At 36.4% G+C, this 544,926-nt stretch overlaps 1 protein-coding gene across 1 annotated transcript; it reads left to right on the top strand.

Annotated features, from left to right (window-relative positions):
- The first annotated feature begins 59,352 nt into the window (after positions 1-59,352).
- On the top strand, positions 59,353-493,907 carry HMCN1 (hemicentin 1). The gene is made up of 107 exons (XM_030818744.1): positions 59,353-59,997; positions 170,988-171,058; positions 189,791-189,949; positions 191,036-191,158; positions 222,057-222,228; positions 224,409-224,515; positions 235,118-235,238; positions 236,144-236,407; positions 237,808-237,952; positions 241,314-241,435; positions 247,196-247,471; positions 268,301-268,442; positions 269,564-269,691; positions 271,927-272,040; positions 276,462-276,620; positions 283,925-284,119; positions 287,105-287,200; positions 288,393-288,520; positions 290,275-290,419; positions 293,511-293,623; positions 295,578-295,737; positions 296,353-296,521; positions 299,259-299,386; positions 300,885-301,157; positions 303,497-303,592; positions 306,128-306,322; positions 307,386-307,516; positions 307,682-307,829; positions 309,812-309,938; positions 312,837-312,991; positions 322,235-322,513; positions 323,033-323,314; positions 324,041-324,149; positions 325,258-325,427; positions 326,616-326,770; positions 330,119-330,242; positions 344,989-345,090; positions 346,010-346,186; positions 346,907-347,058; positions 348,191-348,314; positions 352,862-353,037; positions 357,416-357,512; positions 361,623-361,745; positions 362,498-362,659; positions 364,065-364,346; positions 365,908-366,075; positions 370,490-370,603; positions 371,150-371,236; positions 374,098-374,289; positions 376,684-376,857; positions 378,491-378,604; positions 379,440-379,585; positions 383,563-383,713; positions 385,234-385,428; positions 386,913-387,026; positions 389,948-390,135; positions 391,617-391,713; positions 394,967-395,128; positions 395,875-395,988; positions 396,101-396,303; positions 396,589-396,670; positions 396,797-396,928; positions 397,275-397,424; positions 399,437-399,596; positions 401,799-401,923; positions 402,146-402,329; positions 402,936-403,033; positions 403,905-404,183; positions 412,108-412,304; positions 415,500-415,581; positions 417,068-417,204; positions 421,393-421,534; positions 422,576-422,720; positions 423,415-423,542; positions 423,845-424,001; positions 425,574-425,695; positions 426,041-426,205; positions 428,091-428,198; positions 428,641-428,778; positions 428,914-429,048; positions 431,864-432,133; positions 434,851-435,041; positions 437,343-437,556; positions 439,411-439,545; positions 439,947-440,137; positions 441,769-441,850; positions 446,073-446,342; positions 446,909-447,079; positions 447,213-447,383; positions 453,523-453,693; positions 454,195-454,365; positions 455,067-455,237; positions 455,417-455,587; positions 460,931-461,080; positions 461,348-461,485; positions 462,486-462,607; positions 463,464-463,701; positions 468,421-468,483; positions 469,490-469,609; positions 470,112-470,246; positions 474,340-474,453; positions 475,014-475,139; positions 477,524-477,652; positions 481,426-481,776; positions 485,172-485,291; positions 490,856-490,982; positions 492,482-493,907. Exons 1-107 carry the CDS (start codon positions 59,730-59,732, stop codon positions 492,846-492,848), a joined length of 16,908 nt encoding a protein of 5,635 aa, XP_030674604.1. The 5' UTR covers positions 59,353-59,729; the 3' UTR covers positions 492,849-493,907.
- Positions 493,908-544,926: the final 51,019 nt, after the last annotated feature.

Genomic DNA, 544,926 nt, shown 5'->3' with positions numbered 1-544,926 from the left:
ACACATCTTTTGAGGGGACACAATTCAACACGTAACAGCCTGCTACCACTTACATTAACATTAATTTTCCTTCTTGTGATTCCTTAGAGGTTTGAGTTTGTGCTGTCATTAAAAAAAAAAAAAAAGTGTGAAAAGTAGCCATAACATATAATTATGTTGAGGAGAAAAAGTAGGTAGGCCTTGAAAAGTTATTTACTGAGCATCTAATTGTGCGTGGAGCTAGGCACTGTGGAAGATATAAGAGTAATAAAATCACACCATTGTTAGAAAAGCAAATTCTCAGGATCTAGCACAGATCAAATGACTCCGAATCCACATTTTAGCAAGAGCCTAGGCTGCAAGGATCAAAATGGCTGGGTAGCTTCACTGACTCAAGGGCAGCTGTTCTTAAACTCTGTTGCACTTTAGAAGAGTCATGATGGCTGGGCTGCACCCCCATGAAAATTAAATAAAAATTTCTGGGACTGAGATCCAGGTAACAGTATTAAAAAACCAAAACAAAACCCTATATGCAGTTATAACATTGCTTCTCAAATTATAAAGCACATACAAATCACCTGGGATCTTGCTAAAATGCAGATTCTGATTCATTAGGTCTGGGTGGACCCTAATAACTTGCATTTTTCACTAGTTCCCAGGTGATGCTGTTGTAATTTTATTTCTCTTGTATTCCCCACAATGTCTAGTTCCATGCACAAGTGGATGCTAATTAAACATGTTTTGAAAGGCGAAATTTTCTAATTTCAGAATTAGTAAATATTTCAGATATAAAGGAAGAAATAGGCTTCACAATGTTTAATTTGAAAGTACTTCAAAGGAAAACAAATTTTTTTCTCAGACTTGAAGAAGGCAAAAACACTTCAAACGAAATGTCCTTTGTTTTCTCAGGATTCTCTATGAGAAAATAGACTCAATAAGAGATAACAGCTTGGGTTGTTTTTCTGTTCCTCTTACACAGTTGCTTCAAGTTTCATTATTAGGTTCCCTGGGTACAACACTCAAGAATCATTCCCAGACTGTATTAAGTTCCTGTGGAGTGATTATTTCATTACAAGCGATGTATACAGACTGATGGCTTGATAAACATTAGATCACCCAGAACTCTCTATTATGGTTCACACCACTAACGTATTGTTTTCTGTTTCATAGGAAATACATCCCGGATTTGTCTGAGAGATGCTGTTTAGGATAAGAGTTATGTGATTTCTCAGTCCCCAATAAAAGTTTACAGTGTTTGACTTGATTAAAAACCATTCTTCTTTAAAACAGAATCCATTGCAGACAATTTCAGGTATTTGTTCTTAGACATTCTAGGAGTTAATACTATAAAACATACTATTCTGTAGATGTGGCTTATCATTCTTACTTCCCTTATCCTCTTTGCTGTAAACCTCCCCACACATTTTTTTTTTTTTTTAAGAGACTGGGTCTTGCTGTTTTGTCCAGGCTGGTCTTGAACTCCTGGGCTCAAGAGATCCTCCCTCCTCAGCTTCTGGAGTAGCTGGGACTACAGGCGCAGATACCACTTTGTGGTTGATTTTTTCCTATCCTCTTTTTAAAAGGTGTTTTTTACCTCTGCCTTAGAGCAAGGATGGTATAATTCATCTAGTTTTATAACAAATGAAAACCAGATACAATAATAATCTACTCAGACCTGGGTGTTCAAATGCAGTTCACGCTCAGCATTGCACTAAATGTCCCTGCCCTCCATTCCTCCCTCTATTTTTCCCTCCATCCCTTGGGCATTTGTCCAAGTCCACATTATTCTATTTGATGGGGTATTGATATGTGTTATCTCTATGTTCTAGGCACTGAGCCCAGGGCTAAGTATACTGTGATGAATAAAACACACCATTCCCTAAAACCTTCCTTAATTTTCTCTTTTGTTGAACTCCTCATGTACTTTTAGTAAGTACAATGACATTTAGGATTAAATTGTTCTCTAATTTTTCTCCTGTGATCTATTTTTGACTTGCTAAGTAGATCAAAGGCTTATTGAAGATTTTGCATTGGTAATATTCACAAAGAAAATGTATACCTGAACTGCTGAAGAGGCTCTGGAAAAATATAGGAGCACCTGTCCTAACTTTTAGGGTCATGGAAGACTTAGGAGAGGACATCTAAGCTAAGTAGGATGAGTAGGATGTAATCAGGTGAAGAGTGAAAGTGGGGAAAAGGCTGGCAGAGTGTAGGATCCCATTCCATATTCAAGAAGTGGTTTTGCAAAGAGAAGATAAAGTATAGCATATTTAAAAGATGCACAGGTACTTCAGAATCACCAAACACAAACCGCAAAGGGGTAGATGTGGAGAATAAGGTACACCATGAAAAATATACAGGGACGATACAAAAGAGCAAGATGAAGGGTCATCATTGTGCTATAGAAACAAAATTCGCTAAAGTAAGTTTTCTGGTTTTGTCAGTGACTTTATAGGGCTGTGAGATAGAGGAGGTCAATGCTAGTTGGAGCAGTATGCAAAGCAAAGATGGTCTTAAATTGCAGAGTACTTTGGATAGCCAGAGAGGACGAGGGATCCACTTCAGGCTGGGAAGACCCCCTGAACAAATGCCCAGTGGTTGGCAGTCATTTTGATGGGCTTCCTGCCTGAAACAGGGATTTCTCCTCAAAGGTAAATAAGATACAAATTTACCCAATGGCACATCATAATAACTGCAGCAGGAAGACAAAACAGGTTCCTCAAATCCCCACTCAACCAGCCATTTGCTAGAACACAAAATTATCTGCGTTCAAATGCCAGTTTTCTTGAGTCACTGGATATGCTTTCTTTGCCTTTTCATTATTTCTTAATAATAATCATATAGCACTGACATCATTTATATCCAAGTTTGCAGTTAAATAGATCAATTAATAACTTGTACAAAGAACGGAGTGTTCTATACTGAAATAACTAGCAATGATCTTATCTTCAGAGTATATCATCATCGATTTGGTTCTCAAAAATATCATCATCATCATCATCATTATAATTACTTTATTAATTCTTTTAGCTACTATTTTTTAAAGTTCTTCTTATGTTCCAAGCACTGTGGTAAGTGCTTTACAAACTGTGAGAGACATAAAGCTTTTCTGTATGTCTAGCATCCCTTCCTTCTTTCAAAAATAATGTCTTTTTTTTTTGTCTGTTTGTTTGTTTTGCTTTTAGAAGACCGGCCCTTTCTCATTCTCACTCTATGCAGTCAACTCCATGCATTCACAGTTTTACCCTTCTCTCTCTCCAGGCTTTATAGTGGTGGTAGTCATGGGAGAGCACAGGACACAGGCCTGGCTTAGGTGGGCACACGTCCTAAAGTGGTCTGAGCCATACTGAGGCCTGTGCTTTTGCTGGAGCTATTGGAAAAGTGGTCCCTGGGTATAAGAACCATTTAAACCTGGAGCGGGCTGGGCCTACCTGGTACCATGAGAAGAAAATCTGCTGGACATTGAAGTCAACACACAAGAAAGCACAGCCAGGAGATGGAGACAAGGCAATAGCATCCTCAATGTATTAAATTCCAAAGTTGGCTGTTCCTGAAGAGAGTATGTATCTGGGCCTTTCAGCTATGTGATCCAATATGTGTCTCTTTATCTTTACAAAACTACTTTGAGTTGGGCTTTTGTTCTTGGTTGCTGAAACAGGCAGAGCCATTATATGACTAGAAAGCTCCTGTTCTTAACGACCAATATCTCCAAGGGTATTGGAGAAATGCTGGTGAAATAATGTGAGTAAATTTAAAAAGGAATCCCTCTTCACCTGCCCCCAAGTTTCGTGAGCTTCTTTAAGGGTACATTTTCCATAAGGAATGTGCTTAGTATTGCAGATTAGCAATGTGTTAGTTTGTCCATACGAAAGCAAGTAGCACTTATTTCCTTGTGGACAAGGGCAATAATAAGACAAGAACAGCTGCTGAAGGTGCTGATGAGCTGTTCGTGGATCCCCTGTGCTCCTGCTAGTACTATTTCAGTCGTAACAGGGGTGATCAAGGGTTTGAGGCACTCTCTCAATACAAGCCCCAACCAAGGGAGGGTCCTAGCTCTTCTCATTGAAAATGGTAAGCAAGTACTTCTCACTTCTAGATGGGAAGACTGCTGATAACAAAAAATAGTTTTGCTTAAATACAGGCAGGCTTGAATTTGACGAAATGGCCCCCTCCGGTGGTTACAGCAGCTGCTATAGTCTCCTTCCTCCTTAAGGTGGGAGTCCTAAAATGAACCTTACTTAGTCTATTGCTTGTAAAGCCCACTGTTCTCTGAAATTTGCTGCGTTGGTAAAATCTGCACAACTTAGACTGCAGTGACAGCTGTATAACTGCATCATTCAAGAAATCCTCAGTGTGAATGACTTCTAAATATTGGATGGATTGCCTTACATTCTGGGAGTGTTACTTTCACACTCATTTATAAGGGGAAGCTCATAAAATAGGTTTCTCAGGAGTATACATTAATAAGAACAAAACAACCCTAACACAGCTGACTAATTTATTTATGTTTAATCTGTCTTGTAAAATAGGAAGATTAAAATGGAGGTACTGTCACAGAAGATCAAAACATGTAGGCTCCTTGAAGTCCCTGCACATTTGGCCGAAATGCTTCCTAGCTTGTTTTTAAATCAGCTGATGTGAATGCGAGGTTATTTTTAAAAATCAGACAATCAGAGTGCCCTGCACTAGAAAGAGACGACCTGTATGTTTGCTGACCATTGTTCTAGTGCTTGCTAGGGAAAGTTACCTGAAATCAGTAATAGAAAGAAAAGAACCCATTATGGATGCTAAGGATAATTCTTCTTCTCTCTCTTAAATTTCATGAGACTTAAAAGGCGATTCTACAGTTTTTGACATGATTCTTTAAAATATTTTCATAAATATTTTATTTTATTTATTTATTTTTGAGATGGAGTCTCACTCTGTCACCCAGTCTGGAGTGCAGTGACATCATCTCGGCTCCCTACAATCTCCACCGCCTAGGTTCAAGCGATTCTTCTCTCTCAGCCTCCTGAGTAGCTGGGAGTACAGGCATGCGCCACGATGCCTGGATAATTTTTTGTATTTTTAGTAGAGACATGTTTCACCATGTTGGCAAGGTTGGTCTAGAACTCCTGACCTCAAATGATCCACCCTCCTTGGCCTCCCAAAGTGCTGGGATTACAGGTGTAAGCCACTGTGTCTGGCCCAGAAATATTTTAACTTACCACTTTGGTATCAGATTCACAGGAGCCAATGCATACAAAATTATTTATTTCGTTTGAAAAATAATTCTGTAGAGGTCATTGCAACGTTGAGTTCTTGATCTTTAGATCCTTTTAAAATTTTAGATGGGCATTGCTAATGGGAGAGATACAGTTCACACCAAATAGATACCACTGATCATTCTCTATTTAAAATGTTCCTCTTTGAGATTCCCCACCCCACCTCCCCCCACTTTGCTGTCCCTCCATTCTCAGCAAGCATCTTAAACATTGTTTATCCCCCGTCCTCTGTCTTTGGCCGTCTTCTCAATATATACCCTCCTTCTGAGTGTTCTCATCCAAACTCATGGCTGTATTTACTATCCATCTACTGTGGTTTCCTAAATTAATATTGCTATTTAAAATTGAGCTGTACCCTGACTGTCAGAGCTATACATAAAATGGGCTGCCCAACATCTACTTGAATGTCCCATAAGGATTCAAATTCGGTATAGCAAAACTGAACTTAATATATCTTCTCCCTGAATTTAGTTCTAGTTCATTTCATGGCCTCAAAACCCCATATCTGGGAAACATACCAGAATCTTTCCTTACCTTCTTCCACAACCAACCAGTTACTATATGCTATAATATTTACCTTTTTGGCATTTCTGGTATTTGTCTTCTCCTTACCATCTTCACTGATGTTGCCCTCATTCAGGCACTCATCTCTTACCTGGACTATTATAAGAGATTCTACTTTCAACTGAACCAACACACTGTAGCCAGAGTTGCTTTCTGAAATGCAAATCAAATCACATTCTTCCCCATATCCCCCTTTTTTTTGAGACAGAGTCTCATTCTGTCAAGCGATTCTCCTGCCTTAGCCTCCCAAGTAGCTGGGATTACAGGCACACTCCACCATGCCTGGCTAATTTTTGTATTTTTAGTAGAGACGGAGTTTCACCATGTTGGCCAGGCTGGTCTTAAACTCCTGACCTCAGGTGATCTGCCCACCTCGGCCTCCCAATGTGTTGGTATTAGAGGTGTGAGCCACCATGCCCAGCCTATGTTCTTCCCCTTTTAAGACACTTCAGCGTTGTTGTTGTTGTTGTTGTTGTTTTGTAAGCATAAATTTAAATTCCCTGATGGATCGTACATGATCCTCCACATCTGGCTACTGACCACTTCTCTATATCAGTTGTCTATTGCCCTGATAACACTGTGTAACCAACAACCACAAAATCTCAAGGACATACTTAAGAAACATTTATTATTCCCTTGTCTAGGCTGGTCTGCTGTGGACTTTGCTTGATCTTGGCTGGAGATGCTCTTATGTCTGGAGGTTGGCTGGCCTTGGCTGGTCTAGAGTGGACTTAGCTGGAATAACTGGGGCAACTTGGCTCTGCTCTATGTGTTCCTTGTCCTCTGGCTGACTAGCCTGGGGATGGTTTAGGGGGATGACAGAGGTGCAAGAGAGAGCATAAGCAGAAATATACAAAGTTTCTTGAGGCCCAGGTTCAGAATTGGCACATCGTCATGTTTGCTAAGTTGTATTAGCCAAAGGAAGTCCTAAGACTGGCTCAGATTCAAGGGTTTGGGAGACAGATTCTGCCTCCAATTAGGGGAACTGCAAAGTCACATGACAATGGGTTGACTACAGGAAGTGGGGGAGAATTAGAGTTTTTATTGCACTGTCCATCATGTATTTCAAGAAAGCTTCCACTTTCTTCCTTCCTTAGGACAAACAAGGAGCAAAGAAACTCTCCACTGAAATTTTCAAATTTCATTATGGATAATGCAAGGAAAAGGAGAAAACGTCAAAGGAACTATAACTTTAACACCCTTGTAGAGAAAAGAATGTACCTATGGAGGTAAAAATAGTACAGGGTACTATGAGAAAATAAAACATTAGGAGAATAGAAAAGAGACATTGGGAATTAAAAATATGATGGCAAAATAAGAAATTCAGTGAAAAGTTTGGAAGACAAAATTGAGGCATTTCCTGGAAAGCAGAACAAAAGGACAAAACAAAACAAAAACACAAAGAACACTAAGAAATAAAAACGGTCAGTTCAAAATATTTAAATCTGATTAATACATGTTTTAATTTCAATTTTAAGTTTTTTGATACAGAGTTTTGCTCCTGTCGCCTAGACTGGAGTGCAATGGTGCGATCTCGGCTCACCGCAACCTCCGCTTCCTGGGTTTCAAGTGATTCTCCTGCTTTAGCCTCCCGAGTAGCTGAGATTACAGGCACCTGTCATTACACCTGGCTAATTTTTTATTTTTTAGTAGAGACGGTGTTTCACGTTTCACCATGTTGGCCAGTCTGGTCGCAAACTCCTGACATCAGGTGATCCACCTCCCTCCACCTCCCAAAGTGCTGGGATTACAGGCGTGAGCCATTGCGCACGGTCCCTGATTAATACAAGTTTTAAATAAGGAAAGGCAATTATTTAAAAAATAAGAAAATGCAGATGCCCGGGGTTTGCTACTGGAGAGATCTGATTCAGAAGCTCAGTAAATTGAATTAATACATTAATTTTGTATCTTTCCTTCAGCTTATTTGGAACACTGAATATGAAACACAGACAAAGTAGAACTTCAGAACTGATGAACTATTATTAGAAGTGGTTTGATTTGGAAATGTGGAAGTCAATTGTGGGAAGAGGGCATAAGGATGGAGATAACTATGTTTAAAACTTATTTTGAAAGTAGACAACAGCTAACATTAGTGTTCCGTGATGACGGGAAATGGAGACAATGCAGCTGCTAAATGAGTCCCTTTAAATATTGACATGACTGACTCTAGTGCGACATGTTTAGTAGGAAGTGGGAGAGGAAGTAAAAATAGACCAAAGCAAACATTTGCTCAAGATAGATGAAGAGCAATACATCCTCTCTGTGCCCCTCCACCCCTATGAAAACATGGCCCTAAGCTTCTGACAAGTTTTTTTCTCACGTTTCTATTGTTATGGTCATGGTCATGATTTAGCACACTCTAGTGACTTTCATATATGCTCCGTCTGACCAAATTCTAGATAAATGTTTTATGTTTACACTGTCACAACTCTTCAGGAATGAAGGTTACTCTCTCCATTAGAGACCAAAAATAAATGTTCAGCAGTAGAATCTTTTTCAACATTACTTTAAAAACGCGATCTCAAGGGGTCTCAGTTTTAAAGATTATGGAATTATGTATAGACTTCTACAAAATAAATGGGAGAAGTGGAGGCAACTGCTTAGGTTCCTGAGGACAGATACTGTTTTTCTGAAAGTTTTAGGTAATTGAAGCAACAGTGAGTAAGATCTGATGCAGTTGGATGATAGCTCTGTTCTCTACTGTGTCTTTCATGCATGATGTGGACAAAAATTCCTGTAGAGAAATTGAAAAACAGAGGAATGAACAGAACATGAAAGAAGTTTCTTTTATCTCTCTGTTAATAAGTGAAAATAATGGGCTATGTCAGTTAACTTACTCAAACTATATAGGATGTTAGGCAACAATTTTTCTATGTAAAGTAACTGCATTCATTGCATCTCAGTTTCTATTGTCTGAGAAAATATTTCTAGAGGCATGTTAGGTAGGATTTGTAGAAAGATGGTAAACACTTTAAGAAGGGTCCACTTATTTCTCTCTGTCTCTTCTCACTGTGCTGAGTAGATGCATTTAAAATTAGATTGCATTAAAAATTTTTAAATGGTAGACATTCATGGAGTGAAATGATAAAAATTCTTATTCTCTACTTGACTTTCTGCTTCATTCTTATGTAAACTGCACATTTTATTTAAAACTAAGTACCTAAAAATGAACAATGTGCTGGTGGGGGTATCCGTTCTTCTGCCTAAGTGCACCTTGGTGAGGAATGATAGTAATAAACCCTGAGAATATATAGGAAGTGCTGTTCTAAAATGAAATCATAAAACTTACACAAAATGACAAGCAAGCAGCTTGAAGGGGAGGGAAATGGTTCTGAAATACAGGCAGAATTCTGGCTTACATCTTGGCACTTTCAGGAGTTGCAGTGTGGAAGAAAAAGCAGAGTTCATGTGAATTATTTGAATTTTGCTAACTGGGATAGGCTGGGGAAGGTGTGTCATAGTCAGATTAATAGCATAGGCTTTGAAACTTGACCAGCTTGGGTTTGAATTGTAATAGGCTCTACCTTCTAGAGCTGGTGTAAATAAAGTGCTTAGCACAGTGCAGCATGCAGCAAGTGCTGAATAAATGGTACCTCTATTCACAAGGGAGCAGATACAGATGTGAAGTAATCTGATGTTAACTGGTAGAATTCTCCTGTCATCCACCCTCAGCATCTCATTTCACAGTATATGAAGTGCCATCTTAAGTTTTAATTTCTTCACATCTTAAGGCCTTTTTAATCTTCCAAAAGTCAATTTTAAAAGGCTCTGGATCTCTTCTTATCATTAGCTAGTATAAATAGAGTTCAGTTGAATTTTCCACTATGTATTTAAATGATCAAAATGACAATTCATTTTATTAATAATTATTAAAAGTACCTATATTTTTGGAAAGTATACATCCAAGATAAGCTCATTAGGAATTAGCTTGTGTCATAGTGTTTCTCAAATTGTGTTTCACTTTATTATAGTATCTATGATATCTGCTTTGTAAAAAAAAGATGCCATAATCTAATAAGGTTGAGATACACATACTTGAAGACTCACAATGCACATCAGCATATTAAAGGCCTGAAACTATTCTACAGAAAAGAAACATTTGCTTAACCTAGAATTTTCCAAACCAATTTGACCAGAGACTACTTTTGTTAGGCATCATCTGTTAATATGCCATAGCTACATTTTGGTTTAAGACTACACTCTAGTTTACGAGATTATTTTCCAAACTTAACAGTTAACTGGGAAAGTCAGACTCTTTAGGAACAGAGCATAGATTAGGCACTTGTGACAAGTGGATAGCAGAGAGGATCCTAAAAGGGAAGGCAAGAGGATGACAGTGAACTCTGTCCTACATAAAAAAAGTAGAGAAGAGATTCATGCAACCATTAGTCTACTTCTAGTTTAGTTACATGCTAGCCACTGACTTGTGAATACCTCAAATCAGTGAACCTATCTGCTCCCCAGTTTTTTTCTCCATCAAATGTCAGGGGGCAAGGTGAGATACCTTCCAGGGTTCCTTCTAGATCAGCTATCCTAATCTTTAACTATTTTGTTTTGAAAAAAAGTATGGTATTTTTTACCTTGGTGGAAGTAGTGGTGGTATACATTTATGTTACTTTTATAGAGGTCTATTTGTTTTCTTTCAGGAAATCTAGACTGTCCTATACATCAGTGAAAAACTTTGATATAAAGAATTTTAGTCTTTTTTATAGTTTGAAGAATACTGCTTATTATAGCTCGAAGTTTCCATTTAAATATGTTTTATTAAAGCAAAAACTGAATTAATTTAAGTTTTTTTTAAGTAGTGGGAGTTATTTTAGGTGGACCAGATCAACTCATGATTTCATTGTTTCATCTTTTATGTCCACTTGGCTTACTGGCAAACAAATGGAATGAATCTTTAAACAACGGAAGAATTAGAAGATACCTCATGCTCAGTGGCTAACTGGAATTACTCCATAAACCAACAATTGTATTTCACTAATGTGTTCACTGTTGACTCAGGTTATCATGGTCTTGGAGAGGGATTGTTGTATTTTCACACAACCAGCCTTGCATGTCAGGTGGTTAGCTTTTGTTTTGAGATGAGCTGTAGAGGATTCAGAAGCTTTAGGGACTTAATAGCCATAAAGTGGGTTGGTTGACAAAGGTGCAGAATAAAAAGAAAGATCTAGAGGGCATTACTAACTTCTGAATAAAAGGTATGCATATCACTGGATTTTTACAGTAGCAGGTGATCATGAGTTACTGTTTTTAAACTTGCTCACTTTTGCCTTACGTAAGGGAAGTATTTTGGTAAAATCCATGGTTATATTGTAAAATAATTATTCATCCATTAAAGCAATTCCAATGGTACTATTTTAGACATAAAGCATACCAATACTGTTTGTAGCCAAATTTAATAATGATACTACAAGAATTATTTTTCTACCCAAGAACTTTTTTTTTTTCCTCTTTTCCCTCCTTCAATTCCTGGCATGGGAGAGAGAATAATTTCTGTAAAACTGAAGTCTTTTCTCATGACAACATGATTATACAGAACATTAGGTCTCCTTTTTTACCAAACAGGAAGTGCTTTGAACTTGTTGGATGATAACATGTCAGCATTTATTTTTGATGAACAACTCAAGAATATGAAATTGATTTGAATTAAAAATTATTTAATAAGTTTCATTTAATATTCTTCCTTTGGAGCTGTAGTCAGCTCCAAATGAACTCTAATAATCTTTAAATCTGTTAAATCACTTTAATAATCTTCATCTTTTTAATTTAATTGATATATTTATTGTCTTTTAATATCCAGAAAGATGACCATTTCTTACCTTGGTGAGAGGACATTAGGATTAGATACCTCACTGGCTGACTTTAGAGAAGTAGTAGTTATCTTTCAGTGATAACAGGTATATAGCTCACAATAGAAGAATTCATATTTCCTAAGATTTTTAAAGAAGTACTGCTCAATTTAGCAACATTGTCACAGTTTTACAATTGTGCCTCTTCTCTTTTGAGGTATTAAATTGCATTTGGACTTTTATGGCTAAACAAAACAAATATTTCAAGAGGTAAGAAGGTACATGATGAACACACTTCCTTAGTTAAATGAAAATAGAGAAGATTTAAAGAGGAAAATTGAATTAATCAAGATGAAATAAGATCTGGGGAAAACCTAGATCTCAGACACAAAGGAAATCTTTATCTTTTAAAAAATTCCAAAAGGCTTGCACTTACAGCAAGTTTTGAGTTGAAAATAAAGGCCAAATGCAATAAAAAAAAAAACCTGTTGGAAATGTTTAGGAAATACATGGAGACATATCCTTCAATCCGGATATGAGCTTGGAAATTTAATATGAAGCTTGTATTACCAAATGTGCAATTATAAAAGGGAGGATGTGCAGTGGCCTAGAATTTTCTGTCCATGACCTTGGACTTTGGGGAATAGAAGATTTGTGTTTGAATTCATGAATTCATGAGTTTTGTCATCATGTACACATCATGTCATCTGAGCAGCCTTAGCTTCCTCATCTGCAAAGGGATAAGACTATCAATTATTGCACCGACCTTTAAGACCATTTTCACCTTATTATTTTATAATTCTATGATTTATATTGGTAGTTTTTCTCTAGATAGCATTTTTCTGAGATCCATTTGGATCCTTTGATCCTTTGAGATACAATATTTTTGCATTTAAAATAACATATGGCATCCTTTCAATTACCTGAAGAAACAGAAAAAGGTTTATTTCAGCTTTAAGAAGACTTATTTTTAATAATCCCGAAATTTTGAGACATTAACTATTACTAGACACAGACCAGATTAGGAATTGGGGCTTATTAACATTTTGCTCTTCTGAAATTTTTATCATTAAGTCATTTTTGTGAAGAAGTTTCAAATAACATGGTTAAAATTCTCAGAGAATAACAGAAATGAAAATGAGTAAGATCAACATCAAACCACCACTACCCATCCTGACAAATGCCTTATAGTTCCAAAAATTCTCACAAACTGTTTCATAGATTTGGGCCTTGATCCCATCACCATTCCAGGAAAAAACAAATACCTACGTGAAGCAAGTTGATAACTTAGTCATAACTCTTAAGATAGCTCTTGCGTTAGGGAAGCTCAAGTGTGAAAAGACAATGAGGATTTCCTTTCATTTGGCAGGACAAATAGGATTATAGAGTAAATCCATTGAAGAGGAAGAGAAACAAGGCACCTTGACCCTGACTGAACTTCCTTGTGTGATTCCCCCCAGGGGTGAGGAGAATGAGCTGACAGATTCTCAGTAATGCAGCCAAGGATGTGAAGAGGCAGGTCCGGAGCTTGCTGGAAGGACCAACTGTGCTCACTCACGTTGGCAAGGTAATGAGTGGAAAGACAATACGTGCTCCAAAGCATCAAGTGGCCTTGCTGTCCCTCTAAGCTTCTTCCTCTATTATATAACATCCTAACAAGGCTTTAATGAGAACCCAAATAGCATTTTATTTAGCTGTGAACTGTAAACAACTTGCATACGCTCTCCACTGGCAAAGTAAAATAACAGTTTTTATTACACCTGTGGTATAGATAGAAGGATAATGTAGCCAAATGAAAATCTAAAACAATCGATTGTTTCTGCAGCAAGTCTTTTGCTATGATTTGCCCCAAATATGCAACTTGATGGCTCAGCTTCACTCCCTTTCCCTTCTTTGACTCATGAGATTCAAAGAGCTTTAGAATGTTAAGGAGAGTCAGAAGGAACAGGAGAGGAAATAGAGTAGTAAAAAGAAGAAAAGGTGCTAGATTTTACACAACATGGGCAATCAGGACAGAAGTTTCTAAGACTTACTGCTTCAAATACTCTTCAAGGATCAAACTAATTAAATCAAACATGTGAAAGGGAGGATAGTCATATTCATTCATTCATTCACTCATTCATTCATTTGTTAAGTTACTCAACAAATGAATGTTTTATTGCCCACTGTGTCCTTGCTACAGCCTAGAGGTGAATGTGTGTCCATGAATCTTTCCTTCCTCTATAAACAGGTTCAGCTCCTCACCTGCCCTCCCCCTTGGGCTCACACACCTGAAGAACACACTTCCCTGCATGCACTGCTACCTCTGCCTATCTTCCCAGGCTGGCTTCCTGAATGCCGCTGGCTCTTCTTATCAGTTCACTGAATCTTTGCTCCTACCCTTGGTTTGGGTCCCATTCTTGTCTCCATCATCTCCTTAAACTTAACAACTAGCTGAGCAACCCCTGATTAACATGATCTTCAAAATTCTGTTCTTTCCTTCTCTAACACTCTCTCACTTATGAAGGCTCTCTTTCACCATGAGGTCACAGGGCTCTGGCACAGTGCTTAGCACACATTAAGCCCTTACTGTATGTTTATTGAATAAATGAATGAGTGCTTTGGAGCCTCTTTGGTTCCTTCTACCCTTTCTCTGAGCCATAGATGTCACTTCCCCTCTGCTGTCACCTACAGCAACCAGCCTGCCCCACAGACTCACTTCCTATGTACTTTCAGCTCCGGAATCCCAGCTGAGCCAAGGCCCTGGCTTTACCTTACCTGGGAGAAGAGATCAGACCTCTACCCTCCCAAATAGCTGACCATTCATCTGGCAAATAATGGAACACCCTGACTGATTTCTTTGTGTTGGCTGTGTTAAAATAGCTTAATAATTTCCATGCAACAGAACTCCCTTGAGTAAATGTGAGTTTCAGACCCACCAGTGTTTGTGGCAATTATTCTGAACTGTTTTCCTTTAGCTAACCTGCTCCCATTTCTATCCTTCCCCTCACTTCCCAGATCTTACTTAGCTCAGCCTTACAGATACCCTTTTAGTCTGATCTCTTGGAGCTAGTTTGTTTCTGACCTCTGATTCCTGATTTATGGCTCCCTCTTGTGGATATTGGCTTGGGTTTGCTCCACCAATGTATTCAGCCGAATTGGTTCTAAACAGCCCCTTCCCAAGAAAGGAGAGTTTTGAATAATTATAATATAATGATATAGTAATATTGATACAACAGAAGTATGGCTAAGGTATATCACACATAAGGAAGTCCTAAGTCTGTCTGGGAGAGTCAGGTTAGCTGTACAGAATTGTGAATTGGAAGAAGTGGGAGGTTTCCAGGTAGACAAAAGGAAAAGATTGTTGGGTCATAGGCACAATATACTTTGGTAATTAGGGTAATGGGGCCAGGAAAAAGGTGAGTCCAAGATAGGGTTCAAGCCAGGTTTCTGACTTCAGCAACTAGGTGCTGGCCCCATATTAGAGAAAGCTGCAAGTTAGGAGTTGGTAGGTACTTATCTTGATTTAATATGATACTTCATAGATAATGGAAATTACTACTACTATAAATTAGTAGCCTTAAATATTCTTAAATATTTTGAACAAATAGTTGAATATTTATAAATGTCATTTACATTCAGGTAATTGATTAAAATATTATTTTGGCCACCATTAAAAGAGTTTTTCCAGTCTTTTTTTTTTTTTTTCTGTAGATCTCTGTGGTCATCCAAAGTCATTGATCAAGATACATATTTTGGCTTTAATGTACTCTTACAAAAATGAAACTATATATGGAGGCTCTTGTATAATATAGGATTTTAGTATTTGACCCTGCTTCATTAGTCCAAACTTATGAGATTTATTCACATGTTCATTTCATAAGAATGTTTTCGGCTTCTTCAAGGTGCAGGCCCTGTGTGATACCATGATGGTGAAGGTCATGTAAAATTGGGCCTATCTAGTGCGGCTATACTGGAAAATTTGCAACAGTGATCTTCCCTTCTGCTTTGTTATGCTCTATGAATTGTTAGTAGCTTTTGCAAAGTATAATTTACCTTAAAATTGATGGAATTAAATGTGTTGAAGGATAGCTCTAGCTATTGGGCTGTGCCATCACTGAGCAAGATTTTCATAGGTTCTGAAATATTGTCACGGCAGTGGCACCAATAAAATTAAGTTCAAAGTTATGGTAAAAGAGCAAAGTGAGTTAAGTGTATATTCTTTGAAAATACTCTTTGTTTGATGTGAATTCTTCTTGACAGACAATGTAATTTTACTCAAAATTGAGGTAGTAATCTGCCTTGAAGAGAAAAATGCCACAAAACTAGAGCATATTATTCATCTTACCTTATCATGAGGTTGATTTGTTTATCTGTACTTAATTTGGGATTGGGAGAGGGTAAGTAGAGAACCATGTCACCTACTACTTACTTAAACCTGTCAGAATTTACAGCTTTCATTTCATTAGTAGAACAATTAATATGCATATATATTTTGCTTTTAACTTTTTAAAAATGGAAATAAGCCCCAGGGAAGAAACAAAAGTTGTTTTATCCTCAGTTAACTTAATATTTAACTTAAATTGGCCTAGCAACCATTTAAAATATCAATGCATTTAATTTCATTTATGAATATGATGTGTAAAATGAACACACAAATGCTAGATTACTACAGGGATACTAAATTTGTTGTTTATTTCAACTGGATCCTAAAGGGAACAATAATAAGAAAATAATTTTATGTGTGTGCGCACATGTGCATAGCCATCCTTGCACTTTCTCCTGGTCTTTCATGGAAACCCCAAAGAATGAAGGCATTTGTTAATAGGGAGCATATGGTACCCAGCACAGTGTCTCTCACACAGTGGGGGACTCGATAAATATGTGTTGAACCAGTGGAATTGCATCTGTCAGATCATTTTGCTTAGTAGAGAAGGCAGCTACCAAGCTTCTGTTGCTTTCATTGAAATCTGATTTTCATAGGCTTTGGCTTTTCATTTACAGGGATGATGTCCAGTGTCTATTTTTTCACCAGGCATTGTAATTGTAGCTGATGAAAGAATGATTGAACAGACACACACAGTCCTTGCCCTTAATTGGCTCTCTCATTGGGGTGATATACACCAACAGTGGCAAAATGATGTGATGATGGAATGAGTCAAGTGACTAGGAAAGCAAGCAGGCCCCTGGAGTTCCAGAGAATGGGCCTGGGAGTAGGGACCCCAGAAAAGACTTGATGGAGGGCAGGAGTCCAAATGCATCTTGACATTTTTCTTTTATTCCTTTTTAAAAACCCTTTGTAATGGAAATTTTCAAACATATATAAAGTAGAGAGATAATTTAACAGCTATCCTCATATAACAAATCTTGTTTTATCTATACTTCCTCACTCCCTACAACCCCTCAATAGGCTATTTTATTTTAATTAATTACTTTAAAGGAATTTATTTTTTACAGTTCTAGAGCTTGAGAAGTCCAAGGTCAAGGGGTCATATCTAATGAAAGCCTTCTTGCTGGTGGACTCTGCAGAGTCCTGAGGTGGTCCAAGGGGGTATCACATGGTAAGGGGGCTGAGCATACTACTGTGTTAGCTCAGGTCTCTCTTCTTTCTTTTCTTTGATGACATGAAACAGAGTCTTGCTACATTGCCCAGCCTGGACTTGAACTTCTGGGATCAAATAATCCTCCTGTCACAGCCTCCTGAGTAGCTGAGACCACAGGTGCATGCCATAGAGCCCAGCTAAATAGACTATTTTAAATCCAATTTCATATTATTTCATCCATAAATATTTTAGTATGTATCCATAAAAGATCAAGTCTCATTTTTACAAATAATTACAATACTATTGTCTCACCTAGAAATTAATAACAATTTCTTAATATTTTCAAATATCCAGTAAGATTCAAATTTCTTCTGTTGTTTCATGATTTTTTAAAAGGTAATGTGCTTGAAACAAGATTTAAACAAGGTCCACACCCTACTTTTTGTTACTATCATATCAGAGTGTGTTTTGAATAGCATGAAGAACTATCCAAGGGAATGTATGTCTTATGTAGGCAGGTGCTTGTTTTGTGTTTCATTCACTGTTTCGTTATTGTTGTTGGCATCGTTGTTTATTGCTTTGGTTACTCATAACCTAGAACAGTGCTTAACACACAATAGGTGCTCAAAAATGTTTGTTGTATGAAAGGATGAATAAAATAATGAGGTAGGGAGGCATTTCAAGCTGAGGGAACAGTGTGAGTGTGAAGGTCTGAAGACCTGTGAGATAATAATGCATCTGCAGAACAATCCATTATATGTATGGCTAGAGCATAGAATCTAGGTGATAGTAGGACATGTGACTGAACCTAATTAGGGACCAGCTCATCCAGTGCTAAGCAGACTGATTTGGAACTTTTGAAGAATTTTCAGGAGAGGAGTGACATGACCAGATTTGCATTTTGGAAAGATTATGGTTTCAAGTTGTGCCTGAGAGACCAAGAGATCCCTTGTAGATGGTGTCATATTCAAAACAATACCAATCAGGCAATGAAAATTAATTCAAGGGAGTTTAAATGTTTATGCAATGTCCCAAGAAAATTCCTTGCTGTGTCACCCATGCTGGAGTGCAGTGGTGCGATCTCAGCTCACTGCAACCTACAACTCCCAGGTTCAAGAGATTCTTGAGCTTTAGCCTCCTGAGTAGCTGGGACTTCTGGCACATACCACCACGCCCAGATAATTTTTGTATTTTTAGTAAAGACAGGGTTTCGCCATGTTGGCCAGGCTAGTCTCAAACTCCTGATATCAGGTGATCTGCCCGCCTCGGCCTCCCAGACTACTGGGATTACAGGGGTGAGCCACCATTCTTATAGTAAACCTCTTCAAATTTTCTCTCCCACGTCTCTTTCCTGCCAATATCTGTCCTGTGAACTCCATTCACATACGCTGTCTTGAATTCATCACATTTTATCCTTTGCTCATCTATTTTGTATTCCTGCTTCTGGCCAGTAGTCCTCTAATATAAATCCAGATAAAATTCAGGCTTTTTCCATTTCCTCTTGGCCTGTCAGGCCAGATGGAAGTCTTCTCAGCTCAACGAGGGCAGGAAGAAAGTTATATAGTAATGTCCATTCTTTGTCACTCTCACATGATGCAAACTTCCTTAGGTCCTGCAGCATCTATTTGGATGATGGTGAGATTCTGCCCAATGCTCTTTCCCAAGAGTGCAAATCCTAATTATTACAGTTGAAATTAGTCTTTCTCCTTTTTCTGCCAGAATACAGTTCTGCCACATACTTCAAAATTCCATCGTCAGTGCCTTGACAATGTGTACAGTTAATTGGAATGCCAATGCCACTGTTTAAGACTCAGAATTTTTCCTGGGTGCTTCATACACTGTAGGCAGCATTCTGGGGCTTTTTGATGAATATAGGTCCTCAGTGAAAGAAACTGCTGGGCGGGAGGGGAGGCAATATGAAAAGATGTGGGGCTGGAAGCCACCAGGGGACTGCAGAAAGCTGAGTTCTTGTAGAATTCAGATTTTAGAAATGCATAAAAGTATATCCTCTTGGGATTAAATTGGAGACTGGATTGCTTTGGGTGAAATTTAGAGTAGCTAATGGTAGTATCGTGATTATACATTCCAAGCCAGTCATTTTAGATTTGTGTACATATTTTATAGTCTACTAATTTGCATAGAAGTATTGAAATCTTGATACTTTTAGAATTTCATTTAAGCAGCATGGGCTTCCCAAAAGAAACCTTTATAGACCAATTACGATGGCTTTTTTCCCCCAAGTAGCTGCTGTCGTACTATCTTTGCTTTTATTGGATTCCTTTTGAAAGTTTATTTAGAAACACACTTCTTTTGAAAAAGCCTTGGGGAGAACTCATGTACTAAAAGTATTCTTAGTATCACTGTGAAAGACACCAAGAATGTCCTCTAATAAATTGCTACAAGGAGGGTTTCTTTATATTTAGAATTAGGACAAACTTGAATTGCTTCAACGTGATAAATTGTTAAAATGAACTTTTTGCAGCTCAGTTGAAATTTAAAAGACTTTTCTCAAATGAATGTTCAAGGAAACAGATGGGTAAAGTACTAGGAGTTTTAAAAACTTATGTTCCCATAAAATAAAAGACAGCATGAGTTTCACTACTTGCTCTCCACTGCCAAAAATTCCCTTTTCCACTCTAAAAAGATATTAATATTCAAACTACTATCAGTTACTTCTTAAATTTATGTTAATCCAGGACACAATTCATAAAAAAATGATGTGAAACAGACCAATGATAAGCCTTGTTGACATACTGAGCAATTCCATCAATGAAGTAAAAATTCTAGCAGATTAATGGATTGTTAGCACCAGCTACCATCTAGTTTCTCTCATAATTTCACAGATGACCAAAGTAACTTGTACAAAGTCAGTGGCAAAGTGGACACTAGAACTTCATTGCTTCCATCTCTCAGAGCAGTGCTTTCTTTTCCTTTTTTGTGATATTATGCTTCCACATGCTTTGCTTTGCTTTTCAAATAAGTGATCAAAATATGTTAAGATTTGTCAGTTTTCAAAAAGTCAGAATGTGAAAGGAGTTGCAGGACATGTCAAGGAACTTGAATTTTATCCGAAAGATGATAGGAGTTACCGATCACATTTGTATTTTAGAAAGTTTATTTTCTACACCTCACTATTCTTTGCTTGTGTAATTTATGTTTTCTCTCAATCTCTAATTCTTGTTACTTTCATATTATCTTGCAAGATAAATTATAGAATTGCCAATTGTATCATGAGGAAGTGGGTTCAGACCTCCTACATTTAGATTTTAGACATGCTTGCAGCATATGTGTATACTTATGGCTTTGAAATTCTTTCTTCTATTGAGGAGGAAATAAATTGCAGAATGGCATATAGCTTCTGGCAAGAATACCATTTCAACTGCATTTTTGGAGCAAGGATTTTTTTACCCCGAGTCTGGTACAAATTATGATTTCTAACACTGGGTTTATTTTTATAGAAAGCATAATTTATCTTAAAAACTACTGTTAACAGCCATGAAGGCTAAGGCCAAATATTAATGCACAGTGTTTCAATGACAAGCACCGTATCTTCCCAACTTTCAGTAAAATTTTGTGTAATTCATGAATAGTTTTTTCTCAGCTTTACTGAATTGACAAATAATAAATTGTGTATATTCAAGATGTACACCTTGATGTTTTTATATACATCTACATCGTGAAAATAAAGCTAATTAACATACCAATCACTTCATGTAGTTACTATTTCCTTCCTTCCTTCCCTCTCTCACTGCTTCCCTCCCTCCCTTCCTCTTTTCTTTTTCCTTCCTTCCTTCCTTCTTTCCTTCCTTCCTTCCCTCCTTCCTTCCTTCCTTCCCTCCCTCTTTCTTTCTTTCTTTCTTTCTTTCTTTCTTTCTTTCTTTCTTTCTCTCTTTCTTTCTTCTCTTTCGTTCATTCTTTCTCTCTCTCTTCTTTTTCTTTCTTTCTTTCAAAAGTTTAATGTTGTTAGTGATGATGATGGAAAGTTGATGAGGAATTCTGGTCTAACAGATACTGGACTTCCCTAAAGTCAAGAGGTTTCATGCCAACTTTGTAAGTTAAGACAGGTGATATCACCCTTCTTCCATTGTTTTTTTCACTCTACATTGTGTTCAAATTGGCAAGCCCCAGGAAAAATATAATCATTATAATTAATCCTCCTCTATCATTTATTTTCATTGATCAAATCAATGTAAATCTGAAACTCCTAGAGCTATCTAGAATAAAACAAGCACTATGCTATGAACTTTATGTACATTCTCTTCAACAACATAGAAATACACATACTAAACTCAGTGTGTAAGAAAAAGAGAGGATTCTGTGCCAGATATCAAATATCTGCATCCAAATTCATGATAGAGGCATTAAAACTGAGGAATTTAATTCTCAACCTAGGGTATTATTGACATTTGGGCAGCACAATTCTTTTTTATGTGAGAGGTCACCCAAAGGCAGGAAGTTTAGCATCTTAGACCCCTGACCACCAAGTGCCCACAGCACCCATCAGTCAGCAATGTGACTCTCTCCCTCACGTCTGACATTTCCAAATGCCCACTAGAGCGGTAGCTCCATCTATGTGGAGACTAGATGATAATCATCCTCCCTTTACTCAAGTTTCACTCCTAAAATAATTTAAGAGAAATTATTTTAACCTTTTTGACCAGGACAAAATTCTGGACCAACCTACTTGACTAACCAAATGAATGGAACACTTTAGGCTGCTTCATGAATGAAGGCAGCTGAGGGTTATACACACCCCAGTCACTTCCCTCCCACTAACATGAAATAGAGCATAACATAGCTACAATACAGCAGGAATTGCTTGGAGTGTTTATCACAATACAGATTTGAATCCAGTAGGTTTGTGCCAGAGTCAGTACCTGCATTTTTACCTGCCAGTGAACAGGGGACAACTTGAATCACATTTATCTGGAGTGATTTTACAGGATCACTCCAGATAAATGTGATTCAAGTTGTCCCCTGTTCACTGTCTTAGAAGGTTTTAACTCCAGGAAAACTCTTATAGACCCACTGGCAATAAAATTCCCTATAGTAACAGCATGCAGAAGACAAGAAAGGTTCTCAGTAGAAGTTGAGAGAAATATTAGAGGAAGTAAAGCAGTGGTTTTGTCTTAGGTATAAGTCTTGAATAAAACAAGCACTGTGTACATTCTCTTCAACAACATTGAAATATACATACTAAACTCAGTGTATAAGAAAAAGAGAGGATTCTTTTTTATCTTTTTTTTAATCAAATATCTGCATCCAAATTAATGATAGAGGCATTAAAACTGAGGAATTTAATTGTCAACCTAGAGTATTTTGACAGTGGGTCAGGGTTCAGATGTACCTGAAGGGAGAGAAAATAAACAGCCTGATCCCTTGGGAGTGGCCACAGTTTTGGGGACTTGTGTATCACTTTCAAAAGCGATGAACCATGAGAATCCTCTCACCACAGGAACAAATTGAAAAGGAGAAGAGAAGTAGTGGCCTTCTGAACTGTTGTGGAGAAGAAGTCCATGTTCGTGAACACATCCTTCCCTCTGTCTCCTGGGCTCAAGCAACCCTCCTGCCTCAGTCTCCTGAGTAGGTGGGACTACAGGTGTATGCCACTATGCCTAGCTTCTGTTTTTACTGAGATTGCTTTCAATAATGAAGAGTCTAATTAGAATATATATGTCTGGGATTTATTCTCATTCTTGGCTGATCTTCTATAGAGGGAAGGCATTGTGTAAAACCAGTTAAAAATGACAGTATACTTCCTGTAACAACCTCCCATAACTCCTCATTCGCAGGGGTGGCAAACTTGAGGAAAGAGGTGAAATTTGTCTTTAGTGTCTCGTTCTCTCTTTACCTACTCTGTTTTGCACCCCTCCCTCTTCTGCCACATAGGCCTACTAAGAAAGGGTTGGATCATAATCCCAAAAGACGCAATTCCAAACAGCATAATTCTGAATGTTAAAATCCCAAAAGATCAAAATCCCTAAGCAGAAGATGGTAAAATTTAACAGGGAATGTTCATGTCAATGTGTATATAGAATCACAGAAAAATTTCCCAAAGAGCAGCACCATATAGAAAATGAATGTAAATGTATTCTCCAAGGAGAGCCTTAAAAGTAAAAAGCAGCTATGTATTGTGATGCCAGACTTCAAAATATAGTTAATAATCATGAAAGTTGGCTAACTCTTATGGACTATCTTCATGCAATTGCCCATAATCTATTCCTGTAATTCACTTTTTCGTATGTCAAATTTTGTTTTTAATTTCTTTTTCTTGGCTAGGTGCAGTGGCTCACACCTGTAATCCCAGCACTTTGGGAGGCTGAAGGAGGTGGATTTCTTGAGGTCAGGAGTTCAAGACCAGCCTGACCAACATGGTGAAACCCTGTCTTTACCCAAAATACAAAAATTAGCAGGGCGTGGTGGCTGGCGCCTGTAATCCCAGCTATTCAGGAAGCTGATGCAGGAGAATCTTTTGAACCCAGGAGGCAGAGACTGCAGTGAGCCAAGATTGTACCATTGCACTCCGGCCTGGGTAACAGAGTGAGACTCTCAAAAAAAAAAAATTATTTTTCTTTTTTGTTTTTTTCCACTGTTTTAAATTGTCAGTATTATTTTTTATCATTCTGTATGCTATGTATTTCATGTTCATATCATTTCCAATACTGGAGGTATAAACTGCAGAATTTTTTAGAGACTTCTGATTCTGATTCATTTCATGCATTTTTTTTTAAATTTGACTCCATGAAAGTGTGTTATAATGTTCATTTTGCGGATAAGTATTGTGCATGTATGTAAAAACATTGAAACTTTCTCAATAAATGAAGAGATGTCCTTTTTGTACATCTGTATTTGTGAAAGATAAAATTTTTCAAGATCTCTGATCTTTGGGCAACTGCATATGTGGTGGTGACCCATTGCAGGTTCTGACTGATCTCATCAAACAACTTACATTGTTTGTCACAGTATTGCAGATGACTGCAGTTATAAAGCTGGGAGCACACAATTACCAACCATAGTCATATGGTTTATACATTTCTCTTTTGACCTGTTTCTTTATGAATATGATTTGTCTGCTCATAACTGATATACCTATATGACTGTTAGCAATCCTGAGTGTTCATGCTTGCAAAAATAGTTATGTTATTATTGCCTCTCTTATTGTGTAAAGTGGCCTATGAAGTGTTTTATTTTCTGGGGGGACAGGATCTTACTCTGTCTTCCAGGCTGGAGTGCAGGGGCTTGATCACGGCTCACTGCAACCTTGACCTCTGGGGTTCAATTGATCCTCCCACCTCAACCTCCCAAGTAGCCGAGACTACAGGTACATGCCATCATGTCTGGCTAATTTTTGTATTTTTTGTAGAGATGGGGTTTTGTTATGTTGCCCAGGCTGGTCTTAAACTCCTGGACTCAAGTGACCTGCCCGCCTTGGCCTCTCAGAGTGTTAGGATTACAGTCGTGAGATACTGCACCTGGCCTGTTATTTTTTAAATATGTTTTTCAGGTAAACCCCATTTTAAAAATGTGAATAAATATCTTTGAAAGAATTAAAAAATTTTTCCAAAATTATATTTTTCAGATTTTGATTTTTAAGGATTTCAACATTTGGGATTATGACATTTGAGATGGTATCTTTCAGGATTATGATTATAATAAATTCCTCCCTAGGGAAGATCCTCAGTCCTATTTTTCCAGAAGTTTGTTCCTAGCTAGTTCTTTTCCAATCCTCATTGGTGTCTTACCTAGAAAACGTTTTCCTCTGAGAAATATTTATTCAAGTGGTTCCCAAGAAATGATAAGCCTTTATCACACAAAAATGAAATATCAAATGGTGAGTTCAGACACCCACGTGAATGGATCTTTTGGGCCATCTATTTGGTAGCCTCAAAACAAAACAAAGTATCACTCTTAAGGCTGGTTGTGCGACAATGTGGGTTTGAAATTCATCTAAATCATGTCAAACTATGGAAGGGACCTTCAACAATTATGTGATCCATCTATAGGTTTTCAGGCACATCAATATTTTGACATCTGAAAAAATGATATTTTTTTCTTTGCACAAATTTCCACTAAAGAAGGTTACAATGAATAAGCTATTTCATCACAACAAAGTACAATTTACCATCATCTCTCTCTCACCTGGGCTATAACAGTAATGCCCTAAACTTGACTGACTCTTGTTAACATTCTTGCCATTCCTTCCCCCCTTTTCTTTTACACTCCCCTACACCCAGCAACCTATTTGGAACACTGAAGCCCAAATGATCTTTTAAAAATGTGAATTAGATCATGCCAATTTTCTTCTTCAAATCCTTTGGTGGCTTCTCTTCCTTCCTAGGAAGAAGACTCATATGGTCGACAGGACACTCCGTGATCCTGACTTAGCCATCCTTCCTCCTCACTCTCACCTCCAGCATGTCTGGTCTTCTTTAATATCTTCCAATGTGCCATCATGCTCCTGTCACTTCATGGCCTTTGCATAGCATCTGAGGGCTTTTATCTGTGCTGCTCCAACCCCCACTGTCCCTGTGTTACTTAACCTGTATTTTTGGCCCATTGCACCTATCACTGTTTCTCTTTATTTATATATTTGTGTGCTTATTTGATTAATGTTCGTTTTCCCAACTAGACTATAAAGCCCCATGAAGTAAGATCTTTGGGCTCTTCTACTTACCAGTATATCCCCAGTGTCACAGAAAGAGATACATAGCAAGTAAGTGAATATTTGCCTGATATATGAATGAACTATCCCTTTTATCAGCAAACATGTCCCATGCATTAAGTTGAACCTATTTCTAATCATTAGAAGAGATGGAGAATTGCTGTTCACTTTCTTCTAGTTCTGACTTTGCTTTGGTTTGGTGAAAATGCACAGCTGTCTCATTAACAATGAAATTGGGCAGTATACATTAATTTAATTATCATTAGTTTAGTTAACAACAGGTGTTGTTAATTTTATTCTTTGTTTCAGTTAATTAGCTATTCTTTGTGTTCAAATTCTGATTTGGCGGTGACTGGAAAGTGTTAACTCCACTACTTTTTCTTCTTGCTAGAAGAAAATTGCTAGAAGAAAAAGTTTAGTTTTTTTTTTTTTTTTTTTTTGGCAGGTGGGGGGTGGTGTAAATAGCAGCATAGAGAAATAAAGCAGCAAGGGACAGAATAAAGAAATAAATGTTAGAATAAACTTTAAAATGGCAATAAAGAAATGGGAATGAGGGATAGGTTTCAAGAAAGAACCAGGGATCTTATGAGAGTTATTTATTTGAAAGGAGAAAGATTGTTCTTTAAGTTGTATCAATCTCTTTTCATTTAATCTAAATCCAAAACAAATACATATTGTATTTTGACTAAACTTTCTCCCATCACTAGATCTCAGAAAGTATTGCCTACATATGACCATTTTTTCTGATAGTGTCTGTAATCTTAAAAATAATAATCATTTATGAGGTACCATGTGCCAGACACCTACATAGAATACTTTATTTGGTTCTCAGCGACAGATATGATTATTATTTCACATTCTAGATAAGGAAACTGTGGTTCAGGGAGGTTATGCAATTTGCCCAGACTCATGGCTTTGGACAGATCCAGATTCAAATCCCAAGTGTTGCTGATTCTAAACCCTATGCTCCTAACTCTTTTGTCTTATTTCCTCTTTAAAATGAGATCCCAACATTTGATAAAGTTTAAGATGTTTTCCCATTTTCGCAGGCAAATTACTCAGAGCAGTGGTTCTCCAAATGTAGTCTTCAGATCAGCAGAATCAGCAACACCTAGGAATTTACTAGAAACGTTAATTTTCTGACCCAACACCAAATTTACCGAATTAGAAACTGGGGGGTGAGGGTGGGATGGGTACAGCAATTTGCATTTTAAGGAGCCCTCCGTGTGATTCTGATGCATGCAAAATTTGAGTACCACTACCTAGAAAAATGAAAAATTGAACAGCCCCTATTGCCATCTAAGCTAGTAACTGATCATCTGGCCCAACCATCCTACTTGCATTCCAGGAGTCACTTCTGGATAATGTTTCTCACTCTCTCAGGTTCCTCTGAAATCAGTCATGGTGATCTGAAAGCTTCCTGCACATTTTTGTTTTGAGCTGCTGTTGCTATTTTTGCACAGGCTGGGCTGGGACTCCCGATCCTCCCACCTCAGCCTCCCCAGTAGCTGAAACTAGAGGCCTGTGTCATTGCACCCGGCTCAAGGATAGATTTTTATTTGTTTGCTTTGTTTTTAGAGACAGGGTCTCTCAGTGTCGCGCAGGCTATTTCTACAGATGTTGTTTTGGTTTAGTATGGTGTCACATAAACTTACACTGGTTAAGTAAACAGGCAACATTTGAACTAAATTTAACTTCAATGTTTTGGTGGTCTGCAAAAGGTCATTGTGCTTCTTGGTTAACATTTTCATGTTTCTCCACTTCTGCTTTCGTCCAGAACAGGAAGCGGAAGTTCTAAACTACTGCGAAGTCCTCTCGGTATTTCCGACCTCGCTGAGACCAGAAAGTAGCGGAAGGGACAAATGTTTCTTGTTAGAGTCCCAATTTGATTTCTAAATCAAGGTGTACAGGATCAAAGGTCTCTTAAGTGCAGATCCCAAACTTTGATCGTTATGTAAATAAGCAACTTGGAGCTCTCCTTCACGACTTGTAACACAGGCAGGTGACTGAGATGAGATCAATCAGAGCTGAGGAATGAGGGGAAATTCCCACCTAATAGCTGAAAGCAGCAATACTTGAGTTTGTGCTTGCCTTCCCTTTCAATTTTCTAAGGTATAGTGATCAAAACTCTTAATAAATTGAAGATTGAAGGCCTTAGAATCTGAGTAAGCTAAGAGGATATACAGTTTCCACAAATGTGTTCTTTCATTACAATCAAAAATAACAGAGGAACTTTAAGGCATTCGTTTGCTGCCAAGAATTTCAGCTGAGGTTGTGGGTGGGGGAAGAGGGTAGTTAATTTAATTAACTTCTGTTTTGTGATCTCTAAGATAAGTAAAGGCACCTGGAAGTAGAAGAAGCAGAGAGAAAAGATCTTACCATGTTTTCTATCTGTTATTTAGCTTAGATTTTCTGTTTCGATTGTTGTTTGTTTCTATAGGGAAGAATACTTATTGACAGTGAAAGAAAGCAAAAGAAATGGATTTTTTTAAAATAATGAAACTTCTAGATAAGTAAACCTGGAGGATTGTGAATTAAACAAATGTGTTTGGTGTATAATCAGGGAAACTGATAAAACCCACTCATCTAAAAAGAAGGTGAGAGTTTTCGGCTGTCACCAGGGTCTAACTTGGTAAGTCAGTCCCATTACCACATACCAATGAAGTAAAAAAAAAAAGATTCATTCGGTTTAGAATCTTTAGAACCACTGGTCTGGTAGTGCTGTCAGGTTAAAGGATTAGTTGTTCAATGTAAACCATATATTTGGACTAAAATAATCACATTAGCCTTTGTTAAATGTACTCATGATCAAGTGAAATAACAATAGTGTTCTCCCTACTTTAGATTTAAAGCTTGACATTTCTAATATGATCAATGTCTCCACTTTGCTGTCTGACATAGTACTGCTTAAATCTTCCTCAAATACTTGTATGCCATATATGTTTCTAATCTATATAAAATAATACTGATACATAAGCACTGTGTTTTCTTCTAGCTTAAAATAATAAGTCAATTTCTTGAGGATAGGTACAACTCTAACCTTAGATAAGAAGTTCTGGATTCTAAATTGAGCCCTGCTGTGAAAACTAATCTTTGCTTTAGATCTCCACCTTGTGGTTACATGTTTAAAATGTAAATTCTTGTGATTTTATGATTCTGGCTTATAGATTCTTTCAAAAAGAAAGGTAGAATGGATGAACACTGTCTGAAAATAACTTGAGACTTATGATTGGATATTTAGAAATTTATAATTCAGATTCAGTGCACTTCAGAATGTTTTCTGAGACACTTGTTTACCACTTTTTGTTCAACTACCTTGAAAAATTAGATTGGGTTTCTTAAGGATTGAAGAGGCTTTCAGAGACCATCTTTTGGGTTAGTGCTAGTATAGAAGGAGCTAATAGGAGGAACCTTATTAGTGTATCTTTAGTGAACTTGAATGAAGGGAACATATGGGTTTAGAACTTACAACTTCAGAGCACTGGGGAAATCTGTAAGAAATACTCCGACATTTACCTACCACCATGTGGTTTTTAAAAAAAGAAAAGAAGAAATACCCCAACATGGGGTTTACCTTGGTCCAAGAAAAGAAGACAGATTTCAACTGTAACATCCTGTGACTTCATTTTCCAAGTTTCCTCATCACAATATAGAAAAGCTATATGGTGTCCGCTGGGTATACAGCAGTGCTCTGTGTAGCTTAAAGAACATAGAGTTCCAGCATGAAGTTCTGCAAGAGTGGGCCCGGTGTGCTGTGTGTGGATCAACTCTAGAGCTCTTTAGATTTATATGAGACTTGATTTACAGAATTTAGTTATAAAACACAATAATATTTCATTATGTTCGTTTGTTTATATATTATCTTTTTTTTTTTTTTTTACATTCAACAGCAAATATTGGTGACTCCACCTTAAAAACAGACTCAGAATCTAACAACTTCTTGTAATTTCCTCTTTCACAGCAACCAGCTTTATCCTATTAGAACATGAATCAGATTACTGTTACTCCCCTGCTTAAAAACAGGGATTTTCCCTCAATCAGAGGAAAAGCCTAAGTTCTCATGGTGGCCATCAAGACCCACTCTAACTGGCCTGTGTTACCGCTCCATCCTCAACTCCTCTACCACCCGTCCTCCTTCTGCTGCAGCTACATGGCCTCCTCAGTGGTCTTGGTACAGAAAAGCCTTTGAATTACAGCTCAGTCGTCTTGGAGTACTCTCCTTCCATACACCCACATGGTGTGCTCCCTCCCTCCTTCAGGGTTAGTCAAAACTCATACTTTTTTCTGGCCACCCACCTAAAATTGCCACACTCTTCCTACACTTCCAATCCTACTTCGCTGCTTTACTTTCTTAGCTTTATCCCACGTACTATACATTTTTCTTACGTGTTTCATGTATCATCTGTCTTCTCCCCTACCATGTAAGCGCCACAAATAGTGATTATGCTTGTGTTTTTCACTCTTATTTCTCAGCCCTCACAACAGTGCCTGGCTCAATAAATAAATATTTGCCAAGTGAATGACTGTCTCTCCCATTACTTCTTTAAGTACCTTAGGGCCATGTCTTGTTTGTTTGCATTTCTAGCACCTAGCACAGTGCCTGGCATTTAAAAGAGTTTAAATGAATGTTTGCTGGTTAAACGAATCACTGTTGAAGTACCCTCTTAAGGACTGTCAACATATTGTGCATATAAATGTGGGATGATTGTATTTATTCTTACTGATTTTAAATATGTGCTGTCATTTAAAAATCGTAAAATCATCTTGGCTACATTTCATGTTATTTTTATTGATTTGATTATTGAGTCAGTCCTATTTGAGTACTTAAGACTGTTCATTTGAAAACTTTTTCTTTTTCTTTCTTTTTTGGATGAGGTCTTGCTCTGTTACCCAGGCTGGTGGCAATGGGGCTTTCATAGCTCACTGCAGCCTTGAACTCCTGGGCTCAAGTGATCCTCCCTCCTTAGTCTCTCAAGTAGCTAGTACTGTAGGCACGTGCTACCACACTTGGCTAATTTTTTTGTTTTTGCTTTTGCGGAGCTGGGGTCTCTCTGTGTTGCTCAGGCTGGCCTCAAACTCCTGGCCTCAAGTGAACAATCCTCCTGCCTTGGCCTCCCAAAGTGCTGGGGTTATAGACACAAGCCACCATGCCCAGCCAAAACTTCATTCTTAAATATTACCTAAGACTTCTTCCCGTTCTTTTCCTTGACACTGTCTACTTGGTGATCTGAAATTTGATGTATGTAGATTTTTTCTTTTTGAGACAGGATCATGTTCTATTGCCCATGCTGGAGGGCAATGGCACCATCATGGCTCACTGTAACCTTGACCTCCCAGGCTAAAGCAATCCTTCCACCTCAGCTTCCCAAGTAGCTGGGACCACAGGTGCATGCCACCATGCCTGGCTAATTTGTTTTTTATTTTTAAGTTTTTTGTAGAGATAGGGTCTCCCTATATTACTCAGGCTGGTCTTGAACTACTGGGCTCAAGCAATCCTCCCACCTTGGTCTCCCAAAATGATGGGATTACAGGTGTTCAGCCTTTCTCTGTCTCTCTCTCTTTTATACAAATAAATTTTATTGTATATATTTGAGGTTTATAGCATGTTATAGGATACATACAGATAGCAAAATGCTTACTATAGTGAAACAAATGAACATATCTATCATTTTACATAGTTTTTTGTGTGTGATAAGAGCAATTAAAATCTACTTATTTAGCAAAAATCCTAAATACCATGCAATTTAATTAACAAGAGTCTTCATGTTATACATTAGATTTCTAGGCTTCATCCTACATATTTACTACTTTGTGTCTTTTAACCCATATCTTCTTTTATCCCCCACTGCTGTCCTTGGTAACCACTGTTTTATTCTCTCTTATAGTTGACCTTTTTTTCTTTTTTTTTTTTTTTAAGAGAAGTCCACATATAAGTGAGGTCATGCAATATTTTTCTTTCTGTGTCTGGTTTATTTCACTTAGCCTCATGTCATCCAGGTCTATCAATGTTGTGGCAAATAGCAAGATATCCTTCTTTTTTAAGGCTGAATAATATTCCTCTGTGTGTGTCTCTGTGTGTGTGTGTGTGTGTGTGTGTGTGGCACATTTTCTTTTCTTTTTTCTTTTTTCTTTTTTTTTTTTTTTTGTGACGGAGCCTTGCTCTGTCGCCCAGGCTGGAGTGAGGTGGCACGATCTTGGCTCACTGCAACCTCTGCCTTCTGGGTTCAAGTGATTCTCCTGCTTCAGCCTCCTGAGTAGCTGGGACTACAGGCATGTGGTACATTTTCTTTATCCATTCCTTTTTTGACATTCAGGTTGTTTCCAGATCATGGCTACTGTGAATAATGCTGCAAAAAACATGGATAGCTTTATGAAGTGGTGACTTCATCTCCTTTGGATATATAGCCAGAAGAGGGATTGCTGGGTTATATGGTTTAATTTAGGAACTTCTATACTGTTTTCAACAATGGCTGTACCAATCTACATTACCAATAACACTGTACTAGGATTCCCTTTTCTCTGCACCCTCATCGACATTTTTTATCTCTTGTCTTTTTGATAATAGCCACCTTAGTGAGTGTGAGATCATATCTCGTGGTGATTTTAATTTGCATTCCCTAATGATGTTTTCCCTAGTGATCAGTGATGTTGACCACCTTTTCATATACTTGTTGGCCGTTTGTAGGTCTTCTCTGGAGAAATGTCTGTTCAGGTCCTTTGCCCATTTTTAAATAAGGTTATTTGTTGTTTTGCTATTGAATTGTTAGAGTTCTCTATAAATTTTGGGTATCAACCCCTCATCAGCTATGTGGTTTGCAAATATTTTTTTCCCAGTCCATAGATCGCCTTTTCATTTTGTTGTTGTTACCTAAATGGACAGATATCCTGTGTATATGGATTGAAAGAATTAATATTGTTAAAATCTTCCTACTACCCAAAAATATATATAGATTTAACACAGTCCCTATCAAAATTCCAATGGCATTCTTCTGAAATAGATAAAACAATGTTAAAATTTGCATGTAACCACAAATAATCCTGAAGAACCAAAACAATACTGAGAAAGAAAAACAAACTTAAAGCCACTCCACTTCCTGAATGTAAATTATATTACAAAACTATAATAATGAAAACTATATGGTACTGGCATAAGAACAGAGACATAGACCAATGGAACGGAGAGTACAGAGCCCAGAAACAAATCCAAACATATATGGTCAATTTATTTTTAACAAAGCCTCTAAGAGGACACAATGGGCAAAGGATAATCCCGTCAATAAATGGTGCTGGGAAAACTGGATTTCCACAAACAAAAGTGTGAAATTAGAGCCTTATCTTACACTATATACAAAAATGAACTCAAAATGGATAAAAGACATAGATGTAAGACCTGAAACCATAAAACTAGAATACAACATAGGGAAAAGTTCCTTGACATTTGCCTTGGCAATGATTTTTTGAATATCACACCAAAAGCCTAGGCTACAACAGCAAAAATAAATAAATGGGACTATGTGCACTTTTTATCTACTCTTTCTTTTTTCTCTTCCCTTTGGAACTTTCCTCCCACCTCTCCTCAGACCCTAGGTTCCTATATGTCCTCACAGTGCCTGCTGGAGGCAACTCAGTGGAAAGGGAGCGCAAGCTCTGCTCCCCTAACTGATGACAGCCATAGTTTACAGCATTGTTTCTCAGACTTTCATATGCATATGAAACCCCTACTGGTCTTGACAAAATGCAGATTCTGATTCAGGAGGTTGATGGGTGGGGCCTGAGACTCTGCCCTGCCAATAATTCCAAGGTGATGCTGATACTGTGTTTTGGAGGGTCAGACTTGAATAGCAAGTGATCGAGGAGTCCTCTCCTCATTCTGGTTTAGCCTGTTTCTGTCTGATGCTGCTAGCCTTTACTGATATAGTAGTCTCTGTATAGGGACTTATAGGTAGCTTTTAGGGGTCACTGTTAATCTTTATTTTGACATCTTTATTGCTGCCAAAAGGAAAAGTTCTAAACCCTTCTCTGGGTCAGGCTGTCTGACTGGTGTTCCTGCTCTTCTGCTAATCTCTGTGCACCTTCATATGAAGCCAAAGGAATGAGAGGAGTGATACTGTATTATATATCCTCTAAGGGCCATGGAAAACTGGGATGGAGTTGGGGTTTTCCTTGTTTTCTTCCCAGACACATCACAATACAATCCCATCAAGCCTTGCAGATGTGGTTTCCTACTTCTGGGATCTCTTAATCTAGGAACAGATGTTAAGTAACCCTCCCTTCTTCCCCAGATTGGGAAGCAGAATGTAAAGGCAAACATACCACATGCTTTTTTGCTGAGAATGCTCTTTATTCAAGGATGGCCTCAACAAGCCTGGCTCCTGTGCCAGGATGAATGTGAACTTGTGGTCTCTACAGTCCAGGGTGGATCCTGCCAGAAAATAATGCCCATTCCTGCAGGCACCTTTAAGGATTTTCTCAGAGCTTCTTTCACTTGCCTTCTGGAAGGAAAATCTCCCACTACCTCCCCAGTAGAAGGGGGGGTAATAGCACTCTTTTCACAGACATTTGCTCCTCAAAACCATAGATGACAATTTCTCTCAGTCTTCTTATAAGACCTGGCAGTGCCCTCACCCCATGACCTTTGCTTCCATTTGTTGCTCCTCCTTTTTCTCTTTGTTTCTCTCTGGCTTCAGCCTGCTCAAAACTGGATCCAAGGGGCAGGGATGCTTCCTTGGTCCTCTTCCCCAAGAATGAAGCAATAACTCATCACCCCTTCTGTCTCCTACTGATCTTTTCCTCCTTTCTCTCCATACAAGTGATGTGAGCTCTGCCCTTCTTCCTCCAATCCAGTTTCAAATGACAAAGTGCCACCACTTCCCCTGGCTCAGAACCTACATTCAATAAAATTCAAATCCTTACTATCACCACCACCCCCCCACAGTGGGTGCCTCACCTACAGCCTGACTCTCCAACTGCAGTCTCACCCCGAGATTTTATACAGGTTGATGCCAATTATGTCCTCCTCTGAAACTTTCAATAGCTTCCCCTTACCCAAATCTAAAATAAAGCCCAACTTTAAATCTACTGCTAGGATTATGCTTGTCCCTTCCCCAGCCCTCTCTCATTCCCTTTAAGGCCTCCGTGACACTCCATCAAAAGGTCTGGCACACAAGACAGTTGAATAAAGGGATGGATTTTTAAAGATTATGATATCAATACTCTCTGGGATTTGGTGTTGGCAGGGATTATGCCAAATGCTGGTAGGAAATTGGAATGTAGAACATATGAGGTGTCTTCTACCCTCAGGCCTGGACTTAAGACTTAAACAGTATTGTGGGATGACAGGAAAGATCACATTCCATACGCTAGCACAGTTGAATAAATGAACTGGAGCAACCCAGCTCTCTCTCTTCTCATTTTCCCCTCCTCTCCCAGAGATGAGCCAGAAGACACAGCTTGTGACAGGTATGCGGGTAGAGTGGAAATGCAGATGAGAGGTTCCAGAGCTTTGCTGTAATCTATTAAAGAGGAATGTAAAGAGAGCATAGACTTTAGGTCAAAAATACTCCCTGCCTTGCTATTTGAAAGCTTTGTAGCTGTGGGCAACTAACCAAACTTCCTGTCTTGTTTTCTTATCTGATAAATGGGGAAAATAATTTTTATCTTTCGTGGTTGTTAACCAAGTATAGAAATATTAACTTAAATGCTCATGTACTTAATATCTGACTCACAGTGAGTGCTCAATAAGAGGTAAATATTCAATAAATTGTAGTATTGTCATTTTCATCCCTGTTTTTATGATTTTGAAGATTTATTTTATTCTTAAAATCTAAATGACCTTTGGACACAATGCACTTAAGAGGGATTTTTTTTCCCCCTCACAACAGTAGTAAGTTCCATAATAGAGTCAGGCATTGGAGAGTGATAAATTACTGGTACACTCTTAAATGAAAATAACTATACAGTAACTAACTGAAATGTTACCAATGTTAAGCTTAGAGTTATTTATTTTGGACTTTGGACAAAAGTCATAATAAACTTTTATGAATCCATTTATAAAATTGGGCAATTCTTTGCTAATGTGAATTTCACATTTCTTGAGATCTTAGGCTTAATGCTTAAATTTTAAAAATTGAAAATCAAATCGGCTTCTAAAAGTCCACACCACCCACATTTTTCAGGGTCTATAAATAATAATACACCATTGAATTAATATTAATACTGACATTATACAAACATTATTTTGAAACATTTATTTCAACTGAAGAGACTTTACAGTTTGCTTAGGGAACATTCTTCTTCAATAGTTCAACCCTAATCCTCTCTTATTGTCGTCCTATATAATTGTCAATGCAAACATTTAGCTTAGTAACTTTAAAAAATGTTACGAAAAGCCTCAGACAGGTATGTAGTGTTTTCCATTTGCAGCTAATAAAATATTACAAACGTATTATTAAATCTTTGTACACTCACGAAACAGAATTATTGTGACAGCCGAAATTTAATTTCAATTCTGGACAGAGTATCTGGAATTTACAAGCTAGTTGCACTGAATCAGAAAGAGTATACACAGTTTTGAAGATAGAGTTTAAAACATAATTATGCAAATTTTTTTATTCAGCTCAGAAATCTTACCATACCTTGGCTGTAACATTGAAAACTACTGCTTATTGAGTGAAAACTACATACTAGTTACTGTGTCAGGCAGTTTAAATAACCTAGCCATTTAATCTTTAAAATATACACTGCAGATAGCATCTTTGTTCTCATTTTACAGATGAGGAAGCTGAGGGTCTACAAGTTTAATTGATTTTCCCAAAGTTTTAAGGCTTGTAAGCATCAGAGCTGGGATTCATGCCTCTAAAGCCCACCAGCAGTGCCAGTAAATGGAAGACATAGGCTAGATCTAGCTACCCCTGCAACTAACTAAATATCTTCCAATTGAGTAGACAATGAAAATTGGTGCTGGAAGAGAGAATTAGTTCAAGTCTTCGTTTTATAAGAGGCAAAGTGACATGCTCAAGACCAAACAACTAGTCATTGGTAAAGCTCTAATTAAGACCCTTAAAACTTGCTTCATTTGGTGTTCTTTTTCTATTCTGTCTGTTAGACAAAAGGAGTTGGCAGCATGAGTAGATCTATCATAGGACATGGTCCTTTCTCCTTAAGTCAAATGAGCTGACTCTATGGGCATCCTCTGGCAGTTATTTTCCTCACATTACTTCAAGAATATATTATTTTATGTAATGTGTCCTCTCAAAAAGCTGTCTGTCAGTCATAAAATGGAACTTTCTGGTGTCTTAGAGTTCTACTAGGCCTGCTTGTTTAGTCCTTGGATAAGGAAATCCTATCCAAGTGAGATGAATAGATTTCTCTGAAGTGGCACACTACGAATAGTGCCAAAGTCTTGCTTAATGTACCACACTGCTTTAAGCATTTGTGTTGAGAAAAAGAAAAGTTTAGAGTACTAGGGGGTTTTTCTCCTTAAAAGATCTTTTATGAATTATTTTTTACCGTGGAGAATCCTTCTATGAAGAGAATAACTTTCCCTTTTATACCTTTTCTGTTCTTCCTATTTTGAATCTATGGAATTCATCATATACTGCAACTTTTTGGTCCGTGAAAATATGCATCATCTGACTTTGAATAATTCACACAATAATAAATTCAGATTAGAATTGTCCACACCTTTGTTTCTTCTAAATTTTGGGTATGTAAGCCTCTGATCATTCACATGACTTAATTAAGCAGAAATCTGGCTCTTAGTGTTGCCAAATGGTCGCTATATAGATGAGTATGACACATTAACAAGGTGCAAAATGGGCTAAACCAACAAGTCCATTCCTCCAGGGTCCAACTTTGTTGTTTATTTCCCCTGGTGGCAGGGAAACTGGAATGAAACTGTATCTTGTATGTGTGACGCTAGCCAGACATTGTGTGCCTGTGCTAACAGGAGCCTTATCTCTCAGACCATTAATAAGGATTGGAATAAGCAAAGAAAGGGAAGTCAATAGCAATTGTTAGAGTGATTTTTGAATTCATTACTAATACAGCTGTATAAGAGACTTTAGAACTTCAGCCAACTTATCTTGCTGCAGCAAGTGGCAGTTGTACTTGCTCATGCCAATGGCCTGAACACAAGAATGCCCAGGTATGAGAAAACACATAGAAAAGGCTGGTATAAGAGATTAATTAGGAAGTGATCATTCATGTTGCGAAATAATTTTTCACCTTGTAAAATATTAACTATAGTAATAATAATAATAATAATAATAATTATTATTATTATTATTTTTGAGACGGAGTCTCACTGTCGCCCAGGCTGGAGTGCAGTGGCGCGATCTCGGCTCACTGCAGGCTCCGCCCCCCGGGGTTCGCGCCATTCTCCTGCCTCAGCCTCCTGAGTAGCTGGGACTACAGGCGCCCGCTACCTCGCCCGGCTAATTTTTTGTATTTTTAGTAGAGACGGGGTTTCACCGTGTTAGCCAGGATGGTCTCGATCTCCTGACCTCGTGATCCGCCCGCCTCGGCCTTCCAAAGTGCTGGGATTACAGGCGTGAGCTACCGCGCCCGGCAGTAATTATTTTTTCTACTAAGCTTTCTCAAGGCTGCTAACATAATTTTAAGAAAATGAAAACCATGAGTTGCATGCAAATATAAAATAAACATGTCAAAGATTTTATTTAGCTCATTTATTAAAGAAGGAATCAGTAAGATGTTTATGCTGGTTTCAAAAGCATTTGAGGACTTAGGCATTTATAAGCAATTTAATAAAAGAATGTCAGGATAAGATTACTACACTGCATTAAAAAATTCTGGTTAATATCCTACAGGGCAGTAAATCATTACCTTTGGGATAATCTGTTCCACAAACTAGACTTTATTTTCATTTTTACTGGACAAAAACCCACAAATTTCGTGGTAATGTCACTAACTTTGAGACTTTTAATCAGTAGTATATGGTAAATCAAATGGTATTTTCCTAGATAATCCCTTGGATAATCCCTTGGGTAAATCTTAAACCCATAAAATATTGGAAGAACTTGCAATCTACTTTTTTATTTCTTCCTTTTTTCAATTTTGGATGCTTTTCCTTATCAGGGCATTTAAGACATTTAAAAAATTAATTATGTGCTTTTTTAGTAATATAGGTATTATATAAATATGTAATAACCATCTGGGGAAAATCAAATTATTAGATAAAAATAAGAGTTGTATACAGAATAACAAGTACTTAGAGAAATCCTTTGAGATGAGGCAATATGGACTGAAGCCCCCTTGGATTTACTGCTACTATCTATTGAATGCTTACTGTGTGTTGGCTGTCACATTAGGTGCTTTATAAACACTATCTCTAATGACTCTGGAAATAATTCTTTAATGATAACTGAAGATCTGAGAGTCGGATAACTTACCTGAGGTCATACAGTTACTGAGTATAAAAGCCATGGCCCGAACTCTGACGGTTGAGCTCTAAAGCTTGTGCTAACTTCTGTGCTCTGCCACTTCTCACCATATCACTACAGGGGTAAGAATCTTACAATTTTGCATATTTAATTTTAAGCATAAATATTGACCCTTAATACTTGTTTCAGTATCAAACCTGGAGCTGATATTTAATGGGGATTTACTGATTGCTAGACACTGTGCTAGTGCCTTGCCCGAGCTGTCATTTTTAATCATCCCAACAACCCCATGAGGGGGATCAAAAAGCACTATTAGTTGCAGGTTATGACAAAACACAATGACATTTAACTAAAGCACTATTTACTATATTTAAAAGTTCTCCAAGTATCTTGTGTCATGTTGTATCTATAAAAGAGTCTCCTTCTGTCTCATAGTTTACAATTCAAGAGAGACTGTAAAAGTGAGAACATATTGACATATATAAAACTATGTAAATATGAAACAGAAACATAGATTAAACAGAGATGTAAATCATGTACCATTAGCTTTCCTAAAACATTGTGAAAGTTTCATAGAAAAAAAAATGTATCAGTGGTACCTTCTATCTTTAGGGAAATCATGAGCTTGCTTTATTATGATGGTGCAGAGAATAGTTGAATAATTTGGACTCTATGACTCCCGGCCCTAAATTCAGAAAGTGGAGTTATATACCCCAATGTTTTTTATTTTTTTAAAAAACCTCTAGGCAGGAGATATTTTGGTAGGACACGAGACCACAAATTTGTCATAATATTCATATTTTATTTTCTATTTTTACTGTAGTGGATAATCCCCAAATGACTATTATGGAGTTAATCTATCACCATCTCCTTCCTATATCTTTTCCGAGGGAAGGCTGGAATTAATGGATGAAGATATGAAGACATCTATGGTGTTCCGGGAAGCTGAGCACGTCTGATATAAGGCATGTGAGGTTTAAATGCATGCATGTGTTAGATATGTTGTCTAGCCTTTCTAGCCCACTAACTATAAACTACATATCTATCTTATGTATCTATTTGTGTGGAAACTTTACTGTATGGGAATTTGGAGAATCTTAGAGTCAGGAGAGATCTTTAGAGATCATCACATCCAAATGCTCTTTCAAAGAAGATATTTGTTTCACAACATTGCTGATGTACAGTTGTCCATTCAGTCATAGGGAACTAGCCATCCCTCCTTGGGCTCTTTATGACTTACAGTATATTTGTTTCCTGGAGCTGCCATAACAAATTCCCACAAACTGGGTGACTTAGAACAACAGAAATTTATTATCTCGCAGTTCTGGAGGCTAGAAGTTTGAAATCAAGGTGTTGGTAGGGCCACGTTACTTTGAAAGCCTCTAGGGGAGGATCTTTCCTTGCTTCTTCAAACTTCTGATAGCCCCAGGTTTTCCCTAGTTTATGGCAGCATAACTCCAATCTCTGCCTCCCTCTCTACAGAGTGTTCTTCCTGTGTGTCCATCTCTTCACGTGGTCATCTTTTCCTCTTGTAAGAACATCTGTCATATTGAATTAAGGGCCCACCCTAATGACCTCCTCTTAATTTGTTTACACCTTATTTCCAAATAAGGTCACATTACAGGAACCACAGGTTAGGGCTGCAACATATGCTTTTGGAGGTCACAATTCAACCCATAACACTCAGTATAACCAGAAGAGCTAAGTGATTTGCCTGAATATATTTCATTACTTACGTACCTATTCTTGGCTTTTTGGCTAAGAATCTTCCATATCTTCTCAGGCTTGAAGCCCAGCCCATCATTCTCTCTTTGTGACTTTTATCTGCCCAACCCGGTTTTGCAGGAAGATCTCAGACCCTCACAGATCAGCCATAATCCAGACCCATCTCGACTTGGCCACTTCAGGAAGCTTGTTCTATTGTTGAATAGGTTAAATTGTTTAAAGTTTGCTTTTGTCTTTGGTCAAAATCTGAGTCACTGTACTTTCCACTCTTTGGTCTGAATTGTTTTTTTTCTTTTTCCTTGTAGTAACACAAAAACAACACATCTATTCTTAATAATAATGTCATATTTTTGTAGCGCTTTAGATTGCAAAGAGATTCCACATTATCTGATTAAATCTCAACAAAAATTTCTTGTAAATTAATATGCAATGAATTGTCTGTGATCTTACAATCTTTGAGCTGTGAAACTTGAATTCCTCTCAAAGTCATCTGACTCCAGGGCTAGGTTTTTACATTGTACCTGCATTGTAGTTCTCTTCCTTACCACACTCTTTTAAATATTTGACCAAGCACTTACATAGCCTAGTAGTAGTCCCATTCTCACTGACATGCCAAAGATAAATTCATACAAATACTCCAGGAGACTTATGTTAGAATGCTCACAGTAGCACTATTCACATTAGCAAAAACCTATGACAGCCTAACAGCCCATTGACAGGCGAGTAGATGATCAACTATTACATATTAATTCAGTGAAATAGTATTTAGCAGTCAAAACTATTAAAAAACAAGGATGGATATTACAAATATAATATTAAGTGAAAAATAAGTTCCAAAAGAATACATTAAATATACTTTTAAAATAAAGCCAGAAAAGATTAAAATGAAAAATATACTTTTAAGCTTATATGGAGATGAGATCAAACTATATACAGTGAAAGGAAGGGATAGATAATCACAGGATTCAAGATGGTGGTTACTTTAGGTTGAGTGAGACAGGAAAATGCAGTGGTGCTGACCACGTATTGGTCTTCAGTTATTATTGCTGTATAAAAAACCAACCAAAACTGAATGCCGTAAAATAACCATTTACATATTTTCACAGAGTCACTGGATCAGGGATTTAGACAAGGAACTATGAGGATAACTTGTGTTTGCTCCACGATGTCACTGCCTCAGCTGGGAGGACTTGAAGCATGAGGCTGACTAGAATCATGTGGAGATGTCTAGCAGTTGATGCTGGCTGATGGCTGGAATGCCTATATGTGGCTTCTCCACGTAGATTTTCAGGGTGGGCTAGTTTGAGCTTTCTCACAGAATGATGGCTAGATTTGAAGAGTGAGTATCCCTGGAGAGAAAGGCAGAAGGGCATGGCACCTTTATGATCTACCTAGTTGCATAGTGTTCCTTTTGCAAACTCTGCTGGTCAAGGCAGTTACAATGATCCTTTCAGTTTCAAGAGGAAGGTACATAAGCTCCATCATTCAGTGGGTAGGGGGTCATTGTCACACTGTAAAAAGGGCATGTGGAATGAGAATTATCTCTGTGGTCTCTGCCAGAAGTGGAAGTAAGTTATTGTCAGCGTTTTGGTTTTTTGTTGGGTGGTGGTTTCATGGGATCTTACTGCATTATCGAAAATAGACATCAAACAGTCATATAAAAATAAGTTAAAACATTCATGGATCAGTGATGAGAACGTGTCTTAAACCAACTATTATGATTATTTTATTTTGGTGACCTTGAAGTCCAATAGAAACCTGAAGGTTAATATTCATCTCCTTCGCTTTGGATGCCCCAGCTTTCTTAAATGTTCTTCATACAATGGGCCTTTAGACCCTCTCATCACCTTGGTCTTGCTCTTCTCAAAGTTCTCCAGTTAGTCAGCATTTCTCTTAAAGAATCACACCAGAGGGCAAAGATGGATTATGTCCATTCTATCAGTGGACTATTTGCTTTTATAATCTGTATATAATATGACTTTTAATATTAAAATTTATACTCACTTTTTAGTACTCATATCACATTATTGGCTTGTACTGAGTTATGGTCAGTTGAAAACTCCTGCATTATTTTTCAAGCCGTACCATACTATATTTTTTATGCCATTGAGTCCAAATGTTCTCATCTTAAGTTTTCAGATTTTCATGAGTCTCAATATAGTCATTTACATTTATCCTTGTGAAATTTCAAATGGATTATTTTCAGTTCATTTTTCTGACTTTTGACATAAATTAGAATCTCTATTTTGTTATCTAGTATATTGACTGTCCTTACCACTCTTGTAATATTCACAAATTTGATTAGCATGCTGATTATGTTTTGATCTAAGTTGATCAGGACAGGGCAAAGAACAGAATCCTGGTGAGGTTAACCTGACATGATTTGTTTTTAGTGAATCCAGGCTCTCTTTTAAAGGCACCCAAATTTATCAACTTATTTCTCATTTCAATAGAATGTAGATGCTATATTTGCCAGGGTTTTTAGAACCTATTTAAATTGATTTCCTTCCTTCCTTCCTTCCTTCCTTCCTTCCTTCCTTCCTTCCTTCCTTCCATTGCTTCCCAACCATTGCTTCCCTAAAAGCCTCTTCTAGGAGTCCATTCATATACTTATGGTTAGTATGTGAAATGTTCACTAAAATGATAGTAGTGTATTTTCTGTTTTATAACTTTCTCTTTTCAAGCAATTTGTCATCTGTTGCCTGCTACTATTTGTGCTTCTCTTCCCCATGTTTTATTTCTACTTTATTTAGTCTTTAGCTTACCTCTAGAAGTCTTCCATTGTTGAGGTTTTTAAGATAAGAAACAATTATTCATTTATTTCCACTGAAAATTCATCTAAGTGGGTACCTGTCTACAGTCAATTTTCTTTACCCCCTTTCTGAGTGAATTCACGTGAAAATCTCTTGAAAGTATGAGCCTTCTCTTCATAAGAATATACTTCTATAATTTTACATACAGTTTCAGGGGGATACATTTCCCTTAAAGGTACAGGGATCCCAAATTAAGAACACTTTTGTGGGGGATGAGGGATGGTAAGGGTAAGAATGAAATATATTGTTAAGGTCTACACATGTAGTTAAGGTCTAGACGGGAAAAGCAGCAGATAGGTATTGCACATCTTTGCACAGACCATTTCTTGATGGTGTGGGAGCTTCTTTAATTAAAATATGATGGGAACAGCTGGCCACCAGCTAGCACTGGCAACACAAGAAGAATGTCAATAAATAAAAAAACTTACAGGCACAGCTGTTTCTAATGGAGACTATGAGTCTGTACCCCTATAGACAAGAGCTTCAATTTTTCCATTCCAATCACACTTGCTGTAGCATCCTTAATGTTGGAAATAAACTGAGAACTTCACCAGAATTGTTAAAAATACCACTATGGGCATTTAGTCTTTGTAAAACCTTGGGAAAGTAGTTAATTCTGAACAACTCATCACACGTCTTATTGTGAGTCACTGAGAAAACAAAAAAATGAACTCCACTACTCATGACTTGGTTGTCTCCTTTAACTGGTAGACCACAATCCCGTTGGCAACAGGAGAGGGCTTGCTTCCAAGATGCAACATCCAAAGTGGAGGGCAGGGAGCACTAGTGAGCATGTAATGACAGTTCCCAAGGAGAACACGGGATGCAGTGCATCCTAGGGTGGGGTCAGGAATGATCCCTGGACAAGTCAGAACTCACGGTGTCTGGTTTTATTCTCTACATTTGGCAGCTCCCTTTTTTTCCTCCCTCAGTTTCCTTAGCTTTAAGGAAAGTAGAGGCTAATGTGAACTTGCAGTGAGAGAATATAGATCAGTGTTTTGAAATCTGTGAATTAATCTAGTGGAAAGTGTTGTAATTTTCCACTTTTACTTAATTGGAAAATGATGGTAAATAAAGTAAATTCCCCTACTTCTTTTCCTAGTGTTGGTAACCTTTTCTGAAGTCAACAGAAGCTCTAAAGCAGGCAAAATATGGGAGCTTGGACATACATATTCTTATTCTGGTGGGGGAAAAACAGGTTTGAAAATTTGAACAAATAGTATGACTGCCACAAATTCTCTTTCTTCTCAAAATGGATCTGAGCCAATTTTGTTCTGTAGTACTGATTGAAAAGAAAGAAATTAGGAATGTACCTGAAAGGAAAGGGAAGATAATTAAATGCTTCAATACTCATTATGGGCCAGGCACATTCTCAAATAGTTTATGTATTTTATTTTATATAATTTGTACAACAACACAAGAAGAAAGCTGCAGTTCAGAGAGATTAGGTGGCTTTCCTTTCACACAGCTGAGTATCAAAGCTAGAATTTAAATCTGTCTGTCCCACTCAAAAGCATATGCTCTTCCTACCATACCATACTGCATTCTACCCTAAGCATTTTATTGGGAAATGGGCTTAATCTAATTAAGTATGGTGACTGGAATAGACCACTTCATTTATCCACTCAATAAGCCTTCCTTAAATATGTATTATATACACAGCACTGCTAAGTATTAGGTATACAAAGAATAAGAGAGCACTCACTCTCAAGAAGCTCAAGATCAAAACTTCTTTTATCCATCTACATTTACCAGAAAAGAGAAACTCACTAAATAATGATAGAAGCAAACATGATTCAAATCTTTTTAATTAGCAAGGAGCTTTATTCATAAAGCCTCTTAAACTGAGAGTTTATCAAATATCCTGGGATAGTCATGTCCCCAAATTTCATGCCACATCTGAGATTTTAACTGGAGTGAATTCATATACCTCAATGGTTAAAAAAAAAAAAAAAAAAAAGAGAGAGAGAGGCATAATTGTCTATTATATGCTCTGACAAGGACTACTTAAATTTCAGAGCTATCTAGTTTGTAGGAGCCTGGAGAGTCTTGGATAATTAGATTCAGATTCAATTAAATGATATTAAGATATCCCTGAATTTTAAACTGCTATGCTGTGAGACAATGCCTTTACATCATGTGGGTAGAGCTATATTTTTTAAAGTATTTATTTTGGTTGGTGCTAATATTTATCTCCATTTCCCAGACATTTTGGACTTTGTTTCAGAAGAAATTCCAAATGTTACTTACAAGAAGCAAACTCTAATCTCTTAACGTCAAAATGTACCACAAAAGAATGAGGAATAAGCTACAAATAGCAAAACAAACACAATGCTTTTTACTTGAGGAATCTGCCAGCAGAGGGCAATATTAGTTTTCACACTCTCCTAATACCTCTACTGATTTTAAACCATTAAGTATAAAATAGCTATTTGGTAGAAAACTTAGGCTATAAAGTATTTCTGTTTCTGGCAGATATGAGCAGGAACATAGTAGAAGCAAAGATAAAGCATGGTGTTGAGTATTAGAATTCCAACATCTCTGATAAAAATTTATCTTATTTATTTTCATTGCTATGAAAACTCTAGACATTTGCTGATTATAATTCAGCTGGAGGGTTACCATCTCTTTATGTTATTTCCCTATTCTCCAGCACACAGAAAGTTTTCAGTGACTATTCGTTGAATAAGTTATGAGTAAATAAATGCTGATCAAATAGATATGTGTGTATGGGGTTGGGGTGGAGGCCAAGGGTAGGATGAAAACTTCTTACATTCCCCTCTCATTTAGAATACAATCATTTCTGTGCATGGCTTCTTTGAATGTTTCAGATAGCACTTTGGAAAGTGATTTTTGGTCTTTCCAGCAATTTTAGAGTAACCTTAAATCAATGAATTTAATCACCATAGCTTGGATTAGTAAAAGATGAAAGCTATTGCTGAACTTTCCATAGGAGAGTTCCAAATCTTACTTAATATTGGTAAGGATATTTGGCTAGACTGGATTTATGAAAAGTAAGATTATGAAAATTAAAGTATTATTTATCAAGTGCTGATTGAATTAAACAAACCACTTGACATAACTAAAGTCAGAAAGACACAAACTGATTTTTTTTAGGCTGAATTAAAAGGAGAGATACAATGTAAATTGTGAGTCAATATGTGTCTGCTCAGTATCTATGTATCTTATTTTCTCAATTTTGGTATGCAGTTATTATTTCACATACATAGGATGATAGCAACAATGTTGGTAGTTTGAATTAATTGGCATTATGCCAAATTTTTGTTTCAACATCTGTTAAATGCATTTCTAAATCTATACTCTGTTTCACCACATAGATAAATATTTAACATGAGGGAATGGCCTTTGGGGATGACTGAATGAGTCTTATGTTTCCAATAGTTCATTATATATTTGTTTTTAGAAACTCCACCTTAAGGCAAAAACTACAGGCCTAGTGGGAAGAAACCTTCTGTGTACTCTTGATGTTTAGGTTTTTGGCCAGACTAAAAGTCACAGCAAAATAAATTTGCAGAGATGCCTTAAATATAGTACTGCAAATCCTCTACTGGGAGATGTGGGATTAGCTGCAGTGTGAGTGGAAGGATTTTTCTGAAATTTGCCCATCAAATCTCGGCAAAGTTTTCCCATCAAAGTCATTTAGAGTAGCACTTTCTTTGCTCTGCTCGAGATTCTTTGCCTGGGTTAATAAGGTCAAGTTCCCTAAGAAAATAACAACCTGATCTACCATCAGTAAGACGTTCTGTTTAGGCAATTTTGGGTGGGAATGTTTGGGTTTATGCTGATGTAGGCACACTCTTGTTCCACATTGACTAACAGCTGCTAGGCAACAAGCTAGTATTGAGCTGGAGTTTGTCATCAAATGTAATCAAACTAAGTGATCCACATTTTAATGACTTTAGCCTAATTAGGAAGCTCTTCTGATTAAAGCAGTTGCAATTTAATATATTAATAGATAAATTTTTTTGAAAAAAATATGAATCTCTTCTACTCCCAATGTTTCAGTAATTTAATGCTATACTTCGGAAGCCTTGACTTAGTGGCAATACTTTGCCATATGGCCATAAGCAACAGCAGCATTATTGTTTTAGGGCACATTTCCAATGTTTATTTATGCTATATAGTGCCTTTAGTTTGATTTCCAATAGGACTGACAGAATTTCTTTTAGATGTTTTGTCTTCTAAGTGTAAGACTTTATTCCGAGGGTAAAATACACTTATGAATGTGAAAGTTGTCAGAAGCAAAATGGAGTCACTTGTGTTTTAAAAAACCCTGACAAATAGAGCCAGGGAAGCCCATGAAGGGAGGGTTCTCATGCATAAATGCCAGATAAAAAAACTATCACAAAAGACTGCAAAAAGTTCGACCTTGCAAAAGGCCATAATAACCTTACACACATAAAAAATTTTTCCTTGAGGACATCTGCCCAGCAACTGCCTGTCCAGTCTTGGACTGGTGCCACCCTAGTTATTTATTGATCCTTAAAGCCAAGAATAATTACCTCAAAAATTATGTAATTCTCTTCATTTTTCCTTTAAAAACTTTTGTCTTCCTTTACCTCCCTGAATACACACATATTTATTATGACATGCCTATTCCCATTGCAATGCCCTATTCTCGAATAAATGTTATTTTCTTTTAGAGAGCCTCTCTCTGTTATTTAGGTTGACATAAATTTTGATGGATTATTTAATTCACTTCATTGTATAGATGACAAATGACTAATAAAAATCGTTTGTATTTCTTGATATGATCATATTCATGCCTCTTTAAAAATGATTTGGTGGCTACTTTTTACAACTTATTTAATTTGTATAAACTTGAACTTTAGAATAGTTTCAGGTTTATAGAAAAGTTATGAAGATAAAACAGAGTGCTACCATATATGCTACACCCAGTTTCCAGCATTATATTGGTATGGTACATTTGTTATAACTAATGAACCAATATTAAACATTATTATCAACTAAACTCCACACTTTATTCATATTTCCTCAGCTATACCTTTTCTGTTCCACTATTCTATCCAGGATACATTACACATTAGGCTTCTCTAGATTATAACAAGAAATCTAGGGGGAATTCCTGAAAGGAAGGCCACAGATGCTATTCTCATCACATCATATCTAGAGTACATGCTATTGACATGACTTATCACTGTTGTTAAACTTGATCATCTGGTGGAGGTGGTGTTTGACAGGTTTCTCCTCTGTAAAGTTATTTTCTACCTTTCTTTACTGTATTCTTTGGGAGCAAGACATTATGTGCAGCCCACATGTAAGGGATGGGTATTCATCCTCCATCTCATTGAGGAGGGAGTATCATATATACTATTTTGAATTCTTCTGCTTGGGAGATTTGTCTATATTTATTTATTCAACTTATATCCTTATGGACTCAGGATATTTATTTTATATTTTGAGTTTTAATTTAATATTATTTTATTTATTTTGTCGCTTAAATTGTTACAGCTTTGTTCACTGGGCATTCTTTTAACTGGCACCTGTATCTCTTTAATATATCCCACCATTGTGTGTGTGTGTGCTTTACATTTTTATTTTTTGCATTTCCTTCATTTCTGGCCACAATAAGATGCTCATCTTATATATTCCTTGTCCCAGCCTCAGAATCTACCATTTCTCCAAGTAATCCTGGTTTGTTTTATGGGAAATTGGCATTAGAAATCAACATTTGATGTATTTTGAAGTCAAGCTGGTAAAAAGAAAAAAAATCAATATTTGGGCACTAATTGTGCTCATTGCTATTGAGATGTCATTACTTTTAGGCCACCTCAGCTGACAGAGCAAGAATATACATGTGCATGCTAATATATATACATATATCTTTAAGTATTTATTAACATATACTCATGTTATTCTGCATTAAGTCAAACATGAGTTCATACTGATGTGGCCAATTCTACTCCATCACCAAAGGATCACTGTAGCCTTCTGGGGACTTGTTACTTAAAAAAATATATATGTTTTTAACTCAGTGTAGGCTGAAAATAAAAAGGAAAGAAAGAAAGAAGACTGGTGTTTATGATGTATTCTACTATTTCTCCAGAGCAACCTGGAATTATTTACTGCCTTTTGATTAGTATGATTTAAATGGACTAAGTTATTTTTTAAGTAAAGGCAGAAGGCCTGGACACAGTTTATTATTATTGAAGCCAATACTTTTCTTCTTTCATTAATTGGTATGGAAAAAAACTATGTGAAAGATTGTGACCAGCTCTAGGTTTTCTGCAAACAGAACAAGAAGAAAGAGGCTTAAAGTGCATTAGAAGAAATATAAGGGAAAATATTCTGATATAGAGAGTTACTGAATGCTAGAATGTAAGATAAGAGGAGAAATTAGTGACTGTTCCTTAAAATTAGGACAGATTCCTAGTTGTCTAGAATAGTAGGTGTTTTTCTGATTTTCAAAATTCTTTTTCCTCTCTGAATTCTGGGATTTTACCACTTATAATTAAAGCCTTTGCCTAGAAAAATCTCTATTTTGAAGATACAAGAAGGAGATCTGAAAAAGGAGAAAAAAAGAATAGATTATATCTACTACCCAACCTGTACTCTAATATCTTTTCATATTCTTCAACATCAAGTAAATCCATGTTAGAATATTGATCTGCCCCTTTTTCAAGCCCCTTATGTTTAATGGAATCTGGTCATAGGCACTAATGGATGTTTCCTTTTCATAAGCAGATGGGTGACTAGATATTCACAACTTCATACTATTTTTTTTTTAAAAAAGCTTTTATTATATTTTTTAAACTACATTCTGCTAAATTGTCCTCACTTCTTTCATTACCTATCTGGAAGTAAGTAATGATGTTTCACCTAAACAAAATGATTTAAACAAAGATTTTGGACTTAGAATGATTAGCTTTCTCTACAGAACATTTATTTTACTAGGAATATCATGTTTAGGCTAATAATAAAATTATTTTGCATGGTGGCAATGGAGTGTATTAGAAAGAGTCCTGCAAGACCTGAGTTTTACTCCTGGCTAGCTGTACTACATGCCATGGAAGTGATCTTGGATGAATTGCTTGTCATTCTGAGTTTAGTTTGCTCATCTTTGAGATGGTTGTAGGAATACTTACCTTATAAACAAGGTCGTTGTGAATATTAAATATGTTCATGAGCTCACTCATGTGCTAAGAATATGCTTAAAGTTGTCGTGCATGGTGACGCATGCCTAGCTATGGGAGGTAGGGGGAGTTGGGGCTGAGGTGGAAGGGTTGCTTGAGCCAAGGAGTTTGAGACCAGCCTGGGAAATATAGCAAGACCCTGCCTCTGAAAACATGTATGTATGTATGTGTATGTGTATACACACACACACACACACACACGCACACACACACATACACACACAATATGCTTAAAGTACTCCGATGGCAGTTATTATGGTTATCATTATTAATCATAATGAATTCAGAAACTCATCAAAGAAACATTATTGAATTCCTACTGTATAAAAATGAATAAAACACTATGTGTTTATAAAAATGAATAAAACACAGCCCTTATTTTCAAGGAGTTCATGGCGTTGGAGGAAAAATATGAAATTACTTTGAATTTGTAAATAAGAGAGAAAGCTCAGAAAAATACTCATGAGCAGGAAAAGCTCATTCAAGAACAAATAATGCTTCATGGGTAATTCACAAAGCAAAAAAAAAACCAAAACTCTGTCTTTTTTTTCTGAAAAGATCAATATAATTATAATGTATGTGTCATATTAATGATGAAACTTTGCAATATACTATAAAGTAATTGTATATTTCAAAGTTTAAAAATTTTCAATTCTACTGTAAAGTCATAGGGAAAACATAGACTAAAGGCAAAATAAGGAGAATAAAAGTGAAGGGGAGAAGAATGAGCTGTGAGAACTTGAACAGATGACTTAACCTCTTTGTGTTAATTTCATCTTTAATTTCCCCTTCTATGAAATGCGGATCATTCTATTAACTATCTTATAGTTTTGGAATGAGAATTAAAGGTGACAGTGCATTCATGCATATAAAGCACTTAAGGCTGGGTGCGGTGGCTCATGCCTGTAATTCCAGCACTTTGGGAGGCCGAGGTGGGTGGATTACTTGAGGTCAGGCATTTGAGACTGGCCTGGCTAACATGGTGAAACCCCATCTCTACTAAAAATACAAAAATTAGCTGGGCATGGTGGCATACGCCTGTAGCCCCAGCTACCTGGGAGGCTGAAGCAGGAGAATCACTTGAACCTGGGAGGTGGAGGTTGCAGTGAGCTGAGATCATGCCACTGCACTCCAGCCTGGGCAACAGAGTGAGACTCTGTATCAAAAAAAAAACAAAAAAAGAAAAAAATATATATATATCACTTAAAATAGTGCCTGGGACATAGGCACTCAATAAATACTAGCTATTACATTTGATAAGGTGCAAGAGTGATCATCACAAGCTCAAAATATACTTCTGTACTGTCTCAAATTTTTTTTTTTTTGTGAGATCTTAGACAAGTCATCCTCTGGGCCTCAGTTTTCTCTCTGTATAAGGTCCTAGAATAGAAAAACGATCTTTAAAATTTTTTCCAGCTTTTGAATTGGGGTAAAGGAGCAGAAGAGACTGGGTATGAGAGTTACTTGGGCCCTGACTTTATGGAGGTAGCAGCTGCCTGTGAGAGGAGCGGGGAGGTTTGAGAGGACATCTGGAGAAGGGTCATTGAGAAGAAATTTTAATTTCTTCTCTCTTTTTTTCAGAAAATGAAGCAGAGATATTTTTGGTTAGAGTCTCTATTCCTCATTGAGCATTCAGTCAGGGTTTACAAGACTTTTCCTCAAGTAGTATGAGGACAGCCTGAAGGTCTTGATCTTTATTTGGGGGTACGCACGCTGGGATGGAGAGCTGAGGTCCTTGTAGAGAGGACCACAACTGATAAACAAACCGGAATCACAAGTCCTAGAAAACTAGGGCCCCAGCTGAGCCTGAAGAGTGGCTCCTTTTGGACAAGCTACCAGACTCATGTTTTCTATGTCCTCTTGGATTTGTTGTGAGCCAGTTTTCTCTTCTGAGGCAGCATACTTCCTGTTTTATGATGGGAATGTTGCCTACATAAGGAGTAAAAGACCAGGCCCTTGGTGCTTTTCCCTGTTCTGCTTGTTCCCCTCACTGACCAAAGGCTTCCTGGCTTCATTAAAAAAAAAAAAGTAGAAGCTGAGTATTACATTCCCCAAAGTATGCCATGAGAGTTATTCTGTGCTTTTTTTCAGTACCCAAGGAGAATAAGAATGTAAACATCTGTTTTATATAAACTAATTCCAGACTTAAACTTGATTAGTATAAGAGAATATTCTATGTGATTAGTTTTCCAGTTATAACATGATGGCTTTCTGTCCTTTTATTGCCTTCTTAAAGGAGAAAAGAGATGAACAAATAATCTTTCTTTTTTTTTTTAAATGTCATAGAATTGCCAGGTATAACCATTATGGTTGGTGCAAAAGTACTGTACTTTAAATTCAATGGCAATAGCAAGTTACTTGCCCTGTAGAAATGTTCTAAAGTAAACATAAAATAATTGTGGGCCTCATTACATAGAGAAGAAGACATTTTGGGAAGGATCATTGAGAATAACATCAAGCCATTTAGTGATTTGCAGGAGGCAGTTTACTACAAAGCAGTGTTTTTGCATACTGCTTTATAGCAATCATCTTCACAACCCTTATTAATTCAAAGTTTTTCTGAACTAGGCTTTATCAGGCCCTGTGTGATGAATGCTTTCAATTAAATGATCACTTAAAATATTTAAACAGTAAGCACAGTCTTCTCCAGAGCAGGTAGAAGAATTTCAAGGGAGAAAACTGAATTGGAGAGAGGATTTTAGAAGTGACATTATTGGAAATGTGCTGGACTACTTAAAAAACAATGTTACCTTTCCCTTTGCCTCATTCCCCCATCCCCACCATCCAATATAACATTAATGATGAGAATCTATGTAAGGAGACTTTTGAGAATAATTTGGTGATTGTTATCATGAAACTAGGAATGTTCCATAATCTGCTACATGTTGCTGCAAAATCTAACATTGTGTATGTAAACTCTAGAAGAGGCAACTCCCTTCTCTGCTTTCATTGCCTTCCTCCTAGGACTTCTAAGATCAAGCATAGATATCAGTTCCTGATAAACTGAAAAGGTTTTTGACTTTTCTCTTTTCTCCCCATGGCCTTTAAAGGGTATTTTTGGTTTGTGCTTCTTTGGAGTTACCTATGCAGCTCTTTTCATAAAAAGTGACTGAAAATTACCAAATCATGTTGATCTTGAATTCATGCCACTCCTTGCATTATCCATTACTATTATCTTAGTTCACCTCCTTGTACTTATAGCCAGAAGGGAGCTTTGCAAACAGTGAAGAGCAGAGGCTCTGGAGTAAGATTGCTCGGGTTCAAGTTTTGGCTCTACTGCTTGCTAGCATAGAATTTAGGCAAATTGCTTAACTCTCCAAGTCTCAGTTTCCTTAGATAAAGAATGTCATCAATATTTTTATTGCAACCCATTCCTATTTTTCTTCTTTTTTCCAATTTATTTCCCTTATTCCATCTCTCACACATCCAGTAGTTTTGTAAAGTATAACTCTTTTTACTCTTCAGCTTAAAGTCCTTTGGTATCTTTAGGATATAATCCAAGCCTTTACAACTGGTATCAAGGCTGCTAATGATCTATGCTTGGCTGCCTTTTGTACTTTCTCCACACGAACCTTACCTGCAGTTCTATAAATGCGTTATGTCTCTTCACCTCCAACCCCAACTGAGGCCTGGTAAGTTTCTACATATTCTACACTTACTTGAGATGCCATACTTTCTGGAACACCTTACCTGATTTGCCTTTCCTGAGAGAGGTGCCTGCCCTATTTGCTTCCTTAGAATGCTAGGTTGAGTCTTTCAGAACATTCTTAATCTGTTTGCTCAGCCCTACAAAACTGTAAGTGCCTTGAGGGCTGGGACTGAGTTTTCTCTCTTTAGTACATAGTATAATCCCTGGCTAAATAACAGTTATTCCAGAAATTTCTTGAGGAATAAATAAGTAAATAACTGAGTAGAGTTTGGGGTTAAGAGACAATAGAGGGTTCAGGTTATTAACTATGCCATTTTTATGGATTTTAATTACTCTGTCAAATAAGGGGTAATATTGGATAATACCCAAGAATTACTTGGATTAGGTCAGTTTATTGGATACTTGTCATTCACCACTTCATATATTGTTATTCCTGAGCAATACTTTCATTTAAGCTTCATTTTTGTTGTTTTTTATCCCAACCCCTCCTACTCTCATCCTGGTCTGGGCCCTTTTCCTAACTCAATCATGTTCTCTTGATTTATATTCTTGGTATTCTCAGCTGACTGCTTGTCAAAATCTACTTTCAAGGGTTCATTTATTCTAAAGTGTAAGTAAGATTTCTGTCCAGGGACTACTTTGTCCCAGAGAGCTACATTTTAATATAAGACCAAATTTTATTGAAAAGGAATGAGAGACCCCTCCTGTGTCCCAAGTCATACATTCATCAAGACATGAGACTTAAGACAAGAGATGGATTTGAGATTATGGAAGATATACGTCTATTTCTACATATATACACATCTATGTAAAAATGCCTTTTAGGTATTAAATGTTCCTTTTCTCTTTCCCAACTACGGCACCCTGTGGATTTTAAATACATTCTTAAGTGCTATCACCCACTTGATGGTAGTGAAGCTACAAAAGACCTAAAATCAATCAACTTGATAATGTACTCTTATATTGGCTATCCTTTCTTCCTTACTTCATTACCTCTACCCCTCATACCTGTACCCGGGGGTCACACCCCAGGCCATCTCTAGTCAGACTAGAAAACCCCATGATTCATAGAGTACTGGGCAGAGTATACAGAAGGGCCTTTTCTCAGTAGTGGAAATACTTAGCCATAGACTGAATACTGCTTTGGTTTCACCTAATAATTTTTAAAAGAAAGCCCTAAAAGGATCAAACTTTTCTAAGCAACTTAATTCTGTCCCAGAATAAAGTCCAAGCATATTGATAGGAATACAGAGATATCCTTGTTATCCTAACAAGGTTAAAGTTCACAATGTCTGATAGGTAGTCAAGGATTATGAGGCCTGAAAAGATGCAAGAAAATACAATCCATAACAAGTAGGAGTACTGACCAATTGAAACTGATCCAGAACTGACACAGATATTAAAATGATCAAATTCACACATTGAAGTTATTATATCTGTGTTCTAGTTATACACTTAAAAGGAGAAAAGGAAGACATAAAAAAGATCCAAATTAAACTTCAAGAGTTGAAAACTACAGTGCCTGAGATGAAACATATATTGGATGAGGCAATTGGCAGATTGGATAGTAGAGAAGTAAAGGTTAACGAACTTGAAGAAATAGTTATGGAAACTATAAAAAATTGAAGCATAGTGATAAAAGAAAAAATAATTTTTTAAAAAATGAAGAGAGCATCAGTGAACCGTGGAAGAACTTTAAGTAGCTTCATATATGTGTTAATTGGGGCCCCTAAAGGAAAGGAGATTGAAGACAGAAAAAATAATGGCCCCAAATGTCCAAATTTAATGAAAACAGATGGAAGAAGTACAAGAAATATGAGGGCAGCCACGTCAATGCCCATCATAATCAAACTGCTCAAAAACAGTAACAATAAAAAACTCTTAAAAACATCAAGAGAAAAGAGACATGGTTTATATAGAACAAGTAAGTACAAAGATGATAGAGATTATCTTTTTATTGGAAACAATACAAGCAAGAAGACAAAGTACTGAAAGAAAAATAAAAACCTGTCTACCTAGAATTCTTTACTCAGCAAAAAAGAAAAAAAAGAAAAAATTCTTTGAAAAACCAAAGTGAAATAAAAACTTTTCCAGACATACAAAAGTGAAAGAGTTTGTCTCTAGTCGAATTGCATTACTGAAATTATTAAAGAAAGTCTGTTAGTGAGAAGGAAAATGATATCAGATGGAAATCTGGATCTACACAAAGAAAAGAACAGCACAAAAAATGGTAACTACCTGGGTAAATATGCTAAATTTTTCTTATTTAGATTCATTAAAAGATAACTGACTCCTTATGCAAAAAATCAATATAATGTGGGATTAAAATATAGTAATATGCAATAAAAATGGATGACAAAAATAGTAAAAAAGTCAGGAGGGGACAAATGGAAGTATACTAGTCTAAGGTTCTTATACATGAAGTGGTATAACACTACATGAAGAAAGGCTGGTAAATTAAAGATGTATACTATAAACTGTAAAGCAACAACTACAAGAGTTTTAGCTAATAAGCTAGCAATGGAAATAAAATGGAATCATAAAATATTCAAAAAGAAGGCAAAAAAAGAAAAAAGGAACAAAGAATAGATGGAACAAATAGAAAACACACAGCATGGTGGCAGATTTAAACTCAACCATATCCATAATCACATTGAGTGTAAAACGTCTAAGCGCACAAATGAAAAGGCAGAGATTATTAGACTGGTTGAAAAAGCAAGACCCAATTTTAGGGTGACTACCTAAAATACACTTTAAATATAAAGAAAAAAGTTAAAGGTGAAAGGATAGAAAATGATATACCATGCAACACTAATCAAAAGAAAGTTGGAGTGTTAATATCAGACAAAGTATATTTTGGAACAAAGAATACTACCAGGGACAATGAAGGCAACTTCATAATGATAAAGGCATCAATTCATGTCCATTATGTCAAAAGGACATAATAATCCTAAGTGCTTATGTAACTAACCACAGAGCTTCAAATACATGAAGCTAAAACTCATAGAACTGCAAGAAGAAATACACAAATCCACAATTATCATCAGATATTTCAATACCACTCTCAATAACTGATAGAACAAATAGGCAGAAATCAGTAAGGATATAGAAGATTGGAACATTATTAAACAACTTGACCTAATTAACATTTATAGAACATTCCATCCAACAGCATTCTTTTCAAGTGCACACGGAACATTTATAGATCATTTAATCCTTATTAGGTGGGTGCTATCATTATTCCCATTTACAGCTGAGTAAACACAGGTCTGAAAAAGTTTGGTAACCTTCTGAAGGTCACACAGTTAAATGTCACAGCTGGGCTTTGAACCCAGGGTATCTGACCCAGAATTCTTAATCACTAGGCTCTGTGGCCTCCCTTGAGCACCTGGAATAGCTCAGGTCTCTAAGACTTAGAATGAAATCCTTTTAAAATAAACAATGGAATGGGAGACTCAAATAGCATTCTCTAAATACTGCTTGGGAAGGAAGTACCTTCCCCCTTTCCTCTCATATTCCCACTCAGCCCAAATGGCCTGTCTGCTTTCTTTAAGTGACATGACTTATAGGTATCATAAACTCGGGTTCCGCAGCCGCTGGGGCTGAAAGAGAAGACAGTTGTAGACTACAAAAGGTTGGTGGGAGCTGACTCTTCCTCAGGCTGCATCTCCGTTGGGTGGGCGGTCTAATATACATCCAAACAGAGATCAAGATGCCTGTTTGCCGCTCTTTAAATGCTGGGATCTGGACAACAACTCCTTTTCCAGGAAGGAAATGCGTTTTTATTAAAATGACGTAAAGAATCCTTAGTTCATAGTAGACTTTCTTTGCTTATCCTCTTATCTCTGTTATTAGTACTGTAATGTATATAGCAATCACAACACGGAAAAACGTTGGCATGTCTTCCAGGGTGAGGTTTCTTTCTTGCCTGGCAAGAAAATGCCATAGAGGGGAGCACCTTTCTAATGGATCTTTGGCTGAGACCTGAGGCGTGACTGTTCCAGGGGAGGAAATTTGAAAAGGGGGATATTATTCTGCCTTACTATGCTGCGCGTAGGATTCAAACTGCTCAGCAAATGTGAATCTTGATAATACAATTAAAAAATCAATTTTCTCTTTAATATGAACTTAATGTCTCACTCCCCACACCTTTCCCGCCCCTCCTCCTTGTCCTTTCTACGGGGCTTCCATCCTGTATTCACATTCCCCTCTACAGTTAGTGACTACCTAGTTCTTGTCTCTCATTTCCCTCAGCAGCCCCTTTCCTCTTCCTGGGCGTCTTGCCCCTACAGCGTTGTCCTCCCTCCCTTCCCTGCAGTCCACGGTCTCAGAGGAGATCAAAGAGCGGTAGTGTGGCTGCCTCGCAGCTGAGAGAATTTTCCAGCTCCCCCTCCTGGCTGGGCCGAGTTGTGGGCTGAGAGGCAGGAGGCTGGGCTGGGGCGTCTTCACTTCTGGGGGGAATTAGGAAAGAGGTGTCCGAAGCCGCGTTGTACACAATAGAAAAACAAAATTCCCTTTGTGCTAGTGTGGTGTCCCTCGGTTTGGGTCTTTGCCACACATTCTTGAAAGCCATTGTTTACACTAGGGTTTTGCAGGTTAGGAACGGTGCCGGTGGGAACCGAGCTGACACCTTAAGCGCTTCCCTGGGACTGAATTGACCCTACAATCAGTTGAGGGAAAAGTCACCCTCCAGGGGGGCCTCCAGAGCACAGGAGGGAGGACGGCAACTGGCCAATCAGGAGGCGAGGCCGAGCCAGGCTTCCCCTCGTCGCTCGTGAGCTGCAAACAGTGGAAAGTTGGGAACCTCAGTCGCTGGCCCAGGCGGAGAGCAGAGGCGGCGGCGAGGGCAGCGGGACTTGGGCCGCGGCGCCGCAGGCTCAGAGCTGCCCCCGGGGCATGGACCCGGCGCGCCGCCCGCACTCCGCCACAGGCTGTCCAGGGCCCGTGGGCAGATAGCAGTCCAGGAGGAAGCCGCATCCAGACAAAAGCTGCCGCATCCCTGCCCTGCCCAGCCCCTGGAGGGATTCGAGTTTGGTGCTTGTGCCCGTCTGATTCTCAGCGCCAAACTTTTTGCTAGTTCAGAGATTCCAAGAGTCTGATGAATTACTCTGAGAGCAAACCCTCTGCCTGTTGTTGAGGAGGACTGAGCACAGTGCTTAGGCGCTCAGGGGGAAAAAAAAGAAAATGATTTCCTGGGAAGTTGTCCATACAGTATTCCTGTTTGCTCTTCTCTATTCTTCCTTAGCTCAAGATGCGAGCCCCCCGTCAGAGATCAGAGCTGAGGAAATTCCTGAGGGGGCCTCCACGTTGGCTTTTGTGTTTGATGTGACTGGTTCTATGTATGATGATTTAGTTCAGGTGATTGAAGGAGCTTCCAAAATTTTGGAGACGTCTTTGAAAAGACCTAAGAGACCTCTTTTCAACTTTGCGTTGGTGCCTTTCCATGATCCAGGTAAGGGAAATATTTATACTTTGTCTTTGCTATGTCTCATGATTACATTATTTCTCATGCTGTGAATGAAATTGTTTGTCAGAAGTTTCAAAACCATTTTTAAAAAATGTGCAGCTGAAAATAGTTGTAACAAAGAATTGCTTGCTGGCGTCTGGGTTTGCTCACTGATACCTACTTAAGTCTCAGCCCTGGTGGAGATGCTTGTTTAGGGAGCTTGTACAGTGGTCCTCAAACCTCGAAATGTGGAGTTACGAAAAACAAAACTAAAAATCTTGGGCAACGACATCAAAATCACTTAACTCACTTAGATTTTAGAACTAAAACATGTTTAATTACGAAGGCAGACTTGGACACGAATTTATAGCAGCGAAGCTCTAGGGGTTAACATCCAGATTGAAAGCACACTGAGGATAACTCTCATTTAAGAGGGGAAAAAACCTGTTGTGTGAGACAGAAGGAAGCCTGTAAGTAGCAACTACTATTAGAACTGAAGACATGAAAAGAGAGAAACCAATCATTTCTTAACTGAATCTATTCATCTTTGCACCAGGGCATCATTAGATATGTTCACAGATAGGTATAAACATTACATCCATGTCTCCTGCAGTAGAATTTCATGTAATTCGGAATGTCTGTGCTTTTTAAAGGTCGTTGAAGTGAAATAACTTCATTTTTGCCCTAAAACCATGGGTTTCAGCAGCTCCACTGTAATATGATCCTATTTACTTTTTTCAGTTTCTCTTTAAAGTAGCACCTCTCTGTGAGGCTTATAGGAGCCCCCATTGCCATAACTGAGGGTAGCCTTGCAAGGGGAGCCCTGGGGCTGACAGTCTAATGTCCACCTGAGTTTCATTAGCACAAATTGCTGCCCAGTTGAAGAAATGAAGCAGTGATTTCTTAACGGCCCTCCCCCACTGTTCTCCCACACTTTTCCTGCTTTTGAAATTCTCCCTTCACTAGAAGAACTTGACACAACCTCTTCACAATGAGAGTGTGATATCGGCAATCTGAAATTCTTTCCTGTGCATTTAGCAAAGGTATATAAGTTCAAATTATTGGTAGGTATTAAATGTGGCAGGTTTTAACTATTAAACAATGGCACTGGGAGAAATTTAAAGATAAATAGAACTCTCGGATTTTCATGCTCTTCACATGATGAAAGCAATCTGTCCTACTCTTCTGGGATATGTAATATATATATACACACACACATACACATACATACATTACATATACATAATTACATATATTTGTAATTTCTACATTGGTTAAACATGAATATTATTTATATTTGAATAAATAATTGAATGATTATTTACTGTGTTTACTGTCTTAGTAAGACCCTTCATATGTTGTGATTTTCAGTGTATTAAATGTCAAGATGCCAACTGTGATGCAGTTTGAGGTTTTTGTTATTTCAGAATACCTTGAATATGTTTCTTCTAGATGGATGAGTCTGAAGTTAGCTAAAAAATGAAGTGAAATTTTGTTTTTTCTCTAACACCACGATTTGCTTTTCACCAAAGAACTCTTATGAAATTATATTGCTGTAAACAGAATACAAAAATTGCCTCAAGTTATACATGGATACTGGACTATCCTGATATTTTGAAGTGATATGAAAACTTATTGGAATGAATTGTATTGTGGTGCCCTGCCTTTCAATTGTTACCAAATGGGAAAGTTTGCACATTGCTATAGTTGACTTTCCTGTAGTTCAGCAGTCATGATTTAAAGTTGGGGAAACTTGACATGCTAATAACAGATGACTGAATAAGTTAGAGCTTTTCTGAATCCAGTAATATGAGAAAATGGTTAACTAATTTAAATTGGTTTCATAAACTTAATTGTGGGTATAATTCAACAGAATTATTACTTCTGTTTACATTGTGATTCGAAGTAGAAGTGGCCAAATGTTCATGCTATCTAAAGCTATTTAAAATATTTTTGAAGATAAAGAGAGAAATTGAAGTTTAAACATACCGTTAACCTTAGTATTCACTTTACTAGATTGTAGTACTTTATTTGTGTGATATTTTTCCTCTGTAGGTGTGTGTGTATAATCATTAAGAGTTTTTGGCCTCTATGTAGTTTTTTTGTGTGTGTGGTTTGTTTGTTTGTTTTTTTTTTTGAAACAGGGTCTCACTCTGTCACCCAGGCTGGAGTGCAGTAGCACTATCATGGCTCACTGCAGACTCAACCTCCTAGGCTCAAGCAGTGCTCTCACTTCAGCCTCCCAAGTAGCTGGGACTATAGGCACATGCCACCACATCTGACTAATTATTTTTTTCATAGAGACAGGGGTTCCACTGTGTTGCCCAGGCTAGTCTTTAACTCCTGACCTCAAGTGATCATCCTGCCTTTGCCTCCCAAAGTGCTGGGATTACAGGCATGAGCATCTTGGAATGACAGGAAGGACCTTAAATGGGAATTGGCTGTCTTAGTGAGTGACATTAGAAAAGTATATTTACTTTTTGACTCTTAATATCCTCAACTATATAAATTGAGAGAATTCTATGTGAATATCTCCAAGGTCTCTTCTAATTGTGACAGTTAATGACTCTGTTTTATATATGGTTGTTTTCATAGTCCCTAACACATATTCCTATGGTTGGGTGACACAACCAACATGGAAAGAAATAATGTATGGAATTTAATATGATTATATTAATAATCTTGAATGTTTATAAGCCCTTTGACATCTATCGCATTTAGCTAGATGAAATAATGGATAAATTCTGGGATATATTCTATGTCTTTTGATATAAACCTTTAGATCTTTGCAGATGATTGCTTTGGAGCCCTGCATTACAGTTTGGGGCAAGGTGTGTGTTTGCAGATGGAGTAAATTTAAAACACATGGAACACATAGGTAGTGGAGGCAGGATGTCTAACAAGTTGAAAATGAGATAAGACCATTCAGAATATGTGCACGTAAGAAGCGCTGTGTTGAACTAGCAGCACATGTGTCTAGAGTAGGAGGAGGTACCAGAGATGAACGGGGGTCATGGAAAGGCGAGCCAACCTTTTGATTTTGATGTTAACTATGGTTAAGATGGACTTTCCACTTTCACAATCACATTTAATGTATTGATTTTTAATGGTTTTATTGAGATGTAATCCCCTTACCATACAATTCTTCCACTTAAAATGTACAATTTGATGCTTTTCAGTATATTCACAGATAGGTGCAAATGTTGCCACAGTCCATTGTAGAACACCTTCATTACCTCAAAAACAAATCCCGCACCCTTCAGCTTTCAGTCTCCTATACCCCAGTCATCTTCCCCTCAGTCCTAAGCAGCCGCTAATCTATTTTTTTGCTTCTACAGATTTTTCTGTTCTGGACTTTTATACAAGTAGAATCATATTCTATAAGGTCTTCTATGACTGGCTTCTTTCACTTTAGCATAACATTTTCAAGGTTCATCCATGTTGTAGCATGTATTAGTACTTCATTCCTCTTTTTATGGCCAAATAATATTCCATTGTATGATATACCACATTTTGTTTATCTGTTAGTCCATGATGGATATTTGAGTTGCTTCTACTTTTTGAAACATTATTGCAAACAATGCTTCTATACATATTCATGTACAAGTTTCTGTGTAGACAGTTGTTATCATTTCTTTTGGGCATATACCTGGAAGTGGAATTGCTGGGTCATAGTAACTCTATGTTTAATTGTTTGAGAAACTGCCAAGCTGTTTTCCAAAGCAGCTGTACCATTTTATATTCCCACCAGCGGTGTGTGAGGGCTCCGATTTCTTCCCAACCTCCTCAATACACTACTATTATTATTATTTGAAAAATGCAAAGGTTCTTTATTATAACACATAGATTTATAAAGCTCTTCTTACAGTTAAAATAATTCAAAAAAATAGAAAGTAAACTCATTCTGGAGACTATTCTCTTTATGTAGCATACAACTTGTTTTTTTCCTTCCAACTTTCATTTTAGGTTCAGGGGCCCCATGTGCAGGCTTGCTACATGGGTAAATTGCGCATCACTGGGGTTTGGTGTACAAATGACTTCATCTTCCAGGTAGTGAGCATAGTACCTGATAGTTTTTCAATCCTCATCCTCCTTCTATCCTCTAATCTCAAGTAAGTTCCAGTGTCTGTTTGCCTCTTTGAGTACATGTGTACTCAGTGTTGAGCCCCCACTTATAAGTGAGAACATACGGTATTTGGTTTTCTGTTCCTGCATTAATATGCTTAAGATAATGGTCTCCAGCTGCATCCATGTCACTGAAAAGGACATGATTTCACTCTTTCTTATGGCTGTGTAGTATTCCATGGTGTATCTGTACCACATTTTCTTTGTCTAGTCCGTTGTTGATGGACATCTAGGTTGATTCCATGTCTTTGCTGGTGTAACATGCTGTTATTGAAATTTTTGATTCTTGTGTATTAATTTTCACTGTGCTTTTTACATAGCACTCAAAATATATTCCTCTCTTCCTTGAAATACAACATTGAGGAGGGCTTATCATCTCTCTTTCACTATAGCTCCTTTTATCACTCACTCTCTTATATCCCCTCCTCTCTTTAAAGCAGGTACCAGAGACAGGAGGAGAGAGAACAGGACAGTGTGTTTTAATGAGTTACTTCATAGAAATAAAACTCTTTTTTTCTTCTCTTTCACAATTGTGTCTCCACTTTCTTCCCAGGATATCTTATGTGAGTCTCCATGCGTTCATTCATTCACTCACCTATATGTTTCAGACCTTGCTTCACATGAAAGGGAGTAAAACAGATAAAAGCTCCTGCATTCATGGAGCTTACATTCTATTGCAGGGGTGGGGAGTGACACAGGCAATAAAGAAAACAATTAAAATATATACGGTATTTTTGATGATGATAATTGGTATGGAGAAAATAAAAAGCAGGAAAAGGGATGGGGAGTTTGAGGTGGATTGAAGGTGTTGGAATTTTAAATTTGGTCATTAGGGAAGTCCTCAGTTGAAAAGTCACATTTGATCAAAGACTTGAAGGAGGTGAGGGAGGGAGAAATGAGGATATTTATGGAAAGAATGTTACAGGTGGAGAAACAATAAATGAAAAACTCTCCTGATAAGAGCATCCTGACATGTTCAGGGAACAGTGAAAAGACCAGAGAGTCTGGAACACAATGAGTGATAGGAACAAGTTAGAGGGTGAAGTCAGAAATATGGTTGAGTCATTTCAGGAAAGGGCTCGTAGTCCATTGTGACTTTGGCTTTTACTCTGAGTGAGATGGGTTGGCATTTTAGGGTTCTGAACATAGAAGTGACATGATCTGACTTATGCATCTACATAATCATTCTGTTGTTTGAGAATAGTCTGAAGCAGAACAAGGGCAGAAACAGGGAGAATAGACTGGACACTATTGTATAATTCAGACAAATGAAGATGGTGTATCTTGCATGAAGTTGGCGGCTGTGGGAGGTGTGAGAAATAATTGGATTTTCTGTATATTTTGAAGATGAAACCAAAAGGATTTAATGAAGAACTGGATGTGAGGTCTTAGAAAAAGAAAGAAGACAAGACAGGTTCTGAGGATTTGGCTTGAATGATGCTATGGTTTGGATATGGTTTTTCCATGCTAAAAATTTTATGTGGAAATTTGATACCCAATGTGTCAGTGTTGGGAGGTAGGGCCAAGTAGGAAGTGTTTAGGTAGATCTCTCGTGGACAGGTTAATGTCTTCCCTTGAGGGCAAGTTCTTGCTCTTGTGTGAATAGATTAATTCCTTTAAGAGTAAGTTGATTGGGCGGAGTGGTGGGGGGTAGGGGGAGGGGTGGTGGGGAGCTCGGTGGCTCACACCTGTAATCCCAGCACTTTGGGAGGCTGAGGCAGACAGATTACTTGAGGTCAGGAGTTCAAGACCAGCCTGGCCAACATGGTGAAACCCTGTCTCCACTAAAAATACAAAAATTAGCCAGCCATGGTGGCATGTGCCTGTAGTCTCAGCTTCTTGGGAGGCTGGGGCAGGAGAATCACTTGAACCCTGGAGGTGGAGGTCACAGTGAGCTGAGATTGGACCATTGCACTCAAGCCTGGGCAATAGAGGAAGACTCTATCTCAAAAAAAAAAAAAAAAAAAAAGAGCAAGTTGTTAAAAAGAGTCTGGCTTCCTTGGTTTTTCTCTCTTGCTTCCTCTCTTGCCATGTGATCTCTTTGCAATGCCCCACCTCCCTTCCATCATCCACTATGAGTGGAAGCAGCATGAGGCCCTCACCAGATGCAGCTGCCCAATTTTGAACTTCCAGCCACCAGAATCATGAGCCGAATATGCCATTTTTCTTTAAAAATTACCCAGCCTAAAGCATTCTGTTACAGCTACACTGAATGGACTAAGACAAGTGAATAGAAGCATAGCATGGCCTTTCACTGAGATGGAGAAGAATGAGCAAGAAGCAGGTTTGATAAAGAGTGGTAAGATGAAGTTTTGATTTTTAGGTGTTAAAGTCTGAGATGCCTTTTGATACTCAAGTAGAGATAAGAAGATAGTTGGATATGTGAGATCTAAGTTCAAGGGGAGATGTCTTGGGATCCAAAGACATACATATAGATAGTATTAAGGACAATTAGACTAGACGAGACCATTAAGGGGGACTGACTATAAATGGAGAAGAGAAGAGATCTGAGGACCTAGCCCTGGGACTCCAATGTTTAGAAATCAGTGAGATGAGGATGAATCAGCAAAGCAGCCCAAGAAATTGAACTCAGGGTAGGAGGAGAAGAGTATGTTATCCTAGAAGTCAAGAAACTGTTTCAAGGAAGAACTAATTGGTCACTTAAAAGGAGGATCAGGAACTGGCTAATCAGTTTAGCAATGTGGAAGTCATTGGTGACTCAACAAGAATAGTTTCAGGGAGGAGATGGGAGCGAAAGCCTGTTTGGAGAGAATTCAAAGAGAATGGGAAAAGAGGATTTGGAAATCTTTGTAATTATATTGCCGTGTCCAACTACTGGAACAGTTGCTTTGTTCATGAGGCTAAAACTGAACTTAGTTTTGACAAACAATTCAATCAGTATTTTATGAAATACAAATATAAATATATTGCTGTGTCCAACTACCGGAACGGTTGCTTTGTTCATAAGGCTAAAATTGAGCTTAGTTTTGATGATAGATTCAACAAGTATTTTATGAATACAAATAAAAGTAAAAAGAACATCCAGTTTGGAACAGAATACTTGTGTTCTTTTCCTTATTCTTGTCACTTCAGCAAATCTTTTAACCTTGCTCGAAATTCAGCTGAACAGAATGCACTAAAATTTAAGAGTGAGAGATTTTGGACAAGGGTAAGTCTTATTTCTCAGGATAATAAAATATTTCAACTTTGGTGGGTCTTATGGCACTGGATGTCTCCTGAGGATATGTAGAGGTGTTTTGCTCGACCCTCTGTTTCTCCATCTATAAAATTAGAGCATTGGTAGGTTATTATCAAAGTCCATTATTTACATCATTATAACATAAAGAAAAGTAAGCGAATATAAAGAGGTTCAAAGTAGCAAGGACTTAATTCATTGGGAGAAATATTGACATTATATATCTTTGCATATAAAAGTTTTCATTTTAATACAGATCATCAGCCTTCAGTGACTTTGTATAGTTTGGCTGTACCTACACAGTGTTAAGAAAATCCTCCAGGACTTTTTTTTAGTTAAATGATTATTTTAGAATATTTTTCTGAGCAATAGCAAGATAATTTGAAACCATAATGAATAGAAAGATTTTTACATGGAAGATATTACACATTTGGACCTTGAAAACCTATGCACAGCTATATGAACTGAAATTCAAATTGAAATATTTTCAGTTTCAATATGTATAGGAAAAAGAGCCAAAAAGCAGTCTCTCTGTGCCTCTAGCACATCTTATAGGAAGGAGGATTTTCATGAGCAAAATGATTGGTCTCTTATATCCAAGAGAAATTCAGCTGAACAGAATGCACTAAAATTTAAGAGTGAGAGACTTTGGACAAGGGTAAGTCTTATTTCTCAGGATAATAAAATATTTCAACTTTGGTGGGTCTTATGTCACTGGATGTCTCCTGAGGATATGTAGAGGTGTTTTGCTATGCATAACAAAGACTTTCTCTTAAAGTATAGGGACCAAAGTTTGGTAAATCAGATATTTTAAATGTGGTAGGCATGTTTCCTATTTAACAGAATCCTCTGTGACTCCCAAGAAATGAAGTTTTTTCCCCCCCTTGTTAATTAGTTAAGGAACAGCCTTCTACTTTATTGTTGATAAATCAGAATTTGACATTGCTTATGATTTGTTTCTGATCAAACAGATAATAACCATTCTTGATGGTCTTTATAATTCTGCTTACTCATCTTTCTCCCTGACTAGACATTAAGCTCCAAAAGACTAGTTGATTCATCTTACAGCCACACAATAGACACTCAAGAAATGTTTCATGAATGAATGAATGAATGCTGGAGACAAAAACTGGTAATTTCTCTGGGTATTTTTATCCTGCCTTTCATATCTATGATTTTTAACTCACAAGTAGAAGAATATAATTCACAACATAATAATTTGCTAATTGGGCCTTTTTGGTGATAATATATCTCCCATCCAAGCTTGAATATGAAATGGAAGGATAATTATGACCCAGATAATGCCTGACTGAGTCTTGTGTAGTGATTGATTGTTTCTAAAGCAGGTGATTTTGTTGGGGATTTAAATGCAGTCTGGAATGTTTCAGCTGTATGCTATAAGGCAGTCTGCCTACCTTCCAATTTTAACTGGACTGGCTGAAGGAGTGTTAGAACAATTAAACCGATTTCCAAGGAGCACTATGCAACCAGAGGATCCGTGTTGTAGGTGTTCTCACAAATCTACAGGGATTCTCAACCTTGGTTTTTGTGGTTTCTGATAATCCCATGAGGAGTCTTCATCACTGTGGAGAATAGGAAAAATTTAAAAATGGACATATGTCAACTATAAGATGTGATGCTATCAGTTTTTCCTACCTTAGTGATGCTATCATGGTTAAATAAAACATATGCAAAAGTCCTTTAAAAGTACTATAGAACAAATGGTGTTGCTGTAACTTATTTGTCTATAAACATTGAATAGGTACTGGAAGGAAGGCAATTATCAAGGAAAATAGTACAACACTTATACAGTGAGACTAAAAAGTAAATAGAAAAAGATTCTACTCGATGACTTGACTGTTAACCTATAGGCAAAGGATGATTCAAACCAGTTCAGTTATATAACTAATCTAATATATTCTCATATGTTCAGTGCTTTAAGAAGCATGTATGCTTTACTATATTGTTCCTTTCAGCCCTAGGCCACTGCCTCATAATTGGAAAACCAGCAAGAGAATCTAGAAAGTCAAAGATAAGCCATTAGATCCATTCATTCATTCATTCAGTTATTTAGTCTATCAATTACAGACTTCTTACCATTTGTCAGGGGCTATGCTAGGTGCTCTTGATTCAAGTCTATGAGAAATAGGGCAAGATAAATTACAATATACTATACTATGCTACCTTTTATAGCAGAAGGAAGCATAGGGTGCTGTGCAGACCCAGAGCAGTGCACCTGATCCTGAATTAAGACGGTGGTAGTCAGCAAAGGTTTTCTGGAAGAGTTGTGGCCTGGACTGAAACCTGAAGAAAGTGCATGAATAAAAGCAGTTTAATCAAACATTGAGGAGTTTCAATTTCATCCTGAAAGCTATCAGGAGCCTGGAAGGATTATAAGTAAGGAGTGACATTATTGGGTTTTTATTTTAGATCTCTATCTCCTGGATGGATTGGAACGGGAGTCCTGAGAGCTGGGAGATGAAATGTGAGGCCATCACAATTCAGAGGGAAACGTTGAGGGGACTTGGGTGTAGAGATGAGGGGATAGATTTCTGAGCTATTAAGAATGTCCAATGGACTGGACATGGTCCTAAGAATCTGAAAACAAGAAATATAATTGCCTTTTGGAGGTTAAAATTTGAAATTAGCATATGATGGAAGAGAAAAGATATGCAAAGTTAGCTTTAAGACACGTTACTCCCAGGCCAGTAAGTGCTGATAGTGAGCTCCTTATATATTAACTTATCCAAGATAAAATGTCAGCCGAAAGTGTAGGGATTCGGCAATGAAAAAGAGTCACAGAAACAGACTTAAGCAGTGGACAGCCAAGTTCTAACTAGGGTTCAGGGTGTTAGTTCATTCTATACTTGAATAACCAGCCCACGCATCAGCAGTCTTTCTAACTGTGGTGATAGACTGTTTATCCTTATAAATATGTAATGATGTCATTACATATTTGGATCATAATATTAACTCTCCTTTTTCTGGTTGAATGCTCACCAAACAGCCTCCTGAAAATGTGACCTCATGCACTTTCCTTATGGGGAGAGAAGGCTGTCTGTAGTCAGACTGGCACATACATCAGGTTCACCAGGCAGTTATATTCCTCATTGTTAACTCATATTTTGGCACACTAGTCATATCCATCAGTCCCTTTTGTTTAAAATATTCTGACAGTGTCAAGTTCAAGTTTCTGAATTTGCAAGTCCAAGAACGAGTCCTTGGTCAATGATGATGAATTTATCAAAGTCTCTCTGTGTGGATCTGTTTGGGTGGCCTGTCTGTCTCCAGGTATCACTCCTCAGCATTTCCAACTGTCAGTATTAGTATGACTAGTGCCAAGTAGCTGTTCTGTCCACTTGAAACTTACATAGATGACAACTGAAGCCATCGGAATAAATGAGATCATCCAAGGAGAGAGTGCAGACTGAGAAAAGGAAGGAGACAGGATAGAACTTAGAGAACACAGTCATTTAAAGTAAGACAGAAAAAGGGAAGTTCATTATGGACTCTGGAAAAGGGAGTCCAGGAAGATAGGGAGAAAAATAGGAATGAGTAGTGTTTGGAAATCTAAAAAGTTGTTAGTTTTAAGCAGGAGAAGTTGTCAACTCTGTGCATTTATAGAGTTACTGAAAATAAAGGATAAACAACACGTAGCTAAACAGGACAGTTTTACTGGAGCTGTGGAGCCTCCATAGAAGGCTAAAATGATGAGTTAAGGAAATGGAGCTGGTGAGTACAGTATGTTCCTTTCAAGAAAGAAAAGCATGGGCCCTGGAGTCTGATGGGTTTGGAAGTCTGGCTCCACCAGTTACTTGCTGTGTGATCTTAAGTTCTTTGTGCTTCAGTTTTAGTATGCCCAAGAAGACAGGGCATACTCCTAGGGCTGCCATAGCAAACTATCACAAAATGTGTGACTTAAACAACAGAAATTTATTGTCTCACAGTTCTAGAGGCTGGAAGTCCAAAATCAAGATGTTGGTAGGGTAGTGAAGGCTGTGAGGGCAAATCTGTTTCATGCCTCTCTCCCCACTTCTGGTGGTTTGCTGGCAATCTTTGACATTCCTTGGCTTGTAGATACATCACCCTAATCTCTGCCTTTTTCGTCACTTGGTGTTCTCTTTGTGTGCTGTGTCAGATTTTCCTTTTCCTTTTTTTTTTTTTTTTTTTTTTTTTTTTGTGAGACAGAGTCTCACTCTGTTGCCCAGGCTAGAGTGCAATGGCGTGATCTCAGCTCACTGCAAACTTCTGCCGCCCAGGTTCTAGCGATTCTCCCTGCCTTAGCCTCCGGAGTAGCTGGGATTACAGGTGCCCGCCACCATGCCCAGCTAACTTTTTGTATTTTTAGTAAAGATGGGGTTTCACTATGTTGGCCAGGCTTGTTTCAAACTCCCGACCTCAGGCCATCTGCCCACCTCGACCGCCCAAAGTGTTGGGATTACAGGTGTGAGCTACCGCAACCAGCCAAATTTTCCTTTTTCATGAGGACACCAGTCATATTGGATTAGCGGCCCACGATACTCCAATGTGGCAGCCTCTTAATTGTATCTACAATGACTATTTACAAAGAAGGTCACATTCTGAGGTGCTGGAGGATAGGACTTTAACATATGAATTTTTGAAGGACATAATTCAACTCACAGCAGATCATTTAGCAATTAACATTAGAAAACCAAAACTCTAACTCTTTTACTAGGGAAACTCAGTTTGTTCTAAAATTTCTGATCAAAATGTTTGCATTAGGGAATATCATAGACTCTAAACTCTGATCTCTTTAATTGGATAGGAACAGAGTTCTCAGTGGCAGTCATGGAGAAAGGCATTAATGTTTGGGGTGCTATTTAAGTTCTCAAAATAATTTGTATTGTTAAAAACCTGTTACTTTCTTTTTTTTTTTTTTTTTGAGACAGAGTTTTACTTCATCACCCAGGCTGGGGTGCACTGGCATGATCTCAGCTCACTGCAACCTCCACCTCCTTGGTTCAAGCAATTCTCATGCCTTAGCCTCCCAAGTAGCTGGAACTACAGGCACACGCTACCATGCCTGGCTAATTTTTTGTGTTTTTGGTACAGACAGGGTTTCACCGTGTTGGCCAGGCTGGTCTTGAACTCTTGACCTCAAGTGATCCACCCGCCTTGGCCTCCCAAAGTGCTGGGATTATAGGCATGAGCCACCACACCCGGCCCTGTTACTTTTAAGCATGCATTTAATAAAGTTGTATTTAATATTTTGTTGGTGATGTTGAGATATTTAATTTTGAGATGGGGAAAATTACATAGGAGCTAGGAATTCTGGGAATTATGTATGGGTTCTAAAATATTTTGGCATTGTATACTCCCAGCTTTCTTTTCTTCAAAACCTTAAACACTAATTGGAGCAATTTTTCCGTTAGCACCACGTCTCTGAGAACTTCGCTTTAAGCACTGTTTTACAGCAGGTGGAAGGAATTCCTTGATGTTCTCAGGCTGTAAGCCATGCTTATTACCACCAAAAGTGTGTCAGGGTAACCTTTATGCTCTTGCCAAGTTCTGACAGGGAGAGAGTTAAGTGAGAAGCATGGGTGATGGGGAGGAGATAAATACAAGAAAGGGTACTTAAAATTTTTTTTTTCTTTACAAATAGAAGGTCAAGAAAATATATTACTTCACTAAGTAATAGAGAACAGAATTTTAAAAAGATATTGTACTATCTGGAATTTCAGTTTTTAAAATTCAAAGTGAAATCTGTTATGCTTTTTGTTTAGCTCCTTAGTTTCACTTCAAAGCCTTTTACTAGAGCACACAGAAAACCTCATTTCTATTGTTTTCATATTCCCCAGAGGGCCTTCCCTGCTCTTCTTAGGTGAACATGCTCACCACCTCCTTGATCAGATCATCACACTTTTGCCTTGAAGTTTTCTCCCCAGCCACACCCTATGTTGGAATGTCCCCTATGTGCAGGACAATGTCTCACCCATAATCAAAAGATTTTCCAAAATTTCACATCTCCCAAGGAACTTTCCTGGAATATTAGAAAAGTGTCATTCTTTTTAATATTGAGATCCCTTTCTATATTTATTGTATTTTATGGACTTAATTTGTGCCTTTGATAATATTACCCCTTCTTAATCCTTCTACATCATAATGAAAATTAACAGGGGATTTGATTTATCTTGACAAAGTAAAATTTAGTAGAGTTAGAATGGCATAGGTTTTAAGTGAATGGATTCTAATATCAAATAGACTAGCATTTGATTATTAGTAAGTTACTAACTTCTCAAAGCCTTAGTTTCCTTATCATTAAAGTGAGTATCAATAAAGTGAGAATAACAATCATACTTCCTTTGCAGAATTGTTGTAAGGCTTAGAAGAGAAAATCCATGTAAAACATTTGGTGCAAAGCCTGACACAGAGCAAGGACCCATGAGTGTCCTATAAGGGAAATAACACTTGACCTAGAGTCAAAACACTAGTACTGGCTCTGTAACTGGACAGGTAACTAGACTCTTAGAACCTCAGTTTCTTTTTGCATAAAATAAGGATAAAACCAGTTTTGTGTACTGATAAATGTTAAATCTCTGGCTCTGGAGCTTGGGGTAGGAAGGGGGCTTTATTTGTAGCATTTGCCAGTTTGTATGATATTGTTACTCCTCCATGGCCAATTTCAAACACCAACATGAAGCCTGGATATAGAGTTGGAAATAGATGTGTACATTCATCTCTCATTCACCACCTAAAATTCCCTCCACAAAGAAGGATATTTATGTTTCAGTGAGACTATGTACTATTGGTGAAAGGACTTAGTATAATTGTCATTCACAAAATGTTAGTTTAATTGTTCTTGGAAAAGTCTATTACAAGGGTAGAGTTAGTGAGAGTAGAATTAGTTCTGTGATGGAGAAAGCAGAAAAGAGTGTTTTCTTTTTCATGACGGTTTTGGGAAATTTCAACATTAAATACCCGGTGAGGCCAGGCAGGCAACACCAATACAGAAGTGGAACAAGGAGAAAGCTACTGCCTGCTTACATCTTCATGGGGTATCTAATAGGTACCTCACATTTATCATCAACCCCTCCCCACCCTACATGTGTCTTCTCCAGTGTTCCCCATCTCAGTACAGGCACCACCTTTTCTTACTTATTTGGGACAAGGCCTTTTGAGATCTCCTGTGCTCCTCTTTTTCTTTCACACCCCGCATCTGATCCCTCCACAAATTATTTTGGCTCTGCCTTCAAGATCATTTTAAATTTGACCAGTTCTCATCTCCCTCTACAGGTACTCCTCAGCCTGAGCCACTTTAACTGGTCTTACTGCTGTTCTCCCCAGCGCTGCCCGAAGGATCCTTTTAAAATGAAAGAAATGTCATTATTCCCAACTTCCCTTTCTGATGTCCTTATTCACATCACTTTTAGCATATTGGCCTCTTTATTGTTTCTTATGTGTCAGGCACACTTCCTCTCCAGAGCCATTGCCCTTGCAGTTCCCTCTTTCCTCAGATCCTTGATTTGCATGGCTGGCACATCATTTCATATGGCTCTTGGCTAAAAGTCACTTCCTAAGAAAAGCCTTCCCTGACTACCCATCTAACATAGTTCTGCACATGAATCTGTCTTGTTAACCTGCTTTTTTTTTCTTTATAGAATTTAGCACTGGTTGTCTTTAAAGATGATGTGAATTCGTTCATTTAAGTTCTATCCTCTCTTCTAAATATAAACTCCATGAGGGCAGGAACTTAATTTTCATGACTGTATTTGGTAGAGCCTCATGTAAGTTTCCTGGCATACAGAAGGCACTCAATAAAGTGAGTGCCTTCTTTTATTTAAAGAAAGAATGAATTTTTTGTATTCTTTTTGTACTTGAAAAAAAGTTCTAATCATTTTGTGTAGAGTTCTACCTATGTCCAAAAGATCAAACTTACTGTGTTGCTCAAATATTCTCTTTATCAGTTATTGCCCAATTGATCTATCAGGTTTTTAAAAAGTTATATTAAATGTTCCCATTGTAATTATGGTTTTGTTAATTTCTCTTTGTAATTCCAGTCAATTTTGGGCTTTAAGGCCATGTTGTTAGGTACATACTGGCTAAGGATTGTTTTATCTTTCTAGTGAATTTTTCATTTTATCTTTAAATATATGGCCATTTTAATCTCTAATGGTACTATTTGCTTTTAAATGTGTTTTGCTTGGCATTAATAATACTGTTCCATATCTGATTGGTATTTATCAAATACTTTTCCCCTTCTTTTATTTTCAAACTATTTTTATAGTCAAATTTGATCCTATTACTCATTGTGATTTTTAATATAGACTTATTTCTACGATCTTATTTTATGTTTTCTATTTACTGTGATTTTTGTTGATCTTTCCCCCTCTTTTCCTACTGTTGAGTTTTATTTAGATGCTGTTTCCCTGCCCCCCGGCATTGGCTTAGAAATTACACATTGCATCTCTTTTTCTCTTTTAAAAATGCTTATCCTTGATTTGGTTGTCTTGAAGTTAATCATTGTTTTTGTACTTCTGCGTAATATAAGGACCTTAGGGGGCTTTATTCTGATCACCTTACTCCTACTCTCTGTAGTATGGTTATTTCACTTTGTTTTTAAACACACCCAAATTAGTCACGTTGTTTACACAGTCAGTGTTTCCTTAGATTTAACTTGTTTGTTGATTTCTTTACTCATTGTTGCTTCTAGCTCCCTACTCCTTCATTTTGGATTCTTATTCCCCCACCAACTCTATGTATTCTTTACATTCTCTAGTAGTTTTTTCAGGGATGACATACAAGTAGGAAATCCTTTTGGTCTTTATTTGAGAATCTATGTATACTACCTTCATTGTTGATTAGTAGTTTAGTTAAGTGTAAAATTCTATATCTAACTTAGCCCACTGAAGATAGCATTTTATTGTTTTCTGACTTCTTTTGTTGTTGACGAAAAGTCTTCTCTTAGTCTAATTTTTGTCCCTATTTAGGTAAGCTGTGTTTTCTCTGTGGTTATTTTAAAATTATCTCTGTCTTCTGTTTCTGCAGTGCCTTATTCAGTGTCTAAGCATAGATTTGGTTTTGTCTTTCCTGCCTGGAACCTGGTTTGCCTCCCCAACTCAAGGACTCAGATTTTTATTAAATTCTGGACAATTCTTGTCTTTCAGATATTTCCCCTCCTTATTGTCTGTAATCTCCCCTTCATAAAACCTTGTTAAGTGTATTTTAGATCTTCTCATTCTGTAAGCCTTTTTACCTTTCATATTTTGTATTTTTTTCTCTTTGCTGCATTTTGGCTGATTTCCTCAAATCTTTCATACATTTCTCTTCAGTTCTGTCCAATCTACTCTTTAAGCCATCCATTAAATTTTCAGTTTCAATGATCATAGTTTTTTTTTTTTTTTCAGAAGTTTCATTTGGTTCCTTTTCAAATCTGCTTATTTTGTTTTTTTTTTATAAATAATATTCTCTATATTACTAGAGTCTCATATTGTTCTATTATTTCTACTTCTTAGAGTGGTGCAAATTCTCCCATCTATTTGTTCTGCTGACTGTTTGTCATTGTGGTTTATTTCTTTGTGTGGTTGCTAATTGCCTCCTATCAACACATCTTGAACAGGGAGTCTGGTGCACCTTGGCTTGTATACTACCAGTCTTTCTACAGAGGGGTTTGCATTTGCTTTTGCTGGGATTCCAAAATTAGCTTGTGGACTAATTTTTGGGCTTTGGATTCCAGTACTGTACAGCTAGTATAACCTCTATTATCTGTTATATGTTTCTGGCTTAGGGTTTCAACTTCTCTTAGGAGATTTTTTTGACAGATGGCAAGCTTTCTTGACAATTTTTTGGGTTAGTGGGAGGAATTTTTCCTTGTTTTACTGATAGGGCTCAGCTTTATAAAAGAGTGCTCCATTGTAGCTCTCTGACCCAAAAAGGCTGATACCATAAAAATCATGCCCACATGGACATTAACACTTTAATAGTCAAATCCTATGTCAGGATTTTTGTGCTGCTGTGGTGACAGTTGAAGTTTATTTCTGTTTTGAGATTCTTTTTTATTTTGGGCGTTGGGATATTTCCCTTTATTCTTACCACCCCATCCTAACTATTTATTAAAAAGGAAATTCTATATTTTGCCCAGTGTTTCTGTTTTAGAGGCAGAGTGTCTTCCATGTCAACTTAGTCTGTCATGTTACTGAAAGGTCACTTCTCATATCTTCACACATTTCCTTGCCTCTGTATTCTTTTCCCATGTCCAAATTTCTCCCTTTCAAAAAAAGGTCTTTCTCATAGTAAAATATTTGCTTACACAGAAAACTGTAGGCCCAGATGATTTCTCAGAATATCTTTACCAAGTATTCAAGGAAAAATAATTATAATTGTACCGAACTACTTTCCTGGCAATAGAAAAAAGGCAATACTTCCCATTAGGCTAGCATAATCCTGGTACCAAATATCTGATATGAATACTACAAGAAAGAAAAATTATAGGCCAACTTCCTTTATAAACCTAGAGGCAAAAATTCCCAAATCAATATTAGCAAACCAATCCAGCAATATATAAAAATGAGCAGATGTAATGACCAGGTTGTTTTTATCTCAAGAATAAAAAGATTAGTTTAACACTAGAAAACAAATAATTTTACTAGTAGATAAAGAAAAATCATATGATCATCTAAATAGTTACATAAATAGTATTTGATATAATTATATATTCATTTATTAGCAAACAAAGAAACAAGCAACTCTTACCCAACTAGGAATATACAATAACTTCTTTAATCTAAAACTAATTCCTCAAAAACTCAAAAATAGTCATCATATTTGATGGTTAAACTAAAGTTTTTCCCTTTGGAATTGCAATGAAGATAAAAGATAGCATAAAGAAAGTTTAACTCTAGTGTATCTATACCAGTGGTTCAGTTTTCATTCCCAATATTACTTGTGACTTCTGTTTTTCTTATGATTAGTCTAGATCAGTGTTTCTATTGGGAGGAAACTGCTTTTGGTTTTGTTGATCATCTCTAATTTTTTGTTTTCTGTTTTATTAATTTGTGGCCCTATTTTTATTATTTTTAAGATTCTCCTTTGCTTAGTTTTCTTCTCTTGTTCTTTTCTAACTTTAAAATTTAAATGTTTCTTTTTACCTTTCTAATGCAGATATTTGAAACCTTTTAACTTCGTCATACATTTATTTTCATGAGCCACTTTAGTCCATCTTAAAGTTTTGATCTGTTGTATTTTTGTTTTCATTTGATTCTAAATACTTTGTAATTTCTACTTCAAACATTTCTTATTTAAGAGTATGGTTTTTAACAAGAATGAGATATCAACTTACACCTGTAAGGATGGCTGCTATCAAAAAGATGAAAGATAAGTCCTGTAAGGATGTGGTGGATAGGGAAGCCTTGTACATTGTTGGTGGGAATGTAAATTAGTACAACCATTATGGAAAACTGTGGAGATTCCTCAAAAAACTAAAAATAGAATTACCATCTGATCCAGCAATCACACTTCTGGGTATATATCCTAAGGATTTGAAATCAGTATGTAGAAGAGATATCTGCACTCTCATGTTCATTGTAGTGTTATTCACAATAGCCAAGATATGGAATCATTCTGCATCCATGGATGGATGAATGGATAAAGAAATGTGGTATACGTGCACTATGAAATGCTATTTGGCCTTAAAAAGAAAGGAAATTTTGACATTTGTGACAACATGGATGAACCCGGAAGACATTATGCTAAGGGAAATAAGGCACAGAAAGACAAATATGACATGTTTTCACTTATATGTAGAGTCAAAAACAATCAAATTCATAGGAGCAGAGAGTAGAACAGTGGTCACCCGAGGCTAGGGAGGAATGGGAAGATGTTGGTGAAAGGATACAATGCTTCAGTTAGGAGGAATAAATAAGTATTTGAAAAAAAAAGTCTTCAATGCTTAATAAATCAGACCATTCTAAGTTAAATTATTTGCCTTAAAAGTTGCTATTTTAATAAACCTTTGATTAAAAAAAGTGATCTTTGCTTTCCAAACATATACGTATTTTTTTAAATTGTTGAGACTTCTTTGGCCAACCAGTTTGGTCAATTATTATTTTTTAAACATTTTGAGTGTATTTGAAAAGTGTAGGTATCCTCTACTTGTTGGATGTATAATTCTTTATATATATCTTACACCAAGTTGTTAATTATATTGTAAAGAGAGGTGATATCCAATAGTTAAGAAATTTGAGACCAGCCTGGGCAACATGGCTAAACTCCATCTCTTTAAAAAATACAAATTAATCAGGCGTGATGGCAGATGCCTGTAGTCCCAGCTACTTGGGAGGCTGAGGCAGGAGAATTGCTTGAGCCTAGGAGACAGAGGTTGCAGTGAGCCATAATTGTGGCATTGCACTCCAGAGTGAGACCCTGTCTCAAAAAATAATAAAATAAAATAAAAAACAATAGTTAAGAACATAGGTTATGGAGTAGACTATCTGAGTTTTAATCCTTGCTCTGCTGCTTACTAGCTCTGTAAATATGAGCATAACTTCTCTATCCTCAGTTTCTTCATGTGTAAAATGTGGATAATGATAGTACCTTCTCATAGAGTTGTTTTTATGGTTAAATTAATTAATATATAAAATGCTTAGAATAGCTCCTGGAATATATGTCTAAATTGCTATTATTCAAATCCATATTTCTAATTATTTTTATTTTCTTGTGCTATCAGTTTGTGATAGAGATATATTGAAATCACCCACTATAATCTGTGTTTTTCTCCTTGTACTTTGGTCCATCTTTTATTCTCTATGTTGTAAAGCTATGATGTGTACATTTAAAATTATTACATCTACTTGGTATATTTATACATTTTTGCTATTGCATGGTAATATCTTTCTTAATCCAAGTGACTTTGTGGAAATTAGAAAAAGCCACACCCTGTGGGGCAGGCAGTTTGGCCTAAGGCTGATTCAGGAGGTTGTCCAGGATGGCTCAGGGATGTCTAGTCCAAGCAACATCACAATTGGTCAGATTTTATCTGGAAGGCTGTCTTTCACTGGTTTTCCACCTGAGAGTGCTGCTAGGCCTTATGGCGTAGTGCTGGGGTAAGGCTCCAGAACTCCTCCTTAGCCACTGGGAGACCCTTGTGAGCTGCTTGGACATTGCTATATGAAGCTGGGGAACCTGGAGAAAAAGTCTCAAGTATCACTCCATCAGCTAACTGAGGAGAACACAACTGCTCTAAAAACCACATCTGGAGTTCAGGTGTGGGCTGAAGACTGTGACAGACCAGGGCAGCCATACCTGATGAGAGTGAGAAGGGATTAGGAATTTCCATTTTTCTCTGGGATGCGGTGGGGAAGGGAGTTCCAGAAAGCTGGGAATGGAAGGGGGCTACCTATGAGTGGAGCAAAGGAGAACCAAAGTTCTATTCCCAGTGTTACAGCCTTAGAAAGCATGGGCTCTTTTCTAAATCTTTCAACTTGGGGTCTCACTATGTTGCCTAGGCTGGAGTGCAGTGGCTGTTTATAGTTGTAATCATGGTGCACGGAAGCCTCAAGTTCCTAAGCTAAAGCAGTTCTCCTGCCTCAGCCTGCTGAGGCACCTGTACCCGTGTACTCTGTGGGCTCTTCTAGAATATCAGATCCACAGGATGGACAAAAAGCTCTCACAAATGAAGGGTTGACAATGGAAATCAATAAGATAGTGTGAATGGGTTTAGAATCTGGAGAGATTCTTTAAAACAAGGTTTTTTATAGGATAACCATGGTGAAATTTTGGGAGAAGAGATAGTTGTTAAAGGCTGTAGCCAGTTCGGTTTCTTACTATTCCCTTTTATACATGTATTTTCCAGTCAAACTGAATGATGTCAGTTTCCTGTTCATCCCTTTTCTGCCATTGTGTCTTTAAGTTCACCTTTCTCATTGTCCCAGGGAAAGACAGGAGATCAAAAAAGGGCACATGCCTTGAGTTAGGCGAACCTGGGTCTGAAACTGTTCTTTCCTAGTCATGGGATCTTGGGCAATTTAACACATTTTCTCCTAATTTGACCTCAGGGTAAAAAAAAAAAAAAAAAGAAAGAAAAAAAGAAGGTATGATAATAATACCTTTATAAGTGGTAGTGAAGATTAAATGATGTAATAGAAGTTGACAGACATAGCAAGTGACCAATAAATATTAATTCATTTTCCCTTTTCTCTCCTTAGGAAGTATTTTCTACCAATATTCTACCAATATTTATCTACCCATATTCTAAATGGTAGGATGTTTGCACTCTTTCCTTGCTAATCTTCTAAATGGTCAAGTCAAATTGATTGCACACACATGTAATCAAAAGTTTTGCTCCTTCTAACTTCAAAATGCACTTAGAAGCTGTCCATTTCTCTTAGTTTCTGCTATTGCCCAACCACTATCATTTTTTTTTTTTTACTTCTGTGATAACTTTCCACCTGGTCTCTGCTGCTTTTTTCCATCCACATAATAACCATGGCAGTCTTTTAAAAATTGCATCATCTGTAAATTAGAAACCTTTCAGCAGCTTCCCATAGATTTATTTTATTTTATTTTTGAGACAAAGTTTCACTCTTGTTGCCCAGGCTGGAGTTCAATGGTGCAATCTCGGCTCACTGCAATCTCCATCTCCCGGGTTCAAGCAATTCTCCTGTCTCAGCCTCCCGAGTAGCTGGGATTACAGGTGCCTGCCACCACCCCCGGCTTTTTTGTATATTTAGTAGAGACGGGGTTTCACCTTGTTGACCATGCTGGTCTTGAACTTCTGACCTCAAATGATCCACCCACTTCGGCCTCCCAAAGTGCTGGGATTACAGGCGTGAGCCACTGTGCCCAGCTAGAATTTAAATAAAATATAAATTTCTTCCCATGGCCTCTGAGGGCCTGTGTGATCTGGCCCGATTGCCTCTCTCTGTCCTCTCCTTCTATCCTTCCCCTCTTCAATACATTTCATCTTCCTATGAATGCCATGTTATATGCAGCTCATTCTCCTTTCAAGACCTTGCACTTGGCTTTATTCTCTCTGCCGAGAATGTTTTCAGGTCTCAGCTCAAATGCTTGAACTTCAAAGAGATATTTCTTGGCCACTTTATCTGAAGTTGCCTCCTGCTGCCCCTAATTGTTTTCCATCAGATTACCCTATTTTAATTTATTCAAAAACAATTGTCGAAGACCAATTATATTATAATATATAATGTATATGCTTATTTATTGTTTTCTTCCCCTAGAGTATAAGTTTCAAATATCTTAATCAACTGATATATTTCTAACTCTTTAAATAATACCTGATACATGGGAAAATGCCAAAATATATTGGCACAATGCATGAATGAATAGTGTTTTCTTCATGAAACCTTTCAGAGTACTGCCATTGTAGGTAATTCCTCCCTCCTTAGAGTCCCCAATGTATTTAATTTCCATTTCTTACTGTATTATCATGTTCCTTGGATTTTGGTTATTTACAGATACTCTTATATATCCTCTACTCTACTGTAGGGTGCTGGAGGGCAGAATTGAAGGCAAAGTGTTAAATAATTGGTTGAATTGATGAATCAGGTAAAAATGATTTAAAAAATCACCCTTATTTAAAATACAGATAGAACAGGCAGTGCTAAAAATGTCTACAGTGTGACTCACCAGCACTTCTCAACACGTCTTGGCAATCATGTCATTTGGACTGTAACTAGGCTTGTTGGAGGATATATACATTTTTCAGGATTGTCTTCAACATGCCCATGCCATTTGCTCAGCCCCATTACATTTGTAAAATGAATTCACTCTTTATTCACTTATGCACTCAAGAAAACCACCAGCATATGACTTTTATAAAAAATTATTTAACTTTATAGTGGATGTCCTTTTGAAGCCAGAGGATTACAATTTCCATTCTTGATGACATTCATGATTTAAAACCTCTTCCAGGCCAGGTGTGGTGGCTCACACCTGTAATCCCAGCACTTTGGGAGGCCGAGGTGGGTGACTTACTTGAGCTCAGGAGTTAGAGACCAGCTTGGGCAACATGGCAAAACCCTGTCTCTACAAAAAATACAAAAATTAGCTGGGCGTCATTGCACACACCTGTAGTCCCAGCCACTTGGGAGGCTGAGGTGGGAGAATTGCTTGAGCCTGGGAGGTCGAGGCTGCAGTGAGCCTTGATCACACCACTGCATTCCAGCCTGGGCGACAGAGGGAGACCCTGTCACAAACAAATAAACACAAAAAACCAGAAACAAACAGAAACTCTTTTATTGTCTTCCTCCTATTCCTCCTTTTTTTCTTCTTCCTTCTTTTCCTCATATTTTTCTTCCTCTTTCCATTCTTCTTTTTCCTTTTTTAAAAATTAATTTTTGACTCAATAGTTAGAGGGTCACAATGTATTAGGCATCTTCATGCAGTTTTTTTTAATTAGTTCCTGTAACAAATCTGTGAAGTAAATCCGTTATTTCTTCCATTTTGTAGAGGAAGATCAGAGAGGTTAAATACCTCATCCAAGACCTTCGCAGGTGGTGGATTCAAACCTGGGTATTCCTGCTAATATCAGTCTAACTCTCTAGTGTTCCTTGGAACTATATTAATAGATAGAACAGAAATACTATGGAAGGTGACGGTTGAAGATTTAGAAGCACAAATTACATCTGTTCCTGAAAAGCTATAGCTGTACTAGAAGAAAAATGTAGACATATAAACATAACTTGGCTGGAACCTGTTTTTTGTACTGTCTGTGATTATAAACACTTGAGAATGTTGTCCTTCCCCTGTTTCCTTCTTGCCATATGAACACATTTTCCCTGTTTTAACTATATCAGTAATATGAGTACACTGCACAGATGGGGAGAATTGTGGAAAGGTCAGTCATATGGCTGTTGAACTTTGCTTCCCTCACTGCCTTTCCTGTGATGCTTCCTGGAATGTTAAGACAGGGACATTATCATGAATTGGTTTTTCTATTAGATTCTACCCTGACCAAAGCATGAAGCATCATAAGTAAAGGGAGTCCTTTTGCATATGTTCTGTAGATTTAGGGAGATTTAATAGAAATAATAGACTTCGAAAGAGGCGATTTTGAGCAGCTGTCCTTCAAGGTCATGATGGCACCATTTTTTTTAAGTGTGTGAAGAACAAAATTGGAAAACTATGCTTTTATTGCAAATGCTTAAGTAATATTTTAACCTAAATTTAAATTCACTAACTTGTGAAGTTTGAAAGTCATGAAATATGATTGATTCATCTTTCTATCTCTATCCTTTATCTCACTATGTGGCAATAGTAGGAATTCAATACTTTTTTTTAGTGAACTGATGAAATAACATTGTTTTAGTATCTTTGATATGGACTTTTGTCTCTAACCTACTAATATCATCCCATGATTTTGTTAGTGTGAAATGCTTTTCACTACATGTCATGGACAATATAATGGGATTGTGAATATGTAAGACTCTTAAACATTATAAGTAATAAAGCACAGAAGAGTAGAATGATACTGAATGCACTGAATCGAGCCATTATTAATAACACCAATTGTTACTGTACTATAATGATGAGAAAATAACAAATGATGGAATTCTAGTTGATATTCAGAAGTAATTCTTTTCTTCTTTAGTGCTTCATAGTTGGTGAGCAAAGTCATGTTTTGGGGTATGATATGGCCAATTTCTTCACTTACGGGTGGGGATAGGATATGGACTAGATGTGAGGAAATACTTGTCCAGGTGGTAAGCTGGAACAGGCATTTCTTTTGTGGAGTTAGGGTGCAAAGTTGTATAAATAGTCCAGAAAACAAGCCAAGTCCAAACACCTAGAAGGTGTAAGAATTGAGTGGTTTCATCTAGGAGCCAGTCATCAAGTTGGATAGAGAGTATTCCAACAGCCGACCCAAGTCAAAAAGTCTCAAAAGTAATGCACAGTGGAACTCAGTGAGACAGAAGTCAGGGAGTAATTCTAGAGTAGTAGAGCCCAGGTAATTGTGAGTGGAGAGTATGTCTGACAATGGGGAGTGGGCTTGCAGGGTTACAGCAACAGTTCTTCAACATGGAAGAATAGACCGACGGTGTGGAGGCAGAGTCATTGTTTGTTAATAATTCACTTTGTTTTTTTAAAATTTATTCATTAAATATTTATTGAGTGCCTACTCTATGCCTTATACTGTATTCTGTGCACAGAATGCAGCAATTAATGAGACAGACAAGGTCATTTCCGTTATAGAGCATACAGTGTGTGGAAGGTAATGTTAAGAAAATTGGAATTATAGTATAATATTAATATGACACATCATATTATAAAATGTGGAAAATCCAGGTTTCATGGAAGTAATACTAATAGGTAATGCTTGCTGAACAGTTACTATGCATCAGGCACCATTCTTAGTGCTTTATATGCGTTAACAAATTTAATCCTCGTGACAACTTTACAAAGTATTACTATTATTATTTACATTTTATGTATGAGGAAATGGAGTCCCAGGAAGGTGAAGTTTTACTGTCAGGGTCTCGTGACTAGTACATGGTAGATCCAAGATTTGAAACCAGTTCATCTCCAAAATCTGAAGTTGTAATCATTATATTCTCTTATTTTCCTATCGTTTATTAATTTCTCCACTTCCAGTGGAAAGTGGGTATGAGGTTAGGACAAGGAGCTGGGAAAAGTTTCCCCAAGCAGAGCTCTGCTTGGTATTGTAGTATGACCTGGGGGAAGGGGCAGAGGTGTAGTTGGGGAGAATGGAAGGTGGTGGTAGCAGGAATTGAGAATGGGGACAGAGGTAACATGTTCAAGACTCAAAGGCAAAAAGGAGATGGTGAAATGGGAGAGCAGTCAGACACTCAAGTTGGGAGGTGGTAGAACTTTTTCGTTGTTGTTTTTTGTTTTTGGTTGAGGTCTGAGCTTCTTCTGAGGCCCAATGTAGATGTGCTAAAGATGTTTAGACTTGTGATCTTATTAATAGTCAAATATCTGTCTCCTGAGACCCTACCTGCCCATCCCATTTTCCTTGTCACATTATTCTTTAGTTTGTATGTGTCTACAGTCAAAACCCTTTCCCCATGAGCCTGTTAACTTCAAGTGGTATTACAGTGGTACAACTCTTTCACTTTTCATTTTTACTGCTGCCTGTTTACTGGTACTTTTACTGTTTATTAATTTCGCCATCAAAGAGTCAGACAAGTAAAGTAAATGAAACATTGCTAAAATGACAACTGTATTTTATCTAGACTAGGAAACCATTTTGTGGTTTAGGAAGTAGATACTATATAAAAATCAAGGTTATTATATGAAAGTGTATGAAACATGACTAAACACAACTCTGCTTTGTCTAGACAGGTAAACCATTTTGGTGGTATAGGACGTGAATACTTTGGCACAAAACAGAATTCTGGGACAGTTTATCCATGGTTTCTGACCATAATTTTTAGATTAATTTTTAAGATTTTATTAATAGTAATCTAATTAATCCCCACAGGTGCTAAATTTAAATATGAGAGAAAGAATAATGCTAAATATAGAATCATATTGTAAACTGGTATCCACCTTTAAAACTGACTGTGTACAAAGGATAAGTTTCTGGACTGTAACCCTATTTAAACAAGCTTGCAGCAGGCATTCCAGCTTTACCAATTAGAGAACAAAAAGAATTTCCGTGTAGGATACTTTGTGTGATTTGCACTTGAGGGAAAAAAGAGGTGAAAAGTATTTTAGAACAATGATTTTCTCTGTTTCTATGAGAAGACTTACACTCTAGCCTACATTTCAATTCTGCCTGGAAAGGAATAACTGACATTGTCATTACTTTTCAAAGGGCGCTGCCTTGATAAGTTTTAAGATCTCCATATATTTTTTAAATGAATGGCAATCATTTGTTTCAATGAAGTTCTACTTTCAGCAAGACAAGCTTTACTGATGTCTTGTAGAACTTTCATTTACAAATGCCTTAGTGTATATTTGAGTGCACATCCTCTGGGTACTTGTAACTTGCATTAAGGTGCTCAAAATATGACTTGGACACTGCTGTTATAAAATAAACTGAACAAAATTTGTGCTTGTGTTATTTTAGCTTAATCCTGAAACTTTAGCTCTGATAGTCATGGTTCCCAATAAATAAGAAAAGTGAGGAAGCCAGAAGTAGTCATGCCATCACTCTAGGAATAGACTACTCAGAGGAGAAAGAAATTTTACCCATCTTAGTGATGATGTCAGGCAGAGAGGCTAACAAGATAGGATAGATGAATTTCAGCAGTATTGACCGTAACCCAAAGATATGTAGTTAAGTGAATCAGTTTTGACACTGTCCCTGATAATAAAAGTGTGAACAATATCCTAAAGGAAAAAAACACCTTGGGGTCCTAAACTGAAAGCTTTTAGTGTGGAAGAGATTTAGATGTTGGTTAAGAGCACAAGGTCCCAGGTATTTTAACAGTGATGATGTTTATGCAAAACTCTCAGACTTTTTTTTTTTTTTTTTTTTTAAGACGGAGTCTCGCTCTGTCGCCCAGGCTGGAGTGCAGTGGCGTAATCTCGGCTCACTGCAAGCTCCGCCTCCCGGGATCAAGCCATTCTCCTGCCTCAGCCTCTCCGAGTAGCTGGGACTACAGGCGCCCGCCCCCACGCCTGGCTAATTTTTTTTTGTATTTTTAGTAGAGATGGGGTTTCATCATGGTCTCGATCTCCTGACCTCGTGATCTGCCCGCCTCAGCCTCCCAAAGTCCTGGGATTACAAGCGTGAGCCACCGCGCCCGGCCAAAACTCTCAGACTTTTAAAGGAATTTTTGTTCTTTTGTCCAATGTTATTGTCCATGTCCTTCTTGCCTTCCTCAAATCACAGAAGTTTTTCCCTCGGCTAACTTATTTGTTTCTTTCTTTATACTTGCAGCTATCATAACCCAAAGGTTAAGGAACAAGGTTAGGGGCGTGAGAAGAAGGGAGATCTGTCCTCTGAGTGAGATTGTCCGGAAAAGGGCAGCATTGATTCCAGGAGTACCTGGGCCCCAAAACCCAGGACTCTGGTAAATTGATCATGCCTGGTGAGATTCTATTTTCTGCAGCAAAATGTGAGGGAGAGCTGATACCAGATCTGGGTGCAAATGCACAGAGGCACATGGCGACATTAAAGCAGACACCGGAGAACCAGCACTGGGGCCACCAGAGACAGGCTGACAACCACGAGGTGAACTTAGAACAAGGGAAAATTCCAAGGGTGAAGTTTGGGGTCAAGGCCTGGCAGGAATTACAGGGAAACAAAGGCAGATTTCAAAAATGAGGATTTAGTTGCTGAAAGGATCCACTTGAGGATGAAAATAAGCTGAAGTTAGAGACAAAAATGATTTTATCTAAAATGATATCTTTTACCAGTGTTTCTGCTCTTTGCTGCAAGATGGTTCCTTATATTAATTAGCTTTTGGAATAAGTTAATGGTAGCTTTTCCAGGAGCTTCACAGTATCTTTTCCCAAATGCCTGGTTAAAAATAAAGAGCTACTTCACATTTTAACACTGGCTCTGTTATCTAATATATTGTAGAAGGAAAGAAACTTATATTTCTTAAAAACAAATACTCTGCCAGATGCTCATGTGTATTATCTCATTTAACAGTCACAATTTTGGCATGGGATAGGTACTTTTATGTCTGTTTTACAGATTAGAAAGGTAAGGCTCTGAGAAATGCTGTAAATCACCTGAAGTCACTTACACATAGCTCTCTGTTATCCACTTACTCATGTTCTAAGTTTTATGTGCTATAACATTTCTAACATTCTTGTACTAATTGAAAGTTTAAATTATATAAGACAGTCTCACTAATAGGAGGAACATGTGTATATAATTGATTGTGCAAGTTGTTTGTTCAGGTCAAAAAGAGAAAACATGTTCTAGGACCCAGGAACTCTTGTGATATAGTCTGTAAAGATATGGGTCCTCATTCTTCATTGGAAGGAAGTTTGTTCCTGAATGAAAAACAAATGCATACAATTAAGAATAGCTTACAACTCTCTTAACCAACTTGAATTAACTCATGGGATTCTATAAAATAAATTCAGGAGAGAGAAATACTTGTTAATGGATATTTTGAGAAGAGAAGCCTATATTCTTTTCTACTTCTTTGCATGGTGAAATGGAGGGTGAAGGAGAAAAAAGATGTGCATGTTGATGATATGTTTCAACATGACAAATAGGTTCAGTAAAGAGTTTGATAAATTAATAGCTGAAGGATCCATAACCAGTATTTCTGTAAGAAGTTAGGGTTATAGTGGTTAATATTTCAAGTGGTATTTTTAAAGCAACTACTACACTTTATATAGAATTCTTATCTGATGCTATTTTTTTAAGAAGAGTTGGATTATTGTTTTGACCCATATTGATATTTACTGTGCTCCTCAAGATTGTAGCATGGATTTTCTTTTGAGTATCGCTCTGTCAGGCAGTATCCATAAATTATCCCTTTTATCGTGCTTTCTGACTTATGTATCTAATATTAACTTAAAAACAGGTAATATAAATATATACTTACTGGAATTTTATCCTTGGATGGATAAGTTTCTTCCTGGTCTCTTATTCACTTAATGAGGTGTGGCTATACTTAGTACTGACAACCTCCAGTGATCTTAACATGAATGAACCACATGAAATGAGAGCTCAAGAGTACATTTGAATAAAGTCTATATGAAATAGTAATTTGATATAAATAAATTTAATTACAGTGTTTAATTTTAATGGGAACAGATAGAGCAACAACATGTAATGTTTTTTAAACTTATAATGATACTTCTTAGAGGTGTCAATCTGTCATATGCTCAGACCTTTCTAAGTGACTCCTTGCCATTCATAGGCAATGCCTGAAGAGCATCCCTATGCAGCCTTACTTTCTTTTAACTCACCCTCCCACATCCTGTTGCACCACAGCTGATTGCACGGGGAGAGTGACCTACTGCAAGGACAATGAATTAATGGACTCAGTAATCTGTGACTTGATGTGGTACCAAATGACAATCTGGACTAATCAGATTCTGTTTTGAGAATTTAAATTGGGAAAGATGGACATAATTAAGTATATAATGGTGATTAATCAACTCTTAAGATTGGAAAGGAATAAGCCATAGAGTAAAGACAGTCATGAGAGGCATAATGAGTCTATCCTGTTGGTGTTATAGTAAACTAAAGTTACAAGGAGGTGATGCTAGAATATCTTAAAAGCATGAAAGATGGAGGAGAAAGAAAAAAGAGAGAGAGAGTTAAAGGAAGTTAGTAGTGGGAAGCAAAATTAGACATATACAAAGAAGTGTAAATACTGAAATATGATTTATTTAAGATGCGTGAGTGATAGTAATAGTAATAGCTGATATTGCCAAGTGCTTGCTAAGTACTAGGTACTATTTGAAGCATTTCACATCTTTTATTTCATTTAATATTCTCAGCAAAACTCTTGAGGTAAGTACCACCAGTATCCCTGTTTCACAGATTAGGTAGCTAAGTCACCAAGATGAGGAAACCAAGGCATAAGGAGGCATGATTACATGTCTGAATTCATATATCCAGTAGATGGGTAATTAGGACCAGAATCTGAGTAATTTAACTTGAGACTTCATTCTTGAACAATAATGCAGTGGGGCAATAGTTCTCAAAAGGTGGTTCCTGGACCAGCGCATCAGCATTAACTGGGAACTTAGTATAAATGCAAGTTATCAGGCTTTACTTAAGAAACTGGATGGGGCCCAGCAATCTGTTCTAATCTATGTGATCCTTATTTTCTCTTAAGTTGGAGAACTCTTAAGGTAGAGTAAAGGCCAGTCTCCTGCTGTTCTGGATCTTCTTATCTCTATGTGGTCCATTGTAAAAAGCTCCTCCTCTTCCTGTGGTCTGGATTGTTCAGCTACTCCTGGGGTTCTGTGTACCCGTATCCTTATAACTACCTCCAGGTATTTAAGGTAGCTTGAGTTATGTTTGTGATTTGCAATTAAAATATATAATTAAACACACTAAACAACTGGAATATGTTTGCTTTAATGCTTATTAAACCAAAGCAAAGTTCTATATCTGGAAACATGGTAAACTAGGATAGTCAGACCAACCCTGCCACTGAAAACAGCTAAAAAAATTTTTGATGAATACCTATATGTCTTAAAAGCATGAGAACACTGAAAAATAACAAGGAATCGCCTGGCCAAAATCTCAGAAGAAAATGAGAACTCAGAGGTTGTGGGAACGCTGAAGCTGCTTCTGTCTGAGGACATTACCCAGTTGCATAACCCAGCCAACTTGAGCCCAAGGCCTACCCATGGTAGGGAGTTTAAGAGGGGACATTCTCCCTGCATGAAGCTGAGATCCCAAGGGCTATACCTCAGGATAATGGTGAACCAGAAGTAAACTCTTCTGGCCCTCTCAGGAAACTGCACGAGTAGTCATTTTAGTGCTTAGCAGAAGATGGCCCCAAAATCAAACCAAATGAAATAAACAGATCTTGGAGAAGTTTTAGCCAATCACTGGTGTTCTCAAGGACTCATTGCTTAAATACACCTTACCTAGGCGGTTAAAACAGAGCGAGGTGTGGATTTAGTTTAAGGTTGTTCTGAACAGGTGGTGCTTTTGTGTGTGTGTGTGGTAGAAGGAAATGCTAGTCCTGAGCCTCCAAGAATTCCCAAATAGTTCCATGAATAACTTGGGCAAATCACAGTCAAATTTAAGCAAGCATACAAGGAATCTAGGAACCCAGGATAAGAACCAGCAGAAACAACCAACCACCGAAATAGAACCACACAACTTAAGGTTTTATAATTGTCAGACAGATTATAAAACAAAACCCTCTCTTTAAAGAAATAAGGCAAGCTTCAAAATGTTTTAAGGGAATAGGAAACTAAAATCCTAGCAGATTTGAGAAAAAAATAGAATTCAGAGAAATCATTAAAAAAAAATTAAACCAAGGGACTGATAAAGGCTTAACGTGTTTCGTGCTCTGAATAACCTTGTTTATTTTTTGATAAGAGTAGATTTTGTGAAATGTATTTTATGCAGTTAATTTTAGATTCAAATTAGTGAATAACATGCTTCAGTTAATATTTACATTCTAGATTGTCAATATATAAAGGTAATTTAAAGTACATTAAACTTACATCAAGTTTATATTTCAGTGTCTACATCTAACTGAGAGATTGATTTAGATAGTGATTTATGAGCTCTCCAATAATTGAGCAAAGGCATAATATTGATCTCAATTTCTGAATATATCATGAACACTTGTGAATTTTGAGAGTAAATATTTCAGTTAAATGGTGTCAGCTTTCCATTTTACTTATCAACTTCAATTAAAGTGTTTAAAGGGAATAAGTAACTTTGGAAGCAATGCAAAGATAAGACAATAGTGACAATTTTACAAGTATGCAAGTAGAAAGTTTCTGGGTTCCACTAGCATGCAGCTGATTTAACAGTAACACAATCTGTGTTCCCCAGAGAATAATTTTAATGTTCAGGATTCGTAAAACTTATAACTGAGGCTTAGTGTGTGGAAAGGAAAGAACCACTGTGTTTTAACTGTGAATAAAGGTATCTGCAAATGTTGCATATGTAATATCCAATTCATCCCTAGAGATGTTAATTATTCTTTAAGAATGTGGTAATGAGGTGAAACATACTGTTTGCCCGCAGGCATAATAGATCATGTTTCATATCACTCATTTAAATCAGGGCATTAATTTTCATTACAAGATAAAGTCAGTGATAGAAACAGAGGCAAACTATGGGGAATGAAAAGTTTAGCAAGTATAGGCAATAAGCCACACAATAGTTGGCTCTTGAAGTGCTGATCTCATTTACTTGCAGCCAGACTTGTTGAAAGATGGCTATCAGAAGAAAAACAAAAATCCCCTCTGTGGTGCAATATTAATGTTAATAGCCCTTAGCAAGGAAAAAACATAAAGTTCAAGTTAACTGCCATAAAGGATAATTCCTTTGAATGCAACATGAAGCCAGAGAGGGAAAATATAGTTTCTACTTTTTGCATTATTATTATTCCTCAACATACATTTACTAAACACCTATCATGTCAAAATATTGAGAAAGAAGCCCACTTTGTCCAGAAAGCTTACAATTGGTATAACCAAGGGCCAGGATGACTCTCATAGGTGACAGTAAGTTGGCTTCTTACATTTAATGAATATTTTCATGTTTTGATTTGCATTTTATCTTTTTCCTCCTCTGTGTATTTCAGTCATAGATTAGAAGATGGGCTGGAAAAAAGTAAGAATTTTTAGAGGAGATGGATGATTTGTTTGACAGGAAAGCATGTAAAAACAGGTGGGAGAAGGTGGCTTAATCCATTGTCATGTCCTCTGAGAAGAGACAAAGCAGAAACAAAAGGTAGGTAAACCCCAAGATTGAGTGATCAAGACAGTGCATATCCTTATGCTGCATCTGCCACTTGAATGAATGAGTAAACAAATACACTTAAGGAATGTGTTCTACAAGTTGATGCAAAACTTAGTATATCTAAGGCATAAGGAATTTAGGGCAAGTTAATCACATACTCTCAAAGTCAAGATGACCAGTATGGTTTGGCTGGGTGCGGTGGCTCACGCCTGTGATCCTAGCACTTTGGGAGGCTGAGGTGGGAGGATCACTTGAACACAGGAGTTCAAGACTAGCCTGGGCAACATAGTGAGACCCTGTCTCTATTTATTTAAAATTGTATTAATAATAATAATAAAAGAATGGGCCTGGAATCAGAAGACATGAAGTTAAGTATCATATCTGTTACTTTTTGACCTTGAACAAAATATTTAACCTCATTAAGCCTATCTTCTAGTAGAAAAGATGAAAAGAGATATAATTTACAAAATATCTGGTACATAGCAGGTTAAAATCCTAACAGGAATATGAAAATATTTGTTTCTACATTATATGACAATTGTATGAATTAGTAGAATTTTAAATATTTGATTTGAGGGACATTTTATACAATACCTCCTTTAATATCATTTTAGCCAAGAATGCCCTTTCCAAATACTTTGGGAATAGGGAGGCTTTTTGTGTTGCATTGTAAGACTTTATAATAGGCCAGGTGCAGTGGCTCACATCTATAATCCCAGCACTTTGGAAGGCTGAGGTGGGAGGATCACTTGAGCCCAGGAGTTTAAGACCAGCCTGAGCAACATGTCAGGACCCATCTTTAAAAAAAATTAAAAAATTAGCTGAGCATGATGGCATGCACCTGTTGTCCCAGCTACTCAAAAGGCTGAGATGGGAAGACTGCTTGAGCTCAGGAGGTCGAGGCGCAGTGAGCCGTGACTGTGCTACTGCATACCAGCCTGGGTGACAGAGTGAAACCCTGTCTCAAAAAAAGAAAAAAAAAAGATGTTATAATATATGTTTGGATAAAAGGATAGCCTAATTGATGAGAAATATTTTGCCTATCATATAAAAAGAAAAATGGCAGGGTATAGAAGAGTTTGGGTTGTTAAAAATGTATATGGGCAGCTATATTAGTTAGCTTTTGCTGTGTAACAAATTATTCCAAAACTTGAATGGTGGTTTTTTAAGACAACCACCATTTCATATGGCTTCTGATTCTGTTGGTCAAAATTTTGGCTGAGCTCAGCTGGGCAGTTCTTCTGGTCTTGTCTGGTCTTACTGATGTCTGTGTGATAAGCTGCTGAGTCAGGTAAGCCCTGGCTCTAGGATGATCTCAGTTGGGATTAGTTACTCCATTTCTTGTGGGCTCCCATCATCACAGATGCTAGCTTGGGCTTTTTTATATAGTGGCTGGCAGGGTTCTAAGAGAGCAAGGGGAAGTGTGAAAATCCTCTTAAGTTCTATTCTTGGAACTGGCATACCATCACTTTCACCATATTCTGTTGGTCAAAACAAGTAACAAGACCAGTCCAGAGTCAAAGGGAGGGGAGATAGAATTTGCTTCTTGATGGGAGGCAAAGTCACATTTCAAAGGGCATGCATATAGACAGCTCCAGCTATTTTTGTAATCTTCTACAGTAGGGAAGTGAGTTCTAGCAGATTTTATAATGTGGAGAATGAACTACAAGAGACTGATGTCACCAAACCTCAAAAACATCACCACTCTCTTTATAGAGAAAGAACTGAAAGGGTAATGTGAAGCTTGAAAGGAGCTATGTTTGTGATGAATACTGAAGAGAGGAACAAACAAGGATTTAGACTTTTTCAGAGAGAGTATCTATTAAAGCTATTCTCAGCAAAAAGTAAATAATTTAGCTTTTAACTTTAAATTAGATAAAGTGTTGAAGACCACAATTGGGTAGTTGCAATATAGAAGATATAAAGTGTGCTGTATAAATGTTTTTTAAAAAAGAGAAAGGGAACTCATAAAGAAAAAGATCCAGATTCTATTGAAAAATACAAAGATGGCATATGGCTAGCTATGATTTTCTTGTCCTGAAGAAAAATGGAGCTTTTGTTTTATAATGCAGTAGCTCCATCTTAGACTACCTAAATGCAAACAGGAGTTTCTGAGAAACCTGATCTTTTTTTGCACTTGTAAATAGGGTGAGGGGCAGGGGAGAAGTAATGTCTCTTCAGCCCAATAAACTGTTTCTAATTTATGGCAATGTGAGAATATGCCTTAATCTTTTTCAGCATTTATACTTTTTATGTACCCATCACTAATATTCACTTGCTTCCTCTATGGAGCAGTCATTTAGCTGGAACTATCATTTGATTCCAGCTGACTGGGCAGGAAACAAAAATAAAATTGACATTTAAGTTCAGGGCCTTATTAAGGCAGTGTTTGTGGTCACCAGACTATTAGTTAAAGGTAGGACTGTCATGTCACACCCAGCTCATCTCCAGTGCTCGCATTAGCTTTTTTCTCTTTCTTGGGGCCTATGGCAGTTTTGTCATTACAGGTGAAAGCCGGATCCTGGGATATTCCTGGAATATGAAGCTAAATAAGAGCCTAAGGGACAGAGAGGACAGGACCATGTTGTAGCATTGTTATTCAAATCCCATTTTAGATATAGGATTTAGCAATGTGTTATCAGGGCACTAATTATGTCTTTTTAATGTTTAAGAGATTGGTTTTATGCATGCTAAAAACGAGGACGTCCTTGAAACTAGAGCATTCCAGAATACTGTACTGTACTCTTGCATCATGGCCAACAGGCTAATGCAATTAAGGTTCTCTACAAAGGACAGGAGGGGTCAGTAACGTTTGGCAGATAACCACAGGTGCTGTTCACCCTGATCAAAGTAAGCTGTTAGACACTGGGACTTTCAACATAAGCATGAAACATAACCTGTTCGTTATTTGGTGTGAAGTATGAGGAGGGATTTGGTTAGGCTCTAGGAATGCACATACGTAACAGGCCCTCTAAATCATGCAGAGAGTTGGAAATTATCATCCCTTTTAATGTTTTGATGATTTGGTAGGTGTTATAGCTGACTTTTTGTTATACTGCTATTCACCTTTTGGACTTAAGCTATTTGACTATTAAATAAACATTTATTAACATTTCATAAGATAAATGAATTTTTCAGATGATATGGCCACTTATTAGAAATAAATACATTTAATTGACTGGATTTAGTCACTGATTGGATTTGTACCCAATTATTAAAATTTGGGACAAATATTCAAGTGAGTTCAAGTCAATCCATTTCAAGAGTCCCATACCTACAGCTGTCCTATTATGTTCCAAGCATGGTGGCAGAATCTGTTGATACAGATAGAGGTAATTCGTAACCTTTAGTAGCTAATGATCTCGCTATGCAGACTCACAAATAAAGCTATAATTTGATACATTACGTGCTTCAATTAGTATTGTAGTTTTATAAATGATATAGTGCTACAGCTGTTACAGTAATTAATTTTCTCATGGGGCGAATAGAAGTAACCAAAAATGAAATAATGCATAAGAAGTTTGGAGGACCCAAAGAAGGATGAAGATTTGAGAGTGTGAGGCCACTCAAGGCAGTGGGCTTAACACAAACAAGTTACCAGCGTATTAAATGGCACATCTTTTTTTTTTTTTTTTTTGAGACGGAGTCTCGCTCTGTCACCCAGGCTGGAGTGCAGTGGCGCGATCTCGGCTCACTGCAAGCTCCACCTCCCGGGTTCACGCCATTCTCCTGCCTCAGCCTCTCCAAGTAGCTGGGACTACAGGCGCCCGCCACCATGCCCGGCTAATTTTTTTGTATTTTTAGTAGAGACGGGGTTTCACCGTGGTCTCGATCTCCTGAACTCGTGATCTACCCGCCTCGGCCTCCCAAAGTGCTGGGATTACAAGCGTGAGCCACCGCGCCTGGCCAAATGGCACGCCTTATTTGAGGAACATGTAATCTAGAGTGGCTAAAGAATACAATAAGCAAGGTGGCTGGAGTTGGAGCCATAGTAGTGGGCAAGAGATAAGTCATTAAGGGCTTTATATAACAGGCTGAAGATTTTCAATTTAGATCTGTGAGTGATGAAGAACTATAAAATAGTTTTAAGTTAGGGAGTGATCAGACCAGATTTGTCCTTTAAAAGATAACTGTCAAAACTGGAGGAAAGCCTAGGAAGCAGCAAACAGTAAGGAAGTAACCACTGAGATATTTAGGTGACGGTGGAAATGGAGAGAAGAGGACAAATTCATGGAGTGCTTCATAGTAGTAGTGCTAGGAGTTGCTGACAATTGAACATGGGTAATGAACTTCATCTTGAACTTCATGAACTTCAACTTGATTGAAGTATCAAGATGAGTCCAGGGTTCTTAGTTTGGGCCATTGAATATCTAGACAATTATATGTTCGTATTGGGTATTCAGAAGAAGAAATGTATTTTTGGAGGTGTGGAGTAGAAAAGAATTTTGGTTTTGGACATCGTAGTGGTAACTATTGATTGCTTACCCAACATTTATTTCTTACCTTCTCCATTAAGGGAAGATGACCATTGTAGTCCGTTTGTGCTGCTATAAAAGAATGCCACAGACTGGGTAATTGATAAAGAACAAAAATTTTATTTTCTCACAGTTCTCGAGGCTGGGAAGTCCAAGGTCAAGCTGCTGGCATCTGGTTGGTAAGGGTCTTTCTTCTGTTTTCTCACATGGTAGAAGGTGGAAGGGCCCACAGAGATGAATGTTTCCCTACATGGCAGAAGAGCAAAAGAGTGAGCTTGTTCTCATAAGCTCTTTTTATAGTGGCATTAATTCATTCATGAGGGCTCTGCTTTCATGACATAAATACCTCCCCAAAAGCCCCACCTCCCAACACTGTTGCATTGGGGATTGTTTCCAACACATGAATTTTGGGGGACACATTCAGACCATAGCAATTACCCTCATTCATGTTCTAAGGATAGATCATTGTTAGTGTATGCCAGTGATTCTCCATTGGGAATGGTTTTCATCCTCCAGGAGACATTCGGCATTGGCTGGAGACATTTTTGGTTATCACAAGTGGGGAGTGCTACTGGCATGTAGGATGTAGATGCCAGGCATACTGCTAAAAATACTGCAATGCATAGAATAACCCTCCACAACAAAGAATTATCTGGTTCTAAATGTCAGTACTTTGAAGACTGAAAAACTTTGATCTAAGCTAACTATGGTAATCTCATTTCATTTGCCAATCATTGATTAAAGAATGAACAATTTCATAGGACTTTTGTAAAGCTTTTCTCTTAAAGTAAGTGATACACTTATTTTTATGGATGATGTTATGTCTGCACATGACATGTAGAATTGTTGCATCTATCTTTTCATCAGCTTGAGGATGAAGCCAACATGTAGAGGAGGGCAGAACCAAGGAAAATGCAGAGAAAAGGATTCAGGGCTTTGATGTACATTTTAACCGTGCCTGCAGCTGTTCTACCTCTTGTTACATGGGGCTATAAATCTACTTATGGTCTATGATAGAATGAGTAGAGTTTTCCTATTACTGGTAACCTAAAGCATCCTAACTGATACTGCCATGTTGAATTGCTTGTGAATGATTCAAAATGGTGGTGTTAAGTAAAGTATTGAACATGTAGCATTAGAGCTTAGCAAAAAGGTTATGATTAGTGTAAGAGCTGTAAAAGATTTCATAGAGAAGTGACAGGTGCAGTATGGAACTGGTGATCTAGTTCAATCAGAGCTTGGAGAGCAAGAAGAAAATGCAATAAAATTTTACAATGCAGCTCTTAAATTGTAAGTGTGAGAATAAGAAAATGTAATGAAAGACTTGTTAAAAGGATTCAGAAAAGCTATGCATGGAGCTCAGTGAGTGATATGATGTGACACAGACAACTTGCTGTCTACTGAAAAGTTGTGCTTTCTGTTCCATACTATAGAATAATTACCAGGATGTAGATGCTCAGCCAGAAACTACCTTTCCAGATCCCCTAACCTTAAGAAAGTTTGATGAAAAATAATTTGTTTTTTTAAAGCTTGGGGGAGTTGAACATATATCCTAAGCAGAAGGGGAAACAAGACTTTGTAGTAGAAGAAGAACATTGATGAAATAAATAGAAGATGTGATTGATGGGATGGCTTTGGAATAGACGTGAAGGGCTGCATTTAAATTCACTTAAGAAGGGTATAACTTTGGAAAGGAAAAGCAACTCTAACACCAGATTATCTACTACAGGAGGAAAGATGGGAACAACCCACACAATATAAATAAAGAGAGCGGTTAAAGGAGTTCATGGCTTTTTTTTTTTTTTTCCCTGACTGTGTCTGTTGAGAATGAGGGACTCTGGTGCTTGGTCTGAATGATAAAGGTTTACTAACTGCTTTCAGGCAATGGAGAAGAGCAGCAGAGGAGAGCTGAATAAATGAATTGCTGAGCTGTTGGAGTTGAATCTCATACATTTGTGATGGATCAAATTAGCATGTATGTGTAATCCCCTGTGGAATGCATAGCGACTCTTGACTCTTGAAAGGAAATAGTTTTGTTAATCCAAGCTTGGAGGTTGGAAGGAAGGGTGGAATAGATTAACTGGTAAAGTAGTAACTGAAAAAAATGCTGGTAGGAATGTTGCTGAAATTGTTGAGCATCACATTGTCAGTAGAAATACATTCATATGACTTTGGAAACTTAGGTTATTGAAGAAAATATTGGGAATTAAGAATGGTTAGAATAAATCATTAGCCATCAATTTATCGTCTTTCAGGGATAAAGCTTAGGGGTGGGCGAACATTTAATTAAAATGAGAGTGATGTGGGATGAAGTATGACTGACATCAAAAGGTCAATTCTTAGATGTCTCCTGTGTCACTAATTCATGCCATTTTGAAATAGAAATGAAATTACCAAAATTCACCCACTTTGCAGGTGAACAATCTGATGTTCAGAGATGCTAAGGGCAGAGTGGATTCTCAAGGTCAGGTAGATTTTTAGTGACTAAACTGAGATTATAACCTGGATATTTTTGTTCTTAGCTGAATGTCCTCTTTTTTGAGCAGTTCTAGAATATGTGAAAGACAGACACTTCATAAAAACTTCAAGAATAAATAAGAAAAGAAATAAGCCAGCGCATCGTCGTGGCACACACCTGTAGTCCCAGCTACTTGGGAGACTGAACTAGGAGGATCACTTGAGCCCAGAAGTTCGAGACTGTAGTGTGCTATAATCATGCCTGTGAATAGCCACTGCATCAAGTCTGGGCAACATAGTGAGACCCTGTCTCTTAAAAAAAAAAAAAAAAAAAAAAAAAAAAAAGGAATGAGTGAGTCTCCTCAATTAAACAAATATAAATGCCTCATTGAACTGGGAACTATTTTGAAAACATTTTTCTATCTATCATATTATGGAAGTTCTAGGAGGTTGGTCACATATAAACAGGCTGGCTCCTATGGTTTGGGAGGAACATACTTTGCAGGCAATCTGGATGAAAGCCAGGTAGGGCAGTTGTTTAAGAGTCAAATAACAGGGTGATAAAAAGTCACTGGAGGGAAACAAAAAGGGATTTGATGTAACTAATTGATTGTGAATGCAGCCTGAAGCATGTGAATTGGGGAAGACCTTCACAGTCCACTGACTAAGTATGTGGTTTTTAATCAAGAGGTTAGTGTTTCTGTGAGTCCTGTTTCTCTTTTGAAAGGGGCTTATTCATTGGGGGAGTTATTGGGAACATGTGTTTATTGGGCTGGGATAGGCAAAGCTTTAACATTGTTGAAAGAGGTCAGCCATGTTACTCAACCTCTGTTGTACCCTATGGTAATTGGCAATGCTGTAATAGGGGCAGGCTGTATAGAGAAGTGCTGTCTCCCTTTAGGGTTACATTGACTGTTCTATATGTTGAAATGTAAAGCTATGAAGTCTGAGTTTGTTTTTATATGTGACCCAAATCATGGCTCAGAGCATACAGTTTACTAGGTGATAAGCCATTGGTATTTCCTATTTATTTTTTGGTATTTCCTATTTTATTTCCTATTTATTTTTATTAGATCTAGTTTATTATTTTCATATTTAAATTTTTTGTAAACTCACTCCAGTTTTCTTAGAGATTTTTATGAACCTTTAAATTGTCTCTCTTGTGCACTTAATAATTGGAGAGCACAGATGTCTTTCTGCATTTTAATTAGATAGCTTGTTTTTAGGGACCATGTGCTATCTTCACTCCTTGCATGGAATGTTTGTTTCTGTCATTAAATTTTCCCACCCCTGGGTAAGTGAGGAACATGCCCTTCAGGTGGTGGTTAACTTTAAGTATTAACAATAATTGTATACGGTTGTGTGTGTGTGTGTGTGTGTGTGTGTTCAGTCTTTAGTCAATGAAAATAGCCATATTGTAATGTGGAGTAAACACAAATCTCTTTTTTAGTAATTACATTCTTGTGACTTTTTTTGTAATAAAAAAATATTCCTAAGGATGAAGCTTGCTTCATTAGGTTTCTGCTGGGGATAAATTGTTTTGAAAGCTTGGTAAAATAAATAGGGTCATTGTGAGAGTGGGAAAAATATATATGCTTTTGGCATCACAGATGCTTCATTTATTCTGGGATAACAGAAAGCATGATTACATAAAAATGCATAATATGAATGGCATGTATGTTGCCCTATAAGTGGTTGCCTGTTTCAGATGTTTGTGTTTCTATGATCTCCTTCCTGGTGGAATATTCACTTTTTATAAGACTTTACAGATTTTCTTTCAGTAATTGCTGCTTTCATTTCATGAATTACATTTTGTTATGTTACTTATTGTTAAGAATAGAATTGCCTTTGAAAGTATTGTTTGCTCATAGCCAATTAAACCATAAATACAACAGACAGTGCAGTCATGCAGCAGGTCTTACTCTTATGACTTTTACTGTTCAAGTGTAAAAGTGAATTCACTAGGTCCATACAGGACAATATTTATTCTTATAGTCTTATTTTGCTTAATTTTCAATACCCAGGAGCTGCCTTTTCTGATCCTTATTTTCTGCTTTTCTCCATTGGCTAGTTATGTGATAGGGACATGGAGAGATGAGAAGAGTGTAGATGGAAATTTCTTGCTGTCTCCTCTCCGTCTTCCCCTGTTTGAAGGCATCAATGCAGAACATTTTATCTTCTTATACCTCTATAAAGTATCATTCAATACATTCAATAGCTCACTCTCCAGAATCTTACTGTCTTGCTACAAAGCAATCTCCAATTTCAAATGTTTGACACAATGTTAAAGTAGGATTATGGGGATCTCAGTATGCACAACTGCGGTGCACTATGCTTTCTTTCTTTTTTTTTTTTTTTGAGATGGAATCTCACTCTGTTGCCAGGCCGGAGTGCAGTGGCATGATCTCAGCTCACTGCCACCTCTGCCTTCTGGCTTCAAGCAATTCTCCTGCCTCAGCCTCCTGAGTAGCTGGAACTACAGGCACACACCAGCACACCCGCTAATTTCTGTATTTTTAGTAGAGACGGGGTTTCACCATGTTGGCAAGGATGGTCTCGATCTCTTGACCTGGTGATCCACCCACCTCAGCCTCCTGCTGGGATTACAGGCATGAGCCACTGTGCCTGGCCCACTGTGGTTTCTTTACATCTTATTTATGTTAGACATAGGCAGCTTTATTATCCTCCAACTGGTTGTGATATGGTCTAAGTGAATTCTTGCTTCCATCCTTTTTGAGGCCTATCTGCCATGCTCTTAACTGCCTTTCCAGGACTGGATATATTGGGCATTCAATATGCTTTTCTTATCCTGACATTATGGTTACAGGGGAGAGCAGAACTTGAAAGGGGTTGTGGCTGGCTATGACAGTGGATGGACTAATCTGTTTGCCTAAAGGCCATTGAAAACAAAATAGGCTAGGGTTTCCTCCCCTGACTGGGGAACTTTCTTACTCCTTTGAGTTTCAGATCTTACAGAATCAAGATGAACTCCCAGAATCTTCACTGCTTTCAAAGACAATTAGCCCTAAATATTCACTTGCCCTGATTAATCCCAGCAGCTCTTAGTCAGTGAGGGATTCCTGACTCCTTTCAGTCAGTGAGGGACAAACCGTGGATTTTGGACATGGCGTATAGTTCACAGAGGTATGGGGACTTCCATAGATACCCTCTGTGTGTTTCTCTATGAAGGCTTCCCATTCCCTTGGAAAACTGTGTCTTATTTTCTCTTTCTTTTTTTTTTTAATTATATTTTAAGTTCTAGGGTACATGTGCACAATGTGCAGGTTTGTTACATATGTATACACGTGCCATGTTGGTGTGCTACACCCATTAACTCGTCATTTACATTAGGTATATCTCCTAATTCTATCCCTCAACCCTCCCCGCACCCACAACAGGCCCCAGTGTGTGGTGTTTCCCTTCCTGTGTCCAAGTGTTCTCATTGTTCAATTCCCACCTATGAGTGAGAACATGCAGTGCTTGGTTTTTTGTCCTTGCGATAGTTTGCTGAGAATGATGCTTTCCAGCTTCATCCACGTCCCTACAAAGGACATGAACTCATCCTTTTTTATGGCTGCATAGTATTCCATGGTGTATATGTGCCACATTTTCTTAATCCAGTCTATCATTGTTGGACATTTGGGTTGGTTCCAAGTCTTTGCTGTTGTGAATAGTGCTGCAATAAACATACGTGTGCATGTGTCTTTATAGTAGCATGATTTATAATCCTTTGGGCATAAACCCAGTAATGGGATGGCTGGGTCAAATGGTATTTCTAGTTCTATATCCTTAAGGAATTGCCACACTGTCTTCCACAATGATTGAACTAGTTTACAGTCCCACCAACGGTGTAAGAGTGTTCCTGTCTCTCCACGTCGTCTCCAGCACCTGTTGTTTCCTGACTTTTTAATGATCACCATTCTAACTGGTGTGAGATGGTATCTCATTGTGGTTTTGATTTGCATTTCTCTGATGGCCAGTGATGATGCGCATTTTTTCATGTGTCTGTTGGCTGCATAAATGTCTTCTTTTGAGAAGTGTCTGTTCATATTCTTTGCCCACTTGTTGATGGGGTTGTTTGTTTTTTTTCTTGTAAATTTGTTTGAGTTCTTTGTAGATTCTGGATATTAGCCCTTTGTCAGATGAGTATATTGAAAAAATTTTCTCCCATTCTGTAGGTTGCCTGTTCACTCTGATGGTAGTTTCTTTTGCTGTGCAGAAGCTCTTTAGTTTAATTAGATCCCATTTGTCAATTTTGGCTTTTGTTGCCATTGCTTTTGGTGTTTTAGACATGAAGTCCTTGCCCATGCCTATGTCCTGAATGGTATTGCCTAGGTTTTCTTCTAGAGTTTTTATGGTTTTAGGTCTAACATTTAAGTCTTTAATCCATCTTGAATTAATTTTTGTATAAGGTGTAAGGAAGGGATCCAGTTTCAGCTTTCTACATATGGCTAGCCAGTTTTTCCAGCACCATTTATTAAATAGAGAATCCTTTCCCCATTTCTTGTTTTTGTCAGGTTTGTCAAAGATCAGATGGTTATAGACGTGTGGTATTATTTCTGAGAGCTCTGTTCTGTTCCATTGGCCTATATCTCTGTTTTGATACCAGTACCATGCTGTTTTGGTTACTGTAGCCTTGTAGTATAGTTTGAAGTCAGGTAGCATGATGCCTCCAGCTTTGTTCTTTTGGCTTAGGATTGTCTTGGCAATGCAGGCTCTTTTTTGGTTCCATATGAACTTTAAAGTAGTTTTTTCCAATTCTGTGAAGAAAGCCATTGGTAGCTTGATGGGGATGGCATTGAATCTATAAGTTACCTTGGGCAGTATGGACATTTTCACGATATTGATTCTTCCTATCCGTGAGCATGAAATGTTCTTCCATTTGTTTGTATCCTCTTTTATTTCATTGAGCAGAGGTTTGTAGTTCTCCTTGAAGAGGTCCTTCACATCCCTTGTAAGTTGGATTCCTAGGTATTTTATTCTCTTTGAAGCAATTGTGAATGGGAGTTCACTCATGATTTGGCTCTGTTTGTCTGTTATTGGTGTATAAGAATGCTTGTGATTTTTGCACATTGATTTTGTATGCTGAGACTTTGCTGAAGTTGCTTATCAGCTTAAGGACATTTTGGGCTGAGATGATGGGGTTTTCTAAATATACAATCATGTCATCTGCAAACAGGGACAATTTGACTTCCTCTTTTCCTAATTGAATACCCTTTATGTCTTTCTCCTGCCTGATTGCCCTGGCTAGAACTTCCAACACTATGTTGAATAGGAGTGGTGAGAGAGGGCATCCCTGTCTTGTGCCAGTTTTCAAAGGAAATGCTGCCAGTTTTTGTCCATTCAGTATGATATTGGCTGTGGGTTTGTCATATATAGCTCTCATTATTTTGAGATACATCCCATCAATACCTAATTTATTGAGAGTTTTTAGCATGAAGTGTTGTTGAATTTTGTCAAAGGCCTTTTCTGCATCTATTGAGATAATCATGTGGTTTTTGTCTTTAGTTCTGTTTATATGCTGGATTACATTTATTGATTTGTGTATGTTGAACCAGTCTTGCATCCCAGGGATGAAGCCCACTTGATCATGGTGGATAAGCTTTTTGATGTGCTGCTGGATTCAGTTTGCCAGTATTTTATTGAGGATTTTTGCATCAATGTTCATCACAGATATTGGCCTAAAATTCTCTTTTTTTATTGTGTCTGCCAGGCTTTGGTATCAGGATGATGCTGGCCTCATAAAATGAGTTAGGGAGGATTCTCTCTTTTTCTATTGATTGGAATAGTTTCAGAAGGAATGGTACCAGCTCCTCCTTGTACCTCTGGTAGAATTTGGCTGTGAATCCGTCTGGTTTTTTGTTGATAGGCTATTAATTATCACCTCAATTTCGGAGCCTATTATTGGTCTATTCAGGGATTCAACTTCTTCCTGGTTTAGTCTTGCAAGGGTGTATGTGTCCAGCAATTTATCCATTTCTTCTAGATTTTCTAGTTTATTTGCGTAGAGGTGTTTACAGTATTCTCTGATGGTAGTTTGTATTTCTGTGTGATTGGTGGTGATATCCCCTTTATCATTTTTTATTGCATCTATTTGATTCTTCTCTCTTTTCTTCTTTATTAGTCTTGCTAGCATCTATCAATTTGTTGATCTTTTCAAAAAACCAGCTCCTGGATTCATTGATTTTTTGAAGGGTTTTTTTGTGTCTCTATCTCCTTCAGTTCTGCTCTAATCTTAGTTATTTCTTGCCTTCTGCTAGCTTTTGAATGTGTTTGCTCTTGCTTCTCTAGTTCTTTTAATTGTGATGTTAGGGTGTCAATTTTGGATCTTTCCTGCTTTCTCTTGTGGGTATTTAGTGCTACAAATTTCCCTCTACACACTGCTTTAAATGTGTCCTGGAAATTCTGGTATGTTGTGTCTTTGTTCTCACTGGTTTCAAAGAACATCTTTATTTCTGCCTTCATTTTGTTATGTACCCAGTAGTCATTCAGGAGCAGGTTGTTCAGTTTCCATGTAGTTGAGTGGTTTTGAGTGAGTTTCTTAATCCTGAGTTCTCGTTTGATTGCACTGTGGTCTGAGAGACAGTTTGTTATAGTTTCTGTTCTTTTTCATTTGCTGAGGAGTGCTTTACTTCCAAATATGTGGTCAATTTTGGAATAAGTGTGATGTGGTGCTGAGAAGAATGTATATTCTGTTGATTTGTGGTGGAGAGTTTTATAGATATCTATTAGGTCCGCTTGGTGTAGAGCTGAATTCAATTCCTGGATATCCTTTTTAACTTTCTGTCTCGTTGATTTGTCTAATGCTGACAGTGGGGTGTTAAAGTCTCCCATTATTATTGTGTGGGAGTCTAAGTCTCTTTGTAGGTCTCTAAGGACTTGCTTTATGAATCTGGGTGCTCCTGTATTGGGTGCATATATATTTAGGATAGTTAGCTCTTCTTGTTGAATTGATCCCTTTACCTTTATGTAATGGCCTTCTTTGTCTCTCTTGATCTTTGTTGGTTTAAAGTCTCTTTTATCAGAGACTAGGATTGCAACCCTTCCCTTTTTTTGTTTTCCATTTGCTTGGTAGATCTTCCTCCATCCCTTTATTTTGAGCCTATGTGTATCTCTGCATGTGAGATGGGTCTCCTGAATACAGCACACTGATTGGTCTTGACTCTATCCAATTTGCCAGTCTGTGTCTTTTAATTGGAGCATTTAGCCCATTTACATTTAAAGTTAATATTGTTATGTGTGAATTTGATCCTGTCATTATGATGTTAGCTGGTTATTTTGCTCATTAGTTGATGCAGTTTCTTCCTAGCGTCGATGGTCTTTACAATTTGGCACATCTTTGCAGTGGTTGGTATCGGTCATTTCTTTCCATGTTTAGTGCTTCCTTTAGGAGCTCTTTTAGGGTAGGCCTGTGGTGACAAAATCTCTCAGCATTTGCTTGCCTATAAAGTATTTAATTTCTCCTTCACTTATGAAGCTTAGTTTGGCTGGATATGAAATTCTGGGTTGAAAATTCTTTTCTTTAAGAATGTTGAATATTGGCCCCACTCTCTTCTGGCTTGTAGAGTTTCTGCTGAGAGATCTGCTGTTAGTCTGATGGGCTTCCCTTTGTGTGTAATCCGACCTTTCTCTCTGACTGCCGTTAACATTTTTTCCTTCATTTCAACCTTGGTGAATCTGACAATTATGTGTCTTGGAGTTGCTCTTCTTGAGGAGTACCTTTGTGGCATTCTCTGTATTTCCTGAATTTGAATGTTGGCCTGTCTTGCTAGATTGGGGAAGTTCTCCTAGATAATATCCTGCAGAGTGTTTTCCAACTTTGTTCCATTCTCCATGTCACTTTCAGGTACACCAATCAGACACAGATTTGGTCTTTTCATATAGTCCCATATGTCTTGGAGGCTTTGTTCATTTATTTTTACTCTTTTTTCTCTAAACTGCTCTTCTCACTTCATTTCATTCATTTGATCTTCCATCACTGTTACCCTTTTTTCAGTTCATCGAATTGGCTACTGAAGCTGGTGCATTCATCATGTAGTTCTCGTGCTGTGGTTTTCAGCTCCATCAGGTCATTTAAGGACTTCTCTACACTGGTTATTCTAGTTAGCCATTCATCTAATCTTTTTTCAAGGCTTTTAGCCTCTTTGAGATGGGTTCGAAGTTCCTGCTTTAGCTCGGAGAAGTTTGATCATTTGAAGCCTTCTTCTCTCAACTTGTGAAAGTCATTCTCTGTCCAGCTTTGTTCCATTGCTGGCAAGGAGCTGCGTTTCTTTGGAGGGGGAGAGGCACTCTGATTTTTAGAATTTTCAGTTTTTCTGCTCTGTTTTATCCCCATCTTTGTGGTTTTATCTACCTTTGGTCTTTGATGATGGTGACATACGGATGGGGTTTTGGTGTGGATGTCCTTTCTGTTTGTTAGTTTTCCTTCTAACAGTCAGGACCCTCAGCTGCAGGTCTGTTGGAGTTTGTTGGAGGTCCACTCCAGACCCTGTTTGCCTGGGTATCAGCAGTGGAGGCTGCAGAACAGCAAATATTGCCAAACGGTAAATGTTGCTGCCTGATCGTTCCTCTGGAAGCTTCATCTCAGAGGGGTACCCGGCCATGTGAGGTGTCAGTCTGCCCCTACTGGGGGTGCCTCCCAGTTAGGCTACTCGGGGGCCAGGGACCCACTTGAGGAGGCAGTCTCACCATTCTCAGATCTCAAGCACCATGCTGGGAGAACCACTACTCTCTTCAAAGCTGTCAGACCGGGACTTTTAAGTCTGCAGAGGTTTCTGCTGCCTTTTGTTCGGCTATGTCCTGCCCCCAGAGGTGGACTCTACAGAGGCAGGCAGGCCTCCTTTAGCTGCGGTGGGCTCCACCCAGTTCGAGCTTCCAGGCCACTTTGTTTACCTATTTAAGCCTCAGCAATGGCAGTCACCCCTTCCCCAGCCTCACTGCCATCTTGCAGTTCGATCTCAGACTGCTGTGCTAGCAATGAGTGAGGCTCCGTGGGCGTGGGACCCTCCAAGCCAGGCACAGGATATAATCTCCTGGTGTGCTGTTTTTAGGAGATTTGGAAAAGCACAGTATTAGGATGGGAGTGACCCAATTTTCCAGGTGCCATCTGTCACAACTTCCCTTGGCTAAGAAAGGGAATTCCCTGACCCCTTGTGCTTCCCGGGTGAGGCAATTCCTCACCCTGCCTCAGCTCACACTTGGTAGGATGCACCCACTGTCCAACAAGCGCCAGTGAGATGAACCTGGTACCTCAGTTGGAAATGCAGAAATCACCCGTCTTCTGCATTGCTCACGCTGGGAGCTGTTGACTGGAGCTGTTCCTGTTTGGCCTCTTGGAACCGCCCCCGCTTTTCTCTTTTTATTGTTTTGCCTCTTTATTGCTGGAAATTAAGTGAGTTGGTTTTGATAGTTGTGTTTTTCATCTTAGCTTTCTTCCTAGGCAGGTAAACATGAGCTAGACGGACTTGGTGGAAATTTCTGAACCTGTGACACAGTCATGGTAGGGAGGCCTATTTGTTGGGGGGTTTCTACATCCTTCCCTTGCATTGTCTGCTTATCCTCTCAGTCTACTTCCTGTCTTTATTTATTTTGTATCTTAAAGAATTAATCATGGTATCAATTACATATTGTAACATGTACAGATCTTAAGTCTATGTTTTGATGAATTTGACAAATGCATCTACCATGTAAGCCCAGAATGTTCCCTTTATGCCCCTTCTCTGCCAATCCTACCAACACGTAGGCAGCCATTGTTCTGATATCTGTCATGGATACATTTTGCATATAAGTGGAATCATAGAGTATGTACTCATTTGTTCCTGACTTTTTTCACTCACTTCAATGTTTTGCATGTAACAATTTCTTTTTAATTACTAATTAATATTCCATTGTATAAATATACCATAGTTTGTTTATCTATCTTCATGTTAATGAATATTTTGACTGCTTCTGGCTTTGGGATTATGGACATTCTTGCACAAGTCTTTTTGGGGACGCGTTTTCATTTCTCTTGGATAAATATCTGAGAATATAGTTGCTTGGAAATAGGTAGATAGGTATTGCTCAGGCTGCTTCTTTAAAATAAATTGATGACATTAGTGGAAAATTTGGGATTTTGTCCGTTCACCTCTCTTCCTTACTTCTCTGATGTATGTAGGAGTAGAATGTGTTTGAGATAACTGTACACTTTCTAGAATCTTCACTTTCTCTTCTCTGGTGACCATTTCTTAAAAAGAAAGTGACATTAAGATTGTACCTCGTCCTTAATTTGATTGCTGTATTTTTCTTGGTCAGTTTTAATCTATTTTGTTCATTTGTTAGGCTTGTGGGAAGGAAGAGTCTGTGCTCAGTTTCAAACTGCTAATTTTCCCTGTAAGTCCAATTCATAACAAAATATTGAAAATTGTTTGAATAATTCAGCATCCTTCTCCCCACCCATGTTTTATATATATTTCTCAAAGCAGACATATGTTTTAAAATCAAATTTGGCTTCATTCTGCCATCTTGTCCCAGAACTCCAGCAATTCTGTTTTGAAGGCCAAATAGGAAACATTTTTCTTCAGTGTAACAAATGTAATGTGATCCTGTTTGTGGCTGATAGCAGACTCTCTGTCTTTAAAAATCAAACATGTCATTGACATGAACAAATCCCAGGACAGTTCTGGGAAATAGTCATTTTCTTTAATGGGATATTTTAAAAACTCATGTATCATGCCGCTCGCTTAGGGGACTTTGAGTGATTTTGTTATGAACTTACTCTACTTCGAAACGACATTGCCTACTGGATAGAGGTCTGTTATATAAATTGGGTGACCTGGTACCTAATCTTGTCTCTGCTTATCAACTATCACTGGCAAATCATTATTCTTTGTATGACTAGATCCATAATCTGTAAAATACTGCATGTATATGTCAGGGAATAGAGATTAACAAAAAGATGTCTGTAAGACATTGTGAGATATTTTAGAAGAAGAATGCATTGTGATTTTATAACATCATGATGATGTTGTTATTTATCAGGCTCCAAGGAGGCCTCTTTTAGTTTCCAAATCGAAGGCCCAGAAATCATTTTCCCTAACATGAGATTTTTCCATGGAAATGCAGAAAACAGTGTTTGGAACTTACATTTACACAGTACATATTCTTCCATGTTCTCTCTGCATGCCCATTACTTTGTATTTAAACTTCTTGTTTTCCCATTAATGTTGATTATCCCTTTCTGTCATTTATGTGTTTGCAGGGAGCTCATTATTTGGCCAATAAGAAACTTGATTTTGTTTTAGGATGGAAATATATATAGGCAAAGGGAGGCTGAGCTTTGGATTAAAATTGGCATCTGGGTTTTGTTGCCTCATCTGGAGTTCTCTAGCATCTTGGCTTTCTTTGACTTCCTTGGAAATCTGTCCTATGGTTTAGACTGGGCCCAGCAGTTGCAGTGGATCACTGTGCAAACCTTTGCTAGCTGCAAATACCCTCTTAAAAATGTATTTAACCACACATTTCAGTCTGCAAATTATTAATGTTAAAACTATTTGAAGAAAAACACATTTCCAGATATAAAGCCAACACGAAACTTTTACATAAATCAAATATGGCAGAACCAAATTAAAACTGTTGCATTTTTCCCGGTCTCTAGGTTTTGGGCATACTAGTGGCCTAATTTCCCATCTGTGGTTAGTGTCATCATATCATATACTATGTGTCACCCCAATGCTACATTTGCCAACATTTCATAGGGAGACTTTTTACCTCCCACACTTGTTAAAAATTAAATGTGCAATGATGGGACATGCTTTTTTTACTTACTTCTGTTAACATGAGATAACTTTGTGCTTTACCATTTTCTCTTTATTTTTCTCCATTTTAATGTAATTTAATAAGCTAGAATGTGTTCCTTTAAATTTGAACCTATGAGGTGAATGTGTTTATATGTGTGCATTTGTGTATGTCAGAGTGAGAAAGAGAAAATTGTATGAAGCACTATGATGTGTGTGTGTGTGTGTGTGTGCGCGTGTGCACATGCACATGTGTGTTTTAATGAACAATTGGCCTGAAAGGCAGACAGAAAATATTTACCTTCTGGGATACCCTCTGTATCAGGAATGAGAAGAATTAGATTAAGGCTGGGGTTGATGGTGGCAGAGAATGCCCTTCATAAGCTGCTTTAAACTCCAGCTTGGCTTGGTCTCTTACTCTGGGCTGGGAGGGTGGGAATCAGCAGGCGCATGCCATACTCAATCAGAGTCTGGAGAGATTGGCAGAAGCACACCCAGTGCCCAGAGACGCCAGTTGACTGAAGCTTATGGCATGCCAAGATTGCAAAATCCACACTGCCTGTTGTCTGAGAGCTCACAGCAAAGTATGTTGGGAAGGAAGTCACCAGTGTGGGAACAAGGAATAGAGAAAATCATAAAAATCCTTAGCACTTTCATTGTCATTTTCTGGCTCCCCATCTTCCAGCAAGTCCTTATGCTCTTTATGACTGAAATCTTGAGGTTAACAGAATGCTAGAATGTATTTTACCTATGTATATCAGGGTATAAGGAGCAAATGCTGGAAATGAGAGAAGGAAGGAAACTAACATCCGTTGTGTAATTCTATGAGGCAGTTTTATTTTCCCATTTTTATGATACCTTTTTTCTATATTTCTATATTTATTTTTACCATATTACAGATACTAAGGTAAAGCTCAGAGAGGTCAGATAACTTCATAAAGGTCAAAAATCAGGTAGGTGGTAGCTATAATTGAGGCCCAGTTGCTTAGATTCAGAATGTTTGCTTGAATTAATATATACTAAATCTTTATCTTCCACCCATCCACCACAAATACTGATACCCAGACAGTAGCAGTTCTGTCTAAATTAAAAATCACTTCAGCTTGCTCTCTCCTGCAGCTCATTACCCAGCAAATTAAATTACATTTATTTTAGGCTAATAGTTTGGTGAGTTTGCAATGTATGCTATTATCTTCTATTTTGATTTTTGGTTTTGAAATACTTCAAGGATTATTTGAAAGTTTTGGCATTTCTCTTATGCCAATGCAACCGACACAAAGAGGACATAGCTTCATTTATGCATTTATTTAAGTGGCATTATAAAATTGTCAATTCAACACATCTGTACATACGTATGTAAGTTGTTATGCCCAACCTTCTCCTTCTTACAAAGAAAACAAGAAAACTGAGAGGTAGTAAAAATTTATATTATATTAGAATACATTATAGTTTCTTTTTATTTTTGTGAAACATGTAAAACATGTGGAACTTGAAATAGAAAAGATGTACTGTTTATAGATAAATGCAGAGATCAGCTTTTAAATAATAGACATTTTAACCTATGCATGAGGTTTGGTTGGAGTTTTGCCATGTCGTTTAAATTAGCCCCGTAGCCTAGAGGAGGTTTTTACAGGAAGCCATTGTAATTTTCATCCCTTAGACACTGGCATTTTCATGAGCTGAAGTTAAGTGTCTCAAGGGATAATGGAATATCACTGAAACATTTCCTGAGCTCACTTGAGCTGTACCTTGGTATGTCCACGTGTGCTCTTAGAAGAACAGAGGTTTTGTTTCATTTTGTGGGGACCTGAGGTTGTCCCCAAGTGCAGTTTTTCTTTTTAATGGACTTTTTTTTCAAAATTATATTCAGAAAGAAGAGTTTAATTTATTCAGTAAAAATGTTCCATACTTAGTTTGAAGAAATCACGGGAATTTGATCATTATTTGCCTTCTAATACCTGTGTAATAAAGTAACAAATTCAAAACATTTGACTAACCCAAGGTTTTCTGAGAAATTACAAAATAAGGTAAAGCTTTATAAGCATTTTGAGATAAAGAAGTAAAAACATTTTAACTACATTTGTTTTTATTAAAATTCCCAAAGACTTGTACTTTATTTTTATAAAATTAAAATTCACATGTAGTATTTGTCACTACTTTTCCACCACTGACATCTATAAAGCAATAAAAAAGCAGTCATAAACAATGGTACCTTATTGAGTATTAGTGTGACTTGACAGACATCTATTTTATGTTCCTAGCTTTGGCAGTTGGGTGAATGGATTTTCTGTTAAGAGAAGGAACAAGGGTGGAAGGGAGGTGGTGTGAGGAAGTAGTGAGTTGTGTGCAGCTTGTCAAGTTTCAGGTGGTTTGTGAGCACTCACTAGGAATCACAGAGACCCTGGTGCAAGTAGGTTCAGGGAGGTTTAACATGACATGGTATTCATACCTCAGTATAGCTCAAGTAACACTGATGAGCCTCCTAATTACCATATTCTCGCTGTGATATAATGAAGAATGTTTGATTATGTTAATTAGAAAGCATGTCACACACATTGATCACTTCGTGATTTTGTATGTCAGAAATATCATTGTAAATTTTATGCAACAAAAATACGATCATAAATTTTATCTAAATTATGCCACAGATTGTGGTAAGAATCTGATGAATGACATATGACGTATGAATGAAGAATGATACTTTCTCTACTGCGTTTCTCAGTGAGGGCCATTTCTGTGATTGTGGTTGCTGTGATTACATTAGATGTACCTTGTGATGATCTTTCTAGTGCCTCTGCCCTAGCTGTCTTCAGAGGCAGTTTTATTATCTCTTAGATACTGTGGACTCAGGCAAAGAGCCTCTCTGCTAGTGTCAGAGATAATCTCAAAGTTTACCACTTGCTGGTGCAGTCATTAACTCTATTTTTTCCCCCTATCTCTGGGCTGAAACTGCTAAGAACTATAGATGCCACCTAAATCTGTTTAAAAGAGCTTCAGTACTTGAGTGTTTGTCAGATCCTACCTTCCCGGAAGATCTGTTCCTGTTCCGTTCCTCTGACACACTCTCCTTCAATCAGTCTTAGCTGTCACTTGCAAACAGTCTGTCCTGTCTTTTGTGAAACACACAGACACACACCCTACTTAGTGCAAAGAAATAGTGTCCTGACCAAACCAAAAACAGTGAGAACAAGAACTTGCTGCTACAATTAACAAGCCCTTCAAACTACTTTAAAATATGCATCCTTTCATTGTCAAATTTATTGAAAGCACACATTTAACCTTTCGAAATTTCCACTTCCTAATCAACCCTTCCTGTATTCCTTGTAATAAAGCTACTATTCTCCATCTGTTGCCAACAACATGCTTGTTGCCAAAGCAAACAGTGATTTTGTCAGTCTCATTTTTCTTCTCTTTTCCGTAGACTGTGATGCTCTGTTCTTTCTAAAACATTGTCTTTTGTGCTTGGTTTTCATATCACTGCTTTATCCTGACTAATAGAAGGAACAGGGCTTTGAGGTTAGACAGACGCAGTTGTGACTCTTACTCTCTGCATGTGGGCACCTTATTTAACTGCTGGGCCTCCAGATCATGAGGCACCAAAGAAAAAGTGGAGAGGAAAGACGTTTGATGTCATATGGCCTAGAGCAGTGTTTTTCAATGGGGCCTTGTTGGCATTTTGGGTGGAACAATTTTTCCTTATGAAGGACTCTACTAAGCACTGCAGGATGTTTGGCATCCCTGGCTTCCAGGCACTAATTGCTGATTGCATCCCCCACTATGCCAACCAAAAATGCCCCACACATTCTCCAATTTCTCTCCAGAGTGATACTGCCCTGGGTTGAGAGGAAACTGGAGGTTATGATTAACTTTTTCTTCCAAGAGTCCTTAGCATGACATATAAGCCTTAGCTTATTTATTTATTTGTTTATTTATGAGAGACTAATGGTGTATATAAGGTTAAGCATACTTTATTTCCATTACCCCTGTCACAAAATGTGCACCTCCTGTATTATTCTATTTATACTTTTCCAAACTTATTTTTTTTTCTTCGCTTCCAGGCCTCTAACTTTATTGATGTGGAACTGTTGTACCTAAAAAGTTCCTACTCATACTTTGGATTCAGCTTAGACTTAAATTTGTAGACCCCTAGGTGTCAGAGCTTCCTACTGTGGGCTCCCTTACTACCTACATTTCACATTGAAATGCACAGCTCATTTTCATGTTTATCTTTCTCGATACACTTGAGAACAGAGATAACTAGTTTGTTCATGCCTATTACAGTGTCTGGTACATAGTAGGCCCTCAATAAATATTTGCTGTTATGTGAGTAAAATAAACTGGAAGGAAAGTATGGTAAATTTCGGAAATATTTTTAGGTTGAAAGGAAGTAGAAAAGTTTATGTTAACTGACCATGAACATTGTAGAATGATATGGGTTACACTGAAAACTAAATTATTCTACTTACATAAAAAATTTGGCTGGGCACGGTGGCTCACACTTGTAATCCTAGCACTTTGGGAGGACGAGGCGGGTGGATCACTTTAGGCCAGGAGTTCGAGACCAGCCAGACCAACATGGTGAAACCCTGTCTCTACTAAAAATACAAAAAAATTAGCTGGGCATGGTGGCAGGCTTCTGTAGTCCCAGCTACTCAGGAGGTGGAGGTAGGAGAATGACTTGAACCCAGGAGGCAGAGGTTGCAGTGAGCCGAGATTGTGCCACTACATTCCAGCCTGGGCAACAGAGCAACTCCATCTCAAAAATAAACAAACAAGAGTACTCAGAAAGATTAAATTAGTCATGATTTCTTCATATATTCAAACTGAGTGATATAATTTTTAACACCTTATAAATGTATAGGACAATCTTAAATAGCTTAAGCAAACTCATGTAAATTCTGAGCTTGTAACAGGTGATTTTTCTGTCATTTGCTCCAGGATATGCTTCACCCAGGTGTAGGCCAATGGGAAATTGAAGGTACTGGTGGGTAGATGGATTAATTTAATTAACATTCATCAAATGCCTACTATCTTCCAAGCAATGAAGGCATAGAGATAAATGAGACAATAAATGTTGCCCTCAAGAAACTCACCATCTGGAAAAGGAAAAGGACATGAATAAATAACTATAATAAATATTCAAAAGAATATAGAGGTCATTTTAGAAGGATAACTCTGAAGGTAGTATAGTGATAAGATTGGTTATCTTAACTTGTAAGGGGCCATCACCATGCTAATAACAACAATTATTTGTACTTCAATGGACCACATAGCATTCATCAATTTTCTAGCCACAAACTGTATTCCCAATCACAGACTTATGGTAAGTGAAATATAAAGTTTTAATGGACTGACATAAATCATTCACAACTATAAAGAAAACTGTTCAAAGCATCATACTAGTTTTTATTGGTGGCTTAGTCCTATTATCTTTTCAGTAGAAAGTAGTTTTCTCAGAATGTCCAGGACAGGAGCTGTTTGAATTAATCATATGTTTGGTATTTAAATGTCTTAGCTCCAAAAAGACACAATATCAAAAAATAAACTTGACCTATTCAGCCCCAGAATCTTCTTTGTGCATTTTTTTAAAAAATAAAAATAAAATTTTAAAATTCATTATATGGATGAAGGAATAACATTTATCATATATGATTTTTTCATAGTTAAAGCTCTAAAAGTGATTATTACCTTTACTTAATATTACCTTTACTTAGTAAAGATATAGAAATGACAGAATGGTTCCTACTGAGGAGTTTCCAGTTAGCTCACAATCGCTTCTTGGTCCTCCTTGTGACTACCTCACATTTGTACTTCACGGTTGAGGCTGCTGTGATATCACCTACCAGTTACTGGTAGGTCTATGATCACCCCCTGTATTACAGCAAACTATACCAAAGTTATTTAAATGAAGGGATTTTAAAAATGGATGATTATTAATATATTGTTTTATAACAATTTTAAAATTGTGATTAATAATGCAGTTTTATAGCAATGCTTTCAGTCTCTAGGCTCAAGAATAAACTATCCAGTGTATAAGAGGAGCCAGCATTTCATTGGAAAAACAACTTATAGACAGTTACAGTTTCAACACCTTTTTTCTTGGTTTTCTGTAGATACATTTAGGTTACTACAGTGGAAGTTAATTCTAGCATGGCTCTGATAGATTTTACAGTTCTTGATATGGTGGTACTATATTAGTTTTCTGTTATTGCTGTAATAAATTACCATGAATTTAGAGGCTTTAAACAATACTAACTTATTGTATTACGGTTCTAAAGGACAGAGGGTCAAATATCAAAGTACCAAAAGGGATGCTTACCATCTGGAGGCTGGAGGGGTGAATCCATGTCCTTGCCTTTTCCAGCTTTTAGATGTAACTTGCATTCCTTGGTTCTTGGTTCCTTCTTTGCTTCATGCTGGCTTCTGCTACTATTGTTAAATCTTCCCTGACTCGACCTTCTTGCTTCCCTCTTGTAACGTCTCTTGTGATTACTTTGGTCCCACCTGAATAATCCAGGAGAATCTCTTCATCTCAAGATCCTTAATTTAATCATATTGGCAAAGTCCCTTTTGCCATATAAAGTTACATATTCATAGGTTCTGGGGGTTAGGATGTGGACATCTTTGGGAGGCCATTATTCTGCCTATCATAGTTACCTTAATATAGAAGTGTCTAAATCATTGAATTGTTTTAACTAACATTTAAAATGCTGATTAATGTCAAAAGACAATTGATATCAAATATTTAAATTCATGATTTTTAAAACAGGAGATGGGAGGCATTTAAAGAGTCCTCCAGGGTTTTTAGGGGGCATTTTTCAAATAATATATGCCTCCAGGGAGATTCTGATATACTTCCTTTGGAGGTAAAAGTCATACTGCTCAGTTGAGAATACTGGAATGCCATATGCAGATGAACTATATGAAGACCTAAAAAAACGACTCACAGTTCGGAACCAGTGAGTTGCATTTTTACTAAGAACTATCAGAAAGTTAAGACATTAACTGGATTTAGATATGTTATACCCATGTATTCCAAATGCTAATAATTTCTGACTTTAATGGCATTAATTTTTCACTGCCAACGCTGTTACTTGTTTTCTGGAAAACTTCTTGGTAAGTAGACAGCTCTGGGAAATGTTACGATTTGTTTCGATTATCCAGTGTTTTATCTCTATTTGATAGATTCTTTTGCCATTTTGGTTTTCACCTTCTAAAAGGAAAAAAAAACTTTTAAAAACCCTCGTTGAAAATAGCAAGAACATCCTAACAAGTCTGTAATGCAGCTACGCTCTTAGGCCCCAATTATGAATTTAGCTAAGCCTTATTGAATGTATACTGTACATTTGTATTTGTCAGGGTTCTCTAGAGGGACAGAACTAAGAGGATAGATTATATATATATATGAGTTTATTAAGGAGTAGTATTAACTCACATGATCACAAGATCTCACAATAGGCCATCTGCAAGCTGAGGAGCAAGGAAGCCAGTCTAAGTCCCAAAGCTGAAGAACTTGGAGTCCAAAAAAGAAAAAAAAGAAAAAAAAAGAGAACTTGGAGTTTGATGTTCAAGGGCAGGAAGCATCCAGCACAGGAGAAAGATGTAGGCTGGGAGGCTAAGCCAGTTTAATCTTCACACATTTTTTTTTTTTTTTTCCTTTTTGTCTGCTTTATATTCTAGCTGTGCTGGCAGCTGATTAGGTGGTACCCACCCAGATTAAGTATGGGTCTGCCTTTCCCAGCCCACTGACTCAAATATTAATCTCCTTTGGTAACACCCTCACAGACATACCTAGGATCAATACTTTGCATCCTTCAATCCAATCAATTGACACCCAGTATTAACCATCACAACAGTTATTTAAAAAAAACTTGTGATAATATTCCCAAAATATGACTTTTGTAAAGAAAATGAAAGTAGTGCCACTATATTTATATATTCTCTGTATATTTGGAGTAGAAATTTTTAGATTAGAATCTTAACTTTTGGAATATTTATATCAGTTCTGGAATCGTTTACTTTCCCCATTAAGGTCACTGTCTATTTCCGGGAGCAGTTAGAAGTCTTGGTTTTCCATTGAAGGAACTATGCATGTATATGTTGCATTACGAAGAAGTAAGAGTACCTAAATAAGTGAAATATACCCTGGCTTTCACAAAAGTTGTTCTACAACTGAGTGTCTAATAGGAGAGTTTTAAAGGTAGAGTGGTCATAGTCGAGCTTGTGAAATTTCTTTCCCATAGTAATTGGCCACTAGCTGACGGAAGCTATAGTGCCTTTGATTTACTTGTAACTTTCTGTTGCCAACCCAAATATTTCAGTTTCCTAACTGTCCAAGAAATGTACATTTTTTTCTTGTTACTTCATATAATCACTGAGTCCTAAAAAAATAGTCATTTTAAATTCTCTTCCCAAGAGAAACCTTTTTTTCCCAAGAGCTGCATGTTGAGTTGGTTGTATTACAAATCATCAATTTCTGACTGTTGAAATGACCTTCTAGTAACACATAAAATTTGGTGCCCTCATGCCAAGGACGCAACTCAAGAAATTGTGATGAGTGTTTGGGTGCCAAATTCTACTTTACTACTTCTCATAGGAATGTCCTGAGTGTGGGGATGTTTTCTGATTGTTTAAAGTTCTCAGAAAAAGACATGACCTCTGTTTACATTGATAGATCATGAAGAGGAGCACGTCTAGGATATAAAAAAGACTTTTCTAATCTCCAGAATGCTAGAAAGCAGCAGCTTAAAGAATCAAGGTCTTGGGATTTCCCTTTTAAATTGCAACACTAATTTCTTCCTCTTAATGCATTTTAATAAAATATACTAAGTAATTTCAATGATGAAGGCCAAGTATCATGTCTCTCTTGTTCACTGTTATGTCACAAAGTCTAGCACATACTACATAGCAGATACATGCTAAAAGTTTGTTGATCAATGAAATGAATAACCTTATGGTACCTGCTATAGCTATGCTACTTTATTATTTTTTTAATTTTATTTTACAGATTTAAGGGGTAAAGTGAAGTTTTGTTAACATGGATATCTTATGTAGTGAAAAAGCCTGGGCTATTAGTGTAACCATCACCTGAATAGGGTACATCAGCGGTCCTCAAACTTTTTGGCACCAGTGACTGGTTTTGTGGAAGACAGTTTTTCCATGCACAGTGAAAGGATGCGGTTTGAGGATGAAACTGTTCTACCTTAGGACATTAGGCATTAGTTAGATTCTTATAAGGAGTGCACAACCTAGGTCCCTTCCATGCACAGTTCACAACAGGGTTTGTGCTCCTAGGAGAATCTAATTCCCTCATTGATATGACAGGAGGTAATGCTGCTCACCTCCTGCTGTGTGGCCCAGTTCCTAAGAGGCCACGGACTGGTATGGGTCCATGGTCTGGGGGTTGAGGACCCCTGGTGTACATTGTACCCATTAGGTATTTTCTCATCCCTTATCCCTATTCCACCTTCCCACCTTTCTTAGTCTCCAGTGTCTATTATTCCACTCTGTATGTCCACGTGTACACATTATTTAGCTTCCACTTATAAGTGAGAATCTGACTTTCTGTTTCTGAGTTATTTCACTTATGATAATGGCCTACAGTTCCATCTATGTTGCCACAAAAGACATAATTTAATTCTTCCTTTATGGCTGAGTTGTGTGTGTGTGTGTGTGTGTGTGTGTGTATACTCACATATATACACTTTACATATACATATGTACACACACTACACATACATATATACACACACTGCATTTTCTTTATCTAGTCAACTATTGATGTATACTTAGGTTGACTCCATATCTCCTATTGTGAATAGTGCTGCAATAAACATGAGTGCAGATACCCTTTTGATATAATGATTCCTTTTTCTTTGGGAAGGTACCCAGAAGTGGGATTGCTGGATCAAATGGTAGATCTATTTTTAGTTCTTTGAAAAATCTCCATACTCTTTTCCATAGAGGTTGTACTGCTTTACATTTCCACCAGTAGTGTATACATGTTTCCTTTTCTCTGCATCCTTGACAACATCTGTTATTTGTTGACTTTTTAATAATAATCATTCTTACTGGTATAAGATGGTATCTCATTGTGGTTTTAATTTGCATTTCTCTGATGATTGGTGATGTTAAGCATCTTTTCATGTTTGTTGGCCATTTGTATGTCTTCATTTGCAAAATATATATTCTTGTCCTTTGCTCATTTTTGTTAATGGGGTTGTTTTTTTCTTGCTGAGTTCTTTGAATTCCTTGTAGATTCTGGATATTAGTCCTTTGTCAGATGCATACTTTGCAAATATTTTCTTCCATTCTAAAAGTTGTCTCTTTTTGTTTTTCGGTTGTTTGTTTTTGAGACTGGGTCTTGCTCTGTTGCCCAGGATATAGTACAGAGGCACAAATCTCAGATCACTGTAACCTCAAACTTCTAGGCTTAAGCAGTCTTCCTGCCTCAGCTTTCTGATTAGCTGGGACAGGTGTGTGCTACCACATCTGGCTAATTAAAAACATTTATTTTTTGTAGAGATGCAGTCTCACTATATTGCCCAGGCTGGTCTTGAACTCCTGGCCTCAAGCAATTCTCCTACCTTGGCCTTCCAAAGTGCTGAGATTCAAAGCTAATATTGATATGGAAGGTTTTGTTCCTGTCATAATGTTAATTGTTACCTAGTTGCTTTATAGTCTCATTTATGTTATTGCTTTATAAGACTTGTTTTATACTTTCATTTTTTTTTTTATAATGGTGGGTATTGACCTTTAATTTCAATGTTTACACTTCTTTTGTGCATTTATTCTAGGACCAGTCTGGTGGTGATGAGTTTCTTTAGCATTTACTTGTCTGGGAAAGACTTTACTTCCCCTTCATTTGTGAAGCCTAGTTTAGCAGAATGCAACATTCATGGCTGACAGTTTTTTTCTTTAAGAATTATGGGAATAAGACCCTAAGCTCTTCTACCTCATAAGTGTCTGCTTAGAAGTCCACTGTTAGTCTGATAGGGTTTCTTTTATAGGCAATTAGATGCTTTTCTCTTGCTGACTTTAGGCTGATGACTGTATGTCTTGCTTAAGTACTTCTTCCAATGTATTTTCCTGAAGTTCTTTGAGCCTCTTAGATCTGGATGTCTAAATCTCTAGCAAGACTTGGGAAGTTTTCCTCAACTATTTTCTCAGATAGGTTTTATGAACTCTACTTTTTCTTCTCCCTCAGGAATACCTCTGACTCCTAGATTTGAACATTTTACATAGTCCCATGCTACTTGAAGTCTTTGTTCATTTTAGCAAATTCTTTTTTTCTTTATATTTGTTTGACTGGGTTAATTCAAAACACCTGCCTTCAGACTCTGAGATTCTTTCTTCTACTTGTTCTAGTCTATTGTTAAAACTTTCAACTGTATTTTGTATTTCCTTCAATGAATTTTTCATTTCTAGAAGTTCTGGGGTTTTAAATATATCTATCTCATTGATATATTTTTCCTTCATGTTCTAAATTGTTCTTTTGATTTCTTTGTGTTGGTTTTCAACTTTCTCTTGGATCCATTGAGCTTTTTGAAAATCAATGTTTCGAATTCTTTATCTGATATTACAAGAATTTCATTTTGATTAGGATCTATTACTAGAGAGTTAGTGTGGTCCTTTGGGGTGTTGTAACACTTTTTCGTACTTTCAGAATTGTTTCTTTGGTTCCTTATCATATGCATATACTATTTCTTATTTTGGAATTTAATTTCATTTGGATACAACTTTTTTCTTTTTTTAGGATGTGACTATAATATATGTTGTTTAGGGTCTTTTGGCTTTGGTTCTAAGGGTGCTTTTGGTGGCAAAGTATCTGTATAAGTTCCTTGGATATAGATAACCTCAGTGAGGTCACTTTCTTCAAATGCTGGTTGTAGTTGGGATATACTCTGCATGTGTGCAGGCTCATAGTCTCCTGCAGAGCTGGGTTGGTGGAAGTCTCAAGAAGCTTATCTTGTTCCCAAGTGCTATGCATTTGTGTCAGCAGATTTTGTATGGAGTTGTGCAGGTCAACCTCCAGGCCAGTAGAGGAGGAAACTGTCTGGTACCTTAGGCAGTGGGCTGGTCTGTGGGATGCCCAATGGCTTGGGCTCCACTCTCAGCCCCAGAGTGGGGGTGAAGTTAGTTGGAGCTGGACTAGGAAGACTTGTCCTCAGATCTCCCAATGGCAGACACAAGGACCAGCCCTGATTGTGGGGAGAGTGGGGGCAAAAGTGCAAGAATGGTGTAGACTCTGTGATTTCCTAGGTTATGAATACCCTTGGTGTGGTAGCTTTCTTAAATGCCCGTTGTAGTGGCAGGTAGGTCAGTGAGCTCAGGGCCTGCTGAGTAGCTGGGGTGTTTAGGGGCATGCTGGTAGCTGAGGTTGCACAAAACTTGTCTCCCACCCAAGCACCATGCAGTTATGCCAGCAGATGTTATAATGGGCTGCGCAGGTGACCTGGCCAGTAGGTGGCTCTTGCAAGAGAGGCAGCTGTGGTAGTGCAATGGGATTTATGCTTGACCTTTATTAACCAGAAATACTGAGCTGTCTCAGGTGATGGGTGGGGCTATGGAACTCCCAGGAGTCCCTGTCCCATGTTCTGCCACCGAGGTGGGTATAGGGCCAAAGCTGGATAGGGTTGGGTTAGGCACACCCATATGTAGATTCCCCAGTGATGGGTACAAGTACTAGCCCTGATGGGGTCGGAAGGCAGTTCTCAGGCTACTGGGGCAATGTTCTAGTGTGTGGCAAAGGTGCCTCTACCATGCCAAAGAGCCCACATGGAGAAAGAAGGGCGGCCCAGGCTCCACAGCCTACAAGGCGGTAGTGGGACCCACTTAGCTCACATGCACTTGATCATGGTGTCTCTCCCCTACCCTTTGCTGGTGTCCAGAAGCTTACCCTAGCTCCCAGCAATCTCAGCCAAGCAGGCTGCATTGCTTCCCTCTTTGATTTCAGTGCTTCCCTTCACTTCTCTGTTGGATTCCAGTGTTCTCCCTTAGATGATCTACTTGAAGTGTGAATATCTACTCACTATTTTGGTTCCTCTCTGTGGAAGAGGTGAGTGCTAGCTACATCTAGTCAGTCATCTCAAACCCCTTCAACATGATCACCTTATTTTAACTATATGTTGGAAATCATCCAGTCATCTGTTTAGTCTTTAGCATTTCCAAGGTATCATTTCCCCCTCTGTAAATATGACTAATTAGATTTTATATAATATTTTATTTTACAGGTTGTTTTGAAGATTAGTGATAAGCACCTAATACATAGGAAACACTTATTAAATGGTAGGAAATATTATAAATAATTATAAATGGAACAACTTCAACTTTAATTTCATGTTTAACTTGTTTTGCAAGTGAATTAGATCTTTCACTAAAAATATGTCTAAAGTATTTGAATTAACCATACCCAATTTATGAATTGTCTTAGTATTTATGAACTGTTATGCTAAAGAGAAAATAAGTGCACTTACTATAGAAAAAATATTTGGCCATCTATGAAACATGAATATCTGATAGCATGTCTTCTGTCCTATATTTGTGGAAAATAAAAGTATTTAAAATATATTTATGTGTCAGCTAAGAAAGTAAACCACTGTTTTAAATAATTTTATTAAAGAAGTGTTTGTACTCTTCTTGGGTCACTACTCTTCGCAGCTTTTAAAAAGCTGTACAAAGCAAAAGATGAGATGTTTTGTATACATCTAAAAACAAAACAAAACTTTGACAATGAACAAGCACAGTGCCACAACACCTGATGTAATGACTGTACACAAGAGATGCTTCATTTTTTTTCAGTTAAATTGAGTAGAAAAACAAATTACTTCCTGAAAGAAAAAAAAGTATATAATGCTACTATGAAAGACTTGCATAGTTAGGGTTTGGTCAATAATTCAGATTTACTCATGTTAGTGATGAGTGCCAAAACAGAAAGAAGTTGGTGGGCTAAGATATTGTCACTTGTGTGCTAAGAAAAATAAGTGCTCTGGAAAAAAATCACAGCTCAAATGATTAGATCCATCCTTCTTCCACTTACTTCAAGAGCTATCCAACAACTGCAGGTTGTTCTAATGGTTCAGTGCTCTAGGTTTGTAGTTTGGTCATTTGCTCCTTTATTCAACAAACACTGAGCTTCTGCAACATGCTAGGCACTCACTTGGCCCTGAGATGGTGGAAAAGCAAAATCAGATGAAGTCCCTTCTCACTTTGGCTAACAGTCTTGTGGAGAGACAAAAATTGATTAAATGGTCACATGAAACAGTTGAAAATGTAAATACGACTTACAGAGTATGAACTAGTTGAATGATTCAGGCAAGAATTTCCTAAGGGGAGTGAAGACTGAACTAAATGGCAAGGAGGAATAACAGTTAATCAGAGGAAAGGTAGAGGGAACAACAATCTAGGGAACGGACAGAGAGGAAAGTTCCTATGTAATAAAAGTGTGCAAGGCAAGTAAGAGAAACTAAAAGGTGTGGAGGGAGTTAAGGATGGCTGGAGGCGTAGGTAGAAACTAGACCATGCAAGGCATTGTTGTCCATGCTTGGGAGTTTCAGCTTCATCCTATGAGCAATAGAAAGTCATTGGAAGGATTTAATTGGTAGATTATATAATCATGTTTATGTCCCAGAAAACATACTTTGGTTCCCTGTAGGGAATGGATTAGAGAGGAATTCATAGCGAATGACGGAAGAAATGTTAGGGGCTCTTTACATACCCTAGGTTCTCTAAGAGATAAAAAGGACTAAGGTTGTGGTTGAGGAGATGAGAAAAAGTAGAGAAGTTCAAGAGCTATTTAATGCGTAAAATGGATAAGATTTAGTGATGACTTGGGTATGGGAGGAGTGAGGCTAGGCATGGGGTGAATCATGTCAACACCTAAGTTTTTGGATTGTGCAACTGGATGAACATAGGTATTTTTCATAGACATGGGAACCAGTAGAAAATAATCAGATTGAAGGGTAGAGGTGAAATGATAAATTTTTGTTTTGACACATCAAACTACAGATGATTTAGGGACATTTCAGTACAAATGTAGACTAGACATCTTGATATAAGAGATTCTGCAAAAGTTGCCTTAGACTAGAATCACCATTGCCTAGGTTTTAACTGAGGCCCATTGGCGTGGATGAAATCACGTAGGTAAAATGTAGTACAATGGCCTAAGAATAGGCCCTTAGGAGCTGTAGAATCCTTTTTTTTGCCAGGTAAGGAAGAAAGAGCATGCAACTGAAAGACCCAGAATCAAGGATGAAAGAGGAAGGAGAAAACCAGGACAATGTTATATCAAGGCCACCAAGGAAAGAGAGTGTTTTAAGAATGAGAGTGGTACCAAATGCTGTTGAGAGATCATGTGAGATGGAGACCGAAAAGTTCTTATTTGACTTAGTGTCATAAAGGTAATTGACTTGACTCAGGGTTGTTTTGGTGATGTGTCGGGAGAGAAGCCAGACTTAACTAAAATTGAAGCTTTCGTGGAGATGAAGAAATAGTGATCACAGATAAATATTTTGGCAAGTTGTCTGTAATGGGGGGGGGGAGATGGAATGATAGTGAAAGAGAATAAGGGGAACAGAGAAGTGTTTTGTTGTTTTGTTTTTGTGTTTTATAAATTGTAGAAACTTGAAAGGTTTAAAAGCTATGGAAAAGAGGGAGCATTTGGATATATGCAGTAGGGAGATAGAACATTCCAGAAAAATAAAGCTCCTACTGCATGTTTTTTCTCTTTGGCTCCTAGAATCTGAATGCTTATTTGCACAAATCTGTGCATAGAGGATTGTCAGAATTCTCTGTGAATTTCTTGAGTCTCCCTCCAAATAACCTTCACAGAAGAAAAAGTATCTTTTTTATTAAATGCCTCCACTAAAATTAGCAGGACCAAAAAAAAAAAAAAACAAAAAAAACAAGGAGGAAATGACTTTGGGGAGTAAATATGGTAAGATAAAAAAAGGAAAGATAAGGTCCTGTAAACTTACTTTAACCTTCATAAACACCTTAAATATATAGCTTTGACATTTTTATGACTACAGTTTCATTACAAACTTTCATCATAGTAACTTAAGTCTATAGAAGCAAAGATGAATATTTATCTGTGGAATTCAAGCAACATCTGGTCATTTAAGCAGAAAGATCCATTACGTTTTCTTCAATAGCATTTTTTCTCCCAGTCAGTTTTACTTTCCAAAATGATTTGTGGTGAGGGAAAAAAGGGAGTTGAAAAGTAAGTCTCTAACAAAAGATGTTCTTTCAACATTCAAAAAATGAGACAGAAAAAGGATGAGGCAGAAAGGGCACTTTTGAATAGTTGGTACCTGTTTAGGAACAGGGAAGTGGGATTACATAGAATTCTAGTTCTTCTTAAATTTCCTTATACTTCAGATACTACTTTTCATGCTAAAAATTTCTTTTTGATTTCTGTTAAAACCTTCTTACCCTCTCCTAACAACTTGTATAAATTTAGGTAAGCCAACCCTTCAGTTTTGTCATCTGTAAAACAAAGGCATTGGAAGAGATTTTATCCAAGTTGCCTTCCTGATCCAATATTCCAGGATTCGGCAAACTTAAGTCATTGCTTTTTGGCTATCACTCAATTGCTGTCTTCAGAATGCATCTTCTTGGATCCTCTAGTTATCTATCAACAAAAATAAATTATTTGTCTTTATTTTTGAAATATTCCTCTTAGAGCCCCAGATGTGTGAACTGGTACAGAAAAGAGACATATTTTTTTATTCATCTCTTTTCATACCTTCTAAATAAACCATTGCAAAGAGTTTGCTAGTCAGATTTTTTTAAAATTTTCATTTAAAAATTGAAATGGCTAAAGAGGGCATTTTATATACGCTATGTTTTCAAAGTATAATGTTAGTTTTCCAAGCTAGTAACACTAACAAATTGCAAAGTTAATAACACTAACAATTACCCATAGAGTATTACAAAAATGGTATTAACAAATCCTTAATTTGTATGTCTGCTTACTGAAACATCGACTGCTTTGCACATTATAACTGCAGTCATCATGATTCTAGCGTTTGTTGAGTTGTGGTCTGTTTGACAGTCGTTTGGAATGTTTATTACCTAAACTCAAATAACTAGATCTTTTTCTTCTAAATACCTTGAGAGTGCCTCACTGACTAAAGGAAAAGGAAGCCTGATTTACTTTAATACTACAACTTCATTTCCTGCAAGATCTCAGCAGTGATCATGGAATCCCACAACTCAAAGTCTTTATGAATTTTTTTAGTAGTCTGGATTTTTAAAAACAGGTTTAGGACTTTCAACTCAAAGCTTTTAGGTTTTTTTTTTAAAACGAGTTCTTTTAGCACTAACTAGAACTTCTACCTCTCCTTCCAACCATTACTTCATTTTGTGTCTGTTTTTCACACCTTTAGGACATTTCTTAAATGTGTCCTTACTTTGACCTGATTCCGTGGAAATTCTTATTTATGTCTTAATTGTTTCCCGTCATGGCTGCAGTAGTTCCTTCTTTATAGTCTTCCTAAATCCCTGCTCTTTAAACTTCAGAGGGGGCTTAGAATGTTATGACGAGACTACAGATTCCTGCTGTTGGAAAGTAATGTGCTTTGTATTGAAGTAATGTTTATTGACCTAGTTTAAAAAACAACTATACTATTTCTGTATTGACTTGTTGTAATAGTTTGGTTAGAAAATGGATGAGATTAGCATTTGGAAGGAATTGTACACCTGACAGATTCTATTGGAAAATGTATCTTGAACCATTTTAATTAAGTTTTTAGTGGGGAAAAATTATTCTGATGGCATATTTTCCTTACATTGATGGCAGTCTTTTATTTAAGTTTCACTTACCTAACCTTAGACTGGGAGCATGAGAAAAGCTTGTGAGATACAATCACATTTTTAAAAAATTCTGAAGACATTAAAATACTTTTCACAGTTATAAATACAGTAGAATTTGTAACATTTCAAATTTTATTTCCCAAAATATTTTTTATTGGTACTCCAACCCCCAGATATGCTTATGAAATGGACAAGTGACAGTTCTGTACCCCCATCCTCTAATTATCAAGTGCAGAGGCCAAAAAGTTCAAATATCTTCCCTCTGGAAATAGTAAAAATTTTGTCATTACATAATAACATTTAGGTAGAAATTACAATTTGATGTGTGTGTGAAATGAAAGTGACTATTTGATTGGTACTTCTGAGCTTTATGGGAATTATACTTGAGTTTTTGTCATAGCTCATTATTGATAAAGGACAAAAAAGTAATACGTGTATTCTATATCCCTCAAAAATATTTAGGCAAAGTTACTTTAGTGAAACATTTTAACCATACAATCTTTTTGCAAATTTATTCTGGAAAGCAGGATTTTGCTGTAGTGTATGTGCTATTTCTCTCTCTCCCTCTCTGTCACTGCCTCTCTCTACCGCATATGTCTAACCCTGGCCCATGCTGCACAAAAGGTACTTCTGAAGGTAGTGTGAGCAGCACAGCATGTCAGCCTTGTGTCCTGCTCCTATATTGGTAGAGTCAATACTTGAGCTGATTCTGGTGCAGACAAAATATGTGCTCTAATCATTACCATTTGGTGCCACATTCATGGTTAGGGCATGGTTCATTTTCCATTTATTTTTTTACATGGAGCTAAAAAGATCCTATCATTTTTATTCTTAGGGAAAATATTCCCCATTGTGGAAGAGTCATTATAGCTTAAGAAATTAAGAGCTGATTGTAGAGCGAATCCAAGCACGTACAAACTTGATATAATAATAATAATAGGTAACTTTTATTGAGAGCTTGTCACATATTATAGTTCTAAGTTCTTTCATTTATTAATTTGTTTAAATGTACAATAACTCTACAAAGTAGTTCTATTTTACCCCCATTTCATAGATGAGGAAACTGTCATTAAGAGATTAAATGCCTGAACATCTAATAAGAGACAGAAATGGGATTCAAGCACACTCAGACTCTAGAGCCCACATTCTTAAGCAGTAGTCGCTACTCCTTCCAATATGTAGGGAGTGCTTTTCTCAGATTTACTTTGTATGTTTATGAGGCCTAACAGGAAAGTTTTATCCAGCAACAAATGCTGGACTTAGTGGCACACACCTATAGTCTTAAGCTACTCAGGAGGCTGAGGTAGGAGGATTGCTTGAGCCCAGGAGGTCAAGGCTTCAGCGAGTTGTGATCATGCCACTTCACTGTAGCCTGGGCAACAGAGTAAGACCCTGTCTCAAAAAAAAAAAAAAAAAGACGTAAGACATCACTTAAAACTCAGCAAATTATCTTTGATTTTTTTCTTTGTTATCTTTGATTTGATCCATTTTCGAACCAAGCATCTCTCACATACGGTGGCATTGCATCTTGCTTCTTTTACCTTTACAAACTGGTTTGCATTTTAGAAAGAGCCTTTTCGAGTTTGAAAATTAAATGTAACCCACTACAAAGTTTTGTACTGATGTATTATTATGAAAGAATTTATAAAATGCCCAATGTGCTTTTATTATATTTAATTTATTTAGTGTGGCTTAATGTAGGCATTATGTGGAGAACGTTAAATTAGTCTTGTTATGAAAGGCTTTCCATCCTCATTTCCTGTCTTACACATTTTTTCTTAACATTTCATTTAATGAAACAGTTGAAGTGTTTCTCAATGATTGAAAATCTATAAAATTACACCTTTGACTCTGAAATAACTTTAACTCTCAAGAATTTGGGATTATAGTCGAAATTAGTAAAAGGGATAATGTTTAAAGTTTTAGCTCCCTGTGTGTTGAAGATTATAATATAAAAAATCAGTTTTCTGTTAAATAAATTTCCTATTTAAACTATCTAAGAACATTCAAAACCCTGAATATGAAGTCTTTTAACATTTCAGTGTGATGATTTCCTGTTGAAGGTTACTTAGTCCTTGAAAAATAAAGAGTTACATTTTGGCACTGAAGAGTCAATATTCAGACTTTTTCTATGCTGCCACTTAACTTCCCAATAATTAATTGCATGTAATATTTTGGAACAACTTAGCTGTTATACAGCCTACATAGTTCAATAGATGGGCTTTTCTTAACATGCAGAATAAATCTGTTTGAGGAAAGCAAACTAGCATATTCACATGTGTACTCACACAAATACTCAAGAACACATTCATACATATAAGCATATGGTCATATGCAGTAATATACACAGGAATACACATAAACATGCACATATTAGCATACACATATATGCTCCTGGGTTCATGCATACATATTTGAAAGTAAGGCTAGTTCTGGCCAAAAGGCTTCTTTTGTATTACCTTGTTTTGGTGTTAAGATTCAAAAACTCCTTTAAAGTAAGCCTTCCAACATTATTTATAATTTGTGAGAATAAGCCTTGCATTCTTGTCTTTAGTATCACTTCTTTCATGTTTATGAATTTTATATCTTTATAGTGGATTCTTTCTGCAAAATTCTTTTATGATAATACTTTTTTTCCTTGCAGTCTGAAGGATGAGAGATAACAAATTAAGTGGCATAACTTTACTAATTTTCTAAAAAGTAAATATTTTGAAAACTATTATATTCAGAAAACAAGTGACGGGAATATTCTCTTTTTGAAATATTTAAGGTATGGAACTTTCTGTTCTAATTACTGAAGGTAGAGAGACAGTTCTGCTTCATATTGAAATTTCTAAATAATTTTTAAAATAATTAACTTAAAAGTCACACCAGCCTAGGCACTATAGTGAGACCCCTGTCTCTACGAAAAGTAAAACAAACAAACAAACAAAAAACCTGTAATTCCAGCACTTTGGGAGGCGAAGGTGGGTGTATCACTTGAGGCCAGGAGTTTAAGACCAGCCTGACCAATATGGCGAAACCCTGTCTTTATTAAAAATACAAAAAATTAGCCAGGTGTGGTGGTGTGCGCCTGTAATCCCAGCTATTTGGGAGGCTGAGGCATGAGAATCCCTTGAACCTCAGAAGCAGAGGTTGCAGATAGCTGAGATCATGCCACTGCACTCCAGCCTGGATGACAGAGTAAGACTGTCTCAAAAAATAAATAAATAAAAAATAAAAAGTAAAAAAATAGCTGGGCATGGTGGTGCATGCCTGTCGTCCTAACTATTCCAGAGGCTGCGGTGGGAGTATCACTTGAGCCCAGAAAATTGAGGCTGTAGTAAGGTGTGATCATGCTACTGCACTGCAGCCTGGGCAACAGAGCAAGACCCTGATCCAAAAAAATTACTTAAAACTCAGCAAATTATCTTTAATTTGTTTTTGTTATTGTTTTCTTATAGACTTTATTAAAATTATGAATGGATTTTGGTACTTAATATAGGATTTTCTTTTTGTGGCAATAAACCTATGGCTGTATTTCATATTATATTTAGATGTTTGCAATTTGATAAACTACATGGGATAAGAGAGTCCTTCAAAGTGTATTCTATTTCCTTTTCTCTTCGGGCATCTGAATGATATAAGAGGTTAACTATTCCATTTTCTTCGTGGCTCAATATTTCTTTCTTTGACTATTAATAATATGATGGCATTCAACATGGATCTTTGGGCAACTCTTACAAGAAGAGTCAAAACAGTATTCAGAAGGGAAATAGCAATAGGCAGTATGTAATGGATTAGCTGTTTGGAATGGAGAGCTATTAATTTATACCAGACCACTTGTTCAAGGTTACTTTACCCACCCTCCTTTGTGATCCAGAGCCAAAGGATCCAAATGGGTAATTACCTTTTGACAAATTATATTTCAACTTACCTAATGATAGTATTCGGTGTAGTACTTTTCTCCCAAAGGACATATAAGCACTTTATTAACGTCTCTTTCATTCCTAACGTGTGTCTAAGAATGAGAAAGGGGCCAAGTATTTTCCTTCACCATAGTAAAAACCCCATTTTACAGACAGGGCTGGAGACTAAGGTCGTTTTCTGGAAAATAGATTTTGGCAGTTTTCCCCAAGAATTTTAACTTCAAAATAACTCTCTCTTAATATGCTTTATTAGTAGGAATCTTTGAGATAATTTTGTAATTAATAAAATATGTCTTCTTTGTCTCCATTCCATTAACAATGAATTTGTATACACACACACACAACATACATGTGATTATATATACATCACTAGACATTCCTGGGCATTATATATACTGTAACATAATATGTGCACATGTATATACATGTGATTACATATATATATCACTAGAAATTTCTAGGCATAATATATATATATAATTAATATTTCTGAAATTCCTACTATGCATCTTGTATTCAGTAAAGTGATGAAGACAGGAAAACAGTGTTGACAAAAGGTGATCCTTGCCCTTTGTACAGTGGCACTCCTGGAAATAATAGTAAGTAGTATCTTAACATACTTTTTCATATATAGATATGATATAGTATGATATAGCGTACTTTTTGATATATGGGATCAGTCAGGGAGGAGGTACTTCAAAAGTATTTAGGTCTGGTCTACACTCACCAGATTTAGAGATTTATTTTGTCACTACTGCCACTCTGAAAGGCTTAAGATACTTTTTGAAGCAATTTAAATTCTCATCACTACCTAGTGGAAACTCTAAAATGTTTGTTGCAAGGTTTAGGTCATCCTTTTAGTATTATTTTTCTTTTGGGTATCAATATTTATTCTGAATTCTGGGATCTCTTTGGCCCTACTTATTAGTCTTTTTGAGTGGAATAATTAAAGGTGATGAAATAAACACTTGAATAAACAAACAGATCATTGCCACTCTTCTCAGGAATTATTGGTAACTGCAAAATAATCTTTTAACACTTTGGTTATATCTCTACAAAACAGGAGAGAGTCAAACTTTTTTAAGCCTTCATCACACTATTAAACAGAATGAGGAGGAGACACATTCTGCAGTTAAATGATCCAATCTAGTCTCTTTAATCTGTTATTTTTTCCATTGATCAGTGAGTTCGTAGCTTTAATAGGGAAAATGTGTTATAGCTAAATTTAGTTTCCCTTAATGATTGGGACAATTTTGCATTTTGCATACAGACCCTGGGAAGAGATTGAAGTGAAACTTGTCAAATATAATCAATGAATATTTTAAGTTTAAAAGGAAAAAAATTCCACCCAATAAAAAGATTCATAGACATCACATTAATGACTAAAAGTGAAACTCAGTTATAAGAAAAGCTGCATGAATGTTTTGCTGTTTGAATATTTTTTCTGATTTGACAGTGAATACCTGAACCTAGGTAGTTTTGCACATGACATTAAGATTAGTCCAAACTGCTGCATGTGGTAAAATGGACTCGATTTAATCCCACAATCAGTTTATGTACAACATTAAATATGTTCCTAAAGAGTGACAACTAAATAAGTATCAACTCTGTGTGTGTGTGTGTGTGTGTGTATCTCACATGTGCACAACACGGGAAGACCATAAATTCTTCCCATAATGATTAAAATTTATTAAGTGCCTGGAAAATAAAAGTTGTATAAAAATGTTAATCTGAAATATTAAATATGCAAGCTTATTCACAGTAAATCGGTAAATTTCATTTTTCAAAGTTCAGCTGGGTGATGGTTTTACGAAAAAAATTCAGACATTTCAACATTGCTTATGGAAAACATTTGGCAATTCTGTCAGCAAAGAACAGTGTCAAAAATCTAAACGTTCTTCCTTCAACATCTGCATTTGCTTATTAAATCACAAACCCATCCCACACCCCCAATCTCTCAAACAAGTTAAGTTTGCAGGAGATGTTTTTCATTTGTCCCGATATTCAATCTGAAATTTTTTGTGTATCTGAGAGTTTTAGTCTCTTTCATTTCTACATGTCCTTACGTATAGGACTTAAGATAGGAGCGGTCTTACAGAATTTTGAGAAAAACGCTTGAAGAAAAAAAAGTCATTGTATGCTCTCAATTTGAAAAACAAGGGCTATTAGAGGGACAGGGTAGATTGTCTTACACAGCCTCCACAAAGAAATGTGTGCCCCGCCCTCCACTGGTGCTCCATTAACTGAACTTAATACATTGATTTAGGGCTGTGATATGTACTGTTCTCCACATCACAGTCTACTTGAAACAGGTGATTCTCATAAAAGTGCAAGGACCAGCTTGGGCAACATAGTAAGACCTCGCTCTAAAAAAAAAAAAAAAGAATTTTAAAGTTAGCCAGATGCAGTGTCATGTGCCTGTAAGTCCCAGCTGCTTGGGAGGCTGAGGTGGGAAGGATTGCTTAGGCACAGGAAGTTGAGCTATGATCACACCGCTGTGCTCCAGCCTGGGTGACAGAGCAAGACCCTGTCTCTTGAAAAAGAAAAAGAAAAAAAAAAGGAGGTGTGTAGATTTGTTAGTATAAGCCATTTTTCTCATGGATCTGGTTTTTAAGCTAGGAGACTGGAAAGAAAGAAAAGGCAGTCTTATTTCTCTTTCCCTTGCTCTAAAAAAAAATACACATATGTATATACATATGCATGTGCCTTCATTGATGCTGAACATATTGAACTAAACTAACTATGGGCCTTCTTTCTTTGACATTATTTTTGCACATTTTTCTTTTTAGTACACTTCAGATATTTTGAGATTGTCTCAATTAATGAGGTGAACTACTTTCTAGGGCATTTTCTTAAGAATTGTGATGTTATAGAAAACTGGAGACAGACATTAGCAATGTTTATGAAGATAGCTTCCTTTCAACTTAAGGCAGATCCTCTCAATTAGAGTTTTAGAGTACTCAGCTTTAACTTACCCAGTCAGCCAATCTCTAGGTAGCATATAGTTTTTGAAGATGACCAACATTAAAAGTTTGTATCTGCTTAATATGTTGTTGATTTTTTTTAGGGCAAGATATAAGTGATTATAAAAAGGAAGCAGATTGCTTCCGTGGCCTGTCTAGGTTATTTGACTGATTTCCTATTGATAAATATCTTTTTACTAAAACATTGATTTTAGTGTTATTTTGGCATGTTTGATTGAGAAATGTAACACATTCAAATCAACAGAAAATACATACACAAGAGACTGCATCATCCTAAAAGCTACTTGACTTGAAAAAAATGAATATGATTTTGACTTATTGGACCTGTTTCTTTAACAAAAAAAGTGTCACATGCAACTCTAAGAAAAATTAAATGGATTTCTTATTTGAAATGCCTTTTAGCTTTTTCACATTCTCTGGTTATCTATTGGTTATATAACATAATATTTGGGATCTGAGAAGTGAAAATTGTAAGTATGATCTGCTTCACATGTACAAAGCCCACCTCTTATGAGTTTTTAAAGGTAAATATTTAGCACAGATATTAGACTTTTGAAACAATTTATATGTTTGTACATCAAGTGAGAGTAATTGAATACTGAATAATTGAGAGAAAGTATTAAAAATGATTCTGGCAATTTAGTTGTCCAGCAGGTTGCTTTCTGGTTCTTAAATTATCTCAATATTGACACTTGCTTGTAATATACATACATATGTTTGCAAATCCCCCGACACACATTCCCCTCATTGATATGCATCATGCTCAATAAGATGGAAATGAGACCTAATTTTTTTATGTAAGGGAGAAAATATATAGCATAAAGTTTCCAAATTTATAATACTGTTGTTTTACAAAGATAACTATTATAAGTTTTCTCTACACATGTACATGAGTACAGTTTTCACATGTTTTCTCATGAGAGGACTTCCTGATTGCATCTGATTGAAGTGATAGTGACTACCTAAATAGATACTTGTTCAACTTTTGTTCCTCAGCTGCACTGTACACTCCATGTCTGCCTTACTCAGTTCTGCTTTTCAGAGCCTAACATGGGACTTGGCCCCATAATAGTTGCTCAATTAATATTGTACATCAATGAATGAATAAGTATACTTACATAACTTTGGTTTGTTTATTAAAATAAGAAAATAGCTACATGGAAACAGGGCAAATTAATGTAATCACTGAGGTTTTGTTTGACTACCTAGTTAAAATATGAAAATAGAAACCAATTATATTGCCATTCCTTAAATTTGTTTGGTCATCAAAAGCAAATGGAATAGGTTGTGAACTGTATTTTCTTGAAGAGAAACAGTACGATGTCAGTGTAATTCCTATATAATTATACTTCTGGGAAAATTTTAAGCAAAATCATATTCTGATTACCTTGTAAAATATACTGCTGTAGGAGGCTTTTGGTCAGCTTTGAATAAGCATAAATTTAGTAACACTAGCCTACAAAAGGTTTACATAATATATGGATCTGTCAGTACCAGCAGGTGGAGCTGTATTCCAATGCTGAATAACATGGGTTGACTTGTGGTAGAATCAAAATCCTAGTAGAAACTTTTATAAGGAATTTTACATATCATGGTAATAAGCACACATTTTAAATTCTGCATGTAATATAACCATAATTTATAGTTTAATAGAAATTTTCTGACTTATTTTCACTTATTTTTACTTGTGTTTGCTGTCACAGAAATAGTTACAATTTTTCTGTATTACATTTGACTTACCTTAAACGTATGCTAACAAAATACACACACCAGAAACCGGAACAGAAGTAACTGAAAAGTCAAGTTTAGACTCATCTTGGAGAAAGAGCGAAAAAATAATGAGTGAATGAATAGGATATGGAGTTCACTTAAAGGCAACAGATAAATTATAGTGGGTTTTTAATGGTATTAGTTCATGTAAGCATGTTTGGCTTACATATCCCTTCTACACTTAGTATTGCATATTTCGTCTGAGTGATAGGAATTCTAAAAAGTGAAAGAAAGTTTTAGATATGAATACTCAAGTTTAACCTCTTATTTGAAGAGAGATACAGAACCTAACAACTTGAAAATAGAAGAGGCCGTCACAATCGAGTCTTCTTTCTTCCCTTAAAACAATAGTTGTATAGGCTACTCTTTTGAAGCAGTGTCTAATGGACGATAGTCTCTGACTTAAATGTTTTATTCCCTTACCCCTTTCAAATAAATTACATTTTTTTCTGGAACATCTGTGTACTATAAAATTAAAAATTAGTGCTAAAAACAGAGTTGGTGGGATACTTCCCAATGTATACTGGTTTTCACGAGCCATTAAAATTTAATAACAGACAAAGTTGAAGTCTTCTGAGAAATTACTCATACTTCTAGTTAGGTATAATTAAAGATGAATATCTGCTTTCATGCTTCTTTTCTTACTAAAACAATAACTTAACCTAGTCAGTAGGAGATAAATTTCATGTTTGGTGATATTTAGTCAGTTGGCCACTGGGGAGTTACTTGGTAATGAAGGCATCTATTTTATAGTTCCTATTTATTGTTTCTTAGGAGGTTATCTTTTAATTATTTTATTGCACTTAATATTTATTTTATTCATTTTATTTTTATTTTTTTTTGAGATGGAGTATCACTCTGTAGCCCAGGCTGGAGTGCAGTGGCTCCATCTCAGCTCACTGCAACTTCCACCTCCTGGGTTCAAGCGATTCTCCTGCCTCAGCCTCCCAAGTAGCTGGGACTACAGGCACACACCACCATGCCCGGCTAATTTTTGTATTTTTAGTAGAGATGGGGTTTCACCATGTTAGCCAAGCTGGTCTTAAACTCGTGACCTCAAGTGATCCACCCACCTCGGCCTCCCAAAGTGCTGGGATTAGGTGTGAGTCTGGCCGAACTTTTTATATAAGTAGAATAATTTAGGGGTTATAGAGGGTAAGAAACATCAGTGTTCTTTGGTAAAAAAGAAAAAGTGAACAATGTCCGGTTAGACAAGAAAAACATGTTTGAAGTCAATGGCAAATAGAGCTTATACTTCAATGATTTTACGTGTATAATGGTGGATCACTCAAATATACTAATTACATAATTTTGAAGAACCATATCCTGAGAATGATGTAATCAACTTTTAAAACATATTGTTTGACACAGACCGTGAGGGGATGAAGCATGGACTACTTTAATGTTTGACTAGATTTAAGTGTGATGAGAAATTTGTCATCCTAAAGTTTAGTTTTTTATATAAAAAGTTCTATGTCAGTTGTTTACAAGTCGAATAAGTTACTCTTATTTTCTTTTCATTAATAGCCTACAATCACTTAGGATTCTTATAAGTGGCTACCATATTTTCTCATTCATGCTGCCTATAAGTGTACTTAAACATAGAAAGTACTCCAGGAAGATTTGTTGAATGAAAGAATGCATTTATATTGAATAGGAATTTTCAATTCTCCACTTCTATTATATACATTATTTGCTGTGGGTATAATTTTGATATTTAGTGTTAAAAGCATAAGACCAAGAGTTCTAGGTCTTAATACCAACACTAGCAGTTTTGGCTGGCTATGCAACCTAGAAAAAAAAAAAGACCGATCTTAGTATGTTCAGCAACACATTTGTGACAATGATACATGAGTAAGTTTCCTCTAATTTTGAAAATACATGTATACTAATTTATGAAAGTAAATATAACTGACAATGGTACCATTAGGCTGCTAGAATTCCTTGCTAAAATATTTACTATATTGCTGAACATCAATTTGATTTGTTTCTTACTATAATTTAAAATACTGTGTACTCCATACCTGATAATGCTCTTTTTCTTTAGCAATATTGTACCCCATGAGCAATATTGCTACCCACTTAGCAATATCATACCCATTCATTGTGTAATGAATAGGCCCACGGTCGGAATCCAGGCAAGAATTCATGGACTAAGTTTGATATAGGCAAAAATCGGGAACAGTAGAGTAAGGAATTATTTTGCCTTAGCTAGAAAAATTCCATTTTGTTTCCTGTTTAAGACAGAACATGTAGCATGATCATGGAATTTGTCACTCACTATCTGGTCAGAATGGAAGATTGAGGGACTCAAAGGAAGAACAAATTATAGGCAGTTACTGACACAGATCCATCAATCCATGTGCTAAGCTGACTTTGTAAAATGGCCAGTGATATCTCCCTTTACCACACTATTGTTTGAAAAGCAGTCATTGTGTGTTGAAGTACTCAGGGACTACCCTTTGTACTTTTGGGGATGTTTGTAATATTTAAATGGAAAAGAGGTTTCCAGAATTCCACAACCATAGCTTGATCACAGCTTTCAAATCTCTTGTATGCTCATCCCAATGTATATCAATTTATTGGATATAGGAAAGGAGATTAGAACAATTTATTTATATCCACCATGCCCATGACAGAATAAATTTTAAATAATGATGTATAATGGTTTTATGCTAATGTCAGCTGTATCTGATTAGCAATAAAAGCAGCTTGGAACATAACATGGAAAAACCAGTGGTCTGTATTGGGTAACATCCTAGCAAAGAAAATGACTCAGAACTAATGCCCCAATGTGGGGGCTGAGGCATTTAAGTATATCTTGTTTTAGGATTTTATGGATTTAGAAGCTCCCTCAGGAGAAGCGCCTGGAATTGTATACTTCCTTGGGTCTATCTGAGGGGAAGCCGGGCGACAGAAAGAAGTGGAAAGTGGCAAGGGCTTCAACTATGATTACTGCATGGTTTGATGGCTGACCATAGCACATTCTTGATGCTGTGGCCTGGACTTCTTTTTGGTCTGTTGCTTAGGCCTCTCTCCATATCCCAGTGGAAACTCCATGAGGGCAGGAATTGCTGCTGTTGTTTTTTGTTTCTCTACCACTGTATCTTCAGTGTCTTGAACAGTGCCTGGTACATAGTGGAAGCTCAGTAAATATTTGCAAGTAAATACTATTGAGTTTGCTTAGAGATTATTCTGTACAAGGTGCTGTAGCAGGCGTGATGGTAGCAACAGAGATGAATGAGAAACTCTTCATTCTTCAGCTCACCCAGAGTCCAGCAGGGATGACATGTTGTGTGTGCAAAAGACAAGTAGCCTATCCCCAGTGGCTATAGGTCCACATGATAGATAAAGTCATTCTAACTGGGAGGGAAGTGGAACTACAGAGCTCCTTGAGGCAAGGGACAGTCAACTTGGCCTTTAAGGATGTGTAGGCAGCAATAGACAGCAGTGGAAAGGAGTGCCTCCAGGTTGATGGGAGAGTTGGAGCAAAGACAGGGGTAGAAACTTTGGGGCCTGAGTGCATAGCAATAAGCAGAGAGATTGGGCCCAGGGTGGGGTGTGTGAGGGGACAAGTTGGAAAGAAGGCTGAAGAGAAAGGCTGGGGCCAGTTTATGGAGGGGCAGCAATGACATGATAAAGCAATGAACAATTTATATAGAATTAGAAGTTTGTGTGTGCTTAAGGATCACGAATAATGGTTAATTCTAAATTCTGAAAGTCACTGGCCACAGTTTATACTTTTTAGCTTATTACATAGTTTCAAGAATTGTTGATTTGATTGTTTTTAGCATTAAATTTACCAAAGCCTATGAAATATCTTCAATATATTTATTAAAAGTGGTGTGAGAATGGCCCTGACTTTCATTAGTATGTGTACAGTCAGATTTTGAAACAGAAAAGAAAGACTGAAAAAAGCCTAAAAATCTCCAGGCTGTGTAGAGCACAAAAAGCTGTTTTGGTTCATAGGATCTCAGAAGATAGAAGGCAATTTAGTCAGGCTTAGATACTTCTAGTCCTTTACAGCTACTATGTTTTCTCTCAAATTGGTGCTTTTACCCATACTGTTTTCTTCTTTCATTCCTCCATTCCTCCACCAACTGTCCACCTCCTGCATTTGGCTAAGCCCAACCCCTTCTTCAAAACTTATATTATTTATTATTTCTTCTGGACTTCTCCAGAAGCCTTCCTTAGACTTCCCCATGTTTATGAGGCAGGGCACACCTCTATCTGCACCTAGATATATTTTCTTTATTTTTTTTCACTGCAACATAATTTTCTTTGCTTTCAAGAATGGATAAATCAATCATTCCAAGCCTCACTATGGCATCCTTGAAATTGATCACCTAAGTTGCCCCTAAATACTTCACATGGCAGTGTGGGCTTATCACATAACACTTTTATTTATTAGAAAATTCTTCATTGTATTGAGTTGAAATCTGTTTGTTTCCTTCACCTATCAGTTTTTTTTTCCTAAATGGCATGGATGTAAGTGTTCGGAAATTATTAGCTTCTTATCACTATTTGTATGAATATTGGTTTCCAGATTAAGACACCTCAAAACTTGGTAGCCCTTCTATGGATAAACTCCATTTGGTCACTTTTCTCTTTTAAAATGTGTAATTGTGTATAATTTTTCAGATGTGAATTGAATAGAACTGAATATAGTTAATTCTTACCTTGTTTGATATAATACAATATGTATTTTTATTAACCCTGAGATTTTGGGCTTTTTTTGGTAGTGATCTCACATTATTGACTGATGTAATGCTTGCAACTGGCTAGTCTAAATATATTTTTCATAAGAATTAAAGTGATATGTGCCCAATAACTACAGTTAGATGAATAAATGAATGGCACCAGCTTACCACCATTCTGTACCTTCAAAAACTTAAGTATAGAATGTAAAATTTATCCTAACTAAATCCAGTTTTATACATTTGGAAACTTATAAATTTTTATAACTTTCACTTGGGCTAAAATTTTTATCTCATTGAACATAAATAGTTTAAGCAATTTTACCTTTCTTTTTTTTTTTGGCTGAAATCAAACTATCTTATGTGGTTCCTTGATCTGTTACCTGGAAGCCATGCCTGTAATCCCAGCACTTTGGGAGGCTGAGGCGGGTGGATCACAAGGTCAGGAGTTCGAGACCAGCCTGGCCAACATGGTGAAACCCCATCCCTACTAAAAATACAAAAATTTGCTGGGTGTGGTGACGGGTGCCTGTAATCCCAGCTGCTCAGGAGGCTGAGGTAGAAGAATCACTTGAAACAAGAAGGCAGAGGTTGCAGTGAGCTGAGATCGCGCCACTGCACTCCAGCCTGGGCAACAAGAGTGAAACTCTGTCTCAAAAAAAAAAAAAAAAAAAAAAAAAAGGACCTGCTGCTAGCTTGATATATTTTGTTTTCATTCACATGCAACTGTGTCTTTATGTCTTTTTCTAAACATTCAGGACCACTGTAGGCATTTTCTTGATTTTAAAATTAAGTTTACCAACCAAAATATGCTTTCTAGTATTTGCTACTCTTTTCCCTCTTTTGAGAAACATACTTTTTCCTATTTATCACTTTTTGTTACATTTTTCTCATTGTCCATGAGTTCTCTGGTATTACATAAATCTGTATCCTTCTCTAGGTTTTTTTCAGGAACTAAAATATAGGTTAGTCAGAAAATGGAGAAAAATATCTCATTCAAATTGGCCAGTTATTCTTGTGGTCTTTTTAAATAATTTTGCACCTACTTATTTGATTACAGTAATTTTCTTATAACTCCTTAAAGCCTTTCTTCTTAAATATTTTACTTAAAAAATTCATCATTTGTTGTTTGGAAAGAATTAGAGAAAGAAACAGTCTTATAAGAAATTGCCCCAAATATTTGAAAACATGAGGAGTCCAAAACAAATGAGGGAATTATATTGAACCACCGGGTATTTCCATGGTGGGAAAGTCAATAAAACAATTCAATATTATGAACCCCAACCAGCATTCTGAAATGTAGTTTTATTTTCCATTAATAATGTGTCATGCCATATAGCATGTTTAACATGACCTCTTAAAGGCACGGCAAGTCACAGGAGAAGAAAAAGAAAGCCTAGAGAAGGTGCAGGAAATAGATAAAGTGAGTAGCAGGAAGGAAAAAAGCACAATGAAGTATGATAAGGGGGCAAAAGATTTGGAGAACCACTGCCAATGACCCTGACAAATATGTGCATGCTATTTGCTTTTGATTGGGAACTGTCAGCAGGAGAAAGTGTCTAAATATGTTTTTCATAAGAATTAAAATGGTATATGCCCAGTAACTACACATAACTACACAAAGAAATCTCTGAGTGTACTTTGTCTTTATCCTCCAAGAAACATGGATCCCAAATAGATTAGCCTTTTTATTTCTTCTGGACCACTTCACTGAAGGATACTAACTCCATATTTGTTATACAAGGGCATTAAAGCTATCAGGTCATAGAGTATTTGGGATTGGATTTCGCAGTATCCATTTTATTACCTAAGGCATTCCTCATTTATGTTTTTTTAAAACTGGGCCTTCAAATTAAGAAGCTGAGACAGCACCAAATAATGTTTTTAGTTGGTAGAATAGTTCATCAATCAATCTTAATCAAACTATTTATAATAGAAGTGAAAGACGTGGTTCCTAGTGATTTCAATCTCAGATTAATCTTCCTCTGAACATAAAATTGTTTTCTTGTACTCAAATAAGGTTATACATAGTAAATTTTTAAACAGTCTAAAATATATTTAAACCTGTGGTGCATATTAGTCTTTAAAGCTTTGAGATTTAGAGGATTGGTATGATTAAAATCAAGCTGAAGGCCATTAGCTAAAAGCATCTGTCATCAGAGAGTACTTTATGGGACACAATGTCAATAGAATATGTAATATTTTAGTGATGTATAGCAATATTTTATGTCTGCAAAACGCTTGCCATAAACTACAAGTGAAATGGGCCATCTACCTCTACTGCCTTCAGATAGATGAAGATATTTGCTTATGTAGATATTAGAACACTCATTTTAATATGTGGATTTTGAATAGAGACATTTTCTTGATGAGTTCTAATCATCTAATTTTAAACATTTAGAAATCAGACATCTTTATTGATGAAAACATTATGTACCTGTAATATATATATATGTACATGAAATATATATATATATGCTTATAAGTCACAGGATGTGTTATTGATGTAATATATTTTGTCAACTTTAAAGCAAAAACTTAGAGATGGTTGAGATAAGCCAATAAGAGCACAAATGTCTTCATACGGATATTATTGTGTATGTATATTGTGTATGTATGTGTATATTATTGTGTATATTTTGGGACATGTGCACCTCTCTGTAAAGATCACCGGTATAAAGGATTGCATTCTTTGGTATAACTTAAGGTACATATATTAAGAGGAATTCTGAAGAAGTTAGCTCTAAATTTTGATTTCTCCTGTTTAAAGAGAATAATTATATGTCATTAGGTGTTGACATATGTTTGATGCAAGGGAAATGAATTGTCTTATGGGTAGAAAGGTTTAGGAAACTCATACTCATATTCTGTCATATAATAATAGATGACAACTAAGCTTAAGGGTAGCATATTATAATCTCTACTGAGTTGCCAACAGTGATGGCCAATTTCTTATCACTAGCATGTAACTCTTGGAATTAAACCATGTAACTCTTACAATGTAATTCATATATCACATATATGAAAGTCTGATGACAATTATACTCAAGTACTTGTATACTATGTTTCAGCTCTGGTCTGGCTCTGCTTTTTTAGACTTGCTGAGAGGTATGAAGCCAGTCTTGTATCTTACTTTTTGAGCCAAGGAAGACTTTAGAGCAAGGCCTGCTCATGGTTCTCTTCTGTGTAGTCAACTCGAAAAAAGGCTCAGTAAAGCCAAGGAGAATGCTGGCATGAGGAATTGCCTTGGCAAGCAGTGGTGACTCTGTAGGCATGAGAGATAGTGTGCCTTGCCCTGGGAAGTAAAGCTATTACCTGTTGATTGCTTTGCTGTTAAAAAAAAAAAAGCTTTATAACAATAGAATAACCTCAAATGAATATTGCTAAGTGAAAGAAGCCCATCTGAAAAGGCTACGTACTGTATGATTCCAACTACATAATCTTTGGGAAAAGGGAAAACTGTGGAGACAGTAAAAAGATCAGTGGTTGCCAGGGTTTGAGAGGAATGAACAGGTGGAGCACAGAGGATTCTTGGGGCAGTGAAATTACTCCATGTGGTACTATAATTGTAGGTATACGTCACTATACATTTGTCCAAACCCATACAATGTACAGCACCAAGAGGGGGAGCCCTAAGGAAAACAATAGACTTTAGTTGATAATGATATGTCAACGTAGGTTCATCAGTTGAAACAAATGTACCACTCTGGTGGGGGATGTTGATAATGGGGGAAGTTGTGGGATGGGGTGGGCAGGAGGTACATGGGAATCTCTGTTCCTTTATCCCAGTTTTGTTCTGAACCTAAAACTTCTCTGAAAAAATAGTCTTAAAACATAAAATAAGCTTTATGTTCTCCATCTTTCCAGGAAACTGGGAGGCCCCCAAAACACCCAAACTGAGTGTTCTAGCTCCTGCCTGCCTGATCAACATTCTTATACTAACTTGAAGGGCTTGATAATGTTAATGTAAATTAAATCAACTCCTTCCTCACACGCTACATTGAAGTACTTGATTAAGTCTACTATGCCTTCTAAAAGCGCATTCTGGCTGCCAGTAAATGTTTTGAAATAAAAGGTTAAATTTAAAATTTTTTCTATTATTATTTTGTTGAATATCAATTTTAGTGAGATTCAAGGGCACAGTAGTTGCCTGGCAGGAGTTAAAGCATCCAAAGTAAGTAGTTTTGCTGAGAATATAGGCTTTCTCATTTATGACTTTATATTTTAAAAATTGATAGTGTTTTTCTCAGGAAAACATCCCTGTTATGGGCAGGAAGTATCTTATCTGACTGATAATACTTCAGATTCAGGATTTTTTGTTTGTTTATGCTCCTTTTAGAAAACTTAGAAACTATATAAAATATGAATAACAAAACAATTAGCAAAATTTGAACAATCTCACTGTTAAAATTTGATATATTTCACTCATCTCCTCTTTCACTCTCCCTTCCTTTCACTTATCTCAGTCTTTTTTTGTTTCAAATGAAAGTTATATGGGATATTTTATATTTTACTTTTTTCAGACATTATATCATGAGTATTTCTCTAAGGAATGAATACCAATAACATTATTGGTAAAATGTCACATATGGACCCAAATTTTTTTCATTAACTCCTACTGACTACTAAATAATTTATTCCCTCTAAACTGGAAATTTTGAATAGATGTGATAATTTCTCCGGAGCAATGCGTTCTTGAGAGAGATCATTTTCTGGAAAAAGATAGTTCTTTTTCATAATCACCAGCAAAATTTTAAATATCTATATGCTGATATTTTCATGAGCTTTCTGTAATATACAAGGCAAACATGTAAAACAACTGTGAAAGTGTAGGCAACATATAAAAAAATTGTTCTTTGGTGTTTAAGGTAAAGTGTAAATAATGTTAATTTCATGGTAATAAATACTGATAGATTTTTTTGTTATTTTTGATTTGGATGTCTCAATTGACTGCAAGTTTGATGTTGCCTCAGTTTACTACAGACTTCTGGCAAAGATGCTTATTTTCATGACCAGTCAGTCATGAGCTTCCCAAGTGGCCATCTTTTGGCTTTGTGGTTTTAGTGAAATCCAAGTCAGCTCCACTGAGCTGTTCACATGACTGAATGCCAGAAGATAGACATGAAATACAATATCCTGTTCTGAAAAAATAAACCACCCAAAGGACCTGTGTGTCTTTCCTTATTTCTTTTTATTTCTAACTTAAGAACTAAAATTTAAACAAGAAGCAGCATTTTGAATTCAGAACTGAAACAATACAGACTTCTAGAAATGAATAATTAAATTACCTACGTTCATAGTGCAGTCAAGTGTGTTATATTTGTGTTGCTTTTCTAATATGCTACTATTTCTATTTTTTATTTCTTTCAAACATATCTGAGCACTTTGGAACTAACAGCAAGTAGATTTTTGTTTGTTTATTTTATCACCATCATCACCATTCTATGGGGAACTGACATGGCATATCTCTGATAGAAATGAGAGTCTATTTAAAAATATTCTGTGCTTACTGTGAGACTTAGATGATAGGATATTTTTGTTAACTCACATGTCCTGAGTGCTTGGCATTATGCTTCAGCTTGTTTAATACTCTGAATAACCCTGAGAAGGTCTGTTCTAAAGATGAGGAATCTGAGGCTAAAAGAGTTTAAGTAAGTTGCCCAAATGGTTTAAGATGCTAGTAAGTGGTTAAACAAGATTGGAGCTCAAGCTGTCTCCTTCAAAAGCCATGTGTATAACCACTAAACTTATTGCCCCAGACAAAAGCAATCTCCTCTTTCTCTAAATTCTTGTGGCTTTGTTGGTACCACACGTATCTCACACAGTCTATTTGTCATTAATTTGTTATGTTTACCTTTTGACTAAATCATAGGCTTTTTGGGATCAGAGAATTCTCAAATTGTGTGACCCCATAAAGTACACCTTCTCTGCAGGCTACACAACGCCTTCTGATAAGATACTAATAAACACTCACGTATTAACATCCTACTATGGGCTAAGCTGTGGTTAGATTATCGGGGCGAATGGACACTATGTTGGTTGTGGGCATAACCACAATTGAAACTATGGAGACTTTTGGAGTTTTCATGGGGAAGGGGCTCACATTTATTGCATGTCTACTATATGTATTACTTTACATACTCTGTACCATTCAATTCTAAGCAATCTGTCAGAATCTTACAGATAAAGTGAAGTTCAGAGAGATTAAATAACTTGCCATAGTAAGTAGCAAAACCAGAACTGGTATTCATGTTTGTTTTATTCGATAGCCTGTGGTTTTTTCAAACTTTTTTATTCCATCAGAGCAATATATTTATTTTGTTAAAACACTAAAATAGTATAGAAGTCTTTCTGAGCAGGAGTTAACACTAAGGTTAGCTCTATTATTGTGGCCAAAGATAGAGAAAGAAATAAGTGGAGCATTGATATCTAATGATTACTATAATGGCTGATGTACTCCTTAAGGAAAGAGTTTTATTGCCATCATTATATTAGATTTTAATGTAATAGAAAGTAAAAACAAGAAATTGTTCAGAATGTTATTAAGACTCAATAAATACTTATTGGACATCTATGTGTTAGGAACTATGCTAGTTGTTTACACAGATATTAGCCAAACAGAAACGCTGAGGAGGGGTACTTCCAAGTGTATTTTACACAAAGGCATACACCAAAGCTGAGAGTTAAGTAACTTGTCCAAATTCACACCACTAATAATGTAGAAGTAGTATAATAGCAAAGGTCTTCACTTTAAATACAGTGCTTTTTCTATTATGTCTGGTTTTAGTGCTATATTTAGGGGACTACTTTAAAAAGTTTAATAAAATCTTATTTTGAAAGAAGGAATGATATGTGCAGTGCTTTCTTTGTTTCGGATGCCAAGAAAATATGGTAGAAAGTGCTAACTTCTGTTTGTAAATGTGTCTGAAATGTGTGTCTGGAGTTTTTATAAATGTAGCAAGCTCAAAAAGTACATGAAATAATGATAATCAATTCTGCCCAAAACAAAGAATTTGTAATCTTACTCTCAAATTGTTTGTCACTTGAATTCTTGTCTGTTTGTCATTATATTTATGTTACATTTATTCAAAGTTTATTTTAGGTAGGGGGTGTATCAACATTCTTCATCTTTGTCAAATTCATTGGCAGGCAAATTTATAGTAGTGTTTGGTCAGTTGCTTAGGGGACAAAACCAAACAGCATATTGATTGTGTTATGTTGGGCTTTGTGGTTTTACAGCTTAGGAAGTCCAGTTCTTGTTTAATAGCGTGCAACCATTTCTGTTCTAAAAGGTTTTTCTCTTACATATTACTAGTGGCTTAAAAAAGTATTTGGAGAAGACGAAAGAAATTTAGATTCCAAAACAAAGAAATAATACAATCTAATCAGGGATTATTTTGTTTCTATAAAAATTAAATATTTAAAAGTTATCTTGGGAGAATGAGAATTTATTTGAGTGGGGTTCAGAGTAAAGACAAATCTGGGCTGTGCTATTCATTTGTAAAATGAAGATAATCCCAACTTGCAGGGCTATTTTGAGGTGTATACAATAAAGTAGTTTTATGTGTGTTTACAGTGCCAGACACAAAATACATGGTTATTATTGTTTCCTTGTATTTCCAACTCAATTCCTGAATGTATAAAACATATGGATTTTGAGGATATTCGATTAAGACAAAAATTAAAGAATTTAGGATTGAATGTCTGATTTGAATGTGGTAGTTTAAAGTCACATTGTCACCTCATCTTTGCAGAAATTATCCAAAGCAACAAGGTAAATGAAGAACGGAAATTTAAACAACCATATTTGGTGATGCTAAAAGGCTGCTAAACTCCAGATCCTCCCAAAGGAGGAATGTCTTCCCAAGGCAGTAGACGTTGTAGATTGGGATGAGGAGATGGAAAACAGTGGAGGCAGTGCAACAGCTGTGCAGCTATGAGAGAGCCATTTATGAAGATGAGGGATACACACTGAGATGCAATTTCTGAGCTCCATTATTATAACAGGACAAACTAGGTGCACCAACTTTCTCAGACCCAGTTGGTTCTGAGCAGTAAAAAAGATGGGCCAATCACATGAAAACATAGACCAGTCTTCATTGGTTGAGCAAACAGCCAGTCTTCATTGCAGTAGAGAAAGGATAGTTTACATTAAGAAAACCATCTCAGCTGCCATGTCCATTGATTGAGGAAGTGTAAAAAGGAAATAAATACACAATCAAAATCCTACATCATAAGAAAAATTGCTCTTAGCCTGGAATATGTCTCCATACCCTTCCCCACACGAACTTCCAACAAATAGCTGGTACAGAAAAAACTCACCAGTTTCAATACTATATGATACAAAAAAGGATTAACCTAAGATCTTTTTTTAAAAAATTGCTTGGGAGGCCAAGGTGGGCAGATCACGAGGTCAGAAGATCGAGACCATCCTGGCTAACACAGTGAAACCTTGTCTCTACTAAAAATACAAAAAATTGGCTGGGTGTGGTGGCGGGCGCCTGTAGTCCCAGCTACTTGGGAGGCTGAGGCAGGAGAATTGTATGAATCTGGGAGGCAGAGCTTGCAGTGAGCCGAGATCGCGCCATTGCACTCCAGCCTGGGTGACAGAGCAAGACTCCATCTCAAAAAAAAAAAAAAAAAAAAAAAATTGCAAGAAAAATATGAGGAAATGAAGAGGGAAACCAAAAAGCTCAGGAGAAAATAATAGCTACACAAAACAAAGTAGTGTGCCATAAAAGAGATGAAAATTGTTACTGAACATTGTGCTATAAATTTAAAAATAAAGTAAAACAAAACTTTAAAGAAATAAGTGTGTTTATGAAGGATGAATGCAAATAAAAAATAAAAGAACTCAGAGAAGAGATGGTAGGTAAACAGCGGTCTCAAAGAAATGGACAGGAAAAGTAAAACCACCACAGAAATCAAGGAAAAGTTGGCAGGAGCACAAGAAAGAATAAACAGTGCTGATAATAGCAAAGACCTTGAAAGAGGATGAATATGAGGAAAGTGAGCAAAATGAAAGAGAAATTTAAGAGTTTTAAAAGATTAGAGAGAAAATGGTAGGTAGCTATAGAAGACATGCAAAGGAAATCAAGCATGCACATTTTTGGAGTCACGAATAAAAATGAAAATTATGTCACAAAATAAATATTTAAAGAAATAAATTAAGATAATTTCCCTAAGTTAAGAAGACTTGAATTTACATGTTGAAAAGGCATACTAAATCCAATGGAAATTGCCCCAGTGCCATAAACATAAACACATATCCAAGTAAAATTCAGAGATAATGAAAGACTCCCTTGGGTGGCCAAGAAGAAAGTCTCTTGTAGGAGAAATAGATTAATGTGATCTTGAACTACTCTAGAACACACTGAATGCTAGAAAATAATGGAGCAAAATCTACGTGTTGAGTGTGACTCAAGAATTTTATAACCAGCAAAAATGTTGTTCAAATACAGAGGCAGTAGCAAACAATTTTGAACACGCACAACTTAGGGAATATTGTTTACATGAAATCTCAGAAATTTTTTGAAGAAAAATTAAGCAAGAGGTGTCTAAAAAGTATACTAACCATGAGCATTGGATTTATGCAATTCTTTGACTAAGACTAACATAAATATGGGGATTAGGGTAACAGAACAGACTGTAATGCAAATCGTACTGACAATAAAAGTAATAAGCCTTATAAAAATGGAAAAAACAGGGAAAGAAAGTGGAAGTATAATAAATACATATATTTTAAATGCAAATTAAAAATCAGTGAGGGTCGTGGTCTTGATGTTAAACAAAACAAAAATAACACTTTATAAAGATTGAGACATTCACAGTGAAAATATAGCAGTGAAATGTATCTATGTACTAACAACATCAACATTCATAGAACAAAACAATAACAGAACATATAGAAACATATTAGAGTAAGAGACTTGAATTTTCTTCCATAGTTGATGACAGATCAAGAAGACAGAAATACCTACATCTATAGAAGACCTGGTTAATATAATTAATATACATCTAACTGATGTATAGAACATTGTTTCCTGAAAACACAATACTTCTTTTCAAGTAGCCATGGTGTGTTAACAAGAGTCAATCATATATAGTACCACAAGGAAAAGTGCTCTCATCACAATAAAATAAAATTAGAAATTAACAACAAGGGAGGTAAATTTTTTAAGAACTTCATCAAATTTAAAAATCTCTCTTAAACTCATGTCAAACAGGAAACCCAACCTAAATTTTTTAAAATTTAGAAAACAAGGGTAATATAAACACAACATATCAGAATCTATGGGATGTAGATAAAACTCTCAGAAGAAAAGTATACCCTTAGTACTCTGAGTAGTGAATTAGGAAACAAGAAGAAAACAACAAAATTAACCTGTGCAAAGCAAAATGAAGTAATAAAGCAGAAATAAATGAATTAGATTAGAGATAAAAAGGAGTACTTCTTCTTTGGGAAACTAAACTATTAGTTAACAAAATAAAATGTACAGGACACAAATACACCATGTAAAAAATGATAATCGGGAAACTATCTTGAAATGCTGAAAATTTAGTCATAAAAGATTTTGTTTACTAAACTCAAGGTGAACAATTTGAAAAATTGAATAAAATGGTTAAATTTCTTGAGAGAGATGATTTCTAAAAGACTCCAAAGCATACAGAAAATACAATTGAAGCCTGGGCATGTTGGCTCACATGTACAGAACGTGCAGGTTTGTTACATGGTATACATATGCCATGGTGGTTTGCTGCATCTATTGACCTGTCTGTCCTCTAAGTTCACTCCCCTCACCCCCTACCCCCCAACAGGCCGTGGTGTGTGTCAATCCCCCCTCTGTGTCCATTTGTTCTCAATGTTCAACTCCCACTTATGAATGAGAAAATTCGGTGTTTGGTTTTCTGTTCCTGTGTTAGTTTGCTAAGAATGATGGCTTGTAGCTTCATCCATGTCCCTGCAAATGACATGATCTAATTCCTTTTTATGGCTGCATAGTATTCCATGGTGTATATGTGCCACATTTTCTTCATCCAGTCTATCATTGGTGGGCATTTGGGTTGATTACATGTATTTGTTATTGTAAATAGTGCTGCAGTAAACATATATGTGCATGTGTATAGAAGAATGATTTATAATCCTTTGGGTATCTACTCAATAATGGGATTGCTGGGTCAAATGGTATTTCTGGTCCTAGATCCTTGAGGAATCACCATACTGTCTTCCACAGTGATTGAACACTCCCACCAACAGTGTAAAAGCGTTCCTATTTCTCCACGGCCTTGCCAGAATCTATTGTTTCCTGACTTTTTAATAATCACCATTCTGACTGGCATGAGATGGTATCTCATTGTGGTTTTGATTTGCATTTATCTGATGATTAGTGATGTTGAGCTTTTTCTCATGTATTTTTTGGCTGCATAAATGTCTTCTTTGGAGAAGTGTCTATTCATATCCTTTGCCCACTTTTTGATAGAGTTGTTTGTTTTTTTCTTGTAAATATGTTTAAGTTCCTTGTAAATCCTGGATATTAGACCTTTGTCAGATGGGTAGATTGCAAAAATTTTCTCTCATTCTGTAGATTACCTGTTCACCCTGATGATAGTTTCTTTTGCTTTGCAGAAGCTCTTTAGTTTAATTAGATCCCATTTGTCAATTTTGGCTTTAGTTGCAATTGCTTTTGGCATTTTTGTCATGAAGCCTTTGCCCGTGCCCTATGTCCTGAATGGTTTTGCTTTCGTTTTCTTCTAGGGTTTTTATGGTTTTGGGTTTTACATTGAAGTTTTTAATCCATCTTGAGTTAATTTTTGTATAAGGTGTAAGGAAGGGGTTCAATTTCAGTTTTCTGCATATGGCTAGTCAGTTTTCCCAGCACCATTTACTGAATAGGAGATCTTTTCCACATTTCTTGTTCTTGTCAGGCTTGTGGAAGAGCAGATGGTTGTAGATGTGTGGTGTTATCTCCGTTCTGCTCCATTGGTCTATATGTCTGTTTTGGTACCACTGCCATGCTGTTTTGTGTAACCCCAGCACTTTGGGAGGCTGGGCACATCACTTGAGCCCAGGAGTTCGAGACCACACTGGGTCACATGGCAAGACCCTGTCTCTACAAAAAAATACAAAAATTAGCCAGGCATGGTGGTGTGTGCCTGTAGTCTGAGCTACTGAGGACACTGAGGTGGGAGGATCTATTGAGCTGGGGAGGTGGAGGTTGCAGTGAACTGAGATCATGCCACTGCACTCCAGCCTGGGTGGCAGAGCAAGACTCCAACTCAAAAGAAAAAAAAAAATACTGGCTATATTAACTGAAAAAAACAAAACATAAATCTATGCCCCCACTATCATCAAAAGCACAAAGCCCTGATGATTTTATAAGGGAATTTACCAAAACTTCAAAAACTTGATAATGTTAATAACATTTAAACTCTTTCAGGGAACAGGTAAATGATGTGAGCATGATATTGACATCAAAATTTAATAAAAACTTCAAAGAAAACTTTAGATCTTTAATATTCATGTTCATGCAAATAATTATTAAAATCCTAAGTAAAATGTTGCCAAACAATTTAGCACATGTTAAAAGAATAAACATCCTGATTAAAGGTGTTTATTTCAGGGGCATGATGATAGGTCAATCAAAGGAAATTATTAATATTATATCTAAGGGAAGAGCACATGATTATATTAATATATATAAAAGACATTTAACAAAATTAGTGTTAAGGCTTGATTTAATTTAAATAAAAACCCCAAACCTATTAACAGGGAATAGAGATATATTTTCATAACCTGATAAAATGTATCTTTTTCAATCTCAAATCCAGTATTATCCTTAGTGGGGAAACACCAGAAGCACTTGATAATTTTAGGAACAAAACAGTAATTCCACTATCACTACATTAAGCATTGTTCAGGAGTACTAGCCAATGCAATTAGATAAAAGAAAGAAATTAGAGATATAAAAGTAGAAAAACATTTACAGCTTCTATGATTGTGTATCTGAAAAGCTGGAAAGTCTTAGAAACAGTAAAAAATTCAGTAGAGTGGTGAATGAAGAAAATATTTAAAAATCAATAGCTTTTATATATACAAAAATACAACCATTCAGAACATATAATAGAAGAAATACCCCAATTCAAAACATCTATGAGAAAGACAAAATAACTAGCCATAAGTTTACCAAGAAATGTGCAAACATATACGGGAAAAAAATAAAACCTTAAATAAAAAATCTTCTCAGATTTCCCCCAAATATTACAATAATTGGAATGATACCCTATAGAAAGCCTCAACATCTTGTCAGTTTCTCCTAATTGATTGTATAAATTTAATGTGACGTCCACAGAAGTACAGACAGGATATTTTTGGATATAGATAGGCTGATCTAAAGTTGATATGGGCCGGGTGTGGTGGCTCATGCGTATAATTCCAGCACTTTGGGAGGCCGAGGCAGGTGGATCTCTTGAGGTCAGGAGTTCGAGACCAGCCTGGTCAACATGATGAAACTCCCTCTCTACTAAAAATACAAAAATTAGCTGGGCGTGGTGGCACATGCTTGTATTCCCAGCTACTTGGGGAGCTGATGTGGGAGAATCACTTGAACCTGGGAGGCAGAGGCTGCAGTAAGCCGAGATCACACCACTGCACTCCAGCCTGGGAGACAGTGAGACTCTCTCAAAAAAACAAAAAATAAAAAAATTAAGTTGATATGGAAAAATAATAAGCATGAATGGCCAGAAAAATTTAGCAAAAGGGGAATAATGATGTGGGACTAGTTTTACTGGATATTAAAACATATTATTAAGCCTCAATTATTAAGACAATTTGGTTCTGAGCATGAAGGGAAAGATTAGTGGATTAGTATATAGAATACATATGGGAATCATAGTGGTTTGTATTGTCAATGGAAAAAATGGGTTTTTCCATAAATAATGAGGAACCAACTGGGTAGCCACCTGGAAAAAAAGAGGTTCCATACCTTACGCCTTAGACTAGGATAAATTCCAAATGCATCATAAATGTAAATGTACATCATAAACTATAAATATACTTGAAGACATCATGAGAGAATTCTATACAACTTTAGAGGGAAGAAAGCTTTCTCAACTGTGATAAAAATCAAGAAACCACAAGAAAAAGATTAATAAAGTTTACTTACTACCTAAAAGAAATCTATTTCTGCATGGCCAAAATTGCTATAAGAAACATCAAACTGGAGGAAAGTTTTTGCAGCTTACATTACAGACAAAATCTAATTTACTTAATGTATAAAGAGCTTCTACAAATTGGCACAAAATAACCAACAACCCAGTAAAAGTGGACGGAGACTGTAGACATTCATTTTATACAAGAGAAATTCAGTAGATATCTTCCATTGTTACAGTAAGCACCCCCTCTTCTCATTATTTCTGTCTCCAAAGCCTGCTTATTTCTATAGTAGCATTTATTTCAAATTGTTATTTTGTCTCTTTGCTTTACTTGTTTTATTCTTCATTTTCTAAGATTGCAAATTTATTGGAGAAAAGGATTATGTCTTTTTCTTCCACAGTTGTGCCAAGCACAGTGCTATCAAATACGAGGCATCTGATAATGTTCGATTCTATTCCAGGTTGTTCTTTTCCTCCACTGGAAAAATATCTTCTAAATAGTGTTCCTTATCACTTCTATCAAACATATTCAGCTTTTTTATATTAAACTGTATAGATGGGCAGACATTTACATAATTAAGAAGACATCATATAAATTTACCAAGTAACTGGGCTACATACAATGTGAACTGTCTAATTAGGCTTTAAATAGTCAACTTCAAGTGCAGGGCATGATTACCTAGCAGGGACTTAAAAATTATAAAAAGTATCAGAAGTAGTGTGTTTGCCAGTGAAGATCTTACATTTTTTTAGTTGATTTTTTGGCAGAGTCTTCATTAATAACTTCTTCAGAGTTTTGAACTCAATTTCAATTGCTTTGAATTTTCTTCATTCTTTTATCTGTCTCTTTGATTTTTATGATTAAATACCATAATGAGATTCATAGGCAGCATTAGAGATAATATATGAATGACTTCAAAAGTTCTATTAATGTCTGTTATTTCTCTCATACTTTTTAGGATTAAGTACCATAATTATAATATTTTAAGGATTTTATAGTACTTAGTATTTTCTTTTTCTTAATTTTTTTTCCTGACAGCCATACTGTTTTCCAATTTCTTCGGGTATCACATTTTTCATTTTCTTAATTATTACTTAGATGTTAGCCTCTTCTAAAGTTGGTTATTTATGTATCTGTGTATTTCTTATTATACGTACATATACATAAACACATTTATATTTTCTGTTTTGCAAATTAAACTACAGATTTTTGAACACAGACTGCACTTTATAAATTGCTATAGTGACTATTTTAAAGTAGTGATTTGTGTATATTGTTCAAAATTGTCTCTTTCTATAATTTCACTGTCATGAAATAGTGAGGGTCACTGTCTAAGTGCTGGAGATTCAAAATGCCATAGTTGCTATCATTGGAGTAGTTTATAATCTAGTTTGGGAGAATGTATAAGTGAATGTAGCTATCTACTGTTGCATAAAAAATTATTCCAAAACTTAGTGCTATTTAATAAAATAAACATTTATTATTTGCCAGTTTTTATGGGCCAGGAGCCCTAGCACTACTGAGCTGGGTCCTCTGGCTCAGAGTCTCTTACAAGTCTATAATTAAAATACTGACTGGACCTTGTGGTCCTTGCAAAACTTGACTGAAAAAGGATCCACTTCCAAGCTACTCACATGGTTGTTGGCAGGATTGAGTTCCTCTTGAGCTATTGGACTGAGGGCCTCAGGTACATGTTGGCTGCCCTCAGTTTCTTGTTCAATGGGTCTCCATAGGGTAATAGGGTAGCTCACATGGCTGGTTCACATGACTGGTTTTCATCAGAGAGCAAGAGAGGGTATGCAAGACAGAAACTATGGTCTCTTTATAATTTAATCTTGGTAGTGACATCTCATCATCTTTGCTCTTTTCTTTTTTTAGAAGCAGGGCATTAGGTCCAGCCTATAGCCAAGAGGAGGGGATTACACAAGGGTATGAATACCAGGATGTGGGGATAATTGCAGGCCATTTTAGAGGATGCTTACCACATTTGATAAATACTGAACAGACAGCTAAGACATATCTTTAAGAGAAATCAGTTGAGTGAGCTCTAATTCAGAAGAGTGAGACATTCAGGAGGCTTTCCCAAAACAAACTGAGACCCAAGTTGAATCTTGAAGTAAGATGTGATAAGTAAATGGGGAAAACAGCCTCTTATATAGAAAAAATATAAACAAAAATGTAGAGGTGGGCATTTTTCTAGATTATGTTGGAAACAGTGACAGATAACATAACTTGACAGTAATATTTTCATCTCCCTTTCAGTGTCTGCTAATTGTTATGAATGGATGTCTGTAAAACACAGGTCAATTACTGCATTTCGGTTTGAGTACAGATCATACAACAAAAAAACAATCTCTGCCTTTTAGAATTCAGGTTTTAAAGAGAAGACTTGATAATAATCACTTAACAAGAATGTGCTTCAGAGTGAAGAGGAGAAGCATGGGAATTGGGAGCCAGAGGTATTGAAACCCTGTGTGTGGGTGATATCGGTTGGTATGGGTGCACTGATCACAGTGATACCAGAGAATGCCACAGAATGTCTCTTGTTTCTCGTCTATAGTTTTTGGAAAGTTTTGGATATGTGCCACAGCTCATTGGTTTTTGTGTAGAGACACTTGCCTCTCTTTTCAATTGCCGCAGTGCACTGGTGACTTGTAAGGGGAGGGAGTGGGATGGCTCAAATGTGGTTGCTTTCCTATTACCAAGTATCAGCATGATGTATGTGTTCTGTCTTGGGCTGAAATGCCTTTGGAGAAGATTCAGACTGGAACAAAATAATTAACTTCATTGACCTTAAAGAGACTAGGATAATTTCTAAATCTAGTATTCTAAATCTAGGTAATTTAGTTACCAGCTAAAGTGAAGACTCTGAACTTCTTCATATTAGAAGTATTTAAATTTAAAATGGGCATTTACATTGATGATCCAGTATTATTTTCAGTATTTACAATTTTATTGGATATTTCATATTTTAAGTATTTCTCCTATGAAGAGAAAAAAAGCAAGACAAACAGACATTTGTATATAAATAGGCATACATAATTGCAACAGTATATATAGAAAATATAAATTATATACAGAAAATAAAAAAAACAAAATTTGGCTGTGGTAGATTTCAGTGTTAGAAGTCTGAACAGTGTTTCATTTCATTCAATGAAAAGGAATTCTTTGTATATTCAATAAAGACTAACAGTAGGAAGATGACATTGCCAAGGCTTGTGCACTTAAAAGAGATGAAAGCTTGAAGTGAGAGGATTGAAGAAGAATACCATATCCTGACAATGACTGTTTTGATTAGACTCGAAATGCTTAAAATATTTCACCTCACAACATTAACAGATATTGTCTTAAATTAATGCTTTCCTTCTTATCTTGCCCAATGCTCAGAAATACTTCTGTGCTTTTTTTTCCAGTGACCATTATAAACAAATTAATAACCACATAGCCAAAATGCATGAACACAACATCAAGCTTGTATGTGATCAGGTGAAATTTCTCTTTTTTTTCTTAGATTATAAAACAGTACAATAAGTCGAAAATTTTGAAAAATAAAAAATACTCATTCTATTTGTTCCAAACATTAATTTTTACTCTGGTGTTACCTTTCAGCACTTGTCCTTATGCACATATGTCTTTGCAAATAATTGCAGTTAAAGTATAGATACAATTCTGTGTTTTTGCCTTTTTATTTATTATATAATAAACATTGGCTTATTTTTCTCCATGGAACAATAATTTAATTGATTCCTAATATTATTTAGAAAATTATATGTTTTTAATCATTTGTCTATTTTGACTTTGTTGATATTCTAAAAATGTTCATGTCCTTTTATTTCCAGTGAGTTATAACAAAGAGCGAAATGACTTTATCATAAGGTACTTTTGTTTAGACCTTTATTTTAGGTTCAGGGGTACATGTTCAGGTTTATTTTTAGGTAAATGGCATGTAGTGGGTGTACAGATTATTTCATCACCCAGGTGATAAGCATAGTACCCAACAGGTAGTTTTTCAGTCCTCACCCTCTTCCCAACCTCCACCTTCAAGTAGACCTGGTGTCTATTCTTACCTTCTTGGTGTCTGTATGTATTCAGTGTTTAGCTCCTACATGTAAGTGAGAACATTCAGTACTTGGTTTCTGTTCCTGTGTTAGTTTGCTTAGGATAATGGCCTCTAGCTCCATCCATGTTGCTATAAAAACATGATCTTGTCCTTTTTTATGACTGCATGGTATTCTATGGTGTATATTCCATAGTGTATGTGTGTGTGTGTGTGTGTGTGTGTGTTTATATATATAAAATATATTTATATAATATATATAAAATATATATATATATATCACATTTTCTTTATCCAGTCTACTGTTGATGGGCATTTAAGTTGATTCCATGTCTTGACAATTGTGAATAGTGCTGTGATGAACATATATGTATCACAAAATACTTTTAAGACTTATAATACATGTAACTGTAATAAATTTCACAGATGTTGTAACCATTCACAATCTTACCAATAGTACAAATATTCTAGGTTTATCATAACACTAGTTTGAGTAATAATATTTCAAAAAAGTTTTCTTTCTTACACAGTATACTTCAAATTTGCTGAAGTTTGCATCTCTTTCACTATGACTAAATGTGAGCTTTGCTCCCGTTGTTTTTTTGCTTTTTTTAGAGTTTTCCTTTCATGTAGTGTTTGGTATTTTATTTTTTTCTTATGAAGTTGAACAATCTCTTCAGATATCATAGGTTTTAATCTATTTTAATTGTTCATAAAAATTTATATATTTCAGATTTTAATTTTTATTTATTTTTGCTATATTTATATCTGTCAGTATTTTCCTTTGTGATCTCTTATATTGCTTTGAAAAGTAGAATGTTATTTTTATATCGATCTGATATATATTCTTTTATATAAACATGGTTTTTCTCTCTTCATTAAAAAAAAATCTTAGATTTTTCATTAGAGAGTACTATTTAATCCAATGTCATGATAAATCTGGAACAAACATACTATTGTTAGGATAATACAGTAAATGGTTCCTCTTTTAATATTCCTTAATCTGCTTTGTATTTGTCTTTTCTGGCCAGCTGTAGGCACCATCTGGGATCAGCCAGGAAACAGGAATTGTGTAATTTGAGTGAATTTACATACCATTCAAATGCTCTGATATTTGCATTTTAAAACTAGCATTGCACACAATGAGGGATAGTAAAACTCTTGCTAGTAAGGTAAGCCAGACTTCAGAGAGCTGGCATCTAGAAGAGAAGATCCTCCAGGCATGGAGCCTGAGAGGGAGGTCCCTGGGCATCTGGATACTTCTTAGGCAAATACAGACCCACGTGGGCATCAGAAGGTTCTTCCTCACCATAAAGGTTGTGCTTCACCTCTAGGCAGCCTGGGTTGCCAGGTTCCCCTTCCCACCAGCACAAGCCCCAGGCTCTGTGCTCTTGGCAAGTCCATTTGAAGCAGACATCCCCTCTTTCCATGGGCCAGAAACCATAAATCTTGACAGACAGGCGACCCCCAGGGATCTTTAAGCCTCAGCGCTGAGGTGTGCTTGGTAGCTGAGTTGCAAGTGCATGAAAAGCTTGCCCCACTGAGACTTGGCTTCTGGCTTGTACTGGTGTGTTGTGGTGCTGCCAGCCTGGAGAGGGGTTTGCCACCTCCATGCCCCACTCAAAGATGGTGCTGGGCATTACACCCCCCAATCTCAACCTTTCTTGTTCCCATATACAGGTTCCTATTGGAGCAGAAGGTGACAGCCTGTAGGAGCAGAGATGGGGCTACTGAGTAGGGCCTGGGCATCTAGGAGTGGGAGAGCAGGTAGCAGAGAATCTTGTGGTGGTGGGAGGTGGGACCATGCATGAGCCAAGGTCAATCATCCCATTGAACTTCACTTACAAAAAACAAATCCAAAAGAAAAAAAATATTTCCCTACAGTGACTGCAAAGCATTAGACCCCAAGGTGAAGAGCTGTTGAGAGCAGGACCTTGTCATAAATCCATGCAGCTGGCTCTTAAATTTGTAAGACACACCAAGATATTTCTGACTTTTATAGTCGAGACTCCTTTCTTTAAGTGTATTTGTTTGCTTATACTTCTGACAATTTGAACTCTGCTAAGTATGTATACTGCCTGTTTGTTCAATGAATTGAAGCAAGTATTTAGGGAATGCACATATTATATACACACAGACTATCATACTTTTAGCCATGTCTCTGATTCCCCTATTTTTGTGAATAAAATGTTTGCTTCATAAATATGGTTTTGTTTTCTCTGAAAACACAGTCAAAGTGCTGCATACATTTGTTTGGTTGTTGTGGAAACAATCAAAGCTGAAGTTAGGTCTATTTTCCCAACATGTGGAAATTTCAACAATGTTTAATGATTCCTTTCTAAGGACTTGCAAGCAGACTTTTTTCTTCTTCATCAACATTTTACCTCTTCCTTCATAATTTTTATTTTCTTTATCCCTAACTAATGACTAGATTTATTTTGAAGAATATTAATGTTAAGGAATTGCCTAAGAGCAATTAAAACTTTGAAATGAATTACAGTATTCTTATCCTAAAATTTAAAACACATATCCCAATAAGAATTATTTCAGTTCAAAAATATTCTTGAAGATGGCATTTATTTTCTTTTTGTTTGCTTTCAGGGTACCTTGAGAACATTGGAAAGCTTGTTAATTAAATCTTATTAAATAGCATGACTTAAAATGTATCTTCTCTTGTATCTCTGATTATGCCTTATCAGTGCATAGATGTATTTTAATGTTAAAAATGTCATCTTACATTTAGGATTACATATAAAGCTGAGAGTCTGAACTTTGTTGGCCATAAAAATCCCGTGACTGTTTTTTGCAAGAGGGCTTTCTGCTGCTCTGGCCAAAGTCATCTAAGCAATAACATCCTACTCTATATACCTCAAAGCCCTGTGTTCATTATTAAGGAGTTCTTCTTTGCTTCTTGTTCTAAATTTCTGTGTAACATTGCTGAATTTATGTTAACAATTTTTTCTACATCTCATTCAGCAGTCCTTGAAGTGAAATGATCCATGCATTATACATATACTATGTGCAGTTTTGTTCAATGCATATATTTAAAGTTATATCCCTTATTGTTAAGTGGATAATCTCTTTTGAAGTGGAACAAATGCTATTTAAGCAATATTAGATAATATGCTGTGCATGAGTTCATCACTGATTTTATAAAATACACAAAATACATCACTTTATTGTCAAAACAATCATAAGGGCCTTTAAGTGGTCCTGAAAATTACCTGTTCTAATATGAATAGGAATGTACTCAACTAAATAAGTCCTGAAATATAGTTGACGTTAGCTCAGCTCAAAGTCAGGAAACAGTTCTGCATTTGTCGATTCGATGCAGATCATTTAAAAATGGTGCTGGACAGCAACATTATAATTGAGTAAGGATGGAGAAATATGGAATGCATGTATTGTAGATAAATTGAAAATAGTAAAAGTAGATATAATAATCTGATTTTTTGCAGTATCCTAAAGCAGAAAACGTAGTTTATTAAATTTTTAATTCAGAAAACATCCCCAATGCTTTGAATATGTATATTTATACTAACATCTTTGCATATAAAGGACATTATAATTGATTTGTCTTATATTAAGTGACTAAGAGTAGAATTTTTAGAAAGTGGGAGGGACATGTTGACTTTCAGCTCATGAATGGCATTTTGAGGAGGCCACTTCCCAATGCCTAGGATTTCTTTGTTCTTTTGTCACCCTCTATTAATTTGGTGTTTGCTTCATATCCCAACTCATACCCTGTCTCTTCCTGGATGCCTTCATGGTGTATTTTCTTACAGCTCATGGATCTCACTATCCTCTTTGGACACAGAAAATTTACTGTCTTCATGTATATGTACTACTTGGCTCTTCTCAGATGCTGGTTTAGCTTTCTTTTAACTTTCCATAGCTTGCTGTTTTTTAAATTTTCAACTATATTTCAACTGTGGTAGATCCTCTGATTTATATATTTCTTAGCTTCTTCTATAATGCCTTGAAAATATTGATTAGTTTATAATGCAGCTCAGGGGGTTCTTGTTCTAGCTTTTCATATATTTATTCATGTATAACTATCAACGTAAAGTTAAGAACAATATATTTTTAAAAAGAACAAAGAAATTGGGAAAATTGCTATTAAATTATGTGTAGGCAGTGTTTAGACCCCAGAAGGCAGCAGTAAATATCCCTCTCATTATCAAGGAACCACTTTGAGTAAAGAAAAACTACAAGTAGCAGAAATCTGTTAGTGGAAAGGAAAAAGGAAGTGAGAGGCTGGATATTGATCTTGCCAAATGAAGCAGTGAAAGAAAATATTACACTGTGAATTTCTTTCCATTATTTTCTTAAGTACAACCCAGCAAGTCAGATTAAGAGAACAATGGCTGAGATGCTGGAAATAAATCCAACCCATCTGATAAATCCCTAGGAAATGGGAAATAATAAAATTATTGAAAAGAGTAAAGAGTTCCTTAGAGTTTCAGACATTATTTTTTTAAAATAAAAAATGGTCTCTGAAGCATAAAAAAATTGTATATTTTTGTATAATACATGTTGCCTTACTGGTTTTTAAAAAATAAGTTATATATGAAAAATTGTATCAGTTTTCTGTATCAACTTTACTTGATTAAAGTGAAAAAACCATTTTGATTACATGGGAAACTGAAAATTGTTTCCCTTGATTAATCAGTGTCATCACTGATCTTTAGCATGGTCTTTAGCTATAGCCTTGAGGCTCCGTGGTGTAGTGATAAAGCAAGAAATAAAGAATCTGAAGGCCTAGGTTTAATCTTTATTCTTTTTATTTTCCTTCTCCTCCTTCCTCCTATATTCAAACACTTATTGGAAATCTGAATGTATACTGAGGCAGTTAATCCCCTCAAGGTGCTGACAGTCAAGTGAGGTATGATTAAAGCAATCAGGCAATCATAGTATCATATGGTAGATGCTGGCTATCATGTTGCTCGCACTTGGTATTGTGGTAGCCCTTAAAGAGGCTGGGCCACTTTGGCTAATCACTTAAGCTTCTATTGTCTATATAATTATATCTATCCTACCTACCCTATGAGGTTGTTATAAGGCTTAAAGTGGATCAGCATGTGTTACAGAGTATTGTGAATTATAAAAGTTCTTGCAAATATAGGTAGTGATATGTAATAACTTATTTGATACAAGATGTGAATACCTTGTGAACTTGAGATATAGAGCTTAAAAAGAAATCAGTATGAATAAATAACTTTTGTTTTAACTAATTTGAAATCCAGAACTTTCACATCCTTTTTGAAATCTCCCTTGGTTCTTTCTGGAAAAAAAGTCTCCCTTGGTTCTTTCTGGAAAAAAAGTTCTTTCTGGAAAAAAGCTACCTTTTCCACACTTTTATTTCTGCCCTTACTACATAATGCTATAATTATGTATCTACATTTTTATCTCACTAGACTGTTGAGACTTTGAGGACAGGGTCCATGTTCATTCATCTTTATATTACCAGTGGCAACTGCAAATAGTAGGTGTTCAACATATTTTTGTTAAATAGATTTGAGAGGCAATTTTCTAGCGAAGTTGCTTTGTATGGTTGATTATAGTATTTACAAGGCAAGGGGGATATTCAGTCTATTAAAAAATATCCACCCAGCCAGTCTGGGCAACATAGTGAGACCCTGTCTCCAAAAAATATGAAAAAAATTAGCCAGGCATGGTGGCTTATACCTGTGGTTGCAGCTACTTGGGAGGCTGAGGCAGGAGGATTGCTTCAGCTTTGGGAGGTCGAGGCCACAGTGAGCTGTGATCATGCCATTGCACTGCAGCCTGGGCAACATAATGAGACCCTGTCTCAACAAAAAATAAAAATATTGGCTGGGCATGGTAGCTCATACCTGTGGTCCCAGCTACTTGGGAGGCTGAGGCAGGAGGATCACTTGATCCTTGGGAGGTCAAGGATGCAGTAAGCTGTAACAATGCCACTGCACTCCAGCCTGGGTGACAGAGCAAGACCCTGTCTTAAAACAAAACAAACAAAAAAAAACTTTAAAAATATCTAGGCACGTGACAACAAAGAATGCTGGGTACTGTGTGCATCATTTTAAAATTCTGGACTCCAAAGAAGCTCATCCTGCCCATAGTTCAGAGGAAAGGAAAAGGATGTTAGTCTTCTCCTTTCACAGAATGGAGATGTTGGAAAACAGGGAAAGTTAGCGAGCTGCATAGGTCACTCAGCATAAAATATGTTATCAGATATCTTCACCTCTTTCTTCACTACCAAAGTTTTTCAATTTCATTGTCTCTGGACCTCAAGTTTTCTTGTCTATAGGATAAGGGGATTGAACCAAACAATCTTTAATGCCCTTTATAGCTCTATACTTATATTTGAGATTGATGGTCATTTTCTTTTTTATGGGTGAGTTTTCTTTGTAAACAACTAGATAAAATAAACTGAATAATGTAGGAATGATCTCTGCATTTTGTTAAATATGCAGCTTTATTCTTCCCACTTTCTGTTATAACAATGTTATCAGGACGACAGTAAAGCAAATTAGAGAAAAGGCAAAACATTAACAAAGATAGCGTTTAAATCAGGCCTTATAGACTGACAGGTACAGGGGCAGGAGAAAGAAAAGGAGGACAGTGATGGGAATGGTAAGGAAGTGCAATAGCTTCAAAGTTTGAAGTTTGTAGTGAGGGCCTGGATTACCTTTGAGAGTTCCCATTTAATTCTATAAGCACTGGAGGACCATGTTCAGGCAGGAAGAGAGGACAAAGTTTTACCTGCCGAATGTCATCAAAGGCTTGGCAGGGGATGAAACCAGCATGAGTGAAAAGGAAGAAAAGAGGAAATTGCTAATGACACAGCTGGCACAGGGCTCTGTTATGTGAAAAGAAAGACTGGAATGGAAGCAAGTTCTGAAAGGGAGGAGGGCCGATTTTGCCAAATAGTCATATCATTCAATTAAAATGAATTGGAAAGGATGCTTACAGCTGGAGGGATAGGGCAGCTGGGCAAGCTATTACCTCTCCTGAGTATTTCTCATAACTGATAAAGATTTATCTCAGCTGTCCAGTATGGCTTGCAGTAATGTTTATTAATGAGCTTTAAGAAAGATTTCCTATCTTTGTTGAAAACAGGTGTATATTTGAGAGTCTCTGGTTAATTAAAATGAAGGCTTATCGGTCCTCTTATTTTAATAGCATCCCTTGATCCCCACTCTTGAAGAGCAGGCATATATTCAGAGATATTTTTTATTACTATAGGGAATGTCCTTGCATGTTTACACTCTTTATTATTATATAATTGTTTTTTTCTAGTATTCTTTGTATTTCTACTTCTTGAGTTTTAAATTCTTGGATTATTTCAGTATTATGCAATGTGGGAACATAGAAGCTTGGCTTGACAATGCTACTGAAAATTTATATGTCAGGGTGTAACTGCCTGGCATATTCTTTGCTGTTTTGCATTCCTTTGCAAAGTATGCCTTTGTTTAGTCTTGAGGGAGTAGGCTTCTCCCATTTTCCATATACTTGGGACATGGTTAATGACGGTTCTGCTTTGTATGGAATGCAGATGTTTGCATTTTCACAGTTTCTCCAATTGCTTCTCCACTCCTTTTGCAAACTGCAAAGTGTCTAATCTATAGTGAAGGATTGAAGCATTTTTTCCTGTTATTTCTAAGAAAAAGTACATGGGTTATGGCAGACAAATTGTACCTCCTTTCCAATTTGTCTCATTTATTTTTAAAATACTACAGTCTGTTTTTGTACCATGTGTAGCTTGTTATGGAAGGTTTGGCTAATTAATTATTATTCTTTGGAGTTATAAGTTCTTTTTGAGCAGTATGCCTTTAAAGCTAGAAAACATTTTGTAAAAGCTAAATGTTAAGTATCTTTATAATTTTGCATTGTAGTTGCACATGATAGTTTTGAATGAGTCTATATAATTATTACATAAGATAGGAAGCCTTTCATCCACCCTGAGAATTTAAGATGATATATCTAAGCACATGGTACCCAGATGAATTTTAATACCATTACTTAAATACATGGATTCTCTCTGGTGAAAGTAATTGATACCCATAAATGGCCACTTCTAGTTTATCTAAGAGTTGATTTATTTTTGAAAAAGAATAAGCTCTGGGGATTGAAATATTTGCTATAGACATGCTGGATCCAACCCAAAATACAAATATATATGTATATACAGATTTCCAAGTTAACCCATGATATCTGGGATCCTTTTATTCACCTGACTTATGATCTGAGTCTTGGTTCTCCAGGGAAGGCAGTGGCCCCACCTTTTCCTACTGGAAGAAGTGATTTTGTGTAGTACATCTGGGTGGTTGTGAGGATGGCCACAGTCCTGAAGGTAGTTATGGTCAAAGCCAGCTTAGGAGAATGGTGATAGCCAGGCTCAGCCACCCCAGCCATGAGAAAAAAAGTTATAGGGACTATTTCCTGCACTGTTAATGTCCTTGCAACTATACATCTCCAAATTCTTTTTCTTTCTTTTCTTCCTTTTTTTTTTTTTGAGATGGAGTCTTGTTGTCTCCCAGGCTGTAGTGCAGTGGCATGAACTTGGCTCACTGCAACCTCCTGGGTTCAAGCAATTCTCCTGCCTCAGCCTCCCGAGTAGCTGGGACTACAGGCATGTGCCACCATGCCCGGCTAATTTTTTTTGTATTTTTTAGTAGAGACGGGGTTTCACCATGTTGGTCAGGCTGGTCTCGAACTCCTGACCTCAAATGATCTGCCCGCCTTGGACTCCCAAAATGCTGAGATTACAGGCATGAGCCACTGCATCTGGCCACATCTCCAAATTCTTAAAAACCTATGGGATAGGCAGTGAATGTTCACTTTTTTCTTATTTTGTTTAGCAACAAACTTTTTATTTTGAATGAGTTAAGACTTACAGAAAAGTTGCAAACAAATTTACACTTTAAAGTTGGGCAAACTGAATTATAGACGAATAAGTGATTCATCTAAATTCTAACAACAAAGTAGTGCTTAGTAAGTGTTTACTGACTGATGAGAATAAGAAAGAACTGGAACTGTGCTCTCCTGATTCTTTGTCCTGTGACTATTTTACTCCTCCTTGCATTTCCTATGGTTAAAAATTCACTCTTTTAGATATGTGCACTTTACAGTAAATTATAAGTTATTCTCTGGTAGCTACAAATTGAGAAAGAGTGTTTGGTATTTTACTATTTCTTATTAATAAGTAACCATGTACTGCATGGTGAAAAGACATCTATAAACACAAAAAAGTTTTTAATGCCATTGATTACGGTTTATTGACCTATGTTATTTTTATCTTCACAGAAATTGGCCCAGTGACAATTACCACAGATCCCAAGAAATTTCAATATGAACTCAGAGAACTATATGTTCAGGTGAGTGCTTGCTTTCAGTGTTCTCTTGGGGGAATGGAAAATCATGAGCCTTTGGCTGATTTTCTTTATTTTTTAAATGTAAAAGAAATAGTTGTTGGCTTTTTAAGGGACCCAATAATTGCCACAACCCCAGCCCTCCACCTGAGTCCAGAATGAATTGAACAATAGATGCAGAAATAGGACAGATGGGGTTTGAAATATCACCAGTTAGTTACTACCTATGGCTGGTTTACACTATCATGGCAGAGTTGAGTAGTTGTGGCAGACTGGTCCCTTTAAGGAAAAAGTTTGCTGACCTCTGCTCTAGATAAGTCTTTTTGCTTAGAAATATAAGGAACAGTTAATAATTCTTTTCCCATAAAATTAATGGCATAACTAAGGTAATTTTGATATTCTGTGCGACTATAAGTCAGCCATATGAAATGTTTGACTGTACATATAACTTGGTTATTAGAGAAGATGAATCACATTGGTTTAAATGTTATTCTGAAAACAGAACTTAGAGGTAAAGTTGCTATGCATCTTCTTCTGGTGCTGAATTTATTCATTTAAAAAATGTGCTTCTACGAGGCTGTTTCACTATAGTACCTTCTATGGTCTCTGCCTCTGTTATCCTCAGACTTTTTGGCCACTTTCCATCATTCATTTCGGCGATTGGTACCTGCCTCATTGGCTGCCTTTCCTCCCCAGGACTGCCATTATTCTGAGTGACTTCAACATTTATGAGAATGACCTAGTCAGAATAGTCCCTTTTCAGTTCCTTGACCTACTAGTTATCTTCAGTGACCTTTTCTTTACTCTCTCTTAGTCATCTATTTCCACAAACATCCCCTAGATCTTCTTATCATCTGTTTCCTCTCTTAGATAATTCAGACATCTTAATCAACAATTACCTGTGCACTGAGCGGGTTGGTGCAACTTTTTACACTATAACCACTCCCTTACCGTCAGCAAGCACTCCAGTCCACTGACCCCTACACTGTCTCCCAGGCCATCAGATTTGTTATTTTTTCACTTCTTCTAATCTAGCTCAGAGTTTGTTTTTTTTTTTTTTTATCATTTAAAACACTGCTTTTTCTCCTTTGTCCATTGCCTTTCTGTTCAAAAGGCATAACCTCATTCCTGAATGACCTCAACTGTCTGCATTATTCATGCTTATCCACGAGTGGCCAAATGTAGTTGAAGTTTCACAACATGACGCTTTGAGTCTCTGGTGAGTTCATAGCCACCTAACTCAAATGGACTCTTAATACTCCCATGATGTTACTATGTTTCTTTGATCAATAAAATCTTCCTTTCTTCTCAATGACAATTGCAAATCTTATTCACTCCCGTTTAACCTATATCTCACCACCCTTTTACTACTGGTTATTTCAGCAGATGATCTACTCAGAGCAAGTGACCTCATTTTCACACACAGTCACAAACAAATGAAGCCCTCTGTTTCCTCATATGTAACATATAACCCATTTCCATCCAGCACTTATCCTATCCTTATTCACTTGATCTCAATTCTTTGGCTTTCTTGGGATTTTAACACTATCAAACTGTTTCTGTCAACTGTTAAAGAGTTCCTGTTGAGGCTGGGCACAGTAGCTCACACCTGTAATCCCAGTGCTGCTTTGGGAGGCAAAGGCAGGAGGATCATTTGAGGCCAGGAGTTTGAGACCAGCCTGGGCACATAGTGAGACCCTGCCTCTAAAAAAGAAAAAGAAATTCAGCCAGGCATGGTGGTGCATGCCCCTGCCTCTAAAAAAGAAAAAGAAATTCCCCAGGCATGGTGGTGCATGCCTGTAGTCCCAGCTCCTTGGAAAGGTGAGGGTGGAGGATCACTTGAGCCCAGGAGTTCGAGGCTACAATGAGCTATTATCACGGTACTGCACTACAGTGTGGGTGACAGAGTGAGACCCTGTCTCCAAAAGAAAGCAAAAAAAAAAAGTTTTCATTGATTTTTATATATGTATGTTCAAGTCTCAAAAACATACAAACAAATCCCAACAAACAAAACCATAAAAAGCAAAACAAAATAAACAACAAAAAATGTCTGTATTTTTGTCAAGTTCTCTTACAAATTATTTCTATTCTCTCCATTCCCTCAATGCTAACCACATTGTCTATGTCCACTGCTATTATTTCCTCAATCCCATTTCTGCCATTCACTCTTCAATCTATTTCAATCCAGCTCCCATTCCTCCCACTGTATCAAAGTCGCATTAGCTAGTGACCAGTGATATCCATTTTGCTAAATGCAATGGAAATGTTCCAGTCCTCATCATACAGGATAGACATCTCCGTAGTCTTTGACAACATGGGACTCTCCCTTCTGCTTGACTCATTTTGTTCCCTCATCCATGTTTCATTTTTTAATCTCATTTTTCCTACTCAACTTCTTAGGAAACTTCATTTCCTTCCACTTGGCTATTGAATATTGGTGTTCCTCAAGGTTTTGAAACTGGCTCCTTTTTGTTTCCTCATTTTCTATCCTCTCCTTAGGTAAAATCATCCATACCATGTAAATATGCTTTAGCCTTGACCTCTTTCCTGAGGAACAGACCCTCTTTTCAGTCCTTGGATGTCACAATGGCCTTCTAAAATGAAATTCATGAATGTTCTTTTTCCAGTACCCTAAATGTGGTCCTTAATCCTTGGCTTTTGTCTCCTCCTTGTTACCTTTGTGAATGATGTTATAGTATTCTGGTAACCCAGCCAAATATCTGGATACTTACTTAATACACCCTGCACTTTTACCCCTTATAGTCAGTCCAACTGTTAGTAAGTGTTGTTTGTAACTTTCTAAATACCTTTTAAATCAATTGGCTCCTCTCCATTTCTTTTGGCACCATCTGAGTCCCAATTACCACATCCTTAGTCTAAACTAATGCAGAAAATCTTCTAAGGGATTTTCTTGCATTTATTCTTGCTTCTATTTTCCAGGCCTACCTTCTCTACTCTGCAGACAAAGGGATCTCAGAATACAGCTCTGAAAGTTTCTGCCTTGTACCATATCTACTTGACTCTTTACCCACACCTCATAAATTCTTCCTATGGTTCTGGGTTCTGAGTGATCTAAGACCTTCCTACCTTTCATTCCCATCTAGTGCCACTCTTTCTCCTAGGCTGTGTACTCTGCTGCAGAGGCCTTGCATAGAGCTTCCCCATATCTGTATCCCCACCCATTTCCTCAGGGCGTTTTTGCACATGCTGTTCTTGCACAGAAAGTTCCTGTCCTTCAATCTGCCCTCATTTCCACACTCCCTTAACCTAGTTTAAAATCCTGTATTCAAAGTCTCAGCTTAAATAATACCACTTCCTCGGAGAATCCTGCCCTATTTTCTCGGCTGGGTCATTTCTCACTACCTTTCTCTGTCATAAAGCAGTTGGGAGTTCACATTGAAGGACTGTGTATAATTTAGCTTATTAAATACCCCAGTAAAAGGACTGGCATATAGAACATGCTCACTTTTTAATAAATGAATGAATGAATGAATATACCGGAATATACAGATTAACAGAGTCCAAATCAGAGTTTGAAGTATAATACTTTCATCGATTCACTGTTGGATAAATGACTTAATTCGGATCTGCACATAGTAATGAGCATAATTGAGGCATAGGGTATGAAACTGGAAGTTTGGCATTCCAAATGTGTATTCAAGGGTGATTGTATTTTGTGCATGTCTCCATTTGTAAATTATATACTAAATTGAATTATATTTGATAAATATGTACGTAGATTTATATAATTATCTCTTGACTATTTTTCTCTGTTACTGAATTTTTTTTTGACATGTTTTTTCACCAACAGTCTTCCATTTCCTTTCTCGTATACCATGGCATTTTTTCAGTCATAATTTTGCTACTTATTTACTATTTGCTTTTCTCTCCCTCAATATAGCACATTCTTTGCCACTTTGGATGTCCAAATTCTCTGAAAAAAAATTTCCTTAGAAATTTATATTATATTCATGGATCTTGGAAATTAGAAACTGCATTGTTCTGGTTTTTTAAATGTTTTCATGTACCCTTATTGCACTGAGTTCCTGAGGACAAGAGCCCTGTAGCTCGTATTAGCCTGTGCTTCATCTGGAAGATAAACCAGTGTCTGCAGTAGAGTAGACTTTCAATAGCTGTTGAATAAATGAGTGCCATTTGAGGTGGCTTCTTTTAAAAATGTACATTTAACAGGAAAACTGTATCAAATATTATTTAAACTTTACTTGATGGTACAGAAAATACCCGAAAAACCTAACCATCAGTTTTTATTGCATTATAGAGAATCAGAAGGGCCAAGTAATGAGGATTTCTAGCAGATAGAATGTTAGGAAGGCATTTATTGTATTCATTTTTTTTTTTCCTCTGTGAGAATACAACTAGACTATATTCTTGAAAATCTGGCCAGAATGAAAATACCTACATTGTCAGTGAGACCTGGCGTGGGCTTCCTGATTGTCTGCCTCTCCCCTTCTTTTGTTCTGAAGGATCTACAGGGAGTGCCCTGATCCTCCTTGCTCTGTTTGACCCCAGGGTGAAGGATCCTGATTCCTGACTCATACTCCGTGACTGCCTCTGCAGAGGCCTCCCTCCACCCTCTGGAATTGAATCTGATACAGACACTCTATAAGATTGTATAATTTTACCTTTGTTCAAAAAAATATTTTTTCTTTCTTTCTCCCATGCAATAAAAGCTGAGGTCTGTTTCTCTGTAGGTTTCCCCTGGACAGGCTTTATCTTATGGGATTTTCTTTTTTTTTCCCCCCTTTTTTGCACTTTCATAGGATCCAGAAGGATGCTTAATTAGGACAACCAGCAAGGGAAACAATCAAATATTTACTTTTTCCCTTCATTCAACATTAGGCATTGTTACGGGCATTGGGAATACCACAGAAGTGTTTTTACTTTCAAAGTTTCTAGTGAATTATTCTGTCTTAAATCAGTGACAAAAAATTTAAAGGTTAAACATGAAAAGTCTAGTCTACATCATCACTTAACACTAAACTAAAGGATATATTTTGTTCAGTGTTTACTTATAGAATACTTTATTATTTCATTAATCAGTTTGAGATACCTCACACATTTCTTAAAATTTTAGTATGAGATACAAAATTTTGTTTTATGTATGATTTTCAAATCCTTCTTCAGTTCCCTTTCTACCATTTTTAGTAACTCCCACAAAATCACTGATATCAAAAGCAGCAAGTATTGTTATCCTATTAAACTAACTTGAACTTTAAAAAAAGAAAACCTTTAAAAATATTCCTTTCATATTTAAATTGGTTTTGAAAACAATGAGAAGTAAATTCAGTTTGAAGTGCATTAATCATCCATTAACATTAGAGCAGGCTTGGCTATTTTTCTTCTAGAGATATGGAATTAACTTGAGAAAAAGCAATCTAAAATTTTCCAAGAAAAAATTAGCAAAAAATTATTACACTTAATTTATTAAATTTATACCATTAATTTCATTTTCCTTTATCCTCTTTCATCTGGAATATAGAGAAGTAACTTGAAAACAACTGTGCTTTCTCTCTGGGGAGAACAAGGAAAGACAAATGACAACAAATGGTATTCAAATCACACAGAGCTTTGGAAATTAATATCCTCATAAATATGCAGTGCAAAGCCTTGCTTTGGGACACATTCTTTATAAGAAACTATAAAGCTTGTTGATTTTTAGAAAATGGTATTGGCAGTGGTATGCTTTCAAGCCTTTTATCCAAATGTTTTAAAGAACAGAAAGTATATTAGTCAAACATTCAAAGTGTAAATACACACCCACACCCACACACACACACACAACCCCTCAAAACACCAAGTTATTTCTACAATAATGAGATTACAATGCCAACTTTTGTATAAATTGTTGATCCCCCAAATCAAAAGCTTCACACATAATTTAAGTTTCCTTAGTAAAGTCTTTTAATAAAATTGACTTTTTAAAAAAGTAGGAATATGATTAAAAATATCTGGAAAAGCATTGTCACATAGCAACATGATAGAGTTATGAAGATGATAGGGTGAGGTCCAGGAGAATAAATAGGTTTAAACTTCGGCAGGTTAAGGTTAGGGGAAAAAGAATGTTTTCTATAAAAGACCAGTTGATAGAATTAACTGCCTAAGGAGAATATGAAATACCCTCAGATAGGCAAAGACTGCTAAAAAGAGAACAAGATAATGATGATTTTAGAAGAATAATTTACTATGCCAATTTGGTATATACACTTTATCTAATTTCTAGTTTTTAAAAAAATGCTATTGTATAAAACTGTAACTTTAATTTCTAGATATATAGAGAATTCTTCCATATGAATTTTTAAAAAACATATATGGCTAGAAAAATGAAGAAAGCAAATAAATTTTAAAAATGAACCAAAAAAGGAAAGGAAAGGCATTATATGTCATCAGGGACATAGATATAATGTAGAGCTATCAGAGGTTTGATTTTCATTTTTGGACATGATTAGACATGATTCAACTTAGAAAAGCAGTTTTAATTTCCATTTAAGTTTTCATAATATGCATTTGCTTACAAATATCCTACACACACACGCACGCGCGCACACACACACACACACACTTTAAAGGAGGACTGGCTTGTATTTAATTTAGGGAAGAAAGTATGATAAAGCATCTAACTCATAGTATGTATAAACCTTCAAGCAGAACAGTGGCCCAAGGTACAAGCTCAATAAATGTTATCTGTTGCTACTACTAGCTCTAGTACTCCAAAGTTCTTTTAAGGGAAATAATCCCCAAATATTTATGTTATAAATGAGCAACAGTTTTGGAATACGTGCCTTGCAAAAGGTTTTGCAAGTGTTTTAAAATCATTTTCTCAATTTATACTCACATAAATATTACTATTTTTTTTTTATAAGTGAGGAATCTCAAGCTTTTTGATATTAGGTAACATGTCTTACATAGGTCACAAAAATAGCAAGTAGCAAAGCTGGTCTCAAAATGAGATATTTAATGCCAAAGCCAGTTTCCTTTATTGCTCCACTACTTTCCTTCTAAATATCTGTTTAAATAACCTTATTGATCTAATCAAGTTAACATATTTATTTATATAATTTCTCTTTGTATGTTACTTCAAAGTAGGAAAGTAAAGAATTAGAGACAGATGTATGTCTAGGGCTGATCTCATCCTCAACAAAATGAATTTATTTCTCAAATATTTTTACTTCATTCCTATCTCCAATCACTTTGAGTAATTGGCCCACCAAAAATTACCAAGTAGCAAAATGACAAAGTTAATAATAAAATCACTGGCTTTCCTCAGCAAATGTTCTTGATACTAAGTATGATAAACTTATTTAAGCTTATGCACACTTTGGGGAGAAACAAGAACAAAACATGTTTAAGATATTGAAAGGTACTGTGTGTACTGTAGGTACATTCATAGGTAGTGTTTTGATTGTTTTTATTTTTAGTGTTGAAATTTCTTTGGGCCTGAATGAAGCATCTATTAAAACTTTAGTTTGCAGTTCGAGTTTTCTATTAGAGTTTCTGCTAGAGTAAAGAATTCTCTGAGGGACAAACAATCCTACATCCCCAGAGAACAAGGAACAGAGACTGCGACAAGACAGTGGAGGACAGGAATGGGAATGTTTGGCCCTTTTTTAGGTATCCATTTTGGTACCCTATCCAGAAGCAAATACGTGGTTGATTTTGTAATGATCTTTTGAGTAAACTTCAAAGGACAAAGAATATTGAAGGCTATTTTGACTGTTGGATTGGTTTTTCAAAATGGAATATACAGGTGATTAGAATGGGGTAGATATTATAATGGGAAATTTCTTGAATTTCTTTTCAAAGTGTGCATCTATGGGAATATCCTTAAGGATAAATACACGACTCATTGCGTGGTAAATATTGCAGATTCCTGTGGCCAAATAACATTTAAGAGAAAGAATACACTAACCTATGATGCCTGGATTCAATCCATATGTGCTACTTAGGCAACCAACAGATTTTTCTGTTCCCCACAATAAGTACTAAATCTGATTTTGTTAGTTTTTAGGTGATGGTAAGGATGGAGATCAAAACAATTTCCTTGGGACAATGGTCCTTGATCTACAGCTAGGATTCCTAGAGAAAACTATAAATCTCATTTTTTCAGAGTTGCTAGCAGCTGCAGCTAAAAAACAAACTCATTTTCATTGAAATGGACATAAAAGAAAATTAGAGTTTTTTCTGTACCCAAACTGGGTAGGAGCAGTTAGTTCTCAGAAAGCATCCTTTTTATATTCCTAGACCTTAAAAAAAATTTCAGGAGAATTGTGGAGTCCTAGTATTGGAATTGATTTTGAATATCATTTGTCCAGTTACCCCGTCAGATGTTAGAATCCCTTCCAGCAACCTGTCAGTACCCCAGACCTGAGTAACACTAGTTAAAGATTTGATAGCACTGGATTTTGTCACCAGATGATGCCTGGGGGACTCCTCTGGAGCAATGTCTGGGGAGCTTCTTTTAATGCTGGAGGCTGATATCAGCTTTCTTTGGCAGGCATATTACATTATTGAATACTGATTCTGTCATCAGCTAAGTCCCTCAGGTTTCCTTACATAAATATTTAAACTAGGTCTATATCCTTTTATATTCATGGTGATTTTTTAAAATCCTGATTTATTTGCTCTATCATATATGTAGTCATCTCCTTTAAGATCTTATTTCATCATGTTTTAAATGACTACTAAAAACAAAATGTAAAATTTGCGTATCTCAAACTTTCTTGTAATGTGATGTCTTTGTAAATCATAATGATTTTATTAGTAAAAATGCATTTTTCCATTTTGCCAAGAGAGGAAATTACACAAGCAGTATAAATATATTTTTACCACATTAAATAATCACAGCATTCCAATCTTCCTTAACTAGCTAATAACAAAGATAATACCAAATGTGCTAGATGGCATGCAGAATCCATATGCGAGTGTTGGAGCAGAAGGAAGAGAGAAATTTCTATGGCTAGGTAGAGTCTTGACTAGCAGAGAGGAAAAACAGAGGAGGGTCATAGGAGAGGAAGAACTGGGAGCAAGAAGGTCTGCTCAGAGCAAGTATAGGTATGGTGAATGCTTCCTCCTTGAATAAGCAAATGATGATTGGCTAGTAAGACCTTCTTAGGCCCTGTCCCTGCCTCCTCTGGCTCTTGCTCCCTAAGCAAACAAGGGAGCCACTTGTTAGGTGGGACCAGGAATCCATTCCAACCAGGGCAATGGCAGAGTCTTATTTTTTGAAGGTCACAATAAAAAGATACTGAATCCTTGAAGAGGGTAAGAAAGAATTCTCTAAGAAGCTGAGAAGAGGATGATTACTGAAGGGTGACTGAGAATACCAAGATACAATTTGTTAGTTTCCCATTTTTGCCTACGGTTAACCCTGCCTGCTTCTACATGTCTTCGGATAAGTAGAAGGTATTTTCGTTATTTTTTTTATTCTTGGTTGTCTCCAGCCTATTTCCCTCTTCAAAGGACCACTCACTGTCCATTATAACTCATGTGAATTATGAAACTATTGGTATTTTTTGATGTATTAGGCACAACATTTTTTAATTTACTGATCAAGATATTGAGTGCCTGGTACATAGTGCAGTTTTGTTTTTTTTTTGTTTTTTTTTTTTGAGACGGAGTCTCGCTTTTTTACCCAGGCTGGAGTGCAGTGGCTCAATCTCGGCTCACTGCAAGCTCTGCCTCCCGGGTTCACGCCATTCTCCTGCCTCAGCCTCTCCAAGTAGCTGGGACTACAGGCGCCCGCCACCACGCCCGGCTAATTTTTTTTTTGTATTTTTAGTAGAGACGGGGTTTCACCATGGTCTCGATCTCCTGACTTCGTGATCCGCCCGCCTCGGCCTCCCAAAGTGCTGGGATTACAAGCGTGAGCCACCACGCCTGGCCCATAGTGCAGTTTTTATAAATATTTTACTTGAAGCAAACTGAACCTCCTCCAAAGACCCAACAAAACATGTCCCCTGAAGACCCACCTAAGCTCTACTAGCTCCCTTGAAAGAAGGTCCAACGAGTTGAAAGATCAGTTGCCGATGAGTTAAATCCTTACCAGTGACAGGTGATAATCTGAAAGCATGGACATTGTTGTAATTATTACCTTTACTGTGCCTGGAATTGTGGTCAGCAGTTCTTTGATGCTTTAATTTGGATTTCACCTTCTTTGAGCTTGTTTGGTGATCAATGAATGTGCAGCAAAGAGCAGAATAGTTTGACTTTCTGGGATGTAACATCTTTTATTTAGATTTTGGAGATTTGAGGTTTGGGCTCTGCAGTATTCTGATTGTCTCTCAGTACATCCTTGCAATATATTCTACAAGTAATAAAAGCCAGCACATGTCACTGACGAACTCTGTAATTCTAATTTGTTTTATATTTGCTTCGATGCAACTTTAAATTAGATTCGATGTAATTTAATGGTTTTCACATGTACGACCTGTTTTCTTGGTAGAAGAATTGCACAACTGTATTTTAAGAAAGAGAGCTGAGAGTTGTAAAATTTTGTTCAGCTTTAGACTGGGCACAGTGGCTCACGCCTGTAATCCCAGCACTTTGGGAGGTTGAGGTGGGCGAATCATCTGAGGTCACAAGTTTGAGACCAGCCTGGCCAACGTGGTGAAACCCTGTCTCTACTAAAAATACAAAAATTAGCCAGGCATGGTGGTGGGCACCTGTAATCCCAGCTACTTGGGAGGCTGAGGCAGGAGAATCTCTTGAGCACCAGAGGTGGAGTTGCAGTGAGTGAGATCGCGCCACTGCACCCTAGCCTGGGTGACAGAGCTAGAACCTGTCTCAAAAAAAAAAAAAAAAAGAAAATGTTTTTTTGTTCAGCTTGAAACTGAGTTGCATACCTAAATTTTATAGGTAAGGGACAGATTACACAAATAAGACATTTCACACATGGGTGTTCCATGTGAAAAGGATGTAGTGTGACTTTGAAGCTAAGTGCAAACTCTAGTAGGTTATACTCATGTTAGAATAAGGGTAAATATTGTAATGCCAATAAGAATTATTTTGAACTTAGTCATGAGCCTATAAAAAAGTTTCAATTTTTATTGCTTAGACTTAGGCACCTGGAAAACGATATAACAATGAGTTCAATGAAAAGATGAGAATAGAAGAATTGAAATAGGTTGACTAGAAGATAAATGATAAGGCATGGGAGCATGCTTGCTCTGAGATTAACATTCTTGGGTCTCTCTGATCCATCATTTGATGTAGATTTTCCCATTAGGATTCGAACAGAGACTTCATTATTTTTCCAACTCCTCTCACAGTTTAAAAGTTCAGTTTATTCCAGTGCCATTCCTACACTGTCTTGTATTTAGAAAAGACAGCATGATAATCTGTGTTTTAATACTCCCTTGAATGATAAGATTTCTATTCATTCTTATTTAATCTTGCTTTCCAGGAATTCATTTTGCGAACATAATTATCACCATAACTCTGAAGTTACAGTTTTTTAAAAATATTTTTTATTCCAGGAGCAACATTTACTGTGAAAGCTCACATGCTTCTGTTTTTCTTAGTACATGTTTTTCTGTCTGAAAGGCCTTTGGCAATTTAGTAAATTGTAGGCATCAGTAGAATTATAAAGATAAAATGTCAATCAAAATATTGAGCAGGACTGTGCATACTGATACTAATTATCTATATTTCAGGGTTCAAATAAAAGCACAGGTTAACAAAGTCAGACCCTTTCTAAAATGCATTTAGGGAGCTAATTCTATGCATTATAGAGTTCTTCTCCATTATACCTTTCATTTGTGTGTGTGTGTGTGAGTGTGTGTGTGTGTGTGTGTGTGCATGTTTCTGTGGTTTTAGGAAATATATTTACATAGCCATGTTGGTTTTATCGTGTTGATTATTCATCCTGACTGTATGCCAGGACAGAGAGGGGTGTGGGGGAGAGATCAAACATAGGGGGAGTTAGCTTTATACACTTGTACTTTTAGAAGGTTTAGTTCTGGAATTGTATTACTTGAAATGGGATGGGCTAGGCTTAAGTCAAGCTCAGGCTGAGCATGTTAAGTGTACCTAGAATATGTGAAGATGGCTTTGCAAAATCTTTCACCCATGTACTCACAGGTCATTTATCCATTCATTCATCAAACAACAATGGAACACCTACTAAGTACTTCAAAAAACAGAGATCTAGTAGGAGGAAATACAAATTATAATACATCTTATTGAATACCACAAAAGAAGAATAAACAATATTCTGTAGGTATCTAGAAGAATGGGAATTTTCGTCCTCTGATTATACAGTGTCTCAGAAAGCTACTTGCTTATAGACACAGAAGCTGAAGAAGGTAACAAAATGCCTCACGGGAGTTTGCATGAATTTTCAGGCCAGGCATAATTAAGTTCAAATCTCTGCTTTTTCACTTACTAGTTATGTGACCCTGAGAAAGGATTTTCAAAAGTTTGTGCTCTGTCAGTAAAACATGTTAAAAGTGATACTTACCTTATCCATTGATGTAAAGAGTAAATAACACAGTGTTTGTGACAATACTCCCTCAGCACTTGGCTCAGAGTAGACATTTATTGAATTAACACAGGTAGAATGTCTTATTACCAAGAAAAGTACTGATTAAATCAATAAGACCTTTTATAAATTTAAGTTCTTCAATTGTAAATTCTTCCATCATAAATGTTTATGGATTATGATTTTACATTTTTTCTATTTGGTATTCAGGTCAAAATGAAGCTGCTACAGACATTTAAAGGACTTTATTTATTTATTTACTTTTTGAGACAGGGTCTTACTCTGTAGCACAGGCTGGAGTGCAGTGGCATAATCACGGTTCACTGCAGCCTCTACTTAGCCCGAGCCTTCTGAGTAGCTGGGACCACGTGCCAGCTATGTGCCACCACACCCAGCTTATTTTTTTATTTTAATTTTTTTAGAGATGGGGATTTCCTCTGTTGCACAGGCTGGTCTTAAGCTCCTGGGCATAAGAGATCTGCCCTCTTTGGCCTTCCAAACTGCTGAGATTACAGATATGAGCCACCATGCCTGGCCAGGAGTAATTTTTTTTTTTAAGTTTGGAAATAAAACTTACAAGAGTTTATTTTTACAGTTTCAGTCACATTTCCATTACCTCCAATTTTTAAATCAGCTGACACAAATCAACCTACAGTCTCTGACTTTGTGAGGCTTATTTATAAAAATGAACAATTTTAGCAATGCTTCTGTAGCCTAGTCCTGTTCTGCCAAAGCTAAACTTAAAGATCAGAAAGTCAGTTGATGATTTGAGAGAAACACTATAAAGAAACCAGTGGTTTAAAGGTGTGTGTGTGTGTGTGTGTGTGTGTGTGTATACATATATGATAAAGTTTGATATGTGTGTGTATATATATAATCTTTGTTTATAAACTTTGTGTGTATGTGTGTGTGTGTGTGTGTGTGTGTATATATATACATATATATATATATATATATATATATATATAAAAGCAAAGGGAATAATTTGTAGATTTTTGGAGTAAGTTGTACCTTGATTCTTGATCCCTAGTAAATTAAAGCAATTTAAATTTTGCCTCTAATAACTTCTGCCAGGAAAGGAAGTTCATGAAACACTTAATCAAAGCAACAACCTTACAGTTAACAGTCTAAAATGAAGTCTACATAGGTCGATCAAATGTATCATTCTAAAGTAGTGCTGTCCAACAAATAATGTGAGCTACGTATGTAATTTCTAAAGCAGTTGAAATTAATTTCAATAATCTATTTACTTAACTGAATATATCCAAAATATTTCAATATGTCATCAATATAAAAATTAGCATTGCTTTAGTTTTTTAATTTAAATTTTAATTAAAATAAAATTTAAAAATTCACTTTCTCATTTTCACTAGCCACATTTCAAGTGCTTAGTAGCCACATGAGGCTAGGTAGTGGCTACTGTGTTAGTGCAGAGGTAAAGCATTTCTTCCATAGTTCATTTTATTTATTATTATTATTATTTTGAGATGGAGTCTCACTCTGTCACCCAGTCTAGAGTGTAGTGGTGCGATCTCAGCTCACTGCAACCTCCGCCTCCTGGGTTCAAGCAATTCTCCTGCCTCGGCCTCCTGAGTAGCTGGGACTAGGCTCATGTCGCCATGCCCGGCTAATTTTTTTTTTATTTTTATTTTTATTTTAGTAGAGACAGGGTTTCACTGTGTTGCCCAGCCTGGTCGTGAACTCCTGAGCTCAGGCAGTCTGCGTGCCTCAGCCTCCCAAAGTGCTGGGATTACAGGCGTGAGCCACCGCACCCAGCCTCATAGATGATTTTAATGGCCACTTATGATTTAAAATTATTAGAAAACCGATCTCAAATATCAGATAGGGAGCTTTTATAACAAGATAATACTGTATGTTAACTTCTTTTGGAAAAAGAATAAACTTATTTTTCTTTTCAGGACCTTCTATCCACAATGAGATAGACACATAGCTTTATTAAGATATGAATTATTAGTTAACATTTACTTTTAATTTTCAGTTAGCTAGAAGCAGAAAGGTAATAATTTAAATATACTGTATTATTTTGGGAAGAATTTTATTCCTGAGAACACTTATAATCAATATGATTACAATATAATCTGTGTTTGCAGATTATATTGCAAATGTGAAATTTGGGGCAGAATAGTCATTTTTATTATAAAGAATACACTGATTTCCACAGCAGGAAAAATATAATTAAGCTACATAGAGCACTCCTAAAGGATGTATAAGCACATCCAGTCTTGGCTTCTGACATGTGTGAGTCAAAGTGTTTCTTTTTTAAACATTTATTTTAATTTTTTGAGAGATAGCTTGCTATGTTGCCCAGGCTGGATGGGAATTCCTGGTTTCAAGGGATCCTCCCACCTCAGCCCCCCAAGTAACTGGGACAACAGGCATGCGCTACCATGCCTGGCTTAAAATGTTCTCTTTTTACTTGACATTCTCCAATTTTCCTGGCTGCTTTGAGACTTTTTGTTAGTTCTTTCATAAAAGTCAAATAATTCATTTTAGAGTATATGATATTATAAAAGTCCAAGAAATAAAAGGATATTTGTGAAATTCTCTGTGGGGTTTTAGTTGTGTCAGCTCACCACACTCTTTCCTTTGATTATTAACCAATATTAAGCCTCATATACATAAAGCTCCAATGTTTCACAAAGTGACTTTTTTTTTTTCAGGAAAATAAGGTGGTTCTAATACTTACAGAAAAGGTTGTTGACCATCTTGATTTTATTAATATGTGGTTAAACTGCTTTATTCAAATTTATACGCTGAACAATGCTTATAGTCTTAGGGACCCCATTTCAGTACATGATTTTTTTAGGGCTGCATTCAATTTTATGTTGAGCTTGAAGTTCCTGGGAGATTCTAATGGGGTTAATTCATCTGGAGTCCCTTTCAAGGATTCTAGTGGTCTCTGCAGTCTACTCCTGGGTAAGGTTTGAGGAAGGGAACTAGGGAAGTAGGCATGTATAGGTCCTCTTACGGCATATTTATACCCAAGTCAATCGGCTCAGAGAGGATCTCTCACTCAATAACTGGACAAGGTTTATCATTCCTTCTATTCCTAATATGTGCCTTCAGATATTTCTTAGCTGTCCTCGTGTTTGGCCCATAGACAGAAAACTTCTCCTAGTGTGTTGGTACACACATGACCATTAGTAAAAGACATTTAATCTCTCCTTAGAATTATACTACCATGGAGTTGTATTGTGTACTTGACCATTCAACAAATGCTTGTAGAATGGATAAATTATATTGTGGTTCACACTTGGGTGCACAGTGTCATGTGCAGTTGAGGAATGTTTTTCTCTAAGCTTCTGAATATACAATAGGAAGTTAAATTTTTTTGAGCATCCCAGAATATCCATTACAGATTATACAAAATTGGCTGCAAGTAAAGATTATTTCTATCCAATATACCAAAATTACTAACATGTCTGTCTATTTCCCACTTTCCTATTACATAAATTTTCATTCAAGGTCATTGTTGCACATGATAACCCTCCAAATAACTGTTATGCAAAGGAAATATGTTAAATACCACTAAAGTGTAAAGCATAGTAGAATACATCTGAAGAGGGAGTAAGCACATTTGACTGGAAACAAAGCTTTAAAGAGGGGAAGGCATATTATCTCAACCATTGTGAGATAATAGTTTAATTTGAAAAATATTTACTCAGTGATTACTTTAAGCCAGCATTGTGCTATGAACTGAGGATTCAAGGACTCAGCAAAGCACAGTTCCTTGCCATCAATGAGCTTATACAATAATGGAAGAATTTAGACATGCATATTTTGTTGAGAAGTGTTTGATGGTAGAGATAGAACAGTAGAAAGACTACTTGAATGAAAATTGTTATGGCATTAAGTTGTGAAGCAAGGGGAATATTAAAAGAACAGGAAGTAATCTCAGCTGAAAGGGAGCAATTTGTGGAGAAGGAGCAACAGGAGATAGAAAGATAGAAAGATTATTTGATCCAACACAAGTAGTGAAATATTTTAAGTAGGAACGTGATGTATATAGCTCTTTACTGCAGGCAAAATAAAGTTAAGTGGAAGGAAAAGCAGAAAATCAGATAGGAGTTTGTACATGTAATAAAATTAGTGATAAGAAAAGTGACTAGTAGGAAGTGAAGAGAGAGGGAAGGGACAGATTTATGGAAGTCGAATGAATGACCACTGATTAGATGAAAGTAGAAGGAGGAGTCAAAAATGACTCAGATTTTGAAACTAAATATCTATGCAGATAGTACTGTTAACAAAAATAGGGATGCCACAGCAGAAAATATGAGTTCTGTTTTAAATGCACTAAATTGGAGAGGCATATAGAACACCCAGGAATAGAGGTCTAACAAGAAATTGAAAATGTAAAATTAGAACTTGAGAGGTAAGTATGGTCAAAAGATACAAATATACAAGTTGTTGAGAGCAGTGTTGTTAAACTAAATGCCTCAAAAATGCATATAAGTGATAGGAGGTAGGAAATAAGTTCTGCAAAAAGAGAAAGGACTGCTAACTTGATAAAATTTTGGGGAATCTGTGGCTGGTATATTTTCCAAAGTGAAGATCAGGTTACTACATCTTCTAGCCCCATGCAATTAAGAAAGTGACCTATTAATGAGTCTCAGTATTAGAGTCAATTTTTAACAGCTGATGCTCTGTTTCAACCTATTTAACAAATAGTACTCAAAGGCTGTAAGTTTTGATCAGGATCCAGTACAAGAAAATATTCTCCACTTCATCCAGGCTAGCTACATTGTAAACTATTCTAATACTTGGTTCTTATGACCCTGATTAGATCTATGGTGTTCACGGTATCTGTATCAGAATATGAGACTGTTGGAGCCTGCTGAAAGACCCAATAGGAAAATCAAATAGGATTTCCAGAGTTTAATGATAAAGCCTTACTCTTTTCATGGTATAACTATTTTCTTTCTGAGAAAGAGCTCTTACTTGTTGGACTCTACTGCTGTAAAGCCCATATGATCCCAAGCTGCCCTGCTTTTTATGTGATTGCTTATTCTAGGCCCTGAACTCCTTCACGACAAGATATTTTAGCTTATTTGTTGTTGGATGCCCAAATCTCAGCAGGGTGTTCAGCAACTACTAATTGCTCAAATTATATTGAACAAAAGTCCATTCCCTTGGCCCTATAGTTATTACTATCAGTTTGTCTGTTTGTCTGTCTATCTATCTACCATTTATAATGGAGAAGTAAAATTTGAAAGAGCACTAATATTTCAACAGCAGAGAAATGGTTGACTAAAGTATGGAATATAGACATAATAGAATGTTATGCCATTATTCAAACCTGTGGTTTTAAACAATGCTGATGACATGGAAACAAACAGGATATAATTCTGTATCTAAAATATAATGTATAAAACTGTAAATACAGCAAACTCACAATTTCATTTACAAATCCATATAATTATGAAGGAAATAAATATGACAAGAATTGCTCTGAGGGTGGGAACAGTTTTTGTTTAGGAAAACATATTGAGCCTATTCAAGTAGAAAATAAAACACAGAGATTATAGGTTAATAGGAAAAATGAAACAGAGTCAGAGTGAAAAGAATGACAAACAGAATGCATTTTATGTCAGATAGTCAGGGAAAGCTTCTCTGACAGGTATGAAGTGAGCAGAAGTTTGAAGGAGTATGGAGACATGCCATGCTGGAATGATTTAGTAGAGAGTGTGTTGGAGTAGAGAGATCACCTTGATTAGTTCCCAGGTGAGTAGTTAGCATTAGCCATGGGTGCATAGCCATGAGTGCAAGCAAGTGCTTCACGATTAAGGCGGGCATCAGGCTGCTTCTGCAGGTAGGTTAACAGGTATTGTGGTGGGAGCTTATGAACATTCTCTCCTGATTGCTTCTGTCCTCTCAATATAATAAGCAAGGTCATCAAATAAGAATGAGAAAAAGTAAGAGAAGAGGGGGTATATGAGATCATCGTGTAAGAGAGGGCAGAGTGAATAGACATTTAATTTTAAAAATATATAGCTATTATTTTGTGTGTTTTGGGTGAATTTCTAACTTATCCTTAAGTACACATTTTTCTAGTTCATATCACTTTACATATCTTCCATCCCTTCTTGAAAAAAGTGCCAAACTGACAGAAAATAAAAATGAAAACTTGCTCGGTTCTAAAACTCCCAAAGCACCTTGTTATAACCAAAATATTCAACTGTTTTTGCTGATGAGGTAATTGAATTTTTCTCTCCACTCAACAGGGTGGTGGTGATTGTCCAGAAATGAGTATCGGAGCTATAAAAATTGCCTTGGAAATTTCTCTTCCTGGTTCTTTCATCTATGTTTTCACTGATGCTCGGTCCAAAGATTACCGGCTCACCCACGAGGTGCTGCAACTTATCCAACAGAAACAGTCACAAGTGAGTAAGAATGAACCCCAAACGTTTCTGTCTAAATGCAGTATGTAAGAGATTGCCTATCCTCTTTGACTCTTCCATGTATGGTCAATAACAATAATTATAACTATCTATCCACATGTATGTTCTCCAATATGTATGTCATCTAATTTAAACATATTAAACATATATGTGATATTTATACATACCATATGAATGCCTTGTTTTTCAGTATGAAGAAGACATGATTGGGGATTAATTAACGTACTTGTTATCATCTTTTCCTTATAACTGACAAAACATAGGCCTAACCAAAAAAGGCTTATATTCCAATGTTATCTCCGATGTGGAATCATGCCTGAGTCAGAGTTATTCATTGTATCAGCTATTGCTGCATGACAAACTTTTCAAACACTCAATGGTCTAAAACAATAAGCATTTATTTCTCACATGTTCACAGAGCTCAGTTGATCTAGGCCAGGCTTGCTCACTGGTGTGTCTAGGGAATAGTGTGGGGTTTGCTTATCTAAGCTTGACTGTCAGGAGACCTGGCTTTGCCTCATAGTTGTCTTACCCTCTTTTTGAGACCAGTAAGTTAGTTTAGGCATGTCCTTCTCATGGCCATGGCAGAAACACTTGAGATCAAATGGAAATACATAAGCCCTCTGGTCTCAGCCCAGAACTTGTAGAATGTCATTTTTGCCTCATGCTATTGGCCAAAGGAAGTCACATGGACAAGCTTAGATTCACAGATGACAAAATAAGCTCTACCTCTTTTATAAGAAGAATTCAGAATCTTTTCACTGAGTGATACAGGGGGGCGTGAGGAACTGAGGCCATTCGGTGATCTAGCATAGTCATGGTCTCACTTCTACTTCTACAGCTTTTAGCCTACACTTCTAAAACATAAATCACTATGTTCCTATCTGGGTTCACTGTTAAACAGAGTATAAAGTCAATAATTATATAAACATACACACACACACACACACACACACACACTCACATATTCTACTTGCCCAGTAATGTAACACAATAGGTAGTCAATACATATATTTTTTTATTTCTGGAAACCCTTTACACTGTTTCTTTTTTTTTTTTTTATCATAGGTGGTATTTGTTCTGACTGGAGATTGTGATGACAGGACCCATATTGGATATAAAGTCTATGAAGAAATTGCCTCTACAAGTTCTGGTCAAGTGTTCCATCTGGACAAAAAACAAGTTAATGAGGTCAGTTTAATAAAGGGAGTCTACTTTATTACCAGCTGCCTTATCAAAATCAGTTAGGCCAGCCTAATTATGACAGATTTGATTTCAAAAACAATTTTAACCAAAAGGTATTACTCCTAGGCCACAGTTCAATAAAGGCATTGAATAATGTGAAGTAATATAGGTATATTTATTTAATGTTAATTTTTAGATTGTATTACTTATAGCAACAAACTGTTTAACTGTTTAATTTTATTGGAATCAAAAATTTTTGTAGTTGTTCAGTAAGGTCAATTTGTGTTTTTGATGAATAACTTTCATATAGCTATCAAAATGAGGCTAAACTGGTTACTGAAGTAGAATGTGAAAAAGTTAATTATTGAGCAAAATTCTGATGAGGTTTGGTTTCTAAGATTAAAAGTAAAAAACTCTGACTGACTAGTAACTATGTAGTTATCAAAAAACTGATAATATTTATAAATTATATTGTAAGAAAATTTAATATTTTCTTAAAAAGTCCTTTAGATAGGTTTGTCATAATTTTTTTTGTTTTTTTTTTTGAGGTGGAGTCTCGCTCTGTCACCTAGGCTGGAGTGCAGTGGCACAATCTCAGCTCACTGCAAGCTCTGCCTCCTGGGTTCACGTCATTCTCTTGCCTCAGACTTCCGGGTAGCTGCTAATTTTTTTTGTATTTTTAGTAGAGACGGGGTTTCACCATGTTAGCCAGGATGATCTCGATCTCCTGACCTTGTGATCCACCCCCCCTTGGCCTCCCAAAGTGCTGGAATTACAGGCATGAGCCACCACACCTGGCCCATAATTTCTTCTTTGTCTATTTTGCTGTCTTTCCTTGGCCTCACTCATAATGACATTTTTTTTAAACCCGTTTATATATTTGGCTCTCATTTAAGTTTCTAGGAACATACCAATACAAAGATAAGGGATTTTGGGCCGGGCGCGATGGCTCACGCCTGTAATCCCAGCACTTTGGGAGGCCAAGGCGGGCAGATCACGAGGTCAGGAGATCGAGACCATCCTGGCTAAAACGGTGAAACCCCGTCTCTACTAAAAATACAAAAAATTAGCTGGGCGTGGTGGCGGGCGGCTGTAGTCCCAGCTACTCGGGAGGCTGAGGCAGGAGAATGGCGTGAACCCGGGAGGCGGAGCTTGCAGTGAGCCGAGATTGTGCCACTGCACTCCAGCCTGGGCGACACAGCGAGACTCCGTCTCAAAAAAAAAAAAAAAAAGGGATTTTTAAAATTTATTTTTATTTTTTGTTTAGTCTTTTTTTTTTTAAGTTCTGGGGTACATGTGCAGGATATGCAGGTTTGTTACATAGGTAAATGTGTGCCATGGCATAATTCATATTTGATTCATGTGGTCACTGTATCTCTACAAGTTCTATTAATTTCATGTCAGACTCCTTTGTGTCTTAAATGAAATGATTCAGTAGTTCTCTTATAGCTAAAGAGTTCTTATTATATCAAGGTGGAACTAATAGGACATTACAAATTTCTAGAGCAAACAATCTAGTGAAAAGTTTTTTTAATCAACATATTGAAATAGATCTATAAAATTAATCTTAAAAATGTATTCTTGGAAGAAACAGTTTTAGAGAGGGTTATGGCTTAGGTTTTTATTGTGTGCACTCTAGTGACTCAGAAATTCCTGGGAAGGGTCTGATGACTACACAGGGAGCCCTCAACAGTTAATTTGCGTCAATGTTTGCATGAGAATTTGGGAACCTGGGAAGAAAGGGATTGGGGAACAGTGCAGGACTGTCTCAGACACTGGGTTCCTTGTCCTATCTCATACACTGTACTTGAACCTAAAGAAGGAAAAGCTGCTCATAGAAATTGTCTTCAACCTGGAATTCTGGAAGACTCTAGGGTACAGTGAGCAGCATTAAGTGGGACTTAAGTGAGGAAGAGTATCATTCTCTCTTACATCAGCTTGTACATCACTTGCTTAGAGTTTTGTGAGGTTCTAGGTGAGAGGTGGTGGTGGTGTGCAGTGGAGAGAGATAGGGTGTTGGGGCCAGTATGCTGAATATGCCATACCTATTGGACATGGTCATTCCCAGCAGAAGTACTATAGAAGAGGCAAGAAGACACATGGCTGGCCCCTAAGCTTTTGAAAGAATAGTTGTTCAGTGGGACCTGTTTGTGAGCAGTCAGACACCACTTAGAGATTCCCAAAAGAGACTGACAGTGGCTCACCCCTGTAATCCCAGAACTTTGGGAGGCAGAGGCAGGTGGATCACAAGGTCAGGAGTTCGAGACCAGCCTGGCCAATATGTTGAAACCCCGTCTCTACTAAAAATACAAAAATTAGCTGGGCATGGTTGCATGTACCTGTAGTCCCAGCTACTCAGGAGGCTGAGGCAGGAGAATCACTTGAACCCGGGAGGTGGAGGTTGCAGTGAGCTGAGACCACACCACTGCACTCCAGCCTGGGCAACAGAGTGAGACTCCATCTAAAAAAAAAAAAATTCCTAAAACAAATGGGGTTCAATTTAAGGAGAACCATAGGACTTTATTAGTAGTGGGTTTCAGAGCCAGAAAAACAACAACAACAACAAAACTTGTGCCCTGGGAATGTGACTCCATTTATATCCACATACCCAAGGAAAATCGAGTTACATAAAATTGAAATAATATAGTGTCTTAAATGGAGAAACTAAGCCCTGTAGAGAAACTATAAGCCCTAGAGCCTTTATTAAGTGGCGTGTGATATTGTTCGGTTGTGTCTCCCCCCACTGCCCCCCAATCAGTTCTCATCTTAAATTGTAGTTCCCATAATCCCCACATGTCATTGGAGGGACCTCATCGGAGGTGATTAGATTATGGGGGGCAGTTTCCCCCATGCTTTTCTCATGATAGTGAGTGAGTTCTCACAAGGTCTGGTGGTTTTATAAGGGGTCTTTCCCTGCTTCACTCAGCACTTCTCTCTCCTGCCACTGTGTGAAGAAGGATGTGTTTGCTTCTCCTTCCATCATGATTGTAAGTTTTCTGAGGCCTCCCCATCCATGCAGAACTGTGAGTCAATTAAGCCTCTTTCCTTTATTAACTACCCAGTCTCCGGCAGTTCTTTGTAGCTGCATGAGAAAGGACTAATACAGCATGATATTATACATAATTTTTATAGTTCTAATAATTTTTAATAATTCTGACAATTACCAGATAATTTGTAAGAAGAATAATTTATAAAAATTTGGTGTAAATTCATAAAATTTTATAAATATGGATATATTACAGAAACTTAACCCACTGGCTTGTTGTTAGTGTTTCTCTCCTGGATCATCAACTGATATTCTAATCTTTAAATTTAGCTTTTGCAGAAAAGCACTAGAGAGAAGCATTGCTAAAGTTGTCCATTTTTATAAACTAGAGTTTGATGCCCACGATAGGGCTGAGGCTTTATTTATCTATTCATCATAGTAATTCTAACCACCTCACCAACTGGTGCAGGAAAGGATGTTTCATTTACTTTGAGCTAATGAGATCAAAGGAATTTTAGCTAGGAGTATCTTGGATTAAGTTAACAATCAAACCCATCCTACTGCTAAACCTCCAGAGTTCAGGAAATTATCTTTTTGTTCAAGCCAATTTGAGTTGCGTATTCAGTTACCTTAAAGTAAATGCATCTTAAATGATAAAACTTGTATATTTCTTTGTGACATGGAATCTGTGAGTCCCAGTTTCCCTGTTTGTAAAGTGGAGATAATAGAATTATCCTTTTCAGAAACTTGCTCTAAGGTCAAGTGAGATAATGCACTTAAATGTTCCACACAAGGTCTGGCACAGAGTAGTGCCCAATAAATATTAACTAGTGTTACTGTAACACGGGTAGTGTTGGTATTATGCTTTTAAAGTGGGGAAAATTGTGCCATCATGTTTGCTAGAAATTAGATGTCTGATTGTTACTGGGAAATAAATATGAGCAGGAGAATCCAGGAAGAGGCTGGACGGTTTTCTTTTTTCACTGTGTGTGAAAAAAAAATATTGTGAAGCTCCTATTGGAACTGTACAAGTCAATATATTCCTTGAAGAAAGTTACCACCATGGAAGATTTTGTTAATAGGAAGCATTGTGACAGTGTTAAAATTGGATTTGCAAAATTTTTGGCATGTAATTTAGTCATTTCTTTTTTCTCACTGTTCCAAATTATTCTATTATGTAAACATTACGGACTCTAGGGAAAATAGATGCTATACTGGTATCTTCACATTTAATAGACACAAGAACTGCAGGGAAGCCACACATGCACTGAGTCCTTTCCTTTTACTCAAGACTTTTCATCTGCTGTTTCTAAAGGAAAGTGTAGTGTTATATTTTACTCTCTTAACCTATTTAATCAGTTTCTTAACCTGGGGGATATATTTTATATCAACTCTCTCTTGAGTTAAAGTGAAGTTTTTACTGCGTTCTGTTTCTTTTTTTTTTTTAAATGATTAAGTAGAAGATCTACGACTCTTTCATCTTTATTTAACATAAAAGGGGAACCAAAGTGAAGAAATTATTTGGCTAAGCATCGGTGGTCTATAAATCACTGTATGGTATTACATTTTGGAAACACAATTTACAATACATCTCAAGGATGTCCTTAATTCACCTTTGAATACAGACAAGGAACTAAACTATTGCAGTATTACTCCTTTATTTATATGCTGGGTGGGTTGTCAGTTGATTTAATTAATGCTTCCTTTTGGTGTAAGAAAAAAGCCAAGTTGGAAATCTCAAAGTTTCTCACAGATGCTATATCCCTGTGTCAAAGAAGCTAACACAAAAGATCACTGTTATTTAGATAATTCGCTTGTCTTGAGCTTCCCTATCCTTTTTCCCACCTCCCCCAACCCATATCCTGTAACATTCCCTTCCCTCGAAAAAAACTTACCAGCCTGTTGTATTGGTCCGATTCTAACAGATGTTACCATTACAATAAAAACATTTCTTTTTTTATTTTTTAAATTTTTGTGGGTGCATAGTAGGTGTATATATTTATGGGGTTCATGAGATGTTTTGATACAGGCATGCAATATGAAATAAGCATATTATGGACAATGGGATAGCCATCCTCTCAAGCATGTATCTTTGAGTTACAAACAACCCAATTACACTCTTTATTTTCAAATGTACAATTAAGCAATAAATAGCATTTCAATAAATAATTACTTCTGTAATTCTCTCTTACAGAGGCAGGGTATCAGTAACTGAAGCTCTATAACAATAGAACCAGGGGAATATGTACCCAACCCCTTTGTATTTCCTGGTGTTTTCCCAAATCCAACTGGAAGCTAGGGAACCAAGGAGCCCTGTTGACGTGTTCCATAACAGTCAGCATCCCTGGTCGCAGTCACGTCTGTAATCCCAGCACTTTGGGAGGCCGAGGTGGGTGGATCACGAGGTCAAGAGATTGAGACCATCCTGGCCAACATGGTAAAATCCTGTCTCCACTAAAATACAAAAATTAGCCGGGCATGGTGGCGCGCGCCTGTAGTCCCAACTATTCAGGAGGCTGAGGCAAGAGAATCGCTTGAGCCCGGGAGGCAGAAGTTGCAGTGAGCCGAGATTGTGCAACTGCACTCCAGCCTGGGTGACAGAGGAAGACTCTGTCTCAAAAAAAAAAAAAAAAGTCAGCATCCCAGGGTGCAAAGCCAGATGGAAATGATTATTAGAAAATGAAGCTGGAGGGGTAAGCAGAAAAGATTCAGCACAAGCAGTATTGTGTGGTAGTTAAGATTAACGCTCTGGGACCATGGCTCATATCCCAGCCATGTGACCTCAGCTATTTTCTGTGGGTCAGTTTCCTTATCTGTGAAATGGACAGAATGATAGTTTCTACCTCATAGTGTTGTTGGGTTTAGAACATATCGATAAATACTAACTGCTATTATTTTTATTTAGTGATACATGCTAGTCAAAATGTTCTAGTGACCGTTGGTTTTCTAATAGGCAGAGGAGAGTTGAGCTTACTAGGTATTTCAAATGAAATAAACTGAACCCAGGAAAATAAAATGACAATTTTGCAACACATTCATGAAAAAATCAAATCCTGGCAATGAAAAAGCCTCATAGATTAGAGATTACTGGACTTATTTCTCTTGCTAGTTTTTTCCCTGAGTTCAATGCTTAAACTGTAAACTTTGCTGGAGTATGAATCTGCACAGCCTCTTCCCGCTATTTTGGCTAATGGCCATTTAGGACTAGACTTTAGACCATGAGCTTTCCGCATATGGGCTCAATGATGAGACTCTGGAAATTGGGGTTTTGGACAATTAGTGCTCTAAAATTAGGAATCTGCCATTTTGATTTTCCCCATTCCTGTTTCACTCCAGAAATTATTTCAAAAACAAAACCTTACTGCTGACCTTGAAAATAAGTAGAAACGGGTGTTTCCTCTGAAATTTGAAAATGTATCAGGGACAACTATAATGTTCTAGAGAGCTACAGGAAATGTGTGAAAACAATGTGTAAATGTTTCCACGTATCCTTTCTTTGAATTCACCTGTGGAAAATGGAATGGAGATGTTCAGAGCTGATTCTTTAAAATAAAGTAGGTCTCCACATCCACAAACACAACAGAAAAGGAATGCGTACCTGAACTTTAGTTTCAGTGGAATGCTTTCTTTCTCTTTTTTTGTGCTAAGATTGACATGTTATCTGTATGAGTATGTGCTAGGAACGCTAATGTTCCAGTCACATAGTTACCTTTTCACTTCCAGGCACCTGGGAGTGCTTATAGGTCAGGAATATGCTTAAATGAAGTCATGTGTACTTTGTTTCCATTTGTTTAGATAAAACAAAAAATGAAGTCCTTAATTTATTGCTTAAAAAATTATCTTTGTCTGTAGGCTTCTGAGCATGTGAACAGTTTTCGTAATGACATTTAAAGAGTACATAGTACATAATATTTCTCACAAATGTTGGGGAGAGAGGATGGATGGGGATGACTGCTCTCAACAGAATATCATTTAGAAAAAATATGCCAAAAGTCAAGCAGAGCTCTCCTGCAGTCTGAAACAGCAGGGGATGGGACCAGATATGGGATGGGACGTGGGGAATACGTGATTTAAAAGGATAAGCCCTGCAAAATGAGAGTGCCTGTCTTTCATTTCATGATTTTGTATATGGGCTCTGGGAACTGTTTGAAGCACTAGTTATAAACTGCAGCAATAGATTCTGTAATGTGCAGTGGGATCATCTCTACACAACAGAACTCATTGCCTGTGAAACGTTAAGTTTCAGTATGAAAGTATTATCCGATAAGACAATCATGGTATCTGATCTCTAGTATAAAATTCAGAAAACAGAATGGACATCACTCATTAAAACTTCTTCCTAAAATACCAAAAAAGCACAGAAGACCTGTATCTAAGGAGAAAGAGGCTTATATAATGCTTCAAGGAATATTTGTTAGAAAAGAAAGGTTACTTAAGGGTAAACACTAGCCAATAAGTTGCATGCTTTCAACAGGACCAAATGAAATAGAAAAATAAATAAACCTATTTATTTAGCTGACTCTATTTTGATTAGAAGCTAAATAAAATATCAAGTTTGACTGTGAGATGTTAGAGATAACTGCATCAGTCAATTACCTGCATTGCTAATTCTGGGTTTGTAAAAATCTTAACTACCAAAAAGTTACTGTGTCAACCTCAAAGCCTTTGAAAAACTCATTAAAAATCCACACTGTCTTGAAAGACAGTACCTATTCTCCCCATTTGGTCTTTATTTTTACTGGAGTTGTGGTAGAAACTAAAGATTTGAATTGAGAAAAATTGTCACAAATGCTTGATATTTAAAACTGAAACAACTAGTTAGCCTTTGAAATTGCTGACCATGATCTCTTGAAGAGTTTACCCATTGGGAACTGCAAAGGAACACAAGGGAACATGAAAAAAAACAGCAGTGATGAGACAAATAAAATTCTATTGAGCAGTTTTCACACAGCCTCAACAATTTGGATATTTCCTTTTATATTTTAGATATTTAATTTTAAGATATTCCTTTTAAAGCTTTTTTTTTTAAAAAGCACTTATGATTGAATAATAAGCAACTAACTCTCTCTCACAGAAAGTAGAAAAATGCAAAAGGTTTGTTATTACATCTTTTCCGCAGAAGAAGAAGTGCCTGGTGCCCTTACATTTATGTAATTGAGGGGAAAACACAATAGTATTATTTCTTTAATAATGATAATTGAATAATTTGGGCCAAGGTAATTGGCTGTTGTTAATCTCTAGACATAGAAGATCTTATATAATTGTCTAACTTACTTTTCATAATTACCTACCCAGGAACTCCATTACATAATTACTATCCATCTGAAAGAAAAAGTTATAACTTTTGTACTAAACACAGCAGGTACATATTATTTTAAAGTAGAAAAGCCTTGGCTATTATCTCTAGAAGAAATAATTGTATCAATTAAAGATAATTTAAACCTTTGGAAAAAACGTATGAATATTGTTTTTTCTAAAGTAGTTTAAACCATTTAGTATACAAAGTATGAAGAAAACTGAAGGTCTTATTTTAAATATTTCTGTATATTATGAACCAGTGGATGGCTTTGAAAACAGTGAGCTTATCTAATGAAGCAGTAAGCAGTTCCATGAAAACATTAAGTTGCAAATGCCATTTAAATACCAAACATATATCATGATTTATCTTTGCTTGCATTTGGTTCAACCTAGAAATATTCATCAAGGACCATCTAGTTTTGGCTTCTGATTCTGCAATAGCAAAGGGGAGATGAAAGAGTTGAGAGTCAAAGTAAGGAAAGTTTTATTTGAGAAATTTCCTTATGACCCAGGATAAATAAATGGAAACAGAGTCCGTGCTTCATATATTTTCCAGGTTTCCTTATGCATTCCAAGAGTGAATTGACTGTAATAGGGTTATAAAAGCAAAATCTTTTGAGAGATGGTGTGAGCTACTTTTGAGAGCTCCCTTGTAATATTTTGGTCATGATTTGGCTTTGTGACAAAAATTACAAATGGTTTTCTCTTTCTTGCTGCAGACCCCAGAAGAAAAATGTACTTTAAAGTCATATACCACATAATTTAAACAGCTTTGGTATGAGTGATTGAATGAAGAGAAAGGAAAAAAAATTCAGAATTCTAGTCATAATTTTAAATAGACACAAGAAATTTATTTACTTTAAAATATGATTTTTGGGTTATTTCATTAACTTCTTTTTATTATGAACTTAGGAAAAAGACACATGACATAGTTAAACCATTTAAAATTTGAATATCAATATCATCTGTAAAAAAGGAGAAAGTCTTCAGGAACTAGTGAATGCATTTGTGAAAATTTGGCCATTATTTATTCAAATAATATTTATTAAATTAACAAATTAATGCAATACTATAATGAATACAATAAATTTAAATAATAAATTAATAAAAACAAGTAAGTAAATTATTAATTTGAATAATGTTTCTTAAAAGTATATGTCTGGTAAGATTGCAGTTTAAAAATATATTCATTTACATTTATGTATGCGTATTTCTAGACAAATGAAAAAGTCATACCTAAAAATGTTGATAATGGCAATCACTGGATAGTATGATTATGGATAATGTTAATATTTTTTCTTTTATGTCTTATCTTATTGTTTACTGTGTAGGTATTGTTTTCAAAATAAAGAAAAATAGTGAAGCCATTTCCACTAACAAAAAAAATTTCAAACACACCTCATATACTCATGTTACAGGTTTGTAAGCAAGACTATATGCTATGAGCTATGAGGATGTAAGAACAAATCAGACATAGATACGATGTCTCAAGATGCCAGATTTTGAAATCTCTGAGGAGAGGGATGAAGTCTCCCCTGTCCAGAAGCAAAATCATGAACCAAACTCTACTTTCTGTTTTGCTTCTTCCTTAAGTACAGGCCTTCTCTTCTTTACTCAATTAGAACTGTTCTCTTCATATATTACAATGAGTTGCCTCAGTCCTCAGTTATTTTTTCAGTTTTAATGTTATTCTTTGATTATGCAGCTAAGTGGTTTTAAACAGCTCTGTAGAGTTTGTTTAGGGTAGATCTTGGAACAGTTTGGCTTTTACCTATTTTACATTTCTTTTCTGTGTACTATTTGATTTGACAAAAGTATCTTGTTTTTTAAAAAAAAGTTTAAAAAGCATTGATATGGGTTAATTGCCACAGAAAAATGAAATTGTTTGGAATTCATTTATGTAAAGCTATAAGCCTGGAAGTCACCATTTTCCCACTTCAGAAATTATAATATAAAGAATGATAAAAATAATACTTAGCTTTTAGGATGGAAATAGCAAGTGACGTATATTTTATGAATTTTTTTCATCTGATGCCATCACCTTGGGCTTTCAACCATGAGAAATAATTATTTATAATGTATTCAACTCTTCAAAGATTATAAGAAGACAATTTTTGCTTATATTTGACAAAAATCAAGGCCTAAAGATGTAAATTTTATTTATAGCCAGTGAGGGAGAGCATTTACAAAGACGGCAAAAGGTAGAGTCCTCCATCATAGCTGCCTCTCGAATTCTTCTGCCTATGTGAATCTATCTTTTCTTTCATCATACTCTCTTATTTCTCTGATCTCTATTATAGTGCCAGATTGTGAGCTCCTGAGGGCAGGGAGGACAAGGGTTTTGCTTTAAATGCTTGTAGTAATTTACCCTAAAGTAATGTTCAATAACTATGCTTTTGAATAATGAAAAGAATGAGTGAATACAATATATACATATATATGTGTTTGTGTGTCTTTCACTTCATTATGAACACAAAGAAAGCATGCTTATGACATTTATCTTTGTATTCTTGTTGATATAAATCAGATTTCAATATATGCTAATATACTGACAAAATACTTTCTACCAGTATTATTTGTCTGCATGAATTAAAATGCAAAATGTATTCATATTAAGTGTGCATTTTGACAAATGTATATGCTTATGTATTCCACTACAGTTATGATACAGAACATTTCAACCACCCTTGAAACTTCCCTTATGCCCCCTTTCACTCACTTCTGCTCCATATCATTCAGGCTGTTGACCACTGATTTGTTTTCCTTCAGTTGATTGGTTTAGTCTTTTAGAAAATTTCATATAAATGGAAATTTTTGGTCTAGATTTTTAAATTAAGTATAATGTTTTTGAAATTTACCCAAGTTATTGTGTGTATCATTAGTTCATTCCTTTTTACTTAGCGCATTTGATTTATGGATATACCACAATTTGTTTATACCACAATTTGTTTGTTGTTGGATATTGGAATTGTTTCTAGTGCTTATTTACTTTGGATAAAGCTCCTATGAACATTGCTGTACGGTTCCTTGTGCGTTTTCAATTTCTAAAATTTAGTCATTCTAATGTATTTTAATTTCATTATGGTTTTAATTTGGATTCCCTTCATAATTAATGTTGTTAGTTGCTAGTTCTATCATTTCTGTCACTTGAGGGTTTGTTAATCAATTGACTACATATAGGTCATTTTTTTTTTTTTTGCTTTTTAGTATGTCTAGTGATTTTGGATTGTAGACTAGATATTAGATATTGTTGAGTATTGGATTTTGTTGTGTTCATTTAAAAATCATTGGACTTTATATGACAGGGAGTGGGTTACTTGTAGATTTGGTTGATCCTTTGAGGCTTTTTAGAAAGTTCTTATAGAATGAGTTTTTAAAAATACCTTTATTCCATGGATAATTTAGTTCTACCTATAAGATGTGGCCCTTTTGTGGCCTCCTCTAATTTCACCATGTATTCAATGAGGTCTCATTATTTCAATGAGGCTGAAAAGAACTCATGTAATTACTGGTCCTGTGTGAACTCTAGGACCTTTTATCTTATTTATCTCATGTAATTTTTCCTTTGTAAAAAGTGGTTCTCTCTTAACCTCATGGGGCTTACCTTTTGCATGCACAGATTGTTATTTAGACAAAGAATCAAAAGGCCCCTTACGCAGATATCTCGATGCTGTTGTCTTCATAGCTCCCTTTTATCTATAATTCTGCTCTTAAAAATCTAACTGCTTCAGCTTCCCCCAACTCAGATTTCTGTCTTTTTAACTCAGTTATATTTCCAGGCTGGAAATTGCCTCCAGCTAGAAATCCTGAGCTCATCTCACTTTTTTGTCATCTCTCAAGGGTAACAATCCTATTCTCTCTGTTATGTCTAAAAAAAAGTTACTTTCTATATTTTGCCTAATGGCTTTAGTTGTTTGTAGGAGGGCAGTTTCTAACTTGGCAGTCCCTCATGAAACAAAATTGATTTGAATGTGTCTGAAACAGGTTACTAAGTCAATCAATCAAACACTGTTACCTGTTTGGGAAAGCTGATCACACTTTGTGAAGAATATTTTATAGAGGACCCATGGGGGACTGAAGGAGAAAAGTGCAAAGAGCATGATATCTCAAAATCAGAGCAGTTTTACTTTATTATGTTATATATTGATTATTCTGAAAAAATGGCTTAAAGAGTGGCATTGGTCATATCAAAGGATTGAACATTATTGATTTTGGAGACAAAAATATGATTGTTTTGTATAAACTGGTAAAATAGTGTAGTTACAAATAACAGAAGATCTATACTCTTAAAATGTTATCAAATTGAGCATTAATAATTAAAAAGAAAAATCACACTAATATATCTTTTGGAAAGGTTTGTAATGCCATCCTTGGACATGCCTTCATTTTATGTGGTCCTTGTTTGTCATGAGAACTGTGAAAAGTTGGAGAATTTCAGAGGAGCAAAAGTTATTAAAGGAATTAAGAATTTAGTATATTAGAAACAAATTATTCATTATTCTTAAGAATGAAGATACATTACTAAGTTACTTCATAAAGATACTGTACAGGAAAAATATCTCCACAAACTCATACAAGGAAGTACAAGAATAGCTAGTTTGCTCATATAAAGACATACAGACATAAAGACCATGATTATATGGTTTTTGAAAATCATTAGGCGATATTTATGTCCATTGAGAGTTATAGTTGAAGCAGAGAACTGAATAATATGATCCCATTATTTTATGAAATTATCACTTTACATAGGTAAATATTAAGTATTTCCTTATTACCTGTGTTAAAAATTACTTTAGTGTCAAATTTCCTGAAGTTTTTTTTTTTCCTTTTCTCTAAACCACTAGTATGTTTGCACTACATGTCACTATAGTAAGGGAGTATGTTTCTATATTCAGTCCTCTAAATTAGGTTTCTTAAGGTATAGGCTTACTGCTTATTGCTCTGTTACTGAGATTTATAAACATCACTGTATGTCTATAACTAGGTGAATCAGAAGATTTTGGAGAAGTAGATAATTTGATTTCCCAGTGCCAGACACATTATCTCATTTAATTATCTACCCTGAATAAAGGAGGGATAGTGGCCAGTCATCTACCCTGCAATCCATAAAACTTCCAAGGAAAAATTGATTCCAATTGTCTTTTTTGCTATGCCAGTAATACTGTGCTTTTCATAGTACTATGGCTCAAAGGAATGATTCCATGGCATGCATATGATACCAAATTTAATTTAAAAGTAGTCTCTTTAGTTTTGTAGTCATTCTATAAGGAATCACCAATTGGAAATCTACCTTTTTAAATTAAAAAAAGTGTCTAAATGCTTATTGTGTCCCTGAGATTCTGTCTAAAGGCAGATAAGCATCATTTACATAACTCAGTGATGAAGACTACAGATGTTGTACCATCTCTCTCTCTTTTTTCTGCTCTGGTTACAGTTTTCTTCCAACAGAACATGCAAGGCTCAGAGCTTCAAACACTTACAGCCTTTATACTGCGTGTTCTATTGGAAGAAAAAAAAAAAGAGATGAGGGGTGTGGGTGGAAACAGAGAAACAGAGAGACAGCAGAAAGAAAAGCCCAATTGTGTATATGCTGAATGACTAATAGTCATGTATAATTTAAATGAAGTAAACATCCAACATACATAGTTAAGTAGATAAATACCTAAGAGATTCTTTGGTTAGGTGTTTAAGAAACTTTAGGTCTTATGAAACTTGAAGATAAAGCTAGAATGCACCTCCTCTGAAAAGGTTGAGGATACTTGTTTCTCATTATAAGTCTTTTTAATTAATCTCTTACTTGCACAAACTGTATTTATAGATAAAAATATGTATTCAAATTTTCTCATCTGAAATCAAATATTTAATGCAAAAGAAAAAGCATGTAGTTTTTTTTTTAGAAAATTGTGTTTACCACATCAAATTTAGTTTTACATATGGAATGTATCATAAAGATATATTATGGCAAATTTTATTTAATGCACTCCAATGTCAGCTCTCTTGCCCAAGTCTTCATCACTTCACACCTGGATTACTGCAAAAATTTATTCTTTCTTGACTTCTACTTTTCCCTACCCAATCTAGTAAGATAAGCTTCCTCAGATATCACTTTCATCACGCCCTGCCCCTGTTCTAAAAACCGATTCTACTGCCAGTTGAATGGTGTCCAAATAGTTTTTGTTGGAATTCCAGCCCTTCTATAATCTGGCCTCACCTTGCCGTCCAAATGTATCTCCAGGTATTTCCTAATACTCCATTCCCCACTCTAATTAGGCTAGCTTTTGTCTGCCCCCACACATGTAGGGTACTTTGCTGCCTTGGCACTTCTGCTTCCTTAACCTGAAATAACCTCACTTTTTAGCTTTTAACTTCTTTCCTTTCCATCTTTCAAGGGCCATCTTTTGTCCCTCTTAATATATAAATCCTGCAAGTGTCCACCTGCCATGTGTACACTTTCCTAGTCTGACTTCCTAGTAAGTCTGCAGTACTATTTCTTCAGAAAATATGTTATGACACATTTTCTCATCCATACTAAGCAGCATTTTTTAAACAGTGAAACAATTCAATAGCTCTTAAATGAAATTTATTTTACAGTCAGTGGCATATTATATAGGTTGACTGGAAGTGTTTTTCCTTTCTAACTGGCACAGAAAATAATGGTGCATTTTAAAATTTATGGTATTTTAAGAATTGGAAAATCAGTATGTACTGTATTAATATATTTATATTAACAATTAATATTACAATTATTTATTGTTTCCTAATGGTTTCCCAAGTGTCTGGTATATTGCCCAGCATCATTGTAAATTTTGCTACCATGGAAACCTTTTTTTTCCCATCTTACTCCCTTAGAATACACTACAGCATCAGATACGTACTTGAGCCTCTTTGATTCAATTAGTGAAACTATTTTAATTAAATTAAACTTGACAAATATAAGAAACATGCTTGGTAAGAAAAGTGCTTTTATGAATTATTGTTATTTTTATTTTAAGCTTTTCATTGAAGAATTATATACATACAGAAAAGTGGACATAAGCATACAGCTTAATACATTTTCACAAACCCAACATATCCTGGGTAGTTAGCACTCAGACTGAGAAGCAGTACATTAGCAGGACTCCATAAAACCGTCCTTCATACTGTCTTCTGGTCATGGTTTATCATTATACTGGCATCAAAAAACATAGATTACAAAAAATTAGCCGGGCGTGGTGGCGGGCGCCTGTAGTCCTGGCTACTCTGGAGGCTGAGGCAGGAGAATGGCGTGAACCCGGGAGGCGGAGCTTGCAGTGAGCCGAGATCGCGACACTGCACTCCAGCGTGGGCTACAGAGCGAGACTCCGTCTCAAAAGAACAAAAACAAAAACAAAAAACAAAAGAAAACAAAAAAAAAAACCAGAAAAAAAACAACCAAAATAACATAGATTAATTTGGCAAGTTGTGTCCTTCGTATAAATGAAATCATACAGTACACTTCAGTTGCTGGCTTCTTTTGTTCGACATTAAGTTTGTGAGATTCATCCACATCATTGCATGTAGTTGTAGATGGTTCATTCTCATTGATGTATAGTATTCTATTTTATGAATATACCACAGTCTATTTCTCCATTCCACTGTTGATATATACATGGGTAATTTCCAGTTTTGATCTAATGCAAATAGCGTTGTTCAGAACATTCTAGGACATTTCATTTGTTATACAAATGTACTAATTTTTCTTGGATCTGTATCTAGAAGTGGGAAAGATGGATCACTGGGCATGATTGTTTATCTTTAGCAGATGCCATGCAACCTTTTTCCAAAGTTGTTTCCATTTATATTCCCCTCACCCATGTATAAGAATCCTGGCTGTTCTACCTCTGCACCAACATTTGGTGTTTTCTGTCTTTTTCGTTTTAGCCATTCCAGTAGATGTGTGTCGTATGATTATTTTATTTAATTTTTTGTATAGGTTTAGAAAAACTTCCAACAAAGATTTTGGATTTTCTTTGAGAAATATGGTTATAATTATAGAAGATAAGTACTTTAGATTGAGCTATAGGATTCACATGAAAATAATTATTGAAGCTATTACCATTACTCATTTTTGTTTTCTTTTCCTGACACTGTAGTTTGGGTAGTTTCTGGCAATATATTTCTGTTGATATTTAACTACAATTACTTTTAGCTTTGTGGAAATCTACTGACCATTTTATTTAGTCTCCAGAGTTATCGATTTGGCTTTCCTAACTTCTGAGTCACAGAATTAGTTATGAAAATTCCTGGGAGTTGGGGGTGACTTAACATTTTGTTGATTACTTCCTTAGATTAATATTATTTGTTATTTTTTGTTTACACATATTTACAATTAATACTAGCATTGTTTACTGGAAAATAAAGTTAGAAATAAAACATTTGAGCCTCACCGATGCTATAACTATCTATTTGTAAATATATGTTGCAAGTGAAAGCCATGGTTTAAAATCTTTGCATTAAATCCCTAATGAATTAATAGTTCTTAGTGATTTTTTGTATGTTCCAAGATATTTTGTGGGTTTTGAGTATTAGATAATTATCCTATATTTCCATTTCTTTATCCTGTGATTGCTGAGAGCAATACTGTGGTCATTTTTCTTGGCAATATTCTTTCTTACTCAGGAATGTTCAGGCCAAGATATTTGGTCTCTTACTGAATCATGAAGCTGTATTTCTTAATTGTTCTAAAATTAAAGGTGCTGACTTCAGTATATTTAATTCCAGAAGTTTGTGCAGAGTGTGTGGCTAATTACAATAATAATTAATTATGACTCAGAAATGAGAAAGGACTATTCCCTTCTGTCTGTCACAATGTTTCATTTACAAAACAAGCAAGGCCTTAGAAAATCACCAAGGGATCATTGCAGTCATTTTATGGAACCATGATGAATTTCCAAATATTTCTTTTGTGGTCTGGAAACTCAAAGTGCTGAGTACAACCAGGCAGTGATGGAGTGCATGTTGAGAGCCTCATACTGAATGAGCATGTGTAAAACCTTTCTTACATTGCAATTGGGTAAAGAATACATAGTGTTAGGATTTGCCTTTTTCCTTGGTAAGCAAGACACTGATTAGATCATAACTTATAAATTGCTACATTTGGTTTGTTCCCTAACTTAAATATGTTGTTATAGTCTCATTTAATAATTTTTTTTTTTTTTTTTTTTTTGAGATGGAGTTGCTCTCTGTCGCCCAGGCTGGAGTGCAGTGGCGCAATCTCGGCTCACTACAAGCTCTGCCTCCCGGGTTCACACCATTCTCCTGCTTCAGCCTCCTGAGTAGCTGGGACTACAGGCGCCCGCCACCATGCCCAGCTAATTTTTTTGTATTTTTAGTAGAGACAGGGATTCACCATGTTAGCCAGGATGGTCTCAATCTCCTGACCTCGTGATCTGCCTCCCAAAGTGCTGGGATCATAGGCGTAAGCCACCGTGCCGGCCAGTCTCATTTAATAATCCTAAAACACGTTTTAGGACATGAACTCTTTTTAATGTCTTTTGCATTCCCAAATATCTACTAGATGGATGAGTACTTAGTATTAATAAGTATGTATTGAAATAAGAAGGGTAAACATTATATGTATAGTATAATAAACCTGTGTGTAAGAACACACAAAAACTCACACATGTACACCCATATACGTATGGAAAGAAAGACCAACATATTGAAGATAATTATTTGCAGGTAGTACAATAATGTGTTATTTTTCTATGATTCTTTATTTTACATGTTTACATAGAATTCATTACTGTTATGATAAAACATTTTAATACAAAATTTGAAAATGAAAAGGTAATATAAAATAAAATAAGGTATTTCATTTGTGCTAAGCAGAGAAACAGAAAGATCCTTGGAACGGATGCCTCAAAACTTTGGTCAAGCTGAATCTCAGTGTTAGATAATCATAGAGGAACTGGTATTCTCCTAATCGTTCTAATATATACATGGGTCTAATAGTCATGAACAGAATAGTTTTGCAAACCTCTGTTGTGAAGGAATACAAAATGAATGAGCGTACCTGCTATCTGATTTGTAGGCATACTATAACTTAAGAGTTTTCTTCTCAGTAGTTTTTAAAAAATATGATCATCCATAAACAGTTATAACATTTTGGCTGAAGTAAATTTCAAATATGCCTTGATGGTGTTTTAATTTTCTCTTTTCCTTTAATTGGCAAAGTATTTATTTTTTAAGGTGATGCCTCTTGAACCAACTTTCCTTTTGTAATTCTGGTCATAGTTAAATGGCATCATCATTCCTTTTGCTTCTCAAGCTAGGAAGCTGAGTCATTCTAGACTTTTTCTTCTTTTTCTGTCTCGGTTTAAATTGCTACCTAGGGAACACTGAATCTAAGATATCTTTGGAATCTATTTTCTCTTCTTCATTTCCACTGTCATTGTTTCTTTACTACTTTTCATTATTTTTCACCTATTCTAACTGCCACATTATTGGTCGTTTATTTATTTTTTGCCTGTTCTAGCTGCCACGTTATTGATCATTCTGCTTCCAGCCTTTCCCTCCCAATCCCTCCACCACATTCTTCCAGTAGAATCCTTCTTAAATACAAACTTGATGTAACATCCTGTTTCTGAACTCCTTCAGTGACTTCCATAGATCTTCAGGGTAAGATCTGCCATCCAGCACAGCATGTGAGGACTGCCACATACTTGCAAGTTCTTCCTACCCTCATCACTTACCACTGTACACACACACACCAGCCATGACACACTTTAGTATCTTTTCTGATATGGTTTATTATATTGCCTTCAAACATGTTATTTCTTCTGTCCCAGATGTTCTCCCTCTGCTCATCCATTTGCATCCTGCTCATCCTTCAATTTTAAATCTGATGTATGCCTGGTCACCTTTCCAGATAAAAACAAACCAGATTTGACCATCTTCTTTGCCTTTACACCTGACATACATTTTCTATTATGTATTTATATGTCTTCCCCACCAGACTATAAACCCCTAAAATAGTTTAGCCACTCTTGATCCCGAAGGATGTTCTCTCTCCTATTGTTAGCTAGCTTTTAAGAGATAAGGTCCCCCCTCATGATATTTAACTCATCTGCTCCCCTCTAGACTGAATGTTTGCATTTACTTTTCCTTGTTAGGCATGTTAAAGATTGCAGGAAGCTAATTACCTATCCACCCCACCCACTTTTCCAGTTGATCCTATAAAATGGAGGAAATAAGCAGAATTTTTTCAATAAGGATTATAATAGTATTAATGGCAAAACCGAATTGCAAAATAGAAAGGATCTTCTGTTTCACACCTTATTTCATATTTACCCGACAACACTCAGACATAGGCACTGAAGCTGGAAAGTGGTGGACCTCCCCCTGTAGAGGGAGCTTTCACCTGTGGGCATAATACAGAGAACAGGACATGGATGGGGCTGGGATGCTAAAAGTTAATTAGGTCCTAATGAGAGACAGAGACAAAATCACTGCAGGGAGTGACTCTTCTCCTGGTTAATCTGGGGCAATAGATTCACTAAGGTTAGTCACTTCACTACCCACAGGAAGGAGCAAGTCAGGAAGTTGAGAGAGAGTCCTGAACTGTTCACTCCATTACTTCCAGAGTCAGGAGATCAGAACCCTGTCTATTGTCTGAAAAAGAATGAAGTCTTGGAAATTTGCTAACAGCAAAAGTAACAATGCCAATTAAACCATAAGCAGACTTTTTTTTTAACTAGAAAGATAGCAATTTTAATAGAAGTACCACCTACATCAAGGGAGATGGGTCCTAGCTTGTAGGTGTCTTGGTAGATGGTCAGGATCTGAATGAACTCTGGTCCTAATAGCACAGAATGCTTTTGTAGATCTTGCATCCAAGCAACAAATCCTAGATTTCAGCTCAGGAAGGAACTCAGAAGCAAGTATTCTGATGACAAGAAAGTCCACAGAGCCTGCTCTGGAGAGGTATACATATCTAGTTTAGTTCATTTTAGAGATTTTGTAGAACCTAATGCCAGTTACTTGAAATGGCCCTTGTTCATTTACTCAACAGTTAAGTCTAAAAATGTGATTGTATCTACAGCTACTGAAAAGTGAAGAAGATATTGAAACTCACTATTGACTGGTCTTCAGACAGCTAAAAAAAATCAGACATTGATGGTTGCCATTTGATTTGTGTGGTAAATGGGTTGCAATCAATGTGTCATCAAAAGAATGGAAGTGAGTGGAGATTGAGTGAAGGCAACAGAACTTAAGCTTCAGGGCCCTTCTTTTGTGTGGACCCCTTGCAAGGCTCTAAAAAGGGTAATGTGTTTACAGAGTTACAAATTGAGGGGGAATTTTGCAGAAGTAAGATATTTAAGCTATGATAGACGATTATCTCCTTCAACTTCAACTTCTCCTCTGGTACATGTTCCTTAGTGTCCAGTGACACTGGGGAGATCTTTGCTATATTTTTGGACCCAAATTTCTATCAATACTATAAACACAAGTATAGCTATGTGTGAAGTTGAAAGTTTTGAAGCTCCCTGGAAAAGAATAAAAATTATCTTTCTATTATTTCTGTAGAGAATATTACAATTTTTTTGTCATAGTAATAGACATTCAAAGATTATATAACCAAAAATGCAGCGAAAAAAATGCCATAGACTCTTGTCAGATGTTAACAAAATTGTTCTTAATTTCTAGATTTTGTGAGGTTTGTAGTATTTGTCGACTTTTAACAATTTGAAATTTATGTACACTATTTTCTCACTTGAGATAACTCTTTATAATTTCGTATTTCTTAAGGACTTCCCAGTTATGTAAGCTTAAGTCTCACACAACCCAGATCTGTCACTGAATAGAAGGTATTTTGGAGAACATTTATGTTCTGTTATCTTTTGCTGAGACTTCTCTCTGTTGCCCTCCAATTGGAGATACAGAACAATTCTGTTCACAAACACCGTTTAGCAGTGGTAAAACAGAGAGGAGATGTTATCCTAGTTTCTGTTGGCAAATCCCAAATGAATGTGTGTTCTAATTTGGCACTGTAAGTTACTATAGGCAGACAACATATTTTGTCACTTTTGTGTATCTAGCACAGAACCCACTATTTGGTGAGACCATACTTAAATGTTCATTGACTTAATATGAAACCCCTTTACAGGCCATACATCTGTCTCATTCTTGAGTTGTTAATATATTGTGATAATTAGATTTAAAATAAATAGAAACAATATTTATTTCAAAGACCCTAACAAGCCTATGGGTTGGATGCTTTTTTCTTTTCCTTTTTTTCCTCCTCTTTTCCTCAACATGTTGAAAATGTCCTCCTGCCTCTGTTTCTTCTTTACTTTTCAAACTCTCCCTTTTCTAGGCATCTAGATTACCTTTTGGTGTGCTGATGAGTCTGACTTTCTCCGATTTAATCCATTGCTTTCATTTACTTCCAAAATTTGGATTCTTGCTTTACTTTTTTCTTTTCCCATAGGATTTCTAAGATTTGTACGGTTGTTTCCAACTACCATCTCTGGAGTGATGATTTAGTTGTGAGAGCTATAAAGTTTTGCTATAATTTATTAAAGATGTCTGGCAACTGCTGAATATTCACCTATATTATTGCCAACGTTACCAGTAAAGTCCAGGTTGTTATATAAATCGAAACGTCCTTTATAAAGATTAGAGGGGATCTGGAGTTAATGTTAGTGAGATTTTTGTGCGTGGTGCCAGATTTTAAAAGCCACATAATGTTGCATTTTTACCATCTCTATAAAGTGTTTCCCAATAATTTTAGTCCACATAGATAGCTCATCTTTTAGACTGCCTGAAACATGTATTGCCACTAGTATTTATGCCTCATGGAACATCTGAAATGATTGGACCTTTGGAATCCTCCAATTTATCTGCATATCCAATGCACTATTATATGCTCTATTATATGACATTTGAATGTATACTTCCTAAAGCTCCTTGTTTTTGAAGAGATTATTAGTGTATTAGGAGTCTATTTGGAAATACAGAGAATATAATGAGATCTCGAGAACTTCACTTTAGGATCAAGACATAATCAGAGCAGAGATATACAAAAGGTTCCTTTTATTGTCTGAAGGGCCCAGAAATTGATGAAACTTGCCTAAAACTTGATTGAATATGTTAAAGTATCTAAAGAGTATGTCAATCAAAATGAGTGCAAACCAACAGGAAAGCATAAGAACAGTTAAGTCATGAAGGTAAATGTTGGTAGTTCCCATCCAACTTCTGTCTGAAAGTGAGGGAGCTTCAACCAGCACTTCTATTGGGAAATTAAATTTGATAAAGAAAATTCTATTAAATGTTTAATGCATCTAAATCACTTCATCTATATTATTTCTAAACCCAATAAGCACATGACAGGACAATGGATTTATATTCTAAATGGGGATTGCATCTTAAGCCAGGACATAATTTGTTAATTGCATAGTCAAAATTATACTCAAAATCTGTTGAATCACCCTTAAATTAAATTATTATGACCTAGGCCCTTAGCAGCACAAAATCTAAAAATGTATTTGTTTCCTTCTCTCCCCAACTCTCTCTCTTTCTTCTTCCCTTCCTTATTTCCTTCTTTTTTCTTTCTTTTTCTGGGCCAGTTGGAATCGAAGTTTCTTTCAAAGGTAGAAATGAGGGGTAATGGACATACAAAGAAATTCACCCCATGTTATAATGTTATAATGGTTAAGGGAATAAGATTTAGAGTCCTGTGCCTTTTTTGAGTTTTATACTTACCAGAAATCTGTGATTTACTGAAAAAGTAAATATTAATATTTATAGATATAGAAAAAATTGAATGAGGTAAAATTTGTAACATTCTTAGCATGGAGCTTAGCATGTAAGTGCTGTTTAAATGGTAGCCATCAAAACAACGATCCAGTTATGCTTTAGTTTACAGCATAACTTTGCCTCCTGAAGCCAATGGGTTAGTCAGTGATTCTTCCTCACTGACATTAAAAGCCTTTTGGGTTCAGTACATATGTATCTGTACCAAAGAATAAGTTCTCCCCAAAATAGACCTAATCCCAGTTGAAATGAAGTGCCTAAACCTAAAAACCAGATCCTAGACTATACTAAATTGTTCTTTGAAATGAGGTCTATATTTTGAGGTCTTTTGGGAATGATTTTTCTAACCTTTATATATGCTAAAAGGGACTAATAGGATTTCTACATGTCAAGTATAAACCAGACGATTTTGTATTTTTACGTCCTTCCAGTGTATGTTGGGGGTGGGAAGAGCAGATTATAACATATAAAGATCTACTTTTCTTAGTAATTAAAAATTAAAAATTATTTTAGTACTCTGTAACACTTTAGCTCATCGTTTCTTCTTCTCTTAATTTTTTATTTAATAACTATAAAAACACTTGGAGCCTATATCCATTTATGAATTGAGGAATCCTTTGCAGTGTGAATTATTTCACACTCTAACTTATCTATTTTAAATAAGATGTTCAGATACTTCTTTTATATAAAAATTTTTTTTGTTTAGTAATGTAAAAGACTGTTTTATGGAAGAGAGGATACCTCTGTAAAGTTGTTTTCTAAACTGTCCCTCCATCTCCCTATGAAAATCTGGCCAAACTATGACCCTTCCTCCCATGTACTATGTCCATATCTATCTATCTATCTATATCTATCTATCATCTATCTATCTATCTATCTATCTATCTATCTATCTATCTATCTAATCTATGTATCTATCATCTATCATCTATCTATCTCTATCTCTATCTCTATCTCTATCTATCTATCTACCTATCTATCTATCTATCTATCTAATTTTGCAAATGATTTTAGGGATTTCATAGATGACCCTGAAGCTATTCATGGAGTCCAGATTCACCATTTCAAATATATGTGCAATAGTGTTTTATGTAACTACTATACCTGCATGCCTTATTAAATGTGTGAGTGTGTATGCATATATGGATAGGTAAATAAATACAGGGTATGAATGAGGAGAAAAAGTCAGGACTAAGAACCTGTAATATCAATAATGCTTACGTGCCTCCCTAACTAGGGGTTGTTTTTGTTACTCATAGCCTAAGTGTGGTTTGAAGTTTTTCCTGCTTTCCGGGTAGCCAGCGATAAGACCATAACTGGCATATATGTATGTATATATATGTCTACACGTATGTATGTGTGCATATGAATGTATGTATCTATGTATTTTTATAACTTTTTTCCTTTTAAAACTAGAAAGTTTCGATGGAACAACTGAACTCACTGAGATTTGGCCATTCTAAAATAAGTAGTTAGTAGAAGAAGAAGAAAAAATAAACATGTGAAACAAGCAAAAAACCCAAGCAAAAAGAGATTCAGTGAGAGACATGAATGATAAAAGTTAATTTTCTATATTTGTATTATTTTAAATCATATTTTTCTGGGAAGCTAAATTTCCTCTCTCATTTGTAACACATTGAAATTGTGACACAATAATTTTATAAAGATAAATTAATGAAATATACATCGACACTTTAAAATAACTAGCAGGAATGATTTCACTGTTCATAAGTGTCTAAAGTGTGCTTTTTTTTTTTGGCTATTGTGTATTATAAAACTTTGATCGTGTAGAAGGTGTGGAAGTTTTACACAAGTTTTGGGTTCTCATTGAGTTGAAACTGAGAGTTCGTCTTTTCACTAATCCCCTCTAGAGTCCCCATTGGGCCTAAATTTTCTAATGCCATTCCAATGTCTAAGCTCCTCCAACCCATATTCTCTATATAAACTGAGTAAAATTTTAGTTCCAGCAGAAAGTCTGTTTTTTTAAAAATCCTGTAAATTATTTCTTATTTTGCCTACCTTTAGCGTGAGCATTTATGGCGATACAACACATCACCAGCCACACTTGTTTATGAGCACTTACTATTGTTAAAACTCACCATAGAATTTTCTAAATTAAATAGGCACACAACATCCAAAGAGTAATATAAATGGATATTATCAGGGGAATACCCTCTCGAAAAGTCTCAAGTGGTGACATTTCTTGGTGGATTTGCTAAATCTGCCAACCATGACACTGGATTTGTCAGCCTCTGAGTGGATCCATCCTCAGGAATAGACTTGAACTAACCAAACTTAGAGGAGTGCTGTATAAAATCTGAATGCCAGCTCATTCATCTACCATGAGAAATCTAACTGCTTGCAAGTCTAGAACACTTGTGTTGGCACAAATGATACATTTCCTCTCTATAGGCACATGTACAAAGAGCAAATCATCATCTGAAATTTGCCAGCATCAGATCAAGGGGAGACTTGCTCCCAGGCTCTTTTCTGAGCCAATATATATTGATGTTTAAGTTTATTTTCACAGGATGATGTATATCTTCCTTTGTCTAAGTTCTTGTGGACAGGGCCTGCAAGGGGATTCATGGCTTTAAATTCCATTAGATCAGTGATCTGAATCTTTCAAATGAATGACAGATTCAAATCTCTGAGTTCCTCCTTCATATTCCCACCTGGATGTTCAATAAATGCTTAGTGACTTCTAAGCAAAATTGGAGGCATGGGCTCTATGCTATACTGCAGGATAGGAATGAATTTGAACCCAGAGAGATAGGCTGTCCTGGTTATCCAGAGGGGCATCTCTCTTAGCCATGTCGGAGGTTTGTAAAGCCTGCCATTGCTATAATGTAGGGTTTACTATGAAACGATTGTCTTGGAAATGTAGCAAATCTTTTTCATATCAAATACTATATAGATTTAAAGGCTTTAATATTTTTATATAGTGTAACTCTTAACAATTTGCTTCCAAAATAGTGATAAAAATATACAGCTAGTCTATTCATTATGTTTGGCATGCCATTTCATTTTAAAAACACCTGCATTGAATTTTTGTTTTTCACTAGATATTATTTCAGATTCACTCTTGAAAACTGTCATTTTTTTCCTAATGCTAACTCAGAAAATAGAAAGTGAAAGACAAGATTATGGGACCAACAGGCAAGTGCTGCCTTCTTACTGGTTGTATGTCTTATGAACTTTGGCATGTATCACTCATTTTTGTTCATCTGTAAAATGGAAATAATTGTAGCTATGTACCTATGCAAATGGAAGGTGTGAAGATCAATATAAGACTTTTAGAAGTATCCAACATCTAATAAGCACTACTAAGTGCTTGCTGGTGTTAGTGTTAATTTTACACAGTTTTTTTTCTAGATCAGGCTTCACTTACCATGTGGATGCATTTACACCTGATCAACTTTCTACCATCACTGAGCTTGAAAAATATCTATCCAGCGTGACTGAGAAAAATGCATGCGTTTTTGCATTTCTTAAAAACTGGCTTAATTCTGTGAAATTTTCCTTTGCATTTAAAAATCCTAAGCGAACCAACTAAATAAAATAAAAATTAAATACAATGTGATGCTCACATTTAAAACCATGCATACAGGTTTGAACTCTATTCAGCTTCAATGCAGAAAATTCATTGCTGAGAAAGGACTGTCACAAATGCACATGGACAAAATACTGCCTTTTAGCACACATTTAACTCCAGGTAAAGACCTGATATAAAATTCTTCCCTCCCTCCCATTTTCTCTCTCTCTTGTCCTTTTCTTTCTTCTTTTATTTCTCCATCCCACACATATTTATTCAGGAATCTGCTATATTTCATGTACTATGTTAGGTTCAGGGACTATAGTGGTGAACAAATCAGCTATGGTCTCTGCCCTCATAGAACTTACAATTTAGAAGGAAAGATGAATAAAAAATAACAACAGCAACCACAAAAATACAAATAAAGGCATAATTGCGAACTGTATTGAACACCTCACCATACTTCCCTTTCTTGCCAGGAAGACAAAGGATGTCCTGGGGAAATTCATTTGGATGTAATGCATTACATGAGAAATGCTCTTCCAAACAAAGCTATTCTTCGAGTTCTGTTCGTGAATATGTATGCAAAAATTGACTTCACTTCTATTCCTAATGTCTTACCATTCGTAATAATGTGTGATGGTTTTGTGCTTTAAAACTGTAGTTGTATCTTATTTTAGAGTTGAGTGGCTATATGGACTATTTTTAAGTATTGGTTATAGCATGGGCCGCAAAATCTTTATGACAGTATACAAGGGACTTATGTAAAAATATAACTATTGAGCCAGAATCCAACTTGTTAGATGTTTTAAAGGTACAAGAACTTCAAATATCAGTTTCCTCATCTATCAAATTAAGGACATGGATTAGATGGTCTCAGAGGCCCTTTGTAGATATAAACTGTTATAAATTGTCAGAGAACAGTTTTTATATTAAAACTTTTAATGTACTATATAAACAGTTATCTAGGGATTTAAAAAAGTTTTTGTGTTGATAAAAATGAATAATTTGTAGGCTTTCACATTCTAGTTTTATTCTTTTTCTTTATAATAGAGGATCACTTTTAATCTCATAAGACCATTTCTCATAGTTAGACAATTAGAGATTTTTAATTTTCTTGTATCTGGCGCCCTGAGAAGCCAGAAATCTCACTTATGGTACGTTCTGTAGCTTGCAGTGATCTACTTTTATTCACATATTGGTAGTATCTGTATTTTCTAATACAATGAGTTGCATCTGTTTTCAATTTGATTTTTCTTATAAGTGGATAAAAATAATTGATTTGAGACTCTTGACAGAAGTCTGCACTATGTCTTTCCCAACAAGCAGTATTATGATACATGGTAATCCCTTTGTGAAAGCCTCATAAATGTTGATGAATTGGAAGCAGTATTAAGAGTAAACCAAAGCCCGCTTATATTCTGTACTATTTGAACATACTTGCTTCGCAAAAATGCAACCAAATTAGGAAGGCTTCCATTTTCCTATGAATACTCAAGACTTGGGGACTTTCATGTGTAACTCACAGACAACAAGATAGCTTTCCAGCAATATATCATAACCTCTCTGCATTGGGTTTGAAGGAAAGAAATATTTGTAGAGCCACCCAGACATAGACTATAAATTTAATGAAGGATATACATAAAAAATGACTTCCATCTTTATTAATGCCATTTCGTTTCATTATTAAACTTGAAACATCTCACAATTCTTACTGGTACTTGTTTTCTAATGTTTTTTTTTCTTCTTTTCTATTGAGAATCATTTATGACCAGATTATGTGTCTTGTCTTTGAAACAGATATTCTGTCCATTTGTTTAATTTCTCTCCTTTGCCCTCTTCAGTCTCTATATCAGACATTATCCTCAAAATTATTTATTATCAGTTAAATGTATCAAATGCTATCTGATGCCCAACAACAATCCTTTCCATTTTTGTTTTTTTTTTAGTTAGGCAGACCCTTACAGCCGTGTTTTATGTTGACATAAAAATGTCAACACTCTGATTATTAAAATATGTGTTCTATATATGGTCAATGTTAGTTACAGTGTGTCTGGTCTCTAGTCATATGGATGGATTTGATAAGCCGAGTGATCCATACCCTTCTCTTCAAGCATGATAGATCATTAAGGACCCATTTTTCAAAAATGGCATCTGCTTCTTTAAACAGATATGTTTTATTTCATATGTAAAATTCCATGTGCTTTGTAAGGTTAAATTTTGAGGAAATACATCATTTGATTTATGGGGTAATTAGCTGTATTAAATTTTGTTTTTTTGCTCAATTCATCCGTGATGACACTACAAATTTCTCTTTGTAAAATATCGTTTCAGTGTGTCACTCCTCTGCTTGAAGCCCTTTAGTCATTTTCATTGGGATCTCTAGGATGAAATCCAAATGTCACAGCCTGACTTTATGACCATCCATTGTCTGGTCCTGACACAGGCTTCCAGCCTCATCATCTTCTTTTTTATCTGAGCACTTCGCTGTAGCCAGATGTAGTCACTCATGTTCTCAACATATTTGGAGTACTTCTGTCTCTGTCTCAGTGGTCTTGCTCAGATTCTCTCTTCTGCCTGGTTTGAATTTGCCTCTTTTTTTATTTACAGAAAACATTTCTGTCTTTCATAGTCAGATTACTTTACTTTGCCTGTGAAGCCATTGCTGAAACACTTCAGCAATGGCTGAAACAACTAGGGGAAGAGAAGGGAATTTAGCTGGGGAGGGAGAAAACTAAGATCATGTAAGTATGTGGGCTGTGAAAATATTGTGATGTGGCATTACTGTGTGGAAGTACTGTGAGGGCATTTTACGTACATTTTTTCAACAGCATTTCTTGTATTATGAATTTCTTTTATTTATTAAGAACATCAGTATTATTACCATTATGACCAATTTCATTGACATTAGTATATACCTACCTTTATCATGTGTAGAGCACAGCACTTCATTTTAGATACACAAAGAAATAGGAGATATGGTTTTTGATACTGGAACAAGGACAGGAATTTTTATGAAAAATGTAAGAAATGCAAAAACATTCAGTAAATCCGAGTCCTAATGACTAAAAATGTGGTCATCATTACTTAGTACCTGGAAAAGTATCTTGAACAATAAACATTTATTTTATGATAAATGTGATTGCTTCATATTGTTATGTGATAATAAGTCTTAGATGCTTCCCTTATCCTTAGGGGGAAAGAAAAGGAAAAAAAAAGGATACTTTTCACAGAAAATAAAAATGTTGCACAGTATTTGTTGCTTGGTTACTTGAAATGTGACCACCTACACCGAAATTTCAAAAAATATTTTTATCATTAATAGCTTGACTATAGCTTAATATCCAGCTCTGTTCAGTGTCTTATGCCTCATTACGAAAGAAAATTTTCATGGTAATATGCAGTCTTAAAGGATACGTAAACCAGAGAAAGATGAGGTGATCAAAGGTTATCATGACTTAAAATTGTAAGATCATCCAAGGAGTACCTATCCAGACATGCACCATTTGTCTAAAGGGAAATTATCTTTGTTAGTGCAGAAACTTTCTATGTATTCAAAGTTTTTCTTGTTCACAAAAAGGCATTAACACCTTTTTATAACCCAATTTCTTAATGATTTTTAAAGACTATTTTTCAAGAATACACTACTTGGTGTTAAATTGTAACCTGAAATATTTTTCTATTCTCTTTAATGCAATGCTTTTCCCATTATATTGTTAGTTATTCACTTTATTATGAAAATGACTCTTTTAGTGACATTGCAATTATTTTTCTATAATTAATATGCTGTAATATATTATAATACAACATATATAATTATAATATAGTATAATACAATAATTAATATGCCCAATTTACTGAAATTGGATTTGATAATTTGCTAAGTGGGTTTCTTTTACAAATTGCATCTGGAAGAAATAAAATCTGGAAAGAAAGAATGGAAGAAGAAGGGATTGCAAATGTTAGCACTATTATGTTTTTTAATAGGTTCTAATCTCTTGAGACAGCAAACTGTCAGTAATATCTCCGCATGTCTCCCCTCACTGGTTTTGTACACTGTAGTCTCATTTTAAATGTATTATCCAAGATAGAAACTTGAAATTTGAACATGGGTTAAACCAGCATTTTGTTTTGAATGTACACTAACTAGAATTAGAAAGAGTCCTATCTTCAGTAATGACTGAAATGAATTTCACACCAGTCCAGGATGCGCCGGAGTCATTTGATTACGCAAAGTACCTGAAACAGCAATGATAATAAAACTGCGAATGTTTTCTGATATCACTTACACTTCTCTTTCTCTCTTATAGGTATTAAAATGGGTAGAAGAAGCAGTACAGGCCTCCAAAGTTCACCTCTTATCCACAGATCATTTGGAACAGGCTGTAAATACTTGGAGAATTCCTTTTGATCCCAGCCTAAAAGAGGTCACTGTGTCTTTGAGTGGGCCTTCTCCAATGATTGAAATTCGCAATCCTTTAGGTGAGATATATCAAACATCACATAATAAAATACAAAATACATAGAGGGTAAAATACTTTTCACACACTTGTTTTTGTCAAGTTAATGCCAACTTCATGAGTAAATTCAACAAATTCAGAAGTGGCTAAGGAAGGTGTTTAAAAAATGTAACATTTTGAAAGTGCTAACTATTGTTGAATTAACATGAAATTCGAAAAGGTAAAACTTCTTATATTTAAACAGGTCAGATTTAGTAAATTAATTATATTTAAATGATCCAAAATAAAAATATTTAAATAAAACCTGAAACTTTATATGAGGAGATATTTTACAGTAACTTATTCTGTCAAATTCAGTATTTTACATTATTTTTAAATGACTCACACCAAATAACTCTTAAAATAACTAATTTTCCACTCTATCATTTTCTTGATAAATTTTAATTTTACAGAAGATATTTGTTAAAAACCAAATTTATATTTTTAGTAAAGGGAACTTTAAATAATTCACTTTGCCTCTTTACTTAAGTATATTTTATAACCATATGATTTGTTTGGTACCATTGCTAGTTGATAACTACAATAAGATTTACATCAAATAACAGTCTAGTAAAGACAGAAATCTTTAATTTCTTAACATTTTCATTTAGAAATATTTTTTACCTAATATTTGCAAAATAGTTATATTTCCACTGTGGCTTTAGTTGCATATTTTTTCTCTGTATTTATAAATAGGGAAGAGGATAACTGGTTTTCTTACTTTATTTGTCTTAGAGGAAAATAACTAATTTCCAAAAGAAAACAACCTATGAAATTGTTCTCAGAGGCCACAAACACATTAAAATTTACAAGACAAATACAACGTCTTTCTCAAGACTTCTACAAGTTTGACCTTATAAATGGATTTTCCTGTTGAAGTAGCATTCTACTGCAATAACATCCATGTTACTGAGGAAAGACTTGTGTTTTCTGCTACCTGGAGACTCAGAGTACCAGTACCCATTGCATTATGTTTCTACTACTTTAAAAAGTCATTGGGCATACGATGATTGTAAAACTTTTAATTCAAACATAGGATGCTTATAACTTCTTCCTTTCTTTCTTCTTTTTTTTTTTTTTTTTTTTGACATGGAGTCTTGCTCTGTTGCTCAGGCTGGAGTGCAGTAGCAGGACCTCAGCTCATTGCAGCCTCTGCCTCCTGGGTTCAAACGATTCTCCTGCCTCAGCCTCCTGAGTAGCTGGGATTACAGGTGTGCACCACCATGCCTGGCTAATTTTTGTATTTTTAGTAGAGACAGGGTTTCACCATGTTGGTCAGGCTGGTTTTGAACTCCTGACCTTGTGATCTGCCCACCTCGGCCTCCCAAAGTGTTGGGATTACAGGCGTGAGCCACCACGCCTGGCCTAACTTATTTCTTTATATAACTGGAGAAGTAGTCCATGAGAAAGTCAAGAGTGAAGTGAAAAACTGAACTGTGGCTTAATTCCAAATTTGCTTTTCCTCTTTTCTAAGTTTCAACTATTAGACAGTTTAGATAAATGTCAGGTCAGTAGATGATGGTATCATGCTACTTTGTTACACTGCCTCCTTTAATGATTCCTATGACAGATAAAAGCCTTCTCCTGTGCTTCATGGGAAACTGGTTAAGGTTTTACACTTTGTGTAAAGATATGCCCAGGGCTCTCATGTTAGTAATACTTTGAGTGCTCTCCAGAACGACATTTATTCTGGTTTGCTGTGTTTGCCATCTATTTAATCTAAATATCTCTAGTGACTCTGTGTAACATTTTTGGTAGCCATAGTAATTGCTATCTAGGCTGGCTTTGGAAGTTTGATTACAGTCTGCTAATTGTTATTCTCATTTGATGATCAAATCAGCATGACAAATAGTAATCCGTTATTTCAGTATCCAATGCCTGGACACCCTAAAATTAAGTATATTTTAGAAATAAAGTAATGGTTTGAGCTATGGGTATAAGTGTCAATCAGGTCATAGATACTAGAAATTGAATGCGTTTTATTTTAGCCACAGAATAGAAAATAAAGGCTCTTTGGGTTAGTTTGCAGCACACTTTAGTAAAAAATGTGCCAGTGTTATTTGAAATTTGATCATGCTCTTAGTTTTATGTAATGTTAAATTAGCTAATATTACATAGCTGAGAGAAGGATTGTGCTTGTTACCTTTATGTTCTGTCTTTCAGGGAAGCTGATAAAAAAGGGATTTGGCCTGAATGAGCTATTAAATATCCATAACTCAGCCAAAGTAGTGAATGTGAAAGAGCCAGAGGCTGGAATGTGGACAGTGAAGGTACTGTTATTTCACAAAGTTTGTTTATTATTTTATTTTGAAGTTGGCATGTTTCATGAAGTATACACAATGGTTTTTTTAAACATACACTCTTGCTATCATGGAGAGTGCTTGTAATAAAAAGCAATGTACATAGGTGTTTGTAGGAGGTGTCTTGATCACATGAATTTGGTAGTTTTCAGTTTGAGGACCATGAATGTCATCATTGCCACACGATACACTTACAATTCTCAGATAGTTTTCCTATCATCAAATCTGTAGATTTATTAATTATCTACTCATGCTTACAAAATAATCAGAGATGGAGCCAACACAGAATAATGGTTAGAGCCATAGGCTCTGTTGTGAAACTGCCTGGGTTTGAATCTTAACACCACGCCTTAACAGCTGCACTGCCTGGAGAACAGAACTTCTCTGTGCATGGCTTTCCTTCTCTGTCATGTGGGGATGGTAGTCACAGTCCTTTACTTTGCAGAATTGGGCTGAGAATTAAATTAATATGATACACCTGAAATAGTATCGTTTCTGTTTCAAAGCAAGCATTCGAGTGCTGTGTTGGCTTTTTTTATTTGGTGGATTTCTATTCATTTTCTTCTTTAGCACAATGTGGTATTTGTATCCAAAACTTAAGTGGTATATATTTCCTCTAAGAAAGCATAGTATTTTGGCAGTATGGAGGAAAAAATATACACTCAAAATTCAAGATATCATAAATCAGAGATCTAGTTCTGCTGCAGATTATGTGTGTGTCCCACTGTGGCAGATGCCCCGAGTGACTTGCCCATATTTCTCAGGCTTTTCAGTGTACTTCCAAATCTAGTATCTGCATTTCTCTGTCTTAGAGGTTTTTTCCTAGAACAGGAAAAGGTTGTTCGGCTGAGGAATTAACACCCCTCGGGAGCAGCTATTAGCACCTGAAGGAACGCACTCCAGATGTCCACTATGGGAACAGGCTTAAAACACACCCTTTGTGGGCCTCTTCCCATTCCTGTATTATCTCCTCTCTTCCTATTAGCCTTCCTTCCAGCTGTCAAATAAACAACTTGCTCTAGAATATTTCTGGGAGAACTCAAAGGAAGATATCCTGTACATTGTTTACTCTTTAATTGTCTGTTTCCTTACATAAAAAATGGAATTAATGGGATCATAATTCAAATTATACAGCTGCTGTGAAAGTATGTGGAGCTGATATACTGTAGAAATTCAAGGAGCCATTTTTCATGCCAGTCAGTTTTTTTTTTAAAGAATAACTCCATTAATGTCCCCAGTTTAAAGAATGAATGTTTACCTTGTAACTCCATTCAAATCTTAAGATACTAGTTTTTTGTTCTCAGAACTCTAAGCCCTGTAGGAAAAATAGAAACTCTTGTGTAGATTATATCAAGGTGGATAATAAAAGGGCATAGGTGAAAATGCATGTGAAAGAAAATCTGGTAATTTCTTAATGAATGAGCCAGAAATGGCCCTTCCTGCCTGTTTTTTCCACCCAGATCCTTGCACATAATGCCTGGTATTTATTGAGTGTATTAGATTGACGAATTGTTTTGCTGCTACAATATTTTAAACAAATGTGGCCAAATTTTATGTAATGGTTATTTTGACTAACTTGCCAAAAATATCACTAGCATTGAGTCTGACTTTTTGTGACCACAGTAGGAAGGAATTACAAGAAGTGTCAAGTCTCTTCATCCCTCAAATACTTTAATTTAAGCATGACTTAGCCAGCAGTGTCTTGAGCTAGCAAGTCCACTGGAGTAATTTTTTCTTGCTTTCTGAATATTGACCTTAAGTAGTCCATTATTGACTATGAAATACATGCACGTGATGCCATTCTTCCATGTTAGTAGCAATTTATTGTGCAGTTCTTGTACCTATTTCCAGGTGATTTGGATTGCTACCAGTGGTATTTCCTCTAGTAAAACTCTTGCCCAGAGGAGGGATATTGCATGACTGTTATCTTAACTTGTGCCTCACACAAATATTCATTCAGTCGTGCATTCAATAAACATTTACTGACTGCTCTTGGCCATGTTCTGTGCTACTTACTTAACGGACATTAAGCACATTTTAATTGATAATTAGAACAGAGAAGTAATGCGGATTAGTTCTATGAGTGAGCAGAGCCTTTGATCAGGTGATGAGGTGATGAGAACTCTGTTTAGACAAGTCTCTAAGCTCAGTCTCCTATAATTAGGGGAACAATAAAAAGACACAGTATCTATTATTATTTTATCTTAAATTTTTATCTGGCCCTCAGCAAAAGAGCCTCCAGCTCTGATTTACAGCATTTCTAGTGTAGGATTAATGCTAACAACAACTAAACAAAGAATAAGCATTATAATGAAACAAAAAAAATAAACTTATTTTGCTTCTATATGAAATACCAAAAGAATGTATCAGGTTGATGCAAAGGAAATTGAACTGAATCTGATGACATAAAATATTGCTGTTGACTTTGGATTTCCCTTTTGGATGTCTAATGAATGATAAATGTTTTACATGTGCACTTTCTCAAGACGAGAAATGTCTGAGATTAGATAGTGTTTCCCTGGTGCTGTCTCCCATGCACTCGACTATCTGGAAAAGGTCTGCTCTATCACTGAAATTAATAGTGGCTTTTTGAATGTTTCACATAACAGTTTTTATCCCAGATATGGAGAACGATCTATCTATTACTTGACTTTACCATGGTATTCAAGGACCACCCAATTGAGCCTCAAGCCAATCTTTCTAGTTATCCTCTATCACTTGTCTTTACATTCTTGTCAAATGTAATTTTGTTCTGTCTCTCTCCCCCCACCACATTCTCTTACCCCATGCTTTCTTTCAAGCTGTTCCTTCCCCTTATAATGCGTTGTCTTTCATTCTGACTTATAACTATCCCACAAAGTTCAGCTCAAATGACAAAACTTTCATCAAACTTTGTCAGATTTTTTTTTCCCTAAAATGCTCTTTTCTCTCTGGCTTTCTATTAAATTTTTCTGCACTTCCCTTTTGGATTAATTTCTTCCTTATATCATTTTTATTTCTGTACATATTTTCTCTGTCTCTTTTTCTATAGACCAGATTTTGCCACTAGCATATGCTACAGTGCCTGAGAAAGAACTATGTAAATATTTATGAATAAAAATTAATACACTTATTCTGAGGATATCCAGGGAAGCAGGCAGAAGAACTGGTTTACTTAGCCTATAGTGGAGGTGCTAGCATGGAACACTAATGTGTTTATGATTTAAAATGATAAGAGAGTGGCAGTTTCTTTTCTTTTGTGATTTTTCTGGTAAGTACTTTACTGTTCCATCTTAGGGCACTTTCACTAAGCAGAGATAATGAGTCAACTCATTTGTATAATTCACATAAGTACTCAAATGTTTTAGGTTTCCTCTGATGCAGGTAAAGCATATTAAAAAGAAGTAACTGGAAATAACAAAGTTTTATTAAAAACAGAAGAGAAGATTGTTTTATGCTCCTAAATTTCCATTTGTAGGAAAGCTACAGATCATGGATCTTATTTCTGAGAAGCAATATGATTTTTCCATTCAGCAACTAATATAGAGTATTTGAATGTGACCACAGAAACTCTTGAGCCAAATTTTGTCCTCTGCTTTTTAAAGGAAACTCCCTGCAAAGACATTAAATAATTGTCAGCACCCAATGGGTTTCGGTGGTACAAATGTTTATATTAGTTTAGGATTATCAGTGTGATCATTTAATTTAACATATCCCCTGGGGTATGTTTCTATTAAGTACATTTGGATAAACTGTCTTTAGATAATCTCCCAAGCACAGAAGGGCATGTACCCAACCACATGATTATACCGACATTCTGAGACTAGTAGAAATATTTTGGTTTTGTTACGTTGGTAGCCAGAGCCTACTAATGCCTTTTCTACTGGGTAAGGATATTTTAAAAATCATACTCAAGTGGCATAAGCTTGTTTAGGAATCATAATTAAATCAACCTTGAGTCTAAAAGGACCACACATGAAGATTATTATGCTGGCCTCCTATTAGTCTTTCCTGGTGACTCTTATGAATAAGCCTGTAGTCTACACAAGGTGTGTTAAGTAAATAGATTAGGTGTAGCATTAATATTTTGGGTCAGTGGAATGTTTGATAATAGATTTTTCCTGGAAAATTTTCCAGTTTTTTGGCCTGCCAATATCGGACTGTCAACCAAATAGAATGCTTCCTTTATAAAAAAGATATGTGTACACTTAGGTACACATGCACATTTATATGTATATGTGTGTGCATACGCATGTGTGCATATGTGTGTGTGTTTGTGTATTTAAGTAGAATTTATGTTTTGGATACATTTCCTTATCACACATTTCTCCAAATGCATAATGCCCAACAAAATAATGGTATTTAAATCTAGCTTCTGTGATTGTGTCTTTGTCTGACACAATGCCTAGCTCACGGTAGGTTCTTAATAAATATTTTATTTAAACCATCTATTCTTTAATTTGTGAAGAATTCAAAACTTAAGAGCAAATACTTTGAAAAAAGGGGGACATCTATTTGAATTCAAGATTCATTACTTAATGTCTTTTTGTTCGTGGAGAAATTACTTAACCTGTCTAAGTCTGAGGAAAGTGGGGGAAAATAGTGGCTACTCAATATTGTCATGGTTAAATGAGATATTGGTAAAGTGCTTCAGCAGTTTCTGACACATGAATTAGTTGTTACTAAAAATGTTGACACATGAATTCTGACACAGGTTAATTAGTTGTTCTCTTGAATATATGTAAGTCATACATTGTGTCTTTACTTTCTTTTAATGCATATACACTTGAATTTTTCTTTAGTTTTTGTGTTTGTCTTACTTCGGGCACACTTACTATTTTATAAAACATTGAAACTCTGTTGGAGAGAGAAAAACTATCTCTATCAATCAAATTTTAATTCAATTTATAAAGGGTAAGGTTTCATATTTAGTGCTAGGAGGAATTCTCACTAGCTTAGTACAAGAAGGTTAATTCCTCACTAATGTTCTGTGTTCCATGGGGTCTGGTAGAGTATTCTGCTTCACAGTCACTCAGGAACCCAAGCTGATGGCGGCTCTACTGTAATTTAGAAAATGCAGCATCTTCAGTCACTTAATGAGGAAAAAACCTGGAGGATGTGGCATTGAATAAATAAAAAGAAATTTGTGTTACTTCTGTCTCATCCCAGAAGCGACACATTTCACTCCCTTATTACCCAGTAGGCAAGCTGTTATCGTGGCCTAGTGGTATACTAGAGCTAGCTCATAATGACTCATGGAGAGTCAATGATACATTTCTCTTCCTAGCTCTGTGTTCAGCAACATCATGTTGGGAGCTAGCAATCAGCTATGATGGGAATATTTGCACTACAGAAATTGAAAAATGCCAAAAATTAGGGTTTTTTTTGTTAGAGAGGAATTTATTAGCACCCCACTGACCTGACTTTTCCTAACTGCAAGCGTACTTAGAAACGTAGAATGGCAAAGAAATAGTTGGAGAATGTTACTGTTTTCTATGCCATAGGGTGCAAATCTACCCAGAAATTATGTTATTCTAAAATACTATGCACAGACTTAGTTACCTGAGAAAGACATTGAACTTGGAATAATTGCCATTTAAGTTGCTGTCTACACCTAGGTAAACATCATTTTTTTGAACTTCTGTTTCTTTGTAGTGCCATAAAATTATCTTTGGATATAATAGGGTTTTAAGAGATAATGTGTGAACATACTTAGCATAATGCATCTAGAAACATTTAGTGAATTCTTGATGAGTATAGCATTAGCTGGCCTGAGGAAAATCTAAGAAAAAACATCAACACTAGGCATGTGGATGGCTTTCACGTCATTTATTAAACCTACAAAACCTACACTTATCACGTGCCTCCTGAGCGACATTCTGTGGGTGATGAATATGAAATAGTTACTGCCTTGAAGGGACTTTCAATGTAGGCAGGCATTTAACAGGCCTTCTTTGTCTTTAAACTAAGAAGTAAATCCATCTGCAGTAGAGCTGACCAGGAAGATCTGAGCTGAGATGTCAGAGGAGCAAGTAATTTTCCGCTGGAGCTCTCCATGGTGCTTGTTCCATTGTCCTTCAGCCTGTCCTGCTCCTTCATTCTTGGTAGTCTCACTCCAATTCAGAATCCTAGACTCTGGTTCACTCTGCTCCTTCTTTTCCCTTACTGCATTGTAGGTCAAGGCTACGTATTTACAACTTTAGGATACCAATATATATCTCTGTATTAGGGCTCTCCAGTGCACAGAAATAATAGGATAGATACATATATGAAAGGGAGTTTATTAGGAAGAATTGGCTCACACAATCTCAAGTCAAAGTCCCACAATAGGCCATCTGCAAGCTGGGGAAGAAAGAAGCCAGTAGTGACTCAGTCCAAGTCTAAAACCCTCAAAAGCAGAGAAGCTGACAGTGAAGCCTTGAGTCTGTGGCCAAAGGCCCGAGAACCCCTGGCAAACCACTGGTGTAAGTCCAAGAGTCCAAAGGCCGGAGAACCTGGAGTCTGTTGTCCAAGGGCAGGAGGAATGGAAGAAAGCATCCATCATGGGAGAAAGATGAAAGCCAGAAGACTCAGCAAGCCAGCTTATCCCACCTTCTTCCACTTGCTTTGTTCTAGCTGTGCTGGCAGCCAACTAGATAGTGCCCACCCACATTGAGGGGGTCTTCCTCCCCCAGTCCACTGAGACTCAAATGTCAGTCTCCTTTGGCAACACCCTCACAGATGCACCCAGAAAGAATACTTCACCAGCTATCTAGGTATCCTTCAATCCAATCAAGCTGGTACCTAATTTTAACTATCACATCTAGTATAACCTCATCTTTGCCAAACCATGACCTTACCTCACATCTGCTCACACTGCAGCAGCCTGTATATTCCTGACTCAGACCCCTTCACAACGTAATGAATATGATACTGCTCACTCAGAGGAGTAATGTGGCTCATTATGTACGTTTATAAATTTTATGAATAAATTGACTTTGAAACACAACTCTTCCTAGCTCAGATAAATCCTGTTCAACATCTAATATCTAGAAAGTTTCCTGTTATGCTCTGAGCCTGAGTGCTGCTGCTAGATTTCCCTCTTCTTATCTACAGAAGCCATGAGGTTAGGGTAACTCTGCAGGAGTAATACTTCAAGACATTCTGTGGTGGAAAGGTGCTTTTTGGAGCCACATTCCAATTTTAATATAACCCACAGGTTGAATCTAGATGATATAAAAGACCAAACAGAAAGACATTAAGACAGCAATTTTGGCCTCACTAATTTTAGGACACACACACACACACACACACACACACACACACATCTATATAATTTTATTACATTTATAAAAAGTTTATTAAAATGGCTAACATACTTTGGAAGAGAAGGGAAGGGAAAGAAATATGGCTGGACCTCCTCTTTGCTTGACTCAGTTACAGAATTAGCTTAATTTTCTTTGCCCCTCCAAGGCCTTGGTGTCATTTAGTTCTCCTCTAATCCCATCAGGTTCATAACTCATGAGACTCCAAAGTCTTCTCCCAATACTCCTGCAGTTTCCTAAAAGCTTTCTTGCTTATGTTCTCACTGCCTTCTGATTATTTGTGTTGATTATACCCTTTTGTACTTTGATGCAGGGCAAAACTCAGCCCCTTCAATATATCACAAGAAATATATCAATAGCAAGCATTTTGTGAATTTGGTAGATTTACTCGTAGATTTGGGGGCTATGCCATAAAGCACCTTGTGCTTTTCCTGCTCTTTCCTTGGCCACCACCCCCTTGCCTCCCCATTACATTTCTCTGCTTCTTGCCTCTGGATAGTCCCGGAAGTTCCATATAACTCTCCTCCTATTGTGTAAAGCAGTTCAGCATATTTCAACATTTACCCTCAAACCAGCATGATTAAATTCATTGAGATCGTCATGAGAAATGCATGGGGTAGCTGTAGAGTTTGGTTTCTGGAGCTTCACCGAGTTCAGACTCCAGCTTTGCCACCTGCTGTATCTGTTACTTTGAGCAAGTCACTTAACCTCTCTGATCCATGAAGTGAAGATGATAATAATACTCTCTCACAGGGACTTTTGTGAGGATTAAAAGTGAGAATTTGTATAAAAAAATTAAGCTTTATATATAGTGTGCATTTTTGTGCACGTTAGTGCTTTTTTCTCCTCCCTTTTCCATTTATTGGTGGGTTATACCCTCATTATACATAAAACCTGTTTGTTTCTATTACACTAATATTTTTTAAAGGGAACTTAGATAAGAAAGAGGTGAAAACAATAGCTTACTTTAATAGATATCAAACTATTGGCACTTTCTCATGAAGGAATTTATGTGATGTTTAGTGTTCCTAAAATACTGTTCAAGTATTATAATTCTTTTAAGACAATAATTAAATAATGATAAATGCATGAATTAACATCAGAGGCTATTTTAATACTAAACTATTTAAAAACTTTAAATTAGCTCATTTTTTTTTCTTTTTATTGTATATTTAAACCACAATGTTATTTTACTTAGGATGTCCTTTGTTTCCGTTACCCTGGTTAGCCCAGAGTTGGATTAATTGCATATAAAAATGGACTCACTTGAAGATATCTTTTATTTACAAACACTTAAATTAGTCGAAGACATTCCTACTGTCTACAGTATAGTATAGACACATGAAATTAAGATATTTTGTTATTTATTACTCTTCATATTTTAGCAGAGCAAAATACTCTTCATATTTGCTCAGAGAATAGTAAACCTATATTCTTATTTTGCATACTTTATTATTTGGTGTGGTTTTTGAAGGATCAAAGTTAATTTATATTACATTAATTTTATATAATTTATAAGGGGCTCCCTCTTCATCAAATCTGCTTTAACGTGTTATTTAGTAATAGAGGTTAACATATTTTCAAACACTTGTATAATTTCTGTTTTTTTTCACTCAGCTATTAAGTACATTTTAAAAACCCACCTTTGTTAGTTGATTTATGCACAGAACACTTGGCAGATGATTAGCACTTGACAGCAGTCATTTTGCAAATTACGTGTCATATTTGCCCTTAGTAACCTCAACAGCAGTTTCATCATAAGGGACTTTCTGAGGAGCAAGGCAACTAACAGTAATATATGATGTTAGTGAAAAAATAAAAATTAACTCATTGTAATATCAAGTATTCTAATTGACTTACATGAAATTAGTAGGTGATAGTGTCTTCACTAAAGCTCTACATTATCTAAAGAAATTGACGTTACAATTGCCAAAGTTTTATATAACCCTATAGGAAGTCCCTGATTTAAAATTGAGTCATGATCCATAGTTTCCTTTTTTAATTTATTATGTGGAATTCATAACACATATTCATTGAGAAATAATGGAATAAGGGTGGTACTGAGATCCCTACACTTACACATATAATCTTTTGTAACCTTTATGCAAATGAGCCATAGTAACTAGCTGCATCATTTATGCTAAGAACATAGCAACAGCTTTCATGATGATGGGTTTTTTTCTTCTTTCTCCCCCTCATTTTACTACCCTTTGAGTTCTTGAGATTCTGCTCAATGAGGAAGAAACATGGTAGCAACAGGGACAGATATTCTCTTCCTTCTTCTCCACATTGCTAAATAACAAAGAGTTGCAGTGATTCCGAGAATATTGCGTAGTTTGCACAGCTCTGGAAGTGGCTCACTGGTAATCATGATGTGTGAATTCATCTGGCTGTCCACCAGATTAAAATGTATATACACAAATATGGCTGTCTACCAGATTAAAATTTATATATATATACTTCCAGTGCATTCTGTCATTGCTATAATACCTCAATATGTGCCCTCTCAGTGTTGAGTTTGAAATTGATAATCGGTACATTTGTGTTATGTGAATTTTTTCTTTCACTCCCATCTCCTACTTAAATGCTGGAATTATGTGGTCATTTTATTTTGAGACAGAATCTTGGTAATCTATGTAATAAAATAATGGTGAACTCTTGTTCATAAGTCTTAGGTGGTTTTTGATATGCAAATTCCTAGACTGCCCTGACCTAATATTCTGATTCAGTAAATCTAGGCTGGAGCTAAGGACTTTGCATTTTTAATAAATGCTGAGTACCTTTGCTAGAACACTGCTGAGCTGAGGATGCCAGGTTGCCAAAATCTGAAAATGTTCAGCTCTATTGCGTGCACTGGCTGCAATGTCCTAGAGGCAAAGAAGAAATAAATATTTTCTAGAATTGAACCTGGATGTATTTGTGGAAGAGGATTTCAATATTTGCTAAACATCTACTATGTTAACAATAGTGACCAAAACAAAGATCCCTCATGGAGCTTTTACAGATTTATTTCTAGCCCATTCACTAGTGACTAAACACTTATATCTTTTATCATTAGGCATGAAACATATTACTGAATCGTTTTTTAGAGCTGTCCCATGGGGTATGTATTACAAAACTTGCATTTAAAATATAGAATCATAGTTATGTTGAGAACATCAGATCAGAGCCTCAGTTTTTGGACATCGATCCTAATTAAATATTGTGCAGTTTCCCGTACTGGCGAGGGTTGCATATGACCAGCATACTGGATCAACTGCTGACCAAGTTTGTCATTTAACATTTTCAGACCTCAAGCAGTGGAAGGCACTCTGTTCGCATTACTGGCCTCAGTACTATTGATTTCCGAGCTGGCTTTTCTCGAAAGCCCACTCTGGACTTCAAAAAAACAGTCAGCAGACCAGTGCAAGGTTTGTATGTGCATATTATTTAAATTGACATAATAGATATCTAAATGAAAAATATTTCTCAGACTGTCTGTAATTTTATAATTTTGTAGTATTCAATAAAATTGAGAAGCATAGCTTTAAATGTGACTGTTCTCTTGGCCTAATCACTTTCTCAAAGTGTAATCCCAAGACCACTGATATAAAAATCACTCAGGATGCTTGTTAAAAATTAAGATTCCTGGACCCAATCGGATCTCCTGAATTAGAACCACGGGAGGTAGGGCCCAGGAATATGTACTTTAGTGAGCACCTCAGTTTATTCTTACACTTACTAAATTTTGAGAATTACTAACCCAGATCTTGAGATTTTTTTTCTTACCGAAATCTATAAATTACCTATTGTCAAGGTAAAATGTGTGTATATAGCTGAAAAATTAAACATGTCACATATCATTGTATTTCAAAGATAAAATTATTGATTTTTAAACCTTGTCCTCCTCTTATTTTATTCATACATTAAGATTTATAGTTTTCTAGCTGAAAAGAAGCTTAACTATAATGTAACAGTTAAAGTTTGGGGGAGGTTATTGTTCATTTATTTTTATTGCTGCATTTTCTGGAAAGATACAAAATAATTTATCTTTAAAAGTATTCATGTGATCAAACATTATATAACAATTTTCACAATTCTAATTTTTTTTTACATGTAAACATAGTTAAAATACTATAAAAGTTATTTCTTAGGATGTCCTAAGTTTCTCTGGTCATGCATAAACTGTCTTTTATGTAGAAACAATTCTGCAACTGATCCAGAAATTACAGGCATCCTTATGGTACTCATATATTATTATCATGCAAATACTTATTTGATACATAACTTGAATTGCATGTTTCTTGTAGATGATAACAAAATCTTTCTCTTGTAGGAATACCTACCTATGTACTGCTCAATACTTCTGGAATTTCCACTCCAGCTAGAATAGATCTTCTTGAACTTTTGAGTATCTCAGGAAGTTCTCTTAAGACTATTCCTGTTAAATATTACGCAGATCGAAAACCTTACGGCATATGGAATATTTCTGACTTTGTACCACCAAATGAAGCTTTCTTTCTCAAAGTAACAGGCTATGATAAGGATGATTACCTCTTCCAGAGAGTATCAAGTGTTTCCTTTTCTAGTATTGTCCCAGGTGAGACATCATTTTATTCAACATTGAAATATTGACAGTTTAAGGGGGTGATGTTGTCCCATAGGTAAATAACGGACTATCAAATAAAAAATAATGTCTTCATATTATTACTGCATCACCAAATTGATAGACATTTACATGTAGGGTAACACAGTTTTTCTTAGCTGTTAAATAGCACATCCAAAGTTTCATGTTAAGTCTCACTGATTGCAGATCTGAGAATTTTGATTAGTCAGTGTAAGAGCTGGAACTGGAAAATTCTGGTACTATCTTTCCCCCTAAAAAAGCCGGGCACATATATTTGCTTAAACTATCTAAACTGGCTAAATGTTTATATACAATTGTCAGAAACTTTCTGCTCCATAGATGGTAGTTCATAGTAAACAACAGGTGATCACTGCCTTTATTTGTCTAGTTGGTTAGTTAGCTAGTTAATTGTACATTTGCTCCTATGTAGAGAGGAGATTACAGATTAGATATTATTTGGAAGCATCAGGTAGCATTTCAGCTTAGCTGTACCTGAGCTATTTTTCAAGGCTCATGACTGAACTCTGACTCAATCTTTTTTTTTTGTTGTTGTTGTTGTTTTTTTGAGACGGAGTCTCGCTCTGTTGCTCAGGCTGGAGTGCAGTGGCGCGATCCTGGCTCACTGCAAGCTCCACCTTGCAAGTTCACCTCATTCTCCGGCCTCAGCCTCCCGAGTAGCTGGGACTACGGGCACCCGCCACCTCACCCAGCTAATGGACTGATAAAGATATAGGATTGTTTATAAAATTGTATGGTACTATTAGTGCTATTAGGTGGAGGGACAAAAATTTATCATTTATACATAAGATAGTGATTTGGGAAATTCAGGAACAATTCTATAGCTATTGTTTAATAGTTGTAGAGTGGTGAGAATAGAACCAACCTCAGTATTTCCTCATATATGATATTCAAATTTGGCTTAGCCCCTAATTTGAACGCGACAAAATCTGATGGATTCCTAAAAGTCATTTTTTACATTTATTTTGGAAAAACAATTTGATTCTGAGATCCGTGGGTTCTTATGTTTTTGAAATAAAAACATATTCTAAAATTGATATATTATTGCTTATTTGGTAGTATTTTTTCTATCCTGGTGGTACAAAAAAATACGGTGTCTTGAAAACTATGGAGTCTTAGATTCAATGAATACTGTAGTAAGGGGCTCATAAAGATATCCAGAAATCAACTAACTTTGAACAAATAAAGATAGAAAAAGTAATTTTTAGTGATCTGGGTTAATTGGAATGCAGAGGATTTACTGGAATAATTTAAGTATAAAGATTTTGAATGGATTAAGAGGCAGTACTTAACATCATTGTGACCTTCTTGCTTAAGTTTTTTTTTTTTGTTTTTGTTTTTGTTTTTTTTCCTAGATGCTCCCAAAGTTATGATGCCTGAGAAAACCCCAGGATACTATCTGCAGCCAGGCCAGATTCCCTGCTCTGTTGACAGTCTTTTGCCCTTTACCTTGAGCTTTGTGAGAAATGGAGTTACACTTGGAGTAGACCAGTATATGAAGTAGGTACATGTTTCTGTCAGTAATAAGATTCAGCATTTAACATGTAAATATAAATGGACTATTATTGCAATGTACTTTTTCACTGAAAATTCTCACTTGCTACATAGTCTGGAATATAGCAGTGAACAAAATGGACACAAATCTGTGCCGTTGTAGAGCTTATATTGTCATAGAAGGAGACAGTAAACAGAAGATAAATATAATAATATAATAAATGCTGGAACATATTCAAATGTTGACTCATGTGTTATAGAATCTGAATGTTTTTTAATTTGTGGGTCTGTTGTTAAGACAAATGCAGAATTATGAAAATGATGTTAGGTATAAAATCTTGAAAGGGGACCTTGCAAATGAGAGGTCCTGAAGCTTTAGCTTTATTGGCTTCATGGTAAAAGTGTTTCTGAATCTGATTTAAAGTGTTATGATAAGTGAATCTGGTAAGCGTAGAACAGGTTAGTTGGGTTGAATATTGCTGGTAGGTGGAGTGGATGTAGCACTGGCCAATTTAAAATCCTAAAATTCAGAGTAAGGGGCATTGGAGCAAAGACATAAAGATGCCAAGAAAGATGATCAACAAGGTATCCAGAGGAGAGTATTCAAACACAAGGAGGAGCAAGTGCAAATGCATGAAGGCTGGAGTGGACTAGGCATGTGGGACAGACAGACAGGAGGAGGCCAGTATGGCTGAAGCCCATTGAGCCAGGAGGAGAAGGGGAGCAGAGAAGGTCAGAGAGGCATGGTCTGTGCTGCAGGTGGGTGACAGGTGGGTCAGAGCAGGTGTGGCGCCTGCATATAACAATCAGCAGGAGTGGGCTAGAGGGCACCAACTTTTCCTTGTGAAGTTGGGTAACTTTTTTAGACAAATACAAGTAATTTAATGATAAAAACTAAGTAGATCTTGAAAGCTGGAGAAAAATGATTTCTGGAAAGTGTTGCCTTTCAACTTAACGTGAAACAAACAATGTTTTGGGAAAATCTCTAGGAATTATTGTTTTATCAGACGTTTATACTGTTAATTCAATATCAACATAACTTCCATAAGATGTTAAATGTTTGACAGTCTCAGTTTATACAATCACTTTATGGGGAGTCATTTTAATCAAAAATTTATGGCAGGAATGTTCATCGTAAGTAGGACATTTTCTACTCTTTAAAGATTAAACTGTATTATTTCCTGTCCCTTACATAGTATATCTTAATGATTTATTTAGCTGTGTATTTAATAACCAGGAACATAATTGACCAGGATATAAAATGATGAAGCTACATAGCTAGCTGGTGAAATCAAATAATTCTGTTTTATGTTTAAACAGTAACATTTTTCAAAGACACTTGAGATTCTTTAGAAACATTAATTCATTAATTCCACACAATTCCTGGGAGATTAATTCCACACAATTCCTGGGAGGTAAGCCATGAGAATTCTTTTTCTCATTTTTCCAGCTCTGTGGCCCAGAGATATGACATGCTTTGCTGACATGTATTCAGCTCTTTGGATGTGACAAGTTAGAGACAAAATTAGGCATGAGTGATGATAGACTGATACTCTAATCCTGATTCACTCTCATGTCCCTGCCCTAGATTTCCTAATAACATGAAACATGTGACTTAATGTTTGTTTATGTCAGTCACTTTGGTCACCAGGGGATGTAAGAGAGAATCCGTTTGCATTAGCAGCAGGGTGCATTTTTATTTGACGTGTTCTTTTCCCTATTCCAAAGTCTACCCTTCAAAATTTTTTTGTTATGTCCACATAGTGCTTAATGTCAACTGAGAAGGCTCCATGAAAAAGAGAATTATTTTCATGTAACATTTCATCATCAAGAAAGGAACAAGTATAACTGTAAAGAACATTCTTCAAGCATTTAGTAAACTGGTTGTATGTCTTTGGACAAATTACTTGTCCTTTCTGTATCTCAACTTTCTCGTTTTTTAAAAGGGATTTAGGACTCAAAGAATCATCAGTTTCTGTTCTAAAATTTCCATCAATCTGTTTTTGATGAATTCTAATGTATGCTCAGCTTTTAAGTAGGCACTGAAGAAAACACCAAAGATGTACGTATTCCAAACCCCTACCTTGCTGAAACTTACCAGTACCTCCTAGAGGATGACATTTACAAATCTGTGCTTAGTATACTCCTGTTAAGCATTGAAGATACAGCTTACATGATCAGTGTGGTATGGAGTCAAGCAGTATTCTGCTTTTATTCTGAAAGTGACAAGAAGAAGCACTGGCATGTAGTGCCTACAGAATTGAAAGGAAGCAATGTTTAACTAAAGTGAATTTTCTCAGCTACTAAAACATATGGATCAATGACCTTGCTTTGTTTCTCACTTTCCTAAGGCACAGAAACCTGTTTTAACTTTTTCTTAGAAACCCTAGTTGTACCAAATATGAGTTAAGAGCTCAGTAAGTTCTTCTTGGTTTTTTGATGATAAGTATGGTGTGTTTGGATGGGGAGAGATCTGGAGATATCACCATAAGGTATTATATTTTATACCACTTTCAGAATTCAGTGGTAAGTCTCTTGACTGCAGTGGGCTTTTTACCTTATCTATATCTTGATTTTTTTTAAGGTTATAAGTAGCTATAGATGATACAGGAGAAAAATTATGAAAACATTTTTGACATTTCAGCCACACTTTAAAACAGAATAATGCCTATTTTTGTAGGTCATTGAGCTCTTTGAAACAGATTAAATATCTATTACTGAGACACTTCCAGAAAATGAGAAATAATTTAAACAGTGTTAGAGAACAAAGAATAAATATTTATTAAATGAATGAATACATAATATAGTAGAGGGATTTTTTTTAACTTTAACTATAAAACTGATCATTTGTTTTCATTTCTCATTGTGAATGTAGGTTGAACGATATATGGCCTATCACCCCATGTGGAGCTTATCTAAAAGAAAGTTAAGGAGAATTTATCTTCTTAGAATCAAAAAGTAGATTTCCTACCTTCAAATTTGTATATTGCCTAATTAAATTGCTTTGTCTAAGATTCCTACTGACATGACCAAAAACTGGAAAAAATAAAAGCAGAGAGGATTAATGAGTATTTCTTTGCCAGCTCTGTTATCTTATATTTTGACATAGCTAGAAAATATTTCCCTAAATTTTCAATCTCTATAATTATTGTTTATGTTGTGTCTTTTGCTCAGAGTAGAAAAGCCTCATTTTCTAGTGAAATATAAATGGTGTGTCATTTTAAGTTAAAAAGAACTCTGCAGTTTTATCAATTTATTTTCTTTACATTGTTCTTTTGAATGAACCTTCAAAAGAAATAGTGAATCATTGCTTTCAACTTGGTCTTATTTTATAGTAACTAAAAGTTTTCCATTTTCTTACCTCCAGAGAATCTGCCAGTGTGAACTTAGATATTGAAAAGGTCACTTTGTCTGACGAAGGTTTCTATGAATGCATCGCTGTCAGCAGTGCAGGTACTGGACGGGCACAGACATTTTTTGACGTATCAGGTAATTATCACTAATTTCTTTGCAGTTGCCCAAGTATTAATGCAGCTATGGAAATGGGATGTTTGTTAACCAGTTTGTGTTTATACAATTGTCTTTATGATTATTTTATTACTGTCTGTCTCTCCACTGAATTGAGAACTCAAATCCTGGCTTTACCATGTATCAGATACATGACTCTCCTTGGGCTAATTGTTTAAGAACTCAATGCCTTGGTTTCCCTAACTATAAAAAAAAGCATAATAACAAAAACAGTCTCTATTTCATGGGGAAACTGTGAGGATTAAATGATATGTAATATATACAAGGCACTTAGAAGACAGCCTGCCACATAGAAGCACTTAATAGACATTAATGATTATTATTATTATTATCATTATTGTCAGGGATTAATGAATAGTTTTTGAAATCATCATATACCATTTTCCTGTGAGAAAATAAAGTTTAAGTGAAGGATCTATTCCAATCAATACAAGGTTAAATGTTCCCTTTTCCTCTTCCATATTCATAATGAGCAGAGCACTTTTATGAATAGATTCTGACATTTAAATTGAAGATAATAATGAAAATGATTACATTCTAAGAACACAGGACCTCAGTGGCTACAATATTCGCACTAAGAAGGGCAGAAATAAAGCTAATTATTTTACATTCAGATAGTATGTTTCCTATGAATAGATGGGAGATATAGTTCATATTATTTTATATACATCAAAGTGAAAAAAATAATTTTTTGCCTCATCTCACATAATTTTTAGGGGAAAAAAGACTACCATTTATAATCAATGATCAGGATTAAGCCATTTACTCGGCATTTATCTATAATTGGAAACTTTGTTTTGGCTGAATGATTTTCGTTTTTTCCTTTTCTTTTTTTTATTATACTTTAAGTTTTAGGGTACATGTGCACAATGTGCAGGTTTGTTACATATGTATCCATGTGCCATGTTGGTGTGCTGCACCTATTAACTCGTCATTTGGCCTTAGGTATATGTCCTAATGCTGTCCCTCCCCCCACCCCACAACTGTCCCCAGAGTGTGATGTTCCCCTTCCTGTGTCCATGTGTTCTCATTGTTCAATTCCCACCTATGAGTGGGAACATGCGGTGTTTGGTTTTTTGTCCTTGCGATAGTTTACTGAGAATGATGGTTTCCAGTTTCATCCATGTCCCTACAAAGGACATGAACTCATCATTTTTTATGGCTGCATAGTATTCCATGGTGTATATGTGCCAGATTTTCTTAATCCAGTCTATCGTTGTTGGACATTTGGGTTGGTTCCAAGTCTTTGCTATTGTGAATAGTGCCGCAATAAACATACGTGTGCATGTGTCTTTATAGCAGCATGATTTATAGTCCTTTGGGTATATACCCAGTAATGGGATGGCTGGGTCAAATGGTGTTTCTAGTTCTAGATCCCTGAAGAAATGCCATACTGACTTCCACAATGGTTGAACTAGTTTACAGTCCCACCAACAGTGTAAAAGTGTTCCTATTTCTCCACATCCTCTCCAGCACCTGTTGTTTCCTGACTTTTTAATGACTTTTTAATGATGTGAGATGGTATCTCATTGTGGTTTTGATTTGCATTTCTCTGATGGCCAGTGATGATGAGCATTTCTTCATGTGTTTTTTGGCTGCATAAATGTCTTCTTTTGAGAAGTGTCTGTTCATGGGTGAATGATTTTCTACCTGCCTTGTGGACTAGTGTTGCTATGTGTTTAACTGGAGCCTATTCTGACCTATATATTGCTGCTGTTGAATTTATTGCAATGTCTATATTTGCTTTTAGTACTGGTGTGCATTTTCTTCAGACAATTTAAGACGAAGGAAGCTTATAATTATAGGTATATGATATATTTAGAAGTCTAGGATTTGTTGTTTGCTATCAGTAAGTTCAAGGTGAAACTTAAAGCAGAAGCATGCAAGTCAGACAAGCATGTTCTTCTTGCAGTTAAACTATTTGTATTCTCTTACTGCTAGAAAAATAAAGTTTGTCTTCTGAAACAATTTAGCAAGTTGACATACATCACAAACTATTCATTTTTTCATATCCAGTAATTATGAAAAGCACTGGAGTCGTGTCAACATTCCTCAGCTTCTGGGAAAACAAACACTCAAACACTTGAGTATTTTTCCCAGCAATACTTTTTAGGAGAAGGACAACAGGGAAAGAGGTTTGAGTGAGTTGATTCAGACATCTTGCATAAATAACTGGGAAGTGCCAGGAAGAACTTGTGAACTGACTGTCATGAATTGGGCTTGACGGTGTCAGGAACTTCCATATGTGTATTCTACACATGCCCTTCTAGTAGCCATCTGTGATCTGTGCCAGCCAGGCAATGGAATAACTAGGAAATTGTACTGTGCCCGAGCTGATTTTCAGGGAATTGTTTTCCACTCAGTCAATTTAAAAAGAATAGGGCAGAAACAGTGATGGCAAGGGCAATGATTATAACAGCAGAAGTCAAAAGTGAGTGCCCCTTTGAACTTGAAAGAATAGACATTTTTTCTGCGTTAGCTGTTGCCTACACCAGCCTTTAAGCTCCACCCACTTCTGAATTTCCCTTGGCCTAGGCTGAGGTCCCAGCTCAGCCACCCCACTATAACTACTTAGCAGCACACTGGAATCAGGTGCAAATTCACAGGATAATTAGATCTTAGATTTTTAAAGGTGTATTAGGAAACAAAGCATTATTTAATATTAATATTCTCATGCCATTATGGATATTATTTTATAAAGTCAAGGAACACCCAAGAGCAGTTTAAAGAAAAGCCCAAGTTCTACCAATATGTTGCCTCAATTTTTGCCAGCACTTTTTTTCTAGTTGACATGTTTGAGGACTTTTGGTTCAATTGAAATATTGGTTATTGGGTTATTGATTGTTTTAAATGCACAACAGGTGTAGAAAGCGTTGTTCTTCTCTTTTATTGAATATAAACACATCGAATCTAATGAATAAAACTGCAGAAGCATGAAAAACTTATTCTTTTCATTACATTTGGTAGTTTAGTTTGATGCTAAGTTATATTAATTATCTGTACTGAATTGTTTTACTAACACAGTGACCTTCACCCAATACACACACACACACACACACACATACACACACACACACACACACACACACACACACAGAGTACTAAAATTCTGAATTTAGGTAAAATTCTGAAGAGAGAAAACTTGTCAAGGGCATGTCAGTGACAGTAAACCTTAAATTATAATTACAGAATATTCTTTTAGAAAGGCTAAGATTTGGAAATAATCTTACACCACCTTATCATTTGATAGCTAAAGAAGCAGAACCCAGAGAAAGCAAGTGACCCATTTATGATCAAAAGGGTAGCTAGGTAGTAAGATGTAGATTCCTGGCCTCCTGATTCTCAGTCTCATGGTCTTTACTTAATGTCGAAGCCTATGCTTGTCGCCTTTCCTCCCTCATTATTGAGGTTTCCTTTCTGCTACCCTAATCCTAGCCTGCTTTCACTCAGGAATGGCTGCCCTTTGTACTCCTAGAACAGGTTATTTCTGATAATCTGTAATCTTGGCCTCCTTCACAAACTGCTGTAATTCTCCCTCATCACTCCCCTGTTCCTACCAAATTTATTAACGTATGCCTAAATATTTCAGTGTGTATAATATTTATTGTCTTGAGGTATTTATGCAGTGGTGGTGTCGTATGCCATTATTTCAAATCTCATCCGCTCATGTATGTTATTAGAAAGTTGGCATGTACTTATTTGAATTTATATTTGAAGAGGAACTAGAATCTGGGGTGGAGTTTTCATGCAAGAGGGTTTTTGGAGAGTTCTGTAGGGAAAAGCACCTGTAAGGGGATGAAGGAAGTGGAAGAAGAGGAACTGTGCTACAGTTGCAGCAAGGGCCTACAGGCAGCTCTGGAGCTGGGAGGGCCCTGAATTGAGCCAGGAGAGCTGAGTCTTTCTTCCTTCATTAAGAAGTAATTGGATGTGGGCAGCACTGGAAAGGGGGGTCTAACCTTCAGCATGTTCATTTCATAGGGATCTGAGAGCTAGAAGGAGTCTTTATGATAAAGTAATCATCTTATTTTTCAGATAGAAAAACTGAACTATTAATATCACTAAATTGGCTTATCTAAAGTCACACAACTAATTAGGGGTAGAACTAGGTGGCCTATTATTACCAAATTTAGCAAATTAAAAACACAGGATGCCCAGTTAAATTTCAGTATCACATATATGTCACTCAAATATTGCACGAGGCATATTTGTACTAAAATATTATTGTATTTGTATTTTAACTTCAGATTTAACAAAGTGTCCTGCATTTTACCTGTGAACCCTAGCCAGACTCCAATCAAAGCTTCCTTTGTCCTGTATTCTTTCCAATGGATTCACTAGCTATTTTTGTAAGATATTTTAAAAAAACATAACAAAATAATTAAACATTATTTTTATAACTTAAAATAGCATATACTACTTAGAAATAGTTTAGAAAACAATGGTAAACATAACAAAATATGGAAAACACACATATTATATCACTCAGAGATAACCGCTTTGGTTTTGGTATATTTGTTTCCAGTCTTCATTCTAGGCTTATGATATTAATCTGTGCTCATATATAGTTTTAAATAGCACAGGGATAAAGTTTGATCTTGAATATTTGACAGACTTTCGTATTAAACTAAAACAGACATATGAATTTCTAGCTAGCATAGATCACTGCAGTTTTTATTGTTGCATTATTTATAATGTATTGCTATAGGAGATCATTTTAAGGCATTTGAGCAGAGAGAGCTTTGGAGAGAGAATTTAGATTCACTCTCAAAACTAACTAGAGCTAACACAGGAACAGAAAACCAAACACCGCATGTTTTCTCTCATAAGTGGGAGTTGAACGATGAGAACACATGGACACAGGGAGGGGAACATCACACACCAGGGCCTGTTGGGGGGTGGGGGGTGAGAAGAGGGAACTTAGAGGACAGGTCAATAGGTGCAGCAAACCACCATGGCACACGTATACCTATGTGACAAACCTGCACGTTCTGCAGAGGTACCCCGGAACTTAAAGTGAGATAATAAAAAGAACCAACTAATTAGAGAAACATGTGATTCTCTGCAGAAATGTTGGTTAAATATTTAATTAGTAATTGGCCTTTGACCATATCTGAAACACATGTGTCACTCAATGCCTTTTGTGTATATGGCTCTATGTGTACAATTTTATTAATGGTCTGTTCCTACTGTTCACCTGAACTTCATAAATCAAACTGTTCCCCACTTCTGCTTGAACATTTATGTTACTCTTCTGTTGTCCTGTGTTTTGTTAATGAGACTGTAACCTCCCTTAAAGATGATACTGTCATTTTCATGTCTACTATCCTTTGTGTGCTATTTTCTTTACAATGCTAAATGCATATTTTTAAAATCTAAAAGTTCGCAAATGCTACTTTCATCAGTAAAAACTTTGCCTCATTTTACAATCCTCAATTAGTCAAGTTGTATTCTTTTGCCATGCCTCTTTGACTCTCATGTCTATAATTTATAGATTTGGCTTGAGTATCCTTTGGTATATAAATGTGTACTACTTTCTAAAGCATCCTTTAAGTGGTAATTTTGAGGGGGCTCATAGACACATGCATTAATCGAGTAAGTTCTGTTGCACTGCATCTTTCCTACTGGATGTTCAGTACCTACTTATTCAGTTTTAAAACCACATCTGTAAGTGAGCAAAATGGCTTTTAGGTCTCTTGATTTGAATTTTTTGATTTCACACAGAGCCCCCTCCAGTCATCCAAGTGCCTAACAATGTTACAGTCACTCCTGGAGAGACAGCAGTTTTAACATGTCTCATCATCAGTGTGGTGGATTACAATCTAACCTGGCAGAGGAATGACAGAGATGTCAGACTGGCAGAGCCAGCGAGAATTAGGACCTTGGCTAATCTGTCATTGGAGCTAAAGAGTGTGAAATTCAACGATGCTGGAGAGTATCATTGTATGGTTTCTAGTGAAGGTGGATCATCAGCCGCTTCAGTTTTCCTCACAGTGCAAGGTACAGTGCTTTGGTAACTTCCAAATTATGACATCTTTCTGTCCTCTTTTTTTAAAATTTTTGTGCTCCCAAGTTGGCTATCTGAGAGTGAGAGTATCTACCCAAATAATTACCGTTTAGAGTGATAGAATGCTTAACACACTCAGTGGTCTACGGCCAACAAAACTGGAAACTAAAATATCACTAACAAATAGGTAACTTTAATACAATCACAGCTAATCGTAGTAGTTGAAGATATTTATTTTAAAACAATATAAAAATTGTCTCTGGATAAATTAATAGTTTTAAATTCTTTAATCCATCTTGTGGATTTTTTTAAAAAATACTAATTTTATTAATAATTGGTCAAAAAGCAATTTCTTCCCAATTTAAGTACTGTATTTTTGCATATGTAACTAATTTACCTTTTATTGTTCAATTGTTTAGTAATTTCTCACTAATACTTTAAAATAAAGGTTTAAGATGCTTCTCATCTTGGTGAAATTTTATTGAAACATAAGCAGAGTTGTTTTAAACCTTATTTGTCTTACACACACACGTACACACGCGAGTGCCTATTGAAAATAAATTAATTGTGAGCCAATTTTGAATTATGTATACATTGACAACTATATGTTCCAATAGTTGAAAACAAGTTTATGAGCGATGTGATTAATGGCTACTAAATATATATTATTCAGGACCATGAAATGACGATCAGAAACCACTCCAAAGTTTCTCTTTCAGTGGAAACATATTTGGCTTCTAAATGTCTATAGACCAGCAAGGAGTCTTAATGTAATGAACAAATTACTGTTGGCGGTTTTTCTCTGTTAAGCTGAAAGGTTCAGTTGCTGCCTCAGCAGAATATTTTATTTCAGTTCCTTGATGTGGGAGACTGATTGCATCAGAATTGGGTCTAGCTATTTGATTGTGGTATTAGAAACAACTTTATAACATGCCTGAAGTAACACTCTCAGGTAACTTTTTAGCAACGTTACCTAAGAAAATGACCATTCAGTTTCAAGGCTAAATCTTAGAATGTTATTAATGACAGAAAAGCGAAACTACCATGAGAATTAACAAAATGGTTGACATCTGATTATAGTTTTCTCCTTGGTAGTTGAAATATATGCTGCAATCAGAATGTGTGTCTTTTGTTAGTTGATCTGGGGAGTCGTCTAGGGAAATGTTGCTTTTGTAAATGATTCACCACATTTCCACGTGAAACTGCCTAGATAACATGAGTCGATCCAAGTTCTAGCAACTTGGGTTACTAGAACTCTGGAACTATTTTACCAAACTGATTGTTTCAGATAAAATAAGTGCTAATGGCCTTCTGAAATTTGATCTTGGTTCTTTAGTTGAAGTCCCTTAGAATGAGATTGTAAAATAAAAGCAGAGCCTTCCTTGTTTCTCCACGTTAACGTTATAGTCCATAATTTTTCTATTTAGTGCATTAGAGCAGTGATTCTCAAACTTCCATGAGTAAAGAATTACCCAAGGACTTTTTTAAAAATGCAGATTTCTAACCCCACATCAAGAGATTCTGTTTCCATAGGTCTAGTGTGTGGCCTGGGAATCTGCATTTTAACAGACTTCTCAAGTAGTTCCATGGACATTTTCTGAAAACAGCACATACATCCATTCTACAGAATGAACCATGTGATCTAGAAATGCGTATCTTTAAGGGAAGCTCTTGGCTCTCTTCTTGCTGGTAAAATAAAGCCATTATTATCCAACAATTTTAAAAAGTGCTGAGGTAAGATGTTATATAATACACAAAACATAAATATAAAAAACATGTGACAGTACATTATTACTGGGTAATCTGTATTAGTGGTGTAAATCTGTCTAGAGGTGTTATTTTATGGCCTGTCTAGTTGGCCTTGAGTTTGAGGGGCCAATTTGATGATAAAGGATATTTCAAAAATCTAACAAAAGTATACTCTAGAATTGATAATACTTCTTAGTAACAATAAGAGACTTTTGCTCATTGTAGCTATCTAAATGTATTATTTTATGGTTGAATGTACTACTGAAAAACTATGGGTATTTGATGAAGTAAACTGCCATACCTAGAGGTAAAGTTTATGATAATATGAGAGCTGATAAACTATTGACATTAAATCTTACATTACAAATTAATTTCACTTTAATGCATTTAAATCTTTTTTAAAGCAGAAATAACAAATAGTTTTACAAACTTAAAAGACAAACTAATACTTGGATTGAATACATACTTTAGGAATAGTTTTCTTGTTTAAAGGGGAATCAGTAGCTTAATTCACAGCCTCATTTATGTTGTTATGCTTCCACTGGTATGTTTGGGAACTAGTTCTATCTGGAATACTTTTAAGAGTTAAAAATCTAGATTTTACAAGTTTTTGTAGTAATTTTACAAAATATAATTAGCAAGAATTTTCTTCTTTAAGATAGTATATGTCTAATATTGCAGCCCTTCTTTACCTGACAATAAATTATATATAAAGACTTCAAAAAGACAAAGCTAAAGAATACTAAAAACTAGCAGCAATTAACAGCAGCAAAAATCCTAGCAGGAATTTTATATGTATTACATATAAATATTTTTTATTATGTAAATATGTATATAGAATATTTATCTATATTTTAAGATCACTGGAATGAAAATCTTGACAGTGCTCCATCCTTTTTCTGTTCGCATGAAAGTAGGAAATATCTTTGTCCCTGTTTCGTAGTTTGCTCCAAAAAGAAAATGTTACTCTTTGAAGAAGCCAGAATGCTGTTTTCTCATACTCATTAATAGCTCTAACTATCCAAATTAGGAAACTAGCAGGACAGAAAATGAACAGGCAACCTGGTTCCAGATAGAAAATTGTAACCTTGGATATATGTAACCTGGGAGGTATGTTTCCCACCAATGAAAATATTTGAAAGCAAGAGAAACATCGATATGAGTGTCAGTTAGGAATTTTAGAAACAGATGGTAGCAAAGGGGAGCATCACATCTCAGCCAAAAGAGCTCCATAGATGAGGACTGGGCAAGGAGCCATGTACATCAGACTCTCACTCAGCTGCAGAGCTGAAAAGGGGGTTCAGCTCCTCCAGAACAGAAACAGAGTGAGAATGAAGTCAAGTCCATCCAAACACTTTATTAAAAGACACTAGTTTTGGATGAGTGTCACCTCATTTGAAGATGAATAAACAGAAAACTATCAAAATAAATGAAACAGTGGAGGGAAAATGAAGCATAGGACTTAAGTAGAAATACTGAGGAACAAAACAAGGCGGTCAGGGAATACTTAGAAGAAATGGATGCTTTGAAAGCAGCTTATTCTAGACACTAGGGGAAAAATATTTGGTCTGCCCATTGTCTTTCAAAAAGACTTCAATGCTTTTAGATGACAGTGCATATTCATATGGTGTCTTCGTCTGTTTTTTGCTGCTATAACAGAATACCTGAGACTGGGTAATTTATAATGAACAGAAATTTATTGGCTCACAGTGCTGAAGGCTGGGAAGTCCAAGATCAAGACTGGGGCATCTAGTGAAGGCCTTCCCCCTGCATCATCGCATGGTGGAAGGCAGAAAGACAAAGAGAGCAAGAGAGCAAATCTACTCCTGTGAGCTTTTTTTATAAGGGTATTAATGTTTTCATGTGGGCAGAGACCTAAACATCTCCCATGAGGCCTCATCTCCCAACGCTGTTGCATTGGAGGTTAAGTTTTCAGCACACAAATTCAGGGAGACACATTCAAACCATAACATAAGGCAAGAACTGGCTAAGACAAAAGGACATTAATAAGTGGAATAGGCTGGACGCAGTGGCTCACGCCTGTAATCCCAGCACTTTGGGAGGCCAAGATGGGCAGATCATGAGGTCAGGAGATTGAGACCATCCTGGCTAACATGGTGAAACCCTATCTCTACTAAAAATACCAAAAATTAGCCAGGCTTGGTGGCACACATCTGTAGTCCTAGCTACTTGGGAGGCTGAGGCAGGAGAATCGCTTGAACTTGGGAGGCGGAGGTTGCTGTGAGTCGAGATCGTGCCTCTGCACTCCAGCCTGGGCAACAGAGCGAGACTCCATCTCAAGAATAATAATAATAATAATAATAATAATAATAATAATAAGTGGAATGGAAGAAGTCAGAAAAGATTTGATTTTAAAAATGCAATATTTTAGTGCAAACATGTAGTAGAGGCACTAAAGAGGAGAATTTATACTATATAAAAAATCATGGATGTGGTGCATAAATTTGAGAAGTCTTTCAGAATATTGAAAATAACTAACAGTTGAATAATATGATTTTTTAAGTGGAAATTAAAAACAGAAGTTTAATCTAAAATTTATAGGAGTTTAGGAAACAAAGATGATTGAAACTAAAGAAATAGTCCAAGATATAATTGAAGAAAACTGTTCTAGGGACAAAAAGTTGTCTTGAATGAATAGATTAACCAAGGTAAATGAAGGGAGAACTTCATCTAGACACATCCTGGCTGAATTTGATATTACTGGTAGGAAGAATCTGCTCATTCCCCATAAGCATATGACTAAATCCATTGTAAACAGAAAGATAAAATCGGATTTATGTCTGACTTCTTATGCTAAAAGCTAGAAGATAATTGCAGTGGATATTTGTCATAGTTTTGCTTTTAGGGTCTGAATACTTTTCCTAATTTGTGGAGGAATTATTTATTATCTTGGTGGGAAGCAGAAAACAAGTGAGGTCAGAAAATTCATTTTCCTTATTCCCTAGATCACATGAGCCACAGCCAGCCACTCATATGCTCCCAGTGGGACTTTGACTCTTGCCAAAACCACGAACACTTAAAAAAATTCCAATTTTTGGCAGCATCATGGAATTTAGAGTCCAACAGCAGAAGCAAATGTCCCAGTGGCCCTTCACCATCACTTTAACAGACTGATGTTGGCTGTGTTCTCAGCGGTCTAGCCACACCATTTCTACCTGATATCCAGTTTCCTTTTGATTCTGTACCTCAAAAAAATTTCCCCAGTGAATTCCTTTTCTGCTTAAGTCAGCCAGCCTGGTTTCTGTTGTTTGCGACTGAGAATTCCAACTGACACAATAATAAGCAAGATGCAAGTAGTTTTGAAAAAAAAAAGGAACCCAAGAATTTAATCTAGTTAAGTTGTCTTTCCTATGAAAAGCCATCAAAAGGATATTCTCAAATATTCAAGGGTTCAGTAAAAATACCAAGCATAGCTTTCTTAAAATGATTTATTAAAAATGCAACTTAACTGCTTGAAGTAGATCTTAAGAAGGAAAAACAAAAAATCAAAATTGGAGAAGCCATGGTATGAAGAACTGGTGAACTTCCCTCAGTGGCTATTATCAGGCTCATTACCAACTCACCTAAAAAGCTTTGGGAAGCAAAGCTAACCTCAGAAACTATGGCCGTTTGAATCAGCCACACTGATGAGCATGTGAGAATGTGAATGAATTGATATGCTTACTTCATTATGAGAATTCCTTACCACGAGGATAATGGTATAATTAGACACAGCAAATTCCCCAGGAAAGGAATCCCCTTTCAGCGTTTACCACAACACTCAGAAGTCCAGCTATGCAAACAAACAAATGGAAGCCAACACTGCTGTGCTAGGAGAAAAAAGATAACTAGATTGATTTATACAAAACGTGTACATGATTGTTTGGGGGCAGCAGAACTATAAGTGACTTTTTGACTTGTAGTTTTTTTGTTTTTCTTTTTTAAGATCAAATTCAGGCAGTTAATTTGCATTTTTCATAAATCATTTCATACTTTTCTGTACTTGAAAAATTACTTAAATGGATTATTTTTAAACTTTGTGTAAATAGGATTTAAATTTTCTTAAATGCTCACATTAATTTTATTAGAGGGTTGAATTATGTATGAGTAATTTCTTCTCTTTGTTTTCTAGATATTGAGAATGTGCCTTATCACTTTCTTATTTAAAATAATTGAAAAAATAAAAGACAGTTTAAAAATAAGAAATAACTAAGAACACAAATTAACAAATAATGCCTCTCAAAAAGAAAAGCAACCGCACTTAAGATAAAAATAGATTTTAGGTCAACTTATAAGAAGAAACATCTCCTATCTGCTTTATATAAATGGAAGTATATTATAAAGGATCTAGTGATATATTCCCTTAAATATTAAAAAGTTGAGTTCTAAAAAGTTTATTTTAGAGAAAATAATTCTTTCCAAGGTTTATTTGTAGGCAGCTCTAGTTCTGTTAGGTATAGAGATATGACAACAGTTTCACCACTGCATGTTGAGTGGTATAAGTTCTTTTCAGTAGAGTGGTAAAAGGGCTTTTTTAGTACAAATAACTGAGGTATGGTATCAGCTTATGCCACAAAATTTTTGCTTTTCAAAATGACTTAAATCTTATTTAAATATATTATCTTAACAGTAAGAGAAACTAACACTTTATGTAAACATAAAATAAGATGATACTCAGCATGCTGTGGTGGCATCTCTTACTAACTTCAGCTTTCATGTATTAATACTTTGATTTTCTTTGTCATGTTCCTTTTCACTTATTAAAAAAAAACTGTCATGGCTAAGTTTTTTTCTCTGATAGAATAATCTATGAACTGCTTCATGAACTGCTTCACCTCTAGAAATGAACCTATTTTAACTTGCTTGTGCAGGATATGTTTTAATTCTGGTTACTAATGAGCTAGTCTCTCTGAGTTGCTGTTTTCATATGTAGAAAAAATAGACCTTCTTTCTCTTTGGCTGTTTTCTTCCATCTTTGTGCAAACTTGGCCTTTGCCCTCAAAGAATATTATAGCACACTCCCAAATCATGATTGCGGCAGAACTTAACTTTAATAAAATTCTATTGACAGAGAAGTTTACTTTTGAGAAGCCTGGCTAATGTGATTTATTTCCTACAGTTGCTAGTCATCTAGAAGCTTCTTTAATCAAGCTACATATTTTTCTTCTCTGAACACTTTTTTTTTTTGGAGACGGAGTCTTGCTCTTGTTGCCCAGGCTGGAGTGCAATGGCACGATCTTGGCTCACCCCAGCCTCTACCTCCCAGGTTCAAGCTATTCTCCTGCCTCAGCCTCCTCAGTAGCTGGGATTACAGGCATGTGCCACCGTGCCAGCTAATTTTGTATTTTTAGTAGAGACAGGGTTTCTCCATGTTGGTCAGGCTAGTCTCAAACTCCCGACCTCAGGTGATCTGCCTGCCTTGGCCTCCCAAAGTGTGCATTTTTAGTAGAGACAGGGTTTCTCCATGTTGGTCAGGCTAGTCTCAAACTCCTGACCTCAGGTGATCTGCCTGCCTTGGCCTCCCAAAGTGTGTATTTTTAGTAGAGACAGAGTTTCACCATGCTTGCCAGGCTCATCTCGAACTCCTGACCTCATGATCTGCCTGCCTCGGCCTCCCAAAGTGCTGAGATTACAGGTGTGAGCCACTGCACCTGGCCCTCTGAATACTTTCTAAAAAGTATGAGATGTATTTAAAAATGGTAAGTTCGTGGAATTTGCTTTAAGACCGTTAGTGTTGAGATGACCTTGCTTGGTCTTCAGAATGGATTACTTATAACTATTCCACTTTTTGGGAAGTTTATCTCATATCTATAACATGTCAGAAGTTATTCTACACATTTTAAAAATCTATGTGGTACTTAACAAGCATCCACCACATGGAGTTATTTCTAAATTAAAAAGTGTCATAAAGCAGTCAAACTTAAAACGTCAAGTTAGAACATCTGACTGTACAAACGTTCGCATTTGAAAGCTTAAGGATCTGGAATTTTGTAGGACTGTGTTACAGAGTAAGTCCTTTAAATTCTTTCTGAACCAAAATGAGGTCTATGAAAAGGAATAAATGCAGAATTTCAATTGATAACTAAATTAGATTTTCTTGTAGGAAAAATCTGGTATTCACTTCCAATTTCTCTGCCAAATGTAATCTACTGTCTCCATGGTTAGAGGCAAGTTTCTGTTATAAAACATTCCAATTTCATGCAATAAAATGTATGAATGAATATCATGTTTCAGTTACTTTTGCCTTTCATCCAAGGAATCTATGTACTATAAAGATGTTAGAGCACTTTAATTTTAGGTGAAAAGAATGATCTCTCTAAAACTTAAAGAAGAGAAATATTAAAGTGTCTTTAAATAGAACTTATAAGGAAAAACTAAAGAATTAGACTTATTTAGATTATCAAAGACAAAAAAGGACTGGGTGCGGTGGCTCATGCCTGTAATCTCAGCACTTTGGGAAGCAAGACGGGCAGATCACTTGAGGTCAGGAGTTCGAGACCAGTCTGACAACATGGTGAAACTCCATCTCTACTAAAAGTACAAAAATTAGCCAGGTGTGGTGGCACATGCCTGTAATCCCAGCTATTCCGGGGGATGAGGCGGGAGAATCACTTAAACCCTGGAGGCGGAGCTTGTAGTGAGCCGAGATCGTGCCACTGCACTCCAGCCTGGGCCACAGAGTGAGACTCCATCTCAAAAAAAAACCAAAAAAAAAAAAAACCAAAAAAAAGAAAAAGGATATGAATGACTTAATAAGTAATTCAAGTATATAAGAAAATTGTTATAAAGAAGTGATACACTGTGGACATTTTAATTTTCAGCAAAAATAGACCATGTGAATATGTGTATTCAGCCAAGTCTGATGGCTTTAAGTGAGCTAGTGGAAAAGATGTCTAGGTGTTGGAGAGGTTAAATGATAGAATGCAGTAGCAGGGAAAACGATACTCCTTTCTCAATGCATTGACTGCTGGGAAAAGAGGTCAAATGAGCAATCAGCAAACATATCAACCCACTGAATTATTTAAAGAAAGCTACCAACTAACTTTTTTAAAATTTTGGGAGTTCATAGATATTTTACATCATCTAATCCTCACAGACGGCTGTTATTTACTATGGTCAATTTCAATTTACAGCACTTCTACATGTGTAAATTTTTTTTTTCCACACCAACAACCAAATCTCCAACTCTCTAGGCCCCAACTGGGTGTCCATCAATTTAATTCAATTCGGAAATCAACTCATTTAGCATGAGACCCCTCAGGTTAAGGGCTTAATCCCACAAAACTGCACCTACTTTAAATGCCAATCACAAGCCCTGGGCTTCCTATACTTGTGATTAAGCAGGTATGAATCGAGGGTTCTCATAACCACTTATTCAGGTTCAATAATTTGCTAGGATGGCTGACAGAACTCGAGGCATTTTATTTACTTTTTTTTTTTTTTAAATAAAGGATACTGCAAGAAGGGGGGAAAAAGCTGTTTCTCGCTCTACTCACATACCACTCAATACAACATTTCTGACATAGGATGTTTACCAGTTTATTAATAAGGATATCATAAAGGACACAAAGAAGCAGCCAGAGGAAGAGATACATAAGACAGGGTCTTGGAAGGATCTGGATGGCAGGAGCTTCTGTCCCCATGGAGTTGGGATGTGCTACTCTCCTGGCACATAAGTAAAGTGTTTCCCTGAGCTCCGAGAGCCACTCTACAAATTGATTGAACCTGACAAGGCGGTTGTGGGAACTCTTGATTTACAGCTGGTTGGTCAGAAGTATAGGTGACAAACTATGACTTATGATTGGTATCTGAAATGGAGGCACTTCACTTCTTGTGGGACTGAGCCCTGAACCTGTGGGATCTGGTGCTATCTCCAGGTAGATAGTGTCAGAACTGAATTAAATTAGAAGATACACAACCGTTGTCTGCTGTAGAATTGCTTGGTGTGTAAGGAAATACCCCCATACATCTGGTGTCAGAAATATTCTGTTGAGTGGTATTAGAGTAGAGGGAAAAAAATAGTTTTCTCCTTCCTTGTAGATATGACTCAGGTACAGTCAAATGGAAGTTGTGCATTGTACAAAGTATACGGGAGGTGGGCAGCATGGAACTTTCATGCCCTCTTCAGCCATTACACCCTCCCAGCACCTCAATGTGTTCAACAGCCCAGAAGCTCTCTGAAGCCCATAGTTTAGTGTTTTTATAGAAGTTCCATTATGTAGGTAGGATTAAATCATTGGCCATTTGGCTATTAACTCAATCTCTAGCTTCAGTATCCTACTCAGAGGTGAGGGGATGGGGATGAAATTTCCAACCCTATAACCCTTCGTCTTTCTGGTGACCAGCACCCATCCTAATGTTATTTAAGAACCCGCCATCCCCCAGTCATTTATTAGCATACAAAAAGGCACTCATCACTCAGGAGATTCCAAGGGTTTTAGGAACTCTGCAAGGAACCAGGACAAAGACCAGATGTATGTTTTTTATATCACAAGATCGCATTATTGCCCCAAGGAAATAGAATCTCTGAGGATTAGCGACTTTTCCTAGGTTACAAAGCCAACAGGTGGCAGAGTACCTATCTGAGCTAGTTATTTCCATTATTCTGCATTGTATACAGAAGTTTCTAGATATGCTATTAACAGCTCTAAAGAACAGGTAGATAAAGGAAAGTGGAAAAAAAAAGAAAAGAAATGAAGGGTTCTTGGTTATTAACAGATAAGTGAGAGTACTTACCAAAAACCCTATGTTCTCGCTTATAAGTGCAAGCTAAGCTGTGAGTACACAAAGACATACATAAGGATAAGATTGACTTTGAAGACTCAGAAGGGAGAGGGTAGGAGAGAGGCTAGGGATAAAATCACTCAGGTGATGGGTGCACTAAAATCTCAGAATTTACCACTGTATAATTCATCCATGTAACAGAGATCCACTTGTATCCCAAAAAATATTGAAGTAAAACTTAAGAAAAATAGAAAAGGTACAAAGTGGGTGCAAGCCCCTATCTTGTGAGTAAAGAAAATGGAAATGACAGCATTGTGTGTAATCACAGCTCAATTTTAATTCCCTACCACTCTTACTCCTCCTTTCTCTAGAGCTTTATAGAATGGACCAGGTATATGGCAACAGTTTGGTGAATCCTTTGACTTAAATTGTGGTAGAGTAGCTGCTAAGGAGAGTTCTGGAGGAGGGGGAGCTGTAAATATGCTACCCAAACAAGCACGCAGAGAAAATATAAGATGACTAGACAGTATACTCCATTAAGTCAGAGCTAGATTTTATTCAGTTTTGTGTCTTCAGTGTGTAACATAATACTTAGTACCCAATATTGCATGCAGTGCATGTCTGTGGGAAGACAATGAGAAGCAGAGTGTTTAGGCGTAAGAACATTTGCAAGTATGGAAGCTATTTATGTCCTAATGTGTACTAAAAATTTTTGGTTCAAATTTCCCCTAAACATTGTTTAATATTTTTTGTGTTGTTATTTTATAAATTAATCGTCCAACTAAGAAATAAATTATATTACTAAAGATTAGATATTTGTTGTATGTAACAACATAAATAACTTGCTATTTTTAATATATGATGAAGGGGCTATGATATTTGACTATTATAAATAAAAATTGAATTAGAGCTAATATTACAAAGGAGGAATATTTATTTACTGCATCTGAAGAAAGGTGTGATATGTCAAAAACATTTCGTTAATGAGAATGCAAAACTGGTAGATAATGATTATGACAATGAGATCTTTATTTATGCTATGCCCCTAGGCACTACCTCATTCATACTATGTAGTAGGAATATCTTTTTTCCATAATAACAAAACAAATACTTAAATACATGAAGTACCTTGATTACAAACCCTTGCTAGAAAAGGTTAGAGCTGGTGTCTTATTTGTTCATTTGTTTATTCATTTATTTATTCACAAAAAAATTGTCAGGCTTTGTGCTTCTTGCTGATGATATAAATGAGGAGAAAACAACATCCATCTCCTCAAAGAGCCCATAATGTAATCAAGGAAATTAGGCAATAACACCAATAAATATTTACAATACGATGTCATAAGAGCCATATTAGGGTACTACCGGAGCTTTTAATTCTGTCTCAGAGTGATGAGTTGAGATTGAGAAGGGCTTTGCAGAAGAGATTATGCCTCAGGTATCCACTAGAAGATGAGTAAAAGGTAGAAGTCTTTGCTAGGAAGAAGTCAGGACAGTCTGTTCAGATGGAGAAAACTACACGTGCAAAGCAACAAAAGAATGAGAACACAGAAACGTGGGCTTGCTAAGAGTGGAGGACCCAGCAGAATAGTGAGATCCAAACCCATGATGATGTAATTTTCTTTTCGCTCTTGTCTTCAGTAGTCTTTTGACACAGAATTGGAGGAATCATTTGGTTTTGTGGTTTTGTGGAATTGGTTCAGCAAAAAGACAAGGTAACTTGAAAAAACAGTGATTGCAGTTATGCACTGGGAGATTTAGGCTGGATGAAGAAGGAAGAAAAGGCTAAAAGCATGGTCTGATACACTGGAATAAAAAAGGAAGTTCAAAGTGGTGACCATGATGAAGTTGAAGGAAGAAGAGTGGGAGTTAGGGAATGACAGCTGGAAGGATGAGAAATTGTGAACCTCAGACTGAACTTCCAAGGCAAGTGTTCTTCCAGCTACAGTATGGTTGCTTCCCTGATATATACTAAGGTAGCAAATAAATTTATCTATCAACATACATTAAAGGCTAGATTTTTTAGTCTTTCCTTCAAGAAGTGCTGTGTAGATCCACTTTCATATGATTTTGATTCTGTGACTTTTACATATTTATGTGAAATTATCCCTTTCTTGAGCACTATAACCAACTTTTGATAGGCAAAACATGTTGCTGTTATTGAGTCTGGATTAGGAGACACATGTACATATGTGTAAAACGTCAGGAGTCTCCTTCTAATATGCCAGGAAGTAATGGTGCTAATTATGATTTGCCACTCTTTTCTAAGCCAAATGGAAAGGCGAGTCTAAACTTTGGCCTTTCTGTCTTATTCGAAAATTCTGTGATTTGGGGAAATTGTTATAAATCAGATGCAGTAAAGAAAAGGCTGTGTGATAATCAGTGCTTGTCATCATTTAGCTGAAAGTTTTCTAAGTGAGAAAAAACAAGACCTCTTAAAATTTCATTCTTCCTGTCAACCATATTTTTTGTCTTCACCTGTTTTGGCTAATTACCCGAAGAAGCTGCTAAGTTCACGACTTTTTTGTTAAGGAAAGAAAAAATAGTATTAAGTGGAAACATTGTTGACATAAATAATTTTGTACTAAGAGTTACTGAAAATGGATAATAAGGAGGCAAACCTTTGCCATGTATATATACATCCTTACAACCTATATTGGGGAAACAGAAACTAGATTCTTAAGAAAAGAAATCTTCATGCATATTTGCCGTTAAGAGTCTGTCATTAAAATCTAATCTAGCCCTTATTTATCATTAATATCCCTGAAACTGTTGCTCTTCTCTTATTAACTGAATTTTATAACCATAATGGTGTTTGAAATGTGGAATTCTCTTTTGTTGGCAGGGGTTGTGGGGGCGGGTAAATCCAGCATATAACTGTCTAGATAGATTTTGTGTAATTCTTTGCCTGGGTGTTTTGTTGCCAATGCACCACCTACTGGTAAGGCAATCAATTAGCAATCTTCCCTCTGAGATTTAATAGACCTTTCTAGTTCAGGGTTGTCCAATAGGACTTTCTGCAATGATGGAAGTATTTTCCATCTGTACTGCTCATGTGGCAGCTGCTAACTACGTTTCGCAATTGAACAATTAAAAAATGGCTAGTGCACCCAAGGAACTCATTTGGAATTTGATTTATAAATTTGAATTTAAGTAAACCTATGTGGATACAGATGTGGCTACCATATGTGACTGTACAGCTCTAGTCTTCTAGAGAAAGAAGAAAGGCAGAAATAACAAGAGCAGAAGTTTTAGGAAACTTACTGCAACTGCCACATTGATAAACCATGATAATAATTTACTTGAATTATTGCCACTCAGAAATAACTCCACCATTTTGAAGAGGTGGTTCTCGTATTCCCATTGATGAGATATCATTTGGAAATGTTGCATCTGATTCCATTTGGGATTTCAGTGGCCCTTGCTTCCTTCCCAAGGCAACTGATATTTTGTTGTTTGTTTTGGTTTGTTTGGTTGATCGGTTTTAGTTTTCATTTTTTTCTCTTTGGAAGAAATCCCTGGCCACTTAAGAGGAACTCTTTAGTAGGCAAGTGAAAAGTTAAAAATGTTTAAATGTATTCATTGCCATTTACACTAGTTGAAAATTACAGAAAAGTTATGTGAACAAGCACATTTGTCCATTGTAAATCATTCTTAGTGAGCTTTTGTATTTTTCATTGTGCTAGTTTCACGTGGAAAAGTTAGCACCAAAACTTGCTGGACTTACCTCCCTAATCAGAAATGAAAATGCATTTGAAAACAATGTCAATGTTTTAAATAAGCTGATTGACCTAAATCAGTAGGCACACTGTTAGAATGGGATATAGCTATTAATTACAATTATCAGCAGGCTCAATGATAGTCATTATGTAACTTTTTGAAGTTAACTTTTTCTATAGGAAATATAGATACTTAGAAGGATCAGAGATCCTGTAAAACACATTTACAGGCTATACAACTCAATAGAAATTAGTTCCCTTAATTAAATTCTAATTTTCTTTCAGTTTCTCATGTAGCATTGCTTGATGTTAGATCATTGAACATTTTCAGGAATATATTACCCATAATGAAAAATATATTTGTGAACATAATAACAGTCCCTATTATGTTTTCAGAAAGATAAATTAATTTGGTGGTTTGGTTGAATGTGGGTTTTAACTGTCTCCAAATTAGTGTACTTAGGTTTCGTTGTGAGAACTCAAGTAAGAAAAAAACTTAACAGTAAATATTAATCAATGGAGTATCTTTCTTCTCCTGAGTACTATCAGTTCCTTATTGCATAAACATATCACTAGGAACACTGAGAGAAGCTTGAGAATTTTCCACCACAGAGATCAATAGGCAGCTGTAAGATGCTTTTTTCAAAAGGTAATGCCTTTTTAAACAACAATCAACAATTGTTGATCCTCTAGATTCCTTCTGAGCACAAATCCTTTTAGAGGGAAAATAAAAACATCTAAAAATGTGTGACCCCACTTAAAAAAATACTGACAGCCACAGAGATAAAAGTCCTTGGTTTGCTGATTCTGTTAATTGCTTCTTGGGGTAATGAAAGAGCCCTAGACTGGCAGTCAGGGCACTTAGTATCTCTTTTCAGTAATCATACCTTCTCTCTCTCTATTCTCTTTTACCCAGACCACACCTAACAGTATATCAATTTTTTAAAAATGGAATTTCTTATGCCGCCTTTATTTATGGACATGTATGTCCATAATGGGAGATATTTGCTTTGGACTGATGCTTGAATCAGTGGGTGCTTAGCATTGCTGATAGGGATCAGTGTAAATGAGCAATTGTAAAATTTAGAGTTCAGTGGAACTATCCCCCAGGTAATAGCATTTTTAGATTAAGGTCCCTTCACCTTTTTTCTATGCATGGTTAGGTCAGTATTTCACTGTCTCTCATATCACTCCTTTCCTCATCACAGCCACTGACACCATGCTCATCCAACTCAAACTAAGCTATTAGAATCCTCTTTTTATGGACTTACTTTCTTTAAGAATGGGGGACTTTCTTCCCCTCTTCCAATCCATCTTCCAATGGGCAGCCAAGTGAATTTTCCCTAAATATTGTTTTAACTGTTCATTCATTGAAAACCTTTTTGTGCTTTTCTAATTACCCCAGAATAAAATTTACACCCTCTGTCCACAAACTAACTCCTACACAATTCTTTTAACATTTAATACTGAATTGTATCCTCATAAAGCAATGCATAGAGAAAAAAAAGAAATAAAAATGTTTCCTTTCAATATGTGAGTACTATGTATCTTCAAAGAATAAGGTAGCCATGCATCTTTTCTTTATGCATGTTTCCTTAAATGGGTAACTGAATATTTGAACTTGCTATTGATATTAAGCCTCTATGTGTAACTAATTCTGAATTATAGGTAGACAAGTTATCAGATTAATTCTTTCATATAATAAAATATTATTGATGCTGCTAATTTTATAGTCATACTACTCTTAGGCAGATAATTTTGGGTATCTATGAGTTTTGAATTTTCTCAGTAATGAATTTCTCAAAAGAATGGATAGGTGTTGCTCTTGTCCTGCCTTTGGTTGCCAGAGCTGGACTTTTGGTGGCCACTGAACATTTTCTCTGTCAGGATCTATGTCCATTACACCTTCAAAGGTGTGCTGTTTCCTACTGCTTTGACCCTAGCCCTTGGTTCATTACTTTTCATCCTTCCATGATTTGTCCCAACTCCAGTTTACATTACTTGAGTCACAGAGGCATCCTCACTGCCTCCAAATGTTGTCATCCTTATTCTAGACTATTATCCCTATCTAAATTCTACCTATAATGTGAACCATCTCATGAACCACTGCCTTTCTGATACTGATCTCTTTGTTTGGTTATCCTCTAGAATTTATTTTTGCCACACAATTTTTCACTTAATCAAGTGTTTAGTCATTATTTCTCAATCATATTATATATACACTGTGAGATACTTCTTGTCTATTAGAGATATAGGAAAAGTCAAAGTGTATTTTTCCCATTCCATATACCAAACTTCACTTCTGACATCAGATATGTGGGATTTTTTTTTCCCCATACACCAAGCAGTTTTCCAGCAGACACCAGCTGGGTGATCCTCCAATTCATTTCTGAAACTATCTAGATCCCACAGATTGAAGGCTCCATCCTACAAGATGGTCCACCCACTTCTGATGCCAACTGCAAGCTGTAGGTTGTGATGTGTGCTTCTGACTGGCTATAAATCAGGGTTCCTACAACCCCCTCCAGGAGTTTGACTAATTTGCTAGAGTGGCTCACAGAACCCAGGGACACACTTTACTTTTACTCATTTATTATAAAGGATATTACAAAGGATACAGATGAACAGCCATAGGGTGAGGTATGGTAGAAGTGGCACAGAGCTTCACATCATCCTCCAGGAACCTCTATGTGTTCAGCTATTCTCTGCATGTTTAGCTATTTTAGAAGCTCTCTGAACCCTGGCTTTTTTTTTTGGTTTTGGTTTTTATGGAGATGTCCTTCTGTAGACATGATTGATTATATCACGGGCCATCAGTGATCATCTCTGGCTTCATCTCCTCTCCCTTCTCTGGATTTTGAGGGTGGGGTTGAAAGTTCCATCCTGCCTTGGTCTTTCTGGTGAGTTAGCCCCATCCTGAAGCCATCTGGGGATCCCCAGTCACCAATCATCTTATTAGCGTGCAAAAGAAACTTTTATCACTACCAAGATTCCAAGGATTTGAGTAGCTGTATGTCAGGAAATGGGACAAAGACAAAATATATATTTCACAATATCACATTGTCATTTTTTAAACCCATAGTGCCTTGCACAGAGGGAAAAACATAATTGCACCCAATAGATGTATAATTCCTTAATTGCTGAATAAACCTCAGTGTGACAATAACACTACAGGGAAGTCTTGGTCATTACCCTTATCTATCATGTTTCCATGTTAACTTCAATGGGTTATTTGAATCACATCAGCAGTTAGAAATGTCATTATGTAAGTACTTTCTTTTCCAGTTCCAGCACAAGCCAGCATATTACTGCTTGCATTTAAAATCATGTTTTAGAACAAAATCTGGTAATTATCTCATGAAAAATTTATAGTTGTTATTTTTAAAGTATTGTTTATATTAATTCACCCCAATTTAGAAACAAAATGTGAGTGACTTTTGCAAAATTTTACAAAATAGGCTAAAGCAATTTGTCATTGTTGAGTTGATACAGTGGCTGCTTAATTTTCAAATCCCTATACTGCTTCTGAGTAAAGGTTACATAAGTATGGGAGAGAAGGGGAAGTTTTTATGTATATAGTAGGAGTTTAAGCTTTTGTTTAAGATTGTTTTCCTATTTATCTGACAACAGAAATAGTTTTCTGTTGATTCCACTAGTTGTTCCCTTATGAGGAGGATTTTTAAGGCTGGAGATCAACCCAGGAGTCCTTGTTTAATCTGAGCATATTCAGTGTGTAGCTGACATCTCTTCCATAATCATATGTTGTGACATGGAAATCAAAGTGCCAGACAAAGCCTCCTTTTCTCCTTGATGTTTTTCTGATGAATATTAGAAGTATTAATTTGTCTTCTATGGTATCAGGAAAGGGTGGATGTCTGTCATTAATTAGGCCATGTCACCAGAGAGAATATTGCAACGAAAAAGGAAATATTTCTCAAGATGGTTGATGAAGTCAGTATTTTATGATGAGAATTACTTCACTAAGTATGAAAATAATATTATAACCACATGCTCATTATATTATGATAACTCTTTTTAACATGTGCCACGTGACATGGTAAGTAGCATGCTTCTTCCATCAGTAAAACAGAGGAAAAAATCTAATTTTATCTATTTTATTGAAATTTCTAGTAAACTTTAAGTATCTAGAAATATTTCAGATTTCAGAAGAATTAAATAAGATATAACAAATATTGTTTATAAATAGGGTATATAATCTTTTTTTGAGAAAGGGCCTCATGCACACCCAAACTGGAGTGCAGTGATGCCATCTTGGCTCACTGCAACCTTTGACTCACTGCAACCTTCGGCTCACTGCAACCTCTGCCTCCCAGGATCAAGCGATTCTCCTGCCTCAGCCTCTTGAGTAGCTGGGATTACAGGCATGCACCACTACACCTGGCTAATTTTTGTGTATTTAGTAGAGACAGAGTTTCTTCATGCTAGTCAGGATGGTCTCAAACTCCCGACCTCAGGTGATCCATCTGCCTCAGCCTCCCAAAGTGTTGGGATTACAGGCGTGAACCACCATGCCCGGCAATCAGCAGGAATATTCTAAGGGAATGGTAAATTTCTCACCTCCTGTGGGATGATATCATCCCATCTGTGTGTTGCACACAGACTTATTTCATGATCCTGAGTAGTACCCTATGCCCAGGCTGTATTTGCTCAATGACCTCTTAGCTCTCTGCATCCTGGTTTCGGTAACTGACTTATTTTTACTTTGATATCTGAACTACAGAGCCTACCAGTAGGATTCTTGCTGGGAGAGATGCCAGGCCATTTCTGGCAGACTACATTGGAAGACACCAAGTTTGGGCAAAAATTCTGAGAGTTGCTTGAATCTTTGCAGCAATTCCATGTCAATAGCTAGACATGAGAAGCATTTTATTTTAGGAAGATGGGACTGAATAAATGTGCATTTCAATAAATTCCAAAGAGAAAGAACTATTCATTTTTTTTCCCTCTTATCCCCTGAGGATTATCTGCAACATCCCTACAGCATGTGTAGCCCTTCAGAATTTCAGAATTGATGGACTCCAGATGGAATCACAATTTGAACTTACTGGCCATAGTCAGTCTGCCCTTGACCTCACACATTTCTCTAGCCCTATGCTCACCAACAAGAATCCATGGAATAATGAGGCTATCAACCAAGTTCATGGACCGGAAAAAATCCTTTAAACATTAACTTCAAAGACTAGATCATAATTTGAAAAACACAATGTAAACAGGAAAAAAAGGGGAGGGGGACAATTGTAAGCTGCTAGCAATTAGGCACTAATTAGCTTCCTTCAGTTATGTAGCTGCCGCCACCCAGCAGTACCATTTGTATCTCTTTCACATGTATAGAGATTCCCCAAGCTAGTGGTTTCTTAGTGAAACTAAGCCACAATTTGCAGACCAACTTACAGGAAAGATATATCATAAATATATTCACATCTAACTGGCTAACTGAATTTCTCAATTTTATTTATAGTAAAAACCAAATTAAATGGAAAGCAGACAGCATGCCTGTTAGGTTCATCTGTGTGTCCCTGCAAGTTAGCACAGTGCCTGGCACATAATAATTATGCAAAAAGCAGATGTCATTGAATGAATTTATTTATGTTAATACTTATGAAATCTGTCTGTTTCAAACACTGGAAATTAATTTACTTTTGTTTACCTTATTAACTGTTGGATATTTACATTAGGAGCTACTTAATATCTCTTTGATGTTACCTTCTTTGAAGATTAATTCTTATTGTGTGGTAATATAGATGTAAAACATGTAATCTATTAAAACAAATATATCAACATCCCAGAATTATCTCAGAGAATTGTTTTCTTTTTGATGATAAATTCCTGATTTAGTGTTGCATTTTCAAAAGTCTTTTTCCTGCCATAGAAGTGTAATGAAAGAGAAAGTTTGAATAACTGATTTTTTTTTTAAGTTGAGGTCTTGTGGATGCACGGACACGAGTCAAATGACCAGTGTAGCAGGATCTTGGGAGGGACAGGCAGACATTACAATTCAGAGCCAGGTTACAGTTTAGGAAACTGCGTTCCATCAAAAGTTTTAAGTGTCTTTTATATACGAGCCACTGCATGATATGCAAAGGATGTTAAATGCTATAGAATATAATAGAATATGGAATAATATGAGTATATGGTTTCTGACCATAACAAACTTATGATCAAATAAATAAAAAGAGAAAGATCAGGTTGAACAAAGCAGACAGCATAGTCAGGACAAGCTGTGGCTCCAATCCTACATTTGTTGTCTAGAAAGAGCCAAAAGCTCTATTTAGAGACTTTGCCTGGGAAGAGGTTTATAGGGAAGTGTCAGATTAGTGGCATAAACTGTAGGTCAGCTGGTGGAAGCAAGCCAGCAAGGGGCTTCATGGTAACCAGTGGAAACACAAAAATATAACATCGGGATCAAATTCATTTAACTTTCAAAGAGAGTTTACTTCCCTTGTTTTCATTACCATTGGTTTCTTTCCTGCCATATCCGTGATGGGGGTCATCCATAGAGGAAGGCAATAAAGATGTGATGGTGAGAAACCTACAAATCTGCTAACACAGGAAGCTTCTAACATCAAGATAAATTGGCATTTTTCTACATACGTATATTTTTATTTGCAGAACCACCCAAAGTCACTGTGATGCCCAAGAATCAGTCTTTCACAGGAGGGTCTGAGGTCTCCATCATGTGTTCTGCAACAGGGTATCCCAAACCAAAGATTGCCTGGACCGTTAATGATACGTTTATCGTGGGTTCACACAGGTACTGGGTTTGTATCATGTTTTTGTTTTTATTGAGTGAGAAAAATTGATGAGACTTCTGGACCAAACTAATATGACCAAATCCCTAATATTAAGGGAGGTTTGACCACAATACTTAGCTTTACATTTTCTAAACAGGCTATGAATGTCAAAAATAATATAAATGATGACTTTATAAAGTTTGAGGTTATTGAGTCTTGAATTCAATAGTTGGGACCAAGTGCTTCCCAGTACTTTGAGTTGCAAACGTAGCACCAATCAGTTAGTTTAACTTGAGTAATTGAAATGAGGGTAATAAACTTTCTGTGAGGTAAAATAACATATAGTTTCAACAGATCTGTTAAAGACATTGTCCTGGACTTAACAGAAGAGAGAGGTCAAGAACAGATGAGTAGCTCTAATTAAAATGTGTTCAGACGTTCTTTGTTATTACTTCCATTTTTACCAAACTACAGTGGGTAGTATTTTATTCCACTGGGTGCTTTTTAAAGGCATTGAATCCACTCATGCTCTTAGAGTATAATAAACATGTGGACTATAAACAACAAAGTATCCAGCCATGGGGCTTCCATTACTCTGGGTTTGGCAGTAAAGAGGTCATAGGTATGATCCAGCCAGTTGAGCCAGATTCTATTCCTAGACTCCTCACAGACTCACTGTGTGACATGAGACATTACATCTCTAAGGTTTTCATTTTGAAGAACCATTTACTATAGCAGTTCACCACATGCAGCAAGATTGCCTGGATGCAAATTCCAATTCTTCCATTTACTAACTCTGGCTTTGGGTGAGTTATGTAACCTCTTTGCTCACCTGTAAATCAGGGATATTAATAGTATTTAACTCACTAGGGTGTTAGGAAAATTTTAGATTAAAATAAATGTAAAGTTTCTAGTGCAGCGGCTGGCATGTAGCCAATATAGGATGCATGATATTATTATTATTATTATTATTATTATTGCATTTCTGCTTATAAAATAATGATGGTAACCATTTCTACAATCAACACCAAAAATGTAACTCTAAAACATTTGAAAATATTTTAAAGGAAAGCACTATATTATCTTCATATTACTATTGTGGTATTTTCAATTTTATATTCTTTTTGTTTTTTATTCACAGGTATAGGATGACCTCAGATGGTACCTTATTTATCAAAAATGCAGCTCCCAAAGATGCAGGGATCTATGGTTGCCTGGCAAGTAATTCAGCTGGAACAGATAAACAGAGTTCTACTCTCAGATACATTGGCAAGTATAATCACTTTAAAAGGCAATTAAAATAGGATGAATATCACATCAAGCAATGCAAAAGTACTTTTTTGAAAAGTTAATATTAGTAATGTATACATGGTATTATACTTTATTATTCATTTCACACACTGATTGAAGCAAATATTGTAACTAATTTAAGTTAAAAGTTCATAGAGTGAAAAGCTTCATTAGTCAACAGAAATCAAGGAAGCTTCCAGGTTATGGAATAATTTCGTATTGTCCACAAAGTTCTATCTTTCCACTGTTCATCTGTTCTCTGCAATATTTTACTTTTAAATTAATAAATTCTATTTCCTTTCTAGCTTAACTTCTATTTTATAATTTCTACTTATATTCAAAACTGTATATAATAAGATTTTTACTTTTTATCTTTAATTTCCTCCTCCAAACTTAAACATTTATTGGAAGCGTACTTCATGAAAATTATTCTATAGAAGATTTCTATTTAATTTTGTCTTTATTAGTCAAATAAAGGATAAAGGTATCATATACTCAGATCCAGGTTATAAATTGTGAATAATCAATGGCTAGCAATCCACCCTTTCATTCATTCTTATTCAGTCTCATTCATAGTAAGATGATGAAATTGTCAGTAGAGAAGAAAGGATTCAAAAGAGATAATAAAGATAGAGAATTGTACTTGAAGGTATAGGTGAGGGAGAGAACCAAAATGTCACAAGTATTGAATTGAGAGCCTGGAAAGAAGTGATCTCATTTATAGAAATAAAGAAGGCACATGGTGAACACCTTTAGAGGGAAAGTGGGCTCAGATTTGGAGATAATTAAATTAAAAATGTTCACAGAATACCACAGTGTAGAGGGAAAAACAGCTGGGAATGCGGAACAAGTGACTGAAACCAAATTCTACTTCCATTGTGAAAACAAATTTTGGCTCGTTCACATAGAAGCCATAATATTAAATACATTTATTTTAACTTATTAAGCACCTCTAGAGATGCAGCATGCAAAATGCTGTGCTGGAGACTGGAGTGTAACATTTTAAAAACGTGTGTCATGTAGCCTTTACTTTTCAAGAATTTACATAATGGGGGTGGATATATACAGAAATATAACAAGGCAGACAGACAAGTACTACAGTGGGAGGTTGGCAGAGGGGAAGATTAATTCAGACCGAGGAATTAGCAAAGATTTCTCAAAGGAGACAGGATTTAGGCTGTCTGGAAGAATGAGTGGGATTTGAAGGGTTGTGGCATAGGGCATTTTACGAAGAGGAAATAACTTTAGGAAAGGCAAAGAAGATAGGAGAGTAAAAGTCTGTTGTGTTTTGGGCTATCAGTGAAGCTCTGTACCTTGTGATAAGTGAGAAGTGTAACAGAGGGTAAGGTTAAAAAAAAGCTGTGCACCCATTCATAATTTTTGAAAGAGATTCGATGGAATTTTGAAAGCAGTAGGAATCACTGAAGGTATTCTAGCAGAGAAATTACATGATCTGTGAGAAGCTAACTTAGCTTTGTTTAAAAATGCCTCAGCTGAAGCTAGGAAGTCCTAAAATGTCTCCTTAAGAGAAAATGTTTAAGTAAACTGAACCATTGGGCAAGCAAGTGAAGCAGAGTGAAGAACAGAAATTTAGAGAATGTCTATATTTAGCATCACAGGGAAAAGAAGGGTCAAAACCAGGAGACTCTACTTTTTGTAAATGCAAATTTTAGGCTTGGACTGCAAATATCTTCCTGTAGTTAGACATGAATATCCTTAAAATGCCGTAGAAAATGTTAACAAATTCATCTACGGTTGTATCATCCTCACGTCTTAATTTAGCTGTCAGTCTTACCATTATCCCTCTTTTGACTCTATTTTTCTTAGAATTATTCCTCTCTCTGTTCTTTTAGTATTGTTTCTCTAAGATGTATTCTGATTTCTAAGGTGTTTCTTTCCTTATATAACTCTTTTTCATGAAGAACTTTCCATTAGTTTCCTAAATTTTTTGGAGTTTGTTTTATCATAATTAATTTTTGTTTTAGTCATTATTTTTTTCCTGATATCATTTCTTTGACCTTGATAAGTGATCTTTTTATCACATACACCTATGTGCATATGCATTACAAGAGTTTCTTTCGGTTTATAAATATTGTAATGGCCACAAGCACATAAATTCTGATAGATTTTTTAATTGGTTCATTTAGTAAACATAAACAAAATCCATTTGGTCTTGTGCTAAATGTTGACTATTTGCGTTTTTGTTTTTTTCAGAAGCCCCTAAATTGATGGTAGTTCAGAGTGAGCTCTTGGTTGCCCTTGGGGATATAACCCTTATGGAATGCAAAACCTCTGGTATTCCTCCACCTCAAGTTAAATGGTTCAAAGGTACATTTCTTCAGTATGTTTGTGTCTGGTTCACTTAGTTTTGTTTTTTTTTTTTTTAAATGATTTGTTAAAACTTTGTTTTGGTGTGTGACTTTGCAGCCCCATAAAACGTGTTTATGATCTCACTGGAGACAATAGTTCAAAATTCTCAACTCTGAATTTCAGGATTTGACATCTGGTATGGATTACAGGACTGTGAAAATCAAAGCAGGAAAAGTTCGCCTTTGCTAGTCCAGCTGAACATTCTCTTTGTTAGTTTAGGATTGTTTCCTGAAGAAAATTATCCAAGAATACTCAGTTAATGTTTAAAATAGCCCCACTGATTTTAGTTCACTTTTCTCAGAGATGATGGCTCTCACTATTAAAAAGTTTTCTAGATTCACAAGGATACTTTCTACAACATGTTCAAATAAAGATACACATTGAAGCTTACAGAGAGTTGAAAGATAAATGTATTTATTGATAGGTCAGCTACATCATACATGGTAAATGCTTGTCTCAGCTATAGAAATTATCTTTCTATATTTGTATCATAAAGATTGCACCTCTGTGATTCCATAATAAAATAACAGTTATATGCCACTTGTCCTTGGTGAGAATACACTTGGATCCTGGTTCAGGCTCAGATGCTGACAGTAGATATCTGTGTAAAAAGCCCTGCTTCTGCTTCTTTCAGTTCTTCCAATTACGGGAAAAAGAAAAAAAATCCTGCAAACACCCTAACAGGGAGGTTGCTAGGATTATTGAGATGCTGTTTGCGAAATACTTTTTAATCTTCAGATGAAAAGTGTTAAATAGTACAAAGCACTATTGTTATGATTCTGTTTGTTAAATCACAAACATTTCCATAGCAACAGGTTGATGTCATAATCACAAAATTAGGAATTCACCTCAAGTTCAAACTCTTAGGGAACATGAGGTGAAAAAGAAAGGCTTTATGTAGAAAATAAATAGTTTTAAATAATATAAATCAAAAGCAAGGTGGAAACTAGGAAGTAATGCCATTTTCCTGGTTGTCCATACTGAAAGATTTTTAGTCTTCATGTTTTCTCTGATAAGAAAGCATTTCTGAGTTTGCTCCTTAATCAGATTTATGTTGGTCAACATAAACTAATTTTACTTTCTTAAAATACTTAAATTTTTGAATTGCCAAAGAAATCAGTACCAATTTCAAATTTACATTATAATTAAATATATCAAGAAAATATGTTATAGACAGTACTTCTTTATTTTAAATGTCATTCAATAGTTTATCATGAAAATAAAAATTCAAAAAAGTAATGGAAATGCCAACTTCTATATATGTGTATATAGCAGAGTCTCACAAAAAGTCTTTTATTCTCCCAAACTAGGACTGTGCTCCTGAATCAATTAGTCTTCACGCCCATCTTAAACCCACAAATAGCTTTGAAACTAAAAGAGGAGATAGGGAACTAGGTACCCACCACATGAGAGATTCTAGAATTTACTCTCTGTTTCTTCTCTCAACTATAGATACTACCACTCAGTGGGTTCAATAATATATCATTTTGCTGTCCAAGTTATGAACCAACAGAGATAGAATATGGGCATTTGATACATTGTAAGATGTGTTCCCTGGGTTCATCAATAATAGGCAGAGCTGCCCTGACCTCCAGGATCAGGTCAACTAACATACCCTCCCAAGTCACAGGCAGACAGTTTATGCATAAACAGAGTAGAGTTAGGACCACCAACAGTAAATCGAGGGGACAAACTCCTGTGAATGCAAACTGGCCTCAAAATGGAGGGGGTTAGGAGCAGGTGGGCTTTCCAGTCCCATCTCTGCTGAGGACAAGACACCAGGAAGGCTGGGAAAAGGCTACCTTATGGAAACCATAGGGGTGAGGAGGAAGAGTTCCTGCCTTCACCATAAGAATATCTTTTTCCTCATACCTTCCTTGAGGTGATTCTGATTGAATAAAGTAGGTGTTTGAAAGAAAAAAATTAACAAACCGTATTCCATTCAGACCATTAGAGAAAAGGAATTCCATAAGCACAAATGCTCTCTGAAATTTTAGATCTTTTATTTTTAGAAATGAGCAACATATAGTGGGTTCAAAGGAGAATCAAAACACTATTGAAATCTTATAAAAAGAATATGTATGGTAAAATATTAAAGAAATTAGATTTATTCATTTAGATCTGTTGTTCTTAAAATGTGGTTTGGAGACTCTAGGGGTTCCTACAATTCTTTCAGGGGATTCATGAGATCAAAATTATTTTCATAATAATACTAAGATGTTGCCTTTTTCATTCTTATTATCTCAAAAGTGAATAATGGAGTTTCTGGAGGCTATGTGATGTGTGATGTTCAATAGAGTCAGTGGAGAAGCAGATATGAGCATTCAACTGTCTTGTATTATGCTACATTAGAGATTATAGAGATGTGCAAAAATGTGAAACACTGCCTCTCTTCTCACTAAATTTCTCATGTTTTGAAAATACAGTTTTAAAAATATAATATGTTTATTATACTAAAATGTCATGCATTTATTAAAAATAAGTGAATGTATATGTTTTTAATTTCTCAGTTTTATTTCTAAAATTATATATATATATACAGTACAAATAAACATAATCCACATAAAAATTCACCAGGGTCCCTATTAATCTTTTAAGAGTACAGTTAAGTTTTTAAACAAACATTTTTGATAACTACTTACTTATCAATTATTTGAAAAGATCTTATGCCAGAGATAATGATCTCTCTGTTAGTCTTTATATCCACGGAGGCCAGATTGAATTTAAACTGCAGCAAAAAGGGAACTCTCCTCAATGGTAATGACTGTAAACCCTAGAATATATTGTCAGTAAAGTTTATACATTTTACTATGTATAACATTCTTCTAGTCTTACCTAATATTAAAAGTAAATAATCACTATTTTACTTCCATCTGAAAGGTTCTGTATTTATAGCTTCTCAATAATTTGATGAGTAACTTTTCAGTAGAAATCAAGAAAGGAGAATCTATCAAAATGTGATTAAAACGGAAACTTAATATAACTAGTTTTTTCCAATTTATATTTTGTTTCATGTCTGCTATTCTTTAAACATTTTTATTTTGATAGAAAGCTACTAGCAAAAAAGTCTTTATTTTATCCTGTTAATGTCCTCTGACATTTACAGAAGAAATATAAGGGGAAAGTAAATTCCAAAAATCTAAATGCATTTTAGTCCAAACATTTTAATACTCGATGAACAGGGAGGTCAGATTGCATCCTCCTGTGGTGTGAGGAAAGTTTATGTCAACATCATCTGCTTTTATTTATAAAAATTTCTCAGAGGCATATCGACACAGCTTTAGTTACTGCTCTCATTTTCACGTGGTATGTAGTAGCAAGTTTAAAAGCATGATTGAGGTTTTAAATATTGGAATGCTGAAAAATACTTTATTTTAGGCACTGACGGTTGCTGATGTAATTTTTTTCTCAAATTTAGAGCTCTTGTGACCTCCTTGCCTTTGAAAATTATATAAACAGAAAGAGAATTGTCCATTTGTTGCCCCGAGTCTGTTGGCTGTTGCTGTTTGCAGTCTCCTAGAGAATTTTAGTACTAGCTCCTGAGTTGTGTTTGCTTCTTAGAAGCTAAGACAGTTACTTCCATGGTCCTCAGTCCAAGGTCAGATGGCTGACCAAAAGGTATTTTGGAGAATACCTTTTCAGGCTTGACATCTGGGAATACTATGAAACTCTAAGAACAATGACCCTCAAGATTCCTGGAAGTTTTTAAAATCCTGACGTGTTTGATGTCACCCTTTACAAAAACAAAAAAGATGTGGACACTGAGCTGGCATTAAACATCCAGTACTATGTACAGTACTATGTACTTTTTTATGATAGTGGTCATCCTGATTAATTCTATTCTTTGGCAAGGAGATGCCCTGGAGGAGGAGGAGGAGGGGAAGCATAAGGAAAAGCCTAACCTAAATCATAGCTTTGTTGAGGCATCTTCTGCCTTCAAATAAAAGTCATTCTTGGGAAATTCAAGGCACTGGTCATTAGCAGAAATAAAATTCCTCTGGTTTCTCAAACATCTACTGAGTAACCAAATGCATCCTGCCACAAAGATAGTAGAAACCTCCTTTCAACCTTCATTTCCTCACTCCCTTGTTACCTAAGCTTTGGTTGTGACTGCCAGGCTTTCCCAGTTCCCCAAGGTAGCTTCAAAGAACTCCTCCTTTTTTATTTAGTTACACATACAGATATAAATAGAAAATATTCATACACAGTTTATTACAGGTCTGGACTTTAGACTGTAGAAAGTGTCTATGTTGTGCCAAACACTTGTGTTGAAAAACTTTGCAATCAACTTTATTTGGAAGTTTTGAAATTAAACCAATAGCAGCGTAAACAACTTTAATACTTCAGTGTTTAATGTTCTCCCCTTTGTTTTGACTTAGGAGATCTTGAGCTGAGGCCCTCAGCATTCCTCATTATTGACCCTCTCTTGGGACTTTTGAAGATTCAAGAAACACAAGATCTGGATGCTGGCGATTATACCTGTGTAGCCATCAATGAGGCTGGAAGAGCAACTGGCAAGATAACTCTGGATGTTGGCTGTAAGCCTCCAGATCTTATAGGCCAAATTTGTTTTGAAATTGATCTGTTATTCTTCATGTTCAATAACTTGAAATTATTTGGTAGAATTATTAATCAGAATGGCAAAATTAGAGGATGCATTTCAGATTAATATAATAACAGTAGTTAGCATTTACTAGGTGCTTTCTTTTTTTTTTTTTTTTGATACAGAGTCTCACTCTGTCACCCAGGCTGGAGTGCAGTAGTGCTATCTTGGCTCACTGCAACCTCTGCACCCCATGTTCAAGCAATTCTCCTGCCTCAGCCTCCTGAGTAGCTGGGATTGCAGGCGCCTGCCACCATGCCCAGCTATTTTTTTTTTTGTATTTTTCATAGAGGCGGGGTTTCACCATGTTGGCCAGGCTGGTCTTGAACTCCTGACCTCGTGATCCACCCACCTCAGCCTCCCAAAGTCCTGGAATTACAGGCATGAGCCACCACACTGAGCCACTTTCTAGGTACCATTCGCTGTGTCAAAAACTTTTATATGGAAAGATCCTAAAATTATCTCCTTTTTATAGATAAGGAAACTGAGGCTTATAAAGGCTAAGCAACTTGATCAGGGTTACAGAGTTAGGGAGGTGCAGAACCTGGATATTTGAACTCAAGTTGCTGTTTCCCTACTAAGAGTCATCCATTCTGCCACCAAACTTCTAAGTATCAACATCTGGAGGCCAGAAATTATACTTTGGCCCTAGATCACAATTTGAAGATATTGATGACAGCAAAGGTATCAGATTGTGCTTTTACTTAAAAAAATTCAATAGAAAATTACTCTTCAGTGTATAAAATAAATACTACAAAAAAATGTCAATCACAAAATGAAGATACAGTGCATGCAAGACAACCGTATGTAGGTTACTCAAGAAGTTTCGTCCTCCCTTTTTTGTCTACCTCATGTCTCTTTTAAAAAAAAATCTCTTCGCATTGTAGTCAAACATAAAACAGAGTTCACTTTGTATGAAATAGAACCTGCCATTTAATTTTTAAGATAATTTAACATTTGTGTCACTTAGAACTTATAAAATATGACACTGCATTCAATTGTCCTATATTTTCACTTGTATATGATGATATTCATGCCAGACTGTTTTTTTAAAGCAAAAGTTAGAACTGTAAAGAAAATGCTTTTTATTTTTCTTAGAATATAGTAACACAAAACATTTTAGTTCTACTGTTTTAAGTCTTTAGATGAAAATCATGTCCTGCTAAACTTGATATTTGTTTCATGTAAGCTAAATTTTTGCTTTCTGGGATCTTTTATGATCCCCTTGCCCCTGAGCTGTCTGGTGAACACTTTGCATTCTTGGTGATTATGCCCTTGGGGAAGAATCAACAAAGCTGGAAATGACCACAAAGACCACTATAGAATCTGTCTAGGACACTGTAAGACATGTTTGAACCATGACTAAACTCTGTGGTTATTAAGAGAAATGCCTTGAAAATAAGACTGGAACCTCTGGGTGGAGGGTAGCTCTGAATCTACTAGCAAGCAGGATGTAAAACACAGTAATGCTTTTAGAAATGTAAGGCCCAGATAAAGAGGGTCACTACACAGAGAATTCTTGTTTACAAGAAATATACTGAGTACAACGTTGTAATTCTCAACATTTTCTAGTTCTCCTTCTACCTCCTTCCTGCACAGATATTTTATGTTTACTCAACATTCTTTTAGACTTGTCTAGCTCTAGAGGAAGAGAGAAACAGTCTCAGTAATTTTTCCCAGCAAAAAGGTAATTGCACCCTCAGTCCCCTCAAAGTTTGTAGAAATCCTAAGAGTCTTTTGCACATGCTTCTTTCCTTACTTGCTGCCTTCTTGATAATCCCTTTTAGCTTCTGGAATTTCCAGATTCCTTCTTCTGTCCAGTGATACACCATATAAGGGTTCACACTATCTCCGTTGGGGTGATTTACATTGGATTAGGAAACATCCTAACAAATGTTTCATATTTATGCTTTATTTCTTGAACAGAAGTGAATTTTGTTTTATCTTCACTTATACTCAAGATCTTCATTCTCTGTGACCCTTTCTAAAACAATGGCTTTTTCAACTTTTATTCTAGTAATTGTCCTGACAGAACCATCAACATAAGCCAAATTATTTGTTTATTGTAACCTTGACCATTGTTCACAATTGCCAAATAACTTAGTATTAAAGTCAGTACCATTCATGTTTCTGTTATGCACTAACTATTTCCATATTCGCTGTTAGATCTTTCTCATTGTAGCTCACAGTGTTAGGAGTTGCTTCATTTTTGAGGTTTGCTTGACACCGATGCTGCCTTGGCTGCCTACCTAGTGCCTGGTATTCTCATTTGCCTTGTTTTGTGATACCAGTACACATATTCTTTGACCTCGTGCTTGTTTTGTTGAATAACAAAAGTTGATTAGACCTTGTCTGTTCACATCACACTATTGTTACATATTCTAGCAAATGTAATATGTAAATGCTAAGAACCATGCAAATCACAGTTGTAGTGATAATTATAGTTATCACTATTAGGTTTAAAGGTAAACGCACATCAAATCAAAACTTTCCCCAGAACTTATGTAGTGGTTAAGTAAATGGTGGACTCTGACTGAGAATGGGTTTTCTGCCTAAACTTTCCTCATCTATAAAATAATGATCTAAGTGGTACCTACCTCACTGGTTGGTTGTAAAGATAAAACGAGACATCATCATAACGTACACCCAGCATATCAGCTGTTAACTGCTGTTCCCCTAAAGCTGTTTAATGAAACATGTATCATGTAAATGAATATTAACTTCACAAATTAAGTGGTCATTTTGATTCTTTGAACCTTGAAAAATCATATGGAAATGCCTATGTAATAGCAGCTTAGTATTTAAGATTAAGCATCGGGATTTTAATGTGAAAATCACTGTTTCAGCTTAACTTTTTAAAGAAAGGGCTTGAGACAAATTAAGTATTAAGCTTAGTAGTGCATAAAATTGTTCATTTGAGTTCCAAAACTATTGGGCATAAATTTAAGTAGCTTATGACTTAGGAAGAAAGGCATGCTTTTATCCATATCATTTAGCTATTTGAACTCTCATATTGTTTTTGTGGGCATATTACTTCATATCAACAATACTAGATCAAAAAATAATGAAAAGCCTATTTAATATGATTTTTGAGTTCTAGCTTCTTGTAGTGAGTGCCCTTTTTCCTATTACTTATTATCATGGTTTTAAATTATGGACATTTCACGTCAACAGGGAAAGTTACCAATGATTTTTATCCTTTGTAAAAAGGGATAGTGGATTGTGAAGTCATTTGGAAGGAAAGAGGACTGGCTACATCAAACAAAAAGTTGGCTTGGCAGTGATTTTATTTGTAGCATTCCATACCACACAGGGTTTGAGTCTTAGACTGTGGTTTCATGCTTTGTGGTTTGGTGGAACCAAAACAATGTGTCCAGTCATTTTAGGAAAGAAAATCTCTGACTAAAATAATGCAAGAGCCACCATATGGAGTATATATATATTTAATTTTCCCTAAGGGAACTAGAATAATTTTATGGAATAATTTTTGCAGCAAGATGGTCAATCTGTTTGTGATTTTTATGTTTGCAGAATAATGTGTGTACACAGCCATATCTATATGTAAGTTACAGCAAAGTTATACTGTGGCATTAACCCTGTGCAGATCTCAAGATGCTTGCAAACAAATACTTAGAATCTCAGAGGATCAAACATCATCCTAACAGACTCTATGAAGAAGCCAAAATTGAAATTAACCATAGATACATTAAACTAACCACAGAAATTAACCGTAGATATATTAAACTCCAGTTGAGATTTAATAAGTTAACTCTATAATATGTTTAATGAGAGTTTATATCTGAGTGATTATTATATACTAAATGATTAATAAAGATCATCTCTTTTAACAACATGAGATAGGAAATGTTATTATGCCTTTTTTGTTCATGGGAATATTTTAACTGGAGGAGGTAAAATAATTTTCTCAATCTTAGAGTTGCCATTTGAAGCCACTTAGTGTGCTCTTCACCTCTCTAAGCAAACAGCCTCCTCTGTAGAAGCACCGTGCACCGTACTACACTCACTGCTGTTCTTCTTCCCCATAGTTTCATTAATGTGTTTACCATCTACTCACTGTAATTCACTTGGAGTTCATGTTGGCTACATTCAGGAGTAGGAAGTATTTAAAAAGCTTCTTCGCTGTATTAGGAGTTGCTTCATTTTTGAGGTTTGCTTATCATTGATGCTACCTTGGCTGCTTACCTAGTGCCTGGTTTTCTCATTTGCCTTGTTCCGTGATACCAGTACATATATTCTTTGACCTTGTGCTTGTTTTATGCACAATGCTGTTCTCAAAGCTGCTTTACAATGGATGACTTCTCCTGTCTTAATTGAGTTTTGTTGGTACAGGTTGAGGTTTGCTTATCCTTTTTTATTCCAGTTTGTTCTTGGCTTTCTTAGTTCTGAAAATTGAAATCTGCCTTCATTTTCACTGAAGCCTGTGTTGTAATGTGTCAGTAAACTGGGTATTCTTCCAAGTAGTTGGTTGATTCCAGGCTTCTGCATATCTTTGTGCTGTTCTGGAATTTGTTTTCTGTCCATCACCGCATTTACCTGCCCATACTCTGAGCCTAACATATCCAGAAACTCTTAAACTTAACTTCCATTTTTCGGAACAGCCACCCGCTTTAGAATAAATGATTTCCATTTATCCAGAGAAAAGTAACTAGGTCTTAGAGACTTTGTGTATCCGTCCATTCTCACACTGCTATAAAGAAATCCCAAAGACTGGGTAATTTATGAAGAAAAGAGGTTTAATTGGCTCACCGTTCTGCAGGCTCTACAGAAAGCATGGCTAGGGAAGACTCAGGAAACTTATAATCGTGGCAGAAGGCAAAAGGGAAGCAGGCACATCTTACATGGCCAGAGCAGAAGGAAGAGAGCAAAGGGGGAGGTGCTACACACTTTTAAATCACCAGATCTCGTGAGAATTCACTCACTATCCCGAGAACAGCAAGGGGGCAATCTGCCCCCATGATCCAATCACCTCCCACCGGGCCCCTCCTCCAAAATTGGAGATTACAATTCAACATGAGATTTGGGCAGGGACACAGATCCAAACCGTATCACTTAGAATAAGCAAGCTATGAGCTATTCTATTAACTATGTTTAAAATATGTTTATTTTGCCTATTATTTTTATAAGTCAAATTTCCATATAGATGGATTAAGAAAAATCTAAACACTGATACACCATTTATTTATAAAAACATATTGTTCAATTGTGGTATTTAACCTAATTTAATTTTGTTTAGGTTCAATAAATAAATAAGAGGGCTTCTGAAATTGCCATGTGAAAGTTCAATGTACTGGGTCAAGGTTGCTATACACACTTATGCACCAGACACACACACACACACACACACACACACACACAAACACACACTGAGTTATTACTGAAGTGTTGTCATACTGATTACAAAAATTCATTCACTAATATCCAGTGGCCATGAATAATGCACAAAGTACTATGTTAGCTGCTGTAAAAGATAAAAATATGGTTACAAATATAAACTCTCTAGGAAATAAAAAACAAACATAATCTAACAACAGGTTGAAAGTGGTGATTGCTATGAGAATGGTAGAGAGTGAGTTCTCTGAAACTTTAGAGAGGGAAGAAATCATGCTCATCTCAACTGGTAAGAGATGGCATCATAGAGGAGGGGCCTTTTAAACCAGATTAAAAGATTGCCAATATTTCAACAGCCAGAGATCAATAGCAGACATTACATTTATGGGAGATGGTAATAACAAGGTACCGATATGAGAAAGGTCAGTCCTTGTTTGGAGAAGAACAAGGGATGCTGATTGCCCAGGTAGTAACATTTATAAAGGGAAATAATAGGAGATGAGGCTGCAAAGATGGAGGACGTTCTTTAACCTATACTAAAAACCACTAATGCTGCTTGAGAGACAACTGTACATCAACTCCAGAATTCCCATGGGAAGAAAAGTGATCTCTGTAGGAATATTTATGAGCCTGCTAACTAGTATGACTATGAGCAGTTGTGAGAACCCACAGAAAAGGGGAAGTTAATATAATCACAAACAATGGTGACTCCAAAGTTGAATGGACTTGGCTTTTAATCCTGCTTCCATAATTCAACTCCATGTGACACTTAGCAAATTAACTATCCGTGTTTCAGTTTCTTCATCTATAAAATCAGAGTAATAACAATACTTACTCCATAGAGATATTGTGAAGATTAAATGAGATAATTAATGGATAGCACTTAACACAACCTCTGACTCTATAAGTGATAATGATCATTTCTAACCAAGATTTAACCTTGACTTTATCAAGGAGCTTTCCCTAGGGTACACCTCTTAGAGCCTATATGAGCAGGTTTCATCCATTGCCTCCCAAAGTACCCTGTATATTTCTCCTTGCCTGATGTCTCATCGCGCATAAGTTTCCAGGATGTGTTGAGAGCCTCATCTATTTGAACTTGCTGACAGTATCCTCCCTAAAAAGGATTCCTATGTTTTCCAAGATGTGCCTCTGATGTATTTCTATGTCTTCCTCCCTGAACTCTGTGGTTACCTGAATTATGTGGATATCTCTAGCCTCTTATCTATAATTTTTTATAGTTTCTGAATCATTTCTTAATTCTAAGATATTAAACTCTTCCTATTCTCTTTTTATCAAATACTACATTCTGTCATTTGTATCATTTATTCTCAAATTTAAATTTCTCTAATTCAAAAATGTGAAAGGTATGAGAAGCAAGAATATGATATTGAACAAGGATATAATTTAGGAGTAAATAGTGTTAGCTTGTTATATAGTGATTATGGAAGAATGAACTCTGGTATAAATTAAAAATTCAACCAAAGGAGTAAGTTATGGAAAGTGTCAAAAATATCTTATTATAAGGCCAACTTATTTATAAGATAGTCTTAAAGTTTGAGCAATTTGACATAAACTAAAATTGAAAACAAATTTTTAGAATGAAAGATTCTCTTTATTTAAGGTAATTATAATTTGAAGTCCCACGCTTTTTAATCATCTATCACCTTAAGGAAATGGTTGGGCTTCTAAGTGTCTCTCTTTATTTATAAAGCAAAAAAGAAACACCCACTGTTTTTACATAAGAGAGGAATATCAACGGGGTAAATTTACAATATAATATGAACAATAATTCAAATTCAATGATTTGACAGTTTAATATTTAAGTTTATGTTTAATATGCCTGTATAATATACCAATGAGTTTTTTGTTGTTTGTAATGTCTTCCAGCACCTCCAGTTTTCATACAAGAACCTGCTGACGTGTCTATGGAAATTGGCTCAAATGTGACATTACTTTGTTATGTTCAGGGTTATCCAGAACCAACAATCAAATGGCGAAGATTAGACAACATGCCGATTTTCTCAAGACCTTTTTCAGTTAGTTCCATCAGCCAACTAAGAACAGGAGCTCTCTTTATTTTAAGTAGGTTGAAGGAAATATATTTTGTATGAATATGTACTTTTATGTTATACATTTATGTTTTATACATAGGTATTGCTATTTAAAATAGTATATTAATCATGCCAACATATTTTATGTTCATTGCATTTTACTTTGAGATAGCACTGGCATTTTATATTCAGGAATTGTCATAAATGAGTTATATTTTATTCAAATGTATGTCATTAATTTATCATAAGGGCTTATGAAACAATATGACTTCTTCATACCTTACCATTTCTTACTGCAAATAGAGTCACCTGAGCCTCTACATAGATTAAATGGTCACATTGCCTTGATTCTTGTAACAATTGTTGTATAGAAAGATAAAATATTACTATTAGTTAACTTTATTTGCTTTCTTGAACAGTACATAACAACATAGGGAAGCTTTGGAAACTCCTTTATTAAAAGCTGTATCCACCTGAAGCAAAAGATCCCTGCCACTGCCACAAAAGTCAAATACTTTCTTATCTAAAAATTTTATAAGCCATTCAGTATTCAGATATTTGGAAGCACCTTCTATTTTTTCAAATAATGCCAAGAATAATTGCATGGTGTTTTCAGAGGAGGAAGAGCATTTAGATAATTGCATTTTTAAAAATAATGGGATGTTTGGGGTATTTTATAGAAAGCTTTCAATCAGTTACTGCTAAGTTAATTATTTTAATTATTTTTATTTTTATATTTTAGGTGGGTACAGGTTCTCATTCTGTTGCCCAGGCTGGAGTGCAGTGGTATGAACTCGGCCCATTGCAAACTCCACCTCGCAGGTTCAAGCAATTCTCCTGCTTCAGCCTCCTGAGTAGCTGGGATTACGGGTGTGAACCACCACACCCAGCTAATTTTTGTATTTTTGGTAGAGATGGGTTTTTACCATGTTGGCCAGGCTGGTCTCGAATTCTTGACCTCAAATGATCCACCCACATCGTCTTCCCAAAGTACTAGGATTACAGTCATGAACCACCATGCCTGGCCCAAGTTTATTAACAATACTAAATGTACATTGGCCGCTTAAACTTCCAGATATAAATTAAATTGTCTAATAACAAGTGCTTCAGTGTTCAGCTCTGTGGTGAGCTCTATGGTGGACAGAGTCAGATATAGGGTCCCTCACTCAGATAGTTTGCAGTCCATTCTCTGAGTGGATGCCCATAAAAGGAGCTACTGGGAAGTACACATCAGATTGGGTCAGATTGTGCATGACTTGAATGTCCAGGTGAAAAAATGGATTTGATGAGCTAGAAGTTAGACATCCCCATTCCAAGTTTGATAGGCAGGAAAAGGTACATGAAAGTACTGTTTCAGAACACCGCTACAAGATAGGAAGAGAGATGAGAGAAAGGGAACATTGAAAAGCTCAAAGAGTGATGATGAGAAACAACACAGTTGTTGATAAAAAGTGAGACCTGAAAACAAATTGATTAAAGGAGACGAAATAAAAGGAAGAATAAAAGAGCTCAAAATCTTGAGCAACAGTTGCCTAATTGTCAAAATTAAATTGTCTGGAAGGAAATTAGTAATTAGAAACTTGGTTCTCATGGTATGTTGTATTTCTACACAAATTAGCCCAAGAATTCATAATATGAAAAATATCCTGGTTAGAACCAATGTATGATTTATTAATCGGGTGGTTTGCTGAATTTTTATTTCCAAATGAATGTTTGCTATTTAGAGTGGATGCTGCCTCAGTTTACCAGATGCAGTTCTACAATTAGATGCATATGGTTAGCAGAGGAGTAGAAACTTTGTCATGGTTCTTTATCTGAGATAGTATGGGACTATTGATGCTGGAAAGCTGCACTTTTCTCTGTTCAAATCTTATCAATAGATTAAACTGCTTATTTTGGTTCATATATTTACAAGATTACACCCATTCCCCTATTTAAAATCCTCTCCTTCCTTCCTGATTGCTCACAAGACAAAACCATGCTCTTGAGAATGTACAGCCCACCTCTTCAACTTCAGGCTGCTGACTGTCCCCACACAACCTATAACTCAGTAGTCCCCATCCTCATGGCTCCAATACCCTCTTTAATTACAAATATTTTGTATTATCATTTTATTATCTTAAAATATTCTATGTATTTGATCTAACTACATAATAAAAATTATTTTAATATCTAACACATACAAATGAAAAATGAGGGAAAGTAATTTATATTAAAATAATGCATATTTCAATATGTAAATACTCTGGCATCGTCTACGCAATATGAAGATACATTTATGTGGCATCATTATGAATTCAATAGCTCAAACGCAGACTCATGCAGGAGTATAGGATTGATGACTCAAAAACTCCAAGCTGGTGAAGTGATTTTCTAAGATGATGTGCAATTATTACTAAAGTTCTGTGTTTCTTTTGCACATACAGAATTAGGTTGCAGACTTATGTAGTTACAAACAAAGTTATGAAATACACACATTTCAGTGGGAGTTTCAAAGTCATGCTGGACTTGGGATAATTATTTCTTTGCGAATCTGCCCCATGTTTCACCTCTCTAGTTTTTACCCACTGAATGCCAGCAGACTTCCCCAGTCATTGCATCAACCAAAAAATCTCCCCTGCAAACTTCTAACAGGGTGGTGGTGCAGAGCCCATTGATGGTGCAGCTTTCCATTCTTTGTACAGGCCATGATTTTTCTAGTCATGCCCTTGCCTTTGTAACCTATTAGATTTGGACTGCCCTTCCTCTATTCTACTCACTCAGATATTACCTCAGTGTGAATCCTTCTCCAATTGCCTTTCATGCAGTCACTTCTGTCTCTGCTTCCAGAGCTCACTATCTGGAACTCTTTGTTAGCACTTATTTCACTGTGGTGTGACGGCTGGTTTCTGTGTATGTCCCTTCTTCTACCAGAAGGCAGTGCACACTTTCCATCCACAGATCTCAGCACTGTTTCTGGCACATAGTTAATGCTCCATAGATAGTATTGGATGAGTAAATGAGTTCTTCCTTTTAGACTTATGGGCAAGTGATAAAGGAACCTATATTTGTGAAGCTGAAAACCAGTTTGGAAAGATCCAGTCAGAGACAACAATAACAGTGACCGGACTTGGTAAGATCAATCGAATGTCTACATACCATGGTCTTCAAAATCATCAGACTTCTTTTACTATGTCATCTCTTGCCTGTGCCACTTAAAAAAAAAAAAAAAAAGATAAATGACTAATTACTAGACCAGCCTTCCCTTCCCTACCACATTTCATATTTCTTAGAATGTTAGTCCTGGAAATAACCTTAGAGATTATCTGCTCCAAAATGAAGGGCAATTTAAATAAATTGTTTTAAATCTAAATATGAATACACACAGGCACACACACTCACACACACACATACCCACACATATTAGAGTTGTGGTCTTTTCTGATTCCTTTTTTACCTTTGTTATTTTAGTCAACATGGAATTATTTTTGTGTATGATAGGTAAAAATATAATATCATTTATTTCCAAGTAGTAAGACATTTGGTGCAATATCTATTATTGAATATTCTCTTCCCACTGACTAAAATACCCATCTGATCACATAGTAAGTTTATGTCCCCATGTCTATTCCTTAGAATTCTATTTCTGAAATAGTACTACATTGCTTAAATTATTATAGCATTTAATGTGATTTTTATATCTGTCAGTACATGTTTCTCATTAATACCCTTTTACACAGTTTTTAAAATATGTCTTCATTTGTCTACGTATACATTTTCCAAGTAAAACTACTCTTAGGGATTTTACTTTATGTTAAATTTATTCATTAATTTTTAGAGAAGGGCATATTTACAATACTCCTTTATCATTCCATCTAAGAGAGTCAACCTTGTATTATTTTCTTGAGCTATTACAACAGCATCCTATTGGTCCCATTTCTTCCAGCATACTTATAGTTTTCAGATTAATATTTCCCCAATGATTCGACTTTTCCACTTATAAATGCTTTCAGTTACTCTCCATTTGTCTACTGAATACATTGCAAATATCTTGGCTTGACATTTCAGGCCTTCCATGCCATAAGCATTCTTTTTTACTTTCTTTACTTCTACGGTAATGTATTACCTGTCCTTTCGCATTCCCCCTACTTAGAAGGAGACTTTAATTTTTACTTTCAAAATCATACCCATTTTCATGTAAATATTTTGTTTCTGAAAACTCAAATTTTTATAGCATAACTAATAGTCTTTGGGGCCTGTAAAGTGGTTTACCTTTCTTTTGGGTGAAATGGAGTTGAAAGTGCCTGTGCTCTCTCTTGATTTAGTTGCTCCACTTATTGGAATCAGCCCTTCAGTGGCCAATGTTATTGAAGGACAGCAGCTTACTTTGCCCTGTACTCTGTTAGCTGGAAATCCCATTCCAGAACGTCGGTGGATTAAGAATTCAGCTATGGTAAGAACATTTTAAATGCATGCATTCACACTCCTAATTTTCTTTTATTTATTTTTTTTCTTTGAGACAGAGTTTCATTCTGTCGCCTAGGCTGGAGTGCAGTGGTGGGATCTAGGCTCACTGCAACCTCTGCTTCCCAGGTTCAAGGGATTCTCATGCCTCAGCCTCCAGAGTAGCAGGATTACAGGTGACTGCTACCATGCCTAGCTAATTTTTGTATTTTTTAGCAGAGATGGGGTTTCACCATGTTGGCCAGGCTGGTCTCAAACTCCTGACCTCAAGTGATCCATCCACCTCGGCCTCTCAAAGTGCTGGGATTACAGGTGTGAACTACCACACCTGGCCCAGATTCCTAATTTTCTTGAGTTAGAAGTAATGTATTCCAATCACCAAAAGTATCAATTTAATAAATATACAAAAATATGTTTTTGTAAGTATACCAAAGCTTTTCTTTATTATTGACATTTTTTGTTATTCATATTATTTTGGCATTAATAAAATGGAGAAATAGTGTTATAATTTTCATAATTTTATATTAAATTCAGTGTCACTAGTGAACTTTTTTCAGAATATAGAAGAACTGAAGCAAGTATTGTTATTTTCATTGCACTTAAATATTTTTGTGCTCTTCTTTGTAGTGCATTATTAAATGTTAATATTCCCATAAACTTCTTCCATTTTATGTATCAATCTTTATTATTATTAACTTTAAACATACCTTTCATTGTGACCTATATAAAAATGTAGATATATAGTCATTGTTTTTCAGTATAAAATTTTTTTTATGAAAGGATGTGAAAAATGTTTACAGTTCTGTGAAACTTTTTCTGTAAATTATCTATGGCAATAAATTTTCTTATGGTTCAGAGCATTTTTCTTTCCATTTTCCAGAATATTGGGACTCACTTTCTTCTTGAAGTACTGATTAAAAGTGAATATGCTGAACCCAGGAGGTGGAGGTTGCAGTGAGCCGAGATCGTGCCACTGCACTCCAGCCTGGGTGACAGAGCAATATTCTGTCTCAAAAAAAAAAAAAAAAAAAAAAAAGTGAATTGACTCCATCTAAGAAGATGTAAAATTTCATATTTGCATAAAAACCTGAGAAAAATTAGCAAACCTCACTTAAAAATAAATGCCCTTGTAGAATGATAGTATTTGAGCACACAAGTATCTCATATGCAGTGTGGATGGATGATACAGATTTAGAGGTGATCATTCTTAACTGAAAATATTACCAGCCCTCCCTGACACAATTCATATATCACATATTTTCCGCTAATATTTGCATCTGTTACCTAACAAGGGTGGGTGTTGAGGCTAAGTCCTTCTCCCTTGGCATGAGTAAGTGCCTATGTGCCAAAATAAAAATATCAAATGGCTTCCTAGTGGTAATAAGGCCTTCTTGGAAAAGAACAATTTAAGCCAAAAGTAAAAATTATAGTGAAATTTGGGTTTTGAGTGATGACAAAATTTACAGGAACATTAAACAAGTCATGTCTATATTTTTCTCTTTTTAGCTTGTGCTTAACTCTCTGATAAATATTAATAGGTATAATATTTGGAGGTATATCATGATTAAATTGTACAATCACACTCTTGGTAACATTTATGCTCATCATTCTTCACTTAAGGACATTAAAATATTTTGTTTATAGACTTTTAGTAACCCGATCGGGGAAAAAAAAGCAGATTCATTTTTGACTCTCACAAATCCTTTCTTTTTAAATAAAAATTACCTTTTTTTGTCCTTTAAGTTGCTCCAAAATCCTTACATCACTATGCGCAGTGATGGGAGCCTCCATATTGAAAGAGTTCAGCTTCAGGATGGTGGTGAATACACTTGTGTGGCCAGTAACGTTGCTGGGACCAGTAACAAAACTACCTCTGTGGTTGTGCATGGTAAGAGACACACCCAATGTTATTGTTTCCAAACTGTGTTCAAAGTAGTTGTTCCTATATTTTAATCAAATAACTCTGTTCTTCTAATTACAGTTGGATACTCTCTTAATTGTTATTTCTTATTTCTTGAACAATATCTACATTGTTAATGTTGTTTCCAGATTTCCCTTTTTTATGTACACAAAAAGACATTCTTGGGAGTTACCAGCTGAGTCTGGCCAAGGGCTTTTGTAAGTGGTTTCTTAATTGTTAAAAGTGACCTCGGCTCTCAAAGAATTATGTTTAAAAATACATTTTAATTTCAGACAAGCTGAACTCATTATACCCTCCAGATTGCCTTTTCTTTTTGGATTGTGCAACCAGCATGTCCTTACTAATGACCCCTTTGTGCTTAAGCTAGAAATGACCTAAACTTTTCTAAAGGTCACCAAATGTACTCCAAACAATCTTCTTGCATGTTAAATAACTTAAAGGTCACAAATAAGAAAATCCAGAAGCAATCTTTTTCCCTTCGTGACTAACAGTAACCAGCTTTTTACATCTCAATAATTGACAGCTTCATAGATTAAGAAATTGTCATAACTTTTTTGTATACTTCCTTTGAAGACTCTGCAACATTGTTTTTTTTAAAAAAAACAAAAAACAAAAAAAATATTGCATTAAAAATAGCTTTGTGTCCAGAGCTGAATATCTGAGGGAAGAAAGTACTACAAAATACTTATTTTTAGTAGTTGATTTATTCGTTATTTAGAGTGTGAATTGGAGAGTCCAGTAGTTTTACAATTTTGTTTGGTCTATTGACAATAGACAAATAGACTGAATGCAGACCATTTTCTTTTATTATGTCTGCTTCTCTTAAACAGCCTCTTCCACCTTTCTCAGTTTTACTTTAAGTATCCACCACATAACCTTAGATATTCTTGGAGAAATATTATTTTGAAGAAATACTAAAGCAACACTAAATTAGTTATAACTTAGAGGAATAAATGCATACTGACAGATTGGACATGGTTGTGTAATTATTTTTCAAGAAGACCAGACCATAGATTTCTTGAACAGTGCTTATAGACTAGTTTGAGAATCTAGTGTAGGAATGCCCTCACGTTATCTCTCTTTGGCTTCTGGTGACTGCCTAGAATATTGTGTTGAATAGGATTCTGAGGCTGAATTTTCACTTGGGTGAAAAAAATGACAGGATTAATTATGATGTCTTTCCTATCAGAGGGGCAAGGATACAGACAAACGAATGATATGGTGTATTGTTTTAACATTAAAATTTAAGAGATCATTTCACAACATTCATTGGTCCATTTTAGTCCAAAATGAGTAACTAATTTAGTCCATAGAGTTAAAAAATTAGTGCAGCCATTTGGCATTAACTAAATCTAGCAGACATTTAGCAGATGGACGTGATGCAGCCTAGCAGCTCTCTATACCTCTGTATTTATGTTAATTAGCAGTGCCGTTCCTTCATCATTCTGTGTCTGCATTTTTAAGAATATTCATTAAAGGCTCTCAATCAAATTCTTAAAATAATGAATGAATACAAGTATGAATGTAAATTAAAATGACAAAACAGTTTGTCATATTGGTTTGTATAGATTGACAATCTGAAAAGAAACTTCTCTTCCACACCCAAATGTCATCAGATTTCAAAACTATTGCCTAAATTTGCCACTTTTCTTTTTTGCTGTTAAACTCAATATGTTTGTATCAAAATGGCTTATTCCATGTTGCCACAAATTGACAGCATAGTTGAAAGATGAATATTCCATGATGATTCTGAAAATTAAATTTCTTGCTTTAGAGAGTAGCCTGGCATTGTTGTTTAGGGCTGGGGATTTGCTGCCAATTCCTTAAGAAGAAATTATCTAAAGAGTAAACCCAGCCATAGGAAAATATGAGTATGTAGCATATCTAATCTAAGCCTTCCAAGGAATTTTTTTGCACTGAGGTTTCTGGTGTCTCTAGTTCTAAAAATCTTCTCCAGAGTAGTTATGATAATCCTTGAAAAATCTGATTTTAAGGAAGAGAAATGATGAGTGATTGAGCTCCTGGGAGCAGTTCCAGTCTCATCTTTCCAGAGGATGGAAAGGAAATGCCTGTTATAGATTGGGCTTTTATTGTCTTCTTCTCACTGTGTTAGGAACTTTCATATATGCAAGCTTCTTTAATCAAAATCACCATTTTGACAACATTGAGTATTGATAATTTCTGTTTGTGAGAGTTGGTTCTGATTATGATTTACACAGAATGGAGGGATTAACCTTCTTCCTTTTCCTTTTGCTTCTACTCGTGTTAATTCTTCAGTTGCTTTCTAAAGTAAAAGGTATGTTATTCTTCTTACTGAAAAATATTGACTTAGAATCCTTTTAGTCTTTTAAATGTAAAAGACTTGGCTGGGCGTGGTGGCTTATGCCTGTAATCCCAGCACTTTGGGAGGCTGTGGCAGGAGGATCGTGTGAGCCCAGGAGTTCAAGACCAGCCTGGGTAACACAGCGAGACCCTGTCTCAAAAAATAAATAAATAAATAAATAAATGAAATAAAAATCTCTTAAGATTTGAGTTTTACCAATGAATTCTTCTTAACCAAACAAATCTTTTTATCTAGGTTAAATGTAGTAGCTCACTAAGTGATTCCTGAGTATAGATAGGTATTTAATATGTAGTGGTTAAACAGCCCATTTCTCTGAATGTAGGCTTATGTCAGCTTATTGCAGCTTAACGAATAAAGGACAGTGATTGGAGATATAGATATAGCTCTTAGAGTGCAATTCTATCTTGGGTTTCCAGCAAAAAAATGAATTTTCTTCAGTCCTGTCTTATTTTTGTTAGGAAAGTCAGCTTATTAGACATCACTTACTATTTGATTTTAAGTTTTATTTCATTTTTCAGATCATAACTACTTTATTGTCTTTGTCTAGCACACTCCTTTACAGAGATTATCCTACCTTTTTATCAGAAAATGTGAAATAATTGCAATTGCTCATTTTACAAACATTAATGTTGTAATGAAAATGTTCAACTTTAAATAGATGATGTTAAATGGAAGAACAGGTGCTCAGATTCCAAATCCTACTTACCTTTTCAGTTCTGCCAACCATTCAGCATGGGCAGCAGATACTCAGTACAATTGAAGGCATTCCAGTAACTTTACCGTGCAAAGCAAGTGGAATTCCCAAACCATCTGTCATCTGGTCCAAGGTAAATGATACATCTAGTCATATTTCCTGAAGAGCAGAGTGTGAAGTTCACCTGCAAGTTATCCCCAGTCTTGAGCGGGGGGCTGGGGGAGTGAGGCATCGAAAGAAGATAAGTTAATAAAGCGTTTCCTATGTGGCCAGACAGACATGCTAGGAAGCCTCCAAGAAACCATTTAGATGCACCTCAGAAGGCTCCCTCTGATGGACAGGAAGTTGGGCATTTATACATGACATATTCCCTCCACTCCCCAGAGAAGCTTACACTGCTGCACTTGCTGGCTGTGGCCTTCTGGGGCTTTGGATAAAGCCCTGGTCCAGAAAAAAAACAAAAAAACAGAAAACTTAGGTGCAAGAAGGATGACCCTGGTGGCGCATGTGGAGCTGTCCACTAGAGCTGCGCTGAAATTAAGAGGGAAGGGGGCTTAGGGATGTGGCATGGGGTAAAAAAGGATCTGCTACAAGTACGTACAAGATGTAAAGTGCTTAGAAAAGTTCCCAGCACACAGGCTATGCTATGGACGTGTTCACTGTAATGTTGCTAATACCATTCAAGTCTCAAGTAGGTGATTTCACTCAAGATCTTTTAAGGTTCCTTCTAAATGATATGACTGCATGGATTTTCCTATTTATAAAGTTCTATGGTATAGTCACAAATTCTATGTATGACTAAAAATTGTAAGACACATACACAAACTAATTTATTCCCCTCTATATCCTTGTCATGTTGTTCAGTTTTTACTTGTATTCTTGCAGTAAAGAAAAGCCCATTTCCTGAGGAAGTCCTTTCATCCTTGAACAGCCACAAAGATGGCACATTTTCTGTAAATGAATCTGAACCCAGCAAATGTAATGACATGCTAATGAAGTATGGCATTTGTATAATTAGCACTACTAGTGTTTTGCCGTACCATCTAGTTTTATCTATCTAAAAATCTCTGAAATATGGAGAAGTTGGTGTTGACATTTGTAAATAAATTAAAAGGTTAGCTTTTTAAAAAAAATTATTCTGGACAGAAAAGTCCCAGCAGTGAAGCTAATCCCTGAACTGCACAGTACCTAGCACTGAGTAGAAGTTTAATGCATTTTAAGGAAAATGTAAAAGTGAAATATTTCCAGGTTGACCTTTGTGCTGTGGCCAAGCACAGAGTAGTTGAGAACTTGGGCTCTAGAGCCTCGCTGCTGGATTTGAACCCCAGCTCTACCACTGATGGGCTTTGTGATCTTTGGCAAATTACTCTACTCCCCTCTCCCATGCTTTGACGCTCTAAACTGCAAAATGAGGGTTGTGGTAGTTGCTACTCATAAGATTGTTGTGAGTGTTACAATGGTTAATTCAGGTAAAGTGCTTGAAACAGAGCCTGGCATAGCATAAGCATTCACTGTACCATCCTTATCATTACTGTTCTCTGCCTTCTTAAGTAGCTCTGGAATGAAGACGACATGATTTGGTATGGAGAAATATCACTTTTAGTACTTTTTTTTTGTTTTTTTTTTGAGACGGAGTCTCACTCTGTCACACAGGCTGGAGTGCAGTGGTGCGATCTTGGCTCACTGCAAGTTCTGCCTCTCGGGTTCACGCCATTCTCCTGCCTCAGCCTCCCAAGTAGCTGGGACTACAGGCGCCCGCCACCTCGCCCAGCTAATTTTTTTGTATTTTTAGTAGAGACGGGGTTTCACTGTGGTCTCGATCTCCTGACCTCGTGATCTGCCCGCCTTGGCCTCCCAAAGTGCTGGGATTACAGGCGTGAGCCACCATGCCTGGCCCACTTTTAGTACTTTTATTTGTCTAATTTTTCTCATAAATAACTTTTTTCAAGTTAGCATTTTAAAATTTACTCTATTCTCCTCTTGGAGATGTTTTTTTCTCTCTATTCCTCTTCCAGACATTGTCACTCTTTTATGATCTTAAACAAACAAACAAAAAAAAACCCTTTGATTTTTGCTGTGTTTTGCAGAAAGGAGAGCTGATTTCAACCAGCAGTGCTAAGTTTTCAGCAGGGGCTGATGGCAGTCTGTATGTGGTGTCACCTGGAGGAGAGGAGAGTGGGGAGTATGTCTGCACCGCCACCAACGCAGCTGGCTATGCCAAAAGGAAAGTGCAGCTAACAGTCTATGGTGAGAGCTGGTGGAGGAATGGTTTTTATCGACATTGTCTATCTGGGCCAAAACTCACAGTTCTTTCCCCAATACTGTTACCAGATGCATGTACCCCTAAAGTGAATTGCTCCCCCCAAGTTTCTATTTTTTTTTTTACAGAAATGCATTTTTTACTGCCAACCAAAATCACTTCTACTTAGATTCTGATTTTAAGGAATGCAATTGTATAGTCTTTCGGAAAAATTTTATGGTGTTTTCCCAAGAAGTATGCTTATTGCACCCAGCCCTCTTCAGTAACACCAGTTAGTTAACACTCCTAGCAAAGCCAAACCTCAGCTATGTCTTGGGTAGGAGTCTGCCTTGAGGGTTTACTTTTACAGATGGTAGACTCTGAGAGGGCATTGCAGCTGATCTCTTCATTGTGTTCTAAAAGGAATTACTGACTGAAAGTTTTTCGTCATTTCTCTTTTAGTTCTCACAATAAATGTATTAATGGAAAGTTTTAGCTTGTGTCCTGAACAGCATCTTTTTATAAATTACTTAAGAACATTAGTAGTCCACATTTTAATGTAAATTAAACTGTGCTTTGTTTTCAATATACTATTTCCCTTCCAAAACATGTGTTTATTTTAGTAAGGCCCAGAGTGTTTGGAGATCAACGAGGACTGTCCCAGGATAAGCCTGTTGAGATCTCCGTCCTTGCAGGGGAAGAGGTAACACTTCCATGTGAAGTGAAGAGCTTACCTCCACCCATAATTACTTGGGCCAAAGAAACCCAGCTCATCTCACCGTTCTCTCCAAGGTAGGAGATCTGGGATGAATTGCAACACATGAAAACATAATCAGCCTCTTGGGACAGATGGCCATGCCTATTCAGGTTATCAAACGTCTCAAAAAATCACTTTTAAAATTGAGATAATTCACATGTACATCTGAGTCTACAGGAAGTATTTATAACATCTGAATCATGCTTCTGACATCTTTAATGTCAGAAATGCTAACATTCAGCTTTGCCATAATTTTCCCCTGGTACATTTTATAAGGTAGTTATTAAAATGGAGCAGAATTGTATGAGATTCCTGTTAGCCCAATGTGTAAGCACACACAGAATTCCATTAATCCCATAAGAGCAATAAAATACAATAGGCACACTCTAATGTCTACGATTTGGCCTTCATTGGATGATTTTGTAAGTCTTCTTACTTAAACCCTTATACAAATATGAGCACATTGAGATGATATACTGTATTTGATAGGCTAAGTGACATAACAAGAAGAATGCTGGAGCTTTAAAAGCAAAACCTTTGTTGCCAACCAGCTATGAGTTTAAATTTATCTCTTCCACTTAAAGTTTGCCTGAAACCTTTGGCAATTTTTAAAGGGTCTCTCTGAACCTCATATTTCCTATTTATAAAATGGGGATGATACTTACCTGAGAGAATTATGTAAGATAATGTACATTTCACATTCATTGTCTCCAGTTCTTGGTTACTGTTTTAACCCAACATCAAGGCAAAAGTTACTGGTGAAATAAGAATCAGACTATAGTCACTAGACTATAATTAATTTTCTGTTAGAATCATTGATATATAATTATGAAGATATAAATTCATGCTAGTGTCGTTTCCCTACTGCCAGTGAGGGAAAAAAATTAAGAAGGACTTTATATAATTTTATTATTTGTTTGAAAAAATATTTGTTTTGAATTTTTTTAGTAAAAAATTACAGTAATACAGATCAGAAAGTTGTATTGTTCCCTTCCACAGTCGCAGTTTCTTCTCCCTCTTCCCGGGGGCAAACACTGCCACAAGCTTGGTATGCATTCTACACATACACCCTTAAACAATGTAGATTACTGTTTTCTGTGCTTTCAATTTTGTTTTGTGTGTCTGTTTTCAATTTGCCATTGTAACAAATAGTATATTATTATTTTGTTACTTGCTTTATTAAGTCAACATTTGTCCACTATTATACATAGGGATTCCATTTATTCATTTTAACTGCTACATGCATAGTCTACATTTTATTTTTTCATTCCTTTATTTATGGACATTCTGGTTTGTTTATTCTTTTTTTTTTAAACAAGGCTTTTCAGTGAATAGCTTTGTATATTTCTCTTTGTATACTCATGCATGACTTTCTTTAGGACCAATATACAGAGCTACAATTCCTGGCCAAAGCCAACTCCTGCTTCCAGCTTAATAGGCACTGCTAAATTGCTTTCCAAAGGGACAGTATTGATTGTCCATCCACCAACAGAATATAAGTGTACCTGTTTCCATGTTCTAATTAGTGCATATGGTATTGACTGACTTAGGAATTTTTGCCAATTGATGGGTGTAAAATGGTATCTTGTAATTGTTTTAATTTTCATGTGATTAACTTCAAGTGAACTGAGAACACTTTTACATGTTTGTTGGCCATTTGTGGTATTGGTGAATAACCTGTAAATCTGTTGCACAGTTTACTGGTGACTTGTCTTTCTCTTATTGAATGTAGAAATTTGGTCTTTATTTTTGATGATAATCTTTTTTATATGTGTTGAAAATATCTTCTCTCAGTCTATTGCTGTGGTGTCAAGTTTATGTGTGGTGTCTTTTGTTGTACAGAAGGTTTCAGTTTTTAAGGAGCACAATGTATTAATCTGTTCTTTTTCAGATGTGTACTTTTTGTATCTTAACATGAAGAAAATTATAAACATAAGCTCCAATGTTTAATTCTAATATTTTAAGTTTTATTTTTCACATTTTGGACTTCAATCTATCTGAATTTTAAATTTTGTAAATAATATCAGGTAGTGCTCTAATTTTATATCTTTATTTTTCCATTTGGAGAGCCAGTTGCCCGACATCACTTTGAATAGTCGATACTTTCCTTACTTTTTGTAATATCACCTCTGATGTTACATATTACATGTTGAGTTCTCAAATATGCTTAGGTCTTTCTGGAGGACTCTGTCCTGAACTATTTATTCATTTGCCTGTCTCTGGGCCAATAGCACTCTTCATTTGACTTAGCTGTATAAGAAATCTTGGTACTAGGTAGGTCTGCCTAGCCTCCACTATCCTTTAAAACTATTGTAACACATTGCAGTAACATTTTTATATGTAGGTCTGGCTCACCCAGCTGCATTATTACTCAATAGGAGGAATATATTCAACTATTTTTGAGAACATGTGTATCTTCTTTTTCCTTTACTTTAACATTGTGGAAAATAATAATAAAAAGTTCAAAATAAATTCAAAGTTAACTCAAATATACATTTGCTTTATAGAGCAGAAAGATGCACAATTATTTGTGAATTTCAGACCATTAAGATTTAAAAGCAAAATAAAACTGTTTTTATGTTTGCAGGAAAATCAAACACAAGATAATTATGAAAAGTCCTGGCTTTTAAGGTGTATAGATGTATATTGCAGATGGGAAAATGGCTTAAAAAAACTACTTGCAGAGTAGTAATTTCATACTGAAGTGTAGCTGCATAGGGGATATTTAAATTCTCCTGTTCCATGGTCTACTATATGGTTTCTTTCTTTCAGACACACATTCCTCCCTTCTGGTTCAATGAAGATCACTGAAACCCGCACTCCAGATAGTGGGATGTATCTTTGTGTTGCCACAAATATTGCTGGGAATGTGACTCAGGCTGTCAAATTAAATGTCCATGGTGAGTTTTGAAATGAGAGCATATGACAATGCTGAGGACTGGCCACACAAAAACCCATAATCCTAGTTTATTTGATAGTTAATTTCCAAATTGCATATAGAGTGATTAAAGAAAAAAATTCTCTAAAATCTGAGACTTGTGATTTTCTTTCGTTTACTCTGAAAAGTCTTCCTGCTATTTATAAACAATCTTCTGTTTCTTCCTTTATCAAATAAACTAGGTTAAATTTTTGGATCTCAATTTTTCTAAAGATCAACAGTCACTTCTTGCTATTATTGTTGATATACAGTAGAAAAAAATGTGTTTAAGCCGGTAGTATTTTATAGAAGCTAACACAAATTTCAAATAATAATTTATTAGTATTTAAATGATAATTTTCAATATTTAAAGATCTCAGAAACTGAAAAAATTCTGTTTCCTAGGACTCTGACTACAACTCCCTAGTTAGTTTGCTTTATTCCTCCAATCCACGTAGTCCATCCAGTTCTTCATTCATTCAACACACTGAGTGCATACTCTACACCAGGCATTGTTTAGATGAAAGATATTCAAATATCAGAAGAAATTAGCTCAGATAGTGTTGATCTGATTTCACTCTCAGATGAATCACCACAATTGTGTCCCCATTGATTATGTGGTGTGAAGTCATACCAGAGTTCTGTCATTTACTAACTCTAGGGCATCAGGCATATTCACTAACCTTTCTTACTTTTAGTTTTCTCTTTCATAAAATGACGATAATATTATCATCAACAATATAAGGTTGTTAGTGACAACCTTTAGAAAGTGTTCATTAAATATTAAGTTAAAGAAAAAAAAGAGAAATTGTGCTTTTTAGGGATGTATGGTACATTAATTATATCCTTGTGGCTCAACTTGATTCTGCAGTGCACAATGCAAATATGTGGAAATCAGGAATCATTTGCTGGTGTTTTGATAAACTACTGCATTTAAATTTCTGAAGGAAGTTGACAAAAGGAAGAGATGAAGGCTCTTTGTGGTTTTCTTATCTGAAATTAGCAAAAGATTTCATGAGAAACTTTTCTTATTGTTTGACTGATCCTTCTACAAAGAGAACAGAAACTGAGTACATGGAGAGAAATGCTTTTTGTCCCTTATATTATAGAAATTATCTGGATTGCCTTTTAAGAGAGTTTTTAACCTAAAATTATTTACAAATTAAAAGAAGCCTAACATTTTAAAATGCTTGCTGTTCCTCAAGTTTGAAACTAAGAGTTTTATATTTATTATTTCCTATAATCCTTGCAGTGTACTGGCATTACAGGCTATTTTCCCTGGATTATCAAGGAAACAGGCCTCAGGAAGTTTACTGACTTGTTCTAGATCACCTGGCTAGTGAATGATCTGAGCCTAGGTCCAAATCTTGAAATTATTTCACTTTTCCATGGCTGCCTGTTGATAAGGAGCTCTCGTTTAAAGTGAGTAAAGGAAGGAATTTGTAAAAGTTGGATTATTAATACCCAATTATTATTTCTAGTTCCTCCAAAGATACAGCGTGGACCTAAACATCTCAAAGTCCAAGTTGGTCAAAGAGTGGATATTCCATGTAATGCTCAAGGGACTCCTCTTCCTGTAATCACCTGGTCCAAAGGTGGAAGCACTATGCTGGTTGATGGAGTGCACCATGTTAGCAATCCAGACGGAACTTTAAGCATCGACCAAGCTGCGCCCTCAGATGCTGGCATATATACATGTGTTGCTACTAACATAGCAGGCACTGATGAAACAGAGATAACGCTACATGTCCAAGGTGATTCTTGACACAGGAAAATATATGTATGTAGGGTGGGGAGTGAGAGAAAAGCCCTAGAGCTAAATAGATTATCTTGGATAATCTCAAATCACTTCAGAAAGAGTTCTATGTAACTTTTGTGACTCTTTAACTTTGAAAGAACGATTCCCAAAAGAAATGAAACATACCATTTCTAAACCTGCATCAATTTTTGTATGTTTACTTTTGAAGCAAAGTTGCCATGGATCATGTAGAAAACAGAAACAATCCTAGATGATCCCTTACCCACTATTTTTGGTTTGGGAGACATTGCGGGAAGAGTGAGTTGGAGTAGGTTGTCACCTCACGGTGCTGGGGTGCACTCAAAATAGAGACCTAGGAAATCTAGGTCCGCTACTTCTCTATTGATACTGTATTTGCTTTGAAGATTTAAAGATCAATGTTTATTTCCTCAAGCAACAAATACTGATCGAGCTCTTGCCAGGCATCTGTCATGTTTAGGTGGTGATGAGAAAGTGGTGACAAAGGCAAAACCCTGCTTTCATGAGCTGTTCTAGTGTGAGTAGACAGAAAACAGGCAAACAAATAAACAAGAAATACAGACTGTGAAAAGTGCTTTGTGGGAAATTAAAATAAGGCAATGGTCCTGAGAGTTGCCTGTGTTAGATTAGACTATCAAGCAGGACTCCTCTGAGGAGATGATCTTTAGAGTGAGATCCTCTGGACTGGAAGAACCGGCCACATGAAAATCAGGGGGAAGAACATTCTTGTCAGAGGGAATACTAGTGCAAAGACAAGCAGAAAAGATAAGCAGGTATGGTATTTAGCACAGTATTAGATAGTTGTTAGTGCTGTACTGAGTATTAGTATTAATTAGTACTACTACTGTTCTAAGTATTAGTACAGTACTAAGGTACCTGGCCCATTGTAGTTTTGTTGGATGGTTGGCTAGGACACTAATGGAGAAGTTTTCCTGTTCATTCCACAAACTGTATTGCGTATTTGTGTCTATAGTTGAATGGGACAGATAATAATTCATGAAATAATCTCATGACTATGTAATTAGACATTGGTTAGTGCCCTCATGAAATGGCGGAAAACTATATGAGCTTTTAACAGAAAGAGAAATCACACAAGGCCTCCCTTGCAGTAGGGACATGTCAGTTGAGATTTGAAGGGTAGGTAGATGTGAGGGGCAGCCCTTCCAAGATAATGTGGAGAGAACTTTCCAGGAGAAGGACATAGAATATGAAGAGAAGAGCATGTAATATTTTGGAGACACGGGGATCAGTCCTCAATCAGTGAAGGCCAGCTGGCTGCATTCCAGACTGAGGGCTGAGTAATATGTGATGAAGCTGGAGATGTGGTCATGGGTCAGGTTATCCAAGACCTAGGAAACCAGGCTAATGAAGTTAGACTTTATTCTAAATGCAATACAAAGACTTTAAGAAGTCATCACCGGGAAAGTGATGTGGCTGATTTCCAGTTTTAAAAGTCACTCTTTTGGGAGGGAATCATTTGGCTAGAGAAGACAAGGGAAACTGGTATAGACTATTGTAGTAGCCCAGGTAAAAGATGATGGTAGTTAGAATGGGGAAAAGAAGGGAATGGGCTAAAAAATAAATAGGAAAGGAAATACTCAGGACATAGTGATGGATTGGATATGAGAGTGAAGGAGATAGAGTTCTCAAGAATAACTCCTAAATTTCTTCATGAAATGAATGGATGATGAAGCTGTTCAGAGACATGGGATGCACTGACAGGGGGCACTTAGGAAAGAACAGGTCTGAAAATTTATCTTATAGACAAAATGAGTACAAATAATGATCTGAATTAGATAAGTCAATGATGAGATTTGTGTTTCAGAGAGAGTATTCTGGGGACTGTGCAGAATATCAATCTAAAGGGGAACATGTTTGAGAAAAGGATCCCCATAAGAAGTCTATTGGAATAGCCTGGTAAGAGAAAATAAGGGTTGGAAATAAGCAATGGTCTTAAGCATAGAGAGGAAGACACAGATATGTGAACATATGTGGTACTATATGATTGGATATGGAGGTCAAGCTTAAGAGAGAAAGAAAAATGACTGGGTGGACCATAGTGCCTTCATCAAGGGAATAAGGGAACAGAACAGGATTGCAGGAAGCATAAAATAATGAATTTTGTTTGGAGAATTTTGAGTTTAAGGCACTGGGTGATGTCTAGGTAGAAATGTTTGGCAACTGGAAATAGGAATCATATTTAAAAGAAGAATCAGCAGAGAGAGCAACTCATCAGTGCAGGTAGTTAATTGTGCCTTAGGAGAGTTTGAAATTGCTCAAAGAAAGCCTGTGATAATGCATTTATTTTCCTAATAGAACCACCCACAGTGGAAGATCTAGAACCTCCATATAACACTCCATTCCAAGAAAGAGTGGCCAATCAACGCATTGCATTTCCATGTCCTGCAAAAGGTGCGTAATACTGAAAGATATAGGCATTGGCATAATGTTATGTGGTTTCAGAATGCTATATTGAACCCAAATTGTCATCCTTATAAAATTCCACATCAATCCTTGGTACAACATTTGAGCATAATAGAAACTAACCCATTTTTCAGATAACAGCTCTTTGAATAAGTATTTTTTTTCCTTGCAGGTATTTTATTTCTTTCAATGTAAAGACTTTCCATTCTTTCAAACTTGCCTAGTCTCACATGTTTTCCAGTTCACATCCTTCCTGCTACTTCTTATTTCATTCTTTTTTTTTTGGCAGGTTTTGTCTTTACAATGTGATAGCTGGAGCTATTCAAAATATTCCAGATTTATCTCAACCAGGCAGAGGTATAATTAGGACTATTCCTTTGTTTGTTCTGGACACTTCTAAAAACCTCTTTTCCTAGATCTACTCTCAACTGGTAATTCTAGGGCCAGATTGTAAATTGTCACTTGGAGGCTTATTCAAGTCCTTCCTTTCCTTGAATTTCTGGGCTTTCTATCCTACCATGTTTTCTGCCAGGAGACTGATATTATTTCTCCTCAGGGGAATGTGAAAAGGACTGTCACTTTCACCCTAACTCTGCCAAGTAGGTAATTAAGAACATCCTCTCTTTCAAGCATGTATTCATCTGCAGTGATTCAAAGCAGGTTTGTAGCAGTTCTGGCAAAGTCCAAGCAGTAGTCTTTCCATAATTTCCTGAGTGCCTCCAGGTGGCTGGTACCATTTGTGCCCCCACATGTGCCTTTTAGCAGCTGTTCCTGGGCAGCAGCAACTGAAGGCCCTCATGGCTGTCTCTGTTTCTGTGACAAGCTTTTCAATATCAGCAGTAGCTGCCATGATTACTTTATTTTCTACCTATATTAAAAGAAAAATATCTTTAACAAGCTTTTCAGATACCTAAAGAATTAACAATAACTATTCCAAGAATCACTGAGAATTAGGGAGGTGAAGCCTGGAAGGTGGCCTTCTTTAGAAGGGTTTAAGCTCAGGGAAGTACCACAAGTGTTCGCTCCCACTGGACCCGCTGGTGGCACTGGTGCTTCTTGTTCCCCACTGGATTCCTGACTCCCAAGCTAATTTCTTGTTTTGACTTTCCTTTTCCACCTAGAAAAACATCTCTTCCTTACTTCCTCATTTTCACCTGGAATATAATGCTTGAATTCATTTAAAGTTACTAGACATCGTTTTCATTATCTTTTAATATGATTTTCATCTTGCTCATTGTTGTTCTATCATTTAAAAATTAAAGACAATGCAATTTCTTTCTTTTGTTTGTTCATTTACATTTTTATTAACTCAACAAATATTAATTAAGCAGTATGATTAAAGTTCATAAAGGAATGACTGGGATGTAAGGAGATGATTAGAGCCTCCTTTTTTCTTGACAATATGGACAGGCAACTGGAGTCCATCAGTTTAACCTTTTTGTTCTCATCAGTCAATATTATACTATGAGCACAGTTAAATAGGCCAATCTTTAATTTTTTGCCTTAAAAATAACTTTCATAGTCACTGTTTAAGCCTTTAACTCAATTTAAGTGTAGCTTCAATGATGTATTCTATGTATTTCTGCTATTCTTTTATATATATCCTGGATTATATGTTCATCTTTTAATATTTTACTGTCATTTAATACAAGATTATTAACAATGTCATATGTAATCATGTAATTTTTATTTAATGTGTTTTATTATTATTATAGAGATTATGTAATTTTTTTTAAATGCTTAGAATAATACCTGGCAAAATGTTTGCTAAATAAATACATTGTTAGTATAGATTTAATGTTTACTTATTTCCAATATTCCTTTTGATTCTATTATACACTCAAAGATTGTTGTGTCATTTTTTTTTCTCCAAGAGTACATCATTACCATTCATTCTGTTAGTCATAAATGAATCCAGGAAAGCTATTTGTCTCACTACTTTCTCAACTACCATTTCAAGAATTGAGCTATTATCCTTTGTTAAACAGAATGAGATCTCCAAAAGATGCATGAACAGTAGAGTTTCCTCGTCTCTGCAATATCAGGCCTTTTTAAAAAAGGGAATTATAAAACATCGTGTCTCCACATTATATATACACTCTATTTGGTTGGCAATCTTCATGTTGTATTTCTGTGACGGTGTCTTATTTTTGCTCTGTCTTTATTTCACGCTAAAACTCTCCCCACGTCCAGTCCATTGGATTAATATAGTTCCTGCCCTGCCAACAAATCACTGTGAACTCACTAGGAAAATGCTTTACTTACTATCATCTGAATGTTTAGATAAAAACAACTTTGTTCAAACTTTATCATAGGTCTCTTAAGACCCACCGGGATTTAGAGGCATTAACTAACATAATCTCTTCATATTTCCATGCCAGGAGAAATATCTTGAAAGTAGCATAGGACCTAAGGTTATAAATCATTGTCATAATAAAAACTTTATTTCTCTTTGATATATTTGATATTTAATAATTTCTGTTTTTGTTGTAAAATATCACAAGACTTTAATTTCTTATTTAGGTACCCCTAAACCAACCATCAAATGGTTACGCAATGGTAGAGAGTTGATAGGCAGAGAGCCTGGCATTTCTATCTTGGAAGATGGCACATTGCTGGTTATTGCTTCTGTTACACTCTATGACAATGGGGAGTACATCTGTGTGGCAGTCAATGAAGCTGGAACCACAGAAAGAAAATATAACCTCAAAGTCCATGGTAAATGTAGCTAAAATCATGTAACTGACTATGTTTGCCAGTCTCCAGTTCTTAAATGTTTAAATTATTCTCTCAGTGTAGTATCATTTAATATTAATGTGAATAGCAGTATTACCAAACAGAAATCTGGTGGTATGATTGCATTTATTATTTGATTTAAACTTTCATTGAATTTTTTTATTGTGACTTTTACATCGTTCAAAATTCAAATGGTAGAAAAAGATACATAGTAAAAAGTCTCCTTACTCTGAGCTGAGCCATCTACTTATCCTCTATTTGGGATAAAGGAAAGTTATCAATGTGTGTGTGTGTGTGTGTGTGTGTGTGTGTGTGTATGTGTGTATGTGTGTGTGTGTGTGTATGTATCTTCCCAGAGATATTTTATGAATATAGAAAGAAATACAATGTTTTATCCTCTTTTTATTTATAAAACTTACACATATAATAGAACATTATATTCACATTTTTCACCTTCTCTGTCTCACTAAACAATCTATCTTGGATTTTATTTAATGTTCCTAACTCTATAGCATCTCATTGTATAGATACTCAATGATTTATTTAACCTTCCTCTATTAATGATGAGCATGTAGATTAACAGTTGTTTTTATTAACCTTTAATGAAAACACTGTATATATGCCATTTTGCATAAGTGAAAGTGTATATACATTTTAAAATTTGATGAATATTGGTTTCTTTAGACACTGGGCAATATTCATCCTCATCAACAAAGTAGGAGTCTCATGTGACTTAATTAAGACCCCCATAAGCTTATATTTTGAGTAATATGTGGAATAAAAGTAGATTCTCCCATAAGCTTATCCCAAATTTCATCCTAAATTTAAAACCTTGAAATAATAAAGTAAAAATCCAATAAGGGTTGTTATTATAAATACATTGGTCAAAACTTTTTAATTTTATAACAAAGCATATGCTTAAATATGTCTAGCTTTTGTAGCCATCAAATATTTCAAAATTTGCTGTATAAAGGCCCCTCTAAAGAAACTCTATAAATAATATTTATTTTGAAACTACCTAGCTATGACTCCTCTCTTTTTGCAGTTCCTCCAGTAATTAAAGATAAAGAACAAGTTACAAATGTGTCGGTGTTGTTAAATCAGCTGACCAATCTCTTTTGTGAAGTGGAAGGCACTCCATCTCCCATCATTACGTGGTATAAAGATAATGTCCAGGTAAATAGAGTCATCCAAATATGTGTAATTCCTTGCCTCTGCATCTGAAGTAGGTTGTTCAGATGTTCATTTCTTACTACTAATAATATAAACATTCTACTTCAATTTTTAATTATGCATTTTTATTAGGATTGGAAATAACACTGACCATTTTGGCCCTTAAAGGTGACTGAAAGCAGCACTATTCAGATTGTGAACAATGGGAAGATACTGAAGCTCTTCAAAGCCACTCCAGAGGATGCAGGAAGTTATTCCTGCAAAGCAATTAATATTGCAGGCACTTCTCAGAAGTACTTTAACATTGATGTGCTAGGTAAGAAATACATCCTTTTATAAAACTACAATTCAGAAGCATTTCTTACCTAAAACAGAGCTGACTATATGAAAAAGTAAAGAGAAAAAGATAAATTGACAGAAAAAATATAGCTTCATTCTATTATTTTTGTCCTTATTATTTGTTAACCAGAACCATATGATATAGAAATTTCGAAGGGTTTTATCATTTATAATACAGAGATGCCTTTGAATCGTATATACAGTAGAATCAAATACTCAAAAGTGGTACTGCTATCTCGTGTAAAATAAGAAATGATTACCCTTGTCAATTTCTCCAGTTAAGTAAGCAGGACATTCTTTGGGAAGTGGCTAAAACAGGGTGATACGGAATATATCACATTCATGCTGTGCACATCCTGAAGCTGCTAGGCTGTACTTGCACTGGAGAAGGTAGTAAATCCACTTTCCCCTGCATTCTAATTACCTCTTGTAACTAAGTCAGTCCTGATTCTAATTAACTAGGTAGCAGCTGTAATAAATTAGGATGTAAGACATTTTAATGGTAATCATAAATTTAAAATTTTATAGTTTTAGTTTGTGAAATTATATTTGCCATTTAAAGTTCACTTTGTGATAAAATGACGTTCTCCCTTTTCAATATTTTGCTGCTTACAATGGGCACATAATTTGTAAGTCTCGAGTAGAAGTGAGTGGAGGAACGATACTGCGTAAAAATTACATTCATAAACTGCTATAACATAAAAATAATTCCTCCCATTAGGCTTCTCAAAGCCTGAAATTTTTCTTTGCACAAAATCACCATTATTATATTTAAGTATGAGTTATAAAAACAAATTAAGAAATCATTGTTATCATAAGTCTTGTTGACATTATTTCTCCTGGTACTTGTCTGCTCCCTTGACTGAATTCCATCTGTGTGCTGATGACTCCCAATTTTTTATCTCCAGTTCAGACTTCTTCCCTGAGCCTAGACATATATAGCTAATTTTCTCCATAGTATCATGACTTGAATGTCTTAGTTTTATATCAAACAAAAAGGTCCCAGTGAAAGCCAGTTCTGGTTGCCTTCATTGATCCCCAGTCTAGGGAATGGTACCTCCATCCACTCACTTGCTTATTCCAGAACCTCCAGGTTCTCACTACTACCTTCTCCCCAACGCTTCAAATCTAAATATTTCCTGTTATGTCTACTTCCTAATTCTTTGGTGATCTACTTCTTTTCATCCTTCAGTGAAAGTCTATCATCATTCATGAGCTGAATTAATGTAATAGCCTAAGGGCTCACCTGAATCCACTTTTTGCTACTGTAATCCATTCTTCACTTAGGAGCGTGTGGTCTTAAAACACAAACATGATTACATCCCACTCCTCCCCTACTGAAATCCTTTAGTGGCTGGTCATTTTTCTGAGGATGAAGACCAGGCACTTTAACATGGTGTGAAGGGGGATGACTAGACAGGAAAGTATCCAGAAGCTCTTTAATAACCTTGATAATCCTGAGAATAAAAACTAGCACATTCTTTTTCATATTATATTGCATACCAAATTTACCATCTTAGTTGATTAAAAGACAAAGGTAATATATTTCAAGTAGCACAACAGTATATGTAGAATTTGAACGTTGTAAGAGTGATGTTAATTGTCATTCATTATCCAAAATGTATAGCAGTAGCAAATTACATTATATAAGCATCACTGATCATTTATATTCTAAACTACTTTTGCATATGAGTTTAATACACCCCAAAATGAACTCTATACTATCATAATTCTTGAAGGTAATTGTCTTGCTAGCAAATAATTTATAAATATGTTTCTACATTTAAATTTAACATTTGGGTACACAGAAATGATATGAAAAAGTATTGTTGTATGGTATTTTATTTTTGACATAAAGATCTTGTTGAAATACTATAGAAATCATTGACTGCTTTCTAACCCCATGCCTGCTCTTTTTGCTGAGTAACAGAGTTTCATAATACACTGTCTTTGTTCAAGTTCCACCCACCATAATAGGTACCAACTTCCCAAATGAAGTCTCAGTTGCCCTCAACCATGACATCGCCCTTGAATGCCAGGTCAAAGGCACTCCCTTTCCTGATATTCATTGGTTCAAAGATGGCAAGTGAGTATCTTTTCTGTATCTGTTGCAAGGTTTCAATGATAGGAAAAAGATGTGTAAAAATGCATGTGGATTTTCTCCCTCTTAATTATTTTATTACATAGAATATTATTAAATGAGCATACAGGAAAAACAATATTGCTCAAAAACTAGTCTGAAAGTCCTGTAATGTTTTTCCTTCTTATGAATTCAAAGCTCCCTATAAATGTTGGGAATTCATTTTAGAATCATAGAGGAACTCAAATTTAATATACACTAAATATCCTCTGTCTAAAGACTAACAGTGAAAACTACAAGATCCAAATGTGAGATGATTTTCTCTTTACATTGAATTGTCTTATTAAAAAGGAAAATGTGTTTATGATGGCAAGATGAATACTAAGCTAGTTCTGTGTATGGGCAAAAAGGAACTACAGATGTTTCTCCAACTCCAGATCTCAAGAGCTGCTGAGGTGTGCCTACATTGAAATGGCTGCAGTGGTCTGTATTGGTTGTGAGAATTTATTTCTCAAATGGTTGTTACAGTTTGTGTATTATAGTTTCTGGGAACAGATATCTAAGGCCTAAGTACAAAATAGTCAAGATTTGTGGTATATAAAATAAAAGATTGTATTCAAGCTTTTTATAAATCACTAATAAATACAAACAGCAACAGAGAAAATATATGGAGGATATGAACAGGCAGTTAAAATATACTAAGGCAATAAACATATTAAAAGATACCATCAATAATTTGTTGAATAATAAAATTTTGTTATTTACAGGTCATATAGGCAAAAAAGCAAAGGTTTGAAATTATCAAATGTTGGCTAGAGTATGGGAAATCAAGATATAGTGCTCTGATGGGGAGGATATAAATTAGTACCTTAAAAGGCAACTCGTTGATATCTATTAAAATTTGATGCACATACACTGTGATGCAATATCCAGGAGATGGAAGTAGTCATGCATATCCACAGAGAGGCTTGTACATTGATATTTACTGCGACACTGTGATGGCAAAAATGGGAAAGCGGCTAAAACCCAACATTGGGAGAATAGGTAGATACTTTACGGCATAATCATATTATGGAACACTGTGCATCAATTAAAAAGAGTAAGATCAAGTTATGTGTACCAAAAATATCTCCATACCTGTTATAGAGTGAAAGAAAAGCAGAACAATAACCTGATACCATTGATATATTAAAACTTTAGATATCTTTGGGAGTATATTTATAAACATTTTTGTTTATAAATGTTTATAAACAATTTTTTAATTGTGTAAATTGTTTATAAATGTAAAACAAAAACAAAAATATGTATAATTTTGTTAAAAACAAAAATATGTATAATTTTGTTAAAAACAAAAATGTTCATAAATGTAAAAAACATGGAAGAATACAAATCAGACTTATAAAGGGAAGAAGTCTGGAAAGCAGACTCACATTAGGGACCACAGACAAAGGATACTTTTTCTCATCATAATGCTTACTTTTTTGTTTAAAATTTTATGTTACTTGCACAATTGACAATCAATAAAAGTTTCAAAGTTACTTAAATTCGAGCAGCATATTATCAATTATTTCTTTAAAAACTTAAAAAGTGGCTAGGCACCGTGGCTCACACCTGTAATCCCAGCACTTTGGGAGGCCAAGGCGAGCGGATCATCTGAGGTCAAGAGTTCGAGACCAGCCTGGCCAACATGGTGAAACTCCATCTCTACTAAAAATACAAAAATTAGCCATGCATGGTGGCAGGTGCCTGTTATTCCAGCTACTTGGGAGGCCGAGGAAGGAGAATCGCTTGAACCCAGGAGGCAGAGGTTGCAGTGAGCCATAATAGCACCACTGCACTCTAGCCTGGGCAACAAGAGTGAGACTTCATCTCAAAAAAAAAAACAAAAAACAGAAAAGCAAAAAAAAACCTTAAAATGTACTAAATGAAGCTACTTTAGTCTCTTAACTTTTGAGAGCTATATACAAAGTGTCATACTAAGAAATAGTAAAATATGCTACCATAGGAAGTGAAATGTTTTCCGTTTAATTTCGTAGTCTTACTAGTATCTTATGAATATGCATCTAATTATTCATTATGAATCTAATTCAATGCATCTAATTATTCATTATGTGGCTAAGTCATTGCAACTTTTAAAAAACTAGCTATGGATATTCCGAAAAAAGATTTATGGACTTTAAAGGTATGAGTCTTACGATATCATAGATTTTAACAGCCAAATTTTAAAATAAAACTGCTGCCAATTACATAAACTGAGCATTTTATAGTAGTCAGTAAGTGACTCTGTATAGTAGAAAGAGACTTCCTTGACAATCATGTACGATCTTCTTTTGACATAAATATCTTTCAATATTTATGATTATGTAAACATTTGTATTTATTACAATACTTATTTTTAGAGAAGTTGGTGTGATTATTGCCTTTAGTAAAAATAACCATTCATCATATTGTGAATACTCTTCTAGATATTATAATGATATTATTTAAAAATAATATTATTTGGTCCAAAATCTATACTGTAATATTTAAAACTCTTAATTTTTCTTTTCCAGATAATGGTAGAATTTTAGCTATGCAAACCAAAAAATAGAAAAAAAAACTAAAGAAAGAATAAGAATGGATGAATGCATAAAACAAATAATGACACTACTGGATTTCTATTAATATTATTATATAATTTAAGTTTGAAATGGGGAAACTTTTCATCTCAGAGATATTTATGATTATCTAACTTCTGTTAGTAAAGTGGTTTGAAACTTTTATTCTTGGAGTGCTAATATCATTTTATTTTTTAAATTAACTTTTACTTATATTTTTAGCCTGTACTAATGATTTTTGTTGTGATAAATAAGAAATGTGAAAAACTGAAAATAGACCCATGGAATAAAATTTTATTTTTTCTAGGCCTTTATTTTTGGGCGATCCTAATGTTGAACTTCTAGACAGAGGACAAGTCTTACATTTAAAGAATGCACGGAGAAGTGACAAGGGGCGCTACCAATGTACTGTGTCTAATGCAGCTGGCAAACAAGCCAAGGATATAAAACTGACTATCTATAGTAAGTGTGATTTTCTTATGCTTTTTATTGTCAGCTGTCATTGTAAGTTGAAAAGCAGGGTTTACGGGTAACTACGCTCTTATTTCATACTGAATTATTTGGAATACGACATACTTCAAGAGAAGAAGGAGCCTATCTTCATGTGTTTTGAAAGGCTAGAATATTAGATCAAATTTTAATGCCTTTTTTCATTAAATCTGGATGTCTTCAAGAGATCTAGTGATTTTTATATAATCTCACTTAGAGAGAGCAAGAATTTCCTAATTGGTTAGTATATACACAAACCAAATGTCTGTATCTTTGAAAGGAACAAAACAAACTTTAAAAATTATAGAGACTTATGAAATAGAATGAAGTTGATGATATGCAGTTCAATTCAATTATTGACAATTCAATTATTCTATTTTAATTCCATCGTGGCCTTTATCCTGACAATTCAATTATTCTATTATTCTATTTTAATTCCATCGTGGCCTTTATCCTGACCATGTGATTATCTTTTAAATGCCTTATGTGTTTGTGCTACTGTTTTCTCCCAGCTGTGTCCCCACCAAATATATGTAGCTCTTATTTTCCCTAACATTATCAGCCTCTTCTGAGGGATGTGATTGCCAAATTCATTTTAATTTTTACCAGTGGAGCCATAGGTAGGCACATGAATATTATGTTTCCCGCACAAAGATTTATACAATAGAAAGGAATAGAACTCAATAGACCTGTAGTGCTCACTGCACTATCTTCTGTCTTTCCATGGTGTATGATGCTCAAGGAAAGTTTAGGCACCTCTTAGAATATCACCTTCTCATAGGATCTTCCCATTAAAAGCAGTCACCTACTTACTCTCTTGTTTTCACAGCACACATCACTATCTGATATTTGATTGCTTAATTGTAGGTTATTTACTTATGATCTATTTCTTCCCCAGGAATTTAAACTTGATAAGAGTAGGCTTCTGTCTTGCATGTTCCCTACTTTAATGTCTGATACATAGCAAGTCTCAAGAAATATTTGCTAAATGAATGAATGGTCTAGTGTTACGCTGTCTAATATGGTAGCCACTAGCCACGTGAGGCTATTGAGCACTTGAAATGTAGCTAGTCCAAACTAAGATGCACTGTTATATAAACTACACACCAGATATCAAAAGCTTAATATGAAAAATGTAATATATCTAATAATAACTTTACATTGATTATATCCAAAATATTATTTTGGATATATTGGGCAAAGTTAAATGTATTATTAAAATTAATTTCCTCTGTTTCTTTCCATATTTTTTAATGTGGCTACTAGAAAATTTAAAATTACATATGTGAGTTTGCCTTGGATTTCTACTGGACAACACTGATTGAGTAATTAATAAGGGTTTGTGTTGAGGCCCAACCACTGTCACTGACTAGCTTTGTGACTGTGGATAAATTTCCTAAACCCTCTGGGCTTCAGTTTTCTCAGCCTTAAAGTGCGGATAATAATAGTACCTATGCAGTAGTGTTATTGTGAAGATCAAATGCTAGATACTTTACATGGATTATTGAGCTTATAGTAAGAGCCCAATAAATGTTATTCATTTATCATTATCTAATTAGTGATTGTATCATATTAAAACTTAACATACATATAGAATCTAGCTTGATTTCTATATAATTTAATTGCTTTCCAAATCTCCCTTCTTAAATGTTACTGTCTTTATGTAAAGTTCAAATAGCTTTCTTGAATCAAAGAAATTATATTTAATACAGGCTTTTAAGTCATTTATATCTATAAATAAAAGCCTTTGGAAGAAATTAGTCATGAAAAGACACGTTCTCTAAAAAAGAATAACATTGCTGAAAGATTAACTATACAAGCATCCAAGTTAAACAGAAGTGCTATTGGTACCATTGGCTTCCCACCAGAGCCAGACATTTAAACAATAGGTGCAATATTTTTCCCAAGCTGTTGAGTAGTCTTCTCTGCACTATTGTATTTTTGCCAGGATCTGTGATGAATACATTTTGGTGATTCAATAAGATTCTTATTTCCATGGGACTTGGGTTCTTTCATTTTAGATCCTCTTGTTCACTCTGTATGATGCCCCCAGGCACCCAGAAAATAGGGCTCTATAATGATTAAACCTTCTGGGATTGTCTGCGATAAAAGGCATTGTAATGTAGCAAAGTTTTGAGTATTATAATTCAGGAAATAGTGCCATTTCCTCTTTAGCAATGCTCGCCTGCATCTCTTAAGCTTAAATTTATTTCACTTCTGAAAATGCTTTTGTTCTTAAAATGGAAAAAAAAAGTAAAACAGGTATCATGCTTTGGCTAACTGTGAAGAATATATATGTAGATTTCAGATTGAGAGTGTGTTTCATACTACACTTGATTCATTCCTTTTCCTTACTTACTGATATGAGAATGAAGCAGGTGGGTTGATTTACTTACAAGGTATAAATGAACATTGTGCCTGAATAAGGAAAGAAACTGAGACAAAATAGAGAAAAATAAAAGAGACAGAGGATAAAAAAGAAAAAGAAGAATATCAAAGATGGAAAAAAGTAAATGAAGTTTTAATATCCTATCATCGGGAGATTGTGCAGATTTACTAGTAGTTCTGAGGCAAAGATTTGTAAACTGAGGTCCACAGATGAGTTTTGGAGGTTTGAGAGCTTCCCTAAGTCAGTAGTCCCCAACCATTTTGGCACCAGGGTCGGTTTTGTGGAATGAAACTGTTCCACTGCACATCATCAGGCATTAGTTGGATTCTCATGAGAAGCCTGCGAAATACAGTTCGCGCACCTATGAGAATCTGATGCCCTCACTGAGCTGACAGGATACAGAGCTCAGGTGGTAATGCTTGCTCGTCTGTCACCTCCTGCTGTAGGGCCTAGTTCCTAACAGGCCATGGATCCAAACCCTTCCATGGCCCAGGGGTTGGAAACTCCTGCCCTAAATTGTATAAAAGTCTTGAGGGGTGTGTGTGTGTGTGTGTGTGTGTGTGTGTGTGTGTGTGTGTGTGTCTGTGTCTGTGTGTATGTATGCATGTGTGTGGGGGGGGTACATGGGTGTATCTATACATGCATATATATGTACAGTTTAATGAGCAGTGTATTCATAATTTTTATTTGTATTCCCTTCCCCCAAATGGAAGTAGAGTTCTCTGGCAAATATGTATGAATTAAAATGAAACAGGAAGTAAAATATTTATGTATTTGTCAAATTTAAGCAGTGGATACTATGTTATTACACCATCAATTGCAAATATTCTTTGAGTAATTTTTCTCATTTTCATAAATAAAAACTTTTAAAGTAGATCCTTCCTGATACAAATGATATTCCTTTCTAAAGCATTCATGAAATACGTGGATTTGTTTGAACCTGTGTTCTTGGTTTCGTTAATATATTAACCAACTAGTTAGGCGAGCCAGTGATTTACGCAATTTGAGCCAAAGTTTGATAGGCATTTATAGATTAATATATGATATAAATAATCTCAATCAAAATTAAAATTTAAAGCATGAGTAAAATGCTCTTTCTTAGGATTTCAAAATAGTAGCTTGAATTTTGTTAATTAATTACCTATAGCAGGACTTCGCAAACCTTTTTTATAAAGGACAATATAGTAAATATTTTAGGCTTTGCAGACCATTAGGCAAAATCAAGGAGATAATATAGATACTTATACAATAAGAGAGAAACAAATTTCTACAAAATTGTTTGTTTGTGAAATTCCATTTATTTGATAGTTTTTAAATTATAAACTTTTTGTAATACAAGTCTACTAATGAGAAAAATAGAGTTATTTTGTGGGGAAACATTTCACTTAATTGAAATTTGAAGTTAGTATTCTCTATCATCAAAATCAATTGCAAATGTTCATCTGCTACTGGTGTTTTTTTTTTTTTTCCTGAGAGGGAGTCTTGCTGTCACCCAGGCTGGAGTGCAGTGCCATGATCTTGGCTCACTGCAACCTCCGCCTCTTGGGTTCAAGCGATTCTCCTGCCTCAGCTTCCCGAGTAGCTGGGATTATAGGTGCCCGCCACCATGCCCAGGTAATTTTTTTGTATTTTTATTAGAGATGGCGTTTCACTGTGTTAGCCAGGATGGTCTCGAACTCCTGACCTCATGATCTGCCCGCCTCAGCCTGCCAAGTGCTGGGATTACAGGCGTGAGCCATCGCGCCCAGCCTACTGGTGATTTTTAATGAGATTTTACCTACTTCATCTTTCAAAATGTCTCTTCATACAGATAAGTACTGCCTAGTACTGATACCATTTCACGGGCACATTATTTTAATTGTGCATATTCATTGCTTGGAAGACATTTACAGAATGTTATATTCTTCTCTTGATATTTGCCAATTAATAAATTCTAGGTGAAGGTTAGGCAGAAAGCCCTCACTTTCAAAGATAACTAGATTTTGATTGTGAAAATTTTCTTTGCATTTGCCTCAAGCTGTGACACACTGCTAGAACTGTAATTTGAGCTCAGAAAATACATCCACTGCAAATTTGTGGAGGCATCTAGATCTCACTTTTTGCTTGAACTTTTGACAGCATGGAGAATGCATAAAGCTGCTTGACATTACTTGTGACTAAAACAACACAATGACTACCATGGTATATATTTTGCATGTATGTACTTTTTTGGTCTGGTAATTTGGGGTTGGACTCATTTTGAAACACTATGAAGTTTACAGCAAAACTAATTTCCAAAAGCAATCAGTATTCAATAAAAGTGTTTAAGAATGATTCTTTTCATTCAGAAAGAAGTTCAGTCTCAGCCCTGAGCTCAAAAAAAGTGCAGTGAAACTTCATCACCACTAACGCATTGACCTGCTGTGTGGGTAAGGCCAGTCAAGATATTCAGTTCGACTTCTAACAAAAAGTCATAGAACTGATGATGTTTAACTATATGAGAGCAAACAAAATACATCATTTAACACCACTGGTTCAGTGACACCCGAATCTTTTACACAAAGTGCTTGCTGGCAAATAATACAATGAAAAAACATAGATTTTTTTTTTTAACAATTTACATCGTAATAAGCTTTGTAAACTTGTCTAAGCCTTTTTTTTTTGCTTCACGTATATTTTTACCAACATCAATTGTAACAAATCTTAAAAGATTCTGCTTCAGGTTATAATAAATTAGTGTTTTTTTCAAATTTTCTGAAAATATTTTTGTCTATAGTTGTTTCACAGACTGCTCTAAGAGGCTAATCCTTCAGTTTTTTTTTTTTTTTTTTTTTTTTGTACTTTCATTGGTTCCTCAAATAAACAAGAACAGGTGAGCAGTGTCAGTAACATCTGTCAACTTGTCAAAAGCCAAGAATACTATTGAGGAAAAAGTTGTCTTAAAAAAAAATTGACTATTGATGTTGCTCCCAGTGTTCTCAACTCTTCAAGCAATTATTCTTACCGAAAGGCTGAGAATCCTTAATGCATTTATTTTCTTTAGACACGTTTCTTTTGCCTCTGAAATCATATCTGATTTAATTAAATCACCATTGGTAAATGGCTTTCCTTGGTTGACTAACAAATGAGCCTCTCAGAAATTTAGTTTGGTTGTAGCCTTATTTTGGCTTTTTATTTTTGTGAAGAAATTTGCTATGATAAAACATTTAATTTTATGTTTTCTAATTTTTCAAACTGTTGATTTTTAAAAATTGGGAATATTGTGGTGACTGCTTAGTCTAGTGTTTATTAGAACAGGTACAGTGTTACAAAATAAACACAGTATTTTTCCCTTTAATTTGATGAAATACTCCACACTGTGCTGTGTCTTTAAAAATTAGATATTTCACTATTTTTTTCTTGTTCGGACATGAGGAGTATTCACTGGTGATGAAATTAAATAAAATATCACAGTATGGTGATATGCATAGCACCAAAAATGCTATCAAGTTGTGACTATGCCACCAAAATTTACAGTAAGCTGAACAGAGGTAGAAGCAATGAGAATACCATATTTGGTTTTTGCTTTAACTCTTTGCTACTGTAGAGTAAAAGCCTTAGACAACATATAAATGAATTCATGTGACTGTATCTCAACAAAACTCTATTGACACTAAAGTTTGAGTTTCATATAATTTTTACATCTCACAATGAGAGGTGACAGCGTGCTGGCAGCCTTCACAGCCCTCGCTCGCTCTCGGCGCCTCCTCTGCCTGGGCTCCCACTTTGGCGGCACTTGAGGAGCCCTTCAGCCCGCCGCTGCACTGTGCTAGCCCCTTTCCAAGGCCGGAGCCGGCTCCCTCAGCTTGCGAGGAGGTGTGGAGGGAGAGGCGTGAGCGGGAACTGGGGCTGTGCCGGCGCTTGCGGCCAGCTGGAGTTCTGGGTGGGCGTGGGCTTGGCAGGCCCCGCACTCGGAGCAGCCGGCAGGCGGGCCCTGCTGGCCCCATGCAATGAGGGGTTTAGCACCTGGGCCAGTGGCTGCGGAGGGTGTACTGGGTCCCCCAGCAGTGCCGGCCCACCAGCGCTGCGCTTGATTTCTCGCTGGGCCTTAGCTGCTCCCCGTGGGGCAGGACTCGGGACCTGCAGCCCGCCATGCCTGAGCCTCCCCCCACCTCCGTGGCCTCCTGTGCGGCCGGAGCCTCCCCGATGAGCGCTGCCCCCTGGTCCGCGGCACCCAGTCCCATCCACCACCCAAGGGCTGAGGAGTGCAGGCACATGGCGCGGGACTGGCAGGCAGCTCCACCTGCAGCCCCAGTGCGGGATCCACTGGGTGAAGCCAGCTGGGCTCATGAGTCTGGTGGGGACTTGGAGAACCTTTATGTCTAGCTAAGGGATTGTAAATACACCAATCGGCACTCTGTATCTAGCTCAAGGTTTGTAAACACACCAATCAGCACCCTGTGTCTAGCTCAGGGTTTGTGAATGCACCAATCGAAACTCTGTATCTAGCTAATCTGGGGGGGAGGTGGAGAACCTTTGTGTCTAGCTCAGGGATTGTAAACGCACCAATCAGTGCCCTGTCAAAACAGACCACTCCGGCTCTACCAATCAGCAGGATGTGGGTGGGGCCAGATAAGAGAATACAAGCAGGCTGCCCAAGCCAGCAGTGGCAACTTGCTCGGGTCCCCTTCCACACTGTGGAAGCTTTGTTCTTTCACTCTTTGCAATAAATCTTGCTACTGCTCACTCTTTGGGTCCACACTGCCTTAATGAGCTGTAACACTCACCGCGAAGGTCTGCAGCTTCACTCCTGAAGCCAGCGAGACCACGAGCCCACTGGGAGGAACGAACAACTCCAGACGTGCTGCCTTAAGAGCTGTAACACTCACCGCGAAGGTCTGCAGCTTCACTCCTGAGCCAGCGAGACCACGAACCCACCAGAAGAAAGAAACTCCGAACACATCCGAACATCAGAAGGAACAAACTCCGGACACGCCACGTTTAAGAACTGTAACACTCACCGCGAGGGTCCGTGGTTTCATTCTTGAACTCAGCAAGACCAAGAACCCACCAATTTCGGACACAACAAAATGTTACTATTTTGATTTTTTTCAACAAATAAAAAATGTAAAAGCCATTTTTAGCTTAGCATCTCTGGGCCCGTGGGCCACAGTTGATTGACCGCTGATATTTATAGTAAGCCTCCTGACAGAAAAATGATTCTATCATTGAATTCACCTCAAAGTATAGTAGATCTTGCCTTAAGTTATGTGTGAGAAAAATATGTGTACATAAATGTTTGTCAGTATGGACTAGTTCTAAGAATGATTACCAGAAAATATTAAGGTACACCACTCAGCATCCAGATCTTGTTTTCTAATATCCTTTTCCATTAAAAGGGACCAGGCTCTTTGGAGAAATGGTTAAGTCTGGAGCTGGGGCAGGGAATACACAGGATGATGCTGGAGCATGTAGTAAGGCCGAAAGTAAGAAAGTGAGTGCAAACAACAGAACAAAATAAAATAATAAAATAAAATAGTGAGAGTATATTGAAGGGACTTAAGAGCCAACTGAAAGACCTCCCAATAGCCAAAACTGAATAAGTAATGTAGTACTGGATGTAACCCAAGGCATTTAAGTTTCTAGGAGTCCATATTGCTATAAATAAGTGATTGACTAAATAAATAAAATGAAAAGAAGAGACACATCTTCCATAGAGAAGAATTATAAATAAATTATGTAGGTAGTCCCCACTCATAGAAGTAGAACATAACTGCTTACTGCATTTCTATGGGCTGGAATGAGGACTGCCTTCAAAGGAAAGGGGAAGAAAAAGAGTAACTTTACAGGGGAGAAATATGGCAAACACTACCTTAGCCGGGTTACCAAAGGTACATGCTATCAACATAACTTAGCACAGGTCTCAGTGATAAGTCATGTTGATAGCATGTACGTTTGGTAGCATGTGATGAAAATGGCACTTTACCTGTATGGTCTCCCTCTCAAAATCCATAATCCTAGCTTAACCATGAGAAAAACATTCTATCAAATATTCTATTCTAAAACTTAAAAGTTTATAAGATTATATTGATACTTATATAGATTATATTGATACTTAAAAGTTTATAAGATTATATTGATACTCAAATTCATACACATGCCGTTTGATTTCTTTAAAATTGTTGCAATGATAGCATGATCCTGGAATGACCATATTTAGAATTTGCAGCAGAGACTGGGTTACTTGAGTTGTTTTTTGAGCAGCACAGCCCTTATGTAGTGTGAGAGGCCAGACATGTGGTTGCTGAATTGTAGGAGACACACATGTAGACAATTGGATGAGTAAAGTTGAGTGAATGGAGTCTTGGCAGTCCCCACCTCCCCCCCCAAAAAAGAAAAAAATAGCAAGAAGCAAAAATTGAAGACTCTGCAGCTATTATGAATAGCTGGTTCTGAAAACACTTAGACCTTTAGTATTTCTTGGGGAGAGGGCATACGGTTGTACTACCTGTGACATTTTGGCTCCCTTGGCCTGATTTGAAACTTGCTGTGTCTACTTTGAGTGGGGTTTTATTTTGTTTTGCTTTGTTGGTTAAACATAACTATCTTAGTTATTCTACTATGATCTTGAACCTAAATGACTCCCTGAAATGGAATCTGTAACTTTCTGTTTTTACTGAAATCTGAAACCCAAAAGGGGAATGATAAAGATGGTTTTGACAATAGAGGAAACTCATTATCAGGAGATAAACCACAGACTTCCTAATTGTCTTTAATTAAATGCATTGTTTAAACATCTATAGCATTTAAGATTTTGATGAAGATGCTGAAACTTAGATGACTTATTTTTGTTCTGAAATCTTTTATAGTTCCACCTAGTATTAAAGGAGGAAATGTCACCACAGACATATCAGTATTGATCAACAGCATTATTAAACTGGAATGTGAAACACGGGGACTTCCAATGCCTGCCATTACTTGGTATAAGGACGGGCAGCCAATCATGTCCAGCTCACAAGCACTTTATATTGATAAAGGACAATATCTTCATATTCCTCGAGCACAGGTCTCTGATTCAGCAACATATATGTGTCATGTAGCCAATGTTGCTGGAACTGCTGAAAAATCATTCCATGTGGATGTCTATGGTAAGGAACAACATATGCTTTAATTATATACCTTTTTACCTATGCTTTCTAATATGCAAATATCCAATTTATTCACTAATAATCCTTGGTGGGTTTGTCTTTTTCAATATGCATGGCTAGGAATTGGAAGAATTTGTTCCATGATTTAGAAAAATATTTTTAAAACCTAAGGTTAGCAAGAAGGTGTCCATTCATTCAACTAACCTTTGTCATGGCACTTGGAGCATCTAGACAATTTGGCTATTACTGAAAAGGCAAAGTAGTTGTTGGGACGAAGATTATTCTGTACTATTTGTCCTTTATAAGCCAGACAGTCCAGAGTTTCCAGAATAATTAGGACAGTTACAGATTAGCTGAACCAAGAAATTCTTTCCTCAATAGCTTAGAGGGAGACAGGCATATAGGTAGATCTTAATGGTCAAACTTATGAGTAAAAACAAAAACTCTTCTTTATTTCATTGGAATGTATTTTGTGACCACACAAATAATTGCCTGAAATATTGCTATGTTCCTCCCTAGTTCCTCCAATGATTGAAGGCGACTTGGCCACACCTTTGAATAAGCAAGTAGTTATTGCTCATTCTCTGACACTGGAGTGCAAAGCTGCTGGAAACCCTTCTCCCATTCTCACCTGGTTGAAAGATGGTGTACCTGTGAAAGCTAATGACAATATCCGCATAGAAGCTGGTGGGAAGAAACTTGAAATCATGAGTGCCCAAGAAATGGATCAGGGACAGTACATATGCGTGGCTACCAGTGTGGCAGGAGAAAAGGAAATCAAATATGAAGTTGATGTCTTGGGTAAATAAGGATGCCACTGCCTGGGTTCTCAGATTCATGGCAAAACCTGATTAGTCTGTTAAATACTTTTTTGTTCATGTAATAATAAAACAATCTAAAAGAAGGTATAAGTCCTCTGTGCAACTGTGGATTGCACATTACCAAGGGGTGGATTTGTCACCAGAGTCTCAGGTTGTAGAATCTTACATAAATCTTCCACTGATTTTGATAAGTATACTTGATATTTGCAAGTGCATAGATACATTTTGACATCTATGACAGTGTCTAATTGCAATGAGCAACAACATGGTCTTTTGTCATAAGCATTGTGCCAGACAACAGGAAACTTAGTCTCTGGGCCTTGGAAAGTCATCTTACAACCTTGAAACTCAGTATCTTTATCTATAAATTGAAGGCTTTTGAATAGATGCCAATTTTGAGGATTTCTTTCTCTTGTGCTTATGAAAATAAACAATATAAAATATGAATCAACTTTATATTCACCTGGCATCAGTGGCACCATAGTACTAGATGGAGGAATAGGTATGATATGTTAAAAGTATGTTTATTGATCCTGACAAGTGTTTATTGTAAAATGTATTTACAGTGCATTTCAAGTCCCCTTCATGTATCAGACTACTATGATACTTATCAATCTTCTGAACTGCTATGTATTATTGCTTCATATGATGGTGTGCTTTTTGTTGTATACATTTCTTTGAGTGTTACATTCCTGTTGTTTTCTAGTGCCACCAGCTATAGAAGGAGGAGATGAAACATCTTACTTCATTGTGATGGTTAATAACTTACTGGAGCTAGATTGTCATGTGACAGGCTCTCCCCCACCAACTATCATGTAAGGGTTTTGGTATGTCTTCTAAATACCTCCTGCTTTTTGTTTTGAGTGTTTTAGAGCTATCTTCAAAGCTGTTCTGTATCATTAAAAAGGATTGTATGAAATTGTATTCTTTATATTCCTCTTTTAAAAGACATGCTCTATATACAAGGCAATGTCTACTTGATAGTTCAAAGGCACCTAAATTTGCTCAATTAGTGGAATTCCATTGTATGGACTTAGAAATTACATATTTTGAGGAATTCCATTGTATGGTCTAGAAATTACATATTTAGTTCACAGAGACAGTCTATTAAGCAGCATTGGCAGACTTTCCTGAGGTACTGAAATGTTTAACAGACTACTAAATAAAAAGAAGTATACCAGACATACTAGGTAAATAGAGAAAGTTAACATGAATATGTGTTTACCAATTCTTTGTTTCTTTAATTTTCAAAGCATGTGTTGAATATTTAGCTTTTGTTTCCAAGTCACTATGGGACATGCAGAGGAAGAGTTAGTCAGTGAAGGAAATGAGATATGTTCACACATGATGATAAAACTAACTGGAATGTGAAATTCAGAAATGTAAAAATAAAATGCTATATGATTTCAAAGTTTTGTTTATAGTTGTTTTAAGATTGTGTATGTTTTGCTAGTTATTAAACATTGAAGAGAGTAGTATTTAGGAGCACTTGTCTCTTTTCTAATTAATTTATTTTTCTAATTTTTAATTTTTTTTGGTACATAGCGGGTGTATATATTTATGGGTTACATGAGATATTTTGATTCAGGTATGCATGCATAATAATCACGTCATGGTAAATGGGATATCCATCACCTCAAGCATTTATCCTTTGTATTACAAACAATCCAATACTTCTCCGTTTTTTGTAGCCTAAAATTAGTAGAAGAATAAAGAACTCAACACATAATTATTGGGTTCCAACAATATGCCAGCTCTGTGTTAGGCCAGGTTTCCTTTTTGCTTCTCTTTTTCATTTACAATTTATTTTTCAGAGTAAGCAACTAGGAAATTGGACAAATATACAATAGAAACTTTATATATCTTCTAGGATATGATTTACTGAAAATATTTATCCAGACTTCCTTTTGCCTTTTTCTATAGGTGGCTGAAGGATGGCCAGTTAATTGATGAAAGGGATGGATTCAAGATCTTATTAAATGGACGCAAACTGGTTATTGCTCAGGCTCAAGTGTCAGACACAGGCCTTTATCGGTGCATGGCAGCAAATACTGCTGGAGACCACAAGAAGGAATTTGAAGTGACTGTTCATGGTATGCTGAAGAAGGGACAGGAGCTTTGCATTTTAAATTAATTTATGCATTGTTTATTATCTAACTCAGATTGTAGCTCAATAATGTGAATAAATCCTGAGTTGTGGGAGGTAGTGTAAAGGATGTGAATTTCATTTGTATGACAGATTTTTTAGTTACTTTATTGACCCAGAGACTCAACCAAGATGTATCATGTAAATACATGTAGACAGTAGCCAAAATAACTCTGGGAAATAAATAAATAAATAAATAAAGACAGAATTTAAATGTTAGGAAGTGTGTTCTACATAGAATGCCAAGGTCTGAGGAATTAGACCAAATAAGATAGAAGAAGCATGGAGCAACTTCCAAGTAAAGGGGTTATGTAAGCGTTTAAGGGTTTAGCCAAAACAAGAGGGATGGTGAATACAGTAGTTTCCAGAAATGGTGGCTGAAGATGCAATTGAAGCATCTGAGGGACATAAGTACATTCACAAAACTGGCACATTAGGATTATAACCATTACTCTAACGACAGAAGCAATTCTCTGCCAGGGTATTATGTGTCTCACTTGCTGGCAGAACTTGGGAACGGAGGACTGGAGCGAGAAACTGGAGAGCCACGTGGAAACCACAAGGAGTATCTATGAATGTCAACTTTATTCTCCCTCTGTCTCTGCAGACTGCTGTTTTCTTGATTTTTAGTCCCATGTCCCATGATGGAATATAGATAACCCTGTTTTTCAGTCTCAGTCCCAATTCCTGAGGGAAGAAATCTGGCAGGCCCAGTTTAAATAGAGTTACAATTCCACATTCAATCAGCCATGCAGTGGGCAGAGTCATGCAGTATAAATATGGCTAGAAATCCACCTTGACTTAATGAAGTAGTTCTAGAGAAAGGGAGGGTCATTATAGATTAGTAAAACACACCAAAAGATATAAGCCAAATATACATGTGGATTACGGTAGCCATAAATACATTTTACTTATTCTTTGGAGATTTAAAAATCCATAGTTAAGAAGTAACTAATCTCTAAACTTGCTTAAAAAATTATAAATTAAATGCATGTGATGAAAGTATTTCATTGTTAAAATAGGGATTTGCTTTTTTTTTTCCTAAATTTTAAGGTTTCAGGTTCTTGCGTACATATTTTTAAGTTCGACCCCACTGATTATGGTTTCATTCCCTCTCCCACTTCCTTAAATACAGTTCCTCCAGCAATCAAGTCCTCAGGCCTTTCTGAGAGAGTTGTGGTAAAATACAAGCCTGTCACCTTGCAGTGCATAGCCAATGGGATTCCAAATCCTTCTATTACATGGTTAAAAGATGACCAGCCTGTGAACACTGCCCAAGGAAACCTTAAAGTAAGTGTAGATATTACTCAGCCTAAACTGGGAAAGTTACATAGATCTTCCTGGAAATATCAAATTATTCTTTCTTAACTGTAGATTTTCCTGTTGGACAGATTTTGCAGAAAATTTATTAAAAATAATATGCATTTTTCTTAGAGTTTTTAAGAATTTAACAATATTTTGATTTGAAGAATGGAATTAAAGACTAACTTTAACAATGATACTGATTTTAAGATAGTGATCATTATTTATATTATTTTGATTTATGCCTAATTTAGTTGTTAAAAAACTGGTGTCTCACAGATGAACGATGTTCATCAGTAATAAGCCAAAAATGTTCACCATTGAGTAAAATTAAGATAAGGTCATATTTACATAAATGTAGGTAAAATAAGTCTTGGAAAATATTTTTAAGAATTAGTTTATAAGCTTCAAGAGGGCAAAGACTCAATTTAAAAAAAATTGAATAAGTTCCCTTTTTTATCCTTCATAGTGAGTATAGTCCCTGGCATATAACTGTATCTCAGTACATAGTTGTTAAATTAGTAGATTGATGATAGATAGATAGATAGATAATAGATAGATAGATAGATAGATAGATGATAGGTTTCAAATCTGGATAATCTAAAGGATACATTTGAAATCAGAATTAATAGATTTTGCTAATAGGATCAAGTTAATTGACTAATGTGGGCTTGAATTTTACTTGTGAGTTTTCCCTAATGAGAGATATGTTATGTTCCTTTTTTAGTAGACGTGGTGGCTATCTGTTAATTTTTAATTCCTATTCCAAATCCAATGGAAATAATCTCACATCTTTTTGCAAGTGAAAGATTCCGTTTTTAGCCTTCAGCCATAGTGAAAGCAAACAATTGTTTACCTGGGAGACAGGTATTTATTATATTATCATACAAAAGTAGGATTGCAACCCGTAATGAATGATTTTAAGAGAAAACCTAGAGGTGTAAGAACATGTAATGAGAAAAGCAAAGCCTTCTAGAATGAGGAAAATTTATGGGAAAAGCCCTGATTAGAGTTCGGAAGACTTCATAGAAGTTAAATGGGTGAATTAATGGAAGAGAACGGAGTAGAGTGGTTCAGGAATACGTGCATGGGCAAACAAAGCAAAGGAGATCATGACACCTCTTGAGGACCAGAAAGCCAGCCAGTGGGCTGAGGAAGAGACCAAGGGAGAGGTGATATTAAAGACTAGGTAGGAGGCACTTAAGTAAGGTTGATGATTTCATTTTTACTTTAAGGCAATGGGAGACCTTTGAAGAGTTTTAAGAGAGGAGTGACATGAACAGGTTTGAATTTTAAGTAGTTATCCAGACCCATTCCAAAGAATAAATTGGAAGAGCCAATAATAGATATGTAGAAACCAATTAGAACCTAGTTACATTTATCTAGGAGAGAGAAAAGATAGAAAGTTAGACTCATATGCTGGCCATGTAGATGAGGATACTTGGATAGATTGGTGAGGTATTTATTAGTTAAATCACTGGGGGTTGAGGAAAGATTCTTTATGAAAAGTGAAGGAGAGGGAGGTGGCAAGGAAGACTCCTAGGATTCCAGCGTACACAACTGCATGGCTAGTGTTGCCATACAATGAGATAAGAGACTGGAGGGGGACAAGTTTGAGGTGAGAAAACTGATTTGAGTTTTAGATTTTGGGGGGTTAAAGTGACTATGAGATCAACTAGTGGAGATGCCAGTAGATCATTGAGTATATGGTCTTGGAGCTCAAAGGAGAGTTCTGACTGGACATATTGGCACATCAACAATATTTGAAACCATGGGCATGGATGAGTTAATCCAAGGACAGAGTAAAGGGTAAGACAAAAAAGGAGAGAGGACTGACCTAGTTTGGTCTTTAAAAATTATGGCATTTAAAGATCATGTAATGTAATAGTCCAGACATGAATATAAATGTATGAATGTGTTGCTTAACATGTTTATAACAGTATGAATGGAGAATAGGTTAAGTGGGAGTTTACATGGGAGAGTTTGGAGAGATCATTTGGGGTCAGAATGTGGTGAGCCTGGAGGGCTGTGCTGAGTTCAGATTTCATTCTGGGGAAGGTGGAGAGCCATGAATGAACTTTGATGGGAAACTGGTTAAAGGATCAAATTTGAATTTTAAACAAATTATTCTGGCAACAATATGCAAGATAGATTAACAGTTGGGGAGGTTGGAGACACTGGAACATCAGTTAAGAAGCTATTATAATTCCACAGTGGCTGTGGAAATGGAAAACAGGGGATCTGAGAAACATATAGTGGCATAATTAATAGGATTCAAAGTAGGTTCCAAAACCTAGATGACTGGAAAAATAGTGGGGGCCATTAAACAAGACTGGGAACATGCAATCAGAAGTAGACTTTAGAAATACAAGGGAAAATATATGAGCTTAATTTTGTGCAAGTGAATTTGATGTTAAATTTGATATACTAACCTGTCCAGCAGATTGCTGGAAGGACACATGTAGAGCTCAGGAGAGAAAGTGAGGCTATCCTGTAAATTTAGAATGCATTAGAGTTTTTCACTGATGCCATGAGTTTGGATAAAAAACTATCAGACAGCTATGTTCCTTGGGTGTGGAACAGGAAGAGGAAGCAGATTCTGAAAAGTAATCTCCTAAGAAAGTCAGAGAATTGGAACTGAGGGAATGCTTATCTTTAACACCCAGAAAGTAGAGCGTTTCAAGGAGTTGGTAGTCAACCACACCAAATGCTATAGTTGGTGGAGGAGAGTATGAGCTTACTACCTATGTTGGTAGATATTGTGACTGGAAGTTACTAGTAACCTCTGAATAGTATTTTTCAAAGAATAACCTCTGAATCATCACTTTCAAAATGGCAGAGGCCAGTTACAATAGGTTTAAGAGAGAAATTGTGAAAAATAGGAAGAAATTTATCTTCAGTCTCATTATTCATATTTTATAATTTTATTGTTTTTCTGGCTCCCATGATCATTTAATAAAAAGTCATTGTTTTAAAGCTATGAATTTTTATATAAATGTGGCCAGGTATTTTTTCAAATAGCTTAAATTTTCATCACATACTTCATAGTTCAGTGCTGAAGTCTTTTATTCAGTATGACTATACCAGTAAGCTGGCCTTACTGGTTATTTTATTTTGTGTTTTCCAATGAATAAGAAAAGGCTTTTCAATCAGACTAGTCTATTGTCTTGTGCATGACGATATGAACTCGCTCTAGTCTATCAAGAGTTTATTAAGATATTGGCATGAAAATATTGTTAGATATTATAAATTTAAATGAATTTTTCTGTCTCAGTGAATGTTTTCAAATCTAAGTATAAAGTACAAAAATCCTCTGTGCTGTCTGCTCCCAATTAGATACAGTCTTCTGGTCGAGTTCTACAAATTGCCAAAACCCTGTTGGAAGATGCTGGCAGATACACATGTGTGGCTACCAATGCAGCTGGAGAAACACAACAGCACATTCAACTGCATGTTCATGGTAATGTAATTTCTACATCTAAACAAAAGAATATTTGTATCACTTTTTAAAAACATAGTGGGCTCATTTTTATTGAATTACAGTATAAAAGAAACAGATGTTTATTTTATTAGTCTGTATAAAAAAAACCTAGGGTGTTTTTTTTTTTTTTTACGTTATTGTAATTATCATTGCTTGTGTTAGGATCTTCAGTTTTCAGGTTGTCAAACAGGACATACTGGAGCTCATAATTAAATACACTATCCTGTGTTTTAAGTTATCTGTATTCTGTTAACTTATAGCTTTCTACAGATAACTTTTGTTGAAAAGATAGAAGTTGGCAGCATTGTTTATTAATCTTGTCTGCGATTTTCTTACCTGCCTATAAGAAGGATTTAATGAGTAGAAGCCATCTTTGGCTCAGGATTTTCTCCAATGTGCTGTAATAAAAAGTCTGGGTGGCCATGGAGCACCTCAATAAAATCATAGCTTCACAGTAAACTTGAAAGACTACATAACCTTGAATATACCACTTCAGATCTCTAGAAGCTCATCAGAAAAGGCCAATAATTAGAGGGTTGGACTTTCCTAACGTAGCCAGAATATTTGCAGAAAACTGTTCAAGATTTTCATGTACACGTTATTCATTTTCTCTAATTCACATGATTTCTTGTTCAGCCTTTTATTAATTTATTCATTCATATATTCACTTCACATTTACCAAGCAATTAAACCTAGAATAATGTCCTAGCACCTAGCTTAATTCCAGGTATACAGTAGGCAGTCAAAAATATTTAACAAATAAAAGAGTAAATAGTAGGTGAATGAAAAAGTTTTCATTGGATATTGAATTCTTCTAATTTGCTTCTTCGCACATTTTCTTCCATTTGAATCAACCAGTTAAAAAGATTCAAAGCATCAGTTTCCTAAATGTTTCCAATAAATGAATTTATTCTTTTCCCAGTCCCTAAAATATGAACACCTAACTTAGGGATGTCTACATACTTACCATAACATGCATAAACCACGTGGGTCTTTATTCTTTCCCTGAATCATTATTTGGGAGACCAATATCTGAATGTAACCATTTTGCAATTGGCTGATCATGCTAGTGGGGTTAGGCGACAGGCTGACCCTGCTGTACTGTAAGTTGCCTTGCATTTGCCTCGTTCCCCATAAGGCCTTTATCTCTTCCTAGTGCTCTCTTACAGCTGTCTCAAGCATCTACTCAGACTTACACTTCCATCTAAGAGTATGCTGGGGGGAATTCTCTCTTCTTTCTTATTTCCCTACCCTGAGGCTCCTTCTCTTCTCCTTCTGCAAGCTCTTTACCTTCCCTCTCCCATCAAGTTCAGTTCTTGTCTGGTCTCTGCTACTGGCTAAGAGGAAATAGTGAAGTGGGATACAATGGCATGATACAATCATCTTAGGCACTTAGAAGTCAGGCCAACTTTGGTTTAAATTCTATGCTAAACATGATGTATGTTACCTTGAATAAACTACTTAATTTCTATGAGTATCTGACTTCCATAGTTATTTGAGGGTTTAGAGATAATAGGTATAAAACATCTCCCACTTCATAGACACTAAATAAATGGTAGCAGCTAACTTTGCTAACTTCTACTTCCTGAGATGTTTTTAAAAAGAAGGATGTTTTGTTCTCTAGACTGTTTTTAAAATACTTAAATGAATGCTCTATAACAGCATCCGCCAACCTTTTTGGCACCAGGGACCAGTTTCTTGGAAGACAGTTTTTCCACGGACTAGGGAGAGGGATGGTTTCAGGATTATTCAAGTCCATTACATTTATTGTGCACTTTATTTCTATTATTATAACATTGTAATATATAATGATATAATTATACAACTCACCGTAATGTAGAATCAGTGGAAACCCTGAGCTTATTTTTCTGCAACTAGATGGTCCCATCTGGGGGAAATGAGAGACCGTGACAGATCATCAGGCATTATATTCTCATAATGAACATGCAACCCAGATCCCTTGCATGCACAGTTCACAATAGGGTTCGTACTCCTAGGAGAATCTACTGCTGCTGCTGATCTGATAGGAGGCAGTGCTTAGGTGGTAATGCTTGCTCTCCTGCCACTCACCTCCTGCTGTGTGGCCCAGTTCCTAACAGGCCATCAACTGGTATCAGCCTGTGGCCCGAGGTTGGGGACCCCTACTGTATAATAAAGAATAGAGTGTATGTCTCCAGTCCTGGAAGAATCTGTCTAGAACAGATGCTCTAAAATTTCAGTATTCTTAAAAGACATGTGGGTTACGTATTAAACATACAGCTTCCTGGGCCTAGTCCCAGATCTCCTGAAACAGCACCTCTAATGTAGGTAGTCTGTGAGCCCATATTTGGAAAAACATTGGCCTAGACACTAAAGACTGGCCTAAAGACTTGCCAGTGTAGTCAAGACTGACTGAAAACCAGAGTCTGTGAGAGAAATCAAGTATCCCATCAAATAAAGAGCAACAACAGAAGAGAAAAAGCATAATTGATACCTAAGAAGGCACAAGTCTCTAAACTTGAATATTATAACAAAATGTTGGTTGACAGGAGATGCAATCAGGGTGCACGTCTACATGGAAAATCATCAAAGAGAAGGGGGCAGACTGGTAAACATATGGGTTAATGTGAAATGAAAGAGAAGCAGAAGGTCAGTCATTTTAAGAGCTTATTAAAAATGGCTTAATCAGAGGGAGAATATAAAACTATCTTCCTGATACAAATCACAGGATAAAAGTAAGGTGTAGTAGTAGGTTAAAACATTTCAACTAGTATGATCATGACTTGCATACGTAACAGTTCATCTCCCTGAAGGCAGAATAAATGATGAAGTGCACTTCTAATCTGATACTAATTGTGATCAGCCTGGAAGAAGCAGTTAGCTGAGTGCATGTGATGGGAATCTAGAAATCTAGACAGAAAACTGGCATTTCACTTTGACATTCATGACAATAACATCACATTGGACACATAAGGCTCCAAACCTGACTCTGTCCTCTTCAATACTTGCATTAATAACTTTACTGATAATTGGAGATGTTAAAAAATGTAGGAATTTCTAAGAGACTGGTTGATGATAGACTTCAAAAAGACCTCATTGGTTAAAATGACAAGTTAACGTGGAAAACTATGTAAGAATAGGATGTGAAAAGCATGGCTTAAAAGACACCATGCATTGAAATACTTGAGTATTTGAATTTGGATTTGGTTTGTTCCAATTACCATAGATATGAGAATTTAGTTTCATAAAAAAGTTAATCAGACTTAGCAGTCAATAGCAGAAATTACAGTATAAGGAACAAGAGAGGAACTAGCCCCATTAATACTCTTGCTCTTTGAATGCTCCCAAAGTATTGCATACAATTCTTGTTCTATGTATTAAAAATGGCATTGCAAAACCTATGGGGAAGTAATCCTCATTTAATTAGGTTAAGTTATTAATTTATCAACCAACCCTGTAGTTACTTTTGAAGTCAGGATTTTTTGTTTTTATTTTTGTTTTTGGAGACAAAATCTCACTCTGTCACCCAAGTTGGAGTGCAGTGGCACGATCATGGCTCATTACAGCCTGGATCTCCCTAGTCTCAGGTGATTTTCCCACCTCAGCCTCCCTAGTAGGGAGGACCACAAGCAAATGCCACCATGCCTGGCTAACTTTTGTACTTTTTGTAGAGATGGGATTTCACCATGTTGCCCAGGCTGGTCTTGAACTCTTGGGCTCAAGACATCTGCTGACCTCAGCCTCCCAAAGTGTTGAGATTACAGGTGTGAGCCACCATGCCCAGCCCAGGTTTTTTTTTTTTTAATACCAATCTTTATTGATGGATAACACATTCAGCAAATGTGCATTTACCACAGTTGTCATCCAGAAATGTCTAATCCTAAAATATTCAGTGTTTCAATTGTTTAATGTTTTCCTTTCTTATAAAAATATCTTAGATGCTACCATTCTTCTTAATCATAGCAAAAGCTGTTTCTCAAAGCTGTAGTAAGGGTGCCTGGTCTCCTGGACTAGGAGACGACGTCATGATCAAGAGAAGAGGAACATTCTCATGGGGTTTTCCAGGGTGGGGAGTTCTGTCATTTATAAAGGGCAGGAGCCCTCAGTAGGTGGTCTTTTTGATCATCAAAGTTTAATAATTCTGGAAGTTTTTATTCCCTAGACCAAACTATGAAATTATATCTAAACCTCAGATATTTGCCAAGTGCAACAGATGTTTCCACAAACAAATGATTATTTGGAGTCTAATAGCCCCAAGCATTCATTTTATCTGCACACAAATATTTCCCAGGAAAAAAATCAACCAAGGCGAAACACCCAGAAAAAGTAAAATATTGTGGTTTCAAATTTACTTTTCTATATTGCCAATTAATAACTGCAGGATAAAAACGTACATTCCTCATCTGTAAAATGGGAAGGATAGAGAGAGTACACCACAGTTATGGAGGTTGTGTGAGGATTAAATGAAAGACTACATGTGAAAATCTTAGCCTGGTGCCTGGCCCCTAGTCAGCATCTGTAAATGAGAGCATAAAGACTGTCTGGCAAAACACGTATTTGATTTCTGGCCCTTCTCACCGCACCATTTTGATAAATATCTGTAAAGTCCCTCCTGCCTTTACTCTTGGCCAGGAGCTCTCTTGGGTCTGTATTAGTTGTCTGGTAAAAACGTTAGTAGAGCACCCCTTATTTTTATTTTATTTTTTGAAAAGTATTTGCTTGGCTAACATCTGCTAACACCCACTCAAAAATGGTTCCTCTGTCGTTTCTGTGTTTTGTTTAATAGCTCAAATGTGGCTTAAAGGAGACTCGGGAATGTTGTAGGGAACCTTTTTCTTTTTTCATGGATAACTTCAGTTCAGGACTCTAAGATTTTCTTGGTATAGATTAATTTATTCCTCCCTATTTCACAATTTCACTAGATAGAGAACATTAACTCACCAAAATTACATTTAGATTGCTTATGTACTACCTGTAATTTAACCAGGATTTGAAAAACTCTATTCACGACCTGTGTGATTGAAGTAAAAGGCAAAATCTAGCACACAATATGTCAAGAAGAAGGTATTCTGGTTTTGGCATGATATGTACATGCAGCTTTTGGAAAAAGAAAAAAAAATCCAGCAAATTGAATGGAATTCAACCTTCTTCTTGGAGAATGCAGTCATCTTATTATTAAAATAAGATCATAAGATATTGTTACTTTATTGCTGCTCTATCTAGAACAATGTTCTCCTAAATTTCAAGACTGCATTTCAGTGCTAGAAGGGAGCAATGGAATTTATATTTGTATTTACTTTTAACCTCAAAATGAGAAAGAAATCAGGCTTTTAAAATATTTTTGTATGGACTTACATTGGAGCCTTTCTGGTGTTAGAGGCATTGAACCATCACGTGCTTTGTAGGCAGGATTATAATTATTTGGCAAACAATCCCCCCAAGATTCAGTGGGTTTCTGGTTCACTTGTTTGTCAAATACCATGTACTAGTAACTATACCCAAAGAGCTTCTCTGTACAGGGCCTTTAGTCATTAGCTTTCCTCTTTTAGTTACTGAATTATGTTTTGACATTTCTAAAGCATATATATATATATATTTTTGAGATGGAGTCTAGCACTGTTGCCCGGGCTGGAGTACAATGGCACAATCTTGGCTCACTGCAACTTCCGCCTCCCGGGTTCAAGCGATTCTCCTGCCTCAGCCTCCTGAGTAGCTGGGGTTACAGGCACCTGCCACCACTCCTGGCTAATTTTTTGTCTTTTTAGTATAGATGGGGTTTCACTATGTTGGCCAGGCTGGTCTCTAACTCCTGACCTCGTGATCCATCCGCCTCGGCCTCCCAAAGTCCTGGTATTACAGGCGTGAGCCACTGTGCCTGGCCTAAAGCATATGTTTTATATGGAAACTACCTTGAGGACATCTGAAACAATTAGCTAAGATAACATCTTTATGTTTGCTAAGTCTGGCTGTGAAGACAATAGAAGTCTTTTAGAAAAAAAAATGTTTAGCAATAATTTTTATCTCTAACTCTTTGGAATAGAAAAGCAATTGGCTTATTTTTTTTCAACCCTCTGAGGCTATAAATTAAAATTATGTTGAAATACAATGAGCGTCAAATCAGACTATCTGATTTATTATGAGATCTTTGTAGGTCAGTTATGGGTGCTTCTTGATCCCAGTTGTTTCTTGAGTTGAACTTTAAAAATTCTGAGCTTGTTATTCACAAAGAGATCACAGATATAATTCACAAAATAGAAAAGTCATCCTTTTAGAGTGTACAATTCAGTCAATTTCAGTAGTTTGTATCTTTCTAAGATTGTTTTTGTTTTATCTAGGTTATCTAATTTGTTGGCATACAACTGTTTGTAATCTTCTCCTACAGTTTTTTTTTTTTTAATTTCTGTAAGATTGCTGGTAATGACCCCTCTTTCATTTCTGATTATAGTAATTAGGTCTTCTCGTTTTTGTTTGTCTTAGTGTAGCTGAAGTCTTTTTCCTTTTGTTGATCTTTTCCAAGAACCAGCTTTTGGTTTTGTTAATTTTCTCTACTGTTTTTCTATCCTCTATTTAATTTGTACATACTCTTAAATTTTTTTTTTCCTTTTGCTGGCTTTGGGTAGAGTTTACTCTTCTTTTTTTTCTGATTTCTTAAGGTAGAATGTTAGGTTATTGATCTGATATCTTATTTTTTAATATGGATGTTTGCAACTACAAATCAGTCTAAGCTCTTCTTTATGTGCATCCCACAAGTTTTGGCATGTTTTTGTTTTCATTCCTCTCAAAATGTTATCTATCATGTGATTTCTCCTTTGACCAATAGTTATTTAGGAGTATGTTACTTCATTTTCACATATTTGTGAAGTTCTCAAATTTTCTTTCATTATTGGTTCCTAAATTTCATTGTGCTGGAGAACATACACTGTAAGATTATAGTCCTTTTAAATGTATCAAGAGTTGTCTTATAGTCTTATATATAGTCTATCTTTGAGACTATGACATTTACACTTGAGAAGAATGTGTTTTCTGGTGGAGTAGTCTATGTGTGTCAGTTGTGTTATAGGTTGTACAACTCTTCTATCTTTTTATTGATTTTCTGTGTAGTTGTTGTATCCACTATTGAAAGTGGGATTTCGAAGTCTCTTAACTTTTATAGTTGTATTGTCTATTTCTCCCTTTGAGTTTGTCAGTTATTGTTCCATGTATATTGGGGATCTGTTGTTATGTACATATATATTTATAATTGGTATATCCTGATGAATTAACCTTTTGTATTATTTTTTTAAAGTCCTACATTGCTGCCAGTAACAGTTTTTCTTGAAGTCTATTTTGTGTGATGTTAGTATAGCCCCCACAGTTCTTTTTCCATTACTGTTTGCATCCTATGTTGTTTTTAATCTTTTTACTTTCAATTTACTTGTCTTTGAATCTAAAGTGTGCTATTATAGGCAACATACAGTTGAATTTTTTAAAAAATCCATTCTGCCAACCTCTGCCGTTTGATTGGAGTATTTAATCTATTTATATTTAATTTAACTACTGATGTGGTAGAGTTTATGTCTGTCATTGGTTATATATTTTAATATTTATTATGTCATTTTTTTGTTTTTCTCTTTCTCCATTGCTGACATTTTCTTGGGTGCCATTTTATTTCCCTTATTGCTTCTTTTACTTTTTTTGAGTTTTATTTTTAGTAGTTTTCCTGCGTCTTATAATTAGAATCTTAATAATTATAGTATTTGGATATTTCAATAGTATACAAAAATTTTGTTCTTAATTAGCTCTCTCTCTCTTTCCCCTCTTTTGTGCTATTATTGTTAAACAAATTACATTTTTTAAAGTGCCCATTACTGCTTTATATTATCATCTTTTAAATCAATAGGAGAAAAGATGAGTTATGAGCAAAATATATAGTTTTTACATCTCACATATTTACCTGTGTAGTTACCTCTACCAGTGAACTTTATTCTTTTGTGTGTATTAGAATTACTGTTTCATTTCAACCTGAAGAACTCCTTTTAGTATTCCTCGTAGAACATGGGTCTAGCAATGAATTCTTCCTAGAATTCATTGCTTTCCATTTTCATTCTTCTAGAAATATCTTAATTTCTTCTTTAATTTTAAAAGACAGATTTCCTGGATAAGAAATTCTTGTTTAGTAGTCATTTTCTTTCAGCACTTTGAGTATCCTACTATCTTCTGGCCTTTGTCTTTTTTTGATAAGAAATTGGCTGTTGTTTGTATTGAGGATCTTTGTACATGAGTCACTTCTCTCTTACTGCTTTCAAGATTCTTTCTTAGTTGTTGGTTTTAAACAGTTTGATTTTGATGTCTTGGTGGGGATTTCTTTGAGTTTATCTTACTTAGAATTTTTTAAACTTCTTAGATATATAGATTGATGCTTTTCTTCAAATTTGGGAACATTTCAGTTGTTACTTTTTAAGGCATTCTTTCTGTACCTTTCTCCTTCTCCTCTCCTCTGGTACTACCATTATGTTTGATAGTGTTTCCACACATCTTAGAGGCTCTGTTCACTTTTCTTTATTCTTTTTTCTTTGATTCTAAAATTGGATTATCAATTGACCAACCTTCAAATTTGTTGATTAATTCTTTTTCCACCTTCCAACTTTCTTCTTCCAGGTGTTGAGTCTTTATTGCACTTTAGAATTTTTATTTGGCTTTTAAAAGTAATTTCTGTCGCTTGATTAACATCTATATTTAGTGATAATTCAGCTACTTTTCTTTGATTCTTTATAGATGGTTTCCTATAATTCTTGGAACATTCAGTCATCCCTCAATATCCACAGGGGATTGATTCTAGGACCCCACATTGATACCAAAATTTGTTGATGTTCTAGTTCCTTATATAAAATTATATAGTATTTGTTGCAGAATAAACAAAAATAAATAAATGGGACTAATTAAACTAAAAACCTTCTGCATAGCAAAAGAAATAATCAGCAGAGTTAACAGACAACCCACAGAGTTGGAGAAAATATTAGCAAACTGTGCATCTGGCAAAGGACCAATATCCAGAATTTACAAGGAACTCAAACAGATCAGCAAGAAAAAAAAATGATCCCATCAAAAAGTGGGCAAAGGATGTGAATAGACAATTCTCAAAGATATACGAGCAGCCAACCTAATACATGAAAAAAAGCTCGACATCATTCATCATCAGGGAAATGCAAATTGAAACCACAATGAGATACCATCTTACTCCTGCAAGAGTGGCTGATATGGTTTGGCTGTGTACCCACCCAAATCTCACCTTGAGTCATAGTTCCCATAATATCTATGTGTTGTGGGAGGGACCCAGTGGGAGGTAATTGAATCATGGGAGTAAGTTCTCATGAGATCTGATGGTCTTATAAGGGGCTTTTCCCCACCTTTGCTCTGCACTACTCCTTGCTGCTACTATGTGAAGAAGAATGTGTTTGCTTCCCCTTCAGCCATGATTATGTTTCCTGAGGCCTCCCCAGCCATGCTGAACTATGAGTCAATTAAACCTCTTTCCTTTATAAATTACCCAGTTTGGGGTATGTCTTTATTAGCAGCATGAGAACGAACTAACGCAATGGCCATAAGTAAAAAGAAAAAAAAAGAAAGAAAAAAAGATGTGGTGTGGATGTGCTGAAAGGGAACACTTTAACACTGCTGGTAGGAATGTAAATTAGTACAACCACTATAGAGAACAGTACAAAGATTCCTTAAGGAACCAAAAGTAGAACTACCGTTCGACCCAGCAATCTCACTACTAGATATTTACCCAAAAGAAAAGAAGTCGTTATATGAAAAAGACACATGCACATGCATGTTTACAGTAGCACAATTCGCAATTGCAAAGATATGGAACCAACCTAAGTGTCCATCAACCAAAAAGTGGATAAAGAAAATGTGATACACACACACACACACACACACCATGGAATACTACTCAACCATAAAAAGGAATGAAATAATGTCTTTTGCAGCAACTTGGATGGAGCTAGAGGCCATTATTCTAAGTGAAGTAACCCAGGAATGGAAAACCAAACATCGTATGTTCTCACTTTTAAGTAGGAGCTAAGCCATGAGGATGCAAAGGCGTAAGAATGATATAATGCACTTTGGGGATTCAGGGGGAAGTGTGATGAGGGATGAGGAATAAAAGACTACATATTGGATACAGCATATACTGTTTGAGTGATGGGTGTACTAAAATCTCAAATCACCACTGAAGAACTTATCCATGTAACCAAAACCACCTGTACCCCAAAAACTATTGAGATAAACATTAAAATAAATAAATTGTATAGTATTTGTATATAGCACATCCTCTTGTATAGTTTAATATCTCTAGATTACTTAATTCCCAATACAATGTGGATGCTATATAATTAGTAATTATACTACATTTTTTATTTGTATTAATTTTTATTGTTGTATTGTTATTTTTTATTAAAAATAATTTCCCATCTGTGGTTCATTGACACTGCAGATAGAGAGGGCCAATTGTATTTAAAATAGCTGATTTAAAGTTTTTGTCTAGTAAATCCAATATCTAGTTTCTAGGTTTCCTGATGGACAGTTTCTATTATGCTTCTTTTTCTATGTATGAGCCATGCTGTCTTGTTTCTTAGAATATGTGATTTTTGTTGAAAAAGTAGATATTTTAAATAATATAATTTGGCAACTCTGGAAATCATATCCTTCTCTCCTCACGGTTTTTATTTCTTTTTTTTGTTGCTGGTTTTCATTGTTGTCTTGATTCATTAGTGAGTAGGCAGAATACTGGCATCCTCCCAGATTTTCATATCCTAATCCTTGAACTCGTTAATATGTTAGGTTACATCATAAAGGGGAATTAAGGTTGTTAATCATTTGACCTTAAAGTAGGAAGATAATCTCTAATTATCTGGATGAACCCAATGTAATCATAAGGATTATTAAATGTGGGAAAGGGAAGCAGCATATCAGAGTGATATAATGTGAGAAGAATGCTCCACACACTTCCTCACATGCCCTGCCCGTTGCTGGCTTTGAAGATGGAAGAAATGGTCTCTAGAAGTTGGAAAAGGCAAGGGAACAGATTCTTCTCTAGAGCCTCCAGAAGGGAATTCAGCTCTGCTGACACCTTAATATTAACCCAGTCAGGCCATGTTGGACTTCTGACCTATAAAACTGTAAGATAAATTTGTATTGTTTAAGCTACCAAGTTTGAGGTAATTTGTTTCAGAAGCATAAGGAAACTTTTCTATATAAATTCTATGAAGTCTGTTTTTACAGACTTTAAAATACCCCTGGGGAAAAGGTTTGCACTGACAGAACAATTGAATCTGGTTAAATAAAGACAAATCTTGCAAACAGGGATTTTCATGGAAAGGCCAGACAGGTCAAATAATGACAGTTCTCTCAGAATGGTACTTTCAGGTAGCTCGAAACCTGTTGTTCTTCCTTCAGTGTCTGCTAGGCTGCTTTTTTCACTGTGATTATTGGACTATTTGTTTTCAAGTTTGACTGAGCTGGAGAGAGGGTGACAGGGCTAGGTCAGTTAAAATGCCACAAAACTCACTGTTCTTAATGAAATTTAGCTATTTATTTTTAATAAATACTTTTTGGATTTGTGCAAGTCTTTGGTTAATTTCCCAAGTTCTCAAAAGGTTGATTTTGACAATGTTTCCAACATTTTTGTTTCTTTAATGGAGTAGATTTTTTGAGCCCTTAGTCTGGCATTCTTGCTGACATCCAATCTTTCTTTAAGTTCTCTAGTGAAGTGAGAAATTGCCAGCCCATTTCCATAGCTCTTGTATTTCTTATTCCCATCATAGTGTTTTATTGCAGCAGCTACATAGTCTGTCAAATTCTTCAATGAGCACTTCAGTCCAGAAGGCTTCAAGTATTTAAAAAGCTGTTTTGAAGGAATGTGCCATGGACTGATTATTCTTCCTTTTTTTCTTTTCCAGTTGGAAAAGTTAGATAGCTATATTTATAAGTCTTATGTCCTTAAATATTGTGTTGATAATCAGAATTCAGTGCAGAAAACAGAAACATTCTAGGCATTTCAAACAGGTAGGGTTAATACATGGAATTAAATGAATACAAAAGCAATTTTAAGAGTGAAGGAGGGGCGGTTCCAGGGTGAGTATTTAGGAACAACTCCCAGGACGAAAAAGATTTGACCCAAAGGACATCTACTTCTGAAAACAGACTTTATTTTAGACTTTTCAAAAATCAACTTTGAGTTTTATTATCTTCTTTGATTTTGTTTGTTTTCTGCTTTTATTTTTAGTATTTCTTTCTAGCCTGTTTTGGTTCATTGTATTGGTCTTCTTCTAAATTCTGGGTTGAGTGCTTAGGACTTTTTTTTCATTATTTCTTGGTTTTTATATATGTTAATTATGGATTTAGATTTTCTTTAAGTACTGTACTGCTTTAGTGACATCCTATAGGTTTTAATATTAATCAGTTTCACTTTATTTTTCTAAACTTATATTCTTATCTTAATTTCATCTTTAATGAGATTTTTCCCATGTAGATAGCTTTATATTTTTGTTGTTGATTTATATTTCATAGCTTTATTAAATTGTGATTATAAAATACTTTATTGGCATTTTGTGGGCTAATATTTCATTTTGAAAATATTCCACTGTCATTTGAAAAACATATATATTCTTTGGTAACTACAAATCCCCAAACACACATGTACACATATGCATACACAATCTGCATGGGTATTTTATTTTTCATATTCTTTATAACTGTATTTTTTGTTTCACTACACAGCCAATTTCTGAGGAGGACATATTAAAATATGCCACTTTTAGAGTTTTTGAATTTTTCTTGCCTTTTAACAATTTTTGCTTCGTTATTCAATGCATAAGGTATTGTCATTATAAAATATTATTCATGAATATAAATCATGTTGTTTTGTCATGTTTAATAATTTTTGCTTTGTATAGTTGTCAGAAATTGATGTCAAATTATTGTATATCTTTGTCCTGCTCCTTATTGTAACATTTTTGTGGGTTTTTATTTGTGCTCCTTATCCACTTAGATATTTTAATTAAAAAATAGTTTTAACCCATTGTATTAGTCCATGTTCATGCTGCCAATAAAAACATACCCAAGACTGGGCAATTTAGAAAAGAAAGAGGTTTAATGGACTCACAGTTATACATAGCTGGGGAGGCCTCACAATCATGGCAGAAGGCAAAAGGCACGTCTCACATGGTGGCAGACAAGAGAGGAGAATGAGAGCCAAGGCAGTCTGATGGATCTAAAACCATCAGATCCCATGAGACTTACTGACTACCATGAGAAGGAAACTGCTCCCATGATTCAATTATCTACCAATGGGTCCCTCCCAGCTACAATTCAAGATGAGATTTGGGTGGGGACATAGCCAAACTGTATCACCCATACAAGTATTTTTTTTTTTTTTTTTGAGGTGGAGTTTCGCTCTTGTTGCCCAGGCTGGTGTGCAATGGCACAATCTCAGCTCACTGCAACCTCCACCTCCCAAGTTGAAGCGATTCTCCTGTCTCAGCCTCCTGAGTAGCTGGGATTACAGGCGTCCACCACTACGTCCATTTAATTTTTTGTATTTTTAGTAGAGATGGGATTTCACCATGTTGGCCAGGCTAGTCTCGAACTCCTGACCTTGTGATTTGCCTTCCTCAGCCTCCCAAAGTGCTGGGATTACAGGTGTGAGCTACCACACCCGGCCACCCATACAAGTATTAATGTGTCAAAAATCACTATTTTAAATGTCAAAAAAGCTCTATTAAACAATGAAATGAACTCAGTCATATTTATATATTTAATTTTATTTCTGCCATCTTACTTATTTCTACTATTTTTTCTTGCTTTCTTTCCTTCTTTCCCCCTTTCCTGTTTTTGGTAGATTAATGGATTGATGGATTTATTGATTGTATGTGGGTTGAGGGTCTCTAGTGCATTGAGTTAGTTAAATGTAGCAAATCCTTAAAATGTGTTTTTTTTTTTCTGTCAACTTCAGATACTAATTTACAACATCTTTTTCAAACAAGACAGAACCTTTAGTTCACTTGTAATTTTTTAATCCTGGATGCCTCTCACACTCCTTGAGATATTGTTGAAAACATGGCATTAATGTTCCAAGTTATTTCTTTTATATGATGCCTCTCAGACTTTACAAATTCCTACTTTCCAAGTACATTAAATAACAGATCAGCATTATCAGTAATTACTTAAAGTTGAAAATGTACTTTTCTGTTTTATTTTGTGAATAACTTAAGTCTAAATTTTATATCAAAGGAAAAAAACTGCCAAAAACCACACAAAAGTTAATCTATGTTTTTCTGAAATAGCTTAAGACAGTGCTGTCCAAAGATAAAGTAAGATATGTTGAGATGTTAATTTCTTCTTCACTGGAAGAGTTCAAATTTAGTAGATTAATTACTCCTTGGTAAAGATAATTACTTACCAAATCAATCAGATTAAGTACAATAAAAAATGTTTCTTTAACTTTTTTTTTACTCCTCTACTAATCTATATAATTGTAAGGATTTTCCTATCTGGACACAGAGAAATGTGTGATCCAGAAAACTTATTTAGATTTTTTTAAATCCTGTTCTTCAGTCTATTTAATAGTAGACTACCAAATAGGTCAGTGTATATATGTGAAAAAAAGAAGAAAGGAAGAAAAATTATAATTTTAATTGAGCAAACAATTTCAGCTTAAATATTCTACTTATAAGAAATAATTATCTGTTTGGGCCTCTTGCAGAACCACCTAGTCTGGAAGATGCAGGAAAGATGCTGAATGAGACTGTGGTGGTGAGCAACCCTGTACAGCTGGAGTGTAAGGCAGCTGGAAATCCTGTGCCTGGTACATTTACTCTTGAACTCTGTAATTTAATATTTTAAGATTTCTGGGAATAACTGAAATTGGTTTTGAGCATAATATACTAATTACTAGTAAAGAACAGGTTATAGAATACATTTCATGGGTGAAACATTGATAAGAATATTATTAGTTCGATAACATTTTTGAATTTTTATTGCCTTTGATTAACTGCATGAAACAATTTATTTAAACAGTGTAGAAATATATGAATACCTTAATCATCTTATTGTCAATATTGTGGCCATAAGGCCCACATGGTGGTTTATATCCATCTATGCTGAAACTTTTTTTTAACTTAAAAGTATCTTAATGAAGCTAGATGAAATTGTCATTCTAATGACACTACAACTTTGTTTTGTATATTCCCACCACTGGTAGATTATTCATATGAATCAGTAACAACATAAATTTTTGAGGCCAATAGTGTGTATGGTATTTGGTTTGATTAGACATGTAGCCAAAATGTTATGGGTGAGAGGAAACATACAACAAAAAATAGATAGGTTGAAAGTTTGCTATTAAATAATACTGATATATTAGAGATAGCAAAGAATATCTTTCTTCTAAATTCATTTTCAGGACTCACCAACTTGGCTCTTGGTGTTTTTCTAAGGGTTACCTTCTCTTAAAAATCAAAGCTAAAGAGATGATTACTTAGATTAAATTCAAATGATAAGTATAAGAATACCTAATGCTAAATGACAAGTTAATGGGTGCAGCAAACCAACACGGCACATGGATACATATGTAACAAACCTGCACATTGTGCACATGTACCCTAAAACCTAAAGTATAATAATAAAAAAAGAATAAAGTAATTGTGACTTAGCTAAGATCCAACTCAGTATATTTAATTTAAAAAAAATTTTACATAGATCATATTCTCCCCTTCTCCTTTCAGTTATTACGTGGTACAAAGATAATCGTCTACTCTCAGGTTCCACCAGCATGACTTTCTTGAACAGAGGACAGATCATTGATATTGAAAGTGCCCAGATCTCAGATGCTGGCATATATAAATGCATGGCCATCAACTCAGCTGGAGCTACAGAGTTATTTTACAGTCTGCAAGTTCATGGTTAGTGCCACTTCACCTAGATTCATTCTGGGGTAAAGAAGCATTCAAAATGATTAAGTGCTTCTATAAAATTCTTGTGTAAGTATTTAACAGAGTGTGTTATTGTCATCTTCATGTAAGGGCACAGTGTTCTAAAACTTATAAATGTGCTTATTCCTGATTCCTATTAAAATGCTCAATTTCCACATGCTGTTGACTTAAGTTTGCTTTCAGTGAGTTATTGAAATAGTCATTGATACTGTTAGCTAACGACAAAAAACACTGCTTATAAATGCTCTCTAAAAGAGTCATAGGTATTAACGAAATGTTTTTGAGTGATTATCTCTAATAATGCTTTTAAGAGGAGTTGGTAGTTAACATACTACAGTGGATGCAGTGAAGGGGGGGTACACAATTGTGTTCATGCACACACACACACACACAAGCCTAGAAATCAATAAATAAAATTCCACTCTGGCATAAAAAACTGATTTTTTAAACAAACTGGCAAACCTTGTTTTTCCTCATCTGTGAAATGGAGAAATTGATACTTGCTCTATTTATCTCACAGGATGGCTGTGATTAGATCTTAAATAAGAGATGTGAAAGAACTTACCAAAAAACAAGCAAACAAACCCTCCAATAAGAACACAATATTGTAGACATTACATGTAGTTTTCATCATTTGAGATCACAAATCCTGTGATATTAACATGTCTCACTTTCATTTATTTTTTTCAGTGGCCCCATCAATTTCTGGCAGCAATAACATGGTGGCAGTGGTGGTTAATAACCCGGTGAGGTTAGAATGTGAAGCCAGAGGTATTCCTGCCCCAAGTCTGACCTGGTTGAAAGATGGGAGTCCTGTTTCTAGTTTTTCTAATGGATTACAGGTACCTTCATTCATTTCTTTGGTGACATTTACCACCTGATTACTCAGTACAGGAAGTACACACAGGTAAAACTGTTGAAGAGATTTAGAGAACAAGGATTAACAGATGCTGTTTTTTAAGTACACATATGCAACCATAAACACCATAGACACATAAATGAGATCCCCAAACAATTCATTAAAAGCTCACTGTTTCTAAGAGTTCCCTTATCTTACTTTTAGGTGTTATATTTTGACCATTTGTTTTAGATATTTGTTGTTTTCTACCTGCCCCACTCCACTTTCTGCTACTACCACAATAGATACTTTACACAAAGAAATGTTAATCAACGAAACAGGAATTTTCTGGTAGAATTTAGGTTTAAATGTCTTGAAATAGTAATGAATCAGAGACTACACAGAGCATATATACTTCTACAAAAACATCAAGTAATATAGTAAGAAAAAATATAATGAAAACATCACGAGAAATAAAATTTGAGTCCTAGAAAAATTTTAAATGCATTATATTGAGTCAAAATTAAAAATATAGAAATGCGTATATACCTAATTTAAAGTTTAACTTTATCTTGACTAACAGAAAGCACAGTTCTCCTAACATTATACTTCTTCAGGTTTTCTTGCAAATCTAATGCTTTCAAAATTTGGGATCGTAGAAGATCCAGAGTTAATGTCAATATTTTAGAAATACAACTGAATCCATGGGATGAAGGATAATCAATGCAGCTTATTAATTAATTTGGCTACACTTTGTTGTTAATTTTAGCTTCTTACCTTTTTACCCAAAGAAAAATTAGAAAGAGAATTAGCGTTTATTCTCACTCATGTTTCTCCCCTGGCATCTTTCTCTCTCTTTGTAGTGAGTATGGATGAAAGTTGACTTTCATTTGATGCTGTATGTAAAGACTTATTTTCAGTAGTCATTACCAAATTTAATTCTAGCCTCTTACATCCTTCCACTGAGAAGATGAAAAGGGTATTACATGATGTTTGCCTACTTAAAAATGTCCAAGAGAAAATCTTCCTAAAAGGCAAATGTCAACTGATTAGCCTCAAAAAAATAAGAGAAAAAGTCTATTACACCTACCATTCTCAGAGACATATTGGTTATCTAGCATTCTTATCATCGATAGGTTCTCTCTGGTGGTCGAATCCTAGCATTCACCAGTGCGCAAATCAGTGACACGGGAAGGTACACCTGCGTGGCAGTGAATGCTGCTGGAGAAAAACAAAGGGACATTGACCTCCGAGTATATGGTGAGACATTTTAGTAATTAATTCTCCTCTGGTAGAGATGTGTTTGGGTCCTAAAATCGTTGAGAAAGTTAAGGGAAGTTGTTGACAATAAAGAACAATGAACCTTAGAAATACTACAGGATCAATTCAAATCAAATTCTCTTTCTGCCTTATATCTGACTTTGGATGATTTTCCTTTTTTAAAGTTCTGAGAAAGTAAAATGCACACATCCAGCATGTAGGGTGTTGGTTTTATAGAGTACTCTGAAAACCGTGACGTGGATAGCAGCTCTGCCATTTAGAAGAGATAATCTTCTCATTGAAGCAAGTATCTGTTCAAGTAGCTCTCTTCATTCATTCTACTCAAAGCCATGATTTTATTACTTTCTAATTATTTGTAATCAGCATATTTGTGATCAATATTATGTGAATTAAAGGCTCTTTGAGAAGCAAAAAGTTAAACTCAATATAAATTTAGGCAAAATTTAAGCTTTTGCCCACTCTCAATGCCGGTCACAATGCTCACAAAAGGGAATGCCTGATCGCATCACAGAAGAGCCCCAGAAGAAAGTTGGGGCCTCTTGATCTCCATTTATATATTATGCTTGTCAGCCCACATTCCAGTATACCTTTACATTCAGAACTCTTTTAGACTTTTTTCTGTGGCTTATTTGCATTATATTCCTTAGTTCATGGAATAATGAAATTATTTCTTTTATGACCTCTTGAAGAGTTTCTGTTTAATGCAGAATGCAAGCCTTCTCCTTAAAGTCCTACCTCACTTGCAAATAATTTATTCCTTTTGGAAATACATTACCTTTTTAAAAAATTTTACCTCCAGACAATGTGGACCGTGTTGTCTTCTAAGTTGGCCAATTTAAATGTATTGATCACAAATAACATATATTGTTATATAATTTTTTAGTAAAAATACCCCTTGTTACAACATGGATATCATACATATCTAATGAAAGTAGAAGTTTTAGTTGGCATGGGTACACTAGCAAAGTGTTCTCTGTGTTCCCTTTCTTTTCTGTTGCTCCTGCAATTGACACGAGTTCATATCCGGCCTCCAGATTTGCTTAGGTGTTTGAGGTAACAGATAGGTCTATAATGCCCAACCCCAGGAATTTTAACTTCTTCCCTGAATTGAGTCGCTTTTATGCTTTATGAAGAACTGGAAAGTTTCTATTCTAAAATATCCTTTGAAACTGATTCATCAATCAGTCTAAGTATGTAACACAATAGTTCTTCAGTCATTAGGAAGCAAGTAGAGGGGTGACATTGGTATTGACTGGGTTTTAGTCAACACAGAAATCTGAGATGGTCTCCTTACATTTCTACACTGGCTAGTGTCAAGGTGAACCTGGGAGATGATAAAAGAGTTGATATTTTCCAGGAATTACAGAAACATGTATCACTGTTCCTTATCATTTGCTAAGATACTTCTATACTACTTTCTTAGGCTGAAAATCAGGATCTTTCTCTGAAATAAAAGTCAAATGGCTAGCTGATAGATATGTTTTGGAGTGTTTATATGTGTTTAACCATTGAAATATACATGCAGCAAGCTGCTGAAAAAGTGTAAAATTAAAACAGGTTTTTAATCTAAAATCAGTTTCCAGTCTGTATTCACTATTAGTATTATTTCCATAAATTATATTTTTATATTTGTAGTAGTAACCTTGGTGATGTGTGTCTAATTAGAGCCTAATGAATGTTAATTCCCAGAGATAAATCACCTTCAGATTTACATTGTGGGGTATGGTGTTGGGGGGTGGAATAGGGGAAGTAGATAGTAGGCAAAATTGCTTTTCCTACAATTATGAGTAGTTCATTAAAATTTTTCTCCCTGGTATAATTCAGAGTATGTTTTGCCATACCCTGAGATATTGAAACAAGGTAATTGAGTTTTTAAAGATTTGGATTCACGTAGTACCTTTTCTTTAAACTTAAGCTCAGAGAACTTTCCTGGAGATCACACATTCTTCAGCTTCCCAGCAACGACAACCCTATGGCAACTCTGATTTTAGTAATTAAATTTAACAAGCATAATGCTTAGGATGAGAAACAGGTCCAGAACACATCCCTTCCTAAGCAACATAACCACAAAGCAAAATAGGGATAACATCTTAGGAAGCTGAGGATCTAAAGGGTAGAACTCTTGTTCTCATCTCAGACTAAACAAAAAGTTGGAAATGAGAGACAGGACAGAAAAAAAAATACATGTTTTGGTAATATATATCCTCGGCTATAATTAGATTTGCTTCAATTTTTGTCCCTTAAACAAATACTCCATTGTTTTTGCATTTTTTCCTCTCATTTAAAAAATCTGGTTTCCTTTTGAACTTGATTCAACTCATTTAATGTAAAAAAAGTAACTGAAGGAAAATATATTTGGAAATGAATTAGCATTCTGTAGTCTTGAATTGTTTCCGGCTTTCACTTCTGCCGTCATAATGAACTCATGCTCTTTTGTGGATTCTACAAATAATCTAAGACAAACATATTTTTATACAGTTATGGTTCTTTTTTATTCAATGAGGTGAAACTTTACCTAAAATGCTGTGAAATCAGCTATTCTATTTTGGGCTTCCTGAGTGCTCGGACTTGTGAATCTGTTTTCATGGCATCTTTAGAAAGTGGCACTAATTAGGCCAGGTGCAGTGGCTCATGCCTATAATCCCAGCACTTTGGGAGGCCGAGGTGGGTGGATCGCCTGAGGTCAGGAGTTTGAGACCAGCCTGGCCAACATGGTGAAACCCCGTCTCTACTAAAAATACAACAGCAACAAAAAAATTAGCCAGGCATGGTGGCACATGCCTGTAATCCCAGCTACCTGGAAGGCTGAGACAGGAGAATTGCGTGAACCCAGGAGGCGAATGTTGCAGTGAGCCGAGATCGTGCCATTGCACTCCAGCCTGGGCAACAAGAGTGAAACATCTTCTCAAAAAAGAAAAAGGAAAGAAAGTGGCATTAATTGTGCTCACTTTGCTATTTTTATAGTAGTTTTAGTCTCAAACAGAATAATCATGTATCTTTTATCGAATGTGTTACACATCGAAAATAATGTCAGTGTTTTCTGTTTCTCACAGATTACTTTAACCTTATCGAGAGCCAGATGTCTGTGTGTGCTACTAAATTTAGCAGGAGGAATGAAGGAACATCATGAATCCCTGCACAAATGCTCCATTGGTCAATCTCAGCCATTGTGCAGTGTGTTTCTTCCTTTAGCATCAATTTCTTTGAGTTTAACATAAGTCCTGCACCCCAAAATAGTGCATGAAAGTGCTCTTTAGTTCATACCCTTTCCCTCTGTAGCAGACATGGTAACAGAGAAACCTCATGGTTACGGAGGCACAATACTACGACTGTAGTCAAAGTCTCTTGCCTTCATTATCTTGCCACATGCTGGTGGAGTATCAAGCCTGAAACAATGGCTGATAGACTATGATAATATTTTTACCACAAAAATCTTGTTTCCACCAAAACATTTTAGTACAACTTAACCTTTTTTTGTAACTAAAAAAATGCTACAAATATGGCAAATTTTCTACAGCCCTGCATAGTGATGGGGTTTCGTGAGAAATGGCCAAGGAAATTCCCCTCTGTGCTTTATTGGAGTGTAACAGGCCCAATTTCATCATTGGTTTGTGTTTCTGAATTATTATACATACAGGCCTGAAAGAGTCCTTGAGAAGTTATGGAGCCCACCCTCTCATTCTTGGCAGGACTGTACCTAAACCATCTAAGATAAATGATTGTTTACTCTATTCTTTAATACACCCAAGGGAAAGAGATTCCTTAAACTTTTCAGAAAACACATTTCAGCATCTAACAAGCCTTATATAGCCAGGGAATCCTAATTTTAATCTCATTAAAATTTCTACTCATTCCTCTTCTTATGTAATTGTGAGTATGTTGTACAGCTGGTCATTGAATTGATTTGTTCTTTAGAAAGTTGACAAAGCATCATGGAAAACCAAAAAGAACACTAAACTGCAAGTCAGAAGGCTCCTAGCTTTACCATCAGTTAGTCATATTATTTTGCACAAGGTATTATCTGACACCAATTTTATGTTTTGCACACTGTGAGATGGGAATCGATGAGCTCTATGATATCCTCCAACTATTTTTTAATGTTGCCTCTGTGACTATGACATTTATTTCTTTTGCAAAAATTACAAATAAATATTGAATGTGTATTCACTCTTAGCTTATTATTGTTTCTAAAATATTTCGTGAGTGATTGGTTACCTTGAAAACCTTAAGCAGTAACATCTAGTTTTAGAAGTTTCTTAATTGGGCATTTGATGAGAACTTCCCATTCTAAAAGTTTTTTAAATAAGAAGTTAGTGAGAAATATTTTTCAACGAGAATACACCAATCAGTGATTTATTAGTACTTGATTCTGAACCAAGTGATGCAAAGAGGGTGTGTTAGAATGATTGTGATCCTATATCTTTAAAAGAACCAATAAAGGTATTCAATATATGTCCTGATAATTAATGAATATAGACAGTGTGCTGGCCTATTTTATCCTGAAAGAAAACCCATCTTTCATGTAGTTCCACCAAATATTATGGGAGAAGAACAGAATGTCTCTGTCCTCATTAGCCAAGCTGTGGAATTACTATGTCAAAGTGATGCTATTCCCCCACCTACTCTTACTTGGTTAAAAGATGGCCACCCCTTGCTGAAGAAACCAGGCCTCAGTATATCTGAAAATGGAAGTGTGTTAAAGGTAAGGATATGGATTCATTTATTTTACCTTATGTTATTATAAGTTCATGGTTTTGGTATTACCCTATTTAGCGTGACTGTCTTTTACAAGTGTTGGACTAATTTTCTCTTACAAAATTCTAGGAATCCTTTTATTGATGAGGTTTGTAATATTTTTAAATTTTTTGTTTAGTGAGATTTAAGTATTTGTCATGCATATCCAGAAATCCCAAAAAATGCTTCCAGGAAAATATCATAGAAATAATCCAAGGTGTGCCTCACCTTCAGTCTTCCAGCCAATCACCAAGTGACCATTTTAGGTGCTCTGGACGAAGATGCAAAAAAGTCATGGTGACTCACACCTATGATCCCAACACTTTGGGAGGCCAAGGTGGGCGGACCACTTGAGGTCAGGAGTTCGAGACCAGCCCAGCCAACATGGTGAAACTCTGTCTCTATTAAAAATAAAAAAATTAGCCCGACGTGGTGACATGCACTGGTAATCCCAGCTACTTGGGAGGCTGAGGCAAGAGAACTGCCTGAACCCGGGAGGTGGAGGTTGCAGTGAGCCAAGATCACACCACTGCACTTCAGCCTGGGTGACAGAGCAAGACTTTGTCTCAAACAACAAAAAAAGTGCAAAAGAGCATGACACACTTCACGTCCTTGATGTCTTCCAGTCTCATGTAAATACATAACAAATTAACAATTTAGTTGAAAAATGCAACGAGTACTGTAAGTCTGAGTCAATTACCAAGTGGATGGTACAGATAACACATTTTGGGGGGTGGCAAAAGGTGAGGCTCTGGTTGCCAGGATTAGTGTTGAAAGACTCGTGTTTTAACAGTAGATGAGACAAAAGGCAAGGGAAGCAAGTCAGCTAGTTTGGCTGGAACAGATAATTTAACAAATGAATGTTTGGAAATAATGTTGAAAAGGTTGATTTGAATGAAATACAGTGTGACATTGAAAGTCATCCTAAGGAATTCGGATTCAGGAGGACAGAAGACCACCGAATGTTTATAACACTCTCATAATAACCCAACAGAGAAATCAAAAGATCAGGTAAGTAATCTGCCCACAGTTACTGAAAGACAGAAATTGGATTAGAACACCGGGAGTATGGCTTCAGAACCCATACTACTAACCACCACATAGCCTCTTGCTAAAGGAATGTTTATTACTGATAAACAAAGAGAGTCTTGAGAAATAGATGACAGGCAGTAAGCTGGGCAGCTTACCTAAGGAAGACAGAAGCATGGGTGTGAGTGAAAGGGAGCATGAAGGAGTATGTTACAGGCAAAGGATGGAGATCTTAGGAATTATGATTCTATAATAATGGAGCTGAGTGAGAAAGAAAAGACCAGAATCACTGCTGAATGAAAGAGGGATGAGCTAATTGAACTACACATGAAAAAAAAAGAAGAAGAAAAGGCATTGCCCATTCTCAGGGTCAGAGCCCAGCATTCTAGAAAGCATCTAGTGAAGTTCTCAAACCTTAACTCTGACCAAATGACAGAGGGAGACAATTGCATGAATGCAAATCTCAGTGAGTACAGAAGTTTGTCCCATTGAGGGGTTTAGGGAGAAGATCAGAGGAATGAAAACTTCTATGGAATGCAATCCTAATTAGTCAGTTAAAAGTATCTTACCTATGTGCTACCATTCACACACATCTCTAACAAAATCAAGTAATAGAATCTTACCATTTTGTTTTGCGTGGTACACACTAGGTGCTCAGTAAATATTAATCCCTCCTCTCTATTATTCCCTCCCTGACTCTTTCTATGAGACATGCAGGCCTGTGCATACTGACTTTAAGGACTTGGAACCCCATATCTGAGTGAGCCTGCCACGAATTTGTGACTCTGAGCAAAGATCTCTTAATTGATTGAGTTTCCTTATCTGTAAAATGAGAAGGTTGGATTTTATGTCCTCTTTCAAGCCTAATATTACTTGGTTCTCCATGTGTGTTTTTAGCTAATTCCAGCTCTATTGTTCACACAATAATTAATTATTGATTAATAAGTGTTTATTGACCGGCTTCTGTGCACCCCTGCTAAGCTAAGTGCTTCAAGTGATCACTCTAACTTCAGCGATCATTGACTGTTTTAGAAATTATTATTATTATATTTTTTACGTTTGTTGGTTCACTTTTATTATTCAATGCAAAATCTTTTAAACTGGCTGTTTGTGGTTTAAATACATTTCTCAAATTTCATGTATTGGAAACCTAATTTCCAAATTCATACGTTGATTGGAGGTGGAGCCTTTTGGATGCAATTAGCATTAGGTAAGTTCATAAGGCTGGCGCCTCCATGATGGGACTAGCAACGTTATTAAAAGAGAGAGATTTGAGCTGATATGCATGTGTTTGCTCTCTTGCCATGAAATGATCTTCACCAGATACTGGTGCTGTGGTTTTGGATTTTCCAGTCTCCAGAACTGTAAAACATAAATTTATTTTTATTTTTATTTATTTTATTTTATTTTGTTATTATACTTTAGGTTTTAGGGCACATGTGCACAATGTGCAGGTTTGTTACATATGTATCCATGTGCCATGTTGGTGTGCTGCACCCATTAACTCGTCATTTAGCATTAGGTATATCTCCTAATGCTGTCCCTCCCCCCTCCCCCCACCCCACAACAGTCCCCGGAGTATGATGTTCCCTTTCCTGTGTCCATGAGTTCTCATTGTTCAATTCCCACCTATGAGTGAGAACATGCGGTGTTTGGTTTTTTGTCCTTGTGATAGTTTACTGAGAATGATGGTTTCCAGTTTCATCCATGTCCCTACAAAGGACATGAACTCATCATTTTTTATGGCTGCATAGTATTCCATGGTGTATATGTGCCACATTTTCTTAATCCAGTCTATCATTGTTGGACATTTGGGTTGGTTCCAAGTCTTTGCTATTGTGAATAGTGCCCAATAAACATACATGTGCATGTGTCTTTATAGCAGCATGATTTATAGTCCTTTGGGTATATACCCAGTAATGGGATGGCTCGGTCAAATGGTATTTCTAGTTCTAGATCCCTGAGGAATCGCCACACTGACTTCCACAATGGTTGAACTAGTTTACAGTCCCACCAACAGTGTAAAAGTGTTCCTATTTCTCCACATCCTCTCCAGCACCTGTTGTTTCCTGACTTTTTAATGATGGCCATTCTAACTGGTGTGAGATGGTATCTCATTGTGGTTTTGATTTGCATTTCTCTGATGGCCAGTGATGATGAGCATTTTTTTCATGTGTTTTTTGGCTGCATAAATGTCTTCTTTTGAGAAGTGTCTGTTCATGTCCTTTGCCCACTTTTTGATGGGGTTGTTTGTTTTCTTCTTGTAAGTTTGTTTGAGTTCATTGTAGATTCTGGATATTAGCTCTTTAAAACCCTAGAAGAAAACCTAGGCAATACCATGCAGGACATAGGCGTGGGCAAGGACTTCATGTCTAAAACACCAAAAGCAATGGCAACAAAAGCCAAAATTGACAAATGGGATCTGATTAAACTAAAGAGCTTCTGCACAGCAAAAGAAACTACCATCAGAGTGAACAGGCAACCTACAGAATGGGAGAAAATTTTTGCAACCTACTCATCTGTTTTAGAAATTATTGATTGCAAAGTTAGTTGGCAATAAGTCACATACTGCTTGTTGTATCTTTTGTATTATCTTGTGTTATTACTTATATATTATTTATTAAATTCTTTATGTTCACATCCTGTATTCTCAACTAGATTGCAAACTTAAATCAGAAACCATATGTGACATTGTATCTCTTTATATCTTCTACCTACAGTACCTAGTACAAGGGTTGTAATAACTGCAGATGGTCAATGGATGAATGAGCATTGATGCATGTTGTACATAAATACATGAAAAATACTTACTGATACTAATTCATCTGCCAAGCACCAAACTGGGTACTAGGAGAATGAGGCTAATGTAATATAATACTTAGTTTAAAGAAGCTTACAAACCCAGCATGGGAGAAAGATCCATGTAATATTATTGGTCTCAAGAATAAGACTGTTATTTTACTGGACAGTTTCCTGGATGTATAAGGATTTCATATTTTAAAGTCTTAAATGACTTTATCAGAAATTGTACCTTTTTGTTATTTTTTTCTGAGTTGTATTTAAAACACTGTTCTAGACCCTCAACCCCTAATATAAACCAAATTAAAATAAGGTATGGCATAGATGAAAATGGTTGAATCTTGTTGTGTTGAAACTGGGTGGTGGGTATATGGCCATTTATATTGCTATTTTCCCTATTTTTTATATGTATGTGAATCTTCAGAACAAAAATAAGAAATAGATCACAAATAGTATTAATAAAAAAAAAACCCAAGTGAAATAGAGACTGTGATTTCAAAGGATGATTTTGTTTTCAGATTGAAGATGCTCAGGTTCAAGACACTGGTCGTTACACTTGTGAAGCAACAAATGTTGCTGGAAAAACTGAAAAAAACTACAATGTCAACATTTGGGGTAAGTGTAATCAGCTCTTGAAAGCAAATAATGCAGCTGTGGTTTTTGTGTCACTTAAAATGACATTCATCCATGTAACTGAAACTGATTATAATAGGTAAATGAACAACAATTAGTACATTTACATGGTGCTGAACTGTCCTGTGTATCAGTTAATATAACTACTTCGAGAGCAACTCTAGATGAACTTTCTTGTAACTTGGATGTTGAAGTATTCTCCTCATCTGCCTGAGTAGTAATATGCCCTTTGTCTTCCACAGCCAGCATCTTGTAATGATTGGGCCTTCTCTAGTAACTATTGGTGGGTTCGTCAGTGGAAAGAAAATAAGCCAAAAGGCCAAATTATATATATGAACTGTGTGTATGTGAGAGAAAGAACATGGGCGCTTGCGTGGTGGGAGATAGGATTACTATGATAATCAGGGAGAAAAGCTATTCTAAGTTGAAATTTTACCATTTGTTACTAATTAAGGTAATTCTTATAAATAGTCACAACTTGAGTCTCAGCTGTGGCTATCAGCTAAAAAGCATTCCCATTTCCAGTATACTCACCTGTATTTCACATACTTTAAAAAACTCATTTATAACTTATTCACTTGTGTGGTGGGAGATGGGATTACTATAATAACCAGGGAGAAAAGTTATTGTTATTCTCAGTTGAAATTTTACCATTTGTTACTAATTAAGATAATTCTTACAGTCACAACTTTTGCCTCAGCTGTGGCTATCAGCTAACAAGCATTCCTATTTCCAGTACATTCACCTGTAATTTACATACTTTAAAAAACTCATAACTTAATAAGCACGCCTTGTTTTAACTGTATTTGTTTAAACTTTTTAATTATTGAGATTATAAGCTGAATTTACCTATGATTTATAGTTTATTCACATATTTTTAAATAAAAATAAAACTAGATGAAATAACTTTATTCCAATGGAGAACAAATACTTTTTAAAATTTTGAAAGCATGCACTGATGTAGAAAATGACTTATTAATAAATGACTATCATTTTTTAAAAATCCTTCAGGCAGGTTATGAGAAATGCTATTATACACCCTGTAAAAATTTACTATTAAATAGTAGAAGTTACTATATGGCAAATTTATATTCATTACATACTACTTATATGTCATTAACTTCTGTTCCTGCCTCTTTTCACCCCTTTTCCCTCTCCATTTTCCCTTCCCTTCCGTCCTAATTTCTTTCAAATGGGAAAAATATTAATTATTTATATCTAGTTCATTTATTTAATAATTTATTTAATATTTATAGCTAGTTCCCAATATGGACAAGACACTAGGCTAAGTGTTATCAAGTAAAGATGAGAAAAAAAGAGAGAAAAAAGAAAAATTAGGAGTGATGATCAATTAGAAACTGAGGTGAAGAATTCCTTTTTCATATGCAATATTTGAGGTACCTGTGGACTATGTGAAGCTGTCCTCCCTGCAGCCAGAAATACAAGCTTATCATTTAGGCGAGATAAGAGTTAAAAACATAAGGTTGCAATGAAATCACTTGGAGAAGGTAAAAAGAATGTATACAGAAGAGTACTAGATAGGATGGCTCTCAGGTGTACCATATAAGAAGAGAGCTAGTAAAAGAGACTCTAGATAAGAAGCTGAGAAGGAAGAGCCTAAGAGGTCAGAGGAAAATCCAGTAAAAAAAATGCGTCATGGAAACTGACGACAGTGTTGTTCTCAGAAGAACGCAATGAGTAAGTTTGATATGGATGAATGGATGGGTGAATGAGTAATATTATATATTGCACAAGAGTCAAATTAGTCGTAAACTAAAAAACATACTTTACAAATATGCAGACCAGTACCTCTTAAAGAAAAGCAATGCAATAGTGGAAAGCAGAATGCAGTAGATTATAAGAATGAATGATAAGGGAAAAAGTTGAGACATCAAAGATAGATTCACTTTAAAAGTACTTACATTATGCTTCCATCTTCTAGGCGCTATGCCATGTGTGGACATAGAGCAATTAGTGAGAAAGACAAGGATGTTGTTCTCACAGAACTTATAGTTGGCTGGTGGAGAAATATCTTTAAATAGTCAAAATTAAAATTAAACCTCCTAAGAGCTATCATAGGTGGTTATGTGGAAAAACGTATGAGACACGTTTAACTGAGCCCTTAAGGATGAGTAGGCATTAACTCTGTGAAGAGGGAAAAGCAATGCAAAGCCCTGGAAAACACTGTCTGTATTCAATGAGCTTAATATCATTCACTATGGAGCCTAGTGTGATGCAAGGAGAGAGAGGAGATAATAGATAAAAAGGTAAAAATAGGTGTATTGAAGAAGGCCTTTTAAATCAATTTAAAAAGTATAGATTTGATTCTAAAGGTGATAGAATAAACTAAAGGGATTTAAAGAAGGACCGGATGCTCAGGTCTGTATTTTAGAAGAAAGCAGACATATTTAAGAAGTTGAATCAACATGATTAAGTTGATTAGATTAAGATGTGTGGAAACAAGACGCGTAAAGGAGGGATGTCCGTGTCCTTCCCTCAGAGAAGGAACAAAGAGGGTTGAGTTCAGTTTTGGGCAAGTCAAGTTTGACAATGCTTCTAAGGCAACCAACTTGAGATGTTAAGTAGTTAGTTGGATATTAAAGTCTAGACCTCAGAGAGGGTCTCCATTACAGATATAGCTTTTCAAGTATTTGTATTAATGGAAGCCATGGGGGTAGAGAAGGGTGGAGTTTAGAACGGAGATCATAAATTTATAGTAGTGGCAGTCTATGTAATTGTATCATTTTCATCTGGAGCTTTCAGTTTGTGGTATCAGTGACAAACAGAGTAAACTGTAGGACTCATCCACAGTAAGGGTGTTGACAAATAAGAAGGTAAAAGGTATAAAGTAGTTGAGAATATTGACAAATATTGATTATGAAATCTAAGCTGAGTAGAGAAGTCAGTAAACAGAAGAATAGGCAGCTGGATAGGGGGACTTCTAAGAAGTGAAAGCACTTGAGATTCAATTAAGTCAATGGGAATTGACTTGAGAATTGGGAATAATTAAGTGAGAGCAGAAAGAACAGAGAAGTTGTCAGAGGCCTAAACTTATAAACTTACAGGAGAAATGTTCTAGATGATGGGAAGGGCTATGGTATGGCTTCTGATGGAAAATGGGATGGGTAGATCAATAACTGAGTAGACAGAGTATTTAGACTGGTTATACATGTGGATGCTGGGTTCATACAGAATGATGGCAGGGCTTAGTATGAAAAGTGTAAGAACACATATCAAACTCTTCAGTGAATAAAGGAAGAATGACAGGTTTACAGATGGGAAAAAAAAAGAGAGAGAGAGAGAGAAATAAATTGGTTATATGAGCCTCAAAGGAATAGGGGCTTTTACATGGGATGGTTGAACAATGACTGGAAGCCACACTAAGGGTGGAGGAGGATTCTCCCACTCCTCAACTCTCAGGAGCTTAGAAGAACAAGCCATCTACCAGCTGACAGTCCTGCAGCCAAAGAAGTGTCCTTAAGGAGAGTTCATCCAGAAACTGCAGACTCCAGCGCCTTTGAGAAAATCATGGGTAGTCAGTATTCACTTCGAAGGTTCCAGAGAGAAGCTGTAGGCCAGTAGAGAAGCAGACTGTGCAATCTGAAATAGGCAATATGTCCTTTCTTTAGATGAAACCCCTTTCCTCTGTTCTTTAGTATATGTTATATGCCTTATGTTTCCAGTTCTGTTCACTATTTGAGATATCAAAGCTAGCTAGGCAACAGTGACTGGGCTAAGTTTAAACTTGGTAGATACTTTAGCTTTTTGATGCAAGGTGTCTAAATATCTTGCATCAAATATACATTTTCTAATAGCTATATGAGCTAATATATTTTATAAGTTATAATTAAGTAGCTTCTTTTTATGCCATTCTGAATATTTTGATAAATTTATATCTGTGTACATGGGAAGTCTGTTATTAGCTATTTATGCTATATCTTACAGGTGACTTTTAATTTGATGTTGATGTCAACCTCATATGTCAATTTCTTCCTTGTGTCATTTGAGTAGAAGACTTTTATCTTACATGTAAACTGTTAGGAAAATTATATATGAAATGAGTGGAAAAATCATATTTTTATTTTTTTCCAGTCCCCCCAAATATTGGTGGTTCTGATGAACTTACTCAACTTACAGTCATTGAAGGGAATCTCATTAGTCTGTTGTGTGAATCAAGTGGTATTCCACCCCCAAATCTCATTTGGAAGAAGAAAGGTCAGTTTTTATCCTTGAAATTTATAAAATTAAATGAAAATATAAGATGGATATTGATTTCATTTGACAAATGTGTTAGATTATAAACAAATTTTCCTGGGGTTTGCATACTAAATGCTAGACAGCAAAATTGCTTTATATTAAATGTGCAACATGTGATACTTCTACACTTCCCAGTGAAATTTTTTATTTTTAAGACTGTTAACTCCTCCCTAGAAAAAAAAATAATTTTCTGCATTAATTGATTATTTTTTACTCAAATGCATTATAGGGCAGCTATAAACATCAAGAATCCACCATTCAGGAACTATATTTTCTTCTTTAAAATGAGTTTTAAACTTTCTGGGTGATTGGTTCAGTCGTACCCCAAACCTCAGCATCACACAATAGATCTACGTAATAAACCTGCATTTATGCCTCCTAAATATAAAATAAAAGTTGATATTAAAAAGTAACATTTTTCTGTTTGTGACAGTTTTCAATATACATTAAGACTGAATTCTGCGTTTGACCAGATTTTCAATTCATTTATCAACAACTCCTTAAGCCCACTAAGTGGCAGAAAGATCATTTAAATTTTCAGTTCATTTAAATATTACTGCTCCTTCATTTTACACACTAGGGCAGGATTCTTTTACAGTGTCATTTGCCTTTTATATACTTGAACTGAGTAAACAAGTATCATACTTGGCAATGTATACAAAATGCTTTACATTTCTGCCTCATATTCTGCCGTTTGGACTTCTTTGCAGGCTCTCCAGTGCTGACTGATTCCATGGGGCGAGTTAGAATTTTATCTGGGGGCAGGCAATTACAAATTTCAATTGCTGAAAAGTCTGATGCAGCACTCTATTCATGTGTGGCGTCGAATGTTGCTGGGACTGCAACGAAAGAATACAATCTGCAAGTTTACAGTAAGTTGTTGATTAGCCAGGCTTTGGCAAAATGTTCTTTTAAATCTTTTCATCCTTCTCATTTACTTTTAAAAATATCTTTAATGTTCATTCAAAATGGTATGGTTGTGACTATCATATGACACACACATTTAAATTGTGCTGACATAACTGGAGAGCAGTTACTTCCTTCTGGCTGTTATTTGGCATTACAGCTGTCCACTCTGCATTAGCTCACCAACGACAGACACATCAATGTGGCTGTAATTTGTTGGGGACAGATAGTGGACACGTAGAGGGGGAAGGGGGAGCATTTTACCATAGGGGATATTTACAATAAGTAAAAACATTTTATTTTAAAGAATGTTTTACTTGTATAAGATCTTAGAGTGCTTAAGATAGTTATATACTCATTTAATCTTCACATGAGCTTTTATATAAGACAAAACTGTAGCCTCCACTTTGTGTATGTGGAAATTTAAGCTCCAAGGGGTTTTGTTGGTTGAACAAGGTCGTGTGGCTCGTGTGTGGTAGGACTGGCACTAGAACACTGGATTACTGACACTGGCCTACTTTTCTTCCCACACGCATATGTATTAGAATTGATCTAATTTTTGTTCCTAGAATCAGTGACACGTGAATTCAGCTTCAAGTAGCAGAATAACTGGTTGTCAGTGGCTTAACCAAGTAAAAGTTCGTGTTCTCACATAATGAGAAAGCAGAGGTTAGCATTGGTCACTGGAGTTGGTCAGTGGCTTAATTGTATCAGCATAGGAGCTCTGGCATTCTACTGGTGCCTCCTTCATGGTCTCAAGATGGTAACTGTTATTGTGGTATCAATTCCACATGGAAGGCAAGAGGAAGGGAAAGGGCTGGTATCTTTCCCTTTTATTAGGAGAGCAAAAAATTTTCCCCAAAATCCCCAGCAGACCTCTGTGTAGGTTTTATACGCCTAAATTCATTCATGTGGTTACCCCAGTTTTCCAACAAGATTGTGAAACCATCTCAGTTTTTCCAACTCATAATGTAAAATGGAGAAGGAATAAAGGAGTTAGTAACAGACATTGGGTTGTAAGCTAGGCTACTATATCTATTTTAAATGAGTATTAGGAAGACTTACATAAGGCAGGGCTACAAGTGATAAGTTAAAATATTTGTATAGCTTCTCAAGAGTGGGAAGTTAGTGAACACAGCAATCTTTACTTACTGTGTCAATAGCTTCATTTTAGGTATGAACCCACGTAAAACATTGGCGAAGAACTCTACCTGTCAGCATAACACCATGTCTGTTAGTCGTGGGTCTTTTCTTTAGTTGTTTATATTTTAACATAAAAATATATTTAAGTTTGGCTGATGAAAATTCCTATGTAAGACTTGAAGCAAACATTTCCTCTTTTGTTTCTTTTTATCTTCCTCCAACCCTCAGTTAGACCAACCATAACCAACAGTGGCAGCCACCCTACCGAAATTATTGTGACCCGAGGGAAGAGTATCTCCTTGGAGTGTGAGGTGCAGGGTATTCCTCCACCAACAGTGACCTGGATGAAAGATGGCCGCCCCTTGGTCAAGGCAAAGGGAGTAGAAATACTGGATGAAGGTCACATCCTTCAGCTGAAGAACATTCATGTATCTGACACAGGCCGTTATGTGTGTGTTGCTGTGAATGTAGCAGGAATGACTGACAAAAAATATGACTTAAGCGTCCATGGTAAGTAGAAAGAGGCTCAATATGTCCATTCACTGGCTAATGTAATCTAGCATCCTGGATGGGAGATATAGGCCTCAAGTATTGAAAGTCATTTATTTATAATCCATCATTTTAAACATATATACCTTTTCCCCAGGTCATTCTCATCATTTATCCTTCTATGCCTGACCTCACATTATTTACCTTGCTGAAATAAGCACATATTAGATATTCTTTAAGGAAAGCACACAGTAAAGTAGAAAATTGATGTCTTCAAATGCTTTTGGTCCAATGCTGTCCCAAGTAAAATCTGTTTTTTATGTTTTCCAAATTTGCTGACTTAACTGGGCTTGTATAAATGTAAGTTGCTTAGAATTTACTGACTCATCATCAGTTGAGCATGAGTTATACTGAAGTCAGCTTTAATATTCTAACTCTAATTAATGAGTCATAAATGTCAATAAGAATAGACCAAACATACAAATACACAGGGACAATGACTTAGATGCGTACAATTTGAACTATAATTTTTACAGCTATAGAAACAATGGTAAATTTAATGGACACAAATCTTGTAACTTGAACTCAGTTAAGACATGCATGAAGCTCAGTGTTAATATCCTGTAGTTTGCTGCCAACGTGTGTGCCAAAGCTATAGGAATCACAACACAAAAGGGAAGATGAGTTAATCTTAAGTACTTTTTGTTGGATTACTCTTAATTTTTAGAATTAGATGATTGATTTTTTAGGAAATCTTTTCCTATAAGTAGGTTATGAATCCATATTACGAATTTGCAAGAAAAGATGAGTGATTCATATTCACAGTAGCAAAGACATAGAATCAGCCTAGGTGCTGATTAATAAACGGTGGATTGGATAAAGAAAATGTGGTACATATGCACCATGGAATACTACACAGCCCAAACTCATGTCCTTTACAGCAACATGAATGCAGCCGGAGACCATAATCATAAGTGAATTAATGCAGGAATGGAAAATCAGATGCCTCATGTTCTCACTTATAAGTGGGAACTAAACATTGGGTACTCAAAGACATAAAGATGGCAACAGTAGACACTGGGACTACTGAAGGGGAAGGAGAAAAGGAGGCAGGAGTTCAAAAACTAACTCTTGGGTTCTATGCTTACCACCTAGGTGACAGGATCAATCATACCCCAAGCCTCAGCATCACAGAATATATCCATGTAACAAACCTGCACATGAATCCCCTTAATCTAAAATGAAAGTTGAAATTGCAATTAAAAAAAAGGGGGTGAGTGACTCATACAAAATCACTCACTACTATTGGAATAACAATATGAAAATAATTTACTGCTAAGATTGAGGAAGAAGTGACATTTTTACTTCCAGGGATGTCACACACACACACACACACACACACACACAAACACATAGCTGGTTGTTGTGATTGCTTATTTTGCTTACTGTTCATCAGAAAATGGAAGTCTTATTAACATACACTGCTTAGGATTTGATGTTTGATATACAACATCAGGTATATCAAATGTATATTAGGCAACTAAATATTTCCATTCCCTGTTTGTTTTATTTTGTCTTACAGCTCCTCCAAGCATCATACGAAACCACAGATCACCTGAAAATATTAGTGTGGTAGAAAAGAACTCAGTATCCTTGACTTGTGAAGCTTCTGGAATTCCCCTGCCTTCCATAACCTGGTTTAAAGATGGGTGGCCTGTCAGCCTTAGCAATTCTGTGAGGATTCTTTCAGGTATTAGAAATCCTGGTAGCCTTATATTCTTGTTAGCTTCATATGGCTACAATTTCTCCTTAATTTCAAATTGCTCAGTGTTTTTATCATTTTATTTTTTAACCTAGCTGCTTACTGTAATATTCACTAATAATATTAAGAAAAAATATTTAAAAGGACGTAAGAAACTATATGAAAATGGGAAATCTCCAAATATCTCTAGACCCCTTTAAAAAACAAATCTTGTCACTTGCTGATTACTTCAGTCATGGAGATGTCAAAGCATTCATGCTACAATGAGCATCCACCAATTTGAAAATAATTATAGGAAGTGCTGAAATTGAATTCAAAGTCTACAGTGAATCCTAGTATATAAAATACTTCTATAACCAAATATTAATATTTCAATGTATTCATGACTAATCTCAATGATGTTTACATTTCTAAAATGGGATAGTTTCCTGTGAGCTAAGACTTTATTTTCAAGAGATATTGATCATAGTCCTCATATAATTTTGTGGAAAAATCTAAATATCTTGTCATTTGTGGATCAATATAAGCGTAGAGAGAGGCAAGCTGCAGAAATCTGCACTTGGCCCATTTTAGTAATGACTTGGATACAGACTAAGATAATCTTGCCATGTTTTTGATTAATAAAAAGCTTACTTAGAAAAATACCTAATGTGTGATTGAAGGCATCCAAATTCAAACACACCTCATGCTGGAGCTTTTGGATTAAAGCTAACAAGATGAAGGTTAAGTAAGGCTCATGATGGCCCTCTATATAATTATCTAATTATGCTAGTTTATGATCTCTTTGCATTTACGGTCAAACCAGTGATGAACTTATGGTGAAGTATAGCTTCAGAACTCTTAATATGAAAAGATGTCTGAATTGTGTTAGTTTCTCAGTATGCATTAAAATGCAATGTGATTATCAAGACAACAAATGTAATATTTTGCCACATCAATAAACTGTATTTTCTCCAATAAGAAAAGCAAGAGATCGTTTGCACTATAAACTTAGCAGAACTTATCAGAAAGACAAGAAGAAAGGCTTAATGACAGTATTTGCAAAGGAAAATAACTATGATGGGAAATTATCACATAATGATTAATATGTCTGTATTTAACCTGGAAAAATAAATCTTGTGGTGTATTTGGTATATAATCCAAAGTAAATTTAAATATTTGATGAGCCATGGTGTAGAAAGGATTATGTTGTTTTTTTCTAGTTCCAGAGGTTAAAAGTAATGTCAGTATATGGAAGATTCCAGGGATAGATTTGTGTCTGAATATAAACAACTTAAAAGGTTATTTAGCTTGCTTAAAGTCAAGATGAGCTACTTTAAGTGGCAGTAAGCTCCCTTCACCTAAATGTGCTCAAAGTTTACATTACCACTACTGAAGGCATATTCAGAAGATTTTTTTCCTAGTGCTGGAATTAGGTCTAAAAAACCTAAGTTCCCCCTGTTTCTTCCCGATCTTGGTTTATAACTGATAGGAGCTTGATGAAGAATGTACATTACCATTAACCCCATTTATTGTCTGTAATACTCACTATATTTATGATCTCAGACTCTAGTTACTTAACTTTGCTAACTTCAGTTTGATCACTTGTAAAGTGATAATAATAGTATTTGCCTCAGGGTTTTTGTAAGGATGAAATGAGTTATCTAAAACAGTTAACACAGCACTTGCTTCTATGGTAAGCATCCAATACCTATTTCTTGTTATTGTCATAGACAACCTGGTAAAAGGTTTGTGGTCTCCCTGTCCTGGGAAACTTTCCTATGTCCTTACTATGATGTTTTAACTTTGACAGGACTCTCAGTCTCTGTTGATCTTAAGAAATACATACTAATGACAAAGATTGTATTAAAATGTGGTTACTAAAGCCTAAACACATTATCTTCCTGGCTTGAAATTATATTCATCTTTCTGGCTTTTTAAAAAATGTTCAATTGCTAAGAAAGTAGGGACTCTTATTAAATATAGTGAGTGCAGCAAAGCTCCTGGAAGTGAAAAAGGCAAGCTAAAGTGATGTGCTCTAGCTTGTTACAAATTTACAGAAGTGGTGTTTTGGTTTTATTTATCTTTGTTGTGCTTGACTAGCAGCTGGAGATCCCTGAGTGAACACATGATAAGTATTTCACCTTGTGGTGCTGCCAAAGGAGTTATTCAGTTTTACAATCTGAACATGTTGTGTTGTGCAATAGATAAATCAGAATCAAATGAATGGCATATGTCTTGCTTGGTCTTCAGTCTCCTGTACATGCCTATTTCATTAATATTAGTCCTCCTGAGAATTTAAGTATAGCTTTTCTAAAAGCAGTAGTTTGTTGAAGACCCCATCACTGTTATGAAGTTATCTGCCAGAAACAGATCATTGCTATAAAAATTTAATAGGTACAAGAAACGTCTCCATATAAGTATAATTTACTGTCAGAACCCATTTTTGATTTTCACTGGATTAAGTGAGAAGGCCATGAAAAAAAGAGAAAAGGAGGATCATGAAACTTATGAGGCTGACGTTTGTAGAGCCAGCAGTGATTCATAAAAGTTGTATTGCTTTAGTATCTCTCAACTGGAATCATATTATGATCTCACTAATCTGAAGTGACAGTGAGTGCTTGAATCCTTCCCTAATTTACATAAGTTTTTAAAGCATTTTTACTTTTTAAGTAAACAAAATTTCTGTTTACTTAAATTCAATTGGGAAAAAAAGGCTAAATTCAGGTAATTAGCTTTGTTTGTCTAAATAAGATACTACTAAGTTCACCTTTCAGTGGGTTGAGGGTGGGAAGGTTGCTTATAGAAAAAGTTCAATGTCAGAAAACAGATAGAATACTCCTGGGAAACCAGACCCAGGTGAATATTTACATGAAAATTTCATGTTAACCATTACACTGTTTTTAATTCAAATTCAGGGTGCTAAGCAAAAATATACCAGCTAGAAAATTATTACACAATCCAATAAATGACCTACTTTTTTGTTGGACCTTACTCCTCAAATGGTGCCCAGGACTTTGTTCTCTCAGTGTCTCTTAGTTCTCTGCAGGTTTTGTTTCATCTCATTTGTTGGCTCCTCTGCTTTTATCTTTAAATAGAATTTTCCTCCAAATTACACCCCCAGTATATTAGAGTTTCACTTTCAGTCTACATACATTTCTTGGATGAATATTTCTTCAAACAAAATGTTACATAGATGTTCAAAATACAAAAAGAAGCGAAAGCAGTGTATCACTAGGGCATGAAGTGACCCCATAACATTTTATATAATATAGGATTCCATGAAGCTCAATTGAAAGCTGGTACTCTTCATTCTCCTATCTTCCTTATATTAGGTTGGTGCAAAAGTAATTGTGGTTTTTGCCATTGGAAGTGTTGGTAATATATTGATGTCACCCAAATCTGGGTGTCTGGGCTGGTTATCTTTCTGATATTCCCATATTATATGTTCAGTGGAAAACTAGGACTCTTTTCCTAACCATCTGATCACAGGTGTCTTTCTAAGCACAAATCAGATCATGAGCTCTGTTGGTTTATACACTCTATAGTCTTTAGTGAGTGCAATAAAATCTAAATTCCTTAGCATAGCATTCATGGGCCCACACAATCTGGCCATACTCCATCTAGCCTCATTTCTTACCATTTTCTCCACCTGCTCTGCTTTTGATACCACTTCTCACACCTACTTTCTACCTCTATCTCTTCATTCATACTTCACTCACAATAGCATCTGTATTAGTCTGTTTTCATACTACTGTAAAGAAATACTTGAGATTGGGTAATTTATAAAGGAGAGAGGTTTAATTGACTTACATTCTGCATGGCTTGGGAGGCCTCAGGAAACTTAAAATCATGGCAGAAGGGGAAGCAGGCACCTTCTTCACAAGGTGGTAGAAGAGACAGTATGTGAAGGAAGACCTGTCAAATGCTTATGAAACCATCAGATCTTACGGCAACTCACTCACTATCATGAGAACAGCATGGGGGAAACCGCTCCCATGATCCAGTCACCTCCCACCAGGTCCCTACCTTGACATGGGATTATGGGGATTACAATTCGAGATGAGATTTGGGTGGGGACACAGAGACAAACTATATCAGCATCTCTCAAATCGTGTGTTAAAATATACTTAACTTTTAAGATCATATTCAAACATCACCTTCTCTGTGAAACAACATTTCTTGCTTGCTGTCACCTAACATAGCTATTTTTTTAATCTATTGAACTAGAAGATTTTTCTGAACTATTTTGTTTTATATAAGTTTAAAATGTGATTTTAAAAAAAGCTTAACATAAATTCATTTTAAGGGCCTCTAAAGCATACTGATTAAATTTTTACCTAAATTGAGCATCACTTGGATGGCTTATAAAGTTTCATTTTTCTTTTTAAGTCATCTTAAAAAAGATGGTTTGCTTCTGCAGGAGGCAGGATGCTACGGCTGATGCAGACCACAGTGGAAGACGCTGGCCAATATACTTGTGTTGTAAGGAATGCAGCTGGTGAAGAAAGAAAAATCTTTGGGCTTTCAGTATTAGGTACTTATATAGTTTGCAATATCTAGAAAATCTTTAATTGCCTTAAATCCTGGAAGCAGAGTTAAAATTTATTTACCACTTGATCTCATACCTGTGTTATTTAGACCCTGGACTGTGACTCTTGGCAAGAATTCAATATTAGAATTGTTTGGAGGCAATCAGGCAATTGTTTGGGGGAATTAAAATGCCTGTTTTAATTCACAGTTGCTCAACAATATTCTGAGAGGCTGAATGACTTGTTTAATGTGAATACATATTAGAGTTATAGTGGAAGAAATAAAAGTCGAATAAATGTTCTTGGTGATTTGTTGACATTTTTATGCAGACTTAATGATTTACATTACAATAAAATTCATTATAATCGGATTTATGACTTTAAAAGTAGAGTTGATCAAAATAATATTATGACATTCTAGCAATCAAATAATGACTGTGGATTGGGCGATTTGTTTTGAAGGTTATAGCTTAATAAAACCATACATAAATACCTATAAAATAGCAGCTTTGCTGTTAAGAGCTGTTATTTTGTTGTTGTTTTTTTTTTAGTACCACCTCATATTGTGGGTGAAAATACATTGGAAGATGTGAAGGTAAAAGAGAAACAGAGTGTTATGCTGACTTGTGAAGCGACAGGTATGGGCTCAGCTCTCAGACTCTTGGTGCTCCCCCCACTCACTGATAGTCATTGCCTCCACTATATATCTTAAAAAAAATTTTATATATTTAGGGGATACAAGTGCAGTTTTGTTACATGGATATATTGAGTACGGTGAAGTCTCAGTGATGATAAACATTACCCAAGTAGTGTACATTTTACTTATTAGGTAATTTCTCATCTCTCAACCCCTCTCCCACCCTCCCACCCTTCCTAGTCCCCAAGGTCTATTATTTCACTCTCTATGTCCATTTGTACACGTTACTTAGCTCCCATTTATAAGTTAGAACATATGATATTTGACTTTCTGTTTCTGAGTTATTTCACTTAAGATAAAGGCCTCCGGTTCCATTCATATTGCTGCAAAAGATATGATTTCATTCTTTTTATGGATAGGTAGTATTCCATGGAATGTGTGTGTGTATGTGTGTGTGTATGTGTGTGTGTGTGTGTGTATCACATTTTCATTATCCAATCTCTGTTAATGGGCACTTAGGTTGATTCCATATCTTTGCTATTGTGAATAGTGCTCCGGTAAACATACTAATGCAGGTATCTTTTTGTTATGACTTATTTTCATTTGGGTAGATATTGAGTCCCACTATATATTAATCAGTTGAGGAAAAGTCCAGCTACTATAATTGGCATTTGAAATTGAATTCTAGTCCAGTATAGCTGGTAGGAATGTAGGAGGAAATCTTTCAAATTCCGTGGAGACAAAAAGGAAATACCAAAAAGAAAAGGAAGAAAGAGGGAGGGAGAGAAGGAAGGAAGGAAGGAAGGAAGGAAGGAAGGAAGGAAGGAAGGAAGGAAGGAAGGAAGGAGTCTTTTCTTTCAATTCAATAAATCATTCTCTTTTGAAAAATTATTCTGCTTCTACTTACATATATATTTATCTTGCCCTACCTTTTTAAATTTTTGTTTCCTTCCCTGTGTTTGTGCCTTCCTTTTCTTTTCCTTTTTTTCTTAAGTTTCATTTCAAAGAAATAGGTAGGAGTTTTGGTGAAAGAATGGCATTATTTTGTAGTGGGGATTTTCCAAGAACAATATTGTTACCTTTTGTTAGCACGTTTGAATATTACAAAGGGAATATAGAGTAGGAAAAATAAAAATTCTAAAACCAGTTTCACCATCTTTACCAGTAAATTGCTTTCTTGCATATAATAAAAATAAACACATCTCTAAGAGGATATTTTCAAGGCTGTCTTTTTATTGTAGACGGCCTTGCAGTTTTAAAGTAAGAATGAAAGTAGCCCGGCCGGGCGCGGTGGCTCACGTCTGTAATCCCAGCACTTTGGGAGGCAGAGGCAGGTGGATCACGAGGTCAGGAGATCGAGACCATCCTGGCTAACACAGTGAAACCCCGTCTCTACTAAAAATACAAAAAATTAGCCGGGCGTGGTGGTGGGCGCCTATAGTCACAGCTACTCAGGAGGCTGAGGCAGGAGAATGGCGTGAACCTGGGAGGCGGAGCTTGCAGTGAGCCGAGATTGTGCCACTGCACTCCAGCCTGGGCAACAGAGCGAGACTCCGTCTCAAAAAAAAAAAAAAAGAATGAAAGTAGCCCATAACATTTTATGGAAAGTCAGAGTTTTAAGGAAGATTCAATGAGTTTCTTATTTCATTGTTTGTCTGCCTTATGTGAGCAATAAATTCAAATAAGCAGAGGGGGGAGTGTTTCTATTTTAAGAAAGGCAGATATAAAGAGTGTGATATATACTATTAACCTGTTAATTTTTTTCTAGAAATAATATAGTAATTTACAACAGTTGCATAGACCAGCATTGCCTAAATTTTATAAAATCCTCTCTTCAAGCTAGTATATCATCCTAGCCCTCTTTCCTAACATGACTTGCTTTTATGGTTTTAAAATTTTTTTTAAATATTTGAATAATTTAAAACTTAATATTAACATAGATCTCATTTGAAAATAAAAACACAGGATCTCTTCCTGGAGGCTGTAAATATTAAAGAATAATTAATATATTTTTATCTCTATTGATCTGTTCAATATTCTGCCATCTATCTATGATAGAATCCTGGTATAGACTCAAAATATCTGCTTGTTGAATTAATTAAAGGTTTTGCTTTTTTACAGCTTTTTGTCAAAAATATAAACTCTTTAAAAAAATTTTTCTATGAGGCCAGGCACAGTGGCTCACACCTGTAATCCCAACACTTTGGGAGGCCGAGGCAGGTAGATCACAAGGTCAGGAGATCAAGACCATCCTGGCTAACACGGTGAAACCCCGTCTCTACTAAAAATACAAAAAAATTAGCCAGGTGTGGTAGCAAGCACCTGTAGTCCCAGCTACTTGGGAGGCTGAGGCAGGAGAATGGAGTGAACCCGGGAGGTAGAGCTTGCAGTGAGCCGGGATCGCACCACTGCACTCCAGGTCATCTCAAAAAAAAAAAAAAAAAAAAAAAAAAAGTATATGAATACAAAGGTGTTCATGAATAATAGTTTTAATAAAAATGAATGCTGCATTATTTTAAAACTGTACTTTACTATCAAAATATTTAGTTGTAATAGTCTAAAAATAGTATAAATTTAGTTATTTAGTTAAACACGAAGGTCAAATTAGAATCATTTCACTTATAGATGAACACTAACCTACATTTGAAAGTGATTTATAATCTATGCATATTTTTAAAGTCAACATAACCATTATTATTATAAAATAAGTTAGCTTGCATAGTTATTTTTAAATGAATGATTACTGCAGTGTTTTAGACGTGGGATATGTAGGAAAACAAGTGAGTGAAAACCTCCTCTTTCAAAGTTTATCCATTGTATACATGTAATTATTAGCTGACTCTTAGAAATGGCTTTTTACAGGGAATCCAGTGCCAGAAATTACATGGCACAAAGATGGGCAGCCCCTCCAAGAAGATGAAGCCCATCACATTATGTCTGGTGGCCGTTTTCTTCAAATTACCAATGTCCAGGTGCCACACACTGGAAGATATACATGTTTGGCTTCCAGTCCAGCTGGCGACAAGAGCAGGAGCTTCAGTCTTAATGTATTTGGTAGGCGTGGGCTTTTCTTCCTATCTTAAAGAATCTGACGTGACTGTAGGCTAAATTTTCCTTTCTTTTTCTGTTCAAGCAATGTTTCCATCGTATAATTTCATCATGTAAGGAGGACCAGTGCTTGTGTACATTTACTATTTTTCCTGAATTAATTTATAAATTCATTTATGACATACGGAATACCTACTATGTTCTAGGCACGGTGTTTTGTGCTAGGGACACAACTCTGAATAAGATAGACTAATCAGTAGTAAAGGATAAAGATATGTTGGTCAAAGAGAAGCAGGTAAACAGTGATTGGGTCTCAACCTGAGATATTCTATCCTTTTTTTTTGTGAGACCTAGCCATTATCGGAAATTGGCCATTTATAGTCTTTGTGGACTAAGAGTGATGAAATAACTGTGTGTTGGTATATTCAGTTCTTGCTTATGTCTCAGGAAAGACATTAAAATAGATTTTTAACTTGTGCTCATTTTTTGAAATTTGTACCACCTAAATTTATTGTATTAGATTCCTAATATCAAATAATTCTACTAAAATCAACTGACCTATATGTGAGTATGAAAATTTGTATAGTTGTTTGTTTTTATAGTTATTGGTTATACCATTTAAGGAGTACAAAGATACCACCATAGATAGAAACTTCTCATATTGAACACAGCCCTCAAGGAGCTGATAGTCTAATTGAGTAGGGGAGATATATGTGCAAGAAAAATTAAATCAAAATACCAGATACTGTATAAGTGTCAATATTGTATTGTGTATAAGTGTATAAATTGAAACTTATAAATGTCGTGTGTGTAAGTGTATAAATTGACATACAGTATCTGGCATTATATATATGTTCATTCATCCATTCATTCATTCATTGAAGACTGAGGGATCTAGATCTGAATCAAAGCCCTTTTCCACCAACTTCATAAAGTTCATAAAGTGGAGGCTATTTAAGTGCATGTGTTTGCAACTTCCAATCTACCCGGCCAAAAATTCAGTGCCTTTACCCTTTCTTTTCTCGGAGGATAACTTATCCTTCTTGTTCAGTTACTCCTTGCACTTACACCCTCAACCCTGTATCTTTCCACCATCTGCCTTACTTGCAGCTTCACCGTCTACTGTCTCCACCACTTCATATTTTAACCATGCCCAGATATCTATACTTGCTGTCCTACTGAAAACAGGCTCTGTCTGACACTACTCTGGCAAGCACTTCCCTTTTGCTAGGTCCAGCAAATATCTTGCAGTCCCAATTTTAATGTTTTGTACATTTTGATCTCTTTTTTCCTTCACAATGATCTTTCCCAGTTATTCTCACATATCTTTGTTTGCTCCCTTTCTCTGCCCTTTATGGAAGCTTGGGCCACCTCTTAAATACTGGGTTCCCTAGTGTTCTGTCCTTACTTCACTGCTTGTGTTACTCTACATATTCTCTTCAAGTAATACAATTCATTCCCAGATGTTTAATTATCTTCTATACACAAGAAACTTTTAAAAATGTATACCTCTAACCCAGATCTTTCTTGCAAGGTTCGAATTCCTATATAGAATTGCTTGTCGGGCATTTCCACCTGAAATTCCCATAAGCACTTAAAATACAAGATATTCAGAATTGAACAAATTATTTTCCCTTCTAAATGAGCACATCTTTCTACATTTTATATTTTTATGTTGCTTCTCTGCAGTTTAGGTTCCCAAGCAAGCAAACTGGAAGTTATATTTGACTTCAGTTTCCTTTAGCCCCCAGTTTCCATAATCAAGTCCTGTCAGTAATGCCCTAAGTCTTTCTTTACTTGCTCCTTCCACTTTATACCTTCCTTTAATGCTCTAGTTCAGTCCCTCATTATATTTTATAAAACAAATGTACCTGTCTCAGCTATCCTTGCTTCCAATATTGATCCACTTGAGTTCCTCCTCTCGATACACCCTGCTTGCCCCTCATTGCTTACAATTTAATACTACCATGCTCCCAATATGTTCCCGCTTACTAGTCTCTGCTTTCATCTGCTAACTACCACTGATCCTTTAAGGCTCACTTTAAATCCTCTTCCTTTAATAGGCCTTCTCTAATGAGACTCTTCACACTACACACCTCAGACTGGACTGAATGCTAACTCATTTCCAAAAAACCTCCATTTACCTTGTACCAACATTCCCATTATTGCCCTTACTACATTATGTTTTTTTATGTGTTATGGTTCCTTTTTTATGTGTCATCTCCTCCATTACCCTATGAGTTTTTTGAGGGATCACTCTCTTTTGTGTAAATAATAATAATTTGTTTTCTGTAACTGCTAGGGAATGAAATTATACAAATACGTATAATGGAAATTTAGAAATGCACAAATATACAAATTTCTGCATATATTTCTTCAACAAATTTTCATCTTTTTCAGTATCTCCTACAATTGCTGGTGTAGGTAGTGATGGCAGCCCTGAAGATGTCACTGTCATCCTTAACAGCCCCACATCTTTGGTCTGTGAAGCTTATTCATATCCTCCAGCTACCATCACCTGGTTTAAGGATGGCACTCCTTTAGAATCTAACCGAAATATTCGTATTCTTCCAGGTAATTCATTTGCTTCAGATGTCCAAGATGCATCTGCATCATCTACTATTCTAGAAAAGCAGAATCATTGGTTACTTTTTATAAAAACACCTATGTTTTGTTGGTTGTGTTATGTTCTGTGCAGCCCGGTTCCTAACAGGCCACAGGCTGGTCCCAGTCCATGGCTCGGGGATTGGGACCCCTGCTGTAAAGTACTGAAAATTACTTTTTAAAAGATCAGAAGAACACCTAAATTAAAAGGCAAATAAACAAATGTCACAATGTAATTAACTGCTAAAACATATTATAATATGAATGCCAAAAAGGGTAGAAATTCACTCCGGATTAAATATTAACTCTCCTTCAAAGTTTAATTCAAAGTGAGAGAGTTTGTTCCTCTTTACTGCATGGAAATAGATAATGCAAATAAAAAGAAAAAGGATTATTTCTGGCTTTAAGAGACTGACAGTCTTATGTTGAGGAGAGGTAATATGTGCAAAGAGTTGATTAAGAACATGAATCTGTGAAAAATCATGGATTCTGTATAGTCAGGGGATATGATAAATAGGGAGTGAGTTTTATAAGAATTCAAATGAAGAAGGTGTGTGCGGTGGCTCACGCCTGTAATCCTAGCACTTCACGAGGTCAGGAGATTGAGACCATCCTGGCTAACACAGTGAAACCCTGTCCCTACTAAAAAAATACAAAAAATTAGCCGGGCGTGGTGGCACATGCCTGTAGTCCCAGATACTCGGGAGGCTGAGGCAGGAGAATTGCTTGAACCTGGAAGGCGGAGGTTGCAGTAAGCTGAGATCACGCCACTGCACTCCAGCCTGGGCAACAGAGCAAGACTGGTCTCAAAAAAAAAAAAAAAAAAAAAAAAAAAAAAAAAAAAAAGACTTCAAATGAAGAAATGGCCACTGTAGGCTAAAGTGGTCAGAAAAAGCTTTGTTGCTTAGTTAGAACTTGGACCAGACTTTAACGAACATTCTAGAATTTAGTTGATTGGAAATGAGTTAGGAGAGGTTTCAGTTCCATCAGGGTAGCCTGTGTGGGAAAAGTACAAAGTGAGAATGGCCTAGCCCTGTGCAATAGAATTCTCACCCACTACCCGAAACTTGAGTGGAAATATTGTGTGTATGTATGTTGGCAGAGGGGCAGGAAATAAGATCAGCAAGAAAAGCTGGAGTCATGTTTTGAATGCCTGAATTAAGAATTAAGAGTTTTTACTTTATATGTTGGTCAATTGAGAACGATTGAAGATACTTAAGAAGGATAGGACCAAAATAAAAACTTTGCTTCAGCACAATTAATTTCTTTTGTAGGCTAGGTAGATAAGAGGAAAAGATGATTAAGGCAGAAACCTATTTATGAAGAGGATGAAAGACCTTATGAAGGATCTTAGCTGGAGTGGTATACAAAGGCATGGCAGGTCTGAATGAGCGTGAGAGTCATCTCCACAGAGCACCACTGGGGACTCAGCAGCTGTCCTCAGATACCATGCAATCCCCATCAGTATTGTAGTTTATCTTATATCATATGTCCATCACAGAATTGTCATATGTAAAAAGAAATATATTAACAAGAAGATGTAAACCCCTAAATCACTGTCACTGTGATTTTAGAGACTCTTTGATGTCCCATGATTTTACAGGAGGCAGAACTCTGCAGATCCTCAATGCACAGGAGGACAATGCTGGAAGATACTCTTGTGTAGCCACGAATGAGGCTGGAGAAATGATAAAGCACTATGAAGTGAAGGTGTACAGTAAGTTCTGAAAGAATACTATGTTTCATAGCTTCCCCAATTTTTCTAACTTTTTCAATCCTGTTTTTCATTATGGGTTCATAATTATTTATACTCATCATTAAAGACTAGTTTGTGCAGCTTACTTTATTAAGGATGGAAGTTGAATTAAGCATTGTGTTTATGGCCTCAATTGTTTAAAGACATGAAGAGCCCACTAAATCTGCTCATTACTCTCTTGTTGGAGACTTTGTCAGTGGCATTTCCTTAAGTTTCTCTGTTTTTCCTTCTGAATTACCCTCTGGGTTGAGGTGTAGTACTTTCATGTACAAAAGTGTTGTTAGATGCATGTGTTCTAATCAACAGCCCAAGATGAGGTCATTAGTGACTTTGAGCTATTCCAATGTACATTGACCTATAAATAAAAGGCAAAGCTAACACTGCCATTACCAGGACTCATATTTCAGAATTTTGCTTTTGTGTTTGTAAAGGAAGAGTATCTTTCTGATTATCTTTTGTTCTTTGACTTGGTACCCTTAATGACCAATAAAATACATCTTATGGATCATGTTCAGATTATGTCTGTGGACCTGGAACAAACGAAGCTAACTGTTCTGTAAAGGACATTAGCTTTATTGGCAGTATTATAACGATAAAGGGAGAAAGAGATTTCCCGTTCCATCTTGTATTTGAACACTCTTTCATAAGATGTTAACTTAGATACTTAATGAAAGGTCAGCATAGAATGCCTCTTATTTCCTTGTTTTCTTGATAAGTAATCCTCAGTGTGATTTCTGTGGTATTCCATGTATTGAAAATAACCAATGTCTAACTCTTTAATATTTATTTTATGCAGTTCCACCCATAATCAATAAAGGGGACCTTTGGGGGCCAGGTCTTTCCCCTAAAGAAGTGAAGATCAAAGTAAACAACACTCTGACCTTGGAATGTGAAGCTTATGCAATTCCTTCTGCCTCCCTCAGCTGGTACAAGGATGGACAGGCCAGTCACAACTTTTTTCATTTGCTGATGATTTCTTAAAGACTAAAATTGTCAATTGAAAAGAAATAATAAAATAGACACAAGTGACTCAGAGAATCAATGTGATCTTAAAACTAGCAAATGCCATGCTCCTAGAATCTAAAACTTAAAAAAAAACCCAACCAACCTGAACGATGTTCAACAATGTTAGCATTATTCCATCACTGGAAAGTTTGCATAATTATTTTTGTATATATTAGCAGTTGTCTATGAAAATCTGGCCACCCTCCCACTGGAGAAGTTAGGGAAACAGTTCTTTCCATTTTTTTGCTGTTGTTATTTTGCGGTTTTACAGAATAAGTAAACTTGGTAAAGAAGCAACACATAAATGTTGCTATCCCAGGTAAGAATGACAGGTATAACATGGGTACTAAATTTACTAAAGTTACTCAGATATTCTTTAAGTATCTTTAACTCTTTTACAAAAGGTAATATTTTTAAATATTCCAAGATAAAGAAAAAAAGCTAAAAAAGATGATGAAGGGCCCAGTACAGTTAACTGGGAACAGAGAACCTTTAAATAAAAGACAGATCCTTCAGTTCTGTGATCTGACTTTCAGACCACACATTCATATTTCTCATTCAACTTATGTTCTTCCATGCATGTTTTAAAAGACATATGTGCTGTTGATCTTAGACCAAAATAGATTTTTAAGCAGCTGTTAACACCGTACTTAATACAGATGTGAAACAGCTAAGCTGCTGTTTGTCCTGTTTTACACATAATCAACCAAATAGTCAGTCAAATTCCAGTTGTAGAAGTTCAGATCATAATCATGATTTAAGATGCAGGAAAGATATAGCTTTATTTTTTCAGATCTCAGATGAATTTTGCAATATTGGCAGCTAGAAAGCAAGTCATCTCTTATAAAATAAGCAAGTTTCATCTGGAAGCCATTGCAAAAGGGAAAATATAGAATTCCCACCATGCTCTGTTTATAGTTTCTTTTCTGACTACAAGCACACTTCACAGTACAATATCAATTCTTTATGAATTTACTTGGAGACAAATAATCCCTTTCTCCTTTGAAAAGATTTTATTTTTAATCTTTTCTAAAGTTGTTTCATTCCTTATAGTTACCACATATGCTCACGTGTACATGAACACATACACACATTAAAAACTGAGTAAAGACTAAAAGTGCACAGGAAATGAGGCATTTTTGTCTTATTTTTGAAAATTTCATTGTAAGTAGTTAAATTACAGCTTCAAGTTCAGGCTTTGAAATTGACCCAATTATGATGCTTTACACTGCTAAATTTTTTAGGGTTTGCAATTGGTCTCCTAGAATGTGAACAAAAACGTACTATTTGAAAATTTATTTTCCATATTCATTCTCCTGTTATTTCAGTCTTCAGATGAGCAACACTAAAGTGAAGTAGTGTTTTCAAGAAAAGAAACACAAAATATATTGACAGACGTTAAAAACTGGACAAAGTATTGGCCAATAAGTTTTGATAGAATCTTGAGTTTTATTTATTCATACCCTGAAGTTTTTCTTTTAGCAAAGAAAATTTAAATTATGCTACTTTTATATAAGTGATACAATGTTAATAATGATTAATTGCATTCTGAATTATTTGTTGAGCATCTACTATTTGTCAGACACCGTTTTAAATGCAGGGAATACAGCTATGAAAGAAGCAGACACAAATTTCTACTCATGTGAAGTTTAGGAAGGCAAAAACTAAACCAAACCAGTAAGATGTAATGTGTCAGGTGGGGCAGGTATCATAGAGAAAACTCAATATGAGAGAAGGAAACCAAGGGTGGAGAGTGTGATTTCTTACTTAGGGAAGACCTCACTGATAAGGTGACATTTAAACAGAAACCCAAAGAAAGTGAAGGAAGCAGACATAAAATAATAGAGGGCAAAATATTCCAAAGTAGAGAGCACAGCAAGAGCAAAGACCCTGAGGCATTTGGGCTGAAGTGCAGTGACAGATGGGAACAGAAAATGTGAGCAGAAGACTAATGGAGAGCCAGACCATGCTGCCCTTTGCACCAGTTGGCCTGTATTCTGACAGAAAGCCAACTGGGAAATTTTGAACACAAGAATGACATGACATAATCTGACTTAAGGTTTTAAGCAGATTGCATTTCTTTCTGTACTTGGAGAATAAAGAAAAGGTCCAGCTGTGAAGTTATTGCAATGGTTATGGCAATTGCATCTCCACCAAAAGGGCAATGGTTGTTGCTTGGACCAAGGTGGTAGTAGGATGTGTGGGATGTGTAGCAAGGAGATCAAATGTAAGTTCAAGATAAGTGAGAGTAGATAGAGAAGAGGTCTAAGGATTAAGCCTCAGGGTACTCCTGTATTTAAAGGTTGGGGAGCAGGGAGCGTAGTATCCCAAAAGATAAGTGAAAAAGGTACTTCAAAATGAACACAAGTTAAACTGTGTTAAATGATACTGATCAGGTAAAATAAGTACTTAGAATTTACCAACATGAATGTCATTGGTGACCTTGGCAAAGAATTTTTGATCAAGAAGAAACAGTGAAAGTCTGATTGGAACATATCAAGAAATGATGGAAGGAAAAAACTGAAGGAAAGTAATTGGAGGCCACAAGTACAGAAAACATTTTTAAGTCATTTGGCAACAAAGGGCAGTAGAAAATGTAGAGGTGGGCTGCAGCCAGAGAGGCTTTTGGTTTTGTGTTTTTAGGTTGAAATCATCCAGTGGAAAGAAATAAGTTAATGATGATGTAGGTGAGAGAAACACAGTTGCTGGAGGGATGTCCTTGACCAGCAAATTCTCAGAATGGGCAGAAACTGATTTTAACCAGTTAGGGTTTTGCCAGGGGAGTAAAATAAAGGGAGAGAGGCAAAAGAGTTGAGAGTTTTATACAAGGAACGATGATCATGACAGACCTTCTCTGGGTAAGAAGGGAATAGAGGTCAGGAGGAGACTGAGTGGCAGTGAAAATATTGCAAGTCAGTGGACTGTGGAGCCCCCATGGGATAAAAAAAAAAAAAAAAAAAAAAAAAAAAACTTAAAGAAAATTAGTAATAATAGAAAATTAGGAAGTGATAGTCAGCAAATGAGAGCTTGAAACTGAGATTGTGAAGGGACATAGTTATTGATAATTATAAGGTCTAGATATGACTCTCCTATTTAGTGGCTGAGAAAGGGTGAGGGACAAGAAAATTAAAAGAAGGAGATCAAGGAGCTAAGAGAACACAGCATTGGATGATTATCTATGTGGGCATTGAAATCACCAAGAGTTATGAGAAGAGTATCATTAGAAGGAATGAGAGTGAGCCCGGAGCTAAAATTTTCAATGAATGAGGAGAAATTTAGTATAAATGAAAATGTTGAGAAGATGGGAAATATTCTATTAGCTATAGGTAATGTTATTGATAAAACACCATAACATGAATATATGTAAGTTAATATCCTATTTTATGGAATAATTTCAATAAAACATCATAATATAAATATCTTTGGGTTAAAATTTTTTATTTATAAAGTAATAATGTTTCTGAATGAACAAAAGTAATTTAGATCAAATCAGATTATACTAATGTGCTCAATCTTCCATAAAGAAATTCTAACATTTTCTACGAAATTATAAAAGACATGCTTTTTAAATATTATATGAGATCAGTGAAAAAAATTTTTCCAACATGAATAAATTAATATGGTAACTAAGAACATATATTTATCATAAAAAATGTATGAATGCATCATGCACAAATGCCTGGTACAAATGTAAACTGTAACAGTGGCAATTTCAATAAATAAAAATTTGATTTGTCCAAAACAATGAGTTTAATCAAAGTAAATCAATCATTTTGATTAAACTATTGTCATGAATGTTTTGCATACAATTTTATTATCATTTATTTAAAAAATCACAAAAACTATCAACTGCATGGCCTCTTAGAGGATTCATTATAGCACTTAATACTAACATTGTTATAATTGAATCACAGCCGCTTAAATCCGATGATCATGTTAATATTGCTGCGAATGGACACACACTTCAAATAAAGGAGGCTCAAATATCAGACACCGGACGATATACTTGTGTAGCATCTAACGTTGCAGGTGAAGATGAGTTGGATTTTGACGTGAATATTCAAGGTAATACTAATATGCTTATTGTATGTAATGTAATTTATATGATCTTTCAAAGTAAAAGAAAAGAGATTTGACTTATTTTAAACAGTGTTTTTTTTCTGTTGACAATAGTATAAATTCATGATTGAAAATTTAGACTTGAGGATTAAAGAAGGAAATAATCCCATCATTCAGGATTGCCTCTGTTATTTTTATGTGTTTCCTTCTGATATTTTAAAATGTATACTTCTTCTACAAAGTTGAGGTCACACAATATAGATTTCTCTGTTGCATTAGCATTCCCTTAACTTTATGTCATGAAGTTTTAAAAACAGCATTTACATGAAAGGCAGGAAAGTAGTACAGTACAGAATTCAGAGTAATAAAAAACTACCTGTCCACTACTGGGCATATTATCTGGGTGATGAAATAATGTGTACACCAAACCCCCAAAACATGCAATTTACTCATGTACCCCATGAACATAAAATGAAAGTTGGAATAAATAAATAAATGTAAAAATAAAAACAAGCAAACAACATAACAAAACAGACTTGGAATTGAATGATGATTATGGCTTTTAAAAGCTTTGTGACTTGGTAAAGTTACCTAAATTTTAAGACTGTTTCCTCATTTGTAACATGACTGTCTTGTAGAATTGCAATGAATACTAAATGAGATAAAGTATATAAAGCTCCTAGCAAAATGATTGAGAAATGATACCTGCCATTATTGTTGTTTATGTTGTTACTGTTGATGTTGCTAACTATTCGACATGATTTTTAATAATTATGTCTGTTTCACCAGTTTAATATCCACAAAATATTTATTTAACCAGACTCCTATTGTTGAATGTCTGGGTTGTTTCTAAGCTTTCACCACTCATAAATAATGCTGCACTGAACATCTTTATACATAAAACTTTTGTACATCTTTGATTTTTCATAATTTTCTAAGGGTGGAAATTTTAGGTTAAATGTACTTTTTTCTGTGATAAATTTTATGTTATGCACTCTTTTAATGCTTCTGATGTGCAGGCAAATTGCCTTTCATAAAGTTCATACTTGTCCCCAGAAAAGTATGAAAATGTCCTATTATTTTTGTTAATGGAATTTTTAATCCTGATTGCATAATTTCTTTAGCCTTCTTAGTAAGCCAAATTACTGTGAAATGCTCTCAGTTGAACCAGTATTTTTTAATGGTTTCTCAAAATTAGTCTTTCCTGCTGTGTATCATTTAGCAATGCTCCTTCCTGAGAGTGAGCCCCTTTATTGTCTAAGTGCCAGAGCCCTTTAACAGGGAGAGCAAAGCATGAGCACAGCATTCTGAGCCTCATATTTCTTGTTCTTCCACTTGAGAACCAGCTCCGACTTTCGTCTACTACTTTTTTGGCTAAGGGCTAGAGTTGGTGGTGGTGTCAGTACTTGAAATTATTTTCACATTGTCTAATCTATTGCTTTTACAAATCACTCTGGTGAAAACACAGCCAAGATCTTTGTTTAAGCATTTATATGTGACCAACATTTAATGCCTTTCCTCCATAGTTCCTCCAAGTTTTCAGAAACTCTGGGAAATAGGAAACATGCTAGATACCAGCAGGAATGGTGAAGCCAAAGATGTGATCATCAACAATCCCATTTCTCTTTATTGTGAGACAAATGCTGCTCCCCCTCCTACACTGACATGGTACAAAGATGGCCACCCTCTGACCTCAAGTGATAAAGTATTGATTTTGCCAGGTAAAGATTGATACCAACAGGGTGAAAAGCTGACTCTGCCAAATGTGTTTCCTCTCATGTGTTAGAAGAACTGAATTGGTTGGGTCTCTGGCCAAGTAATTTAACTGGCAGTTAGACTGCTGAATGCCACTGGCATCCACATACCTTCAATCTAGAAGAGTCTTGCTTGAGAATTAGACAATAGGAGAAAATAGCTTAGTAAACTTTTCAGATCTACTACGCATCACTCTATCAACACAAAGAGCTTTGGCTTCCTTGTGCCTCCATTTCTCTATTAGTGCAATAAGATTATCAGTTTGGTTTATATATATTATTAACATAAATGCTAATATATATTTACAGATCGTTACTGCTCAGTTTATTAAATACACTTATCATAAATAAATAGGGAAGATTATTAGTTTCAAATATTTAAATTGTTACCTGGTTTATTGATAGCAAAGATATTTAAACTGTTATGGAATAATATTTTCAAGGCTTCCATTTAATTTTAACGAGCATTCAAATATACAAAGCTTATCAAAATTCATCAGATTGTACACTTAAGGTCAGTGCATTAAGTAATTGAATGTAAATTTCACCCCAATTAAATAAAAGAGTATCTTGAAAATAAAAATGAAAAGAGACTAAGTAGATAGGGTAACTCTGTCTAATATGTGATCCTAAATTAGATCTGGGTTTGGGGAAAATGGCTATAAAAAACATTATTGCAACAATAATGAAATTTGATTATGGACTGTGGATTCAATAGTAGTTTTGTTTCGATTTTAAATTTTCTGTTTTTAATCATTGTAACATGGTTATATAAGGGATTATCCTTGTTATGAAATATGGATTTATGAGTATTTTAGGGGTGAAAGGGCACCATGTCTCCAACTTACTCTTGAATGGTTCAGAAAAAGATTATATACATATGACAGAGAGAGATAAAGCAAATGGAGTGAAATATAAATAATTAGTGAACATGAGTAAAAGTCTTTATATAATTATTGCAACTTTTCTCTAAATTTGAAATTATATCTACATGATGTTTAAAAATACACAGCTATGCTCATAAGAATGTATGTAAAATAGTACACTTTATACTTTTACATCCTTGGATATTGCTTTCTCAAACAAGTACTTGCAGCAAGTGGTGTAAACTTCTATTGAAAGTGTTCAGAACTATAAAAGCAAGGAGTCACTATATAGTAACATTCCCTAGGAAACATGATGAAGCGCATAGAGTAGCAGTCCCCCTTCTAGGAAAATCTACATGAGCTATTCATTTCTCAGGAGATCCGATTCATATGTTGGGTCACTTTTTAATAATGCAGCGTTTGTTGTGAAAGTGGTATCTGAGATTAAAACTGAACCATTGGATGAAACAGGAACCTTGAAATAAAATGTAAGGCAGTCATTAGACCCTAAAATTTGTATCTCTGTTTATGGCTTGTGTTCACTCTAAGATTAGAGGAGTAAACATAGTGGGATATTATTTTCAGGAGGGCGAGTGTTGCAGATTCCTCGGGCTAAAGTAGAAGATGCTGGGAAATACACATGTGTGGCTGTGAATGAGGCTGGAGAAGATTCCCTTCAGTATGATGTCCGTGTACTCGGTGAGTTTTTCTTGTTCATTCTTTTACTGAAAAGTATTTTTGAGGAACCAATGTTTGCAGGATGTTACACTAAGCACTTTTGAGACTATAAAGATAACCAGAAACTGATAGTTCTCCCAAGGAGGTAATTATCTTCTACAAATTGACAGCACATTAGTCAGGACTCTTGAAGTATTAAGAAACAAACTGACTTAAATGAAAACAAACAAAAAAAGAATACATTGACTTATGAATCAGAAAAGTCCCAAAATAGGGCTGGCTACAGTCATGTCTGACTTCTGTGGTTCACATGAGGTCAACCAGACTTTACCTCTCTCTTGACTCTGCTTTTCTTTATTAATGTCACTCTCAGGGAGGGGGATCCCCTTGGATAGCAAAGTGGCCTCTAGCAGCTCTAGGCTTGCATCCTCCTAGTTCCACATTCAAATGAAAGTTTTTTCTCCTAGTATTTACAATTGAAGCCCTAGAATTGAATTTCCATGGTTTTAATTGGCCAAGTGTGAATAATGTATCCATCCAGAGCCAATCACAGACAGCAAGAGGTTGCAATGTTCTAATTGATAAGGTCTAGTTCGTGTGTCCATCCTTGAACCAAATCACCATCTGAATGCATGAACAGAGAGTTGAAGAAGTATTTTTCCTGTAAGGGAAAAGATAAGTGACATAACAATTAACATAGATTTTAAAGTTCATGAGAGAGTTACAAGGAAAAGAGATGAGATGACAATTAAAAAATCAATGCTGACATTGTCAAGGACAGTGAAGGAATATCTTGGACCACCTGGCTTAACTTGACCTTGTCAGGTTCACAACTACGCCATATGTCCTGCCTGGGATCAGGTTCGAGCCCCAGCTCTAGTTGTGTTTAGCAGCTCTCTCATCAGCAGCTCTCTCACACTATCTCTCTTACACTGTCTGCCTTTATCTTGGCTTTTTGCTCTGCCTCTGTGGCTCCTCTCAGCAGCCAGCTCCCATGCATGTAGCGCTCTCTTGCAGTGTTAGCAGCTTAACTCTTTCTCTCTGGGGACAAGCTGGTTCCTGCCTGCCTTAAAGGAGCCTGGCTCTCCCTTACAGTGGTCAGTAGTATTACTCTCTCTCTCTGGGCACACGCAAGCCATGTCAAGCCATGCTACGCCATGCCAAACTGAGCCCCGTGCACAGTGTCGCAGAGCAGTTATACCTTCTACAGACAATAGTGGCTCAGAGCCAAGTATGAACTTACACAAACAGGTTATATAACAAGTAGAGGTGTGTGCCTGCACATCAATCCCACTAAGACTTGCAGGCCTGGATGTCTGCCTCTGCCTATTCCTTGACCAAACACATCCGTGTACCTTACAGACCTAAATTTGAAAAGAGTTTAATTCAGGGTGAGTAGGAGTTGATAATATAGGTAGGGAAAGACTGCGATTCAGTGAAATTGAAATGAAACTATGGGATTGGATGGTCAAGGGTAGATGTTCATGCCTCAGGCTGTTATTTTCAATTAGGAAGTTAGCAAGCAAGTTGGAGATGAGTTTAGAAGGTGGAACAAAGCCAGAAAAATTAACTGGCCCCCAGATTCTGAATTAGGGCTGTTTCATGTCTGCTGCTCACCTCCTAGGTGCAGGGAGGGCCACTGAGAACAATTATGAGTGGTGTAACCCAACTGGTAGGGTGTGGCAGCTGGAGCAGGTGGAAGCAAAGAGCTGAGGTGGGGGCCTCTGCATGTCAGTGCCTGAATCTCATAGCCCTCCTAATGCTTCAGCTCTTGATTGGTTTTCTTGATGTTGGGTGGTGATAGTCTCATTTTATCTAAAACTCCAGTTTATTATTTAGTAATCTGCAGTTCAAATTATACATTTTATATTATCTGAAGTATACTAAAATCAATCATGTAGCTTTGAATGTGAAAATATGCATTCAAAATAACATTGAAATTCTATTGTGTGCTTTGTGGCATTGAGTATTTTCTTTACAGACTTTCAGTTTAGTTGTTGGAAACCCAGATACCACAAGATAGCATCTACATCAATTTGCAGTCTTTACTGATTGCTAAAGATAAGGTATATTTTTAAAGTGGGGGAAAAATAAGCTTTCAAAACAAAAATGATTATTTTAAAAATCAATTTCTACATTTACCAAAGCAGTCAACATGTGTTCCTAGTTCATTTAACATTTTCATTTTTAAAATTCTATGGGTAACGTGATTTTTCATAACTAATGTGTAGCTGGATTCTATAGTATTGTTTTCAACAAGAATGAACACATGTAGAAAAATCTAGAGTGGGACTTCTCAAACTTTAGCATACATAAAGATCACCTGAAGAGCTTGTTAAGACACAGATTTATTGGCCCCTCCTCAGAGATGCCTATTGAAGTTAGTTGGGGCCCAAGAATTTGCATTTTTAACCAAGCTCCCAGGTGATGCTGATGCTGATACCACTGGTGCTGAGGCTGGGAAACACACTTTGAATCACCCAGGCAATTCCATTCCAAATAAGGCCAAATCTGAACATTTCAACTACACTTTAAAAGGTGTAATTTATCTGTCCCCTCTGGATGACCATATAGACTTAAATATCTATTTATACAGATGCTTCTTATATGTCTGCTTGAAAACTCAGAAGGTATAGTGGGAGGGGCTGAGAGAGAAGTAAAAGATATATTGGAGAAGAATTGAGATTGGGCTAAAGGGGAATGATACTATCTGAGGGATTAGTTTAGTATAAGTGAAGAGAGGGAAAAGAATAAAGCCAAATTCAAATACTGTTTTCACTCCCCCAATTTATTAGCATAAAATGTTACCTGGGGATCATAGTTTCTCCTTCAAGTTTTGCTTCTTTATTATTATCCCAAAGTTTTTAAAGCTGTCAGAAAATTAGCATGATTTAGAGAAGACTGTTGCCCATTTTTATCCCTTTGTTGCAATCCTTTGTTAGTGCCGCCAATTATCAAGGGGGCAAATAGTGATCTCCCTGAAGAGGTCACCGTGCTGGTGAACAAGAGTGCACTGATGGAGTGTTTATCCAGTGGCAACCCAGCACCAAGGAATTCCTGGCAGAAAGATGGACAGCCCTCGCTAGAAGATGACCATCATAAATTTCTATCTAATGGACGAATTCTGCAGGTAAAAGTAAAGATCTAATTTTAAAAGAGCTATTTCACTTTGCATTTTGTAATAATTGTTTTTGACTTTTAAAAATAATTTTTATTAGCTTGTAAATATTATATTTGTAAAAATAACCAACTATCAAAGGTATATACAATAAAATTCTTCTTCCTCATTCTATTCCCACTACCAGAGGTTACCACTGTTAATAGTTTTGTGTGGATTTTTCCAGAAATGTTCTACACACACATACACACACACCTCAATTGACTACAATATGGCCTTTGTGATAAAAATTGTATTATAAACAAATCATTATTGCAATCCTTTCCATTATATATTTCTGTTGGTAAAATTCTAAATGGTAGGAAGTTCCCTATATATTTAAATTTGTATATAGGCAAAAGGTTGATAATAATAAAAATTATGAAAATCACATACATATCCTGGATTGTTGTTTACCAATGGTGTGTCCATATTCTTCTTTTCACATGTCCTGAAAGAAAGGCACTTGTAGAAATAATACCAATTCTTTTGTTAGGATACAACTTGATAAATTACTTCTTGAGCAAAATAAATAATATTCTATTGGCTCAAGAATCCAATCATAACCTTCAGTGTATCCAACATAGGACATATCTCATGGAATTCCTTATTCAAAAGAGAATAAGGTTTATTACCTGTAAATAACCTTAAATTTTCAAAGTATCTTCTAAATATTGTGACTATTTCTATGTGATAATCATGTAACCTCTACCAAAATACTTCAATGGTTCTGTGTCCAAGTCCAAAAGATATATAGTTGGATAGAAATTTCTATGTAATAAAATGAAGGAAACATAATTGTTATATTACCTGCATAAAACAAACCACTCCAAAACTTAATGACTTGAAACAATAAGCATTTATTTAGCTCACAAGCCTGCTGGTTTGCTAGATGATTCTTCCGGATGTGGCCTTGGCTGGGATCGCACACATATCTGGGGCCTAAGTTGCAATAAACTGTGATGATTCCACCCCAAGTGATCTCTACCCTCCAGCAGGCTAACCCTGGCTTCCTCACGTGGTGCTGGCAGGGTTCCAAAAGAGTGAACACAAGTGAACAGGCTTCAGTTTTGAAATGACAGTTGCTTCCATCATGTTCTGTTGACCAAAGCCAGTCACAAGACCAACACAAATTCTACTTCCTGATGGGAGGGGTGTCAAAGTCACAATGCCCGAGGCAGAGAGAGGGAAACGGGAGAATAATTTGGGACATTTTTTTCTAGTCAACATACCACAAATATGTATAGAATTACCTTTCCTGATTAAAAATCTTAACACATATTTATTTGATTTACCTAATAGAAGCTAGCTAGCATCAGCACCAGTAGGTACAAAATTTTTTTCTACCTGGTTTTAAATAGAAATAATATATATTATTTATTCTAAAAAATAGACAAATATGACAAGTCGCTTTATTCAAAATTTTATTTGGAATTTCTTCATTTTTCCCTTAGATTCTGAATACTCAAATAATAGATATCGGCAGGTATGTGTGTGTTGCTGAGAACACAGCTGGGAGTGCCAAAAAATATTTTAACCTCAATGTTCATGGTAAGAGCTCAGTTCCAAAACCATCTGTTAGGGTATGCTTGGAAAAGCAGAAAATTTCTGTTTTAGATTATTTAGGCTTATTTTGTATTTTTTAACTTAAACAATGTGAGGAGCCTGTACTCATTCAATCCCCTCTCTTCTTTCTTTCCACGATGGCTAGTAGGATTTATAAAGTATAAAACTTCCAGGAAGACAGTTTTTATATTACTTCAGTCTCTCAAGAGAAAATAACTACTCCTGCATATTTGAAAGGAAAATCAGAATTTAAAATATTAATGATTACAAGTTTATAAAATTAGAAGCAAATACAGGTCTTCCACTCATAAAAATCTACCCACTAGTCATGATTGGAACTGGTTTCTGTCCCTAAATGCAGAATTCATGTTGAGCTATGTCCTCTAGTAACTAATATACTCCCTGGAGAAGAAAAAGTCACTTTGTGGAGTTAAATAATTCCTTTAACACCACCAGCACACCGAATTCATTCATCAAACTCTTTTAAATACATGCTAGACACTCCATAAATACCATTTTTTTGCTAAAAAAAAAAAAGTAGTTGAATATCTACTGCAAAAGAGTAGTTTTATTTTGTGAGATGCTGGTGCTTCCAGAATATTACCTTGGAAATGGTGAATAATCATTATAAAAGATCTCCTTTACATAGGCAATACACACATAAAATTCTAGCTCATTGTGGAGGTAACTGAAATTTGAAATGTCATGAAAAATTTCTGCCTTTGAAAGGACTTTTATGTAGCATGATAAATATTCTTCTTTGGTGTGATATATAGTGAGTATTGGTATCTAGCAGTATTTGGTGTTTGTGTAACATATTTAAAACACTTTTATCTTTTTAATTCCAGTACTTAGCACAGTGAGTAACACACTGTAGATGCTTAATAAGTGTCTTTGAAGTTTTTTGAATAGATAAATCTGACCAGAGCAGGAACACATGTGTTATGAATTCTCAGGAAGAATGAATTAGTTAAACAAACATAATCATTGTGAAAGCATGCATTCTAATCTGTAAAGTGCAGTAAATATTGGAAAATAAAATATTGATTAGTTTTCCTGATTGCTCAAGGCAAAATTCATTTTTCCCTCTCTATGACAAAAACGCATCTTGTAAATACCCCAATTGTAGCAGTTCCATATGTTGCCTTGTGTTATCATCATATATCTGTATCTTTGCCTCTATCCCATAACTTCATTTAAGTGCTCTCGGCAGATGGCCATATCTTACTTATCTTGGTCTCCCTAAACCTAGAATGGTGTCTATAGTTGTGGTAGTTGCTAAATAAATGTTTTCTGAATGTTTATTATATTTTCTTCATAATCGTTGCCTCTTTGCAATGTACAGTAGAAACACCTGAAGTGGGACAGTAACTTGTGAGGAAGTAATCACTAGTGTTTTACCAATAAGGATTGGAGTTCAGAAATGTGTTTCTTCTTTCACCAGTTAATGATGTCTTGAGTTCCTGACTGCAATCAGGAACTCATTACTTAAATATTGGAAAATTCATTTGAGGGGAAATAATGTAAATTATTTTCATGTAAAACAATACCATTTGTTATCGCCCTCTACAACTATGCTTGCTTCTTTTGTACTCCTTCAGTCTGTTGGCATCTTAGGTTTTAGCTCTTTTCACTTTCCTTCATAGCCAGCTTAATTTTTGTGGAACAGCATTTCAATCACTTCTCTTAGCCCATATCTTCTCATCACTCTTGCTCAGTAAAAGCTCAAATCTGCATATAACAACAAGGACAACAAACTGACTGCTTGAAACCTACCAGGTGCTGTGCCAAATGTTTTATGTAGGTTATTTCACTTCATTATCTCAATAACCACATGTGCTTGCTACCATTTTATGCCTCCTCTGGAGGTGAAAAAGGTGAGGCTCAGTGAGATTAAGTAACATGCTCAAAGTTACGCAGCTTGCAAATGCTGCACCAGGATTTTAATGCAGGCAGTTTATTCTATAAATTTTATACCTGCTTCTCTCTAATGCCTCTCACTAAATTCCACATCTGTACGCTACCTGCACTTAGGTAGCTCACCATAGCTGAAGGAAATCTTGAAGGGAGGAATATTGATGTCATTATAAATTCATAGTACCAGCTTGAACTGAGCCCTCCATGCTGATTGTGACTTGTCGTTTTGTCTCTACACTATAGTGATTCTCTTAAACCTTCACGCCCTCCTCAAAAATATCAAGTGGCCACTATCTTGGTCTGCTCAGGCTGCTTTAACAAGACCAGAGACTGTGTGGCTTAAAGAACAGAAATTTATTTTCTCAAAGTTCTAGTGGCCGGAAAGTCCAAGATCAAGGTACTGGCAGGGTTCGGTGTCTGGAGAAGGCTCTCCACCTGGCTTGCAGACAGCTGCTTTGTCTTCCCATGGCCTGAGATAGCCTTTCTTCTGAGTGTGCTTGGGGGGAGAGAGCCAGTTCTCTGGTGGCTCTTGTTAAAGGACACTAATCCTAAGGAATCATTTGACCTTAATTGCTTCCTTAAAGGCCTCATCTTCAAATACAGCCACACTGGGACTTAGGGCTCCAACATATGTATTTGAGGGGACAGAAACATTCAGTTCATAACAGCCCCCTCTCACTTTCTCTCAGTAAGTATTAACACTTTCACCTTCTCTTTTGCAGGGAAGAGAGAAAGCATATTCTAGAAATCCAGCTCAAATTCCTACCATCAAATTGGGAGTACTGACTACATCTGTTCCTGCTATTTCCTTCTTCCTTCTTGTTAAAATAAGAGAAATTCATTGCTCTACCTTCCAAAGGCCAAAGTCTAAGCTGACTCTAGATCCCTGCCCCATTATCTCCTAAAAACCACCATCTCCTGTCTCTTTAATATTGAAATTCTCACAATTATCTCCTTCTCTACAGCACTTAAGTAAAAATAAAATATTAAAAACAAGATTATTCAAATATACTTAATGAAAAGCACATTAGGTCTCCTTTGTACATTGACAAAATCATCTTAGGAATTGTCGACTATGTTTTACAAATAAAATGCAGAATAATTTTGTCTCTGAAAATTCTAGTGCTCTCTTTCAATTGGGAAAAATAAACTCCAACGTGAGTTTGATGAAGGCATTAGGGAATTGTAAGACATCCAGCTAGATAATGAACAGAATCATTAACTCAGTCCTTTAGCAGAGTAGTGGTTGAATTTATATTTAGTAAATGGGAATATATGTTGATAACACCTGCTTTCACTTTTAATATATTTACTATTATAGTTCCTCCGAGTGTCATTGGTCCTAAATCTGAAAATCTTACCGTCGTGGTGAACAATTTCATTTCTTTGACCTGTGAGGTCTCTGGTTTTCCACCTCCTGACCTCAGCTGGCTCAAGAATGAACAGCCCATCAAACTGAACACAAATGCTCTCATTGTGCCTGGTAAGGAACTTCTTATTATAAATCAGGCAAAATGTTCTCATCTTTATTTTAATACCAATGGCATTTCAAATTAATCTCTTTCCAAACTTTTGTCATGCTTCATTTATTTATTCACAGTAAATGCCTCTCTTTGCCCATTTGGGGTCATTAAGGTAAGATTGTGTAGACTTCTCTGATTTTAGTAGGAATGTACAAATAACAAGGTCTCCTTCAAGAAATGATAAAATTTAGAAAGAGAACAGCTTAGAATGGCCTAGTAATACCAAGTGGTAGATGGCAAATAGTACTTTCATTGGATACATCTGCTGGTTGTTTTTAATCCTAAAGTTCCTTAAGGGTAGATGATAGACATAGATAGATAGATAGATAGATAGATAGATAGATAGATAGATAGATAGATAGAACACCTCGGCATTGTGGGAAATTTAAACCCAGAAAACACTTAACATATTTTGACCATAGTACATTACTATTTGCTCACCAGAGCCGGTATCAAACAGTTTTACTGTCCATGTTTGGATGCTGGAGAGAAAAATTCTATGAATCTCTTCCTTTATAAGGAACTAGGTGAATAATAAAGGAAAGATCAAAGAAAACTGATCCAATTATATTATTTTAAATAGGAAGGCTTCTCTATAAATTTTACTCTAAGGGGAAGGATATATGTTGCTATTTATCTGATTGGTAAAATAGTTGTTAGAACAACCTGTATACCACTCTATAATTTGCATTCTATTTACCTACAGGTGGTCGAACTCTACAGATTATTCGGGCCAAGGTATCAGATGGTGGTGAATACACTTGTATAGCTATCAATCAAGCTGGCGAAAGCAAGAAAAAGTATTCCCTGACTGTTTATGGTTTGTTTTTACTCTCTTCATAAAATTCTTTTATTTTAAAACTGGTATTCAATATTTTCTATCTGAGCACCTTAATGAAAAAAAAAATCCTTCTGTTATTTTCTTCCCTCAGTGCCCCCGAGCATTAAAGACCATGACAGTGAATCTCTTTCTGTAGTTAATGTAAGAGAGGGAACTTCTGTGTCTTTGGAGTGTGAGTCGAATGCTGTCCCACCTCCAGTCATCACTTGGTATAAGAATGGGCGGATGATAACAGAGTCTACTCATCTGGAGATTTTAGCTGATGGACAAATGCTACACATTAAGAAAGCTGAGGTGCATCTTTTATTCTTGTTTGGGTGTCATGACACCTTGGTGGGGTGGTGGAAAAGATGCTTGGAAGTTGCATATTCCCTTTTACTACAGTGAAAAATGATTTTCATTAAAAAATACATAGCCAATGCCATTGACTATTTTTATAAAAAATAGCAAGATTGCAGAAGGCAATTAGAACTGGGGTATTGAGCATACAGATGACTGATGACTTAATCTAAACTCGAACAGTATGATTGGTCATCTATAACTTAATGGAGCACATACAATAGTGTCTTTTTCTTTTAGGTATCTGACACAGGCCAGTATGTATGTAGAGCTATAAATGTAGCAGGACGGGATGATAAAAATTTCCACCTCAATGTATATGGTGAGCATTTGCCTCTAATACAACTCTTTTTCCCCCAGATATGCAAATGAAAAAAAGTGTTCCAAATTAGCTTAATGAGGACAAATGATTTTCTTCTGTTTTTGTTTGTTTGTTTGTTTTTTATAGTGCCACCCAGTATTGAAGGACCTGAAAGAGAAGTGATTGTGGAGACGATCAGCAATCCTGTGACATTAACATGTGATGCCACTGGGATCCCACCTCCCACGATAGCATGGTTAAAGAATCACAAGCGCATAGGTAAGGCAACCGTGCATTTGTGTGTGTGTGTGTGTGTGTGTGTGTGTGTGTGTTTTCTTTTGCTCTTAATTCACTAGACTTTTAAACTAGCACATTTTAAGTACCATACTCATAGGGGTGTTTAGTTCAAGAATGCTAACGCACTGAAATACAAATTTACAAAATAGACTCGTTGTAAAATGATTAGTCATTTTAAAAAGAATTTTTTCTTTTTTTAAAAAAGAAAATGGAGAACTTTTAAGAAATACATTAATCACATAAAGCAAGACATTTTATCATGAATTTTAGAGATCTTAAAGTTTAAAGGTTTTTTTTATGTTTTATTGTGCTTTGTTTCTACCTCTAGAAAATTCTGACTCACTAGAAGTTCATATTTTGTCTGGAGGTAGCAAACTCCAGATTGCCCGGTCTCAGCGTTCAGATAGTGGAAACTATACATGTATTGCTTCAAATATGGAGGGAAAAGCCCAGAAATATTACTTTCTTTCAATTCAAGGTATGTATTGTCCACTATGATCTATCTTCAATTTCTTTGTTATTCCATTTATAGTACAAAATAATCTACATTTAAAGGGATCAGTGGTAATAGATTCAACATATCTTTAGATCATCAAAAACTATCATCAGTTTTCTGTCTTGTATTTACCAGTAGATTCTGTTTTCATGGAAATGGACATAAATGTGGAAAAAAGAATAGTGGAAATTTGGTAATCTCTACTTTTTCCAATTTTCCATTTCCACTTCCATTATTATCTTTCTATAGTATATATTCTATGGAGTTATACTTATTTTAAACTGGTATAATTTATTTTGATGGTAAGCCTACAGATCTGTTCTTATTTGTATAGATAAGATTTAATTCACAAAGAAGTTGTACTATGATCTGACCACAGGTAGATTAGGTAAATTTTAATGAATGATGAATCTTATACTATTTTAAGATAATAATAAAGAGCAATTCATCAAATATTTCATTAATGCCTACTATGTTCCAACATAGTATTAAGCATTTCAGGGACAACTTGTTTTCTTTTGATTTTCAGTAAACCTCTGATTATTACATTTGGCTCAGTACTGAAACTGAAATGAAAGTCTAACTTGAAACTAAGTTGAAATACTTTTTCTTCCAATCTTATAGTTATTAGGGAAAGAATTTCTCATAAATTATGAATTCTATTATGAATATTATGTATCTGTTGTGTGCTCTGCTAAAGCTAACTCCAAAAAAATACAATTAGAAGAATTAAGTTCACAGGGATCAGTGGTCTCTCTGTGATGATTAGTGATGCTTTGGGATTTCAGAAGCTAAAGGAAAAACAGCTAGTCAGAGAGTCAATGTCAGAAGTTGCATATTGAATTATGTCTAATGCATTAATAAAACAGATGCTAATCATGAGATATGTTGTAGGACTAAACATTTTACCAGATTTTTATATACTTTATTATGTCTTAGAACTAGAAATAGTATATGCATATAGGACCTAGTCCAGTGCTTGTCATATATTAGATACTCATTGTAGGATGTCTCTTATTACTAATGTTCTTATTGACTCAACTTCTTTAGTACTCTAAATTCTGCAAATGTGGTAAAATTACTATTTTCTGAATGACTAAAATTAGATTTATAGAGATTATTCAGTGATGTGCTGGTGAATGTTTAAGAATTTTCTCTACAGACAAAATGACCGTGATTTGTAGCCAATTGTTTGCCAGTCTCCATGGTGTAAATATTCCCACCATGATCTAATATATACAAGATTTCAACCTACTAAAGGGATGTTACTGAACATGGAGTGGGGAAAACATGTACAAAATTGGCTTTTGTGACCTGGTGTGAACTACCTTCTGCACATCACTATGATCATATAGAATAGGAATTCAAACATGTTTATATCTGATATCATTGGCAGTATTTTTATTACACAATATTTCTCAGTGAAATCAAAGTGGAAACCAAAGATGGCTAGAAAAAGAGAATAGAAACTATTGGCTCTTCAGAACTACAATAAACCTATCCATTGTTCAAAATAAATAATAATTAAATTGAATAATGGAGAAAGAAATAACCAACTTAGATACTTTCCTCAGACCTTTATGCCAAGATTTTATAAGACAGAGTCTATAAGTCTAGTGAATTAAGAGCAAAAGAAAAACACAAAAAAATGCACAGCTGCCTTACCTATGTGCTTGTGGTTCGTTAAATGTACTATCCATTGAGGATTTAATCTAAGAGTGATTTAATTTGGCCAGAAAGGGTGATCATGAGGTAGCTCTATCACTAGCCCCATGACTAAATAATTATATCAACTTACAAATACCCCAGAAATATTGAAGTGTTCCTTTATCTTCATCATTTAAAAGTAATTCATGAAGATAATAGTTTGACCTTGAACCATAATCTACAAAGAATATGAACTAGAAATGTCATATTGTTTTATGACTCTGTTACATTTATTAGAATTTATATCTTATGCCTTGTTAATGAAATTCCTAATTCTTTCTCCAAAGTTCCTCCAAGTGTTTCTGGTGCTGAAATTCCAAGTGATGTCAGTGTCCTTCTAGGAGAAAATGTTGAGCTGGTCTGCAATGCAAATGGCATTCCTACTCCACTTATTCAATGGCTTAAAGATGGAAAGCCCATAGCTAGTGGTGAAACAGAAAGAATCCGGTATGTTTAAAAATAATCTTTCCATTATAAATTGTAAGGCCTTCTACAATGCTTTATGCTTCAAATTTCACATGAATAATATTACCAAATTCCATCCCATTGGAACTCAGCTATCATTATATTCACAAAGAAACAAAAAACTTTTTTTGAGAACTGGACATAGACATTCTCCTTAGAGAATCACTCAGAATTGTGTATGTTTCTTATCCATTAACTCTGTAATGTTAATTAACTCATTAACTAACTTTAACTCATTAACTGTAATGTTAACTGTTGGTGATTTTATTCTCGTAATTTCAGAATGGTTATACTAAAGCCCATGCCATAAAAATAATTAGTTCTTTCCTGCAAATGCCAAACCAACTTTATCTCACACATGATTCATCAAAAATTCTAGATATGATTTTGTATGCTGAAATCACCAAACTGTGTACATGCTATACTAATTGGCTCCTTTTGAGAAAAGATACAATAATGTGATAACTGTTATAGTGGTTTGTTCAGATGCCATTTTCAGCTGACACTTGTTATCCATGCAACAAACCACACAGAGATGGGCATGCTATCCTGATTGGCTCATTTTGAGAAAAGATACAATAATGTCATAACTCTCATAATGGTTTGTCCAAATCCCATTTTCAGCTGGCACTTGTTACCCATGCCACAAACCACATAGAGATGGAATAATAATGTGGTAAAGACCTCGTACTACTTTCAACAACAAATTCCTTTGGAAGGACAATCCGGAATTTGATATTGTACTAGATTAGGTTACTTCATCACAAAATCCCATTACCTACACATGCCAGATTAATTATATGCATAAGTAGGCATTAACTACATGTATTGTAAACTTTAACATTTTGGACCAATATGTAAATTTAAGGGTTTGGAGTATATTTGCTGGTCAATAAATTGAACATATATATAACTTAAAGAGATAAATGTTATTTTCTTTGTATTCATTGTGTATTAAAATTTCTAGTCTTTTAGAGGATACATTTTAAGTTTTATTTGTCTGGTGTGAACATTTTTGAGTAAATAACAAGTATTTAATTACTTTTGTTAAATCAGCTGGTATTTGCCATATTCCAGACCAAGTACTACATATTTGATGGTACCTAAAGATTTTATATGGGCTATAAAGATACGATCTTTTATATATGATATCTTTTATATAAGATAGTATTTGTAGCTAGGAATTTGGAGTCTATCATTCCTTCTCCTACATTAACATTCTAAATTTACTTATTCTTGTATCTTTATTATTCATTCATTCCATAATATGTATAGATTTGTAGGTAGAACAGTTTGTCAGTCAACTACAATAGTTTTTCCAAAGTCAGTGTACTACTTTTGTTTGATCATGGCAACTTGCTTTTTGCTTATTAATTTAATTAAACCCATGGAAATAAAAAAATTTTATTTTGAAAAAGAAAAAAATATGACTGTATCCCAGATAATAATATAACTCTCAATAAACATTTAATAACAAGATATAATAGAAATGGAGCTTTTACTTTTGACACAGGGTAATTCTAATGAAACCACTATTGTACAAGTAACTGTAGATGGCAATTTAATCTCTACAAAAAACACAGGAAATTTTGATTTGTAATTAATGGTGTGTGCAGACAACCAGTAATGAAATAATCTTAGCTTAGAGATCTTTAATGATCTTATTGTATATTTATCTTTTACTATTGTGTAATTCAAAAGAAAAGCTTTATTTAGCAATCTGTAGAAAAAATGTTTGCAAAATATAGCCACATATGATACCAAATTGTTGTCACAATTTAAATGATCCTATTGTATTTTTTATTAAGGTATTAAGTTGTTTATAACTAGATTTTTATGTGTAATTTTTTCAGTTTCTCATTGTAACAGTCTTCAATTTTCATGCCAGAATTTTGTATAACATGCATTTAATTCAAACCTTTTATTGATAACTAAGAATATAGTATTCTATCTCAGAGAAAATCATGTCTTTGTCTGTGATTTGAATAGAGAAGTATTCCTGATTTTGTTCATTTGCTTTTTTTCTCATAAGGAGGTGGTGGATATGAGACTCACTACTGTAGAATTTCAGTTGGTTGCTTGAATTTTCCATCACTTTCAGTAACGGATTTTAATAGGTTTTCATGTACTTAGTGAAATAGATTCAAACTCATCTCAGCCCCTCTGTTATGATCTTTTCCATAGAGTGAGTGCAAATGGCAGCACATTAAACATTTATGGAGCTCTTACATCTGACACAGGGAAATACACATGTGTTGCTACTAATCCCGCTGGAGAAGAAGACCGAATTTTTAATTTGAATGTCTATGGTAAATATGAAATATCCCCCACTCTTTTGATGATGCTGCCTTAAGAATCTACCAGTAGAAGTGAAGGCCCAGCAGCAGGTGTCTGGAGCATTTAGTTTTAAATTTGATGCCACCACTATTTCCTTTTGGGCTACAATTTTGAAATGAGAGCAATTGTAGTAGAAATTATTTGAACTAGTAATACATCCCTCTTCCCTCTCTCTCACTTTCTGCACGACATAGTTACACCTACAATTAGGGATAATAAAGACGAAGCAGAGAAACTAATGACTTTAGTGGATACTTCAATAAATATTGAATGCAGAGCCACAGGGACGCCTCCACCACAGATAAACTGGCTAAAGAATGGACTTCCTCTGCCTCTCTCCTCCCATATCCGGTTACTGGCAGCAGGACAAGTTATCAGGTCAGCTTTTATTGTGTCTGATTTCCTAAACAGATGAAGTAACTGTGATTGTAGACTTTTCCTTCATTTAAACAGTGTTGAAGAAATGTTTTTTTCTAAGCCTTTACAGTTTTTTTCCCTTTAAGTGTATTTTTAGTAGAGGAAGGACAACAAATATACAGTTGAAATGATTTTTTATCCTTATTTAAGTGCTTTCATTTTTTAGTAAATGTGTAAAATGGTCTTTTATAGGCAGGTTTGTTATCACATATGTATTTCCAGGAATTACTGTTTTAGCTAAAACTTTATGTGGCAAGGTAGTAGGAAGATGCCTACTATGATAATGTGATTTTCATGTTAGCAGCATTCTCTATTAATATATATTTGAAAAATATTCACCTCTTAAATTGTGCTATATTTTCAGTGATTTATTGTCACTGCCTAATCAGCTTTGTAGAATAAATTGCATTTGAGGCCCCTATATTTTGTGATGGATGGCTATAAGCTTCATAATTAAAATTTCCCAACATAAATCACCACCTATAGCCTATTTATAAATCATAATTATTGTATGTGTACTTGTTGCATGGGATCAAGTGATGAAATGTGGATCGAATTGTTTCTCAGGATTGTGAGAGCTCAGGTGTCTGATGTCGCTGTGTATACTTGTGTGGCCTCCAACAGAGCTGGGGTGGATAATAAGCATTACAATCTTCAAGTGTTTGGTATGTGTCACAGAAATGACCCTATTACTTTACTATGTCAAGTATTAAGCAACAGACTTATCTTTAGAAACCGACTTCCTCAGAGATTTAGAAATCTGACTTTATCAAAAAGGATTAGTGAAATAGGATCTTACTGACTAGAGAATGTATTTTCTTCCAAGGGGTCCATATTATTGGACCATACTGTCTGTTTATCAAAATACTCTACTGATCTAGAAACTTGCACTAAATCAAATCTAATTTTTAAAAATAGGATTTCAATCCAGACACAAGACCAGTCTTTTCATGTAAAGAAAAAGTCAAAACTTTTCTAACAATATTAGCAGCTTGTTTAGAGTATTCGAACTATGAATGGATACATGTGCATATATGCATGTGTGTGTATGCGTATATATGGAGAGAACTCAATACCTTCCATTTCGGAAATATTGAAGTTTGCTGATCCACATTTCTCAATCCCCAAGAACACCTCAGTTAAGTAATGCTTTATTATAATCTACAAATGACTTACTCTATAACTTGATATTATTTATACTGTATATAGTAGTTAAAAGAATACTACTAAAACTATTATCTACATTACAACAAATTAAAGGGATGGACCGAAGAAGTTGAAAAATCACCAAAATTTAAAACACATTGTGTGTTCTGTAAGAAAACAATTTTTGTTGCCTTGCTAATATTTGGAAGATTAATAATTAGCATTCCTAATAAATATTTTTATTGTAAAGTCCTTAGTTATTATACACAATTTTAAAGTATATATTTTATCAACCACAGAAACATTATAGAATTATTCAAATGTTTTAATTTAAATTGATCTCAAATTACAATAGACATCCAAATTTTGCCCATGTTGTTTTCTATGTAGCACCACCAAATATGGACAATTCAATGGGGACAGAGGAAATCACAATTCTCAAAGGCAGTTCCACCTCTATGGCATGCATTACTGATGGAACCCCAGCTCCCAGTATGGCCTGGCTTAGAGATGGCCAGCCTCTGGGGCTTGATGCCCATCTGACAGTCAGCACCCATGGAATGGTCCTGCAGCTCCTCAAAGCAGAGACTGAAGATTCGGGAAAGTACACCTGCATTGCATCAAATGAAGCTGGAGAAGTCAGCAAGCACTTTATCCTCAAGGTCCTAGGTATGTAAACATTGTGGTAAATATAGAATAATTGGAAAGTAAGTGATAGTGAACATTTAGTAAATAAGTATAATTCTGAGAATCCATTGCTGTGAGGTAATTTTTAAGAAAAAATTTATTGCATTTTTATGTTTTTTTATAATTCACCTTGGCTTACTCTCATCTGAAGCATGTTAAATTTAAATTGTATTTTTTATCTGTCTGAAAAGATGAAAACTCCAGCTTATAAAACATTATTCATTGATAAAATCTTATAACCAATTGAGAAGTAGCTTTTTAAACTTTTGCCAAGAATTGAAAACACATCCAATTATAGAAATTTGATGAAAAAGCATAATATGTATACTATTATATGTTATCCCTGTCTTTAAATGATCCAATCTGTAGATTATAGCTGGAATAATCATTTCAAATAGTCTAGTTCTATTTATTCTTGTGTGCATTTAAAGTAAATACTTAAAATATGTATTCCAATGTTCTAAATGCAACAGTTTAAAGAGAGAACACTTCTTTTCCTTGAAGTAAAAAATGCTAACCTTGGAAGAGAAAGTAAGATAATGAAATGAAGTATTTCAATAACCAAGAACTTTTGGCGTTTTGCCTGTTTTTTTCACTGTGAAGTAAGTGGGACCCCATGCTCCTTACATAGCAGAAAATACACCCTATGGAGAAGAGCAAAAATAATTTTGGCAAGAGTCTTGGTTAGGTAGAAGTTAGCATATGTTTCAGAGTGTGTTATAATCTTTCTCAGAGCACCTATTAAAATTTATTTATGTAACCCTAAAATTCTGCTTCATCCCTAGTTAAGCTTTATGAGGGCAGATGGCTTCTTACTTATTCCTGCATTCCCAGCGCTTAGCATGACATTTAATACACTAGAGACTGTTAATGTGTTATTTGTTGGATTAAATTGAACCAAACTAGTTACTTTCCAGGTAGATTCAAGGGAGTTTCTTCTGTGGAGGGAAGCAGAACAATATCTAAATAAATGAAGTATGGTTCTCTGGAGTAGATGTGACTTCCATAGAATGGAGGCCAGTAGAAAGGAAGTTCTCCAGGATATTTAGGGGCAAAAGAAAACTACAATCCAATATCCCTTATCAACATAGTTGCAAAAATGCTCAACAAAATACTAGCAAACCAAATTTGTCAGTATATTGAAAAGATCATTCACTCTGATCAAGTGGTTTGCATTCCAGGGATGCAAGGATGTTTTAACATACACAATCAATAAATGTGATACATCACGTTAACAGATACAACAAAAATCATATGATCATTTCAATAGATACGAAAAAAGCATTTGACGAAATTCAACATTCCTTCATGAGAAAAACCCTCAACAAATTAGGGATAGAAGATACATGCCTCAACACAATAAAGACTATTTATGATAAATCCACAGCTAACATCACACTAAACAGGAAAAAGTTGAAAGCCTTTCCTACAAGGTCTAGCAGAAGATAAGGATGCCCACTTTCTCTGCTTCTATTAGACATAGTATTGAAGTCCTAGCTAGAGCAACCAGGCAAAAAAAATAAAAGACATCCAAATTCGAAAGGAGGAAGTCAAATGTTCTGTTTGCAGACAGCATAATCTTATATATAGAAAACCTCTAAAGACTCCACCAGAAAACTCTTAGAAATGATAAACAAATTCAGTAAAGTTGTGACTTAAAAATCACCGTACAAAAATCAGTAGCATTTCTATTTGCCAACAGCAAATTATCTGAAAAAGAAATCAAGAAAATAATCCCATTTACTGTCAGCCCTTCATATCCATCGGTTCCACATCTGTGGATTCAAACAACTGCATATCAAAAATATAATATTCATTGGATGTGGAATCTGCAGATACTGAGGGCCAACTGTGTACCCATGCATTTCTCAAGGCCTACTGCCGGGCTTGAGAATCTGCAGATTTTGGTATTCACAGAGGGTCTGGAACCAATCCTCTGCAGATACTGAGGTACAATAGCTATCCAAAAAAATAAAAAAAGATATGTAAGAATAAATTTAAACATCAGTGAAAGAAATGGAAAGGAAACAAATAAATGGAAAGAGATTTCATGTTTATGGACTGGAAGAATTAATACTATTAAAGTGGCTATACTCCCAAAACAATCAGATTCAATGCAATTTCTATGAAAATACCATTGGCATTCTTCACTGAATTAGGAAAAAAAAATCTAAAATTTGTATGGAACCACAAAAGACTCCAAATAACCAAAGCAATCTTGAATAAAAAGAACAAAGCTGAAGACAGCAGACTACCTGACTTAAAAATACTACAAAGCTATATTAATCAAAACAGCATGCTATTGGCATAAAAACAGACACATAGACCAATTGAACAGAATAACGAGCTCAGAAATAAATTCATGCATCTACAGCCACCTGATTTTTGACAAAGGTCCCAAGAACACACACTGAGGAAAGGATAGTCTCTTCAATAAATAGTGCTGGGAAAATTGGGATGTCCACATGCAGAAATATGACACTAGACCTCTATCTTTCACTGTATACAAAAATCATCTCAAAATGGATTAAAGAGTTAAATGTAAGATCCCAAACTACGAAACTACTAGAAGAAAACACAGAGGAAACACTTCACGATATTGGACTAGGCAAGAATTTTTCTGGATAAGACCTCAAAAGCATGAGCAACAAAAGCAAAAATACACAAATGGTATTATATCAAACAAAAAGCTTCTGCACAGCTAAGGAAACATTCAACAAAGTGAAGAGACAACCTACAGAATGGGAGAAAATATTTCAAACTATATCTCTAAGGGGTTAATATCCAATATATATAAGGAACTTTATAGCAAAAAAAACAAAGAGCACAATTTTAAAATGGACAAAAACCTTAACAGACATTTCTCAAAAGATGACATGTAAATGGCCAAGAGGTATATGAAAAAAAGCCTCAACATTACTAATCATCAAACAAAGGCAAATCAAAACCACAATGAGATAGCACTTCACTCTAGTGAGGATGGGTATGACCAAAAAGATAAGAGATAACAAGAGTCGGCAAGGATGTGGAGAAAAGGGAACACTTGCACACTGTTGGTGGGATTGTAAGTTAATATAGCCATTATGAAAACAGAGGTTCCTAAAAACATTAAAAATAGAACTACCATATGGTTCAGAAATCCCACTACTGGATATATATCCAAAGGAAATGAAATCAGTATGTCAAATAAATCCATGTTTATCACAGCACTATTCACAACAGACAAGATATGTAATCAACCTAAATGTTCAACAATGGATGAATGAATAAAGACAATGTAGTAGATATACAAGATGCAGTACTATTCAGCCATAAAAAAGAATGAAATTCTGCCATTTATGACAACATGGATGAACCTGGAGAACATTAAACTATGTGAAATTAGCCAGGCACGGAAAGAAAATACCATATGATTTCATTCATGTGAAATTTTAAAAAGTTGATCTCTTAGAAGTAGTGAATAGGACAGTGGTTACCAAAGACAAGGAAGACAAGGGGGAGTAGGTCAATAGGTACGAAGTTACACTTAGAAAGGAAGAATGAGTTCTGGTGTTCTATTGCACAGTAGGGTGACTATAGTTAATAATATACTATTGTATATCTCAGAATAGCTAGTAGAGAGGAATTTCAGTGCTTTCACCATAAAGAACTGATAAATGCTTGAAGTGATGGAAATGCTAATTACCCTGATTTGATAATTACACAATGTATACATGTATGGAAACATCACATTGTACTCCCTAAACAAGCATAATAATTATGTGTCAATGAGAAAAGAAAAACTGTGTGTCTGGGAGGTGCAGGGTGGGGTTGGGTAGCAAATTCCTGTACATTAATTCGCAGAATGTGAGGAGCAAGAGGAGATGACATAATGTGATCCTGTACATTCATTATTCACATATCAAGTATTAATTATTGAATATACGTTATGTTACAGGCATGTTTCTAGCCATCATTTAAGTATAATTATGAACATGTATGGTGTGGCAAACATGAAAATGCATCACTAAGAAAGATATGATCTCAGCCCTCAACTTCCTGCATCTGTGGAAGACACAGATACTAAAGAAGTAATTACTTCTCAGTGTAATGAGGATTATATGGATAAAACAACATTCTGTGGGATGGTAAATTTCAGATTTGATCTCCTCAAGCATAAATCTGAGCCCTGAAGAGCAGGACTGTAGAAATGAGTGGGGAATTTTATATACATTTCTCACCTAGAGATAATACAATTTGAATTGTCAATTTGCACTCCCTGAAACTGAGTGTAAGAGGAAGAGTAGCAAGAGACAAGACAAGAGCTATATATGGGCAGAGGCCAAACTATGCAAAGCTCTGAGAACTTTGAGGAAGTTTGGACCTCATTACCAAGGCAATGGAAGAATCTTAAGGAGAAATATGTTACAGCCAGATTTCGTTTCCAAAAAGTCCCTCTGACAGAGTGACAGAGTGAAAAATGAATTGAAGAGGCTGCTGTATTCATACAGCCTGTAAATGCAGGGGCATGGTCTAGCATGTGGCAGGGGGAGGGAGAGAGGGGGGAGAAAGAACCCAGGAGCAGAATCACAGACTGGTGCATTTCTGGATGAAGAAAATGAAGGAGAAAAACAACAATGATATTCTTAGTGGAATTCTTAAAGAAAAGCCTGCCTTTTATAAAGTTGAAGAGTTTATAAGAATAATAATTTTTCAAAACAGATTTGAAAACTGGCTTAGAAGATGAGAAGTCTTAGCATTTCAGCATATGTTGAAAATTAATTCCATTAAACTCTGAAAAGTTCTTCACTTGAAGCAGTGCTACCACTCAGAATGCAAACATCTTAACTTGGGGAAATAGTCTTTATTTAATTCTATCCCTGTGGTGGGAGGTATCATGGTATATTAGTGGTTCTGAAAAGTCCAGTGTGGCTAGACTACTGAAAACAAGGGAGAACATATTACAAAATAGGGGGTTTTCATAGGGCCAGGTCATAGAGCACTTTTTTGACCATATTAAGAAGTCCGCGTTTTGTCCTGTAACAATGAGAAATCATTCAAAGTTCTAAAAATGGAATAACAAATAGAACTACAGTTTGAGAAGAGCACTCTGGCTATAAAATGCAAGGCTACTTGGACCAGGACAAGAATGGATTCTGAGAGACAAGTATAAGGAATTGTGTTTGGCTGTGAATTACAGAGTTGAAATATGGTGGGTTAAACAAAGTACCTTTGGTTTTCTCACTGGGACGGCTGGAGGTAGGCAGTTGTTGGATTGGTTCAGCAGTTCAAATATTTTCAGTTCTTTTGAACCTTTACAACACGGTTGTTTGGTGATCATGCAGTATCTGCTCACCCCTAGCACAACTAGATGCAACAATAGAGCAGGAAACTAGGAAGGGCAAAGCATTGCCCCTTTTAAAAGAATTAAGACTTTTTACAAGCCCCACAAAACCACATCCACCTACATCTCGTTGGTCAGAATTGTCATATACCACTCCATCCACTCCATCTACTTTCTGCTAAAGTGGCTAGGAAATGTAATTTGTTTAGCACATTGACAATCCCAACAAAATTTGAGTCTGTTAATCAGAAAGAAATCAGTAATTTTGGGTAGGCATCTACAACTAGGAAGAAAAAAAACATTAAGTAAATGGTATTGTAGCTCAAATTAGAGTGAGGGAGATGAGAGAAAAAGGTGTATTCTGTAAATAAGTACAGTGGAAGTATTAGGACTTGGTTGTAGATTGGGACACAAGGGAGTGATGAAGAAGGTATCAAGCATGACTCTTAGTTTCTGGCTTATGTGACTAATTGGTAAATTCATCACCTAGATGCAGAGAATACTGGAAAAAAAAACAGGTTTTGAGAAATAAGGCAATAGGTTCAGTCTGAATACATGTTGAGTTTTAAGTGATTTTCAAACATCCAAATGGAGATGTTTATTTGATAATTGCATTTATGAATCTGGAGCTCAGAAGAGAGTCTAGGCTGGAAATGTAAATTCCGGAGTTACTGGAGTATCTTACTCTGCCCGAAGTACAAGACATATGGACAAAACACAGAGTAAAATAGTTCGCAATCACTTAACACAGGTAAGATCTGGACAGTCTGGGGTTTGAACTACTCAAGAGCATGTTAATACTGTTACTGCTGCTACTATTTTAAATCCAGTGATTACAAACTTTGGGGTGGGGGCAGCAAGCATGCCTTATTAATCTTTGTATTCATGGTGATTGACATATACTAAATAACCAAGAAGTAAGAGGAGTAAATAATTGACTATGGCAAACCAGGAATTAGATAAGTGTTTTGAGTAGTATAAACAACATGATACGAAAATGAAAAAGCATAGACATTTTATAATTAGTTGAGAGAATCAAGAAATGATTTATGGTTTTCACAAATGAACTTCAGGACAATATAACCTTAATGGTACTTCAACATTCTCAGTTGCAGGACTATGAGGAGCAAGAAAGGACTGAGCTTGTTGAGGGATTTGAAGTCTAGGTTACATATAAGTATGTTAAAAGTAAATAATGACAAAGATAGATCTAGACCATATTGTGGAAGTCTTGGAAACAATGATGAGTTTTTATTTAATCCAGTAAGCAACATGGAGCCATTAAAATCTTTTAAGCAGAAAATCTTAGATTAATATTAAACTGCACTTCAGAAAATGTATTTTAACAGCAATATGTAAGATAGATAGAAGTAAAAAGAGGTCATGTGGGACAGTGGTGTAGAAATGCTGACTTCATTATAATCTGAAAAGGAGAACTGACTTAGTATATTATCTTTCTCCAGAAGGAAAACAGACTAACAGATGGTAGAAATTTTAGGAAACAGATTTTAATAATACCAACAGTTGCAGTAAACACTATAGTAGTAGTAACCTTTTTAAAACGTTTAATTGTAAAATAGATACAGAAACACACAAAAAAGTGTCTAATGTATCTCACTGACACCACACACTGATCCTATTAGGTAAATAATGTTGGTATCCCCATTTTAGAGATTTGCTCAAATCCGTGAAACTAATAATTGTTGACACCAGCATTAAAACTCAGACTCCAGATCTTCTGCTATGAGTCACCGTTCTAAACTATGTGCCTTATTAAAGAAAAAAGAAAGAAAAACAAACCTGCTAACCCCTGGAGCTGTCCAACAGCTATTTTGGCTGCCTTGTCAAATAGTAAGCTGGAAACTTGAACTATGAAAGTGTCATAGAAAACTCGAATGGTCATCGTAAGGGGAATGTGTTTTAAAGGAATTACCAAAGTTGGGAGTAGTTAGACTAAAGAACCTTAATGTTTCTTCCCAGTGTTTAGATTGTTTGACCTTCTCTTGAGAAAGGTAATTTTAGAAGTATAAGTAACAAAAGAGGAAGTTACTCCAATCCAGACATAACAAATGTGTTTTATACAGAAATTATCTCCAAATGTAACTATTTTTTCTTCTGCTTAGTCATTGTTTCCTCTCAAATGTTCTGCATGGAAAAGATGATAGCAAAATTCCACAGTATTCACGCATTGCTTTTGTAGAAACTATTGGTATTTAAAGATACAAAAACATAATAATATGCTAAGTCCCTCTAAAAAAAAAGTGGTACAAGCTGGCTTTGGTTTTTATTGTTTTCAAATATTTCAGTCAAGTAAGACTGTTCTAACTAACTGAGTTCGAACTGTTGTTCTACAATTACATGGTAATGAATTGCCATTTACTTCATTATCTCTTATAGGCATGATCCATCCCTTTTGAAAGTGTGTCAATGAGAAATGGTAATGACATCTAGGAATTATTTCACTTTCCTTGTTCTAATCAATTTTTATCATGTGAACGTGAATTTGTGTTGGATTTTCAAGTTTTTCTAACGAGCAGTATTTTATGAAATTGTGGGCTATTATTTTTGATTCTCTTTAAATAGAACCACCTCACATTAATGGATCTGAAGAACATGAAGAGATATCAGTAATTGTTAATAACCCACTTGAACTTACCTGCATTGCTTCTGGAATCCCAGCCCCTAAAATGACCTGGATGAAAGATGGCCGGCCCCTTCCACAGACGGATCAAGTGCAGACTCTAGGAGGAGGAGAGGTTCTTCGAATTTCTACTGCTCAGGTAAGTGTCAAAGTTCATAGAATTATTTTAGGTTAGGTCAAACTTCTCACTTGCTAATATATGAGATTTGTTAAATTATGTCTTTGAATCCTTATATATCACAGATCTGTGTAACTTGAGCAGGATAGATTAGTCCTATGATATGCATGATTGCGTAACTTGATTAAAAGGAAAACAAAGCAGTATCATATTAAACTCTGAAGAAAGCAAGATACCTTTCCATTAGCTTTTGCAAGTTTTCACAGTGCTATAAGTGTTAGTATATTTCCCAAAATTCTTAATTTATACTATGTAGCCCTTAATGGAACTGGCAAAAAGCAATCCAACATGCATATATAAGGCTTCAAAGAGCACTTTTGATCTCCAAAATTAACTAGCAGATATGGAAGTCTGAAGAGACACAATTTTTCAAATAATGATCAGTTTAATAAAATTGACTTGGTTTAGTTTATACTTAAGGAAATTGATCTGAAATGTGAATATATTAAAAGAGAAGTATGTCTGGGATGTCTTATTGTAGCAATCTTCTACTAATAAAGGCAAACCTTATGTTACAATTATTCTGCATCTGAGCCCTAATGCCATCATTTGTAAACTGGGGATAAAAATAATAATCATGCCTCATTCATACACTGAGGGATTTAAAGAAATAATCCAACATGATGTGCTTAGACTGGTGCCACAGGCATGTAGTAAATGCTTAGAAAAAAAGACTTAGGATTGTTCCTGCTGTTGCTGTTGTTACCATAATCATCATTCCTCTGAATGTAGAATAACAAATTATTTGATCATATTTTGTTGCATTTTTCACTGAGAATGGAAGAAAGGGAAGTGGAAGAAGAGACCTAAGGATTATAAACTGTCTACTATGTCCTGTTGTGTTCATCTCTGGACTATCTATCCCACCCATTCCCCTCATGGCAACTCTGTGAGGCAATGTGTCTATCCCACAAATCCAAAATTAGGTGCAGAGAGATTAAGTACTTATCTGCCAAGTACTCATTGTTGCTCAGTGATAGAGCTAGGCCTCAATCCTTAGTCTGATTCAGAAGCCTAGCCAGTGCATCTCAGCACAGTGCATTTCTAGTGTCTTGGAGTGCATACCTTCCATTCCCCTTTTTTCTCTCCATTTCAAACATTGCAGTAACTTAGAGTCAGGTTAAACTAAAATCATGTACTGAATCAAAACTCTTGAATGATATGATTTCAACAAACAAAAAGTAGGCAAAAGAATTCTGTGACATTAGGAATAGCATGGAGAGAGGAAAGTATGTGGAATAGAATCATGAATATAAAAAAATGACAAATAAAGCTTGAAAGGGAAGTTAAGGCCATTACTGTAGGTCTTAAAGGCAAGAATAAAAAGTCGGGTTATAAGAAGACAAGATGAAGTTGTCATAGAGTGTTAAATGATGGCCAGATTTCCCATGTGTTCTAGCTATTGTGGAGAATCCATAAGACCTAAGATATGTGACATGTGTCAGCCTTCAAGAAGTTTCTAGATGTCTAGGGGAGAAAAATGACTATACATAAGATACAATTAGATATGAGTCAATAATAGAACAATTAAAAACAATATGGAAGTGGAAAATTAAATATGATCAAGCCCCCAAACTGATTTTGGTTACTCTGCTCCTCTATGTTTTCATAGCAATTTGTATATACTTCTGTAGTAACACTTATTGCATTATATTTTCCTTATCTCAACTTTGTTTTTTCGTGTATTTATCTGCAACATCTACTTATGCCTGGTACATTATGGATGTGGATGCTTTGCAAATTGCAAATTGTGTGGTATAGTCAAGAGTTTCCTAAAACATCTTTTATCAAACACTAGTTCTGTAATTTATCCCAAGAGGGGAGGGGACCACTCTATGACTAATAGATTTGGAAAACTTTATATACTGTACCCTCCTTTTCTTTGTGAGCCATAATGCATGTCCACCTCTGCAAAATCTTCCTCTAAAGATACATGCTTAACTATAATTTTTCTAACATTCTATTAGTAAAACAAGACTTTAGAAACTAACTACAAGTGATGTCTGTGGGTAGCCAGAAGGGCAGAAGTTGTCAGGAAATATTTCGTGGAAGAGGGAACATTTAAGAATGGTCCTGAATGATGGTTCAAGTTTGGCTGAGTCCAGACAAGTGAGGGGGATGATATCAATTGTGAATGAACAGAGTTGGGAGAGAAGAGTTAGTTTTAGAGATTTTAAAGATATGATGAGAAATTCAGAAATTATTCTTAGGAAATGGCACATCATTTTAAAATTCTTAATTGAATAACGATGTAAGTGTTGTTCTTCTAAAATCATATTTAAGTATTTTTCCAAGCATTCTAGTCTCAATGTTTTTGAAAGGAGTTTTTGCAGCCTACCAAAAAGTGTTTCCATAACCTCTAAAGTCAGTTTGTTTTTAAAATGTCAATATTCTGGGAATGTTCAAGTAGTAAAATAAATGAAAACAGGATTTTTCTATTTTTCCAAAATACATTTTTCACAGTAGTAAGAGCATCTGTTTTCCAGAGTACCCTCTACATGTACATGATTATGGGTTGTGTCTACACAATGTCAAACATATGAATGAACACTAACTTTCCATGGAAACCATGCTTGGCGATTTTTAAAGTAATGATTTTGGTTTTAGTTAGATAATTATAGATCCTGCTGTCAGTCTGACCCTATTTCTAACACATTACATAATATAACTCTTTGGTTTCACCATGTATATCAAAGGTAGAGTCAAGATGAGATATGTGTTTGATTTTAATAACCAGATTTTTTATTTATCTGTTTACTTATTTAACATCTTATTTTCTTGAGAAAGGCTTCGTTTTAACTTTTCAGTCTGCAGTTTAAACCCATGAATATTTGTTTCTTCAATTAACATTGAAGATATAGCCTATCACATATGGTGCTAGGTCCTATATATATCTGCCTTTTCAGATATCATTAAATATACTTAATGTATAAACATTCTTACATCGATACCAAAATCCTGTTAAAACATAGGTTTGCATATAATATAGATACCAAACAATGCTTTCTATCAGATTGCTAATCATAGTGTTAAACAGTTTGCTTTAATTATCTTGCTTTTGGTGTGGGGTTATTTACATTCATTCTAGTGGATATTTATTTTAATAACAAAAACTAACATGTTAACATTATGTAATTCATTATTTGGGTTTTGTAGGTGGAGGATACAGGAAGATACACATGTCTGGCATCCAGTCCTGCAGGAGATGATGATAAAGAATATCTAGTGAGAGTGCATGGTAAATTTGGCAAAATGTCCTACAGTCTACCATACACGTACCTAATTAGAAAAACCTGGGACAACACCACAGCACATCACAAGATGTGTTTATAAGTTAGGGAATATATATTTTGCAAATCTGATTCTTTTTTTTTTTGAGACGGAGTCTCGCTCTTTCGCCCAGGCTGGAGTGCAGTGGCGCTATCTTGGCTCACTGCAAGCTCTGCCTCCCGGGTTCACGCCATTCTCCTGCCTCAGCCTCCCAAGTAGCTGGGACTACAGGTGCCCGCCACCACGCCTGGCTAATTTTTTGTATTTTTAGTAGAGACGGGGTGCAAATCTGATTCTTATATTTGACTAATCAAATGCTGTTTGAGGGCAGTCATGGATTTTTTTTGAGTGATTAATTTCTGCATTAATAATTTGTATTCATTGGTTTAAAATAATAGAATATAAACTATGATGAAGAAAATTTAAAAATCCAGAATCTCATCACACAAAGACTTTTTTGCATATAAATGTTTTGTCACAAAAGTACGATGATAGAAAATGCATGTTTATATAGTGTACCTATAGAATTTAACTTGCTTTTATCTCAATGGTTTGGTGAACATTTTCATGTCAAGAAATATATTTTAAAAATATTTTTAGTGACTATAATATCCCATTTTACTCCATATTTTTGGAGGTTTGGGCTATTTCTATATTTTTACCAACATAAATAGCCCTGCTATGGATAACTTTGCATGCACATGTTAGCCCATTCCCTCTATTTTGAGAAATTTCTGTAAGTGCACTTTCTTGGTTACACACACACACACATATACAAACACACTCTTCTAAGGATTTTGAAACTCATTGTCAAATTACTTCCTAGAAGAGCTGAGCCAGTTAGACTCGTCCAATATGCTTTTGACATTGAAATAGGAATTATTCTTTATGGGGAGGAATAATTAAAAAACTAACAGAAGATCTTTGGTTCATTTTCGTAGCCTAAATGACTAGGCAGCGCAAACTGTCTGGGATTTAAGTGCCCCCATCATCCCCACATACAAATTAAACCTGCCATTAATTGACATGTAAATTCTGTAAAAAAAAAAAAAAAAGATTCACATGAAAAATACATTCTGTATATTATGATGGGCACTTCCTGATTTAATAATTTTTAAATCTTATCTTCAGAGAAAATTATTACCAAGTGTATAACCTGGACAAGGGATCCCTTCTTTGTGCTTCCGTTTCTTTACTGTCAAATGGTGAAAACAATGTAATTATATTACTTCTATCATGCATGTAGTTGATGGAAGGATTTCTTTAGTGCACATGAAATTGCTAAATAAGGTTAAAAAAAAGCAACTTCCCACTGTTTGTAGTTATCTAGGCTATAAATTAAATGAGTAATGTTTTAATTTTATGCCTCCTATTATTTCATATAGCAGAACCAATATTTTTTGGATACCTATGATAATACAGATCGCTTTTGTTGTATTTGTTCTCACACCCAGTACCTCCTAATATTGCTGGAACTGATGAGCCCCAGGATATCACTGTGTTACGGAACAGACAAGTGACATTGGAATGCAAATCAGATGCAGTGCCCCCACCTGTAATTACTTGGCTCAAAAATGGAGAACGGTTACAGGTAAATTTTTTGATAATCTCCACAAATTCCTTTTTGAGATTAAAAAAAATAAAAAATCAGCTCTAGGGCCTTTGCTGGATACACAAAACCAAGTAACATCAGGCTACTAATTATTCAACATTGCAGCAGTAAGCACAGGGTTTTTAAATTAGCTTTATTATTTGCCTTTGCTGGGGTAGTTAATAGTTGGTCATGGGTCAAAGAAAGGTATCTAGATTCATGACACTCTGGAAATTTGCCAAAGTATGTATTTCCTAGCGTGCATGCATTAAAGTCTGATTTGAAATACTCAGCTATTTCTTAAGAGAGAAGAAACCATCAAAGTCTCAAAATAACTGCCACGTCTCTAGGGAGAATGCTTCTTTTACTGAATTTCCCTTGTCTAAGCTTGGACCTCACAAGTGACCCCAAAGATACCAGGCATCTGAGACTGGAATCCGTGAAGAACCAGTTACTGGCTGTCTAAAGCTTGCCATGCTTAGATGATACCTACCTGCTGTCATGGAATGTCAAAGGCCAGGATCCTCGGCAGCCTTTTAGAGACCACTGAAAGCTTTGACTTTGAATGTTTTGGATTATCCTCGTGATTTTTTTCTTCTTTGTTGTTCCTCATCCTCTTATTGTAACCTACACTTTGTTTCTAGTAGTTAATTATAAAAGGAGATTATGTCCCCTAACACCTAAGACATAAAGACTACCACCACCACCAAACCACACAAACACCAAACATGGAGAGGCCAGATTCTGAGAGTTACTAACATGCTAAATCATCATGCATATCACTTAACCCTCCAGTACTTCAGTTTCTCTATTTATTGTGTGCCTACTAGAATGCCAGGTGCTATGATTGCTACTGAAAATAGGCTTTACCCTCAAAGAGCTCACACACTATCTGAGAAGACAGGTTAGTCAAAGATTATAGAATGGATACCACTAATAAATTGTATATTAGAAGGATGTGTAGGAACAGAGATGAGAAGCAAATAACCCAGACTAAAGGGTAAGGAACAGCCCATGGAAGCCTCTTAGAAAAGATGAGCTCAGTTTTAAAGGATCAGTAAATACTAGGTGAGGCCAGAGAAGAAAGTGATTCCAATCACAGGTAATGGCATGTACAAAGCTATTACAAGAAAAGGAAGGCTGCTGTTCTGAGAACTGCAAGTAGCTTGGTATACCTGAAATAGAACTTGGTTAAAATCTTTGATGGTTCCCCATAGATTAGAGGATTCTGGTTAAATCACTCCACTTAGCTCACAAGCCCTTTCATGCTCGGACTTTGCCTCCATAGTCTGATCTCCCATGTGTGCATTTCACTCCAGACCATTAGGTGTAAAGGTAAAAACTGAGTGAATGTCAATGATGGAGAAGTCTAGGTTGATCCCAGGTTGACCAAGTGATGTCAGTCCTAGGAAAGGGTAAGTTTACTCATGATGAAAAATGAAAAAAAGATGAGTTCAGGTTTAGACATTTTGAGTTTGAATTACCTGTATTTTCCAAGAGGAGATTGTAGAAATCATTTTAAAATATTGGCCCGTATTTCATCAAAAAAAGCCTTTGGTTTCATGGTCCATATTTACTTAAAAAAAAAAGCAGCCTTTGATGTAATCATCACGGTATAATCCCTCATTGAAGTCATAAGTTTGTAGGAGGTTGACTGGAAAGCAGAGTATGAGAATCCCAGTTGAGTGAAAATAAAGCTTTAGGCAATAGTGACAATTACGAGGTGAACATAGGAAAAAAAGAAGATGAATGAGACTGAGGAGGACTCAGAAACAGGATTAAAAGTAGGAGACACCGGTGTACTAAAAGCCAAGGAAAAGTGGCGGGGATGGTGGTTAACAAAGGCCACAGAAGGTACAAATAAATTTGTATCCATTAGCTTTGGCAATACGTATAGGTAATTAAAGACCTGAGGAGTGGTTCTTCGAAGAGTGATCAAAGTAGAAGGCAGGTTACAGTTGTTTGGGAAGTTAATGGAAGAAGAGGAAGTAGAAACAAGCATGAACTGTTCTTTAAAGATTTCTGTATGTGTATTTGCTGAAAGAAAGAGATTGAAGACAGAGGAGAGAGAAAGAGCAGTTTATAGAACAAGTTATGTTGGATAGGGGAGGTATGAGACCCAGGACACAGTTGAATAGGTTAGCCTTGTCCAGAAGGGTCGTCCATTTTCTGCAGAGATAGGGAAATAGAAAAGAAGGTCGTATTCATACCCAAGGTGGGAGGAGGGGAGGACTGCAGGTGTGGGGCTTTAATTTTCTCAGTGGAACAGTAAGTGAGATTATCAGCTAAGAATGAGGTTCTATCAGGAGACAAGTCAAATTTGGAAGAATTTTAGGTGGTCTACAGAAGAAAAACCAGAGAAAATTCTTTTTTTTTTTTTGAAATGGAGTCTCGCTCTGTCGCCCAGGCTGGAGTGCAGTGGCGTGATCTTGGCTCACTGCAAGCTCCGCCTCCTGGGTTCACACCATTCTCCTGCCTCAGCCTCCCAAGTAGCTGGGACTACAGGCACCCACCACCACGCCCGGCTACTTTTTTGTATTTCTTAGTAGAGACGGGGTTTCACCATGTTAGCCAGGATGGTCTCGATCTCCTGACCTCATGATCCACCCGCCTCTGCCTCCCAAAGTGCTGGGATTACCAGCGTGAGCCACTGCACCCAGCCAAAACCAGAGAAAATTTAATGAGGCTTAATAAGTTAGCAGAAAGTACTGATATTCATGGAAGAAAAATATTTTAAGAATCACTCTGAGCCAGGTGTGGTGGTTTATGCTGTAATCCCAGCACTTCGGAAGGCCAAGGCAGGAGGATTGCTTAAGGACAGGGGTTCAAGACCAGCCTGGGCAACATAGCAAGATCCCACCTGTATTAAAAAAAAATTAGCTGGGCATGGTGGCGCACATCTGTAGTTGTAGCTACTGAGGAGACTGATGTGGGAGGATTGCTTGAGCCCAGGATTTTGAGATTAGAGTAAACTATGATAGCACCACTACTGCGGCATGGGTGACAGAATAAGAATCTGTCTCTTAAGAAAAAAAAATCACTCTGGAAGTTTTTATTAGCCTAAAACTCTGCTATACCCATGTAAAAGTTAAAAAATAAAATATTTTTTATAGAACTTACTCTACGTATTTAAGAAATCACTTATTCTTATCAAAGGTAATATAATTTTATCACTAATAGCCCCAATAGAAATGAAAGGAATAGAGAAAATGTGCAAACTTTTAAAATAAATGGACCTGAACTGCATATTTTTACTTTGAACAATGTTTTCTTAGAAAGATATATGTATCTGGGACCAAGCTCATATGGTAGAGAAATCTTATTTGGGCTATTCCTGAAATGCTTCATCTTAGGTACAATGAGAGAATATCAATCTTTGATGCTCTCTGGAATTTTTTAATAACTATGATCATATATTTTATCCTTAAATTACTTGTTTATATATGTAGCTCTCCAATTAGAATTAATAGCAGAGATTAGGTTTCATTGTGCTCTATTTTCATAGTTTTTGTCTATGCCTAGCTAAAAAATAAATTCTTAAGAAATATTTGTGGTAGTTTACTTATTCTTTTAAAATGTTAGAGTACAGTGTTTTCCCCTAAGTTAACCAAAGTTAGTCAGCAAGATTTCAGTTGTAAGTGACAGAATTCAAATTCAAACCAACTTAAATGAAAAGGAAAAACAAAAAGGAAATTTATTGGCTATAATAATTGGTGAATTTCCAGAGGCTCTAACTCTATAATGAGGCATCTGTCCTTTCTCTGAATGAACTCTACTTCCATTGCCTTAGATTCAGGACAGGCTGTTTCCATATGATACGGCTGCCGCTAGGCTTAGGTCATCCTCACAACCTGTGATTCTAGGAAAAAGGGCACACCCTTTTTCCGACACTCCCAGCAGAGTCTAGAGGAGGACTCTGGTAGGCCTGACTTGAGTCACCTGCCCGTTCTTGAATGGATCATTATTGTCAGAGAAATTGGGCATACTGCCTCTGCCTTTGACTTAACGTCACTCATTAAAACAGTTCCCAGGGATTTTTGATACTACGAAAATGGTGGAGGAGCAGACAAAGCATGCTGACAGACAGCAGGTCCAAAGTTCACTATGCTTACTTTTGATGCTGTGAAATAATATTTATTCTCTTTTCCTGACATTTTAATGGTAAATTTATTTACTTGCTGAATCCAGGCAACACCTCGAGTGCGAATCCTATCTGGAGGGAGATACTTGCAAATCAACAATGCCGACCTAGGCGATACAGCCAATTATACCTGTGTTGCCAGCAACATTGCAGGAAAGACTACAAGAGAATTTATTCTCACTGTAAATGGTAAGAAAAGGTATTCATTGTTCCACAATTCAAAAATATGACCAAGGGCATTCAAAGAGATGATAGCTTTTTCTTATGAGCATACTAAATGAAGCCTTATCTTACTGCTTTTGAAAGCTTATCTTACTGCTTTTGAAAAGGGCAACATGGAGTATTTGTACTATATCTATACTGCAAATTAACTGAATTTCCAAAAGACATAACTAGAGATATTTTACTCTATCTTAGAGAATATGTCCAATTGTTGTTAGCATATCATGATGTTTTGTGTCATTCAGAATCAGAACCATTAAGGAAGTCAATACACTAAATCACTGGATGACAAATGGCCCATCATTTAGTTCACCTTTATTGGTGGTGGCTTGAGGGTACATATGTGCCAAACAGAGACTGTCATAGGACTGTAATCTTATTAAGTATAATATCTGAATGCCAACATTTAGGAAGATAATATAGACTTTTCCTCAAAACAATCTATTGAATATTTAATATATAAAATTTTACTGAATATTGGGTGACCCACACAACTAATATCTCTAATACTAAAATTGAAATTCAGGCTGTCTATTCCCATATGAACTCAATGATCAATAAAATGCATGCTCTGAGAATTGCATGATTAATCACAGATGTGCTTTTTGTTAAAACAGCCCACTTTCTGTTCTTCATTTAAAGTGAAGCTGTTCCAGTGTTAACATTCTCTGACCATTATTTGGCCAAGGAGAAATAAGAAATATCATCTTTAATTTGCATCAGACTAGAGCTGAGTTTTATTTAAGCCTCTCTCACAGTAAGCCAGATTTCATACACCATATTAGGGGTTTAAAATTCCCCTCCCTGTCTACCCTTTATTTTTAAACACTAAGTATCTTGGGTAATACTTCAGGAATTAAACCTCAATTCTACTTATACTAACCTAGATTCGTGTAGATAAAGCTATACATTTGACTCGAAGCGCATCTTATATTACATCTTCAGGGTCTTCATGCAGGCTGTGTTATTTAGTCTCACCGAATTTTTTCATGTGTATCTCTTGTTCAGTTCCTCCAAACATAAAGGGGGGCCCCCAGAGTCTTGTAATTCTTTTAAATAAGTCAACTGTATTGGAATGCATCACTGAAGGTGTGCCAACTCCAAGGATAACATGGAGAAAGGATGGAGCTGTTCTAGCTGGGAATCATGCAAGGTAACAATACTGGAAAATTTAAAAATGCTATAAGACCTGAAATACAAATTCTTAATTTTTTTCCTAGTGCACTATTTTGGTCTCATTATGTTTAGAATTAGCATTTCATCTTAATACAAGAATCAAAATTTAGTATTTTATTGTTTTTCTGAGACAGAGTCCTGCTCTATTGCCCAGGCTGGAGTGCAGTGGCATGATCTTGGCTCATTGCAACCTCCACCTCCTGGGTTCAATTGATTCTCCTGCCTCAGCCTCCCAAGTAAGCTGAGATTAAAGGTGCACGCCAGCATGCCCAGCTAATTTTTTGTATTTTTAGTAGAGATGGGGTTTCACCATGTTGGCCAGGCTGGTCTCGAACTCCTGACCTCGGGTGATCCGCCCACCTCAGCCTTCCACAGTGCTGGGATTACAGGCGTGAGCCATCACTCCAGGCCCAAATTTAGTATTTTAAAAGCATAATCCCTAAGGCTTATGTCTACATAATGATTATAATCCATTCAAGATCACAAGCCCATCTGTTATGCACCTTTGCATCCTAGCCTTTTCTTCCACCAAGGGTATTGTAAACATGTGTCATCTGAAACAGGAAAAAAACTGAATGGATTTCACCAAGTGTTTAACATTTCCCTCAGTCAAAATATGAACAGTCAAAAAAGGCTGATTCAGAAGACTTCACTTGTGATTTCTCTTGTAGATATTCCATCTTGGAAAATGGATTCCTTCATATTCAATCAGCACATGTCACTGACACTGGACGGTATTTATGTATGGCCACCAATGCTGCTGGAACAGATCGCAGGCGAATAGATTTACAGGTCCATGGTAAATATCCTTTTATAGACAACATCCAGTCTCTGGGTCAAATGCTCTTTGATAGCCTAAACTAGTGAAGTCATAAAGATCTTGACATTGAAGCAATTTACATTATGTTATGAATAGTCAAGCCCCAAGTGTTCTCCTTAGTATAGTTAATATCATCACAGCACTATTAAAATTCACAGAGCCTTGTTTGCTCGTAACTATGAGGCAAGTTCATAATGACTAATTTCAGTTCAGCAGAAATATTTCAAATGGCACACTATTTGCTGACTGTGTTTCCTTCTTATTTGGTGACATTGTCTTAGTTCCTCCATCTATTGCTCCGGGTCCTACCAACATGACTGTAACAGTGAATGTTCAAACTACTCTGGCTTGTGAGGCTACTGGGATACCAAAACCATCAATCAATTGGAGAAAAAATGGGCATCTTCTTAATGTGGATCAAAATCAGAACTCATACAGGTAAGGATAATTTAAAACTCCCACCAACTATTTACAAACAGTTTGTAATGAATCAACATTTTAATTCTATCAATCAGTGGGGTCAGCAAATATATAGACTATAACAAGTTAGCTAGCATATAGAGGGTTTCTTTCCTTAATATGGACTTAGTTTTTCAGCCTAAAATATTTTTCTGAATTATAGGTCATCTTTTCCACACATAAACCCTGTGGATGAATGTTAGTGATTATATATAGGATTAGATTTATATCTTGCCTTATTTGTTTAGTACCTTTTGGACTTTTATAAAGGCAAAGGATAAAAACATCATTTTATATAAAAGAAGAACTATTCTGTAAAAATAAATACAATCTTTAGTTGTAGAATAAAAGTCAAATTTTATACCTTAAATACAATTTAGATATTGGCAGAACGTGTAGGGAGGAAAAAACAGCATTTTCTCCATTTTTTTTGCCTTTTTCCAAGCTTTACTATCATAGCTCATAATATGGCAATATCTATTTTTCAAAGGCTAAACTTTAAATCACTAAGAATTTCTGATGTTACAGGTGAGCATCATTTTTTGTATCTCACCTGAGCTATTAGATCGTTACTCTGTCAAACATTTGCCATAGCGCTAAAAACAAATGCTCTCTTATGTCCACTTTGACAAAAATCAATTCCAATACACCAGGAAATATAAAACTAGGAGAGCCACAGTTGAAATTCTATCATGTCTCTTTTACACCCTTTTAATCTTTTGGCATTTGGAGGTTCAGTGACTTGAAAGTATACACTGTATGGAAAATGTGCCATGCTTTTGAGTAAAAAGGTGTGTCAAATATGTTTTATTAATGTTTTTTATTAAATCATTTCTACCATGCACAGTGTGAAGTAAAATAGATATTCTAATTTAGATTTACTCTAAGTCATGTATGTGTATTTACTAAACCTCCTAAAATGTGAAGTGTTCTAGATTTTAGTTTTGAATATATATATACACACACTTGTTCAAAACTAAATATATATATATACATTTTTTTGAAATAGATATTGCCATGTTATCTACAAGGTAGCCACACATTTAAGGAGACATGCGAAGTAGGTAAAGGGGTGAGACATACAAACTTGTCATTAGCCATCTGTCAATGGAAATAAACAAATTATCAACCTGCTAGGTTATTGTGAAATTTAGAGATAATTTATGCAAAGCTTTAAGATGGTGCCTGGAGTGTATTTGATGCCCAGTAAACGGTGGCTGTTATCGGTGTTCTCATTGTATTTTATTTCTCCTAGGAGGGCCAGGTTGATCATAATATAAGCATTCAGAGAATGTAAGATTCCCTCTTCAGACGATCCTTCCAACAATTACTTCCTATAAATATTATATCAAGTTTGAGGCTCTAGAAAGCCACTGCCATATTAACATAAACTCTAATGCATAAAGTTTGCCTCAGGGACGTGATGTTAATTTTAACATGAGGGAAGAGTACTGTTTTCATCAATTTACAACATGGTACCATGTTAAACTAGCTGGGAAAATTTATGAAAACCTACATATAGTATCTCATGCTTTGAAATCTGTCTTCTAGGCTCCTTTCTTCAGGTTCACTAGTAATTATTTCCCCTTCTGTGGATGACACTGCAACCTATGAATGTACTGTGACAAACGGTGCTGGAGATGATAAAAGAACGGTGGATCTCACTGTCCAAGGTAGAATTGGCTTGGAACATGGATTGAAACATGATAATGCTATCACTTTGTCATTCCACTACTTTACAAAAGGGATCCCTTTGCTTTCCTTTTTTTTAAACATTTGTTTTCAGTTCAGGGGTACATATGCAGGTTTGTTATATGGGTAAACTTGTGTCATGGGGGTTTGTTGTACAGATTACTTCATCACCCAGGTATTAACCCAGAAATAAAAGGAGGAATCCCTTTTCTACTTACCTAACTTTCGCTTTCAGAGCAAAAAGAGGATGTATGATAAGTCTTTGGAAATCTTTAAGGGTTGGAAATGTGTAGTTTTTTCCCTTTTTGTTGTTACTGTTGTTTTAGTTCCACCTTCCATAGCTGATGAGCCTACAGATTTCCTGGTAACCAAACATGCCCCAGCAGTAATTACCTGCACTGCTTCTGGAGTTCCATTTCCCTCAATTCACTGGACCAAAAATGGTGTAAGACTGCTTCCCAGGGGAGATGGCTATAGAATTCTGTCCTCAGGTAAGACCAAGCTCAGTGATTTCACATCTATTGATTGTATTAGTTATTGATGCATATTCTTACCTGGCTTTTGTTGCACCAGCATAAAAGAATAAAATATGCATGCATTCTTGGACTTAACAATCTGGAAAACAGATTGTTAAAACATATTTTTAACATAGGAAGGGGATCTAGGGAATGGAAGAGAAAAAAATAAGTCTGGAAACAAAATAACAATATCTAAGACTGATCTGAATATAATAAACATGATCACCGGTATTTATGTGTATATTTACCAAACCTAAGATTTAACAAATTCCCGAGTTACCTGTGAGTGAATCACACTTCTTTCATTGGCCAAATAGAATGTCTCTTCATTTATCGAACATTTAGTTCAATCCTAAGACAGGATATATACTCTACTAAGATTCTGAGACTGTATAACCAAAACAGGGTTCTAGGCTTCAAGGTTTTTAAAATTGAGTATGTAAGACTGAGCAGCGAGTTCTATGAAGGAAAATTTTTTGATTTTATTTTTTATTTTTATTTTTTTTTGAGACGGAGTCTCGCTCAGTCACCCAGGCTGGAGTGCAGTGGCGCAATCTCGGCTCACTGTAAACTCCTCTTCCCAGGTTCACACCATTCTCCTGCCTCAGCCTCTCCGAGTAGCTGGGACTACAGGCACCCGCCACTACGCCCGGCTAATTTTTTGTATTTTTTAGTAGAGACGGGGTTTCACTGTGGTCTCGATCTCCTGACCTCGTGATCCGCCCGCCTCGGCCTCCCAAAGTGCTGAGATTACAAGCGTGAGCCACCATGCCTGGCCTGAAGGAAAATTTTTTATAGTGGTAGTAACCCTCATTTATACAATGTATAGTATTGAAGAAAAAAAATCACCTAAAGTATAGGTGATTCACATTGGTGTTTCTAAAACTTATCCTACACTGGGGAAACACAATACAGATAAAGTAGCAACTAATATCCTGAGACTTTATGAGTATGTGCATATTATTCTAAGAGAATTTATATATTTCCTCGATAGAAGGGTAATAGTGGAAAATGTGTTCCCAGGATGCAACTTGGCTTTCAAGACAAATTATTTTGACCATAGACTGGTAGCAATTCAAATCATAAAATATTTTAAAATAAAGTATTAGGCTAAGAAAACAATTTAGAACTTTCTCAAAATATTAAACCCAGCAACTTCATTCCTAGGTATTTACCCAAAAGAAATGAAAACATTTGTCTGTACAAAGGCTTTTATGCAAATCTTCATACAGCATCATTTGCAATAGCCAAAAAGTGGAAACAATTCAAATGTCCATCAGCTGATAAATGGATAAATAAAATGTAGTATATCCATGCAATGGAATTCTGTTTGGCAATAAAAAGGAACAAAATATTGACAAATGATACAGCAGATGAACCTCAAAAACATTATGCTCATAGTGAAAGAAGTCAGACACAAAGGACCACATACTGTATGATTCAATTTACATGAAGTGTTCAGAAAAGGCAACTCTGTAGAATCAGAAAGCAGATTAGTGGTGGGCTAAGGCCAGGGTTGGGAGTGGGGAATGACTGTAAGTGAGCACCAGGTTTCTTTTGGGGGTGACGGAAATATTCTAAAATTAGATTGTGGTGATATTTGCATAACTCTAAGTATACTAAAAATCATTGAATTGTGCATTTAAATGAGTGACTCTTAAGGTATGTAAATTATGCCTCAATAAAGCTGTTAGTAATAATTTAAGTACTGTGCTAGGCACTTCAGGGGATACAAGTATGAATATAAGCCAAGCACCACCATGCTAGTTGCAGAAAACACACAAAAGAGAGTCAAATTTTATTGAACTAAACAAACTGAGATGCAGTATATATTAAAACTTTTTTTCTTCTTTTTTAGGAGCAATTGAAATACTTGCCACCCAATTAAACCATGCTGGAAGATATACTTGTGTCGCTAGGAATGCAGCTGGCTCTGCACATCGACACGTGACCCTTCATGTTCATGGTATGGAAGGCTATTTACTCATTCAAAGTTCGCTGGGTTTGGGGAGTTTTTTTTAGTCATATTTATTCTGAAAGGTGGTACTGTCTAGAGCTACGAACCATAGTAATATCATGGGGATATGAAAGCCTGGTAGATATTTTTAATAGGCTAAAAAAGGCGCACAAATGGCAAACCACTCAAAGTAACTCCAAAATAATTTTTCTTCTTGGATTTTTATAATCTGTTCCTGACTCTAGTCTTCCAGTGGGGTTCTTCTAATGGAAACTTGCCACTGTAGCAAGACTCAAAGAATGCACTGTGGCCAACATTCACTTTTCTCTTGGGCAATCAAATCACTAATATTTTAGAATTATGAATTTGGGTATTTTTAAGCTCATTACTACAATAGACATGGTTTATTAACTAGTGCTATTACTTCTTTTTGTTGATTGGTTTTTTATAGAGCCTCCAGTCATTCAGCCCCAACCAAGTGAACTACACGTCATTCTGAACAATCCTATTTTATTACCATGTGAAGCAACAGGGACACCGAGTCCTTTCATTACTTGGCAAAAAGAAGGCATCAGTGTTAACACTTCAGGTACCTACCACTGTTTTTTTATCAAGAAAATCATAGCACATCAGTGTTTTATAATTGGAATCAGCATGATTGTTTTTAATGAACAGGTTTTTTTTTTTTTTTTCTTCCCACTCTGCTTTTGTAACTATGATGTAGGCAGAAACCATGCAGTTCTTCCTAGTGGCGGCTTACAGATCTCCAGAGCTGTCCGAGAGGATGCTGGCACTTACATGTGTGTGGCCCAGAACCCGGCTGGTACAGCCTTGGGCAAAATCAAGTTAAATGTCCAAGGTACCTAAATAATTCATCTGTGTTTTCAATTCAAAGATATTTGTAACAATGTCTACCAAATATTTATATATCTAAAATGATTATGCTGCTGTTCCCCCATAGTTCTCAACATTCTTAGTTTGCATTATCCTATTGGTTTTTCTATCACTTTTATGAAGAAAGTTTATTTTATTTTGTTGGCCATTGTTTGTGTAAGAAAACAGAGGCATCTAATCCTGTTTTGAACTTCTATGAACCTCTGTTTGATACTCTATTTCATTATAGCATATGTATAATGTGATTGTTAAAACCATTCTCTCTACAATACTACCTTGGATACATTACAAAACACTGAATTATAACGTTCCACTTAAAAAATCATAATCGCAGTTAAACCAACCTGATGGAAAAAATTATTCTAAAGAGAAAGCAGGGTATTTTTGTGTTTTCACATTTAACTGATATTTTCTTGATAGAATTTTTGTATCTTGCATGCACTGCTTTTGCAAATAAGAAGTGACCCAGAAATAGATTTCAAGCTACTAAATTTGAATTAGCTTAAATGTCTTATAGTGTAATTTTCCTATGGTAGATTCATGAGTATAGTAAACCTCACTTTCCTGCATATTATAAATCTAATTTGTTTGTATTTGTCAACATTTATTCAACATTAATAACTGAAAATACATTGAACATTACAGACATGGTCCTTCTCTTACGGTGTTTATACACTGATGGAGAAGGAAAATCTTAAACTACCAGATAGACGAAATAATGATAAATTCCGATGTATGCTATATAGAGGAAAAACAAAAGACTGAGACAGAGAAGAATAATGGGAATATGTGGGGACCACTTTAGAAAATGGTTAGGATAGATTTCTCTGAGGAAGTAATATTTAAGGTGACCCCTGAATGATGAGCTAGGATAAGCCATGGGCAGGTTGGTGGAGTGTTCAAAGGAGAGAGGACAGCATGTACAGTGACCCCAAGTCAAGAAAGAGTGAGAAAAGAAAGTATGGCAGTGTGGCTAGATGGTGGTGAGCAAGCGCAAGGCAAGCAAAACATAAGGGAGATCAGAAAAGTAGGCAGGGCCCATGCATTGATGGCACGATGCACCCTAGGATATGTAGATTTTATTCTCTGTGCAATGAAATCTTTTGAAGGGCTTACCCAGGACTCTCATTTGCTTTTAGGAAGACCCCTCCTGCAGCTCTAGGTAATGGTTTAGAGAAAGGGGCAGGACTGGAGTCGTAGTGTGTTATTGTCCAAGAGTGGAGATGGGAGCACGAATTGAAGAAGTGAATGAGAAAACTGATGGATTTATGTTGTTTATGGAGGTGTAATTGTTAGGATTTCTGATGAATTGGTAGGTTAGGAATAGAAAATTAGTGAAGCTTCCTGGGCTTCAGACTTGAGCTAGTGAGTAGATGATAGTGCCATGTTGGAACGCAAGGGGAAGAACTGGGTTGGGAAGAAGGAAACAGTGATTTCTGTTTAATTATATTAAATATGGGAAACTATTAGAAATCCTAGTGGAGATGTCAAGTAGAGAGCTGAATATATATGAATTTGGAGCTCATGAGAGAAGTGTAGTCAAAGATAAAAAAATTTGGAAATAATCAGCGTTAAACCCACAAGACTGGATAAGACCACTAAGGAAAGAGAATGTGTACAGAAAAGATTGGCGAGGACAAAGTCCTGGGGCTGTGCATTGTTTCGAGGTCTGAGAAAGGAGAGGACATTGGAAAATAATACAATGGAGAGGGCAGGGATATCGTTGGAAAACTTAATGAAGGCTAGGGAAGGTTAGTGTTTCAAGAAGAGAGTGAACAGCTTTGTTAAATGCAATTGAGTCAAGTAGGATAAGGACCCAAAAGTATTCACTGGTTTCAGCAACACAGAGGTCGTAGAAAAGAACATTTTTAGATTTGAGGAGTTGTTTCTTCATGAAATGATTGAAATTATTGACATGAGAGAAATTAAGGGACAAAGAAACACATTAAACAACCAAAAGCATTTCAACATTCCAAAAGCAACCAGAGATAATTGCTTCCTCAGAGGCATGAAAAATTCTGAATAGACTGTCTCCTTGCGGATACAAATGTAATGGTAAGCACAAATTCAACCAAATAATTTTGTTGCTATAAATAATCTTAATATGATTATCAGTTAATTCATATGCCTTTTTATAGTAATGCATTACAACTGAATAGAATATCCAGGCTAATACCTAAGTGGTGATCAGCCTACTGTAAACACTTGGAAAGGAAATCCTTATTATAAGCTCTTTTATAGGTTTCCAAATAAGTGGGAAGAGTTTTACCTATATAATTATTTTCCATGATCCATTTATGTATTCATTTGTTCAAATAATCCTTTATTAAATGTAGCCACTGTATATGTGTATTCTAAGCTCTATGGAAATACGTAAGTAAAAGTATCCGAGCAGTTGAATATTTTCCGAAACTTGGTGTTCATTTTGGAAGTTTAAATACCTAAAGTGAATCACATAATTTATGTAAGTTAAGGAAAATACTTTTGTTGATACAGCTTAAATTTTCTAGACATGCATGCCCTCATGAATATATGTTTATCTCCTCATTTAAAATTGACTATCACTTAACATTTATGGGTTAGCTAGGGACTAGTTTTCTGAAGTGCGCCCAAATACTTTTTTGTTCCCATGAAAGAGTGTAGTGCTCGTTTTCTAATGATATGGTGAAGTCAGGATTTTGTTTCTTATCAATGTTTGCTAGAGCAGTACTGTAGTATGTAATTTGTGCACTCATGCTTCTAAGATAAAGTTTGAACTTTATATTTTTTGTATCTTTTAGTTCCTCCAGTCATTAGCCCCCATCTAAAGGAATATGTTATTGCTGTGGACAAGCCCATCACGTTACCCTGTGAAGCAGATGGCCTCCCTCCGCCTGACATTACATGGCATAAAGATGCGCGTGCAATAGTGGAATCTATCCGCCAGCGTGTCCTCAGCTCCGGCTCTCTGCAAATAGCATTTGTCCAGCCTGGTGATGCTGGTCATTACACGTGCATGGCAGCCAATGTAGCAGGATCAAGCAGCACAAGCACCAAGCTCACCGTCCATGGTAGGTTAACATGAATTATTTTAGTCTGCTGCACTACCATGGCAAAGAGAAAAGGCTACCAAGAGCAAATCTGATGGAAGTCAAAAACCCTTAAACTCAGTAATCCAAAGTGTGCGGGGGCGGGGTGTGGTGTGGTGTGTAGGTGCACTTCAAATCTGTTTTCTGTAGGCTGTGTTTATGTGTGTTTGTGCACATAGGTGTGTGAGAGAGAAAGACAGATTTTATTAATATTGCCAGGATTTTTAATGTGTTGCTGGTACCCTCACATATTGTGATTAGTTGGCTTATGAGGAGTCCGTTTGTGTTTTGTGACTTTTCTGCTTTACTTCTCAAGCTTCAAGTCATCTTGGTTCAAATGAATCATCATATGACCTACATTGTATGATTTGACCCTAATGAAAATTAGGAGATCTATTTGATTCATTATGTTAAAGTGGCAAAATATTACATGTATATATATATATATATATATATATATATATATATATATATTTTTTTTTTTTTTTTTTTTTTTTGAGACGGAGTCTTGCTCTGTCGCCCAGGCTGGAGTGCAGTGGCGCAATCTCGGCTCACTGTAAGCTCTGCCTCCCGGGTTCACGCCATTCTCCTGCCTCAGCCTCTCCGAGTAGCTGGGACTACAGGCGCCCGCCACCACGGCCGGCTAATTTTTTGTATTTTTTAGTAGAGACGGGGTTTCACCGTGGTCTCGATCTCCTGACCTCGTGATTCGCCCGCCTCAGCCTCCCAAAGTGCTGGGATTACAAGCTACATGTATATTTTTATGACAGAAAAATAACTTTCCTTTGTATTAAGACAACAAAATACTGAAAAATCAGCATTTGAAATATTTTTAGTTTTTATTGTATATTTTGACTAAGGATAGAATCCACGTTAATATCAGCAGTGGGAAACAATAGCAGATTAAACTGCTTCCAGCCTCTATTTTCAGAGGTAATTATTATAATGAGGAGTTTCTGCTTTCTCATTTTTCAGAAATTTGTGAAAACTGTTTTATTTTTCAAGTGTATTTTAATTTTCTGTAACTTCATAGTAACAGAGACAATTTTGAGTGGAAACATTTTTGGTTGAATAATTTAGCCAAAATTAAAAATCATCATTTATGAGTTTTCCAAATAACCCCCCTGCTTTCAGTTAATATAATTAAACTAATCAATATACACTATCCATTTGCCTTCAAATGAATAATACTCCTTCTTCTCAACTGTCTGTAGAAAATTTACCAAAATTGACCATATACTAAACAAAGAAATCGTTAATAAGTTTCAAAAAGATAGACCATAATTTCTACCCAGCATGCAAAAAAGCTAGAAATTTGTAATGAACTTTGAAAACCCCAAACCCAGACAACTTTAAACACTCTTGCAGCCAAAAAGTAGGTCAAAGAATATTTTTCTATTTTCACATTATTTAGAAAATAAAGACATGACATATCAAAACGTACGGTGTGTGCTCAAAGCTAAAATCAATATAAAGTCATAGCAATAATTCTTTCCTTTTGAAAAAGAAAGAACTGAAGTAAATATATTAATGCTGCGAGTTTGTATCCCCTAACAAAAGACAAATAGCAACCCAAGGAAATCAGATAAAGAAGATAATGAAAATAGAGCATGAATTAATTAAAAATGAGTATTTATGATGTACCATTGAGCAAAATCAATTTTTGTGTTTTCCAAGTTATCTATGTTTGTATCTATAATTATTTAATGTTTGTATATTTAATCATATAATCATAAAGGACAAAAAATTAACTATTTTAATGGAAAGCAGTTAATTTAACTGAAAGCAGCTAATTAAAGTTTATATAGCAATTTTATTTTTGCTAAGGCCAACTGTTCTCCTTTCACTCGTTAAAATGTCATTAAGATGGGGCCGCTTCTTACTGATTTGTTTGAATAATTCCAAATTCATTGTTTTGGGAAGGGAGTGTATTTTTACTTTTGAGCCAAGAATTCTTAATACTTTTTGTCTTTTATTTAGAAGTAACTATCTTAGTTCTAAGTCCAATCGAGTATTTTTTATTACACTAAAATATTCAGTTCATCCCTATATTGCCCAAATTCTAGTTAAAAAAAAATTTGAGTTACAGGAAGTATTTGGTACTGTACTGTGCAGAGTTATAAAGTCACTATGAAAATTTCCTCTGACAGTATAAAAACTGAATTAGGTGTCTTGATCTGGTTTACCTGTATTCATTGTAACATGTAAAATACTGCAATAAGTATTTTTTTTTCTACAGCACTTTGTGATATTCAATATTGGGTGAGTGTTTTATAGTGTTTTATGGTGACTATTATGAGTTCATCCTCATAATATATAGCAGTTATACAACCACAGAAGCATTTTTTCATTTTGTTGTTGGTTTGTTTTACTTCACTGCAGTAAACAGAAGTAACTTAAAGATGGAAAAGTCAGGGAAGCCAAATAAAATCTAAAGATCTTCTACCCAGTTCTGTCATTTGCTCAGAAACCAAATGTAAATATATTCAGTAAGTTCAAATACGTCAGGATTCTTGCTAGCACCAAAAATACTGATTTCTTTCATAGCAGGAAGCAAATCAATATCTTAATAGATTTTCATTTTTAGTATTTCTGGCAAAACTACCCTGAAAAGAGTTTTTTATGTGTTAATTTTTATTGTGAATAGAGACATTATTGAACTCAGCTTCCTGGATGACTCTTTTTTAAACTCTTCATAGTACCACCCAGGATCAGAAGTACAGAAGGACACTACACGGTCAATGAGAATTCACAAGCCATTCTTCCATGCGTAGCTGATGGAATCCCCGCACCAGCAATTAACTGGAAAAAAGACAATGTTCTTTTAGCTAACTTGTTAGGAAAATACACTGCTGAACCATATGGAGAACTCATTTTAGAAAATGTTGTGGTAAGTAAGTTTAACGGACATGAACAGATACGTTAAGCCAGATTGTAAATTTGCCATCGTACTTTTAGCAATTTAGCATGGAAGTATATTCTTTAATAATTTAAAAAAATTCTTGTAAAATCAGGTCACAAAATTAATTTTACACATATTTCATTTTATGTCCCTTGAATGAGAATAATATTTAACAGATAGTAGGAACTCATAAATGCCCTCCTTCTAAAATTATTTTATGTTTGTGGAAATATGTGTTTATCAGGAAAAATTTTAAGTGCCAGTGCTATATTCTGTGCTCTTAACCTTATTTGGCAATGATAAGAAGCATCTTGAGTAAATAATTGTAATTTTTATGCTATATTTTCAATTCATTAGTGCTCCAAGGGGAAAAATGTTAAACTTTTTTAAAAAAGGAAAAAAGTCTATGTGTCTCAATGCAATCAGAAGCAGTCATTAATATTCAATATAAATATTCATATATATTCATATTTGAATATTCCTATTCAAATATTCAACAAATATTTATCGAACACATTCTCTGCAACTAGCACTGGTTTAGGCACTGGGAATACATCAGGGAACAAAAGAATCAAAGATCTTTGCCCTCATGGAGTTTATATCTAGAGGAAGGAGACAATAAAAATGAAAAATAATAATGTCAGAAGAAAATAAAATAAGTCAGAAGAAAAAAGTTGCATGAAAAATAAGAGGGGTAAAGAGTGTCAGGAGTTGGAGCAGTGAAGGTTACAGCTGTAAATAGGGTAGTCAGAGTAAATTCTCCTTGGGAAGGTGACATTTGAGCAAAACTTGAAGGAAGTGAATTAGCCAAGCAAATATTGGAGGAGCAGACCAGGGGGAAAAACAAAAACAGGTAGAGCAAAGAACTTGAGGTGGAAACATGTCCAGTGTATTTGAAAAACAGGAAGCCAGTGAAAGCAAAGCAAAGAATGAAAGGAGAAAGACGTCAGTGATAAATGGAGGCCAAATCATGTCGGGTCTTTCTTACAGGTCATTGTAACAATTTTACCTTTTACTCTAAGTCAGAATCCATTCCAGGTTTTTGAGCAGGTGAGTAATCTTACATGCCTTACATTTTTAAAGGGTTACATTGGCTGTTGTGATGAGAATCAGAGGTAGGGAGACAAGGACAGGAGCAGTGAGACCTGTTGGGAAGACTGTCTGGAGGCAGGTGAGAAATGGTAGAACTCAAAGCAGGATGTTAGCAGAGAAGAGGCAAGAAGTAAGACTCTGCGTATAGTTTGAAGCTAGCATTTTCTGATAGATTGCAAGTAGGGTGTGAGGAAACAAAATAAGAATGACTCAAATGTTTGAGACTGAAGGCATGAACAATTTTGGAAGGGTGAAATAGCCATCAGCTGAGACGGTGAAGGCTACAGGTGGTACGGGAAGGGGCCATTGGAAGGAATTGGGAGCTCAGTTTTGGGGCATGAATGTGAGATATCTTAGGCATCAGAGCAAAGAGTTAGAATAAGAAGTTCAATAGACTTTGAGTTTGTAAGAAAGTATCAATATTTGGGTTGGAGATACTGATAGTCATCAGCATATAGTTGATATTTAAAGCCATATCACTGTATGAGATCACCAAAAAATTGAGTACAGATATAGAAGAAAAGAGGAACAGAGGTTGAGCCTTCTCACTTGCCAACATTAAAATGTTAATGTTGAGAAGAAGCCCCGAGAAAAGTTGGAGAAGCAGCAACCAGTGAGATAGGAGGGAAACTAGGAGAGCATAGTGTCCTGGAAGCCATGTAAATGTGGTTTCGCATAGAAAGGACTCATAATTGTGTCAGGTGCTACAAATGCATCAAGAAAGATGAGTGACAAGAGCTGGCCATTGAATTTAGCAAGTGAGGCCTCAGAATTGTAGGTAATAGTGCCCTTTCTCTTACCATTTCCTCTGATAGTTTTGGTGGTCTTTGGTACCACCTTACTCAGAGAGCCAACTATGCTGTCAAGATGCTGTCAGCTTTTGGGATTGTTTGCTCTTTATTTGTGCAATGCATAGCAGCAACACACTTGATATCTAGCAAACCACAGAATCTACAGTTTTCTGAAATCTTACCACTGTAAAATGCTTATTGTTCTGAAAGGTATGGGCTTATGTTTAAACTTCTATACATTTTAAATTATGTTATGCAAAAGCTAACCTGATGGTTAAGACTAAAAGATGGAAATTTAAATTGTCTTTGGATAAGAGAGTTTCTTGAGGGCCTAGCTATGCAATGTGATGTATTTTATGTACTATGATGGATGATTATGAAATTTTAAATGTTACTTTTATTTTAGCTGGAGGATTCTGGCTTCTATACCTGTGTTGCTAACAATGCTGCAGGTGAAGATACACACACTGTCAGCCTGACTGTGCATGTTCTCCCCACTTTTACTGAACTTCCTGGAGACGTGTCATTAAATAAAGGAGAACAGCTACGATTAAGCTGTAAAGCTACTGGTATTCCATTGCCCAAATTAACATGGACCTTCAATAACAATATTATCCCAGGTTGGTCATTTAATTCTCAAGAGGTGAATAAATACACCTATGTAGAACTCTAGACCAAGCTCTATTTCCTCCAGCTGTGAAAATTGAAAAGTAACAAGAATTGATTGCTTTAAATTCTGTAAAATATGTGCCTCTGCTTGGATTTCACCCTCTACCCAATATATATGTTTTGTTCCTTCTTTTGGAAGCATAAGTTGATCACAGGGCCATATATTGCAGGTTATAAGTAGCTTTTTTAACCTAAATATAATTCCCCTTACCCCATGAGAAGGCAGTATGTTTATATAGGCACCTAAGCTTATCCCAGCTGGACCCCCTTCATCACTGATCAATAGATTAAGATGGCCACTGTTGGAGTCCTAAAGATTCACTTAATTTTACAGAGAAGAATTCTACTTCTCACTGTTTGCCTCAACCTCTATTATAGTGTAGATTAATTTATGTAGAAAATTTCTAGTCACTGTGTATACTACAAGTTAAGGTCATGTCTGGAACCCAGGAGCACCCATCCCTGGGTGAACAAATATCTACCTATTTGTTAGACTTTGTCATCAGCATAAAGACTGTCAATACTGAGAAATTGTCCTATCCCAAAATTGAGTTCTGAAGTATTACACTGTTAGCATTTACTAAGTGTCTTGCTAGAAAAGTAGTAATAAGCTTGAGAGTTTTCTTCTATTATAAAGAGTTATGTTAATGACTGGAATTTATCAACTGCATGACCTTAATAACAATACATCTCACTAAGAAAAAACAAACACTAAAAAATCTGATCTATATTGTTTTCTGAAAGTGCAGTACGAGGTGAGGAGATCAAGACCATGGTGAAACCCCGTCTCTACTAAAAATACAAAAAATTAGCTGGGCGTGGTGGCGGGCGCCTGTAGTCCCAGCTACTGGTGAGGCCGAGGCAGGAGAATGGCGTGAACCCGGGAGGCGGAGCTTGCAGTGAGCCGAGATCGCGCCACTGCACTCCAGCCTGGGCGACAGCGAGACTCCGTCTCAACAACAACAAAAAAAAAGTGCAGTACCGTTTTCTGAAAGTGCAGTAATGTAAAATGTACTTTTAAAGCTTAATTTTCCACTTAATATTTAGCAGTAAAAGATTTAAAAAAAAACTTGAATGAGGAGAGCATGCAAGGTAAACAAGTATTTAGATATGGACTGGTTTAGTCAGAATTTTATTTAGTCTTAGTTGTTTTAGGATTAGCATGTTTACCTTATATTTTCTTCTAAATGTTATACATTATAATATAAATTTTGTATTACTATCATAAATTTTTAAATATCTGCCTTTGTAAATAATCACCATTTATGATTTATAGAGAAGTTTAAATTATTACGAATTTGACTATGTTGTTGTTATTACCTAACTAGCATACGTTTTCATAATTTTCCCCTTTGACCTGCCAAGTCAGTTGAATTATAAGCTGAAAAGGTTTTCATGTGTTTGATGTAAATTGTTTGGGAGGAAAAGTGGTAGTGAGATAAATGAAATGGAAAATGTAATATTTCTCAATGAAATATTTTTGAAACTCAGAGAGACTACGAGCCAGCTTTAAGCAACACATTTAGATGAAAGGTTTACTTTAAACCTAAAATAATTTTTAAAAGATGTTTGTTTTCATTCCCTTTTCCTGTTCCTTCTGCTGTTTTTTGTTCTTCAAACAAGTGTCTATAGACATAGTAAATAGCTCAGATGAAGAAATCTGTGGAAAAGGCTCTCTTCTCCAATGTCATCTCTTTGGTTCAATTGCTGACCAACTCATAAATCTAATGTGCAAAATACTGAGCTGTCGTGAAATTTTTCCTAGGTTACTGAGAGGCACTTGTGTTGTTTCTTGTTTCCCTCAGCCCACTTTGACAGTGTGAATGGACACAGTGAACTTGTTATTGAAAGAGTGTCAAAAGAGGATTCAGGTACTTATGTGTGCACCGCAGAGAACAGCGTTGGCTTTGTGAAGGCAATTGGATTTGTTTATGTGAAAGGTAGGTAAAAGCGCTCCATTTTTAATTTATAATGCATTCATAATGAATGGTTCAAGTTTTGCTTCTTTATTTTATAGTAATAAAATATAACTTCAAGTTTCTAATCCACTCAGTCCTATTTCACAGATATACAAATTCATGAGAAAAAAATTATGAACATTCAACTCAAAAGTAGATAAGAAGAGATCATTTCACACAAAGTGGAATCATCCCCTTAGAATATTGAAATTGACAAAATTATCTGGTGATTTAGCATGAAGAGTTGATTCTGGAAATTTCATGAGGTTTTAAGGTGGCTTTACTCCCCTCTTTACTAAATTATTTTTCCAAATAGCTCAAAGATCACAAAGAAATTATCAGCACTTACTTTTACTTTGTACCTGTCTTATGTTGTTTTCCAGAACCTCCAGTCTTCAAAGGTGATTATCCTTCTAACTGGATTGAACCACTTGGTGGAAATGCAATCCTGAATTGTGAGGTGAAAGGAGACCCCACCCCAACCATCCAGTGGAACAGAAAGGGAGTGGATATTGAAATTAGCCACAGAATCCGACAACTGGGCAATGGCTCCCTGGCCATCTATGGCACTGTTGTAAGTCACACCGGAATGATTGATGCACCTTTAAACCCCCACCCCCCATCTATGAGTGCCATAGATAAGAAACATTTCTCTTACATTCTTATTTATTTCATAAAATCTGAATAAAATAACTCCTTTTAAAAAACTGAAACAAGGATTGAAATAGATATTTTAGCCCTTTCAAATAAGTGCAGTGAGATAATGTGGCTGCCTTGTTCCGTATCATTGACTTACTAATTAACATTTGGAGATAACTTCCTCAGATCTGTTTTAGGACAAGGAAATTGAAGAATTACAAACACAGTTACATATAAATTATAGAGTAGATTTCCTAGTAAGCTGATAACTATATTAGGCTTTTCCAAAGTTCAGTAATTCAGAAAATGAGTGGTGCTTTGGTTTATTATTCTAATTTTGGGGTCAAATTACCCCAAAGTGAAATATTTTATCCAAAAATGTCTCAACTAGAATACACATTAATTTGTTAAATCACATTTGGTGAGACCACTTATGTGCTGTCATTGTTTAAGTAATTGAAATAATTAAAATATACTATCTAATTACCCAATCCAGTGGACCAGTCTTAGTCTTTTAGTCTCATTGATTTTACTTCAACATTAGATGTCATTTGTTGATTGTTCCTTCTATTATGAAATTATTTCTACTTTATGTGCCATAATACTAATATGGCTCAGCCTTCCTCATTACCACTTTTCCCTTTTCCTCTATTACTATTTCTGAAGTCCTTGGTACTTCTAATACCAATGTTAATACTAATTTTTTTCATCATTCAATTTAAGATTCCTAAAACTGTAGTATCTCCAATGCTGACACTCTTCCAAATTCCATTTCCAGCTGTTGACCAGGAACTTCTGTTTGGATAATACACTGAAACCTCAAATTAAACATCTAAACCAACATTTATTTTTCCTTCTCCCAATCTACTACCTGCAAATCAGTTCCCCTTTACTGACTTACTGTTTGTGAAGGAGACCTGAATTCTTCCATTCACAAGACCTTCAGCGAAATCTGTGCCTCTAGTCACCAAATTGAAATTTATTTAGTGCAGTCCTACATAAATTTACACACACAGACACATACATATATGTATATAATGTGACCTACAATCTGTAATTTATTATTATAAGTAAATTAGTTTTTCACTTTCTTTCCTAAATTTCAAACTCTCTAGACAAATGTCCAGTTGAATGTAGTTTTAATAATCCCCATTAGAAAGGACTCAGTATTTGTTAATTTGTCCTTATTATTTTAATGCTTTTTAAGATATCTGTAAGTATAGCATTAGTATTTCTCTTTAGTAAGATAATTCCAGATAGATGATCATAAAATAACATAATTTTTGCTTTGGTTTCTTACCAGTTAGTATTCCCGGAGATCAATGATAGGCTATTTTGAGAAAGTTTAGGCTTGGAATTTGTTTTCTCCCTTCCCCCTCCTCTTTCTCTTCCTCCTCCTCCCTCCTTTAAATCTATTTAAGAGGTTAGACATATGTAGGTTTTCTTATTTCCATTAAAATTCCTTCTCAAAAATGAAATTTCAAATAAACTAGCATCATGGTGAAAAAAGTGATTGCCCTGCTCTGTAGGCTCATAGTTTTGTAAAAACCCTGCTTATTTCCATAGAATGAAGATGCCGGTGACTATACATGTGTAGCTACCAATGAAGCTGGGGTGGTGGAGCGCAGCATGAGTCTGACTCTGCAAAGTAAGCTGCTTAATGAAACTAATTAAACACTTGATTTAGGAAATATTACCTAATAAAGAGTATTTATTTTCTTTAACTCTATAGCAAGTTCGTTAGTGGTAGCTCTCAGAGTATGTCTAGTTTAGTTTTCTGCTGCTGATGGAGCAGTTGTCATCAAATATAAAACTGATAACACACAGATATTTTTCTCTATTTTATCTAATACAGTACAAGAGTGCAATTGATTGGTGGCAGAGCTTTTTTTTAATTATACTTTAAGTTTTAGGGTACATGTGCACAACGTGCTGGTTAGTTACATATGTGCTGCACACATTAACTCGTCATTTAACATTAGGTATATCTCCGAATGCTATCCCTCCCCCCCACCCTACAACAGGCCTGTTGTGTGATGTTCCCCTTCCTGTGTCTATGTGTTCTCATTGTTCAAATTCCCACCTATGAGTGAGAACATGTGGTGTTTGGTTTTTTGTCCTTGCGATAGTTTGCTGAGAATGATGGTTTCCAGCTTCATCCATGTCCCTACAAAGGACATGAACTCATCATTTTTTATGGCTGCATAGTATTCCCTGGTGTATATGTGCCACATTTTCTTAATCCAGTCTATCATTGTTGGACATTTGGGTTGGTTCCAAGTCTTGAATACTAGTTCAACCATTGTGGAAGTCAGTGTGGTGATTCCTCAGGGATCTAGAACTAGAAATACCATTTGACCCAGCAATCCCATTACTGGGTATATACCCAAAGGATTATAAATCATGCTGCTATAAAAGTGGCAGAGCTTTTTAATTACAACATATTCAATGGAGTGCCCCTTCTTACAATTCACCACAGTTATTCCAACATGCTTAAAAAGATTGCCATTTATGGCACTTTAAGATATTTATTAAAAATAAAGACTAATGTAAAGGAGCTCAAAAGTGCTCCAGCTTGATGGCTGTAATCTTTCATGAAATAACTAAACGTTCTGAGTGAGATCCTCATGCTCATCAGGCAGCCCTTCAGTAAGAGTCATTGGAAAACAGAGCATCCATAATTGGATAAACATAAAATACTCCAATGGCCCACTGGAGAGTTTACAGAACCACTTAAGGGGCTGACCCAAAGACAATGTCACTGGGTTGAGAATTTTTGTGACTAGGCTCAGTATTTAATAGGGTGAGTTTACATTTTCTTCATCACTATTGAGAGATGCTCTAGATTAGTTAGCTGTTTGCCAAACTATATAATTCTGTAAGACTCGAATAGATGATCGACATTTAATAAGTATCTAATACAACGTTTCACTAAAGAACATATCTATCAAATGATAACATGGGATGTCATTAGGAAAAAATAGGGCTCTATGTTCAAACAAATCTGAGAAAAAATGAATTCAACAGAGTTCTTTTATTTATTACATATATAAAGAACAGTTACTATGTGCTCAGCCCTCCTTAGGCATGCCAAATTTCTTTACTGCAGATTTTCCAGAAATGTTAATATGTTGATGTGAATTATGGCTCAACAAGGGGAGAATATAATATGCCACATTTTCCAAATAAATGTTGAGTGAACGTAGGTAGGACACTACACAATCCACTGACCCAGTTTAAGAAAAGCTACATTAGAGCAGCTCGTCTGCACATATTGACAGTAAATTCATTTTAGTAAGTGAGGCATATTAAATAGTCAAAAATATAATTTGGTTCAAATTAGGATTAAAATACCAGAAGCGATATTTTTATTTAAAGTGTTCATATTTAATTATTATGTGAATGATGAAATTAATTCAATTGAAGTATGTACATGCGGAATTTTATTGTATTAATTTATAGTTTATATGCAATTGGGAATGTTCAAGCATGGTATCTAAATTAAGGTTCTGAGTTTATTTGATAATTTAGCCATTTTAATACGAGCAGACAAGCTTAGTCATGTTGTCACTTAGTGTTGAGGGATAAACCTGAGGTATTTACTTTATGCAGCAACAGTTTATTGAATACATAATGTAATCAGGAAACTAGGAGAGAAATAAAAGCACTGGCCCTGAAAGTTTCTAGAGTGAGGTTAATATAAACATCAGTTAGAAGGCATTGTGTAGGGTGATGAGCATAAGTCAGAGTAATGCTTTATATGACACTTGCTAAGAGAGTCAAACCTCACATGAAGGAATTACTTTTTTAAAAGACAACATGTCATGGATACCTTTGCAGAAAAAACTAACATATTAATATCACGACAAAACACATTTTTGTTCTATTTTTGTCTTATTTGTATTCTATTTATTCTAGATACACTTCTCAGCCTAAAATATGCAGCCACCACCTTGAATTATCTGCTATTACCTCTCACTGAACAAATCATTCCACCTTTCAGTTCAATGTCACTAAAACACTACTCTCATCCCATCATGCTCCTTCTCAAGAATGTATATGCTGCTCCCTTTGCTTTCTTATTTAAATGAAAACCTTGCTTATTTTAAGATTTGAACCAATGTTTACAACCCTGTATGCTGTTACTCTTCAGGGTGAACCATCCTTTGTATTCTGCTGTCTTGAAAAAGAAAAAGAGCTAACTCCATCTCCATGTTGTGTCTTTCTCTCCAAGTGTTCTCCCCTCTCCTCTCTGTTCAAATAACCTTACCTATTTTTGAAAATCCAGTTCAACTCTCTTCTTCCCAATGAAGTCTGTCATATTCTATCATCTTTCTTGGCACTGTAGACCAATATAGATGTAAACACTCTGCCAGCAGTTGCATGCAGTTCCTTTTACAATCTTTCCAAGGACTTTACTTCAGCCATTGTCATTCACTGTAGACACTGTTAACATCTCCCTCCTTCCTTTTTGGTTACCAGAATACCATTTTTATCCTGATTTTCTTCCTACCTCAGTGATTCGTTCTGAGTATCTTTATAAGCTTGTCTTCTGTCCATCTCTTAAATAATGCTTTTGCAATTGTTTCTGTCTTTGGCCCTCTTCTCATTTTAGACTCTCTTCTGAAGCAATCATATTCACTATGAAAGACTCACACATATATATTTCTTGCTCATCTTTATTCTGAGTGCTAGATATGAATATCCCTGTCATGTAGACATCTCTATATGAATGTCTTACAGATATCTCAAGTTCAACAGTCCTAAATGGATGCAAATTATCATTCCTTACTCCCTATCCACAAATCTTTTCTACCTGTTGTGTGCCATTGCATTGCTCAAATATACCATATTGTCCAAATCAAAACCCTGTAGTCATGAGTTCTTCCCTTTAACCCATACCAATCTGTAACAAAGTTCTATCATTTCTACTTTCTTAATAATTCTTGGGTATGTCTTCCTTTTCCTCTCCATTTCCAGTGGCATGCTTTTGTTTGATCTATTATTACTGTTGTTTATGCTCCCATATTAGTACACGTTAGTTCTATAGGTATGCTCTAGCACAAGTCTGTCTTATCAGTGGACTATGAGCTCCTTGAGACTAGAAAGAATATCTTTTCTCTATATGCTCTCAGCACTCAGCACAATGCCTGGCAAATAGCAGGCTTTCAGTACATGTTTATTGAATAAATGAATGATGGCCAGTGATAAAAGAATGAGTTAATTAGCCAGGCATGGTGGCGGGTGCCTGTAATCCCAGCTACTCGGGAGGCTGAGGCCGGAGAATTGCTTGAACCCTGGAGGGAGAGGTTGCAATGAGCCGAGATCGTGCCACTGCACTCCAGCCTGGGTGACAGAGGGAGACTCTGGCTCAAAAAAAAAGAATGAGTTAATGACTCTTTACCTCAAAAATGATCAAAAGAAAAAAATGAATATTCACCATATAAAACACAGATGAAAATAACAATAGTAACTAAGAGTACTGCGTGCTTACCTTGTTCAAAACTTGTAGTCACATCCTCTTGTTGATTCTAACAGGAATCCTTTGAAGTAGGCACCATTTTTAAGGACACGGGGCTTAGAGAGGTAGTAAGAAGCAGACACAGAATTTGAATCCAGGAAACATGACTCTAGAGCCCATGCTCTAGGCTAATCTCCTCAGGAATTTTAAATTTTTGACATTTACTAAATAAAAAAGAATTATGAAAATTGTATCAACGGCAATTATAATCTATAATCTCAGTTGGGAAGCAACAGTGTTTTATAAACAAATCAACCACTTTTTTCAAAATAACGTTGCCATATAATACATGATAAAAAAAATTCTATAACTCCACAAAAACTGAGACACTATGTGCTTTTTTCCATAGGTCCTCCTATTATCACTCTTGAGCCAGTGGAAACTGTTATTAATGCTGGTGGCAAAATCATATTGAATTGTCAGGCAACTGGAGAGCCTCAACCAACCATTACATGGTCCCGTCAAGGGCACTCTATTTCCTGGGATGACCGGGTTAACGTGTTGTCTAACAACTCATTATATATTGCTGATGCTCAGAAAGAAGATACCTCTGAATTTGAATGTGTTGCTCGAAACTTAATGGGTTCTGTCCTTGTCAGAGTGCCAGTCATAGTCCAGGGTGAGTGTGATCAGAGGAATATTCATAGTAAACAATACTTGGGGTGACTCAAATCATGGAAATTATTAAGCACTTTAGTCCGAGTCTCCTGTCACCTTAACATACTTTTAGATGATGGGGAGAGGACAAAGTCATCAAAATTTACAGATTGAAGGCCCTAAACCAATACAGATTAGAGCTTTAAAATGCCAAGGTTTTAATTTAAAATCCCAAACTAGATTTTTGATTCACAACTAAGTCAAATCTATTCTTAGAAATCAATGTATATGTTTTGCTGTAAGGAATGACTTATGTCCAAAAGGTGAACAGTTTGTAAACTTGTTGGTCTCTAACTCTTCCAGCAGCCACGTGCAAGTGAGTGAGGATTTGATCTGAGAAGAAACTCTGGCTAACTGAAGTTCTTCTCTCTCTCTTGGATTTTAATTTTACCTTAAAGGAGAGCTTCCATAAGCTATTTCTCAGCAACTATATATTTAGCTCTGTAACCAGTGCATATCTTAAATGAAATCTCCTTTACAATGTTTTATTTGCAAAAGCTTAGACAAAGTACAATGTTTTATTTGCAGTTCATGGTGGATTTTCCCAGTGGTCTGCATGGAGAGCCTGCAGTGTCACCTGTGGAAAAGGCATCCAAAAGAGGAGTCGTCTGTGCAACCAGCCCCTTCCAGCCAATGGTGGGAAGCCCTGCCAAGGTTCAGATTTGGAAATGCGAAACTGTCAAAATAAGCCTTGTCCAGGTACACCTCCTTATTTAACTGATAGGCATGTGTTTAATAGACCTTCATTTCTGTCTTCTACCTATGGATTGCCCCAGTGTGAGTATTCCCAATTGAAATATACCTGATGGCGTAATGGTTCACCTTTGTATAGTGGATGGTAGCTGGTCGGAATGGAGTCCTTGGGAAGAATGCACGAGGAGCTGTGGACGTGGCAACCGAACCAGGACCAGGACTTGCAGTAATCCATCAGCTCAGCATGGTGGGCGGCCATGTGAAGGGAATGCTGCGGAAATAATTATGTGCAACATTAGGCCTTGCCCAGGTGAGAACCCACCAATAATGCTAAGATAAACAGAACTTTTCCATCTTAACTCCTATGAAAGAATTACATTTGCCTTTTCTTCTTCATTGTAAAAAGATGTTATGGCCTCTACCCTTGAGAATACGTTCATTCACTATATTCTTAGTTCTCTTTCATGGATAAACTTGTAAAGGTTTGGCATTCATTGATGTTAAGCAAAATACGTGCTTTAATTGAACATGAAGAAAGGATCCAAACTGGAGTGTATTTCTCAATCACGTAAAGAAAACGTAACTATTTACAAGGTCATAAAGTAACATCTAATGCAGCCATCCGTTTCGAGGTAAGAAAAATGAACCCTAGAGAGGTTAAAGTTAAAGACTTGCCCAGAAACACACAACTGGTGAGGGGTAAATACTAATGGCTATCGTTCACTAAATACCATACAATAGGAGCCATGCTAGGTACTTTATATTGTTAATATTGTGTATTGTTATTGATTTTGTGTTTTAGCACTCTTTCCGATTAAAGTGACAAATCAAACTTAAGTCCAAGTAGAAAACTTTTCAGGTATAATTGAATGCAAGGATTTGGACAGTGCTTTTACCAGCATGTTTTCCATCTCTCATCTCTGCTTTCCTCTCTTTGGCTTTATTCTCTATTAAACTCTTTCCATGTGGTGGAAACAATGACTGCTGACAGCTACTGGCTCACAGGGGCCTTATAATCTAAGTGAGGCCTCAGAGAAAAAGAGTTCCCTTGTCTCTCAGAATTCATATCAGTCTCTGGAAAGGAACCCTGTTTGCTTTTGTTCAGGTCACATGCTCACCCCTGAACTCAAGTGAGTCCAGGAGAAGGGTATTTTAATAGCCATCTTGGGTGAACTGTCTACCTAGTGTAAAGAGAGGCAGAGAAAGAAATCATGCAAAGTAGAGGAGCTGTTCATTTATTCATTCATTCATCCAACAAATATTTACTGAGTGCTTACTTTGTCATCAAGACACTGTTCTAGTTGCTAGAGTTAAAATAATAAACAGTATCTTTCCAGTTTTGATCAGCACACCTAAAAAACTCACAGACTTGAAATGATGGAGTACAACTTGGAGAGATATCTTAGCTGGAATGATCAGAAAAAGAAATACAGACAAACCAAAAAGGGACAGGTATTCACTACATTGGGTATTGCGTCCTATTGTGCAGATGAGGAAAGATTTAGAAAATAATGTGCAGTAATTCACTAAGGATAGGCAGCTAATAAAAAGTGAATCAAAGTTTTGAACTCAGGTTGACCTAATTACCAAGCTTATTTAAATTGCAGGTATCTGGATTTGCAATTCGGAACTTTGATTACATTATAAAAACGAAGTACTGTCCTGACATCTTAAAATAAACGAGAAGCCATTTATTTTAGTCTTAAAGAATTTAAAAGCTGGTTGTAATAACATTATGTTCTAAATTTAAAAGACCAGGAAATACTTGATTGAGCAATTTTGTGTAATTTGTCGTCTATAATAACTATATAATAACTAAATGATATTTGTAAATATCCTAAAATAAAAGCCAGTTTTTTCTCTTCATGTTGAGTAACTATTCACCTGCTACTGTCTGGTTACTTAGTTGTTTTGTTCACTATTCTATTGGCTTGTTTTTATTTTTAAAGGCTTTCTCTAGTTATTTCCCCCAGTCCCTAAACCAATTGAATTTAGCTATTGTTTGAGCATAATGTCGGGGTGGTGTCCTAGAGCCATTCAATGAAAGCATGTATTTCTTCCCAATGAGAGCATGTATGAAAATTTAGTGATGCCATATTGGTAGGTAAATATCAGCTGCAGTAGGAGTATCTATACCACAAAAATTAGTGATGCTACAAGTTTTCCTCCTCACCCCTAGAGAGCTGGTTATTAAATATTTCTCAGCTCACCACTGCAAAATGGGCAGCCAGCCTAAGACAGCCTTTCTCATCCAGGAGGTATGTGAAAATCTCAGGGGCAGAAGATATTTGCCTTTAGTACAATTCATTTCTAACAATGTTGAACTTACAAAAGAATTGCAAGAAGAGTATAGATAATTTCTATGTAACACTATCTAGGTGAAATTTTGTGTATTTCCTGAAACAAGGACATTCTCTTTCATGAACATAGTACAGTGATCAAAATTGGGAAATTTAACATTGATACTACTATTATCTAATTTCATTATCTAATCTTGTTATCTAATCCACAGGCCATATTCGGATTTTGCCAGTTGTCCCAGTAATATCCTTTATAACTCTTTTTCCCCCACTCCAAGATCCGATCCACGATCACACTTGTACTTATTTGTTGTGTCCCTTTAGTCTCTTTTAATTGGAAAATTTTCTCAGTCTCTTTTTCTTTCATGAACTTGATATTTTTTAATGTACAGGCCAACTATTTTAGAGAAGACAATTCAATTTGGATTTGTCTAACATTTCCTCATGATTACACGTAGGTTTTGCATTTTGGCAGGAACACCACAGAAATGATTTTGTGTCCTTCTCCATGCATCATTTCAAAAGGCACATAATGTCAGTTTGTCCCATACTGGTGGTGGTAACTTTCTTCACTTGTTTAAGGTAGTGTCTGTCATTGTATAGTTACTATTTTTACTTCTATTATTAATAAGTATTTTGTAGGGAAACTTGGAGACTCTACAAACCTTTCACCCACTAGGTTTAGCATCCATTTCTGATTTCTGCTTGAATCAGTTATTACTAACTCCATTATCTTTCATATCTATTATTGACATCTGTCAAGAACGTTCTCATTTCTTTACTTTTTGATTTATATCAATAAGGACTTAGATATTATTCAATGGTTTATCACAGTGGAACCCAACCTTTTTGGCACCAGGGACGGGTTTTGTGGAAGACAATTTTTCTACAGCTCGAGGGTTGGGGGGATGGCTTCAGGATGATTCAAGCACATTACATTTATTGTGGATTTTATATATAATGAAATAATTATACAACTCACCATAATGTAGAATCAGTGGAAGCCCTGAGCTTGTTTTCCCGCAACTAGAAGGTCCTTTCTGGCGTTGATGGGGGACAGTGACAGATCATCAGGCATTAGATTCTCATAAGGAGCACGCAACATAGATCCCTCACATGAGCAGTTCACAATAGGGTTCGCACTCCTATGAGAATCTAATGCCACTGCTGATCTGACAGGAGACGGAGTTCATGGTAATGTTAGCAATGGGGAGTAGCTATAAATACAGATGAAGCTTTGCTCGCTTGCCAAGCAATCCATGGCCCATGGGATTGAGGACCCCTGGTTTATCACACACTGTCATTATTTATCATGATGTTCGCATTATCCTAGAATAGGCTAGTGGAGGCAGGCCTGTCCGGGCTGGCTTCAGTGTTGAGATGTCTTCATGATTCTTTGAGTACTTCCTTACTTTCTGGTACAAATAGTTACTTCAAACTTATTTTGTACTTTCCCTGCCCCAGTTAGAATAGTGTTTTTAAACTGCAAATCTTTTTTAAGCTTGGTATCTTCAGGGATGGCCTATCCTGAGATTTGAGAATCATTGTCACTAAAATACATATATAGCTACAGATTAAAGAATAACCATTTTTTCCAAGTGTCTGTCTGAAAACTGTTGAGAACTTTGAGCAAAGCTCATCATAGCTCCTAGCTTACACTTATGTAGGATTTACTGTGTGTCCTGTACTGTTCCAAGCACTTTTCTTCTACGAACTCATTACTGCTCACCTCAACTCTAATAAATTATCTTTTATTATTTGCATATTGCAGATGATGAAACTAGGCACACAGAAGCCAAGTCACTTGTCAGGATTACATGGCCCGTAAGGGCAGAATAGTTATTCAAGCCCAGAGTGTCTGCCTGGAGACCCGCTCCTAGCATTGTGCTCCTCTACCCTTCCGTAATTAAAACTGCAATGTAGTGTAATAAATTCAGTTATAATATTTTGCATGTTTCTTACCTACTAATCCCTCTGTAGTTTTTTTTTAATATTTTAACTTTCATTTTAGTTTCAGAGGTACATGTTCAGTTTGTTATATAGGTAAACTTATGACTCAGGGGTTTGATTTACAGATTATTTCATCACCTGGGTACTAAGCATAGTATCCAACACTTTATTTTTCTAAACCTCTTCCTCCTTCCACCCTCATCCCTCAAGTAGGCCCCAGTGTTTGTTGTTCCCCTCTTTCTGTCCATGTGTTCTCATTATTTAGCTCCTATTTATAAGTGAGAACATGCGGTATTGGGTTTTCTGTTCCTGAGTTAGTTTACTAAGGATACTGGCCTCTAGTTCCATCCCTGTTCCTGCAAAGGATGTGAACTCACTCTTTTTTATGGCTGCATAGTATTCCATCGTATGTATGTACCACATTTTCTTTATCCAGTCTAGTTGTTGGGTGTTTTGGTTGCTTCTGTCTTTACTATTGTAAACAGTGCTTAATGAACACACAGGTGCATATATCTTTATGTAGAACAATTTATATTGTTCTGGGCATATACCTAATAGTGGGATTGCAGGGTCAAATGGTAGTTGTGTTTTTAGTTCTTGTTTTTTTGCATCATCTAGGTAGCATGATGTTTTATGCCGACTCCAGTTTATATTATCATTCTTCCTTTTTTCTATCATTCCATTCTTATAAAAGAAACACTTGAACTCTACAACATTTTGTATCTTGGAGTCCAGTTCTAGGTAGGATTTTCCATATTGATTAAAAAATAAAAATAAAAAAGTCTTTAGCTGAAAACCTGTATTTATATGTAGTAGAAATGACACAGAAATGAATAAATGTTACCCAATTGTTAACCCTCCAATTAAAAATGCGTCTATATTAAATGGCATTATATTGTAAGAGGTTGGGCTTTTGTTAACCAACAGCCTTGAAAATAAAATGTATTAAAATAATTTGAACTTCAGAATTTTTGAAATCATATAGTCAATATTTGAGGGCTATGAGCATCCACAGCCTGAATTAATACAGAAGTAGTTTTGAATATCTGCCATATATTTAAAGGCTTTCTTTTTTCCTCTGAGGTTTAGCCAAATACTTTTTAGTGCAAATTCTTGTTGGCTAAAATAGATTTGTGTGACTATGTTTTTGTCTACAAAGCACAAGGATAATTAGTCAACTCAGTCAGAAACCCGTTAATTATAAGAAACTGTAACATGCATTTAAAAATAGTTTTCTAACCAAAGCAGACAAATGATAGTTTCATCACATGGTTTTCAACTTGTTCTGGAGAATATTTACACTCAGCCATTGAGGCTCTTATTTCTGCTCATATTTTGATTAAACCAGGTGACCAAAAGACATACTTTATGAGCTCCATATCTAGCAAGTTCCCTGAAAACAAAAATATGACCTGGTATTCACTTGTATATAAGGAAAGCCATAATGTTGAATCTCAGCCCATGTACCTGGTAAAACATAAGGTTGTTTCACTCTTGTGGTCCAATGGTGTAATGTGTTAGTTACCAAAAGGAAGCCTTAATATCACTCCTTGGAAACTACTGGTCAGCTTTTTATGTTGTTTAGGAAGCAAGTTAGTATGTTATTCAGAACTTTAATTCATGAACACATGTAATGGAGAAAGTTTTCCAAAGAATTACAGCTGTGCAAATCATCATGTTGTTGAAAGATCCAAGTATATACGTAGATATGAAGCTGAATCAGGCTTAAGGATGTGGTCTCACTGTCTAGGGTCCAAATTATCTTTGTGGAAATATTTGTATTGTCCATAACCACATCTCAATCTGTTATACAGCCTTGTTCCCAAGCTCCCAGTTCTTTTCACTTTCTCCAGAGCAAAGAACACAGACAAATACTTAGCTAAGGGTTTAAACACTCAGACTGTATTTATATATGGTAGTTTGAGTAAATTTAATTTTAATAAAATAGCTCCTTTGGGTGATTTTAAGCATTTATCTTGGCATCAGGCAAGCCTTCTGAGTTTCCCTATAGACACAAATTCCTCTGAAAATCTAACCAGAAGGAGAAAGATCATCATTTGTTATGTTTCATTTGGTTCAGTTTCAATTCTCTTAGATTGTGGGCTAATTAGCTCATTACTGAGTTAATTTATTTATATAATTTTGGTTTTAAACAAGCACGGTTCTGTGACTTGAAACTGTCTTTTGGGGTGTTTGCAGTTCATGGAGCATGGAGCGCTTGGCAGTCTTGGGGAACATGCAGCGAAAGTTGTGGGAAAGGTACTCAGACAAGAGCAAGACTTTGTAATAACCCACCACCAGCGTTTGGTGGGTCCTCCTGTGATGGAGCAGAAACACAGATGCAAGTTTGCAATGAAAGACATTGTCCAAGTAAGAGAAATACACTGTTTATACCTTAATAAATTAACATCTACCTATCTTATCTAGGTAGTATGTCAACAAGAATCTGTCCCATTCGGCCGGGTGCAGTGGCTCACGCCTGTAATCCCAGCACTTTGGGAAGCTGAGGCAGGCAGATCACGAGGTCAGGAGATCGAGACCATCCTGGCTAACACGGTGAAACCCCGTCTCTACTAAAAATACAAAAAATTAGCCGGGCGTGGTGGCGGGCGCCTGTAGTCCCAGCTACTCGGGAGGCTGAGGCAGGAGAATGGTGTGAACCCGGAGGCAGAGCTTGCAGTGAGCCGAGATCACGCCACTGCACTCTGGCCTGGGTGAAAGAGCAAGACTCCGTCTAAAAAAAAAAAAAAAAAAAATCTGTCCCATTCTAACTGTGCCCACAAGAACATCTCTCAAACTAACAATGCCCCAGAGTGTAACACGATGGTTCCTAGGTAGTAAGAAAGCGTATACCTTTTTCCCTTATTCCAGTTCATGGCAAGTGGGCGACTTGGGCCAGTTGGAGTGCCTGTTCTGTGTCGTGTGGAGGAGGTGCCAGACAGAGAACAAGGGACTGCTCCGACCCTGTGCCCCAGTATGGAGGAAGGAAATGCGAAGGGAGTGATGTCCAGAGTGATTTTTGCAATAGTGACCCTTGCCCAAGTGAGTGTTGGAAATAGTGAGTCAACATTATATTTTCATAAAGTTTCATTATGACCTTAATTCCTTAAAGTTGCAATATTCTGTTACTTGGTTCTTCAACCTTTGGTTTAGGATGTCAGAATGTTGTAAGGTTGCTGTCGTGTCTGTATAATACCCTAGATGTCTTCGATTCATAGGGGCAGGAGCTGTGTCCTATCTCACTTGCTCTGTATAGGACTAGCCCCAGAGTATAAGAATGAGAGCACCCCTGCATGCTAACTCTTCATGATGCTTACAGTTCTTTTATGAAGGCAAGCAGGCAGCTCTCTGCCTTAATGCAGTCATCAAGCTGGATTTTTAGACCCTTGCAGCAACTTGATATCTGGAAATCTGAGTTATATTGTATCCTGAAGTTTACAGCCTTGGCTTATCAAAAGCAGAGACCCTGTCTCATTTATACCCTCCAGCTCCTGGAATATTTTAAGACTCAATAAATGTATGTTAAATTGAATCACACAAGTACAGGAATGTATAGTATACTCAGTTTCTAGTCAAAACCGAAGCTAAACTATCTTCCTTTGAAAGTTGCCTATTTATAGACTTGTATGTTTTGTTTTAGGCGCTGAGAAGAGACTTTTTTTATACCTTTTGGATGAATGTCATTGTTGACCACTTCTCATTTTAGGGGCTCTGTTTTCATCTCAGATTATTCTGTCTTGTAGCCCATGGTAACTGGAGTCCTTGGAGTGGCTGGGGAACATGCAGCCGGACGTGTAATGGAGGGCAGATGCGGCGGTACCGTACATGTGATAACCCTCGTCCCTCCAATGGGGGAAGAGCTTGTGGGGGACCAGACTCCCAGATCCAGAGGTGCAACACTGACATGTGTCCTGGTGAGCCTCTTGATTTCTGGCAGTTGAATAAGTAAAGCATTTCATTTAGTGCTCATTGTAGCAGCCCTATTGCTTCAGACCTTAAAATGAAAGTTGTATAGGCAGGGGCACCCCAAGTGTAGATTTTGAAGATTTTGAAGCCAATTTCTTAACAGTGACCATACCATTCTTGTTCACAGTGGATGGAAGTTGGGGAAGCTGGCATAGTTGGAGCCAGTGCTCTGCCTCCTGTGGAGGAGGTGAAAAGACTCGGAAGCGGCTGTGCGACCATCCTGCGCCAGTTAAAGGTGGCCGTCCCTGTCCTGGAGACACTACTCAGGTGACCAGGTGCAATGTACAAGCATGTCCAGGTAAGCAACTAAATTGGACTTTGGTGGCACATTTAGAGCCTTTGTGCAAATTAGAGAAAGGTGCCACAAATTACAAAACAATGCCAACCCTGAGAGGAGGAATTAGAAAAAAAAAGTGCTTTCTTGCTCCTAATTGGTACAGTTCTATATCAGCTCAGGGCTGGGTTCTAGCCTCTGCTTTCTCCCCTCCAGACTTCCTGGTAAAAGGATATAGTCCTGGCCTTGAAGGAAAAAGGGTGAGGCAGAGTGGGGAAAAATGGGCTGAGACTCCAGACTGAAGGTAAGGTGGGGCAGTGGCTAAATATCTAAAGAAAGCTGCAATTGGAGGCTGTTCATCTGTGGATGAGAATTTGAAGGACATGAGTATGGGAAGTAAAATAAGAATCAGTTCAGTCCAAGGAGAAAGAATAAGAGGAGTTCAATTATAAAGTTCAGCCTGAGTCATGCATCGCATCTAGCAAGTGATGTAAAAATTCAGAAGTCTATAACTCATGGGCCTTAGAGTTTGCTGGGATTCCAAGAAATGGTAGCTAATACTCAATACCTTGTCTCAGCAGGCAGGCTTCTAAAGGTTGTAGGAAGACCAACAATAACAGTTTTATATTGTTGAAGTGTCAAGATATCAATTAGACTTTCCAAAGCTTTAAGGTTTTCTTAGAAATAAAATGTTTCTGAAAAATCAAGATCATTTGACAGAGTGAGAGAGATTTACACTTAAAAATGTATAGGACCTAGACAAGCTAAAGGATGTTGGTAGTCTACTACCATCAACAACTCTTCAACATATTGACTAATTAGCAAGGACTTTGAGGCTCCAACTGAGGCATGGTGTCAGCTTCAGTTGATGCACTTTGTAGCTCAGCCTCTGGTAGTAGCAGGGCCCCAGTGGCCTCAGGAAGTCTAAATAGGTTGACAGTTTGGGTTGCAGAGTCTGGCAGAGGATTTCAGGGATCCCAGCCAGGTATTCAGAACGAGGAATCTTTTGAGCACTGGGATTCAAGTCCCTCTGTGAGACTAGAGAACCAGGGTCAAAATGTCAGCGATGACCCAGAGAGCTAAGTAAATTAGTGGTCCTAATACTCCCCTTTCTCCTTGCTTAGGACTAAGAACCAAAATGGCCTACTGGGCTCTGACTGGCTCTCTACTTTCCTGCATCATCTTGCAGCATGGCTTCCATCACTCTCTACGATTTCTGCTGCTTTTGCCCTCTCAGATGTGGCAAGCCACTACCCACAAAAGAGTGACACATACTCCTTCCCCTACCCAGAAAGCCCTTCTGCCCTCCCTGGCTTAGTTAAGACTTAAACTTTAAGGTTCTTCATTTTTACTTCCTCCTCAAACTTCCCTAAATAGTAGATAGTAGTACATTCCAACCTTACATTTATTTGTGGGATTTAGATTGTTTTTCTCCCCAATTCAGACATAAGCTCTATGAAGGCAGGCTTCATGTCTTTTTTGTTTTTTTTTTCTCACCACTTTTTTTCTTTAATTCTCAGCAAACAAATGAATGTAGTACAGACCATGAAGGCTGAATCAATATGAAAAATGTTTTCTCTCAGTATTAATGATAAAAGTAGTGTAAATTAAAATGGTAAAGTACTTACTGATTTTTCTGAGGCTGAATACAATTGTATTTCTCTCCAATATATAATACAAGCATACCTCAGAGATATTGCAGATTCAGTTCTAGACCACCACAAGGAAGTGAATATTGCAATAGAGCAAGTCACATGAATAGTGCAATAGAGCAAGTCACACGAATATTGCAATAGAGCAAGTTATGTTTACACTATTCTGCAGTGCTATTAAGTATCCAATAGCATCATGTCTAAAAAACAATGCACATACCTTAATTTTAAAATACTTTATTGCTGAAAAATGCTAATGATTATCTGAGCCTTCAGCAAGTCAGTCTTCTAGCTGGCAGAGGGTCTTGCCTTGATGTTGACGGCTGCTGACTGATCAGGGTGGTGGATGCGGAAGGTTAGGGTGGCTGTGGCAATTTCTTAAAATAAGACAAGAATGACATCTGCCACATCAATTGATTCTTCCTTTCATGAATGATTTCTCTGTAGTGGACAATGCTGTTTAATAGCACTTTACCCACAGTAAAACTTCCAAAATTTGAGTCAGTCCTCTCAAATCCTGCCACTGCTTTATCAACTAAGTTTATGTAATATTTTAAATCCTTTGTTGTCGTTTTAACAATGTTCACAGCATCGTCATCAGGAGTAGATTCCATATCAAACAACCATTTTCTTTGTTCATCTGTAAGAAGCAACTCCTCATTCATTCAAGTTTTATCATAAGATTGTAGCAATTCAGTCCCATCTTTAGGATATACTTCTAATTCTCTTGCTCTTTTAACCACTTCTGTAGTTACTTCCTCCACTGAAGTCTTGAACCTTCAAAGTCATCTATGATGGGTGGAATCAACTTCCAATATCCTCTTAATGTTGATATTTTGACCTCCTTCCACAGATGTTCTTAATGGCATCTAGAATGATGAATTCTTTCCAGAAGGTTTTCAATTTACTTTGCCCAGATCCATCAAAGGAATCACTATGGTAGCTATAGCCTTAGAAAATTTTTTTTTGTTTGAGACAGAGTCTCATTCTGTCACCCAGGCTCGAATGCAGTGGCGTGATCTCAGCTCACTGCAACCTCTGGCTCCAGGGTTCAAGTGATTCTCTTGTCTCAGCCTCCAAGTGATTACACGTGCCCACCACCACGCCCAGCTAATTTTTTGTATTTTTTTAGTAGAGACAGGGTTTCATCATGTTGGCCAGGCTGGTCTTGAACTCCTGTCCTCAAGTGAGCTACCGGCACCTGGCCTAGAAAATGTATTTCTTAAATAATAAGTCCTGAAAGTTAAAATTACTCTTTGATCCATGGCTGCAAAATGGATGCTGTGTTAGGCATGAAAGCAACATTTATCTCCTTGTACATCTCCATTAGACCTCTGCAGTGAACATTCACATTGTCAATGGGCAGTAATACTTTGAAAGGAATCCTTTTTTTTTTTTCTTTTCCTGAGCATTAGGTCTCAAAAGTGGGCTTAAAACATTCAGTAAACCATGCTATAAACAGATGTGCTGTCATCCAGGCTCTGTTGTTTCATTTATAGTACAGATGCAGAGTAGATTTAGCACAATTCTTATGGGCCCTAGGATTTTCACAATGAGCATTGACCTCAACTTAAAGTCACCAATTGCATAAGCCCTTAACAAGACAGTCAGCTTGTTCTTTGGAGCTTTGAAGCCAAGCATTGATTTTACCTCTCTGGCTATGAAATTCCTAGCCAGCATCTTCCAAGAGAAGGCTGTTTTGTCTACATTGAAAATCTGTTGTTTAGTGTAGCCACCTTTATCAATGAGTTAGCTACCTCTAAATAATTTGCTCCAGTTTCTACATCAGCATGTGCTGTTCTACCTTGCACTTTTATGTTACTTAAATGGCTTCTGTCCTTAAGCCTCTTGTCTTCTGCAGCTTCCTCATCTACCTCAAGCTTCATGGAACTAAAGAGAGTTAGGGCCTTACTCTGGATTGGGCTTTGGCTTAAGGGAACATTGTGGCTGGTTTGATCTTTTATTCAAACCACTCAGACTTTCTCCATATAAAAAATAAGTTTGTTTCACTTTCTTATTTGTGTGTTCACTGGAGTAGCACTTTTAATTTTCTTAAAGACTTCTCCCTTTGCATTCACAACGTGGCTAACTCTTTGATGCAAGAGGCCTAGCTTTTGGCCTACATCAATTTTCTACATGCCTGCCTCACTAAGCTTAACCATTTCCAGCTTTTGATTTAAAGTGAGAGACATGAGACTCTTTCTTTCACTTGAACACTTAGAGATCATTGTAGGGTGAATAATTGGTCTAGTTTCAATATTGTGTCTCAGGGAATAGGGAGGCTCGAGGAGAAGAAGAGAGTCAAGGGAATAACTGGTGGTCGACGGAGCTGTCAGAACACACAAAACATTGATTAAGTTCACTATCTCATATGGGCACGGTTCATGAAACCCCAAAACAATTACAATAGTAACATCCAAGATCACTGATCACAGAACACCCTAAGAGAGATAATAATAATGAAAAAGTTTGAAATATTGCAAGAATTACCAAAATGTGACACAGGAACACAAAGTGAGCAAAGGCTGTTACAAAAATGGCACCGGTAGACTTTCTCATCACACGGTTGCCACAAGCCTTCAATTTGTAAAAAAAAAAAAAAAAAAAAAAAAAAAAAAAAAAAAAAAAAAAAAAAAAATGCAGTGTCTGCAAAGAGCAACAAAGCAAAGTATGATAAAACTAAATGTGCTTGTACATAATAGTATCTGAAATTCCTAGTGATTGCCTTAAAATGTATTAAAAGACATCAGATAATATTTATGAATTTGACTATCAGCTACTTCCCAGTATGTTGCCCTCTCTTGTCAAAGCATGAAATTCGTTTCGAAAAACATTCATTAACCACCTATTTTGTGCTAGTCACCAATAATTTTGTTGAACAATAGAAAAAAGGCATGAAATTAATGTTGATGCCCTTTTTAGAAAACTTATAATTGTTTTGCAACCAGATTACCTTAGTATGAATTTTATAGCAGTGGCAAAATCACACTCTCTCTCAAGTTAAGCATCTTTAAATATATTTGTAACATGAAGAACTTGATAAACCCTCACTCTAAAACCCAAGACTGAACAATGTCCTTAGATAATCCATGTTTACATTGGCAGTGGCCTAGAAGCTGTTTTGTTGATGAAGTCTCTCCTTTTCCTGGATGTTATCATGAAGAAGGCAATAAATAAAAGAACATAGGGTTTGATGCCAAGCAGATCCACATTCAGATCCTCATTCTACCACTTTCTAGCAATGTAATGATGAGAAAATTGCTTAATTTCTACAAACTTATTTTTCTAGTCTGCAAACGATGGCTATTTAAAAGCTACCTTATAGAATTTTTCATAGGATTAGAACAGTTAACACATACTAGATGTTTACCATTATGCATTACATGCTCAGTAAACTCTCATTGTCATCACCACCACCAACATATTATTTTTAGTTTGGGGACTGGACACTGATTGTATTCTTTGGCTTATGAAATATTAATAACACTATGATGTGCACAGATTAGAAGGATCCTAGATTTATGGGGGATGATGGGTGTTATGTGAAAGTAGAATGTTTTAAAAGCTTATTTATTTCACTATTAAATTCAGATGTCGTATGACCTTATGTTTGAGAGAAGATTTGTAGCATCTCTGAGTACTGGCCTTCTTTTCTCCCATGTAATGTTGATGAAATTGCATCCTTATCCAGGAATGTTTTTTTTTCCCCCAATAGGTGGGCCCCAGCGAGCCAGAGGAAGTGTTATTGGAAATATTAATGATGTTGAATTTGGAATTGCTTTCCTTAATGCCACAATAACTGATAGCCCTAACTCTGATACTAGAATAATACGTGCCAAAATTACCAATGTACCTCGTAGTATTGGTAAGTCTTTGCTTATAGAAGTTGTTCATAAGCCTCTTTTTAAAAACTTATGTATTATTCTTCATCTTATTACTTCCATTAAAGTTCTAGAGAATGCTACTACTAACTCATAAGTATGGTAAGCTTTTAAAGATACATGAGGTACTGGTATTTGTTTCTGGTATTCAACATTATTTAGAATTCATCCTTGTGAATAATATGCTATGAAGACAATAAAATAGACTGTAAAAACTTTGCTGTCACCTTATTTATCCTTTTTTTCTTTAGGTTCAGCAATGAGAAAGATAGTTTCTATTCTAAATCCCATTTATTGGACAACAGCAAAGGAAATAGGAGAAGCAGTCAATGGCTTTACCCTCACCAATGCAGTCTTCAAAAGAGAAACTCAAGTGGAATTTGCAACTGGTTAGTGTCAGCTGAATTTAATATTCTATTACTATAAAAAGTGCCATGAAGATTGGTGGTTAAGAAAAATACCTGTTCCCACATAGAATAACTTGAAACTTTTTGATGCAATCTTAAGTGATATAAAAGCAATTTCATATTTTCCTGTAAACTTGTACTAACATAAGATCATAAGAGGCCATGTGTTCTCAAGGAGTCATTTTTATACCCTACAAGTTTTTCTCCTCTCCTCTTTTTTTTAAAAAATATTTTCTCTTTAAATCCTTAGAGAGGATATTAAAGACCAAAGAAAGAAGGAAAATGAGTTACTGTTATTAATTAAAGACCTTTGTCTTTAAACCAAGATCCAATTAGGATACTTTATAGCAATTCTTTATGAAAAAGATAGAAACAAAGAAAACCTAAAGGCTTTTCACTTATCCCTAGTATTAAGGAGTAGGGGTTAGCTATTCATGACCCTTTCCATGTACATACAGATGTTTAGAGAGCTCCATTTCAAGCCTCTTCACAGTTGGTCAGCCTCAATAGCAGTGACCTTTGAGGAAGAGGGGCTTGAGGAGGGCTTATCTTTAATCAATATTTAATCAGTGGAGAAGACAATTGGTTCTTTTCATGGGCATCCACTTACTCAGATGTCCTTTGTTACTTTTTGAAGCATCAGAAAGAACAAAGCACTGTGGCCAGACTAGTGGTTTTTGCCAGTCACAGACAATTCATTTTTATAAGACTGCTTTGTTATTGCCTGTGATTTTAAAGTATGAAATTCGTGTAACCGTTTGCCACATTTTTGCTACATAAAAAGAAATGTTAAAAGAAACTGAATTCAATAAACCTAACTCTTTAATTGGGAGGTTAAGTGCTAATTCAGTTCTCAGCATCTATACTTATTCAAGTTTGAACTCAAATAACATAGCTGAACTGGTATGTAAGGTAAATCTGTTCTGTGCTTACAGAAACCATATTTTTTTTGCTGTCAAAATGAATGTCTTGTAATTCCCAGGAGAAATCTTGCAGATGAGTCATATTGCCCGGGGCTTGGATTCCGATGGTGCTTTGCTGCTAGATATCGTTGTGAGTGGCTATGTCCTACAGCTTCAGTCACCTGCTGAAGTCACTGTAAAGGTAAAATGCCAGGATAACTTGTCTTTGCTGCCTATTAGAGTAATGATGAGTGAAAGGTCCATAGAATGAGCACAGATAACTTGTTCACTCTGTGGGGGAAAATGTCCAAACTACCGAGGCTATAAATAACTATCTGATCTTTGTTTAAAAATCTTCAGGGACAAGTTTTTACAAAGTCTCTTAATGGTTTTACCACCCTCCTTATCAGGACCAAGATCAAATACTTGATGTAAGGCATTTGTTTAATTTTCTTTAGACAAAGAGGATAGTAATTCTTGCATAATCTTTTTTGTGGATCATCCATAAAATATTTCAGAAATTAAAGGATAACAATCGCCCTTTCACATCTTTGTTTATTCATGACCTACAACTTTGAGTCTTATTAAACTGAAATTTATGACAGCAAAATTATGAAACAACTATGTTATAATTAAAGGGTTCAAACCTTATGTTATTTCCTGAACACTACTGTACAATTATTATACAATTTTTATTAGCCCCTACACATTTTCTCATGAAGGAGGCAATAAATAAAAGAACATAAGGTTTGATGCCAATCAGATCCACATTCAGATCCTCATTCCGCCACTTTGTAGCAATGTAATGATGAGAAAGTTGCTTAATTTCTACAAACTTATTTTTCTAGTCTGCAAACTATGGCAATTTAAAGCTACCTTATAGAATTGTTGATAGGATTAAAAGAGTTAACACATATTAAATGTTTACCATCATGCATGATGTGTGTTTTTTAGCTCCTAATCCTTTCTCACCCCTCATTCTGCATTTCATAGTCCTCTTAAGGGAAAAAAATTAGTATGAGCCATATTGACCTTCAAATCCACATTGTTCTCCTTAGGATTACACAGAGGACTACATTCAAACAGGTCCTGGGCAGCTGTATGCCTACTCAACCCGGCTGTTCACCATTGATGGCATCAGCATCCCATATACATGGAACCACACCGTTTTCTATGATCAGGCACAGGGAAGAATGCCTTTCTTGGTTGAAACACTTCATGCATCCTCTGTGGAATCTGACTATAACCAGATAGAAGAGACACTGGGTTTTAAAATTCATGCTTCAATATCCAAAGGTAATTTGATAAAATCCATATCTTTATGCCATCCAGTCTAAAGGGTTAAAAAAATTCAAAATAAGGACATTGAGGCCTACATCTAACATGGTCATATCATGTGTGTTATCTATGCCTTTTTGTTAAGTAAAGCCCTATGGAAAAGCCAACCCAATTGGAGTTCTATACATTTACTTTACTAATATACTTCTTCATACTACACAGTGGGGTTGCTGTTGTTCTATTCCATACATGCAAAGAGGGTTAAAAACATATAATGTGGCGGGGCGTGGTGGCTCATGCCTGTAATCCCAGCACTTTGGGAGGCCGAGGCAAGTGGATCACCTGAGGTCAGGAGTTCCAGACCAGCCTGGCCACCATGGTAATACAAAAATTAGCCAGCTATGGGGCAGGTGCCTGTAGTCCCAGCTACTCGGGAGGCTGAGGCAGGAGAATTGCTTGAACCCAGGAGGCAGAGGTTGCAGTGAGCCAAGATTGCGCCACTGCACTCCAGCCTGTACAACAAAGAGCAAAACTCCATCTCCAAGCAAAGAAAAACATACAATGTGTCCAAATGCTTTTTATTCAAATAATAAAGTCCATTTGTTATTGTTTTGAATTTTATATTTGTCAAGAAATTTTTTAAATTCCTGAAACATAATACAAAGCTGTGTCTTAACCTAAACTAGTCAAAAAGAATTTCTATATTTTAAAAGCAGCTTTTTAAAACCGTGCAGCAATAATCAGGATTCCAACTGTCATTTCTTGTTCCTGGAAGTTATAATTTTTTAACTGCTTTTCATTTTCCAAGCATGGTTCTGCAACCCTTGATCTAAACAGTCCATCTATGCTGTGTGGTTCTTTGATGTGTCTGTCTCCTGAGATTCCCTTTTCAGTCATAAGAGCCACCACAGCAATTAACATTCCATATTCTGTGGGGTTTTAATGCTGAGATGATTCTTGCATGTAGTTATGTTAGACATTAAATGTTTATGTGACTTTAGCTTTGAACTTTATGCTCCCATGAGTTCACTTAAAAGGATTCACATTGACCTTGTGAATGTGTTTTGCTGTGTGCCAGCTATCCTAAAATAGAGCCAAGTAAATTTTAAACTTCACCATTTTATCATGTTTAGCAGATATGCTAAAAATTTATTTTCAGTGTTTACTCTTGCTTCCATCAGTCATGCTTATGACTGTTTTCTTCAACTTGTATCAGAAATGCTTCATAAAATTTGAGATCATAGTAATCTGGAAGTACGAGCACACACATTTTTTGAGGTAATCACAGATTCACGAAGTCTCATAGCCAGTGGCACCCATAGCCCATCTCCTCCACCCACACCATTGTCACCACTACATTCTACTATTGCCATGCATGCCATGCCACTTGAACAAAAGAAATGAGCTGCCAGAATGAGTTACATTTTCTTTCCCTAATTATGCCTGCTTTTCAAATCTAACTTCTGTTTCTACTTTTTTCAGTACTCCATCTAATTTAGAAAGAAGATAACTGGGCACAAATAAGTGAATTTCTACCATCTGGAACTAGATGAATTAAAATGATTTCTGAAAAGTCATGTTCACTTTCTACCTAATCGTGTACATTTTCCAAGCCTAAAACTGCTTAAAGATCTTTGTGGCGTCTTTAAGTGTGTTTGTTGGGGGATCTGGGTCCCACAATATAAAGAAACACACTGTATGACCTTTAAGGCCCCTTACTATCCTTGGACACTGTGATTCTATGAATTACATCCGATATGTATGTCATGGTTCTTGTCAATTTTAAGAATTATGTACTTGCAATTTGTTTTTGAGCAACCATTAGGGGGCAAGCTCGCATTCCTGGTAGCTTAACTAGCAAATTATGTTATGTCTAGACTAGAGCTAAGTATGGTTGCAGTGAAATTAGAATCTTCTGGAGAGCTTGATGAAAGAAAGTTCAGATTTCTGGGCACAAAGATTTTTGGTTTAGCAAGTCCACGGTAGGGTCTGGGAGTTTGTATTTTTTACACAGACCCTAAATGATTCTAATATATCTGGTCTGCACTCTAGCTTTTGGTACTGGTCGAGAAAACTCACTAATGTAAGTCAATCTCATTAAAATATTTTTATATCTTTAAAATCTAATTTATTTTTTAAAATTAATTATAAAGTATGTATTTTACAAACGAATCAGAGAGTATCAGAAATTATAAAGGAATACATAAATTTAACTACAAATACATTTTTTAAAACTTCTTCATGGGAAGGAAAAAAAGTGAAATGAGAAGGTAAAATATGCGCCAAGAAAAAATATTTGCATCACACGTTATTGACAACCATGATTAACTTTAATACATACAAAAGTGCTTCAAAATCAGAAATAGGCAAATACCCTCAGTAGAAAAATGCACAAGGGAAATTCACAAAAGAGTAAATAATGACAAATGTGAAGAAACGGTTTACCCTCATTAGTAAGCAAGGAAATGCAAATTAATGAGTTATTTTCTGACTACAACAAGGGTGATGACTGCCTAGTATTACAGAGGTATGGGGAAATGAACACCCTTACACACTGCTGGCAGGAGGATAAATGGGTTCAACATTTCTGGAAGGCAGTGTGTCTCTAATAGCCTTTCAAATGTTCATATCTTTTCGGTTATCTCATTTTGGGAGTCTGTCCTATGAAAATCACAGAAATAGCCAAAGATGAATGCTTAGGAAGTTTTATCCAGTGTTATTTATAATAGAAAAATATTAAATATCCTCCAAGTAGGAAACAAATATGTAAGTTATGGCACAGCTATATAATAATAACAATCACCAAAATAGGAAATATTTAGCTCGTTTATTCATTTAACAAATATTTGTTGAGTGCCTACTGTGTACTAAACATTGTTCTAGGTGTTGACAGCATCACTGTAAACAAGTAACTAAGGGGAATGTTCATGACAATAATAACTGAAAAGCACTGTATGAGCCAAACCTGGGTTGCGCACCCCTGGGTGATTATAAGAAAATCTTTACACCCATTGAAAACACAGATTCCCAGGTCTTTTTCTTGGCAATTGTAGTAGAAATGGGACCAAGGGAACCTGTATTTTTAATAGGATTTTCAAATGATTTTTATAATTAGTCAAGCTTGGCAATTATCAGTCTGTATATCCTAAATTTAATTTCTAAGTATGTATTCACAAAATTGACTGGAAGGAAAAACATCAAAATCTCAGCAGTAGTTTGTTCCATTTGACAAGACTACCAGAATTTTACACCTTTCAAGGTTTCTACTGTTATCATACATTATTATAAACAAATATTTTTTATTGCCTTTTACTATCTTGAAATAAAAATTGTAACATAATTCAAAATAACAGTTTATAATATGAAAATCAATAAAAGGAAAATAACTCATAACATTACATATTTTAATATGAAAATCTTTGGACAGAAAGAAGTAGTTGTATACTCAAACATATACTGAATCCTAGTATGATTATTTTGGGAACATTAAGCAACTCTTAGTAATGTTCTGAATGAAACAGTCCAATCAGCCATCAATTTATATGAAAATTGCATTCCTAGAAAATTCACTATATATTTAAATTGTGAAAAATGCTTAATATACAGCAGACACATTCAAAGCTTAGATAATTATAGATTTCTTACTTTCATGAAAGTCTTGCAAGGCAAGGGACAAATCGTCATCTTTGCAAGATTGTCTCACACATTGCAATATTGTAAAACCTGCCACGGGACCTGTCCCACTCACTGAATTTTAATAGTCTTATTACGACAACGAAAATATCTTCCAAAAAACTTCCCAAATTCCACCTAATAGAAGGTATCTCCCCTATTTATAACAAAAAACCTAAAACTACTATCAGATAATAACTTACTATGTTTACATGACAGGTTTTTTCCACAATTATGTCCCCAGCACAGTGTCCCACACAACATAACTGGTTGGATTAAACAATGAATGAACAAATGACTAAGTGGAAACTAAATTGTGACACACACACAGCAACTGTGCAATGATCACTTAGCAATATGCCCTAGATGTTTCTGTCCCATCTATCCTAGTACCACCCCCACCGCATGAGCAGGAAGACTTGGATGCTTTCAGGAAAGAAGTTTCTGAACTAACCTGTTCTTGTTCTTGTTAGCTTTTTTGTTTCTGACATCTAACTTAAATCTTTTCTATCACAATATGCCTGTTTCCCCTTATTTTGACTAGATGAAAAGGAAAACACTTGGTCGCACGTGAGGGATTTTGACCCAAATGCTCAATAGTGCTAATGGAGGAGATCCACAAAAGGAGGCAGCTTCTTCACAGAGTTTCTATTTTTCACTGGCACAAATTATTTTAAGTTGCTTGAAAACAGCATTTCTCATTCTAGAGTAAAACAGGGTAGTAATAGCTGGAAGAATAGGACTTTGCCCGTGGTTATGCCTGGCATATACATTTATCTTGTACCCTTTTTAGTTATCACATAATAATTGTTTTTATTGATGTGAACAACTGACACACGAAACTTGTTTCCAGTGGCAGCTTGTCAACAATCTCTGGACTGTGATTCATGTACTTCTTGGTTTAGAAACAGGAAAAGTTTTCCATGCCTGCTTATTTTCACCTATTGCATTTGTGCATCATGTGTTTCATCTTTGGCATATCTTCCCAGGGAAGATGGTACTGGAAAGAAGTCAGGGGCAACTATTCTAATAAGCCAGTTAACTTTGCTTTCCTCTCTGTGGTAGGAGATCGCAGTAATCAGTGCCCCTCTGGGTTTACCTTAGACTCAGTTGGACCTTTTTGTGCTGGTAAGTACAGAGATAAAGGGTTTTCTTTTAATGAAAATGTCAATATTGGATAGGATTTAATTGATATCTATTGCCCTTTCACTAGGTATTTAATCATCACAACAGTTCTGTAAACATCCCATTTGACAGCTAAGGAAAGTGAGATGTATAAAAGTCAAACTACAGAAAACCACTCAGCATCAAGTGGCAGAGCTACATTTGAATTTAAGTTAATTGCAAAACCCATGTTCTCTGAATTCCGCCACAGCCAACTGTATCAGAGACAGTGACTAAGTATAGATGTGGAGTGAGCAGACAGACAACACTATACTTCATCTGGTGGCTTGATTGCCGTGGGTGTGAGAGAGTCACAACATTAAGTCACCTAACCCTAGAATTAATCAGAGGACCGGCAGGATTGTGGACTTATGACTAATGATTAAACCAATTTTATCCCACCAAAGTACCAGCACAAGACAGGTACTGATAACTGCTAAGTAAATGGCTTGAGGAGCTTACATTTACACACACAGTGCTTTTCTTTCATTGGTAGGCAATGTAATATAGTCTTGTGATAAAGAGGTGGTCTTTTGACTGCCCAGGTTCAAATCACAGCCCTGCCAGTAATGACTTGTATGACCTTAAGCAATTTATGTAACTTCTTTTTTCCTCAGTTTTGTCCTGCAAAATGAGGATGGTAATAAAAATACCTATCTCCTAGGAATTCTGTGATGAAAGAGTTGAAGCAGGTAAAAGGCATTTAGAGCACAGTAGATGATAAATATATTTTAGCTATTATCATTGTTGTTTTAGGATATAATCTAACCATCTATTCACTATCAAGGATAACTCAGATACCTCAAATTATTTTTATTCAGTGAATTCATTTTGTGGCACTTAAAGCATTTTCTATTATATTTGATTCAACTTCTTGGCCTCTATAAGCAATTATTTTTACTGGTTTTAATAACTCCCAGAAAGTAAGGATTTTACATACTGATTTGGGCCTTTTTGTTTCTTCTTTCAGATGAGGATGAATGTGCAGCAGGGAATCCCTGCTCCCATACCTGCCACAATGCCATGGGGACCTACTACTGCTCCTGCCCTAAAGGCCTCACCATAGCTGCAGATGGAAGAACTTGTCAAGGTATTCACAAATCTAATACACACATTTAAGCAATGGGTCAAGGATTTCTTTGACCTAGAAAAAGTATGATAGACACATTATCTTCTTTCCTACTACTTCTGCCCACACCTTGGCAAGAAACGGATAAGGTCTCCATCGGGCTGAGAAAGTAAGAAAGTGGGAACACTTCAAGCACTGCGTGCATGTGGGGCACTCTCAAGGCAGGAATGCCTGGAGCATCTCACTCAAGATCTCAGAAAGGAGAAGTAACTTCTTAAAAGACACCTAATTTATAAGTGGTCTGATTAATCAGTCAGTCTATGAAGATATTAATCACATCGTGCTGCTGTGAGTTTGTCAGCTATTTAGCCCACCTGAAGTGACTCAACCAAAAACTTTAGTCCTTCTTGTTCTTTTCTAGTTTCAAGTGTCCTTCATTGCTTTTTGTATCCCTATTTCACAGCAGGTTCTTGGGCTGGGTGTTCTTCAGCTCACCTCAGTTGAATGATTCCCTCTGTTGCAGATATTGATGAGTGTGCTTTGGGTAGGCATACCTGCCACGCTGGTCAGGACTGTGACAATACGATTGGATCCTATCGCTGTGTGGTCCGTTGTGGAAGTGGCTTTCAAAGAACCTCCGATGGGCTGAGTTGTCAAGGTATAAAAATGGAGGCCTTTTCTTTATGTTCACGACAGTGAGAATTAGACCCACCTTTTGACTCCTCGAAAGTTAACTGTCTCAGAAACTCCAAGAGGAAGGGATCACATAAAAGGGAGAGAATGAGGAGATATCCAGCAAGTGAGACCCCTGTCTCTCCGGAGGACTTAAACCTGAACTTCATTTTATATGTTTTATAAGTTGAGCTTCTTCATAAGCTTTTATTCAGATATATTCCACAGCTATTATAATATGTATAGCACAGTGGTTTTGAGTGACCATTTGCCTGTTACCATTTGATTGAGATCATACTGAACAGTCCAGTGAAATCTATTTCATAAAATTCCATTGCATAAGACTGCCAGAATGTTTGTTGAATGATGTTTTCAATAGGCTATTTTTTTAGAACAGTTTTAGGTTCACAGCAAAATTGAGTAGAAAGTACATAGATTCCCATATAACCCCTTCCTTCCACACACACACAGCCTTCCTCACTATCAATATCCCACACCAGGGTGGTACATTTGTTAGTCAATAAACCTACACCACCACATCATTATCACTCAGAGTCTAGCTTAGATTAAGCTTCTCTTGGTGTTGCACATTCTATGGGTTTGCAAAAATTTATAACAACATATATCCACCATGATAGTGTCGTACAGAATAGTTTCATTGCCCTCAACATTCTCTGTTCTTCACCGAATCATTTCTGTTTCCTCCAACCTCTGGCAAACACTAATCTTGTTACTGTCTTTGTGGTTTTGCCTTTTCTAGATATGTCATATAGTTGGAATCATACAATTGTGCAACCTTTTCAGATTGCCTTCTTTCACTTAGTAACATTTAAGGTTCCTCCACCCCTTTTCATGGCTTGATAGTTCATTTCTTCTAATTGCTCAATAATAAATATTCCATTATCTAGATAGAACAGTTTATCTACCTAGTGAAGGACATCTTAGTTGCCTCCAAGTTTAGGCAAATACAAACAAACCTGCTATCAGGATTTTTCATAGAGGAAAAGACAGTGGATCCAAAACTGAATGTCTATCAATAAATGAAGCATGGTACATCTACACCCATGAACCATTGTGCATCCCTGAGAAAAATCCAGATGTAGGAAGGTATGTATAGTTTTGCAGAAAAGAGTATGTAACTGGAAAAACAACCAAAGAAAAAAGGAAATGGATCTATATATTTAGGTGGAGATATTTATGTGACTGCAGAAGAAATATGTTATTATTCATACTAGATAGTTAATATTGTTTGCCTTTGGTGGGCAAGAAGGGTAAAAAGGGAGAAGGGAGCCCAACCAAAAGAGGAAGAGGAAGAAAAAAAAAACTTCACTAAGAAAAATCTTTTAAAAGTATGTGATCACAGCCAGGTGCAGTGGCTCACAAATGTAATCCCAGCTACTTGGGAAGCTGAGGCAGGAGAATCGCTTGAACCCAGGAGGCTGAAGTTGCAGTGAGCGGAGATCATGCCATTGCACTCCAGCCTGGGTGACAGAGACTCTGTCTCAAAAAAAAAAAAAAGTATATGATCACATCTGTGTTTATGTAAGTTAACACACTGTAGATTTTGAGAGGTTAAATTAAAAGATGTCAAAGAGAAAACAAGTATAAAATAAGAGACATTGGCAATCTGGAATGTAAGGTGAGGAAGTGAGGAGCCCAACTATAGTGATTTTTTTTTGAAGGGTTTGGAATATAGCAATAGAGAAGTGGCAGGAGTTTGAGGTGAGTATGGACCTGAGAGAGGGATTTGGTTATGAGAGGAAAATTTTGATTATATCTGCAGGTTTATTGGAAAGAAGACTATAAGAAGGAAGGACTTTTTTTTATTATTATTATACTTTAAGTCCTGGGATACAAGTGCAGAACGTGCAGGTTTGTTACATAGCAATACACGTGCCATGGTGGTTTGCTGCACCCATCAACCTGTCACCTACATTAGGTATTTCTCCTAATGCTATCCCTCTCCTAACCCCCCCCACCCCTCGACAGGCCCTGGTGCGTGATATTCCCCTCCCTGTGTCCATGTGTTCATTGTTCAACTCCCACTTAGGAGTGAGAACATGCGGTGTTTGGTTTTCTGTTCCTGTGTTAGTTTGCCAAGAATTATGGTTTCCAGCTTCATCCATGGCCCTGCGAAGGATAAGAACTTATCCTTTTTATGGCTGCATAGTATTCCATGATGTATATGTGCCATATTTTATGTGAAGGACCTCTTCAAGGAGAACTACAAACCATTGCTCAAGGAAATAAGAGAGGACACAAACGTTCCATGCTCATGGATAGGAAGAATCAATATTGTGAAAATGGCCCTACTGCCCAAAGTAATTTATAGATTCAGTGCTATCCCCATCAAGCAACCATTGACTTTCTTCACAGAATTAGAAAAAACTACTTTAAATTTTATGTGGAACCAAAAAAGAGCCCATATAGCCAAGACAATCCTAAGCAAAAAGAGCAAAGCTGGAGGCATGACGCCTCCAGCTGACTTCAAACTACTCTACAAGGCTATGGTAACCAAAACAGCATGGTACTGGTACCAAAACAGATATATAGACAAATGGAACAGAACAGAGGCCTCAGAAATAACACCACACATCTTTGACAAACCTGACACAAGCAATGGGGAAAGGATTCCCTATTTAATAAATGGGGGAAAACTGGCTAGCCATATGCAGAAAACTAAAACTGGGCACCTTCCTTATACCTTATACAAAAATTAACTCATGATGGGTTAAAGACTTAAACATAAGACCTAAAACCATAAAAACCCTAGAAGAAAACCTAGGCAATACCATTCAGGACACAGGCATAGGAAAAGGCTTCATGACTAAAACACCAAAAGCAATGGCAACAAAAGTCAAAATTGACAAATGGGATCTAATTAAACTGAAGAGCTTCTGCACAGCAAAAGAAACTATAAGAGTGAACAGGCAAGCTACAAAATTGGAGAAAATTTTTGCAGTCTATCCGTCTGACAAAGGGCTAATATCCAAAATCTACAAGGAACTTAAATTTACAAGAAAAAGCAACCCCATCAAAAAGTGGGCAAAGGATATGAACAGACACCTCTCAAAAGAATACATTTATGCAGCCAACAAACATGAAAAAAGCTCATCATCACTGGTCATTAGAGAAATGCAAATCAAAACTGCAATGAGATACCATCTTACGCAATTTAGAATGGCAATCATTAAAAAGTCAGGAAACAACAGATGCTGGAGAGGAGGTGGAGAAATAGGAATGCTTTTACACTGTTGGTGGGAGTGTAAATTAGTTCAATCATTGTGGAAGACAGTGTGGCGATTCCTCAAGGATCTAGAACCAGAAATGCCATTTGACACACCAATCCCATTACTGGGTATATACTCAAAGGATTATAAATCATTCTACTATAAAGACACGTGCACACGTATGTTTATTGAAGCACTGTTCACAATAGTAAAGACATAGACCCAACCCAAATGCCCGTCAGTGATAGACTGGAAGGACTTTTAAAATGCATAGGAGGAGGGAATGAATGATGGACCACAGTCCTCATCCTGGTGAGGAAGGGTAAGATGGGCTGCAGAGCTCAAATAGAGGTACTTTTCTTTAGTGACTGCAAATGTGGAGAAATACTGATGTTGATGCAGTCAGGCACAGGGTGATAAAGACCTGCACCAAGCTCATAGCAGCAAGAAAGAGGAAGAAAGGACAATTGCAAAAGACCTTAGCGTTGTTGGAGTTTTTTCCTCTGTCTTCAACATCCCAGTCTGTCAGTAACATTCCAGGACTGGAACTTCCGAGAAACAGGAGTGAGAGCCATATGGCAAAATTCTTAAAGCAGAAGAGTGTTTCATTGACATAGTTATGTATCATTAGCAGTTGTCTACTTTTAAGAGTATTGAAGAGAGATACCCTCTCCAGCAATTAATTCTATCAAGTATTTGGCAGATCACATGAGTGCAAATATATTGAATAGGTTTTAGAGAAAATCTTAAACATGGTAATGATCAAGATCATTAAAATGTTAAACTTTTGGGAGAAATTAACTCAGGTTTCCTAATAGCATATAATGAAATTTTTGTTTCATTTAACAGATATTAATGAATGTCAAGAATCCAGCCCTTGTCACCAGCGCTGTTTCAATGCCATAGGAAGTTTCCACTGTGGATGTGAACCTGGGTATCAGCTCAAAGGCAGAAAATGCATGGGTAAGAAAAGGGCTTTGAATTTAAAGGAATGACACCTCTATAACTTCTTAATGATGTCTGATGTAAATGCATACACTGTGTCTTGGTACTGGTTCCTATATAGGACATCAAGCATGCAGCATGTATGCAATCCATGCAAAACCAAAATGACAAAAAATGCTATGTTTTATGAGTTTCTTTTTCTAATTACATACCCATTCTTCATAACATTTCCTGTAATTTTTTTGCAAAAGTATATCTATACATATAAACATATGTATGTACATATATATGTATACAAATGAAGTTAATATAGTGTATATAAATTTTATTTTTCTAAGAGGAGAAAATGGTTGGTATGGCTACCTGCTCTGTAAAACAATATTTTGTTTTTGTTTTTGATTTTTATTATATTTTACAGTGTGTTACATACATTGTTGAATTTAAGTACTTTAACCTTACACAATGATTATGCAATGAATATATATAAATAATATCCCTAAAATCCAAAAGTATGATTTCTCTGGAAAAGTTGAATAAATAACTTTCTTAATCTACATTACCTTTGTTCTTTTATCAAGACGTGAACGAGTGTAGACAGAATGTATGCAGACCAGATCAGCACTGTAAGAACACCCGTGGTGGCTATAAGTGCATTGATCTTTGTCCAAATGGAATGACCAAGGCAGAAAATGGAACCTGTATTGGTGAGTGTCTGGCTGTTTCCATGACTGAGATCAGTTTACCGTCAACAAGTCAAGTAAGGCATTCATTTTAAAACTAGTGATTAAAGTAAATTTAAGCTAACAAGGAAATCTTTCTTTTTCCATAAGTACTCCCAACTTCTAGGATAATTGAGCTCCAGGTCCCAGGGTCACGGCTGTACCCGGAAATGGAAGCTCACTATGAAAACTTATGACCATATTGAGCTCCCATCAATTAAACATTTGGTTTACATAGTTTAATATCCACGAGCATTAATATTATCTCACATAATTTCTAATATGAAATTTAGCATATATGTTAAGAATTTCTTGGGGGAAAGAAAAATTATGTCTGTAGAGATTAAAATTCAAAATATAATTATTTTGGAGCTGTATATTCTTTAAATATCAAATCCATGACCAGACAAATAAAATAAATAATTTGCCCAAAATTTATGCTTTGCCTATCTATTCTATATCAAGGACCAGACACAAAGGTACATTATAGTTCTCTCTACATTTGTTCTGTGTATATCTAGACTATACCAGCCTGGTTAGTAGAGCTAGCAACTGCATGATTTACAAAAATAAAAGAGAGATACCATTCCCATTCTCATTCCTGCTAAAAAACACAGGAGAAAGAAAGAATTTATAGGTTAAATTGGCCTACTCCACTATACCCCCCCCCAAAAAAAGCAAAAACCTATAATATGAGGTGAATGAAACAACCATAAAGAGGAACAAATAAAATTCTACAAGAATACCCAAGAGAGTGACTGTATCCAGTAGGAGTCACTATGAAGGAGGTCGTGGAAATGATCACATTTAAATATAGGTTGGGATGTTACTAGATGGAGATGACAGAAAAAGGAAAGCAAGAAAGCCTTGTATAAGGGAGAAAGAGCTGAACTTAGGGATAAAGTGTTAAAATTCATTGTTCCTTCTTGACAGCTATCTAACTTTGGACAAGTCTTATGATTACACAGAAATTTAAGTTTCTCATTGTAAAAATAGCACAGTTTTTCTTTAAAAAAATCAATTCTAAAATATTAATAAAATTATCATATCTTGGATTTGTTTCAAAACAATACGATAGGATTGTGGGGAATAGATATAGATGAAGGAATATTGGCCATTTGTTGGTGGTTGTTAAGTTCATGGTGGTTTAGTATAATTTAAAAAAACAACAACTGGTGATGGTAGTTGAAGTATCAGATTTTGAAATATGTTTGAAGACTTGTTTCAGCTCTCACACTATAGATATAGGTCAATACTTTCCTTATCATTTAAGAGTAGCAACCAACTCGGTCAGGAGTTTGAGACCAGCCTGGCCAGCATGGTGGAACCTCGTCTCTACTAAAAATACAAAAATTTGCTGGGCATGGTGGCTCATGCCTATAGTCCCAGCTACTCTGAGGCCTGAGACGGGAGGATCGTTTGAACCCAGCAGGCAGAGGTTGCAGTAAGCTAAGATCATGCCACTGCACTCCAGCCTGGGTGACAGAGCGAGACTCCATCTCAAAACAAACAAACAAACAAAAAAGTAGCAGCCAACTCAGAGCATCATGTACAGTTACATGCAACTGTAAATATTTTTCAGAATATTGGCTCTAATTATGTATAAGCTTAACTAGACATGAGATGAGTTGAAAGATCAGAAACTTTTTAAGAAGCTGTAGCAAAAATCTAGCTAAGTGGGAATGGAAATGTGGAGATACATGGTTTTGATTGAAGGAAATAGAACTACCCCATCTTGGCAACTCAGAGAATAAATTAAAGATGACTGACCATAGTACTTTGTATATAGCAAATGTTCAAACTAATACTATTACTAGAAACCCTTTTAAAAGAAATGCTTTTCAGTAGCAGGAATATAGAACATAATTTATCATTTAAAACTTGATGGACTTGAAACACGAGCCTGCTGTTATCACAAATAGGGAAGTAAGGTTAAGGCACTAAGCGTGTGCTGGGTTTGAAGTAGTGGTAAAACAAAGAGAGATGGGGATGTCCAGCTAGCAGCCAGAAACATGGGACTGTAGATCAGAAGCAATGTAGCACTATTGCTCTCAATCTGCCTAAACTCTTATCACTTGTATAAATAAGATGGCAAAAGGAGGAAGGGATATAGAAAAGGAGAAAAAAAGAAATCTGAGAATAAAACTCTCTCCATAATAGGGAACAGGAGGAGGAAAAGCAGCCAGTTAATAAGTGGCAGAGCTGGGACTTGAACCCAGGTTTTCTGATTCCAAGTTGTAAGCTGGTATGATCTCAACCACTTGGTGAGAAATTCAACCTTTGGCAATTCTACAGAATGCTGACTTTAAATACAATGACTTTGGGTTTGAAAGAGGAAATGTTACTTCTTATTGCCTCCATGTCTGTAGATATTGATGAATGTAAAGATGGGACCCATCAGTGCAGATATAACCAGATATGTGAGAATACAAGAGGCAGCTATCGTTGTGTATGCCCAAGAGGTTATCGGTCTCAAGGAGTTGGAAGACCCTGCATGGGTAAGTTAATAGGAACTTGCTGAGCAATAAAGCTACTGATGTAGTTACCTAGCCTTGCCAACTCGCTTAGGGCCACTTTCTCTATCTTCAAATGGTCTCTTGTTACAATAATAAGGTATGTGAATTGATTTACGTCATTCAACACAATTTGGATACTTCTTCAGAGACTTCATATTGAGCTCAATTTACACTGACCATTCAAGTGATAATAATCACTCTGTGCTTGCTATACACCACACATATCAAAGTGAGGTTCTGATATAATTGCCATCACAACTTAATTATAAAGATTATCTCATTGATTATATCTCTACGCACATGACATAAATGTTTGCATAGATACATTTTATTTGAGCATGAAGTATATTTGTATGTAGTATGAAAGTTTAGGTGTGAGGTATTAAAATAGGGACACAAAATTTAAATAAATGGATAATTATTTGATCATATATTTAATGCTTACTGTGTGCTATTCCCTTTGCTAAAAATATCTCATTTCTCCCCAGTTGCCTATTTGTTTTCATCTTAGTTATATTTGAATATGAAGGCAAATAGAAAATATCTGTAAGATAACCACATACTTTTGGTAAAAATTAATGCATTTATAAAAAAAGAAACTGATCTATCAAATTGTAGTCTTCCTTAGAATATCCAATTGCACTAAAATAATGGTGTGGGCTTTTAAATACTAGCTTCTGGGTTTCATGCTATGCTTTTCAAATTGGTTGCCTTCTTGTCTACTTAATGATTATTTATAGCAAATTCTCCCAAAAAGACTTAGCTCTGTCTTTATGCAATCCCTAGCATAGTATTTTGTATGTAGCAAATGTTCAAACTAATACCATTACTAGAAACTCTTTTAAAAGAAAATGCTTTTTAATAACAGGAATACAGAGCATCATTTTAGTCTTCTATTTAGATATTATCATTTATATATAGTTTAACATCTTGATCAGCCGTAACAGTGACTTTTCAGAATGAAATAGGTGTATTTATTCACTAATTTGGCCACCAGTTGGATCTCAGACATTGTGCTGGGGAATAAAACAAGGAAGAATGCAGAACCATTGCCTCAAAAAAAGAGTTAAAATGGCTGGGCATGGTGGTTCACGCCTGTAATCCCAGCTACTCGGCAGGCTGAGACAAGACAATCTCTTGATGTGGAGGGTGCAGTGAGCCAAGACTGCATCACTGCACTCCAGCCTGGGCAATAAGAGTGAAACTATGTCTCAAAAAAAAAAAAAACCATTATTAATCAGGGTGCAGAGACAAGGGGCAAAAGCTAACACAGATAAGGTGTGCAAGATATTCCGAAGAGGGGCAATGGGTGAGTTCATGGAATTTGGAAAGGATTTGAAACTTGGCATCCAAAGACCAGGAGTCCTGGTTCCACCAGTTGAAGGGTCATAAGTCCCTTTCCCTCTCTGAGCATCAGTTTCCTCATGTACAAAGTGGATGCAATAAATTGAAGAGGAAAATGAAAAAAAAAGAGTTAAAGAAACTGTCTCAAAAAAAAGGAGTTAAAATATTAATTTTTACCTACTAAAATAGTTTTTAAAGCAAAATTTACTATTTTATTCTACCTTCCTATGTTGTTTTCTTTCATGCCACTGTGGTAATGAATTAAAGAATTTGGTTTTCATTCCCTTTTCCAATTTATAGGAAGAATTGCAAGTACAGATTCCATGTGTTGACCTAACAATAGAAAGAAAATAACTTTTTAAAATTTTATGTGTTTGGTGAGTTTATATCTTAGTTAAGAACTGATTCTATGTCCTTGTTTCCTTGATTTTAATCTGTTGGGGGAAAATGTGCTTGGCTTGTTCGTTAATTCAAAATTATTAATTCAGAAAATAAAATTTTAAAGTCTGTAATTTTGCCAGTATTCCTACCTCTAAAACTTATAATGGTATGGAAGATTAGAGACAGTAGTTACCAATATTATAACTAAATACAAACTAGAGATGTGATTTCGTTTCTGCCTCTACTGATAGAATTAAGATCTACATTAGCTTTTGAACTCTGGTTTTCACGTATTTAAGACTACATATTCCCATATGATCATTTTTGTTTCTACTGTTCACGGCTTGATTTGGCACATGATATAAGCCCATTCCTTCATTAATTCAACAAATGTTTACTGAGCACCTACTTTGTGTTGGATGATGTTCTAGGTTGTGGGAATACATCGCTAAACAGGGCAGACCAGGTCTCTGTCCTCGTGGAATTTACCTTCCAGGGAGAGAAAGAAGAATCACAAAACAAATATACAATTTCAGATAGTGATAAGCACTTTAAGGAAACATAAAACAGGAGACAGACCCAGACTGGGGTGGTAGCACTGTGATCCAGGTAGCCTCTCTGAGAGACTGGACAAAAGGAAAGAGCAGGCCAGGTGTGGTGGCTCACGCCTGTAATCCCAGCATTTTGGGAGGTCGAGGCAGGTGGATCACGAGGTCAGGAGATCGAGACCATCCTGGCTAACACAGTGAAACCCTGTCTCTGTTAAAAATACAAAAAAGATGAGCTGGGCGTGGTGGCACACGCCTGTAGTCCCAGCTACTCGGGAGGCTGAGACAGGAGAATCCCTTGAACCCAGGAGGCAGGGGTTGCAGTGGGCCGAGATCATGCCACTGCACTCCAGCCTGGGCAACAGAACAACTCCATCTCAAAAAAAAAAAAAAAAAAAGGGAAAGAGCAGCCACGATGGGAAGGTCTGGGCGAGTGTATTTCGGGCTGAGGAGAAGCCATGGCAATGTCATTCAGAAAAGAATGCACTGGCCGTAATCAAGGAAGAACCAAGGGGTCAGGCTGTTGGAGCAAAAGTAGGCAGAGGGTAAGGAGAATAAAGAGCCCATAATAAAGAATGTGATGGGAAAACATGAAAGGTCTTGGGCAGACAAGCAATATGATACGGTTTACATTTGGAAAAGATTGCTCTGGCTGCTATTAGGAGGGCAAAGATGCTTGCAGAAAGACCAAGTCATTTAAATAAAAATTTAAAAATAAACATAAAAGTAGTTACTCTTTTAAAAATTATATGTGGACATATTAGAAAGCTTCCAATGTTGTCAACCAGTAGAAAAATCTGAATTCCATCTGAAATATTTGTCAAAAGAGAAAAGAGAAATTTCCCAAATGTACACGTATGATTGTATTAAGAGGTACTATCTTGAGACATTTTTATAAGTGAAGTTTGATGAAAATTATATTCATTTGTGATTCCACATTCTCTTGTACCTTTTTTTTTCCAGAGGAAGATATGCAAATTTTAACAATTTAAGATGTCTCTGCCTATTTGAACTAAGAAAGCTTAGTGTAGTATTTCTAAGATTTAAAATCTTAATGCTACTCTTAGAATTACATGTAAAAACGTATACCAAATTAGCTTAAACTGATCAAGGAGACAAGGCTGAAAACAGAGCTCCCTAGATCTTAAGGCCATCATAAGTGAGTCAAAGGAGTATGAATTCACAGAACTAGTGTGTCTTGTTTTCTGAGCCACTTGCTTCAATGTGAATGTTCAAATAAAATGTGTGCATATAATGTAGTACTTACGGGGAGATTTGCAGAATCTGTCCTATGTTCATAACTGAATGATTAAAGCTTTCTCAAAAGTTCACAACAGTTGAGGAGAAATTACTGTATGCCTGGCTTTGGAGGGTAACAATGTCTTCAGTTTGTTTCACAGACTCATTCTTTATTCCTGTGTTTTGTGTGTGTATGTATATGTCTTTTTTTTTTCTCTTTTTTATGTCATGGCACACGAGCAGACATTAATGAATGTGAACAAGTGCCTAAACCTTGTGCACATCAGTGCTCCAACACCCCCGGCAGCTTCAAGTGTATCTGTCCGCCAGGACAACATTTATTAGGGGACGGGAAATCTTGCGCTGGATTGGAGAGGCTGCCAAATTATGGCACTCAATACAGTAGCTATAACCTTGCACGGTTCTCCCCTGTGAGAAACAACTATCAACCTCAACAGCATTACAGACAGTACTCACATCTCTACAGCTCCTACTCAGAGTATAGAAACAGCAGAACATCTCTCTCCAGGACTAGAAGGACTATTAGGAAAACTTGCCCTGAAGGCTCTGAGGCAAGCCATGACACATGTGTAGGTAAATGTCAGCTGTATTACATTTCCTTTCTGTGGGCTCTCTTACTGATCAGAGTCAAAGTATGTGTACAGCACCTGTGATTGTTTGAGTGCAGTGAACTACATCTGATCTCAAGTTCGGAATGACTGAAAATTTCAAGACATTTATTTTGGCACCTAAAACTATTATAGACTTGAGTCAAGTGAATTATGGATTTACATGTGAGCATTCTAATAATTTATTGTGTTATAGTAAGTTTCTCTTTTTGGTCACCCTGAAGGTGTTACTAAACTTAATGCTACATAGAAATAAATTTCAGTGGCATCCAGAATATAGTTTATTTAAAAGAGGATGTAAATATTGCCACATAATGTAATGCCATCAGATTATGGCCACATCGGATTGATGGAAAAGCAGTGGTTTAAAAGTGAAAGTGTCAGCTTCTCAGTCGACTGCTTGTTCTGTATGACAACCAACATCCCATTGACTGTTGCTCCACAGTCCCCGTGGAATTGCTGTTTGATTATTATGTATGTTTGTATGTCACTGAAAAGATAATATGAGTTGGGGCAAAATTAAGTTGTTTCTATCACTCTGAAATATGTGCTTGCAGTATCTTTATCTAAATTCACAAGTCTATAATTTCATTTGTTTGCAAAAGTGAAGTATAATTTCCAACTTAAGAATTGAGACCTTGTTTTCAGTCAAGTTGCAAACATTACCATCTGTCACTCATTTAACTCAATTTTCCGTGAATATCTATGATTAGCATGTCATTGACCTACTCAAGGGGAATTAGCAAGCAGGAATTAGTTTTACTATTTGTTAGCTGGAAAAAATAAGCAAAGAAAGAACATAGGAGGGAAGTAAAGAGGGAGAGAAGAAACAAATTCCATTTAAATTCAAAGACCACTATGCCAGCCTCATTGTCTTACATTTCTGGAAAGCGTTCTACACTTTGCTTACTCTCTCCTAACTATGCTTTTTGCTAAACAAACATTTTTTAAACATTTCTTCTTCTTGTATCTTCAATTTTTTTTTGTTTCTTTTTCTACCCTTGCCCAAGCCCTGTTACTGCATTATTATCTTCTCAGATGGACTTCTTGGTCAACCTTAGGTGGATTCATCTTCCCATATCATCTCTACTCAGTTGGACCCTCAGTCCCTCTAGACACTCAGACTTTACCCTTTGCTTTTTAGGTTCATGTTTTTTCCAGCACTTTTCTGTCTTTTTTACCCTGATGTACCTGCAGCTTAATATAAGCGATATGGAAACTTCTCCCTTGTGATTAGCTTACCAGAATTGTTGACAGTGCTCGTTTCTCCTACCACCAAACATTAATGCATTAACAATTCTCTACATTTTGTCCCATGTGGTCAAATACTGTTTAATTGCTAAATATGTGGACTCCAGTATTCTTGCTAGTATATTAAACAACACTGTCAATCTGCTACAAACTGTTCTGAGTTTTGGTAAATTTTATGCCCACAATTTTGATCTGACTCTTCATTAAAGTTGTTCACTATTCTTTTATTGACAGAATTAACATCTGACATTTTGTCTTTCAAAGTTTCTTCCAAATAGTCATCCCCACTAGAGGGTTTTCACAGCCTAGGTAATAGGTTACCATCCCATTCTCAACCTTCATTTTAGACAAGCACTTTCTTTTGTTCTACCTTCACTTTCCTGCCCAAAAATCTGTGTTATGAAAAATGAATTAAACCACACCCTCCACACTATACACCATTAGCTGGTTTATTCCAAATTATCAGAAGGTCCAAGTTATTTTAAGAAAGTTTCCTGATTAATAACCCATTTCTCTACTTCTTCATTACTATCTATGGCTGCAGTTTCATCATAGTAGAGTCTTATGTTTTCTGTCTTCTGTTTATGTTAAACCAATGTTATGTTATCACAATCGTCTTCCTCAGACAGTCATCTGCTATTTGAGGCAGCCACTATTTCATAGTAAGGGTCAATCTTGGAGAATCTAAAGTAAAAATTTATAGCTAGTCCATTACTGGATATTTAGAAGTTTCTTTGGGGGCAATTCATAGGCTTAAACTTTTCTTAAAATACAGTATTTTATAGTATTGGGACTAATGAAGAAATATACAGTAAGACTGCAGACAGCTTTGGAATTACACAACAAGACCAAATTGCAATAAGCACCAAATGCTTTTAATGAACTATCTGGGACAGACAATTTGTGAAAGATTCAAATTAACACTATGAAATCTTGTTAGACTTGGGCTAGAGTTTAGTTTTTGAAGAAATTGATTCTAAAGCATCACAGGAAAAATGACCATTGCATTGCTTCTGAATGCAGAAATCACACTTGGGGGTAGTGTAAAATTCATGCTTGGGAAAGCTCTGTGTTAACAACTTGGAGTTCAACATCATTTACATTTCTGTTATTTTAGGTTAAAGCTGATTTTAAAGGAAAGAAGTAAAAACTCACACAAGTCATAGAATCAACACTTTGGTTAACTAGTCTTCCACTGGTTGGTGTATGCTCAGAGACTATGAGCAAATTTTAATTTTAGTTAAAGCAAAACACCACTGGGACAAGAAATCTTCAGCCTCCCAAATCACATACTTTATCCTTAAAGCAAATATCAATTAATTTTGAATTATCATCTATTCTCACCCTGCTTTTTTGCCGTTTTCATGGCTTTAATAATAGCAGCCCTTTATAGACTACTTTCCCACATATTACTGTATATGAACCTTTCAACAAAACTGTGAAGTAGGGCAGATGGTCTCAAATGTCCCTTTTAACAGAAGAATAAATGAGATCTTGAGAACTTAAATGGCCTGCCAAAAGTAACACAACTATATATGTATGTACTTGTCATTAGTACATTTGAATTGTATAAAAAAAGAGTATTTTTGTCACAAAAATAAAAAACATTTCCATGTGATATCTGTGTATGGGAAAGCTATGCATGGGTGGGGCTGCAGGGAGAGAGAAAGAGAGCCAAAGTTCAAATACAATGAAAACAAATACTCCTTTTTGCAATTAATCTCAATAGGAACATTATATTTTAGGTAATTTCTACTATTCCTTAAAGAGTTTCATATTTTGGTGGTTTAGGATCCTGTCTACATTTGTTTCCTCTGTCATGTCACTCTTACTTAATATAAAAATTGACTAGTTTGGGACTTCAGCATATATGTGCTTACACAAAGAAATGTCCATATTTTGTAATATAGTACTGTGTATATAGTACTATATTCAATATTTTTATAACATAAAAAATATCTTGGTAGAAAATAGCTCTGAGCATTTTTTCACATGAGTATAAAATCACCAAGAAGTTTTTCTAATGTATATCAACAACTTGATGAGAGTTGGCTCTGTCACAGTGTCTGCTTTTTTGTGTGGTGTTAACTCTGTCTTCTTCCTGAACAGATATTGATGAATGTGAAAATACAGATGCCTGCCAGCATGAGTGTAAGAATACCTTTGGAAGTTATCAATGCATCTGCCCACCTGGCTATCAACTCACACACAATGGAAAGACATGCCAAGGTGAGAAAACATTGGGATGTTTATTGTTGCAAACTTGACTAAAAACCAACAGAGAGTGTGAGAAGTTTTTTTTGAATAATCATTCTTCTAGTGGCTTCCCCTTCTTTCCCATTCCCATGAGTCAGAATTATGTTCAGACATTGCTTTTGCAAGCTGGAGAAGCAATGGGAGAGGAAGCAAGCAAAGAAAATAGTTGAGAAACATTTTTGGTATGGTCTTACTAGAAGGAGCAAGAATGCCTAAGCCAGTTCATATTATATATTTTTAACACTTAATGGGAATAGATCTCTTCAAACTTTTTTACAATTCCACTAAAATGGAAGTGAAAAATGAGAAGGTTACTCAGTAAATTTACTTCAGTGTTAGATATTATTTTATATGTTGTCCCTCTTATTAAACTTATTTTTAAAGTGATCAGTTTTGTAGTCAATTAAATGATTCATTCATTCGTTGAGTCTACATTGATGTGGAACAATTATGTGCTAGCACTGCAGGATTTAAACAGATAAATAAGATAGAGTCTTCCCCTTTAAGAGTTTATAGTCTAGTGGAGACCGACATGCAAATAAAACAAAATATAGCTCATTGGTTCTATAACAGAGTTTTGGGCAAGATATAGCAATGACAAAGAATAAAACATCAATCTCAGTAGTTCCCTTTTTACACAAAAATGTGAAAGGAGCATTATAATTTGGTAAGGTTGATTATATTGCAACGTGTACTTATATTAAGGAGAAATAAGAACTTGTATAGCTCCTAAAAATCATCTAAGAAACCTTTAATTTTGTGGACAAAATCTAGGAGTATTATGTGGGTCTTAATAAGCTTTTGAATTGTATTAATTTGTGTCATGGAAAATTATATCCTTTTGTAAAGTATAGCAAATAAAAACTCCAAAAGAGTGCTTTATCAGCAGCAATCAAATTTAGATTGAATTTTTTTATCTTTATGGGATTCACAAAAGACTTGCTGCAATGCAGCTTATGGAAAATGGGTTCCAGGAGGCAAAACCAGGATGGACAATGGCTTCACCCTAGTTACCATGAGCACTGCCACCTCATCCCACACCGCCCTACCCCACCCATTCACTCATTCACACTCCCTGAGGGCACCCACTGGGTCATGTGGGCCGGAGATGAAACATGAAGTTGAGTAATAACTTTCACTTTGGGCCATCAGTCACCAAACATTTCTTAAGAACCTACCCCATGCAGAGAATTTTACTCAGATTTAAAGTACTGGAATAATTTATTTAATCATACTATTATCTTTTTCCAAAGCAACTGTTATTTCACTTTAATCAGCAGTATAAATATGTCAAAGGCAATAATTTGCACCCATTAGATAATTTGTACCCATTCTAAAACTAATTCTCAGAGTGAGTATGTGAGCCTTAATGTCCTAGAATAATCAAGAGCAGAGGTAGGACTTGACCTCAGATCTGTATGTCTAAAATAGTCCTTTGTCTCCTGGGATGCTGTGAGCACCAGGAGCATTGCACTGAGGCAGCAGGATGGGGTGAGAGCAGTTTGTCCAGATATTACCACTTTTCCCCAGTTCTTCAACCCAAGAGTCTTCCTGAAGGAGTGGCGATGCCCACACTAAAACCACGCCCCCTCCAGGTACCCCAGGCACCAAAGAAGGCAACAGGGCAGATACCAAAGCATTTGGAATAACCACTCAAAACGCACAACCCCTTAGCCAGATTTTAAAGGGTTATATTTTATTCACATTAGAGAATTTTTCGCCCTTTCTAAATTGTGCCAGTTTATTTTTTTAATTGCCTTTGTCACTCATTTAGTTCAAAACGTTCTTCAGCTTTCAGTTGTGCTACAGAGAGTGGAAAATGACGTGGACAAATCAGAAACAGGTGTCACTTGAAATGTCTGCAATTTAAATGGGTTACATATTTTTGTGGTTTTAAAAAGACTTGAGAGAAAACAATTATGCCTTTTTCTTTGCCCTGAAGAATAACTTGCATTCTTTTTATAGTTTTAGAAAGTGTTTGAGGCATTTATAAGGAACCAAAGACTGCTTTTTATTTGCATATGATTTTTTGAAAGATTTAGAAATTACTGATACAAACATCGATAATAAAAGGGAAATTAAAGTGAATTTGACATTGAACAAGGACAGAAACTCTAGTCAAAAGTGAAAGTCACTAGACTGCAAAATAAACAAAAAGCATTACCAATCAAGAATTGCCTAAGATGCAGAGAGGAGAAACTAAAGGACCCTTATGCTAATTTTATGCACCACTAATCTACTTCTAAAAATTTGGAAACATTATATGAGCACTGCATTTAAAATGAGTGCTCTTATTCATCTGTGTTTTAAAAATGCAATGCATAATGTTTATCAAGAATCTAAATTACTTATATTTTCTGTAAGACAGATGTTTCAAGTATGTTTATCCTGAATTTTTAGTATTCAGAAGCACTTGGTTAAATACATTCATATGTTCTAAAACTGTTAATATAAAAATTTTCAGCTCATTTTGGGATTCTTTTCTTGTAGCAATATTTATGTTACAAAATACTTTCATTTCAATCATAATATTCTTATATTTAATAGAAACCAGACATCACATCATCCATGAACAGAAGACAACACAATTTCTATTTCTTTTTCTGTCTTCTTTTTTTTTAAGAATAGTGAGTAGAGTAAATGAGTAGAGTGAGTGGATTCCTAGAGAGAGTGCTTCACCCTGAGGAGAGGGTAATAGACCAGAGACAGAAGAGGGCCACCTGCCCAGCACCTCAGTACTTAGGAAAGCTTTTTAATAGAAAGTGTATATTTCTATATTAGATTCTGATATTTCTTTATAGATTCATATTTACCCAATGAAAATATATCATAAGGTAACTACTAAATAACAACTTAGTATGCACACTGATGTGCATCCAGCTTCTAGTCTCCACACCACCATTATCATGGACCCCTGCAGCCCACTGGCTTCATGTTTCTGCAAGAGTTCATGATGAAAATGAGAAAAAATGTGGATGATGAATATGAAGAGAACATTTTTTAATGAGAGAAGGAAGATAAGGCTAATTGAATTTCACATGTTTCTAGACGGGTTTTCACGTCACTGAGACAATCTTGTCAAGGAGATTAAGCCCTCCTGGCTGATAAAATCATAAATAGAAATTTTTTCACAGAGGCAGTAGGCAAGACTTAACTGAAATAAAAAGTTTTTTCACATTATGTTCCATTCCTGTAGGAAAGCTAATCCTAGTATAATACTAGTAATAGCATATTACATCATTGTCAGCACATATAACTAACTAAAAGGTTATTTACTCCGTGTCATTCTAACCCAGTATCTTTTTACTTTGTGGAGACTGTTATTGTTTTAAATAAATAATTACATTGTCTGTGGTTTCCTTAGAAAATATTTGGAGCCAAATCTAAAATGCTTATTTTTGTATCAAATACCAATATAAATACCATTATCCAACTACCAAATTATGTACTACTGTACAATGACATCGTAGTAACATTGTTCTTAGCACAGCTTCCATGATAGAAGTGCATTTGACCGTCAGGACCCACCTGTGGAGTCCAGTTTAGTCCATTTAATTGTCATTTTACCCTCTTGTATCTCAGGACCAATTCTATATGCAGCCAATTGACTTAGACTTTGAAAACCTTATACTTTACTCATACTTTTAAAAATTGACCACTAAAGTTTCTTATCAGTTTAAATAGTTGCAAAGGATGTGAATTCTGGCATTGTTATACAGATTGTTATGTTAATGTGCTCAAGCTTTAAATATATTTTCATCAAAACTTCAGAGATGCAGATTTAACTCCCTCGGTTAATGGAGGATGGACACTATATAATTTGAAAGTCTGTATTCGTTGTCAAATTAATCAGATCTACTGTCAGAAAAAGTCTAAGGTGATTTTTCTGTTCAAACAAAAATGTTAGTAGGTGTCCCCATGACAACCAACCCACTTCTGAAATCTAATTTAAAATAGAGAGCTAATGGGAGGCCAAGGTGGGCGGATCACCAAAGGTCAGGGGTTCAAGACCAGCCTGGCCAACGTGGTGAAACCTCCTCTCTAATAAAAATACAAAAATTAGCCAGGCATGGTGACGCATGCCTGTAGTCCCAGCTACTCTGGAAGCTGAGGCAGGAGAATCACTTGAGCCCAGGAGGCAGAGCTTGCAATGAGCCGAGATTACAGCACTACACTCCAGCTTGGGCGACAGAGTGAGACTCCGTCTCAAAAAAAAAAATAAAATAGAGAGCTAAGACCATTGGTTTGTGGCCATGATAAAATAAGGCCTGCCAGCCACCATCAGTCCTTATTACCAATATTCTTACTCTCTGTTTATCCTCTGAGATTAGTTGCAGTCTGTCTTTGTAAATCAGAAGGTTGGAAACAGGGAGAAGGGAATAGAGACCTCCAGGTCATGAGATGTTCTCAGGCAAATTGACTTTAGAGAGGAGAATTATGGAAAATGAGAATATGGGAATTGATTCCCTGAAATATTCGCCTGCATTCATACTGCTAGAAAACATTCGTGTATCACCAGGGGAATGAGGATGCCCCAGTGTGAAAACCATTGCTCTAAAATACCATTCTTACATTTGGGGTCTTAAAATTCCTTAAAAAATTATGTTGAACTCCATGGACCCTCCTTCCAGAAAATCTAACCATCAATCAATCTCACGTTCTCTGTCTCTGTCTCTCACACACACACATGCACGCAAACATCACGGATCCCCTGATGCTCAAAAATAAACCCCAAATTAAAAGTGGTGGCTCAAAAACACTCATTTTCAGGAAGCAGTTAAGTGTGTTTCTACTTAACTTAGTGTAGAAAACAACAAAATAAAGAGTATTTCATTTGCGTATTTTCCCCATACCATTAGCCTAAGGAGAGCATGCCACTACCATAACGAGAGAGGATAGACTCAACACAGTCCAGATCAAGGTGAACTGCTCCATTTGATCAGCTTACATTGTGGTGCCTGGGCCACTCATTTGATCCTGTTTTGTTTGTCTCTCTCCTCAAGATCTGACTAGCCTGTACCATCTCTCCTTAATTTATAACTTGACTCCTTTCATATCTAAGACCCCTATTTTCCACTCAACAATTTGACATTGTAAAACAAAACACTCGGCAAGGATCACTCACATTTTAAGGAGACTCTTCACTTTGCAAAAAATATTCACAAATGTCCTTTAAATTTTTGGCTTGTTCATAGTGCATTTAAAATATTACTTGCTTTATAAAACTCAAATTCAAGGTATTTCCCAAATATAAAAGACACCAGAGAGCTCTTAATATCTCCCCATCTACTTTTATAGCTCTCAATTTTTTATGTCCTTTCACATAAAGAAATATGTGCTCAAGGCAATCTGGGAAATAACCCCGCCAGGTGTCATGATCCCCATTTTGTGGTTAAAGAAGCTTAGGTATGACTAAGTTCATTCATGGGAGGGGAAGGCTAGCCCTCCACATTCTACTCACACATCCACAGTGCCTGCTCTGATGGCCTTCTCTCACCCTCATTGCTGATGCTGCATGTTCCCTGTGCTGTCCCTAGATATCGATGAGTGTCTGGAGCAGAATGTGCGCTGTGGAGCCAATCGCATGTGCTTCAACATGAGAGGAAGCTACCAGTGCATCGATACACCCTGTCCACCCAACTACCAAAGGGATCCTGTTTCAGGGTATGTCTTGCCTTCTCATCCCAGACATGCTTTTGAAAATCCTTTCTCCTACTCCTTGACCAACATAAACTTTGTCTTTTGTCATGTGTAACTCACAGGAAGTCACTAACTCCAGGAAGATGTGGGGTTACAGTAAGTATTCTTTTCAATGAATGGGCAAGAAATGAGCTCATCTTGCAGCAGCCACTGCCACCCAAGCTCACTCTTGGCTGCCAGTGTTGCCTGGAGCAGTCTTCCCAGAATATAACATGTAACATGGTGGGTTCTGCCTCAGCAGCAAGTGTTTGATGGAGTGATAGAGCCTGCCTTTCTTTAAAGTTTTTCATTTCCGTTGTGTTGCCTCAGGGTGGTAAGGGCTCTGCACACTTAGAGCCCACCATGAAGCACCTTTTCTGTTGCTTCACTGACTCACCACTCCTTGAGAACGGAGATGAGTGAGGATGAGTCAGTCGTCTGCCTGTTCATACATCATCTTGCTTATATTTCCTTCTGTCTGAAACAGGCTTTTCTGCATTCTGAATAAACTACCATTCTGTTTTCTCTCTCCCCTTCCAGAAATGTTGCACTCTATCCAGGTACCAAGTTAACAGGGTGATTGAAAACAAGTGATAATATTCCTCTTGGATAAGCCCTGCTAATAGGAAGGTGTTTCTGAAACAAAATACTGGCCGGAACTCACTTTGTTTTCCTCTTGGTAATGCTTACCAAGTTACTGCAGCATAGTCAAGTGTGGACTGCCCAGAATCCACCAAAAACCTATTTGCAATTGGTCTGATGGGACATGGAATAGGAAGGAGAAAATTGAAAATACAGACTTAACAAAACCTCTAAAAATACTATGACTGAAGAATCCTGTCTTCATAAAATGGTTCTCTGTGCATTTTTTTCCCCTCTTTATTACCATCGGTTTCTGGCAAACAATTTAAAAGTCATCATGACTCAAAAAGCAGTCAGTGTGCGCTCTGGTAAAAGAAAATAAAGCTTTTTAATCTACAATAATGTGAACGACAATTACAAAAGAAGTACCCCTTCCCCACCAGAAATCCTAATTGACCTTTTATTATTTTTAGAAAAAATATCAATATATTTTGTTTCACCTTTCAAACAGTGTTAGGATACTATATAATTAAAAAGTAGCTTGTATTCCTCTTTAAGAAGTACTTGTTTCCAATATATATGCAAATGCTTTTATTTCCAAAACTGACTTTTCATTTTAAAGAAAATACTCTTGTGGCAATCATACTTACTTCAGTGGCTCAGACACATCTGCTTTTAATGGAGCTGCAAGATACATATTTGACTTCACACCAGCATCTTCTCTTAGTCATCTGGTGTCTGGTTTGAGTTAGTGACACAACATGACTGAGTCTTACCACTTTTACAGTCAGGCTGCCTCCTGCATGTAGTGCCTAAAAGTTGTCATGGATCATGATCACCTGTATCATGCCTCCTCCGGCTTCCAGATAACTATGTGTATTTCATTTGTTTGTTGTCCTTAGGTTCTGCCTCAAGAACTGTCCACCCAATGATTTGGAATGTGCCTTGAGCCCATATGCCTTGGAATACAAACTTGTCTCCCTCCCATTTGGAATAGCCACCAATCAAGATTTAATCCGGCTGGTTGCGTACACGCAGGATGGAGTGATGCATCCCAGGACAACTTTCCTCATGGTAGATGAGGAACAGATTGTTCCTTTTGCCTTGAGGGATGAAAACCTGAAAGGAGTGGTGTATACAACACGACCACTACGAGAAGCAGAGACCTACCGCATGAGGGTCCGAGCCTCATCCTACAGTGCCAATGGGACCATTGAATATCAGACCACATTCATAGTTTATATAGCTGTGTCTGCCTACCCATACTAAGGAACTCTGCAAAGCCTATTCCACATATTTAAACTGCATTAATCGTGGCAATCAAGCCCCCTTCCAGATTATTGTCTCTTGACAGTTGCAATCTTGGCAACTTGAAAATGGTGCTACACTCTGTTTTGTGTGCCTTCCTTGGTACTTCTGAGGTATTTTCATGATCCCACCATGGTCATATCTTGAAGTACAGTCTAGAAAAGTCCCTTATTATTTTATTTATTACACTGGAGCAGTTACTTCCCAAAGGTTATTCTGAACATCTAACAGGACATATTGGTGATGGTTTATAGTAGTTTAGTACCTAAGATCATTTTCCTGAAAGCCAAACCAAACAACAAAAAACAAAAACAACTGATTCAGAGTCAAATAGAGTTTTTGAGCATTTGACTATTTTTAGAATCACTAAGTATTTTGATCAAAGCTTATAAAGTAACTTATGGAGATTTTTGTAAGTATTGATACATTATAATAGGACTTACCTATTTTCATTTCTAAGGAGAAAAACACCACTCATTTTTTTTTAAATATAGTACAGCTACTAGAAGGCTTGTTTGATCCCAAATGATGCTTATCTTGATTGAACATTCAGAACAAGGATATTATTTTCAGTGATTTTGTGAGATCAGATGAACCACTTATGATAATAATAATAAAAAAAGATCGCTTTGCCCTCACGACAGTTGTACATGTCATGGAACTTTAACATTTTAATATAAACTTTCATCCAGTTAGCTTCATAATTTTTACATTCTAGAATTTTGTTTATTTTCCTATCAATGAAAACAATTTTTAAAGATACCAGTGGGACAGGTTTGGTTTTTTAAAAATCTCATGTGTTCAAATTAACATAAATATTACACGTCAATACACTGTACATGGTGGTAATAGACTCTAAGCAATTGCCAAGATGTATTCTATTTTTATGAAGTGTATATATTACCTTAGTGTGCATTTTCTATATAATATCTTGATGGACTCTTTTATAAAATTATTTTATAAAAAAACAATGTTACACTAAAATCAGGCTAAATAAATTTTCACATCTTTTTTTCATAACCTTTTGAAGAACCTAAAATTCGTTTCCTTGCAGCTAAAACAGGGATTAAATTTAAAGTCCTACACATAAACAGACACACAATCATGAGATCCCTTGAGATAGAGGTAGTATTACTCACATTGTATAGGTCAGGATCCTAGGACAGAGATAACTTATGTAACTTCCTTAAGACAGGACAGCTAGTGAGTGGCAGAAATGTCCTACCTTACCTGTCATGACTCCCACTGCATGAGCTTTTTCATCTACCTAAACAGCATTTTTTATATCTTATCTCAAGTGAATTCATCTTGTGTGATATTAAACTAGCGAAGGCCTAATTGTGACCTATGATTGAAGGATTTTTAACCTAGAATCACATTATTCAAAGAAACCTGGAAAAAAATATCCACTCCATAGTCCAGCTGTCAGGCAGGTGATTAACTAAATCAGTGTTTACCAAAGACTGTTCTACAGAATGCTAGTCTAGTACAGGTGTTTTTAGTCACAAGAGTTCTATGATCAAACAAATTTGAAAAATACTGCATAACATGTCCTCTTATTAAAGATTATCTATCAACACTAACAAACTTAGAAGTTCAGCAGTGAACAGGATGAATTTATTCAAGCCAACATTTTCTGAAAGATTTAATCCCAAACCTTTTTTCCCTAATACATTATCTCACTGAGCACTTGGGGAGATGCTGATGTAATACAGTCAAGACGTCTGCTTCATGCCTAAATCCTTAGAAAGGACATTTTTATAACTAAGTACTTTGCTAAACAACTCCAACACCTGACCCTGACCATTGAGCTTCTTTCTAAAATTAAACCACATAAATTTTGCTCATTTCCTCTGTCCAGTATTCTACAAGCATGGAAATTGACAGGACAGTGACCAGACATGAGCTACTGCATAGTCATTAGTAGGAACAAACTTCTGGTTACTACAGTACTTGATTTGGAAATTCCTATTTGGGGAGCCAGAAGACCCAGCCAGAATCTTGACTTTAACCAAGTACTTCTGACAACATTTCCTTGAAATTTATCTTAAGCATGCCAGTGGTTGAGCAGAGGTAGGCAATGAGATCAATCACCAACCCTGAAAGTTCCCTTAGGATACAGGGCAGGGTGGCGAAGCCCTCCTTCGTGACATCTAGCAGAGGTGCGAGGAGCAAGCCTCCATCTTGTATATTGCTATGACAGTCCTCCGAGCCTGCAATTTCCACAGATACCCTAGATAGGATGACTAGCAGAAAGGGGAAGGTCTCCAAAGGAAGGAAACTAAGACAGCAAATGAGAGATCTAATAGGTAATCTTTGACTCACATACATTCAATCCCTTATATGCCAAATGAAGTCTACCTACAGTATAATTACTTAATCTGATATTAACCTAACAGAAGTGTGATCTACACCAACAGTCAACAAACTTTTTTTTATGAAGATACAGACAGTAAATATTTTAGGCCCTTTAGGCCATGTGGTTTCTGTGACTACTACTCAAGTTTAGCATGAGAGCAGCCGTGGATGGCACATAAACATGTGCTCTAGTAACACTTGATTTACAAAATCTGGCTGGATTTAGCCTGCAGGTCATAGTTTACCTCTGATCTACAAACTGGGTATAAATCTTTTTGTCATTCACAACAGCCCAGTCTGAGCTCAGAGCACAAATGATAGTCAAGGCTCTGACCAGTTTTGTAGTAGGCTGCCGGCCTCACCATGTGCAAGCCTTCCACATCTCTAAAATCTGTTCTCATGCTTTACATTAACCCAGCTGCAGACTTAGCTGTTAGGCTGGCAGTCATATTCAAGCCCCACTCTCCCTTCATAAGCGCACACAGGCACACAGAAGCATGCTTTGCAGGGTAGGATAACAGCACACTTACCAGAATTTACCATTTCACATTTCAGTTCATCTGGGTGAGCCAGGTAGGCCAAAGATTGACACTCCTAAAATACAGGCCCATTTGTCCAGCCGGTTACCTGACATTTTCACTTGGCTCCTTAACTAACTCACTCAGACTTACACATCCAGCATATGGTTGATCCAAACCCCAACCACATATCTCCTGCTCTCTAGCAGCTGTCTAGTTGCAGTGGGCATGTGACTCCATTCTGTCCAATAAGATGTAAGCAGAAATCACTTGGTATAGCTTCTGGGAAATCGCTTTAAAAGGAATAGTCTTTGTGGCATACCAATTTGGCCTGTGTTTTTCAATCTTTCCATGCTCAGAATGTGGACAGAGATTTGCCAACCATCTTGCAACAATGGGGCAACCACCCTGAGGATGAGAAGGGAGGAAGGGAGGGAGGGAGGGAGGGAAGGGAGGAAGAGGGAAGGGAGAAGGGAAGGAGAAAGGAGGGGGAGGGGAAAAGACGGGGGAGGGGGGCTGAAACCTTTTATATGACTTTGTTGAACCACTCTTCAGCACTGGAATAACTACCCCAGGACTTGTAATCATTTGAGTCTAAAATCTCCTCACTTATTTAAACAATTATTTGTTGGACTGTCTCTGTTTACAGCTGAATACCTGAATGCCTACTGAATGATCCTCCAAACCTTTTCCTACCCTAGTCTTTCCTAACTATATTAATTGTACTACCATTCATCTAATCACCCCAACTGAAGCCCTGGGATTCACTAACTTCTCACCACTTAAAATGTACACATTCGGTCCATCAAAATAGAACTCTCTGTCTCCCCTGCTACCATCCTAGGCATACCATTGTCACATGATGCACTCCTACCCAAGTTCCTCTGCCACTCCTGCTCTGCTGTACTCCATTTTCTACAAGACTGGTCTTTTAAAAACACCTATAAGATCACGTCACTCCATCAATAACTCTCCATTCTTCTTTCCTTTTATAATCTAAATGTGTTAGATGATCTAGTTTCTCCCTAGTATGTCAGCTTAGGTAAGCTGGAACTACATTTCCTGTCTCTGAAAGTTTCAGAGCATAGGCCACAAGAGACATGTAGCATGAGATTTGAAAAGTATAAGTGAAGCTGCAGCCACATTGCTTTTACACTTGGAAAGTCACAGCGGGGGTACCAGGTACTGTTGCAAGTCATGGACCCCATCATTATCTGCTAGCTCCTCTTGGTGGCTCAGGACAATGGTGGCCCCACAGCCATTCTACTTCCCACTGGATCCTTCTTCATCTTCTACAACACCTGAGCTAGATATGTGTCTACACCTGTAACAAAGAACCCCAGCTTTTCCTGCATGAGACCTACATCACTGAAGTTGGAAAATTAAAGATGGTGAAAGATTGCTATGGACAGAATTGTCTCCCCACGATGTATACGTAGAAGACCTAACCCTCGATGTGACTGCATTTGGAGATAAGGCCTAAGGAGTAACTAAGGTTAAATGAGGTCATAAAGAGGGGTAGGATTAGTGCCCTTATAAGAAGAGACACCAGAGATCTCTCTGTCATGTGATGACACAGTGAAAAGGCAGCCACCTGCAAGCCAGAAAGAGTGCTCACCAGAAACCAAACCCTGCCAGACCTTGACTTGGGCTTCCCAGCCTCCAGACCTGTGAGAAAATACATTTCTGTTGCATAAGCTGCGCAGTCCCTGGTACTTTGTGATGGCAGCTGAGCTGACTCATACAGAGACCAGCACAGGTTCTAGTCCATCATGGGTTCTATCCATGTTTGTGGGCTTCAGTTCCTCTCATGGATTATTTTAGTGAAAATAGAGAGTACAATAAGGTTGGCTGTTTGCTTCTAAGTGCACTGAAGAAAGAAAATAATGAGCTCAGGGCTTTATTCCCAACACAAAAGGGAGATGAAGTAGAATGGTGACCCAAAAGAAATCTTTATCTCTTATAACTGCAGAGCTAAGGTTTCTAAACACACACACACATGCGTGCGCGCACACACACACACACACACACACAAACTAATCCTGAGAGTGGCTGAATTACAATGCAAGTTAAATTCCCAACCCCATGATGCCTCTTATGATAAAGTTAGGACATGGCTGAAAAAGAAGTATGGCCCTAAAATTTGGGATGGGGACATATGAGCAGATTCTGATGAAGATGGAAACCTTGAACTCCAAATTTGGTATGTTTTCCTTGCCAACAGCTTTCCCTCTTCTCTGAATTCAGTCTTCCTTGCCTAAATAACCTGTAATGGCCTCTCTTGAGGTCTGTTGCAAAAGACAGATGATCCTCTCTGGAGCTGTCCCCATTACCCCTTATTGCTCCTAGACCTACAGCCAGACTCATGTCTGTGGAATCCAATAACAAAAAAGAAACAAAGCATATATTTTATATATCTTTTTCATTTTACTTTTCTAGTTGTTTGTATTACATTCTATGAAAGTAACCATCTATAATAGACTACAACTTTAAAAAAAAAAACACAGATTGGAACTTAAAAAAAAATTACCACAGGTAATTTGAAAAACATTGCATGGCACAACACCACGAACTAAAGATTATAAGCCAGTATTTCACAGAGAGGGAAGCTGAAGCTCAGAGATTAGATAACTAGCTGCAGAGTCATCACTAGTAGGAGATGCAGTTAAGATTTGGACCCAAGTCCATCTGACTACAAAACCTAACACTTGCCAATACTCTGAATAAGGAAACTCCTCTTAATCTGTTCAGAAACATCTGCTTACTTCCAACTATTACCACTGAAGTGTGAAGGTGATCATACTACTCAGCTTGGTGCTTCGTCAAAGTGCGTTCAAGTCCTCAGGTCTCCCAATAAAGTGGGACATCAGCTCTGAATATTAGCATGGTTGCAGATATTACTCATCCTTCAGAACCAACTGTTGGAGTTCAGCTATGCATACTCTGGGGATTTGGTCTAACATTTTGTTAACAGTTTCTGAATTCCTCTGATGAATCTGAAGGAATGAGATTTGATGTCAATAAAAAGTTTTTGGCACTCCACCTTCTCTATGCAGGAGCTTGAGGTTTTACAGTCTGATTAAGTCAACTGAAATCACAAAGAAAGACTGACAACTTAACTAGTTGGTTATTTATCTGGAAGGTCTCAAGACCTGAGTCACTGTAGGCCTCACAAACAATCACCTGCAGTGGCTCCCCTTATTTGGGGTAATCCCAGATTTCCCCATAACTGGACCCCAGCTTACCTTTTTGGTATTTATGTCATAATAATTCTGTTGTATGTACCCTGTTTTCCATGTAATGATACCACACATTTTCCATAATCCAGTTTTTCTTCTATTTTTACATGTTAGAATGTTCTCCTTTCCAATTCCACATACTCATTTCTCACCATCTTCAAAGCCCTATTTAATGCCACATCTTCCAGAGAGTCTTGCCTAATCTTTTAAACAAAAGGTCTCTCTTCCACCTCTTAAGTCAGTCTATCTCTGTACCTCTCATTTGGCACTTCTTACCTTCTGCTTTGTATTATGGTTGCTTGGCACATGCATTTCCTTGTCTACTAGACAGAAAGAGCCTTGAATCCAGTTCATCCATTATCCTGCACTGCTCTTAGCACAGAGCATTGTAACTAATATTTACCCTACACACTAAGTGCAAGGATGACTGACTAATCAATGGATTAAGATAAAAAGAAACCCAAAGTTTATCATGATATGGTTTGGCTCTGTGTTCCCACCCAAATCTCACCTTGAATTTTAGTAATTCCTACATGTCAAGGGCAGGACCAGGTGGAAATAATTGAATCATGGGTGTGGTTCCCCAATGCTGTTCTCATGATAGAGAATTCGTTCTCACAAGATCTCATGGTTTTGTAAGGGGCTTCCCCCTTCGCTCAGCTCTCATTCTCTCTCTTGCCACCCTGTGAGGAGATGCCTTCCACCATGATTGTAAGTTTCCTGAGGCCTACCAACAATGCGGAACTGAGAGTCGATTAAACTTCTTTCCTTTATAAATTACCCAATCTCAGGTATTTCTTCATAGCAGCTTGAGAATGGACTAATACAATGATCAAAGCAATCCATAGGTTCAATCATTCATCCATTTATTTATTCAAAAAGTATAGACTGAATGTCTACTATGTGCTGGGCTCACTGATAAACATGAGAAATCCAAACATGTAAAGATATTCATAGCCCAGTGAGAATTCATATGTAAAAATAAACAATTATAAATCATTATGGTAATTACAATAAAAGTCAGTACAAAGTACAATGGAAAGATAGGGAACAGAGTCCTAAGTCCACCTGGGAGAAGCAGAAAAGAGTCCATATTTCAGAGAGTAAGAAGGACAGAAAGACATAAGACACACCCTTTCCTTTAAGAAAATTTCTCAGAAATTCCCACACAACATTGTTATTTGTATCTCATGAGCAAGAACTTAATAGATAGAAGAAAAGCAAAGAAATAGTTTTTTGGTTGAACTCCATGCTGTGTTCTATGAAGAAGAAAAGACAACTAGGAATCTGCTACAAGGTGCTGCAGGAACTGGAAGTGGGTACCAGAAAGAGGGGGAAGGGGTTCCTTTTTCCCAAACTGTGAAAGAATGGGGAGATGTTTGGTGATAGAGGAAACAGTGAGTCTATTCTGTTTTATTTTTAATATGAGAAAGAGCCAAAGGCTATAGGGTAATTAAAGATAAAGGAAAGAGAGTAGAGCAACATTCTAAAAGAAATGAAAAGATTTTACTCTAAAGCATAGAAGAGGGGATGATAGATGAACAAGAGGAGTTGACTTAGTCTTCTAGGGCTGCCATAACAAAATACCACAGAATGGGTGGCTTAGACAACAACATTTATTTACTCACAGTTCTGGAGGCTGGAAGTCCTAGATCAAGGTGTTGGCAGGTTTGGTTTTTCCTGAGATCTTGCTCCTTGGCTTACAATGGCCGCCTTCTCACTGTCTTCCTATGGCCTCTCTGTGCACCCGCATCTCTGATGTCTCTTCCTGTTCTACAGGGACACCAGTCTTACTCAATTAGGGCCACACCCTTATGACTGCATTTAATCTTTATTACCTCCTTAAAGGTCCTATCCCTAAATAACCTCACTTTGGAAGTAGGGCTTTGACAGATGAATCTTGGGAGGACACAATTCAGTCCATCACAGGAGTAAATGGCAGAAAGAACATAAGTATAGGTGAAGTGGAGGTTGGTTGCCAAGAGTGTGAGCGAAATAAAGCCATATGCTGAGGGTTTGAGAGATAAGGATGGGGTAAATTTTTGTGATAGCTCCTATGGAAAATAGAAGATGGAGCAAATTAGAAACATCTAAAGGATGACTTAGTGACAGAGGTCCAGCTGACATTAAAAAATCATAAACATTTCTGGCTCCAATGCAGTCATGTGACTCTCAGTATTCAATCAGTGCCCAATGGCCTGCGTGTAAACACACAAGAAAACAAAAACATAGATAAGTTGATGCAGAACTAAAGATTTACAGGGTTTGAGAGAGGAGAGACACCGCCAAACTCAAGTAAGGATGTATGGAATGACAACTGTGCTACAAATAAATATATCTGTCACTGTGAAGACAAGAAGTTAAGGGAGTTCATATTAGTTCACACTAGATGGTCTCTACCTTTTCTGTGAAATAGAGGTCAAAACAAAGGTAGCAATTTGAAATTGGGGGTTTGAGAAGAATTAAGTTGCAAAATCACAGGTAAGAAGAGTCAAAAAGACTTCACAAGGCATCTGTACTAAAATTGGCAAATGCTGCTAAGAGAATAATAAAGATCAGATAATTTGAATATTTACTGACAATGGCATGTATAAGTCTACACAGAGTGGAGAATGTACGTGGTTCAGTTTGTCCATAATCCAAACTTCTGAGTAGGTAAAGTGCAGGGAAGTTGGGACAATGGAGTTGATGATGCTACTGAGAGTCATGTCTGAAAAAAAATGGATGGTGGATTCTAGGCCAGCAACAACTAAAAGCAAACATTAAAGGCCTGAAGACGTATTCATTTACCCATTGTAAAACTCTTTTCTTTTTAACAGATTCAATTGGGTGTATAATTTTAAAACCATGTATTTTCCATCTTAAGTATAAAATGCAATGTTTGGTAAAATTTACAGAGTTGTACAACTATCACCACAATCTAATTTTAGAGTGTTTCCATGACTTCAAAAAGATCCATCATGTTCATTTGCAGTCATTCCCTGATTTTATCTCTAATCCTAGACAACCACAAGTCTATTTTCCATCTCTATAGACTTTCCTTTTCTGGACTTTTCATATAAATGCAATCATAAAATATATGGTCTTTTGTGTCTGGCTATTTCCATTTAGCAGAATATCCTTTACGTTTATTCATGTTATATTTTATTCTTTATCGCTGAATTGTGTTCCATTGTGTGGCTACATCATTTTAAAAGATTTTTATTTTAATATTTTGTAGAACTAGGGTCTCACTGTGTTGCCAGGCTGGTCTTGAACTCCTGGCCTCAACTGATCCTCCCACCTTGGCCTCCCAAGTGTTGGCATTACAGGCATGAGCCACTGCACCCAGCCATATACGACTCTTATTTATCCATCCTCAGCTGATCAACATTTGAGGGTTTTTTTTTTCCATTTTGGGCTATTATAGATAATCCTGCTACAAAAAATTTATGTGTAAGCTTTTGTGTGGACATGTTTTATTCCCTCTTGCATAGAAACTTGGCAGTGAAATTGCTGGGTCCCTTGGTAAATCTATGTTTAAATTTGTAAGAAATTCCCGATCTGTTTTTCGAAGTGGCTGTACTATTTACATTCTCATCAATAATATATGAGGGTTCCAGTTTCTCCACATGCTCACCAATACTTATTGTCTCTCTTTTTTTATTATAGCTATTCTAGTAGGTATAGAGTAGTATCTCATTTTAATTTGCATTCCTCTAATGACTAATAATGTTGAGTATCTTTTTATGTGCTATTGGCCATTGGGATATCTTCTCTGGGGAGATGTCTATTCAAATAATTTGCCCATTTCAAGCTGTGTTGTCTCTCTTCTTTTTGTTGTTTTGTAAGAATTATTTATATATTCTAAATCCAGGTTCTTTATCAGATACCTGATTTGCCAATATGCTTTTCCAGTTGTGGCTTATCTTTTCATTTTCTTAATGGTATCTTTTGAAGTGCAGAGGTTTTCATTTTTAAGTCCATTTTATCAATGTTTTCTTTAATGGATTGTACATTTGGTGTTCTAGCTAAGAAATTTTGTCTTAACACAAGGTCACAAAGATTTTCTCTTCTGTTTTCTTATAAGAGTTATAGCACTTTAAGGCCAGGCACAGTGGCTCACCCCTGTAATCCCAGCACTTTGCGAGGCCGAGGCAGGCGGATCATGAGGTCAGGAGATCAAGACCATCCTGGCTAACACGGTGAAATCCCATCTCTACTAAAAATACAAAAAATTAGCCAGGCATGGTGGCGGGTACCTGTAGTCCCAGCTACTCAGGAGGCTGAGGCAGGAGAATGGCATGAACCTGGGAGGCAGAGCTTGCAGTGAGCCAAGATTGCGCCACTGCACTCCAGCCTGGGCAACAGAGTGAGACTCTGTCTCCCAAAAAAAAAAAAAAAAAAAAAAAAAAAAAAAAAAAAAAAAAAGTTATAGCATTTAGCTCCTATATTTAAGTTTATGATACTTTTTTTTTTTTTTTCTGAGACCAAGTCTCACTCTGTTGCCCAGGCTAGAGTGCAGTGGCATGATCTCGGCTCACCACAACCTCTGCCTCCCGGGTTCAAGTGATTCTCCTGCCTCAGCCTCCCGATTCTGATACATTTCTATTTAACTTTTGTGTACAATGTAGGGGAAAGAGCTAAATTCATCATATTGACCATGTACATCCAATTGTCCCAGCATCATTTTGGAAAAGGCTATTTTTTCCCATTGAATTGCCTTGGCACTTTTGTTAAAAATCAATTGACTATAAATTGATTACTGTAACTTTAGAATAAGTTTTGTAATTAGAAAGGATAAGTCCTCTAACTTTATTTTTTCTTTTTCAAAAATATTTTGGCTATACTGGGTCCCTTACATCTCCATATAAATTTTAGGGCTTATCAATTTCTGCAAAAGGGCTTGTGGGAATTTGATAGAAATTTCATCCAATCTGTAGATCAATTTGGGAAAATAAATACTATTTTTGAATCACACAAAAATGGTTGACTGGCCATGGTGGCTCAGCACTTTAGGAGACTAAGGTGGGAGGATCACTTGAGCCCAGGAGTTCAAGACCAGAGTGGGCAACACAGCGAAATGACACCCTGTCTTTACACACATAAAAAATTGTTTTTTAATTAGCTGAGCATGGTGGTGTGCACCTTTGGTCCTAACTACTCACTAGGCTGAGTGGGGAGGATCACTTGAGCACAAGAGTTTGAGGCTATCATGAACCATGATACGCCACTGCACTCCAGCCTAGGCAATAGAGCGAGACCCTTTGATGAAGAACAAAAAAGAACAAGAATAAGAACAAAAAAGAACAAGAACAAAAACGAAGAATGGAGGAGAAGGAGGAGAAAATGGTTGCAAGCATAGGTTCCGAAGTCAGGTGATCTGAATTCACAAGTAGCTACACTTTCTAACAACATAATCTTGGGCAAGTTAATCTCTCTAAACCTGTCTAAACCTCAGTTTCCTTCTTTTTAAAATGGGCATATTAATATAATAATACCAGCTTTTACTTCAGAATCAAAAGATATATTTTCTACTCAGTCCTTAGAACAGTGCTATTATATTATCATTTTTGTATTCTGTGCCAGGAACTATGCAGGCTTTAGAGATAAAAAGAGTTACAAGTTGAAGAATTCTCTATGAAAGAGTAGGATTGCCCTGGGTCCCATGTTTTTGTTGTTCTAGGCAGGTGAGGGATAAGCAAGTAGCCTTGGTGTTGGTGGGGACAGGGAAGATGATTCTAATAGAAAGACATGTGGACAGGAGGAAGGACTGACTCTACCAGCTACCTTTAAAAAAGCAAACAAAACATGGCTTTCTATTCATTCAACCAACACACAAATTCCCTACTTAGTATTTGTAATAAAAGATGAAAGAGGTGGCTTATTCTCTCATCTTCCTCTCTTGTTGAGGTTTTTCTCTTTAAAACTTATGTTCATTTTTTCACTTGATTTCACAAAGTAATAAAGTATCCATAGATAGATGGGAGGAAGGTGGTATTTGACTCATGTTCCAAGGAGATGTCCTGTGTTTTAGCCACCCTAAGAATGTTCCTGATGGTAATAATACACTTTGGTCTAGTGGAATGATTGCTTTCTCTCCAGACATTCTGCAGGGGACAAAGGGACACACAGAAAGTCTTTAGTTCCTACATGATTTTCTGGTGGTAGGGGGCTGTTCTTATGTACTGAGTCCCTTTTTTCTTATACTATTGGTTTGCAGGCTCCCAGAATGTCTGATTTTCAAGCTTCTAATCTACCATGTCTTGCTATTTCCAGTTGCCTCCGCCTCTGAGTCAGACAGCAGGAAGGAGACGAGCTCATCACATTCTGGCCTGGGATCCCAAACAAAATAGTTCCATGTGTGAAGGCAGTGCCTGACATGTCCCTTTGGCCACCGGTGGTTCCAACTCTGTAGGAACACCGAAAGAATGTATGAACAGACTTTCCCAGGTATCTAAAACACATTTTCAAAATGTCAAGTGACCCCTGATGACCAGCCTGCTGATTAACTGCAGCCTTCCAGGGGTCCTTGGACAGGACACACTGAGGCCAAATTTTCAGAGTGTAGTCGCCTCTCCTGAGTCAGAAATCTCACTGCCAAGCTGGAGCAGCCGTACAACATGTAACCGGTCAAAGTGATTGCTGTTTCCCAATCAACATGCTCTGCCAGGACTCTGTTTCAGATTTTCTACTCCGGGGAACAGCCTGGGAATTTGGAAGTCCTTCACAGGGGTTTCTGGATGAGTTCCTCCCTCCCCCACGTCTACCATCTCAGCCCTCGCGTTGGCCTTCACCACCTTCGCTGCATCAGCTGGCTTCCATCTTTGTCAGTTCTCCCTCCTTTTGTGCCAGCCTATGCTTAGTAACATAATCATCTATTAGGATTTGTCTATCTTTCTTGGAACCTTTAGTGATACTTGCTAGTGATGTACAGAAGATATTAAGCTAGTAACCGAGATCCTCAGCCAACTGTCTGCCACCCAATCACAATCAGTTTACATGGAGAAATATACAAAGTTTAGACAAATACATGCTTTTTATTGCTAGCTCAGTATTTTGCCCCAATTAATAATACAAGTTTTTCTTGAACTGGCATGCCTTCTGCTTATACTGTGGGTAGAACCAGGGTCTTTACCAAAATCAGACTAAGGGATATTTAGGCTCCTTTTTCCTGGCCCTTTCCAGGGAAATGTGTCTCTCACAGTTTCACTGGACTACAGAATTCAAGAGCAATTGTGAGTCTCAAGGGAGAAAGCTTAAAGAACACACCAGATAGAAACACAAACTGTTAATCTTTAGTTCATCCCATTAAATGTGCCACCACTTAGCACCAAGACCTATTAAATCCTTATCCTTGACCATCCATATGAGCAATCCCCTTTCTTCAAGGGTAAATTGGGGGTCAGAAGAGGTAAAGCCCCTTAGAAATTCTCAAATATGAGAGATCCAAGTAGAGGAGTAAATAAGATTTACAGAAGAGTCGATGGTCAAGGAAACCAATGGTAATCAAATTACAATAGACACATGAACACATAACCAAAGCTTATCACTTACAAGAAGACTTAGCATCAGAATTAAAGAAACCATCTGGAGTCAGTGTATTCACAAAGTATAAAGGTGAGTACAAAACCAGACAACCAGAGAACATGAAGAAACCACATTCCAGAGTTCAGAAAAATACCCAAGGTCCAAAATCTAGGGAAATAGCTAATATCTAGGATTGATATGAAAAACCATCAGTATGGGCTTTGAGAGTGTCCACCTCTCCTCCTAAAGATCTACATACACACGACCTCCAGGCTAGTTTATATCCCAATCCATTGTCTCTTAGCACCCTTCAACCATTCTTAGCTATCTTTCTCATCTCCCACAGCTAGAATTCCCACTCTACTTCCTTCTAACAAATAGAGTGTCTTTCTCCTTTCAAGCTTTACTCAAAACTTATTCTTCTAGGAACATGTACTAGTGCAAAAACAGGCAGTGAGAAGGGTGTTGGTGAAGCCCTTGGCCCAAGGATGGCAGTGAACGGCTCTTTTCTCCCTCTGGTCCTTCTTTTGTTTCTTTGTTCTAAGTCATCTCTACAGCCCAGGCCAGGTGGCTTCACACTGTCCTACAACATGCCAGGCATCCATGGAAAGGTCACTTCTGACATGAAAGCTTATCTGTTTTTTGGAAAGAGTTTTCAGTCTCTGTCTACAAGTGAGTTGAGCTCCGACCTTGGCATGGAGAGTGTTCTGCCCTGTGCTATCTAGATGAATAATTTTCCTTAGAACCTTGGGATAACCAAAGGTGCCTCATGAATTATTTTAGGGAGTGAGGCTAAGTGGATGGGCCTTGGGCCCCACTACCCACTTCAATGAGAACAATTTAAAACTTGTTTTCTGTGTTGAGGATATGTGTATAATGTCAGTTAAAAATAATGTTGGACATCCCTTTAAAAAGATTGAAAACTACTTTCTTCAATCAGACATTTCTGTTTTTACACGTTAATAGAAAAGGCCCCTGCAAATGCTGGAAATGTGTGTACTGCTGAATTCTCATTCAATGTGAATATATTCTTCTAGGCCAAAAGCCTGATAGAAGAAGCCTTTAAAATGTACATGCTGCTTATAAAAATATCTTTTAATATTTAGCTGAGGTATCACCTCTTCTTGTCTCTCTTGAATCCTATCCCCAGTCCCAATTAGATCAGGTTCCTCTTCTCCATACTCACAAAGGACTATACACTTACCAGCAGTTATATTAGTCTGCTAGGGCTGCCATACAGACTGCATGCCTTAAACAACAGAAATTGACTTTCTCACAGTTCTGGAGGCTGAAAGTCCAAGATCATTATGCAAAGCAGGTTTACTTTCTCCTGAGGCCTCTCTCTTTGGCTTGCAAAGGGTTTCTGTACACACTTGTCCCTGGGTCTATGTGTGTGTCCAAAATCTTCCATCTTATAAGGACACCAGTCAGACTGAATTAAGGCTTGCCCTAATGACCTTGTTTTTAACTTAATCGCTCCTTTAAAGGCCCTATCTCCAAATACAGTTCCATTCTGATATACTGGCATTAGGGGTTCAATATATGAGTTATTCAGGGACACAATTCAGTCCACAAACAACAGTGTATGGTAACTGTTGACATGTTTCCTCCAATTCCATACCAATGCATTTGTTGGTAATGTATCTTCTGTGCCTACAGGAGTGGCACAATGCCTGGCATATAGTAGGCCTGAACAAATGTTTGATAATCTATGAGTGAATATGCATATGTCTAATAAAGTGGGGGTCACTGAGGAGAGTTTTATTGATTTGCCTGGCTTTACATAGAAAAAAAAAACCTTCTATGTTGAGTATTAAAGACACTTGAAAGTTGTTCAGAAGCTCTTCATGATGGAATCTGTGAATCCACATCAAGTATCTCTAAAGTCATCGCTAATGAAATTTAAAATGCTGATTGACTGCCATGCTACAATATGTTCATTTAACACTTTCTTGCTCATGGACATGGGGACTGCAGTATTAGAACTCCTTAAAGAGTTAACAATTATCAGCTTAAGGAGATTTTGGGCTGAGACAATGGGGTTTTCTAGATATACAATCATGTCATCTGCAAACAGGAACAATTTGACTTCCTCTTTTCCTAATTGAATACCCTTTATTTCCTTCTCCTGCCTAATTGCCCTGGCCAGAACTTTCAACACTATGTTGAATAGGAGTGGTGAGAGAGGGCATCCCTGTCTTGTGCCAGTTTTCAAAGGGAATGCTTCCGGTTTTTGCCCATTCAGTATGATATTGGCTGTGGGTTTGTCATAGATAGCTCTTATTGTTTTGAGATATGTCCCATCAATACCTAATTTATTGAGAGTTTTTAACATGAAGTGTTGTTGAATTTTGTCAAAGGCCATTTCTGCATCTACTGAGATAATCATGTGGTTTTTGTCTTTGGTTTTGTTTACATGCTGGATTACATTTATTGATTTGCATATGTTGAACCAGCCTTGCATCCCAGGGATGAAGCCCACTTGATCATGGTGGATAAGCTTTTTGATGTGCTGCTGGATTCAGTTTGCCAGTATTTTATTGAGGATTTTTGCATCAATGTTCATCAAGGATATTGGTCTAAAATTCTCTTTTTTGGTTGTGTCTCTGCCAGGCTTTGATATCAGGATGATGCTGGCCTCATAAAATGAGTTAGGGAGGATTCCCTCTTTTTCTATTGATTGGAAAAGTTTCAGGAGGAATGGTACCAGCTCCTCCTTGTACCTCTGGTAGAATTTGGCTGTGAATCCATCTGGTCCTGGACTCTTTTTGGTTGGTAAGCTATTGATTATTGCCACAATTTCAGAGTCTGTTATTGGTCTATTCAGAGATTCAACTTCTTCCTGGTTTAGTCTTGGGAGGGTGTATGTGTCGATGAATTTATCCATTTCTTCTAGATTTTCTAGTTTATTTGCGTAGAGGTATTTGTAGTATTCTCTGATGGTAGTTTGTATTTCTGTGGGATCGGTGGTGATATCCCCTTTATCATTTTTTATTGCATCTATTTGATTCTTCTCTCTTTTCTTCTTTATTAGTCTGGATAGTGGTCTATCAATTTTGTTGATCTTTTCAAAAAACCAGCTCCTGGATTCATTAATTTTTTGAAGGGTTTTTTGTGTCTCTATTTCCTTCAGTTCTGCTCTGATTTTAGTTATTTCTTGCCTTCTGCTAGCTTTTGAATGTGTTTGTTCTTGCTTTTCTAGTTCTTTTAACTGTGATGTTAGGGTGTCAATTTTGGATCTTTCCTGCTTTCTCTTGTGGGCATTTAGTGCTATAAATTTCCCTCTACACACTGCTTTGAATGTGTCCCAGAGATTCTGGTATGTTGTGTCTTTGTTCTCATTGGTTTCAAAGAACATCTTTATTTCTGCCTTGATTTCATTGTGTACCCAATAGTCATTCAGGAGCAGGTTGTTCAGTTTCCATGTAGTTGAGCGGTGTTGAGTGAGTTTCTTAATCCTGAGTTCTAGTTTGATTGCACTGTGGTCTGAGAGACAGTTTGTTATAATTTCTGTTCTTTTACATTTGCTAAGGACAGCATTACTTCCAACTATGTGGTCAATTTTGGAATAGGTGTGGTGTGGTGCTGAAAAAAATGTATACTCTGTTGATTTGGGGTGGAGAGTTCTGTAGATGTCCATTAGGTCCACTTGGTGCAGAGCTGAGTTCAATTCCTGGGTATCCTTGTTAACTTTCTGTCTGGATGGTCTGTCTAATGTTGACAGTGGGGTGTTAAAGTCTCCCATTATTATTGTGTGGGAGTCTAAGTCTCTTTGTAGGTCACTCAGGACTGGCTTTATGAATCTGGGTGTTCCTGTATTGGGTGCATATATATTTAGGATAGTTAGCTCTTCTTGTTGAATTGATCCCTTTACCATTATGTAATGGCCTTCTTTGTCTCTTTTGATCTTTGTTGGTTTAAAGTCTGTTTTATCAGAGACTAGGATTGCAACCCCTGCCTTTTTTTGTTTTCCATTTGCTTGATAGATCTTTCTCCCTCCCTTTATTTTGAGCATATGTGTGTCTCTGCACGTGAGATGGGTTTCCTGAATACAGCACACTGATGGGTCTTGACTCTTTATCCAATTTGCCAGTCTGTGTCTTTTAATTGGAGCATTTAGCCCATTTACATTTAAAGTTAATATTGTTATGTGTGAATTTGATCCTGTCATTATGATGTTAGCTGGTTATTTTGCTCGTTAGTTGATGCAGTTTCTTCCTCGCCTCGATGGTCTTTACAATTTGGCATGCTTTTGCAGTGGCTGGTACTGGTTGTTCCTTTCCATGTTTAGTGCTTCCTTCAGGAGCTCTTTAAGGGCAGGCCTGGTGGTGACAAAATCTCTCAGCATTTGCTTGTCTGTAAAGTACTTTATTTCTCCTTCACTTATGAAGCTTAGTTTCGCTGGATATGAAATTCTGGGTTGAAAATTCTTTTCTTAAAGAATGTTGAAGAATATTGGCCCCCACTCTCTTCTGGCTTGTAGAGTTTCTGCTGAGAGATCCGCTGTTAGTCTGATGGGCTTCTCTTTGTGGGTAACCCAACCTTTCTCTCTGGCTGCCTTTAACATTTTTTCCTTCTGATAAGCAACTTCAGCAAAGTCTCAGGATACAAAATCAATGTACAAAAATCACAAGCATTCTTATACACCAATAACAGAAAAACAGAGAGCCAAATCATGAGTGAACTACCATTCATAATTGCTTCAAAGAGAATAAAATACCTAGGAATCCAACTTACAAGGGAAGTGAAGGACCTCTTCAGGGAGAACTGCAAACCACTGCTCAATGAAATAAAAGAGGATACAAACAAATGGAAGAATATTCCATGCTCATGGGTTGGAAGAATCAATATGGAGAAAATGGCCATACTACCCAAGGTAATTTTTAGATTCAGTGCCATCCCCATCAAGCTACCAATGACTTTCTTCACAGAACTGGAAAAAACTACTTTAAAGTTCATATGGAACCAAAAAAGAGCCCACATCGCCAAGTCAATCCTAAGCCAAAAGAACAAAGCTGGAGGCATCATGCTACCTGACTTCAAACTATACTACAAGGCTACAGTAACCAAAACAGCATGGTACTGGTACCACAACAGAGATATAGATCAATGGAACAGAACAAAGCCCTCAGAAATAACACCACATATCTACAACTATCTGAGCTTTGACAAACCTGACAAAAACAAGCAATGGGGAAAGGATTCCCTATGTAATAAATGGTGCTGGGAAAACTGGCTAGCCATATGTAGAAAGCTGAAACTGGATCCCTTCCTTACACCTTATACAAAAATTAATTCAAGATAGATTAAAGACTTAAATGTTAGACCTAAAACCATAAAAACCCTAGAAGAAAACCTAGGCAATACCATTCAGGACATAGGCATGGGCAAGGACTTCATGTCTAAAACACCAAAAGCAATGGCAACAAAAGCCAAAATTGACAAATGGGATCTAATTCAACTAAAGAGCTTCTGCACAGCAAAAGAAACTACCATCAGAGTGAACAGGCAACCTACAGAATGGGAGAAAATTTTTGCAACCTACTCATTTGACAAAGGGCTAATATCCAGAATCTACAATGAACTCAAACAAATTTACAAGAAAAAATCAAACAACCCCATCAAAAAGTGGGTGAAGGACATGAACAGACACTTCTCAAAAGAAGACATTTATGCAGCCAAAAAACACATGAAAAAATGCTCATCATCACTGGCCATCAGAGAAATGCAAATCAAAACCACAGTGAGATACCATCTCACACCAGTTAGAATGGTGATCATTAAAAAGTCAGGAAACAACAGGTGCTGGAGAGGATGTGGAGAAATAGGAACACTTTTACACTGTTGGTGGGACTGTAAACTAGTTCAAGCTTTGTGGAAGTCAGTGTGGCGATTCCTCAGGGATCTAGAACTAGAAATACCATTTGACCCAGCCATCCCATTACTGGGTATATACCCAAAGGACTATAAATCATGCTGCTATAAAGACACATGCACAAGTATGTTTATTGGGCACTATTCACAATAGCAAAGACTTGGAACCAACCCAAATGTCCAACAATGATAGACTGGATTAAGAAAATGTGGCACATATACACCATGGAATACTATGCAGCCATAAAAATGATGAGTTCATGTCCTTTTGTAGGGACATGGATGAAACTGGAAATCATCATTCTCAGTAAACTATTGCAAGGACAAAAAACCAAACACCACATGTTCTCACTCATAGGTGGGAATTGAACAATGAGAACACATGGACACAGGAAGGGGAACATCACACTCCGGGGACTGTTGTGGGGTGGGGGAGGGGGAGGGATAGCATTAGGAGATATACCTAATGCTAAATGATGAGTTAATGGGTGCAGCAAAACAACATGGCACATGTATACATATGTAACTAACCTGCACATTGTGCACATGTACCTTAAAACTTAAAGCGTAATAATAACAAAATAAAAAAAGAAAAAATAATAAAAAAAGAAAAAAAGAGTTAACAAAAGGAACAGGCAAGAGCTTGGGAGGACAGAGTAAGACTAAAATAAAAAAGTAATGAGGAAAGGAAGAGTGGCTACTAAATGGATCAGCTGTTTTGTTGCCTAGGAGATAAAGTGAGAGTGAAGAAATTGGACCTGTACATAGAAACATCTGGATGGCAAACAAAATGTTCAGTCAATTTTCCTTCACTCCCTGGTGTCTGAAAGCATTTGGAAGAGTGGCTGAAGGCTTCATCTTTCTCCTGTGGTCGTGGTTGGGCCTCCCAGACCCTTGACTCCCAATAAGTCCAGGGCCTGAAAAAACAGTGGTTTACTGGCACCAAATGACCATAGCTGCTAACAGATCAAGATTTTGTTGTATCCTGCAGTATTTCCAACATATGGACAATGGTATTAGGAGCATCAGTAAAAGATATGTAATGAGACATGGGCTTGTCTGGGCATTTTGCACATCTGAATATTTATCACTGCATGTGTGGCCATGCTGGACACAGATCTACAACAGAAGTAGAATTCTACCAGAATGAACTCCGCAAGGAATCCTATACTTTTTGTATAGAGAAACTGGGGGGTGGGGGGGGGGGAGGAATGTAACATGTGCCAAAGAAATGAAACAGCTTCCCAGATTCACGGCAGTAAATTAGCGTGTAAGAAGAAGTGCCATGGGCCCAGTAAGGAAAGAACAGGACGGGATGTTTCACAGGCATGGTTTTCATCTTCTCCTTCTTTGAAAGCTAAACTTTTTATGTGGTATCTTTGAGGGTTCGTGGTTTGGAAATTTAAGCCTTTTTGCATTTGTTCTGAGAATACTGATGGTGCTTGTGGCTGCAGCGTTTCCCCCGAGATAACTTTGCCACGAAATATCTCACTTTTACTGTTATTTTTGCATCGCTCTAGTATATCAACTTTGGAAGCAAAAGACATCATTCCATTCATAGCATTCCGTTTCTAGTAGTGGTATTCCCATTTACAAAATACAGTAATTCTCAATTGCTGAAAATGTCCGATCCTAGAAAATGTAACATTCCTATGCATATTAACGTGGTTCTCGAACAGTTGTTGGCCAAAGATTGTGTAGGAATCCGATTTTTCCAAAATAGACAAGTCTGATGATCCAAATGATTCTGATGTTAGTTCTGTTTAGAGATAACTCCAAGAACAGTTTTTATATTTTATTTTCACATTGAAAATCAGTCAGATTTCCTTCGGCCTCAAAGAGCGTGTTTATGTAAAATTAAATGAGTGCTGGCAGCAAGCTGCATTTTTTTTTCTAAACAGGATTAAGGGGCATTGTCTAAGCGACTGGAGTACTCAACATAGGAGAGGGTAAAAAAGATGAAGTATAATTACTCTGTGGTGACAGTACTACATAACTACAAACAGGACCACTCTAGCTCACCTCAGCATAGCTTTCTTTCCCACACCACGATACTGCGTGATAAGTGATACAATAAGGAAAAGAACCAGCAAGTAGGGCATGTTCAGGGGCACTACTCCAGGATTAAAAGGCCCTGGGGAATGTGGCAGCCAAGGGAAAACCTGAATCATAATAATATTAGCTAACTCTTATTGAGCCAGACACAATTCTACACGACTTACATATATTACCCAAATTAGTTACTGCATGCTTGAAAACCTCTTGATGTAGATACTGTAATTTATCCCCAATAAATAAATAGAGGCATAAAAAGTGAGGTAATCTGTACAAACATAATATGGATAGCAAATGGCAGAGCCTAGATGTAGAACCAAGTTACCTGGGGCTCTTAACCTCTGTGCCCCACAGTGCAATGAATGGCTGAGTGTTATCCAGGCGGCAAGGAAGGGGAAGGGGCAGGAAACACATCAGTGAGGAAAAGTCATTCTCCACAGAGGCCATTAGATTTAGAGGTGAGTGAGTAGTTCCATATGGCTAGAAGCCTGGAGAATAGAGCAGATACAAAAATATGAAGCTTCCCGTAAATTCTTTTAAGAAGTTATGACTTTATTACAGAGTAATGTGAAACAGAATTTGTTTTGCGAGAAGCTGAAAGGCTGAACTCAATGACACCAAATCTAGGAAGTTAGTCCTTATCCTAAATTGAGGATTGTTATAAGAAATTTAGGCATGGATTATTTAGGATAGAGTTCATTTGTTTTCTTTAAGGCAATCTGAGCAAATGCCCTTCTCTTAGATGGTGGGGTCTGATGAGTTTCAGCCTTAGCAAGGGGTTCAGGAGACCAGAGGTGGCCTTCCTAGAACCAGAAAATCAGGACTGACTGGCTCAAAATGTAATTCCCTTGGGAAATTGAGGTTGCTTAACTACTGCTTCTCACACAAAGCCTGGACCTGGCCATTGAAAGGCCAACATGGTCCATGCTACAGCTGAACATGAAGGTTTGTCTTCGTACAAATTCTCATTCCTGGTCTGAGATCAAAGGTACCAACATCGCTCTGGTGGAAGAATTGCAGTAGGAAACAAAGCACTTGGCAGCATTCAGAATGCCATTACACTAGGCAGGTAAAGTTCCCAAGTACTTGTTATTAAATAAGATTAAATGCAAGGATACAACTTGCTAAAATTGACACTATCAAGATAAATGGTGTTCTATCTTTCTTGCAATTTTCTATTTCACTTTGAAATAAAGTACAACTCAAATTATCTGATGATTGCACCCTAGGAAAATGTTTCCAAAACAAAAAAAAAAAACAAAAGAAAAATAAGTAGCTTTATTCCCAGGTAGCACAAAAACTAGCTTTCATTCAAAGCAGATGAGAAAGAGAATGAACAAGAAGTAATGGTTCTCTGTATCCATTCAGCTTCCTGCCTGCAGGATACTGTTCCACAGACTAAAGGTAAAAACACAGAGACACTTTAATCTTTCTCACACCCTGGGAGCTTTGATCCCATAAGCTGATTTTTCAGTACCAATTGTTATATCTGGATTCTGAACAAATGAAACTGAGCCTTCCCAGCCTCTAGTTCGAAGAGGCACAGGCATCTGTCCTCAGTTGACACACACCCAGCTAAAACATTGCAGCTTGGCTGGCCTTTTGTCATTGCTCTCTTGACAGCAAAATAACTATCATCTGGCTTGGTTGGATCAAAGAAGGACATGCATTTGAGGCAGGGCTGTTCCTTTACAGAATAACACTTCGTTATTATTACCTCTTTGGCAACATGATATGGAAATTAAAAATAGACATCTTTTGATATGCAGCAGAAACAATCACCAGACCTGCAGACTGAACTTGACTTTTTGCCTAGCAGTCTCTTTGAAAAGAAACTGCTGCTTCTACAGTTCCTCCATCTTTTAGTGGTTGCTTCAGATGTCGGGTTTGAACAAACCTTGAAGTATGAGTCACAAACAACAAGACAGAGGGATTGTTGATGTGTCTACTCCAATAGAGAAATGAGGATGCACTACAGTTTATTTGCAGGTCCTAATGTGCCAAACAGTAGGGCTTGTTTCAGCCTGTCCTAATCTCTGCCCCTAATCAAAGGCCCCCACATCAGAATTGTTGGTTACTCTAGTTTGTCACACATATTATTAGTTTTCAAGCTGGGAAGTGTGGAGATGATGGTACATATGAGGAAGCTGAGGTCCAGAAAGCGGGAGTGATAGCTTTAAAGTCTGACCAAGTACTTAGGTCCCATCTCAGGTTTTATGCCACTTAAGAAAGCATGTCCCAATTAATTCATTTTTGGTTACACTTGTCAATTTCAAATTTTACCTTGGGTCACCTGAGTATGGATGGATAACAGAAATAATCCTACTCATAAAAATAAATGTGGGAAAGAGTTTGGAGGTGGTAGAAGTTATAGAGGCAGACATATGGTATAGACTAGAATAAGAAATAGACCACACAATATAGAACAGAATAAGATAATGAAAGGATAAAGAGGGGGGTGGAGCCAAGATGGCCGAATAGGAACAGCTCTGGTCTCCAGCTCCCAGCCCCAGCGACACAGAAGACGGGTGATTTCTGCATTTCTGCTTGAGGTACCGGTTTCATCTCACTAGGGAGTGCCTAACAGTGGGTGCAGGACAGTCGGTGAAGCGCACTGTGCGTGAGCCGAAGCAGGGCGAGGCATTGCCTCACTCGGGAAGCGCAAGGGGTCAGGGAGTTCCCTTTCCTAGTCAAAGAAAGGGGAAGCAGACGGCACCTGGAATATCGGGTCAGTCCCATCCTAATACTGTGCTTTTCCAACGGGCCTGGAAAACGGCCCACTAGGAGATTGTGTCCCGCACCTGGCTCGGAGGGTCCTATGCCCACAGAGTCTCGCTAATTGCTAGCACAGCAGCCTGAGATCAAGCTGCGAGGTGGCAGCGAGGCTGGGGGAGGGGCGCCCGCCATTGCCCAGGCCTGCTTAGGTAAACAAAGCAGCCAGGAAGCTCGAACTGGGCGGAGCCCACCACAGCTCAAGGAGGCCTGCCTGCCTCTGTAGGCTCCACCTCTGGGGGCAGGGCACAGACAAACAAAAACTCTGCAAGAACTTCCACAGACTTAAATGTCCCTGTCTGACTGACAGCTTTGAAGAGAGTAGTGGTTCTCCCAGCACGCAGCTGGAGATCTGAGAACGGTCAGACTGCCTCCTAAAGTGGGTCCCTCACCCCTGAGCAGCCTAACTGGGAGGCACCCCCCCAGTAGGGACAGACTGACACCTCATTCAACCCGGTACTTCTCTGAGACAAAACTTTCAGAGGAACTATTAGACAGCTGAATTTGTGGTCTCACGAAAATCCGCTGTTCTGCAGCCACCGCTGCTGACACCCAGCCAAACAGGGTCTGGAGTGCACCTCTAGTAAACTCCAACAGACCTGCAGCTGAGGGTCCTGTCTGGTAGAAGGAAAACTAACAAACAGAAAGGACATCCACACCAAAAACCCATCTGTACATCACCATCATCAAAGACAAAAAGTAGATAAAACCACAAAGATGGGGAAAAAACAGACCAAAAAAACTGGAAACTCTAAAAACAGAGCACCTCTCCTCCTCCAAAGGAACGCAGTTCCTCACCAGCAACGGAACAAAGCTGGATGGAGGATGACTTTGATGAGTTGAGAGAAGAAGGCTTCAGACGATCAAACTACTCTGAGCTACGAGAGGAAATTCAAAACAACAGCAAAGAAGTTAAAAACTTTGAAAAAAAATTAGAAGAATGGATAACTAGAATAACCAATGGAGAGAAGGGCTTCAAGGAGCTGATGGAGCTGAAAGCTGAAAGTTTCGAGAACTACGTGAAGATTGCAGAAGCCTCAGTAGCAGATGCGATCAACTGGAAGAAAGGGTATCGCTGATGGAAGATGAAATGAATGAAATGAAGAGAGAAGGGAAGTTTAGAGAAAAAAGGATAAAAAGAAATGAACAAAGCCTCCAAGAAATTTGGGACTATGTGAAAAGACCAAACCTACGTCTGATTGGTGTACCTGAAAATGATGGGGAGAATGGAACCAAGTTGGAAAACACTCTGCAAGATATTATCCAGGAGAACTTCCCCAATCTAGCAAGGCAGGCCAGCTTTCAGATTCAGGAAATACAGAGAACACCATAAAGATACTCCTCGAGAAGGGCAACTCCAAGATACATTATTGTCAGATTCACCAAAGTTGAAATGAAAGAAAAAATGTTAAGGGCAGCCAGAGAGAAAGGTCGGGTTACCCACAAAGGGAAGCCCATCAGACTAACAGCTGATCTCTCAGCAGAAACTCTACAAGCCAGAAGAGAGTGGGGGCCGATATTCAACATTCTTAAAGAAAAGAATTTTCAACCCAGAGTCTCCTATCCCGCCAAACTAAGCTTCATAAGTGAAGGAGAAATAAAACACTTTACAGACAAGCAAACGCTGAGTGATTTTGTCACCACCAGGCCTGCCCTAAAAGAGCTCCTGAAGGAAGCACTAAACATGGAAAGGAACAACCGGTACCAGCCACTGCAAAAACATGCCAAATTGTAAAGACCATCGAGACTAGGAAGAAACTATAGCAACTAACGAGCAAAATAACCAACTAACATCATAATGACAGGATCAGATTCACACATAACAATATTAACGTTAAATGTAAATGGGCTAAATGCTCCAATCAAAAGACACAGACTGGCAAACTGGATAAGGAGTCAGGACCCATCAGTGTGCTGTATTCAGGAAACCCATCTCATGTACAGAGACACACATAGACTCAAAATAAAGGGATGGAGGAAGATCTATCAAGCAACTGGAAAACAAAAAAAGGCAGGGGTTGCAATCCTAGTCTCTGATAAAATAGACTTTAAACCAACAAAGATCAAAAGAGACAAAGAAGGCCATTACATAATGGTAAAGGGATCAATTCAACAAGAAGAGCTAACTATCCTAAATATATATGCACCCAACACAGGAGCACCCAGATTCATAAAGCAAGTCCTGAGTGACCTACTAAGGGACTTAAACTCCCACACAATAATAATGGGAGATTTTAACACCCCACTGTCAGCATTAGACAGATCAACAAGACAGAAAGTTAACAAGGATATCCAGGAATTGAACTCAGCTCTACATAAAGTGGACCTAATAGACATCTACAGAACTCTCCACCCCAAGTCAACAGAATATACATTTTTTTCAGCACCACACCACACCTATTCCAAAATTGACCACATAGTTGGAAGTAAAGCTCTCCTCAGCAAATGTAAAAGAACAGAAATTATAACAAACTGTCTCTCAGACCACAGTGCAATCAAACTAGAACTCAGGATTAAGAAACTCACTCAAAACCGCTCTACTACATGGAAACTGAACAACCTGCTCCTGAATGACTATTGGGTACATAATGAAATGAAGGCAGAAATAAAGATGTTCTTTGAAACCAACGAGAACAAAGACACAACATACCAGAATCTCTGGGACACATTCAAAGCAGTGTGTAGAGGGAAATTTATAGCACTAAATGCCCACAAGAGAAAGCAGGAAAGATCCAAAATTGACACCCTAACATCACAATTAAAAGAACTAGAAAAGCAAGAGCAAACACATTCAAAAGCTAGCAGAAGGCTAGAAATAACTAAAATCAGAGCAGAACTGAAGGAAATAGAGACACAAAAAACCCTTCAAAAAATTAATGAATCCCGGAGCTGGTTTTTTGAAAAGATCAACAAAATTGATGGACTGCTAGCAAGACTAATAAAGAAGAAAAGAGAGAAGAATCAAATAGATGCAATAAAAAACGAAAAAGGGGATATCACCACCGATCCCACAGAAATACAATCTACCATCAGAGAATACTACAAACACCTCTATGCAAATAAACTAGAAAATCTAGAAGAAATGGATAAATTCCTCGACAAATACACCCTCCCAAGACTAAACCAGAAAGAAGTTGAATCTCTGAATAGACCAATAACAGGTTCTGAAATTGTGGCAATAATCAATAGCTTACCAACCAAAAAGAGTCCAGGACCTGATGGATTCACAGCTGAATTCTACCAGAGGTACAAGGAGGAACTGATACCATTACTTCTGAAACTATTCCAATCGATAGAAAAAGAGGGAATCCTCCTTAACACATTTTATGAAGCCAGCATCGTCCTGATACCAAAACCTGGCAGAGACATAACCAAAAAAGAGAATTTCAGACCAATATCCTTGATGAACATTGATGCAAAAATCCTCAATAAAACACTGGCAAACCGAATCCAGCAGCACATCAAAAAGCTTATCCACCATGATCAAGTGGGCTTCATCCCTGGGATGCAAGGCTGGTTCAACATACGCAAATCAATAAATGTAATCCAGCATATAAACAAAACCAAAGACAAAAACCACATGATTATCTCAATAGATGCAGAAAAGGCCTTTGACAAAATTCAACAACCCTTCATGCTAAAAACTCTCAATAAATTAGGTATTGATGGGACGTATCTCAAAATAACAAGAGCTATCTACGACAAACCCACAGCCAATATCATACTGAATGGGCAAAAACTGGAAGCATTCCCTCTGAAAACTGGCACAAGACAGGGATGCCCTCTCTCACCGCTCCTATTCAACATAGTGCTGGAAGTTCTGGCCAGAGCAATCAGGCAGGAGAAGGAAATAAAAGGTATTCAATTAGGAAAAGAGGAAGTCAAATTGTCCCTGTTTGCAGATGACATGATTGTATATCTAGAAAACCCCATTGTCTCAGCCCAAAATCTCCTTAAGCTGATTAGCAACTTCAGCGAAGTCTCAGGATACAAAATTAATGTACAAAAATCACAAGCATTCTTGTACACCAATAACAGACAAACAGAGAGCCAAATCATGAGTGAACTCCCATTCACAATTGCTTCAAAGAGAATAAAATACCTAGGAATCCAACTTACAAGGGATGTGAAGGACCTCTTCAAGGAGAACTACAAACCACTGCTCAATGAAATAAAAGAGGATACAAACAAATGGAAGAACATTCCATGCTCATGGGCTGGAAGAATCAATATCGTGAAAATGGCCATACTGCCCAAGGTAATTTATAGATTCAATGCCATCCCCATCAAGCTACCAATGACTTTCTTCACAGAATTGGAAAAAACTACTTTAAAGTTCATATGGAACCAAAAAAGAGCCCGCATCGCCAAGTCAATCCTAAGCCAAAAGAACAAAGCTGGAGGCATCACGCTACCTGACTTTAAACTATACTACAAGGCTACAGTAACCAAAACAGCATGGTACTGGTACCACAACAGAGACATAGATCAATGGAACAGAACAGAGCCCTCAGAAATGATGCCGCATAGCTACAACTATCTGATCTTTGACAAACCTGACAAAAACAAGCAATGGGGAAAGGATTCCCTATTTAATAAATGGTGCTGGGAAAACTGGCTAGCCATATGTAGAAAGCTGAAACTGGATCCCTTCCTTACACCTTATACAAAAATTAATTCAAGATGGATTAAAGACTTATATGTTAGACCTAAAACCATTAAAATCCTACAAGAAAACCTAGGCAATACCATTCAGGACATAGGCGTGGGCAAGGACTTCATGTCTAAAACACCAAAAGCAATGGCAACAAAAGCCAAAATCGACAAATGGGATCTCATTAAACTAAAGAGCTTCTGCACAGCAAAAGAAACTATCATCAGAATGAACAGGCAACCTACAGAATGGGAGAAAATTTTTGCAACCTACTCATCTGACAAAGGGCTAATATCCAGAATCTACAATGAACTCAAACAAATTTACAAGGAAAAAAACAAACAACCCCATCAAAAAGTGGGCAGAGGACATGAACAGACACTTCTCAAAAGAAGACATTTATGCAGCCAGAAAACACATGAAGAAATGCTCATCATCACTGGCCATCAGAGAAATGCAAATCAAAACCACAGTGAGATACCATCTCACACCAGTTAGAATGGCCATCATTAAAAAATCAGGAAACAACAGGTGCTGGAGAGGATGTGGAGAAATAGGAACACTTTTACACTGTTGGTGGGACTGTAAACTAGTTCAACCATTGTGGAAGTCAGTGTGGCGATTCCTCAGGGATCTTGAACTAGAAATACCATTTGACCCAGCCATCCCATTACTGGGTATATACCCAAAGGACTATAAATCATGCTGCTATAAAGACACATGCACACGTATGTTTATTGCGGCACTATTCACAATAGCAAAGAGTTGGAACCAACCCAAATGTCCAACAACGATAGACTGGATTAAGAAAATGTGGCACATATACACCATGGAATACTATGCAGCCATAAAAAATGATGAGTTCGTGTCCTTTGTAGGGACATGGATGAAACTGGAAAACATCATTCTCAGTAAACTATCGCAAGGACAAAAAACCAAACACCGCATGTTCTCTCTCATAGGGGGGAATTGAACAATGAGAACTCATGGACACAGGAAGGGGAACATCACACTCCGGGGACTGTTGTGGGGAGGGGGGAGGGACAGCATTAGGAGATACACCTAATGCTAAATGACGAGTTAATGGGTGCAGGAAATCAACATGGCACATGGATACATATGTAACAAACCTGCACATTGTGCACATGTACCCTAAAAGCCTAAAGTATAAAAAAAATAAAAAAATAAAAAAAAAAAAAAGGATAAAGAAAAAGAAGAAAGAAGGCATCATTATGGGTTGAATTATGTCCCCCAAAAGACATGTTGAAGTCCTAACTGCTAGTAGCTATGAATATAACCTTATTTGGAAATAGGGTCTTTGCAGACATAATCAAGTTAAAATGAGGTCATGAGGGTGGGCCCTAATCTAAATCTGACTGATGTCCTTAGAAGACACACAGGGAACGTGCCGAGTGATGACAGAGGCTAGGATTGGAGTGATGCCGCTGCAAGCCTAAAAACATCAAAGATTGATGGTCACACCAGAAGCTAGGAAAAGGCAGGGAAGGAGTCTCACCAGTAGGTTCCAGAAGGAGCATGGCCCTGCTGACACCCTGATTTTGGACTTCAGGAATTCAGAACCATGGGAGAATAAATTTCGGTTGTTTTAAGCCATGCAGTTTGTGGTACTTAGTTGTGGCAGCACTAGGAAACTAACACAGGGTCAGAAGGAGAAACCTGAACCTGAGATCACCCAACTCTATCCCGATGTGAAGCAGAATTAAGGTACTTCACCAGTTGGCTCAAAAGCTAACATTTCAAGAATTTTTTTCACCCTTCAGAAAATCAAAGCAATCTTTACTTGTGCTCCATTTTCCAGCACTACTCTACTTTTTGTTGTTGTTTTTAACAGAACTCTCTGAAGCTAACTTGATTTCATTTGCCAGTTCTGTGAGTAGTCCAGAATTTACTCTGTCCCATCCTAGAGACTTGAGCTCATTTAGGACAGCCAGGGAAACTCAACCATCTTCATGCTGTAGTTCAGTCTTAACGATGTTCCATCTTCTTCAACCAGAAGTTCATTCTTGTCAATAGGCAGAATTGAAACCAGTTAGGACTTGGAGAAGTCCTACCTCCCTGTGTCTATTGTAGTGGACTTCCGTTAGGTTTTGGTAAACACACAACTCTCCACTTATGTTGTGGGGCATCCCCCATTGTGCATGGTATTACCGATACATGGCACCTTATCCACTCCCTCCTCCCAAAAGTCAAAGGAAAGCGAACCCACTGCTAGACATTTTCCTGCCTGGGAACTTGCAAAGGGCACAAAGGACACAAAGCAACCCAAAGGTGAGGGGCTGGTCAGGGACGCACTCTCTTTGCGCTTTGGCAACAGCTGCCTCCCGGCCACATTGTTCTGCTAAGGGAGTGATTATTATATTTCCTCTTTTTTCCTTCTGATTTTTCTCCAATATACACAGTTCTTACTAAAAATGTCCTATACATACCTTTCTAATACTCCTTTCTCACCTGAGAATGATTTCTAGATGCGGACTTGCTGGGTCAAAAATAACTCCTGAGGTTTCAGAGATGTATTAACAAATTGCTCTAAGGACACAGTTACACTCCCAAGTAGAAACCACTTAATTTTGCCAACTTCATAATAAATTTTTATGCTAATAAAATTATAAGCTATATATATATATTTTGTTGTAAATCTACCTATTTGTAAATCTACCCATAAACTAGAAACCAGACACATAATTTTGAAGGCCATGTATTTCTTATTAGTTCTCCATAAAATCAATTCATATCAGTTTTTTTTGTTTTTTTCCTTTTTGAGGTGGAGTTTTGCTCTTGTCACCCAGGCTGGAGTGCAATGGTACGATCTTGGCCCACTGCAACTTCCGCCTACCAGATTCAAGCGATTCTCCTGTCACATCCTCCCAAGAAGCTGGGATTATAGGCACATACCACTACGCTCAGCTAATTTTTGTATTTTTAGTAGAGACAGAGTTTCATCGTATGGGTCAGGCTGGTCTCGAACTCCTGACCTCAGGTGATCCACCCACCTCGGCCTCCCAAAGTGTTGGGATTACAGGCATCAGCCACTGTGCCTGGCCTCAGTTCTCTTTTTAAAAATTGTGTCTTCATGAAAAAATGCACATCATCACTGGCCATCAGAGAAATGCAAATCAAAACCACAATGAGATACCATCTCACATCAGTTAGACTGATGATCATTAAAAAGTCAGGAAACAACAGGTGCTGGAGAGGATGTGGAGAAATAGGAACACTTTTACACTGTTGGGATTGTAAACTAGTTCAACCATTGTGGAAGACAGTGTGGTGATTCCTCAAGGATCTAGAACTAGAAATACCATTTGACCCATTTGGTCCAGCCATCCCATTACTGGGTATATACCCAAAGGATTATAAATCATGCTGCTATAAAGACACATGCACATGTATGTTTATTGTGGCACTATTCACAATAGCAAAGACTTGGAACCAACCCAAATGTCCATCAATGATACACTGGATTAAGAAAATGTGGCACTTATACACCATGGAATACTATGCAGCCATAAAAAAGGATGAGTTCATGTCCTTTGTAGGGACATGGATGAAGCTGGAAACCATCATTCTGAACAAACTACAGCAAGGACAGAAAACCAAACATCACATGTTCTCACTCATAGGTGGGAATTGAACAATGAGAACACTTGGACACAGGGTGGGGAACATCACACACGGGGCCTGTCGTGGGGTAGGGGGAGGGGGGAAGGATAGCATTAGGAGAAATCCCTAATGTAAATGATGAGTTAATGGGTGCATCACACCAATATGGTACATGTATACATATTCAACAAACCTGCACATTGTGCACATGTACCCTAGAACTTAAAGTATAATTTAAAAAATAAATAAAAATAAAAATTATGTCTTATTTGCCATCATGCCCTAGTAACAGTACAACATCTAACACACAGTTAAGTACATAATAAATATTGAAATAAATGAATTTGAATTAATGTCTGATGAGTAACCGGTTTTGAAAGCCAATAACTTTACAGAGAATGTTATCAGTATTTTTTTTTTCAAAATAGAAACTTCCTTAGTAATAGGACAAACAATTCAAGGAAGCAGGATTTTGCTTCCTTGAATTATACTTCCAAGATTTTGCCAAACAATTTATTTTTTCATCTTTACTTTTGAATGAGTGATTTATTGACAAAGTACAAACAAAACAGCAAACACCAATACAGAAGTGAAAGGAGAACTCCCTATGCCTAGGCCTGAATCCTCTGTTTTCCTTTCCAGAGGCAAGCGCTATTACAGCCAAACAACATTTTTCAATGGTATCAATTCACTACTAGGCATTTTCAAAATTCCATCAATCAACGAACACCATTCCTATAGATAAAGGCATGCTTTGCAAAGTTTTCTGCAAGTGCTCTTTCTGCCCTTGGATGAGGATGTAGCTCCATGATGATGAATGTCACCTGGAGATCAACATCATTTCCCACACTACCCTTGTGAAAGGAGCAAACATCTGTGGAATGTCTGTCTGGCCTTCTCAAAGCAAGCCTGAGAACACGCTTGTGTGTTCCAAGGGTGACATCTACTGGTGTACAATTATAACTGCAGGTAGCAGGCCTTCCAAGATCTTCAGATGAGAAATCCTTAACTGGAATGCTGTTAACAGACACGGTGATTCTCAGACATTCATCCATTACTCCTGACTTTCTAAACACAGTAGCCAGCCTTACCTATTTCGGATCACAGAAGAGAAGGTTGAATTGTTCTGCATCAGCAATAAAGATGTGCCTCTAGACAGTCATTCATCCATTTGTTTCACAAGTAATATTGAGAATGAACCGGATACATGCCAGTTACTGAACACCTCACACAGTATTAGGAACAATGATGGAAAAAAAAGCACAGTCCCACCCTCAAGGGCATTTTCAAATTTGAAAGAGAGGTGAAACGTACACAGATAACTATTGGATATGGCAGGACATGGCAACTTCTGCACTCACATGTGCATGAATTTTGCCTTGATTTGTTATTTCATCTAGTCTTCACAACAATTTTTAAATATTGAAAATTTTACCATATGGTAAAATTTTACAGCAGAATTAGGTAGAAAAACCAAGTTTCAGAGAGATTAAGTGGCATGTCTATGGTTACACAGCAATAAATGGCTGATTCCAATTTGGCATGATTTCGAAATCCAGACTTCCAGCACCACCCAGTGCAATCCACCAGCTTAGCTCATAGAGCAAAGGCAATTCCAATCTTTTCCGGGGTTTCTAGCCTGCATCTTATGTTTTAAAAGGGTATCTCTATCACAGATTCAGTAGAGAATTTGTATTCCAATAAAACTACTATCAGAGATGGAGTAAGATTATAAATATATAGGAAATCTTGAAAGTCAAACTTGGTAGAGCATTCACTCTCTATATTCAGATTCCTAAGTTTTCTGCCAGCTCCCCTGAACAGAAGACTTATTATATCAATATAGGTCCTTAAGCTGGGCAACATGGCAAAACCCCATCTCTACAAAAAATACAAAAATTATCCAGACATATAATTAGTTCCTTAGATACACATGCCACCTTGCCCAGCTAAGATATATAGGTCCTTAGATTGTAACTCCTGTGAGTCAAACATTTCTAGAGAAAGAAAATCTGGCTTATACACTTGGGCACCAAAACATACCAGTTGCATCAATCATGATTTAATCAGAGAAGGAAAACCTCTGGGAAGTCACATATGTAATCGGAGATTATCACAGAGATTTGATCTCACACAATTGTGAGAGCTGGTCAAATAGTTGACTTTCTGCTGTTATTTTCACATTTCTTACTGTGCCTGAGGTCAGCAAGGAAGACATCCAGGAAGGAAAGATAGTTGTGAGGTGAGGGAGAGCAATGACAAACTGGAACCAAGAGGACAGGCTGGAACCTGCATTGGCCCCTTACGGCCTCCCAGCCCCCAACTTCAATGATGCGAGTAACCTACAGAAGGAGGGGTGCTCTTTGTAATGGAGCTAAACATGCACTTGGCCCAGGAGAAGTAGCAGCTGGAGGAGTGGTCCAGTGGGAACTGGAGGTGCCTAGCTGCTGTCCATGACAACAGCATGAGCCAGCAGACCCTGGACCATGTGTGCGACCTGCACCAATTATCTCAATGTAAAAATCATATGGTCCTGGCTATTTTTACCTTCCAAACTGTATGCAAAGTGTCTCCTATGACCCACACTAACCTGGAATTATGCAGTGAAAGAAATTCTGGGAAATGTAGCTCAGCTTAAATACATCAACATGAGACAAAGCAAAACACATCATACATGCAGAATTATTTTGCTGGTGTTTTACTTAAATGTGAATTATTTCTTTCTCTAAACCACAGATAAAGCCCATTTTTGCCTATTTGGCTAAATTAATATATTAATTATTATCTAATGGCCAGATAATAACAAAGAAAATAGGTTCTTAGTCATGAGACGTAATCACATGAACACTTAGTTTTACCTAAGGAAGGTATCTTGCAGGGAGAAAAGAAATGGAAAATAGACATAAAATCCATACGCATTCTGAGAAAACCTCAAATTCTTCACTAATCTCAACATGTGCTTGAATTCCTCCTATACCTCTATGCCCTCATACCCAGGAAACAAGGATCATTTTAGCCAGAGCAGCAGGAGACCAGTGCTGGAGGCCTAGGCTTCTCTTCATTCAACCATTGACGTGAGATTCTGCCAGCTCATGACTTGATGAAGCTGGAATCTGAGGCTACACCTTCCAATTATACATAGCATGGCTGCATACATGGTAACCATGAGCAAGGCTTCCCACTCGCCCCTCTTTGGCCTTATTGAAGTGACCACGACAGCCAATGATCCTGGAGGCTTACAGAAGTTCTTCAAGGAGACACTCCTCATCAGGATTTCAAATAGGACAGGACTCTAACAGCAGTGGAATGAATGCATCTCTGGTCATTACAACACAGGCTTTCACATTCAACCATTTCCAGACTCTCTTCTGGAGAGTTGGTGGGTTAAATACCAACTCTTAATTGATTAATCAAAAGCAGCTTAACTCATATAAAAAAAATGTGGTTTTAGCAGAGAATTAAATACTAGCTATAATCTTCTGGTCTGAATACTCGATCTAAAATCTGGGTCTACTTTCTATTATATTCAATTCATAATGTCAGTTTTCAGAATAAATCACATGACAGATCAAAAATATACTATCAACCATTTGCAAATATATGACTATTTAAGATAATGGGATATCACACTTTTTAGTAATCTATACTTAAACGGGCAGGAGACCTATGAGTAGCAAAGGAATAACAATGCTAAATCTCATCATATACTTTGAACTCTCACTATGTTTGTGAATTATCATGACTTGATTAGGTTGATGGCATCCTTGTCTCTGGGGTACTCCAAGTTGAAACACTGAATATTTGACCCTATAAGCTAATTATGATTGCTTTGGAATCTGATTAAAGTATTGAGCTTGTTATTTTTAGAATACATAGTAATTTATGCACAGTGTATGAGATTAAATAATTTTTTTTGTTCCACATTGAAAACGAATACTGGTGGAAAGTAAATTATTAAAAAGAAGTCACTGTATTGCGTAAGAAGGTTCACATGAATGGGTTACTAAATACTAGATTGCTGGCCAGGAGAAATTTCTGTGCAGTAAGTTCATGCTTATGTGACAAACACAGCAGCCTTCCAATTGAAGTCAAAATAATTTTTTAAAAATATATATTACATGCATAGCCCTAAAGCACCAATCCAAATTCATGCCTAAATGTCTAAAAGGCACTTAGAGTTTGGGGACTCAGACAATAATAAAGCCCTGAAATAAATGGCCACCCAATCCCAAAGATAATCATCTGAGAGAAAGCCCGGAAAAAATGATAACTGTGGAAGATTCAACGTTAAAAAGAGGTAATGTACATACGTTATAGGGGTCTTTGTAGATTTATTTAACTGGTGGGTCCCTTAGTCTCCCCTTGGGAGATTGAATACAAAATTGTTCACAAATAGCACAGAGCTGAACAGAGCCTTATATCTTATATCCTTATATCTACTGGGAAAGATGTGTACCAACAGGACTTTCCTCTGACATGCTCAACAGGATACAGCCATGTTCACATTTAGATCGCAATTTATATTCTTGAAAGAGGAAGTGATACTCATTGAGTGCCTAGTCTAAGCCAACTGCCCAGTTTTATGTTTCTCATAACTTTCTTATAATAAGTTTTATTTATCATTATCTCTATTTACTTGTGAGGAAGTTGAAACTCAAAGAGCTGAACTGTCTTAGAGCTGATGTATGGAAGAGCTGGCCTGGAACCCACATCTTTCTGACTCTAGACCTACATACTCTTTGCGGGGCACCACTTTGCTCTTAATAGCAACACTGTACCACCCACTGGCCTTGGCTCTGCCCAGGTGTTCACTTGGCCAGAGCCCTTTGATGCCAGCTCTCTGCTGTGGAACCTAGCTCAAGTCCCCTGGAGACTGTGGAATCCCCAGAACTCTGTCACCCTGCCCAGAGCCTTTTATTACATTTTATTTTATCCACGGGGTGGGGGGAATTCATGCCGAGTTTCCCTCATAAACACTCCTTCTGTTCTCAAAGCTGCTAGAATACCTCACAGAATCTCTTCTATGGTGCTTTTAAAAAAATAAAAACAAAAATACAAGGAGCCATGTCACACACTTCCCCAGAGACAAGGAAGACTGGAGCTGGCTCCCTCTTCAAAGGGAGCAAAGGAAAGGGAAAAATACTAAGAAAAAGGTCTATCTTGCCACCAAAGTGTTGAATTTTGCAGTTCAACAAGCGCAGTGACCTGCTCAACTTTGCTATTTAGGACAACCACTTTAGCTACAGGATGGAGACTAGGGTGGGTACAAAACAAATACAATGAAGTCAGCCAGCAGGTCCTTGCAGTAATCCAGGTGAGAGCAGATAGATGGCAACTGCTTATAAGGTTATAATGAGCAGCAGCACTGGAGGTGGAAAAACAGCAAACATACTCAAAAGGTAAACCTAAAGATGTATTTAACATGAATTAGAGTTTTCCAAAGCCATTCTCCCATACCAGCCATTGAAAAGCAATATTCTTGTTCTTTCTAAATTTAAAAGAATCCAGACTTAGTAAGAAGAGATTTATTCAAGAAGGATTCTTCAAGGGGAAGAGGATATTGCTAGAAGCGATGGGGGATTTTTGAATAAGGAGATAGCTGTTACCATAGATCTGCAAGAGTCTCAAGAATTAGATAAGCAGGGTTTTCTTTCACGGGGAGTTGTACACAGACCAGAAAAATAACTGGGTGTGGGGAAGTGGGATAAAAGGGGGCATGGTCAGACAGTAGACCAGAGAATGTTTACCCTAAGGCTGACTTATTCTTAGCAGGGCTGATATGCTGGGCTGAGTGAGACAATGTTGAGGAAACTGGTAGGAGGAGAGAAAGAATAAACCAAAGTGTGGTTAACAGTCATTTTGATCTCATTGACCGGTGATGACAAGCGGTTCGGCTAATTATTTCTGAGGGAAAGAATGAGGATTTGGAAAATCTGTGTCTGGCCTTGTCATGGGTAAACAAGGAAAGTGTCCCTGAGTCTTATCTAGGTCATATGAGGAAGGGTGGTTTCTGCAGTAAGCCTTTTTCCCTAACACGTGGGGTGAGAGGATATTTCCTCATCTTCACTGCTTTTCAAGATCAGTTAACATCGTCTTTTCTCAGGCTGGCTGCTAACCCATCGAAGCAGTTAGTTGGGGTGTGAGGACAAGGGTAAATACCCTGGCTCAAGAATTAGACGGAGGCTCTTAGGCCTGGGCTCTGAACCGCCAGCATTGGACAGTCCTACTGGGTTATGCCATTGCCTCTTCAGATAGCCTCTCTTAAATGCACATATTCTTGGAAAACGAATGAAAAACTGTTGATAGCTTTAATGGGACAAAAAAAGCTAATGTTTTCACAATATCTACTTTGAGCTAAGCACATTAATCGTATTCATTTGTTTTTTCATTCATGCAAAAATATTTAATGACCCTCAATCGTGTGCCAGGTGCTCTCCTGCACCGTAAGGATTCAGCCACAAAACAAACAACAAAAAAATCCTACCCTCCTGGATCCATCAGCCTAGTGGGGGAGGTAGTTAAACAAGTATATAATACATATATTGTATAATTTCTTTCCATAATGAAGGCTAAGAAGAAAACAGAAATTAGGCTAAAGAGACAGTGAAGGGTGAGTATTCCTTGTTTTATAAAGCAAAGTCCAAGAAGGCCACTGCAAGGAGAAATTTAACAGACACTTAATGGGGAGAAAAGAGGAAGCCATGCGAAGATATAAGGAGGAATATTCCAAGCAAAGCAGTGGGCATGTGCAAAGGCCCTGAGGCACCAAGCAGCTGAGCAATTTAAGGAAGAGAGAGAAGACCAGTATGGCTAGAGCAGAGCCCCATTGGGAAATGGGGAAAGAGAGACAGAATTAAAACAAAAGCATTTTTTCTCTTTTTTTCTGTATTTCTGTCATTTCTTTTAATCTTCACAATTACCCATTTTTACCTATGGGGAGAAAAACCCTGAGATTCAGAAAGGCTTTTTGGACTTCTCAGGGTCACACAGCTAATAAGGGCAGAACTGCAATCTTATTGCAGGTCAGTCTAATCATCGACAACTGGAAAGCACAAAAAAAGGCAGGTAGAACACATCAGAGCAATTTCACCAACTTTACATTCTTGCCTAAGCCTGGCTGGCCCAGTCTTGTAAGTCTCAGCATAGTCAACGTGCATTGTAATTTGACTACAACTTGGGCTACTGAACTCAATTTTTTAGACTCTAAGCCACTTTTAAGGGGCAAGCATCAACAGCAGAACTTCTAGCACCATTTGTGCCTCTGCAGGAGTCAGTTCTGGCTCCTTGGGGCTAGCTTGAAGCACAACAGTAAAAAGGGAATAACCCCTTGGGATTAAGACGGCAGATAGGAGGTAGGACTGGCTTGCAGCTCCCACTCAGACAGAGCAGCGTAGAGACTCACATTATGAACTTTTGTTCCAAGGACTACCCCAGGAACATATCAGAAAATCTGAGAATCCACAGACCCTTTGAAGAAACTTGATCACCACTGCAGGCTCCCTGAGATGCTAAAAAACTGAGTCGGCTTGCTTTCTCAGTGGGGAGGCTCATGGTCTGGGGCAACTTCTCAGCCCTGGTCACCAGCTGCCTGGAAATAGACTCGGTGCTGTTGGTGGGGGCACAGTGGGAGTGACACTGGCCTTTAGGACTGTGGGCTGCATGGGAGTAGGGTGAGACCTGTGACTGCTGGCTTTCCTTCACTTCCATGGGGACCTGTATGACTCAGCAGAGGCAGCCATAATGCCCGTGGGAACATAACTCCATTGGCCTGGGAACCACACTCCCATCCCCCATAGCAGCCCCAGCTAGCCCCACTGAAGGAGAGGCTGAGCCCAGAAATACCCATCCCTGCACCCAACCTGGAAGTCTTTCTCTACCCGCCTTGGTAGCCAAAGACAAAGGCCATAAACTCTTGAGAGCTCTATGGACTGCTCACCACACCTGAGAAATCTAAATACTTAACCAGGTGACCCTAGGGCAAGTTTGCATTCTCCCTATGGTACCACAGCTGATGAGCTCTTGAAAGCACCACCTCCTGGCTGGAGGTCAACCAACACAAAACCAGTGCATTAAACAAAAACACAACCAAGGACCCTAATGGAGTCCAGTTCACTCCCCTGCTACCTCCACCAGAGTAGGTGTTGGTATCCACAGATGAAAGATCTGAAGACAGATCACATCAGAGGACTCTTTGCAAATACTCCCTAGTGCCACCCCAGAGCCCAGTAGCTCTGCTGGGAGAGATTTCCCTTCTCAGGAACACCAATTAACATAGTCCCAAATTTCTTGGAGGCTTTGTTCCTTTTTTAAAATTTTTTGTCTTTAATAGATTGGGTTAATTTGAAAGCCTTGTCTTCAAGCTCTGAAGTTCTTCTGCTTGTTCGATTCTTCGATTCTATTGTTGAGACTTTCCAGTGCATTTTGCATTTCTGTAATTGGGTCCTTGAATTTCCAGAAGTTGTGATTGTTTTTTATTTATGCTATCTATTTCACTGAAGGGGAAAGTTCATAGCATTAAATGCTTACATCAAAAAGTTTGAAAGATCACAAATAGACAATCTAAGGTCACACCTTACAGAACTGGAGAAACAAGAACAATCCAAACCCAAACCCAGCAGAAGAAAAAACAAAAGATCAGAGCAGAACTAAATGAAATTGAAACCAAAAAAAAATATGAAAGATAAATGAAACCAAAAGCTAGTTCTTTGAAAAGATATATAAAATTGATAGACCATTAGCGAGACTAACCAAGAAAAGAAGAGAGAAGATCCAAATAAGCTCAATTAGAAATGAAACAGGAGACATTACAACTGATTTCACAGAAACATAAAGATTACTCAAGGCTACTGTGAACACCTTTATGTGCATAAACTAGAAAACCTAGAGGGGATGGATAAATTCCTGGAAATATACAAGCCTCTTAGATTAAACCAGGAAGATATAGAAACTCTGAACAGACCAATAACAAGCAACAAGATTGAAATGGTAATTTAAAAAAAAAATTGCTAACCCAAAAAATAGTCTAAGAGTCTAGGACCAGACAGAATTACAGCTGAATTCTATCAGACATTCAAAGAAGAATTGGTACCAATCCTATTGACACTATTCCAAAAGATAGAGAACGAGGGACCTCTGTCCTGTAACATCTTTCTGGTGATCACGGAAGCGACTATAGTGTCAAAAACCCCAATCCGAAGGCTAACTTTGGGTAAGTGGTGCGGTCCAGTAACATCTTTCTGGTGAACCCTGAAGGCACGACACTGAAGAAACCCCCCAATCCAAAGGAAATAGACTCCAGCACTGATTGGCCAACTTTGGGTAAGTGGTGGGGTACCCAGGTAAAGGATGGGATTGGGTTAGAGGCCCAGTTTAGGGGAGTCAGAGTCTCTCCTAAGACAGGGTGGGTTAAAGGCCCCTTACTAAAAGGCAAGGATGCTTGACCCGACCTTGGGTTAGAGGTCCAACTTAGAAGGGTTAGAGTCCCTTCTGAGATTCAGGGGATTAGAAGCCCCTCTCAGTAAAGTCTCTTTCAGCTAAAAACGGGTTTGGCACTATGGGATGTTAACTGCTATTCTCCAGGTTTGGCACTATGGGATGTTAACTGCTATTCTCTTTGGAATAATCTGCCTTGCACTCTTTGCTGACTGCTAAGGGTTACAGGATTAAGCATGTACAGCATCGTGGGACATGGCGAGCTTTTTCCTCCCTAAAAAGCGGAACTTGAGAGCTAATGAGACCGCTGGAAAAGATCCCTTCGGTACCTACAAGCAGCCGCCTGAGCGTTTCAGTGTCACTGCAATGGGTGGGTCTTTCTCTGGCCTCCCTGAGCGCCTTGCCCTCCCCACCCTGCCTCAGGCAATGCCTCTCTCTCTCTCTCTCTCTCTCTCTCTCTCTCTCTCTCTCGGCAGACTGGTTGAACAAACGGTAAAAATCACTGTTTATCTCCTCTGCAAAGTTTTGATTAGTGGGAAAAAGGATTTGTGAGGCTAGTCTTCTTAAGCTGTAGCAAATCTAGTGTGCTGTATGTCTTCATGTATTGTTCTGTCATAATGAGGAATACCTCAGCATAAAATGAATGCCTAGGACCCCATAGGCCTGCTGTTCAAGATGGCCGAGCAACTGGTCAGTTATAAACTTTGCTGCAGGTCCCTAAAAAAACTGGATGAGGTTTCCTTCTTGTGTTGTATGTCCTTGGGAGCTTAACTTTGTAGCCTCGTGGCTGTGCTTTCTCTTTTCACAATGGCAGCCCAGGTTCAGGGTACAATTCCTGGCTTAGAAAATAAGTCCTTTATCTTCTATGTATTTATATGTGTTGTGTGTGTGACGTTTACTTACGAAAGGCCTTTACTTAATTGGCTTAATAATAAATCAAATACTTTGTCAGAAAAGTAAAAAGTGCAATGCCTTTTCTTTAGTTCATGTGACTTAAATAATCTTTAGGAAATAAAGACAGTTTAAAAGATTATTGGTAAAATGAAAATTGTTTCAAAAATGTAAACATTTGTTCTAAATTATGCAGGTCAGATTAAGTTTGCTAAATGCTTTAAGGTCATAAACTGCTTCTTCGACGTTTGAAAATTGTTCAGCTTACCTACTTTGGAGCATTAGATTCTAGATAAGGCTGGGGGACATAGGGAGTTAGCCCTGCCCCCAGCTATGTAAAGAAGGTTTTGAAGAAAAGAGATTTTATATAAGAAAGGATCTTGTATGATAGATTCTTGTCCTAAAGTAAAATGACTGGTTGTTCAAAAGAAAAGGGATGTTTAGGAGAAGTCGGAAAGTCTAAGCATGGTTTGTGTAAGTCGTGAAAGAATTTATGACAGGGAAGTTATGCAAGAAATGTACGATTTAAAGATGATTAAGCCTCCTAAATGGTTCATAAAATGCCACTATAACTCTTACTGTACAACTTGCCTGCTTTACAGCTAAGGCCTGGGATATGTGGAGTTAGATATTGGAAAGAGTTAGACCTTATCTGCATTTCTGTCTGGGTGTAGGCTCCATACCTAGCACATAATTAAAATCCTGTACTTAGCAACTTTTACTTTTGGTGAAAACCTTAGTGAGAGTTAACAGTGTAACACGTGTTTGAGACTACTAAAAAAGTTTTACACACAAGGCACATAAGGACAGTAGAATGTGCTTTTGGTAAAAGAAAGCATGGGAATTGGGAATGTGGATTTCTTGCCTAAGTGTAGAGATTTAAAGGATTAAGTTAAATAGAATAAAGCTGAAGGTTTAAGCAAGTTGTGGAAAGTTTCTAAAAATATTTTTTGTAAAAGAAATTCTACACATAACATATTGGCTAAAGTTAAATGGACATTATTCAGTTTTTTTTTCTAAAGTAAACACTGGAATAAAAGTACAACAGGCTTTTCTTAGAGCAAAAACCTGCTTATGATCTGCTCTTTAACAAAAAATTGTAAAGGGTTATAAAGGTTTATAAGAATCTTACCTTACGGTCAAACTGATTAAGACTAAATATATTTGTCTATAGGGTGTAAGAATTGGGTTTAACATTAATAGTGCACAAATGCAGCAGTGACATTTGGCTTATTTGGCATAAAAATCATACATGGAGCATTGTCAAATATGAAATGGTGTTTGGTTTTCTTTGGGCTGTATTTGTATAAATGTGTTATTGGTATGTGTTCCAAAATTATAAAAACTCTGATAATTCTGATATGCCTCAGTATATGTCATCAGTAATAATTATAATTGTTGTGTTAAATTATTGTGTGCCACAGAGGTAACTAAATTTCTTTGTCAATCGTGTTTTTGACTGTGGTTGTCCTAAGATGTTTTGTCATCCACAGACAACTGTTGTCTTGTTTTAATCCACTTTGAAAGGTGGTTTATAATCAGCTATAGGACTCAAACAGGTTTTCTTAAATATAGATTTCTGATAATTTTGGAGACTATGACATCAGACTAGAGGAAGCCACTTTCAGAACTCTCAGAGAGAGCTGTAACGTTCATGAATATCAAACAGAAGTTAACTGCATGGACTAAACTGAAGAAGTCTAAAGTAATCTTTTTAACTTTGCTTAAAACGTTCCTGATCCTTTGTTTTTTGGAATTAAGAAAACTTTTAAGCTATTTACAGCTTGTAGCAATTAAGTATACTCCTGTAAACAAATTCTGGAGCATATTTGTTTCTCCCTAGCCAATTTCACTAGAATTTGGGAACTATTTGTATTAACTTATAGCAGTATAGTTATTTGCATAAGTGCAATAAGATTTTTTTTTTTTTTTTTTGTAACAGGACACAATTGGAAAAACTGGGTATTTTACAAAGGCTTTGACTGGAATGGTGTGTTTTCCTTTAAGAAATCAAACTTGACTTGTAAAGCCAATAAAAGCCCCTTGGGAAATGCCTCATACCTTGTCTACACAGTCTGTGTATAAGGTTTCTGACCTGTAGTAAGTAAAGAATGTCACTTTCTATCAGGCCCAGAAGCCCCAAGTTGTCTCGGAACCTCAAGAGGAGAGGAATTTACTCAACTCAGGTATTTGAGGGTACAAACCCAAGCCTGGGCTCAGCTTTAAAAAAAAATCTTATTTGAGATTTCTTATGGAACAGAGTTCCACCAAAACCAATTTAAAAAGCTTATATGGCAAATAATTATTCTTGCTGCACTTTATACAAATAATTAGGTGAAGTATAATAAAGCAAACTGGTCTTACAATAATTTTTCTTTAGTAAAAATGGGAAACTGGAGAAATATGTTTCAAGAACTACGGCACACTTATTATTAAATTCTAGGCTGGACGCGGTGGCTCACGCCTGTAATCCCAGCACTTTGGGAGGCTGAGGCGGGCAGATCACGAGGTCGGGAGATCGAGACCATCCTGGCTAACACGGTGAAACCACGTCTCTACTAAAAATACAAAAAATTAGCCAGGCGAGGTGGCGGGCGCCTGTAGTCCCAGCTACGCGGGAGGCTGAGGCAGGAGAATGGCGTGAACCCCGGGGGGCGGAGCCTGCAGTGAGCCGAGATTGCGCCACTGCACTCCAGCCTGGGTGAAAGAGCGAGACTCCGTCTCAAAAAAAAAAAAAAAAAAAAAAAAAAATTCTACTCTCAGCTGTTTTTTAAGTTTGTTTCTGCATTTTAGACTAGCTCTGCTTATTCCTGTGAACCAACCATGATCTCTGCTGCTTAGAAGAAACAAGAGAAACGGGTAATGTAAAAATCTGAATCAATATTCTAATTCTGGACACACTGCAATCAGCTAGCGACCCCATTATCAGCTTGGTTCCCACAGTTGCCAGTTCATGGAAAGCTTTCTAATTTAATTTACTTGGAATAAGTTTACTTATTTTGCTTTACTGGTGTGGAATATATTGCTGTTGTACCCTTTGTGTAGCAATGCAGGATAAGCTTACTGTTTTCTTAAATTGAACACTTATTATTCTTCCAGATATCACCTTTTGCTGAAACTTGGAGTTATTAATGGCCCTCACCATACAGATGCTTTCTGACTGAGCTTCTCTCTACCCTGAACACAAGAAACCCTCACAGTTAGGCAGGAATATCATCGCCCCTATTCAGCCTGAAGAAGTTACAGAAGATGAATCTTCATCCCTCTGCAACTCTTAGGATTAAGGGTTCTTTTATAAAAAGGGAGAGGGGAAATGTCAGAAGCGTGTGAACAGAGCAACTCTGTCTTGAATAGGGGCTAGGTAAAATGAGGCTGTGACCTGCTAGGCTGCATTCCCAGATCGCTAAAACCTTCTAAGTCACAGGATAAGATAGGAGGTCAGCACAAGATACAGGTCATAAAGACCTTGCTGATAAAACAGGTTGCAGTAAAGAAGCCACTAAAACCCACCAAAACCAAGATGGTGATGATAGTTTTGCTACACTCCCACCAGTGCCATGACAGTTTACAAGTGCCATGGCAACATCAGGAAGTTACTCTATATGGTCTAAAGAGCGGAGGCATGAATAATCCCCCCTTGTTTAGCATAGCATCAAGAAATAACCATAAAAATGGGCAACCAGCAGCTCTATGGAGTAGCCATTCTTTTATTCCTCTACCTTCTTAATAAACTTGCTTTCACTTTACTCTATGGACTTGTCCTGAATTCTTTCTTATGTGAGATCCAAGAACCCTCTTTTGGGAACTGGATCAAGACCCCTTTCCTGCAATACTCCTAGTAGCATCCTATAGGTATTACTAACCATTCTACCACTGAGAAAGCTAAGACTCCGGCAGTTACACTTACCTTGGTGACACCGCTAATAAGTGGTGAGCTAAGACTGAAACTCAGGTTTGCCTGACTTGCCCACATTGTGCTTCTTTCCATGTCAATAGATGCTTACATTGCAAACGTGCATTCCCTCCTTGCCAACAAATTATGCAGCTATTTATCAAAGAAAATGCAGTCACGAATGTGAAAGAAATCACTGAGTTTGCTTCTAAAACACTCCATTTATTTCCATTAAGTCATTTGCTGCTAAAGGATCCTTGCAGTGGTCAAAGTCGGAGAACATTGGGTCTGTTTCCCTTTCTCTGGATGCTTCAACAGAAACTAATGATTTCAAACATCCTTGACCAGTAAGCTGATCAAGGATGACTCTGAAGCTCATTGCCTCTAGCTATTCTGTTGCGAGGAAGAATGGTGTCCCCAGTAAGAATCCTACTGGAAACCTAGACTGGGTTTGTTCTGTAATAACTTGTTATTTGACAAAGCGGATGTTGCGGAGCCCAGAGAAGATGAAAATCCTTGGGATTTGGGTGTGTTCAGAAAAACATTTGCAGCAGAGCATAGTAAAGAAACCAAATCTGGCAGAGTGAGATTGTCTCAGCTTATGTCATTGGGTTGGGTCCGACCATGGGCCGACGCCTGTCACTGGCTCACCAGTGTTTTGGGTTTCCAATCCCTGAATGCCTCAAGACAGTAAAAATTCCGTGGAAAAAAATAGAAACTCTCTTGGTGCTTCACTGTACAAAGAACAAAAGAGGAACATTAAGAAGGGCCAGAAATTCATGTCTCCTCCAGAGTAAACCAAAATATGCCTCAACATTCAGAATGTATTACCTCACTATAGTCTTACAAAACAAACATTAAGCTACATGGGGCAAGGTGGGGATGGAAAACAAGGTGAATGTACTTCTCTAAAGAGGGACATAATTATCCTTATTAAATAATTGCTACCTGGTTGTTTCCATATAGCTAAAGAAAATTTATACATGACCAACCGGACTTTTCCTCCATAAAGGAATAAAGAACGATTAAAACCTCTCTAATCGGCATTTCAACATTCTCTTCTTATAGCTTTTCAAACAATGTGTGACAAAATCTTAGAAACTTGACACAGAGAATGAAAGTGTCTTGGGTTTAGGATAAACCAGCATCTAAATTCTGACTCTGACATTAAGTTGTTGCCCCTTGGACAGACAAGCTCATCTCTCTGCTCCTCGGTTTCTGCTCGTGTAAAATAGTGAATAGGATACCTGCTGTGAAGATTTTTATGAAGGAGTAAAAAAAAATATAGGTAAAATTGTCAGGCACAGATCTAAGAACATAATAGATACTGTGCCAGATAATTTCTAAAAACTTTTATATGCTCATAATCAATTGGAAAGTAAAAGCAAGTAATCATGTTTTTCTTTTTCTGACACCATCAATTTGATGTATTTTCAGCCAACTGGAGAAATTGTCTAGTTGTTTGAAATGATGAGATTCAGCAGTTGCTTTGGCATCATTCTGACTCAGTCTTTTACTTTGTCTACATTCTTCCTTGATGCTTCTTCTTTAAAAGTTAAGTAAAACTAAGATAATTATTCTTCAAAATCAACTCAGCCTTTTAATCACTCTGTCCAGTTTTCCTCAATGCTGCTTCTTTAGAGGTTAATTAAAAATAAGAATTATTCTTCAAAATTCCTTCTAGACACATTTCTGTACTTTTTAACACCCATGGCTTTGGCCACATCCTAGAGGGAGCTTCTGGACATCTTTAAAGTAAGGTGCTCTTTATCAACCCCATCTTCCTTCCCATCCCCTTTGTTGCCAAGTTATAAGTCAAGACAGTCTTGTACCCTGGTATAGCTGTATTTCCTCACAGCCTTGACAGGATTGAAGTATGTTACTGCAGAGCTAGTATACCAGCTACTTTACAGAATCCTGTTTTCAGCCTAGCAGAAAAAAAAAAAAAGAACTGATGAAAAATCTGAGAAAACTGAGAGTGACATATCACACAGGATAGCAAAAGTTAGCTCGTTACAGATTTCACATCCATGATTCTAATATTTTTGGAAAGCTGCTGTGGTAGGCAGAGCAATGGCCCTGCAAAGATGCTCATGTCCTAATCCCTGGAACCTGTGAATATGTTCTTTATGTGGCAAAAGGAACTTTGCAGAGGTGATTAAGGATCATGAGATTGGGAGATTATCCTGGGTGATTCAGGTGGGTTCACTGTAATCATAAGGTCCTTATGAGGGAGATGGGTCAGAAGCAGAAACTGGAAGATGAAATATTGGTGGCTTAGAAGACAGAGAGGCTGTGAGCAAAGGAATGCAGAGGGCTTCTAGAAGCTGGAAAAGACAAGGGACAAATGCCTCCCTAGAGCCTTCAGAAGGTGTGCACACCCGGTAACACCTTGATTTTACTCAGGTGAAACCCATTTCAGACTTCTTACCTCCAGAACCATAATATAATAAATTTGTATTGTTTTAAGGCACCAAGTTTGTGGTAATTTGTTGCAGCACCAAAGGAAACTAATGCAGCCACTAAATTTTATATTTTCAGCTTAATATTTTTTTTGAAGTAATGATGTCTATATAGGGTTGCCAAATTTAAAAAATAGAAATGTAAGGCACTCAGTTCAAATTTCAGATAAGCAGCTTGGGTGTGGTGGCTCACGTCTGTAATCCTAGCACTTTGGGAGGCCAAGGCAGGAGGATTGCTTAAGGCCAGGAGTTTGAGACCAGCCTGTGCAATACAGTGAGACCCTATTTCTACAAAAAATAAAAATCAGCTGGGCATGGTGACGCATGCCTGTACTCCCAGCTACTCAAGAGGCTAAGGCAGGAGAATGGTTTGAGCCCAGAAGGTTGGGCCATGATCAGGCCACTGCACTCTATCCTGGGTGATAGAGTGAGACTCTGTCTCTAAAAAGTAAAAGAAAAAAATAAAAAGAATAAATTTGAGATAAGCAACAAATAATATTTGCAACATACTAAAAATGTAATCATTATTAAATCTATAGTCCATTTAACCGAGCATCCTGTATTTTATCTTGCAACTTCAGGTCTGTAAATTAACCATCTTCTAGGGAAAGAATACTTTTCTATCTTAAGCCTACTTTTTTCAAGTTTTCAGATTTCAGTCCACCTAGAACTATCATGTGAATATTTAAGAAGCCAAACTTCATCTTACCTAGTTACTATAGGCTTGGCTGTATGTTTTTTCCATGTTTGAATAAATTTCCAATTATATCCACATGGAAAACACCTGGTGCCCAACACCTGATCCTTTGATCATGGCCTATCTCTTGGCCTTCCAGAAAAACACTTTCTGGTGTGAAGTGCACATGGGAGAGGGAAACCAGAACTGAAATGCATAAAGAACAGACTGGTTTTGTAACATAAAGGAATATAGTGTGCTGTGTTTTCATTACAGGGCATGTCTCTATTTGGATATCTCAAACCTCAAACAGATTCAAAATTTAGCTCATCATCTGTTTCCTACCTTTCCCATATCTACCTCCTTTTCTCCCTATTTTAGGGAATGACATCACCATCCACCAATTTACCCAAGCTGTTCTGCCTTCCCTATCTTGCCTTACTCTTGCCTTTAGCCACAAGAAGAACACACTACTGGTCCAAGAATGATGAGACACACAAACAGCAGATCCATACCCAACCTGTAGCACAGAGCCAAGCCGAGCCTGGATCAGACAACCCCTCTCAGCCTACCTGTCAACATGGAATAGAGAAAAGCCAGTGTGACATGCCACTGACATTTTGTGGTTGTTTGCTATGAAGTAGCAGCTAAAACATTCTCTAAGTTAGATTTAATCTTCCTTCCCTCTGAGTCAGGAAAAGTCAAACTGAGTCATTATTGCTATTACCTTTGCAAAGCTCTTAGGAGTTTTATATGTCATGTCCAGAGCATTAGGGAAGTCCCTTTGGTGATCAGTCTACATATGTCACTGCTGTTAATTTTTCATGAAAGCATGGTCCCCCAATGGCAGACGACTTCACTGCTCCAATGCCAAATTTGTGTACTAGAATCTTTTTTAAGGTTGAAAGCCTGACTCCCAGGGTCTGGCTTCCCTAGGAATGGCAGAGATAGGCTAGCTCTTCTCTAATCCCACTCCTCTTCTTCCTGGACACAAAGACTATTCTCAATAGCCTCTGTTAGAGTTACATGTAACTATGTGTATTAAGGTTCTCCAGAGAAACAGACCAATAGAAGACTATACCTAAGGAGATTTATTGTAAGGAATTGACTCACATAATTATGAAGACTGGTAGGCCAACAAACTGCTGTAGAACCAGGAAGAGTCAACATCCCAGGTCAAAAACCACAAGGCTGGGAGAGCCTTCAAACTAATTTTAACTTTTTCTAAGTTTTAAATTAATTATCTCAAATAAATATGCCTATACTTCTATTCCCTGATTTATCAGTTTTAGACACTATCTCTGTTTCTGTTATGATAAGGATATGACCTTTTTGTTTTTTATATCAAGCCTAACCTCCTTTTGCCGTGTATCCAATGTAATTTTATCATTTGTGTTTATGTTGTTATTTTACTTATACGTCGTTCACCTAAAAACCAAGAAGTGTGTTATGATTACAAATTCTTATACAGCCTTTTCTGAGAAGGCCTTTTGTGTCTTGTAATATATTCCTGATAATAATGCTCAATTTTCTCAAATGTTTCATCATATCAGATATTCCAACCTGCCCCTTTTCTGAAAAATACCTCTCAAGAGCACTCTATTTTCCTGCTCTTGTCTGGGTTGAAAGACTAATGCCTACCCAACTGCTACAAACTTCAGCACACATGCCTGGAACAGGCTGTCTGACCTTCCTGATGTGGCAACCTTGGCAAGCAGATAGCACAGTTAAGCTGAATGTCTTCTCTGCCAAGCAGTGGGTAAGAACAACCCCATTCCACATCTTCCTGATGAAGACTGAGTACTCCCTGATTTTTAAGAAATAGTTCCTGTTGGGAAAGATTCAGTGGAAAAAATAAACTGCTAAATGGCTATAAAAACAATTCCTAAGAACATGCAAGCAATTTTGAAAGGAATGATCAGAGAACAAAAATCTTTGGGGAAAACATTAGATTGCATGTTACCAAATCACTGGTTGCCATCTATTTCTGTATATTCAACACAATCTATATATGTTGATGTACCAAAGACTACTCAGATCATTAAATAAGGTCTTTCTGAAAAGAAGACTGCCATTCCTAGTCACT

Source organism: Nomascus leucogenys, chromosome 9 (assembly GCF_006542625.1).
Source record: "Nomascus leucogenys isolate Asia chromosome 9, Asia_NLE_v1, whole genome shotgun sequence".
Lineage (NCBI taxonomy): Eukaryota > Metazoa > Chordata > Mammalia > Primates > Hylobatidae > Nomascus > Nomascus leucogenys.
Note: the sequence above shows the minus strand (reverse complement) of the source record. Positions and strands in the feature narration are given on the sequence as shown.

Bases quoted from the DNA above. Each gene is read 5' to 3' on its own strand.
- HMCN1 (XM_030818744.1), top strand. From the start codon at position 59,730: ATGATTTCCTGGGAAGTTGTCCATACAGTATTCCTGTTTGCTCTTCTC. The intron at 171,059-189,790 runs GTGAGTGCTTGC...TCCACTCAACAG, and splicing joins TCAGAGAACTATATGTTCAG to GGTGGTGGTGATTGTCCAGA. The intron at 402,330-402,935 runs GTCAGCTTTTAT...ATTGTTTCTCAG, and splicing joins GCAGCAGGACAAGTTATCAG to GATTGTGAGAGCTCAGGTGT.